A 576,716-nucleotide genomic window follows, 5' to 3' on the forward strand; every position below is an offset into this window, starting at 1 on the left:
ATACTTAAACCACAACTAAATAAAGAGGTAATTGCCCCAGGGGACAAGGGTAGAAGGAGCAAAGGGTAGGAGATGCAGGGTAGAGTCAGCACACAGTAGGAGATGCAGGCTTCTTCTGTTGGTATTTGAGCCCATATGGAAGTTGAGAGACAATGTATTTACACAGAGTAATAAACTATCAAAGAATTACATTTTCAGTAAAATGAAATAAGCTTTGAGGGAGGAAGGGTGATGATGGACTGCCACTTGTTTGATTCAGGACCCCTGGGCATTGTTTATGTATTGACCCTCATGGTGTAGTCTTCGTCTGTTTGCAAGAGCTTGCTTACAATATACAAATTCAAACGACCACATGGATGAGCAGCTGATTTAACCAAATCCTCTCAGAATGACTTTCCAAGGTATGTGAGCTCAGACCAGTGCTTGTGAAGACGGGGCAGGAGGATCTGGAATTCAAGCCCAGCCAACACTATATGATATCCTGTCTAAGAGAGTAATACTAGATAATAATTTAATAAAAACATAGAGGCTCATATTTGTTGCTGCATATTGTACACAAAGTGAAGAGCCCATGGAGGTTGTGTGCTCAGAGTTACTTCGAGTTGTCTTTCAATAGAATAACAGCAAGACTGTCAAGCCAAGGGGCACACTGTTGCCCTGAACTTCTGTTGGAAAACTTGGTGGTATTTCGATAATAACCCCCATTCTTAAGGGGGTCCTCCCTGCCTGGTCACGTGTACTGGTAGATTTCTAGTCTGAGAGGTAGATTTTTTTTGTTTTTCTGTTTTCCTTCTGGAGACACAAAGCTTTCAGGAAAGATGCCCAGTTTCATATAAATGTCTTTTTTTTTCCCCCTAGAGAACACTAGGTCTTGGAATTTTTGGCCCTGATGCTGTTTTCCTTATGAAATCGGGCAAGAACCCGGCATTAGAAGAGGAGAGGTCGGTCACAGCTGGGCTTCTAGATATCTCAGCGTTATTGTACATCCCAGTTTATTGACGGAAAGACAGTTAATTCACACTGCTTCTCCATCTCGGTCTCTCCCTCTTCTCACATTCCGTGCTTCCCTCTTTCACCTCTTCCCCAGCTTCTCATCCTGTTGTCTTCCTGGACTTTCAGTCCCCCTGACTTCCACTGGCTCCTATGAGGCACGATATTGTAGTGAGTAGGAGGGCTCTTTGTTATAAATAATGCATGCAGTGAGCAGATCATCGGAACTGATGCCGAGTGGATGGTGTCAAACCCTTTTTAGCAGTTTGGATTTGAACACCTGGTAGAACAAGTTTGGTCCAATGAAAAGAGCCCGATTCCTTCCCCTTTAGGAGCGCTGAAGACACTGGTTACTTTTACGCAGAGGGGTAGGGGATGGTGCCTTTTGCCCGGGTGATTCAGACGGAGGGATCACCTGGTTGAGGGAGAGCGTTGCTTTTTAGGTGTTTCCCGCATCGCCGTCCACGTGTCCCTGTGATGTGTGGAGAATGCCAGGGAGAGGGAAAGCGGGCGATTTTTGCGGGAAGCTAGACCAGCCTCCCTCGTTACATAGGCTCGTCCTCTGCATTGCATCCGAGCTTCGGTGATTTGCTGTTTGGAGACTGCAGATTTGCATAGAGCCCCTAGCTTCACCAGCGTGTGTGGTTTTCAGTTCTTTTATTTATTTTTTTTTCTTTTCAATTTCTTTCTTAAAAAAAAAAACATTTTTCTCGTCTTCCGCCCCTTCATCTGCTCCTGCTTTTCCTCCGCTGGCTTTCCCCAGTTCGATCCCCGCTGTCTTCACAAGGGTGCCCTCTTCCCTCTGAACCTTTCGCCGGGCGTAAGTGTCAGGAGGCGGCGGACTCGGAGATTGCCTCTGGAGCAGGCGATGCGCGCCGCTGCTCTGCGCGCTGCCCGGGGGAGGCTGGCGCGAGCCGGAGAGCCGGCCGGGGCTGAATGGAGGGAAGGGGTGCCTCGCGTCCATGGGGTCTGCTTCTCTCCTGAAAGGAGGCTGGACCGGCGAAGTGGCCTCCCCATTCCCCACGCACAATGCTAAATGGATTTACCTAGTGGATTCCCGGTGGATGGCTGTCATGTAGAAGTGAGGACCCTCCGGGAGGAGCTTTAAACAATTTCCCGGCTCCCCACCCCCCCGGCATACACTCTCGCCCGAAACTCTTGGGGAGTATCTCTGGAGAACCTGGAGCCGTGCAAACCTGGGAGCAGCCACCCTCTCTGCGCTTGCTGTTCTCCGGGGCTGCCTTTCCGGACAAGTCCCCAGCCAGCTGCATTCGCCTCGGCTATGTTTCGGATTGTTTTGGGTGCAGGGCACGGCAGACTCCAGGACCCCGAGAAGACTGTCCGAAGGAGGGAGAGGATGGGTGCCCTGGCGCGGTGAGGCGGCCGGCCCCACAGCCCGCCGCGAGCCGCCGGATCCCCGGCTTCCTCTCCTTTTCTTGCGCCCCAAACTTTGCCTCCCGCGGCGGCTGCCCCTTGGCGGGCGCCCCGCCATGTACCAGAGGATGCTCCGGTGCGGCGTCGAGCTGGGATCGCCCGGGGGCGGCAGTGGCGGCGGCGCAGGGGGGCGCCTCGCCCTGCTCTGGATAGTCCCGCTCACCCTCAGCGGCCTCCTAGGAGTGGCCTGGGGGGCGTCCAGTTTGGGAGCGCACCACATCCACCATTTCCATGGCAGCAGCAAGCATCATTCAGTGCCTATTGCAATCTACAGGTCACCAGCATCCTTGCGAGGCGGACACGGTGGGTCTGCGATGCCAAGTTCTTGCGGGTTATCCCCTGGTCGTTCCCCCCGCCCCCCCTTCAACCATGCACTTGCTCGAGTCTCGGCCCTTAAGGCTCTAAGAAATCGGAGCCGGAGAAAAGGGAGGTGTATTTAGGTGTGCTTGTTGGGAGCCACTTATCTCTTTGAAGACAATAGAAGGGGATGGGTGAAGGAATCGCGGGTGTTTGTGGTGAGGGGTGGGAGGGGCGTGCCTTGCCAAGGTGCTGGGAGATGTGGGCATCTAATAAAGAACCAGCCTGGGCAGGGCGCCTGGCCCCGCTGGAAGGGGGCGTCACTCGCCAGAAGGTCACTCAGTGGCCAGATGGGGCGCCGCGCTCCACAGAGGGACCTGAGCAGAGAGAGGAGGGCTCTGCAGAACCTTTTGTCTGTGCGGTGCTGCCCCACCTCCAGCCCATCTTCCCTGACCAGAGCAGGGAGCGTTCGAATCTGTGCATCCCTCCAAAGCACAGTGTCAGGAAAGAGGTCCCGGACTAGGGACCCACTCAACAGGAGGCCAATCTTCTTGCCCTACTTGAGTCTTACTTGGAGAAGGTAGCAGTATAAGGAAGTATTTTCTCTGATCCCGGCCCATCCCCACTGGACACAGAGTTCCTCCTGGGAACCGTCCTTTGCCTGCTTCACACACACACAGGGATTTCAGTTTCTTGGTGATTTGGCTGAATTATTCTCTAGATGAAACGGGAGCGATCTTAGACTGTACGACCCTGTCTCCCTGAGGATCTTGTCTGCAGGCTCCTGAACACAGGCGGTCTACTTTCTCCTCTGTTCAGTTCTTTCTGTTGAGGGTTTCCATGGAGTTCAGGCTGGCTGGGCTAAGCCAGGAGCTCTGCCTGGAGGAAGAGAAATTAGAACAGAAGGGACCTGTGTTCCAAAATCCAGTTTGCTAGGAAAGAGCTGAGTGTAGAGAAATGCCTTGGTTAGCAGGTTATTTCTCCAGAGGAACCAAGAGGATGAACCAGGCCCCTCTCATCTTTAGATGAAAGCTATATCAGATTCCCTGAATTGCCAAAAATAACAAAATCAGTCAGGTTTTTCTTTTTTTTTTTTCCCTTTTCAGTGCATGCGAGTCTTTCCTCATCACCAGTCTTTGTCTTTTCTGAGGGTAAAACCCACTCATTTACCCAGCAGGCTGGAAGTAGTGATCAGTGTCTTGGCTGCTCTTCTGCATCTCTCTTGTAGAGTCCACTCACCTTTAAGACTCTGCTCAGCCCGGGGTCCTTTGCCCCCTCCCACACATTTCCCCTCCCAGAGGCAGCTGTTAGTAGTGTGGGTTTGCCCCTTCCCCAGGGATAGACTGGGGACCACTGTGCTTAGCGTGAAAAGCTATAGCGTGATCTAATGAACAGAGGCCAGGTCACCCTGGCAACCCCTCCCTAGCAGTGGAATAGTGACACACTTCACTTTGGGTCCAAAGGATTGATTGTTTACCTCACTTCCCTGGTTCTCCCAGGAATTCCTTTAGAGACACCTAGTAAAACGTGAACCTGGGCTTCCTGTAAGAATCAGAGGGCAGATCCCGGGGAAACAGTAATGAGTTTCAGGTGTTCTTTCCACTGGCTTCCCTTACCTCAGTGCAGCCCTCAACCACTGCCCTGCCTTTATGCAGAACCATGCTAGTCCCGTGGGAGGAAGGCGAGCCAGGGCACAGGAGGGCCAGACAGAGCGTGGGTGGGTGGGAGCGGTGCACCAGATGGGGGTATGCGAGGGTGTGGGGTGCCTAATTGTAGCAGTGGGGCGCTATGAGCTAATAATCTCATATGCATCCTTAAGTTCCCAGTGAGTCTACCTCTGCAGAGTGACTGGGTGATGAGGCCTCTGAATGGGAACAGTGCCTGAGCAGGTACCAGAGGACAGCAAGGGGTCCCTGTGGCAGCAGGACACTCCTTTCTGTTACAGCCTCTACCCCAGGCAGACGCCTGTGCTGGTTGTCGCTAAAATTTATTTCCCTCCAGAATACAGTAATTGTCTGTATGTGAATGAAAAAAAAAATCGCTCATCTATCACTGAAAAGGAGAAGAAAGCATGATAGAGTGGTGAAGACAGTGTGTGGTATTGTTCTTTGGAGTCAGAGAACTTTCTCTCCTTCAGAGGTGCCATTTACGTGATCACATTTGTTTGTAAATCCCCACCCCACCCCACCCCACCCCACTCCACCCCACCCCACTCCCATCCCCTCATACTCACCAATCAAAATGTAAGTGCCTAAATAAAATCCAGGTGTGAAGTTTTCACACTCCACCCCTCCCTTCTCTAGAAAAGAGGGAATTAATTCTATAGAGAACAAATTAAGAACATTAGGATGAAAAATCAGCCTCTGAGGGTGGTAGACGCAGAAACTAGGGTGAGGAAGCGCAGAGGGGCCTGAAGCAGGGCAGGTAGGGTGGTAGCTTGAAAGAAACCTAATAAGAAAGAGGTGATGTTGAATTTGTTGGGTCAATAAGCCCACTGAATATTTAGCTAATTGTTAGGACAAAGGGCTCCTAAGGAAAGAATTGCTGAGCCTAATAGACTGGAGTGAGAACCAAGCACACAGGTAAATGACAGTGTGATAAATTCCCACCAGAAAATCAAGACAGGCAAAAAACGAGGCTGAGTTCCAAATCTGTGACTCTTGCAAGTGTGCATGTGTGGACAAACAAATGAATGGGCCTGTTTGAGTGTATTAGAATGTCTGAGAATCATAAGACCTTTTATTTCATAATATGGAGTGCATATATGTGCTTAAATGTATAAAAGGGGGGGAAAGCTTGTGTAGTATATTTTAAGGAAGAAGATTTAGTCTCTTATGTTTTGGAAACTGCTGGGCTGAGGATCCAGGTTCATTTTTCTTCATTTTCTCATCATGCTATGCTTCATTTGCACTATTATGAGGTGTCACTTACAAGGTTTGCAGGGTGCAGAGAGAGCTCATGGCTACCCCACATGTCTTTGTGCAAGCTGACCCAGTTGCAGAGACTGTGGTGAGGATTTTCTTAAGTGCATATATATGAGAAGCAGATTTGGAGACCATTTCAGCACCCCCCTCCTCATTTTGCATGAATTTAAAAACATAAACGGTGAAACAAGTTCTGTAGAAAATTATTTTTTTTCTAGTTAACTCAGCGGAGAGCTGTGTAACTGTAAATGATAAGAAGCAAGCCTGCTTATAATTAAAGCCAACTGGAGTCCAGAATAGACCCGTGAGCTCAGCCAGTACTGCTTTTGTGCTGTGCCATATGTGCGGAGCATAGAATGATGTCAGTGCTCTGCTCAGGTTCCCATCTCAGCTCCCAGCCTTCCTAAGCACCCATGCTCTGCATACTTCAGAAAATCAGCCTAGAGCCTCTCAATGTTTGCAGCAGATACAGAAAGGAGAAAGCCATCACAGATCGTAGCAACCAATGTCAGTTCTTCTCCTCCTGCAAATATGAGCTCTGGGAATTCTAATGCTGTGATGAGGTTATACTACTAAAGGGCAAGAGGGTTTCCCCAAGGGGAAATGTTAACGAATTTTAAAGCGTGGTTTGTATTTGAAGGAACTCGATGATATTATATAAGGGCATTATTTATAACAGGAATTTATAACATATTCTTTCAAAGCACTTTCAAGGTACATGCCAAAGTTCTAAGAGGAGTGGTGGGTTTTGAAGGGAGCTTGAATATCATTTTCCTTGTGCGGCTACTGGAGCATATCATAGATGGGCCAAACAATGGAGCCAGATCTTGATCAGAGTCAAAGAGAAATTAGAATCAAAGCTTTGTGGCCCCACAGCCCAGGGCAATTCCATGATCTCAGAGGTTTTCATACTAGTACAGAGAGGGTCCTCCATGTGGCTTAATGGCTGGTCTCTTGGAGTAGAATTTATTCTGAGTAATACAGCCACAAGTTTTGTGTGCAGCATGTATCAACAGTACATGTGCTGCACATAAGACACACTCAGCTGGTGTCCCATTGGTGTCCTCATCAACTCTGCTGAGGAACTTTCGGTTGCATGCTTGCTGATAGCAACTTTCTGACTTATTTTGGATCATAACCAAGAGGATTGATTAGCAAAATCCTTCACAGTATATTCTACCTGAATGAAAACATTGACTGTTCTGGTCATTAATTACTATAGGCGACTAGAGACTTTTTGACTCTGAATATTTAGAACAAGCCTTGCTGCTCCCCACTTCTACTGTTGACTTCTTAAACAAAATGGACATCATTGAAGTGTCCTGAACAAGATAGCCCGCAAATATTTGTGCAACAGTTTTTCAGTCATGTTCTAAATAATCCTGGCAGCCTAGAGAAATTTTGTGTTTGTCCCCAGATTGTAATATAGGTATGCTTTATATTGTTTATCCACTTGCTCAGTAAATATATCATAAATGCCTCCAGTGGAAAAATATCCACATTTGTTTGTGTACCAGGTACCATGGAGGTCTAGAGTGAAATGGGAATTATGGGAGGAGGAGCCAGCTAGGAGGAACCAATGCTCTTCTAGTCCAGTCACTGTGTTTATACCTTAGCTCTAAGAGTGCATGCTACTAGAAAATGTCAGTCTTTAGACAAATAACACAATTTCTCTTTGAAAACAGAAAAAAAAATCTCCAAACACAATGATGAAAAATAAAACCCTACACAGTGTATTCATATGTAGCCGTCATCTGGGCTGCATCGTAAAATGGTCTGATAATGATATAAAACAACTGAGTTTTATCACAAGTATCTTTTACTGCCTTACATATTAATGATCTAGAAAGATTTCCTTGCACAATCACCTTATTTCAAATTGATGCATGTATTTCTTGTAGCAGAAACACAATTTTGTTTTTCAAATAGACATTGGACTAGTTTCATAAATGCATTTAAGATGGAAGGTTCATTGATTTAAACTTATACTAATATGTAAATAATTGAGGCAGCTTGGTCTGGTGGTGATAATTCTCAGAAATATAACCGTGTGAAAATTTGGCCATTGCCACTTGTTGGAGTTGTGTAAATGTGTAAAGCTATTTCTCTTCTCTAAGAACGTTTTGTAAACCCATAAAATGAAAGTGCGATATATTACAACACTAGAAACAACAAATGAGATCATTGGAGGTACACAAACTATAGTAGTTTCCTAATATTGAGCAATTAAGATACTGTAAGCATAGCTATGTATATGGGCAATCAACTGAGTTCTAGTCCTGAGCCTGCCAGTTATTAACTGAGTAACTCATTGAATTGATTACATCTTTGAATGTCAATCTCTTTTGGTTCTAAAGTTTGATGAGAACATCCTTCTCATTTATCACTGTGACAACAGAGATCTAAGTAATTTGAGTCAACCATACGCACAGGATCACAGCAAATCAGAAGGAAAATGGGAAGTAGAATCCATGTCTTCCAGTGCATCTTCTTTCTTGTTTAAATATGCTTCCTTGAAGCCCTTGGGAGGTCATGGCAGAGACAGATCTCATTTATTTATACTTTCATCTGGTAACTTGATCATCAAAAATTTAAGTGTAGGTGTTAATTGAGATTAAGCTTATTCCTCAGGATAGAATAGAATCCAGTTCTTCTGTAGAAAACCATCTAGCCGTTCTTCTATTGCTACCTATCCTGATAGTGAACCATCAGAGCCTAAATATGCTATTCCTTGTATTTCTCCTTTATAAAATGCACATATTTTAATATGTTACCAATCTCAATAACACTCAGCATGTTTGAATATTGTTTAGTCAATGGAAAGACTAAGACCCCCTTGTCGAAGAGCTCAATAATGGTTCCATTCTCAGAGTCCACTGATATAAGAATCTCTTTAATTCATGCTCTGATTGTCTTTTCTAGAGCTTTACTGATTCTAGGCATGCTTGCCCTACTTTTTTCATTGCTATGATGAAATACCCTGAGAACTTAGGGGGCAAGGCTCACAGTTTGAGGATAAAGTTTTTCATAGCAGGGATTCCTGGCCACAGGAATCTTGACCTGCTGAACAGTTACATCCACACTTGGGAACTAGAGAACACTGAATACTAGTGCTCAGCCAGTTTCTTTCTTTTTAGGCAGATCAGGACCCAAGCCTTGAGAATGGTGTTGCTCACTATTAGAATGTGTCTTCCTATCTTGGTGAACCTATCACAGTATTCCCTCACAGTCATGTAATAGGCTAGCCTGATCTAAAGAACCCCTCCCAAGTATACCTTGAGACTTATTGCCTGTCAGAAGTTGACAATAAACATTATCACGGTGTGTTGTAAATGAATATTGAATTCAAGTTTCTTAAATAATCTGATTGCCCTTAATGTTGGCTCAGGTGGTGACTCACCTAGGTGCCTAGAAGTCCTGCCATGGGACTCAGGCTCAGGACCCACTTGGCTAGTGCTCTCCCCTCAACTAAGACCTCAAGGAAAGTCTTTTTAGAAATAGACGCTTTCCATCTCTGCTTGATCTTTATCTTGACCCATTCTTATCTACACAAGCTATAAAATATCTCTTCTCTTCATAGAGAAACTTTTAATAGCCTTTTAAAATATTCCAAAATGCTAGATTTTTTCATTGTTAATCATGAACACTTCATCCTTCAAGTTTTGACAGAATGAAGCGAAAACAGCTATCTTTGCAAGTACATATCCCTGTGGCACCTTCACAGAAAGTATCTTATTTCATCATCTGTGCAGCCTTGGCAGGGTGTATGATCATTATTTGCTGACAAAGAAACACATTCAGAGAGATGGTGATTTTGCCAGGGCCATTTAATTAATAAGCAGATATTTTTCTTTTTCTATTTCCATGACAGTATGAGGAGAAAGGGCTTTGAAAACTGCTCTGCATTTGACTGTTGAAGGCGTGAATTATGTCCAGTTGTTGACACTGTCCAATTCAATTATCAAAATGATATTTAACAGCCAAAGAAGTATTGCTAACTCATACCATTCCTAACAATTTCCATATATATATATATATATATATATATATATATATATATATATATATGTGTGTGTGTGTGTGTGTGTGTGTGTGTATAATTTCCACATATATGTATATATAATTTTCATATATATAAAAATTTTTTTTGGTACATTAAAAAGTATATATTTGTGGGGTGCTATATGATGTTTCAATACATTGCTGTATAATACAGAACAAGAGTTTTTTCTACTCATTTATCATTTTTTTTAAAGTTTTCACCTTCAAGAATTTCAAGTGAAAATAAATTTATATCTACATTTCAGGAATTCTAGCTAATCATACATTGTTAGCCAAAAAGTCAGTAGTAAAGTGGTAATGGGCTGATATAGAACAACATTTCAAATTTACCTTAAAGGAATGTCCGCGGAATAACTGAATAACAGTTTAAGTGAAAAGATTTATGATTAAATGACGATGAGTGATCAGTCTCAGAGTGTCTTTCAATCATCAAATGTAAGACAGATACAGAGACTCCATTGTATTGATTACTGGACATAATGGCAGTGAGATTTGTGAATGGGAACCAAGGCAGTGTAGAAAGGCATTTGTCTAATATATTTCCAAGGTATGTGTTTATGGACACATACATATTTTACAAAGCTCCTATAAATCTTACAGAAACTCCTTTTGTTTATGGGACCTCCAGTTTAAATGACTTGTATGATCTGATTTTTTATATTTCATTTTTTTAAAATAAGGTTATAGAATTTATATGTACTATAAATACTTGGTAATTGATTTTTTAAAATATGTAACTTTCATTAATAAGAAAAAGTATCTGACGTTTTCTGAGAATTAACAAAAGCCTCAAGCAAATAGTAAGACAATGCTTTGTAATGTGTGTAAAATACAAGGCAGCAGTATTTAGTAATTTAGACATTATTTGTGCAAGGCTGTTTTGATTATTTTCGTGTATTGGACTAACATTGCTGCATCTCATTATTTGTGTGGTTTAGCCTGTCTTGACTCTTAGTTACCATCTGGTCATCAGCCTCCATTTTTCTAAACAACTGCAGAATTCAGAGCAGCTAAACACAAGAGGTAGATTAGATTCTGCCTTAGACAGACAACTTGGAATTCTGAAATATCTAATTTTACATTAAGATTGGATTATCTACAGTGTGAATGATTGCAAAGTTTAGTCACATCACCGTGAGTGACTGTGATGTAATCTAAAAAATGCATTCAGGACAAGTGTGATAGCCATGATACTCTCACACTGGTCCATTAGCACTTTTATCTGAGCCTGCTGCTGCACAAGAACTGTGGTTTTCCTGATGGATTCTGCTTTGAAATTTTACAAGATATGTCTCTGCTGCTACGAAGGAGGCTTTTGTTCATGTCTGTGTATTTATACCACCTTTTGTGTAGTTATATTTTTCAGTGATCCAATGTGTTACAATTTGCTGTAGAGAAATATTTCTCAGCACTACCAATCTAGACAGGTCCAAGGAATTTTGTCTAGAAGATGTATATGGAAACTGAATTTTCTATTTGGTTTGCAGGGCATTGTTTTATAGTCTACTTCCTTAATGTTTCATATCAATTTCTGAAAATCTTGTCATATCTGAACATTCATGCCTGCATAGTCATTGAAACGTCATCATTTTTTTGGATTATGTTTCCAAAGTTGAAATGGAGAGTCATTTTCCTTAATACTCTAAGCTACATTTCCTTGAAGTCCACAGTTAACACTTTCAATATTGTAATATGCTGTATCAGTCATTTTTTATGTCTACTGACCAAGTAATAACATATGCTGGAGTAAGATGAATGATAAATTAACCTTTGTCAGCAAAGTGGCTAATTGGTCATACTGGTAAACATGAAAACAGCATATTTGGTTTTCCCACTTTGGTGGTCCCCTTTTCCTTGGGACTTGTCCTAAATGAAGTCTACAGCCTTGCTGTACCCTATGGACAGTTATAATGTAACCAAAAGCAGAACTCTCCTGATGGGCTTCTGATGGACAGTTTTAAAAAGACTTGGGTTTTAATATATACACATGGGATGCTATTCAGACATCTTTGTGGTGGCTGAAATGTAGAACAACAAGCCATTTATATTGACAGTAATAAAACTTTTGCCCAAGTAATCTTACCGTTAAATGTAAAAATTTTTTCTTTTTAATAAAGTACATTAAGTTTTAATTCTCTTTACAGAAGAAATTAATTTAACTCTTGCTTTTTAGTAAAGAAGTAACTTTAATACAATAGTGAATTTACCTTCTGAATTCTTCCCAGTATAAAGACTATAAACTAGCGCTATGCAAAATGGTAGAAAATAGTCAATTGTATTCATATATTTACTGAGTAATTTCTTGGTGCTAATTATATCCTGGGTACTGTTCTAACTTGTAACAAAACATCAAGGCATTTGTTCTCTCCACTCTCTGAGTTATATACTATTAATATCTCACTCCAAAATGAGGATATATTGGTTCAATGAAGTACTAAATAGCCCAGTTAACTGGGGTGATACGACCTGACTTTATAGACAAGCAAGCACACTAGAAAGCTCATGCCCCTTAACACCTATGATTTCTCTTAACTAACTGAACAGTTTCTGTTTTCCCTCATCTGTTCAGTGCCAGTGACCCATAATAGGCCAGATAAGGAGACTGTCTAGATTTCTAACTTCCTCTAATTTACCAGTCATTTCTCTGCAAGCATTTTCCTTACCTTCCAGATCTTCTTGGATCTTGCAGTTCTTAACTACACAGAGCATCCAAAAGCTTCCCTGTGCCTCCTTCTTCAACATTGTGTTGATTTTCACTAATTTATGAATCTCCATATCTGCCACCACATCAAGAGGAAAGGAGTGATTGATTTAAGATATTTATTAATGTTTATTAAACTACTTTCATTCTATTTGGCAAATATATCCCCTACCCAGCTGATAATCTGGTGTGATAATAGACTAATTTGCAAGTACAACTATGACTTAAAATTACAAGGCAGCAGTTGGAATGAGTCTGATTATGTGATTACATTCTTGAGAATAGAGGAGACCTTCTGTGTGTTTAAGTGAAATGTGTATTTCTCAAAGCAGGTTATAGAGAAATGACTGACAATTAATAAACTATCTTAATTTTAATTACTTTTTTAAGAAGACTTGAAGATTTTAAAAATACAATTTTGTTCCTTGTATTACCTGGCATTATACAGCCACATAAAGAAATCATGCACTTCTCACAGCTCAGTTCTGTGTAGTCTGGGTACTAGATTATGAGTTGGGGAAATATTCAGAAAGTATGGTTCAAACTTTGATGTATATGTTTCTTAATTTCATTTTTCTTAAAAATCCTTTTGCTTATTCAATTTAACTCTAGAATTTTTGTTTCATTCTATTCATTGATATTGCTACTTTCTCCAAGAGGTTGAGAATGCCCATACAGATCTCAGCTATCCACCAAGGAGCAGACCTTAGGTTAGCCTCAAATTTTCAGAACTTCTGTTTCTAGAACAAAATAAAGCTCATTATATCTACACCCCAAGAGCACTGTGAACGTGGGACACTTCATGTGAGCATCTGGCATAGGATCTGTTAAATTATCTGCTTTCTCAAAGTTGTAGACAGGCCTCCCTTTGGCAGGGCAGAACAGACTGCGGTTAGCTATGGAATTATCCATCTTCTGAAAGGTCTTAAAGGCAGGCTACAACCCCATCGTTCTCATTTGCTAGTTGCTTAAAGCTGAAGCTAAAACTGAAATCCGTTCCTGGCATCTGACTCATCCAGAGAGCATGACACAGAGGTTAACAGTTGTTTAAAACAAACAACTTGCATGTCCCTGTTCCCGTGGGAACTACAATGAGGAATCCTGTGGTATCCCTGAATTATCAAGGTTGGTGCTGTATAATGTTAATGGGCATTTTTCAAACTTTTGGAGCATTCTTTTAGAATTGAGATTAAGCATCTGTATTTGTTATAATAGGAGCAGAGAAGGCAGAACAGAGAGAGAGAGAGAGAGAGAGAGAGAGAGAGAGAGAGAGAGAGAGAGAGAGAGAGAGAGAGAAAGAGAACACAAGAGAAGTTTAGTCAAAAGATTCCATCTTTCTTTGCCCAAACAGTCTCTGAAAACATCATTAAGCACAAAGCTACCTTTACCTGGATGCACTCAGGATGAAAGAGATTTCAAGAAGGGAATAGTACTTCCTGGCCTGGAGCGGTGTGTCTGAGGTCATTTCTTTTGAATGGAGTAATTTTGATGTTTATGTCAAAGTCAGCTATGCAGTTTAGTATTCTTACCCAATTCAAGCATTTAGCATACTAAATTAAATGAGAATTTCCAGTAACTGTTGTCTATCCTCTCTCTCTCTCTCTCCCTACCTATCAGCTATCATCTCTCTTTGTTTCTCTCTCTAATGTGTCTATCTACGTATTTATTTTAATGTTGTATGTATTGGTGCTTTGTTTGCATGGTTGTGCATGCAGTACACCCAGAGACCAGAAGAGAGTACTGGATCCCTTGGCACTGGAGTTATAGACAGTTGTGCCTAACCGTGTGGGTGCCAGGGATTAAAGTTGGGTCCTCTGAAAGAGCAGCAAGTGTTCTTAACCCCAGAGTCATTTCACCATGCCCTCACATTTAATCATCTTTTTTTGAGATGCACCTTGTTGATTTCTTAAAATAAGTGAACAGCTTCTAATAGGCACTTAAGATCCATGCTTTAATTGTTTCTACTTATTGGAAAAGAGAGGCTGTTTGGTGAACCGTTGTAATAGGCAGAAGTTTATGCCCATTCAGATTGCATTTATTTCAGCCGAGTGACCAAGAGAATGTTGCACATATTGAGAAACAGTCACTCTCCGGTGCGACCCATCAGTTCCACTTCCTAAAGTGTGAAGAAGACTTTTGATGTTATCAGCAGCCCACAGTTTTAAGATCTGGGTAATTCTGTCAAATAACATCTGGGGTTGACACATGAGGCAAGAACTCATCTCACATGCACATATGCTCTATGGTCATGGTTCTCATCCTTCCTAATGCTGTGACCCTTTAATACAGTCCCTCATGTTGTGATGATCCCAACTGTAAAATTATTTCGTTGCTACTTCATAACTGTAATTTTGCTACTGTTATGAATCATAATGTAAATATCTGGTATGCAGGATATCTGATGTATGGCCCCCAAAGCAATCACGACCCACAGGTTGAGAACCACTGCAGTCTATTCCCTGTTCCGATTTTTTTCTTTTCGGTGTGTTATCTTATTTATATGTAGGATTCAAAATGTCTGGCTACTTGTTTTGTTTTGGTATATTAACGTTATTTTAGTTTTCTTAGATATCTTTTTAATATTCTACCCTACCTGTTCCTTGAAGAACATAGAATTTATTTGCCTACCTTGGTTGGGATCGCAACCCACAGGTTGAGAACCGCTGCTCAATGATGTTTGGCAAATCTGGTGCTCTTCAGATGGTGTGCATGTCATGTGGAGAACAGGGTACCCCAAAGAGTAACCCTGGGAATCTGATTCATGGCACTAGAACTATTTAGAAATCAGAGAAATAGTTTCCAGCCAGGGAGTGGGAAGAGTCTACCACAGGGAGGGATGCCCTCAGAGAGGCTTTGAATAACTTAGGTGTTAGGTGTGGAGGGAAGCGTCTTTATCCAAGCAAATAGCATCCCCTGTGCCTTATTGAAACTTATAATTTGTTTTTGAGGTCCCCACCCCTCCAGTGCTAGGAATAAAATCCAGTGTCTTACACAGGCAAGCATACGCCTGCCTTTAAGTAGCATCATCAGCCTTACTTCTGTGTTTCTTCAAAACAAAATTATATAGTGATTACAAACTCAGTTTTTCTTAGAAAGCCAGTTCAGGGTCTGTGATCACTGATGACCAATCATCATTGTGATAAAAGATGTGTGTGTGTGTGTGTGTGTGTGTGTGTGTGTGTGTGTGTGTGTTTCTGTCTGTGCATGTGAGTCTGTGTGTGTGTTTCTGTCTGTGCATGTGAGTGTGTGTATGTGTCTGTGTGTGTTTCTGTCTCTCTGTGTGTGCATGTGTGTATGTGTGTGTTTCTGTTTGTGCATGTGAGTGTGCGTGTGCATGTGTATGTGTCTGTGTGTGTTTCTGTCTCTGTGTGTGTACATGTGTGTGTGTGTGTGTGTTTCTGTTTGTGCATGTGAGTGTGTGTGTGCATGTGTATATGTCTGTGTGTGTTTCTGTTTGTGTGTGTGCGTGCATGTGCGTGTGTGTGTGTGTGTGTGTGTGTGTGTGTGTGTGTGTGTTATCATGCGTAGACTTGGGACTCATTCTGTCCTTGCAGATGCCTTTTGAAACCCTCCCTAGGGAAAGGCCTGCAAAGGCGAGAGAGACAAAGGGCGACAGCTTGTGTACAGACAGCTGACGGTTCTTATGTAATTTCATTCATTCAGCCTCCTCATTCACAATAAGTAGATATTTAGGTTATTACCAAAATGTGGGTGTTTACACACACTGTGCTGGCAAATCACTGTACCAGTGAGTGCCAAGAAAGAAGAAACCAATCAGTCAGCAAGTGCTTATCAAGTACCTGGTGCTTGGGCTAAGACATTGTCATACTGGCCTGAAGAACCTAGAAGAGGCTAGAAAAATCTATTCTGTGTCTCAGGATTTCAAGCTGAACCTGCATGCCTCTTGTTCTTTCAAGCACCCTAGGGAGGCCTTGCTGCTGCCCGGAGCAGGACCACAGCAGGAGCAAAAGCATACCTTTGTTGTTGTTTTTATCTCCTGACAACTCTCCTGCTATTCCAACGACCCTGGAAGGATGCCCCAAGCCAGTGGGCACACACCCTCCTTAGTGACACATTAGTAATTGGGAACATGTTCAGTTACATTTCCGTTTTCATGTTTGTAAATCACCTGAGGTTCATAAAGTGTTTTCTTATTTTAACTCATTCAATACACATAAGAATCCTGTAAATTAGACATGATGGCTTTCTACCTCATTTTTCGTAGGAGGGAAGATTGTGGCTTGGTCACTTACTTAATGTGCATTGTCTGCGTCAAGTTTACACACATCAGAGATGGGTCTTCCACTCATCATGCAGATTCCCTGTGTCCAAATGGGTATCTTCCACCCATACAGGTGAAACATGTGTGTGTGCAAGGATCAAGAGTTGAAGGGGTTGAATAATTCTGCAGGGGTGTGGGAAACCCTGAAGTCCCCTTAACCCAGAGCTGCTGGACCAGAATAAAAGTTAAAATGGAGTGGTGTTTTTGCCCCATTGAATTAAAAGTAGACACTGTTTGGAGGAGATGGTCAGGAACACTAATTGACGTTTGCATGAATTTTGTCTGTGTGATAGTTAAAATTTCTAGTTGTTTATTAGGATTTGAAAAAGAATGATTTCTTTTAAAAAATGATTCCAATTTGAAGCAGGAACTCACTGGCTTTTTATCATTGTTGAAATAACTTAAAAAACAATGAATACGACCTGGGAAAACATTCAGGCCTGATACATCTTTATTTAACTAACTTGTAATGTTTTTTAGATGAACAGTGACAAGGAGCTATATATAATTAAAATGCCCAATTACTTGTAGGGAATTATTAAAGAGCACTTGGAAAATTGAGATATTCTGTCAAAAACTTAATAATTAAAGCATTCTATTCTTCATGGGAATGACAGAGAAATTTATAAAGATACTCTCACTGAGAAAATGCCTTTTGCTTATTCCAGTACAAAGAATGTTGCCTAGTTTGCAAGATCATCACCATTTCCCTAGAGGCAGTCTCTCTAGCTAAATAAAAGGGTGGGTACCTCCAGAAGTCATCCATGAACTTGGAGATCAGACTGAAACATGTTCATAGTCATAAATGAATACTCTTTATGTTTTCAAAATAGCATTCTAATTTTCTAAAATTAAATTCCCTGAGGATAGTGACTGTGGTTTGTGTTATCTGTCAATGCCCCTCAACAAACACTCATTGTACTCACATGCTCGCAGAAAATTCCTGGAAGCCTTCCTCTATTTGTGTAGACACAATAACATGTTTGTTCTGTTAGTTGGAACATATTGAAAGATATGATTTCTAAACTATATAAATAGCCAGTAACACATATACTTCCCCTAGTATATGTGATTGTACATTTAGAGATTCACCTCTTAGTGTCTTGATATGCTTGATTTTGAAGGTATGGTGTGACAGTTAAGGGCTGGAAGACCTCTCTAAAACAATAGTGATATTGATCCTCAGTGTACCAAGTTATATAAGAAATAAGTGAGAAAGTATCTGTAAAATGCTATACAGTTGTATTTTGGGGAAATAAAAGCTTTATAATAATGCAGTAAGTTAATCACATAAATTACTTTCTGGCATAAGCTAATGACTGTTAGATTTTAAACTCCATCAAAATCACACAGGGGGCATATCAGAACTATAATATGACTGTTTTCTACCCCAAGAGACAGTCCTCAGAAAATTTGCTAAATAATTTCCATTTTAAATTAATCCTTTCACTTTTGGAAAGTCTAGTGTAGACAGTCCTTTACAACTCTCTGAAAAAGGGTTTCTACCATTGTGTTTAGTAACTACAATGGATAGCTCCATACAACTCCATCTAAGCCTCCAACAGGTTATCTCATGAATAAATGTTAGTTAGCACAGGCTGATTTATAACTCGAATAATGCTGGAAGAATCTTGCAAGAAAGTATCTCAAACTTGATACCTTCACATTAGTAATGAGTTATTATGAATAGGATATTAACTAGGGTTCTTTTTTGTTTTATTTTGTTTTAGTTTTTTTTTTTTGTTTTTTGAGGCGGGGTTTCACTGTGTAGCCCTAACTGTAGTGGAACTCACTCTGTAGACCAGGCTGGCCTTGAACTCACAGAGATCCGCCCTAAACTAGGGTTCTAACAAGTTGATAAATGTATTACTCTTTCCTAGGAAGGTCTGTGGTACATAAAATGTTAGCTGCCTGTATATTCCCTTTAGAGAGTCACAGTCATTACTGATTGTATACAGTGTCCTTAGCTAACACTTGTCTTTCCTGTAGAGGTAGACTTTGAGGGATATATGTATGAGCTGACAGAATTAGATATTCCAGTCTGTAGTTTCCTTTGGTCCTCCTGTTTAATCATCCTTTGGTCTATTTTCAATATCCTTAGAAAGGATTATTTTAGTCCATTATGCAATGTAAGGTGGTGGTGTTATTTTAAGTCAAAAAATTTTAATGTTTAACACTTTTTCCTTTGACCAAGAAAGCTTTGGGGCAGGTGTTATACCAGCATGCATTTCATCATATCCTATTTATAACATTTTAGATTTTGTCATGTCATTTCCCAAGATTTCTCCACTTTAATGTTTGTGATTTCCAAATGTTAAATATTATAGGAATATCCTCTACCTTGGTCTTATACTTAAGTTAGATATCCCTTTTTTAAAAAATGACAGTGTAATTGGGTTGTAATTCTGCATTCTTTTTGAACTTACTAGAATGACAGAAACCCTTCTGGGATGAGACCCTTGGAACACCAAGAGCAATTTTAGCATGCTACCAATGTACTCCTAACATTACAAATGAAGACTCTGAGACCAGATTAGGTACTGTGATCCTAAGTTTCTCCCACAGACCTGACCTGCCCTTCCCTCAACACTGTTCATGAGGTACCCAAAAGCAGGGCAGTCTAATCATAGCCAAGTCCTCCTATGTGAAGACTTTTAACTCAACTAACTCCCATAGCATTAAACAAGTCCCAGGAAACTAATAAGTTTCATGTTTACAGTAAGAGTTTCTCTTATTTTTGACCTATTTTATTCATTAAAATTTCCTTGGACTGAGAGCATTTGTAGCTCCCGTGCACCCCATTAAACTGACAGTTTAAATTCTTTCCTTGCTTAATTTATAACACTATGGAGTTTTTTTTTTTTTAAGTAAGGAGGTAATAGCATCAGAGCTCAGAAAGAAAAGGAAAAGGTGTTATGAAGAAGTATCTTTCATGTGAGAGTCTTTGGGGAGGTGAAGCAAACACAAAAGGATGCTGCCTTGTTCTAATAGTCCACTGCTGGTAATGAATGGAAATGAAACTGTTGATTTCTCTCCCGTCAAATTCCTGGAACATTTGGAGCTCTTAGGAATTTTCAGTGACATTTGTTATTACTCATCGTCACTATCACTGTGGAAGAGTTGGATAAGTTTGAGAAAAAGATGATTGCACCATCCATAATAGCCAAAGGAAACCACTGCAAACATTTTGGCATGTGCCTTTTTGTAGTTTGTCTTTACATAATTAAACATTTTGAAAAGAAGATAGTACTGAGTAAACTATTTTTGAAAACATTTATTTTTAAGTAAAAATATGTGGCTGCTGGCCCAGTTGGTATAGGCCTGGAAATCTCAGCTACTTGGGAACTTGATACAGGAGGATTGTAATGAGTTCAGGGCCTGGCTGGACTCCCAGAGTGGGTTTAAGGCCAGCACTGGCTATTAGTGATACCCTGTTTCAAAAAGAAAACCTAAATATAAAAGAAGGGCTAAGGATGTAGCTCAGAGGTATGGTGCTTGCCTAGTATGTATCAGGCCATACATTCAATCTTAGCACTATATATATATATATATATATTTGTGTGTGTGTGTAAAATAAATTATAAATAATATATAAAATGCTACATTACATTTATTAATATATAGTATTTGCAAATTATACATAAAGTATTATATTAACTATATATAAAATATATGGCAAACCCTTTTTTGTATTAATTACCTGTTCGGGACTACATTTCATACTATTCTACCTGGACCATACTTACCTTATCAGTTATTTTGATGTTGGACATTTCAACTGTTGTCATTTAAAAATTTATAAGCATTGTTAGTACACATGATGGTTCAGTATAAATGTATGTTATGCACATCTTGGATATTATGGGTTAGAAGGCTTAGATTATTTCTTCTGGTTCTCACTGATGAACCAAGACCTCCTTCCTGGTTCATTTCTTTCCATTGTCTGTTAGACCATTTAGTAGGCAGGTCCTCCCTGAGGACAGTTGATTGTCAGTCTGGATCATTTGTGAGTAAAGAGAGCCTCATTGTTTTATCTCTTGTTACACTCTTTGACCTTTCCTGTGCTTGAACATCTTCTCAACTCGCCAATTACACTTCAGCAGATTGCAGATACATTGCCATTTCCAATCGGTCTACTGAGGGCAGATGGTGGATCTTTTTGTTTACATTAATTTATAAGAATTTATTTGTTAATATGTTTACATTTATTATATTTAATATTAATGTGGCCAGCATTCTTTTTTTAGTTAAAATAACTACATATTTAATTTTATTTATGTTAATAATAGTAGTAAGAATTTAATATTTTCTAGTAGTTAAACCTACTGCTATTCCTTTTTGTTTTTAATTCCATTTTTATTCATATCACCAACCTGTAGCCCTTGGAAAAGGATCTTCAAGCTGTGGCATTTTATATATTTTCAGTCAGGAGAGACATTTTACTAGCATTTTCTAAGGTAAATTTTGATAGAAATGAGGAGACAGAGCAAGCAGTTCCAGGTCAGTACTAAAGTGCAGGAAGCTCTCAGGAGCATAGTAAGGTTCTAGAGAGTCAGAGTGGAGCAAAGCGAAGACAACTAGTCCAGAAAGTATGGTAGCTTGAGGAAGTCAGATGGGGGCTATCAAGCTCATCCTGGCCTCCGTCCCTGGCCATCATGCTGAACTGTTATGCTCTCCCATTCACGACCTCTTCAAAGATCTCAGATACATGCTACTTCACTTCAGGCAGAGATCCTAAGTAGAAAATTAGAACATTCATGCAAGTGACCTACAGAAGACTACTAACTAGTATGTATGATAAAGGATATTTTTCTTTGGTTATTGATTTATTTTTAATTAAACAAGGCTTGATTTAAATATGATCCAATGTACAAATGTTGACAATGTAAATCAGTGGCAGAATCAGCCTATTTATAACTGCATGTGATAACATCCAGGTCAAACAGGAGATTTCTGTCCTCAGGAGTGAGTCTTAGGTTATGTCTGAACAGATATTCTGACATCTATTATAATTGATTTTGTTTGTCTTGAACTTGAAATAAATGGAATAACAAGTATGTCCTCTTTTGGGTTTACTTCCTTTGAACAGACCTAGTACTTCTGAAATGTATCTATGTTGCAGTATGTATATATTATCCCTTTTTTGTTTTCGTTTTTTTAATTTTTCTGAGCAGTTGTTGAGGTTTGTTTATTCCTGTGTGGATGAACATTTGGATTGTCTCCAGCTGTGGGCTACAATGATAATGAACCTTCTTAAAAATACTTTGCAGATGTATTGCTTTCTATTGAGTGTATAAAAGAAGTGGAAAGTCTAGGGCAATCTCAGGTACCAGCTCTGCTAGACTCTGTCCAAAGCTGTCCTGGACTAATTGTATGGTTTTACACTCTCTTCAACAGTCCATGACAATCCCGGTTGTTTCTCACCCTTGTTAAATGTTACTATTATGATATAAACAAATTCTACCATGAGGTGCTCCAAATCATATTGTAGATATTCTGGCCAAGCTCCCTGAGGTTGGATCAGGATAAACATTTACTAACTAAAATTCCTATGCAAATCAAGTCTAAGAATAAGAGAATATGTGCCCCAAAGCACTGTTTATTGTATGGTTAGCTCTACATAATTAAGGAAAATAATCAACTAAAATGAATGAACTCAAAAACGACCAGCTTTGTGGCTAAAAAAAAATGATGTTCATCTTCAAATACTATGTGGTATTGGAAGGTAGAGTTACAAGTGAAAACCCACAGGATGGCCAAATCAGTGGCCTTTTCATGATCTGGCCCGTTTTATTGATCCCATCTTCTCTCCCATTGTGTGCTGAAGCTTATAGCAGCCCCCCTGCAATGTTACTTCCTGGTTCGGTAATATCTTAAAAAGTTAAAATAGTAGGAAAAAGTTCTGTTTAGTTTTATATGTGTCATCTTCAGATATTGCAATTACAATGTAATAATGTCAATGAACATCTGAGTAAGAAAATTACATTTTTAAATTGAGAAAATTTTTTATTTGAAATAATTGCTACCAAAAATGTGTTATAATTTTAGTTGAAATTGCCAACATGAATTCAATTTATCTTTCAACACACATAGATACATTAATCCACATGTTAAACATTAATATTGGATGTAACTAGAAATAAAAAATATTTTTAGGTATAAAGAGTGAACCTTCTGAACAGAAATATTAAAACAGAATAACATGGCTTCTTTTCTTTATTTTGATGACAAATGATAAACTCTATGAGCTCAAGAAGAGGCAGATGTCTACTCTGCACTTCTTTGGAAAAATATCCTCAAACAACGGATCAGACTTTGAAACTCTCTCAGCCAAATAAATTTCTCCCAGACTTTTGTTTATTTTCTTTTGAAATGCTAATCATTCTTATTTATTAATATCTACAGATTATACAGTTGTCAAGAAGAAAAATAACATGCTGACATCTTAGCTTTTAGTATGTTCACAAACATTATCAGATTGATTTCAAAAGGAAGCATGTCAGAAATATAAAATATCAAGGGGAGAGTGCATTTTCTAATATTAATTCCTATGTGGTGTCCTCACAGAATTGAAGTGCCTCCTCATAAAATGGTCCTGAAATTATGAACAATCAGGCCTTTTCTAATTCCGAATTCCAGGTCATCATTGAGTAAGAGTGTCAGTAATAGTTGCTAATGAGATGTGCTTTGTGGCCCTGACAATGAACTTCCACCTGGGTAAACCTGGAGTTGAATTTCAGCTTTGCCTGGTGCTATGGCATTAGACAGGCTCCCTCAGATGTAAAATAAAAGGGTGTACCAACTCACCTTTGGATGGTATTTGAACAGATATGCAAACTGCTTTTTATTTATGTAGTAGCACATTCTAATCTCACTGCCCCTCAGTGGGGCCCAGAAGACTCCAGACTGTATCTTCTCTGTGGGACTCAGTGGAGAATGCTACAAATGTCTTCACTACCCGTCTGCATCTTCCATCACTGCTTAGGACCTGCTGTCGAAATCCTGCAGATCAGGTGCTTTCTGTGTGCCCTGCCTCTCTGCTCCCAGCAGCAGATTGGAGCGGGCACTAGCCCTCCTTTCAAAGAGTCATCCTTCCTCGGCACCCACTGCACTCAGCTACTGTTGTTCGCTCCTAATTCTGCTGGCTCCATCTTCTCCCTCTTTCCTACTTTCTCCATCCTCTCCCTCTGCCACCAGAATGCACAAATTCTATTTTGGATCCTCTTCCCCTCTGTCTACCTTCTCTTTTTTAGCGGTTTCATCAGCCATTCGCATGTACATTTCTCTGGTCCCAACTGTTCCTGTGGATATTTAAACCGGTGCTGCGCTTTTTCCACCTGAAACTCTGGGCAGCACTTCACAGTCTAAGAATAAACTGCAAACACCTTCCACACAACCAAAAACTGCCTTACAGGGTCAGACCTAAAAGCTAATGTAATTCCAAAACCACCAGTTAAGGACCAGGATGCTGAATGGTACATAGAGATGACCAAGGCACCTCCGGAGCCTTCTGGTGTGAGGGGGAATGATAGACAGTTAAGCAGCTGGGACAGACAGGCCTTATAGAAGCACTTGGCTATACTGCTAGAGGATGTTCCACCCAGGGCTTTGGTAGGAGGCCTACAGGTGAGTGAAGCTGAAGATCTTTTAATTCCAAGTCAATTAACTCAATCTTTATGGCTAGCCTATCTCTTAACTTGAATTACCATTTCTTTAATGAAGGCTTAAAACCTTTAAAAACTTAATTTCTTTGACCCCACTTCCAATATTGCAATTTCTATTTCATCTTCTGGATATTCCCTTCGTGTTGTCATCACCTGGCTTACACTCCTGTGCCCTTCGTTTAGTCGTTTAGACATTTCCATTGGTGTTTTTTTTTTGGTTTTTTTTTTTTTTTTTTTTTTTAGACAGGGTATCTCTGTGTGGCTTTGGAGCCTTTCCTAGAACTCACTCTGTAGCCCAGGCTGGCCTCGAACTCACAGAGATCCACCTGTCTCTGCCTCCTGGCATCCTGGGATCAAAGGCATGTGCACCATCACCTCCTGGCCACTTTGATAGTTTTCTAGTCTTCCTGCCTCTAACATTCTACTCACACCTCTATGCTGCTTAAAGTTTCGTCTTGAGGATTGATTTCTTCCTCTTCCTCTTCTTGTCGAAGTTAGTTGAGAGTTCAAAATCTTAAATCTTACATCTAAAGCCTTTTTTTTTTTGCCCCTCAATCTTTTTTTTTTCCGTGTGTGTGTGTGTGTGTGTGTGTGTGTGTGTGTGTGTACATGCTATGACACACATGATAACACACAAGGTCAGTTGAGGACATTTTATGGGAGTGAATTCTCTCTGTTCACCATGTGGGTGTCAGGATTGAACTCATGTTCAGAAGCCTGGTGCGAAGTGCCTTCCCCCATTGAACAATCTCACAGGCTCTTGCCTCCAACCTTTTTCATAGTTTTTCAACTCTTTCCATTATGCCCCATTTACTGTTTACTTTAAAATCCTCAAAAAATTATGTTGAGTTTCTACAACATCTTTTCTGATTCTGGCAGAAGTTACTACCATGCATGTAATTGCATTATAACTGCGTGTGGAATTATTTTTTGTTAGAATGCTTTCTTCAACTTGGTATTTCATACGATTTTCATCTCACTTGTTTGCTTATATATTATATTTAATAAATGTATGCTTAATGAACAAATATACATAGACATATTTTTGAAATAGATTTAAAGAAAGTTAGACCGAATAAAGATTTTAAACACTTCATTTTTTTTCTTTCAACCATGATATTCTTCAAATAATCATTGAAAGTCAGAATATTGACTATTGACTTTGGAGTGGTTTAAATAAAATGTAAGGGTATGAAAAGGTTTCTGTGGGTGCTGTATTTTAGTTTCCTGGTGGTGATGTTGCTTTGTCTTCTCAGCATCTATTTGATCTTACTTTACACATTGAAAAGCCTTCTTCATATTCTTTCACTAAGAAATACTTCCTGAATACTCTGTATATGATAGACACTACAGTTCTTCCCTGGTAGCTTTAGCCTGTGAGATCCAGCTTTAGAAACTGAAGCTTTATAGAAAGGATGATTTTCCAAGTGGGATATCAAGGCCTGCAGTGTTATTTGGCAACCTGTTACAATTAGACTTCCTGTGTCCCATCCACCCAGACTAAATTATTAATCAGGAACTATTGGCATGAGTCTCTGCCGTTTGCAGTTTAGCAGGCCGCTCAGAGACTTCTGGATACTAAGGTTTGAGAACAATGATTACAACATGTTACTCTGGTAGCATTCTAGAAAACTGAATGGGGTACAGTGACCCCACAAGGATTTGTTAATTAAGTAGAAGAGGGGTGGTGATGTAAGTTTTATGAAGGATTTGACCTATGGACTGAATCTTTGAAGAACATTGTTTAATATTTTTTTTGTTTTTTTGTTTTTTAATGCTGGTATTCTTCTAAATTCTAATATAACCTGTCATGTAACTACATCTCTTTAGCTTTTCTAAATCAGACTTAACAATGAAAAAAATAGTAAAATTATTTTATAGCTGAGAGATATCATCATCTTGAGGGATTCCTTGATATACTAGTGAGAAGACTGTTATGGAGTGCCCTTTGGGTAAAATGCCACTACAGAGAAGCAGGCTGTCCTCAGAGCTAGTAGGACCTTTTAAAGTTTAGCTCCATGATTTCCATCTATGAAACTGTGGTTTGGATGCTTTAATTGTTAAGCATTACTATTTCTATGAAGTGGGATGAGTGACTAGAAATATAACTCATGAGAAAATAAAATAACTGTGATTTATGAGTAAATTTTTGGCAAAGGCAAGGAAGGGAGATGCTTGAAATGCATTTCCTGCCTTTACTCATTCTTGTTAGTTGTCAAGTCTGGTGATAGATTAAGGAGCTTTTCATAATTAGAGAGAAACATAATTCTATAAGAGTTATTACCTGAAAAATCTCTTGTCTCAGAAATCATTATTGGCAATCTTTCATTTGAAGTGTGCATACATAGTAAAGATGGAATCTTCTAGTTACTGATTATAATAATAGACCTTACAGATGTTTCTTAAGATCCTCGTTCTTCAGTCCAACCCCCTTGCTTCTCTTCCACTCCAGAACAACAGGTTTGCAGGGTGTTTGGGGTGTTTTTGTGTTCAGTCTCTTTTAGCGATTGCTTTGAGACTGTTGCCGTCTGTAACAGAACTTAGGTGTTTTGTAGCTAGAGTTTTCCTGCCTGGCCCACAGTCAGGACAAATCTCTCTCACCCGCCAGTCCCACAGCCACTCAGACCCAACCAAATAAACACAGAGACTTATATTGCTTACAAACTGTATGGCCATGGCAGGCTTCTTGCTAACTGTTCTTATATCTTAAATTAATCCATTTCTATAAATCTATACCTTGCCACGTGGCTCGTGGCTTACCGGGATCTTCACATGCGGCTTGTCATGGTGGCGGCTGGCAGTGTCTCTCTCACCCAGCTTCCTGTTCTCTCAATTCTCCTCTCTGTTAGTCCCGCCTATACTTCCTGCTTGGCCACTGGCCAATCAGTGATTTATTTATTAACCAATCAGCAACACATTTGACAAACAGACCATCCTACAGCAGTGTTTCAAAGTTAGTGGCTTAGTTGTCTTGGTAATAAGCTTCTGGCTGTCCCTTCTATCCAGGTAAGCCAGCATGATTACGGCAACCACGTGAACAGTGGTTCACAGTACCTGGATTAAACAAATCTGCTTGGAAACACATGTGACTTAGATCTGGTTGTTATTTATTCTCTCTCTCTCTCTCTCTCTCTCTCTCTCTCTCTCTCTCTCTCTCTCTCTCTCTCTCTCTCCATCCATCCATTGCAATGTGTTTTACTTAATGTACAATTTAATCTATTAGGACGTCCAATGGTTTCTAATATACTGCAGCTATCACCACAAGTTTTGGACATTTCTGTTGACTACCACCGCCCCCTCAAGCCTTCTACACTCATCAGTAGTCCTTCCAATCACTCTTCTGGTCCCATAGCTTAAGAATCCACTACTTTCCAGGGCTGGTGGTACACGCCTTTCATCCCAGTCCTCGAGAGGCAGAAGCAGGAGGATCTGTGAGTTTGAGGCCAACCTGGTTACACAGTGAGTTCCAGGACAGCCGGGACTACAAAGAACCCACTCCTCTACTTACTTGTTACTGTTGTGCAGCTGCCTTGCTGCACTTGTTCGACATCAGGCCTATGGCCATGAGCCAAGTTGTACAGACAAAAAACTGTTTTGTTTTCATATATATATATAATTATATTTTAGTTCCCTGATCACTGGCCAGTTATTGTGCAAAGTTTAGCTTCAGTCTTAACCAGACAATTCTCATTTATAGAACAAGGCTAACACATATTACAATATTTTTAAATTAAATGAGGTAATGTTTTCAAATCACTTAATGTAGGATCTGGCACATATGCTCACAGATATTAGTTAGCTACTTTTAGTTGTTTTATTGTTTATTTTCATTCTTAGAATGGAATGCAATGTTATATTAATTACCATTATTATTATAAATGAAATAAAGATGATATTGGAGTTAGTGAAAATTAGGTGAATTACTGATGACCTCTGTGATTTACTATAGTTTAAAGTAAAACCAAACACAAAATATTAAGCTCCTTCCATTACCAAATCCTTTTAAAAATGAGACAATATTCAGTCCTTCACCCAAACTGCTACTAGCTAAAAAAAAAAAAAAAAAAAAAAAAAAAAAAAAAAAAAAAAAAAAAATCTTCATTTTGTAACTTTAGAATACTATCTGAATTTTGTTTCAAAACTATGAAAGAGTATTCTTTATATCCTCTCCATTTTAAAGGCATGTATTGTATTAGTGGTCCATCCAGTGGGAAAAGTCACTCTTTTATGTACCCTAAGTATGGAAAAAATACTCATTTTACTCCTGTCCTAACAAAGCATATTTTATGTAAGAACAGAAGTTCCATTCCTTTGCTGATTTCTTAGATTTAAGGAAACAGAGGAAACCAAGTGTTAACTCAGTGGGAGAGTCACTCTGGGTAGTTTCTGTGGCTCCTTGGTATAGAGCCATCATTGCAACGACACACACTCTTTCCCATTCTGTTTTGCTGTGTACCATCTATCCCTGAATTGTTCATGGCTAGGGGCCAAGGGATGCCTTTGTTCCAATGCGATTGCCTAATGTGAGTGTTTACATGGTTGCTGGCTTTGGGACTTTGGCTTTACAGGGTGATGATTTTCTCTTTGCTTTCTCAGCTTTTCCAGTTGTTAATAACTAGTCCTGAATGCCTGAATCCTTTCAGGATGGCAAGGACTTAATTTGCCACCACAGATTTTTCTACACAACTTCAGGGCTTCAGTAATTTGGCATAACAGAAGGTGTGTGCTGCCAACAAATTATCAGAGGAGAGAGTGGCTGCTTAAATCACACAGCATTCGATGAACGTTCCATTAGTTTGGTGAATAAAACAGCCAGAAGTCTGGGTGTTTGTCTCCCTTCTTTTCACATCCTCATCAGAGCAGACACCAGAATGTGTCCCCTCTGTTCCTGTTGGTCAATACCCTTGCTTCACTTCACATGCTTGAGCTTAATCTGCTGCCCCAAATAACCACGTCCTTCCTCTCTGCCTGTTAAGGCTTCTGTCTGTTTCTCCAATGCTTAAATCCTGGTGTGGTTTCTACTTTCTCCCAGAGGCCTTTGTCAGACACTCCAGCCAGGTCTGTTTGTCTCTTCTGTGAGTTTCTATGTCACTTGATTCTGCTGCAAAATCATTTGGTACTTTATTAAATTGCTGTCCATATTTTATTAAATTACATCTGAATATAGATATTCTTTAGTTAAGTTTAATATACTACTACTAATATGCTGTGTTTCTTTTATTGTTTATTTTGTTCTGTTGTTTGTCTGGCAGTACCAAACCTGCATTTACACTAAACATGCTCGTCATGTGCCATACAAATGATTCAGGTACAAAACCAAATCAAATTTTTAAGGCTAACTTTCACCTGATTAAATGCAAGTTTTTATAAATCTAATCATTGAAGACCTTCTGATTAGAAGTGTTATTCACTTGAACTGATGACTCCAAAAGCCTGTGTGAGGTTCTCTTCCTAACTTCTTAAGACACCACAGGGGTGAGGGTGAGGAAGGGTGACTGGAAGTGTGTAGAACCTTCTGCTCCAGAAAATGATGGTTTATGACTGTGCTGTCTGTTATCTGCAGAACTCCTGTGGTGGGTGCACTCTTACTTCTAGGTACAAGAGAAGCTGTGTGTTGTCAAAGTGACTGTGTTGTATTTTCAACATGGAAGAATGAAACTTAAGTTAGAGCTGTGGAAGTGAGGATAGAGAAGATCGTTAAGCAGTGAACCTCCCTCTTGAGAGACAGAGTGAATATGATAGCAAGTTACTCCTTGAGTCAGAGGATTTCAGCACAATATGGCTGACGAACAGGCATCTGGGCTCCAGGCTTTTTTATGATTCCTAGACTTTCCTCCAGCCAGTCCTGACATAATTTTCTTGGTGCTGAAAAACACCTGGAAAGTAGGAGAATCACATAGTTCATTTTGTGAGTGCTATGAATTGGGTCATTTTCTTTCAGTAAGTTGGGTACAAACAGTTGGGATGGAGAAAAGGATGACAAAGAAAGCCTTCCGCTTGCATCAAAACAACTGATTTTGCTACAGACCAAGTTAGGCCAGATGTCTTTTCTTTCTGGAGAACAGAATTCAGACATGTTTGAGATAAAGAGTTTAAAATGAACGTATCACAACACAGAGGCTGACCAGCATTGGATGTTTGCTGGTGACAGGCTGTGAGCCTCTAAGCTTAGGTTACATCTTTATAAAGCATAGCTGTTAGAACTTTATGTGTTTTCATTTTGCGTAATCCAGTGGCAATGTATAATTAATGATAAGGAAACGGTATAAAACTAATTCACAAACTAAAATAATTGACCAAGGAAGCACTTTCAACTCTTGGTTTAGGTGACTAGAACCATTTCCACAGACACCGTGAGAATGCGTGACTCAAAGAATGTCCCCTTTTTAACCCACATTTTTGTCAAGTTTCTTTAAATATGATTTTTATAACAATCTCAAATGTTAACACATAATATATTTTAAAGTAAAGCTATTGTTCTCTATTTAAAATTATAAATTGTAGCTATTTAATTACAGTTAGCAGTAAATACATTTCTCTAGCCAAAACAGTTTACTTCAAAGAGCTATATAATGCACATTTGTGGAGGGACATGCATTACAGATGACCTTAGAAACAAAGCATTGTTAATGTCAGATGTCCTGTGTGTGCTGCTCTTCTGTCCCCTAAGGATAGTAGCTACAGACTCAGTTTGGTGTTGATCATTCTCTTACTTTTAAAAATAATCTTACCACATATGGTAAATGCATATGCATGAATCTCACACTGGTACATTGTCTAATTTGCCTGATTTTGAAAGTTGCATAAACATGGTAATAATGCTTCTAGCTCTTTATGAGTTTGTCAAATCTATAGAGACATCACTGTGACATTTAATTAATTCATCAGCAACACTCTACACCACTTGGAAGCTGTAGTCATTTTGTTCACTCGGTCACTCATGTAGGGGTGGTTTTGAGTGCTTGCTCTTAGAAACAGCCCTCCTTGATCCTTCTTTCATGTAACTCCAAGACATTCGTAAGACTCTCTGTATGGCAGAGACCCAAGAGTGGGATTGTTGGGTCACACAAATGCATACAAAAGTGAATGTTAACTTCCATATGGAATTTGCTTACTGTCCCTCCCACTTCATTGGGGAACGACTAAACAGGCTTCATTGCTATACGTATTTGTCAAAACTTACTGATTTTTGCCTATTCTGGAATGGAGAGGTATCCCATTGTGATTTAATTTAACTTCCTCTGGTTGATAATGAAGTTGTGCATGTTTTCACATGTTTCTTATCTATTTCTATTTCCTCTTCTGTGAAAAAGCTGTTCACATTTTTTGCCCTATTTTTTCCTGTTACAGTTTCTTTTTCCCCTATTGATTCTTAGGAATTCATCTCTTTTTTTTGATAGATTCTCCTACACTTGGGCTTTAATTTCCAATGTTTTATACCATCTTTTAGTAATGAATTTTCTATTTTAATGCAAATATTATTTCACTTTTAAATTTATTCTTTGAAGCCTTGTTTCTGAAATACTTTTCTTCTTACCTTGAAATCATTAAATATAAAATAAGCATACTTAAGGCTATAAAATGTTGAATCAACCAATCAGCAATACTTTTCCCAAATGATAAAGGAACATTAATTGCTTTAATTCCTTTCATGATCTCCTTACAAGAATTTATCTATGACTTTTAGTTTCATTAATACTATATTTTGGGTAATGTTGATATCTTCAGAATGTCATTTTTTTTATTTACCTAAGTGTTTATAACTTTACTTTCCTTCTCACTTTGGTATTCTTCTGTGATCATTTCACTCTTTTCAAGTATGCACTAAAAGTATTATTTGTGATATTCTGTCATTAGTAGACTCTTGACCTTTTTGTACTGCATGTGTCTTTTGTTTTAACCTCATTTTGAAAGTTTCACCAGGGTATAAGAATTTTGACAGAAGGCTGTTGTCACTCATGCTTTGAAGTCACTGAGACTATTATCCCCTTGTCCTTCACTTTCATTCCAAGCATCGAGAAGCCAGTTGGCTGTCTCTCCATTTTTTCTTCCTGTGTCTAAGATACTTTCCTCTCTTGGCTGTTCTTCTATTTCATTATCATGTGTCTGTCAAGGGAAACATTTTCCTGTACCATGAATGCTCTGGAGTTAATAAGCTTCTTTCATCTAAAGATTTGCAGAATTAATCAATTATGTAGAATTACCAATTTCCACTCATTTTTTCTCTCTTATTCCAGAACAGTAATTATGTACATAATATATTTCTTTATGATCATTTCCACCTTTATGCCACTTGTCCTATGTTTTATATTTTATCAGTCATTTTAAAATGCACAACAGGGAAGAACCCTCTTCCTCCAATATTCCCACTCATTGCATAAAACAGAGCCCAGGCTGGGCAATACAGTTGCTAGTTGGTAATGAAGATCCCCAAACTATGGCAGATAGAAGAATGTCCCAGAAGAAGCTTTCTCCACATTCTAATCATGGTCTCCTGCACTCTCTAAGTCCTAATACCAATTACTCATCCCATGCCATTCCCTGCCTTTCTGGTCCAATACCTATCCTTTTCTTAGGCCTCTGGCCCCTTACCTCCCGACTGAATTCCTGAGATGTTTTAAATTTGTCTTCCTACCCTATCATATGTTTCCCAAAATAAAAAATATTAACACAAAGTGCTAGAAGAGAAGAGTATTCCTAAATTTCAAAGACTAACCTATGAAGATAAAAAACAAACAAAAAAATAACCACAGAAAAATTGATGGATGAATGAATGGATGGATGGTTAGTTCCCATAACACCTACAATGCCCTTTGAGAACACATCTATTAATAAAGCAGACTATGTGGGCTAGCCTAGGAATTGGAGCATCATTTATAATATTAATTCCTTTGGAAACTTAATACAGAGTTTGGAAAGTCTAGCTTACAAATGGATGCTTGGAATGTAGCTCACTTGTAATATGGGCACTGGCTGTACAGGAGAGAATTTGGATGACTGTGTGGGCTGGGAGGGAAATGCCTTCTGTTACCCAGCAATGCCACAGATTTGAACATTGCACATTTGTTTTGTGTAGCCATCCGTCTAACTGTGAGCAAAGAGCAGGATTGAAGTGCTGCTGATTATGGCTAATGTTTATAGATTCCATTTTAGTAGAGCAGACTGCTATGTTTCATCACTAGATCTTAATTCTAAATATGATTTCTATTGTCTCCCCTCTTCAGTCAGCCACGAGCAGAGCAGCAAAGTGACTTTACCTTGGAGTTCAGTTACTTTTAATTGCCTGTTCAGTTTTACTTGATTGTGAGGAAAAAAATGGAGTTGTTCTCTGTGCAGTTTTAGTTCCCAGATCCACAATTGTTAAGAGCTTAAATACTACCCACTGCAAGAGTTCACATATCTTTAGAGTGAGAAAGCAGATGGGAGATCCTACTGAGTTTTACTGTAGTGGTTATGAGTTTTGTATATGTGCGTATGTGTCTTGTGTATGTGTTAGTGTCTGTGTGTGTTCTTACAAAGAATCAGAGCATTACCTAGAAAAATACACACCAACATAATGATGTGCAAATTGTGAAATTATCACCCATGTACATTTTCTCATGTACATTTTTCAAAACTTACTTAACTTTATAATCGTAATTAAATATTGCTCCCAAAACAGTGGAGAACAATGGCGTTTAAAATTATTCTCAGACAGTATAATCAGCCACTTCAGCATTATCACGTCAAATTGGAGGAAAAATGAGGCTGAGTGGGCTTTAATTATAGCTTACAGTTTGACTGGAACCAGGCTACAACCTGTGGGGACATTACCGCAGCATACTCTGACCCTTGCTGACGTCATGATCCCGATGAAGCACACTCTGGCAGAGCAGCCTTCTCCCTCACAGTTGCGCCTCAGCACTGCTGAGCACTCTGCCTTTGAACACAGTGAGTGCATCTTAAGATCTAGGTGCAGAACAGCATTGGTTTCAATGCACGCATAATTGCAGGGGTTGACTTTCTCCCAGCTGAAGGATTAGGACTTTTATGGCTTTATGACTGATGAAAGGTGACCAGCCTCCCTAACGGTAGTTGTGGTTAGGTGCTTCTGACTTAAGCTGCAAAGGAAAGGGAAAGATGGGGCGGGGGGTTCTAGAAATTTTGAAGATTTATTTTCATGTTTTAAACAGTAGGAAGCCCTTCTTTCCTCCCCATGCAAAAAGAGTCTGTGTGGGAAATCCATGAAATGTAGCTTATCTTGCTGAAGCAGGGGAGGTTTTTCAGAATCTATCATTTCCTAGCATTTCTCAGGATTCAGGTAAGAGGAAGGCTGGCTTGTGACATCAAAGATGAAGATCTCCAGATAAAGGCTCCCCTAGAAGCAGAATCCACTTGTTCTGAAGTTTTCCTCTTCAGCATGGAAAATACAATTCGTTTTCTCTTTGGGGTTCTGAGATATTCAGGAGTGAATGAACATTTGTATGTAAATTATATTCATTAGATTACATTGTGTATCATCAGATTGACAAATTCCCTATGACTAGTGCTAATCTGCTACTACACGAATGATTTCGAACACAGCCTCACACGATGTTGTCAGGTCAAGTGCTGGGCTGAGAGTCTATCTGCCAAGCATAAAGAAAACATACAGGTAAAATTAAGGAACCATGCAACCTTTGTCTACCATGTTCTCATTCTCATCCTTCCTCTTTCCTGGGAAAATTCTCAATCTTTCTTGAAGGTATCGAACATGCCTGCAATCCCAATGTCTTTCATAAAAATAGCCAGTACTAATCATTGGCCCTTCAAGTTCCTGGGGTGGCTATTTTTGGAGTGAGATATATACATGACCTCAGCTGAATTGTTGCCTTATGAGCTCTCTTGACTTACATAGCCAGCTGTTGCTTTTCCTAGATTTCTCTGGAAACTCACAGCAGATCACAGCTGCCCCATCACCACTTGTCAAAGGGGCTGAAACTTCCTGGTACCCACAAGCTTCAGAACCATAGTGTCTAGGACAGGAAGACGTCTTAAGAAGCATTTGGCTTGCCCGTCCTTCTGTGTTTTCTTATTTGTAATTCTCAAAAAAATAGAACATTGTTAATGTATAAACATTCCTTGTAGGTACTTACTTGAAGGGAGAATATCAGTGTCATTGAAAGGAGCAATCTTAGTGGTTTACCTGTAAAAGATTAAGGTGATAAGTGGGAAAACAGAAGTCAGCTGAATAGAAGGCCAAAATCACAGGATATAGTTAATTACCAACCTAGTGATCATTAATAAAGTCTAGAGCATTAATTCTTGTTATATTGGAATTTATCCTGCAATTTCCTAGCTCAATTCAAATTGCACTTCATCAAAAATTTCTACCCAAATCATTCTATAGAAATCTTGCTTTCCTAATTTATTTTTATCCCAGTCATTTACCCTTATATAATGTCACCTTATGGCACAAGTAAGATGGCTCAGCAGGTAAAGGCTCTTGCTGCCAAGCCTGCAGTCCTGAATTTGATCTCCTGGCCCCACATACTAGAGTGAAAGCACCATCTCCTCCAGGTTGCCCTCTAACCTCAATCTGTATGTCATGACATGAACAAATACACACACACACACACACACACACACACACACACACACACACACACGTCATGAAAGGAAAAGAGAATTGTTATGTTATACTTGCTCTATCTCATATAACATCAAATTCCCCAGCTGTCTGTGTGTTAGCCTTTGTGTTCCTAATGTGTGTCCCTCAGGGGGCCTGGAGCTCCAGTGATGCTGCCTGGCTCGCTCTAACAAGCTGCCTCTGTGCTTGTAATTCACAGAGAAGCACCAGCTCTAAAAATGTTTAAGCAAGAAATAAAGAATGGGTTTCCTGTTTGCTTACCTTGACTTCTTTTTTGCTTGTTGGTCAATGAGATAGCTGTGCTTGCAGGAGATTAGATTTGCTAGCCACGGGGATACATGGAAATCATTTACTAGTAACTGTGGAGGATCGATCAGAAATATTCCAAAGGGCAGTGTAAAACCGTACCCCCCCCAAAAAAAAATCATACTTCATTTTTATCATGTGTGTGGGGTGGGGGACCCAAAGATGTGAATTTGGGAAGTACTCGATAGAATAATCTGAACTTCTCCAGAGAACAATAAAGAGCATTAAAATTGCAAGCACTTTAAAAAATGTCCATATGGAGAATTGAAATCCTGTTGTTATGACCAGGTGCAAAATCTGTGAAATATCCCATAATTAAAAGACAGTGGCAAACAGCAGGCACCTGTCTCACAGACCCACGTCAAGTGTCGGCACTGGCTTCTGGCTTTGTCCCAACTTCACAGTGTGGCTGCCCCTAGACCCTGCATGTTTTTGTTCAGGTGCCGATAGCATAATGCTTTACTACAAGTAATAGAAGCCCATCAAGATTCTGAGTCTATGTCTATTCTGATGTTTCCTGTGTGGCAGGAATGTGTTTCAGGGGAAACCTCTGAATTCAGCTAGACAGGCAAAGGATAAGCTTGTTAATAGGCTTGCCCAGAGGAAAATTTCTTAAGAAAATTAAATTTCACAAATGGACATTTTGGGTCAAATTCACATAATTGTCTGTCTACTAATATGGTGATTAATAAAAGTAGTGAAGAATTGTCACAGCGTTGTCTCTCCTCCTCTCTTAGTAGACGTGCAGGTGGTGACCTGTGTTCAGTTGTGTCTGCCTTCATTCTCCTCACACCCTGTTCCTATCTTAGCCTTTCTCCGAAAAATGATTATGACTTGATTCTTCAATGCTGTCACAGTTCTCCAAGTGTCTAGATAAATATTATTTATATTTATGCTTGTGTAAGTTTACACATATTTATTTAGACACTTTGAGTGCCTTTGAATATTCTGCCTATCAGAAACTACAGATAACTAGAAAGGCAAGCCAAAAGCTTCAAGTAATTTTTCTACATTAGAGTTGAAATAATTGGGAAAGACATTCCAGCATTCTAAAAGAACAGCCCTGCCCCCACCTTTCATATATTACCACTATGCATTGATCACTGTGATTTAAGAGTATTGCTCATTGTATCATAGCAGTGAACGTGATTTCAGGGTCATCTGGAGTTGATAGTTTCAATGAGACAGATTGAGTTGTTAATTGTTAGTGTGACTATGAGTTAATGGATTACAGACCCGTGTTAATTATATTAGTGGTTATACAAAAAATAATTTTAGGTCCTGTAGTACTTTCTATTCCCGTCTCTTTTCTTGGCTTCCTCATTGTGTTAAATATACTTAAACTTTGCAGTAAATATGAATGTACAGCAGAAAGAATTATCACCTGCACTTAAACACCTGCGTACACCCGCACGTGTCAACACAGCATCCTGGAAACTGCCTGCTACTTCAGTAAAGCAATTCCTAGTCTCTCATCTCCAGGGTTAACCCACTCTTTACTTCTTTGCCTAGAGGTGAGTTGTTCACCTACTTGGACTTTCTGTAAAAGAGTAGTTTTATCCGTGTCTTTTGTGTCTTTCTTTTGTTTGCGGTTTTGCATTTGTGAAATTCAGACACAGTCCTGTGGGGAGCTGGAGTCTGTATTTTAAAATTGCTTCGTAGGAAGTTTTTGTGGTACTGGGATATAACGAAAATTTGGGGGATGCTAGGCCAGCGCTCTACCTCTCAACTGTATCACTTTGTATAATGTTTTCTAGATAGACCAACATTTCTTTCCCTAAGCTTTTCTCTGATGGAAATATGTGGAGCCCTTCTTATAGTTTCATATTATTATTTAAAGTCCTGTATGTTCTTATGGATTTGTCCTGGTTGATATTGACACACGTTTTTATTGGATATCAGACAGGACTAGAATGAGGAATTCAGTGATATGGGACATGTCTACCATGGCATTTTTAGTAGGTACTATTAAACCATTGCCCAGAATGGTTGCAGAAATGTACATTCCCATTGTATTTTAGCTACATTGTCATTATAAGTCTTTGTGTTAGTTTGATGGTCATTTATTGTTTTTCTGAAAATCCTTTTAAATTTTGTGGTGTGTCTGCTAGGTTCCAACATGATTTCTTTCCCTTAGAATCTTGGATGACAGAAAAAGACAAACTTGCTGATTCCTCTTGTGTATGAAAATAAAGAACATTGGAGATACATACTTTTATATTTCAATATATAGACACAAATATTCCTGTGGAAAGTACTCTTTACTTTTATGATTTGAAGAGAGAGGCAAGGGAAAGAGAAACAGATGAAGGAGTATGAGGGAAGGCTTTGGATATCTTTTTCTTTCACTTTTTTTTTTCAAGACAGGGTTTCTCTGTGTAGCTTTGGTGCCTGTCCTGGATCTCACTCTGTAGCCCAGGCTGGCCTCAAACTCACAGAGATCCACCTGAGTCTGCCTCCCGAGTGCTGGGATTAAAATCGTGTGCCACCACTGCCCGGTGGCTTTTGATATCTCTTACACTCCAAAACCATCATTATACTTTGTTTGGCCCTTTTTCACAATTAAAGTTTTTTTTTAAGTTAAAAAATGAATTTTGAGTACTGAAAATAGTTTTGCATTCAATGTTTTCACCATTACGTCTCCTCCCAACATTTCTAGTTATTTGTTAGCAATATCCTTAGTGGCATCATAACCTCTGCCTACTTTAGCAATGAGTGGAGGCCACAACTGGCTGGAATGATCACCCTCGGACTGCAGTTGTACAACATGCTGTCTTTACTCTTGATTTCATGGGGATTTAGAGCCTTTAGGGAATCAAAACTTATTATCCATAAATAGAATCCTGTCTGTCCCAGCCTGTATTTCTAAACATTGTCTCTAAACATTCAGTCTTCTATGACACATGAGTGGCATCTTTTGTTTGTTTATTTGAGATGTTCTGTTACATTGAGAATAACGGAACTCCTTGGGACTTGATTAGGCATTCTTTGAAATGAGTTTGGTTGCTGAGGATGAATAAGTCAAGTTGACACTCATGACACTTTACTAAGCATGTGTCATATAATGTCCTGCATAACAGAAGGGTCGATGGTACTGCTTGCTTTACTTTGTGTCTCCCATGTTAAAATAGTAAGGCCAGTTTTAATATATGCATGTTTATGTAGAGGTTTGAATGGTCATGCAACCTTCACCATTACCTAGGAAGATAAAAAACTTATATTCACCAATTGAAGAGTACTATATTTTTTCTAAGTTGTTAATTTAAGAATATTGAAGAACAATGGTAAAAAATTTCTCCCAATACCTTATCTTTCACATGATAATGGCAACCTTACATTCAGGTCCACTATGTTCTGTTAATATTGTCTTTACATTTCTTCTTCTTTTCAATCAGTTGATTCTGAAAATATAAATAACTCTAAGAGTGCTTATATACATATGTATATATTTTTTAATGGGGCTGTGGATATCCAATTTATAGTTTGTACATTGGTTTGTTATCCAGTAATTTTACTGGTGCTTACTGCAAATTTAATTTTTGAAGTAATAGTAAATGACATTTCAGTTTGTCAATTATTCTATAATGAGTACCTTGAGGGCAGATATGTTGCATTTTTATACATTTGACTGGGAAGAACTATTTTGCTGTCTCACTCCAAATAAAGAAAAAATTATCTCCAGAGAGCGAAGGATGCCATGCTCAAACTGAGCAGCCCTGGGCACGGGGATTGTTGCTTTTGTGAAGTCTCACTGGGGTTGAGTATATTAATTGGTTATCTTTTATTCCTGTACAATGTTGCAGTTTGAAGTATTCTTTTTGGAAGGTGAACTATTCTAAGTGGCCAAATCAAAGAGGGAACGATGGACAGTTTTAATTAAGTGATCCACTAGCAGCCTAGGCTGTGTTAAAGTACTGCTGTGGTACATCCCAACAGCAGGAGTGGAGAAAGATGCTCTTGCCTGCCTTTTCTGTGTCTTCTCTGCTCCAGAGACCAGGAGATGAACCCAGGGGCATCAAACTGTGTGGTAACTACACTTAGTGGACACACACTAATGAAATGACCTTGAAATATCAATATATCATTTCTACATATTAAATATTTATTAAGTATTTGTTTTGATTGAAGTGGAAAACATTTGGCATCTTCTATGTGTAAGGAGTTTTCATGGTATTTGGGGGGATGTGACAGTTTTGGAAAGAGCAGTGTGGATGGCAGCAGAAATACCATGACAGAGGTCTACTGATCCATGACTCACAGAAAGTGGATGATACTCATGGATTGTTCATCCCTGGAGTCAAAGTATCATAACTGGCTAAAGAAACTGAATGACTTAATCTGAGTTAGCTACACTGTGGGTGAACGGGATTGGGAAGGAAATCTGGCCGAGAGATTGGCACACCTGTATGTCTTCAGATTTCAGACTCTCTGGAGAACCTCTTCATTTGCTCTGAAGTGGGGTCCAGAATGCTGCATTTTCCTAGTCCCAGTTAACGCTGACCTCTACCAGGCAGACCACACTTGTGCATCAAGGAGACAGACCAGAAATAGGAAACTATAAATACAAAAGTAGCACCATCCTCAAAACATGAAATTCCAAACAACTAAAGCTCTTTGCTGCTAGGGATCTGCCACCGTATGATAGGAAACCGACTGCTGTTCACTGGCCGGACCTGATAGATACTTTCTTTAGAGTTCTCTTATTTGAAGGTTATTAAGGGAAACTCAGTTTTATGCTTTCCTTGAAGTGGGACACGGAATGAGATAGTTCATATTCATATTCAAAGTTATATCTAACACTGGATGTAAGGTACTATTCTTCCATAGTAATACTAATTTGAAATCAAACCGGAATTGAATCACCAGTGAGAAACAGGACGTTGCAATGGGAGCAGAAAGTTTACCATGCTATCAGGTAAGATGCCAGTCATAGGGGCCTGGAGAGATGGCTCAATGGTTAAGAGCACTTGTTCTTACAGAGGGCCTGGGTTCAACTCCCAGCAACAGTGTGGTAGCTCACAACCATCCATAACTCCAGTCCCAGGGGAACTAATTAAAAATATGAAAACAAAGAGCAGACATGGAATTTTCATCTGTGGCCTACATATATCTTACAAGGATGAGAAAAGTTTGTCATTATAAGCACAGTTAAATCATATGAAGTGTTTAGGAATGAAATTAAGGAAGAGTCTACCACCCATCTTCTCCCTCAGCTTTGACTTCCATCATTTCTTTGGGCTATAATATAATTGTGGGCCTGGAGACTGCAGTATATTAAAACAGTTTATATACTAAGTCTATTATCTATTTAAAATGAGACTAAATGGTAGATACTCCTACTAATCAACTATTTAAAAACATGCTTGGGGACATATCAATACAAACAATGGCCAGAGAGGTCACAGTGTATGGGAGTCAATATTTGATAGAACAACATTATTTCCATGAAGATGAATGTCTGAGCTCCAAACTGACTTTCAAGATACAAGGGCAAATTTTAATATAAAATCTTCATAATGCTAATACATTATAAAGATGTTTGGATTACCTCTCTATTAGCACATATCTATCATTTAGTGTTTTCATGGTCGTATATTATTTAGCTGCAACCCTAAGACCCAGGCCTGCCCATTCTAAGGAGTATAACATATTCCACAGTCCATTTTAACTGTGTGCATGTTTGGAAAAGTCTGTTCAGAAGACACGAACTTGTGAAATTTGAATTTACTCCCATAGTCTCTCAGGACAGTACAGGAGTGTGATCTTGAAGGGGATTTGGGGGGACGATAATTTAAATGAGCACAATTAGTAATTATTTCTAGGGAGGCAGCTGGCAAAGGTCTCACAGTGGCATCACAGGAAGCGAGAAAATTAGTCTAGACTATGTCGGCTGGGAGTGTGTCACCTCTCTGTCTTTCCCAGCTGACAGTCTGACCTGATTTTGTGCAAGATTTGACATGTGTCTAGCATGGTGGCTGCTGTAAGAAACCAAGCCAGAAAACAATACACAGGAGAACCTGCCACTGCTCTAGATTTATCATACGCAGGTGGAAAGAATTTTTTTTTTTTTTTTTTTTTTTAACAAACCACACTAGGGTTACATGTGAACTTGCTTTTAGACTCACTGAAGGTGTCTTTTTGTTGTGGTTATGGTTGTTGTTTTTGAGACAGTGTTTCTGTGTAGCCCTGGCTGTCCTGGAATTCGCTCTGTAGATTAGGCTGGGCTCAAACTCAGAGATCTGCCTGCCTCTGCCTCCCTGGTGCTGTCATTTTTGTCCACCATCTTGATTCCCAAGTGCAGGAGATTAAGACCCCCACAAGTAGAAACAGAAGCACCACTAGGAGCCAGAATCCCTTCTTCTTTCCTTTCTTCCGTTCTTCCTTTCTTCTGTTCTTCCTTCCTTTTTTCCTTCCTTCCTACCTTCCTTCCTTCCTTCCTTCCTTCCTTCCTTCCTTCTTTCTTTGTTTTTATTTTTGTTTTGGTTTTTCGAGACAGGGTTTCTCTGTGTAGTTTTGGAGCCTTTCCTGGAACTCACTCTGTAGACCAGGCTGGCCTCGAACTCACAGAGATCCTGCCTCCCAAGTGCTGGGATTAAAAGCATGCACCACTGCCACCCAGCTTTGGAATCCCTTATTTCTTAAGTGTCTCAGGAAAAATATTAAAACATAGATTAATGTTTTGGTATCTTTTAAGTTGGTTCCTTAAGAATCCCCTGCTCTATGTTCTGCTGTTGAAAGCTTGGATGATAACTGCAGTTAGAATAGCCAGTCTATTCTTAATTAGCTGTATAGAATGTAAAATCAATTTCATTTAGTAAAAACAATCCATGATTGGAAAAGAACCTTGCATCAAAAGTTAAAAATTTTGAATAAATGTTCTTATTTTCATTTAATGTTTTTATAGAAGATGTGTTCTTTTAATTAGGCCCTCAAATTACAGCTTATCTTTAGCGGGCAACTTCTCTCATCTGACACTTCATGCTGTTCCACAGTTATAGCTCACTAAAACCTTCAAGATGAGCATACAGTGCACATTTTATAGCTGTGGAATACAAGGCTGGGGGAAACCACACAACCTTCTAAAGATCATACTGCTGGAGGAGTCGAGAGGTCGGATCTGTCTCACGACCTTCCACTCTCTCTAGAGTTCTGCAAGGTGCCTCACCATGAGTATAACAGACACAGGCATGCAAGCTGAAACAAGCCAGACACAGAAAAGTTCTGCGAGACGTCATTGTCTGTGGAATATAACCGAGTACAATGCATAAAGTCAGAGGGAAAACTGGAGTTACCAAGGACAGAAAGCAGAGGGGAAATGAGGGGAAGGTCCAAAGTAGACATGGCATAGCTTTAATAAGTCCAGGAGTGGAGTATACAGCAGGATGACAGTGATGGTGTTTCCTGTGTGCCAGAAATTCCCTTAGTAGGTTTCAGGTGCTGTCACTGGACATATAGAAAAGGTAGCTATGTGAAGAGGCTCGTGTGCTTGGCTCAAGTAATAATTCACTCTATATCTGTATATAAAAATAGCATGTCAGGCACATTAAGTATATAAGATTTTTTAATGAATGCCGCCTTAAATATCAGAACTCCATAACTGAAATCATTACACATCAGTTTTAGAGGGAACATTCTCCAACCCATAACCTGGAATGTATTCTCTTCTGACTTGCTTGGCTTTTCCAGACATATGGGTCTAAATCCAGAGAAAGGGTAAGAGGAATCACTGAAAATCATCAGTGAATCTAATGAAACAGTTTTAATCAAGTCATTATGGAAATGAATGCTTGGTGTTTTTACACAGACATAGTTTTAGTTTATCCAGCCTAGCACAAATTACAATGAAAAATGAAATTGTTTAGGACTCAATCAGAGTATGAAGGTGTGACTTTTACAAAGACCCACAATTGGCAAGTCGATCTATTACCACTTCATTTGCCATGAGTGATTGGAGATGGCCGTGAGTCAGTCCAAGTCCAGTCTGCTGTTATCTGAACTCTCCCCACTTAGTATCTAATTATGTTTTCTTTTTTGTCTTTAGGAATAATCACATGTAGGAGACCGCACACTCAGGCAAGGTGTGAGACTGTTTCTGATTCTTGTAGAGCTGACAAATTATATGATCATGACAAATCAGGAACCAAGTAGCAGGGAAATTGCATATATTAGAGGAGAGAGTACCTCAATGTTTTCATATATACATTTTTAATATACAGCTTCAGTATAATTGTGTGTCCTTCAAGAAAGTGCAGGGAAATGACTCAGTAGGTAAGGGGCTTGTTAAATTGCCATACAAGTGTGAGGATGTTAGTTTGGATCCCAAGAACCTACATCTGTAATCCAGTTCCCTTGTGAGGACATGGAGTGGATCCAGACTACTCCTCAGAAGCTAATGGGTTACTTATAGCCTGGCAGGTAGCATGAGAAAACAAAACAAGCAGACAAAAAAGCCAAACAAACAACAGCAACAAGTGGAGGCCCTGTCCCAAACAAGGCAGAACATGAGGGGCTAACTCATGAGACTGTGTTCTGACTTCGACATGTGTGCCATGGCACAGAGTACCCACATTGAAGAACACATACACACAACACACATTGTATACACACACACACACACACACACACACACACACACACACACACATACACACACACACACACACATTCACTCAAGAACAATAAAAAATAAGAGGACTCATTTTTTTTTTAACTGACATCCATATAAAGTGACTCACATCCACCTGTGACTCCAGTTCCAAGGGACCTAATACCCTCTCTGTACTTCTCAGGTACCTGCACTCACAATGGACACACAGACATATACATAGATACATAATTCAACATAAAATAGGTCTTTAAAAAACAAGGAAACTGCACATGTATTTATTAGGAACACATCTGATAACATGTATAATGTTGAGAACAATCAAAAGACACTTTAGCCATTGATCTTTACTTCTGTTTGGTACCCCATCTCCTCCAACACTTCTGCATTCTCATTGTGCTAAAAAAATGTCAGCTTGAGGAGTTAGAAACCGAAGTCTTTTTCTGTTTTAGCTGCAGTGTGGAGGACCGCACAAGGAGTGCATCAGTCCTGAATTTCTGCTAATATAATCAGTGACTTGATTTGTATTAAAAAATGTAAATGTTTCTTTGAAATCGGACTTGGCCTTTGAGAGGGAAAAGGTACTAGTACTGAGAAATCTGCATTGACAGAACAAATCCTACTTGCAAAGCAGAAACTGATGTTGTTGGCTTGAGTAGATCTCTAGTCGGCTGTGAAATTCATAATCTTTTATCCATAAAATAGTTTCTCCTCTGAATGACAAAATTATCTCCGAGTTGGGCACTTGCCAGATCAAAAGACAAAAGACTCAGCGCACACACCTAAGCAATAGCATCAGGATGAATTTGAAAGGGATGGTCACGGATACTGGCTTTCTGAATTAATCAGTGGGAATGTTGCCTTAATAAGTCTGATGTCATTTTCATTTGTTTCTTTAGTAAAAATTCAATGCCATCATGACTTCAAGAACAGCTCTGGAAATACAAAGAGATTTCACTGATAGTTGACTCCCTGAGAGAGTTCACTGATAGTTGGCTCTCTTACAGAGTAAAAATTTTAGGATGCTCCATTTTTTGCCCTTCAATGCCCAATAGATAAAACTAGTAATTCAATGTTTAATTCTGTTCTGAGGTAGAAGTCTACAATCTTCTTCTCATTTAATATGATGTTGGTTTTTTTGTTGTTGTTTTTGTTTGTTTTTTTGTTTATTTCGTCCTTGTCAATTTTGAATAATCAAAGCTTGGATTATCTGTGAAATAGAATCATATGGCAGTGGGTGTGGCCAATTCTTCCAGGCAAAAATCAAAGTATAACCAATTTGACCCTAAACAAAGGAAAGCTAGTTTTCTAAGATTATCTTCTTGCATGGAAGAAAAGAAGGTGGATAGATAGTTTTCTGCCTACTTTCCTAGCTGGCAAGGGAAGAAACACAGAGGATTCCAGTTGAGAGGAATCTCTTTGTCTTCCATTTACTGAAACAAAGCAAGTTTGCTTTCTGCAAAACAGGGCTGTGGTAATGATATTGAGAAAAACTCGGCCACAGATGGGCTTTTTCATAAGATCATGATCTATACTTATTAAGCATAAACTTGTCATTTAACATGAACTAATTTTATGACAAAGGATATTTTGGTCATTGGTTATTTAAAATTAATGGTCTTGTTCTGATAAAAGGAATTTTGAATCTATTGGCCTAAAGTTATGATTTATATTCTAAATCTAATGAATAAGATTTTCTGATCCCTAGTGTATATTTATTATAGTGTTTAATTTAAAATCTAGCTATTGGGTTATCACTGGAATTACATAAAAAAATTGAATATTAGGTTACAACACACAATAGCTGTTTGCATTAAGGGCCCTGCATATTTAATATACAATTGTATATTGAGTTTTAAAGATCTGCCCATCATTGGCATTATAATTTACACTCTTGGTTAAAACTTGCAGAGAAGATCAGTAGTTCTCTTTCATGTCTTAAGAAGAAACACTTGTGTGGGCATTTAAGGCTGCATTTACTGATTGTTTTCTCAAGTTGTACTGTAGATATAACTTAATTTTAGTTAGTAAAACTCTTAAATACAATTGGATGGATAAATAGCTTTATGAAGATGGATATGCATTTATTCCGAATGAATATTTTATGGTAGGTACCTGCCATTTTGTGAGACCTGACTAGGAACCCATTTTAAAGTCAACACAAAATAAAGGAAAGAAAAATGAAAGAGGAACCAAAAAAATAGAGTTTAATTAATAAGTTCTGGCTCTATAGCTCTGTATGCTTTTAGAGTGCAAATTCAAGGGTGAACATTTTTATTTATAACTTACACAGCAACCAGGAGACAGAAGGTTTGAACATGGGTGCTGGGAAGGGCTTCTGTTGGCTCCTAGAGTGTCTAGACTCAAGGCACATGTAAGCAAAAAGGACTGCCTGTCCCTAGTTCATTGCTATGACTGCTGCTTATCCTTGAGTTTTCTTTCTTTTCCTTTAATATTCTCTGCTCCTACTTAATAAAAGGTAGTTCATATCTCCAGAGATTCTAGAAAAAAACTAGCCCTTTCTGCTTCTTTATTTCTAACAGACCAATTTGTCCTTGATCTCTGTTGAATTGTTTGAAAGCTTACGAATATGCACAGTTTCCAGAAATTCTGAGACCAACTCTGGTCAGGTTAGACTGACAATTTACTCCAGGGTTCCAGGTCAGAAAAGGAGTTTTCTCAAAAGGCTGGATTTTTTTTTTCTGTATATCAATAGATCTACAGTTGTAATCTTTCATGCCGAAATTTTCAGCTAATTGGAATAATTTGTAAATGTTTGCATTTCTGTTGTAATCTACAAAAATCATGTCTGATCTGAAGCTATACAGACAAAATATTCTCATGTTATAATCCATGCTAAACATATTACAGCAAAAAAAAAAAACCATTGTAGGGTATCACATTTTATTTATTTGTTTACTTATTTGTTTGTTTGTTTGAGACAAGATTTCTCTATGTAGTCCTGGTTGTCCTAGAACTCCCTCTGTAGACCAGGCTGGCCTAGAACTCTAGATCCATCTGCTTCTGCCTCCCCAGTGCAGGGGTTAAAGGTGTGTGCCAACACACCTGATCTGGGAAAACACATTTTAGCAAAAGAGAAAGGTGTTAAACATTCCATCCATGTAGTGAAACAGAATGCCATTGGTGGTAAACAATGACATGGAGTTGAATTTTTTTTTAACCTAAATTATATAAATAATAATCTGGAAATCAGTTGTTTTTAGGTTTGAGAGTTTTAGTAAGAAATACTCAGCATGTTTCAATAAACTGGCTTGATATAAATTTTTAGGGCATAATCTAATTACAAAGAGCCTTTACTACTTATATCCAACTAATCGTGATGGGCTTGCACAGAACTCCTATGAAACAAAGAATATATAAGACTTAATTTCAAATGCTATCGTTCAGGGAGGTAACCAACTATGAAAACGTGTTGGAATGACGGACACAGGATGACTGATGCTCAGTAATGCTACAAAGATGGCTACAAAGAACAACTCAATGAAGAGAAACAAATCCACTGAGAGCTGTGAAAGCTGAAATTTTTATGAGTTAGTTAAATTGCCAACTCAATACCAGCCAATCTGTCTCAGTGTTGAGAAAACCAGCAGCCATCCTTTTTGCCATAAACTAGTTAATTATTGTAGGGATCATTCTTTCTTCTCCAAATCGTGGACTCTAAGCTTGCATGCATGGCATGAGGAAAGTTACATGTACAGTGAACACATGGACTGGATCGGTGATGTAGGTGGCTGGAAACAAACTGGACATGCTCTAGGATAATAAATACATAAAGGAAAAATACAATTTTAATCCAGTAAGATCTGAGATTTGTCATTATTGTCTGTGTCTAATGTGGGAGGAGGACTCGGGCTCACCAGGGTGTCTGTGTCAATGTCAGAGGATAATTTTGTGGAGTTGCTTTTCTTTCTACCTGTTCTGGTTTTATTCCTGTTGCTGTGATTAAAACACCCTAACAGAACCAACCAAGGGGAGGAAGTACTTGTTTGACTTAAATTCCAGTTGCAGGGAAAAGTCCATCACAGAGGCAGAAGCTTGAGAGAGCTGGTCACATCAGGTTCAAAATCAAGAGCAGAGAGAAATGAATGAGCTTGCTGGTTCTCTTTATGTTTGTCGAGCTTTCTTTACAAATGACGTCACCCACATTCAGGGTGGGTCTTCCTATTTTTATTAACAATCTAGACAGTTCCCCACAGATATGTCTGGTAGGGCAGCCTGATCTACGAAATTTGTCAGTTGAAACTGTCCTCCCCAGTGACTCTAGGTTGTGTAAAATGGATGATTATAATTAATTAGCACAGACGGGTTCCAGGAATTGAACTCAGTTCCTCTAAACATATACAACAAACACTTTTACCTGGAGAGTAATCTTGCTGGCCCCAAAAGATACACTTGTAACAATTGAGAAATTTTTAATCATTTGTGGTGTTATAGACAAACTGAGGGCATTGAGTTCTCCTTTGGCCTCTAGGTTTAATAAAACTTCTTTTCTGACTCTTAAAAAAAAAATGAAATATGGCTGGGTGGTGGTGGTGCATGCCTTTAATTCCAGAGTTTGGGAGGCAGAGGCAGGCGGATCTCCGATTTGAGGCCAGCTTAATCTATAGCGAGAGTACCAGGATAGTATGTATGTTTGCGCAAATGATCGGATGGATAGATAGATGAGTGGTTGGTCTGGTAGAATGTAGCGTGTAAGTAAATTAAGATATGTTTTTCAAATCAGCAACAAACAATTTGAATTATTTATTTTCCCCTTCATACAGACACAATTTAGGAATTCTTGTTTTATTTTCTGTTTTCAAATATTGTACATAGTGTGTGTGTGTGTGTGTGTGTGTGTGTGTGTGTGTGTGTATGCAACTGTGCATGTGGATGTGTATCATGTGTGTGATTGTGCAAGAGGAGGCCTAAAGTTGATTTTAGGAATGATCTGCCTTTGCTCGTTCACCTTATTGGTGATCGGGTCTCTCTCTCTCAAACACAGAGCTTGTAGATATGACTAATCTCACTAGCCAGCTTGCTCTAGGGAGCCCCTGTCTCCTCCTTCTGAGGCTGGAATCACTCATGTTTGTAATGCTCAACTATTATCACACACCTATCATATCATGCTCACCCGACATTTATGTGTATTGGGGATCCAAACCCTATTCCTCAGTGCGTTAAGTCCTAAGCCACTTCCCCCACCCCAATTTAGGAATGTTTGTAAACGGGGATTAGTTCAGGCTTGGAAGGAAAAGGATGTTCTTGAAAGTGTCATATTGAAAAAAAAATTTCCCAGGTGTGTATCTAGTGCTCATGTGTCCAGAAAGCATTATTTTAATTTAGAATAATGTTTATTAAGGCATATGTGCTGTCATGCAAGAACATAAACTTAATATTAATGCAAGTTCTGAGTTTACAATTCCCTTTCATGTTAGAAAATGGAGGCTAGAAGTCATAGAACCAATCTAAATAATTAATTGTCAAAAAAGACATTCTGGGCTTTGTTATATATAACTGTCAATAAATATGACTGACAAAAAATATCTGTTGAATCCACAATTAATCATTTGCTTCTATTGTGTGTTAATGGGTTAAATTATTCATTATTTTAAGAGTACATAAAGTCCTACTGCTCTTGTTTCATTTCTGAAACTATAATTAAAATTATGTAAAAGCAAAGTGGCTATTCATTATTGAAAAATTGAAATCTTAGATATTTGCATAAAGAAGTATTATAGATTAATTCCTTAATACTTTGGAGTAGGAAAAGGTGTAAGAAATGGATGCTGTGCATCATCACAGCAGCGTCAAAACCATTTAGACTATGTTCTTCATCGGTGTTAATTGTTCCTCATTCCACTGCAAACATATCATTTCCGTATTTCCATATCAATTCCATATGATATCCGTCATATGCAAGAGGCCTGGGGTATCAGCAGAAACACACAAAGGTGATCTCTACAAAGATTTTACAGGTGAAGGAGCCTAGGCTTTGAACTTCTTGTGGATATGAAATCTCACTCATGTTTGTAATGCTCAACTATTATCACACACCTAATCCTTGGCTCTCAGTGAACACCAGATTAGCAGGACACTAAGCGATAGGCAAGGAGCATGCCTCACTTTCACTCTCCATGCTACTTAAACATCTGTCCCTTTCCTGTTCTCTGGTTCTCTTGTGTTGTCAGAGCAAATCATCCAGTGTCCCACAATACGTGACACGTCAGGGTGTTTCCAGGAGTGTGAGAGACTAGATCCATAAAAGGCCACAGGAGTCCTTTAAGGCTCTGCTTACTATATAAAATGATCACGTTTCCCTTGTAGAGGAAGAGAATCAGCAGCTTCACTAACATACTCGTCCATGCAAGTCCTCTATAATAAATCATTTTAAACACAAGGAATACTTGATAGTTCTTTACACAAATGCTTAGTTACCAGTTTAAATGTACGGCACAATGAAAGATGGGAATGGATACATACATGAGTTATTAGAGCCAGGCTGTTTGGATGTAGCACTAGGTAAACCACCTGAGTTTTGCATTTTTGTGTAGTACTGTATGCACGATAGTGATGTATGTACACCTTAAATTACTACACTAGTGCAGAAATGGAATAAACATGCTAAAAAGCACCTATGATGCTGGGCGATGCACAGTAAGAGCTTCAGTGTGTTTGCTGTGGTTGTAAAGTCTCTGTTAGAGGTGAAAGGGGCTGAAACTCAATGACATAAAGAAAGTTATTTCCTTCTTGGCTCTGTTGTAAGCATCTCCTCTTGTACATTGTTTCTAGTAATGCTGTGGGATTGTCTACAGCTCCTTGGTCCAATTTGGTTAGTCCCTAAGGAAAGGAATAAAGCTGGTTGCCCACTGTGGGCGTGGCTTGTGTGTCGACTTCATCCATTCTACTTACATTATTGGCCTCACTTGGTCACAAGTGCACAGGGAGATGACACTGGTTGGCTATGTGCATCTCCCACTGCTTGTACCATGGAAGCCGGGGAGACACTCATTAGAGTATCCCTCTGTGTTCCACTCACTGATCCGCATGGGATAAGAATGGAGACGGCTTTCTTTCCCAGAGCTGGCAGGCAGTAGCATGAATTCTTGTGCGTATGCTCACATGTGGGGACAAGCGCTCCTGTACTTTTCAGGCACCTGAAACAAGTGCCGTTTTCAACACTCAGCTATCAATTATGTGCCTGGAATATCGTGATCTTAACCAATTTACTTAATTCAGATTTAAAATTTTAGATGATGTCATTAAAATTGAAAACAAGAAGCAGTTCTTTTTGTTAATATTTTCAGTTGTTCTAATTCCTCTTTAATTTACTAATTTACTAATGCCAATTCTTCAGAGAAAATCTACTTTAAAATATATATATATATATATATATATATATATATATATATATACATATATATTATCTCATCTTCTGCATCATTTTTTTTGTTGTCTTTTACTCTAATATATTTTATTTCATGTTCAAGATTGGATGAGTTCTGAACTTCCCCAATAGCTATTTGGTGATCTGCTTCCTTTCTAGGAACCATAAAGATGGGGGTTCTCACTCAGTCACATTAATATTCCCTTGAAATCAGTCACATGACTCTGTCTCCTTTAAGTGCTAATTGAAGAAGTTTTGTATTTATTCATAATGGCTTAAGGAATCATAGACAGTTGAAGAAGGTTGGGTCTATCTAAGGTATAGCCATTTGAAAAGGACAGAAAACAAGATCAGCAGGCTTTATTAGACTCCCTTTTCACATTAATTGAGTGTACCATGCTAACCATATCGCTTCCTTCAACTTTTTAAAAATGAGGAATGATTTCAATAAGAAACTAAGTTCAAAATAAGGGTTTGGGGCCAGTGATGTGGTTCAGTGGGTAAAAGGGCCTTGCCACCAAATTTGATGACATGACCTGAGTTCAGTTCTCAGAACACATACTATGGAAGACAACACTCAAGTTGTCTTCTGACCTCCACCTGGGCACTGTGACATATGTACACCATAAGCATGCATGTGTGTATTTTCAAGTAAATGTGTGTGTGCATACATACACACACACACACACACACACACACACACACACACACACAGAATAAATAAATAAATAACTAATAAATAAAGTAATAAATAAAAATATTTTAAAAACATAAGGGCCTATCATTCACACTACATTTCCCATATGATTTATTTATTGGAATTGTGATAGAATAAGGAGTTACTAAATGGAAACTAAATAGTGCAAAAACAACAGACTTACTAAATTTATCTGAGAGGAAGAAGGACAAACACCATTGAATAATAGATTTAGAAGTTGAACTTCCTTTTTAACATAGGGCAATGGCTAAGGTATAAAGTCATCTTTAGATTTCCCTTATTCAGCAAGTAAATGAGAAACACAAAATCTCTCCTGCACAGAATAGGATGCCAATACAAAGTAAATCCCCACTGGATGGGAAGGGATGCTGATAGAAAGTGAATTTCCTATGAACCAATGGCTGAGGGGTCCCCAACTGGATCAGGCCCTCTGAGTGGGTGAGACAGTTGATTGGCCTGATCTGTTTGGGAGGCATCCAGGCAGTGGGACCGGGTCCTGTGCTCATTGCATGAGTCGGCTGTTTGAAACCTGGGGCCTATGCAGGGTCGCTTGGCTCGGCCTGGGAGGAGGGGACTGGACCTACCTGGACTGAGTCTACCAGGTTGATCTCAGTCTTCGGGGAAGGCTTTGCCCTGGAGAAGATGGGAATGGGGGGCGGGCTGGGAGGAAGGTGAGGGGGGCGGGAGGGGGGAGAACAAGGGAATCCGTGGCTGATATGTAGAATTGAATTGTATTGCAAAATAAAAATTAAAAAAAAAAAGAAAGAAAGTGAATTTCCTCAATGTGTTAGTGCACTAGAGACAGTGTAGAGCAGAGGACATATTTCTAGCTGACCCTAAAATGCAGCCCTGATGCCACATACAGCTTTCTGACCTTTGCAACATACTGAGAAGGAAGAGCAGCTGCAATCCTACAAAGCCAGAAGTGTGAAATCTGTATATAAAAAAATAAATCCATAAATCAGACATTTCCTGAAAGTGTCTACATGATTATGTAGCCCAATTCCCCAAAGTGCTAGCTCAGGGGTCAGATCAATTTTGAACATAATGAAAGGATGGCATTTTCTCCTGCATTATGCCAATATCTTTTGAAAATTTCATATCTACAGAAGACAGGATCATTACATTTGAAAAGTGGACAGGCTACCCGTAGAGAGCATGTATTATCTGAAAGAAATGTTCATTTCAAAAGGAAAGTTTGAGTGACTTGGAGTTAGCAGCAGAGATACCTCTTAATCATAAAAATCACTTTTAAAGATCTTCCAAGAGGCAAAGACTATATTCACAGACAATGAAGCTGCCCCTGTTTTAAAGACATTATATGTAGAATCAGACATTGTAAACATATTATGGATCAAAGGGTTAATGAAGTGTACTCAGCAGAAATTTCATGAATCCAGGTCTGGGGAAGCACTTGGGGGTGAAGGTGTGTGCTTTTCTAGGAAAGAAAAAGAGTGGTAAGTGGAATATCTTTTCCGGTTCTGTGGACAACTTGAAATTGCTGATTTAATTTCACCAGTAGAAAAGTTCACAAATGTAGGGAGTTGCTACACAAATCTAACAGGAGTCTTCATTATTTTCTGTTTCAAGGTTTTAAAAGTAATTGGGTGACTCCCCATGGGAGCCCCTTACCCTTTTGGAGGAGGGGCTGGAAGGTGGGTTGGGAGGGTAAGTTGTGGGGGTCAGGGGAGAGCAGGAGAAAGGATGGGAGGGGGATCTGTGGTTGATATGTAGAATGAGTAGAAAAATTTCTTAAAGACAAAAAGTAATGGGGGGGGGTTCCTAATCTTGGCAAATGATGCTAATTTTAATGTTACAATCAAGTGTGTCCAGAAAGGCAGAGCTGAGATGTGCACATCACAGAGGGGACCATTCCTGAGCCTTTTTGGGCAGTGATCCCTGAAACATGTCAAGAAGCCAGCATACATCTCACCTAAGCCTTTAATTAGCTCGCCCTGTTTGCCAAATGCCATTATACAAAGCTGAACTCCTATTTGTTCTTCAAGACCTGTTTCAAAAGGTTGCCTTTTAGCAAAGCTTTCTTCTACGCTACGGAAAAACATAACACTCCTCTTCTGTGAATTGTTGATGTCAACATTATAAAATTTCACAGGGTAAATTACTCTGTTGTAGCATATCAGCTATTCCGGGGGATTCGTTTTTCAAATTCCTCAAAAATATTATCATTACATGTGTAAAATGGGGGATATGCGTGCTAGGACACCTATGTGGGGACCAGACAACAGCTTTGTGGAGTCAGTTCCCACCTTCCACTTCTATGTAGGTTCGTGGGGTCAAACCCAGGTCATCAACCTTGCATCACAAGCTCTTTAACCACTGAACCATTTCACTGGCCCCAAGGGATTAGCTAGTATTTCTAGTATTGTTTGTTTGTTTGTTTGTTTGTTTTGTATATGGATGTTTGAGACATGATCCCAGTATGTTGCCCAGGCTTACTTTGAGTTTATAATTCTCTTGCCTTATCTTGTTGAGTGCTGAGGTTATAGGCACGCACCATCATGTCCTTCTTGATTCTTTAGAAAAATTAATCAATGAAATAATTACACTTTGAGAGTATATGTGATGTATCTGTCACTTAAAATAGTCTCCCTTAAGTTCACTTTCCCTTTTGATGCTGATGACTGAACCTAGCATCTCACATATGCTAAGCAATTGTTCTGCAACAGATTTGGACCCTGGTCTTTCTTGATTCTTAACACTTGAGGCTGTTTTGAATTGTAGTGTTAGAATGGAAAGAGAATATCAGCTTTGAAATATGGCAGGTCCTGGTTTGAACTTGGAATTACATATACTAATTTTATACAACTTGAATGTAATATTTTTGAGCTTTAGTTCTTGTGTCTTTAAACTATATTTTATATACCTATTATCTGTTAAACATATATATATGCTTAATATATATATATATTATGTATATAATATATATATATATATTAGGGGAATTATATGAAAAGGAAAATTTCAGGTACCAAATGATAACTTCTTATTTACAATCACAGAAACCTTGCTAACTCAGATTGTGTCCACGGGCCTTCACCATCAAAGATGTTAACCATAGCTTTTATGACAATTGCATGAAGTCAGTACTTGGGAAGCAACTACTTTCCTCCCTCCCAGGGTCTCCCTTGTATTGTAAGTCAAATGGATGAGTGACAAAAGCTAAGAGTAAGTACGTGAGTATTGTGGTTTTGTAATTTAATGTAATTGTTCTATAGTTTATCTGGGATGATTACACATTTAGTACTCTCTTAGTCACTATTCTACTGCTGTGAAGAGACACTGTGACCAAAGTAACTCTTATAAAGGAGAACATTTATTTGGGGCTGGCTTACAGTTTCAGAGGTTTAGTTCATTATCAACATGGCAGGGAGCATAACATCAGACGTGGTGCTGGAGCAGTAGCTGAGAGCTACATCCTGATCCATAGGCAGAGAGACTCTGGACTTGGAATGGTCATTTGAAACCTCAAAACTCACCCCCCCCCCCGTGACACATTTCCTCCATACCATTCCCTGGTGAATAAACATTCAAGTATCTGAGCCTATGGGGGCCATTCTTATTCAAACCACCACAGTAGACATGAAGTCTAAACATCCCACTTATATCCATGGAGTCACAGGAAGTAATGCCATTTATAAATGCATTTTCCTGGACCCTGCATCAGTTTTTACAAAGACATGATTCTATATGTTAGCATATACTGATATTTAAGGCAGATTTAAAGATGCTGTTGTATCTAAATGACATGAGGGTGAATTCCAGGAATGTTACTATGGTAGACTAGTGGTGCTTTTATGAGTTACTGGTGGAGTTTCTTAGAGTGCAATAAGAATTGAAGGATGTACCCTGTTTTTTGAAGTGATTCGAATTGCAGTTGTGTGAGAAATTCCCCCCAGCCTTCTGACTTACTCACTCTCAGAAAGGAACGCCTATCTCCATTGAAATCTTAAAAGTTATTTTTGTCAGACTGCTTTAGAAGTCAGTTTGCATACCTTGCAAAAGACTAATGTGGAATTTAGAATTTAGCTTAAACCATGACAGGATAAAAGAAAACTCAGAACCTTGATTTATGAAGGAGTTCTATAGTAGAAGATTGAATTCAGAATTATTGGAGTGCAACTTCAAATTTATTTTAGTACTCATCTTTGTAGACATACCACAGCAGAGTAATAAATATAATTTTTTCCAAAACTACTATTTCTTCTGTCATTACTTTGTAATATTGAGTATAGGAAAAACATAAATAATATTGAGTAATGATCCTTCATTGTTACCAAACTCGTCTTGAATCGTGTATTAGAACTAGAGGTAGATTTTTTTTTTAAAGTCTGTTGTAACATCCTGACTCCTTATAATCAGAGTATGAAGTTAGGAGACAGCCATTTGAGTGAAGGGTATGAATTACAATGTTCAACGTTCATTAAAACTAAAGAGATCCAAAACCTAACCATGATGAAGCAGAGAGAGGGCAGATCTGGAAAACAACAAATAGAAGGAGGAAAAGCAAGACAACAGGAGATGTGAGAAATACACATAACTCACCCCTTTGAAGCTTTAACACACAGGTAGGGTATGCCCAATAATTCATAGACTTTAATCAATCAAAAAGTTTACAACCCCATGACTAAGGACTGACCCCATGACTAAGGACTGACCAAACTGTGTTTCCGGAGAAGCCATTACTTTTCACCCTTTCTTTGGAATTTTACTGCCTCCCCATCTTTTAGCTGTTAGCAGTATGTTTCTACTTGCACAAACTGAGGTTGAACCCTTCCTAGAATGATTCGATATTTTAATAAAGGGACTGTTTGAAAATGAAGTGAATTTTTTATTAACCAATTTCTTCAGTGATCAGGAACGATGTCCCTTGGTGAGAGGGTTCTGTTATGGTCCAGTCATCAAACACAGATGGGGCTGTCCCAGCAAAGCAGGAAAGCATCTCCTTTACCCATATCCCAGATTCCATTTCTTATCCAGGAAGTTCGTGAATTTTACCTCCTTCTGACACCAAGATGTTCCTCCTGCTCTTTCCCTTCTGCATTGACTAGCTCTGTTGATAGCGTTTCCTTCCCAACGAAAGGCCTTTAAAGACTTATTTACCTTTTATTGATGTGTGTGTGTGTTTGCATGTATGTGGGCATATGTGAGCGTGTGACCGTGTATGCCAGAAGAGAGTGTGGGATTCCTTAAAAAGAGGGTTACAGGTGTTTATGAACTACTTGGTGTGGGTGCTAGGAGCTGAACTTGTTCCTCTCTAAAAGTAGTATGTGCTCTTAACTGCTGAGCCATCTCTCTAGCCCTCACAATGAATTTTTCAGAAGATAAGATCTTATCTAACTTATGTTCAGTTCTTAGCATATATGAAATACGTGTTTAATAGATATATTAGTAAATAAATTATTTGTCATCTATTGTTTTCTTTATATTTTATAACAATGTGAACCATTATAAATCTGTAAGATAATTGTTTTCCTGTTTTTAGATAGTATAAATTATTTACAGTTTATATTATTTAAGCATAGTGTGAGCATCGAGGCTTATACAGAAAACAAGAATTGGAGGTAACACATATTTGCTGTACAGGAACATGGCTGGTAACTTAGGCGATTTCATCTATCTCTGAGGTCTTGCAAATTAATCTGTTTGCACTCATCTTGTTTTATACTGTCAATATAGCTACTCAATGGAACTGGCTATATAAACTCAAGAAATTCATTTTGAAAGAGCTTATCAAAGCCTCTAAATCAGTTTCTGTTTTTTAGAAAGTCACCTGGGAACACACACACTGTCTGCACAGACACCAAGGCTACTCCAAACAACCTCTTAAAGACAGAGCCCAGTTATTAAATTAATGGGGAACCAGTTTCATTCCTGTGGACCTGGACTGACTGGGGTTCACTGAAAAGACATGTTTAGTTTACTGGAAGAAGTGGAAATGGAAGGAAATGTGGGAAGCCCTCCTTGTAGCCACACAGCCAGCCAGCGTAGAGAACTGGAGCATGCTCACACTACTTGAGATGTCATCCCCAATGTGGTGAATTGGTCATTTAACATTTCCTCTACATCAGGGAGAGCATCACTCTGATGTCACTCTTCCTGTCTTATTGATATATTTGTTTTGTCAAGACGGAGTCTCACTCTCTAGCCTTGCTAACCTGGAACTCATAATGCAGACCAGGATGGACTCAAATTAATAGAGCTCTGCCTGCCTCTGCCTCCTGAGTTACGGGATTACAGGTGTGCACCCCCATGCCCTGCACTTCCTGCCATACTGATTTCTGCAGCTGTGCCATTCCATCAAAGAACCCGATTTTTCCCTGCTGAGTTATTAACTCCTAGATCTTGTACCATGTCATGTATCCCATGAGAAATTTTATTTTGTTTTGGTACACAGAATGCCATCAGACAGAATGCCTTGTTCACATTGCTTCTTAGACCCTTGCTGTCTTGTGTCTTCACAATTGAATGCTACATCTGCCTGCTTTATATACGACCATGCCGACCCTGATAGAACATAGTGTGACATAAGTCTGTGTAGCCGGAAGTTTTCCTGTGTCCTGCAACCACTCGGTCCCAAATAAACACATAGAGGCTTAATATTAATTACATTTTTTTGGCTCTATGCTCAGGCTTATTGCTAGCTAGCTAGCTATTACATCTTAAATTAACCCATTTCTATTAATCTATGTATCGCCAAGTGTCTTGTGGCTTTACCTGTATTCCATTACATCTCCCTTGATTCCGCCTTCCTTCTGCCTGTATCTTTGCTTGGATTTCTCACCTGGCTATAACCTGTCTTGCCATAGGCCAGAGCGGCTTCTTTATCAAGCAATGGTAGCAACATATATTCACAGCATACATGAAATCCATGTATCTACTTACTTCGATCTGTCAATGTCCTGTTAATGTAGATGGAACTTTGGATTAAAGACTAGCCGTGTGTGTGTGTGTGTGTGGGGGGGGTTCTGTACATGTACATGTGTGCATGTGTATGTATATAAAGTTATTTAGACATGTCAATCAGAATTGTTTGGAGAGATGGAGAAAAGGTGTCGAGAAGTCTATAGTCAACAACCAGGTGGCAAGCAGGATCCAATTGAGTTAGATGTGGGAAAATGATAGATTCTTAGAGATGGAGAGAGCCGTGTGGACATTCACAAAGCCAGAAATGGGTGAGAACCAAGGGTATAAACAAAGTTCCTTAGTGTAGATACCCAAAGGGACACAGATGATGGATGGATGTGTCTTCAGCGGGTTTTGTTCCTTTAGGTTGCCTTAGCCTCACTTTACATTGACCCAGCTGAATTCATTTCACTAATATTTATCGAGGTCACCTTCTATCCCAGGCAGTTCACTTCTCTCTTTTCTCCACTAACTATACTTCTAAATGACTTAAGGTAAAAATATGAATCAAGTTCAGGTTTAATGGGTCAAGACTTGGCATCATGGAGAGTATTTAAAAGATTTCAAAAGGAAGATTCTAGAACTGCATTAAACATGCCCTCCAAGAGTGCCTGAGCACTGGCAGATGCTTTACCACAAGAAAGAAATTTGTCCTAGGACTACCACTTAGCCATGCATTGCCCAAGTTAGTTGCAGGGCTCTACTATACCTGCATCCAGTGCTGACACTAAACTTCGGCAAAGAAACTGATCACCTTTGACCAATGGCTAGGAAGGGTGACCCAAATCTGGATAAGCTGGTAGTAATACATTTTGCAACCTGTGTAAGGATGAGAATAACATTTTTAATCAGAAACTGGCAAAATCTATCTCCAAAGACTCAAATAATACACCTTTGATCCCCAGATCTCTGTCACAATTGCTTACTTCTACTGAATAGTGTAAACACTGCGATGGCCAGTGTATAAATAAATAGATGTGACCACTTTGCAATGTGACTTTATTTGTGGATATTGCAGTTTCAATTTGATAGTTTCTCTTTGCCGTAAGGTATTTTCCTTATTCTTGCTTCTCTCCATTCTCTCTTATTCTTCTATGTAAACATATAAAAATTAATCTTCACCCAGAGGAAACAAGAAAAAAGTGTTGGGTGGGATCTGATTCTTAACTTCAGTTTGCTAACTTTTTATTTAAATGAGAAATCAGTATCAAGGACTCTCAAATCAAATGGTATAATCTACTGTGTGGCTGACCAGGTAGGGCAGCTTCCAGGAGCTATACTGTGGGTGAGGGATCTGCCATCCTGGTTTGAAGCACTTATAGATTGCCAGTAGGACTTGAGCAGCTGGTCACAGCACAGTGAGGCTGTGTGTGAGAACCCCACACTGCTACTGGGGAATTGATTGCTCAAGGTTCTACAGGCCTTGTAAATTCCAACAGTCCTTTGCAGGCGTTGTTTGGGTGAAACACAGTACTAGAATTGACTATTGTGTGACTTAAGTTCCTTGACACATTACAGCACCTGCTCTTTTCAAATAAAAGTCAGTTTGGATTTTGTTAGACACTTTTCCATTATGGGAGAAATATTAGAACAATATGTTTTAGAAAGCAGAAGACTCATCTCTTAGACATCCAGTTGGCTTCCAGCCAGGTTAAATTACTCCTTGCTAGTACTGGGAGAAAACCCATGTGATGTATAGGAGGATGGATTTTCTAGGACACAGGAGCTCCAGTGATGAATACTTCTCTCAGAATGAGTCTGTGGTTGCAAAGGAACTGAGGAGGATCTGGCTTTCTCAGCCTCTTTCTGCAGCTGAGTGTGGCCTGCTTGATGAATACCTGTGAATCTTCCCATGGCCTTCTAGGGTCTACCATAGACAAAGGACATTCCCAAGCAAGAAGGTAAGGATACAGACTTATGCTAAAGTCTTTTTTAGTTAAAGTGACTTCACAGGCTTCAGTGGGACCTGAAAAAAGAGGAGCAACTTAATGGATGCATGTTTCTGGAAGGCAAGATAAAACACAGCTGGATTGTTTGTTAAAACTGTTTCATTTGTGTGCATGGAAAAACATATGCTCTGTTGCTTCCTAACATCAGGGGTTTTTTTTCCTCCTTTAATCCAGAGGCCTTAAAAATTGTTTGTTTAGTTCCTGGAGTAAAATGAAATACTCCTTTCCTTCCTACAGTAAGCATACACTGGCATAATTGCGCTGAAGATTTTTCTCTACTATCTTTCTAGAAATAGAAATATACTGGCATCACATGGCCACATTACATCCACATTCAACAGTAATAGTACCTCAGCTGCAGGCAAATAGGCCCTGGGACAGAATGCAGCACTGGAAGGGGTTTCTTTGATGGCCTCATTTACAGAAAGTCTCATCATTGAGTCAGTTTGTCAACTGCACACAGCCAAAGCACCTTGTGCATCAGCTACATTCATTTCTTGGCCCGGTCTTTGTCCAAGGAAGACATGATTTTGCCAATGTTGTTTGTCTCTTTCAGACTAAATTTCATTTCTATGTTGTGCTAATCCAGTGTTCTTGACACTAGGTCACCAGGTACCCACACCACAGCCTCCCTTCTTCTGTCCTGTTGTGTGTTTGCATGGGAATTCTGAGCCTTTGTCTGTTTTCTGGAGACACGCTTGTGTACTATACATTCAGATAAACAGACACAGAAAAAAGTAAGGATTTTTATTTGGGAATTATAATTGGTAAAGGAAATAAGTAATTGTCTTAAAGAGAAATTCTACCATGAAAGGGGATACACAACCGTCCACTTTCAGGCACCTTGTTTCCATTGTATAAAGGGTGAGAGCATCTAAGTGATATTAATACCTCTCTTAAAAACAATTATTTATTGACTAATTATTGGTTGTGGTTTTTTTTTTTGTCTTTTTCTCGTCAGGTTTTTGTTTTGTTTGGATTCTCATTTTTGTGGTGTTGAAGACTGAGATCAAACCCAGGGCTTTACTAATATTAAGTAATAACCACTATAGAACCAAGTCCCGGACTTGCTTAGGGAGTTCTTAAACATTAATCTCTGCCAGTTCTAAAATTCCAAAGCTGATCTAACTTTCTGTTCAGGTCAGTTTTTCTTTCTACATTCTCTCCATGTCCTTATCACATGATGACTAGTAACAAAGACTATTGGGGTCCAGCCCCTAAATAGCCTTTTCCCAGGGTCCATGGAAGAATCTATCAACCAGCTGAGAATCTACTAGGATATCAAAAAGACTCTATGCACACTGAGCTCTTCAGTCCATTCACTTTATTCCTCTAAGTCAATCCTATCTACACAGCTTCTTTTCTGTTCTCATACTTAGCTCCTCTCTGTACCTTCTTCTGCTGTTCTCTCATTGTTCTTAGTCCTTCATATATATATATCCATTCATTAACAACTTGTTAGTAAAAACTACAAAGTAAACTCTCAGGTACAAGTATTCTGATAAGAGTCACACTTGGCAAAGACTTGGTCAGCTTAATTGGTGACTGACAACAGCTGCAGATTGTAAAAAGTTCTGGCTATCTCTTAAAGGGATAGCTACAAGGGTTTCAAGAGAAGAAATTAAACCTATACAAGATTTAAGGAAAAGGCAAAGAATACATGTACTGTGTTATGTGATTATGTCGATTAATTAACCGACATGGTTAGTCGGTTAACAGCCTTTTTCTGTTAGTCACCTGAATCTCAGGACCTATACATAATTAGTCTACTGAGACTAAAATTTTGCATTAAAAACTGGTGTAGAAATAAATACAAAGTGCTAATTATTTTTTTAATCAGAGTGGGGAGATGCCGGTGGAGGAAGCTTAGGGCAACATAGGTGCTGTTTATCTCTTGAAGGACTAAGATATACCAAAGCCAGACTCCTCTGGTTTGGTATAATTCTTCTGAAGTGTTTTGATCCAACAAGGCCAGGCACCTGCCATTCCTCTCTGTGAAAGTTCTATGAGGACACTTTGTTTGGCCAATTTTGCCTTGTCAGTGGCTAAGGATGGAGAACAAGACGACGTCTAAATGTCTACAGTCCACATGGAACAATAGACCTAGTTTGAAGCATATTTTAATATGTTTCTATTCATAAAAAAATTGTACAGTTAAATAAGAAACCATCTTCTAGACTATCCACAATTATGTGTGCCCATAAAATTGAGATGTAATCATGAGATTACATGTACACATACATGAAGATGCACGGTAAATGGGGAGATATCATAGCTGTTATTGCACAAGAAGTTTACAACAAGAGAGCCAATTCATTCAAAAGGCAGTAATTCCATAACGCCTTGCAGGATGGTTTCCTCCAACAGAATGCTTGGTTCTGATGGGTTGACCATCTGAACTCTAGTTGTCACCTGCTGTATACTCCATGGACTTCTGCTACCAGCAGCTCTCAATAGACTGGGTCAACAGCAATCATCTTAAAGTTCTCATCTTTCTAAATTGCTTCCTTAGCATCTACCTCATTGCTGTATCTCGTCCACAGCTTTTCCTTTCCTGTCTCCAACTGACTCTTCAGTTCTATTCTAGTGGTACCTTATTTTATAAAACAAATCATTTCCTTAAAAGACGTTTCGTCTTCTGTGTCATTCATGCCCCCTTAAGTCCTCCTCATGGATTTTTCTAGAGATCCTTAGTCTTAGCATTGCTGACATCTGGGGATGGGTCTATTTATTGGGGAACATTCTGGTGCATCGTAGATGCTTAACAACATCGATGGCCTCTACACACTTGATGCTGATAGCACTTTTCTTTTATCTATGACAATCCAAATACCTCAAGTGTCTCCAGGGAGCCAGATGGTGCCAGTTGACAATCATAGCTTTGACCTCACTGTGAAATACAACTTCTAGCAAATACATTTTCAGTGAGTGACTGAGAAAGAACTGTTCATGTGGTACAATATAATTCTATACTGTCTAAACATGTCCGAGAGCAAGATTAGAGTTTTTGTTTTGACTGGCTAACAAAGCCTCACATATACTGAGGTTGTTTGTCAAGAACATATAATTTTATTTCAGATATCTTTGTTGTTGTGTCTACTCCTTCCCTCAGCAGTCTGATGATCTTTTCCTAGTAAAAGAGTACCTTTTATTCCAAAATTAAATAGGGATTCTGTATAAATTAATGCATTGGGAAATGACCACCTCGAAGTCTTCATAAGATATCAAATGAAGAATATAATACAAAGTAAATAATTTTTTGAACACCACTTCTTCAATGGATGATGCAAGCCCTGACATATGGGAAATGGAATCTTCTTATCAGCATCTAGCACTTATTTTCATTTGTTTAAGATGTACTTTTATCTAACATGTGGCAGACTATGAAAATGATAAAATATAGGAACAGAGACCAGAGCATCTCATTATAATTCATTTGTGCTCTGATGAAGATTGCATCCTAGAATCAGATGGTGGGATGCAAACTTGAGAGACAGGATATTTTTAGTGAGCTTCCTTCCGTTATAGTTTCGTCTTAGGGAGATAAGATTTGCTAATATCCAGACAATGTGAGCACTGGGTGGTGTCAAATAAAGAGAATTCCTTCTAATACTGTTTCATATCTACAATGAAATAACATGAATGCCATTTTGGAAGACTATGATAAAAAAGAACCCAATATTGCCAGGCGGTGGTGGTGCACGCCTTTAATCCCAGCACTGGGGAGGCAGAGGCAGGCATATGTCTGTGAGTTCGAGGCCAGCCTGAGCTACAGAGTGAGATCCAGGACAGGCACCAAAGCTACACAGATAAACTCTGTCTCAAAAAAACAAAATAAAACAAAACAAAATAACCCAGTCCTTTTCCCCATGCTGTTTTCTAGACTTTCCAATGCTAATAGCATACTAAAATTCATAGAGGCCTATGTATACTTACTGTATAATTTGGAGAAGAAAAATATAGAAAGAAAAGGCACTGTGTGATTAATTTCCAATTTACAAAATTATAGGATGCTATTAAATATGAGTAGAGCACACAATGGGTGCCCAGGGATTACTGCGTTTGAATTAGTGCAGTTTCTTGTTCCATTTTTACTTATTTTTATATTCTTGTTGAAAAACTCTTGGGCCTGAGATCATTGAGATGATGTAATGAAGAAATGTATTTGATGTTTAGAATATTATTAATTTGAAATCATTAAGGGAAGCATTTGTTCTTCCCACCAACCATTAGCACTGAAACAGACACAGGAATGAACATCTGCCTGTATTTAAAGGAAAGGAGAAGGCCACGCTACTTCTTTAAGACTAAAAATAATTTCTCCGTTATCAAGTGAACACTGAATTATAAACTCTAATTTTATCTTAGTATTTCTAAAGTACTGTGAGTGCGTGTGTGTGGATAATAGGAACTCTTTTACATATTTTCCAATTACACAGCAATCACTTTTCTTCACAGTTTTTGGGCGACAATGACGGAATGTCAGAGATTTTTCTGCTTCTGTTTGTTTAGACTCCGTTGAATGATATTTGTGGCATATTCATACTTTGTACTTTTCTGAATTATATTTACTTTCTTTATCTTTTTCTGTTACATTTTCTGTTACTCTCTATAATAGTCCCAATTTGAGAGTATTTCATTCTATGATTCTCTGCTATTTTTCAAGCTTTCTTTGTCCCTTCAAATAAGCTGTTGTAGAGAATGGCTAATGGAACTCCAGTTGCTGAGGGGTGAGCTGCATTGGTAGTTTGAGACGGTTTTTTGTTTTGTTTTGTTTTGTTTTTTCTTTCTAAATCTTACTGTCAGTGAAGGATGTAAATGTATACTTTGATGCATTGAATAATTTTCCAGGCAGACAGTATGCAAGCAAAATGACTCCAAATTTATAGAATTATTTCACATGTTGGAATTTCATAAAATTGTTTCTGAAAGATATTTTATATCCTGGGGTGCTTGTACTACTATGTGCTTCCTGTTTTAAAGTAAAAATTTAAAAAGTATTTATCTCTTGGTTTGAAAGACTCAAAAACAAACTACTTGCTTTCCTGTGCCAGAGTTTCTTGCATGAAGTGAATAGGAGGGTAGAATTGGTTGATAAATAAGGATAGAAAACAAGAATGTGTTACTAACTTCAGTGTTTTCTGGGTTACACATTTCCCTAGGTGCTGGAGATGATGCAGAACAAAATATAGTTTTGTTTCATATGAAATTCATAGGAAGTTTTGAGAAGCAGTAAATATCGGACAATTGCCAAAACTAATGTAGCTTCCAAAAGTTCACATATTATTATCAAGGAATAATTCAGATACCATAAACTCACACATGGGAGATCCTGACCAGGTGTGGAGGCTATCAATGGGCTCCACCAGAAAGTATTATGACTGTAACCTGCTGGCTTGGAGGGAAATCATTAGACAAAGAGAGATCTGGGACCAAGATTTCAAGCTGATGGTCCACAGCTATACAGGTCATGAGGCACTGAGAGAAATAACACTTCTAAGAAACTGAAAGGTTGTGGGCTCTTTCCTTGCCATTGACTGGGAATCCTGAGTTCATTAGACCACATCTGCATGAGTCACCATGGTTTCCAAGAGAAAGCTCTGTCCTAAAGTGCATCGAAAGCTCGGCATCTCTTAGACCCATACCATCTGTTGGGTTATTTCTGATGCTTTTGTTGAAATGGTGAGAAATGAAGAAAGTAAATACTTCTCTAAAGGAACTTTATTCTGGATAGGAGAAGAACATGGAGAGAGGAGGAGGGAGAGAAGAAAAAGAAGCAGGAAACAGAGGTATAGGGGGTGGAGATATTGAAACATTTGTCTGAAGTGCGCCAAATCCAGACATGAACAAAGCCTGGAATTCCTGATGAGAAAGGATAATATTATAGGGACCACTGGAATATCTCTTAGATACAAAATACATTTACGCAGGAAAAAATGCACATATCACAACCAGGACATATATAAAACCATTAACTTGGGTTCCAAATTCAAATACATAGGACTGTATGCAGGAGAAAGGAAAAAGCCTCAATGAGTTAAAAAAAAAATACATAGAATATGTAATGTCATTTTGATTGGCTCTAATGGATACTAATTATAGATGGCATCCATAAATTCTGGTCCTTTATAGTATATGTCCAGTGTACAAATATGAAACCTTGAAATTCTGCAGTTCCAGAAAAGGAAATTATTAATTAATTTTTGTCCCATGTGTTTTGTGTTTTAAACCAAAAAACATATGAAAGACTTTTTGAAAACCAATTTTTATTCCTCAAATGTCTACATAAAAATACTTAAACCTATCAGAAGGGTCTCCATTTTGTTAAAGAAAGACTATTTTCTTTTTAGTCAGTCCTAATAACTGGCTATTTAAGAGAAGCTGGAAACTATAGAATAAATGAGACAAAAACAGCAGCAGTTGTATTCTGTCTTAAAGTTTCACATTCATCACCTCATTTTAGAACTCTTTCCCATATTCGCTCATTTTCCTCTAACCATAGAGCAAGTAGCCTGGAAGGTTACCAGGGAAACGGTGAAGAAGCAACGTGTTGCCTATCTCTTCTTTTACAGAGCTTACAGATCTGAGAAATGGGAGATAGGTTCATTGTTGTTCTATTATTCTCATTGTGCAAACCAACCTACCCACACTGCAAGGAGTTTGAACATGCAATTGTGAAGAAAGATTCTCTTTCTCTGAGTAATATATGCCAAGGTTGATTTGATCAGTCTTTGGCTTCCAAGAGAAAAGTTTGCCAATGTCAATTGGTAAATTCCCTTGGCTCAAGTATCTCTGCCTCACAACCTCACAATTATTTTATTGTTCTAGTTAGTCATCAAGCCACAGATTACTTGGAGCTTGAAGAGGCAGGTTAAGAACACTTGCTGCTCATCCAGAGGACCTGAGTTTGGTCCCAGTATCCAAGTCAGGTAGCTCACAACCATCTGTAAGTCCTGCCCCAGGGAATATATATTCTGTCACATCTGTCTTCCTAGGCACCTGCATGCATGTACAGATATACAGATACACACACACACACACACACACACACACACACACACACACACACACCCCTACCTACATATAACTTTTTAAAATTTTTTAAAAAAATTTAAAAGATGAGTTTTATTTATAGTCAATTCATATCATGAATTTTTCCTGTGGTCACATTATGAAAGGAAAAAATACAAAAAAAGCAACCAATAAATAAATGCAAAATAATAATTACAAGAATATGTAAACTCAGTGGATGAAGATGCTTGCCTCCAAGCCTGACCCCCTGAGTTCAGTCTTTGATATCTACATGGTAGAGGGGAAAACCACTCCTGCAAGTTGACCTCTGACCTCCACACTTGCACCTTGGTGCCTAAAATTAAGTATAAACCATTCCACTCCTTGAGTTAAAACTGTTTGGTACATCCCTATCATCTATGCTATAAATTTCGAAGTCCTTAGCAAGGCATACCAAGCTTTAAATAACAACATGCCCACTACTTTTCTAGCCACATTTTTCAGCTCTAAATATGTGCTTCAAATATGTGAGTCCATTACATAGACAAGAAGGTTATGAAATTAAAGTAATAACTCTGAAATGTTTTGATTAAATATATCAATGCCTCCTGTCTTATGTAGCAAATAGATCCTTGTTTTTAATATGCAATTAATTTCTATTAATTTCATAAAGGAATTAATCCCTTTCTTCAGGTGAACAGAGTTTGAAACTCTGAGGTACTGATGTTTTTATTCTCAGGATGATGAATTTTTAAAAATTTGGGCAAAATATTTTTTTTCTGCTAACAGAAATTGCTTTTCTTTATGGCTTGAGCAGAGCTTTTGTAGACTATGGTGCAAATCAGGTTCTAAAATAGTGCACAGAAACTAATAAATTAAAGATAATTACAATGTTTTATTCTGATTCTAACTTATCAGAACTCCTGGGCTAATTAGAACTATATTATTGTCTTTGAACTCTGGGCTTTTGAAAAGGACCAGGAACACATTATTATTAATAATAGCAATACTTATTATTTATATGTGATTTAGCAAGACACTATATAATTCCCTGTGTACTTTCTTCCTGAATCCTCAAATCACTTCATTCCTAATATCAGGTGGAAAAGCTACATGGGATTTCAGTTAAAAATCACGGTTTCCACTCACCAGAGATCTTTGCTGCACTCATGTTCCAAACACCAGGGGTCAAACAAGATCTTGATGTACTGCTGTTACTCTTAGGGACATTTCATACAAAACACTGAAGACGCAGTTTCCCTTGGCCCCCATTTGACATGGCCTCCATATCCCCGTCATAAATCTGCTAGTTATACTTGCTTAAAATGGATTGCAAATCTTCAGTATTGAACAACAGCCACAAAAACAAGTTCATGTCAGAACCACATAAACCTTTCATGCCAAATCCTACTTTTCCCTGAATGACAGCTCTGTACAAGGCATTTCAACTGCTGCCTAGTGGACTCCAAAGATCAAGGTACCAGGTCTAAGAGCCCATGGCTCTGGGAGTGGTCTACTTCTTTCTGATCAATGGTAGCCTTGGAAAAATCTGTTCAGATTTTGGCAGGATCTTACTTGGTTAAAGCAAACTTTAAAAATAATTTTGTAGTATAATAATGCATTTTGTAAAGTGAATAATTGACTTTTAATATATGCTTTGTAAGCTTAGATTTTTCATAATGAAAGAGAAACCTGAACTGAAAAGTCCAGCATAAATTAATATTTAAAATTAAAATAAGTGGCTTAGCATTCTTGCCATGTAAAGTTAGTTTGCATTTCTGAAATAATGATGTTTTCAAGCCCATGTTCCCTTCAACTTTTCTGTTTTCTGTATTGATTTATGGAACGCTTAATATTTTATTATCTCTACTAATTTGAAAATGATTTTTGGCACTTTGTCAGCAATAAGAGCTACAAAGCAAATATTTTATCTTTCAATGTAGTTTATAAATAAGCACTATTTAAAGCTTTAGGGCTGTCTTTAATAAAACAGCATAACACGGTTTCAGTTTGATTTACTTATAAAGCTTTATCAGCAATATTTCATGTATTATTCATGTGAATGTTTTGACTAATGAGTCAGTATCCTATTAATAGTTTTCCAGACCAAGAGTGATCTTCATGGTCATTGTGATCCTGAGGCAAATAACAATAAAAAAATTAACTTTTGGTGGAGGAGACCAAGAATATGTGAGAAATTAATACTCCGTTTTAAAATATTTTTATGTCCAATTAATTAATCTAAGTATTTTGCAATGTATGGTAATCATTATCAAGATATACATTGTAATGGTGTATTTTGGAACTTTTAGCTATTTAAATTGGGTGTGTTTGTCTTAGTTAGGGTTTCTATTGCTGTGAAGAGACACCATAACCACGGGAACTCTTATAAAGGGTAACACTTAATTGGAACTGGCTTGCAGTTCAGAGGTTTAGTCCTTTATCATCATGGTATAGAAGCAAGGCAGCATGCAGGCAGACGTGGTGCTGAAAAAGAAGCTAAGAGTCCTTACATCTTGACTCACAGGCAACAGGAAGTGGTCTGTCTCACTGGGCATGGCTTGAGCATATATGAAATCTCAAAGCCCGCCCCCACAGTGACACACTTCCTCCAACAAAACCACACCTACTCCAACAAGGCTACACCTCCTAAAAGCACCACTCACCTTGGAGGCCATTTGATTTCAAACCACCACAGTGTTTGTCCAGTATCTTAGTGTAATTTTGTGGATGATTAAATCATTTTACAAGTGACTGATGGGACATTTGGGGCACAAGGTATGAAAAGCACCATTGTTGGCATTTTGAGCAGGCCAGTGATTTAAAAAGTGGTCCCTAGAGAACAGGAACATGGGAGCTGACAAACAGTCCAAATGGTGCTGCGGAAAGAAGACTATTCCCTTCAGCACATGCTATTTTGAGATGTAAAATCAGAAAATGGAAACTCCAGTTGGTAGGAATGTTGAATGTTTGTAGCATAATTGCATAAGCATGTTAAATTTAATTGTAGGGATTATTATTTCAAGAGAGCATATTGTTGGTAATTAAAACTACTTCTAAACTCCTTTAGTGTTTCTGCAGGCCAGTGATCCATTAATAACTTTTTAACACTTATTTTCACCACAGTTTTCCTGAGAAGGTCCAAAGAGCCTGCTGATGTCAAGCCTGCTCTTGGTGACTGCCACCCTCCCCTCCCCATTCCGATAGAGCTTTGCACTGGGAGGAGGTGTCATTTTCAGTTTTTGGTTCTGCTGCTTTTGTAACTGTTTCTGCTGAGGAAGAACACGTGCCACCAAGCTCCAGCAGGCTGCTTCACATCAAATATATATGAAGTCCTATAGAGAGTATCCATGCAAATGTGTGTGTGTGTGTGTGTGTGTGTGTGTGTGTGTCCTTTTTTGGTGAGGCTTTGGGCCCAGTGTAAGGTATTTTTTTTTCCCAGAAGACTTAGGATGAGTTAATTTTATAAGACACATGACCCATGGCCGATATGTCTGACCTACACCCTGGGGCATATAAAAGATGATTCCAGAGAAAAGCGATGTTTTGATAGTGCTAGGGATTTATTTGCTGGCCAGAAAATCATATTTCTTTTTGCCCCAAACAGGGTGGTGAATATGTTTCTGATCAAGGTAGATGTTATTGAATAATGTGAAACATGTTAACAAGTGCATGAAAACAGAATAGTAGAGATACCACCCCAGACCCACAACTGTCATCCCTGTGCCTTTGGGATTTGTGTCAGCAGACAGGTATTAATAAGCCAATGTCAGCCAGGTGGCAGTGGCACACACCTTTAATCCCAGCACTCAGAGACAGAACCAGGCGGATCTCTGTGAGTTCGAGTCTAGCCTGGTCTACAGAGTGAGATCCAGGACAGGCACCAAAACTACACAGAGAAACCCTGTCTCAGAAAACAAACAAAGCAAAAAAAAAAAGAAAGAAAAAAATAAGCCAATGTCATTTTACATGTGCTATGTCAGCCCAGTTCTAAATTTGAAGGAGAGTATCCTTTAATGTAGTTAAATTATGGTTGTTAACATCTTTTTTGAGCAGTGATATTCAAAACAAAGACTGTCTTCACACTGCTTCTTTATAACCTCCTAACATATATTTATATATGTATGTATGTATACACACATACATATATGTTTACATACACACATACACACACACACACACATATAAGATTAAACATTTTGGAGTTCCACTGTTGCAAGCAATATGGCTGATCATATTGCTCAGAAACCAGCAAACAACAGAGTAGGGTAAACCATTTTCTTTTAACAGAGAAAATGTCAAGAGTCCTTAGGTGCAGGGTTTTTAGCCCCTCAAGTAGCAGCACCTCAGCTATATGTTTCTGAATGTAAGTGTTAGTCTTTTTATTTTATTTTATTTTATTTTTTTTTTTTTTTGGTTTTTCGAGACAGGGTTTCTCTGTGTAGCTTTGCGCCTTTCCTGGAACTCACTCTGTAGCCCAGGCTGGCCTCGAACTCACAGAGATCGGCCTGGCTCTGCCTCCCAAGTGCTGGGATTAAAGGCATGCGCCACCACCGCCCGGCAGTCTTTTTATTTTTATTTTTATTACTTTTTAAAAACAGCTGTGTGTTTTTGACATGGTATAGAATCGCATGTAAAGATATATAAAAAAGTAAGCTATAATTACATTCCATCCCCTAGAACCCAAACAGTCTCTTTTCTTTCTATTCCTCTGACTCTCTCTCCTTTCTAGTACACAGAAAATGACATAGGTCATTCTTCTTTAAATATTTCCAGTTTTCAGTTTAGTCTTCCACTGAAATTGGCCAACAAAATTACAAAATGTGCAATGAGTGCTAATATGATCATTATTACTCTCATGGAAACCATAACTGAGTGATATAAACATGGCTTTTGACATGACGGCTAGACAACAGTCTTTTGTAACATTTAATACATTCCTTGATTGGTTGCCAAATATCTCAGAGGCTAGGATAAGGTGGTTTTCTTCTGTTTCCAAGGACTGCATTTGGAACAAACAAGGGTTCCATGTTTGCCCAGCCTTAGGGAAAACATTCCAACACGATGAAACAATGTGTAGAAATGTAAATGAATTAGAAGGAATTCTGTGTTTCTGGTGGTGGCACACGCCTTTAATCCCAGCACTCATGAGGCAGAGACAGGCAGATCTCTGTGAGTTCAAGGCCAGCCTGGTCTATAGAGTGAGTTCCAGGACAGCTAGGGCTATGCAGAGAAACCTGTCTTGAAAAAAAAGAAAAAAAAAGAAAAGAAAAAGAAAAGAAGGAATTCAATGCCACTTAGTTGGCATCATAAAATGTTAATATGTTAGGGAATGACAAACCATGTCTCCATTGCTACTGTTAGTAAAAATCGTTAGCCATGTACAAGTTTTGTTGTTATTATTGTTTTGGTTTTATTTGTCTGAAACTCTGTATATTAAAAAAGAAGAGTTCTAAATAGCTACTCCCTTTGGTTTGCAATGTGAATATTTCTTTCATATTTTTAGAGAGATCCAGTTTATATGCTGAATAAAGCAAATAAGACTAATGTTTGGCAAATCGAATCTTTGCTGAAGTTACAGTCTGCAAATCTTTATTGATTTTCACAGAACTTTTATAAGCTATAGCTTCTTGCTACAATAATCATGCCTCCGGCTAATAACACCAGACTTAGGCAACTAGACTCGGTTTACTCTGTGGCTGCTCCTTTAGTTTCCATTCAAGCAATTTTCTTCAACTATCACACTGACATCTAAATTTGGTAGTTCACTGTAAAAGATAACATTGCTGTCCAGTAGCTTCATTTCCAATTATTTAGGATCAGCAAAGCATCTGAACAAAAGGAGTGATGTTATTCGTAGTGTTTAAAGAATTGGTTTTCATGCTGCTCAGCCTCTTTTGCAGAAGCCATGGTCAATACCTTGTCATTCAGAATGTATGAAGTCTTCTGAGCAATTTGACATCAATTGTATAACGTATGCCACACTTCTACCTTGAATAAAGCATACAAAGAGAACAATCTAATTTTGAACTTTGACATGCTTTATTTTTGCAGAGTTAAGTGTAGGACTAGATGCTGTGTTAAGGAAACATCGAGTGCTAACTATATTTTATAAAGAATTCCAACATGTGGATCATTATTATTACTTGTTAATCTGCAGAGTAATAATATAACACCTCATGCTTATTAAATGGAAGCAGAAAATCTGAGATAAATTTGATGTTGTCAAGTTGTGTTTAATTTGAATATGCTACCCTCCTTTTTCTTTCCTCTTTCTTTTCATGTGTCTCCACAATTTCTTTTAAATGTTAACATCAAATGCTATTAATGAAGAGGTTGAGTTCTACATAAATACTAAAGACACCATCTTGTGAATATGTTCCTCCAACTTTTCAAGTACTTCCTAGCTCAGATTTTTGCCTAATTATAGTAAATAAGATGAGCTTATAAAAATCCAATTTGTAGCAAATTTAAATTTAATGAAGGGTTGGGCTAGGTAGGTTTTCTCAGTTGCTGCATTCCCACACTGAGAAGTCTGAGGCATTGTTGCTATGAGCTCCAAGCCAGCCTAAGCTACATATACATTTTCAGGCTGAGCTGGTCTACCAAGTGAAACCCTGTCTCAAACTCCATTTATAGAGGGCTTTTAGAATGAAATTTACACTTAAAAAAAAATACCTAATTTGTCAGCAGCACTATCTCCACAGAGATAACAGGGTCTTTCAGCTACCCATGTTTGGGGCAAATGTTTGTGTAGGATATTTTACATGATATTTGGGTTAGGAGGGAGGCTGAGAAATGAAGGCAAAGGACAGCTGGTTAGAGGAACTCACTTGGGATTTATTCTGAGGCAGGACTGACCTAATTAAACTGGCTTGTTATGCAAATATGTTTAAGTTTATTTGTTTGACAAAGTCCTAGAAATGTAATTACTGCAGGAAAGCACACTGGAGTTTCCATTTTGACACAATGCCAAAGTTCTCCTCCAGTGTATTTGTATCCAAGCTCTCTTTCCTTTGAAAAGATGAAACCAGTGTTTCCCTGTCAAGGGTTTGACATTTACCGATTGTACAGCAATATTATTTTCCTTGCTCTTTCTGTGCGATAGTAAGCTTCAACATGCTTTTGTGTTTGAAGATATTTCCTGTTTAGGCCTTTCTAGGTCTATGGAGATCTCTTCTTGATTTTTCATTGCAAAAGTACCTTTGTAAATATTTTGTCCAGTTTTACAACTAGATAGTAAACTTTTTTTTTAATGAATGTAAAAGCATTTAATGGTTACATACATTATAGCTGTGTTTATTGTAATCACTGGGGTTATTTAAGGTTTCCTTTGTATATACAAAGTGGAACCCACCAGAGATGACCATTCAGAAACAGTTTACAGCCAATTGAAAGTCTTTATTCCAGATGGCTGGGACTACACTCAGGTATTTGGGGACTCAAGTGTTTGCCCAAGTATCTAGAGCAAGAATCTTAAGGCAACAACAACAAAAACAAAACAAACAAAGAAAAACCACTTTCTGCTGTCCACTCTGCAGCTGCTGGGGTGGTGGTGGTGGTGGTGTTTGCACAAGCAAGCAGTTTAACAGAAGCTGAGACAAGTTAGCTGAGGCATCTTGACCCAACTTGAGGTTCCTAGACTAGAGCTGGGTAATTTTCCATGTGATTTTCCATCAAGTAGATCAAATTCCAGTTAAATCTGAAATGGCCTCAGCAGCAATACACAATGGAAGAACTTCTGCACTGTCTTTTGCTGTTACATTATACTGTGCCATTTGTAATTTCTTTACTTACATATGAAAATATATGTTTTCACTATTTGATTCTGGAAAATTTTTTTTTATTCTTTATTTGCATATCTCAATTCCGTTTTGGGGAGGAGTGTAACCTCAAGATGGAATGCATGTGATCCTTTAATCTTTTTAAATTTATATATTTTAATCCTTAGTTTTGGAGATGACCTTAGGCTATCGTGATTCCCCATTTTGAAAGAGGAAATGTCGACTTTCAAGTTGATCTTAACTCTGTTATACTTTCACCATCAGTCCCACTTCTCCTTCTACCTCTTTTGTTCTTATTTCCATTAGACCCTCTTCACACTCCTGTTGTAGTAAATCCAAGTTTTATTTGATTTAGTGGAGAAAAATGTCCAGATTATTTAACAAAATCATGGAAAAAGTTTTCTGGTTTGTCTTCATTTGCCACTCTTTGATCATACTGACTTACTTCTCTTTTTTCTCCTCGTGGAGATAATAAACAAAATAAAATAAATAAAACTTCACCTGAAAATGTTCTCCATCTTTACCAAGTGCCCGTCCTCCATGGCCAGCACTAAACAGGACAGTGGAGATCTGATCTCACCACCATTCAGCTGCCGTGTTCCTACTTACTTCTCTGCAGGTGACCAAACTGAACAGTTACAAAGGTTTTTTTCCCCCTTTTCTTTCTCACCATGTTGTTAAATCTATGCTCTGTTCCATGAGAAACAACCAATGTATATTAATGGCTAATGCAGAACCAACTCCCAAGCCAATGATTCTCTTACATTATGTCCAGACTTGCATTTCTCCAACTCCAATCCCATCCCATGAGTTTTTGGGGTTGTATGGCCTGCCTTGGAAGGACTAAGTCTGAGCTATGTTGTAGCCGGAAGTTTTACCTGGTCCTCTAGCCGCTTAGACCCAAGTAAACACACAGAGGCTTATATCAATTATGAACTGGATGGCCTATGGCTCAAGCTTCTTGCTAGCTAGTTCTTAAATTAATCCATTTCTGTTAATCTATACTTGGCTGTGGCTTACCAGTGTTTTCACATCTTGCTTCTCCTGGCGGCTGCTGGCATCTCTGTCTCTCTTTTCTTCCTATCTCTCTGCTTGGATTTCCTGCCTGCCTCTAAGCTACCTTGCCAAAGGCCAAAACAGCTTTATTTATAGCCAATGGGAGCAACACATATTCACAGCATACAGAAAGACATCCTATAGCACTGTGTTTTGCCTCTGGAGCTTCCTCCAGCCAAGTGTCTTTATTTTTTACCTGAATCTGAATTTCAGTGCAACTTGAAGCATCGTGTCATAGGATAGCTATTTCCTACTTTTACTTGGTGTAAATTACATAATTTTCTAATGATTTTTCAGGAATTGCCAGTGTAAATCAATTTTCCATATGTTTCGACAGAAATCCACAGTGTCTATGCCTCTCTTTACACTGAATCTTCAATTATTGGTAGGGAAAATTTGAGTTGTATAAATCAAGGTGTCATGATAACTCTCATATACCTCAATTTAGTGCCAGACTCTTCACCAGTCACTAAGTATCTTATGATGTCTAGGATTCTACAATATGACTCCTAAGTCATGAAGAGAGACATAGAACCGTTCCTTGAGGGTTGAGTGAGAATGGAAGGGATTATTTTCATCGCACTCATCTTTTCTAATACTTACTACTTCTATATCCCGACAGTGGAACTTGAAATCTGCCTGTATCTATTTTGTGAACAAAAGATGAATAAGATTTTAGGAAGAAAGTATTTCCACAAATTTTGTCTTTCTTATTTCTCATGACTCAGTGTTAAACTATGGCAGAAATATGTTCCTATTTATTAATAAATAGCTACATTTTACATTCATTAGTGTGCTTTTAAAATTAGCACAGTTTAGAAATGGATTTACTAATTCATGTATCATTAGAAAATTTATCTGGTTAACAAAACAGTGGATATTTGGCAAGTACACACTGTCTTGCTTTTTAAAAAAATGTATTTTTCCTGACTATAAAATTAATATATGCTTATGTACTAATGGTAATATAAGAAGTATAGTGAAGTTCTAAAGAATGCACTGACACTTAAAATTATGTATCATCCTGTTACCTAAATTTAATATTTTTTATTGTTTAAATATAGGCCTTCTTAGTTTTTTTTTTTTTAATGCACAGACATAATCATGTTCTTCAATACAAAGTCAGGAGTTTGAATATATACTATATTTCATTTAATGTGAATGGAAATTTCTTTTTAAATCAATAACTACTATTGAGAAAATTTCAATATGAAAATAAATCTCAAATGAGGAGAGGTACACACATGCAACAGTCCTGCCATGTTGGCATGAAGACCACTGACTTCAGAAAGAAGCATGGCAGCCCAATGCAGAGCCACCCTCCTGCCTGCTAAGACCACCTTCATTTGCTAAACCACAGTACACTGCAATGCTCAAGCATGCTGAAAGTAGCAACTGAATTAGAAGAATAGTGAGTAGAAAGTGGAATTTAGGCCATAACTTTAAAACATTTATAATATGGTAAATTTAATGTATTGATTCATTAACTATTATTAATAAATAAAATTATTGTCTTAAATTCAAAGGTCTCTAATTATTTAAGGCTAAGCACTCAACTGTATTCTCTTCCTTCGAGGGAGAGTCACTAAGTATGGTCTTTTGACTTTGCAGTCAATAAAATAAAATTAATTTTAAAGGAAAAAGTATATATGTGGGACTCCGTCATCCTTTTAAATTTGTGGTCCTTCTTTCATGAAAGCTAGTGATAATTAGCAGATTCTATATTTCTTTTTTCAAACCAAAGGTCAATGTTGTTCCTAAAAAGTAAGTGAAAATATTAGTGTGCCACTTCTCAGAGAGAAAAAGGAAAACTGACCTGAACATTTGGCCTGCTAGATGCCTGGAGCCCTAGCGCGAGCCCCGCCCTTTTTGGTCACATGGTGCGTTCTTTAGATGTCCCTGGGAGAATGGAGTGAATGGTCATTAGGGAGAACAATTGAAGCTGAAGATGGGAAGTGAGGAAGTGTGAGGTCCAGGGACTCCTTGAGGGATGGAAGCTGAGGTGGAAGTGTGAATCCTATGAACTGATGAGGAAGCAGACTGAGGTAAGAGGAAAAACAGCAGGGAACTGGGCAAGCATGAGAGGACTTCTTCTGTTAACAGGGACGTTTCAAAAGAGCCAAGCAGGATCCACAGGAAGGGGTGAAATAGATGTTCATCCTTTTCTGCACTTTGGAATTAATTACACCAACAAAAGGTTGATTGGGGGTATTCATGGCGAACAGCAGCCGCAAACACCTCGTTATTAAGTTCTTTAGAGGAAGCCAGCCATGCCACTGAACACATGGTTTTCATTTGTATAGAAAAATACAAATATTTTGCTTGATAGCAGGCAGAAAAGACAATAAAGGAGTTTGGAATGCTCCACACCTGTATTGGTTCTGGCAGGAAACCAGCCAGCGGCAGGCACTGTTTTCTCAGCTGGAGTGCTGGGAGGCCACAGGACCACAACTGGCATCTCTTCATTCATTGAAATAAAATTGCCTACAGTATGCTGAACTCACAACAGACATTGGTTCCTTCCCTTTTTATGCAGTATTCCTTGTGATCTTAAATCAACAGTGTCTCTTTCACAATGTGTAAAATTGCAAAAAGACATGGCTCCTCCTAGCCTTTTCCAAATCTACAGTGTTAAATGTACTAAATTAAACAAGACCATAAGAACCCGAATAGCCTGCTTGGGATTACTCACCTCTTGTGGTGTATCCTTTGAAAACGAGTTTCTGGATACAGATGTACAGCAACACTGGCAACTTGGAGAGAAGAGCAGACTTGATGCAGTGTTAAGTAATGCTGTTAAGAATCTTCCAGAAATCATGGTGCCTGGATAAAGAATCTCTTAGGTGTAGTTCTTAGGTTCAAGGAACTCTGGAGCTTAATTGGCAGGTGAGGCAAAGATAACATAGACCAATTGGATGACATGAAACTGAGAGACAGCATTTCATTTGAATGCTGCAGTTACGCCACAGACATTGTCTGGGTGCTGCATGCCACAGGGATTTAGAGTAGGAAGGAATCACCCCTTGGGATCCTGGGAACCCAGTCTAATGAAGTCTAAGTGAAGGGGTTGACTCTGAATCTGTGAACTCAATTACACTCCACAGCCACAGGCTATACCCTGAACTCCCTAGCTGTTTTCTACAGTGTCCTCTTAAAGATGGAGTTAGGAGGGTAGGGAAGGACAAGCCGTCCCACTGACTAATCAGTTCAGCAAATGTTCTGCCGAGAGCTCTTAGGTGGAACGCTAAACCGCAGGACCATAAGAATAAGGGAGGTTGTGTTTGTATCCTTCAGAACCAGAGATAGATGTTTCCAAAAGGATAGATCCATGCAATTTTCAGTCATAATGGGCCTCTTGGCTTTGATTCTAAACCAACTCAACTTTTAAAGGCCAGCTCAGCCCTGACAGAATCTATCCATTCTACATCTGGATTTCTGTCATTTAAATGTGGTATTTTTTAAATTAATTTTAAGCCTATGTTTTACACCATTTGTTTATTTATGTAGCATCACAGAGCACATATGTAGGTCAGAGGAGAACTTTGTGGAGTTGATCCTCTCCCATCACCATTAGGGTCTAGGGCTCTAATTCTGGGTAGCAGGCTTGGCAGTCTCTGTTCTCACCTACCCAATGGCCCTTTACGTAACAATTACTCCTAATTTGCCCTACCCTTAATGTGGCTTTCACATATCCAAAGTATTGCCTTTTCTTGCATTTCCTCTAATATCTTTCAGGCCCCCAAATCACAAGCATCTTTGTCTTCCCCAAAAAGGTAAAATTCTGATATTTCATTGCATTCTACTTTCAACTCTGGGGTCAATCAGAGTATCCCGTGGTCAGCTCTCCATTTGTACTGTTAATATTGTGAATGCTGCTTCCTAACTTTTTGGATGTAACACAGAGCTTGGAACACTCCTGGTCTTTTCAGTTTCTTTTGTAAGTGCATACCCAATGATTTACCATGTTATTTCCAATGAAAATAAGAACACCATGTACTTTGAAATGCAGAATCAGAGACAAGAAAGTCCTTCACCACTGGCCAAAGGCAGAAACCAAGACAAGATTTGTTTGTTTTTAATGCTTAAACTGCTTCTCCTGTCTGCTCTACTCAGTTTTTCCCCCTCTAGTCAAACAGAGAAACAACTGATTATTCCTTCTCTTTTTCTGACAGTTTCACACATGAGACTCTGCAACACACTAGCAGTGGGCCTATACCAAACATTGCTCTGGGAGTTCTTTTAGGAGACATGATCATAAGGTGTGCACAAAGCAAGTAATTAATTCCCTAGATAGCTGTGCTTTCTGCATACAGAGATTAAGCCAAGTGTCCCTGTGCTTCTCTACAATGAGCAACAGCAATTAGTTTTCAACACTCCTTTAACCAAGTAATTTTGATGCAGATAGACCATTGTAGTCGGTCGCCATGGTGCTTTCTTACATGCTGGGTGTATCCTGCAGTGCCAGTCAGCTAGAAACCAACCTTTCCAGTGTGCTCATGAATGCCAGGGAAGGATATGTAAAGGAAAGCTATAACATGGAAAGACAAAACGAGGGGGAGGAAGCAGAGGTCACCCTAACTTGCTAGTTCCTATTCTCTCACCCTCCTACTTGAACTACCACTGCCACACCGAGCTCTTCGTTGGTTTTTCTAGAATGTGTTGCTGTTGTAGGTGATGCCAATCTGGAGCCCTGACTTACTTAGTCTCCTTTATCTTCATGTGGTGCTAAGCGCAGGGTGTGTTTCTACCTTCTTCCTGTTACATTGGTCCAATGTGTCCTCTTAGAGTGGTTCTTATACAAACGGAAATGGGCTCAAAATTGACACCCAAACTACTGTTTACTTGAATTTTTTTTTTTTTTTTTTTTTTTTTTTTTTTTTTTTTTTTTTTTGGTTTTTCAAGACAGGGTTTCTCTGTGTAGCTTTGCGCCTTTCCTGGGACTCACTTGGTAGCCCAGGCTGGCCTTGAACTCACAGAGATCCGCCTGCCTCTGCCTCCCGAGTGCTGGGACTAAAGGCGTGCGGCACCACTGCCCGGCTTACTTAAATTTTTTTTGGAAGTTTAACTTGCCCTCTTTTGCATTTGATAACATAAGGATAGGCATCCTTTAAACAAGAGGAATTTTTTCTAAATATGGATGCTAGTTTCCATGGTCTATGAGTCAAATGTTTCATGTGTGTGAATGAGAGGAGTGAGGAGATTGGCTGGGAAGGTAGACTTAGCAGATCTGCATCCAATAATTATCTCTGCTTTTATAAGGGGGGAAAAGAACTTTTTTGGAAACAAATGATTGTTTCACATTTTATTAGGACCTTCCATCAACACCTTAAGGTTTAAATACAGATTTCTGTAAGAATGTGTTGTTCTGGCTTCTATTTTAATAATGGCAATGGTCTGTCTTTAAAATAAAGTAAATCAGAACCAGGAGAATAGTGCTATATCCTGTTTTTAATTCCTATTTTACTTTGATTAGTGCCATTGGGTCGGATTTTAATAAATTACATCAAAACCAGTCTTGGATATTCTCCCTTGAAACTAGTAGTTTATGGTTTAACGCAGCAAACCTTCTGTAGACCTTTGTAACAGGGCTTTGACTGAAGGGGTCAACCATGTGGAGTCAATCCACTCTCTAGGAAACTCCTAGATTAGGATCTCAAAATGCTGTTTTTCCAACATGTGGAAAGAGAGTTTTAACTTCACACAGGAAAAAGTTGCTCCTCGTCTCTGGACTGAATGTGTGTTAGCAAGGAGTGGCTTGTTTTGAAGCTTTGCAGTTCAGATCCAAGAACATTTTACTTTCTACTGTTTCCTTTCCTTACTCCATTCTTTTCATTTAAAAACCAAATGATTTTCAATATAAAAAAATCTAGAACTGGTACTTTGGCCTTTTCTGGGCAAATTCCACAGGAGTGGAGAAGTTCCTATATTATTGGATGATCATATTAAACTCATGCATATCAAATATGGGGAAAATTAGTATTGCAAATTTTGAAGGAGATATGAGTTAGTATGCAAAGAAGACTTCTCGAGATTTTCTACAACATTAATCTTGAAATTTGGTTTTCTCTAACACACGTACATATATCTTATATGTAATATAGATATTACTTTGTTTAGTATGATTATTATATTTTGTTTTCATTTTATTTTTGTTAATTAAAAAAAAAGGTTCCTGAGAATATCTAGCATCTTAACTAAATTTCAAAAACAATTGAATAAACTGCTGCTCTTGTAGTAGTATTGTTCCAAAGAAAAAGATGTGTAGTCTAGATATAAAAATGACCTGTAAGCTTCCTCTCATGTTCTGCCAGAGGCTCTTGAGTCTAGAATCTAGAAGGTAATATTTAAAAAAATGAATCCAGTGTTCTCTCGGCCTTAGGCACAGCATACTGAAAATCTGTTACAAAATCGGAATTATAACTAGCCTGCAAAGTTGATTCTCCACTTTACTGTATACTCACAGAATTTTTTTTTTGTGTGTATATGTGCTTGAACATACAAATTCTCTTCTTATTAACATTTTCATTAATTAACTCTTTTTGCTGGTGTTTTGGTGTGCTGTTAGCTGTATACTCTTGTTGGTAGTAGTACTATTTCTTCCTTGTATGCACCTGTTTATAATTTATCTTCTTTTTAAATTATTGCTTGGTAATTTATCTGTTCTTGGGTCTTGTTTTGAAAATTCTTTTTCTTTTTAAAATTTTTGAAGAACGGAGTGGCTAGTTTCCTTGGATGTGAAATGTTATTATGTCTGTAGAGACCTAATGTCTCTTCAAAAATGTTAACTGCTGTATTTCTCTTTCTCTCTCTCTCTCTCTCTCTCTCTCTCTCTCTCTCTCTCTCTCTCTCTCTCTGTCTCTCTCTGTCTCTCTGTGTGTGTGTGTGTGTGTGCATTCTAGTGTGGCTGATTTTCTTTGTTTCTTCCTCATGATTGCTAAGAGGTGTTTTCATCTCCTCTTTTTCAGAGAAAAATATAATCTTAATGTTATGGGAAAACTAATTTAAGCGCCTATATTATATTCTTAACTGACCAACTCCCAGTTCTCATTGTTGTTCACTACTTCAGACACTGACTATTTTCACACAAGCTATTTTGATGCATTGGAAGAAATATTGCAAGTTGACTATTTCATTTGACAGAGTGGGGTCTTATGATCTTGAACTTGCAAAAGATGAAAGCAATAACAATCCATTGATTACATATAATGCCACTTGCTAAATGGTCTCCAAACCAAAGAGCAACCTCTAGACCAGACCTAATCTATAGGATCCCCAACCAAATCACCAATCAATAGAGTAATACTAAACTGTGCTGACGTTGGAAATTAGCCAGTCCCCATTAGACAACAGACATTGCTGCATTGGGTGTGAAGGATTCAGCTCAGACAACTCGGAGGAGTCTAGAATGTGGTGATATTTTATTTGTACTTTAATAAATAAAGCTTGCCTGGAGATCAGAGGAAAAAGACCAGCCATTATAAGTAAACGGAGGAGTTACGCAGCGGTAGCACACGCCCATAATCCTAACACTAAGCAGGCAGGATCTCTATGTGTTCAAGGCCACACTGGAAACAGAGCCAAGTGTGGTGGCACACGCCTTAATTTCAACACTAGTTAACCATGGAAGTCTGGAGGTCTGTACAGACAGACAGGAAGTGACAGAGCTGTGTAGGAAGAGGAAGTGATGTAGCTGGACAAAGAGAGCAAATCTGATGGCAGAACAGCAAGGCATATAGATGTGGATAGACAGGAAGTAACTTGCATTTGGAAGCAGCAGAGTTGGTGAGATAAGGTTAGCTGGTAGCTTTCCTTATTTCCCTGATCTCTCTAATATCTGATATTTGGCTCCATGATTTTTATTTAATAAGACCATTTAGAAATTCGTCTCTACCAGAAGGCTCTAATTCTTCAGTCTAATACTACTGCTTTTATCCCTTTCTTTATTCCTCATTTTATATGTCTTTGCTTTCATTCTCAAACATCAAATTAATTGAAAGCTCCTTATCAGACTACAGTCCCTGTTTTATATATTTTTATATCTTTCACAATTTCTGAAACAAGTAATTATTTAGTTACAAACTATAATTAAGTCTGTTATACTTGACACATTAATGATTCCAGTCAGCATTGTCAGTATCTTTGAAAACCTAGAAATTACCAGTATACAATGCCTTCTTTTTCATGTGGACTCCTCAAAGAGTAGAATTATATTGGACCGCCCTAAGTGTATTTATTTGTTAATTGTGAATGTGGCATCATCTTCTAGTAAGTGCATTACTTTTCATTTTTGATTATGGGACAGTTGTGTGAAACTACAGATGGACAAGCCTGATAAATCAATGAAGAGATAAGTATTCTTCCTTATAAGGTGGACAGGGCATCTGCTGTATGTGTGCTTTCTCTGTACCAAAAACATTCTTTCCAAGATGGTGAGACCCCATTCAGTGCTTAAAAGGAAAGGCAATGTGATAAAATTCACTTAACATGTATGGTGTAACCCATAAAAGAATTGTTTTCTACTTTGCTTTGGAATGGTCCAATGGTATTCAAAAGAAACTATTAATGGAAAAATAAGTGCTATTAATGATCCAACTGGATATTTATAAGAATGTTGAAATGTTTTGTTCAACACCCCAAGCACAGGAACATTAACAAAGAAATAGCTGTGGCCTTGTTAAAGCTGTGCATGATTATCTATCTGTAAATAAGATTTACTAAGCTTTAGAGTACTCCATTGTTACCTAATCTTTTTTCTCTAGAAAAGTAGAGAATATGATACCTCCAGTTACATCTGCAGAGCATATTATTTCTTTGACTTTTCCTCCTATTTTCATGACTTAATTTGACTGCTAGAATAGGGTGATGAATCCTTTTCGGGATCTGAGTCATATTTGTAACAATAGAACCTACCAAGGTTCAAAATAATTCTAGCTTGGAATGAGTCTGTTCTTCTAAGTAGGAATTATCTTAACATGTATTCACAAAACAAATCAGCCAGGGTGGTTTTTGCTTAATAACATTTAACCCAACCTCTTCTAGTATAACTACAGTAATTACAGATTTTAGACTAGGAAGACCTCCATAATTACATGAGTAGGTCTGAATGAACCCGTGTCTCACTTTAAAGTATCATTTTTATGAGTTTTGTATTGTATTGGTTTTGGGTGGAGTTGCAAAAGCAGCCATGTAACTATATGATTCCAGGAATTAAAAAGCATTAACTTCTTTGATGTTCAGCCACTACATTATAATTTTCTCTGTATTTATGTCTTAGTTCATTATAAGTATAGAAAGAATTACTGCATTAGATAAAAACAACTCCTACCACATCATTTCAGAACCATAAAGTATAGAAATGTTTTTGTACCATTATTACATAAAGTCAAATAAGAAAGAAATATACATCCAGCCAAAGCAGTCACAGCATGTTTTCAGCTCCAGTGCCTCACGAGTAAATATAAGTCCCTACTTCATGCTCAGTGTAACTCTGGGCTCAAGTTCAAGCTTAGTGCCAGTTTTAGTGGAGTGATATTTTAACTCAGAGAATAGAGTTGCAAATGAGCAGAGAGATTTCCTGGAACAGCAACAACTGTATTTCAGGAGATGAAAATGAGGATTATTGGAGAGTTTTAACAACTTTGGCAAAGTCACAGAGCGATGAATTAGGACAAGATCCACATTTCCCTGATCAAGGTTTGGTGCTCTGTGTGGGATTATGGCTTTGTAATTGTGTTCAGTTGCAATCAAGTTTCTACTCCCAACAAAAACAAGTAGAATGTCTGAATGCGCTCAGAGCACAGACAGGACTCTACTAAGAGAGGTGCAGGGTTCAATTCAGGAAAAAACAGAATCTTGTACTTCTACATAATTTGTAATGCAAACATCTTTTCAAAAATTAAAGAAATTTTCCCGGAACAATTTACTGTATGATTTTTGTTTGCCTTCATATTTGACATATGAATCGTCTTAGGAAATAACCTGAGGTTTACTATTCCATCAGTGTTGGAATGTAACACACTATTCCATCAGCGTTGGAATGTAACGTACGTTTGGAGGGATTTCTGGACTTCAGCATGTTTCCCATATTTTGACTGGGCACTTTATTCTGTGCTGGCTTCCTGTTCCTTTGGCTAGAAAGTAATCTTGCTGCTTTCAAAGGAGTCAGAGGGGAGCTTTCATTTTGTAACCTTTCAATTTAACTGCTGGAAAAATGGACTTCTTTGGGCTTACCTCGGGGGCTTACCTCATTGCATAAATTTGGTAAGCAAAATCTGAGAAAAAAAATCATTCAACGTTTTGAGAGTTGGTGAATGTGATTTTATTTGCAGGGCTTCAGTTGGCTTAAGGAAATGGATATGTCACATCTCTTACTATCTGGGGAATGTTTACATTCTGTTTTCAGGGCCTTCAGAATGTGGGTGGTTTCTAGGATTTCAATGATTAAAGCTTGACAAATTAGAAAAAAAAGTTAATAGTTGAATTAGACTTGGCTGAAATCAACTGGATTTGGGGGCAGGGATGCCGCCAAGACTCCATGGATCCCATCATCTTTTTGAGAGTTCTTTCTCTTTTCAATGGAAAAGACAGGTGCAATATAAAATTTATTAAGCATATGATCCCACTTGAGTCTATTATTCCCACTGGTAGAGAATAAGACCCTTATCACAGTTTAAAGTCAAACTTAAAGCAAGCGTTAACTAAATACTGGCCAGGTAGATGGGCTCTGGCCAGGGCCTGGGTTCCCAGATCATGGCCCTGAATTAAATTTTGCAGGGACAAAACACATAATTCATCATGTTTCCTATCAGGTCCAATCAGGGGCAAGTGCACATCCTGACATATTTCCGGCCTTTGAACCTCCTGCCCACATGTGATCAAGCACATCCGGTGCAGATGGGTCGAACAAACTTGTTTAGGGGAGTGAAAACATGTGGCTTGTTATCTCCCATAAACAATAGCCTCCAGCATTTCAGGAACTATCCATCGTTGGGTAAGGGGCTTGCAGATCACAGGCATTTTTGTTTTATGGAGCTCTTAGGCACTATAATTAAGACTTAAAATATAATTTTGGCTCTCACAGGTCCCCAGTTTAATCTGCTGAAAACTGAATCTGTGCTTTGGAGGGACTACAGAGCGATAGGAAAGGAGAATGAGGATTTTGAATGTCTTGATTTCTGATTATTGTGTCTTGCTGAAATCTGTTCTTAAGATATGATTTCAACTGCCATCCTTTGGTTCCTCCTACATCCTGGATTAGTACTGATTGGGTATTGTCTTTGGGCAAACTTTATTTCACTAAATAGATATGACTGATCTTACTGAAAATGGGCTTCTTTCCAAATAGCGAAAACAAACAAATAAATAAAACAATACCCACAGCCCCCCACAGAACCTTGGCCTTCTTTTACTGTAGGTGTTTGTCATGCATGATAGAGAGCAATTGCTCATCGCTCCTTTCTGTGTCTCTTGATCCTCTACTCTAAGGTCATGTGTCCAACATGAATTGAAACTTTTCAAACCAATCTTGATGGTTTTCTATGTCTTGCAATGGGATGCCCTGTTGTTCGTTCAAATTGTGCACTGGTAGGTATTTCTGTTCCCAGGGTAATTTGGCAAACCCCATATTAGGTGTCATATATTACCAGTGCAACTGGGGGCCCCTTTTTGTATAGTAGCCTTACTAATAAACAATTTAAAAAAATGACTCAGAAGGAAACTCAAGGGTAATTTTATCAGAGTTTGAGAGAAAAAAATAAGATAGGCAAGCTATAAACCTTGGCAGCTCCAAAGATAAGGGTGATGGAGAAAAACAAAACAAAACAAAGAAAGTCATGCCTTTTCTAGTGGAGGGTGGCAAACAGCTGCATGGTAGCCAGTGTGTGTGTTGCGGGGAAAAGGGGTGTCCAGAGAATGAATGAGGAACCGTAGTGTCCAATAACACAGTAACACGGGAATGGTCTTCAGCCAGTTCTCAAATGAAGAAACATTGAAGATGAATCTTTTCTATCAAACACTGTGTTTATGACAGTGAATTCAATTCTATCTGCCCCACCTTGTCAGACTTCTATGCAAATGTTTTAACCCTCCTTACACACACCCCTTTCTTAAACTCTTGTTTACATAAAGGCTCTGCTTCATTCTTGGGTTACAATGGCTGGACCCTTACATTCTCATTTCTAGTACACCTATTCTTTTTAAATGAGTCAATCTCAAAAGGCTCTGAAGTCAGACTCCAGTCACTGTTGAAAAGACACAGTTGTCTTCTACACCACAACAAAAACCAAGTGCACTTCCTGTTACCATGGTTTATTTTTCTGCTTTGGTGAGAAATGTACCCCCTTGATTAAGAGTGAAGTTTTGCCTTGAGGTATTTAATTGGAGTGGTAGTCTCTTTCTTTGAAACCTGAACTTATTTCTAACACAAAGAAAAAGAGATAGCAAAGAAAGAAAAGGAAAAGTTATGATGTTCTGAGTTAGTACTCAGAAAGCAAAGTACTGCCTGGTAGACTCTCTGCCAACACCTGGAAAGGAATCATTCACTGTATAACTGAGGGGTTAGCTAGTTCATAGCCCTCACTTATTAGCATGACTTCAAGTGAATCAGATTTCTAGGCCAGATCACTCCTAGCCTAGAGATTGACAGGCCAAGCTGGATGTAGCACATAATATCAGATCTCCACTAAGCTATTGATAGAGTTCAGATTCCATTGTTTTGACCAAGAGGAAATAGCTCTGCCTTAATTGGTCTCAACAAACCCCAGACACTTCCACGTTGGGTTCAAAGTCTATGAGGGAGGGTTCCCTGATAAACATCCTTCGAAATCAGCTAATACCGGTCTAGCTGTGCAATGGTTCCATTGTCGCCACCATGGAGTTTCAGATTTCATGTTACAATATATGAAAAACTAGCAAATACCTTATAATCACAAAATTCGAGATGCTGGAATAATTTTTTCAGTGTGTAAAATTAAAGTGTTTAAATGTAGGCATGGTCCAACCTGTCTCCCATAAGCTTCCTATGTCCCAGGATATCTGCAAATGCCCAAAACATTTGTAGACAACATTACATCTCAATGTCAAAGTATTAGGCACAGCTGATAGAGCAGAATTTCCCTTCTGTTTTGTCTGTAGGTGTTATGAAACAGCATACAAGAGGCCTTGGCCTGTTGGGCCAAGGTGCCCCATGGGTGAGGGAGACATGCCATGCAGATGTGGTGGACAGTGGTGTGGAGTGGTAGAAAGTTACTCATATCATGCAGACATGGCATCCATGTAGAAAGTTTTATTGGGGGAAGGGAAAAGGGAAAAGGAGGGGGGGAGAGGAGGGCACATCTTATGCGAATAGAGAGAAAGAGAGCAGGGAGAGTAGTTATCCCTTAAGGGGGGCTTTACATAAGATGTCAGGACACTGGGCAGGTCCCCAAGGAGTGCACCAGAATGCCAACATTCCTCTGTTTTTTGATTATTATTAAAAGGTGAGTTATGGATAGCAAGTGGGGGTGGGGATGAGGGCACCATATTTTTGAGACTGCTTTCTGCTGATTTGGGAGCAAAGTGGGGAGGGCGAAGTTGGGAGACTGGGTCACACATAGTGGGAGGTGTGAGTGAAGAAGTGTTTAGTCAGCTGTCATCTTGGAGACCCATTGAGGGAGCTGGGAAGGCAGGTTGTTAGGAGAAAAAAAAAATAGAGTGTTATCATTGGCCTCATGAGTGGGGCTAGCTATAGGAAGAGTGATAACTGCCAGAAATGGAAAAGGGAAGTGCCCTGGTTGTACAGAAGAGGATGTATGAATGAGAGAATTTCTTGAGAGAAACAAGGGTGAATGAGTGAGACATGAGATGCTCTTTATTGGGACATTTTGGAGCACCAGTTGCTAGGTAAGTGCCCACTTGAGCCTGGAGAGATGGTACAGTGAATTGAGGGATGATGTGTTCTTTTTTTTTTTTTTTTTTTTGAGACAGGGTTTCTCTGTGTAGCTTTGCACCTTTCCTGGAACTCAGTCTGTAGCCCAGAATGAATGATGTGTTCTTTAGGAGTATATGAGCCATCACATCTGCTATTTCTCTGGAGGTGGGAAATGCCTTTATCCGCTCTGTAAAAGTGTCAACAAGTTAGGAGATAACAGAGTTTTTATGAGTGGGCATATGGATGAAGTTAACCTGCCAGTGTTCACCTGGTTGGTGTCCTTGGTTGGTGGTTGGCATGCTCAGAGCTGGTGCAGGGGCTGGCATATCTGGAGGACCCCCTGTGGACTGGCCGTGGCATGAGTCTGGCAGGAGGGTTGGACCTGTGCAAGAGCCTGTTGGTGTGTAACACAACTGGAACAGATGAGTTTAGTGGTAGACCTATTTCCATGAGTGAAGTAGAAGGTCCAACAGACTGAACTCCAGCATCCGAGAGGGTCAGTGAGTACCAATGACGACACAGGCTAGTTAGTGGATTGTCATCCAAAGATCCAGATGCTGTGGGGTGAGTGGAGGCAAGCTACTATGTACGTTTTTACGTGGGAACAGACGCCTAAGGGCAGAGCCTGAGACGTGTGGTCGCCGGTACTGAGACTTTCAAACTGGGCAAAAGATGAGAAACCTCGGTAGAGATATGAATCCTCATTCGTGGAAAATGGCCAGAAGGGACGGGCTTACCGCTAGGACGAAGGGTCCCAGCAATCCTCCAGTTGGAAAAGTGATGATGTTGGGAGGTACAGGGTCGCAACATTTCTCAGACCGCCAGCGGTTAGGAGAAAGTACCGGGAGGGCCTGCTGACTCACACAGCACCAATGTTATGAAATGGCATGTGAGCGTCCTTGGCGGGTGCCCCACAGGTGAGGGAGACATGCCATGCAGATGTATCGGAGGATGACATGTAGCAATGGAAAGTTACTCACACCATGTAAACATGGCATCCATGTGGAAAGTTTTATTGGGGGGAAAGGAGAAGGGAAGGGAGGGAGGAAGAGAGAGAGAGCAGGGGAGGAGAGGAGGTGTACACCTCATGGGAATAGAAAGAAAGGGGGCTTTACATAAGATGATGTCAGAAAGCTGGGTGGGTCCCCAAGGAGCGGGCCAGAATGCCAACAGTAGGCATCATACTTGCCACTAGTAACCATATCCACTATGTTCTAGAGTTAGACTAAGAGTTCTAACTACATCAGAAATTGGTTATTATGTAGACTCTTTGTTGAGAGACTTTTCCTGGGAAGAGTGCATGCGCGCGCGCGCGCGCGCGCGCGCGCATACATACACACACACACACACACACACACACACACACACACACACATACACACAATGTGGGGGAGGGGGCAGGGGAGAACAGAGACAGACTCAAGTAACAATTGTACCAAAGTTCAACTGGGGTGAACCAATGAGTTTCTGTTGCGTTTACTAAGGTGCATGGGTAACAAGTTTCTTATAAGTTCAGAGATGACTGAAAAGCAGCTGTCCTACTAAAAAGCTCAATCCAGCATGGAGACTCTGGAGCTCTCTGCACAAATTGCTGACAGGTCAACCGGTCCAAGAGGTCTCCTCTCTGTGGCCCAGTGGCCCAGTATCTCCTTCCCTAGTAGCAGCTGTTTTCTCTAATAAGCTGAAAAGGAGCATTCCAGATCTTCCAGGGCTTTGCTTTTCAGACATAGGACCTATGGTTTTCCTCTAGAGTCTCATGAATGGCCCCTTCCCTCATGGAGGGAATGTTTAATTCGGAAGAAACTGCTCTACAACTGACTTGTTCTGTAAGGAAAGGTTTTCAGATTAGAATGTTTTATGCTGTGGGCAGCTGAGTTGATCAAGCATCGACCATATTTTTCAGCCATAACAATTCCATACCCCCTTTTCTCCCCCATTACTGAATGCTGCAATACAGATAATTCCACCCATAAAAGAGGGGATCTGAGCTGAAGCTTGCAAGTCTCATTGCATTTGCTCTTATTCTTACATATGGAGCATAGTGAGCAAGCCAACGCACCCTCAGTTCGAAGTGTTCTGCATGCAGCACGGAGTTAGAACAAGCCTGGATGGCTAGAAAAAGGAAATCAACTAAGCTTTCATCCGTCAGCCTGACATCTAGACAGCAAGAGAACAAAAGACATGCAGGACCATCTAAAACAGTAAATCCTTTTCCATCAAACAATCTATTCAGTTCCCAGAAGAAAGAGAACAGTGCAAATCACATGTTCAGATGACTGATATGACCAGTTCACTCGAGCTTCATAGGAATGTTATATTAAATGCCCGGTATTACATTTGGGGACCGTTATAAAAAGATGTGATAGAAGGTAGATGTGGTTCTGACTTATGGTCTTGCCACAGCTATTTAAAGAAAAAACCTTGACAATATTTTCATTTGAACATAACTTCTAATTTGCATTCTTGCTTACTCAGGAGAATATAGCTGTGGCATCTTCCTGGCCCTGTGCAGCGTATGAAGTATTATAGACCTGCAGAGATTCAAGTGGCTAAATTCAAACACGGGCTTATCGTATACCTGAAGCATTTTCTTTTCAGACGTTTCCTATCTGACAGGCACAGCATCCACTCCTTTCAAAACCTAGGTGTAACTTCTAGTTTCTTTTTCTTTACATTATGATTCTGTATCTGCCAACTTCTATTAAAGGATATTAGTTTATGTCAGTATAATTTATTCTTTTACTAAATTTAACCTTTTGAAGGGTCTCCTTGCCTCAATACCTTCCCTTTCATCCAATTTCTATATAGAAGTCAGAATAATCTTGCCAAAATTCAGAGCTGATTATGTCATTTCTCCAATTAACTTAATCTACTTCAGTTCATTTGGATTTAATATGACTGTTATATGTCTTAATAGGAATTTTCTTTTGACATGCTGAATATTATTTGGGGTGAGCATGAGCTGAAGTTACTAAAGGGCTTATAACTTCTTTTAAACTTGGTAACTGTTTGGTACCAAATGAGGAGGGAATATTGCTATTGTGTTTATTTTTCTATCCACTTATTCTGGCCTGTTCTTAGCTCCTTATGGCCTCCAAAATCTCCAAACAGATTTTTGTGTGTATGAAGGCCCTGTAATGTTACAATGGAAGCCGTCATCTCCAGCTGAGTCTGTTCCACATGTGCTGTCCAGGAAGGGTTAGAGTGGGAGGCTTGTCATGTCATTGACTGGAGTAGAAGAGAAGCTGTCAGCTGACTTAGGAATTTATACTTTCCAAGTTGTAGCACAGTACAAGGAGGGAAATGGCGGTCCAAACAGATAAAGATATGGCAGATGCATGATGAAAATAAGTATTGCGGGCTGGAGAGATGGCTCAGAGGTTAAGAGCACTGACTGCTCTTCCAGAGGTCTTGAGTTCAATTCCCAGCAACCACATGGTGGCTCACAACCATCTGTAACGAGATCTGGTGCCTTCTTCTGGCCTGCAGTCATATAAGCTGTATACATAATAAAAAAATAAATCTTTTAAAAAAAGTATTGCTTACAAAGAATAAATGGCAGGAAAATAAAAATGCTTGACAATATCCACAAATTTGGTGTTTGGGAAAAATGATAGCATCTTTGTGGGAGGAGAGGTGTACCTTACTTTTTTCCTTTTTTAAATGTTCCCTTTTTATTGATATTTTTAAATACTTACTTGCTTAAACATAAGTGAGCTCCCAGCTCGGGTTAGATATCGCTTGTTTTGTTTTGTAATAGTTTACTGAATTCCAGTAGAATTCCTTTGGGACATTCTTCAAACAAAAGGGGAGTCCCTGACTTTCACCCCGTTTGTTTGGTTATCGACTCCCAGTGTGGTACTGACTTATGAAAATCTCCCCCGTCTCAGAGGAGAATGGGATATTTTATTTCTTGATATACATGATTTTATTATACATATATATGCATAGACAGCTTAGTTTCCATATCAGTTTTTAGTACATGCTTGCTAAGCTTCAAAGAAAAGTGTATAAATGTATATAGTTACTTAAATATGTGCAAAAATTTGCTCCAAAGTTACATATGAGAATGTAAACAGAATATTGAAAATTTTGCGGCTTCCAAATTTAATATTGGAAAAAAAGTCAGCTAAAGGAGTTTTGTTTTGTTTTGTAATACTTTCTTTTATTTTATAAAAATAAAAGTATATTTAATTTATAGTATTGTATTCATGTTCTCTAAACTATATTTCATTCAAGACATTAATAAACAGTTGGTAACGTGGATTTTTTTAATTTGAGGCACAATACTTAGTTAATTTCCCAATAATATGTTTTATTGTATGTATAGTACAAAGATACTCAATTCTAAAACATTTAATGAAAGTAAAGTCATCAAATTTTGTTGTTTGTTTGTTTTTGAGACAGGGTTTCTCCGTGTAGTTTTATTGCCCATCCTGGATCTCTTTCTGTAGCCCAGGCTGGCCTTGAACTCACAGAGATCCTCCTGGCTCTGCCTCCCAAGTGCTGGGATTAAAGGTGTGCACCACCACCACCTGGCCCATCAAAATATTTTATAGTATTACATATTTTGTTTACCACATCAATTGTGGCTATCTGTGAAGTGTGTGGTGATAGAAATCCAGCAAGGAACAACATAGTTTTGTCATTGTCAATACAGTTATTTGGAAAAACAAATAATATATTGGGTAAGGTAATGCATGCTGATAATCCAAACACTTGGAGGCTGAGGCAGGAGGATGGTTAGTTTGAGACCAGCCTGGGCCACACAGGAAGAACTTTTCTCTACATTAAATCCAGAAGAACAGAACATATGAAGAATGCACTCTACTTGTATCTGTTGTGTGGAGATGGAAATAGAATACCGTTGTTCTACATTACAAATCATTGCTGTCTAATTTTTTTGTCTGTGAATGGGGCCAGTTTTCCACTCCAATTGTGGAAACAGTGGCAGATCTGAGAACCATCTGATCAATGATGAAAAAGTTCTTGGCTAAGAGTAAGGGAAGCAAGACATCAATTAGCATTTCAATTTCTCACTCCAGGGTAAAGAGAGATATTAGGCTGAGTAACAGTCTAATATAGAGAAGCAGTGTATGTTTTACCTGAGAATGGATTTGGGGGTAATTTTATCTCTTTCTACTCCATTTATGTTTTTGTTTTTGTTTTCAGTCATGGCCATGGGAAAGGCACTGTTAAGACTCTGGAGATGTGTAATTTATCTTGTGAATGGGAATGCAGTGGAGTTAGAGATTTCCTGACAGTCTGCCTGGCTGCCATTTTACATCCACCAGCTGTCGTCAGCTCATGTGATCTAAAGTTCTGACCCACCACCAGCCTGTCCTCAAAGATACAAGAAGTCAAAGCAGGGCAGAACTGTACTAAATTGCTGAGGCAATACACAGGATTACATTTCTTGCCATTCTCTCTTGTAAAAGGTTCCACAGAATATTTCTATACAGTTTTATTTAACATTTTGATTATATCATGAGGTATCACTGGACAAAAGGTCACTAAACTTCCCTGTTTGGCACTCTACATCCTTTGGAGAAGGAAGATTTTCTTTTTTTTTTTTTTTTTTTTTCTCATAATGAAATTCAGATTAGGAAAGACCTTCCTGTACAAAGTGCTTCCTTACGGGTGCTTATTTTGAGGCAAGAATATGATTAATGGGTCATGAGTATCAAATGTAACTTCCATTCAATGAGTTAAACAGGCAAGAAAAAAATAAAAGAACTGTAAAGAGAAACTGAACTCAGCATCTCTGAAGGAAAATGCTGTAGAGTTTTTAAGAAGCCCTAGGATAAACCAGTGGGAAAATACTGGAGGATGTTGGTAGAGATAAAGTGGTCCATATCACATAACTACTAGTCCACCTGTTTGCTAAATGTTTGCCTGTTGTACACTTGCAGGGAGACTAGAAGATCTTTCTTGATGATTAGGTTTAAAAAAGCTGGCTCTTTGGAAAAGACTTCCCCAAGTTCTGAAACTGAAAAGATGCTGGGCGATTTGTGTCTCAAAGGCTTTACCTTTAGGAGGTTGCTGAATAGGTGCTCTGTAATCAGCTGTACCCCAGTCCGCCCTCTCAGGCTTCAGGTTCTTAAACCACACATTGTACTTTGTTTTGCAAATACATGAGTTGTGTTTGAAAGGGAAAAGGAATAGGCGAATGAGGAAAGAGCTTGGCAGCCCTTTTGATAGGAAATTTTCAGTTACTTTGTGATTATGGGTAAATAATTTCACCTGTGTGGATACCATTTCTTTTTCGAGCCTAAGAGATCATTGTAACCCTCCTGTCAAACTTGCTTGGCTGTATTGAGGATAAAGAAAACCATCAGGGGGATGCTTTGTTGTTTTGTTTTAAAAAGTATATAAGCACTTTTACTATAAAAATGAGACCCAGAAACACACAGGTCTATCGAAAGTATATAGTGGTTTTTCAAACAGCAATGGGTCCATTTTGATGGTCATGGTTTAGAAAGCTGCAATACCCAAAATGTTGCCTCATCCCCTGAGAAGAAAGGACTAAACAGTGTCAGGGCAGTGTGCAGTCACTTCAGGCGCGAACTGAGAGAATTATCTAGCATTTCTGTCCATGTATCATTGGCCACCACCACAGCACATGAAACTCGTTCAGCCTGCCCCATGGGAGAATGGGAAGTGGGGGTTCTACTGGGACCGTTGCCCTACTAACTCTGGAGTGCTCTCTTACTAAAGCAAGCGCAATGTGTAGCAACAAACACCAGCCATCTCTGCCCCAGACAGAAATGAAGAGAGCATTCACGATAGCAGAAATTTCTTGTAAGGGGAAAACAGCATAACCCCCAATAACTCAGCATGTGATGGATTATCAAAGTACCAGAACTTAGTCAAATGAGGAGTCCCTGAAGCCCTTCCATTTTCTTAAGCTCCTTCTCTTTATCAATACTTCCCAGAAAACATTTGTTTTGATGGTATACAAACTATCTTACATTAAAAGTCCATGGAACCACCCACTCATTATCTTATTGCCAGATACGTTTCATGAGTAACTGTGTTTGGTACAAGGTGTTTGGATATTGTTGAATTTTCAGAAGGCTTTCTATGTCGTGTTTTAATTCTTGCAAATTGCTTGCCAATTTAAAGTGAGCTGCATCTAAACAGTAAGTAATTGCTTATGATAATGAGTGCAAACTAATTTGCTCGAATATGTTAATATTCACACAGCACTTTTATACTGCCTGCTGTTCCAGAAACACTGCTCTCTCTTGTTTAAGTGTCGCTTTTAGTGTTATTGTTACACATGTGACTAAAATCACCACTTCAGGAGTATTTATGCAAAAGTCATATATGGTGATGGCCTCTGTATTCTAAAGAAGGGACAGAAAGTCATGTCATCTTTGATGAATGATGTGGAATATTTGAGTAAGAGAACTGAAGCCTTAATAATTAATTCTAATTAGTGATTGATGGCAGTAAGCTTCCTACACTGGGTTAGAAATGGCCCCTCTTTCCATAAGAGCCATAAAACTTAATTTAAATCACTTCACAGACAGATGGCATCCAAACTTAATTTAAATACAATAACCAATTTTAAATGAATTCAGCATTTTCAAATGCCCCTAAATCCAAGTACTTAAGTATGAAGCCTGCTTCACCCCCTGAGTGCCCTCTGCTCCTTGGTCTGCATATCTTCTCAACTGTGTTCATAGATATTTCTTAAAGACTAGATTTTAAAGACCCGTGTTGCAAACTGAGGGTCTTCTGAAATCAGAAACAATCTGAGGTAGGAGTAAAACCGTCTTGTAAGTTAGTCTAGAAAAATAGAACATTGAGGACCTAATACAAAAGAAGGCATGTTTGATTTTGACTTGCTTCAGGTCTGATTTAGCACTAGAACGTTCCAGTCATTCCAACTTCAAAACTCCTGCCACACATGCTCCTGCATTTCACATGGATAGTGAAACGCAAAGATCTCCATAGAGAAACCATTAAACAACAGCAACAGAAAACCTAGCACTTTCAAAATTCCTTTCCTTTGCTGACTATCGCGGGATAAAGAGGGTTTTTTTTTTCCAAACACTTCAGTATCTGAATTTTGAATTTTATAAAAAATGCCCATAGTAAGTGGCCCAACATCCCCGTTCTCTGCTTCTTATAGTTATCCTATGAAAGTAGATGGTACTTCACACAGAGGGTTGAGCTTCATGCCTCTTACAATCTTCATAAGCTGTTTCAGAGCATGAGCTGAGAATAAACCAACCGAATTACAGATGTTTTATTTTACTTTTATTAATGTACCTGCTACGGTTATTTTTTTCCCCTCCTAAGTGTAAATTAATGCTAAAAACTGAGAACTTGTTTACTTTCTCATAAAACTGCAAGGAAATCTTCTGTGATAAATACATAAAATATGATCAAGATTCTCTTACATGCAACCTCTTTCTTGGGACATTAATATCACATTTTTTTTCTGTCTTTGAAGTTATCTGACTCCCAGTTAACGGAAATTTGCATTTCATAGAATTTTTAATGGGATAACATGCTAGCATTTTTAGTGCTGTCCTTGAATAGTCCTGACTCCAACTCTGAGGCTTTATTCTGTGTTTATCTAGGGATTTAATTTAGGGGACAGTGATAAGACACTGTTCTTAGAGAGCGTGGATTTCTTCCTTTTCAAAACATGATTTCCCATGTATTTGAGTGAATCTACTCCCTATATCTTAGAATTTTTTGTGTGTCTTTTCTATTCTTTCTGAAAATCTGATCCCTAAATTAGCTCTTCTCTTTCCAGAGCCCTGTTAAGTAATGCCTTCTCCAAAAGAATTTGGGGCTCTTTTGAGAGACCAGTGAATTCTTTAAGGTGGTTTATATGTGGAATATTTGAAGGTGCCCTAAGAAAGAGCCTTTGCTTAACATAGTAGGCTATGGGTTAATCATCGAGGATCTTCGAAAGGACTAATAATTAGATAAAAAGTTGGCAAATCTGATATTGATTCATGTTAAATTTATATTAAGGTAAACGTGGAAGGGACCAAATCAATAAAGATGTGTACTTATTGCTTTAACATTTAACATTGAAAGGGATTCAATGTAAACTGTCTCTCCAAGAATGGAAATAGAAAAGAAATTCAATGTGTCACCATCTGATTGGCTGTTGACAGAGATTTCATAATGATGGCACATACTTTTCCATCACCATCAGAGCACAGCGTGGTGCTTTGTACACAGTAAATGTTTAAGTAATTTTGATGAGTGTACTTTTTTATGTTTATTTATTTTACTTTTGAAGTTTTCTGTCATGTTGCCTTGTGTTCTCTATCTCCATAAGCATCTTTGGGCTACTATCTCTGCATTATGTCAAAAAGTCTCTTTCAAGGCTGGAGAGATGGCTCAGTGGTGAAGAGTACTTGCTGCCCATGTAGAGTAGTACTTAGTCAGAATTCCCAGCACTTAGATGGCAGCTCCTAACCATCTGCTAAATAAATGAGTAAATGGATGAGTGAATATCTGGTTTACTGGTTGAAATGATCTCAGACTTGGCTGCTTTGCTTAGGCAATTTGTATTTTAACATAATTTTCTGAACATTCACAATTAAAGATTGAAATGAAGAAATGGAAGGGTATCACCAAAAAACTTCTGGTGATTCCTTATTTTTAAGAATTTGCTAGAAGCTTACACGGTTTAGTTAATGTTCTTAAAAATAATATTTTTCTTAAATACCTGATGGTCTGATTTCTTCTCTCCCGATTCATGTTGCTTATAGCTCTAACGCAAATTGATTACTGAAATACCTGCTGGAGACATTGTAATAAAGTTCACTAACTGCTTGAGGGAGCCTGATTTCAGAAAGGAAGAAATAAACATTTGATGTTCCCGGGGTTACTGGTTTTATGATTACTTTGCTTGATTTTATTTTTAGTTCTAGATCATTTTATGGGATTTCCCTGATCTGATTGACAAAAAGACTACCACTTTCTTGTTTTTATTCCCAGTCACATAGTTAAGACCAAGACACTTGAAAAGGTTCCTAGGCTCTGAATTTGATCTTGGAAAAAGTTTGTCTCACTTGGCAGTTTAAACTGTAGAACACAAGTATTGCTAGAGGGGGTATTGTCTAAATAACATGTTCAAGAAGAAAATAGCAAGTGCTTTGAAAAGAAAATCTGGTTGCTCTAGGCTTGGTAGCACAGGTCAGTAATTCTAGCTACTCAGGAGGCTAAGACAGCAAGGTTACAGGTTCAAGGCCAGGGTAGTCCACAGAGTGAGTTCAATACAGCCTGAGCAACTTAGGGCAACTCCATCTCAAAATATAATGTGACACCATCTCAAAATAAAAATGATGCGTGCTTACCCAGTAAGAAATTTCCATCAAATAAAACTGTCAAGAAAATGAAAGGGCAGAAAGCTATCATGATGTCTATGAAGTCAGGAGTCATTTATCTCAGATAGTAATTATGCATTTCAATAAAGTCATAAAGAAATTTAAAACATTTGTCTAATAAAAATGATTTTCTAATAAATACTCTAAATGTTTGTTTGAACTGGCTGTCATGGAAAGAAGCCTTTGAAAGAAGCATATGTCACAAATGTAGTATACATATATTTTACAATTTGACATTTATGAACATTTACTTCTGTGGTGTAAGTGTGTTCCTCTGTGATACCTAAAAGAATGCTTTAGGGTGTAAATAGATCCATGGGTTACTCTTGAGATGGTGTCTTGTTTAGAGTGGAGCTGAAGCTTGTATAGGCCAGCTTACTAGATTCCTTGCTTTGTTTTCGGGACCAAGTTTCTGACTGGCATTTGAGATGTGTGTCTATATTCACTCTGCAGGACCGTGTGAGGGAATTCCAGTGCGTGAGCGTTAAAAAAAGTCCAATTTAATGGAATTCAGCAACTTATTTTCTTAAAGTTCATTAATTTACCTTAATTTTATAACTTAGGGTTCTGATAGAACATACAACTGTCCATTTATGACAGCCTTATACTTCTGTCCAACCTAACTATGACACTGAGCTGCTCCAGTAAGAGCGTCATTAACAGGGAATTCTTTACTTTGGTAAGGCATCTAGGGCCAGTAGCTAACAGTTTCGCTTACCTAAGTCTTGTTCTTTTTCATTACTAAAGGTCCAATTACCCTCTTTTGCTCTCTAGTCTATTTATATACACAGAGTGAATTTGTCCATTGTCCTAAGTGTACCTTAGAATCTTTATTTTCTAATGTAATATAATCTTGCCTAAGTTTTTCATTCTTAAAAAAAAATTAGACATTGAAAACCCAGTAGTGCTTTGATTTCATGATGTGAGCATGAACACTTTTGCAATCATTTAGGAAGAAAATAATCTGTAATTATATGTTAATGTTAATTATTAATATTGTTGTATGTTTCACAATTTAGTAACTTTAGAGTTATTCTTAGACTCTTTTGTAATATATAGTGGTCTTTTTTATTAATTTTTATGTCTAGGTCCTTTACTCCAAAGAATAGATCCCATATGTTAAAAATGCTCAACAAATTTAAATTAAGCAATGGCATATTAACATGCCTATAGGAAGAATAAAAGCTGTCATTTATTATCGTTTTAATTTTCATCTGACATCCCTGGAACTTTTTCTAGATAAAGCTTTGTACTGCTGTTACATTTAATGGAAACATAATGGCCTGAATATTTCAAGTTGGTTACAGGATTATAGGCCTTCAACCAAGAACCTTTTATTCATGTACTTATGAATTAGAAGCTAATCTTTTCAGAAATTAATTATGTTATTGTGTATGTAGCAAGGATCTGGAGCAACCACTAGTTAAACAGTCCTGTGCATGCTGATTGAATTTCTTTTTCAAAGAGTTTCAATACATTTGGGGGAATATATTAGCCTTGCTGAAATAAAGTGAGTCTGAGATGGGAGTGCTTCAGGAGGGGACAGCTGTTAAGAGAGAGCAGGGGGAAGAGAGTGTCCTTCATGTAAGTAATGGCGTTCAATAAGAGCTGAAAACGTTTATTATAATACCACAGACAACACAAAAATAAATCAAAACCCATGTATAATATTTGCAAACATTTATTTTAGTGCAAAGTATGTTGACATTACTGAATATGGATCTGATGGTGCTAGCTTTGTTAATGAATTTAGGGTGAGTAATAGAAATTGCTGAAAGGCGTTAAGTGACGAGATTCCCCAGAACCACTTTAAAGTTGAGTCATCCATACATTTAGTGAGATGATGAATGCCAAGGTCAATTTGCAACAAATCCATCTGTTCTCACTCACTGATATATTAGTACTGGGTACCTAGATACATGTATAAGTAATTAAAGTGGTACATTCCTCCATACCCTTCTATATAAATATAAAGCTTGGTAGTGTGATTATGATATGCTCCTATCTCTTCAAAATAACACTGTTGTTATAAGAATAAACATTTTAAAATAAAGCTAGTTTTTAGTTCATTTATTGTATATGTAATTTATTTAATAATCAAGTGAATATTTGCCTTGTGCTATTAATATGGCCATGCTAAATACTTTATGGTGGTGAGCTAATAATTCTGTGGCTCACAAAAGCTCCCATATAATGCAATTTAATGTGACTTCCATTGTCCACTATTAGGGAAAATAAATAACAACAATAGGGTAGATGTATGTGAAGAACAGTGCTAATCCAAGGAACAGAATATGAAATGATAAAAATCACAATGCAGGGCTGGATAGATGGCTCAGCCGTTAAAGGCTAGGCTCACAACCAAAAATATAAAAAATCACGATGCAGGAAAGCCCTTTATTAAAAGATAATTGGTTTGAAAATAAATTTGAAGTAAATCCTAATTTTCTCAAGGTATTTACATTAAAATTATCCAGCATTGTCGTAATGTTATTTTTTATATTTTCTTATGGTTTGGGTGTAGGCATGCATGAACATACACACACACACACACACACACGTCCCCTGAACTCTCAGCATATGCTAGAATGTGGGTCACCAAGGTGGTCTTGTGTGCCCTCTCCTTGCATCCTTACAGAAGTTCCTGAAACAGTGTTACTGTTCTCATCTATCTTTTCAAACAAGAAGTCCTGAATATAGAGTAAGTTCTTAGCTCAGGGTCCTGTGCGTAGTAAAGGATACAAGTGGAATTTGCGCTCATTCCACCCTAGACCAGAGTTTACATTCATCATTTCTAAGTTTCTCTGGTGTAGCAAGCATGCTGTTTTTTAATTTGCAAAGACACATACTTAATGAAGTAGACTTTGAAATTTCAGCCTAATGGCTCTCTGCTTTTGATTATGAGGACTGTTTTCTAGCTGAGTGGAAGGAGGGATTGAAGAATATTAAAGATTTTTTTTCAATTTTCCTACAAAATAGAATTATAGAAAAGAAGCCAGCAGGTATATAGGGGTGAGCAGAAGAGTAGCCTTTATTCTAAACCTTCCCTTTATTATGAAATTGTGCTGTTGAGTTTCCTCTCAGTATAGTGCTTATGGTGTATGCACAGGACAGAAAAAAGAGTGGAGAACTAATCATCAGGTTCATTTCTTTTAGTGAAACTGAGAGCATCCAAAAGTCACCACATACAAGAAAGACCAGCTGGTAAAATGCTAGTGTCCATGTCTCACTGTGTATTGAGAAAGAGCAAATTGCATGATTAATTCAAATCGTCAATAATTATATCTATATTATGTTTATTTTACTGAAAGTATAAACATTTAGATGAACACCTTTGAGCCAATAATGAAGCACTTATAAACATTTATAGTTAGAAAGCTTTGGTAAGTAACCTCACTAATATTAGTTTATATGTTCAAACATTGTAAGACAGAAGGGAAGCATGGATGTGAGGTGAAAATGTCACTATGAACAGGAGACACTGGTTTTGGTATAGTAGATTGATACATTCAGTTAACTTTTCCCTGGATGTCTTGTAATAGAAACAGTAGCATACACAGGCAGGGGTGGCCCATGCCTTTAATCAGGAGGCAGAGGTAGGCAGATTTCTGTGAGTTCGAGTCCAACCTGTTCTACAGAACAAGTCCCAGGGCAGCCAAGGCTACTCGGAGAAACTGTGTCTTGAAAAACCATACCAAACAAGAATAAAACAAAACAAACAAACAAACAAACAAAACAAAAATAAAAGAGAAAAGAAAAAGAAGAAAAAAAAGGAAAAAAGAAGAAGAAAAGAAAAAATAAACAGTATTGTAATAAAAATCAAACATCCTGGGTCAGGAGTCTAGAAGCCGGGTTATAACTAGCTTTGCCATTTAACCAAATGTGTGACTTTAGCAAAGAAGTTAATTCTTATAACTGAACTTCCTCAAATATAACATAGGAGACTCTGTTCTATGTGGAAGGAATGAAGAAATTGTCACAAAAATGATTTTTAAAAGGTTGTATTCAGCCAGGTGTGAAAACTCAGGCCATGATCCCAACACCTGGGAGGCAAAAGTGGGAATTTGGAACCAACCTGAATAAAATCCTATCTCAACATATAATAATTACAATTAAATAAATACATAAATAAGTAGGTAAATAAATAAATATGAAACAATGTACCAGGAAATGTAAGCCAATGTTATTTGCAACATGGCTTCATTTGGTTAATTCTGAAAGAGAACATTAAAATTCCCAGATAGGCTTTCTTGTTTTTTCTTGTTAAAGGATATCTCTAGTCTGGAACATTCCTTATTTGGTATGAAATAATATTTCATATGCATTGAAGAACAAAGGAACTAAAAAGAGAAAATTAGTAATTGTCTATACTAGTAACAATGGTGTAGCTGCTGTAGCCCCTTGTTCATATGTTCCGTTGTTATTGACAGTCTTTACTGAAGTAGCTAAAACAAAAAACACCTTAATAATCTTCATAAATCCCAAAGCAAGCAGAAAACAAACAAATAAAAAATAAAACAAAACAAAAGACCTTACACACAGTGCTTGCTTAGTAATATTAGGGTGAATAAACTTCTGGGGATAGAGAACATAAGAGGTGTATTAGTTACTTTTCTCGTGTTATGACAAAACACCTGACTAAAGCAGCTTAAGGAAGGAAGAGTTTACTTTGGCTCAGAGTATAAGGTTACAACAACCCATTATGGTGGGGGACACGAAAGTCGGAAGCAGCTGTTGATGGTGCAGATGGCAGACAGGAAGTGGAAGGAGGCCATGGAATGTCAGAGCCCATAGCTAATGATTGACTTCTTCTAGCAAAACTCTACATTCAAAAGGTTCCACAACCTTCCAAAATGGTACTACCACCTGGGGACTGAATATTTAAACACGTGAGCTAGTGGGAAAGTTCACCTTCTAACTCCAACCAATGGGCATTCTCTTTCTCTCACCCTACCTCCCACTCCCTTCTCCTCCCCTCCCCTCCTCTCCCCTCCCCTCCCCTCCCCTCTTCTCCCCTCCTTTCCCCATTTCCCCTCCCTCTTCTTTCTCTCTCACTGGAGATTGAACATATTGCTTTGCATTTGCTGGGTGGAAATTCTGCCACTGAAACTCCTCAGTCCTTTTCTTCTAAGATTGGGTCTTACTTAGTTGTCCAGGCCAGGTATGAATTGAGTCTGTGTTTCAGGCAGGCCTTGAACTTGTGATTTTTGTCTGTTTAGTGTCCCTACTAGCTAGAAATACAGAGGAATACTTTCAGGTGCAACGATACAGCTCTATTCATGCCCCCTCTCTCTCTCTTGGATTATTCATTTCGTGTGTGTGTGTGTGTGTGTGTGTGTGCGCGCGCGCGCGCGCGCGCGCGCGCGCGCGCGCGCGCGGTTGTTTTGCCTGCATGTATGCATATGTATCACATACATGCCTGGTGCTTGCAGAAGTCAGAAGAGGGCATTGGATTCCTGGGAGCTGGAGTATAGATGGTTATGAGCCATCATGTGGGTTCTAGGACTAGAACCTGAGGCCTCTATAAGAGCAACAAATGCTCATAACCACTGAGACATCTCTCCAGCCCCTTTCTTCTCTCTTACAAATTTTTCTTCTGAAATATCTTCCAAATCTTCTTCCTCAAGGGATTCCTTGTGTGTATTGAAACACTCTCCTTATGTAAACTTGTCTGACATCTTCATCCTATAGTACAATCTCAACCCCCATGACTGAGAGGACAGCATTATTCTCCATGCTGTAGGATGAGTATTCACCTGGAGGGAATGAAGGGGGTGAGGGACCCTCATAGGTGCTGTGTTATTTCATAGCCCCTAGTTTCTACATGTTAAGATCTGACGTCCCTGGGTGGGATGGATGTGTTATGTGTATTTGTTGACATGACTTCTGGGGTTTATGGCTGCTAATTCGTAAGTTATCTTGTGTCACACGTGAGGAGACCCTTTCCCCATAAATGTTTGATGTAGTCTATTTGTGGCAGGCTGCTCTCCTGTGCTGTATGACCCTGTCACATCCACACGCAGCCCTTGTTTTGAAAACAAGTTGATATATGTTTCTGCTGCTTCTAAAGCCTCCAGTCAATGTTTCCTGCTAAACCATTTCTTAAAAACTGGCAGGAAGAAATGAAAGTCCATTACATCCCATGCTTGTCCAATTCAATGCAGAAAGCTCAAGTCTACATTTGTTCTGGAGCACCTGCTAGTGGATTTAATGGGTGTATTAAAAACTGAGTAGCTACTCCGTTGCTGTTAAAACAACTCTTCCCTTTTTCTTGAGCAAGTTTCATTGAAATCTATCATTTGCTTTGCCATAGTTTGTGTATAAAGTCAACATATTATTGCTATATCAACACAGGATATGGGGAAACTTAGATTTGGTATATGGGTACTAATGGGATTTGTATTTTGTTTTACAGCTGGGACAACGTATATCTTTAGCAAAGGTGGTGGACAGATCACGTATAAGTGGCCTCCTAATGACCGACCCAGTACACGAGCAGACAGGCTGGCCATAGGGTTTAGCACTGTTCAGAAGGAAGCAGTGTTGGTGCGAGTGGACAGTTCCTCAGGCCTGGGTGACTATCTTGAACTGCACATAGTAAGTACATTTCAAATAAGGTTTTGTATTTGCTTTTCATCATTAACTTTATGCATATGTGTATATATATACATATATATATATATATATATATATATATATATATATTTCCCCAAATACTTGTTATAGTAAATATGAATGTGGGGTGGAGCTAATAAACTTTAGTACTACTGTTGTTAACATGTACTTCACAATAGGAAGAAAGTTATTTTTATTTTTGAATCTGAAGTCATGTCAATTTTATGCTTGCAAAGACATTTAGGAATGAATTTCTTGCTCCAGGAAGATTTTCCAAGTTAATAAAGTAAGTTATTGCTCAGTAGCACTGTACCATCTGGCTGGAAGCAGGGGGTTGTAGTATTGGTGGTATCCAAAGATCTGGATTGGTATTCTTACCTCTTTTCTTGCCAGAGTAAAAATTGTCTAAAGTTACATGGTGTGGGAGGGAAGAAGAAGGAAACTTCAAGTTGTGGAATGTAAAAATGGCAAACATGATTGTTTCTGGGGCATTTTGTACTAGCTTTGATAGCTGTTGGGAAAGTTGTGGGGAACGTTCCTTTCCTGTCTCAGCGCTGCTGAACTTCACATGCAAATTCAGCAAGTGCACAGTAAAAGGTAAATAATAGCTTATAAAAGAGATGCATTCTCTTTAGTTTTCATAACAGACTTTCTCTTCTTTGCAATGCTACTTTTAAAGAATTACCAAATACAGTTGTAGTTCTTCATTTCCTCGGTTCTCTGTATTACTTCTGAAGAAGAATGCATGTGCTTTAACAGCTAAGAGTCATTAATATTTTTCTGTGTTGCAAAATCATGAACAGGAAAACATGACATCTTCAGAACTCTAGGTCTAGGCGTATACATCAGTGGTACAGAGCTTGTGTATCATGCTCAACGACAAAGGATCCATCCCCAGCAACATTAAAAACAAACCACCAAACAAAAATCTCAGGGATTCTTTTTTTACCTACATTCTTCCTCTTCTTGAAGTTTCAGACATTTCATTCTCTACAGCTCTATTTGAGTATCGTCGATTGCCTCATTCTATTGATCATGGAATTTGATCTGTTTTGTTTATGTTTACCTGGTCTATGTTCTGCTTTTACTGAATGCTAGGTCTTCAAAGGTTCATGGGTCAGGTAAACATTTTCCTTTTTGATAGAAGCTGACCTTAGGCATTAGTCCCATGATGACTAGGAAAACCACCGATCATCACACTATATTATCACAGATTGACAAGGTTTTAATTCTGAAAGACTTTATTAATTTTTTTCTTGATCTTATTTTTATGTTACATTTCCAGCATTTCCAATAAGCCAACTAAAGTTTCACACTGACCACAAGAGCTGAATTCATTGCTAATCTTAGTGGGGGGGGGGGGGATAAACAGCAAATAACACCTCAGCATAACCATTATTGAACCATTGTAAATTTCCATTCAGAATGCACTTGTCATAAAATGGCAACCCTTGGAAAGTAATTTCAGCTGCCTTTCAGCAAACACCTAACAATCAAAATTGAAAGCATTTGGATTTTTATAGCATCATAAATAAATGATCAGTTGAGATAAACTTTGCAGGGCAGTAAGGAATCTTGCTGTTTAGAGTAATGTCAGTTTTCAAAATGTATTTTCTCAGCTCCGACTTAAGAGCTTTGCTAGTTCAAAAAAATATATATAAATTAAAAAGAAAGAAAACAAGACCTTTGTCCTTCTAAGAGAAATTACTTATTGATCCGTAGCCAATTACACTTTTAGCCTGAGAAAGTTTCTACAGTGATCGCCCTGAAGTGGTAAGGGGCTGTTATTGAATTACTCAAACTACTGCTGTTTGTTTTATGGACAAAGGGATTGGTCTACAATGTTGACCGTTTGTTTCTTTCCAATTCTGAACAACAGTAAGTGCCTTTAAAAGTAAATAGTTGATATTTTCCATGTCTGCTCCATATGTGTTCTCCTGACCATGATTTTTTGCTTCCCTTTCTCCCAGCTCTCCCCTTGCCTGGCCATTCATTTTAGGGTCAATGCTTATGTCCACATAATATTTTTCTTGGATTAGAAATCCTCAAATTTGCTTTGCCCCCAGAGCTTGTCCTTAATTGGAGAATGGATATTAGTGTCCTACTCTTAATCCTGAAATTCGCCGGAGAAAAACCAGTTCATTTGGGCCAAATCAAAGCAAGCTTTTATTAAAATATTAATTACTGACCAAGATAGAATTTGGTCAGAACCACTACCTGGAAACTTTCCAGCTGAGTGGCCTTAGGTTTTATATGAGCAAAACCCACAGGCCACCAGACTTTCCCGTGAGGCTTTGCTGTTATTTTCCAAGAACTATATAACTCCAAGAATCTCAAGAAGTTAACTGGTCCTTGGGAGGTGTTATCTTTCAAGAACTACAACTCTCAGAATCCTAGGAACTTACCTGGTCTTTGGGCAGGTGGGGCTTGCGGGTTAACTTCGGGTCTAACATCACCGCTGTTGAAGTCAGCGCTGCCCACTACTCTCTAAAGCCAGCCCACGTCTTGGTTCAATCCAACCAAGAGAAACCCCTGTCCCTCCCTTTGTCCATTGTCTGCTCAGCATGCCCAGCCATTAGAGCTCAAAAGCCATTTATTTGGACACGCGTCATATGCAGTTAAAATGATCCCAGAGTTGGGTTTTGGTTTGGTGTGACTGTTTTGCTGGTTTTAATACTGAACTGTACCTCTAAGTTCTTTTTATAACTGGATTCGTGAAAGAATAGGAAAGGAAAGGGTAAGGGGGAGAAATAGAAATCAGGAAGGTAGAAAAGCTAGGAAAGAGGAAAATCAGAGACAGAAGAATAGATGCGGAGGATTCATCTGAGAGAGGCTTCACTTTTCTCTTGGTGTGTGAGCATGAGTGGTGGCATGGCTTTGGACCCAGATTGTCCTTCAATTGATCCTCCTCCCTCTGCCTCCTGATGATGGGGATCACAGCCAGCATGCTTGGCAACTATGCTTAAAATTAATGACTAAGTCTGAGAACATTCAAGAGCTGTTTTTATCTGATTATTAGGGCAATTGTCAAATTAATCCTGGTTTTCCAAAATAAATTCTGTTTTTCTCTTTTTTTCCTTTTTTGGGTGGGATCAGAAAGTTAAAAGTAAAGTGAAGTATAACATTTTAGAATATTACTATTGCTAAGCTGACATGTGTAACAAGTGACATGTCTTAACTACAGAAAAGTTAGACATTTTGGTTACCCATTATACTGCCAGGAAGTTTTATGTGAGCTATCCAAGTCAATAGCATATAAACTATGTATGGGTCTCATCTAAAAATCTTGCTCTGACTTTAATTGATAGAGAGAGGTAATAAACAGGAAGGTTGATTGCATCATTAAAGATACTCCATTCTTGCTAAAAATGCATAATGCTGTTTCAATTAGCTACCTGTAAAAGTCTGATTGGCATATAATTTCAATGTAAATTTGAATATTTGGTGTGGCTTATCTTCCCATTTTTCAGAGTGATCAAGTTTGACTTCATTGGAAAATGTAATCACATTTAAATTTTGATTAACTGTCAACTTAAAAAATACAACAACTTGGGAAAAGTTCACTTTGAGTCAGGTGTTCTAATTTTGATAGATTGATTTTTTTATATTAATATAAATTGCATCAATGTAGAGTTCAAAGCCAGGTAGATTATTGATTGTAAGAGTTTATGAGGAGACGGGAATGGTGAAGATTTGGAGTGAAGAACCACTAAAGTTTTCTGAAAGAATAAATATGTTAATTAAATGTTGAAAATACTGAGTCATAGATTAAGAATAAATCTTTAACTTTTCAGTAGTCAAAAAGCCCTTTATAGGCGCAATTTAGTTTCTATATAACTCTGAGGATGTTATCTAGTTTCTTATTGACAACATAGAAAAAGTATAATAATTTACAGTAATTATTTTATAGTAGGCTGTACTTTAATTGATGCTAATTTATAAATATTTGATGCAGAATCCTTGGTTGTTTTAAGAATGCAAGTGGTTAAAATTTTTGTTAGATGAATCATTTATCTTTTTTTCAGATTTACCCCATTTATTATATAACCTTATTTTGTCATGACTGGTTCTCTAGTTATTTCATATTTTTCTGACTTTCAGATAAACTTTATGATGTCATGGAATGTGATTTATAATAACAATGATGATTAATTAAAAAAAAAACCTTAAGGAAACATGGCTTGTTACCCTTTTTGAAGGCTGTCCCATAGTGTTTATTGAACATCCATTATGTCCCAGGTCTACATTAGGTTTTGTGGATGTGAATAAGTTGACATTACTTAGATATTACATATACAAGTGGACAAATCACATGGTTTTTAAGACAAAAAATATAAAGTGACTTGCAAAGTGTTATGCCATACACATTCAAATTGGTGATGTTGAAGGCTTTTAGTCCATTAAAAATATTTTCTTAGGAACAATGAGCAAAACCACTGAACTAAGATTGATTTTTGTCAGTTTTAGCATGTAATTTTTATCAGATATAGCATGTAATGTTTCCAATATTGCCACTTTCAGAAAGAACTCTTGTAGGTATCACTTTATGGGCCTTACTTGGCGATTAATTTTAACACTTCCCTGTTTATGGAGGAAAGCCAGCGTGAATGAGGGCTCATCCCTTCCGTGGGTATTAAAGGGGCCTTATTCTAAGCAGTGAAGGTGGAGGAGAGGATGTTAGCGCAGTGCTTTTTGAAACACTTTCATCTTGGAAGCATGAAAGAGCATTGCAAATTCGATTAGTGAATTATTGTACACTTTTGCCTTAAGTATTTTTTCTTTGTACTTTGCTGGGGTGGAAGCTGCATTTTGAAGCCAAGCTCTTAATTGATTTTGATTTACAAATATACCTTTGATTAGCATTTTTAGTATGCACTCAAAACATTGTATTTATAGTAAATATTAAATGTCTCAAAATAACTTGTCAACACTGATTCATGCCTGACCTTTTTTCACCATTTTCTGTCTATATCCATGTTACATGACTACAGAGTCAAACTGTTTTAACACTCAATCCAAAACATCTTTTTAAGGTCAGTAATTGTATAAGGGTAAATACGAACATAAACAAGATAAAACATAATTATTCCCTCACAAGCTTTTCCTGAATTGAAGTTATGCTCTATCTGAAATGTTCTTTTTAACCAACAGATGCACTTATTTATAAGAGTTTCATGTTGCCACATAATATTTAAATTCAACCCTTAAGTCAAAATCAGTAGATATTTCACATGGTTTTGTTTTCCTGGTTCTTGTAGGAATTAATTAGAGCACATGTAGCCAATTTGACTGGAATTTTAAAAGACTGAAATAATGGCTTTTCACCATGTGTTGAAAATTTCTTGTCATCCAAGCTGCTGAGGTATGAAGGACACAGTTATCTCTGGGGAAGATGTGTGAAGTGATGCCCGCATTTCTATTGGCTATGAGGCTAGCTAGTGCCAGGCTGTGTTGGGGAAGAGCCAAGATAATGGATGCAAAGCCTTCCCTTTCTTTTTTCTCCTTGGGAGTGTCAACCTAAATTTAAAAAGTCAACCATGGAAAAACTCTCCAAAGACTTTTATTTACTTATTTGTTTGTTTGTTTGTTAATGGCCCAGTTTTACCATTATAAGCACAATCACACTTATCCTTGTCAAATGTGAGCATACTGAATAATGTTAGGGCAAAGAAGCTTTTCCTCCCCTCCTTCTTTTTATTCTTTCTTGGTTTGTTGTTTTTGTGTTTGGGGTTTGTTTTTTATTGCTTAGTGTGTGTGTGTGTGTGTGTGTGTGTGTGTGTGTGTGTGTGTAGCAGATGTGTGGAGATCAGAGAGCAACTTGCCCCTCACATGTTGGTTCTTTCTTTCCTTTCATTCTTTGGGTCCAGGGGATGGAAATCAGGTCATTGGGCTTGGCAGTAAACACTTTTAGTTGCTACTTTAGTTGCCTTTTTATTGCTGTGAAGACACACCATGGTCTTCCCAACTTATAGAAAGAAAGAGTTTATTGGGAGCTTGCCTACAGTTTCAGAGGGTGGTTCCATGACCATCGTGGCATGTAGCATAGAAGCAGGCAGGTAGGCTTGGCACTGAAATAGTAGCAAAGAGCTTACATGTTGAGACAACCATCATGAGACAGAGAGAGGGATGGGGGGTGAGAGAGAGAGAGATAGATAGATAGATAGAGAGAGAGAGGAGAGAAAGAGAGAGAGAGAGAGAGAGAGAGAGAGAGAGAGAGAGAGAGAGAGAGAGAGAGAGCATGCAATCACTGGAAGTGGTGTAGGCTTTTGAAACACCAATGCCCACTCCTACTCCTAAGAACACAACTTCTCCAACAATGACACACCTCCCAATCCTTCCCAAATAGTTTCAAAACTGGGGATCAAACATGAAATATAGGAGGCTATGGAGGGCCACTCTTACCCAAACCGCCATGCCCCCTTAGCTACCTTGCAATCCTGTAACACTCTTTTATTTGTAAGTTCTTTGCTTTGTTGACTTTCTTTTCCCCTTTTTTTCCTTTCTGGCTAGGAGTTGACATAAGCTCGTGTCCTTTTGATTCTTACAACTTGCATGTTTCTTTTACAGAAGTTAATGCAGTTTCTCTTTTTCTAAGCAGCTAGTAGTTACAAAAGTAATTTTTGTGCTAGTCCTTTTAAATGAGCCTCCAGCATTTTCTCTCTTCTGGAACTCTGTTGTAAAGTTTAAAGACTGAGACCCAAGACAGCGACTTCTACCTGTACTTCCTCAGTTCATGTTTATGACTTAGATGTCTGTATTCTGCCTCTACTTCTCAGTTGTTCCCCTATGTCCATTCTGAATACTTTTCAGTCCGTTTGTATTGGTTAGTTGGTTAAATTAATTCTTTGACATCATTAAATTCTGAAATTGCCTCTTTGATCATGTCAGTCCTCTACCAAAAAGAAAGAACCATCAATACACTGATGACTCCCACTCACTTACAGGGAAGGCAAGTTCTCACTTTTAAAAGAAATCAGCTCTGCTTTCTGGTCATAGTTTCCCTTTTTAGATCTATCTTCCACACGCCCCTTCTTGTTTCTCTGGTCTAATGAAATGTACTAACTCATTTAAAAAAATGTTTTTCCTGTACTCTGTTTCTAAAGTTCTCCGAATTATTTCTTCCCTTTATTGTTTAATAGTTGAATCTCAGTCACCAAGGCCTCTGTTCCTATGCTCAGGGTTTCCACAGTTGCTCCTGCAATATTCTCATTTTCTGGTCTTGTAGGAAGACATTGTGAATATGGTTGGAAAGATGAGGTAAGATGCCCAGGATATTACTTATTGTAGAGAATCTGGTCCACAGACTGCCCTTTTTTGTGATTATGTTCTCTTCTCAATCCACGGCTTTGTAGTGAATCTTTAGCTGTTGAACAGTATGCCTTCAAACGCTCTGTGATTAGGCGGTGGTAAGTTACTGAACTGTTTTCTTGTGCCCAGCTTCCAACACACCATGGTTCCCTTGTTAGATTCTTTTTAGCTACTGAAAACCCCTTCCTTTCTTCTGTAATTAAATCATTCTCAGAACTATACCCCCCAAAACATTTCTTTAAGCTGATTTAAGACAGCGTAATGGGCCACCTAAAATGTAATTTGTGTTATAGATGATTGGTTATTTTGTGTAATAGTTTTCTCCTTTTAACAGCTTAAAACAGTTTGGTTACTATGCAGTTACCATGAGAAGTAAGAGTTAAGAATGTCTGTGCTATGAAGGTATTGGTATGTTCATTCTTAATACTATGTCTGTATTTTCCAGAAAGAAATGATGAGCCACTGTTAAAATATATGCAAATGGGTTATTAAGGATGCAAGCTTTGCAAAAGTCTAAGCACAATATAGATTGATGGAAAAGAAATGAAGTCACTGCTTGGGGCTTAATAACTGTTTTGAGGAATGCATGGTGAATAAGAGGTCATTTGCACACTGATAGGAAAATGCCTTTTGTTGCACAAAAGCACGGAAATTCATAAGCAAAATGCACGGTAGCCATATTTTTTTGAAATGCAAACAGCATAGCAAACAGGTTTGCCAAAGACTAGAAAACAAAAGGATGATGATACTATGCATTAGAATTTTATTGATGTTGACATTGAACCATGCCAAGTATAAACAGTTTATTTCGCCCTGTAGACCAGGCTGGCCTGAAACTCGCAGAGATCTACCTGCCTCTGCCTCCTGAGTGCTGGGATTAAAGACATGTCCCGCCACCACATGGCCTGAATGGTTTATTTCACTCAAAGGAAATAACCAAGGTGCATATACAAGGGAGTACTTCTGTTAATAACAGGCACCAATAATTCAAGTTATAAGCTGGCAACAGGGGACAAAATACAGTTTTCATAGCCTAAGAAAATTGTTTTGATGATGAAAACATAAGTTGTCACATGTTGTGACATCTTAGAAACTTTCTGTGAGAGGAAATCTGTCAGAATTGAAGATGTTTTTTCCCTCCCGAAAACCAGCTGAAGATGCTGTTCAATCTTTCTGCTGGTGTAGCCCATCCTGATGAGGGATGCTGTTACTTTCAGAGAACATATTACAACTACGTTTCTATGGAGACACCTTAAAGGTGGGCTCTTCCTATCAAGAAAAATAACTTCCTCCCTGGACCTATTCCATTAATCCTTCCTGCCCAAGGAAAAATAGAAATACAAAATTGGTAGATAAAAATATTCTTTGGTGAAGAAAATAAAATTTAGCCAACTAATGATTAGGCTTTGAAAACAGACCTAAGTATTCTTGAAAATTCTGAGTTTTAGTTATCACATAAAAACTGCTCACTCCCAAACATGTCCGAGGTCCTGACTTTTCCTCCGCCTCTACCCATCTCTTGTTGATGTTTCTACCTGCTGAGTCGTCTCCACATGGATGTCTCCAGGGCAGCTCAGACTTAGTCTCACTAGAGACCAGTCTCACCATCTTCCAACTGAATGCTCAGCATTTTATCACTGATAGAAACCTTGCTGTTTTCGCCATGTGCTTGCACTTATGACCTATCAGGTTCTTGCTGACTTCCCAAATATCTCTTAGCTAGTACTGTCCAATTGAAATATAGTGTATGCCGTGTGTGGAACTTTATACATTTTCTAGCGGTTACATTACAGAAGGAAAAGTAAAGATTAAATTGATTTTAATAATTAAATTACCTTTGGTATCTTTTAATTCATACATAAGTTATTATCATCTTAAATCTTGTCTAATATAAATTCTTACACCTCTCAGTTCAGAATCTAAGATTTTTATCACAAGTCCTTTGTTTTACAAAATTTACAGTCATAGGTCCACTGACTTCTTTATTCTAAGCATGCCTAGTATTTTCCATAGTTGAATACTATAGCAATTAAAATTTTACGTCTAAATAAATTTAAGTTAGCTATAGTTAGAAGTTAGGTCCTCAGTTCCATTAGCCATGTTTCGGATGCCTGCACCAGTACTGACTACTGGACTGAAAATCGTGGGTTTAGAATTTTTTTTGCTCTCTCTGTCCCTTATATTCCTGCAGTTTAATGGCCTCTTTTGAACAACTGCAATAGCCTTTTCCATAATCTCTCTTTCTGCAAAGCACACCTGTTAGTTATTATGTGGCACTGTATTATGTGGTGCTGTTTACTGTGTGGGAAAAGCCACGAGGCACAATAAAACCCATTATAAGAGTTTATTAGGGAAAGGGGAACAGAGGGGATTTGCTTAGGCCTGTGGAAGATCGTGCAGGGAGAGAGAAGAGGGAGGGGACTGTGACCCGCTTTTTATGGATTCCCCCTCATATGCACATATGGGTTTATGTAGCTACGCCACCCGCTCATGCACATAGATTACATGATTACGCTGGGCGCAAATTACGTGACCACACAGAGCATGGATTATATAGGACGTAAGGCCCTCCTGAAATGACTAAGCATCTGCCAGTGCATACTCAGTTATGAGGGAGTGGCTAGAAATTCCAACAACACCCAGTGTTCTTAAAGCTATTTTTTAAAGTTAGTATACAAAATAATGGCGTTAGTAATGGACTTGTCCCTTTCTCTTACACCAACAGGAGGACTGCTACAAATTAGAAACTTGGTGTTTCATTTGAGTTTTGATGTTCTTTATCATTGGCTACCATCTTTGTTATTAAGACATATCTGACTAATATTATGCCCTCATCTTTGGCAGTGCAAAGTCTGGTTTATGATAGAAATCAGTGAAACGTTGGTACTGTGTTGTATGGTATTTTGTTTGTGTTCTGACAAATAAAGTTTGCCTGAAGATAGAGGGTGGAGCTAGTCACTAATTAACCATAGAGACCAGGCAGTGGTGGCACACACCTTTAATCCCAGCACTTGGGAATAGGAAACAGGAAGATCCACAGTTCAAGGCCACCCTGAGCTGCCATTCTAAAAGAGAAACAGAGCTGGCAGTGATGGTGCACGCCTTTAATCCCAGCACTAGGGAGGTGGAGACAGGAATGGGTGGAGACAAGATCTCCGTCCATTCAGTCTGAGGATTCATAGAGACAGGATGGCCCATTGGGTCTGAGATTTTGTAGAGGTAAGAAGTCTCTAGTGGCTGCTGCTCTGCTTCTCTGATCTTTTAGCTTTCACCTGCAGTATCTGACTCTGGTTTTTTTATTGTTAAGATTGATTAGGGGGTTGGGGATTTAGCTCAGTGATAGAGTGCTTGCTTAGCAAGTGCAAGGCTCTGGGTTCGGTCCTCAGCTCAGGGGAAAAAAAAAAAAAGACAAAATAACAAGACTGATTAGGACTGCACATCATTACTGGTGTAGTCACTGTATCTGAAATTCTGCCCAGCTCCTCTCTAATCTACCTTCCCACTGTAGGGCTGCATTTCAACTGCACCTAGAAACAAGGCTGGTCAGAGAGGGCATGGTCCTGTATGACATTGTGTGGCAATGCTTATTTAATGGGAAAAATTGATTGTCTGTTTATCAAAATTATACAATATGACACTTGAAAATTTATTTTCTAAGATAAAGCAAAAATAATTCCTGGAAAGAAAACCAGCAAACACAACACTTTTTACTCTTTTTGTCGTCCTCAGAGTTTCTTAGGAAATTTTCAGGGCCAGGACAGTTTTGGAAATAACTTAAGATGTCTAAATCTTTTTCTCCCCTCTCCCATTGTCAATACTGGTGATTGAACCAAAGGCCTGGCATATGCTAGACATTTGCCCTGCCGCTGGGTCTCACTAAGTTAGCCAGACAAGCATTGAGCTTGCGATCCTCCTGCCTCTGCCTCGTCAGTAGCTGGGATTACAGGTCAGCACCACCAGGCCTGGCATGCATTTTTACATTCTGATGTTGGAGTCTTTTATTCATGATGAACAGAATGGTGTTGAGCAGTAAGAAGCATCATGATGAGATCTGTTTTGTGACAGAACTCAGTCTGAGCCTTGAATGTAGTAAGGGATCAACTGATATTAGTGGAAGCAGTTTAGGTTTCTAGAAGTTCTACCAACTTAGTTCTGTCAAGTTTAACTACATGTGTATTTGGTACTGCAGAGGTCACATGTATTGTCTCCTAAAGAAGTGTATATTTTCAGGCAAAAAATGATTTTATAAATATTTCTTAACCTGCTTATAAAGAGAACCATTGGCCTTTATTACAAATAATTCTAAATCCAAACTACTCAGCAGGTCCAAAGAAGGTACAGTCTGGACTTGTTTATCTGCCTCATCCCATCCTAACTCACATGCAGTCCTTCTTTAATGCCTACACATTACCTTTGTCCCACATTTTAAGTGCTTATGTGCCAAGCATCCTTCAGGACACTGAACATACAGAATCAAATGAAGCATGACTTCTGATATACAATATCTTAGAATTAATGGATGCAGTCCATTCTCTTGGCATATATATATATATATATATATATATATATATATATATATATATATTCAAAGCCTTCCTTGTCCCCTATAACAGAACTAACTGTATCTTTCTTGGTACTATTAAAGGTCTGTTTTTAATTTTTTCCTATATTCAAGTTAATTCTATATAGCTTATTGTACTATTTTGATATGCATTTCCAGCTCCTTAACATGTGAACATTTGATGTCAGTGAGAACATATATACTATATATTATACAGCTGTAAACTTTTGTATATGCGAGCATCATGCTTAGTATATAATAATGGTACTGATGAAGGAGAGAAGTCACCCTAAGTGGGCAGAGACATAGGTGAACTCCTTTGGTCCTCCATGTGGCTTGCTGGCCTCCCCTGATCTCCAACTAGTAGTTTTCCATTGTAGTACAAGTCTCACTCTTCACTGCTCTCCTTTGAGCACAGTATGAGGTAGACTCCCAAAGGATAATGGTACGAGCAAGTGATTCTCAGTTGGGACTCTCCACTTCCAACCTACTGTAGCATACACATACCCAGCAGAGCCCTGAGTTCTGAAATCTGTTATGAAATTATTCATTAGCCATGTGGCATCGTGCCCCTGCCCAATGTTAGAGAGCAAAGCCATGCTAGGCAAGTGTTCTCCCACTGAATTACACCCCAGTCCTTGTTTTATGTATTTATTTTTTGTTTGCTAGGGCTCACTGTGTATTTTTCTCTAGTTTTGTGAACCTCTGACACTTGATTAAATGATGAATGTGAAATTAATTCTCAGATTATTGTTTATTATAGTTTTAAATTTGTATGTATTAAGTGCTTGAAGGTATTTATTGTAAGTAAAACTAAAATTTTACCCCTTCAGACAACATGCTTACCCAATTCATTTTCTTGTTAGGAAGAATAACTAAGCAATACTATTTAGCATGCAGTGAGTGCTTATCAATTTAAGCATTTTGCTAAAAATTATAGTTCACTTAATATTATCAGTAATCCACCAAGGAAAGAATTATTATCTCAATTTTACAGACATGTGATTGTATTTTAAAATAAATTAGCCAATATCACAAAATTAATAAATAATTCCCTAGATTTGAATCAATTCTATATGGCTTTGGAACTCTTCTTTTCTTTAGTGCAAGGGAAAATTTGAGACTACCTCAACCTCTTTCCCCAATGATCCTATACCTGAATGCCAGTTAAGGGAATGGGTCCTTAGGGTGTGCTATGTCAAGAGATTCCTTTATCATGGTGGAGACAGGGGAATTCCGAGTCTCCTAGCATAACGGCACTAAAATACAAAGAGCCCTGACATAGAATGTGATATTTGGGAGCAAAATCCACTTACTGAGTAGAATTCCAGATGTCCATTAATTTTTAAACGGTGTCTACATATTGGGCCAAATTATATTCCTTTATGTGAAAATGAACTTAAAAGTCGCCACCGTGGCTCTGAACCTTCTGTCTGGAGTCACAACTTTCAGCCTTTCTCCAGGCTCTCCCACCACTTGGTACCTACACGGCTTGACCTTTAAAACAAACCATTTTAAACGCGAAGGCAGTAGAGAACCTGTGTGAATTTAAGCATGTAAATGAGGAGAGGAAAGGGGAGTGGGGATATGTTACATCATGGATCTTGCTGGTTGGATATTTTTTTGACAGATGTATACAAAGAAAAAAAATATGTCATCCTTCTCATTATTGTTAATTAGCAATGAAAGCAGGCATTGGGGGTTCCACATTCCACAGGTCATCAGCAGAGAAATGGGGTTGAAATTTCAGTAGAAAAGTGGAATGAGATCAGATACCTTCTACGTGGGCTTCAGAATTGAATTCATTTGCTGTTCAAACTACAGGCATTGCAAAGATAATTCAGATCGTGGAAAGGAAAAAAAGCATGCATTCTAGGCCTCTTTTCGGTGCCCAATTCAGACAACTGTAACTATCTATTGCAAATAATGTTGTGTGAGTGAAGTGGTTGGGGATGTGTTTGTTATATGAAATTGCTACATAGATGTTGTTCATTATCATGTGAGAAAATAATCAATGGTTGCATAATTTCCTAGTTTTGAGTGAATTTCCTTCATTTCCATAAACTGTATGTCCATTATTTAACTGCTTCTTTTATTAGCTGGCTTTTTCGTTGTTGCATTTCTCAAACTATCTAGACATAAGCTGGAGTCAATAGAGTAGTGATGCATAGATGCATAGATCTGAGTCTGGAAGGCCAATAATATTTTACAACAGGCTGTTCAGAAAGAATTGAATTTTGTTTGTTGCCTTATGGATGAGAGATTCTATTTATTTTCAGAACAACTCATATTTTAGTAAATATTATTTCTAGATCATAAAAATACTCATTGAAAATTTAGATAACACAACAGTGATGAGAATAAACGTGAAAGGATGCACATAATGTACTATCTTTACTGTGCTCTCTGAGTTCTAGTCTTACATTTCATGCACATATTTCGTTTCTACACATATAGGTATATGCACAAATAGTTGTGTATATGAACAAACAGTTTTATATATGCACACATTTGAACATTTATCAGAAAGATGAACTTTTATCTTCTGATACATACTATTCTACAGTATGATTATTTTTCTTTGCTATGCTTTAGACACTATTACATTTTAGATAACACATCTATTTTCCTCATAATTTCCTATTTTTTTTTGTATGGAAAACTATTTATTGAACCATTTTCTCATGGTGGATATATATATGTATATATATATATATATATACTGCTTTAGAATTTCGATATAACAAATAATTTAATTTTTAAAAATATCATTTGACATATTTTTAGGATGGATAAATTCCTACAAATAGGATGAACACATGCAACTTTTATTTATTTATTTTTACACATGCATCCAGGGAATCAAAATCAGGTCCTCATGCTTGTGATGCAGGTCCTTCACCTCCTGAACCAGCTCCCTAGCCACGTGTTGGTTTTTTTTTGTTTTTTTAATGCGATTTGGCGCCATTATTTTGAGCTATATAGAATGAGTTAGTTTGTGGATTCGATTTGAGATTGTCTTTGTTTTAAAGCCTTGTAGAAATGGTACCAACCCACTTTTAACTATGATCACAAACTTTTCTTCTTCCTGGCAGTATCCCTAGAGCAGCCATGGTCTTAGATTAGGGAACAGTCCCATCAGTCTTGTGGTCCTTCTCAGTACTGGAAAGAAGAGATAGGCAAGAGGTTAATGTCCCAGTGAGAGCCAGTGCTGTTTTGGTATATGCCTCTGTGTTCTTCGCCTTTCTCACATTCCATAATTCTTAATTTTTCCCAAAGTCACTTCCTGTTTCAATCATTGTGTCTTCGGGACAGAGAGCATCAGTGGAGTGCAACAAGCTTCTAAATGAATCAATATTGTCAGCATCCTTGTGGTTAATAATATAATGGACAGAACAATAACAGATGTATTCTACTGTGAAGTATCTAGAAAGCCATAGATGCCCATCTCTTGATGGCCCACTTGAGCAACAAAGCTCCTGATTTCAGAGGGTAGATTACATACAGGGGATCAATCACATATTTTGTAACAACTGATAATCTCTTATATTGAATTGGGAGGAAATAAGACAGGCTAAAAAGATGTACTATGCCTTGGCAGTTTTTCAATTTCCTTCAGTCCTATTGTAAGATTAATTATACCTGAGAGTAAGACTCACCTTTGACCCTTTGAGAGTATTTTGACTGGTTTCTAATTGTTTATTTAGTGATTCATGAATAAAATTTAAACACATGAAGCACAGTTAAAACTATAGCTTTGTTTTTACTTTAAAAATTATCTTCAAGGTAGTATAGCCCTAGGTTTCACGAGTGAAAAGTAAAGGTTAAAATATGTAAGTATAAAGGTGACATTTTGTGGAATATAACACATACATTGTAGACTTTAATGGGTGCTGAAAATTTGAAGCGCTGTTGCTGTCTCATGTATCATATTCTCTAACATATTTAATAGCAGAACAGATGTAGCTTTCTATGGCGACACATGGTACTGAGCAGCAGGGAGTCCCATTTGACAAGTCAGTTTTTATTTTATTTCTTTATCCCCAAACCTTCTCTAATAATCCCAAATCTGTGTGTTTTGATTTGTTAGGCAGCAAGCAGATAAGAGTTCTTTGCTGTTTATTTCTGACGGGTTGTTTGGCTTCAGGATACAAATCCCATGGGATTCTAAAGTAAAATAACTGGGTGCGATTGGGTAAACCATGAACCACAGATAACTGCACAGCTGTCAACTACAAGTGGGTGGAGTGCTACCTTCAAAGAAGTTCTAAAGGTGGCCGTGTGGTAATATAAGCTTCATAAGACATTCTGCCAGGTCCTCTGCAGGAACTATCTTTGTGGTAAGCAGGGTGATTAATTGTGATGCTTTGTGTACATAGCTTCTAGTTGGCTTGCTTAACCAGCAACTTGTCAGCACGGGTACCCAAGGGAGGCCAAGGGTGTTTGGTAGTGCAAGATTTGCTCCCAAAAGAGCAATTCTTTGGAGCTTTCCACAGCTATTTTCCAACCCTTTAATTGCTTATGTCTTGGAAAAAAACCACACCTGATATATGTTCTACAGCTAAAATAAGATAACTGTCTTGCAAACACATTTTGAGTGTCACAGAAATATGTAGAACTGGTAATAGGCTATTTTAAATAGGGGTTTTAGCAAAGATCCTGTACTGCTATATTGAAAATTGTAAAATTATAGAAATTGGGTATATCCTATTGAACTTGAAGGATTTCTAGTCTGCTTTGTGTGGTGAGGGAATTATGCCAGCCTGGAATCTAGAATTTGAAAAGGCTCATTTCAAATCTCTTGAAATCTTTTAGTGCAATTATCTGGATGTGGAGAAGATACTACAGTTTGATAGGTTCTGCATATTTCTGGCCATTTTCTTTCATGGGATTTAAGGAATTCTATTAGGATCTGTTTAAGCATTATGGTGTTAGTCTTTTCCTGGCACAAAGATCAATAGATACAATCTGTTCGTGTCTCAAGAATCTGCACCAAATTAGAATCTGAATGGAAACTTTCTTGGTTTGTACAAGTAAGAGTCTGACAAAGTGTTTCCCCACTTCCCAACCTCCTGGTGACTGCAAACCACTAGCATGTCCCTGGGGAACTGGTCAGGTTAACTTTCTTTTAATACGACCCATAATTCACCCTAATCCTGCCTGTAAGAAAATATTCTGAAACAAGTGGTCACTTTGGCATCTGTTTTCTGGTCAGTTAGAATGAAAAGCAGGAATATCATCATATGGATGCATTAATTAGCGTGAGAGGTATACAAACTCTTGGTGTAACTTTGTTTTCCATTTTATGCTTGGGCTAGAGGTACCACAACAATCATCATTTTACACTTGATTTTATTGTCTAAGTTCAGTTTGGGTATACCTACTCTTCCAGGGCTCCTTTATTCACAAAGCTTGGCAAGTAAGTTTTAGTAATATCATCAGAGTCTCTGGCTTTCTAAGAGTCATTTTCCAACCATGAAGGAAAATCATGTATTAATTAGAATATTATTCTCCCTCTTATAAGATGCAAAGAAAGGATCCAATTTCAAATAATATGGAAATGGGTATGAGTACATATAGACTGGTTTAGTTACAAAATAATTTACCATCTAAGAACTATAGGGTTATAGTATGTATCAGCAAATGAGATGTACTTATTTATTTGTGTGAGGCCTGATGAAGAGAGAGAGACCTACGACATTTGAATATAGACAAAGTAGGTTACCTTTCCTTAAAATTCAAACCAATCTTTTAAGTGTAATAACCATTCATGCAGAGAATCAAACCTCTCGCCACTGGTGTTTTGTGTGTTTGGAACCCCACAGAGGAACTCAAATATAAATTTATTTTCAGTGGAGAAAATAAAATACAAAGGCTGTTAATATGTTTTTCTTTAAGGCTATTTGGAAAGTCTAGAATATTTAATTTTGCATATGTACTTTATGAATCTATAGAAATTTAAAACAAGACCAATTCAATTTTCTGGGTATGAAGCAGGGTCATCAAAGCTCTGCTTTCAAGAGTGGGAGGGGAGACTGGCTTTGAAGGTTACTGGTGTTTTAGTCTCTCCACAGAAACTGATGATAAGCCTGGTCTTCAGGAAGTAAGCAGACCACAGTGCTCTACCAGCTTTCACCTCACTAGAAGTTTACAAACTATCTTGGACTCCATGAAGACCAATGGCTTTCTCTAGAAAAACAGAGTGTTGGAGAAGCTATATTTATTGTCAGTGAATATGCAGCTTTCTGCAGAGGTTGAGGCTGTGAATAAGGGAAGAGATACTAAACTTCCAAGAACACAGTCAAATCTCAAGTGTAACATTCCAAGAGATTTTTTGTCAACATTTGTCAGGGATGATGGAGTTGGTACCAGGAACAGGTAGCTCATCTCTGATGATGATTGAAGTCAGCTGACCCGAAATACCCACTGAAGATGGTTATCATTCATGATCTCCCTGCTGCCGCCTCCTCTTGCTCCTCCCCCTTCTCTCCCTCTCCCCACCCCCACCCCACTCTGACACAGGGTCTCCTGTAGCTCAGGCTAGCTTCAAACTAGGTAGAGGTTTAGGAGTTTGAACTAGGATTACAGGAATACACAACTATCCTGGTTTATGAATCCTTTCTAAGATCTTTCAAGTGTGAAGAACCTTGTTATTGTTACTATTTTTCTGTAATATAATAAGAGAGGAGATGTTGCTCATGCTCCAGAACACATGAAGAGAAGTAGATACAGACTTCTAAACAAATGTATCTATATGATACAATATCTATACATTCAATAATGGTATTATATATCATTGAAATTTAGAATAATAATATAAAAGAAAGAACATTAACTTTTATCTTGCAGTTTTAGAGGCATCTTTACTACAAATAGGTGAGGACTTTGCAAAACTGACAAAAATAAGCCCAAGTGGCTACTAGGAATAGCAAAAGCTATCGCTGGGTACAACATGTTCTATCTTACTAATTTTGTGTTCTTGAACATAGCTCAAGGAGGAGTTGATAAATGCTATTTAAATGAAAGGCCAAATGGAAACACTCTGTCTAGTTTTTTAGTAATAATAAATTAGAATGAGAGACAGGGAACACAAAGGGTTTTTAAAGTATCTACATGGTCTCATACTCACAGCAATCGTACAAGTTGACTCCATGTGTCTTTCAGAATAGTGATCTACCTCTGAACAAGCCTTTTCACTACAGACACATTGCATGGACTTGGACTGTACCTATCCCCCCAAGGCCAGTCTTGGGGTTCGCTTTTATAATTAGTTCGTTCTATCTCATAAGGCCTTTCTGAAAATGATATACATTGAGAGTTGAGCCCCTATTTATAGAACATGTTTTGAATAATTGCATGCTTAGATAAAGCATTTTAAAGGAAGTAATTACAGATCCAGTCAGATAATGAAGGTCCTGTGATTTTAGGGATTTTTCCCGTTTTTATTTTCCAATTGCCTGGCTTCTCAAAGAAGTGTGTGGACAAAGCATAACAGTAACAATGGTCCATACACTTAATGTCCTCACACAATTCTGTATGCACACAGAATGCTGGATCCAAGAGAGGTATTTAAGATGTAATTGAGATTAAATCTCTTGCTCGTTAATGTTTTGGCTATTTCTAATATTGTAAAATTTGATTATGTAAAATGCATGCATTGTGGTTCTCATAATCATAGATTGGAAGAATATGAACAGTATTAGGAGGCTTATAGGTGCCAGTTCTGTTTTTATAATAACATTTCTGATCCCTTTATGATTACCATAGTAATATTATTAATGTCATGCTAAGGCTCTCAGGAACATGGCCAAGTGATAGCTTTGACCTTTCAAAATATTATCAAGAAGCTGTTTTTGACATGTCTTTTATAGACTGACAACACATAAAAAATAGATTTTGTGACAGATACACATTTACTCTTGAAAAATAATATTGATGTTTTATAAGGTGTTATATGTAATTTAGAACTTGTGATTATTCTTGGCTTGAGTCCTTTACTTTGAGGCAAGGGGGTGCAAGTTTGGAATGATTCCAGCTCTGAAATCCACCTTTTGGAGTTCTGTTAACAGGGAGACACCTATGCTTAAATCTGAGCTTACTTTTCCACTCCAGTAACATATGCACAGGATTTCGTGTGGAAATTCTTTTGTTCCCCGAGGCTCTGGCTTTCTGAGTTCAGTGGAGCACCCTGACTCTTGTATAATGGCCACAAAACAGAAAGCTTAAAAAAAAAGGCAACAACAGGGTTTTCTTTAGGCATCTTTCAGTCTCTGTTCATTTTCATTTTGAGTATAAATTTTGTGGAGACTCTTCATTTGATCTCATGAGAATAAGAAGAGATTCAAACAGAGGAGCAATTGTTTTCTGTTTCTAGTTTGCAAATACCTTAAATGTATGGTTAATGAGTGGCCTACCACCTTCTCACTCCACTTCAAAATCCCAAATTTTATTACTTAAAAGAAACAAAAAACAAGAATTTGGGAGGGGGCATGCTGATGGGGTTCCAGGGAATTAGGTGGTATTTGCAGGCTAGAGATGAACATATTTTATTATAACTATGTATGAAACTCTGAAGGGAGAAAAAAATATAGAAAAAAATATGGGATTCATATTTTGTCTATACTTTGTTTTAAATGTCCTGACAAAGTATATACCTAAATTTATATTTGATTTGCTGGAAAGATCTCATTAAGAAGCAAGTGTAAAATTGATAAAGGGTTATGGTGTACAGTTTCTGGATCTCAATGATGAATCATTATTTTGCCCTAATTTTTATTGTACCTGAATTTAAAGTGGATTATTTTTAACTAAGGAGAAGGAGGTTATGCATTATTTGACTCAGTAACTTTATGGACTACTATTTTGCAGTGTGGTAAAAAGAGATTCAATTCTCAAGAAGGGAAATAAATTTTTGCCATAAGACATGTTGGTTTATTGTACTAATGTTATCATTGCATAGGAAAGCTATAATGCAATATATTTTTATAATTTCAAGTAATAGCCTAAATTTCTAAATAAACCATCTTCCCATAATGCTCCAAAATTTCAAAGTACAATATAAAATTTGAATAAAATGTAATTATTATATTTATTAACATAGAAGTGATGAGCTATTTAGCTTGTTTGGGCATTAAAATATTAATAACTTTCCTAAAACCACCTTTCTCCTACTCCACTCCCTCTACATTTTACTTAGAATTTCATCCAGTTTCTTTAATTATTGAATTACTTTAACCAGATGATTCTGAAGTGTGAAATCACTCTATTCCCGACAATGTACAGGCAACTATTTTACTTTCTAAAGAATTGCAAAAATTGAAATACCCATAAATATATTTGAGTAGAGTTGTAGTCTAGTGTCCCTCTACATCAGCTAGTCTATGTTTGTAAGTCTTTTTTTAAATCTATGACTATTTATTTCACTTGATGTAAATAAACATTTAAACCATTTGAATATCAACTGGGAACCAGATGTATTATTGGATTATATTCTTGCTAAAATTTACCTTTCATAAAGCATTTTAATTGGGCAAAAAGTAAGACACATGATGCTGAACTGAAAAATGGGGAAATATTTTTAAAAAATGCTTGCTAGGTAAGGTCTTACTGTATAACAACGATACTCTTTCATTTATATCGTGTTGATTCCCTAGTATGAAGGTCTTGGTTTCTTTATATATTGCTCTACAGTTTACATCATTTTACATAAAACTTTAAAAAATGGTATAGAAAGTGTCTTATTTTTTTTTTTTTTTTTGGTTTTTCGAGACAGGGTTTCTCTGTGTAGCTTTGCGCCTTTCCTAGAACTCACTTGGTAGCCCAGGCTGGCCTCGAACTCACAGAGATCCGCCTGGCTCTGCCTCCCGAGTGCTGGGATTAAAGGCGTACACCACCACCGCCTGGCTAAAGTGTCTTTTCTTATATACATTTAATGAATACGGAAACTAAGACCCAGAGAGAATAAAATTCATGATTGATAAGATGATGGACAATGATCAGAACTTGGGTCTTTGAACCTAATCCAATTACGTTTCTACTATCAGTTAGACATTAAACATTTTCTCCCAATACCATCTGACTGAAACAACTTCAGATGCCTGGAGATACAATATTTATCCTTGGTAGCAACCCATGTTGATATAAATCTAACTTACTTGTTGATCTTGGAGCTCATTGACCTATAACATGTGATCTCGGTGTCACTGTTCTCATTTAAAATGTGCCCCCGGGGCCTTAATAAGGGCATGCAATTTTTACTTTCCTGAAGTCTTAAATAACCTTTTCCTTTTAATGCAAGACTAGAAAGAGAACAGGGCATTTAATCAGATAAGAAAATGGGAATATAATTGAGATGAAATTAGATTGTTAAATGTTCAAAAATGCTGTTATAAAGTGCTCTCTGCATTTTGATCAGTTGTGAATTTCTGTGATGGTCTCTGTCTATTGCAAGAAAAAGTTTCTTTGGTGAGTAGTGAGGGCCACACTAATCTATGTGTATATAAGAATATGTTTCCGGAATGCAGTTCAGAAGTATACTGCTTTAGGAACGTGACAGTAGTAGGTTCTCCTTTAGAGTCTACTACCCAACCAGCCACAGGTAGCTGGCTAGGTTTACAGTACTAAGCATCATCTTCCTCATCTTGAGTGGGCCATAGGTCCAGTTAGAGGGTTAGCACCAAGATATGAATGGCACCAGGGAACCACAGGATATGTGTTGCTGTGCTTGTCATTGTAGCTTTTAGGCTTGACCTGCCTAGGATGATTGATTGCTGTTCCCCCTTGGCAGCTTGCATAGCACCTTCAGGTCCTCAAGGAGGAGGCTTTCAAGTTAGCATCTCAATTTCACCAACCCCCATGGCCAAAGCATTTGGTATTTTCAGCAAAAGTGTCTTCTTACTTCAAGATGTGGGACTAGCAAGGGCAACAACAATAAACTGTATAATTTTTTTAAGCAGTGTCTTGTACTGCACTGACCAACAACTGAAAAGGAGAGAGATTTACCTTACCTGTCATCGGGCTTGTGTTAGATAGTTTGTGGTCCTTGGGTGGATCATTATCACCCCAAATCCTAGAACATAACTTATTTGTATATGTATACATATACACATATATAAATTTACATATACATATTCTACATATATTTTAAAGTAATAATAAAATCTATTTCCCTATGACTTTTTCAATCATAATTCCTGAGGTGCCCATCTCCAGTTGAAATATCAGAAATACAATTCCTACACCTACAAATCAGGGAACATCACAGAAGAAGGGTAGAAAAATTGTAGAAGTCAAGGAGCCAGGATATCTACTACTAGATATTTGTGTATATGAAAGGGAAGATGCAGCCATGTAACTTCAACAGTATGGTCATGAATGGTGACACCAGTTGACATGCCAACATGGATGGGGAAATCTGGTCTAGGTGAAGAGCTACCATGCAATTAATAGTTGCTAAGAGAGGAAGAATCAGTCATCTCCAGGGACTAGCCCCTGCAGGTTAGCTAATGCCAAGTGGTCAGCCCTAAACATCTATACACAAGAGTAACACTAAGTAGACTTAGCAGGCTGATGTGTGTGTGTGTGTGTGTGTGTGTGTGTGTGTGTGTATAAAACAATAATAATGAAAGAAAAGGAGGTCGTGAATTTGAGAGGGGAGCACAGGAGGAGTTGGAAAGAGAAGAATATGTGGGAAAAATCACGTAAATATAATACTCTAGTGTAAAATTCTCAAAAATAATAAAATAAATGTAAGAAAACAGAAAAATCAAAAGAAAAATAAAAGAATACATAATTTAAAAGTAGTTACAACTTTTAGGGCTTATGAAAAGGGAATTGCATAAATAAAACGATCTATCTCATTTATGTGCTGTGGGCAATTCAGATAGTGGGATATGCAAATCAAGGGCCTGACTATCAAAAGGAGCTAAGGTGAGGCATGTTGTCCATTTTGTTTCAGCTTTATCAGTTTATATATATGAAGTGATATATCTATCTTTTATAATTATCTACCTCATAAAACTATTCGGTCACAGGCTATATGTTCAATCATGTAATTGTTTTGTGTGTACATGTATGTGTTTTATATGTGTTTGAAATATTATTATGCAACAAAAAGGTAGAGAATCCCTGAAAATCATGTCAGAGATCAGTTTCATTATCTCATAGTTGCTTTGTCAAAATACAGCATAAGACATATTTGGCTTACTATGACGCCTAGGAAAATATTTTAGGAGATTCCTACAAAAAAAATCAAGAGTTACTTAAGAGCTAAATGTGTCTGTAATAAAGATTATATCCAAATTGTCTTCATGTGCAAATTTAGGTAATAGATTTATGCTGTATCATTTGGAGTTAAAAATTAGCAATTGCTTGGTTAGTCGTGCTAATGTTAATATCAATCTCTTCATAGGTGAAAATGATTGAAATTATTCAATAACTTATCCATTGAAAACGAGGAATATAGGAGATAGAGTTGCTGATTAATCAAAAGCACTAAAGGATTTAATCTTACAGATTTCAAGTGTTACCATGAATGCAAGATATTTGAAAAAGATACCCCAAGATTGTCCCATTAGGGACAATAACTTATGAAGAACTGCTGTTCGTATAGTTTGTGCTATTACTTGTTCCTAAAGGACTATGTCCTTGCTCTGACTTAATGAAAATTATTCAGTATTTTGAACGAAAATACAGAAGAAATTGTTATTTAATTTGTACATACTTGAGGGCTGGAGTAATGGCTAATTGTGAATAATCCAAGCTGGAATGTATTTTTTAGCCAAAGAACATAAAACTGATGACTGTGAAACTGAGGACCACATTCAAATAAAATAGTAAACCAATAACTGTTTATTGATTTAGTAATCAGTATAAGCTTAATACAGTCGGTAGCACTATGAAGCTTCCAGAAATGATAATTCATTTTAGGATGCATTAATATTTAGCAAAAAGGATACATGGACACTTCTTCCCTGTCCTAACTACTTAGCAGAGTTTGTGTGATGTTGTGCTTGTTATACTTTCTTAATGGAGTATACTTTTACTTATTCTTTGAAATTTTCATGCTTTTTACAATGTATTTTGATCCCTGCAACTTCCTCTAGAATGCCTATCCTGTATCCTTCAACTTTATGTTTTCCTTCCTCATGTTATCAATCATCACTGAACTTGAAACAGCAAACAATAATTTAAATAGTCATAATTAATTGACTGGAAGATATGGCTTAGAGGTGGAACTGACTACTTCATGTAGGGCTGTGAATATCGTAAGTCCTGCTTGTGTGGTGGTGGGGACTTTTAAACCTTAGAAGTCTGTCTGGATTGAGGGGATTCCTAATCCTGGTATACTTTATATTACCTAATATTCAATATTTCTATATTATCTCATATTTCTATAACATTAGGTAGCGAAATTGATTATGATAGAAATTGATAATCTAGAATTGATATATGGACTTAAAGTTGAGAATGAGATTGCCATAATTTTTCTATAAACTATGTACAATAAATAGGATAAATTTCTTCCTTCACTTTCTTGCAATCATATAGGTTTCATTCATTCATTTTTCAAGATATATCGAGCAAGTACAACTTGTGAAGTAGTAATCGAATGTTAGCTTTAGAAGGGAAAGGTTTTGCCTGTCTTGTTCGTTCTGTGGAACCAACATCTGTAACCTTGCCTAGCTTGATTCAAACACTAGTTCTGTATGTCTTGATTGAATAAAGACATGATAATTCAACAAATGACTCCCTGTAGACTGAGGTATTGTTCTTTAAGATAAGGCCATTTTCTAAACCCCTGTATTAGACACTGCCTGATTACAGACCATGTCAAGAAGTAAGCTGCTCTGGCCACACACACCTTAGTCATGTGACTTTTTTTTTTTCCCTGAAAATGTGGTCCATGGTATTCTAATATCAAAGCAGCAACAATCAACTCTTTGCCAATGTACTGATGATACAAGGCAAAGTATCTCAGGTGAGTTAGGAACTGGGCAAACACTTCAAAGGCTATATATTCATTAGAACACTAGTCGGTGTATCTCAAAGAGAACAGGCAGGTACATCCTCACAGCCTGGAAACTCTCATGAGTTTCACTCTCCTGTTACCACAGCCCACTCCCTGACTTTTTCAGGTGCTGGTCTGCACTAGGCTCCCAGCTGATCTTTTGTTCTATACAGTACAAGGACTCAGTGAGAGGACAGAGGGTCTGAGTTTGATTGATAAAGGTGTATATTTCCATTTCCTTTGTCCCTTTTTCTGACAGTTTTGAGAGCGGTAGTTTGTGCTCTTCCAAATACAAGTCAGAAACAAAATGATACAAATTGGATGTGTGGGGATGGATCTTGAAAGGGCTGGGGAAAGAGTGGCAAAGATCTAATTAAAAATACAAATAAATCATCTGCCTCTTCCACTTAAATAAGTAAGTATCAACATCCCATACTACCTTCAACTTATTTTTACCAGTTTTGATGCTAGAAATAAACAAACACATAAATGACAACATTTACTATTTTCTTATTAAGCTATTTAAGCATCTGTTCAAGTTTTGGCACCTTCTTGGGCCCTGTGTTCAGAAGAGAGAAAAAAATAAACAAACAACAACAATAAAATCTGTGCCCTCACTAGACAGGCTGCAGAGCCACAAGTGAGCATTCCAGCTGCCCTGCTGGAAGTGGGAACAGAATGGCTACAGAAAACTCCAGGAGGCTAAAGCGGTGAGGTCATCTTTCTGAGGCAGGCCCATTGATTTCTTTACAAGTGTAAACTGTATTTTAACTACAACCCTGATACTGCTCTGCTTGCAGATTTCCCCTCCTGCAAGTCTCTATGATATTGATAAGAAGTCTAATATTAATATAAAAACAAAAACTGTGTATCTCTCATCTCATTTTTTTTTTAACTTTAAGCTGTGGTTATAGAAAAATGTACTATGAATTCCAAGCTTGTAAATTAGATCCTAGGGGGACAGTTTTAGGGAAAGGAACCCTTAATAATGAATATAGAGTGGTTTCTGTTTGCAGATAAGCAAAAATTTCTGCCTAGTATAGCTCCTGAGATGAAGCATGGCTTCATCATGACTGACTTCTGTGAATGAACATGGGGGAATTTAGGATGTATATGTGATGTGATTACAACATATCCCTAAATTTCTCAAAAAACACATTTATTAAGTGAAGAAAAATAATTGCCTTCCTGTTTCTTCTTTTTAATGAGGTAAAATTTTTTTAACAAAATAAGTCTAGTTGACTGAATACTACATATCTGGTATGTAGAACTAAGCATGATAAATGCTATATATAAAAATGATGCTTCATACATTTGCCTACAAATACACACACACACACACACACTGATGTTTGGGTTATTTCTACACCTTAATCTTCACTATGCTGACATTTCCTCCTGAATTTAGTGTATAATAGCAGGCTTAATGAGAGCTTGCTAATTATTATAAAAAGGCTCCACAGATTCCAATGCACATAAAGATAAATATTCATGTTTAGTCATCATATTTATTTTGTGGTTACACTATAAATCATAGACATTACCTTTTATTATCTTCTAATGTATAAATTATAATTTTATAATTCAAATAACTGGAATGTAGATATAGAGGTTAATTATTTTGCCAGTGCTATGAATTTTTTCATTTTAACTGTTCACAAGAGATTGCTAAGTGGTATTTTTCATTCTGATTGCCAATGCACTATTAAATTTAGGATGCCGATTCTGCAAACATAATATTTAAGTCATAAAAACAAAGTATGCATGTATGTGTGTATGTATACCTCTGTGTGTGTGTGTGTGTGTGTGTGTGTGTGTGTATGTGTGTGTGTAAAACAGTGTGCATGTGGAGCTCAAAAGACAAATTTCAGGATTTGTTTCCTTTTCCATAATAAATTCTAGGGATTAAATTGATGATGTCATGCTTGTGCTATAAGAACTTTTTTCTCACTGGACCTTATTGTATTTCTCAAAAACTAACTCTAACTTTTACTTAACAACCATTAAAAAATGCATAGTAATATATGAATGCCAGCAATATTCTAGATTTGACTATGCTTTTTTTTTTTTTTTTTGGTTTTTCGAGACAGGGTTTCTCTGTGTAGCTTTGCGCCTTTCCTGGAACTCACTTGGTAGCCCAGGCTGGCCTCGAACTCACAGAGATCCGCCTGGCTCTGCCTCCCGAGTGCTGGGATTAAAGGCGTGTACCACCACCGCCCGGCAATGCTTTTTATAATCTCAAAAGTAGTAGATAATCTATTTTTATAATTTCTTCAAAAATATTGTTCAGCCAAGGATAGCTTTAAATTTTATTTTGTACTTGCTTATTTATTGGTTTATTTTATTCATCTGGATGGGGGGTGGGTTTCCTTGCCATGGTGTTCACATGGAAGTTGGAGGACCAGTTTCCCTGAGCCATTCTCCCAACTCTCCCCAAAGAGAATTTTTAATCCATAGTCAGAATGCTATGAAAAATTGGTTTATAAGTTAATAGAAAGGAATAAATAATCTTTGATTAAAGTATTATAATAAACATGCAGCATATGTAAAATATTATGAAGATCAGAAATTATATTATTTGCACAGGAGCTATTCAGTGATTGCTATTAGTGGTTATTCAGATATACAGTATACACAGTCCATTCATGCTAATTATGAATTGGTTCCTTATTTTCAAATAATAGTTGTGATCATAGAAAAGCAATCCATGCTTATACCTGTGAATATGGATGAAATTAAGTATTAATCATATTTTACTTTTAGAATCAAGGGCCACCAATATTCTCATATAAAGAGTTCCATTAGATTAAAATTGTGTTATTCTAGTGAGAAAGTAGAAGTTCTTGATTTAAGAACATACATGCACCCAGCATAAACACAGTGTGTTTATATCTATGTACAAAATACAATATGATATCGAAATATTGTTTTAATAAGTTCTCAATACTTAGGATTTTATTCAAAAAAACTAAAAATTGAATATGGAGCTGAGGCTTAGCTCAGTGTAGGATGCCTGCCTATCTGCTTATTGTATAAGGTTTGGGTTTGCTTCCTCAAAACACACACACACACACACACACACACACACACACACACACACACTCACTAACACAACTGCACACACGGAAAACAACACGTTTATTCTTTATGTAAAAAATACCCTGTGATTGAATCTCCTCACCCAGAATCGATTGAATTTTATTCTCTTTAAATTATTTCTGTCTTCCTGAAGATTTTAATATTTGTCCAAGCAGTTGCTGTTTTTGTATTTTGATAAAACAGATATATTAGAAAAATGAAAAATAAATAGCATTAATGTCATTAATTCAGCATTAAACTTATTAGTACACAGAACTATACAAAATACAGCTGCATAATTATCTATTAGCAGACCATAAAAATATGTACAATGGTCAAAAGTGTTAATTGTGAAGAGACATGAAATGGAATAATTAATTAATTGGCAGTTCTCAATTACTAATTTTTATTGGCACAATTAATTTAAAAACACCAAATTGCAAGTACCATTTTTCTCAATGTCACTAAATCAGATATGTGCTAAAGGCTGAGCATGTTTGCACTGAAACATGCTTTGTTTACATACGTATCTCAGTGACTAAGTCTATATGAATTAAGCTATGATAGAAGTGAGTTCCCAAGGACTGTGTCTTAGTTTGTTTTGTTTAAGTACCTATACTTGAGTCATACTAAGTGGTTGGAAATTAAATGAATTAAATTAAATTTAAATGAATACATTTAAAGTATTGCTCTGAAAATTTGTGGTCTTGAATTTCTCAGTTTCTGAATAATAATATTATTTGTAAAACCAGGGCTCCGCAGATCAAGCCAGAGTGAGTGTGAAAGCACAGGAGGACCCAACTTTGTCAAGACTGAACAAATAATAGCTAGTGTCATTTGCCATAATGAATCTTGAGTTAATCCTCATCTACAATGCTCATGGCAGGCCAAAGCTAACTCCCTTTCTCAACCTGAGATGAGGAAAAATGATGCTAGGCTTCTTGTGAGAACAGTAGCCGCGTCAAAAGAAGGAATATTCAGTGATATCCACAATGTAAATGCAAGTTCCATCCTGTTAGTGCTGGAAGCCTAGCTCCAGACGGGTCCGATGACCTGGGATGGATGTGTGAAGCCAGTGCAAGGAAGAAACTGTGACCACCTGTTTCAAACAAGTGGCTCCGGACAGCCTGGGCCATTTTTATTTGTACAGTTTTAATGATTTGCCTGAACAGTTTTACAAACAAATTTGTTTCATTACGTCTCTGAAAATGGTTACAATAATTACCAGTTTGTTCCTTTACTGATTTCTCCTCCCGTCCCCCAACTTTCCCACCAGTAACCATTACCTATTTGATCCATCGCTCTAATGGTAGAAGTATAGGTGGTGTTGCAACCCACAAAGGAAGTTTTCTAACTAGGCACACCTACAGGTAGAACAGTGTGCCTGGCTGGCAGCATTTGCGGTTACAGCATCATGCAGATGAGGGACAGTTTTGTCTCCACTGGTTGATATGTACATCCGGTAGGGTCTGAGTTCTCACAATCAATTCATTCTACATTCTGTACTGCTCTATCGCCTATGGGAGTATACCAGGATTTTTCCTATTATCCTATAGACAACATAACTTGGAAACTTACTCTTAGTTGACACTGTTTATCCCTTGTTCTCATGTCCTCCTCCTCCTCTCAACTTCTTAGGGTATTGGCACAGCTAGGAGAGAACTGTGGGCTTCTGTGATTCTACTTCATTCCCTGTCTCTAGACTGTTCCCATTAACTCCTGTTATCATCTGTTTATTAGCATTTTCCCAAGACTCTTGTGGTTAAAATCATTCTCTCCAGAACAGTTATACAAATATGTAATTAAACTTCATGAACTATTGTGACTCTTTCAGGCCAATTACAGGGTGCGTTGGAAAGGCAACATCCTGTTCTTAAAAAGTCTGAATTTACCGTCACACTTGAAACATCAAAGGTTTCAGGGGCTACATCAGGTCCACTGTATATTTTTAACAACTTTCCCTCTGGATCACTCAGAGGAGAGTCTTCAGGGAAGTTTTCTTTTGTAGTAGCTGTTTTATCCCCGACTGAGAAAGTAACACTAGTACCTGTGCTCCTGGGGTCCTGCCAAGAATATGCAGTGACCTGTCCATAGGCTTTGCCGAATGGGTCGGGGTCTCTCCAGGGCCTTCCACAAAGACAGTGTGTTTGTGCTATTCTCAGGCCTTGTCCCCTGAAGAAGGCACACGCCATTTTAGTCTTTAGAGTACTTCAAAATCTTATCAACTTGTTCCCATTTGGAGTGTGGTGTGTGTTCTCCCACATTTTGACTTAAAATTTGAGTTAGAACACTTTGGTATAAAGAAATAAATGAAGTGATATAATCAGTCATATTTGGTGCACATTTTGAAATAGAAATTATGTGTATTTAGTCTTGATATTTAAAAGTGTTTGGTGCCTGAATCTATTCACCTTTTATAACTTCCTAAAATTGACAAAAACCATCAAATGTTTCCTCACCAAATGTGTTAATGCAAGAACGTTAGCCTATTTTGAGAGTTGTCTTAGCTGCACTTTTAAAGAATGTGGGTTAAAATCTGAAAAAGGCTCGTGGTGGTTCAGTGTAGCTGAATGTGGGTTGAGTGTTTTCTTGTCTTGGAATGTAGCTCAGGTTCCAAACCAAAAGGACAATATGCAGTTGAGACTCACATTTCTAAAGAGCTTATGAGAGAAGGCTGAGACACAATGTGATGCTTCCAAGAACCTCAACCACTATGTCTAACCTAAGATGACAAGGGACGGGGACACACAGCTCTTTAGTGACTATCACGTAGGTAGGGAGAAAAAAAAAAACCCTATTAATCTCTTCTCAAAAATAAAGTAGTGTACAATCTGAGAAGGATTTATAAAGATTGTAGAGGGCTAGAATTCCATTTCCTCCTTTTGGTGTCCACTTGGACAATCACTGTGATGACAGAAAAGGAGCAGCGGAGAAATCTGCATGCTCATTGTTTGATGACATATTAGGCTGTCTGTATTTCTTCGGGATTCACTGGCCACTTCAGGCAGTTGCTGAATGTGAACCCATTATATGGGACAAAGCCCACTGCATGTTTGCACTTCAGTAGCAAGAATAACTGGCTTAGAAAATATAAAAATGGTAGTGTGTGAATCCAATTTTTACTGAAAGAAAGTGGGCATGCGTCAAAAGACCACCAACACGTTGGTGTCAAATGATATTAGGTAATGCCATTCACCAAAGGTCATAAAATCACAGGTAATTGACAGGTCACTGCAGCTGATGATGTTTAGGGAGGAAATGCTTGTTTGTACCCATCCTGTTCCTTACCCAGTGCCTACAAAGCTAGCCTGAGGAAAACCCAGAAGAGCAGGTCTGTACACCAACTCCTACTCCTTTTGACTTTCCTTTCCTGATAGCTATCATTAGGTCCTGATCTGTGCTGGATTAAGTAGCCAGAGGAAATCTGGAGTGGCTGAAAAGCTGCAAGCATAGTTAAGGTATTGCTAGAGGAGATTTACTGAATATTGTGACGGATATAATGTGTTATAAATTGCAACCTTTATTAGAGAAGCTAAAGATGATCAATCTGTGCCTTGAGTTTCTTCAATAATCAGAATTCTTTGTGGAGACAACTGGTACATATTATCGAACATAGAAAGTCTTTACAATCTAATGTCTACTTCACTTAGATTCAAGTTCTATTTCGTACTAGCTAGAAGAACTGAAGCAACTTATTTATTCAACAGCTATAACCCCCTGCCCCTGTTGTTTATGGGTAAAAGTGGATTAATAGCATAGGCTTTAAAAAGATGATTAAAGTAAAGGAAATAATATATATTATGCTATTGTAACAGAATATAACACATCCATAAATATCAGATTTCCCCACTATTCCCACAAAGGATTATTGAAAAGTGAGTTGGAAAGTTATTGTTTTTATAAATTCATTTTCTGACAAAAAGTGTGAGTATGAGAAGTATTTCAACAACAATTTAATATACCTCTCTGCTTAGAGTCTTAATATATTCATATATCTGTTTCAACCAGAGAGTTTTTTGTTTTAAATGTCTCATGGCTCCCAACATACTGATTATTCTTGTTTACTTTCCATCAGTAAGTTCCTGGTGAATTTTTGCATGTAAAATACTGTTCCAAATTTATTCTATGCATTATTTTTGAGAAAAGAAGCTGGGAGTATAGCTATTTGTAAACTATGCATTTTTGGGGGGAAGGGATGCTGGGAATATAGCTATTTATAAACTAATATACATAAGTATATAGATTTCAATATTTACACAGCCTCAATTGAATAGTACTCAGGTTTACTGTATATACTATACAAAGTTCATTGGATTCAGGACAAAAAATATTTTATATTAAATATATATGTGTAATTCATCTGTTACATGCACTGTATATTTGTAGACATATATCAATATGCTGTAACATTTAAGCACATGACAATGTTAAACCTTGAAAAGCAGAACATCAATAAATAAAGAAATTTCTTCAGAAATTATTTCAGATTAGAAGCATAAGAACTTCCAGTGTCAACTTATTAGGACACCCAGGTCTGTGGTAGTGTGAGGTGTGCTAATCACAGAGGGTGTGACTGGCTTATACTTGGCTTGAAGGACAAGGAGAGCCACTAAGGACAGGATGGGATCAGGTTCTTTAGAGGGAGACAATAAGCAATAATGGATTTAAATTAAGTCAGGAAATTTCAACTGACTAGAAAAAGAAAATGTCCCCTGAGACCTTATTATCTGCTGGCTTAAGCCCATGTGAGAAATAGTGAAAATGCCAGGAATTGGGTAATTTTAGTAGGCCCAGCCAGTCAAGACTTTTAATGATAGATCCTGGTTTTCATGGATCTAGCTAGGAAAAAGAAGAGTGCTATGTGTGCATGCGGGTATCTGTCATTTACTATACTGCGATTGCTAACATAAATCCACACATATTTATTGCTAGAAAACACTTCTTATTTTTATATTTGTTCTCTTAAGTTATTGTTTTCATGTAAGATATTATGATCATGTTCTTTCCCACCCATGACCCCTAGGTTCTCCTTATCTCCCTAGCCAAACAATCTCGTGTCTCAAAACCCAAAAGCAAAACAAAACAAAAGCTTTTAAAAGCTTTTTTTACGTAAGAAAGTTCTTCTAGAAGTTCTTTAAGAAATCAAAATAATCTTTTAAGAGAATTTTATAGAGATAACTCACATATAATAGAGAACTCCTGCAAATAGTACAGTTCAGTAAAATAGTATGATTCTGCAATTAAAGATTATATTCACGGTCCATTGATAACCATATTCAAATTATAAGCATTTTTGTACCTTCTGAAGGAAGCCCCTCCTTTTTTCCCTAATCAACCATGTGTTCCTCTGTTTTTCTCTGAACATCTTACTTAAAAACAGCCATGCAGTCACCGGCTTCTGTAACAGACTTTTTACCTGTGTGGTATTCTCAGGGCCACCTGTGTTGTAGCATGTATCAAGATGCTGCATGCTATTTTATTGTGTGGATTTCATATGATGGCATTTAGGTTGTTACCATTTTGAGTTTGTGCAAAAGAAATGGATGTGAACATTCCTTGTGTATGTTTCCATGTGCACAGTGGTTCACTAGTTAAAGTTTGGTTTTCTTGTTTATACACGCACACACACACACACACACACACACACACACACACACACACATATATATATACATATACATATATATTATATGTTTACATAATTTAGAATTAGACATTATATTCCACATATTATGTATTAGTGATTCTTCTTCATTTTAAAAAGAATTTAAAACAACTAAAATTTACAAACTTTTCAAAATACCTTAAAATGATCTGAGCTATGTCTCTTTTTGTAGTTTTCCATTACAATTGATCTGTTGGGGTTACAGGAAAGAGAAATATTTAATGCCACTTCCATACACATTTTCTCTCTTTCCATATTCACAGCACTGTCACATACATTTTAGATCACATGATCAGTCCCATTATAGGCAAGTTGCTCATCTCTGCTCAAGGTCACATACTCTATTAGTGACAAATGTCTATTTCTTTCAACTGTCTGATCATGAGCTCAGTGTACCAGGGCTCTTACTGTCCCTCTACTATTTATATGTAAGTGACTCCCCTGAGATACTTTCTCCAAGCATCACTTTGCTGATGTTTCCAAGGCATTAGGAGCAGACCCTGACCCACATATGAGGTTCCTGTTTTGTAAATGTGAGCTGGCTCCCAGGAGGCTTTGTATGTTTTGTATCATCATACATTCTATAATGACTAGTTTTAGTGGTACTGCTTTTATGATCACTAATCCAGACTTTTTGATAGACAGACTACGTTTATGTAATTGGCTTACCATTTGAATATTTTGGCCCAAGTGTGTCTAATTTCACACTTACTTGTTGGCCAAAAGTAATCCAAATGCCAAGGTTTATTCACATATATGAAGTCACACACATTCGTAAGCACATGAGGGGGCCAAAGATAAGTACCCAAGCAAATGACAAGCCATATCCAGACAAGTTTATATACTCACATACACACACTAAAATATCAATTCTCTTAACACTTCTCATTTTTCAGACACCCTCTAAAGGTTGATGTTCCCACTGTACCAGGGAACAGCACATTAGTTGTCTGAGCGCATGGCAATGAACAAATGGAAAGCCTGAGCTTAACCCACAGCTACTGAAGCTAAGCCCTTTGTGTCTTTTTCTCATAACACACACACACACACACACACACACACACACACACACACTGTATTTTGAATCAATGAACATCTCTCAAATATTGCATGCCACTTTTTAAAATTAGCTTTATAGCATTGGCATTTTGTGTTCTGGTAGTCCTTATGAACATAAAGTTAAAGACTTACTGTTGCGAATCTGTGGGATTGGAATTATTCCAGTGATTTTTGCATGAAAAAGTTGCATACTCTCTAGCAAGAAACTTTTGTGTGTGAAAACACACTTTCTAGGGTATTCCATACAGGGCTAGCCTTAATTGTTTTTTACCAGGTTCTTAGGAATTCAGATTTTTGGCCGGGCGGTGGTGGCGCACGCTTTTAATCCCAGGACTCGGGAGGCAGAGCCAGGTGGATCTCTGTGAGTTCGAGGCCAGCCTGGGCTACCAAGTGAGTCCCAGGAAAGGCGCAAAGCTACACAGAGAAACCTTGTCTCGAAAAACCAAAAAAAAAAAAAAAAAAAAAAGGAATTCAGATTTTTTTCTGGAAAACTTTCCTAAATACTGCTGCTAGGGTTCAGAAAAACTAATGCTGATGCCACTGAATCACTGTCAGCTCTGATATAGAGATGGAAATGATCACATAAGATGATGATGATGGGAAGGATATTGATTTCTTTTGCTGTTTCTTTTCATGGAACACGTCATGCTGTAACACAAATAGGACATACAGAATTCTTCCCCATCTACAAACTAAAGCATTCTTAATTTTTTCACACTAAGGAATTGGGTTTGTACAACATAAAAACATCATTTGTGAATTGCATCTATGAGTCAAAGACACCTAGAAAGCCAGAGGAAGCCCTTGCAAATGCAGTATGAGGAATTTTGGTTAATGGTAAAATTTAATATTGAATTTGGGAGATCCTGACTGGTTTAAAATTACTCAACTTCTTCCAACATGGACCCTGATACAAAATCTGGAGTTCTGTCCTAACAGATGGCATGTTCCATAACAGGGGGAGACACCATGAAGTGTAGAGCTCGGTTGATTGTTAGTTTAAAGTCTTTATACTTTCTACACTGGGTTATTAAGAAAAAGTTCAACCAATTTAGCTTGCTGTTGTTCCCTTTGTAAAACGTGAGGAAAATGGCTGTTCACTTCTCTTTGAGTCCAGTCTAGAGATACCAAGTTTTCCATCTTTGACCCCAAGAACTCAATTATGACTTTAATTCAGTTGTCACAAGGCCTGACAATGGGTCTGTTGGCTCTTCCCTGCACTGTGACCTTGGTTCTGCAGGCCCTACAGGATTCTGCTGTCCATCACACCCTTGACGGCTTCAAGGGATCCTTCTTGCCATTTTCTGGGCTGCCCTCTCTGGGACCTTGGATGTCTTTTCCCATTGACATCCAGTTATTTTTAATCTTCTAACCAGTATCCTTTTCAGTGTTTACTTTTTCTAATGCATTCTCAGGCTGCTGAGTGATACAGGAAGTTTTAGAAAATCTAAGCCAAACAAAACAAAGTGTGATACCAGTTTTATTCAGACTTTATGCTTTGTGAATTTTCAATACATTCTCTTCTTCTCTTACAGGCTAAGATGTTGTTGTATTTGGTTTCATTAACAAGATTTTAAGGCTATTTGTCCTGTCATCTACCTATTATTATATAGAGTTTTTTTTTTTACTGTTTTAAAAACATTTAAAAAATATTTTCTTGTATTCATCTCTAAATTGTCCTTTTCATAAAATTGCCTACAAAGACAAATTATTTAATGTGATATGAAATAAAATAGCAGAAGCTCTGGTCGCCCCAGGAATGAATCTTGAGTCCAAATGCCTTTGGTTACTCTTAAGTTTAAAAACAACAGTTATCACATTGACCGAGTTCAATGCCCACTTAATTTTTTATTCTTATTACAGCATCTGTTTGTGATAATCACCCGTTCTTGGCTGTAGCCCTTGTGTGTTGTCTGTGACAGTACTGGGAGAATGGTAGTTTAGGAAGTGCATATGCATTTTTCCTTTCAATATATGATGTCTTCAAGCCTGAAAAACAGAAAGCATAAGGGCTTTCAGATTTTCAGAGACTATGTTTTAGATGAATAATTAATAAATGAAGAATCTTGCTGGTTTATAGCTATTGTAAGTTGAGGATTGTTGCTTAAAGGACAAAATAAGTGCACTAAGAACACTTTGAGGGAGCTACCTGGGAGCAAACCCTCCACCATACTTAAGGCTTCACCTGACTATAGACAGACACAGTCAAAATCCTTAATTCATTCCCATGGGACCTTGAGCCAGAGTTGCTCAGTTAAGCAACAACAAATCAGTGATCCATCAAATAATGAGGAAAATGCACACGTTATTTGAATGTTGAATGTGTGTGGGGTGTGTGTGTGGGGGTGTGTGCGTGCATGTGTGTGTATGAATTCACATGAGAGCTCATATGTGTGGGTGAATATGTTTGTTTGTGTGTGCAAGGGCCAAGGGTCAACCTTAAATGCCATTCCTGGGCTCCAATTCATCTTCCAGTTTCAGAGACAGGGTCTTTCACTGGCCTGGAACTTAGTAGTCCAGACTCGCTGGCTAACCAGCCCCAGGGATCCACCTGCCTCCACCTCTCCAGCCCTGACTTTGCAAGCATTGTACCATGGCGAGTTTACTCATGTGGGTTGTGGGGATTGGATTCACATCCTCATGCTCGATAAACAAGCACATCACTGACAGAGCTATCTCTTAGGCCCATAGGTATAACTGTTTTAAGCAGCTTTATTTTTTATTAATTTATTTATTTTTAGGTTTTTTTTTTTTTTTTTTTTTTTTTTTTTTTTTTTTTTTTTTTTTTGAGACAGGGTTTCCCTGTGTAGCTTTGCGCCTTTCCTGGGACTCACTCTGTAGCCCAGGCTGGCCTCAAACTCACAGAGACCTGCCTGCCTCTGCCTCCCAAGTGCTGGGATTAAAGGCATGTGCCACCACCACCTGGCTTTAAGCAGCTTTATTTTACACGAATTTGTTAGACAGCAATAGATAAGTAATAAACTCTCCTCTGAGGTGGACTTGAAATATAGTCTATGAACTTGGAGGTGTAACATGGAATTAAGTTTAGAGCAGTAGTGATGCATTACTGTGCAATTTGATATGATTTAAAGCATACTAAATCCTTGCCCTTTGGGATCTTAGATGTAATAGTTACATGTAAATAAAACTATCTCTGTTTCCTCAAAGTACTATTTTATCTTTCCCTCTAATTTTAGACATCATTGATAGTCATTATTCTCTAGTTTATTGGGTTGAGGCTGTGTCTCAGTATCAGTGTTCATTGGAGTTCTGCATGTGATTATGTCAGACAGCCAAGGTCAAGAACTGCTATAGTTCCACATGATCAGATATCTGGTGTGTCCACTTGATTCCTTCTTTGTGTCAGTGAGCACACTTTTTGTCTCTTTCTGTCATGTTTATCATAGTGCTTTGGACAGAGTTGGAAGCAAACCATTATTATTCATTGATTTTATCTAGTATACTGTATCTTAAAAATAATACTTGAGAAGTTATAAAACATTGACTGGGATAATTATTCTGTGAGTGATAGCAATAAGAGAGAAGCCAAAGATTAAGGACTTGTTATGTCATTACTTATTAGACAACTTATTCCTCTTTAATATGAACTTATATGACAAAAAAAACTAAAAGAAAGAAAGCAGTAAGAGAGAGAGAGAGAGAGAGAGAGAGAGAGAGAGAGAGAGAGAGAGAGAGAGAGAGAGAGAGGAGAAGAAAAGAAAAGTATCAGTAGTAGCAGGTCACAAATTTCATGGTCTTCCAGGAAGCACTTAGGGATGGTTGTAGATTTAGTATTCTACAGTTGTTATTATTTTTGAAAGCTATACTTCATCACACCAAAAATTCTATTTCCAACATTGTATCTGGGTTCTTGCAGGAATGGTCTGGAGGAAACCAAATGATAGTGTTCCAGAATGCTGCAAAACTTTCGGTACATTGAATGTTTTTATAATTAACATTAACTGATGGGAGAAAATGCCGTAAGATTTTTAGAAGGATTATGCTGACGAGAGTCTTTCCCTCTCCCCTCTACTTGCAGCAAATCCTGCAGGCTTCTAACAATTCCTGTCCAAACACGGCTCACTTAATACTGTCAGAAACATTCTGATGGCTACACATTGTCCTTTGTCTCTTTCCTGGTTTTCTGCTGAGGGCCAGTCTCTTTGAACGGAGGTTTACAATGGGAGTGGGAGAGGCTGGAAAGAGATGGAATTTTGTTTCAGTTAAAAACATATTTTAAAAGATTTTAATAATTTAGAAGACTATATTTCATAGTACAAAAAAATGAATCAGAACTATCAACAATAGCTAAAATGATTCTAGCATTGCTTAGCTTTTACTAGCAGATATTTTTACTAAAATTAGGAGTACAAATGGAGTACCCAGAAATAAGTCTTAACAGGTAGCAGATACTAGCCTATCCATTTATGTTTCCAAAAGGTATTATTTATGGATTTCCATTGGTAAATAAAGATACTTGTAACAATAGGTAATGACTAAATGGTCATTAGTAAATTATGGAGTAATAAAAATGAAAAATAAAATGATAGTTAGCTGAGTCTGGCAATGTAGTCACTGCCTCTTAATGGAGTGTACCCTTGTCTGCTTTCCATTGCAGACATCATGAATCCCATCTGCAGGCTGCAGGTGTGAGGGAAAGATTTGTTCAAAAACACTAATAAAAATTATGGAATTATGACATCTGGTTTTCTAAGGTGAATTTTTCTACCTTTGTTTTATGAGATTGTCTAGACAGACAGAACAAATTGCATTAAATATGCTCTCTAAGGAAGTAAGATGTCTCTTTATTAGGAAAAGAGGAGTGGGCCATCTTGTTTCATTTAGTCAGTTAATGTGCTGGCTCCTGTAGCTCAAAGTGCCATCATAAATGATAAAAATGTGATTGCATGCTCTCTCGCCACTCTTGGAAAGAATTCATGGAGAAATTCTTCATTAAAATTACATTAAGAGTTTGGCTTGGACCAGGAAATTTAAATAAAGACACTAATATACTCATTATTTACTTGGTAATGTCTCCCACACACTCTCTCTCTCTCTCTCTCTCTCTCTCTCTCTCTCTCTCTCTCTCTCTCTCTCTCTCTCTCTGTCTCTCTCTCTCTCTTTGTCTCTCTCTCTCTCTCTCTTTCACAGAGAGAGAGAGAGAGAGACACACACACACACAGAGGTGTGAGACATTACTTGTGCACACATTCACATAGCATTAGCATTATTTTCTATCTAAACTATAATCCGTTAGCACTTCAATCCAAGTTACATTTGGGAGATAGGTTCTATGAAGAAAGTATTTCTCTAAGAACTCACTAAATTGGAGGCAGTCTGGTTTCAAAATATGACTTCTAAAATACTAGTTTTACCAAAAACCTCTTTGCAGACATCCTCAGATTGAAGTCATTACAATAAAACCTGGAGCCAGTGATAGATATGTGAACCTTTGGATTCTAATCTTTCCAAACGTAGCTTAACTAGAAGGGATTTGATTTTTATTTCATCCAGATAATGGGAAATAAAATTCTCTCACTGTATTTCTGTGACAAATGGTGCATCCTGGTGACAAGTGCTAATGGAAGATCTGTGAACTGTTTCCAGAGTAGCACAGGAGGGAATGATTGTTCCATCCAGATGGGACGGCAGTTCTGGCCACTCTTGGCTTTGTTCTGATGGTGCAGCCGCCAGCCATGCTGTTCCTGGGCAACCATGAGGAAGTGTGCCATGCCGTATTCCTCAGTGACGCTGGGGACACAAGGCAACCCTTCTTCTGTGCTTATGTCCTGTCTTCTGAAATGCAACGTATATTCTGACAATGAATCACGTGCCTATGAACGTTCTTCAGAATAATTTCCAAAGCACACGGAGCCAATCAATATTTAGTGGCAGGATATCATATGAAGAAAACGTTTTAACATGAATCATACTAAATGATATGCTAGATTTACCTTTTAACAATATTTTGATCTCTTAAATGACACCCAGAATAATAAAATATTAATTCTCTGATATTTACAACTGCCAGAGTGGTAGTTTTATTTGAAACTATGTATCAAAATAAACGTGGGTTATGAATGTAGCTCGGTCAGTAGGTTGCTTGATCCCAAATCCTGAATAAACCTGGCATGGTGGTACTCATTGGTAATCTGGGTACTCACAATATGCAGCCAACAAGACCAGAGACTCCGGGTCATCCTCAGCTGCAGACTGGTGAAGAATTTAAGAATATAGAATTTAGAATTGAGTTGCCTTTAGAAACCATAGTGATATTGAAAGAATTGTATTTTTTCCATTACATCATGGACATCAAGAGGTGAGGGGAACAAGAGGTATAACTAGGCACAGACAAATAGAAAAGAGGCTTTTAGAAGACGTATGATGCCAAAGGGATGGTGCTGCAGGGGGTTGGGCAGAGAGACAGAACACTTTCTCCATCTTCTACGTGCTTCTGGATGGGTCAGCTATCTTGGTCAAAAACAGCCAGACTAGATTCCATTATTTCAGTGGTGTATTTTCCTACAGTCCAAGGAGTTTATATGAGTGAATATACCAGCTTCTAGACTCTTCATTCTTTTGAACTTTTAAAAATAAACCTTTATCCTGAAGCTATGGCATTTAGATTGCTGCTTGATGATAGTAGTTTCCCAAAGATGGTCTGAAGGCTTCCAGATTTCAGTGTCTATATACTGCAGATGGCTAGTGGCAAAGATAGGGTAGAATTGACATGAGCAGTGAATATCATAGAATAGACACTGCCTTGAAAGTTCTTATGTAGGTGGATAAAAACTATGAAATGTTAAGGTACACACACACACACACACACACACACACACACACACACACACAATGTAAGCAAGAGGTTTGGCTCTGTAATGTTATCCACTGAATATGTGTGTGTGTGTGTATGCATATGTACATATATATATGTGTGTGTGTATGTGTGTGTGTGTGTGTGTATTGTTTGTCTTTCATAGTACTTGCTACATAGTATATATTTCAAAATAGAAGCTACAAAACTGGTATTAGTAACAGAGAGGATATGAATCTGTGCTCATTCCTTTGAGGAAACTTGATTTTTTTTCTAAATGTAGTTGAATTTATTTATTGTTTTAACTTAGAATGCTAAAATGCAAAGTGTAGTTTCATGCCTTGCCTTTCAACACGGCATTTAAATGTCTTCATTTTCTTATGTTAGAGTCCACAAGCTAATGAGGGGTTTGGTTGGTGTCAAGCAGCTGTGATAGCAGCATGTCTCTTTATTTATTGATGAAAATCTCAGGAGAGAATTGTGCTTGGAATAGAGAACTAGCTCAGTTGGCGTCTGTCTTAGATGGGAGAAAATATGCAGGGGACAAGAAGCGTCTTCAAGAGAATGGGCTCCTACTTGTCAGTGAGGTCATCTTCAAAAGAAAGCCATGAAGGATAAAATATGAGCTCTAAATTAATGAAAAAGTGAAGCTTTTAAAAGCAAAACTTCAGAACGAATGGATAACAGTATGAGAGGGAGAAATTTGCATTACTATAATCTGTTTTACATAGACATCAAAAAGCATCCTCACATTTCAGACAAATTAAAGGATGACTCTGCCTCATCAACTTTTTGTTCTGGAAGCTTCTTTAGAGACTAGCCTGAATTTATTCATTTAAGATGGGAAACCAAGTCTTCAAACAGCAATTGAAGATGGAGAGAGGATGGTTAGCAGGTACTGGGGATGGTGGGATACAAAGGAAGAACTTGTAATATTCTATGCCACAGTAGAATAACTACTTTGATAGTAATTAATTTACTGTTTCAAATAGCTATGGAGAGAAATTTGACTATTCTGAGCATAGAGAAATGCTGACTGCTATACATTGTATGGACATACTGAAATGCTGCTCTGTACCCTGCATGTGCTGATTAAAAATTTATTTAATAAAGGTTCAGGATGCAGCTCAGTGGTAAATGCTTGTCTAGCATGTGCCATGCCCTGAGTTCTATATCAAGCTTTGAGACAACAGAAATAAAATACTAATAATAAATTTTATATTGTACCTCATTTAAGCATCTATAATTGATATCTTAATGGGCAGGAGAAAATGAGTCTTAAGCTCTCTCTAGTTGCCAGTACAATGTCAAATAGATTTCAGTCCTTTCCCAGGAGACAGAGTAGAGCACAATGGTACTTAAACTGTTGTGCTTTTCAGAAAACACAAACTGGGCATTTCACGTTCAAGAGTCTTTCTTTGAAATCATGCACATCACACAGTACACATTTCCTAAGAGATAATGTGCTGGTGAACTCTTTGCATGTTAGTGTAACAATTCCAAAACATGAAAAAATAGACCGAATTTTAAACATCTCTATCACCTAGGTGAACAGAGAACTACTGTGTATGTATGAAACACACATATACAACTCTGTCTGTACCCCACTCAGTGCTGTCTGCCTTACCTCACACTACATTGGTCATGCTGGCAAGAGTATTTGTGTTCTTTCATCATGAGGATGGTGGCTGAAAGGAACCATGGAAAATCACTTGACATATACACCTAAAATATGATGAGCACATTAGATGGTAATCAAAGGTTGAAATTTGACTAGATGTAATACAGGCTCTTGCTGTGTCACATTGCACAGCATTTAAGGAGTTTCTCTGGAATTCTAATAAGAGCAGTGTTTCAAGAAGATGAAATGAGAGCATCCTACTGCATATTTGAGCTGAAGAGCTTTGAAAGACTCGAGTGAACTCAGAGTATGACTATCCTAAGCACAGATACAGTCAGAAAAGACCTGTGTAATTAATGCCAAATCATAACAAATGTCTCTTTCTAGACAAAGGGATTGCATTTATTATTTGTTTACATGCATCTATATGTGTGGCTCCTACATGCCATCACTGGTGAGTGGAGGTCAGAATATAACTTGTGGTAATTGATTCTTTCCTTCCATCATGTAAGTCTTGGGAATTGAACTCAGGTTGTTATGCTTGGTGGCAAGCACTTGTAATGATACTACACTAATATTTTTTAAAGATTAATATTGTTAGTTCTTCTAACAGTTTCAAGTATTAGTAATACATTTCCTATAAAAATGTTTGCCTGGGCACAGTTAGCTGTTGTCAGTATTCCAGGCCATATTAAGACAAGAACTGTTATGGAGACTACAGGATGAGGCAGACAGAGAATTGAAATTAATGGCGATGGAGAAACCTACATTTGTGAGACCTCTTCTGGTGTAAAGAACTTTAGATACTGTAAATAGAGTTTTACCTCTGATTATCCAAGCAGACCACTGCTATTGATGAGGGTGATGATATTTTAAAAATACACAATAAATAGCCCAGTAGCCTATAAAGTAACAACAGACATTAAAATTTAAAAAAATTCATACTTGCTAGTCAAGCAGTTTTTTAGTTTTTTCTAAAGTTTTATCTGTGTGTATGTGTGTGTACATGTGTGAGTGGATGCCACATGTATGTACCTAGAAAAGGGATTTTGATCCCTTGAAGCTTGAGTTATAGACAGTCTTGAGCTGTCTAATGTGGGGGCTGAGAAGTGAACGTAGTTCCTTTGGAAGATTATCAAAGTCACTCTTCACCATGGAACTGCCTTCTTGTTTCTGCCATTTGTCATATTATAAGCCAAAAATTCTACATATTATAAGATGGAAGCAGAGGCCATCTTAAAATCCCTTAAGACCAAATCTGTGGGATAGGGATTGATCCCTGATCCCTGCTAGGTCCAAGGAACATATCAGGAGTGTACTTGGTATTTGTTTTGTTTCCTTCTTTGTGTATAATAAAAACAAAATATGAATCATTCCAACGAACTGCTAGGCAATATTCAATTCTGGATATATTTAAGGGTTTAGCTGGCCAGGTGCAAAAGCCTTCCACAGATCATCTGATACCACCAGATGGACACAGAACCCTCTCATCTGCAGATTAATTTGATGACACTTTTATTCCTCAAAGATGATCGCTGATTGATCCTAGAGTGCAGTGGTATAGCTTCTATATTGTCAGTTAAAGCAGTTTTTAGTAAGTGTAGACACATGTAAAGTTACCAGTTGTTTTTAACAAAATAGAACAAAACAACAGCTTATACAAATCTTTCTAAATTGGGCCAGTCCATGGATGGCCATCAACAAATGAAGTTCCGACTCATCTCGAATTCGAAAGATGTCTTATAAAAGTTCATTACATATAAGTCATAAGGTTAAGTTTCAGGTGAGTTAAATACAATCAAGATAATTAAGTAACTTATCCAATGTTATGGAGCAGCAATGAGACCCATACTTGGTTCCCCTGGTGGCTGAGAATCCTCTTCACAAAGAAGTGCCGCATTGTTAGAATGCTGTGCACAAATGAATTGTTACTACTGGTATTAGGTGGAAGTAAGAGAACGAGAAAAGGAAAAGTGAGACAAATCTTAAAATTTTAATATAATTCAAAACGATGTGTGGGTGCGGTATGGCATAAGAGAAGTAGACATTATGGTTGTGTGTTTGACAATAAGCCTCTAGGGGTACTCATAATATGATTAAGACTCCAAAGAGCTCCATACACAAGCACTGAAGGTTTCTATTGGCCTCTGGAAAAGCAGTAAAGTCCAGAAGCTCTCCAGATCAGATGTCCATCATCAGGGTAGGAACAGATGTTTGCAAGCCTGAGAAGCACTGGGCACAGTTGAGAGTGATTATTACTTCTCTAGACGTTCACATTCTGGCTTCCAGGCCCTTCTGTTAGCCCTCTGGTCCATTCCTATTTTTTGAGTGCCTCTCCTTCCATGATAAACTGTCCTTGTTTCTAAAATGAAAATGAAAAGTTCATATTGTGAGCGAGGAGGGGGCGGGGTGGGGGTGTGGAGCTAGAAGGAGTGGAGAGAGGGAAACTGTGATTGGGATGTATTGTATGAGAGAAGAATCTATTTTCAAAAATAAAAAAAAAACGTTTATACTGTGATAAATCTATAATAACCGTTCAACAAGACTACTCCAGTACAAGATTCAGTTTTCTTACCCACTGGTGTATGACCTACAGTAGACTAGGTTGATTGGCGAACATATTTTGTAACTCAGTGTAGTCAAGAAGCCAAAAGGAATTAAATCAATCTTAAGTAGATACAGTGCTACATGCCTACACTCCCAGCCCTCAGGTGATTGAAGCTGGAAGATCTCGGATTTAAAGCTAGGTTGTTTTATGTAGCAAGAACATGTCACAAAAACAAAAACAAAAAAAAAAGCACAAAAGAAAACAGGAGTTAAACAAGATAGCAAATGCTTACTAGATAATTATTAGCTATTATCAATTGTATTATTGGTTTTATAATTATCAATAATATAATGCCTATTTGCTTTATAGATGTGGTAGATGCAACCAATTTTCCATGACCCAGGTTGTTTTTGTTTTTTGTTTGTTTGTATTTTGTCAAATTTAGAAGAGAATATGTCCTTGAAATAGACCAGTGGTCACAGAATGATAATGTTTGTAAAATATTAAAAGAAAATAATTATACCAGTAATTGACCCTATTATTTTATGAGTAGCTAATTTTTAATTGAAGCATTCTTTAATGAATACCTTTGAACACAAATACTGATGCTTAATGTGTAAAAGTTAAATTTTAATTCAAAAGAAAATTGAGTATTATTGGCAACATAATTCACGAGCTCTACTTAGGGCAGTAACAGCAGGTGAATTGATTTAACGGTCTTTATATGTTGCCAGTAGGTATGGGGGGAATTACAAGCCTGCCCAGGATTCTACCCAATGGCAAGTATTATATTAGTAATCTGACAGTACAGTTTATAAATATTCCTAAAAGTTATAGTAAGACAGAAAGAGGGCAGAAAAATAATTAATGGATGAGCACAGTGTCTTTGTGGACCTTAAAGAAAGAAGAAATTATATAATGTGATGAAGGTAATATGTGTGTGTCCATAATTTGATATATTTGCAGGATCTGAGGCCTTGAAGCCTTTTGTGATTGTTGTTTTGGATTTGAAGCAATGTTTTTTGTTTGTTTGCTCTTTTTTAAATTAGTGGTAGATATTTCCTACTCCTGGCTTGTGAAAGAGTTTCAAAGTCAAGCTGCTTTTAAAAAATGAATGAAATAAATGTGGTAGGTAATTAAAACAAGTCCAATGAATAAGAAAAGGGGATAACAGTACTGTATAAGAACACTGACCAAGTATGAAAGAAAAATGCTATTCTTCTGTATAAAACAACAATTTTGTAAATCAGAGAAGGCTTAACTCCTTTGTAAATCACTTCAAGAAAATATGATAAATAGTAGACAAGAAATGTCCATTTTGAAATACTGCTCTTTGTTATACAATAAATGTGTAATTTTCCAGTTTTTATGAATATGTGATTATATATATCACTTTACAAAAGATTTTATTATGAAAACATTTTTGTGAATATCTTTGTCAACTACTGCTAAATAGCTTTGGAATCTATTTCTGTGTCATTTAGTTCTTCAATTTTATTATTCCTCTAAATTACTACATAATAGTCGTTTGAATGGATGCTCACTAATTTGTTTAAACAAATTTTTTTCTGAATGTGTCTGAAAGAATGTATAATCACAGCATTTTACACTTAAAATATTATATTAACTATGGAAAAGCTAAGTATTTTCTATAGCATTCCATATTATCTTGAATAACGTCACGTAATATGACATGTAGATAAATTAAATAATGAGGTAAAGAGTAAAATAATGATAAGACCTTCTGGCCTACATGATTCTAGCTACAAATTAAACTACTACATAGGATGTGTTACATTTCATAACTCAGAAATTATTCTTTTTTTTTTTTTTTGAGACAGGGTTTCTCTGTGTAGTTTTGGTGCCCATCCTGGATCTTGCTCTGTAGACCAGGCTGGCCTCAAACTCACAGAGATCTGCCTGGCTCTGCCTTCTGAGTGGTGGGATTAAGGGCGTGCACAACCACCACCCAGCAGTAATTATTCTTTTTTTAGACAAAATATTCAAATGTTATGAAAGGATCTCCATCTTTAAAAATGTCATTATAGCACACGAACAATTATTTGGTTCACTATAGTATCAGATGCCGCATTTTAGTAAATGCTTTCACATCGGAGTACTATATATTTGAAAGCAGAAGCTGAAATTTGTTTTAAAAGTTATGCCATAATCCAGTCAAGCTGTGCAATGGTATGTAACAATAACAGGAATACACTATTGATGTCCCTACTAACGGAGATGCAGCTCATGAGAAATAATTGACTGAAAAAGCTCATCTCATGAAGCCATGTAAATCTGACTCCATTTACATGACATTCTTGAAATGACAGGATCACAGAGAGTAAGGAGAACTGGCTTGGTAGCAGTTATGAGAGAAAACACAAGAGTTGATCTGTGGTTCAGTTCAGTGTCATGTGATTTGTCTGACACAATTACATAGATACACAAAACACACACACACACACATACACACACACACACACACATACACACACACACACACACACACACTGTGTGTAAAACCATTCAAATAGAACAAGGCTTCAATCAAAGTCTGTTTTAGCCTTTCTCATTTTGATGCTTTTAATGTTGCTATGCAGAATGTTTCCATTTTACCAAGCTGAGTGAAAGGCACTCAGAACCTTCTGGCACATTTTCCCATTTCATGTTTCAAAATAAAACTTGAGTAAAAAGAAAGGCATGAAGAAAACTTGAAAAATATTAGACTTAAATGGTAGGAACTAAGCTAACAGAAAATAATGTGTCATTTTTGTTTGAAGAGCAGTGTTTCGACCAACAAGACTTCAGTTAATGCTTGAGAATTCCCGCCAGTCCATGTTAAACTGTTTTTTAATAAGAATTACCTATGTGCTTGAAATCCTAAATGCCACATATATATTGCAGAAAATCATATTTGAAATCATAACATCAATTTAGAAAGTTTTGTAGGCACCGAAGAAAGACATGTAAGATGTTCCTTTGTGTTCTTAACTTGTTTATGAGTTAGAACACATTTCCCTTTTTTAAAAAAAGCAAAGACCCAAGACATTGAAGTTGTTTACATTCAGTTTGACTTTCTTGTAAAGAGAAATGGTATTTAATTGCAAAACTTCCTGTGAAAATTGGAAATAACAATAACTTCCAATGATCATTATTTTAATTTCCTCGGGTATTTCATGGTCCTGGAAAGAATAGAATTATTAGAATCAATTGTCTCCATTTTAGTATTGAGTAACCCAAAATAAAACCATTTTTAAATTTTCCAAGGATCATGTTTTTTTTGATAGGCAATTTTAAGTATGCAACAAGCTTCATTGCTGATAGCTTTTCAAAACATATATGAATTCTGTGTACTTGAAGCTCTGGGTTATATCTTTTCAGTCTTTGAGTAAGGAAGGCATGCATGATGTGTGCAAAAGAAAATGTTTTGAGCTATTTACTGTGAGGATACCAAGTAATGAGTCCAAATCCAGCAATATTTCTTTTGTGTTAAAACTGTTTGAGACATTTGGAGAAGTAAAGGTTATAGGATAATTTTCTCATCTGCCAGGGCTAGTGACACTGTGGGCCTGGACCAGCCTGGGCAGAGAACCCGGTTGATGAAGCTTCTAAAGGAACAGAGGCCATTTGTGTGATATCCTGAACACGTTTCTTTCAAGTATAATTTATCCATGCCTTGCATCATTGAGCTGTTTGAGGAATTTACCAGTATTAGCATTTCTTTTGTAATGTTGGTACAGAACTCAGACTTATTCACTAAGAGGAGAACAAAGTAAAAATACCTTGCAATTTGTGAGAAGCATAAAGGAATTGCTGTAAGAACTAATATTATATTTTCATGCTATGTTTTTAATGTTCTGGCCACTAAAACTTTCTTTTGTTTACTGATTCAGGTAGTTCACCACTCAAAAAATTAAAAAGTGATATTTTATTGCAAATGGTTTAAGTATATTTTACCTATTTTATGCATGGTGCCATAGTTATAGCTTTTAGATTATGAATTAATATTTAACTGTTGGGCCTGGACATGTATTTTAACATTTGAATCTACAAAGACCTGTTGAAATGAGTTGGCAGTAGAGCAGGGTAATCAAGAGAATAAGAAAACTCCTGGATAATAGACCTCACCAAGGCTTTTATGGAGAGGAATGTAACTGGGGTAAATTTCCTTTAAAATAAGGTAATTTAAAGTTTAATAGAGGGAGCATATTTTGGTAACGTAGTATATATATATATATATATATATATATATATATATATATATTCATAATAGTTAGTATAATAAAAGTGAGACATTATGTAACTCAGAGTTTCAGTGATAATATTAGAAAACATGCTTATGCCTAGCTCACTGCATCATCAAACATTGTTCAGTGTCAGACTTTATGCTGTAGTTGAAAGTTGTTGAAGCAGTTGACATTGTAGCCCATTGTTGAGTAAAGCCTTATCATCCTCCACGCCCTCAACTATGTCCATGTTTTGTATATTCAGACCAAAAACTAATTAGGAAAAACAAAACACACACACACACACACACACACACACACACACACACACACACACACAGGGTATAATTGCGTTTGTGCATGTTAAGTTGGAGGTTATCACAGCACCTGCACTCATATTGATGAAGAATAGTGTCATGGTCACAGTTAAGAAGTTATATGGAATTAGCATCTGACATGACTGGGAAGATGAAAACGTGATGAGGCAGTGAAGCCAATTTTCATGCTACAGTGTCATCTAAACACCATATGCTTCTATCCAACATTCAAGAAACACAGTAGACATTTAATCATAGCAATTCAAGTGTAGAAACAGAACCCAAGAGCAGCAGGTCTGGAGCTCTGGCTATAAATTCTAGTCTAAACTGTAACACCAGGCAAGAGAAGTTGTTACGTAACTGGTGTAGCATAAAGCAGTGAACAGAACAGATCAGATGTACTTAATTCACATGTATGATTGAACCTTGAATTCTAAGAATGTTTTGGACACATCAATTTGATGAGTGCACTGTCCAGTGAGACCACGCTGTCTCCTTGTCTCCCCACTACTCCTGCACGAGGAGTCCAGCGAAAGAAGTTTCAAAGGCTGCGATTTTGAAAAAGTTTCACGATTTTGACTGAAGTCATTATCACATGCCTTCCTTGAATTTCTTCTTAGTGATTTATTTCCAGAGGTCACTTTTATTGGAATCGATACATCTTAGCTAGACAACCTGATTGTTGGATTTTTCTTAATCTCTAATCCTCTGTCTTTTTTTTCCCAATGGGGTAAGTATTCTTGCTGTAAATATTTTACATGTTAAATGAATACTTGAAGTAAATTGATGTTGGATGAGAGCCCTGTTCAGTGATGGAGAGAGTGGCACTCAATGAAAAGTATGCACTTGCTTCTTATTCTCAACCTGAAAGTGACTGCTTCTCTTTACCTGAGAGAGTTAAAATTATGATTTCCGAAGTGACAAATCTCTACTTAATATTATTTGTTATACATTTGCTTGTAAATACCTTTAATTTAAGAAAGTGATGAGGTAATTGGTAGAAGTGAAATTACATTCAAGTTCTTAATATTTATTTGATATTGAATTAAGGAGTATGTGTAGAATATTAATGAATGTGCATTTGGAAAATAATTACTACTCAAAGAAACTACCTGTCCAATTTTAGTTAAAGATTCATTTTTCAAGCCCAATTAGAAAATGTTATACATAGAAACATATTCTCTGTAAGCACTGATACAAATGTAATTATACCAGTGCTGGCATACCTGCTATAATTTCGTGCAAAGAGGTCTTATTCTGTTGTTCAAACACCGTAGCCTGTGCCTGACTGCAGCTCCTACCTGAACAGTTCTGATGAAAACGGGCTGAAAAAGCCTATGAATACAAACCCTCCTACAGTATAAATCTCTCACCTCAGTCCTTACAGAACCTTGCTGCTCAGCCCTGGCTCAGCTGACATGGACAACAAATAATTCCTCACTGTGGAGAAAGTCCTGTGTACCATCAGGTGTGTTCCTGCATCCCTGGCCTCCACACACTGAATGCCAATGGCATCTAGTGCAGATACAGGTTTTTTGTTTTTTTTTTTTCTAATATGATGCCAGTTGATTCCTCTAAGATCAGAATACCGCCAGGTTGAAAACACAGCTTAAAAGCTCTGGAGGAATAAACACACTAGAATTATATGTTTTCTCAACATTACTTTATCAAAATACAGTTAGGTAATATAAATCTCTTCTTCTGAACTTTTTCCAAGAAATAAAAATAGAGTTTTCTCTCAAATAGAGTTTGCTTTACTAAAAAAAGCAGCTACATCCCCAAAAGCTGCTATGTTCAGAAACAGCTGTCTCTTTGGCAGAGAAGATTTCAGGTTTTGCTGATTTGTATTGCAGTTGACGGCAGCAAATTGACAGCTGCTAAATATGAACACTGTGGTATCAGAAACCTTCGAAATGAACTTCCAAACCGTACTTGCCAATTTCCATTCCACTGTACTCTTTAAAAGCACAGATGCTTCTGACAAATTTCAGTGCTGTCCTAACAGAAAAAGCATATATATAAATGAGAGCTTTGCCCCCTTCCCTCTCCTCCCTGCTCACATTGAAAGCCACACTGCAGGCAATCCCTAGCTCCGGGCACCTTCTGAAACTGTTGAGAAGATAAGTCACAGCATATTTCTAATGATGTGAGTCCTTAATGCCTATACTTAATTGTAGTTTGGACTTAGTAATTTTCTCCTTATGGTATATGTGTTGTTAGAACCACATTTCAATGTCTCTCGATTTAAAAAAAAAAAGCTTATAATAAGATCATTTAGATGTCTTATCACCTAAAACTCTCTTGTGTACTCTGGTTAATAGATTTGTCTTACTGAGTTTTACTCCACAGTGAATGTAGCGTTACTGTCTTCTCGAATCTACTCCCAAAGCTGCCTGGTAACTTTGAAAAGTCGAATCTTGCAGTTTTTACTAGGAAAAGCTTTCTTCTTATACCTTTTGGTCCTGTATACCATGAAATTGATTTTTAGAGTATCACTCTGTAATCATGTTCATGGTCGCGGATATCCAGTGTGAAGACATGCCCCTGATACTCAGTCAGAAGGAGAAATAGGCAGGATATAAGATGATGGGGCCTCTCAAAGACAAAAAGAGATGCAAAAGCAAAGTTTGCCTAATGAGGACAAATTCAAGTAAATCAATTTGGATTTAGACACCCCTTAATAGAGTAAACCTAAAGAAAAAATTCCAACCTCTATAGAACAATGGTTGAACTGGGGCACTGTTTGATATACAGAAGGAAAAAAGAGAGATGTGGTAGGCAAAAAGAGCATAATAGAAAAAGAATGATTTTTTTTCTGACAAAATAGGTAGTATGTATGGATGGATATATCCCAGTGAAACACATTATTTTGCAAAATTAATATTATTAGTAAGAAAATACAATAATTTGGGGATGAATTTTATTAATCCTTTCACTGGATCAACAAGAATCACCAATAAATATAAAACTTTACAAAGGGGTTGTCTTCATCTGTACATGCTACTGTACTAACTGGACCTGTTCATCGTGGAACTGAAGCTGAGGTCAGGACGTTGGCTTCTGATGTATGTAGGACAGGACCTGTCTTTAAGAGGACTCCCTGAATTCTGCACGTTCAGGATTGGAGCAGTGTGATTCCTCGCATGGCAGAAGGCAGAAGAGTGTCAGCCCACAGTCGCCATCTGGTTTCTATCAGCCTTAAGGGGAGTCCCCGTGACCTAGCACCTTCTAGTATGCTCACCTCTAAACACTGTTGCACTGGGGGTTAAGTTCCTAACATAAATTGTAAGGGACATATTCAGTCTAAGCAATGTTGGTTCCCATGTTCCTGGGGAAGCAACTCAGCTATTAGGAGTTCTGTTTTCAGTGCTGTCATAAGAATTGACAGTGTCATTAAAAGTGAAAGGTGATCATGGGAAATGAATGCTGGGGGAAAAAAGCAGCTGTTTACCCACATATCTTGGGATACAGTTCATGTTTATAGAATTGTAGGACGGAAATGCTTTCTGGTTATCAGTGGGTAGAATAGCCCAGGGGAAGGGACAGGGATATCACAGTTTGGACATGCCTGTGTGTCTGTCTCCAGGTTAGGGTCCCCAAGCAACAACTGCGTATTAAGTTTCTTTCTCCACATTTAATTTGTCCCTTAAGGGTTCTCAAGGAAGTTGTAAAAGTATTTTAATATCAACTGTGAAAAAGAGGCAACAACCACTTAGACGTAATAATCTATTTATAATTTAAGGATTGTTGTTATTGGGACCAATGCCTGGGAGTATGTAATAATATGATACTTCATAAGCTTTCTTGAATTCACAAAAGCTTCTATTCTCTTGATTGATACCTTTGTGCATATTATTATAGAATCAATATCACTTTAAGCAAGTAATCACTAACCTTAGAGGAAGGAAGTGAAAAAAAAAGATCCCGTAAGTTAAATGGGTCCAATTACTTCTTTGCATATGACAGTCATAAAAATCATACACATTTTTGATGAAAAACTCATCTCAAGGCATAATGACAAAATAAAAACAGGTAATTAAAGTTAATAGAACAAAAGTAGTAATTATTCACATGGTCTATCAACAAGTTACTTCCTATGGCCCCCAAATTTTTTATGTTGTTTCTTTGTGTCTGATAGACTGATGTGGCTAAACAAATTTTTGATGTTGGCCAATCACATCTTTGTCTTTGTCCTGGGAGACATGCTGAAGTATAGAGCTGGACCACCATTTTTTGTGAGGAAAGGTATTTGAGATATTGAACTGTTTCTTCCTTATCCTCAAAGCCACTTCCCTAGATTTCTTAGCCTCAGTTTTCTAGCTTGGCTAGCAATGAATGATGTTGATGCCTTTGAACATTGATGCCTTCATGTATAGTCTTTGGTATTTTGTTTAAGAATGTAAGGTATTTTTAAATCCTTTATTTCTGTATAGTCTCAATGAAATGGAAAATGGAAAGAAATTCATGCATGACTTTTTTCTTAGATTTGTAGTGGTCCAAAATTACTTTATGTTTCTAGCTACTGCTATAACTCCTGTTTCTGACTGAGTACACCATGCTTCAAAAAGCTCTTTTCACTGAAAACTCCCAGTGCAAAGTCATGAGTAAATGGTGAGGTCATCCTTCATGGTATACATTACCAGTGAGGTGTAGTGATAAGTAACAACATGTTTCACTTTTGTCAGAAGTTGCTGAGTGTTCTCTTGCATCTCCCTACTTTGGGCTTTTAACTTTTAACCAGAAAGTGTTAACTACCACAGTGGGCCATTCATAACACAACTATCATAAAACATTTGGAATCCATTTGGGAATCCTAATTAATGATAAACATCATGGGAAAAAATTTTAGAATATTCTTTCTAATTTTCTATAGTTTCTGTCTTGTGGACAACATGTCTGAAAGTTCATGAACACAGAGCAAAAGGAGTGGGAAAATTGTCACCAGCTGACTTTGGGTCCCGCCTGACCTGTCAAAAAGTCCTGAATGGGGGGGGGGCAGAGATGAGGATTGAGCAAAAACAGCTAGGAAAAACAGAAAAAGAAGAATAGACTGAAATGCAGGATAGGTTCAGAAGGGCTCTTGAGTTAATATTGCAGCAGCCCTGAGTTATTTCTTACAGCCCTTTTATACCCAAAGCAAGGGGGGCAAAATACCTCCCCCTCTTAAGGACACCATAGTTTAGGGAACAAACAAGCGTAAATACCTCCTTAAATCTCAAGACATCCGGTAAGCACGCCATTGGCCAAACATCCGGTTATCATGCATGAACTCAACAATCTCAAATTCTCAGGGCAGTCTCCCCCAATGAAGATTTACCTGGTTTAACATGTGGTTGATGAAGAATTTGAGAAAAAAAACTGGTCTAAGATATAAAACTGTCTGGGTCTTGTGGTGATGATGCTGTGGTTAATTGGTTAGTGCATATTTAATAACTGGTAGCTATAATTTTTCTGGAAATTTCATATTAGAAACCATGTCGTCCTGGATTTGTGTGACCCTGTGTCCTATTAAGGAAAGGAAAAATTTCAGGATGGCATGTTAGAGGCCTGGCTTTTGGTTTAATTATTAGACTATTGAGCGCAGCTTTGTCGACAGGACCTTGGAACAGGAAGACACATGGATGTCTTACTTCCTTACTGAACTCTAAGTTCCAAGTTCATGAAGTTTAGTATAAAAATAGTAATCTACATACTTCCCATGGTTGGGGCTTGTTGATAGGTGCATATTGGCTCATGTATGTGAAATTTTAGTCAGAGTGCCTACATGCCTAACCTAAACACAGCATCACTATTTTAATGGTTATTGAGAATTTAAAAACAGTTCTTTATTTCAATCACAACTACACTGGTTCTCTGGTTATTCTGTTTCTTTTTAAGTATTTGAGCTTTCTCTCTTGTGGAACAACTTATAAAATTAAAACAGCCAATATTTGTCATGTTCTTTAAAATACTAAGCATATTCATCTAAGAGAATAGCACATATTGATTGACTGTATCCTCCTAACAGCTCTGTAAAATAGTTTATGGAAGGCTTAGAAGATTACTGAATAGGACATAGATAATCAGCTGTAGAGCTTGTGTTAGAACCAAGCTCTTGTCCTTCAGTGTGGTACTGTGACGCCATTCCTATGACATGAATGTGCAGATGTGAATATGTTTGGCATTAGGCAGCAACTCCCAAAGTCAGAGTTCTTACTAGCAATTATTATAAATATTTTGAATAACATATGAATTGTTTGCATGTTTTTCTCTTTCAAAGAGTTTTGAGATTAATATTCTCACTGTTATTCTTCTATTGGTTATATGAAACTGAAGAAGAAAGAATTGTGTCGGAGTGTAATGTGACCAGCCTAATATCACAGACAATGGCTACGCTGGATCCAGTAGAAACTGTTGTAGATTCTTTACTACTACTTACATTAGTTTTACTCTCTCTCTTTTAAAACCATGTGTATATACGTATGTGTACAGGCTCATTTGTACCTGTGGTGTGCATGAATTTGTGGGCTCATGGAAGCCTGAGGACAACCTCAATGTCATCCTGAGGTATATTGTCCACTTCTTTTGAAACAGTATCATATTGATCTAGAAGTTCACCAGTTAGGTGAGACTGGATGGTAGTGATCCCCATCTCTGCCTCCCCAGCACTGGGGCTACAAGCTTGTGTCAATACACCTGGCATTTGGGGGTTCTGGTAGATCCAAATAAGGCATGAAAATCACTTTACCCCCTGAGTCTTCTCTTTTTAACATATTAGTGTATTTCTTCTACTTATATAATACTGCACAGATCATCTGAGGTAATGAAATTGTATTAGAATTAATAGGACCAATTTAGAGAAATGCTCTATCTAATGTACATCTCTTTAATGTAAGTAAGTTGTGGGCTTAATTGTTTGTGGAGGAAGGACTTGGAATATTGTTTTAGAGAGGTCCTGTGGCAGGATCCATCTTGTGAGGAAAGACACTAAGCACATATGCATGTTCATCTGACAGATGGTGAGAGTTTATAGCCCAGATCTGACTTTTGCGTTGCCTATAATAAATAACCATATTGGAAGGTTTGAGTGTACTGAGCGAACACAGAGAGTTGATTTAGGACCACTTGGTACATGACCTTTTTTAAGATTAATTTAATATATCAACTGAATTTTAAAAGTCATGCCCTTCATAAAATGGCCTAAGGATGTGTATATGAAAATTAAAACATTAATGCAAACACATAAAATACAAAACATCAGCAGTATAAAACACACAGCAGGGAAGTCCTTTGGGGGGTACACTAACAAAAAGACTAATTATGCATGTAGGTGTGCATTACCTCCAAATGACTTAAAACAATTTGTATGCCTAGTGATAATCACAGAAATACTCTTTGGTCATTGGTTTAAATGGTACCTTTGTGGTGAATGAAGGTCATTGCCTTGTTTCACAGCCAGGTTTGACTTCAGTATTCAATCTGAAAAAGTCAGGTAGACCCTTTTGTATGACTGGTTCCCTTACTTGGAGGATTAAATAAAAATATCTAACAAGTTCTGGTTTCTGTATTACTATGGAGAAAATCCTACAATATTTTAACTGTGATTAGCCAACTGAATCAAAGCTATACCTAGACTTGAAAGCTAAACTTAAGGCAACTTTTTCTTATTATTGTATGTGTGCATATGTGCTACAACAGATGTGTGGAAGCCAGAAGACACCTTATAGGCCTGCTTCTCTCCTTCCATGTGAATCCTGGGGATCAAATTCAGATTGTCAGGCTGGCTGGCAAATGCATTTATTCACTGAGCTGTCTTGTGGGTCCACCTTTCTTATTGTATATACTTATTTTGTTTCACTTGGTCTTGCCTGAAATGATTTCAGATATCCCCTGAACAGTGTTTATGTTTAGTGAACTATGTTTATGTTTAGTGAACTATTACTGTGCAGTAGGGCCTCTACTTGTTTCTGTATCCTCCCAAGAGTTTGCTCTGACATTTCTTACTAGTTGCCAGAGAAGAAGATGCCATTGTACTGATAGGAAGCTCATCACAGGGTAATAAGGAAATGTGAACTGCATGTGTGTCTGTTAATACATAGTGGGTTACATTACTGTGGAGAAAACTATGGAAGTAAGGAAATCCCTTTAGAACTGAAGATTAAATTAAATGACTTATAGAAAAAGTTAGTTTTCTTAAAAGGCAAACTGTCAGTAGGTAGCCCATTTTCTCTGGAAATGTCTATCTCCTGAGTATGTTTATGTTATTTTTATTTGTATTAGAGGTGGTGGAAAAGATGGAGGAAACAGGATAAGTATCTTTGCGCTAGAGTCAGAATCATTTCTACCTGATACTCATGACTTTAGGATGCCTTTCTTGCCTCTAATTTTAAGAGAAGAATGGGTTAGAGAATTCATCAAGAGCCTTGCTTGGTTGTTGTTGGGTTCAGCTCGTTGCTGTCATAGAACTTCACTGGATTTCCTTTTGTTTTCCCAACTTAAATTAGGCATAGACTAAGAGAACTGTGGCAGTCCTCAGCATTGAAGAGTGGGGCACTTAAGAACTGAACAGGTGCAAGGCAGTGGTGGTAACACACGCCTTTAATCCCAGCACTCGGGAGGCAGAGCCAGGCAGATCTCTGTGAGTTCGAGGCCAGCCTGGTCTACAGAGTGAGATCCAGGACAGGCACCAAAACTACACAGAGAAACTCTGTCTCAAAAAAAAAAACAAAAACAAAAAACAAACAAACAAACAAACAAAGAACTGAACAGGAATAAAAATATTGTTTCTTATAATCAATTTGTACCATTTTAGAAGACATCTTTGCATTGTTTTAATATTCATACCATCTTCTGCTCATGTACCAGTTTTTCGGGAGCCTTTAGGAGCATTTTCATAACTTTTCTTTGAGGAGGAGATTTTGGGCTGCTGCTGATAGTTGGGCAGACCTTGTAGAAGAGGGTTTGAGAGGGTCATGCTATTCACAGATTTCTAATAAATGTCCATAGGCTGTTCTTCAGAGTAGTCATATGGATATATTCAACTTTTTCTTTCTCTTCTCATACCATCAAAATTGGTTTTCAGCTGGTCAGTGGCAGGAAGATAAATGGAGAGATGAAAGGGGCACCTGTGGTCATCTTACTTTTATTCATATTAGTTGGATATGTGGATGTGGCAGTTATCCTGCCAATGTAGCTGATTTGTGCTTATAAATATATCCGGGCTCGCAGTACTGACATTTTCTTTACTGTTCCTCTAGGAGAGAATTACCCTATTAATGAAGCTGCTATTTATATTTTGTAGTATCTAGCTAGAGTGGATTTTACCCGCCCTGTGCTCTTTTACATCAGCTTGACAAATGATTTAGAATTGTCCTCGGATAGCTAGTGAGTGCTAGCAAAGTGACATAGTTGTCTTCTTTGATGTGTACCCGTGTATTCATGACATCTAGAACAGCATTCTTCAAACTGGATTACACCAACTTAATTAGGCATAAAAGTGTATTTTATTAGACACATCAATTTCCTAAGTAACCTATAATAAAGTAGTTGTTAAGACATAATGAAAGTATGCATATTGTAACAGTAAGCTTCTCTTCAAGCTTTTTATTCGTCTTAACATCATATAAATTAATGTATATGTAATAGCTGCCTTGTAAAATCTAATTTTCCACTGGCTCATGAATGAAAACATTTGTGTTTTTGACCAGTAGAATAAAGGAAATATTAAATATGATCCTAAAACAGCCACAAAATCCTCCAACTGACCTCCCCCGATTGACACTGCCCTTATCTTTTAACCTGGCCAAGCACACAATTCAAATGATGTTCTTTTGTTTCCTTTTTGCTTTATTCTGCATTGTTTTGAGAATGCTGAGCATGAGCTTATACCTCTCCCTCCCTGCATCTCATCCAGGTATTGATATTTGATGCTTCTACTAATCTGAGATATGAAGTCCCCCAGGAATCACGCTGAAGTGGCTTTTCTGGGACCCGTTTCTTATTCTCACGACCAGATCTCCATAATTTGAGCAACGTGAGGGGAAGTGGAAACTCTGGGAGAAAATTCTTAGGTTTAATAAGTCTTGATAGTCTTGCTGTCTATTGTAATGTCCAAGTGTTTAAAGGCCTGTGGCTCTTGAAATGTTATGCTATAAAATGAAAATATTGTCATCCCACTTAAATGAGTAAATATGTTACATGCAATGCAGAGTTTTAGCTCACTACAGTTTAGGATTAGTAGTATATTTTTCTTATAGCTCCAGTAAAAATTTTCCCACATGTCCAGCTACACTTACCTGAATGCCTGCATCCCTGAAGAGTGGACTAAGATATTGCCCCAGAAGGAAAGGGACAAGTCGTCCTTTGTATAAGGAGAATGGATATGTTGTTAAGAAAGAGGGACATTGCCGTGAGCCACCTTGAAATCCAAGCCAGAGTCTTGGGTATATCTAACTCTTGAGAAGGCACTTGCAGGTTTTCTTCTGGGGCTGAACTTGGATGGTTCCCATTGCCTGGCAGCCACTTGGTCCAGAAGCACCTGCTGGGAAGTGGGTTTGGGGGCTGGAGAGAAGAGCAGTGGTCAAGAGCATGTGTTGTACTTGCAGAGTACTTGGATCCAACTCCTAGCACCCACATGGTGTTTAACAACCACCCACGACTCCAATTCCAGGGGATTTGACATCCCTTTCTGACCTTTGACATTCTTTTCTGACCTCATCATGCATCAGGCATGTACATGTGCTTGTACATACGTGTATATAAACATGCATACATCCACACAGGCAAAATGACAATACATGTTAAACAAAATAAACCTAAAAGTAAAATTTGGAGTTTGGACCCCAGCCTTTCAGTTTCTATTATTTGTCACATTTGTAGCAAACAATTTAGTCTCCTAGACTGAAGGGGTTGATAACCTTTAAGTGTTCCAATTGATTTGTCATCAATATGTTTATGAGGGAGAAAACTAAAAAAAGAAATATGGAAAAAATCAAAACTCTAACAATCCCATGGTCTTTCCAATAAAATACTCTCTAATAGTTTCTCTCACACCTACCCCCTCCCCTTTCTTTCTCTTCCCATACCAAGGTTATCATAAAAAAAAAAAAAAACCTTATTTCAAAAAACAAAATTGTGTTGGTACATATGTACCTCCTCTCCACTTAACCATACATAGCCAACATAGCCTTCAGTTTGGAATGTTCTTGGTTTAGAGCATGGATTTCTCACAATTAAGATTGCAGTTGAATGTATTTCTGTGACAATTTAAGTTGGCTCAAAGTTGTGTTTATTAAGGTAGAGTTTTGACACCATCTGTATATGTGGACTGCAAAGATAGTTAACTCAAAATTTTTGGGGAAGTGGAACCCAGGAATCAGACTTTGTTAAAGGTTATTGTTTGATTCTAGTATACAATCAAATTTGAAAACCTACTCCTTTAAAAAAACTTAGTCAAAACATTATAGAGTGATATATCCATTAGTTCTTTAACAAAACAATTTTCCCTTTAAATATTAGATAGCTAGAAATAATGAGGCAATTTTAATGTTTTTTTTTCACCTAGGAAAAAGCATGTTTATTGTCACTAATGGTTAACATTGTCCTGGCTGCTAATCTCACCAGATAGCCTTATAGTAGCTGCATTTTAAAATCTTATAACATACAAATGTATTTTGTGATGGGTATGGATGCAAGCAAGACAAAATGGACTTGGTGCCATCCTACAAAAAGAGAGGATCTCTTGCAAGGAAGGATAATTAAGTTCCCGGGAAAGTGCTCTTTGAGCATACTCCCTAGAGGAAGACTAAAATAAGAGGGATGTTCTATTTGGGAAAGAACAGTAAGATATTTGAATGTGTGGGAGGAAGAGAGACAGGGAGCGGATTTGATCATCTCTTCACTTTCATCTCAGCTAATCATTAATGTTGTCTTCTTTTTTACGTGGTATTCAGTGTTAAGCCACTGTACAAGCCCCGCCTTTCCCATAGTTACATTCCGAACTACTGATAGGGACATCCTTTTAAGTTTTTCTGGATCCTACCCTTTAGCACAGTAATTATCAGTTTACCGTAAGTAATCTTTATTTCACCATCCTGTTATTAAGCCATGGAAGTAGATGACCAGGTTATATTAGTGCCAGGCTTCCGTCCTGCCTGTCTGCTGCTGACTGAAAACTACACAGTGCTTCCACCAACAATTATTTTCAGTTCCACCAGGGACTGTTTGTAGATGGTTGCCAGTTAATCCAACTATTCTTTCTAATGCTCACATGAGCTACGTCTTGACATGGTATATGAGTTTCTTCGTGAGCACTCAGTGGGTTTATTTCTATAAATGGTATTCAACCTATACAGGTCATAGCCTCTGTATCACATATTATGTAATATATTTCTATAAAGATATCAGTTGAAAATAGTCATGTTTAGCTCACATTTCAGTGGGTCAGAAAACTGACGGGATCAATTTGTTCCCCTACTATATATACTCTCACAAAGCTAGTTTTGAAATATCAGTGAGTCTGCTGTTCTGTTGTTGTTGTTTTGGTTTTTATTAATTGTTTGTTTTAATTAAGGTTCTGGAGATAGAATTGCTTCTAAGCCAGTGCAAATCATCACCTATCTAGCTCTGTGCAGATGAAAGACTAATATACTGATTGGCCAGGGAACTTTCTTAACAACTCTCCAATCCTGCCATATGGTGGTCTCCACCATAAAGCCAGTATCACCAGAACAGTTATCACTGTGCTTCAAATTTCCACAGCTTTACATGCTCCCAGTGCCATAGCAACACCAACACTTTTATCTACTCAATAGATAGGCAACCTATTTTCTGGTACCATAATACATACTGATTATACATTGCTTGATTATCACAAAGTTAGAGCCTTTAAACAGCTTCCTTATCCCTATCTTGTTTATCTTTTCATGGTTCTGTGTAAGAGGTGTCCAGGGAAGTTTAGACATGTTTTCTGCTTTGGGCACTTAAAGGCGGACTCTACAGGATTAACTAGGCTGGGGTCTTATCTGAAGAGTTGGATTCAACTACTTTTCTAAGTTTATTCAGGTTTTCAGCAGAACACAGTTCCTTCAGGATGTAGCTCTGAGGTCTCTGTTTACTTGCTGGCTGCCAGTAGGGAACCACTTTTCCCTTGCAGGGTCCATTACATTTCTGCTCACAAGGCCCCCTCCTTCTTCCAGACGGAAAAGGTATTTTGGCTTTTGTTAAGGTTTGCAATTTTCTTACTTTGATTTCTAGCAATATTTGAAGAAAAATTTCCACTTCTAAAGAGCTCGTTTCTCTAGGTTAGGCCCACCCAATTTACCTCCTTCGCTGTATGAATGCTTACGTGTATGCATGTATGCATGTAGCATTGGTGTGATATTATTGTTGTATCCACAGGTTTTTACCTGCAGTAAAAGGGGAAATAGTTATACAAGGATAAGGGTCATTTGGGGTCATTCACAGATTCTGCTGACTACAGAAGCTCTGGGAAATCCACAAACCACTCATCTGTGTGAGAGACTCTACCTGACCTCAGAATGTGTACAGCTTGTAAGATGCCAAGGACAGGCCTGCTGTAGGGGCGAATACTCATGGAATAGTAATACCACTGTCTGTGTGCTGTAGTCCCTTGACCTAGTCCTGAAAGTACTGTCTGATGTATTCTTTATGAAATCTGTGTGAGTTACAGCTTGTATTTCTCATCTTGTAGAGAAGAAAACTTAGTTTCCAAAACTTTAAATTAATTTACAAAATTCTCTGAAGTAGTATCAGCACTAAGGTTTGCATCTCGATATGTCCTATTTCAGAATAATGCCACACAGGCTTCCTGCTGGTATTTCCACAGCAGTTTCCATCCTTCAGTCTATCTTGGAGCTCTTTAGCTGAACAGCACCAGGTTTATAGAAAGGAGTTGGAACTGGTAACTACTGTAGGTCACAACATCCGATGGAGATTTGGCCACATTTTATTTAGAATATGAAGCATGTCTTGGTCATAATATTTATCCTTTAGGTGCCAAAGTGAAGACAGTTGGAAAATCCTCATTGATAATGTGATACTTGATATTTCTGGATTCATAGTATGTACTTCTTATAACCAATAAATTCCTTCCTAAGCTTCTTAGCTCTTATGCAATAGAGGGAGTAACTTGACCACTGATTGATCCCTATAGATATGTCAATCATTCCAAATATTTTAACATGAAGTGTAGAAAGTAACTTTTGCCATTTCTATACTTAAATAGCTTCTGCTTATTATTGTACCAGGTAGCACCCATTTAACTACATTCCTGTGTACAGTGTATTTGAATTACTTATTAGATGTAATTGAAATAGCAGCTTACATTTTTAAATTAATACTATCAAGAGTCAATTGAAGGCCGGCCTGGGATACCAAGTGAGTTCCAGGAAAGGCGCAAAGCTACACAGAGAAACCCGGTCTCGAAAACCAAAAGAAAAAAAAAAGAATCAATTGAAATACATATATTCTACATCAAGTGAAAGAGAAGCACTTTTAGACATTTTTACATATTCACATTGAATAATGATGGGTTTCTAGTTATGTGGAGCTTGAGCTAGGCCAGATAACTGTGAAAGAATCTTAACTGACAAGAGCAGAGGACAGGCCAGTGAGAATGCTCAGGCGAGTCAGTAAAGGTGTTTGCCTGACAAGCATCCGGGACACACATAGTAGAAGAGAACCAGCTCCCTTAAATTGTCCTCTGATCTCTAGACCAGTTCTGTGGCATGTATTCTGTCAATAAAAAAAATAACAAGAAAAGGGCAGATGTCAGTCCTCAAGTACGAAAGACAATACGGGAGATTTTACCATTAAGACCTCAAGTAGAATGTGACACCAAAGGCAGAAACACTTCGGCTGAAGTGACAAAAATAAAACCTGTTAGAGGAAGCAGAGTTTTGATAACCTTTGGACTGATATCAACTATATCTGTGTTCTCTTTAATCTCTCTTGAAGCTGCAGAGGATGTTGTTGTGATGTGGAAACCAACTTGTGGATGCTTTGAAAGAGGAGAGAGGATTTAATTCTAGTCTTGGGTGGGCTTTGTGGATCTCAGGGGACTCCTGGGAGTTATCCTCATCCCCAACTTCAGAGATCTGTTAGTAAAATGCTTTGTTTAATGGTTTGTACAGTCAAATCATTCTTCTTCCTCAGGATTTCTTTACAAATGGCTGACTTTTATTGAAAATGAAAATTGATAGGGCTCTTCAATTATTATTAAAATAATGCCGTAAGAACAACAGGAAGGGGCTGGAGAGACGGTTAAGAGCACTAGCTGCTCTCCTAGAGGTCCCAGGTTCAATTCCCAGCACCCACATAGCAGCTCACAACTGTCTCTAACTCCAGTTCCAGGGGATCTGACACCTTCATACCAACACACGTAAAATAAAGTTAAATAAATTATTTTTTTAAAAAAAGAAGTCTGTGGAATTAAGAAAAAAATCAAAGAAAAATAACTGGAACTCTAATAGTAAAGAAGGACAGTGTACAAATAGTAAAAACAGATTGTCTGTGAGTAGTCGTTAGCATGGAAAACCTGTCATAATTTTATGTGCTTAAAGCAACGATACCATTTCGGGGCTGGACAAGTGGCTTGGAGGTTAAGAGCACTTGTTACTTTTATAGAGAACTTGTTTTAGTTCCTAGCATTCACATGGTAACTCACAACCATCTGTAACTCCAGTTTCAGGTGATCCTATGGCCTCTTCTGACCTGTGTGGGCACCAGGCTTGTACACAGTACTCATACACACATGCAAGCAGAACACTCCAACACATTAAACTAAATAAATCTATGAGTTGCGGGGGGAGGAAGGGAGCGAGATTATCATTTCAAAAAATTTATTTGGAATGTGAAGATTTTTTTAATAATGCTATCAAATGTGTTTTGACAAAGTTTATCTAACTAATCCTTATAGATACTATGAAGTGAGGTAGAATGGTGGTAATTACTACTTCAAAATGGTTTTGTAAAATAGTAAAGTGGCTACATCCCCTTGCGTATACGTATGAAAATGCATACCAAAATCATCTTGAATCTTGCTACAGGTTTGAGTTTGATGCTGCGATATTATTTTATATTTTTATGGTTTTACCTTAATCTTCTGGTTCCGTTCCTGCCACAAGGTTATTTCGTAGTGCAGAGTTGCTATTGATTTTCTTTTCTATTTCTTTCTTCGTCCGCATCCACAGGAGTTCCTGTGTAAACATTGCAGGAAATAGAAGCAATCACTCTGTTTTAAGATGAAATTTTGCCCTGACAAGGTTTATAAGCAGGGTTTTACATTCAGGAGATTGTAGGCTTTATATAAGGTTTATGAAGAGTTTCAACAAATTCATTTTGCTAGTTTGAGTTAGCTTGCCAAAGAAAGCAATTTTATTTGATATGAGTGCCCGTAATAGTATTTTCTTCTTAACACCACATAAAACACCCCTAGTTCTTATGCCGTTTATTGACCTGAATGAAAGACTAGCTTTGAACTCATGTAGATCAGCTTGACTGGGTGAAGAACTACTTCCGCACTGTTTTAGCCAACCACCTTCTAGTCCAGACTTTGCCACCAATACATTGTCACTTCATTTTCCTCATAAGTGGAATTCAGTTCATAAGCTTTGCTCCACCTACTCTACAGGACCAGTGTGAAGATGAAAGCTTAGATGCAACTATTCTTCAGGAAGTTAAGTGCATTGCGCTGATGGGTGGTGGGCAGTGGTGACATCAGCTGTAAAGCACCACTGAAGTACAGCAGACAGTCCTGGCAGTTGTGACAGATTATGATAGATTTTGCTTCTAGAATAGAGTCTATAAATTGCAGTGAAACCTAGCAAATCTAAATGCTCCACCAAAGTGCTATTACAATGTAGATAATATTGGTAAGTAATAGCCGCATGCTCAAATTATAGCCATCGTCTCACATGCACACACCATATGGGGTCAACTTTTAAGTCAACTTATCATGATACTGTATTCAACAAGAAGGAAGATAATGGTGTTTGTTCTTTTAGTTTTTGAAAGCCTAGAAAATAATCTCATGCAATTATGTTTAGTGCCAAACAGCATAGTACGCTGTATAAAATTTGTATTTTCAAAACTGCTAACTTATTTTATTACAACAAATGGAAAAGGTCGCAAGCCTGCCCAAGCTACGGTTCTTTGAATTGCATGACAAGCCTCCCCAAAGACACATTGGGAAGTCCTTATCAGCAAATTTCTTTCTTGAGCAATTCTTTTGGCTATATTTCTCTGCTCACATTTTTTTATTGTAAATTTTTCTGAAACAAGTTTCTGATCTGTCTTTTTGTGAGTTGTCATCTCCTCTGTACTAGCATCAATACTTCAATACTATAAAAAAGTTAAAGTAACTTGATTATTTTCAGCTTTGTAATTTTGATCTCTCTGTTGCTATATTGTGTCAAATAGGCACAGAGGTTTGGATTGAATTGGAACCGTACTGACAGGTAATTTTTATTGCCCAGTTTGGTTTACAATCATCAAGTTCTGCGTGTTCACATGCATTTCTGACTGGGGAGTCATGAATGCAGTGCTTTTTGGTAAATTTTAGAATATGCAGCTGTAAGATATTAAGGGCAGTCTTCCACAGACATATTAAGACAGAGAGTGATAAAATTTGTTTGCACAGAATTATCTTATCTCTCCCAGTGTTTTTGAAACTTTCTTCAGCATCAATAACCAGTCATCATTTCCTATCTAAGGAGTGTTTTTTTTTTTTTCCTGATCCATGTCTCGTTTGCACCATGCTATCTACAGCCCCTGCCCTGAAGACACCAGCAACAGATGGGGCTGTATCCTTTGACACTTCTTCAACTATTTGAAAAGGCTTATTACAACTGTTATTTCTTATCTCACTAGAGGTTTTAATTTTAGAATTAGTGGCTTGCTTTTTCCTAAATCAATAGCATTTCTATTAGTGTAAGTTATTTGCACCCATTGACTACTGAGAGGTAAGACATACAGGCTGATATTGATATAGATTTACATATTGAGAGTTCAGATAAAAAAGATGCTTTGAAAATTTCAAATGATGAAATGGCAAATTGGTATTATTTATAAACTTCACAATAGTCAGTATCCAGAGACTGTTATCTTGGTAAGATATCATTTTGAATAACATGCCCTGAAACTTCACAATAATTAACACAAGACTGAGAGTAGAGTGTCTGTATCTGCAAGGTTTGAGACCACATCTGAGTGTCTGATGTGTACATAAAGTTCTGTAGACACACAGGCAACAACTCGGTTCTATGCTTATGTTATCCTCAAGTTTGGCCCTTGTGCTATTTCAGATAGAATGTTGTTTTAACTAATAAAAAAAGAAAGAAGGAGGGAAGGGAAGAAAAAAGGAAGGAAAGAGAGAGAAAGGAAAGAAGGAAAGAGAGAAAGAAAGAAGAAAGGATGGAGAGAGAGAGAGAGAGAGAGAGAGAGAGAGAGAGAGAGAGAGAGAGAGAGAGAGAGAGAGAGAGATTTCCTCCCTAGATGGAAAATTCTGTCTCTGATCACCATGGGCAGCTGCTCATTTCTGCTTGAACAAACAGGCCTATGGCATATGGTAGGTGATTCCTGAATGTCCCTATCATTGGTAGTTTTTGTCTTGTCTTAACAGTAAAAGGTACTCTATCTCTACGGACTATTAATAATTTTCTCTAGAACTGTTTTTTCCTTTCCTACCAAGCCAAGGCCCATGCTTTAACAGAGTCACCCGTAATCAGTAGTAAAGAAGGGGTCATCAACCTATTCCTTCTTAGGAGAGGAAGGTTTTCATCAGCTTTTCCATAATTAGAAGCAATGACCCACCTGAAATGCCATAGATACTGCTTGGTTAAAAAGTCCAGCTACATCAGAAACAAAACAGTGGCTTGATTCTAGGAATCTTCGTTCTGAAGAGAAATCTTTGTTCTCATTACCAAGAGCTTTAATTGTGTTCATCATCCAGACACTTCAAAGCGCAGCATTTGCTTTGTAAGGAAAAAAAAAATTATGATCAAGGGATTAACATGGGGTAATGATGTTGAGAAATCCCCCTTTATCTTCCCTTTGTGCTAGATATCACCATAATGTGAATTCTCCTGGTGCTTTAGGAAGTGAGTGCACGGAAGACATTACTGTGAATGTCAAGACACAGCAGTGAGTGGCTTGCCTAGGGAACATGTTACACTTAACTACAGAGAAGCCCTGGGGGCTTTGTCTATGCGCACTCCCGCCCGGCTCCTAAGAACAGTCACAGAGACCTAGGAAGACAAGCGTTTCAAAGGTGTGTGGTCTCCTCAAGGTCTCCGGAACCATAGGTAGTGGGTGAGAGGGAAGAGATGGGTTTCTGTGATGCCGTCACTTCTCCTTCCTAATTTGCTTTTTTTCTCTGCCTCCCTCTATCACTGTTAATGTTCCTGTGTGCTTGTTGTTTTTAATTAAAACAGCTTCATGTAGTTTCTTATAGTTCTTGTTTCCCTCATGCATCTCCCCAAGTCTTCAACTATCCGCTGAATTACCCTTTACTCCATTTCCTACCTAGTCTAGTCTCAGCCATGAAAATGTCCTCATGGTACGCCAAATTTAACAGTTCTGGATTTCCTTACCTAATGGAAACAACTGCACTTAAAAGAGGACAATCGAATTGTATCATTTTACCCATTTCCTCCCTCTAACCTTTCCCGTGTACTCCCTTGCTCTCTCTCAAATCCAAGTCCTCTTTTACTTTAATGGCTTTTACATATGTATTATATATTACTAAATATGTAAGTACAGTCTGCTTAATCTGTATGTTACTTGTATGTACACAATTTCGGGGCTGTCCACGTGATGTAGGATAACCAGCTGGGAAGCTCTCCCCTCAGCATTTTTTAGTTGTCTGTAGATTTCATCATCTCCTAGAAATGTCAGGGAAGTCACACCCATGAAGTCTTATCAACATGTCTGCTTGAATAAGACCCGAACAAGGATGATACCAAGAGACAGGAGAACAATTTCTTGGGGCTCTGAACCTAGATAGAAATAATTTTATTTTGCTGATTTTGTTTGGGAATGGAGTTTATTTTATTACAGAATTTCAGAAATCCAGCCTGAGCTTTTCCCCCTCACACACTGAACTGAAGTCTCTCTTCATTCCCTGTGTCTTTCCATTCTCCACACCCTCAACTCCACTGCGGGACTAACCCTCCATCTTTTTTTAAGTCTCAAACTTTATTACTTAAGAAATTTCTCTTTTTTTTTTCTTTCTGACTCTGCTTACACGTTTAATACTCTCACACCAAGCTTCTGTTCCTCTATGTGAAAAGCAGGCTTGCTTCTGAAATGGGCACATTTAACATATACAGAACTACCATAAGCCCTGCTGATGTGGACTTTTTGTTATAGACAATCTCATAAGGTCTTTAGATCTCACAGCACAAACTCATCAACTCTATCTACACACATACCACATATGAGTTTTTGTGTTTTCCCAACCTTCTTGGTGTTTAGGACAGATGGGTTTCGTTAGAGGCTGTTTGTAGGAATACGTAGGATGGCATATTGAATGTTGGACCATTTTGAGTACCTCCAAGTACCATCCATGAAAAGCTTCTTCTGCACCCTTCAGTGTAATTCTTATTTTATCCGACCCATACCCATATCTATCACATATATACCATGAAGCTAATATTCTAATAAACATGTCTCCAAACATTTATTCAATAGTACTTCTGAATGTGTACCATATAAAAAGTCTTATCGTGTTGATGTGGGGGCATAGTATATTGTTGCCTCAGTAATAAAATGTGTTATTAATATAATACTGTGTGAGACTTATATGTTACGTGCACAATTCCTTACTTAGGTGAACTACATGAAAACTTTATGCTTATCTTTTTTATGTTGTAGTTTTACATGTGTTACTTTCTGCCAGAAATACTGGTTAAAAGTCAAAGACATAATAGCCATGTCCTTTGTAGAGAAATTGGTAGGAAAATGATCTCATTGTGATTTATTTAGGGGTATATATGCGAAATATATATCCTTCTTTCACACTGAATGTTCTTAGGGACAGAAACCATGTTCTACCCTCTCCAAATACAAAGTCCATCCATGTAGCTTGACAGAAGGCTTGTCAACACAATACTTAAGCCATGGACTTTAACCTCTGGCCACCTCCTGATTGGAGATGACAGACATTGCTAGTTAATAATATCCGTTTCGTGGTGGCATTTCAATGCTTCACTATGGTGAGACACACAAAGCACTGACTTAGCAAAGGTCCCAGAGTATAACAGACTGGATAAAAGGGCCACTTGCCATTGTTCTCTGAATACTGTGTGGCACCAAAGGGGCGACCAGAATGATATTTCCCTTCAGGCTTTTAGTGGCTTGTGAATTGCATATGGTCTGTGTATCCTGGGGGCATTTGACTCCATTGTGTTTCCACAGCAGCATATCAGTGTTAACTGGACCCACCTCCAGCAGGTCCAACCAGGGTGTTTCTGGAAAGGGCTGGAGTTCAGTAGTTTTCTTATACATCCTTATCATTTCTTTCCAAAAATAGATCTTAGAGGATTGAAACGTTTAGCAAAACCCTCCATTTTATTGACTCATTTTGATTTGTCTTGTTTTGCTGAACGTCTGCTGGTCACTGGATTGCCTATCTTTCTACTGTGTTTTTTTTTTTAAAGAACTACTTTATTATGTAGTTCTTTTATTATCATTGCCTTGCAGTTATAAAATGTATCTACCATCACCCACATATTAGCACACTATCACAACCCTTGGGGAAGAGAAGGAAGTGTCTGCATCTTTCTCTACATGAGAAATCAATTAAGATCAATAAGTGCTCAGTCTTTCAACCATGAGACAACAAACCCAAGGCAAAACCAAGCCTTAACGTGCTGACTTTTCCCCTTCTGTCTTATACTGTTTTACCTGTCACTCTGTCTACTTCCTGGGGAACACAGGGCACTGACCCTGGGCTGACTACACAGAGATCCCTTTACTCTGTGTTCCAAAGAAAACGGCACACCTAATTTATATTATATGACTTCCTTTAATTTTTTTCACTCTTAAAGTATTTGTCTTTTATCCTTTTTGTTGTTTAAACTTTGTTACCTCATCATTTCAAGAAAAATAAGTGCTTAAAAATTCATAATTTCAGATACCTTTGCCTTCTTGTGTGTTCATTGGCACATATTATTCTTAAAAGCACTAGAAATGCGATGTTCATAATGTCATTTTCACTCACACTACTGTGGAAATCGATTGCTGTCATTTTTATTAGTTGGATACACAGCATCCACCTTACAGTCGTTTTACTGAAGAGTTTTTTATGATGATATCAAAGAAATGCACGTGCAGTAACAAGTGTGTCTCAAATTTTGATAAATTTCTGAGTTATGAGCATCTACTCTTTTGCTGTGGTGTCAGCAACAATGATCCACAGATCCCCATGAACCATATAATTATGAAAATAAACAATATACTCCACAGTGAATGGTGGTGTTGAACGAAACTGGTGGGACATTAAGCATTGGCCTTACATTTTCAAATAACAAGGGATTTATCCAAAAATATAACCTCATCATGAATTAAAAGTACTGTAATGCTATTATATGAATATGTCATAGTTATTTAATCATCTCATATTTAGAGACAAGGAGTTTAAATGTTTCGGTCTTATTTTTAAAAGATGGTGGGTTTTTTTGATAAAGTATTCAGCATATACAGTTTTTTTTTTCATTAAAAAAAATTCTGGGGAGAGAAGGAAGACAGGATGAAAGAGCATGTGAAATCTTAAGGCTTTCGACATGCATTATTCATTGCTCACAGAAGGGTCGTATGCAGTCACACCACAGCAAATTGTACTCTAACACATCATGCATGCACATAACCCTTTGAACTTCATGTACTAATTAATCAAGCCCACTGGAAGCTTGTGCGCATATATGAGGTTTCCTGATGAAATATGAAATGTATCACTCCTGGTACCTTCTCATTTGCATTCGTCTGTGAACACTGTTTAAGAAGACTACCAGTGGACTTAGACTCCTAGAAGAATGTGACGGAAACTTCCTGTATTTTTCCAAAGATCGTTTTTATATTATTGCAACTGGACTCCAAAATACTATTCTTTTTTCAAATGCAAGTATTTTCTTAATATCTTCCCAGGCTTGTTTGGGTTGTAAATTCTATATATTTTATCGTAAAATGTAAAGCAACTAGGTTTACTTATACAGCATTATTCTTTTACTACTGCTAACCTCAATTGGTAGTTATTGGCTAATCTTTAGATGTTGTAATCGTTAGATGCACCCATTACCATTATTTATATATTAGTTTGCTTATTTGCTTATTTCATTTTTTTATTGAGGTATAAGTTTCACACCATAAATTTGTTCATTCATTCATAAATTTTTTCACTCTATAATTCTCTATTGACTTAGCAAACTTCCAGGACAATTGTGATCTTTGCAGCAGTCTCATTTATAAAACATCTGCTAGCCTAGAACAAACTCCATGTCCATTTTTAGTCATTCCTACCCCCTGCCTAAAGCAGTCACTAATCTACTTTATGCTTCTATCCCATATTATTTATTGATCTCTCTTTTATTTGTTTGTTTTAAAGCTTTGAAGTTCTTCTTACTAGTTTGCACTCCTTCTCTATTTGTGTACACTAGACACTGGAAGCCTGCGGGCTAAACTTCTCTGCTTTCCTCATATTAAATACTCTTTGGAACTCTACCAGAGGGATTGGAATAGAAACACGAGGTGATAAGAATGCTGCGCCCGTGCAGTCTGGGTTCCTACTTCAACTGCCGTTCATTGATTTTTGTAGATGAAGAACATAAAATGTAACTTTCTTTTGGCTTGCAAATTTTAGCATAAAGTATTAATGCATACAAGTTAGAATTTAACTGTCAGAGAGGCCAGCTGGACCATTTAAGCAAAAGGGGAATTATTTACTGACTCTGAGAAGGAAATCCAAATAACAAGCTCAGGAGGTAAGAATACTGCATTCCTGCCCCAGGGGGTTCAGAGCGGTCAGGACTTTCCTCTTCACCCCTCTCAGGCTGTCAACTTCGTTCTGTTTCACAACAGAAGGCTGTTCCTTGTGCCTCATTTCTGGTCGCTCCAGAGTCTTGTAGCTTAAATCTCGTGCATCTTGTGGGAAATGCACTTACTTGGGTATTTTCAGGGTAGCATCTGGAGTTCAGATATCCCAGACTGGGTATCGGCATGGATATTTGACTATAGATGCAATGGGCTAGGTGCAGTGCCCACGCTGGGACCCATCGAAAGTGTTCAGGGAGGTACGAGACTACCCTTGGCCGAGTTTGGGCCTGCTTACCAATCTTTCAGTCTGGCAAGGACATGGGTGCCTTGTAAGATCCCAGCAGACCTCCTGCAGATGAAGTATTATTCCAAGTGGCTAGCTGGCCAGTGACTCTTTGTGCTATCCAGACAGAAATTCTGGACAGGCAAGGGGCATCTCCTTTAGGCCTGGTGTCTCTGAGTTCCCGAGGTGCACAGGTCACACATTCAGTCCCGGAGGTCTTGGTGGTGGGACGCTCAGCCACCTAACGTTTGGCAGCTGCGCTGATGAACTTACCTCGATTCGAAAGCTTATTGTCATGGTAGGCTGAGCCCTCGCTTTCCCGTGTTTCCAGTGTCCTTTGTATCTTCTCACAGTTTCTGCCCTCAGTCGCTCTCTGCCTCCTGGTGGAACAGCTACTAGCTCTCAGTATCAGGATCCTTAGCTCCTGCCATAGGTGACTCTGGAATGCTGGGCTACCTCTTACTGCAGCTTACAGCTCTGAGACTGGACCGCGGAGTCCTCAGCTCCTGGGACCTCGGGATCTGTTCAGCTGTTTCCACCTATGATTGCTATTCCTTGCTGAAAAGCTCCAAGATCTTATCTTTTGTTATTTGTGGCCGTGATGGAGTCCACTAGTAAATTTATTGAAAACACCAGGGAGAAGCCATTTTTAGTTCCTAAAATATCCAGCACCAGGGCATGGATAGTACACAGGAAGAGGCCTCCCAGACTAACTCGAAAAAGGGTGGGAAGCTAACTGTTTATAGTAATAGGTAAAAGTGTATAGCACACCTGCCATTGATTTACATGTCTCCGCAGTCACAGCACATCCAATTCCACCAATATAGGCTTTACAGAAGGACCAATCACAAGCCCCAAACAGAGATCAATCCCAAATTTTGTGTTGAATCACCTTACAAAATGCTCCTCCCTCTGCATTGGTGGAGACCAGCATCTGGGATCCATCAAGCTTAGTTTTCCCGCAGTGAAGCTTTCGGCCAAGACATGTCGTCTGGAGCAGTCAAGGCTAGAGCAAGGCCTCCTAAAGCAGAAGTTGTGGCCTCTGTAGCAGTTGATTGCCAGGGTCCTGACTAAAGTATAAACCTCAGCAGATCCGTGAAGTGACCAAAGTGTCTAGGCTACTGTAATGACCTTCCAGCTTGTTGTTAAAAAGAAAGAATTGGTAGTTCCCTACTCTAAGTGGGGCTGAGCTTAATGGAAATATCTAACACTTGTCAATAAAAGGGTCAGATTGGGAGTCCCCAATAGCACAGTGTCTTTGAAAGCAAAGTGGACATAAAGGAGTAGTTTCAATAAATACCTACCACTAATATTAACGTTCTTAGTAGTGTGTAACGCACATAACTCCTAGTTTCCTATTCCTAGGAGGCACGAGACTGTCTCAGCATGGGGAGAAATGGGTCCCTGTAAAAGAAGAGAGGCATTTTAAATCACAGAGTATGGGAGCAGTGCTAAGTAGAAACTAAAATTCTAAGAATATCTCTAACACATATTGAGTGCTTCTCCATTATCTTACATCTGAAAGTTTTCTGAGCTTCAGAAAAATATAAAGGTATACAAAATGTCGCTTAAAGCCTTCCAGAATTATTTTCTCCAAATAGGAGCATTTAGCAGTGATATCATTGACTTTTCAAGAAAACACTGAAACCGACAGATTTTGGGATTATTAACGAGTGAGTGCTTTGCACAAAGTAATGAGCTTTGTTTAATGTAGAAAATGAAAAGAATTAAATATTTAAGATGTAATGTTTTAGCATTTTTGTACATGACCTTCAGTAGTTCTGGTGACATCTAAATGTAGACAGAGGAGCATGACTGTGGTTATGTTTGTCTTTATAGATTCCAGTGTTCACTGCAAGTGCTGTTAAGGTTCCTTAACAGGAATTAATTAATATAGCTCATGCCTAAAGATTCTGTGTGAGAATCCATCCATTGTTGTACTTGTCTGTTTGATAAATGAACTAGTAAAAGATTATTAGCTCTAGGTCAACTCACTAAATTCTAGTTTGAGCAAGCTCAGATCTCCTCAAAGAGATCAACATGATTTCTTTAAGGTAATTAATTGAATCTATATAGAGGAGAACAACCCATATTCCCTAGGAGGAATGGAGAAAGTCACCAAGAGAATACAAAGAAATTTAAAGAAGTATTAATGGCACAGGGTTTATGCCCAAGTTAGAACCAGCAGAAGATTTGAATTATAAATCCTATTTTCATCAGGCATAAGTATTTCTACTGATGGGTAGATGGCCACATGGATGGGGGTAGTATGGTGTGGTTAACACACTGGAAATTCTTGAAGGTAATGATGAAAAAGCCATGGCCTGGAGGCCTAAATCTTTCCTTAAGATAAAGCTGCTGATTTAAAAATCACCAATTGTCTGTGCCCTAGGATAAATGCAGGGATTTGATCAACATTTGACATATTTGTTGCTGAGCTAAAAGCTAAATCTATAAAAATAAAAAAATACAGTCCCTGTGTCAACTAACTTAAAGTTTAACAGAGAAGCTAGGCAAGCTGATTAAGAAGAGTGTACTGTAGTTAAGTTCTGTCAAAATGGTATGAATAGGGCATTGTGAGTCTAGCAGCATTATGATATGTCATAATATACTATGTCAGGCTCCGGGGTGCCTGTAATGGCCTCACTCATGTGGTTGCTTTCAAATGGATTAAGGAGAGGCAGAAAAGCACCCTAGATGTGGAAGGGGTGTCAGGAACTATAATATACACAATGGTGGTATCCTCAAAGGCTTTGTATGCACGGTGACTCGGGAAACGGGATTTCAGTGTGAGCAGAAGAAAGCTGGCCCCTTCCAGTAAAACTTACAGTGAAATTATCTACATCTACACTGTCCAGCAGGCAGCCACTAACCATTTTTGCCATTGGACACTTGAAATGTGGATTTGTGTCACCAATAACTGATTGCTCAAATGTATTTAATTTTAGTCAGCTTAAACTTAGGTCATTATTCAACACTGGTACCCAACATTTGACACACACACACACCCAAAAAAGTGGTGCAGAATAAGCTTTTTATGTCTGGACCATTATGGGAGACAGTGAGAGGTTTGGGGTCAGGAAGAGATGTTTCTGACTGAATAATAGAGTCTGATTCATTTAATTGGACCACAGCTTTGGCCCCACAGTAGAGAAGGTAGATTTCATGAACAGAGATTTAGGCAATGACTTGGGATCAGGAGTTCAGAGATAAGGTGGCCTAACCACACAGTAGCAACCTAACAGATGGCATAGTTAGGTAGAATCAGTAAGAGTGCACGGCATCCAAATGTTAAGAATAAAGGGAACTGAATGCAGACACGTGTTCTTACCTTTAAAAACTGAAAGGTCTCCCACCTGATTAAAAAGAAATAAAGGAAGACTAGCTGTTATGGGGGGGATATAAAATTCAGTGTTTAAGTAGTTTGAAGTGATAAAATTAAGATGTCTGGAATTCACAAAGATTTAGAAAAAAGAGGTGAAAATTCAAAGAAGTTAGACTATTTGAAATAAGTTGAAAATGTCTTTGGATCAAATACTGAATTAACATCACCATGTCTTTGTTAAATGATTTCCCTTTTAAAGTTTTGATGAAACCATCATTTCATATCTAGGTTGGAGAAGCTTGTCTAGACTAGTGATTGAATGGAGGGCTGGGGAACGCAGAAGCCACAACACTGCCACTTTGTGTGTGTGTATGTGGGGTGGGGGTACTTCGATAAAGTTAGGAAAGTTGCCCGAGCTTCAACAATTTATATCAGTTATGGAACTGACTACCTGGATCATTCCCCTCTTGAAAAAAAAAAATAGTGATTTTTGAACTGCATGTTTCAGAATCACACTTCGAACCGAGAGAATGACCTCCAAGCATCCATGGTGAATTCTATGTCTTCTGATCGTTGGTTGTTTCTTCCTCAACAGTGGAAAGTATTAGTCAGAAATCTGAGACATTTCCTAACACAGATTGACAGATGGTCCTCCTTTGTGGTTCCCCAAATTCAGCTTGCCTCGCCTTTCCATCACGCTGGTTCTTTTTGTGTGGAGGATCTTACTTGTCAGGTCACCTTGGCTCCGTCTTCTCTAACCTTGAGGACAGTCAGGCTTGTAGTATGCTCTAGATAGAAACACTGATCTATTAGAATAAATCCATTTGGGCATCACTATAATAGGTAGTGAGATTCCAGCCACTGGCTTCTCTGTATTCACACATATCTGTTCCCATCTGGCACCTCTACAATATTAGTTCTTCGAGTTATTTCTCAGTGGTGGTTGAGTTAGAAAAATCTCCATTTCATTGCCAGAAATTTCTGTGTGGCAAAATGGCTTATCACAAAATGGCCACTCTCCATCCTTTTGGTTCAGCCATTGCTGGAATCCTGCTTTATTCACTTCATAAGCAGGTGACTCCAGCATGTGGCATGGGTCCTGCAAAGTGAATGGTGCCTATTTGTGTTCCTGACATCAGGGCCCACAGCAATTCAGCTTTGAAGTTAGACCTAGTCGGTTTCCTCTGTGGTACTGATACTCTGTTTGAGCTTTGCTGTTACAGGCAAAAGCTGTGCACTGCTGAAGGGCTTCTCTTTCACCACTCACTTGCTCCTCTTAGGGAGAACAAGATCTTCTTGTGAATATAGGAAGTGAGCTTTCAGCCAAGACGACTTGGACACATTATATCCTGCAAAAGGCGGTGTTGTCCATGTATGCTTTCACTGGGTCAATGCTCTCTGCAGACCTAGACTCATCACACGCCTCAGGCACAAGCGAATCCTCCGACAGTAATTACTGGCCAAGCTCTAAAAGGGCTAAAAGTTAATTATACACAATGACAACACCTTGCCATTGAGTATCTGGTTAAACTTATTTGTCTTTCTGTGCTTTTAACAAGGCGAACCTCATCATCAGGGACAATTTCTGATTGTAATTGTAAACCATGTGATAATCAAAGAGAAAGAGAAGCATCTGCCAACACTTGGAAATTTTCCATAAAGTTGACTGGTTCTCAGGAGAAGTAGACTCATGTGTAATTACTGAATAAAGGTTTAGGAAAAGAAAAAAATTAATCAAATAGTGATAAAAATGATGACATGAGTAATTTTTCTATTGGACAAATTAGATTCTAGTTTCTGGCATTTCATGTATATCTATATTAGTCTTTTTTTTTCAATACAATTCAGTTCTACATATCACCTATGGATTCCCTTGTTCTCCCCCTTCCCGCCCCCTCACCTTTTCCCCAGCCCACCCCCCATTCCCACCTCCTCCAGGGCAAAGCCTCCTCCGAGGACTGAGATCAACCTGGTAGACTCAGTCCAGGCAGGTCCAGTCCCCTCCTCCCAGGCCGAGCCAAGCGACCCCTATATTAGTCTTAATATGAGCTAAAATCTATTGAGCAATGTAACAAGTGATTTACTTAAATAAAAATATTATTCTTTATGTGAATGGCATGAAGTAGTAACCAATATTAGTCCTTTGTTTGTCAGTGAAGAAACAGACAACCAAAGGCTAAGCAACTTCTTAGGTCCCATTTCAGTGAATGGTACAATGGTCTGCCCTGAAGCATATACTGTTATTACTCTTGCAGTCTCTGTGAGTGCCTGGACTTCTAACGACTTACACTTCTCATAGATACAGATGTTTGGTTCTCAGGGTACCTGGTTGCCATTATACTATGTCTAAACTTTAGTCAGGCATTTTCTTTCGTAAATAAATTACTAAGCTATCAGAGCAGATACATCCAAAACTCAGCAAGCTGCACATTCTCAAGTCACAGAACTGGAGAACATACAGAGTTCTACACGTTTGGAAAGATTCTTAACTCACAGGTGCCTGTCTTCAAGCCAGGATCCATTCCATGGCCACATTCTTTTGGTGAGCTGGGACTTCTTTTACTGAAGGCAAGTAACATGCATACTTCACTCTACTAGGCTTCAACAATAAGCCTGGAGTTATCAGTGCTTCAGAAGACTCCACAAGCTCTCCAGCTAAATTGTTCTGTATTTGCTTTCTCTGAGTGAAGAAATCCTGGGTTTAAATTGTCTTTGTTTAAAACAATTTTTTTTAAACTATGGTAAGACCAAACCAAATTGATTATGTCTTTCCTATTTATGACTAGAAATTCGTTGATTAAATAGGAGACAGTTTGTTTTTTTCCATATGTCATTTAATATGACAATCATGCAGTCAAGTGGCAACAATTTTACTAACATCTAGAAGAATCTTCTCTTCCAAATAACTATTTATTGTTTATTTATACTTTGAATCCCTTTCATGCTAGAGAGGAACGTAATATACTGAAATGTGTTCCCTATTGTGTTTATATGTATTTTCAGTTATCTATAAATATTAAGTGAAGTTGTTTAGTGTTTTAAAGGTTTCTACTTTATTAGCTCTAATGCAGTTGGGGTAGAGGTGTATCTGCAGAGCTCAGCTATTCATGAAAATATTTGTTTCTTTTTTATATGATTGGTCATTTACTTATTGGTTTAGTATGCACTCATCTATAGTACACATAGAAAGCCACGTGAGTGGGTGCTATAAAGGATGCAAAAACGAAAATTTTATTTCATTTTTATTTTGCACATGTTTTGCCCTTTGCAAGTTTTCAGTCAACTACTCCTGGGAGCCTTGAGCAATGCACACTTCAGGAAAACATCACTGTACTAAGTTTTCTCCTAAGCTGCTTCCTACACTACAATTTCGACAAATAGCAATTTATGTAACTGCATCAATGCCACTGACACTCAACCTCCCGAAGATCCCAGATGTTAGTACTGCTATATCACTCATTTGAAATCCCAGGAATTTGTGAGTTCTTACCAAACAGAGGACATCTGCGCCGAATGTCACGGGGGAAATAAAGTGAGAAGGAAGAACAAAATCATCGCTGTAGTATCCAACATGGTTTTCAAAGTTCAAAATGTGAAGTAGTAGAGATGAATATAGGACAGCATGAACGCTAAATACATTCAAATTTTAGAAAATGGCTGCCAAGAAGACAGCCTAAGTGTGAGGACAAAGAATTCAGTGGATGATAAAACATAAAGAAAGGAATTTCCTATCGGGCAAGGTTGGGGGACACTCGCCAATGGTAGAGGATTATTAAGTGAGAGCTCTTGTTTAGATTGTCTTTTATTCTAAACATAAAATAAAATAATGTCTTTATGGGAGCTTCTTTCAAAGCCTGTAGCAAAGACACTAGAAGTCAAAAAATAAAATAAAATAAAATCAACGTACCAGCTTTTTAGTATCCTGTTGATGTTAGGAAAGCAAAATTAGATTTTCTTCTCATGTTCCTCCATTAGTGATGTATTGTTTCATTCAGGAAGGAGTCAAGGCCTGTTATGTGCTTGTGGTTCAGGACAGCCCTGAACAATAAAACCAGTCCCTGAAGGGAAGTGTCAGAGCCCTGCATGGGTTTTGACGGTAGAATATAGAAGTCTGTGTGATTCTAGTGAGGGGGTATGAACTGATTATAAAAGTGGGAGTTTTGAGACCCACATTCCCTCTTACCCAGAGCTGTCACAGATCTTCATAGAATGGTGACTTTTCAGTCTATCTCATGTATTTTTTTTCAGTAGCTATTTCTTCTCTGGCCATAAGCCAAGATATATCAAAGATGAATTTCCCTTTGACAATTAATTTGTTTCATTTAAGTTAAAAGATATATCACTCTACCAAATACCTCAGGCATAATCAAATGAAATTACTTTGTCTAAATCAGTTATGCTAAGTAATTCTAAAGTATAATTTTAGAAAGAAACCATTTTATGTTTAATCTTAAAATGTCTGAACTTCTTGACAATTCAGAGAAAATAAAATTGTATTTTTAGAGAAGATTGAATATTTAGAGAAGTGTCTCATGTAAGATATTGGCAGAAAAGTGAAAGTCTCATGATGGAGACTTGGTTGAAACCTCTGATGAGAAAGTGTCAAGGCAAGGAGGAGTGGAGTGTGAGGCCTAACACAGAGCTTCTAGATGGATTGAAACACAAAGAAATAGGATAAAGAAAAGTACATATGGGGAGAATCATTGTGATGGAAAAGACAGCTAAAAACCAACAGAGTGAAGAAGTAGGAAGCTTTGTTACAGTGCCACTCAGAAGGGAAGGATGCTCTACTCTCTCATAGGCGATATCCTGTTCAGTGTTTGCTTCCACTGCAAGTTATTTGGTGAACTGGTCCCCTCTCCCTTACATTCACAGCATCCTTGAGTAGAAGCTAAACAACCATTAAGAGAACTATTCTTGAATGGGAAACTCACACGTTCTGATAATTAGTACACTATCAGATGTAACAGAGGCAATTCCTTGGGTTAGTTTTTATTTTATAAGAAAGTTTTCACCACATTAACTTAATAGAAGAAACCCTTTCCCTTTTCCCATCCATCATATACTGTTGATGTACATTTTGACTCAACCCCAATATTCCCTCTTTTTTTTTAATTGGCATCAGAAATAATGCTGTTACTGAAATAATACATGCTGAACTTGAAAGCTGGACCACTGGCAATAGTAACTTCATTTTAAGCAGATTGACTTATAACATCAAATTAAAAGCTGTTCAAAAGGATGACTTTTTTTAAAGGTACTATTGTATTTCAAAGGGACCAGAGTCAGCCTTGTATTTCAAAGATCTTTTTATGAACAGTAGGAAATTTTGTTTTTCTCTTTATTTTATTTCCTGAATCTAATCTTATCCCCATATGGCTGAAAGACTTTCTATACTTTAATTCTTCTGAATCACAGTATGTATACTTTATACTCATTCCAACAGAGCCAGGGGTTTTGTGTGTGTGTGCGTGTGTGTGTGTGTGTGTGTGTGTGTGTGTGTGTGTGTGTGTGTTATTCTCCCTTGTTACTGGACTAAAAGTGTTTGAACTGAGCATTTGCTTTTCTTGAATGTTTATTTAAAAGAAGGTCAAATTCACTCTCATGATATTTGATAGAAGTAACTGTAAGCAGACTTTTCTTTCCTGCCCGCCAGTTCCCAAATAACTTACATGGAGACTTAATATTACTTATAAATATTCAGCCAATAGCTCAGGCTTGTTACTAGCTAACTCTCACATAATTCTTATCTACCCTCTGCCACATGGTGGTACCTTCCTTCAACATGGGATGTTCATCTTGCTTCTTTCTGCGTCTGTCCCAACTCCCCTAACTCTGCCTTCCTTCTTCTCAGTGTCCTTAGTTTGATTGTCCCACCTATACATCCTGCCTGACTACTGGCCTTTCAGTTTTTTATTAAACCAATTCGAGTGACAAATCTTTATGGTGTACAAAAGGAATATTTCACAGCAGGTGAGAAGGTCTTATTAAAATTATTAGTCAAGGTATTTTTATTTTTAGCTTTTAAAAAATGTAATTCAAAAACAGTTACATCATTTAGCCTTTCCCTCTTTTCCCTCCATGTCAGGCCTCCTCCTACCAAATTCATGGCCTTCTCTTCTTTAACCATTGCTTTCACATATACACTTACAAATGATTTAACATGTAAATATGGGCCAGCTCATTTGGTTTAAAAGTTGTCTAAATGTGTGTCTGTAGGGCTGGCCACTCCAAATTTGATAACTAACCAGGGGGATCTCATCTATAAAGAAGACTAATTCTCTGTCCCTTAACAGTTTTGAATTGCCTGTACCTTTGCCTCTAGTGCTATTGGAATGCCAGCTGTTGGAATTGTTCAGGTTGTTATGTTGTTGAGATTTTGTAAATGTAGCTTCCCTCTCATAGCATGAAGGCACAGTTTCACAGCCGACTTCCTGGTCCTCTGTTTCTTGCCATGTGTCCAGCCATGCTTCGTTGGTGTTCTCTGAGCCTTGGGTGCAGGAATGGTGTTGTAAATATATCAGTTGGGAATGTCAGCTATTCTAGGTATTTTGGTCAGTTGTAGCTTCTGTAAAGGTCTCCTCTTCCTGCAAAAAGAAGCTTCTCTGATGAAAGATGAAAGGCGACTTGTCTAGTAGAAACAACCTAAAGTCCTTCATCTGAGGACTGCATTGAAAATGTGGCAAATATATCTAATGGAATACTATTCAACTTTAAAGAAAAATGAAATTTATAAAGTAAATTGATAGAACTAGAGACTATTATATCTGGTGAGGTAACCCTGACCTAGAAAGACAAATGCCACATGTACTCTCTTATCTGTGGAGTTGGAGTTGAAGAGTCTGTGGCACTTTCCTTTTGGTGTTTGTACATTAAGCATAACATCGAAAAGTTGAAATAAAGAAAAAGTATTATGGACTGCAGTATTGTGTAGGGAACATTTTGTCATGTAGGATGCCACTGGAGTCATACTAACAGCAAAACTGCTGGCAGTAACAAACTGAATATGAATCAACATCTAATAGCACAAAGTAATATAAAACCTCAAATGTGTAAACAGTGATGTCATTATCACTCAAATCATTAATGTATTCGTGTTGTAGCTTCATAATTAATGGTCATAGTCACTAAGACAAATATAACATTTCCCCCCATGGCAAGAATTTATTCACCTTCTTCCATCTTTTAGCAATTGGTTTTTTGTCTGTTGAACATGAAATTTAAGATTAAGCAAGGTAATTACTTGTAGTTGCAGGCATCATTTTTGTCTGCACAATTAAGTGGGGCTTTGACATATGATTCCAACAGTGAGCACAGTGACAGCATGCAACTTGAGAAGAGTCAATGGACCCTGTCATGCAGCTCATTCTAACGTCTCTTGGGGTCAACTCATTTGAGTTTCTACCTGCTAATGAATTCTGTTAATGAGACCACGATAGCACTGGAAAATGACTGGGCCATAGCTGTTATTAGCAGAAATGATGATGTGAGGGGAAAGAACAATCTTCTCTTGCTCTCGATAAGATTTCTCTATCATAGAAACCTTAGCTTGGGAAAAGATGGTCTACACTTCAAGAAAACGTGTTTGGAGTATTCTATACTCATCATACTTAGAGAAGTTAAGTAGTGTGCTTACCTATGTCAAATAGTGCAAAGCCTGTTAAAAATCATATTGGCCATTTAACAAAAGCAGTCTAATTTATTTCCTGAGAGAAACGCCCAGGCCTTCCTTGCCCTCTCTCAACATACTGTATCTCCTACAAACATAATCCTGCATCAGTACCACCTCATGATCACACTCAAATTAACATTTACCACTGAGAAATAACACCCAAGGATTTGATGACGTGACTCTGCAGGTAAAAGTCCTTGCCTGAGTCTTATTCCCAGAAACTACATGGCTGAAGGAGAGAACCGACCTCCTAAGTCATAACAGGGTAGACAGAATGTGGACTTAGCATACGTATAGAGAACATTTTAAGATGTATTCCAATCAAAATTTAAATTATTTTTATTTTGTGTTAAATCAAATATAGATGAGACAAAATTAGATTTGTAAAAGATGAGCCAGGGGAAGTTTTGATCAACTGTGTTCTAGACAATAACATTTTCTTTATTGTTTTCTATAGATTCTCTGGCTGGTTCTCATGTTAAATACACTAGACAACTATTAAAAATAATACCTAGGACTCCCCAAATATTGGATGAATATAGGGGAGAAGTCTCACTTTGAACTTTTTCTCTTAAGGAAACTGGCATAGTGTAGTGACATACTTCACAGGACTAGGAGCAATATGGATCTCAAATTGTTTCACAATGTTCTTTTCTTGGTTATTTTAGGAATTTGGAAATGCAATGTTAATATCATGGTCCAGACCATTCAATGGGTCATGGTGATCAGGGATAGCAGGGCAGGGCTCACCTTCTGCCCACTGCCTCCAGGCACCCACTAAGTGCTAGATCTCCAGTTACCTACTGCGTGTGGTCATCCATTTCAGCAACTGTCTGTCCATGCCGGGGCTGCTATCATTCTTCCACTGCCACAAAAAGTGTTTAGTAATCTTGAGAAAGTGACAAATGGTGTTCCACAAAGTTATTTCCTGTTCCAGCTTTATTGGCAGAATGCGGCTATGAGTGAATGAAATAACAAAATCCCACCTATCCACAATGCAGAGTTAATTTACCAGGAAGTAAACAAAAATTGATCCAAACATCCAAGCACTTGTTAAGAACTTACAGTGTTCTAGCCATATAAAAGGTATTTACTACCTTCTTCAAATTGGATGCTTAATCTAATGAAAGCATGATCACAAAATAACCTGCTACATAGTCTCCTAGTGTGAGACAGACTGGAGATGAGTAGGAATTAGCGTGTTTGAGCCTTCAGGATGCATCAGTGACAGTTGACAACCCGAGCAGCTAAAAGCCACCAAATTCTTCCTTTCTCTCCCGAGCTTAAGTGAACTAATTGATAGTAACAAATTGTGGTCAATGTACGGGGCTGGAGAAACAGCTCAGGTATAAGGTGTTTGCTGTGCAAACGTGAAGACCGTGGGCTGGATCCACAAAACCTTCTAATAGTTGAGCGAGTATATGACCACCTGTAATCCTGACCAACGGGAAAGCACATAGAAGGAACCCGGGCAAGCTGGCTGGCTAGACTAACAAATTTCGTGAGCTCTGTGTTCAACTGGGAGACTCTGTCTCAATAAATAAGGTGGAGAGGGATAGAGTGAAATACTGAATGCCAACTTGGGCCTCCATATGCTCTCGTGAGCTTGCATGTGTGTGTGTGTTACACGCACACATATACACACCTGACACACATGAAACACACACTCATGCAAGCCACATGCACAAATACATGAAATAAAAATATTGTAGGTTTATATTTTAAAATGTTGTGATCTTGTTAGCCTGGATTGTGTCTTGGAGAGGAAATTTAGTATGAGAGATATATCTAGATTCATGATACACAGCAATATGGATGGTAGAGTCCATCAGAAAATTGCCATTGTGTTGATAACTGTGCTGTGACTATTCCTGTTGGGAGACATGCAGTGGTCAAAGGGTAAAGCACACTGGAAGCTACTGTCGAATGACATTGAAAAATGATTGTGTGTGTGTGTGTGTGTGTGTGTGTGTGTGTGTATGTGTGTGTGTGTGTAGACATGGAAAGGCATAGGGAGACAGTGAGCAGATAAACAAATTGGTTAAATTTTTAATAGTAAGTGAATTGACTAAATTTAATCTTGCGGGCCGCAAGAATATATTATAGAGCTTCAGCTGTGTATTAAAGCTGTATTTTGACCAGCCAAGGGTCTGTCAAAAGGCAAGCCATTTATTATGAATATTTGGTGTTATCCAGCTTTTAATATTTCAGCTGTCTTCTGGTATGCAATTTTTGCGTGCCCCAATTTTCCCAGACCATTTGACAAAAGCTCCTCAGACCTGCTGAACTTCTAGGTAGCTGACTCCCCTACAGAGCCCAGGAGACAAGCTGGCTGGAGATGCAGAGCTTTGTTTCTTGTGCAAATGAAGCTCAGACCATCCCCTTCCTTCAGGCCTAGGGGAATGGCAGAGATATTGACTGAGGACCATAGGGCCATTTTACACAACCAGGTGAAGTAAACCCTGGAGCGGACACAGAACCAGACATAGAACTGCATGGCCCGAGAGAGGAGAGGAAGAGTGAAGGGTGAGGCAGGAACAGAGGACACAGAACTGCATGGCCAAAGAGAAGAATGGAAGACAGAGGTTCAGTAGAGGGTAAAGCAGATCTCTTGTAGAGTTTATCAGGGCCAGGGGTAAGGAGCCAGGAAGGATACAGATGGAGGATGAAGGGACAGAGGAGGAAGAACAGGTCAAAAGCATAAGAGCTTACTAAAACTGTGAGGACTGGATAACTGGGCACAGAGAGGAGCTGAATGCGAGGACAGGGATGAAACTGTGTAGATAGAAGTAGCTTAGAAGAAGAAAGTGAATGGACTAAAGAACTCACAGTGTATCTAGATTCATGCCCACGCCGCTGGTAGTGTCCCTTCTGGGCCCCCTGGGATATTTAAATAGAATTCTTTCGTGTCTTTTGCTCCTTTATGTGAGGTGCAACCATTTTCTAATAAAGTCTTAAAGATTATACATTTGAAGGTTTATTGCAAAACACTCAGATTCAGCATTTTTCTTCTCTAACCTGAAATTATCTAAATTACCAAGTAAATATTCAACACACCATATTTAAGAAAGACAGGTCTATATAATTTTTGAGACTTTCCATAGCAAGTGACTGTCACATAATTTTAAGATTAGTATACAATGAAATAAAATCTTCTACTCCACCTACAAACCACAGCCATCTTGGATATATATCAGAAATTATCACTGAGATGACATAACATTTCTGTCTTTTAATCATCCTTACAGGCCTGTTCATTTTTACTGACCTAGTCTAATGTGCCTATACATATACATAGATATGTATGTAATTATACTACATTCTCAATCAAAGAGTATGATTTGATACAAATGTCTATCCTGTTTCACGGAGTTCAACTGTGCAGTATCCCACTCTCTAGACTTACAAATAGAGATGGGGATGACATTGAACCCAGTATGTTTTAGTCCCTGTAGGTGGCAGTATCTGCCAGCACTTTCGTGTCCAACGACACTACCTAGCTTCCTTGCTTTTCTCGGCCTGTTGATCTGGCCACTGGAGAAACTTACAGGGACCTGGAATGTCTGCGTGTACTACTAAAGAAGCAAAGATATGGACTGAACATGTAGAAGGCAAGTTTGGGCTGGCTTTGCAACTAAATAGATCCACCAGAGATCTTGAAGAGATGTTCCGGCTGGATCAATGTGCCTCATTGATCCTCTGTTCATTCTATGTTCATTTGTCTGTCTGTTTTAAAAAGCATAAAGAATGGAATATGTTTGTGTATCCCAAACCTGTCTACTTGGTGCAGCCTCCTGCCTACCCTTCTAAAGTCAGACAACTAAACTATGATTTTATTGAAGTGGGGATGATAGAGAATAATTTAGTCCTTGCTGAAGGGAAGAGATGTTAGCAGCTTTCAGAAAGTCGATATTTTATGCTAGAAAGTCATCCAGAGTGAAAATGGAAGAAGAGAAAAATGTGGGCAGAGCTATGGAAAGTGCTGTGATGTGTTCTGTAAATATTCTATTGGCCCGATATCAGAATATCAGTACCAACTCTACATAGCTTTAAAATGGTCTGTTAGTGAGTCCCTTTAAAAAGGCACTAAGTATATTCTCTGGTGGAACATTGTGTATCCTGACATGTAAGAACTGTTGGCATCAACAGAGACAGTAGAGTTCAGATTGTAAGTGAGACATGAAGTTTGAAATCCTGGGACAACAAATTAGAATAATGGTTACACAGAGGGAGCTGGCAATGATAGCTGTTGATGTCCTGAGCAAAAGAAATGAGCACCCTAGAATCCAGAGGGAGTTCCAGGAGGAACCCAGCCCTGAAGGATTAAAGTATTGAGTTTGGAGGGGAGGCAGTTAACAACATTTGGGCTTGGAAAGGCAGAAAAAGATTGCAAAGGCTGCCATGACCAGATACATTTTTGAGAAGAGGAAGTAGATGAGCCTAATGTGTATGGATAGCCTGTGAGGAACATGAGGGATGTGATGGCAGAGCAAGGTACCAGAATGCAGACTGTGAGCATCAGCTTATGAACTTAGGTAGATGATGTAGAGTCATTGAAACAGCATGTTGAAAAGTCAGTGGCATGATGGGTAGGAGCTTTTAAAGGATGATTAATCTGGCTATAAAGTATTTTCATATTTATTACTCTCACTGCCCTTAGATATAAACTGAATTCCTAGGTTATATAGCCTTTCCCTTGTTTGGTGTCTGGGTTGACTTTAATTATACTTAAATCAACCCATAATAAATCAGAGTCTTCCAGCCAGGAGTATCTCTAAATTCCCATGACAGGATGATCCATTGCCAGAATTCCTCTGCAGCTGTGAAGTTTTTTTCTCACTCTTTAACTTAATTCTCTTACGGCACTAAAGCACGTTATTTTCTAAGCTACACCTACTAATTAGATTAATGGGTCAGTGACAATTTTGTATATCCATTGCACTGCCTTGCTATTTCCTCTTTTCTTTTAGCTTTTTCTATATTGATATTTCTTGGCTTAGTCGCTGATCCATCACTGATTGACATAAAATACAACTAACCAGTCATACAAAAAGACACACCGTATGGAGGCTCGTGAGCTGGCTCAGTGGCTAAGGCTTTGCAGCACAAGCCTGGTGACCCACCCACGCTTAATCTCTCTAGAATGCAAGGAGATGTGAGATGAGTTGACTTCCCAGTTTTCCTATGGCCACATCCACATGTGTGATGTGGCATGTACCCATCCCAACACATATATCATGCACACAGTAATAATAATAAGCTCTAAAATATATGTCGTTACAATTGTTTTCCTTAATTTTCTCACAGAATTCTGGTCCAGTGGTAAGGTGGCAGTTGAGAGCAATGAACAGATGTGATAAGAGCAGTGAACAACTGGACAGTCCAGTTAAGAGGTCTAGGGATCTGCCGGTCCATTCATGATACGTGCTGTTACTTGGCTTCGCTTTATGTCTGTTCTCACGCCCTTGGTTTTGGTCCATAAGTCATGTACATCTCTCTTAATTCTGTGCCTTTTATGTCTAACATACTTAACGTGTCTCAATATTTTCTTCATTCAAATTTTCATACTTTAAAAAACCTGAAAGCCTATCTCACTAAAGTTCATAGTAACTTCTGGTAAGGATTTTAGCATCCATGTGTTTCTGAATAAAGCTCTTTTATAGCATTGGTTGTTAATCTTAACTGCCTTTCCTGATTCATTTCGAGTCTTCCCTTTTGTAGGAAGCCACATGTAGTCTTTCCATCCCATCTAATCCCTCTTGTTTTTGTAATTCCTGGATAATTTGGTCTCTGTCTCAGACTGGAAATTGTCTTACCAGCAGCCATTCAACCTATGCTGATTTCCTCTCTATTCAATTCTAATTTATCTGTAGCTAGATCCAATGATGTATGTGTAGCCTTCAAAAGTACTTACATCTGGCATGGGTCCTGCAGAGAAGGAACCTCACCATCTGTGATGCATATATGTAAGTGAGAGAATGAATTAGTATATCTGGAAAAATAGTATATTTTTTGTACAGTTTACCAAAATCAAATTGTAGCTAGAGTTTTCCTGCATGGCCCACAGTCAGGACAAATCTCTCTCACCTGCCAGTCCCACAGCCACTCAGACCCAACCAAGTAAACACAGAGACTTATATTGGTTACAAACTGTATGGCCGTGGCAGGCTTCTTGCTAACTGTTCCTACAGCTCAAATTAATCCATCTCTATAAATCTATACCTTGCCACATGGCTCGTGGCTTACTGGCATCTTCACATGCTGTTTGTCATTGTGGCGGCTGGCAGTGTCTCTGACTCAGCCTTCCACTTCCCAGCTTTATTCTCCTCCTTGTCCCGCCTATACTTCCTGCCTGGCCACTGGCCAATCAGTGATTTATTTATTGACCAATCAGCAACACACTTGACATACAGACCATCCCACAACATCAGATGTTACCAATGAATTGTCCTTCAGTCAGAACCTCTTCTTCTTGTGCTTGTGAATTAATCAAATACTTAAGCTACATTAAACTGACTGTCAACATTCAAAGACTCTGATATTTTTATATGAGCATCATTATCTCTGCTCTAGAAAGAAATAGGGAATCACTCAGATTATCTGACAAAGTATTCTAAAGCGGTCTGAAAGGGAAGTGATCAAATGGACTAGCGTTACTACTCCTGGCACCACCCAGGGAAGGCATTCTTCTACAAACAGCACCCAGTCTCTCCTCATTCCTATGTTTTTCCAGGACTTGTAGTGGCGAATATAGTTGTCCTAAATATGCTGTAAATGCTATGATAAATATGTCATCTCAGAGCCCCTTGAAGATGCCCAGAGATATCCAGTAATATACTGAAAACACAGTAATTCTTAAATTGTTGTCCTTATGATTTATTTTAAAATAAAAATGTATTAATATACATTTTTGATAAGAGATAAATATACACTGGAATGAGGAGAAAATAATGATCAGTGTAATATTTTTATTAAAATATTTTATTAAAAAATGCTTTTCTTTAACAAATATTTGGCCCTCTCAGCCCCTACTTTCTCTCCTTTAAATCTACATACAGTTGAGTTTAGAAAACAATGCATTTTTTTCATGAAGATTTTTTTATGTTGATTTGAAAAGGAGCCTCAGGAAATGACTTTTCAACATAGATAAAGGATCTGTATGATAGTCAAACAAGGCCTAATTATATCTATAATTGCACAACCTCAGCCACTTGAGGAAGAAAAAAATAAATCTATGTCAGATTTAATACTAATTGCAGTGGCGGTGTTATTAGCAGGTTTCTTTCTTGCTGTCCTTCAGATGCATGGCAGTACCTGCAAGCTATTAGTTTATCTGGTTGTATACTGAAAGAACAGATAGTTTCAACTAGCACTCCTTCGTTAGAACTTTATCTGTCAAGAATAGCTCTCGAATATGTCTGCTTAATGTGCTCATCATAAACTATTGAAGAGTAGAGTGCAAAGTATTAACAAGCAGCAGGCAGACTTGAAGAAAAAAAAAGGCTAATACATTTCCTCAGAAACAATTGGACTTATGACAGGACCGCAATCATCCTTTACGATGGGATAACGTTGGCTCAGGATCACATGATAGCCTAGGTAGTAACTTTATATCTCCTTTCGTGACTTTTGGAATTTTATATATTTATAAAATGGACTCTCTACCTTTTATCTTCACCTCGCAAATCAGAACGTTTCATCTGATTTTTCCGGCCTGAATTTTGAAGAAACATCCCAACTGAGAAATCAGAGTTTATAGCTCATAGTCAGTGTTATTAAACACATGGATCACTTGGGTTTTATGGCAAACTAATAGGACCATTGTTACTGACTTCAGATGTTGTTCTTTGGGGACCTTTTGCATGTGAAGAAGAATGGAACAAGAAAATACGATGACTTTAATGTTTGGGCAGCCATGGAGCTCAGTGTTAAATGCACCTTAAGAAACGATCTCAAGAGTGGAAAATCTTATTTTAATTCTGACCAGAGTAAATTCTGCAACTTAAAACTAATTATGAATGAGTAAGTACGAGGCAGAAGATGTAAAATGAGGGAAGAAGGCTTCCCACCGGAGTACTTTGTTTGTTTGTTTGTTTTCTGACACAAGGCTTCTCTGTGTAACCCTGGATGACCTGGAACTCACTTTGTAGACCAGGCTGGCCTTGAACTCACAAAGTTCTGCCTGCCTCTGCCTCCCAATTGCTGGGATTCAAGACGTGTGCCACCGCCACCTGGCACACACCTGAGTACTTGATAGGAGGCCGTGAGAAGGGGCAATTAACGTCCTATGGATGGAGGTTTTCTTGAATTTGATGGGATGTTTTATCACCTTGTAATCACATACCAGATTTAAGAATCAGTATGTAGATCCCCCAGATGCCCAACACATCCTTCAAAGGAGGTAAATAATACCTCCCACTATGTAAATGCTCAGGACTCTCTGTCTCAGTCTCTTTCTCCCTTTCTCTCTCTCTCTCTCTCTCCCTCCCTTCTTTCCTCCCTTGCTTTCTCTCCAACTATTTCTCCATCTATTTTTCTCCCTTCCCCCTTTCCTCTCTCTGTCTTATGTGCATTGTTTTGTGCTACAGAGGGGATTTTAAATGGTCAATTGTGTATCACTTGTTCCAACTCCTTAAAACTCAGAGGTTCCATAGGAGTGCCACAGTCTCCAAAGTGTGCACAAACACAAAGTCACTAAAAAAGACTGTCTGTGTTTATGAATTAAGCCCAGGGCACTAAGAGGATCACATAGTTTGTATATGTTGATAAACACAGAAAGGCAAGTGATGCTTAATGTAATTCGTCTTACCTTGCTTAATATTATGAATGAAGTTTGTCTATTTAATTTTTAAAATCAGCCTAAAAATCTAAATGGAAGGTGTTTGTTAGGAAAATAATGATTTGCTAGAACTGAAGAGTGGCACGTCCACCTGAAGGGATAGAGATTACCATTACAGGTAAATGTCTTCTCCCTCCGAGGAGACATTATCTATACACATCCCACCAGGGCAACCCAGCTTCCATTTTACAATCACATTTCTTGTAGAGAAAAGCTACAAGCAGGAAGAACAACAAAACAAAGGTCTTGGTTATCTTTTGAAGAATCTGCTTTTCCAGCATTCTTTTATGCACAGCCACCAGTCCATTCTCGACATCCACTGCTCTCCGGATAATGATGTCATGAATGGCAAGCCGACAATATTTTACCCAGGGAATAACAGGAAAGGATGAATTGGATAATTGTGAACTGTATCATTCCTAGACGAGGTTAATAATATTGTTCAAATCCATTTTAGCCTCACTGATATGAAAGTTGGAATTTCACCAACTTTGAGAAACACACATACTTCATTAATTAACAAAGAAAGAGTAATTAATAAATAATCTTTATATATTTTACATTTATGAAGAACAATTGATGATGTTCTATGCCTTTACAATGTAAAAGCATTAAGACAAGCTTAATGGACCCAAGAAGACAATTCAACAAGTTTGTTCCTTACCTTTCAAAGACTGAAACAAAATTCTCAATGGATAGTATTATAAACATGTTCCATAGTTATCAGTGTTTGACTTTGTTTAAGAAATGCTTTGGTATTTTACATTTCAAACAATAGAATTAAAGTATTGATCCTTTTCTAAATTCTTAAATATTGTTCTCCATTTTCTCTCAAAAGTTCAGATATACCCAGCTCTGCACAAATGGATAGTCCTGAATTTATCCCCTGAGTTTCTCATATCATTAGTTTGGACCATAATACATAAATAAGTTATTATTTTTATTTATTCAGTCTTCCAGATAATGCATTTTAGACAGTAAGAATAATATCAGTTTGATATTCAGTTGCACATAGGATTCCACGGTTGTCCTGCATGATTAGGTCAAAGATTTTTCTTGCCTTTTGCCTTAAAGCTACAGCCCCATGTTTCAAGCTGGCAATATACCCAGGATTCCTTTTACTCTCTATATGAAGAATAAATAGAAAAAAGCAGGCATCAAATGTTTCCTCAAATATGGTCCCTACCAATTTCTAACTAATAAAATTTTTTGAGGTATTTAACAATTTTAAACAAAGGGAGGAATTGAGATGTACCCTAAGAACCTGTCATCTCCTATTTTAAATCAAACCAAAGGAAATTTGAATTTAAATTGCTTGAAGAATTGCTCTAACTATGAATTGGAAATCACGTGTTCCTTGATTTAAAAAATTTACACAACTTGTATCAAACACTTTATTGTCTTCCTAAGGAAAATGTTTTGTTTTTTTTTTTTCTGAAAAAGCCATCCCTATTTAATTAGATTCATTTATGAGTAATAATAATAAAAAACTCAGTTTCCTTACATACTTTTGTTTGGATTTCCACAATTAAATAAATGATCTTGTGAAGGATGAGCCTAACCAACTGACAAGATTTCTGACCACATATGCCTCTGACTCTTCCTCAGAAGGAGATATAGGAGAAAATAAGAAGGGAAGAATGATCTTTTATATCAATGACGGGGCAGAGAGTTGGGGGAACGATACCCTGGTGGTGTTCCTGAGCCATTTGTCCTCTCTCATATGTACACACACACACACACACACACACACACACACACACACACACCCCAACTGGCCAACATTGAATGTAGCTTTTGCATTATCCTTATTATATTTCAATTTTCTTTCAAAATGATTTTTTTTTACCCTCACTCAAATAATTTGACAAAATATCAACTAGTAGATCCAAAAATGTTCTTTTCTCTAACTGAAAAGTATAAGACAATATAACCAATATAGCCATCACTGCTACTTTGATTAGACATTGAGGGGTGGCTTGTTTGTACTGCCAATGTTGTAGAATAAGAATTCATACTTGGTTTTCTATCGTAATGTTTGGATATGGGGCTCCTTCTATTGTATTTTATTCTTATTTTTCTTGTTATAGCTGTTTAAATATTTTATAATGTATTTTGAAAAAGAAAGTTCCTGGCAAGCCATTTCTGGTGTATTTCATCTCTCCACTCCCAATATGCAGTATAATACACTTCAATAAATATTTGTTCAATAAATGGATCTATGGATCTGCTTATTACCAAGAATTGGATCTAATGTTAAATAAAAAGCATTGTAAGCTGTTCTGTTTCTTTGAAGCAGTGAACAGGAGCTTTGGGATTGCAAACAAAAAGGTCACATTATGTCTGGCATTTACAACTTTGGCTTTCGTGTCTGGATTTCCCAGGTGACCTTGCAGTAGTTGTTGGGGGAAAGGAGTGGCAGAGAGGTGAAATGGTCTCTTTCTGCTCGGATTTTTAAAAATAGATTAGACATCCATCTCTGCCGGTATTTGCAGCAATTAGCTGCCAGTTATATATCAGTTGTGTGACTTTAGGGTTTTCTAATGCTATTAGAGTCTTCCCTCAGTGATGATATCACAGAGTGTGCAACCTGAGACTGAGCTGTGGGTGTAAAGGGTGGTAAAATAGATGTCCCAGAGCAGTGTTTGCAGCTAGGAGTTCTAAGAGGGAAAAGTTTCTGCATGGGGAATGAAGCAAGTGAGAGCAAAGGCTTCTGAGGCACAGTGTGTGTGTGCTTCATCTCTGGGATGAGGCCGAGAGTCTACCGAAACCTACTGTTTGGTTTTCGGTGATCTGCTCTGTTGGCTGTTGATCAACAGTTACCATCTGTTTCACTCTGTGCTGTCCTGTAACTTTCTTAATAAAGCTCTCCTGCCAGTTTGCATTCTGTTCTGTGAAAACCATCCCAAGACAAGACTGGCTATGTCAGGAAAGTCCCATGAGTTCTTTAACGCCTTGGTTCTTCCTCAGAGGGTTCTGCAGAGTTCCTAATGCTCATGCATTTCTATTAGGCACATGAGGGGAGACATCTTTTCTTCCCTTGGCACTCTTAAGTTTTTCAGGTGACTTATCCTTAGTGCTGGCAGCTATTGCTCAAATTCTTTTGGTTGTCCTTCCAAAAAAAATTAAAAATTTAAAAAACAGTCTTAATGTTAAATTGGCATCAGATGATACAATAATTTTCCACATTCAGATTCCTTCATTGTTTTCCTTAACATGAGATTAACTGGATGTTCCTTGTATCAGGAATGAGAGGTTTCCATAACCAAGGGCTCTCCCTCTGCTCAAGGCATGTCAGGATGGGCTTGTCTGCCCCAACTGTGTGTTCATTTATGTTCATCTGAGCAGGCAAATGAAAACTGCATCTGCTCCATGGATTTAGAAATGCTCTCTCTCACCAGTACCTGGTTCTAATTAACTCTTATGAGACATCTTGCTCCATTGGAAGTTCCCAAATGAAAGAGAAATTCCATGCACAGCAGAAAAATGTGTTCTAGTCTTCTGTTTTCTCATCAGATGTGTGATTTAGAGTGGTAACCCTTCAGGTTTCAGTGCCCTAAAGAGAACAGTAAATATCAGCTAAGACTCATTCTTCTCTAAACGTTTATGACTTCATGAGAATCTGTATACCTATATCTTCCCTAGAAACAGTCTTCTACATCTGGCCAGGAGCCAGGGTTTTCTTTCTTCACTGTCTGTCACTTTAATTTTGTTTTCCTTTCAGACTACCAAATGCTTTAATACCTTTTCGGTTGAATTACCACCCAAGGTCAGAATCCAGGAATTGTAAAGAATTCCAATGATCCCTTCACCCCATGGAGGAGCCCAGGCAATAACGTCCTGGTTAGTGGAGAGATGCCTATCCTCTTTACCCGACAGTGAATGTGACTAATATCCCCAGAGGCCATGCTTAGCAATCTAGGAAACATAAAAACAAAGGTATCCAGTGGAACCCGTGGTCCTGACTAACAGAATCCTGCTGAAGTTGCTCCCGACCTCTTCAGGCTTTCCCAGTCAATTGCCAGACATCTACATAAAGATTTCTAATTCCAAATTCTTTGAACAACATTCTCTACAGTATTCATCTGACATCTGACCACTGAGAACTGACCAGTGAGATTCTTCACTACCTCCCTTCTGCCATACCCTCCTTTGTAAAATATCTACTGCTAAACCAAGAACAGATTTATGTACACATTATGTGTTACTGACTTGATAGGAATATAACTCCTTTAACATCAACTGTTGCTTTAGAAGTAAAAGAAGGCCTTTGTTATGAGATAATTGCATAGACTTAGGCAGGGAGAGATGGATAGCTGGTAAGTTAAGAAGCCCACAAGCCAGGCTTTGGGCTAATGTGAATGATTACTCTCATAATGTCATGCACTAGACATTTTTATGTTTTGTTTTGTTTTGGTTTTTCGAGACAGGGTTTCTCTGTGTAACTTTGCGCCTTTCCTGGAACTCACTCTGTCAACCATGCTGGCCTCGAACTGACATGGATCTGCCTGCCTCTGCCTCCCGAGTGCTGGAATTAAAGGTGTGCGCCACCACCGCCTGGCCTCATGTTTTGTTTGAAAGACTTTTTTAAAATGTTGACTATGTGTATATGTGTGCATCTATGTATGGGTATATGCATGTTTGAGCTCAGATGCCCATGGAGTAGAAGAGAAGGCATCCAGATGATTGTGAGCTTCTAGACACGGGTCTTTGGAACTGAACTCTGATCCTCTAAGAGCAGTACATGCCTTAATCACTTGACCTTTTTCCAGCTTCTCATGTTTTCCTTTTCAGAAGTTACTCGGAGAAAGTTAAGGATTATGTGAAGTAAGGGAAATGCAGTTGACAGTCATGGCCACCAAGCCCCACTCCAAATTTAGCACTAAACAGAACAGTTTTAGAAAATAAGAGTTAGGTAACAGAAACTGGCTCTTAAAGAAACACATGAAGGTGTTTAACTGTACCCCTCTAAGAGTCCCTATGAGTACTTTAATTTGTAGTAGAGTTCTATAGATTTTTTATATTGCCTTAATATTTATTCTGAAATTCTGTTGTTGCTACTGCCTTTGCATCTATATAGTTAGCACTCTAGGCAAGAGCAAAATAAGCTTTAGATCAAATGTATCTTAATCTGTGTCAGAGATTGCTTACAACTCTGTATTACCTTATAGCCACACAAGTAGAGAGGTTATCCTGTGTTGGAAGGTGTATTGAAACTGTTGACAAACATCACATACACACACACACACACACACACACACACACACATCCTTGAAAGCACAAAAATAACTTCTGTCCACCCCTGTTCCATAGAACTGTTGAAACCATAGAATGTGTACATTTCTTTAATGACTATGGACTTGTACAGACAACAAAATGATCAGACCCTATACAGCTTTCATTAGGAGTTGTTTGCCCTACTTATTTAAAAAAAACAAAAACAAACCAAAGACTAGGGACATATGACCTATAGTCAGTAATTGCATTTTTCTATTCTTGTCAGGCAGGGTTTCCTCTATCTGGCCTTTAACAGCCCATTTAGCCTCTCTGGCCGTTTACTCATCAGCAAAATGTAAATAGCTGAATTAATGTGAATAAAGTGCTTTGAAGATGAAAACTGCTCTCTCTGTAAGTGGCAGCAGAACATTTCTTCCTGTATTGAAGAAACATTTATTGAACTTAGTGTCAATTCTGTGCAGAACACTTTAGAGATCATAGGGGTACACGAGGCATTCCTACAATGCCAGCAGAACCTCTGATGTGGGAGGCTGTAACTAGTTCAACATGAGCCTTAGCCCAAGAGTACAAGACTTGTGTTCTTAACTTGCTGGTTTAAACTTAGAGAAAACTCTAGTTCATTATTCACACTAACAGTAAAGTTTTATCAATGGTATTCAAATGGAGAGAAAGTCCTTCAAACTCCAGCCTCCCAGTATTATTGGTGAAATTATTAAGGCCACTCCACGTAGTTAAAAGGAGATTTATTTAATGGCGTAACTTACAAATTAAGGGATAGGTAGGTCGCGGGGTCTGGGGAAGGTGTATCGCAGTCCAGCGGTGTTCTCTGGAGCTCTGCTTGGCCCACCTCCACTGTCCAGGGTCCCAGACCGAGTAAGAGCCCTGGCCCATCCAGATCTCAGGTCTCCAGGCGCCTCCCTTGGCCCCGCCTTGTAGGCGTGACAGTTGCCGAAGTCTCAATGGGGGTTGGAACTTCCAGATCAAAGCTGGAATGGCTACCCACTACACAGTATATTCTGGAACTGTGCAACTTTTTCTCCCATTGAATATTGGCTCCTACATGAGAGGCCCATAAAAATAAAATGGCTTCCATCCTTCTTCTTTTTTCTTTGAAGCAGTTTTGCTGTGCAGCCCAGTCTGACACCAGACTGTCTATTGTCCGATCCCAGCCTCCAGCGCTGGAAGTGCAGGTATCTGTGTCCATGTTTTATTTCCAAATGGCTGCCCAAGCAAAGCCTGAACAATGGTTTCAGGAAGGAATATACTTTTAAAGCATGATAACAAAAAATATATTGAAAAAAATATATTTGTAAGCAAATATTTTTCAATTTATTATTAAATCTTACTCATGATCACCTCTGGAAAAGAGTGGCCAGAAACTCTAGTTCTTGAATTCACAACCAACTCTAAACAGGAATGCTGAAAACAGGGATGCAGCTGTTCATTGGCCATGCCTTTGTTCAGTGAAGCTTCTTGACACTAAAGAAAACTGAGCAAGACTGAGGCAGAACATAGTCTCTCCTTCAAGTGAAGATCCATGGCCTGCCTTATGTGAACATCTCCAGGACTCAGGCTTGTGTGAATGACTGAAGAGTTGACCTGAATTTCGAGTTTTCTCCATGTGCCTCTAAGGTTATCCCCCAGATGCTCAAACATCAGTCTTCACCTCTGAGAGGGCATGGAGATATCTTCATTCTGGAGTTCTTCATCTATAAAATGGATAACAACCTGTTTGTAGAGCTATTATAGCAAGAAAGGGAAGCCTGTGCTTACCATGCTACTTGGCATTTTCAACTATTAACTTTATGTCCACAATATAAAGGATACTTAGGTTCATTTCACTGCCAAGAATCAGGCATTTTAAATGTGTTTTGTAGTGGATTCAAGTAAAAATACTAAGACAGCTTAGAAAATTTCTCTGTATCATTAAAATGACTACTTTTAACTGTTATTTATTTGAGCCATTTATGGAGTAGTTAACATTACTAATACCTGGGCACATCCTAGTCTTAGCTCCAAATGGACCTCTTTAATTTTTGCATGGAGATTATAATGATTGCCATTTAAAACAATAATATTGTCTCACCAACTTGGTTTCCATATTCCTTCCCATAACTTTTATGAAACAACATATTTGCAGAAAAAAAGTTTTTTAAAGGTGATAATTATCTTCCCATTCTGGGTATCTAATAATTATTATATTGTAATACAACATTCCTATATAAACTTGAATTTTATTTTCTTTGCAAGGGAAATACTATCCTTTTAGTTACATACTGGTGGAAATCTGCCAAAGCAATGGGATTTACATTTTCCCTCACTAAATTGTATCCAGTTTTACTGAGAAGAGGTATGAAGGAGTCAGAACTGTAAACTTATGCAGAGGAAATAATAGAAGCTTTTAAGAGTAGTGGCGACTTTGCTTTCTTTCTAGTTTCCCATCAGTTGGGCTCCAAGAAAAAAATGCTTTATTATTCCAACAAATGTAAAAACAGGGTGTTTGACGAGGCCAGCTTCTCTTGTGTGTTTGGCTTTGGGGCCTCAGCTTAGAGATAAGCAAAATCAGGATGGTCTCCTTGGAGTTCACCACCATGAGGATTTAATTGTCTTCAGTTTGGTTTAGTGTTCGTGATTAGCTTTGTTTATTATCTTTTTAATGCTTTCCTTTTTCTGAGTCTTCAGTTTCAACCAATTTATGTTCCTCCTGTTCAAACATCAGATAGCTCCTAGCAATCAGAATGAGATTAATCGTATTCCCTGGTTTCCTTTTTCCTTTTTTCCAAACAGAGCAAGTCATCCATAACCTCTCTGAACTGCAGTGGTGTAGATATCTGTGTAAACATTTGCAGTGTAAACTCTAACACATAGTGAGGCTAACAGCATTCCGCTCACATGTTCTTGGTATCATTGCATGTTGTTGGAATACCTTCCAATGAGAAGGTATTCTGGCTGATGCTTCAGAACATGTGCATTAGGGACTCCAAGAAGCTTGGTCCAGGGTAAGCACAATACCATTGTGACTCCGTGTCTTTGTCATTTTGTTTCCCCTTGCTATGGTCTAGTACCGCTAATCTCACCACCTCCCAGGTATATCTCTTCAGTTAGAGTTCCTTTCCTGGGGTGGGCAAGGCTGAGCAGGGAAAACATCTGGCTGGTGGGAAAGCTTTAAGACATCAGGCAATGTAGTTAACTTTTACAATGTTTGATCCAGATTGCTGCCTTCATTTTTTCCTCTTATTGGGAAACAAGTCGTGCAGCTGTTTTACATATGACATATTGAAGTGAGGAGTTCACAAGAAAAGTATGAGAGGGGAAGTCACATACTCCAATGGCAGTAGCAGCCGTATAGTTAGGGGTCCCTAGGATTTATAAATCCTTTACTCTTAAGCTGAACATGGCTCTTCTCTTTCTTTAAAAAGAAATATATTTAAACCATATTGTGTACACTAGAAAATGTGAGAATATTTTCATTTAGGACTAATTCTAATGTGATAAACAAGAAAGAAAAGAAGGAAGGAAGGAAGGAAGGAAGGAAGGAAGGAAGGAAGGAAGGAAGGAAGGAAGGAATAAGCACAGAGACATTATATTGTACATTTGTTATCATCATGCCATGGCATAGTCATGACTTCCTGGTCTTTGCTATTTTCTGATTCCTGTGTCCTCCGGATAGAGAAGAAATCAGGGAACAGTGTACTAAGGTATCAGTATCTGTTGCCTGGTTCCTGTAGCACTATAATGATGAAATGTAACAGGGTAGGAAGACGATGACAGATTTTAGAAAGCCCAACTCTGAGGAACATGAGGTTCCTCAAATTAGATTTGAAGGAAATATTACCCACAGTTCCTTTAAGAATGAAAAATCAAAACAAAACAATACCAAAATGCCCTGTTATTTAAATTTTAAAATCAGTATGATCATCATATATGTGTGTGTATATATTATATATAATATATGCATATAATATCATATATTATCATATACTATGTGGTGATGCCTTGAGTTTACCTTATATGTTTTTAAATCAGAGCACTGTTCAGGTACAAAGGTGAAGTGATTATTAAGTAAAGAAAGATGTTTTACCTTGCCGTTTTAATGTTCTCTTTTGTTTTAATTTGGGTTCCATGACTGTCATATGTTGAGTTGATAGGCTCTGATTCACATGGTCTATCTCCCTGGTGGAGAGAGGACCCAAGAGTGGCTGGGGAACTGCAAAGTGGAGCTATTAAATTTGTATTTACTGCTAATCATTTCAACTCCTGGCAGGCGGCCTAACTTCAAGCACAGAGAGGATGCTCCGGAGAGTCATGGTCATATAACTTTCCCCTTGACTTTCAGTAAGACACAGGGGTTGTGCAAGCTCCTGCTTTATTGGGTAAATATTATTGCAGCTTAAGTTTTCCTGTGCTGTTTCCAACTCAGGATTTATTAAATATAATTTAATGAAATATATAATTTAAAGAAATGAGGCAAAAATGTGATTAGTATCTTACCGTCTTGTCATTTTAGGACAGCCAGCCAATGCATAAGCTCCTTAAAGGAAGGAAAACTAATCTAAGGCTTTTTCTATGCATAGCTTCTATTAATGTTAATGGATTTTTCTGGGCATAGTTTCTATTAATGTTAATGAGATGTCCCCTTGAAGAAAAGAAAAGGAAAGGGAAAGAAAACCAATCTCCATTTGCTTCAAGTATTTTCCAATGTAGGCTGAGAATGAGTGTCTAATAATAAAATATACTGACTCCAAAGACAGGAAATTAACTCTCTAATTTTGCTTTCAACGTATCTCAGTTCCCTCTCTAAAGTTAGAGATTCAGCAAATCTACAGGAAATACAACTATATCAGTTGTATAAGCAGCACCAATTTTTTTCCAAATGAGGATCTCCCTTAAATTTGAACTATCACAGAGATTTGTCTTTGATCTGCTGAGTTGCACCTGTAGCTACTATATCTACCACTTAAACAATGTGTGTTATGAATGGTGGAAGAATTATTAAATATGAGGGCAGGTGAAATTCTTATCATCGGAGAAAAAGGACAGGAATGGTGTATTTCTTGACATTTATTCAAGGTCAATCGAACACTTCTGTAGCAGAAAGAGCAATTCTGGTATGTGTTGCATACCCAATATGTCAATTTCTGTATTAAAATTGTATGCTGAAAAGGGCATGTATTTAAAATCCCACCTGGTGGGAGCCTTTTAATAGTTAGTCTTGGTGCCAAAATGGAAGGAATGTGTCTTTATTCTCAAGACTGTAATTTCCCTCTCCTTGCATTGTTCCTTCCTCTGTTCCATTCCTACGGCCTCTTGAATAAAACAGCACATTTCCTAGTGCAGTAAACAGGTCATTCATAAGTCACTCATAATTTTCCAAGACAAAAAGCAGCCTTTTGTTAAAATGTCCTAGTTAGATTATGCCACAGAATGTACAGGAATGTGACAAATAATATGAACTCCTTCAGAAAGGTCACTTTGAAAAATTCCCAGGTTTTATCATATTATCCTAGTGTGAATGTGGGCACATATTTATGTTCAACTCTATAGAAAACACTTATTTTCATTTCTTTAATTTTCTTTTTTTTGGCTAATTTCCATACCATCTGTATCTTGGTATTTATATCCCTTTATCAGCATACAAATGAGAATTTCATTAACTTTAAAGCTTACCTATAACAGGAAATACTAATGTCAAAGCTGGAATCTCAGTTAATGTGTTTTTATGAAAACAATGTAAGTTTTCTTTGTTCTTGTCATTGGATTGCTCTAGTTTCAGGTATTTTTTCAGTTTGTGGCTCAGTTTTGTAAAAAAAAAAAAAAAAAAAAAAAAAAAAAAACTTTTTTGAAAAAGAAATCAGTGGATTCCCTGTTAACTCCAGGATTCCATAACCTGTTAAGCCCCTGTTTTGGGCTCAGGAACAGATGTCTCCTTTTGTATGACTAAAAGTAGGTGAGAGAGAAATATGATTCTGTGTTACAAAGAAAAATTGCAGCAAACACAAAATAGATTTTATCCAAGTGTGCAGTTTATATGCAAACACTACTACTGATTTTCAAACTGCTGATAATTGACTTTGGGATTTTGTATGTAGGGTTGCTATCTCATTTCCAGTAAATCAACCAGTTTAGTTCCTGGTGCTGAGCAGAGGGATCAGAATCCAGAGGGGAAGAGAAAGTTTTAAAGCAGGATGTTTTATTAGCCTGTGTGTCCGCATGGGGTTCAACAGCAGAGTAGTTCCAAGGAGTGCTTGAAAGAAGAGATGCTTGATTACAAATGTGTGGTGAGCTGGGAATCTCTGGTTGAATAAGCTCAAAACAGCCAAACAAGTCACAGATGCTCAAGACCTAACAGGTTATTATGGGATATTTGAGGATCAGCTTACTTGAAAGATCATTTCAATGACTTTAAGTTAGAGTTCATAAATATTTACCCAAGAAACCACTTTTGAGTAATATAAGTATAGCTTAACTTGTAAGACATTCTGGAAAGGACAAAACTACACAGAGAAGAGAACATTGACTTAGCCTCTTGTCCAGGCCCCGGGGAGAGACGGAGACTGACTGCATCAAGACAGGATGGAATTTCTTTGGAGTGATGCGACCATGTTATACTTTGCCATCACTGTGGTTGTGTACCTGTATTCATTTATCATGGTAATGAAACTGTTTGATTTAAAGGTTAGTTTTATCCGATGCTGTGTATTAGTGATGGAGGGCAGTGGACCTTCTTGAGAAGCCACTGATTATCCATATTGAAATATCATAAATGAGGTAAAAAATGACATTCTGGGATCTGGCCAACACAAGTCTAAAATAATTTTAGGGTGTAAGTGTGGGTTTCGGTTGCCATCTAAGATGACCTCTGAGTACTGCGACCTCACCCTTTTGTTACGGAATGAACATACTCAGTGTTGTTACTAAGGTCAACAGGGCATCAGTTTCAGTCATCAGTTCTTATCCCAGGCTCAGAAGTGGCTCTTTCGCCTGATTGCGGCTCCTGGAACATGGGCTCACTTGGTTTCTGGCCCCCACACTTTCCTGGGTTTTTCTCTGCTCCTCTTGTTACAACTCTTTTTCTGGTCCTTCTTCACATCCTTGCCCTGTAGTTATTGGAGGCCCCAAGAGCCTGTGCTCCTGTACTATTTATACTCATGGCCCTGAGGATCCCATTCTCTCCTGGGGCTTTAAATATTGACCTTGGTACTTCCAAATTTACTCCCATATCATAAACTCATATACCGTATCTATCAGTCAGCTGTGTACTGATTTTAGTTGCCAAAACCAGCATGATATTCCTGTGATACTCTAGCTCTCCATGGTTTCACCTCAACTGATGGTGGTTCATGGGATCTGTGGTCTTTCTAAAAACCTCCATAGCAGCTTGTGTATTACAGTTTCCTCCACATTCCTTCTGTCGGTAACCCTGCTGGCTACATTTTAACATGACTTTGTTATAATTAAAATCTACTCAATATTAACCATGTCTTGCCATTTGAGTCGTCTACTAATGTCCTTGGTATCTGTGTCTTAGACTCCTCTCTGTATGCAAGGAATCTGAAGACAAACTTTACAATTTTTTTTCTTTTTAATTTTAGACAGGGTCTTCCTATGATGCGCTGACTGTCCTGGCACTTGCTGTATAAATCAATCTGACCTCTAACTCACACAGACGCTGTCTGCCTTTGCTTCCTGGGTGCTGGAGTTAAAGATGTGCTCCACCATGCCTGTTGAGAATAAATGTTCTAAAACTTAAACCAGATTGTATCAATAATTATTTCAGAATCCTTAAACAACTACCCACTTCACCCAGAGTAAGACCCAAACTTTTCTGTTATCTTATGAATTTCAGTGTATCATGAGCTGTTCCCTCCCCAACTTTACCTTCAGTAGCTTACTCTAGCCACAGTGGCTTACTCCATTTCTATCTGGTTTTTCCTTGCCTGGAATGTTCTTGTTCTAGATATTATGGCTCTTTGAGTTATATGAGGTCACCTTTTACTGAGGGCTTCTCTGGCCACTCTTCCAGGCCACCTGTTCACTCCTTCATGATCTTCCTCTTATAATTTCATTTATTTATCCATTTCTGTTTACCCAGTCTATGTGAAAACACCAGGAGTTCAGATGTTTTTGTATGTTGGCTTTTTCACTGCTGTCCCCATGGCATCTAGAAAAGTATCTGACTGACAGAGATGCTGAGTAAACACTGGTCCAGATAATGAGTGTGACTGTAATTGCATTAAAAGTTCTTCAGCAGACAGATTACTAAAGATATGTTCATGTAGATTCCTTCATGTAGATTACTCTCTAGCTCTTACGGGAATGAAAGGAATAATCATATTTCTGGGCTAAATTGCTCAGGAAAGCTGCAGCAAAACAAAGTTAGTTCCTCTTTCCAACATGAACCCACCAGAAGCCAGCCTGTTACCTGTATTTAGATGTTTCCCAAAGCAATACGGAGTATAGCATATCACATCCTTGTGCATTTGTCCAGGAAATGTAATGAGAAAGATTGACCAAACCAGATCTATAATTTGGTAACTATCTCTGTTATAGTGTTCAAAAATCTATAGACAGTCAATGTGGAAGAGAAGTAACTGCTGAGTGTCAAATAAACCTATAAAACAGCAAGAACAACAAATGAAAGGAAGAAAATGAAGAAACTATCAATATCTGGTATGAGGAAGGCTCTCAAAGGATGTGTTTTCCAAAGGCTGGGGGAGGGGACGACACTGAACATAGATCTAGTCCTGTTTGGAAATAAAATGCAGTGCTTTCCAGGACCATGGTGGCTGCTGTTTCTCAAAACTGGACACCTTTTTGAGTATTTGTGTGAACAGTATTCATGGGGCACACTAGGACGAGCAGCCTGCTGCTAGGCACACCTCTGCCCACCCCTTCTGTGGGAGCAGGTCTCACCAGAAGAGATTAAAATGTCATCTCAGTAGCCACATGCAAAGAACAGAGGCCCATGTTTGTGAAAATAGCCAGTGGGAGAGGGATTCCAGTTCACTTGTGCGCTGTCTTCAGAAGAGGCCACTGGAAAGGGAACCTCGTGCTGGGCCACTTAAGATAATGAGAGCAGTCGAGTGTCAAGCTTCGCTGTGGACCTCATTAATACAGCTCCTCAGAGAAGAATTTTTACTTGGAAAAATTAGCCTTGTGCTCTCAAGAGCACTGAGCAGACATCTGCCGGCCTCCGGTGAGCATCCAAGGGTCTCCATTATCACCTCTGCTATCAGAAGAGAAAGTACTTTGAGTCACTGTCACATTCAGATGAGCGAGGAAAGATGCTTCTCGACAGTTTGAATAGATTTTGGTAAACACAGATTTTTAAAAGGATATTTAAGCAGCAAGTGTATCTGCTCTAGTGGAGCTTGGCTGTCTGGACACAGGGCTGCTGGTAGTTGTGTTCAGCATCAGTTATCACCAAGATATGCTGATGAAATTCAGCAACGGGATCACGGTCTCTCAAAGCTTTGGTACAGGAAATTCTGAAGAAAATTGCCTTCACTGATTCACTTATGGAATGTGGCCTCCCCCGATTTTTGTTTGCATGCTGTTCCCTGTGGCACTGTAAATAACTCAGAACGCTATTGACCTCTGGCAGTCTTTAAGAAAATTCTATTTTGTGTGGTTTACTTTAGATGCATACATTAAGTGCACCAATGATTGATTCCCAGCGAGCTTTATAGCAAAAGGCTATGATGTTGTCTTCTATCCTAATCAAAAAGTCATATTCCACATCCTTGTTTCCTGCCTTAATTTATGTTCTCCTAGTTAAGAGGCATTTTGTAGACTATAAGAACTTGAAAAACAATACAAAGCACTTAATCCGGTTCTACTACTAACTAGCCGGGTGATTGTGCTAAGTCTCTTCAGCTTTGCTCTTATCCTCTCTAAACCTGGCCGATTTTGCTCCCTGGCTTGTAAAGCAATTGTAAAAATTAAGTGAAGTGAGATAAATACGCTGTTTCTGTCTATCACAGTCTAAGTGCAAATACCAGTAATTAATCTAAGTCATGTAAGGCCCTGGGTCCTTATAAATGATCAGCAATTACCCAAAAGCCCCTTAAAAATGCTTTAATGGAAATATAGCTTTCATAGCCTTAGTAAATACAATAGAGACTGAAGAAATGAGAGAATTTGTTTACTAACTGGTAGAAAAACTTATTTTTCATACTTTAGTTTGGCGTGTTGTAATAAAGTCCAAAAAGGGACCTAGAGAGTAGTATTATCAAATCAGTCAATTCAATGAGTATGTTATCTACTTTAATGAAATATTTATCTATATGTCAACAACCTGAGACTGGGAATGGATGTCTGTTCTGAAATCTCATATTATCCATGGTATGTACTGCCACACTGCCATTACATAACAGAATGTTGATTTTTAAGAAATTAGTGGCCTTAAAAAGATTTCATGATGAAGTTACCATGTGCATAATAATCTGTTGCTCTCCATTTTCTGGGCCTAGAGTCCACTTTTTGTCATATTATAAATAATGAGTATGTGTGTGTCCATGCTCATTTAATTGGATGATCTATATACATTAGTATTTAGGATCTTAGACATTTTTATAATATTTTAATCATTTGTCATAAAGATATAGTATATTGTAACCTGTTTTGAAAAAAAAAACCTTTGAGATTTTTATTAATATTGTTACCTTAACTAAATTTTCTTTGAGAGTATTTTACAAGTTGGAATGACCTGAGGGTGCATTTCCATGGGAAGCAAAGTGAGAAAAATTACAAATCTAGTATTAAGTTATTTGTTTATTCTCCTCTTTATTGTTGGCTTCTTGGTGGACAGTCCACCAGCAGTGTGTTGCTGCTGTCGCCAGCAAGCATGCTGGAGTTCTGAGAAGCCAATTGAGAGCTTTAGAGCATCCAGGTCTTGTTTTGCACGAAGCCAAAAATATGGTGAAAAACAACCCTGAGAAACAGCCTTTTTGTGATATTTATGAAAATGTTTTTCTTTGTATGATTCTGCTTGAATTCTAGCAGAAAAAAATATATTAGGATCAAAACTGAAATACAAAAATGACTGAAATAAATACAGAAAGCGGTATTGAAATGGACCGGGGAGGTGGCAGTTTCGGGCATTGATAGGTGATGTTACTCCCTTCTGCCTTGTTATCTGAATTGGGATTTTGAAACAAAATCTCTTGAGCTAGGATTACACCCTTTCGGTGCATTTTCCTTTCAAGCTGTGAAAGTCACTTTTACATTTTACATTCAAATGATAGATTTTTTTTTTTAAATGAACCGTCTCTTTGAACAATTCACTGTCTACAGTGAGGTTTCACATCATCCTAATCCCTGCCACGGGCTTTAGATGGGACAGAGACAGCTCTGATTATAGAGGAGGTGAAACTTGAGACAGCATTTCTTTTGAGGTTTGTCAAAAGGACTTGAACAGGACTTGAACAGACACTTAATGGTGGCTTCCACTTACCTTGCCTGGATAACACAAGGCCCCAGGACATTCATTTACATTTGTCATTATTAGTCCAGTGAAACGAGGCCAGAAGAAAGGGAATAAACTTAGATTGTTGGTATGTGCTTCTTAAATAAATGAAAATAAAATCTGGTCACTCTACCTTCCAAAAATGAAAGCTTAGTGTTTAGGTATCTTAATGTTGCTAATGAAGCATAAGAAGATGCCATGACTATTCAGGATTCAATTATTATATGCTGATTTTCAAGTTAATATCTGGAGCAGTTCTGACATGGATCAGGTCACAAAGCACTCTGTATGAGGAACCACTGGCTCTTACACAGATGAGAAAAAGAAGTTTGTAGCATATCAGAAGCTCTATCAGATCCCCTGAAATAACACGCAGTGTCTCTGAAACAAGAATGAACCTGGCTTGGAACTGCCTTAAGGGAAAAGGTACCCTTCCTTAGTGAACTGAAATATACCAAGACTTGTGCTTCAATCAGCACAAGATGCACTATTTTACACCACTGACCACTCCGCAGCCTGCAGAAAGGTAACGTGAAGGTCTCTTCCTCGGTACCTGCAGAGACCTCTGCAGCCTCAGGTTTCTCGAGATGCACAGTTCACCAGTTCATTGCTGTGCCCGCTAAACAGCTATAGAGAGAGCCTGCTTAAGTCTGAAGATAATAGATCCAGAGCCACTGATAAATGCACCTCCCTCCCCTTTCTCTTTATCCCTCTGCTTCTTCCTTCTGTCCATTCATCTGTCATTTGTTTGTTCTAAGAAACTTGTGAAAGATGTATTGAAGTATTTTAGTAGAAATGCTTTCTCTTTTTAGTTTTTAATTTTTGAGAATTTTGTACAACCCGCTTCCCACCCAGCTCCTCTCAGGTTCATCCCTGTTCCCTTCCCATCCAATTTTGTATCCCCCTTTCTCTCCCTTTTCCCCTATCAAGGCCAATTTTTGCTGCACAAATATTCTTGCATGTGTAGACTTCACCACAGAAAACAGACTCTCCCACTCCCCATAGCTAACAATGGCCGGTAGTTCCTCGGCTAGTGTTCTGGGTTCTTGGACAATCTACTTCTCCTGCTGGAATTGGTCTGGTTTGGGCTTGCACAGGGCTTGAGCATGCTGTCACAACCAAGGTGTGCTAATATCTGCAGGTGTCTTGCTGTGTCCTAAAGACACTGCTTCCTTGTAGAAGCCGACCACCACTGCCCTCTTTCTACTCCCTATTTTACAAAGGTCATGGAGCCTTGGGAGAAGGGATGATGTATAAATGTTCCATTTAGGGCTTTGCATTCTGTAGTATCTTATTCTCTGCACCTTAGGCCAGTTGTAGGTCTCTGTGTTAATCACTATCTCCTGCAAGTAGAAGCTTCCCAAATGAGAGTTGAGAGAGGCATTTGATTCAATTTACTACTATTGCCCATTAAGCAAAGTAATAGTAGTAAGTTCTCTCCTATAGCCTATGTCCTGTTTAGCTATACATTACTGACACAATAGTACCATCAAGTGTAGATTTCATCTTATGGAGTGAGACTTAAATCCAATCAGAAAGTGGTTGATTACCCCTATGATGTTTATGCCACTATTACACCATAGGAGATATCTTGATAGGCCAGTCATTATTGTCACTCACAAGGTTACCAGCTGTGTACAATTTTGATTGCCCTTTCCCTATAGTAGCATGTATAGCATCTTCCACTACTCTGAAAGCTAGCTGGTAGAGATTTAGCTTCCATGCCAGTACCAACTTGATTTCTCCATGGTCTATGACTCAAGTATGTGATATCTTTAGCAGTATAGTCTCACTGTCATGTTCTGGAGAGTAACCAGGAACATTGGCAATACCCCATAGTGTTTGGAAATTTTGGGGACCTCACTGACCCATGACTACAAAAGAAGTAACCCATCCCTTACACTGGAACTTTTGTGTGTTAGCCTGTAATGCCTGTGATGTCTAGCAGAGGCATCATTGCTCTGTCAAAGGAGTATCTCTCTCTCTCTCTCTCTCTCTCTCTCTCTCTCTCTCTCTCTCTCTCTCTCTCTTTCTCTCTCTCTCTCTCTCGTGTGTGTGTGTGTGTGTGTGTGTGTGTGTGTGTGTTAGGAAGCTTCTGCCATAGTAGGCTTCTACTAGACTTTCCCCAGAGATCTTTAATAATATTTATACTCTTCATATTGCATCCTCTATCCTACCCTATTTACTCTTACACTGACCTAACCCTTATTATCCGATTATTCCCTTGTAGACTTATATACCAGTAAATTCCATCTCCAATCCCTTGAAAGAATACATCCGAGTGGAATAATTGAGACCCCCCAAACATAAATGTTTCATGTGTTATCTCTTTTGTGTATGTTAGCTTCGAATCTTCAGATATATGTGTTTCATCTGAGATTCACACAGCGCTCAGGAAATCACTAAGAGCCCATGGAGAAGGAAGGGGTTTCAAGGAAGAAATGCTCTTTACCAAAAATCTCTCCAGTTGAAAAAACAATCAGAATGACTTTTTCAAGTCAGTATTCCAAATTGTGTATTTAAAAATCCTTTTACTGTGCCAAGCCTATGGAAGCCTGAGTAGGAGACTCCAGTGTAACTTACATTCAAGTTATTCACAGATTTCTGTCCTGTAAGCCTCTGTGAATATCATTAACTCACTATTGAAGGTATGATTTGCAGACTCACCTACCCGGATCATCTGTGACTTTACATAAAAGGAACAAACTCAGGGTTCACCCCAGACCAGCTCAGGCAGAATCTATTCTTTATCAAGATGCCAGAGTGACTCACAAACACAGTGAAGCTTGAGACTCCTAACCCTACAATAATACTTTGAAATTTTCACAGCGAGCAACATGCTCTGTGGAGAACACCAGGCCTTTCCTCTATATTCCCTCTGAACACTCTTACCTTCTGTTTTAGTGAGGGTTTGCTATTGCTGTGAAGAGACACCATGACCACCACAACTCTTATAAAGAAAACATTTAATTGAGGGTGACTCACTTACAATTTCAGAAGTTCAGTCCATTATGATCATGAAGGGAAGCAGGGCAATGTGCAGGTAGATGTGGTGCTAGAGCTGAGAGTGCTATATCTTGCAGGCAACAGGAAATTGACTGACTGTCACACTGAGGGAAGCTTGAGAAAAAGAGCTCTCAAAGCCCGCCCCCACAGTGACATACTTCCTCCAACAAGGCCATGCCTCCTAATAGTGCCACTCCCTTTGGGGGCCATTTTCTTTCAAACCACCACACCTTCATATTCATTTACTCAACCACACTCATATTTATTTTTGAAGAAGAAATAGTTCTTACAGTAGAAGAAAGAACGCTTGTATCTGTATTTAGTTTATTCAAAGTATAAACTTACAACAAGCATCCTACCAATGCTGTAGAGTTTAGACAATACCATAAGATAGTAATTACCTCAAATATCTTAGCAATGGAGGTCATGGGCCTATTCAAACATTTTTTCACAATGTGATTGCTGTCAAATGTATCTTATATTTTTGTCATGCTCTTGTCACACAGAGATTTTTTTTTCCCTGACATCCCAAGGCTCTATGGTCACAGAATTGGTGAGGAGTGTGCTCAGTGAAGCTCCTTTGGTAGCTGTGCAGTGACATACACAGACTACTGCTCCATATGCTAGCTAAGACAAGCTGTCCTGCTTTAAGCCCTGTATCAAGACACATTTGTTTTGGAAGAGGTGCAATTATTTATTACTTGCTCTAAGGATCCATCTTTCCTTGGGTTGTTTTAGGTATTGTCATCTTCACAAATGACTTTTTTTTTTCAAACTACGTTTCAGTCTCAAATGTTTGCTGCAAACAAACACTTGTAATTACGCATTCACAGTTTGTGTCTATATTGAAATTGAAGGTTGAGTAGGGTATGGATAATTCCTCCCATCTCACTTCATTACACCCTCCACATATATCCCAGTTAGAGTTAAAGATTTTTATAAGTAACCTTCTCAAACTCTTAAAACTCAAATGCTGGTGCTATTTTTGCACAGCAGTTTGGGGGTTCTTCTGACTGAATGGATTTCCATAAATCTAATGGCTGTTGCTTGTTTTGTGGCTCTCCGCTTACAGAGCGAAAATGACAGGGCAAGCCTGAGAACAGGCCACCATAAGTCTACTTCTGGTTATTTTCTTGTCTAAACAGATTCTTGTTTAAAAAGAAACAACCATGACCCAACATTGTGAAAAATCTCTGCTTCTTTCACCTACAAAATTTTCAGGCATACATATATTAAATACTAGCGTGTAGTTGATTTTACTTTTGAAATTCAGTCAAGGAAACAAGTGAAAAGGTTATATTTCATTAATGCCCCACTTTCTTTCCTCATTAGGAGTCCAAAAAAAAGTGCAAGTATTTAAAAGTTGTCTTTAGTTGGATCCCTCTCAGGCAAAGGACTGACCATCAACTCAGAAATGTTTCAGAAAAATGTAACAAAATTTCATACCTTGCCAGTAATGTTAGTTATATTCCTGTATTTAAAGAAATGGTGCCTCCTTTATTCTGTAGATTCAGAAACAGTGTTGGGTTAATTGACATGAAAATAGTGTGAAATTCTAGCTTCTGGAAAATTGGGTTGGAGGAGGAGGTTACCTTTTCCTGTTCCTTGGGAAAGGAGACAGTGGGAAGAAATAGATGTGTTCCTTCAGTTAAGGAAGACCCACAGTGTGTATAATCCCAGTGATGCTTTTGTAGCTATGCAAAGCAAGTTTAGAAACAGACTCAGAACACCTCTGCGTGCTCTTTTTAAGTGGTCTGACTCTACTGGCATCCTCCAGAAAGTGCAGGGAACGGCTTTGAGGTTGAATGTTAGCTTTTGTGTTTTGAGTGTAGGATTCCTTTTTGTTAGGAATCTCTGCTTTCCCTTTCTGTTTCTTCCTAAACATTGACAAAGGCTTCTAATAGATAATTTTCTTACTGCTGACTTCACACTTCAGCTTGCACATCTAATTACCCCTATTGGGTTGAGATAATATCTTCACCTTTTGTTTTTCCAGCTTCCCAAAGTTCTTGCTTAGAGCCCGTAATACTATGTCATCAACCGTGTTGATAAGTTTCCATTGCTGTAGACAAGCCAGGGGAAAATCAACAAAATTTCTTCACTCTCCACTGCACCAGTATGTGGGACAAGTCATTATTCTTCCAGCCTACATTTCCTTGTATTAAAAATTGTTAGTCACAATAAAAAAGAGAGGTTGTGTCCTCAGACATATTTGGCAAGAAATATCTGACAAGAAACCTAACCTCTAATATTTTAAGAGTAGTAAATATAATTGATTAGCATCAGGAGTGAACTTACAAAAACTGTTTCCTTAATAAGTCTTGTTAATCAGATGGATTGCTTACAAATTGAGCATAAATATGCATACATGTGTAATTCATATATAGCAGACTACTGATTGTTTACATTAAATATACATTAATAGTTTGAAGAAACAATAAATATAAAGAGCTAAGACATAAAACTGTCATATTCTAGGTATGAATATGACTTCTACCTTCTGGATTACTCTTCCTGTTGATTTTATCTACCTGAATTTTCCTTTTTCCTCAACATGGGCAGCAGTGGGCACTAACTAAGCCAAGGATATACAGTAAGACAGGCCATGGGTTCTGGATTTGTATGTCAAATATGCATGTATACCTAGTTCTGAACCTTGAGAAAGTTATTCACCATCTAAGACTCAGTCCTACATAATGTGGAGATAATAATGACACTCTTTTTGTTTTGTTATGATGACTAATAAGGAAAAAATATAATCACTTATACAATTTCATTATCAGATTTAGTGCCCTAATGATTACTGTTTTTTGCTGTTATTGTGTAAGCCTGAACGACTGTTGGACATCCTTATGTGTTCTTCTATAATCCTATATTGTTAATTTGAAGTTTGTGATATAATTGAGAAGGTATAGAAATTCCCATGAATTTTCACCCTCTGCACATTTGTGGCCTCCCTAAGTCCATAGTTCACCTTCTGGTTCCATGTTTGTGTTGTGTGTTCTGCTCAGACAACTATGTAATAACATAGTCACTGTTACGGTGTCTCACAGGAAGGTTTCACCACCTCAGCATTCTTCTGACTTTGCTTACTTCCTCTCTAGCTCCTGGGAAACACTGACTCTTCTGTTGTGTCCAGAATTGTTTTTCTTTCTGTCATGTCACTTTACTCATATTATGTGAGTTATTTTTTTCTTTGCTGTGGCAAAATCGCTGCTAAAAACTACTTCAGGAGGAAAGGGTTTATGTGGGGCTCATTTTTTGAGGGAGAAAGTCCACCGTACAAAAATAGGTTTGGCAACATGAGTAGGAGGCAACTGATCGTGCTTTATCTACAGTTACCTACAGTAAAAACATAGAGAGGGATGAATGCTTATGTTCCAACTGGTTTCCTCTTTTTCCCCTTTTCATTCAGTCTCTCTACTCACAGCAGAGTGGTGCCACCCATATTCAGGGTGGTTATTCTCTCCTCAGTTGACCCTTTACAGAAATTCCCTCACAGACAACGCAGAGGTGGAATCCTATCTAATGCAGCATCCAGTCAAGCTGACAGTGGGGATTAACCGTCACCAATGTGTGGTTACTTCATGACAGTGGAGATTAACCATCACCAATGTGTGGTTACTTCATGACAGTGGAGATTAACCGTCACCAATGTGTAGTTACTTCATGGCTGTTGCAGTCTTGTTGACCCCCATCTTTATTACTGCCTGACATTCCACTGTCTGAATATCCAACAGTTTGTTCAACTGTCGGTCACCTTGATTGCTTGCAAGTTTGGGCAACAATAAATAAATTTGTCATAAGCATTCATGCATAGGCTTTTGTGTGCACATGAGATTTTAGCTCATTTGGGAGAAATAACAAGGCACTTGATCTCTAGATTATATACTATAAGCATTTTCAGTTTTATAAACAGTTATCTAAATATTTTCAAAAGTGGCTATGCCATTTTACAACCCCACCAGCAATGCATATGATTTCTTGTTCCTTATTTGTACCAGCATCTGGTGTTGCCACTTTTACATCTTAGCCATTTTGATCAATGCAGTGGCATTTCATTGTTTTAATTGCCAGTCCCAATGGTCTGTGATGTTGAGAATCATTATATGTATATTTTCCATCTGTGTATCTTCTTCGGTAAAGTAACTGGTCAAATATCTGTTCCACTTTTAAATCTAGTTGTTTGTGTTCTTTTTTGTTTTGTTTTGTTTTGTTTTGTTTTTTTCGAGAGGGTTTCTCTGTGTAGCTTTGTGCCTTTCCTGGAACTCACTTTGTAGACCAAGCTGGCCTCAAACTCACAGAGATCCTCCTGCCTCTGTGTTGTTTGTGTTCTTATTACTGCATTTTATTAGTTATTTGTATAATTTAAGTCGCAGAATTTTTCTGTGGTATTTTTTTGTTATTAACTAGTGATTTTTTTTTTTTAGGGCCCATTTGGGTATAGCCTTGCACAGTTTTGTAAAGTCCTGGTGTACATGAATATTGGTGGAAGTATTAAGGCAACTCCACGTAGTTAAAAGCGGGGTTTATTTGGGGATTTTACTTAAAACAAGTAAAGAGATAGGTTACAGGGTCCAGGAGAGGTGAAGTGCAGTCCAGCGTGGTTTTCCGGAGAACTCTGCTCGGTCTACCATCCAACATCCAAGATTACCAGAACCAAGGGAGCTGGCACATCCAGATCTTGGGTCTTAAGGGCTCCCGTGTCAGCCCCGCTTCAGGGGCAGGCCATAGGTAGGCGTGACAGTTACCAGAAACCTCACTGGGGGTAGTACTTCCAGGTCAAAGCTGGAATGGCTACCCACTACACATGAATTTTACATTTAAAATGTGAAAACACCCCTAATTTTGTTTCAAATCCTCCATGACAACCAATAGTTTCCTGCATGCACAAAAATACTCAATAATGTATAATTAACCAACTAACTGATAAATGTTCAATGGAAGTGATTTCAACCAGTGAGATCCAAAATCGAAGAGTCCTATGGAAAATTTACACAAGAGTAGTAGTATCAAACAGAAATTCCAATTATAATCCACCTGCTTCACTTTCCAAGCGTTATTATGAATTATAGATCAATAGCAAGGGCATAGAGCATTACAAAAATAGAGCCAAGTGATCCTTTTAAAATTGGTCACAAACTTTCTACAAGCATTTGGAACTGTAGATTCACAGGTAGTTACCTGGATATGTAAGATTGTGGTCACTGGACCACAGAACAGATGTCTTCAGAGAACTCATGAAGAAATGTTTTATTTAGTATAGAGTTCAAAATTTCCTTGAATAGGGCCAGAGAAATGGCTCAGTGGAAAAGAGTACTTACTATGAAAGTATTTGGACCAGAGTTCAGACAGACCCCAGGAAACCAGGAAAATGACGGGTGTGGCCATCTGCATCTGTAATTCCAATGCTAAGGGTAGTGGAGACAGAGATTCCAGGAGAAATTTCTGGAGCTTTCCAGCCCCCAGTGTAGCTGGAAAACTGCAAACCCCGAGATCAGTGACAGATCTAGTCTCAAGGAATGAGGTGGTAAGCAATAGAGGAGCACACTAGATGTTCTCTCACATCTGCTCATGGATGGATGATTGAACCTGAACACAGGTGGAGATTACACTCAGACACACACACACACACACACACACACACACACACACACACACACACACCACACCACACACCACACACCAAACAAAAACATGTCCTGAACAAAACCAAATACTGATCTACTCAAAAACCTTCATGCTTTGATAGTACAAAAGAGACATGCAGTAGTGATAGAAAAAAAATAGAGGACAGAAGTAATTTTGCTTGAAGATAGGTAGGTCATTGATTTATTCCACAGATATCAAATACCTTCTGTAGTCCGAGTTTTATGCCAGATGACGGGGAATTTGGGGATTAGCTGTGAAAATTCTGTGCTTTAAGTTGGAACCAAGGCTAGGAAAAGCTTCAGGAAATAAGCTCATGAAGAGCTTCTAGGAGCCCTAGCATCTGAATTGGCAGCAGTGTGAATGTGGGATTTGAGAACTTGGAGACTGGATTGGCACGAGCAGAGGCACATTTCAGTGTAGGCATCAGAAGCCATATGCTCCCAAGAAAAAGGAATCCGCTATTTTTAGTTCTCCTATCTAGGAAATTATAATCAGTATACTAACAGGTTGTGCCATTGAGTTTTAATTTGCTGTAGATGTTATTTAAGCACTTCTCATTTTGTTTTGTTTTCTTTTTAGGTAGGGTCTCACTGTATAGTACAAGCTGGCCTTAAACTATGGCCTCCTGCCTCAACCTACTAATTGGGATTACACGATTAAGTCACTATGCCCAAGGAGTGCATGATTTAAAAAAATTAAATCTGGTGGATAACATTCCTCAAGGAACTGGAACACTTTCAGACAAGTTTGTCTCTTAGTCTCAAAGCCACGATAAAGTTCTTCAGCCTTACAATTCTAACTCTGTAAGAGAGTTGGCAACTCAAAATATTTTAAAAATGTGTATCAAGATTACTGCAAAATCAAAACAGTGAGGGGGGGAGAATAAGGTGGGAAGAATGGATAGTGAGCGACAGGGAATCAGTGTGGACTCACCAAGAGTAAGCCAGACAATACAGTCTTATGCCATACAAACTTGTTTCATGGAAAAGGCTCAACAGGGAAGAGAGCTGCTGAACAGGGTTGGAGTGGGAGTAAATCCACACGGTTTGCTCTGGTTCAGATGTTATCTTCTCTGCCAGACAGAATGATACTTCAATATCAGCAGGGATGAAATGAATCCAAGGAAGCTTGAGCCTGAGACAAACAAGAGCAGGTATCTCAAACAGTGGAGATGGATGGGTATTTTGGATGAAGACTGGGCTTGAAGCAAAGGCCACATAGACAGGGACCCGAGGAAGTGGTTAAAGCCCTGTCCTTATATTTCCAGCTCCACCATGAGGAGGATAAAGAGCATGTCCACAGGTGTGGGGACTGTAGTTCATCAAAACTTCAAATCAGCAACTAGTGAGGGGCTATTTAAAAATTCTGACTAGGTCTGGAAGATGGTTTTGTGGTTAAGAGCACTACTGACTGCTCTTCTCAAGGACCCGGCTTGGTTTGCCAGCACCCACAGGACTCACAACCATGTGACTCCAGTTCTAGGGCATCCCATGTCATCTCCTGACCTATAGGCAACAAGCATACTCATAATTTACTACATACATGGAGGAAAACACTGCTAAGCATAAAATTAAAATCTTCAAAGACTCAGACTATACAGATAAAAGAGTATCATGCTATGGAAATTTGTGCACTATGCAAAATGCATATTGCGTGTTATATTTGTTATTAGAGTACATTAAGACCTCTTAGAATCCAAGCTTATTGAAAGACCACCTCAATAGGTGGACATGCTTCACATACAGATAAGAGATAATTAGAGAATGGAGCATGATACTTCAGCGGAAATCAAGTTGTAGACACAAGAAGCTTCCTTTCCTCCCTCCCTCCCTTCTTTCTTTTTCTTTCTTTCTTTCTTTCTTTCTTTCTTTCTTTCTTTCTTTCTTTCTTTCTTTCTTTCTTTCTTTCTTTCTTTTTTTCTTAGTATCCTTTAAAGCAAGGGATAGCTAACATTAAAACAAACCAAAGGGAATCCTATAATCTCAGAAGTATTTGGATATGCCTTATCCTGCCATTGATGTCACTTGAAGTAAGAAAGAATTGAATTCAAGTCCCAAGTTCCCTATTAGTGGCCATGTATATTAGTAACACATGACTTCATCTGTAAAATGTTGTTAAAAAATAGTTAGTTCCTAATTACAAAGCTAAAATTGGTTACTGTGGATGCATCACATAGTGATCCATTGAGAGCAAGTGGCCCTGCATGCACAGCTCTGAGTGTGCACTTCTTGGCTGTGCTGTTGAGTACATGTAGAAACTTTGTTAAATGGGCTGTTTGTAACTTCGATTATAATGTAAATTTGCTTTAGGAATTTTGTGTGTGCTTCACATTTCATTAGCCTCCATAGAAGGAAGGGGTAATTTCATGATGCCAGAGGTTGTCTAGCATGATCTATATTCTGAGACAGGTCACCTGTTTCTTGAATGTTTTAATATTAATAGTAGCAGTTAAAACATACATTTTAGAGATAGATACACATCAAAATCCTGCTTCTTCAAATAACGAGCAATTAACTTACAGAGCGATAAAGGTGGTCATAGCATCTGCTACAGTTGATGTGAGGACACAATGGTTATTCAGTAAATGTTTATATTGTGATCTTTATGGGTCAATTACTGAGTTTAGAGCTATATTTAAAAAAGATTAATCTGGGAGCCTAAGTGGTAATTGGCAATTAGAATTTATTAATATTATTGCCAATATTATTAACAACCAGGCCAGAAACCTTTTGCATCAGTAATTTCTCATTTTATTTCTGTATTAGTTTATTAACTGTCTTGTTTATCATTTTCAGCTTTGAAACAATGGATATGTAGCCAGGCAGATTTTTTTAAGAGATGTAAATTTTACATAACATTCCTATCATAATACTTTGGTAACTAGTATGTTCTAGAAAATAGTATGTGATAGTATTTGTGATAAGAGACTAAGCCTAAGGATGGCAAGAAGTTTAATGCCATTCATAATTCTTTGAAGTTTTTAATAAATAGTTGAAGGATTAAGGAGAAAAATCATGAATGAATGGTGGATTATGTTATACATTTACAAGGTAGTTGTTTATTTTATAATGGCAAATAGTAGCCTGTTTTTCTAAAATAAAATTAGGTTATCCAGTTGTTACCCAGTGTCTTTTTTGCATGCTTATTTGGAGAACTTGGTATTGACAATTCTATATTAAACATATTAACCACATACAAACCTTCCCTAGTTGGTGTATTTCAATGACTTACCTATAGTAACATTAAATATTATGTTAATATAGTATACTACCCATCTGTCCCTGAAATGAGTTGGGATAGCTCAGTGCTTGTAGCTGCACATTGGATTGGACTTTAAGATGTTTCAAGCTTAACGGAGAGATAAGAAGTCATTTAAAAATATGAAGGAAGCATTAAATGTAATTAAAAACTAAATTTGTACCTCTCTCTGAACCCCTTTCAGATCATTTCTTCTTACAGTGTTTTTGTGTAAAATAAATTGCAAAAGCAAAATGTGGAGCAGAAAATGGAATTAATTACAGCATCAAATTAAATTATCATTACTTCAAAGGAGTATGTAATGATTTAATTTCAACTAGGAAAGTTCATAAAAAGCTAATGTTACCAAACCAGTTGTATCAAGTTCATATTTGATGTGTCTGGGCTCAAACTTAAATGCTCTGCACTTCTCCTACTCATCTGTCATTTAGTCAGTCATGGAATTCTGTGAGTCAATCATGGATTATTTTTTGTTGCTTGTTAGCTGGGGTACAAACAGTCCAGGTTAAATAACTTTGCTCTTTTGTTGACGTGAAAGCTTGTTCTCTGCTTCAAAGAACTTTGGGGTCTCTCATTGTTGTTCATTTCTTCAGTGCCACTTATATATTTTCTTGCTCTGAACTGTCATTTTTAAGCAGCATCTTGGATTAAATCAGGTCAAATTAAAAATTATATTAAATGCTCAAGCCATGCTCACAAGCTCTGGGAAATGGAGTTGATAGCAATTGAATGGCTGATTTCAAATGATGGTTTTAAAATTAAAGAATTTGAATGATTTTAATTTATAAATAGAAAAATCTGGAATATGCATTAAAGGAGAGAATTAAAAGAGTATGCAAAAATCGCCTCATTTTTAAGGGAGTGATTAAAGGGAAAATGAGGAAATGAAAACAAGACTACATTGGGATTTCTAGAACTGATTAAAAAAATAGTTTAGAAAGCATAGTAGAAAAATACTCCTAATGTGATCAATACATACTTCAAATATTAGAAACTCTACCTATTAAATTAACTATACTATCGTATCACAAGAAGTAACTACTTACAATGCTCATCTTTTATATTATGACATTTAAAGTGTACCTGTAAAGACTTATTTGATATAAAACTGTTGTCTATATTCACTTGATTACTAATTATGGGTCTAGAAGACCCGATCTGCTAGGGTGTTATCAGTATTCTTTTCAGATATCAGCTTTATTACTTTTAGGAGTAGAGGAGTAATCTTTTGTTTCCATGCCTATTATAGACATGTTTTAGTCAAAACTCCATGACTGATTTTATTATGATATACTTTATTGGATAGTTTGGAAAATTAAATTATCTTTTTAGGTGATAGCCATTGCTAAAAATTATTCTTAAAATAATTGTAACTGTAAAAAAGAAAAGACAGTAGAGAAAAAGCCAGGATTCAGATGGAGAATTATAGAAGAGGTGCTGGCTGTTTACCCCATGACACCTCCCTTCTGGAGGCGTGCAGCACCTGGTGATGCTCGAAACATGAAGGATATGGGGCTTTTGTGTCTGTTCCCAAGGCTCTTGAAGTATGAGAAAGTCTGCCTTGGTCCTAATGTAGTCCAAGACTTAGCCTCTGAGGGGTTCTGAACACCTGGACTAATTTGATACCCACTGGAAAGATCTAGTGAGCTTTGCGTCCGTCACCCTTGCAAATGTATCAGGAGTCAAGTTTCCTAAATAAAAAGATCGGGACTTGACATACTAGAACACTCTCACGACATATGCCCTGTTGCTAATGAATCTTGAAAAGCCTAGAGAGGGAGCAAGCATTCTGTGAGTGAAAGATAGTAGTTTGACAACTTTGCTTGCAATCCCAGCACTCAGGAGATAAGGAGATGGTGGCCGGGAATTCATGGGCTGTCTCAGCCGCGATGTGAGGCGCTGTCTCAAAACAGTTAAAAAAAAAAAAAAAGAGCAAGCAAACACATAAACAGTTAAGTAAACAATAAATAATAAAAGACACTAGTATGAATTCTGATGTGCCTAGATGGGATGTGACTCCATTGGTGGTTTAACTCTGTAACTTTCGTCTGTAATTCTTGACTTTGAATTTCAAATTTCCTTAATGTGGGGATTGTACAGTAGGTAAATACAGTAGTGAGTGGAGTGGATGTTTGAAAAATACTTGATATTTTGCTAGGTATATGCAATAATGAATAGTTTGATGTCTTTTGCATTTTAAAATCTCAACCTTGGTTGGATTTGTGATCATTTATTTTATTAAGCAGGTAAGTGTGTAAGTTGAACATGAGTTGACAGCTTATTTTCCTTGCAGTGGTGTTTAATACTTAAAGATTCATGAAATTTAACAAGTGTCCACTGAAGAATTCTGTTAACAGATGAGAGTTAGCCTTATATGGTACTGACTTCTCAATTGCCATCAGTGTAGACCTTTGCATGGGCATCAGCTGTACACTGGGGGGAAGATGTGTAGCATGGAAGGGCATTTTCACAGATGGTACAGATTCACCCTCACTGCAATACAGAGGAACAGTTATTTTGGATCCCATATAGATGATCATTTATTTTGAGATTGGTAAACACAGAAGGAAAAAAAAAAAACAGCCATGCATAAGGAGCCACAAGGATGCTGAAAGGGACAGAACCTAGACCATTTATGAAAACAAAAGACCAGGGTGTTAGAGCCACATGGAATAAAGGCAGAGAGAAAGAGTGCTTGTTCTGGGAAATGACTACTAAGTATGTATTTGTTCTAGCTAATTATTCTTCTGGGATGCTTTATTATCAATATCTATGAGAGGGGTGGCCACAGGGAGCTTCTGGAGGTGGAATCACATGCATTGATCATTTACCCCAAGTTTAGCACATCCATGGACCAGTTGCTTTGAGCCTTATGTATTTCTGGCTTCAAAATCAGTGGGCAAACTATTGTACAAGTTCACATTTGTCTCCATTGATTTGAAATTCTCCTGGATGTAAAATTAGATAAAAAAAATTTCTGTCTTGTTTGAAGTGATAGTCGTCACTACCCAGAAGACTATGTTTTGGGACACAGGAATGGAACCCTACTTATCTCTTCTCTTAAGTGAAGAAAGAATTTGAAAGACTGTATGTGAAAATGTTTTTTTCTTGAACTAGTTTGTGGAAGGAACTAGCTTATGGAAACTCATCCAGTGGTTTCAAACAGTATTTCTAAGGTGCATATTGTATGACGAACTCGTACTGCATCTTGAGATAAAAGGGATCTCTAGAGAAATAAGTTAACAAGACATTCTCCCTCACAAAGAAACTAAACATGATACATTAGCTTTGAAATATCAGCATAGAATGATGAATCATATTTTGACATTGTAGAAGTAAATGACTTTTGGAAAATGCAGTGAGTCCCTGTTGATTCGGAGAGTCTTTTATAGATTACATTTCATAAAGCACACTGATGAATGACGTTTAGGGACAAACAATCAGATGAATGTCAGAACACATACTGTTAAGCTCTATGTCTATATCAACAATTCCCTACTCTTAGATTGGAAGCTTTTAAAAATATGCCCAGCTACCATTTTCCAATTACTTTGTTTATTCAAATAATATATTTTAGCTTTTATGCATAATTCTATAACCTAGTTTTACTTCCTAGACAGACTTTTTTTGGCTCACACCTCCCTCTGTTCATATGTAATTTACATATCTTTATCTATATAAAAAGTCTAGATATTTGTATTTGTATCTGCATTTACGCATCAAAGCATCCATCTTTATACTCACATATTTGCCCTCCTTGGGGCCTCTACACATGCTGTTTCCTCTGCCTAGAAAACCTGTGTGTTCATTATTGATTCTTTCTCATCTTTTTAATGCCTCAAAGAGGCTGGCTTAGTTAGTGGATCCTTTTGAAGGCATCCTGCTCTTTTCCTTGGTGACATTTGGCAGGTGCTATATGCTAATATAAGTCTCGTTACATAAAGGAATTGTGTGAGATATAAGTTTATTATGGTAGCAACACCATCTGCTTTGCTAACTACATGTTATCTGGAGTTTACAGAATACCAGAGAATATCAAATAGTTCATTTGGAGTTTTTGAATAAGTGAATAAGTAAATAAACATTGATAAGTACTAAATTTCATGTGTTAATAGTGGCTCCATAATTTTGTTATTTATCGCAAAAATAACCTTGCTATATACATAAATGAATGTATATCAACTCAAGCCACAACACACATTATAAATTAATTTTAGTCATGGGAAGAGTGGTAGAGTGTTTTTCTGAAATGTGCTGTAGCTAAATAATATTTGATAAATATTTCTTGACATTCCTTTAAGGTAGTATATTATTTATGAAAATCAAGATAGAGAACACCTATTAGATGCTTTAGCCTTGAAAATCCCCATATTCTCGTCTGAAAACTCTGTTGTGCCTGAGTTACACACAGAAGCACAGATCTGTTTGTATGATGGCTGTGGGAATTACTACTTTCCACTCTGCGGATAATAGAGCCGTGCAGATGCTGTATGAAGCAGTGTGAAAATGACATTTGTAGGCCCATGTGAATTCATTGCTTTTTTCCTAAAAATGCCAGGCAAGTAGTCCTGCAGTAGAATAATAAAGGAAATAATAATAAATAATAATAATAAAGGAAAAGAAAGGTGACCATGTCAGTTGTTCTCTTGGAGCACATTTCATGTTAGGGCTCTGCTCCAGGCTTGTGATAACCAAGATAGCATCGTAGAGAATACACTCCAAGCCTGCATGAAAAAGTTACCTCGTAAAGAATTCAGTCCACCAAGTCTGCCTGAAAACATTACCTCATTAAGAATGCAGTCCATCCTGCCTCCTGCTGCGGCCCCTTACTTGACCTCGGCCTGGGGAGGGAGGCAGTGTGCCAGGGCCAGGCGCTCCAGTTCAGGAGATATGTCAGCCTTCTTGGGGGGCATCGAGCTTTGAGCTTGGCCAGTGCCCATCCGACCTGGGACCAGGTGTTGCACAGAGAATGCCTTCTCCTGAGCTTCCTGCCACATTCACTTTAACAGGGCCTCAGTGATGGCCAGGAACAGTTCTGTTTCTGTATTAACTTGATTCAGTTAATTCACTTGAGAAACTAACCAATTTTTACTCTCTGCCTAGAATGATGTACACCTAGAAGAGAAAGCGATCATGCTCCCAAAGTGCCTTGTTTTCTCTGATATAAATATATTTATAAGGACATATTCCAATAGGTTTTTGGGTGTGTTTCCCACATCAAGATTTTGTGAGCTAATAATATATAGTGGGGATACTGTCTGAAAATAGACCCCTTTCTCCTAAAAGTTGGGAGATCAGAGTAGTAAAAGAAGCCACCCCTCACAGTGGCCCTTTTTTTCTGCCCTTTTCATACCAGTAAAAGAACATCCACAGGCTGGGTGTGGTGGCACATGCCTTTAATCCCAGCACTTGGGAGGCAGAGGCAGGCGGGTCTGTGAGATAGATCTAGGACAGCCTGGTCTACAAAGCAAGTTCCAGGACAGCCAGGGCTGTTATACAAGGAAACTCTGTCTCTAAACGAACAAAGTCGGGCGGTAGTGGTGCACGCCTTTAATCCCAGCACTTGGGAGGCAGAGGCAGGCGGATCTGTGTGAGTTCGAGGCCAGCCTGGTCTACAGAGCGAGATCCAGGAAAGGCACAAAACTACACAGAGAAACCCTGTCTCGAAACCCCCCCCCCAAAAAAAAAAAAAAAAGAACAGCCACTTTTTTGGGACAGTGTTTCAGATAGACCAAGCTGCCTTGAACTTGCTACACAGCTGAAACTGGTCTTGAACACCTGATCCCCCTGCCTCAGCCTCCTAAGTTCAGGGATGATAGGCATTTAATGCCTGGCTAGAACAATTTTTTTCTTTTTTTTTTTTTTAAGTTTTCCAAGTCTGGTTTCTTTTGTTTCTTTGTCAGGCTCATTGTGTGTACCATATTTGTACTTCAGTGCCCTGAAGGTTCCATGTAACTTTTATGTATACACATGAATAGTTTAAATGCCAACATTTTCAATAATTTGATAAAAGTCTTCATAGCCAAAAAAAAAAAAAAAAAAAAAAGAATGCAGTCCATCAAGCCTGCATGTAAACATTAGCTCCCTATTACATCTTGCTTGTAACTCATGGTTTACAGCAGTGATGTTACCTACAAAGTAACATGTGTAACAATTTGGTCTATGTGATGTATCAGCTGAGGCATTAAGAATAATTCATTAGACTCTTGTCTGTGTTCATGGTTTTTTTTTAAGATTTAAAAAAATTCCAAAAGTTAATTTTGGTTTTACCTATAACTACTCACTTTGGTAACATTTCCAATGTAGAGAGTTACAGTTACCATCTAAAGATATTTTGTCTATTTGTCTGAGGAACATTGTGCTTTGAGCTATGGAAATGCAGAACATTAGAGTGAGACTGTAATTACAGTCGGTGCTCCGTGGAAATGATAGTCCTGGGACCCAAGTAAATGAAATCCACAAATAATCCCAAACCTCCTTTATAGGAGAGCTTTTTACCTAGAAATGCCAACATCTTGCAGAACTGATAGAATGGCCTCTCCCTGTCCAGTTCCTGGCAAAGGTTAATAACAAGCTGTGCAATGGCCCAAAGACACAGAAGCAGAAAAACAAAGCGTATGGCTTTAGTCAGCACCTGAAGCACAATGTTCGTTGTCTATGGTTCCCTGAATGACCATACAATGTGAGCAACACAAATTTACCATTCAACCAAAGGTTTGTTTTAAGAACAACAGTAATTAAAAACAAAACAAAGAAGAAGGAAAAGTAGCAGCAGCCTCAGCCATCCACATGCGATGAGCTACTGTTTGGATAATGCTCAAGCCAAGCTCATGTCTTCATCTCATCGAAACTAGTGGACAACCTCAAGTATTACTGATGAGAAATGAAGAATTCTGTGGACACCAAGCTAAGGTCCACTTCTTACCCTGTTCCATTTCTGCTTTGCAGTTATTTGGAGGAGAGAAGTTTAATAACCAATATTTTTCACATTTACAGATTCCTTTTATACCTTGTAGTGGCTAGTGTTTCAGTGGACAGAGGTGGCACATTAATGCTCCTGAGGAAATGATTGGTTTCCAAGAGGATATCAGCTTTTTTCTCCAGCTGTGGTGATATCACACAGAGGGGGTGTTTTTCACACCACTGGGAAACACCAGGAAACAATATTGACCTTTGAATTGATTGCCACACTGGAAACCTTCAAAACTGTACCACAGGCAGAAATAACCCAATACAGGCTTAGAGATACTGGGAAGATCTCAAAATACTAACACTACAGTTATTGCTCTATTCAAGGACACAGTAGTGGGGCATTGAGTCATCTGGCTCTGCACCTAATATTTTAACTGATTTAATTTCATCTAAAGAGAAATCATGTGTTGCAAGAGAAGTACCGAAGGATTGTATCATCAACAGAGCTCAGGGTCTATTTTTTAGTTTATGAGAAGATTCTTGGCAAGGAGTTAGGGTGGGTTCTTACCAATAAAGACAAGTTCTTTCATTTCCCACTGATGTGAAGGAAGGCATCACAGGCTATTGATATGTCAATCTAATGGAGTATCTTGAGTATCTTTTTCTTCTAACCATAGACGCTCTATATTTAAAGCACAATAAAATCCCAGAATCCATCTGTTTATAAACTTTGAAAGTTTCTAATAGTGACTGAGATCCAAATTGGATCTCAGTCACTATTAGAAAAAACAATGCTGAACAGGTAATATCTTTTTTATTTTTTTATTTTTTTTTTATTTTTTTTAGTATTTCTACTAGCTGCTTTCCTTTGTAGTTAAACTCTTCCTAGAACCAAATTGTCATTAGATCAGAAGGAACAAGAAGGCCACACGGTCAGGCATTCTGTGCCTCAGTGCAGCCAAAGGCAGAGCAGTTCATTGCCAAGTGAACACAGTCGGACTTTAGAATATTCTCTCTTGAGCTCTGTGTCCCGACTTCCTTCAGTCTCTGCTTTTCTGACGATTGGCTTCTGTGGTGGTTTGAATGAGAATGGTCCCCATAGCTCATATTTTTGAATGCTTAATCACCAGGGAATGGCATTGTTTGAGAAGGATTAGAAGGCAAGGTCTTGTTTGAGGAAGTGTTTTGCTAGCATAGGCTTCCGTGCTCCCTGCACTGATAATGGACTAAACCTCTGAAACTGTAAGCAAGTCCCCAGTTAAATGCTTTGTTTGTAAGAATTGCCTTGGTCATGATGTCTCTTCACAGCAATAGAATAGTAAATAAGACTTGTTCCTTGTGGGTGTGGTAGTTATCTTTACACCAGCCTTGTGAAAGCGAATGAGCTGTCCTCCAGTAAAACTGCAATGCTTATATCAAGTGTTTATTAGGAACTGCTGCTAACCTGCTCTAAAGCTAAACCCTGTTTTTCAAAAGAAGAACCAAAATAGTAGTAGTAATGAAAGCAATAGGTGTCTTGCAATTGGGTGTCTTGCAGTAATTAAGTGAGCTAAGAGTTCCATGCGCATTGTCTCATGAAGAGAAAATGTGGGTGTGATAAAAAATTCTGGTGCTGCCACTTTGTAAATAAGCTGAGAGCCCTTGGTCGGCATATTTTAGAGGGAAGGTTTTACAGTGGTCTCTGTGGTTACAGTTGTTTAAGTATTATGTATGAAAGAGTTGGGGACACTCCAGAGGTGAAGGGAGTCTGCTGAGTGCTTTGAAAGATGTAGTTACTAAGCTTTTGTTTTTACAGTCTGGAGCTTTTTCTTTTCTTTCCTTTCTTTTTCTTTCTTTTTTTTTTTAACATTTTAGGGGAAAAAGCAGGGACATAAAACATGGACATGTAAACTTGGGAAATTTCGTGGAATGTTGTGGGTTTGCAACAAAGTTTGATTAGATGCTTTTAGGATTAGGAGATAAGGATATGCCCCCCCAGGGTGGTAGCCTCTGTCTCGGGGTCAAGTTTTCATGGACTCAGTGGCGGTGTAGCATTCTGGAGAGTAGACATAACAGAGAAGATAAGCTATTCTCAGTGAAAGTCAAATGGGCAAAGAAGTCACATGCTGTGATTTAACATGTGTTGCTCTTACATGAGGTCTCTCTGTGCTGTGGAACCCTAGACCTTGTCCACTCTCAGCAGGAAACTTGCTTGTGGTTCAGTCTCTACGCAGACTATGGTTTTATGTTCTTCCTGGAACATACACGTGACTAATGCCATTCTTTTCTAAGATATCCCATCAACCTGATCAGAGTCCAGTACCCATCCCTATCAGCTATGAAACTTGGGGCAGCTTGTTTGAGCTCTTTGAGGAGATATAGTTCAGGCATTCTGTGAGACTCAGGTATGTTGATGTGAGATGCACTGTTATATATGCAGCTCAATATGTAGCGTCTAGTAAGCATTCTGAGATATAGGAGGTGGGAAAACGAAGGGAACCTACGTGTGCAGATGTGTTTGCACTGGCTGCCTTATAGCTGTCTCCTGTGTGGACTGTCCACCTGCGCAGTGGGAGGCTCCTGAGCTCCTTCATACCTGCCCCTCAGTGCGCCATCTTCTTCACACTATTTCAGCTCTGTGGTATGTTTTCAGTGTTTGCATCACACTTTATCTTCCCAAGTTTAGTGAACCTTTCCTCAGAGACAAAAACAAATCAAAAAGTAAGTCAATGAGCCACCGTTTGGCTGGTTTGTGTGGTCCTTACACATAGGGTGACTCTCGAACGTTCAGTTTTATGTATTCACAGAATGAAGAGAGAGATGGTATCCAGCAGTGGAAAAGGCAGGGCAGTGAGAACTTTTTGACATGGTAGTGGGTGTTAGGGGTACAGAGGGACTTGTTAAAATAGTAACTCAAACTGCTTATTGACATCATAAATCATCTGGATTGAGAAAAACAATCTTTACTAGCCAGTGGTAAGTTTCTGACTTGGGAAGATGTTAGGGTCCAATGAGCAAATTTCAGTTCACTTATTTTGAGGAGTAAGAACAGGTAGCTCTCTGACAGTCCCTGCAGAGTTGTTAAGTCAGCAGCAGTGACTACAGGCCCCACAAACCGCATTGTGTCATAGGACATTGGCTCCCTGTTGAGGATTCGTCTCTGGAGTTATAAAGCAGAGCATTCTGCCTGATGTGTGATATGTATCCATGTAGATATGTATCCTGGGAATCACTCTGCGTTCTGAAGTGAGCACAGTCATCGGGTGCACATGAAAACGTTGCCTCATGCTGCCCATAGTCCTGGAGCATGGACCTGTGTCACAGAGCATGGCAGGGGCTCACAGAACATAAACAGGGCTCTCTGTTAAGCTGCATGCTTCCTAGGGCTGGAGTCTTTCCTGTTTGTCATTGAGAGCAAAGAAGCATGCTAAACAAAAATATTGAAAACAGGCAAGTTTTAATTCTATTAGTTTCTTTCTGGGCATAACTGAGGCAAACACAAAACAAGGTAGAGGAAAGAAAGCTGTGGTCTTATGCAGAATATCTATGCACCATATATAAAACCAAATTTTTGTGTGTACATTGTGTCTCATCTATTTTGTATACACGTAGATTAGACTATACCTGAATGAGCAACATACACATATCTAATTTGAAGTATGCTCTAGATGCGGAAAATATCATTAAATCTCAATCTTGGTTCAAACATTATCAAGTGAATATAATTTCACAAGGAATTAGATAGTGTGATCCCACTTGCTAGAACCTTCAAGTACCTAACCGGTATCATATTTCATGAGATTTCCTTTTAGCATGGTTTAGTATTATAATCCTTATTCAGAAATGAGCTTTCATGAAAAAAAATCAATAATTACCTTTGTCACTATTTATTTAATGAATCCACAGGAAGACTTCATTAAATTATAAATGCCTCATTACTGATGTTCTTAGAATAGATTTTCAAAATTATGGTGTGAGGCAGTTATTCATTCCAAGCAAGATACAATACAGAAAGATCAGTACATGTCCACTGAAATGACTGCTGGTTTTGCTAATGCATTATTCATGAGAATTTGCCAAGACAATCACATTTAATCCCGGAGAATACGGATTTGAAATGAATTCTTTTAAATTGTAATTATCCATTGGCAAGAAAGTTCCTGCAAGTTTTATTTTTATATAATTGAAATAACTTTCTCTCCTGCCAATATGGGCTGGGATGGGAACATATTTACAGCTTTGGAGGGAAGTAAATATTGGATTTACAAAATATTCTTCATAGTAGTATTTTATATTTCACTATATTAAATGTTTTTTCACGGGGACAGATGACCCTTTGGCTATCATTTATATTTAAATTGCTTTTTAAGGCCTTTGCATACAGTGAGGAGTAGATGGTGAGTTGTGGCAAGATGTTTGGACCAACTCTGGTGATGTTCATTTCTACACTAGTTATTCCACAAAGTTTGAGACTATGATGTGTTAACACTACTCAGAGTTGAGGCAGCATATTGTCATATCCAAGAACAGATGGACGTTGTTTAAAAACCAAAACCTCTCCAAGCATCACTGACCCTGGATGCTTCATAATTATTTATTTAACATGGGCAATTAATCAAACATTGTGAAATCTGGGCATCTCTATACCCTAGAAAATAAGCATTTTTATGTTGCATGTTGCAGAAGAAAGTTAAGGGTAAATTGAAAGCACTTACTTACCTGTGGTTTGGGGACCTTGTGTTTTCAATTTATTTTGTTGCTTTTTATTACTTGTGTGTAAGTGTGTCACGTGCCCCCAGAGGGGACCAAAACACAGCATTGGATCTCCAGGAGCAGAGTTATAGATGATTATAAACAGCCTGACATAATACTAGGCACTGAACTTGGACCCTTAGGAAGAGCAGAAAGTGCTTTCATCCTGAGCGCAATCTCTCCAGTGACTGTGCAATTTTTTAAGCTTTAGCGTGAAAATACTTCGATTCACTAAACTTGGCCCTCCTTAATAATTGGAAGTTTGAGGAGAACAGATTATTGTGGTCATCTTCCTAGAGCAACTTGGAAAGTTGAGAAGTTTCTTCTTCTGCCCCTTCTGTTAGAAGAAAGACATTTATACCAGAAAAGAATCTCAAGCAACCATTTAACTCTGGGTTAACAAATATCATCATGCACTTTTTAAGCTGCAAGAGTTGCATTCTAGGATGGAACTAGCATTTAAACCTGTCCTGAGGGGGTTTAATCCCAATCCCCAGAGAAGGCCTTTCCAGTCCTTTAGTTACTCCTAGATATCACAAATGTCATCTGTTCACTCTTAGACAACAAAAGTAACTTCAGCTGACTCACCTACAGTGGTACTTATATGTTCCCTTAAAGCTGCCCAGTGATGTCTACGTGGGCCACACTGAAAGTCCACATGTGCTGGGAGAGTAAAATTGGCTCCTCTTGTTTCTGTGATTCATTTTTCTTCCTTCATGCATCCTCCAGGGATGAGGCAGAAGGAACAGGAAAGGATAAGGAGCAGAAGGGATCTTGCTGAGCTAGGTAGCAACCATGTAGCTGAGGTTATTCCCTTGAGTTCTTGAAGTGTACTTTTTTTTTTAAAGAGCTCTTATCCATATCATCCAAAATCCCTCACATAAGAGGTTGTGAAAATGGCTGAGTATGTGAAGGCAACTTGCCAGCAAGCCCAATGACTTGAGTTTGATCCTTGGACCCTGCACTGTAGAAGTTAAGTTGTCCTCTGACTTCCACATATGAGCATGCATGTGCACTTGAAGACACATTCACCTAATAAATAACTTTTCATTTCTTATTTTTTTGGAATTAAAATATGATTCCATCATTTCCTTCCTTCACTTTTCTCCCTCTAGCCCTTCCCATGCCCGCCCCACCCCACCCCACTCCACCACCACTCTCTCAAATTCATAACTTCCTTTTCTTTAATTCTTCTGCATTCCTAAATATAGTAAATATACCTATTTTGATCTGTTTAGTGTTACTTGTATGTATCTGACTGCAGTGGCTGACCGATTGGTGTTAGATAACTAATTAGGGGCTCATCACTTGGGAAGACTATTTCTGCCACTCTTAGCATTAGTTGCCTGTAGTTTTTGTTTATGATTGAGCATCCATGTTCGGTGATTTTTGTTTTTGTTTAGGTTTTGTTCAGGCAACTATATTGTTGAAATATCATGGATGAAGCTTCCCTGCCATTTCTAGAGGATACAACCTAACAGCAGATTTCCTGATCCTCTGGTTCTTACAATCTGTGTGCCCCCTCTTCTACAAGATGCCCTGAGCCTTAAGTGCAGGAGCTGTGTCATAGATGTATCCACTGGTGCTGGGTACCCCACGATCAGGTCTTCTTTGCATTTTGACCAGTTTTTTTTGTTTTTGTTTTTGTTTGGTTTGGTTTGGTTTGTAATGGTTTCCATCTGTTGAAAAGAGAAGTTTCTTTGATGAGAAGGGAGAGCCACAATTATCTGTGGATATAAGGATAAGACCTTAGAATGCAGTTGGCTCTTATGCTGGTTTAGCCAAGTAGTGGTATAGGGTTTTTCTTTAAGACCTATGACCTCACTAGCCCTGGACATTTGGATCACTTTCTAGTAACATGCACATCACCTGTATGCTGCTATTCCTCCTATCCAGACCCCCTGAGTCATGGTTCTCCCTCTCTTTTCTGATTTCTACTATCATTATTCAGGGTTATATATTCACATCTGAAGGTTTGGAGCTAGGGACTGCAGCTGAGAGAGAACATGTGGCAGTTGTTTTTCTGGACCTGGATTACCTCACTCAGTATGATGTTTCGGGTACCACCTATTTACCTATACATTTCAGGATTTTGTTTTTCTTTACAGCTGAGTAGTATTCCATTGTGTGTATGTGTCACGTTTTCGTTATCCAGGCCTGCTTGAAGGACATTAGGTTCATTTCCTAGCTTTTGTGACTAGAGCAGCTTAGATCGCTGCTGAGCAAGTCTCTGTTGAGTTCTTTGGGCAAATGCCCAGGAGTGGTACAGCTGTGGCATATAGTAGATTTTAAATAGCTAGCTTTTTAAAATAAATAAAAATAAAAGAACTCCTTACCTGAAATTCTGCAGAGGTGGGTAAATGCACCTCCTTCAGACACCCATTTAGTTTTCCTGCCTCAAGCATTGAGCATCCCTAGCTCTGGGTCCATGCACCTTGTCTTGTGTTTCCCTTACCATCAGGTCCTGCCCTTTCAGTGGTCTCAATGAACAGGTTATTACACACTTCTACCCAGGGTCTCTTGCCTCTGATCCACTCATGTGGCCTCTGCCCTAATCAGCTCTGGCACACAAATGCCGCCTGGTGCTCGGCTACTTCCTTGCTCAGGTGTAACCAAATCCTGGTTTTCTGATTGCCTCAAACAAACTGCAGGAGGTACAAATGAAGCCATCTGAGATACTCCAGGAAAGTCCCTTTCAGCTGCACTCAGAAGGAAAGCGTGAGCATCTGCAGGGGATGATGTGGAAATCAATTCTCATGCCAGCTCTGTCCTGGAAACCCTGTCCAATCACGAGGCTCATCTTGGCCTTTCCTCCTTTTCTTCTGAACTGAAGTAGGGATATGAAAATCAGTTCTCAGTGCTCTCTCTCTTTCTCCCTCTCTCTCTCTCTCTCTCTCTCTCTCTCTCTCTCTCTCTCTCTCTCTCTCTCTCTCTGTCTCTCTCTCTCATACATACACACACACACACTTGTCTTTGAGAATTTTTTTTTTTTTTGGGTTTTTCGAGACAGGGTTTCTCTGTGTAGCTTTGCGCCTTTCCTGGGACTCACTTGGTAGCCCAGGCTGGCCTCGAACTCACAGAGATCCTCCTGGCTCTGCCTCCCGAGTGCTGGGATGAAAGGCGTGCGCCACCACCACCCGGCGTCTTTGAGAATTTTACAGTTAATTTTGTTACATAAAAAAACACTTTTTTAAACTTATATTAATTACCTCAAATGCTCAGCTGAAAGTGAAACAAAAGGAATCAGTCTTCACACGTTAGTACATTCACACATCAGTTGCATATTATGAATTGTAAGATTATTTCAAGCACATAATGCTTAATACATGTCTACAAACTTCAAATAATAATTGAAGGCCCCATTGCATTTCTACAGGGAGATAAAACTCAGTAGTCAGCCACAGCTGGACTTACCAACTCGCTTTCTAGAGCTATAATGAGCCAATACTCCTAAATTCAGCAAGTGTAATGAAAAGTATGGATTCTGGAGACAACGAGTCTGGGGTTGAATCTCAGTGTTTCTTGCTTAAATGTATGATGTTAGCTGGCACGTAAGATCTTGCATATGTGTTTAGCCATTAAGAAGAGAAACTCATAGTCAAAGTAGCTAGAATCATTTGAACAGTTGCATGAACTTTTGACATAGAGTTTACACTCGGACTTATTTTTATTTTCCACTATATTTCTCACTAGCTTTTCAAATATATGTCATGGCAAGGCATTTCAATGTCTGTGGAATAATTCAAGTGTTGAACACGAGATATCTAATAAAAATGGGACTTTTATTGGAGGGCTCTGGAAAGATTTTGGTTTTAATCATTTTTATACTAGATATTTTAGTGAGCACTTATTGTTTCATTATTTTAGCAAAGTTCCCATCAGGCCATTTCAATAAATTTCTTAGTGAAGTATTTATGCATACTTAATATACTTAAATAAACAAATATATTTGAGTACAAACATATACATAACCTTAACACATATAACTCCAGAGGACATCATAAGAGTTGAATTTAAGTGATGTGATGTTTTCTGTGATTAACAAATACGTGGGCATTATCATAAAAGGAATGTGCTGGGAATGCTCCAGGTAGATTGCTCAGGCTCCAGCGGGTGATCCTACCGCCGTGTGCAGATAGGCAGAAGTAATTAGACCCAGTGGGTTTTTAAAATATATAAATAAGAAGACATAAATTTGGGTGGAGAGAAATTGTGGAGGGAGAAGTTTGGAGAGGAGTAGGGGAGGAAGGAAGAGTGGGTATGATCAAAGTTCACTGTATACATGTTTATGGAAGTCTCAAGAAATAAATACAGAATGAAAAATTTATATTAGGTCATGAGAATTTTCTACACATAAATGTTCAAAAAAAAAGAAAGAAAAGAAAAGAAATGTGACATTTTAACATCAAATTGTTTATTGTTTATCAAGCCAAAATAAAATAAAAAATTTAAAGATCAAAGTAAATAATAAGAGATCCTTTATGCACAATAAATACAGGAGGCATGGAAAACTTCAATGTATTTAGGAGGGTCACAAACAGCATCTTGGAAATTTTCCTTAAATTAATCTAGTTTTATTTGAGAGTTTGTATATTTTATATATATATAAAAGATTTCCTATTATAAGCTGATGGTATCATCTTGCTGCCTAGTTTAATAGTGAGAACCCAGCACAAGTCTAAAGTTATGTGGTCCAAACCTCAGGCTTCTCATTTGTGATTTAAATTTTCTTCAGGGATGCTTGACTGTGTGTCCTTTACAACCATCTTTCCCCCATGATGTTTCTCTCCACTGAGGCTTTGTGAAAGGCAAGCCACAGACATGATTTGATGGACCCTGACAAGGGCCTGCAGCGCAGGTATCCTGTGCTACTGATTAAACGAAAATCCACATGCTTTAAAAATCAGGTCAGCTCATGGTAGGGATGACAGCCCTGCTGTTAGAAATGCTTCTCAGAGGTCGAGGACAGAGGCACATGTTTCTCTTGGCACTTTAGGTGCTGACATTCTGAAGTTAACAGCCACAACTTTACCCTTAGAATGATTTTTAATATTGCCTTGCATAATTCAGAGAGAGAGAGAGAGAGTTAATTTTAGATAATTATGCTAGCTCGATTTTAGCTAAGATGTAACCTAAAAAACGAGAGAATCAGATCTTAGTCCTAGCTTGTCGTTACTAAGTTGTGTGTCCTTGAATAAGATATTGCAGCTTTATGTCATAGTTTCATTATCTGCAAGATAAAGACAACGAGTATGGTTTAAGCTGCTAACATCTGGATGGTCTGATAACTAATGACTAAGAAAATCATTTTAGTGAATGCCTTTTTCTCTGCCCATCCCTGTTACAGAGATGTCTTGTATTGTGAGCATCTGTCATTTGGCTCTAAACAGATCTCATTTCTCTGATTTCACTCATTATTAAAAGGGAGGGTTTCAAGTCTTGTTTTTCTTGTGAAATTGGAAGATTAGATAAAAGGAGAACATTAGAGTGCATGCTCTAATGCTGCCAGCTGTGCACCTTCTCAGTGGCGGCCCCCAGGAAAAAGGAGTTCAACTCCCTTGCAAGTGTGCCTTTCAGAATATCAATTACCCATGAAAGAGATGTCTCAGATTTACCCAAATGTCAAGATCTTGAATCTATTGCATGCAATTTTTCAGAAATAAAATCTGAGGGAAGCAGCTGTTGTCCAAAGCATATTCTTGAACAATGCCTGCTTTGTATTTTTTTTTTTTTATCAAATGTTGAATAATCAATTGTTTTAATAAGACCTTATCCCCATTCTTCCTAACAGCACCAAGGAAAAATTGGAGTTAAGTTTAATGTTGGGACAGATGACATTGCCATTGAAGAATCCAATGCAATCATTAATGATGGGAAATACCATGTCGTGCGTTTCACGAGGAGTGGTGGTAATGCCACATTACAGGTGGACAGCTGGCCCGTCATCGAGCGCTACCCTGCAGGTAAGCAAGTGTTTATGGACGTGGGAACAATTTTGTGAAAAACGACTGGAAAAGCAGAGCAATGTTTGCGTCCGATTCTTCAAATTGTGGTTTTTCTGAGAAACCATAAAGTATTTATTAGACTTTAGAGTCATGTCAATGTAATGCTGTCCTAAACTGTTCTTGCTACCATGTACAAATGGCATTTTATAGATGAACTTGAAGCCACACGTTACCGTTTGCAAAATCTAGAACATCAGTGCACCAGAAAAATGCACACATGAAAAGGACAATGTGTCAAAGCATTTTACTGAATCTTTGCATTTGAATAAAGGAAAGGCTTTGTCAAAAGTAACAGTTAAAATTTAAATCCAAGGGAAGGACTATTATAACACTCTTTCTGAGAGCAAATAAAGCTGTTCCTTTGACAGTGGCACACAACAGAGACTCTTGAAATGTGCAAGAAGAGCAGGAGGCAGGCAGAGATGCAGCCTGGAGTGAGATGACAAGAAATCCACAGTTATAAGAAACACTGTACCACAGATCTGCAGTGATGAGTAAAGGGAGTTCATTTCATTTTCATCTAACCATAGTGATTCATGAGGACTCAGGGACGATGGTGTTACTCAGTTGAAGTCTGCAAAATGTTCTTTTTTTGTACACCACACAGTTTATCACATAGTATAAATAAATAAGAAAACCAATTTACATTTTGCACAATAAAACTAGTAACAAAAATGAGTGTAGAAGGAACTCCTCTGTTGGAATTATTCTCTTCTTAAATAATTTGATTAATTAATTATTAATTAAATAATTTATTCATTAATCACCAGTTTTCTCTGGAACTAACCCATACTGAAGAGAGGAAGCATTCTTGACACTTTTCTGAGCATTTGCTGAATTATATCGTTCTTTATTTTCACAGTTCAGTCCTAATCTGTTCTGTTTTACAAATACTTGATTAATTGAATGTAAAAAATAACTTCCTTGTGACAGAATATAAAGACAAGAAAATAAATAGTGGGTCTGGAAGTTATTGTAATACTGACAAGTAGTAAACATTCAGTAAGGGTTTACCAAGTTGGTATTCTGGAAACAATCGAGAGTACCCTGTACTACATAAGTGAGTTTCAGGATAGCCAAGGCTACATAGTGAGACCATGTCTCAAATTAGAGTGTGGGGGGGCCCGGAGGGAGGGAGGACGGAAGGAAGAAAGGAAGGAAGGGAAAGGAAGAAAGACATTAGAAATATAGTCAAAGATCAGAAGCTGATAAAGCATAATAATTAAGGAACAAATATTTAGAAATAGTTGTCTATTATTGTCTAATAGTTGATATAATAGTTACTATCTATTATATCTAGGCATGTGCTCTAGGTGACCTTTCACTAAGGAGAACTTTAATTAATATTAATAAATGAAGAGTGAGCAAAGTTCCAGTTATTATTGTGAAAGACACATGTAATGGCTGACATATAAAAATATTACAGCACTCATGAAAAAATGCATATATATTATATGTATAAAAGCACCTGAGAAACTGCTGTACATGATAAAATTCTGAATGTATGATGCACATAAGAACTTAATGTTGTAAAGAGCCCAGAGGCAGCCGGGCGGTGGTGGCACACGCCTTTAATCCCAGCACTCGGGAGGCAGAGCCAGGTGGATCTCTGTGAGTTCGAGGCCAGCCTGGGCTACCAAGTGAGTTCCAGGAAAGGCGCAAAGCTACACAGAGAAACCCTGTCTCGAAAAACAAAAAACAAAACAAAAAAAAAGAGCCCAGAGGCTTCACCATTGTGTCATCTAATTGTCCACTAATCATCCCCTCTGTGTACACTTTAGCATGATGTGATGAGGGGAAAAGACACGAGAAGTTCAAACATCCTTTTCTCTTGCTCCTTTATAAGCAACAAAGCCATAGGGGCTGGATATAAATTTCAAAGTGTGAGTGATCAAGATTAAAGTTTTTAGAACAAAGTGATTTTAAATATGAGTTCAATATCATGGTCTAGTATATGTCTTTTATATCAGCTTGTGGTTTGGCTATTTTTTATTTTAAAAATTTAGGGAGGTTATTATTCATTAGAAAAGCCGCTAGACTAATGCTTTTACCACCAAATCCTATAATCAGAGAAGCAGGAATGGAACCAACAGACGATATTTGCTTCCTTCTAAAGTGCCTGCACTGCAAAATATAAGGGTTGAAATTAGTAATTAAAGATAGCACTTAACCTTCCATTATAGGGCTTTGTGGTAAGTGCTTTTATATGAAGCAATTTATCTGGTAGCGACACTATACCTTTAATGAAAAGCACCTAAAGCATTGAGCAGTGGTATTACCCTGTAATTGTCTGGAAGGCTTTCATAGAGGAACTAATTAGTAGACGTAGGTTTTATGCTCTTTTGGAAGAAATGGCAATATTCTTACAACCCAACAATTCACATTTAAGAATAAATATTGAAATTTCTGAACATTAAACCCCTTTTCCATTATTTTCTGTGCATGAAGGAAAGTACAGAAATAATATTTTTGCAAACCAGTTAAAGTTGAGAAAATTGTTTCTTATTGCATATCAGTTAAGGCTCTAGAATATAATGCATCATTAATCTCTGATTTGTTCCTAATTACAGTTATGCAGCAAAATATTCTCTCTCATTGAAAACAGACCTCCTCCTCTTAAGTTAATCCACACAATCTTGCATCATTTTGTTGCCCTCAACTCAAGATTATTCCAACAAACTAGTTACTTTTGAAAATAAAACTGACTTCATTTGCTACCATAGTATGTGGAAAATACCTTTTATATCGTTATAAAGCTAAAGATTAATTTTTATTTCCATAGATATATCTAGCCTATCTATAAAGGTGTAAAGAATGTATACTATATACAAGGAACATATTAGAATCATGCCTTGGCAACAAGACAATTTTTATTTGTTCAAGATAGTATATGCAACAATATGAAGGTTATGTAATATTTACCTAAGAATACACATTCAAAAGCAAAAAGCAACACAACAGATTCCAAGAAAGATAGATTATTTTTCAGGGAGTAATGTAAGAAAGAGTGAACAAACTTTGAGTCTTTCCAAGTATGCACTTATTGGGTGTAATTAGCAAGTAGAGATGGAGAGTGAAAGATATTCATGAAACTGTTAAATAGCTCATTTGCTAAAGAGAAAGGAATAAGAATGAGCGAAAAACAAGCTTGATGAGTATAGAAAGCATTGCAAGTACTAGTGAACAGTGAAAGAAGAGAGGGTTCCATTTTTCAGTCTCCTCCCCTTCCTTTCCCTCCCTTACGTTTCCTCTCCCTACCCCCTCTACTTCCCTCCCTTCCCTCTTTCTCTTTTCTCCTCTGATACTTTCTTTTTCTTTTCTTTCCTTTCTCAATTGCTGCCTCTTGCTCTCTCATTTAACTGTTCACATCATTTAGCACCCTAATGTTCCAGTGTTTCTTGAGGAGGCAATAGACAGCAATGAACTGGAAATCTGTGCTAAACAAGGTTCTTGACTGTTGGATTGGCTGGCCTTAGAGACAAGGATATTGGGTACCTACCGAAGTCAAACTGGGGTAGAGTTCAATTGCTATTGGAATTTAAAGAAAGGAGCATCTGAAGGTCTGGAAGGCTGTGACAAAGTCAATCCTTTAGGGACACAAGGACTTGAAAGAGAAATAGCTCCAAGGAAGACCTCATGGAGATGATTTGTGTACTTTTTCCTAGCTATCCACTTTGCTCCAGTCTTACAGGTTTTAGCGAGATATTTAATCCTTGGTTTATTGACTAAGTCTGATAAAAATCTTTCAGGTCACAGGAAAGCCATACATCATTGCCTTTAAATGCAACCCATTTATTTAGATGAATTGGGTACTCATTTTTTAACTCATATCATCATTAATATATTGATTATTTAAGACAGTTCATTATTTAGTGTTAAAAGTTTGATGATGGGTTTTTTGTTTTTGTTTTTTTTTTTAAGGTTATGTTCAACCTAGTTTGGGCTGTGTGTGATATAATTAAGAAAGTCTGCTTCATTTGCAGTCATAACAGTTAGAAGAGAAAACAAACTTCCAAGCACTTCTATTCCAGTTTCTTGATTTTTTTGAAACAACCAAATTTGACCTTGAACAGGCCAACTAATTTTCTGTAGGTCACCCCCTAGTTAATAGCTAAGTCCAAGCTTGACTCTTGTGTGTTGATAGACATTCAAATAACAAAGACCACTGGGTGAAGACGTTGATGTAGCAGTGGTATAGCCGTTAAAGCTGGGGGCCCAACTTTTGTGATTGACCCTAGTGCACATGCACTCCCCAGTCTGCCATTTCTGGTGACACAGATTCAGACAAAGACTGTGAGAACTACACACTAACACAAGGAACCAGAGCAGCTTTCTTCCAAAAGCCACAGGTACTTGGCTAACACTAACTTTTTGAATCAGTAGCATTCATTAGCAGGCACTGATTATTTTTAAGCTTTACTTGAAAAACTTAATTAGTGAATTAGGTAAATCATTACAGATAATTAGAATTAGCACATTATAATCTTTAAGGACTTGGAGGAGAAAAAGTCTATCTTAGCAAAAGACTTGTCCCATGTTCTGGTTAATTACATAAACTTGATTAAGCAGTTGTCAACAGATTCTAGAACCTACATTAAACTTCAGTGGGAAAACATTGCCCTTTGTTTGTTAATTTTCACTAAAATATAATTACGGATGTGTTGAGTATTTGTTGCAGTATATCAGTATTTGGTGTAGTTAAGCATCGATGGGTATAAGTTTTCCACACTTCCTCTTAGGTTCTCTGTGAAGTCTGAGAACAAGTAACTAAAACTCTACTTTTTAAAAAAATGTTAAATACCTCTCTTCATAGTGTTCAATTTTGCTAGGACTTTGGGGCTATTCTTGATGTTAAAGCATAATAAACATTTTATTAAACAATATATTAAATACAGTGCCCTAAAGTTTACCAGCTAAGTGTCAAAGATGTCTAAGACAATGAGAGAAAGGGTAAATTTTTGAGGCATTTTAATTGTTCCTACATTTGTTAGGCCTTGTAAAATTTTATATATCAGTTTCCGGCTGCTTTGGGAAATATTAGTTGGTTCTAATTTGCTGTTTACTTGTTTATAGAGAAGGTCCTCTGGGGGTTTGGTGAGTTTGGGACTCATTTGGACTGCATGCTCTGCAGAGCACAGATCATATAGAAGTTTTTGAAGCCATTAATCTCTGTAGAACACAGAAGTGATGGATATTATATCAACAATGCTGAACTCCATTTGAAAAATTGAGATCTTGTAGTGTGTCTGTGAATTGCCCTTTTTGTTTCATCCTTGCTGTATATTTGCAGGAACACTTGCTATGTGCTAATATAGGAAACTTAGATCTGTCCGTGACCTCTATAAAAGGGTCTTCTACTCAGTCCCCACTACCTGCCTCTTAGCAGTATTGTATTCTGTTGTACTTGGGCCAGATTTTCACAAGACTAACTTACTCTTTGTCTATAAGACAATTCAGAAGTGTGATGGCCCTAGCAGGACATTTCTTTCTATTTTCAAAACATAATTATTTTTTTTCCTAGAAAACAAATTGTATTGATAACTCATTATTTCAGACTGAGCTTAAATAGCCTAAATAGTTATATTTTTCAGATATGTATTATTATTTCTTACTGGATGTCTTTGTAAATAGTGCCTGGACATATAAATTAAAAGTCTTTTCTATTTATTCTACTAATTTTTTTTTTTTTTTGGTTTTTCAAGACAGGGTTTCTCTGTGTAGCTTTGGCCTTTCCTGGATCTTGCTCTGCAGCCCAGGCTGGCCTCGAACTCACAGAGATCCACCTGCCTCTGCCTCCCGAATGCTGGGATTAAAGGTGTGTGCCACCACTGCCCAGCTTTATTCTACAAATTTAATCCTCCCACTTTAATCAGTTTTACAATGGAGACATGAAGATAATATATCATAAGATCTTGAGAAAGCCCAATAAAATAAGATGCCATTCCTGATTCCATTTCAATTGATATTTGAAGCCAAATTTAAGTTGATCTCACTAAAAGAATTAAGTATATTTTGAAACATTTAGTGAGTATCATTTTGTTCCATTTTGCCAGTTTTCAATGATACCTTCTTTCTTTGAAATACTCATATTCTGTTTCTTAGGAACCAACTAATAAAAAACAATATTCATTATCACTACATCCATGAAATTTTACTAAGTAAAGTGTACTTATATTATAACCTAAAAATGACATTCTTCTGACAGGATTCCTATTAAACTTCTTTTATCTTTAAGTATTCCATGTGTACTTTATTTGACAATTTAAATTCTTAGCATGATAAAGGGGTTTTAGGATTGCATTCATGATCTACTTATGTAAAATCAGAGCATTGCCTTGTCATGATTTTGAATAAAGTAGCTGAAGATGTCGATAAATTACATTTAACAGTTTTTCACCAGAGACTTCAGTAGATTGGTGAATCTGCCTGTTGATTATAAACAATGAGTTGGTGGAGATGAGTTTGTCCCTACCAATATAAATGCCTAAAGACTTCGCTGGGTGTGGAGACTCATGCCTGGAATCTCAGCACTCAGGAGGCTGAAGCGTACTTCCTTACTCTGTGACTTAAAAAATATGTGGGCATTAAATATCACATTGTGACTAGTAAATCCTGGTCAAGAGATGGCAGAGCATAAAATGATTAAAATTTCTTCACTAATGATAAGGACCTATGTAAAGTATACAAGTTAAGTAACTATCTTTGCTTATAGACATTATATAGATCAATATTTCTGAACCTGCTAAGAGTTTCTGCCTATAAAGAAACTCTGATGAAGCAGATCACAATATCTTTAGAAAAATTACACATGTATTTGTATTACACTCTAAATTGTGCATATGACTCTTCGAACTTGCCTCTCAACATCAACCTTGGGTACATTTGCCTAGGAACTGGCACCTTTGTTTCAGATGATTGTTATAGATGCTGATAATTTAAAGAAAAATGTGAAGATGCCCTCAGTGGGATGAAGCCACCCTTTTTTAACCTTCTAATAATAACCTTTTAACTAATGACTTTACCTTATTGGTATATCCTTTACTCACATAGAATCATATTCCTTTCTTATAAAAAGACCAACTTCTGTTATTTAATTTTAGAAAAATTTCTCTTTAAAAAAAAAACCACAGTAATGACGCTATCCTTTCCCATGTATTTGGGTACTGATATGTGCAATATAAAATGAAACAATTGCCTCATATACTTGCTGATATAATTCACTTCTTTGTCTTCCTTGATATTATACACAAAAATTCATGGTCTCAGTCTAATCATCCCTTATTTGCTTTCTGTTGCTGTGATAAAACTCCACGGCCAAAGGCAACTTGTGTAGGGAAGGGTCTATTTTGTATTACAGCCCTACATCATAGTCTATCACTGAAGGAAGTCAGAGAAGCAAGCCAAGGCAGGAAACTGAAGGCAGTAATTGGAGCAGAAGCCAAGAAGGACTTCTGCTTACAGTCTTACTCCTCTGGGCTTGCTCAGCCTGCTTCCTTACAGCTCCCAGGACCACCAACCCAGGGGTGGCACTACCCCCAGTGAGCTGAGCCCTCTCACATCAATCATCAATCAAAAATACATACCACAGGTGTGTTCACAGTCCAATCTGGTGGAAGCATTTTTCTAAATTAATATTCCTTCTTCCCAAATGCATCTAACTTGTATCAAGTTGACATAAAACTAGGCAGCACAAATCATGACCAGTATTTTCAGAAGGGCCAAATATGTGAATGACAAAGAATGGCAGATCTGAAGGGCTGAGACGTGAGAGAGGAATGTGCTGTGGGTTGGAGATTAGATTCCAGAAAAAAACACGTTAGGTAGCAGCTTGTAAAACATGGCTTGTGAGAAGGTTCAGCAGGTAAAGGCACTTGCTACACTACCCTAATGACTGGTGGCTCTCCCATCCCAAAACTCAGACTAGATGCAGGACTCACACCTGTAACCCAGTCCCCCTGCACTCTTACCATGACATGGCAGGAAAACAAGGTGAACTGGCAGGGAGCTTGACCATGCTGTGCAACAGTTGACCTCAAAATAGGATGGAAAGATAGAACAGATTCCTCCTGACCCCTCCTGAAAAGTTGTCTTCTGACCACCACATGCATATTCTCTCTCTCTCTCTCTCTCTCTCTCTCTCTCTCTCTCTCTCTCTCTCTCTCTCTCTCTCTCTCTCTCTCTCACACACACACACACACACACACACACACACACTATACCCATAATAAATAAATAAGTAAAAATAAATCCTGATAAAACATAATTAACCCTATACTTTAATTAACAGACGATATTCATGTAAATTTGTTGGGTTTGAGATTTGCCAAAGATTTTCTTAAATTAGGGCAGTGAATGAACAGCACATCAAACTCTCACTACTTATCACTTACAACTTCCTATTAACTTACAAGTTTAGAGATGATTGCAACCTAAAAATATATTTTGCTCACTTATCTTTATATTACTTTTTCCAGAAAAAAATTTAAATGATAGAATTTCATGTCTTTACAGAAGTAATAAATCACATGTATCTGTTGCAAATAATCTATATATGCACATGTGCATTATGTTATTAGAAACGTATATTTATTATTATAGAATATAAACCCAATTTTGTAACAATCCAAAGATGTTGCATAATATAATATTATACAGTTTTCTTAATTAATACAGAATGACATAATATATGTGCAAAGCTTTTGAAGTATAAAGCCTCTAAATAGGCCATATATTAAAATTAAATTATTGTGATAAATATCTTACGTCAAATTTAGCCTCATGGATAGAATAGTTCTCAAAGGCAGACTTTCATCTTATGCACTTTCAAGTCTGTTTCGTTTTTGGCTTTGTAAATATGCCTGCATTCAGTAACAGCTGAATATCCCCAACCCCGGGAATCTGCGACTTAACTTTCCTCACGCTAACTTTTATTGAAGTAATTTGTCATCTTGAGCACATTATCTCCACTGGTGGCCAAGAGATTTAAAGTGGCCATTGAGAATCCAGGACAGAGTAGACCGAGCATGAGTCCATCCAGAATATCACCATATGCATTTGTAATGAACAATTTTAGCTAGAATTATGAGATATAAAACTAGGCAGAACAGAGGAACATTCTGCCTCATTTTTCTAGATAATGTCAACTAATTGATAACACACCATCGTAATTCTTCAGGGTCACCTCTGCTGGAGCATCTTAAAACTCCGAGTGGAGCCTTCAGTCCTCTCATTTATTATTTTTATTGCTTAGGGTGGCAGAAGATTTGGACAGAGTGCATTGTCTGGTTAGAGGAGAAATAAACAAATGAGGCTTTTAAGATGCACAGGTGGCTTGGCTGAAATGAGAGACAGAATGGTCGCAATTAGATGGTGCCTGTGCTTTATGGAAATGAAGTTTACAGAGAAGGTTAAGTCCACTAAGTTGATTCAGTATAAAAAAAAATAATGTTGTACTGGCATTGAGTGAAGAGGGAACAGAGCTCACCCCACATCCTCGACATCTGTGGAACCCGTTAAATCCTCACCTGATAGAGGACCTAGGTTCTACAACAGTGAGTTGGAAAGGTAGTTTGTGGGTGACTCTCTATATTAGGCATTTTTCTACATATTGTGCATTACAATATAGGTATAATGACTTAAATTAGTTCATTAACACTCACAATCATTACATAGCAAAAATTATTAGTATTCCATTTTGATTTAAAAAGAGGCTTACAATTCCACATTGGAGTCCATCATTAAAGGGTCAGAACAGATACTCAAACAGGGCAGGAACCTGGAGGCAGGAGCTGATGCAGAGGCCATGGAGGAGTGCTGCCTACTGGCTTGCTACTCATAGCTTGCTCACCCTGCTTTTTTACAGAGTGCAGGATCACCAGCTCAAGGATGGCACCACCCACAATGGGCTGGACTGTCTCCCATCAATCACTAATTAAGAAAAGACCCCACAGGCTTATCTGCAGCCCTATCTTATGGAGACATTTCCTTAATGGACATTTCCAACTTTCAGATGACATTAGATTGTGTCAAGTTGACATAAAACTATCCAGTACAATGCCAAACAGTGATATAGCTGGATCTTGAGGTGGCTTGATTCCCATCTTCCTGAGGAACCACCACATTGATTTCCATAGCGACTGTATAAATTTGCACTGCCACCACATCCTTCCCAGCACTAGCTGTCACGTTTTATTAATCTTAGCCATTCTTATGGGTGTACGATGAACTCTCAAAGTAGTTTAACTTGAGTTTCCTTGATGGCTAAGGATGCTGAACATTTCTTTAAGTGTTTCTCAGCCATATGAGTTTGAAATTCTCTGACTAGATCTGTAACCCATTATTTTAATTGGGTTATTTGATATCTTGATTACTAATCTTTTGAGTTTTTCATATATTTTGGATATTAGTCCTCTATCAGAGGTGTAGTTGGTAAAAATCTCTTCTCATTCTGTATGTTGATACTTTGAATGATAATGTCCTTTGCCATGCAGAAGCTTTTTAATTTCTTTACATCATATTTTTTTAATTGTTGATCTTATTGCCTGTGCTGATGCAATGGGGTTCAGTTCAGAAAGTCTTTTCCTGTGCCAATGAGTTCAGGGCTATTCCCCACTTTCTCTTCTATCAGGTTCAGTGCATCTGGTTTTATGTTGAGGTCTCTGATACATTTGCAGTTGAGTTTGTGCTGGGTGATACATATGGATCTATTTGGATTCTTTTTGGTTCAGTTTGATCAAGAGCATTTGTTGAAGATGCTGTGTTTTTTTCAAGTGTATATTTCTGGCTTCACTGTAAAAAAATTAGAGGTCCATAGGTGTGTGGATTTATGTCTGGGTCTTCAATTTGATTCCATTGATCAATATGTCTGTTTTTATACGAATACTATGCTGTTTTTATTGGGATACCTCTGTAATATAGCTTGAAATAGGGGATGGTGATACCAACTCAGGACTTTTATTATTCAGGATTGCTCTTGCTTTTCTTTGTGTGTGTGTGTGTGTGTGTGTGTGTGTGTGTGTGTGTGTGTGTGTGTGTGTGTGTTTCCATATGAAGCTCAAAATTGTCCTTTCTAATTGATGAAGAATTGTGTTGTAATTTCAATTGTGTTGAATCTGTAGATAGCTTTTGATAGGATAGGCACGTTTTTACTTTATTAATCCTACTAATCCATGAGCATGGGAGATTTTCCCATCTTCTCAATTCTTCAGTTTCTTTCTTCAGTCTTACAGTTTTTTATCATACAAGTCTTTCACTTGCCTGGTTGAAGTTACTCCAAGATAGTATCTCTAGTTTGAGGTGATTGTAAAAGGTATTGTTTTCCTGATTTCCCTCGTAGGAGTTCTACTGACTTTTGTGTGTTAATTTTGTATCCAGATGCTTTGCTAAAAGTATTTATCAGTTGTAGTTTTCTGATGGTTCTAGAGTCACTTATGTATTTTATCATATCATCTGAAATTAAAGATACTTTGACTTTTTCCTTTCTAATTTGTATCCTCTTGAATTCTCTCAGTTGCTTTATTGTTCTAGCTAAGACTTGAAGCATATTCAATAGATATGGAGAGTATATACTGCCTTCTCTTGTTTCTGATTTTAGTGGAATGCTTTGAGTTTCTCTCCATTTAAATTGATGTTGGCTATGCTCTTGCTCTCGTTATGTTGAGTTATGTCTCTTGTATCCCTAATCTCTTCAGTACTCTTTTTTTAAGGGTGTTGGATTTTGTCAAAGGCCTTTTATTCATTTAATGAGGTGATTTTGTAGGTTTTTTTTTCAATTTGTTTATATGGTAGACTACATTTATAAATTTGCATTCATTGAGCCATCCCTGAATAACTGAAAATAAGTCTACTTGGTAGTGGTGGATGATATTTTTGATGTGTTCTTGGATTTGTTTTGAAAATATTTAATTGAGAATTTTTGCACCTATGCTCATCAGGGAAATTGGTCTTTAATTCTCTTTCTTTGTTGGGTCTTTATTTAGTTTGGGTGTCAGAGTAATTTTGGCCTTATAAAATGAACTGGTCAATGTTCCTTTTCTTTCTCTTTTGTAAACCAACTTAATGACTTTGGAATTAACTCTTTGTTGTAGGATATTTAATCACACTGTGTGAAGATGTGTCACTGTTTTACCAACCCTGCCTAAGGCACCGTCTGATTGGTTTAATAAAGAGCTGAACAGCCAATGGCTAGCCAGGAGGGCATAGGTGGGACTACCAAGGAGAGAGAGGCACCCAGGGAAAGAATCTGGCACAGGGGATTTCACTAGCAAGAAGCAGAGGAAGTAGGTTCTACAGTACGGAGGGAAGGTAACAAGCCGTTGGGCAGATTAATATAAACTGGTTAATTTAAGTTATAGAAGTGAGTTCGGAACAAGCCACAGTTAAGGCCAAGCTTTCATACTTAATAAAAAGTCTCTGTGTCATTTGGGAGCTGGCATTCCACATAAAGTCTGACTCCATTTGGCATCCAACATGGAGGCACATATATCCATGTGTAGAGCCTATGAGCAGCTGCTGTGCTGCTCTGTGGAAGACTAGATAGAAACGCTGGCTGAAGCACAAGCTCAGCAACTTCCCAGAGCTGGGCCAGATAAACACAGCTCCCAGCCAGTGCCTGCAGACCTAAGACACCGCTCTCATGGACCCAAGGTGGGCAGAGCCAGCTGTCAGCGCATGTGCTAACAAGAGCTTCAAAAGGAGCCTATAGGTGCACAGAAAGAAGGGCCTTGCAACATTTTTCTGGAGCCACAGCCCACATAAAGCCAGGTCCAGAATGAGAAAAACCACTGAACAGGTAGAGTATACTTGAAAAAAAAAATGTACTTAGGTGCTGAAGAAAGAAAAGAAGATGGGTAAAGATAGTCATAGAAAAAATAGTTAAAAATAATAAAATAGTGTGTTTAAAGAGAGTAAAGTAACATAAAAAGAATAAACATGTAAAGATGGGAAATATTATAATATAGGACGTTTGGAACTTATACAGAGCTTTATTAACAAAGAACAAAAGCTACTGAGAGACATTAGATAGTAGTAGAAAAACTACTAAGTTAAACCAGTCTATATACACTTATGGATGTCCAGGCAGCCAGCTGTCTCTGTCATTTCCATAGTTTTGGAAGTTGCTTGCTCTGCATGTCCTGTTTACTCAGATGATATTTTATTCTCTCGAGTATCTGATGACAACTAACTATAGTTTTACCATTTTCTTTGTTACCAACTTCAAAAAAGAAACACAAAAGAGATGTCAAATTTATAATGGTTGAGGGACATAAAAGCTTAAGTTGTTTATTTAAGAAAATGTTTTAAGGTCTAAAAAGATATTTTTAGATGGTAATGCAAGTTATGATAAAAAGTGGTTTAGGTATAAAACTGTGGACCCACCAAGATAGGATAGATAATAAAGTACTTTCTACAATTAACCAAATGTAAATGGACTGGATATTGTGAATGTAATTCTTACTTGATAATTATCGTATATATTTCTACTGTATTAGCTGTTTAAACCTTTCCTTTTTGTTTAGACATAAAAAGGAGAAATATTGCAGAATATTTGATCTCACCGTGTGAAGATGTCTCACTGTTTTACCAAACTTGCCTAAGGCACTTTCTAATTCATTTAATAAAGAGCTGAATAGCTAATAGCTAAGCAGGAGAGGATAGGCAGGATTTCTGGGGAGAGAGAGGAACTCAAGGAAAGAATTTGGGCCAGAGGATTTCACTAACCAGGAGCAAAGGAAGTCAGATGTACAATATGGAGGAGAGGTAACAATCTATGTGGTAGAAAGTAGATTGATATAAACTGGTTATTTTAAGTTATAAGAGCTAGTTGGGAACAAGCCTAATCTAAGGCCAAGCTTTCATACTTAATAAAAAGTCTCTGTCATTATTTGGGATCTGGTAGTCCAAAGAAAGTCTGACTGGAACTCTTCTTTCAAATTATGATAAAATTCTGTGCGAAAATCATCTAGCCCTGGGCTTTTTTGGTTGAAAGACTTTTTATTACTGTTTCTATTTCAGTAGAGGTTATAGGTCTTTTAAAATTGCTTATCTGATCTTGATTTGACTTTGGTAAGTGGTATGTATTAAGAAAATTATCCATTTCTTTTAGATTTTCCATATGGTAAAGGTTTCTAAAGTATGTCCTTATGATTCTCTGGGTTTCCACAGAGTCTGCTGTTACATCATCTTTTCCTTTCTAGTTCAGTTCATTTGGATCTTCTCTCTTCATTTTTTAAAGTTAATTTGGATAAGAGTTTGTCAAGGTTATTGATTTTCTCAAAGAAACACCCCTTTCTTCTTTAATGCTTCCTAGTGTATTTTGTTGTTGTTGTTGTTGTTTCTATTGATTTCCTTCCTGATTTGTACGATTTCTTGCTATGTACTCCTTTTGGGTGTGCATTCTTCTTTTTGTTCTAGAGCTCTTGGGTGTGCTGTTAAGTTACTAGTATTAGATCTTTCAAGAAACAATTTTTTGTGGGCACTTATTTCATTGTACTCACCTTTTAGAATCTCCTCCATTGTGTCCCATAAGTTTGGATAAGTTATATATTTTTTTTCACTCAATTCTAGGAAGTCTTTAATTTCTTTCTTAATTTTTGTGTTGACTCATGTTTTTTCACTCAGTAGTAGGTGTTCAGTGTCCATGAGTTTGTAAGCTTTTTGTTGTTTCTGTGTTGATATCAAGTTTTAATCTGTGGTGGTCAGATAAGATGATTGTTATTTCAATTTTCTTGTGTCTGTTGAAACTTGCTTTGTTTCCTAATATGTGGTCAGTTTTGGAGAAAGTTCCATGAGGTGCTAAGAAGAGGGATATTCTTTTATATTTGTATGAAATGTTCTGTAAATATCTGTTTGTTTGTTTTAATTTTTTTATTTATTCCTGGTGGATTTCACATGATGCAGCCTGATCCCACTCACCTCTCATCTCCTTACTTCTGCCCTCTGCCCTTGCAATATGCCTCCACCAAAAAACAAAACAACAAATAATAATAATAATAATAAAAATCTCATCATGGAAGCTATAGTGTGGCCCAGTGAGTCACACAATGTACCCTTTAATCCATACATCTTTACTTGTACGTGTTCATTGCAGTGAGTCATTGGTCTGGTTCAAGGCCTCTGGTTTATGTTACACTATAGATAATGGGCTCTTACTGAGGCTCCTCTTGGATATACTATTGTTGTCTTGTGTCCTGGAGATCCTGTAGCTCTGGATCTACAGAACTGACCCCTTCATATGCTCCAGCACTTCATAGATGAGGTGGGTGTTGGAGGTGAGCTACCTCATGTTCCTGGTTCTGGGCCTGGGTGGTAGCTGGGTTGTTTTCAGTTAGCTCCAGAATTTGTCTAGTTTTTGTCTAGATGACCTGTCTCTTTGTGGGAGAGGGATATTGGAGTCTCCCATTATGAGTGTGATTTAAACTATAGTGGTGTTTCGTTTATGAACTTGGATACTCTTGTGTTTGGTGCGTAGATGTTAAGACTTGCAATGTCCTTTCAGTGGATTTTCCATTGATGAGTATGTAGTGTCTTTCGCTACCTCTTTGGATGAGTTTTGGTTTGAAGTCTGTTTTGTCAGATATTGAGATGGCTACACCAGCTTTTTTCTTAGGTCCATTTACTTGGAATCTCTCCTTCCATCCTTTTACTGTGAGGTGATGTCTATCCCTGATGTTAAGGTGTGTTATTTTGGATGCTGCAGCAGCAGGATGGATCCTTTATTCACATCCATTCTGTTATTCTGTGTCTTTTTAATGAAGAATTGAGATCATTGATGTTGAGAAATATCAATGAGTGGTATTTGTTATTTCCTGCTATTGTCTTGTTGGTTTAGTGGTGATTGTGGATGTGAGGGCCTATTATTTATTTATTTGTTTGTTTGTTTGTTTGTTTAGTGTGTGTGTGTGTGTGTGTGTGTGTGTGTGTGTGTGTGTGTGTGTGTTATCTTTTGATTTGATGGTTTGGGATTATTTATTCCTGGTGTGTTCTTGGGTGTGGTTAACCTCTTTAGGTTGGAGTTTTTCTTCTAGCCCCTTTTATAGGGCTGGATTTGTAGATAGATATTGTTTAAATTTGTTTTTTGTTTTGTTATTGTTTTTTTTCCCCATGGCATATCTTCTTTTCTCCATCTATTCTTATTTAAAGTTTTTCTAGGTATAGTAGTCTGGACTGGCATCTGTGGTCTCATAGAATCTGCAGACAATCTATCCAGGCCTTTCTGGCTTTTAATGTTTACACGGGGAGTCAGGTGCTATTCTAATAGGTCTGGCTTTATATGTTACTCGGTCTTTTTCTCTTATATCTTTTGGTATTCTTTCTGCATTCTGTACACTTAGTGTTTTGCTCCTTATGTGCTAAGGGGACTTTTTTTTCTTGTTCAGTAAGCTTATTTTTTTGTTCTGTATACTTTTTATGAATTGATTAGTATCTCCTTTATGTTAGGGTAATTTTCTTCTATGATTTTTTAAGTATTTTTAAGTTTATTTTACATATCAGCCACAGTTTCCCCTGCATCCTTTCCTCCCATTTCCTCCCTTCCCCTCCCCTCCTTGACACACTCCCATCCACTCCTCAGGAAGGGTAAGGCCTCACATTGGAGTTAACAAAGCATGGCATATCAAGTTGAGATAGGACCAGTCTCTTCCCTGTTTCATCAAGACTCATTGAGGCATCCCACCGTAGGGAATAGGTTCCAAAAGGCCGGCTCATACACCAGGGACAGATCCTGGTCCTACTCCTAAGATTTCATTGAAAATATTTTCTGTGTATTTGACTTGAGTTTCTTCTCCTTCCTCTATTCCTATTATTCTTCAATTTGTCTTTTCATAATGTCCAAGACTTCTGAAAGTTTTGTGCTAGAATCATTTTTAGATTGAACATTTTTTTTTGACCGAAGTATCCTTTGTCTTCAGGGCCTGAGAGTCTCCCTTCCATCTCTTGGACTTGTTGGTGAGGGTTGCCTCTGAGATTCCTGTTCAACTTCCTGAATTTTCATTTCCATATTTCTCTCAGTTTGGGTTTTATTTATTAATTATGTTTCCTCTTTCAGGTCTTGAATTGTTTTATTTCTTTCCTTCTAGTGTTTATGTTTTCATGTATTCATTTCCTCTTTAAGGATCTCTATCCTATATATATTTAAATAGAGACTATTTAAAGTCTTTGTCTTGTGGTCAGGACCTGCTGTAGTAGAGTTTCTGGGCTCTGGTGGGGAGAAACATTGTCCTGCCTGTTATTAATCATGTTTTTACGCTGGTGTCTAGGCATCTGGGTTTGTGAAAATTGCAATTCCAGGTGCTCATATCTGGTCGTTCCTTTGTTGTGTGAATGTCCCCGCCCCTGGATTTCTGGGCCCTCTATGGTTCTTAGGAGGGAGTGGGTGGCTGTGTGTTGTTGGTAGGCAATTTTTCTGGAATCTTGATAGGTATGGTCACTAGGGGTTCCAGGTAAAATGCGTTTTTAGGTATTGGGAGCTGACACATAGGAATGTGGATGGGTAGGAAGGATGGTGTTAAGGGGGTATCCACAGAAGGGAGGAAAGTAGTGTGCTCCATTAGGCTCTTCTTAGTCCTTGGGAATGGGGGCAGAGATTGAGGAGAGGCTGCAGGAGGTGGTCTTCCATAGGAAATGAGACCAGGGCATAGGACTTGTAGGAATGGAGGGAGAGGGAAAGATCTACAATTAGCCTACCTGCAAAGCCAGAATAGACTCTTGGTTCCCAGGAAATGCCTGGTGAAGTTGGGCCTGGGATAAAGCAATGAGTGGGAGGAAGGAAGTTTAGAGGGAAAATCTGTGTGCTCCACTGGAGGCAGGGCAGTAGGGGGAAGGACTGGCTGCAGGTGGTATGCTACAAAACTTGGAAGGAGATTGGGGAATTGGATTTAGAAGAGAGGAGGAAAAGGTGGAGATCTGTCGTTAGCCTACCTGCTTCCCTAGTTGGAATAGTCTATGCATTTTCAGGAAGTGCCTGGAGTTAGGGGTTGAGATAAAACAATTAGTGGGGGTTTTATTCTCAATTGTTTTAATATGGGAGTTGTAACACCAATTATTTTCATTTATTTTTTACATGTTGGGGAATTAAAACCAGAGACTTTATGTGCCAGAGAGGTTCTCTACCAGTGAGATACATATCGAATCTATAACTAATGTTTACTACTTCACCTCAAATCCTTGAAGGCTATCCTGAGGTCCTTTTGATTTACAACGTGCTTTATAATAATGCCATTTCCCAAAGCTTGTTATTGTTTGTGTAGATGCAAATAATTAGGTGCCAGGTCCAACTTGTATCCGCTTTTAAACACCAAAATTGCTATAAGAAGTAGGGACCACTGCCTACATGACCAAATGGTAGACCTATGTTACAGGCTTAAAGCAAGATTAAAGTTGAGATATTGTAACAGTTAAGACAGTATGGTCAAGACCCCACTGCTTGGGTTTTGATCCCAATTCAGGCATTAATAACTGTACTTTGCAATGCTGTCTATGGACATAATAACACATATCTCATGAGGTTGTTTGAAATTTAATAGCTATTAGTTTGAAACAATTTGTAATTAGTTAAAACCAAGTAAATTGCAAATACAAAACAAAAATACCTCCCCGTTGTTAAATAAAATAGTTTAGTGCTATAAACGCCAGTCTCTCTAAGCACGTGTATCCAGTATTCCCTCTTTATTGTGGTTATGTATTCTGTAGCTGGGTTACCAACAGTCAACTTTGGTCTGAAAATATTAGATAGAAATCCCCAGAAATAAACAGTTCATAAGTTTTATAACTTTCACCAGTCTGAGTAATGTGGAGAAATCTCCCCATGTGGATCTGTCCCAGCATCAGATCTGAGTCATGCCCTCTTCTTGCACATCAATGGCTACTCCTTCGTTAGTCACCTAAGAACATTAAGATAACCAAATTTAGCATGGTGGTATTGCAGAGCTAGTGTTCAGATGGCCCTGGTTCTCAACGAGGGCAACAAAGTGCAAAAGTAGTGATGCCAGCGCCTTGATTGGGGTATTTAGTTATAATCTTCCCAAATCATCATTAGTTGCTGTCTTAGTTAGAGTTTCTATTGCTGTGAAGAGACACCATGACCACAGCAACTCTTATAAAGGAAAACATTTAACTGGGGATGGCTTAAAGTTTCAGAGGTTTGGTCCATTATCACCATGGTGGGACATGGTGACATGTAGGCAGACATGGTACTGGAGTGGTAGCTGAGAGTTCTACATCTTATGCAGGCAATAGTAAGTGAACTGGGATACTGGTTGTGGCTTGAGCATATATGAGACCTCAAAGCCCACCTCCACAATGACACACTTCCTCCAAAAAGGCCATAGCTACTCCAACAAAGCCACACATCCTAATAATGCCACTCCCTATGAGCTTATGGGAGTCAATTACATTTAAACTAACACATTTATTATGGATTAATTTCTTACTGTGCCTAATATAAAGCAAACTTTGCCCTAAGTATGTGTGAACAGGAAAACCACATCATCTTGTACACTGTCAGGGACTCTCAATAGTTGGAACATACTGTCTTTGGATAAATGTGACTACTGTATTTTACTCTGGGAACAAATTTATCTTGTCTTAGCTGTCAGAAATGAGGTCACATACAAAGAGATAAATGCCTCCTAGCACTTCAGCGTATTGCTCCTGACCCCAGCAAACACGAAATTGCTGCAGATCTTCCATCTCACAACCTATTCTCAGACAGAGTACTGGAGAAGCGTCACTAGGAAGGGCATAGTTTTAGTTAAGTGAGTGACACAGGAGATATTTAAATAAAGGAGTTGCCAAATGCTAATTTGGGCTACCTTCATGGAACAGCAAAATGTGAGCTGGGCATTGGAGAATGATTGGGATTTTAATGAATGACCATTATAAAGACCATGCTAGCAGGTGGGCAGACCACACTACAGAGTTTCTATATTTAAATTTTTTTAATGCATGCTTTTCTTTTTGCTTACAGGTGTTTTTCTCAAATATTCATTTTATTTTCACTCCTTGGTATACCAAAAGACTCATGACTATGGCCTATTCATTGATTTTATGTGTTAAGATCCACATTATACAGTCAGATCCTAACATGGGTCCAAAAGCCTCAGATCCTGCTTTAAGGTTTCTGTGACCAAGTGTTAAAACCTGCTTCCTCATTGTCCTCCTGTCGGTTAGACCTGATAAAGATTGGGATAAACAAAAGAATGCTGGTTTTATCCTACTGGAGTTGAAGCACACTTGGAAGGAAGCATTCATTAGGAAGGTGGTTTTATAATTGAAAATGCCATATTCTCTATTACTAAGCAGAAATAGGCTGAAAAAGACATGAAGTAGACAGGCAAAGAGATGTCTAATGCTTAAAGAGGGACCATCATGTCTAGAAGGGAGAAATGGCTACTTATTATGCATGCATTTTGTGATACCGCTCTTTGTTAAGGAGGCATTTCTAGTAATTTCTTTTTATACCAACCTCAGTCATTAGAGTCATAGGACCATGGTGATATCTATACTGCACCAAGAAAGAATTTTGGAGCTATCAAGATAGATCTAGGGTTGTCTTATTGTTTTTCCTCTTCAAGTGTTTTGGATGCTCAGAAGAAAGTTTTTTGAATCTGTGGTGATGATGGGAAATTAACTGTCCACTTGAACAATACTCAGGTAATGATTGTGATGAGTGGCATATTATAAAATACCTCTGATATATATTAAGATGTTCAGAATCCACCTGAATGGATGAGCAGACTTGAGTTTTATTTCTAAAAGCATGCATCTTTCAGATTCCAACTAACTTTGTCTTTTATTTGTTTATTGCTTTTCACTAAATTCTAGTTCCTCAAATCATCTTACCCTCTTGCATTTGTGTTTTATGTTGTTCTTTTCTCAATCATCCCATGTGTCAAAATATTCCTTGTTATCACAACAAAGCAAGCAGTCACTGAGTCCAATAGTGGACTTTATTGCCCATCATTTCCTATGTGTGCTGCCTTTATGCTGGTGATTAAAAGTTTTTTGGTAAACTTTTACACTTGCAGAAGAAAACCTACCTGCTCGCTCATGGTTTGTATCGTATTTGTCATTTCAATCACCTGCTTTGTCTTACTGAACATACTAAAAAGTCATTAAATTGCTGAGATAAATGTAATGCCAAAATGGAAGCAGGTGTGTATTACACGTTTCTAATCCTAGGTGTGTACCTACTTGGAAGGCTAAATTTGGAGGATCACAAGTTCAAAGCCCACTTGGGCAAAATATCAACACCTCCTCAGAAGACCAAACAAAACAAAACAAAATGTGTGGGGAGTGAGTGGCTCATTGAAAGAGTACTTGCCTAACATACATAAGAACCTAGGTCCAGTCCCTAGAACCACAAGCAAATGGAATGGCAACACAGTTTCAGAATATTTCAATATTTAACCAAGCCGAAGGAAGAGGGCCTATTGCATTTGCCCATGAATTATGATGGTGTTCGTTTTATATTTTTATAGTTCATTAGGAAAAAGGAATACTGTCCATGTGCACAGTTTTATGAAGTTACATACTTCAACTCTATGAGCTTATGGTCCTTTCAGATTGCTCTAACTCTATAGACCTGAGAGACCAATCCATCTAGGTTATCACACATTTGATGGGGAGTAGACAGGTTCTATCTAAGGTCTCATTCTCAGAGTCTGTGATTCTATATAATCTATAAAGATAATAATTGCCATCATATATTTAACACTATGTGGAAGAAATTGTTAAGAAACTGACCCTCGATGCTTTACAAGAATTGTGTCTTATTCTAAAGAATAATGTGGTAAAATATCTCCCTATTACTGATATGATAAGCCTTGGACAGATTTAGTGGCATGCCCATGGTGTATTACTGTGATTTTTTCTTTAATAGTATCAGTTGTAATTAGCTATCTTTCCCCATATATTTTAAGTATTAAAAAAAGCACTTTTCTTAAAGGGTATTTTTCATTTTTGTGAGAAATAGATCATATAGTTGCACCTGTACTATACTGCTCATCTAAATTATTTTGACAATGAAAAATGCCTTAAAAGTCAACTATACTTGATACTTTATTAGGCAGTGATCCCTTAGTTTAGTTATCAAATAAAAATAGTTTCTTAAAACACGAGGCAACATAGAATTTTGCTTTAGTTTTGAAGACAAGCCAAATAAAATACTCATGGTCAGATATCCAGCAGAAACAGGAACTGACTGTGCCACTTTTTTCCAGTCAAGATTCCTGCCTCACTCCCAGGAGATCACATTTCCCTTTAACAAAGAAAAGTAGAATGAGAAGCGAAATATCTGCTATAATTTGGCGTGAGTTCCAATGAGTGTCCTTAGTATTACATACACTATTTTCTCTATCCTTGTCTATTTCATCACTGCTGTATTACTGTTAAGAGAGAATATGATCTGTTGCTATTCTAAATAAATTATCGGTATTATAAAAATCTGTTGATTCCAATATTTTTACCCAAGCTTGAGTTGAGTATCTTCACAAATAATTAGCAGAAAGTCACTGTCAAGTTTTATCATGGGATTTAATTCCACAGCTAAGTCTTACCATTGAATTACTCCTGCTTTTCCACAGGGTTGAGGAGGAAAGCAATAACGACTGCCGTTGCTATAGTGATCTATTTCCCCAACCAGAAGGATTTATAGTAGGATTTAGAATGAGTATAAGACAGTATCAGCAAGTCTGCAGCAAGAAGAGACTAAGAGCACGAAATAGGTTTGTTCGTGTTTAAAGAGCAGAGATTCATTGTATGTGAGAACAGAGGTTTATGGAAGAGATAAGTGTCTAAGGAGGTACAGTCTACTGATGTGTTTAGTAATTCATTTAAAATATTATATCTATGTATTTAGAAATATATGTGTGCATATGTGCACACATGTGTAACAATTAAAGAAAAGGCCACAAATTTGAAAGAGAGCATATGTGGGGGTGGGTACCTAGGAGGATTTGGAGAGAGGAAAAGGATGGGGTAAATGCTGTAATTATACTTAGTCAAATAATTATTCAAAGGTATTATATAAGAACTGTCATATACTTGAAAGTATGCAGGCTTACAGAAAGAATAAAAAGCAAACACCAAAGCCGAGCAGTGGTGGCACACGCCTTTAATCCCAGCACTCGGGAGGCAGATCTCTGTGAGTCTGAGACCAGCCTGCTCTACAGAGTGAGATCCAGGACAGGCACCAAAACAACATGAAGAAACCCTGTCTTGAAAAAAACAAAAACAAACAAACAAGCAAAAAACAAACAAACAAAAACACACCAAACACCCTAGTTTTATAGAACTTGCAGTTCTTTGTAGCAAACGCATTATTTCCAATATACCATGTGGAGAGTAGGTAGAAGATTTCAGAAAGCATGTGTTACACGAAGGTAGGAGATGGCGTAGTGGTGCTGGGGCGACTGGACTATGGCCCTGGAGATGGACTTAGAAGGACACCGGTGTTGAAAATGACAGTTGAGTACTTCCTGAGAATGAAGGCAGCAGGGACAAAGAAGCAAATCGGAACACAAAGGCAGGGCTTGTAGCTCCCTTCTCTCAGTCTTCTTTCTAAGTAGAAGAGAGCCCCAAATGTCATTGAAATCTGCTTGCATCGAAAGGTAGGAGTGGTGAAATTCCATATTAACTTTAGAAACCATAAGGGATCTTGGTAAGTTCAAGTCGCTCTTTTAGTCACCAGCTGACCATCTGGGCATCCATCCATTTGCCACACCTTCATTATCCCTGATAACTGTCACCCTATTGGAGCTTCACCAAGCTGTGTACCTCACAGGATGTGGTATGCCTTGAGTTCAGCTTTCGCTCAGCATCATGATTCAGAAATAAGCATCAAAGACAACTCAACAGGGTTGAAGTCAGTGCAATCTTGACTAGAAGATAATCTTTGTAATTCAGCAATAAAAGTTGCTTACTTATTGATTTGCACAAGTATTTTTTAAATCCTCTGTAGCTAGAGTTTTCCTGCCTGGCCCACAGTCAGGACAAATCTCTCTCACACGCCAGGCCCACAGCCGCTCAGACCCGACCAAGTAAACACAGAGACTTATATTGCTTACAAACTGTATGGCTGTGGCAGGCTTCTTGCTAGCTTTTCTTACAGCTTAAATTAATCCATTTCTATAAATCTATACCTTGCCACGTGGCTTGTGGCTTACCGGCATCTTCACATGCTGTTTGTCTTCATGGCGGCTGGCAGTGTCTCTCTGACTCAGCCTTCCACTTCCCAGCTTTATTCTCCTCCTTGTCCTGCCTATACTTCCTGCCTGGCCACTGGCCAATCAGTGATTTATTTACCAACCAATCAGAGCAACACATTTGACATACAGACCATCCCACAGCAATCCTCCAAAACTAATTGTATTTACTATCATTTTTCTGGTGTTTATTTATACAAACTTCTTTAGGTAGGATGTAAGAATAGAAATTAGTATTAACAAACAGGCCAGCCTTTGGGCCTTGGAATTTGTTTCTAGAATTTTGGAAATGGGCACAATAAGCATTTTCTGCTTTCACAGCATTTATCAAATTGAAGAAACCATAAACATGTTTCTGTAAAGAGAATCTCACCTCATTTAATCATCAGTGTGTGTAAGGATTTATTTTACACAGTGCTGTCCTGATTGTTTTGCACTGAGATGTGGTACATAAATTGGGAAACTTACTCTAAGGCACACATGTAAATGGCCCTACACTCCTCTCTGCAAGTGTAACCACAAGCTGCTGCAAAGGAAATTGAGGGAGACTCTGAGAAATGCCACAGAGTGATAAGGGGTAGTTCCTTTTGCAAAAATTCCTCTATGTGCACAATGGAATTATACATGCCTGCATCTACATATTTCATCCAGAAACACCTTTTATGATTATTTTATAAGTAATGCAAAACTCTGCACATTTTAGACTTCCTTTTGTAGCAATGCCAACTTTTACAACTTTAGTGGTGACTCCCATGGTTTGCCACAAACCAGAAGGGAACACAATGTGCTTTTTTTATAAAGTTGATAATTCAAATGAACATGACATTGAGATTAACATAGTTTTTTGCTTTTTCATGTGAACATACAAAATGCCAGTTTTCACTGTGACATCTTCACACAGATTTGTCATTGTTCTCTGAATTGAAGATCTTAAACAGAACTCATTTCTGAAGTATTTTAACAATTAATGACAAAATGCTTTCAGGACTTAATATCTAGTGTCTGTGAGTAAGCTTACAATATGATCTTGAAATGACTCAAAATAATTTCTGAATTATTTGTTAAATATGCCATAACATAGTATCACAGACCATGGCTTACACAGCAGCTTTTAGTTTTTCATTGTTTTGTAGGCAGAGGCCTCAAGACCAAGCTGTCTGAAGGCTGTCTTGTTCTGAGGTTTGTTTCTTCAGTTCAAAGCTTGTCTGTCTTCTGTGCATGAACATCACTCATGTGTCCTTGTGTGTCCAAATAGTCTCTTATATGGTGACTAGTCACTAGATTAGGGCCCATTCAAATGGACTGTTTAGCTTAATAACCTCTTACTTTTGTGTTTGACTTACAAGACTAGCACTTCAAGGACACTTTTTAAAGATTTGTTTATTTTTATTGTATGTGTATGAGTATTTTGCCTGCATGTACATATGTGTGCCTTGTGTATGCAGTACCTATAGAGTCAGAAGAGTGCATCAGATCCTTGTAACTAGAATGATAGATGTTGTGAGCCAACAGTGGTTGATGGGACCAAACCCAGGTCTTCTGTATGAGTAACAGGTGACTTAGCTGTCGAGATCCAAACATAATCACATTCTGATGTACTGGGATATAAAGACCCTACCAAATGAATTTCAGGGCTCCACAATTCACACGACAACAGTCTCTAAGCACTTGATGCATGCTTATGTAGAAGCATTGATTTGCATTTATTTTCACTCAAGTTCATGTTTAGAAGCAGTGTTCATTAGCTGAGTCACATGATTTCAAACTTCATGCCTTTGTGTGAACTCAATACAGCCTAACGATTCATGTGTTGACTTACAAGAGAGCAAAACTTGTGCGTGCGTGTGTGTGTGTGTGTGTGTGTGTGTGTGTGTGTGTGTGTACCAGCTTCAATTGTTCCCGTTCACGGGGCACTAGCACAGACTTGTTAGGACATACTTGTAATTTGATTTCCCCACTAAGTTTTCCCATCGAGCTCCACTAAAAATCACAAGTAGCTCCATTTTAAGGAATGATATTGAAGGCAACACAGAAATTCCTAGAACCACTTCCCTGTCTACTTACTGCATTTGGGGGTTGTCTGGATCCTTTAATTGGCGATCTTCCTGCAGTGTGGGAAACACAGCAGCCACCTTCAGGTCTTCACGTTTGCCTTTGACAGACTTCATTAGATGGACAAGCTCAGGAGAACAGTGTCTGCCAGGAATAGCTCCCCAGAAGCAGTTTCTACCATCACAGGTATTTGAGAAATCCAGGAAATGTTCTATTTTGCTACATTCTGGACAAGAAGTTACAAACAGTAGCCATTGACTTTGCATTCATCAGTTCCTTCTTGAACTCTGCTACTTGTCCGTGCTGCTTTCTGTGTTAAAATGTCTAAAAAGAGAGTCAAATCTTTTGTTGTCTCTAATATCACAGTGCCCCTCCCCCAGCCTCTTATCCACTTTTGTAAAACTAAGATTTTCTGCCTTCTAACCTGCGCTTTCTTTCTCCTCTTAAAATTACTGTCAGAGCCTTGACAGTTTCAGTGGGTGGGGAATAGAAAGAACCCACAAAAAATGTCTGGGTAGTGACTGGTTGTGTGTGTGTGTGTGTGTGTGTGTGTGTGTGTGTGTGTGTGTGTGTGTGTGTGTAGCAGGGGAAAAAAGACAAGCTTGAATTCTTCATAAAAATGTCAAAGTACTATATGATAGTTTTAAGAAGAGGAAAAGGAGAGCATTCCAAGTCAAAGATTCCATTGCCTTTTAGAGGTATTGCCATGTAAGAAATATTTTTGGCAATATTTTAATGATGCTAAGATTAATTCCCCACAAGAAGCCAAAATACCAGGATTTACTAAGATGGCCAAAGGCTTGTCTGTATGGCTTTACTATCTGGATAAAGACTTTGAGGCCACTTGTGAGAACATCCTGTTCACAGACCTCATTCTCACATAATGGACTGCCTTCCTTCAGGTCACACAGTATCTGGGTCCTTGAAATGTCTTTGTCTTTCACTGCCACAGCCTTATAGGATGGAGGCTGAGATTTCAATATGCTATTTGAGGAAGAGTTCTCTAAAGCATCAATAGACAGATTAAAATGCCCCTTTCACACTTCTCTGAAGCCCAAACTTATCTCAGGAGCAACTTTTGCCACCATGTTTCTCGGCTGAATGGACCATACTTCTCACCACTCAGTCTTCTCTTGGGGATCATGTATTCAAGGCTTGTTCTTTGTATGTTCCCTTTGCCGATTAATGATGTCTTTTCTATTGTTCATATTGGCTGTCTTCAGGGATTAGCTATCCACAAACCTCTGAGATGAAGGTAATACTGCTCAGAGGAAATGTTGTGATTTTGATACATCACTGAAAGGTTGTAGACATGACCAGTAATAATTCTAGCACCCATGTCTTTATTCATCCTAGGAAAGAAATATCAACTTGCTTTTTATGCTTAGTAACACCTAACTCAAATATCTTTCTTTGGATGGTAGTGAAAAATACTTTCCAGAAACTACACATTCCTTGACATTACACATAAGACAACCCATGCCAGATAATAACACCATCACAAAATAGCATCTACATGCTAGGCGTGAAGAGATGCACATACTTACATCTATAACTTTACAAATATCTTCTTTACACATAAGACTGAAGCTCAAAGGCATGCAGACAGGATTGGAAACCCAGTTTTCATCCCTCAGGGGTTGTCTCTCCACATTGATGCTGACCACATTTGGTACTTAAATTCCAAGAAATAACTTTTGGAAATGTAAATGCAATTTTTGTTTGGTGAAAATATATTCCTAAATATATAAATACCACCTGTTTGGTCCATATAATGTTACTTGTATGAACATGATTTTAGGGCTCACTACCTGGTGTTGGATAACCAATCAGGAAAGACTATTTCTCCTGCTCTCAATATTCTTTAGTTGCCTGTATTTTTGTCCAGGGTTGAGGCTACAGGAGATTGTCCCCTTCCATGTTTGCATTTTTATTCATGCCATGCTTGTTCAGGTCTTCTTTAGGCAGCCGTGTTGATGAGACTTCATGGGTAGAGCTTCTCTGACATTTCTAGGAAGCACACTCCCACACCAAACTTCCTGTACCTCAACCTCTGTCTTGGTTACTTTTTGATTGCTATGATGAAAACACCATGACCAAGGCAACGTATAAAGCAAGCATATAATGTGGAGCTCACAGTTGAGGTGAGTCCATGACCATCATGGTGAGAAGCATGGTAGCAGGCAGGTAATCCTGGCACAGGAGCAGTATCTGAGATCTTATATCTTCATCCACAAGCATGAGAGTGAGGGAGGAAGGGAAGGAGAGAAAGGGGGAGGGAGAGAGAGACAGAGACAGAGACAGAGAGACAGAGAGAGACAGAGAGACAGAGACAGAGACAGAGAGACAGAGAGAGAAACAGGGAGAGACAGAGAGAGACAGAGAGAAAGAAATTGAGAATGGCAAGGGCTTTTCACACCTCAAAGCCCATCCTCAGTGACATGATTACTCCAACAAGGCCATACCTCCTAATCCTTCTCAAACAGTTTCACCTGTGGGGTCATATGTTTCAGCTATCACGGGCTCTTACAATCTTCTGCAATGATTTTTGGGCATTAGGTCAGGAATTGTGTTTTAGATGTGTCATTTGGAACTGAACCCCATACGATTTCTTGCTCTATTTTACTCCATTAGAGTTTTCTGTAATGGTCTCTGTCTGTTGCAAGAAGTTCCTTTGATGAGGCTTAGAAATTACACTTATCTGTGGGTACAAAGATGAATGTTTAGAATGTAGTTAGAGTTTATACTGGTTTTGTAAAGTGGTGGTTGTATCATCTCCCTCATGATCCATGACTTGTGACTTCCCTTTTGGTGGGTGAGCCTTAAGTTCAATTAGAGAGTTGTTGGTTATAACCAAGTTATGTATAACACTATTGTACCCGTAGGGTAATGGTGTCATGCTTGTTGATGGTTGGTGAGGAATTATTTTGGCATTTTAACTCTTAAATTCACAGTGTTCGTATCCAAAATTTTAAAAATATATTACTTGGAAGATTTTTGCCCTATATAAAATTGAAAGTATCTGGCATCAACACAATTGTCTACCCTTTATTAGTCCAAGGCATTTTATGTTAAATTACATGAGCATAGTTGACAAAACTTATTTTTCTAACTTAGATAAAATACGCATTACAGTTACAAGGAGAAGAAATAGATCTGAGTCCATTGAAAATGAGATTAGAATTTCCCACTCATAAGACTCAGTTTTTCCCACTGGAAACCTGAGAAATTTCAGTGTGACAACTCAGCCATATCACACGATACATGAGGCATCCTCTGCTTCCTTCTTCCAAAGAACAATCTGAATCTTCACAAAGGCAGGAGAAAATTATTGTGAGAGATGTAGAAATTCCAGCTGCACTGCACCATTTTCTGGGTCTTTATAAATGAGATAAGGGAGAAGTTGCCTTAGAGAATACATTTCTACTAAGTTCTTATTGGGGTCCTAGAGGCTATGAGTGCTCAAACTCTTCGTATCTAGAAAATGGCAAAATGTCATTAATAAGAACATGGGCTGCTTTTATTTCTTTATTTTATTTCAGTCATCACTGTGTTTGTGATGTTGTAGCTACTTCACATGTAGAAACAACACTTTCTGTTGTTGTAGCTGTGAAATTCCTTTCTATCTTAAATGTGACACAGCTAGCTCTTTAGCATGTGTTACAACATAGTATAACCTTTAATTTATCAGGCTGGGCTATGTATTCGGTTATATGCTGTTCCCTGCTGCTCTCATTTACTGCTGCTGGTTTTTGATATGATATCCTGTCTCTTTGCATTTGGAAACAAATGTTGTCTGAAAGCTTAGGGAAGAAGTTATTCCACACAGACAGTGAGAAAATGCTCAAGGCTGTCTTTATTTCTAATTAATCTGATGGGACAATATCTTAAAAAAATTGCTTTGAATGTACCCAGCTAGTAGGAACAAGTTATTCTACAAATTTGTGTACAAAGAAAAACTGGAGGTCTCACTGGTGAGTTATAGGAAAGAGGGACACACAGTGGGGAAGTTCTAATGCAAGTTAGGCATACACTTATAGTTTCTTCTCTAAAGCACCATTGAACCTTGTAGTAGTCAGTCTTTGACCTTCGTGATCACATCTACAGGAAATTATCACTCCAGGGGCTGCAGAAGTGCCTGGGTTCGCTGTTTCACAGGGGGAGGGAGCTACAACGTCATCTGAAGCATTAGTCACGAACAGAGCTTTTCCCTTCTTGGTTTCTGCCCTGTGCATTAAGTGACAGGGACTTTGGGATGGAGCAATGCATTAAGAAACTATTTTAAACTCTTTGTATGTTTTCTCAGGCCAGCAGTATGAGCAAAATTTAAGTGTATATACATGTAGTATTTATAAATCATTGACATTTTGAACAATATGCTAGTAAATATTTATTATCTCTATATGTTGCCTTTAAAATCTTGCCAATTTGCATCATATTTCATTTAGTGATTACTATTGTGTATACTACCTATTTATGTCTAGTGACATAAATATTTGGTCATTCATATCCCTAATTACTTTAGAAATGACATATTATTGGAAAGTATATTTATGTAAGAAATTTTTGTAATTTGAAGTTGTTGTCAATATAAAGGAAGTTATCAATTATAAACCCTCTTCATTATCAGAACATTTTATCCAGTTATTATTTCACTGAAATTAGCTTGTGATCAATGTGAAAACACTTTGTATTCAATCACAGCTTCTTTGTTCTAATCCATCACTGTCTCTGAATTTCTGCATTTTGCATGGTGGCAAATTTTATGGTGGGGGCACACCATCTCTGGTCTGAAATGTTGACATATACCAGATGTCTGTCCATTGTGTCCCCAACGTGTATGTGCCCCCATAGTAGGATCCTTATGACACATACTTGACTCAGTACATTCAGACAGAGTTCAGCCAGTGCTTGTGAACTGACTTCTTAGAGTCAAATTGCAAAACTCACACTTAGCAAGCTATCAAAACAAAAAAAAACAAAAAACAAAAAAAAAAACAAGCAAAAAACAGGGTTCATTTATAGAATCTAGAGAAAAAAGAAAAAAAAAGTGCTGTCTTTTTGGAAAACGAGGCATATCTAGAAAAGATAGATGTGTTTCAGTACATACTTTGGGTTATTAAACAGTGTGAGAACAGAACTCTAGAAATGGATAGAGGAAAAACAATACCTAAGAGATGAGAATGAAGACAAAGGAAGAAATATAAAGTTCCAGTAAAATGTGTTTCAGAGTTCTGTCCCTCCACTCCACAGGCAATGAAGTGCACTGTCTTTTGATGCATACCTTAGACCCTCTTTCTTTTTCCAACTTGTCTCTAGAGTGGGTCAGTATAAAGAAGGCAGTAAATTTAGTAGATAGTTAGGATCGGGGCTTGTCTTCCAGGTTAGGTGTGAACACAAGGAACGCTGGTAACATCTGTTGCCTCAAGTGGTTATGCATGGCAGAGCTTCATTGTAAAAAGAAGAAATCTAAATTCTCCTCTTTGCTGGGTTCTCAGCTGTAATATGTCTTTGAATACTTTACTATTCCTCTGCTTCTGCATACTAGTCTATAAAATGGAAATGGTTTATAATAGTTTTCCTGTAAATCCACAAGGATTTTTGGAAGATTGCAGCTCTCATGCACACAAGAGGATAATCTCACTCCAAAGTTTAAAGGCAGACACTTTATAGACAAGACCATGACATCTTTTATTATACAAGAAAGTACTTTGAGACGATACTGAGCTTTTATGATTCAGGCTGGTGAAAGCCACTGCGGCCAACCATATCTGTACAATGGAATAGCTTTGGAGTCATATACAACTAACTATCCATGGCGCCATGTAAGTCACATCATCTGTTGGGACCTCAGTTTTTCCATTGGGGAATGAAAGGTTCTTATGGTCTAGGCTCATTGTCAACATTGACATAAAGAATCTATATGTGTAAGTAAGACAATTCACAAAGCACAAAATCTATTCAGTACATTATTCTCTGGTTTCTTAATGGTCCTCTATATTCTTTAATTCATATTTGAAAAGTTGATTTTTTTTCAGAATACATAAAATTTAGTTGTAAGTCTATTAGTTCATCATATCCTGTTGTTGGATGGGGGTAGGCCATATTTAGATTCTGGCGGTTATGTGTCCATTATTTAGTGAGGGCTTGTAAGTCCATAAATAACCCAAGTCCCTGACAACTGTCACTATGAGGTCCATAATTTTTTTCTGCCTAATTTTTTAGATACCAATTGTGTTTTCATATTTTTACTTAGCCAAAAGTAGGCAGTGCTGTTTATAGAACATTAATATATTTGTTGATAAACTTTGGAAGCTAGTATCTCTTGGGAGTCTACATGCCACTTCACTTAAAGGATATATTCATTAAAATTAATTTTGGAAAAAGTCTTAGCAACTGTATATATATGATGTATATATTAATATATATAATTTATATATCAGGATTCACTGAGTCCTAGACTTTGTCCCATGTACAGTGAATTGGGGAATTGAATTACTATCAGAAATTCTCTCTGACCAAACCAACCATTAGTTCTTTATGCCATTAAAAAAGAAAATCTCAAGTGGTGTTATTTCTTGGCCACCATGTATTTTTGCACAATACAAGGACCCAGTGGGAGGCTAGATAATGGATAAAGCATAAAATACTTTTTTTCAGAGTTTGACTTGCCTTATTCTTACTTCAGTGACAATTGAATCAAAGCAGACAGCTAAGTCCGAGAACATGTATAGAATTAGTTAGCACTAACATCTTTCTTATGAGGTGTGTGTGTGTGTGTGTGTGTGTGTGTGTGTGTGTGTATTGGCTGGAGTGTAGGACCTTGTACATGTTGATAGGCATTTAGCTACACCATCAACCCTGCTTTATGATTCTTGAACAGCAAATACCATTGCATTAACATACAATACATACTCCGAGTGGATTTAACTTACATTTAGAAATTCCTTACCAATCACAATATGAGCAGCATTGTGTTAAGAATAAAGCATATAACAGTGGACAAGGTAGACATGGCCCTTGCCCCAATGAACCTACACAGTCCAGAAGCCATTGTAGAAATTTATTCATTATGTTTCTAGATATTCCTGTGAAGCACTGCAAGATCACATATTGGATTTACAGTCATTTGGTAAAGGGATGAGGAGCACAGGAAATACTTCCTTGAGAAACCTGAGCTAACTTTTAAAAAAGAAACAAATTTGCCAGACCTTGTGTGTGTGTATGTGTGTGTGTGTGTGTGTGTGTGTGTGTGTGTGTGTGTGTGCGTGTGTGTGTGTGTGTGTGTGTGTGTTTTCAGAGCAGACTGGCTTAGGTAACAGAACTGGAAAAGAAACCAAATGTTTAGAGGTTAAACAGTTACCAGCCAGTGGACTTTAGAGAAGTAGTTTAGACGTCAATTGATACATGTATTTGATGTGTAACACACTTTCAAAGATGTCAGATACAAGTGAAGTATATGACAGTAGTTTCAATTGAATAGTTATTTTTTTCCAGATTTTGTTCCTTCATTAATGTCATTGATGTTCACAATCCATTTACTAGCAATATTACAAGTGAAATTATGTACTACTTCACTTTAGCAGTGAGAATAACAAACACATGTGTAGCATTTAGTGAGAAATTATGTAACAATGTTGCTTTTAAACTTACAGCAATTTGGAAACTATGTTAAACTTTGATTTGCCTTTGGACCCAGGCATATCCAAATATTGCCTTCCCCCTTAAAATGAAGAGATCTAAGCCATCTCCCAGATATCTCTTTAAATATATATAGTTTTCAGAACTCTTTAGGATTTTTGCACAGTGCTAAAACCTCATGAAATAAGAAGCACACAATAGAAACAAAAATATTCATCTCCTTTCCTTTTCTCTGTTGTCATATTTTTCTTTGACATTGTTTACTTTACAGTATTGCTTTTCTCTATTTTTTTCCTTAAGGGTAATACAAATTATGTGATTCTCAAGGGAAAATTTCAAAAGAATGGAGATTTAAGAAGGATATAGGAAAACGTGTGTTGGTTACATTCATACAGATTATTTCTGCTACCCAATAGGTCTAAAATTATGTTTAAATTTTTCCTTCCCTTTATTCTCTGAGTCTCATCATGAAGTTTAACACTAAGCCAAATATTTTTAGTATCCAAATCAATCTGAACTGCTGTGACAGCATCCACTAGCAGGGTGTCTTGTAAACAGAAACATTCTTTTTTACAGTTGAGGAGGCTCAGCAATCCAAGACAAGCACTGGCAGATTTGGGGTCTGAGAGAGTGTACTTTGGAGGTCACAGATGACCATCATCTTACTGAGTCTTTGCACAGAGAAAGGATATGGAGCTTAAGGGGTTGTCAATCATAAGGGCAATAATCTGACTCAGAGGGGTTCTGTTTTCATGATTCACTCATCTCCAAACACTAACACATCGGGCAATAAAGCTTCTTGATCAATAATTAAAAGATAATGGCCTGGCTGGGCATGGTAATGCACTCAGGTAATCCTACCCTGTGGAAGTGTGAGGGAGATAGATTGCTGTGGATTTGGAGCCAGTAGATTGCAACATACACACATTTTAGAAGGGATGTAAGCACACCGTCCAGCTATCCATGTGAAAATGATAGTGTATAGGATTAGTCAAAACAGGAGCTCCGTGCTACTTTTCAGTGAGAAGATGTTTCTGTTCTTCGTTCACTCCTGAATCCAGCAAGAACAAAGATAGCTTGACCAGTGAAGGGGATTGATGTAAAGCCTGCTGGTCTGTGTTTGACCCAACTCTGTGGAAGGAGAGAAGCAATGCTAATAGGTGCACTCTGAACTCCCCATTTGTTCTCATAGTGACATTGACAGAGACAGGTGTTACAGATACTCTCTTCCTGTCAAAAATATTTAATACATTTGTAATTGCAAAAAAAAACAGGAAATAAAAGAAGAAATCCAAAGCTTTCAAAGTGCAACTTCATTGCTTGAGAATTACTTCACCAGAGAGTATATGTTATGAGTGATAGTTTCAGTGAGGATACCAATAGATTGAGTCTACACATGACTATCTAGAGGAAAAAGAAATATAAGAACAAGTTTGCATCCTTTTAGTTTTGTATTTGAGACATGGTCTCATTCAGCCATCTAGGCTGCCTTGAACCTCATTCTGTGCCCAGGCTACCTCTAATCTGCAGCAATCCACGTCCCTCATATTCTCTAGCACAAGAATTACATATAGGCCTGCCATGCCCAGCTTAACTACTGTCCTTTAACCATTTAACAAGAAGATCTGTTTACATCAACCCGAGATATGTGTTTAGCCTATTGCCATAGTTATATTTTGTAATTTTGTTAAGTTGTAAAAATTTGGACCCTATTAATAACCCCAAAAGATAAATTATTATTCACAACTGAGTCATGTTTACAGCATCTTCCCTCTGGTGAGAAAACTTGGAGAATAAATTGTTTCTTCCAAGAGCTCTATCTTCAATTTCATTGCATTTTATGTATGTTCCATGTTCCTAATACCAGCTGTTATCCTGCATCCACTTTCTTTTGCTATCTTTAGAAGCTTTCTACAGTGTTCCTTCATCATTTGTATTATGGACCAAGTCTTTTCTCTAAAAATAAATACATAAATTTATTTTTAAAATAATATTTAAAAGTAAATATCACCATAAATTTTGAAACCAGTAACCCATCTTATTTTTTGTTTTCTAGTTTTATAACATCTTTGTAGCATATTATTTGAATATGTTTCACTACATAATAGACACACATATATGTTTAATATAATACCTAGTATATATTTTGTGCTTGTTCTTAATTCGTCAAAGTTGAACCATTAATAGAACACTTATTATTCCCTAGTTTTAAAGCAAGTACCTTTCTTAAAATAATATACTTCAACTACTTCTTTCCCTACACAGCTTGTTGTGACAATCATAAAGTTAGGATGAAAATAGCTAGCCCTCCCTCATAATCCTGAACATTTTGAACTCTTTTACGCACAGTATTAGAAGCAGGATTGCACCATTGATAAAAACGTGATCAGCGAAGTGCTATGCTGTGCTCTTCTCATAGTTCAGGTGCTAGGAAGCTGAAGCAGTAGGATCACTTGAGCCCAGAGCTCCCTGATTGTAAGACACAGCACTGTCTCTCTACTTAGCATTGGGTTCACCATATTACGAGTGTCCAGAAAAGCTACTGAATTTTTGCCTAGTATTAGTACAAAAAAGTAAAGTAAATACGCATTTAGATGTAGCAAATACCATCTGATTTTCTACCTATTATGTTTACAAAGAATGGCATGTCATTTGATTTCAAATTACCTTTTCATTAAAGAAGATGCTGCATGAACTTACTGGCATCTGATGTTCAGGATGTCGGAGTTTATGACCTCCTCTATTCAGCTGCCATTCTTACAGATTATCTTACATTTTCACTTCCATCTTTACTACCTTCTCTCTTTCGTAAATTGTTTTTACTGTTTCAGTCATTTAATTGACCTGAGGTATTCACTCATAAGCTGTGTTTATGTTCTTATTTTAGTTGAATCTCAAAGATCTTCTCAAACAGATATTGAGTTCATTCAGGCCCTATCAATTATATTACTACACATAGATTCAGTCAAAGCTGTAAGGACAAATTGCATGTATTCACATATTTCATATGTCCTTTTCAACTCATTATGAAAGAATATATCATTTATTTTCACTTATTTTATTTAGGACCTTTCCTCTAATCTTCCTACACAACTAAATGTATGCTTTCTTGTTATATGACATTGGGCACATTTTAAATAACAAATTGATTGATTGTATAGATCAGTAAAAAATTCATAAAATAGATAAAGATTTAAGAGAAATGTGGATTCCCCCCCCCCTTTGAAAAGGGAAGCTTACTATGTATGATTTATTTTCTGGACACAATGATCCACTGTACTTTCTTCTAAATGTCCCTGGGCTTGGCAGTGTCGACATGATTCCACAGGACTATGAGACCTGGAACCAAGATTCCTTGCTTTATTTCATTGTACAGATATATGATGGGATTTTGTGTGATGGGTATTGTGAAAACACTGGAGAAACAGTAAACACTACATAAATTTGACTTTGTGCCACTTCAGAGTTACAAGGAAAACTATTAATTGAATAGGTAATTTCTAAGGCTAATGCCAATTTCCAAGGTGTGTGTTTCAGGAGCTGTGAAGTATGCAGTCAGATATTCTAACTTGAAGATATCATGGAATGCCTTCTGAAAAGCAATGTTTTTGCCAAGATGATTCTATTAATGAGTGATATTTGGCTAGAAAAGATGGGGATGAGGTAGGCAAGAGAGAGTGTCTCAAAGGAGAATTGAAGGAAGACTTGTGTATCTCAAAAGAGTAGGGCAAGGAATGATGACCGTGAGATGGAGCTTAAACCAAGCAGTGGGGGTAGTACGGGACCTGAGAGTGTACAGAGACATCACTAAAGAGGGAAGAGTTTGTCCCAAAGACAATGGTAAAGGTTTTGTGGTATGCTGAAGTATTAGTTGGTGTGTGGAATATTAGTTGAATTTATTGCAGAGAGATACAGGAAGATGTTAAAGATGGTCAGAGCAATTAAGAGGGATGTGCAGAACTGGTTTTGGATGATGCCTGAGGAGATGTGGGTCACCACAGACAATGGGAAAACTCTAGCATAAAAATCAACTTAAGGAACCATGTAAATCATAAAGTTGTGAGGCAAGTTTTGCCACTGAGAACTGCCATGAATATAGGCTAATAAGGAAGTCCACAGAGAAAAGGATATGTGTTTTGAAAAATATTTTGTAGTTACCTTTCAATTTAGGCATGTAAAAACATAATCATTATACAAAATCACATAGTTCCTCAATAGTCACATTGCCCTAGGACAGGATATATTAAGCTTTTGCATATTTCTATAGTATACATATACACACACACTAAAAGAACACCAACTGTGAATACATTTTAAAAATAGAGTTGGGATTTTTTGCTATGTATATCATTTTTTAAAAGATAATCAGTTTATCAAAAATTTATTTCTACATTATGAAATACAACTTTACAACATTTAAATGATTACATGGTCTAGAGAAATACAGCTCAATGTTTTCATTAAATATATATTTGGCTTAACCGTGTTTGGATTTTAAATTGAATATTAAGGTGTGAAATATTTTCAGTCACATTGACATTTGAATAATAGGCTCACTGAGATGATCTAAATGATAGTTTTTCCCTCTTTTTCCAAAGGTGTATGAGCTATGTTAGGGTAGGTTTCCTATGGTAAGTATAATACATCACAACATTAGCATAGAAAGTGAAAGCCCCTTATAAATAATTATAAATCTGAGGGGAGGGTGTACCTGTTTTCTTCTCTAGCAAAACACCTCAGTCATTCTATACAGGGAACACTATAATTTAAAGTTTCTTTCAACTCTTAATCCTTACTCAAGCTATTGCTAAAATGTCTCGCCTCCAAATCCGATTCTACCTAATTTTAATGAAATAGAATGACTTTTCTTCCAATATACTCTACTGAGCACTGACAGCAGCGCAGATTCCTTTTAAGTGCTTTATAGATCAAGAAAAGACTCGTCTATTTGCAAGCTTGATTCAAGGTCAATGTGAACAGTGTTTCTAGCAGACAATGTTTTCTATTCGGAGATGCAAGGCTTTCATTTAGTTCAGATCTGTAGCTAAGAGCCAGTGTTTACAGCTTCATTTGTCCCTTAAGCTCTTACACCTTTTCAAAAGAGAAGAACTTAATAGTAAGCGGGTATTTGAGTATACAAAGATGGAAATATAATTTCTTCAAATGCTATCTGCTTCAGCATGTTAGGCTTTAAATGAAACCGAAGGACACTCAGCTCAAAGTCACTCTTGTCAAAGCCTTTCCTAACTCTCATTTGGATAATATGAGATGTAATCTCTTATGATGCACAAGTGATTGATAAACCAGTTTTGGTGGAATGCACAAGAACTGTTTGGACATTGTGGTTTTCTTAAATGAAATGATAAGGGAATATGTGGTCTTACTAGGGAATAAAGTATGCTAGGCCTATTTGAGATGCTTCGGTGTGCCGAAGACGGTGTTAAGTTTGGTGTTCATAAATTACCAATCTGGAATAAGAGGTTGAATGTATTTTGAAAACTTAAACCTGTTGTAGCTGAACATGTTTAACTAGTTAATAAGAAACATCAAAAAGACAAAACCCTGAGGTCAAGGGTCATTTTTTTGTAAAGCGATTATATGCTGTTTAAATTGGTTGTTCGGGTCTGTCTATAACATAAGTTTAATAACCTAGCTCAAATGCAGATTTCTAATTTTCAATTAACATAGGAATAATTTTGTTTGCTAAAATAAAATAAATGAATGAATGACAAGTCTGAGACATGAGATGTTCTAGGTAGAACTTTTTAAAATTCCAAATTTCAAAAAATCATGTGGCAACTGTATAGCTCAAGCTTTAAGTATTAACTTTTAACCTTTGACCTTACAGATTTTAACCAATGAAATGTCTCTTTAAACTTTAAAGGAAACAATGATAACGAGCGCCTGGCGATTGCTAGACAGCGAATTCCATATCGACTTGGTCGAGTAGTTGATGAATGGCTACTCGACAAAGGTAAAAGCATTGATTAAAACTTCAAATAAAACAATAATTTGAACATAACCAAGCAGTACTTCATTGTAACACTAATAAACATAAAAAATAAATTTTCCGTAAAACTAAATTAAAAACAAATTTAAAACAGTAAAATGTAGATAGTAATATTTGTATACCTTGTATAATAATTTCTATACATTTCTAGAAGTACCAACGGTTTAATAATCTTACCCAGTTAACTTAAGGTTAAAGGGACTGTTAAATATAATCCACTAACTCAATCTACGAAGGTACTCAGAGCAAGCATTAACCAAAAATGATAAATCGTTTATAGATTATATCCATGTTCCAGCCTCTAAATTATTAACTAAAACATATGTAGTTCGGATATCTTTATCATGGTCCTGAAAAAAAAAACTCTTTGTTTAAACTATAGGAATCTTAAATAGTGGGCAATATGAATTGCCAGTCAAAATGAAGTCCCTTTAACGTTTGGAAGCTTCTGAGACCATTTGGGAACAAACCTAATTAAAACTGAACTTCAAGTTGTGTGCATGCTTTATGAGCAGAGGGAACTCTGCTCACCCTGGAGTCTCCATTTGATGATAATGGTACTGTTGCTAGGACTGTTTGATGGAAATGTGCCATGATTTCTCCATTGGTTTGTGTATCATTCCTGAAGCCGCTTTTTACATCTGAAGCTACTTTTTTTTTTTTTCATTTTATTTTTGTTCTGTTTTGATAGACTTGCTGAAAGCCAATCAGAAAAATATTTTTGGAACTTTTTTTTTACTATGAGAAGCTCAATATAAATCATTTGTTTCCTTTCAGTGTGATTGCCGGAAAATAGAATAATTGAAATAACAATGGATTACTGCCTTCCAAAAAATAAACTTTTCTAAAGAATAGCATATAGAGTTATATGGGCATTATGTGAATTATGAAATTTTTTACAATAAAATTTAAAATTAGACTTTAGCTCCTACAGATTAGCTTACTTCAGAGGTGATTTTAGGATAACAAATATTTGAAATGTTAGATATATCATACTTTTTAAATTTAGCAATTTAAATTTGAGAGACCAACAATAAGCTCTTGAGGCAAAGGAAAAGGGGATCCATTAAAAACTGATTTGTCATATATATGTTTGATTGGTCTTTTAGCAAAAGCACTACATTTATAATATGTTGAAAATTTATAAGTATTTGCCAGTAATTACACATTTCATGGACACCTCATTTCTAAGCAATGAATTATGAGTCAAATGCCTCTCTTATAGTTTATTGCTCTCATTATCCACCCCATAAAAGATCTGTTTTATCATCCTTTGTAGAATGTAGAGTTCACAATCAACATTTTTGCATGTATGTAATATTATTTTTACAGGGCGTCAGCTCACAATCTTCAATAGCCAAGCAACCATAATAATTGGCGGGAAAGAACAGGGCCAGCCCTTCCAGGGCCAGCTCTCTGGGCTTTACTACAATGGCTTGAAAGTTCTGAATATGGCAGCAGAGAATGATGCCAACATCGCCATAGTGGGCAATGTGAGGCTGGTTGGTGAAGTGCCTTCCTCTATGACAACTGAGTCGACAGCCACTGCCATGCAGTCAGAGATGTCCACCTCAATCATGGAGACCACCACAACCCTGGCTACCAGCACAGCAAGAAGAGGAAAGCCCCCCACGAAAGAGCCTGTCAGCCAGGTGAGCATGCATGCCATCCTTTCATTCTGGATCTATACTCACAAAAGTGGCCTTTTCTGCGCGTGTGTCTTTTCCAAACAGGATTTTGTTTCTGATCTCGTGTGCATGCCTCTCTTGGAAACTGTGTATGTGATCCATCTTCTATGAATATGAGTTGTGTGGATGTTGTTGAGGAGAAGTCTGTATACACACACACACACACACCCAGGCTCTGTATTGGCTTGGTAGTTACTAGCTCAATTTGACAGCCTTGGTTTAGCACATACTGATGGGGGAGGATCTGCAATTTATGCAGAAACTTTAATTTCAAGGTTAACAAACAAGTAAATTAATGGCATAATTGAAAAGCTTTGTTTATTTAAGCTTAGCCTTTCATCAAAATAAAAGAAGTGAGGTGTGTGGATTTCATGATGAATGATGAGCCTATTTTCTGTTTATGAGGTTGTCTCATTGGGTTGTCTGAGGGCAAAGATGTGAAGTATATTACCAAAAAACTGTCTTGAATGAAGATATTTTGTATTATATGTAATGAATTAATGATATAATTAAACAGAATTCACGTTAATGAGTTTATTACTAAATTCTGCATCTGCAACTTTTGAAAATAGAATTATTAAATGTGACATTGGTAGAGTTGGTAAGTTTATAAATTCAATGGCAAAATTCATACTGATCGCCTAGATAATGTGTTGATTTCATCATTGGCTTTCCAGCAGAGAGCAGCAATAAAGACTTATTAAATGCCATTGATGCTGTGGAAATGCTATTAAATGATATGAGATCCTTATTGATATTTGTAGGTTTTGCACATATCCAGTTGTTAATTCTTTCAGAATTTTGTGGGTTTTTTTGTGGTTCAAGATTGGTGGCTTTATTTTGGTTTTAATAATGAATGCCTTCCATAGTTACCATATAATGATTTTTCAAATATATGATCCTTACTTACCTAGGAAACTGTATTTCAAAGGAGAAACTAATGACAATGATCATTTTAAAAACTACTTTGGGATCAGGCGTTTGAAAGAGATTATCAAATTTAGAAAGAAAACACTAGATAGCGAGCTCTGTGCATGTTAGTACTCTATCATTTTGTTAATATGTGCTTCAAAGGAAAAGAAAAAATGTGTGCTGATTTTTTACTTTGAATAATATGGAATGATAAGAAATGAATAAGAAAGAAAAAAACCTAAGTACTTAATCAGGTGAAGAAGAAAATTGACCAACTGAAGTATAAATTCATAATGTGGTACAGTGCTATATTGTATATTTTATAATAATATGAAGTCATTTTATCTCATTTGGATTTTCTTCCTTATTTGCATCTGGCTAGTAAGTAAAGTGGACTGTCTCTTATGACACACTCCATTATGTATTTATTGATAACTATCTACATGGACAGAATGTGCTCTGGGCATGTGGACATAAGCAAATGTCGCTACCTCATGACATTAATTTTGGTAGGAATATTTACTTTGAAGAGCATTATGTCGTTAGTTATCTGTACTGTGTTTAGATCGATGATGTTTTTGATGATACAGCACTCGGCTCCTTGGATAAAGACTTACGACTTTAGACAGACTAATGCCTGGTCATGCTGCTGGGTAGTCTTTATTTGCACTTCATTTAAAAGTTCTTGTTCAGTTGATGGTGACCAACTTGCCAAAGTGAATCTGAAATAGGAAAAATTAAATGTAAAAGAATTAGTAAAATATTTCCTTTACATAAAAGAGTTCCTGAGAAAGTATTCAAGTGTATTATTTGGGGTTGGAAATGTTTCTGTAAATACAATTTAAGGTAGTTCAGTATTTTTATTACTAAGCCTGTATCATTGTTAATTAATTAAGTAGCCAAAATTCCTACATAAACTTGCAGGTGTTTCAAAAGAAGGATCAATGACAACCATTATTTTAATGTAATTTATCAAATAACATCTGCTGTTTATAACAAAATTTAAATGTGCAGATAACTCTTTGATTTAAAAGACAAATATATAGTCAGCAGCATTTTATAAAATTAATTAATCCGAAGAGAAAAGGCTTAAGTACTTGTTAATTACCAGGGAGGACTCTTTCATGCTATTCCAAGTTCAAGGGCAGGAGTGGTTTCTAGAAGTAAAGAATCTAATTAGTGATTACCTGGTTCATTTGAGGAGATATTGAGTTAAATCAAAAACTACTGTCTTCATTTAAAAGTAGATATTTTAAATCTTTAAAATTTTCACAGAGCAATAACAATTAAATAAATTGTATTAATATATTACAGACCAGCTGTTACTGATATTCAGTGGGAGCAACAATGTCTCATATTTAGAAATATTTTTGAAATACTTTTATAGCCACATGTGTATGATTTATGGTAACAATTAAGCATAAACTATGAAGGAAAGAAAATCACTCTGAAAGAAAACAAATGGTTTTAATGATAGGATAATTTGTTTCAATTGAATTTTTAATTGCCCTATCAATACAAAGACATTACTGATAGATGGATAATATATAGAGAGATGATAGATAAATAGATGATATATAGATATCATATATATAGTGTTTGATAAAAATTATACAAGTATCTTAAAATTTTAATAATGAGTGATTTGTAATACAAATTCCAACTCTGGAAACTTTGCCTACTTTTGAAAGGTTAGGTGAAACATCTGTCCTTAAACTTTGTCCATAGTGACCACATCTGTTTGCTTTGATCCAGTCCCCCACTAAATTGTGTACCAAAGGGGTCATTCCATTTTTCTAAAGCCACACTGCACTGTTTTTTTCAATCAAAGCATATTTTCTTCAGTGATAACACTGAGCCACTTATGTGACAATGACAGCGTAGCTAGAGGTAGTGGCATGTTTTAGAACTGTGGAAACAAGATTTTTGGTCCACCAGAATTAAATTGGATTCATTTCAAATAGATGATATGACATTTGTTCAGGTATCCTGCAGGGCAAGGACTGGGTGAGAAATGCATTTCAGGTTACACAGAGTCAGTGAATAGAGGAGTGCTCAGAATATCGTCTGCAAAACCCCATCTATTCCTACTTATAAGTAAATATGCTTTAAGAGATAAAAAGAAAGAGTTTTTTCTTCTGAGTGATGGTAAGTTCTCATATTGGTTTCTTAACCTTATATGATTTAGACTAATAAAATAGTACAGATGACTACCCAAGATGAAATGGCTTTTTTAAAAAAAGTATTGAACAGGACAACGCTTATACCTTCTACAGGGGTTGTATAATATTTATGTATTTTGTTTTACTGGAATAATTAAGTCAAAATATCTCTCACCAACTTTCTGAAAGCCTATTCTCACAAAAGAAAAAAAATAGCACAATTCATTCTTAGAACATAGAGAGCCATTTGGTCCTGGAGACTGCCATGCAAAAATTTTACATGCTATTGCTGTGTCCTGTTCTGAATAACTTCTGCATGGATCTTTGTGTAAATGACCAAAAGGAAAACATCCAAGCATCTTAACCTTTTTCTGATTTTTTAATTAACTTATTTATTTATTGCTAATGTGTGATTTCCTTTAAGATCAATATTATGACTTTTTTCTCTGGAATATTACTTGGTATTACTGAAATGTTCTTGAATTATTCATTGGTAGTTTCTGTTCTTCCCTTCAAAATTATTTTACAAACTATATGAAGAACAGATAATTTGGAACCTTAGTGATTTTTTTCTTACAGAAAATGTGGTATAATAGAAATAGCATATCAAATCAGAGACTGCTTTATTTTGAACACAAGCACAGCCACACTGTCCTGTGATTTGAAAGACTGATTAACCCTCCCTCATGTTGGCGTTCTTGCCACTCTGTAATAAATGAGTCACTAGGAGTCTTTGGAGCTCTTCTCAGTGTTTAATTTTAATTGACTCTGGTCTTGATGTGCTTAATTAGTTCCTCTCATCATTATTTAACAAAGCATAGATTTACCCCTTTCTTTTTGAAAGGACAGCCACACATCCCAGTTGCCACTAAGAACCCCCGTGTTTACCTGTTACTTTATGTAATTAGTAAGAGTAGCTCTTTTTGGTTCTCAGAAACTTTTATTTCTGTATATAAACTGTATTGTACTGTGCTTTTCTCTTATATATATAAAACTTACCTTGGCAAGAGAATCATACTTCCTAATAGTAAATATTGAACCTCATTCTATATGTGCATAGCTCAAGCTGGTTGTCATATCTTGATTTGATTTTTAGAATCCATGACCTTTTCCTTTTATTTCAAAAATAAAATCTTGAGAAAGTAAAGAAAACAATGCTTTGAGAGATTTTGGTTTGGTTTCTTTTTTGCTGGAGGGGTGTATTTCAAATAATTCAGAAAATATTACGGATGGAGACAGATTCACTCCATATAGATAGACTGTCTTGGAGCTGTTCTTAGGCTCCAGGGTGAGTTTTTTCCAGGTGAAGTTAGTACATCTACTCAAGGCAAAGGACTGCTAAGAGCTGAAGTCTTAGGGATAGTTGTCAGAGAAGTGCGCACTTCACATCTGTCACTGACACTTACTACTCATTCAAGTTTTTATGAGAAGAAAGTCAATTAGTGTCCAAGTGGGGAGAAATGTTTAATGTCTTGCATACTGCTATTGCTTCTGTGAAGCTTTTAGCTATTCATGAAAAATGAATACTATTTGTTTGAAAACTATAAGCACATATTTCCATGAAAAATATCTAGAGTTAACAAAATACATTTTGTAACTCCCAAGAACAAAATTTTATTTTTATTAAAAATATTAATTAACCTTTGCTGTGGCTTCATTATTAAAAAATAACAGTGTTACTTATAATTATGCATGTTCCTGATAACCATTTTGCATTTTTAGACTACTGGTGGCATGAATAATTAATTTTAGCTTTCTAACCCAATCGTTCTGCTGAATTCCCTTAAATTAATGTACAATTTTACAGCAGGCTTTAGTGCATGTTTGAAAAAACACACTTAGGCAGAGATTTTAAAGGATATACAAAGCCATGTTCTCTGAAACTAATGGTGCCTGTTGAGAAAAGTATAATTCATTGTAATTCAGTTTTTTAATTGTGGGTAAGCAGTTGCTATTTGGAAGGTGTTTTTCTCTCTCCTTGCAGGCTAGCCAAAGTATCAAAGCACATTTTAAAACGTTTTATTTTAAGACCACTTTGTATAGTGCATAACCTTTGGGGTCTGGATGTTTGAATGGATAAAAAAGCTATTCTACTGGTATATGCAAGCCTAGTCTTGAGATATCTTCTGAATAGGCTGGACTTAGGCAATATATGAAGTCATTCATAAGCTTACTAAGTCAACATAACACATTTGCACAACAGTTACAGATGCTAGTCTAGTCATTGGAAATCCAGCATTGCACAAAATTAGACTTTCTTGCATCAAACTTGCATTGTAGTTGAGGAAGATGAACAGCAAACAAACAAGCAAATGAATACTACCCATGGGATGCCAGATATCATAGAGGAAAATAATTGGAGAGTCCTGAGTGAATGCCTATGGTTGTAGAAGCCAAAAAAGAAATGGAAATTCTTTTGAATAAATGAGTTTAAGTGATTGTTGATGAAGGCGTCAGTTATCAAAGAACACTTGCATGTTATTGTTAAGACATACCCTTGCCGGGCGGTGGTGGCGCACGCCTTTAATCCCAGCACTCGGGAGGCAGAGCCAGGCGGATCTCTGTGAGTTTGAGGCCAGCCTGGACTACCAAGTGAGTTCCAGGTAAGGCGCAAAGCTACACAGAGAAACCCTGTCTCGAAAAAACCAAAAAAAAAAAAAAAAAAAAAAAAAAGACATACCCTGAGATCCAGAGCTTTGCACCTTCTCTGGATTGTTCCAGTGGTGGCGAATTGCTCAGTTGAGGACCTAGACACCAGGGGAAGTAACAAAAGAGACATCAAGATACACTCTGTCTACTCGTAGCCTGTGTCCTCTGACTTCTAGGTATCTTAATTAAGTCAGAAGTGTAACCCAATCCTAGGGTATGTGTGCATCTGAGGATGAGACAGAAGTTAAAGAGGTGTGGTATTATATTATTCCATCCCACCTGTGGAAAATAGAGGTAAATGGAAGCTACATAGCTCAGTGCTGGCTACCTCCTCCTCCTCCTTCTTTTGATGGCATTTTAAAAAATATATTTATTTAATTTTTTTTATTTCACATACCAAGCACTGTTCCCCCTCCCCCCCCTCCTCCTGCTCCCCCCACCTCCCCCATCCCATCCTCATTCACTCCTCATATGGCAGTCTTCTTTTCTAAGTATTTTAAGGAGAATTTTTCCTTTGCCCTTACACATGATTTCATCTTAAAACTTAGTTTTATCTATCTATCTATCTATCTATCTATCTATCTATCTATCTATCTATATATCTATCTGCCTATCTATTTATCATCTATATCTAACTGTCATCTATCATCTCTATCTGCTTATCATTTATCTTCTATATCTATTTATCATCTATCATCTATCTGCTGCCTATCTAGTTATCTACTATATCTATCTATCTATCTGCCTATCTATCTGCCTATTTATCTTATCTATCTCTATCATCTATCCATCTATCATCTATCTGTCATCTATCCATCTGTCATCTATCATCTATTTATCTATCTATCATCTATCTAGCTATCTAGCTATTACCTATCTATCTGTCTGCCTGTCTGTCTGTCTATCATCTATCATCTATTTATTTATTTGGGAGGAAGGTGCTAGAGATAATACACCATGTACCAGGGAAACATTCCACCACTGAACATATTTCATTGCTTTTTAAAACATTTATCTGAGATAAACAAATACAATTCATAAATTATAATACCTGATAAAATTTTGACAGTATTTAAAGTGAATAACATTGACATTTAGTTCTTATTCTAATAAATAAACAGCCAGCCTTGCCTCCTTTAATTTTTAGCCATAATTATTGTAGATTTCACCCACGTATCAAATTATTGTTTTGAAAATGCAAACATAAGTACATCATTTCCCACACTAAGCCATCCAAGCATATAAAGGGCAGATTCCTGACAACATTATCCATAGCCTGCTTCTTGTTTGCATCCTGAATGGTTCATTTCTGCCTTCTGTGCACTATGACAATGACCTGCAGAAGTCATACCACCTGCCAATCTTTGAAGCTCTTCCCCACACCCTCCCCTAGGCTCATTGAAGTCTCATTCTCTGCATGCCCTATGGATAAGTTTTGTGAATTAACGTTCCATTTCACGACTCTACAAATCATGGTCTCTTTTACTTGCTAAGTGATCATAGTACTTGATGCATTGATTTGAATGACTAAATCAATGAATCAACTACCATCTCTATCATTCCACATTTGTATTTAAAATCGTTTTTCATATAACAAATATGAAATACCCCATATCAGTCACTTTGAACCGTATCAGATTTTCAACCTGTATCCCATCATATAACAAATATGAAATACCCCATATCAGTTACTTTGAACAGTATGAGATTTTCAACCTGTATCCCATCATATAACAAATATGAAATACCCCATATCAGTCACTTTGAACAGTATCAGATTTTCAACCTGTATCCTATTTCATTAATTGTATTTCCTTTCTGTCTAACATTAACATATTAAAAAACAGTGAAATCATCTACAAATATTTATATGGCCCTAAATGATTTATATGGCCCTTCTCTATTTACTGTGTTACGAAGGCAAAATAGGAGACCTAGTGTCCTTTAAGTCCTGAATTTCCCCTTGGGCTTTGAGCTTTACTAAAGTTTCCTTCAAAACATGGAACACTAGCTAAGTTATGCCTAAGAACCCATCTCTGAAAGTTTATAATTCTTCAATTCTGTGACTCAGTTTCAGAAGGGTGAATTTTGATATTTTGTGGCCATTTTCAACATCATGCTAATTTCATGTTTGCGCAGTTCTACAGTTTCTACAAACATATTTTGTGCAGATCAGCAGTCTCTGCAGAACACTAGGCAAATACTACATGCCTGGGTCATAGATTTGGAAATAGAATCCTTAGAAATGTGAGCAGTTTGTCCAAGATCACACCAAGAAAAACTCTCAGAGCCTTGACATGTTGTATTACTTCCCATGTAGGTCTTCAGGCGTTGCTCATAAATACGATTCATGCTGTAGTTGGAGGAAAGGCTCCCAAAGCCCCACCTGTAACTTTAAATCTATTGGAGGTTGATGGCATTTGGGGGAGGGAGAGTCATTAGGGCTCCGATGGGTTGTCCCTATTCCAGTGGGTGGCCTTATATCCATGCACTTACGCATAACACTAATAACAATGGATTTGAAAAATACAGCCATGGATTTTTGGAGGGAGATGTGTTGAGTAGGCTCTAAGAAAAGTTAGAGTGGGGAGGAGGGGACAGATAAGATCAAAACACATTGTGTGCGTGTAGGAAAATCTCAGCAAATAAAAATTCTAAATAGAAAAAAATATGGCTTATGCTGGGCACCAAAAAGGATAAGATGATGAACCCCATGATTCATGGCAGTTTTGCATGTTTTTTTTAAGGAGCAGGATAACATAGGGGTCAAGGATTCCAGTGTGCCATACCAAATACCAACTTCCCTTATACCAAACACACCATGCTCCTTAACCTCACAACATTCTAACTTCTTGCATATATAATTGACAGATTAATGACATAAGCTTATTGTCAGGATTACATGACTCAACATAGGATAAGAACCATATCAAACTGTGGTTATATAAGCAATTTTACTGCCAATAAATGAAATTTTCATATTACTCATCCTAAAATATAAATTAATTAAAATATTTTAGTTAAGTGCTTAGCATATATTATTGCTACTGCATGACAGTTATGTTTGAAAAGTCTTCCTCAGTAAAAACAAAAAATTAAATCATCTTTATAACCTTGACAGCTAGTTTCCTTATTTTTGAAATTAACTGAATTTTGTTTCTGAATCAAAGCCTTGAATGTGTGGAATGTGCAAAGCTAAATTCTCTTTGGATTAAAATGGCATTGTTCCTACAGGAATGTGAGGAGGAGAGGTGGGCATAGTAAAGAGTTGATAATGATGCCAACTGCCTTAGTTACTATTCTACTGCTGTGAAGAGACACTATGACCAAAGGAACTTATAAAATAAAGCATTTTAATTGGGGGCTTACTTACAGTTTCAGAGGGTGAGTCCATGACCATCATGGTGGGAAGAATAGCAGACAGGCAGGCAGGAATGGTCATAGAGCAATAAATGAGAGCTTACATCTTATCCACAACCAGTAGACAGAGAGAGAGAGACAGAGAGTGTGCCTTGGCCTGGTGTAGGCTTTTGAAATCTCAAGGTCCACACATCCTCCAACAAGGCCACCCCTTCATCAACAAGGTCACACCTCCTAATCCTTTCCACCAACTGCAGACCAAGCATTCAACTATACGCGCACCTATGGGGAGTCATTCTTATTCAGACTACCACACAGAGTGTTATCATTGACAGTTAGTGTTGGGGGGAGGTCTCCAACATGAGATATATAGCAATGTGGGGACACTTGTATGGTGAATCACTGACCACTGATGCCATACCCTTCTGAACCCTTCCTTTCTACCTGCCAGCCTCAAGTTACTAAGGACCAAGCATTCTGTAAGTGCCTAGTAACTGGTTCCTAGTTAATAACAGGCAAAGTGCTGCCCAGTGTAGTACCGGATCTTGAACATATTACTACAGTATCTGTCTCAATAGCGTATGCTGATTAGGGAGCTAAAAATTCATGACATGTTCAGGTACAAAACACTTAAAGTCATTCAACTTTGAGTGAATGAGATTGAGTTTATAGCTCTTGGTATAATTTCTTTTGCATGTTGCACTGGAGCAATAAAATAGAATTGACACATGGCAATAATTTCAGTAAAAGAGGATTGGGAAGTTGGTATCTTCTCTAAGACATTTATTCTGTTATAGGATAACATATCCTTTGGTTAAATAATATCTAAGGGGAAAGAATATACTTATATATTAATATTTTCATCTGACCACCACTATAAATAATTTGTACTAATATTTCATAAACTCCTTGTCTTTGAATACATTAATATTCCTACAATAAACATATTTATTTATTCCTTTCTTACACATAATCATCATGAAATGATAACTGTGTCTGAATATGAGCTAATAATGCTCTTATCATTTATGACATGCAAGGCAATTAAACCTTATTCAATTAATTAATGTCAGTTTTACTATATAAATTTGTGATCATTTCTGACATGTTTTATCTTCCAGAAGCTTATTACTTAAAATTTTTCCAAGTATTTATATGTAAACATCATAAGGCTGTAACCTCAAGAGAAGAGTTAGGTCATGCACCTGTATTTTATTAGGTATTAACCAAACAAGCTTCACTCTACTTCATCTCTTCTCCTTTTATATAAAGTCCTAAGCTGGTAAGTAGCCCTGGCATTAAGCAATAGGTTTTAACAGTCTGTAGTTAGAAGGATAATTTAAGAAACCAAACAGAAACTAGTCGTGGTGACACATCCGTGCTATCCAAGCATTAGAAAAGCAAAGATGGGTTGCAAGTTTGAGGCTGGCATGGGTTGCATAGTGTTTCTCTGTCTATGTGTCTCTGTCTTTCAATCTCTCTCTGTCTCTGTCCCTCTTTCTGTCTCTTTGTCTCTTTGTCTCTCTCTCTCCCTAGCTCTATCTCTCTCTGAAAGAAAGAGGAAAGGGGAAAGAAAAATACCAATGTCTGTGTGTGTATGTTTCTTCATCCTAAAATGAGCCTATAAATGTATGCTATTTTTACTTAACATTAATAATTACCGAATAACTTTTGAACAATTCAATCATACAATACCTTTACCAGGTATGAAAATGCTATTCTTGAGGATGACATAGGAATAGAATCTAATAAAAAGAACCATTCCCCCTATCTCTTGACTATTAGTGAGTCCATACACAAATTAGCAAATTCTCTGCACCAACAATGGCAAAGCTTTAAAGCATCACAGATTTGGTGTCTATTAACAGCATCACTGATACAATTGAAGCTCAGAGACAAATTTAACAGAGGAAGGTATTTTAATCCCTTTGTAACAACAAGCATATTGGGAAATGCACTTCTATTATTACACTTCACCAGAGTGTTGGCAATGTGCTAGACAGTATCTTGACTGTAATCACCCACCTTCTATCCTTGGTGTGTTTAAAATCTATGTTATATTTGTAAAAAAAAAATATATATATATATATATATATCTTCCATAAGAGATGTCATCATCCAGTCTGTACATGCTATAGTGGTGGTAGCCACAGCCCCCTTTCCATCCATCTTTAAAGTTTTCTGATGTAGTGGGACATATATATTCCGGGAGAGACCCGTGCACTGACCTGAATCGCCTTCTCTATACATAACACATACAGCACCTTTCAAACTTTCAGGTATGGGCTCATCATTGTTGAATACTTATGTATGATAGTGTAAGCCAAGAGTAATGAGGATTCAAATTCATCATGACAGGTTCTATGGGACTATAGGAGAGTATCAAATAAACTTGCCAAAATCAAAGCTCTTAGCATGGCATTGGCACATAGTAGGCATTCAGGTTTTCTTTCCTCCATGTCTTTATAGTATGCCATGTCCCTTTTCCTTGTCTTCCTCATCTTTTCACCTTTGTCCTTTCTATACTGTGATAAGTGCTACTTTAGATACCACACATCAATGATGACTCAAGCACTAAAAGAAGAGATTTGTTTTTTTCTGAATTTTGCCAGCACTACCCTAAGATTTGAAAACTACAATATCCTACTCTAGATGCCTCATGATATAGCCTGATGAACCTTATGAGGAGTCTGTACATGCTAAACATGTTGTTTCAAGATCTTCAACATCCAACATTCTGTATGGGAAATTTGACCCTGGAACACTAAAAAGAAATGAGACATTTTCTGTCCCTCTAACTTACGTTTATCCTCTGTCTCCTGAGTGGGTCTCAAAGGAGTTGTGTAAATACCTAGAAAATTATATTTTGTTTTTGTGTCCACAATTCAAATGGGAGTATAAAAAGAGAAAATATCCATATTCTACTTAAAGAGAATTTCTTAGGGTTTCTGATAATACCTGAGAGATGAAAAAGATTCATCAAAATTCTGACAAATTCTGGCAGAGGGCTTACCTAACACACACAGAACCCTGAGTTCCATCCCCAGCCCTGCCTAGAAGAGCAAGAATAGAAATGGTACACACCTACAATCTCAGCACTGAGGAGTTACAGACAGGGGTATCAGAAATCCAAGGTCAGTCTCAGCTACCTAGTGAGATGGACTAGCCTGAGCTACATGAGACCCTGTTTCAAAAACTAACAAGTGAAATCCATTCTCACAAATCCTGTGGTGACATTCTCATGTATGACTTTTCCAAGCATGGCATAAACTACTTGTTTATTGATAACTTTAGAGAGAGTCAGCATGGCATCTGGAACAGGACAGAAGACAAGGTAGTCTAGGGCAGATGTGACCCATTTTCTCATTGTGAACTGAGGATTTTCAGCTATCCAGACCAAAAAATGTTCACTGTAGTTTCTATCAGTAATCAGTTTCGTCACTGCAGCTGGTCATGGCGTGTTTAGGTGGCTAGGTTATATGAATTTGCCATGCACCTAAGTTATATGAGGACATATTTCTGACAAGAAACTAAGACAAAAAACCACGCATAGAGTGCCCTGTCTGAAATTTGTCTTTGGTATACTACCCATAATAAAGTACGTATCCAGCAACATAACAATAGTACAAATCCCAAGTGCCCACTTTGGGTGCCAGTGACTCTTCTTTTCCCCCTTTTCTTCGTGGTACAGCTGTCTGTGTCATTCTAAATCCTTCTTCAGGTTCACAGCATGAGTCACTTTTAAGCCTTGCAGAAGCTTAAGCTGAAACCACTTTCTCTATTCATAACACACAAGAAAGCTCTATGAACCAATATTCATGGAAGCATGTAAGAAATTATTTTTATCAGAACTTGTAACCTTTTGCTTCTTTTTTCGACAGGTATTTGAAGTCAGGACCTTTGCCTTACTAAGCTTTGTTGATTGCCTGAAGCACTGCTCAGTGCCAAATAGACGATGAGAAAGTGGCTTTTCTAAGAAGTAATTAATGAAAACATAGAGTTCACACCCTGTCACTGAGAAAAAAATATTATAAATTGCTTCATTCTAAATTTTCTCAATCTTATGAATATTCATATACCATAAAGATTATTATACATATATGCATATATAGTGATATATGTGTATATACATATATATATATATATATAAATGAGGGGGTAATAGATTGATTTACTTCAACTATAAAAGCAATTTTAAAATATAGCTCTTAGGTTTTGATATTATATCCACACTAGTTAAAGAAAACATATGAGGCAGTGATAGAGAGGTGTCAAAATCCCCATTTCAGTTATATATTATGGACATTCTCCACATGAAACCAGAAGGAAGCTCCAACAGATGTTTTCTCTAAAATGAGAAGAAGGACACAAAGAACTTTTTATCTGCCTATCGGTTAGAGAATACCAGCAAGGCTAAAACACAGTTCCCAAGGGTTCAATCATCATTTTGAGTCTTTGCTTCTTCACTGAGGCAGGGAAAGGGGGATGCTAATGGTCCCTCTGACTAACATTGTTTAGAAATAGAATTGTTGATATGATGTAAGAATAAATATCAAACTGTCTTTTGATCGTATGGTTTTCATTCTCTAGAGTGCTGTACCTTTGATGGTATGAGCCATAGTTAGCCTTTCCCTTTGATGGCTGTGTTGAGATACTTAGGTTGTGACATTTCGAAACATGGAGAGTAGTTGGCCCATGCAAACAACTTTGGAATTCACGTATTTAAATGGTTGTTGCAAATCTTTGAATACCTTTGCCCAACTTTAGATCATTGAATTAACAAGAAAAAAAATTCTATAACGGAAACAACAAGAGGCCTGTGATATGAGATACACTGGACTCCACTTTAGCAGGGAATCTTGACAGGGCTCCAGGAAAGTTGTATATGCGTGCATAAGGTTATTTTGGCTGTGGCTGAAAACCAGTGGAACTGTTGGAAAACTATAACATTCTGTCCACTGAGACCTTCAAGCATGTAAACGCTATTGGCAAGTTGAAATGGGAGCAGAGTACAAATAATTAGAGAGATAACGAAGAGAAGATCAGAGAAACATGCTAGCCGAACACTAATTGGGTACAAAGATATAATGAAGTCTGGGGAGTGGAATTAATTCTTCGTGAATGACAAATCTCGACAAAGCCTATGAAGTGCCAAAGGAATTTATTCTTCTTGTGTGGGTTACTTAAAAACACAATATATTTCAAAGGGTAATAGCTCAAATGGCTAAGAGCAGCATTAGTTAGACCATATTCTTTGATACTGCTCCTGAGACAACTTGTAAGAATCTGGCACCATTCACTTTTTCTTCTTTGTTACATGTAGACAAAACAAATGGGAATAGTTTGAAATAATTTCTATTAAGGTAATACAAGAATATGAAAAGAAATCAATATGTTTAGCAGATGGTATATGATAAGCAACAATCCCCAGCCGGGTGGTGGTAGCACATGCCTTTAATCCCAGCACTTGGGAGGCAGAGTCAGGCGGATCTCTGTGAATTTGAGGCCAGCCTGATCTTCAGAGTGAGATCCAGGAGAGACACCAAAACTGTACAGAGAAACCCTGTCTGATAAGCAACAACTCATCTATTTCTGCCACACCTCAGTCTTATTCCTTAGGGGTGGTGTCTTTTAGTAATTCCACTTGTTAATTAGGTTTATATCTTTAAACAGTACACCTTTGCTCCCGCTATTCAGGTATTCCTTTTGTACGACACTGATGAGATCCTGAGGATGCAAACTGAGGGCTGAGACAGGTTTTTGTCCCCTGCTTTCTCTGCTTTTCCTATATTCTAGAATATAAATATGTTCATGCTGATTTTGTATGTATTTCTATCTGTTGAACTTGAGTGAGGGTCATTAAGTAATATACACCTGTGTGTGTTTCTTGTCTCCACCCTCCATCTTCCCTCCATTGGGTCTCTACATTAGTAAGATGATGTTGCTGGCCCGCCCGTTGCTGTAGCTCCCCCCTCTTTGCACACATCACAGCATCTGGCTGTGGATCCAGCAGTGGTAGCCTTCATGCTCTGTGCGGCTACTGTAACCAAACTACCGCTATTTTATCACCGAGGATTCCTAAGTGGACATACATACAGTAATGAGCGTTCGCACACCATTACTGTGAAATGAGTTCTAAGACCATTCTCCATCAGCGTTGAGGTTGATTTCCATATACATTCAATATCGTGTTGCTTGGAAAATACAGAGTAGAATTTTCTAAGAACCAAGATCAAATGTATTTTCTTCAGGAGACTTTCTTAAAATCAGGCCATTTTGTTGTGTTTTGTGTGTAGGTCAGACTTGTCTTCCAGAGCATACTTCCTGAGTTCCTGGGCAGTATTGCTGCTCTCTCCGCTGTTGACTTCTCAGTCACACCTTCCACAGAATCCCATGTTCTCCATTTTGGTCTTTTGTTCTTAAACACAGTTATAGGTTTCTCCATAGTGCAAGAGGAGAGCCAAGCAGATCGGGCAAAGCGAGCCGTGAGGGACTTTGCTTTGAGGGGAGTTGGCAGGGCCGGCACCCACCTCCAAGCTCGGAGAACACACCTTTCTTTGGAAAATTTCATTCACTTTCAAAGAACTGCCGTGGTAATTTCAATTTTTGTTTGTTTGTTTTTCCATTGGAGCTGGGGGGTAGCCAACTGTCCTATAGTCTATGTAGTTATTAGTCTTGTTCTGTGTATAAATTATTCTCAATTTGAATGGCTTAAAATAGCAAACACTTACATTGCTGTTTTTGTGGCTTTAAAATACGGATCAGATTTTGTAAAGAGGCTTTGACTCAAGGTCTTTCGTGAGGTTAGAGATGGACTAGAAGGTTCAATTGACTGTATCCATGTATGTGCAGGTCTGTGTGTGTGCATGTGTGTGTGTGCATGTATGTGTTTCTGGGTGTACACATATGTGTACACATTTGTGTCTCTGTGTGTTCAAGCACATTCAGTGATTATTGTCAGGTCTTGCATCTCAGTTGTGAGCACAGAGACCTCTTCTCAGCTGGTAGCTTGCTTCTCTTGGGGCAAGTGACCAGATTTTGAGGAGGAGAAAAGCACAGAGAAATTTTTGAACCTAACTAAAGATGTAACGCTGCATCCTTCTGCTGTCCACTTGCCCCATTACTCAAGAAAAGGCCATTACAGCAAAGTATGAATGCCAAGAGCCAAGACCCTCTGGGGCCCATCTTAGAGACCCCTAAAATGTCATAGAGTAAAGAGATACAAAGACTAGTATGGTTTTCATGTGTATTCTCTTTTAAGTTCCCCTAGGCCTTTTCCAGATCTGCTCACACTGCCTCTCTTTCTCTGCCTGAGACTGTAAGCTCTGTTGCCTCCCATTCTTTTCATTCACCAACTCATTTTCAACTACTCTCAACCCCCCCCCCCACTAGGTATGAAAACTCCTTGATGGTCCAGATGTTGTATTTAGATGTTTATGAACCTATTTTTGTGAAGTCTTAGGAGAGAGACAGAAATATATCTGTCCCCCGCAACCCAAACTGGGCATAGGGAATATTTGTCCTGATGGAGGAGTGAAGACAGTTTGGTACTGGTGGTTGCTGCGCTACTAAAATCTGCAGAAAAGAATCCCATATGCATGCCAGATGACCCCTCTTCATATTCAAGCTACAGATCAGGAGGTTTCTGGATGCCCACAATTTATCTATCAGTCAACTTGTAGCATACTCTGAAACATGAAGAAAACATGATAGTTCAGAATTCCAAGTTGCCTGTTTTACCCACACTTGCTTAACCTCCCAAAACGTCTTCTGCTGTTTCTGGTATTGCTCTTACACAGCCCCAATGAATCATTTAATCCACCTAGATTGACAAAGTTTAGCAATAAATATTTGCACTCAAAGGCCAATCACCCTAACTCTAAATGACTCCACGGTTGATAAGGGCTGAGTTCTCTGCATCATTTTATTGTCATTCATTTCTGATAGCTGGAAGTAGATGATGTAGCAAGACCACACAATAGCCTCATGCTCCTTATCTTTAATGAAATCTTCGAAGAAAATGGCCTTATATTTCTGACTTCACAACCCTCTATTCATCAATGAAAAAAAACCCAAAATGAAAAGCCAGGTATAGTTTTATCTTGGTATCCTGTTTCAATTTGTTGCAGAGGTGAGGAACAGAAATATTATAGAGATATTGGAGTCTTGCTAAAAGTAGATGTTTCTGTTAGGCGTATTCCAGCGTTCTGATTTTTCCAATTTTGACTTCAACAGTATTTTTGTATAAATTATGATAATAATTTGAACAATATTACTGCTTGCTTTTCTTTAAAAAATGAGATTAGAAAACAAATGAACAAAAAAGCAGAGGATGCGGCTTAGTGGCAGTCCGAGGTCCTTAGTCCAATCCCTAACACCACAAAACAAAAAAAAAAAAAAATGAAAAAAAGAGATAAAATTGTTTCTATTTTATTATAACATGTTTTTATAACTTACCATAAAATAAAGAAAAATTAAAATGGTTTTAATAGCTACCATGTTCAGATAAAGACAAGTGTGTGCAAGAGTTTACCAATATTTGGAGACATTGGATTGTTAATGGGTGAACAATCTGTTCCATTTATCCCCATTCTCAATAGATTGTCCTCTAAATAAAAGCTGTTTCCATTCCTTTCTGGGGAGATAAAACATCAGAGTATCTCACTTGCTTAGCAGACAGTAGATCCCATGTAAGTCCTATGTTAGTGTCCTGTCTGTGCCTCCACAGGGTATTCAGAAGCAAACTTTGATAGTCAGTGATTGCACTTCCAAAAAGGTCATTTCCAACAAGGCAGAACACAACAACACACACACACACACACACACACACACACACACACACACACACCCCACTTTTCATACTCCTGTTTTGATTAAAAGGATTTATAATAGTCACTGTTTCTGCATAAGCCTCCATTCTCCTACCTATTGCACAATTGTATGTTAGGCTATTTTCCATAATACATGCCCTGTGGTCATCTTTCTTTCTTTAGTAAGTGTCTTTATTCAGATGATAAGCTAAAAAGATAAAGAATGTCTTGAAAGGGAATTGTTTGTCTTCCTGAAGAATATTGTCCAGATTGCAATTTAGCTCCAGCACTTTCTTTTCATTCATGTTGGTACTACTGTAAAATCAGTTTTATTAAACATCTGGCGACAACTATAAGCGTAGTAAGTTTATGGTTTTTTATTACACCTTTAATTAGAGTATTTTTAAAAATTTCATGCAGTGTATTATTATCATATTCACCCCCTTCCTAAAATCTCTCCAGATCTATCCCTACTGCCCATTCACCCATCATCCAATTTTCATTTGTTAAAAGTTTTAATTAAAATAGAGTTATATCCCTTTCTACCCTCCCATCCATCCCTCCAGTCCCTCCTGGCTGTCCCCCCGAACACTTCCCATGTCCCCCTACTCTCAAGTTGATAGTCTCTTTTTCTTTGATGGTTATTGATACATACATATGTATATGTATGTGCATGCTCAAATGTGTGTAAATACAACCTGCTGAGTCCATTTTTGTTGTTTTCGTATATATGATTTCAAAGCTGATGATTGTGCTTGTACAACCATCCATGGAGCCCATACACTTAAGTATGAGGCTTGCCCTGGAGTGTGGTCAACCTACCAGGGATCACACCATTCAAGAAATTATTTCTGCTTTAGTTCCTGAACTCTAAAGCTCTTTTAATGAACAAAGCCCAAACACCCCTAAGTGAATAGAGATGGTGAATTCTACTTTACTAGAAAGGAAAAACAACCAAAAAGAATGTCAAAAACAATGTTGTTTTTTATTCAAGTAGTGTGACCTCGTAGAATATGGGCAATGCTGTTATTAATTATCACATGTCACAGAAAATGTCATATAACCAAAGAGGAGACCAGGCCGTGTGTATACCCTAATATAGCTCTTGTCTAGCATAGAAGAGGCCTTTGGCCCAATTGCAATATTGGGGGTAAAATAGGGATATGTTTTGTAAACAGCACAAAACTTAGTCCACTTGCCATTATCTACACTTCCTTCAGATACTCAAGTTACAGTAGCTTTTATTTCTTCCTGTGATTATACATTTTTTAAATGTGCTTATTTTAGCCTTACCCTTCAGAATCAGTTGATGAAAAGGAAGAATGAAACATAGGACATTCACCTTATTTATGATGGAAAGAGTCAAGTTTTCATTTCAATTTAAAATAATAAAACTTATGAATGACATTTTAATGCAGATCAGTCGCCTTTTCTAGAAATCTACTCATGTCTTACTTATCTCTAAATTATCCAGTGGATGTAAGAACACCAGCCCTCGGATGAGTCCACATGGAGAGAACAGATTTAGAAGGCAAACAGATAGGTCCCAGTCTACATAGGTATCACCAATATACCCATGTTGCTCATGTATAATCAACATACCCAGGCAGACTCAAAACGAGTATTAGTAACAAATCCCCTTCCTGTGAGAAAACCTGTGATCTGGGTAATGCAGAAGCATTGGTAAAGCGCGCTTGCCCACCTTGTGAGTTAACTAGGTGGAATGGAGAGCAATGTAGCATGCACCAACACATTCCTGTACCAAAATACTCCAGGGTAGGTGACATCTGAACAGAATGTTATTACAGCTCTGGAGGCTGAGGCCTGGAACTAGAGACTGACCCGTGGGGTTTCTGGTGACTGTTCTCTTTGTAGCTTGCAGACATCTGGCTCTCCACTCTGCCCCACCTGGGCTCTCCTTGGCTCACAATCAGGGGGAGAGAGAGATGAGGACAGCAGCCCTGTGGGATTAAGAGCCTACTTGACAATTTTATCTAACATTAATTATTACATCTTTAAGTAACTAACTACATCCAACTCCCAAGTACAGCCACATGGGGGCGTAGGAGAGTTAAGGTTTCAGACAGAGAATTTTGGAATCACGTAATTGAATCTATGGTACACTTTGAACTGGAGCAGAATTTAGCCCTCAAATTGGAATCTTTTTATTAAAACCTCTTTGTATTTATTCCGTGTGTCTTTTACATCATGCCTCCCCATCCCACCCATCTCCCCCCTCCCTCCCCCCACACACAAAAAATGAAACAAAATAAAACTTAAGAGAAAATAGGAAAAATAAAAAAAGGAAGAACAAGAAAATCTCGTCATGGAAGCTGCACTGTGAACAGTGAGTCACACAGTAAACCCCTTTATCCACACATTTTTACATGCAAGCATTCATCGCAAAGAATCATTATTCTGGTTCTAGGCCCATGCAAGCATTCATCGCAAAGAATCATTATTCTGGTTCTAGGCCCCTGGTCTCTGTTGCACCATCGACACTGGGACTCCTTGTAGACATCCTGTTGCTGTTCTGTGTCTTGGGTCCCCAGGACCGATCCCCTACCTCCTCGTGTTCCAGCAGATCACGGATAGGATGGATGCCGGGGTGGGCCAACACATAACCCAGGTTCTGGGCATGTGTCATTGTAGGTTAGTCAGCTCGCCAGCTCTTCCCTGTCTTCACCACAAGGTGAGCTCTCCAGCACTGGCCTGGCTAATTCACCCCTTGCAGTGATGAGCAAGAGGCGGGGCAAGTTCTCTGGCTTTCACATCCTCAGGGTCGGTTCTCCTACACATACACCTTCAAAGCCAGCTCTACTGTGATGCCCAGACAAGTGGCCACTCTCCTGAGTACCGCCCCTGATGAGGGGCCGGGACAGTTCGCCCACTCTTAGGACCTCAGGACCAGCTCTTCCACCTGCCTCAGGTGTTGATGGCTGGCGGCACGTTGGGGGAGGGCGAGGGAGGGCATCTCTCCCCTGCCCATGCAGCACATGACAGATGTAATGGAGGACAGCTCTCCCATGCTCACAACATAGGGCCTGGCTGGCCCACACCTCCACCAACAGGGTCAGCACTATTGCGCTACCCAGGTGAGGTGCAGGGTCCACTTTCCTGAGTAAGGGGGAGGGTCAGCTCCCTCGCCCACCACAGCTGGCAGGGGGTCAAAGGGTCAAATTGGAATCTTAAGGGGGAAAACAAACTAAGCTCACACATTTGACCATGACTTTACTCTCTTTGCAAAAATTGTAAATTGAACTTCATTTTATTCTGGACTCTCACCCTATTTCTTTGCTTTGAGCGAGGACAAAACAATCTTCCAATTGTTTCCACTCAGTCATAAACAACCCAGTCATAAACGTAGAAATTCTGACCAGCATATCACAGTGAAGGAAGTCTCTCTCGAGGTTCATGCTATAATCAAAGAAAACTTGCGGTGGTTTTATTTACATGTGGGACAGATGAGAGGACATTGAGCAGTACAGATGAAGAGGGTCACTCTTCCTCTCCTGAGCCCATCACCAGTGTCAGCATGTTCAGACGTCAGAGTCTTCCAAATAATGGCTGTCTCTAGTCACAGCCAAAAGCTTATTTAATCCTTTCATTATTTTTCCAAAATAATTTTCAAATCAAATAGTGGGTCTTTTCTCTTTTTAAAAAAATGAAAAAGACCATATTGTACTCTTATAAAAAAAAATTCTGTCTGTTGCCTAGGGTAATATTCTCATTTATTTGTTCCCAGAATCAAGTAGGGGGTAATTTTGTCTTTATTTTATCAAAATTAATGGTGAGCTAAAAATTTCTGGTGTGGAATAGAGTACGGGGGTAATCCTTATCTCATCAGAATTAATACATGACTAATTAGCGGCCAGAAATATTCACCACTAACTAGTGAGACCAGAAGACATGCCCTGCACTAACAATGTCTTGATGGGGAGCAATAAATTGAGCCTGAGAACTAGATGCATCCTTCAGTACTTCTCGCAAAAAGACCAGCCCAAATATGACAGGCAGGAAGAGCCCTTGGAGATTCATCTCTGGCCCTTAGCAGCACTTTAAACATTTTCTATGCATTTGGTGAGACAGACAGACTGCTCCTCCATGTTCACTGGTGTTTCTAAGTACACAGGTATATGGAGACGCAAACAATTAGTCTTCAATGGTGGAAAACTGGGTGATGATATTTCTTCGCTCTTTTCAACTTTTTTGAGTTAAAAGGCTTCTCAATTCTTTATTTTGTGAACATCTAAATGACACTACTGGAAATGTAACTTAAACGTTAAGGGGCTTTACTCATCTGTACTGATAAGTTCCAAATCTTACAATCTCAATGAAGATAGATTTATGTCCAGAAAAATATTTTTTTAATTCTACAAGTAATTAACATGATAATTTAGACAATTGCCACTTGAAAGATCCTTAGGATTTCATTTGAAACACTGTGCTTGATTAGAAATATATTCACATTTTCACAAACACATTAAGATCAATATTGCAATAGAGAAACACGCACTTGAGCAGAAGATTCATGTAGGTGTGCTAGTTTATTCACATAGGTACCTAAAATTAACAATAAAGCCGCAGAAATAAGTGTTAATGTCCCACCTGCATACGAGTCAATATCAGATTTGTGTGACTGTGTTGCTTAAAAAAAATATATACTTCGTTTGTTAATACTAAATTCTAAATATAAAAGAATTCTTTAGAAGGACCCCAATGGCAGCTTATAGTATAGTATTGAAATAGTATAGATTTTAAAATTCTCAATCATTACCTTTAATAAAGCATTGAAATATGTTATGATTATTACTGCTATAACTTTTCAAGTGTGCTACATGTGTTGCCAAGCAGATACATAAACTACTGGGATGTATCTCAAGTGCTATATTACTTGTGAATGGGGTTTGTCAAACTTAAAAAAAATGCACTGGACAAAATTACACAGACATACATGACATTCAGACTACTCAGGCTGGAGTGTGGCTAGTAAAGCTCTTATGAGGGCATGAGTTCAATACCCAGAGTCCTCATATAATAAGTCATGTGTGGTACTTATAGTGCCAGAGAGGCAGGGACAGGAGGATCCCTTGGGCTCCCTCACAAGCCACCTGACTAGCTGATTTGGCAAGTTCCAGGCCAATTGAGAGCTCTTGTCTCACAACAAAAACAAAATCAAGAAAACAGAGAAAATGAACACCTCCCAAGGAATGACATCTGACTCGGGATTGCCCTCTGGCCTCCACACAAATGCACACACATACACATACACACACACACACACACACACACACACACACACACACACACACACACACACCGCGGAGACTTGTATGTGAAGACAGACTGAATTCACTTCTATTGAAATGAAGAGCTGGGGCAAAGATCTTAGGAGACTTGGGTTTAGCAACTGGCCTAACATAAGAAAGGAAACTTCTCACATCATTATAACAGGAGATAGTTCTGTAAATAACTAGGTCATGAGACAAACTCTCATCCTCCCCACAGAGGTTAGAAAAAAAAAAGTGGCATTTTCTTGATAATTATATTTCAAAGGGACAGCAAATAGGTCCTTGAGAAGGAACTTCTTGGGTCATAAAACTGTCAAGAGGCTTTTAAAGAGATTTATGTACATTTCAAAGGAGTCAGAGAAAGAATTTGTAATTACCCATTTTCTAAAGTAAATGCAGCAAGAAACTGGAGGTCAGGCCCTGTGATCAGGATGCATCCTGCCTACGGTGCAGCCAAGGGGAGGGATATGTTCAGGCGACTTGGTCCAGCCTGTTCACCTTCACAGTCTTGCAGCTCTTCTGGTCTCTACCACTGGAGACACAGATTCTCAGGTGTGTGCAGTGTGAACTTGCATGTGTATCCTTTCATCATCTGTTGAGCACATTTTATGTTTTCCTGGCATTTAAACTTCACAATAGCATCTTCAAGTACATAAAAGGTCCATTTGGAACAAGACATTATGGCTTACTAAGTCGAAACCTAAGAATTCGTGCTAGACCTTGTGTTTGAACCCAGCGTACTCAATTGTCACAATCTGGAGCTGCTATGAAAAAATACTATAGCCGAAGTGATTTAAGCAAGAAATAGTAAATATCTCAATTTGCAAGAATGAAAAATCTAAGATTAAAGTTAAGGTTTCACTCTGAGGCCCTTGTCCTGGTTTGTAGGGAGATGTAATCTTGGTGAATGCTCACAATGGACTTTGGTATCTATACTTAGGAGAAAGTGAGACAGGAGGGTGGGGAGAAGAGAATGCACTCTCTTCTTTTATTGGGTTAAAACCCAGTCCTTATGAATAAAATCAGACTATTATCATCTCATCCAATGATCTCTTAAACATACTCCCACATTCCCTCCAAATACAATAAGGTTAAAAAAAAAAAGGCTTCAAGTATATTAACACTGGGTGGGGAGGGCGAGGGGGTTGTGACAAACTTCAGTCAGTAGCTACGGCCTTCCTATCTCAGGCCACTGAGGTTGCTATCTCAAACTATTATAAAATGGGTGGATTATAGATTATTTCTTGGGATTTGAAGCTGGAAACTCTTATTATCAAGAAGCCAACAGGTGAGTATCTGATGCTTCCTGGGTCATAGGTAGACATCATTCCACGATGTCTTCACATGGCAAAGGGAAGAACTCTGGGTCTCACCAGGTACATGAAGGAGCACTAGTCTCATTGATGAGAGCTGCACCCTTCCAACCTAATCACTTCCCCAACCTAATCACCTTCTTCCCAATACCATCTACATTGGGATTGGGTTTCCATATCTGAATGTGGAGTGGGGACAAAATTTAAATCATATTTACTAACAGTCCTGCAAACGCTGTGAGGGTTGGTTTTAAATTTAATTTTCATTGTAATTGAACTCAACACACTGCTATGATTATAAAAGTTGTGGCTTCATGGTTCAGGTATAACAGTTGACAAGTGCAAGATTATTGCGTTGGTCTCACCTGTTTCACATAAGCGACATCAGAGGGAATTGTTCAGCAACTTGTAGACATACAGAGTAGGGAAAAGAAAAGCTCCAGGTACTTTGCAAGGCTCACAGCTGTGCATCATCTCCTCTCATTTTATGTTGCTTTGGGGCTGGTTCTTCACTTGCCAGGCCCTGTCCTGGCATGCACAAAGTACAGGACATAAGGGTCACTTGTACCCTATGGCCTTGCCTGCCAGGGAGACTAGAGCTTTGTACCAAGAGGGAGGGTACCTTACTCTGAAGGTGATATGCATCAACTCATTTCTCCAAAGAAGAGTATGACTATGTATTGTATTTACAAGGCTGTTGAAGATCAGTCATCCTGGATTTGGAATCTTGAATATAAAAGTTATTATTTTAGAATGTAGGTATGTCAAATCGCTGGAAAAACATATTTTTTAAAAATGCATAAAATTCTCTCTGTTTCTGGGATTGTAAATGCTCTAGCAGTAACTCATAGAACTAAAAAGGCAATATTTTAAAGATTTGCTGTGAATAAATTCCCCTGAACAACTGGTAAACATTCTATATTCTTTCTTTTTTGTTTGTCTTTTGTTTTTTGACTAAGAATTTCTTTATGTAACAGCTCTGAGTGTCCTGAAACTCCTTTTGTAGACTAGGCTGGCCTCAAACTCACAGAGATCCTCCTGCCTCTGCCTCCCGAGTGTTGGGATTAATGGTGTGCACCACCACTGCCTGGCAACATTCTATAGTCTTGTGGTCTAGGGCGGAACTGTGAGATGGGAGTGAAGGAATCTTCTGTTTGTCAATAGATGCTGTATTTTCCTTCAACACTACCCTCACCTTTGCATTTACCTTACATGTCAATAGTTGTTTTTCCCAAGACACTTATGAAAAGCACCGAGGGTACACACACAAAGATCTTGAAGGCAGAATTTCTGCCCATATTAAAAAAAAAGTTAGAAAAATGCAATTGGAAGGAAAGGGTTTTTTGATTGTTATTATTGGTTTACAATATTTGTTTAGTTAGTGAGTTAGGTAGGTGTGTGTGTGTGTGTGTGTGTGTGTGTGTGTGTGTGTGTGCAAGCACACACAGGCACATGTGTGGACATCAGAGGACAACTTGGGAGAGTTTGTTTTTTCTTTCCACCATATGGATGCTGAGGATTGCCCTCTGAGCCACCGGATCCAGGGAGAATAGTGGGCTTTAAACATAGGAGTGAGATCCTGACCCATGGTCGTGAGAAGAAATCTTAGCCAGTAAATAGAATTTGATCAAAGGTGTTAGGAAAGACATCTGTCTATCCTGGAAATCAAGGGTAGACCATGCAAGGCTCTGTAGAAGACGGGTATAGACTTCAGTGTCATCCACAAGGCAGAGAGTGGGGAGAGAAGCGCCAGAAGGTGACGTGTATCCTAAGCTAATTACTTTGGATGCTCTGTGTAAAATGAAGTTTAGTAAGGCAGGAATAAGAGAGGGATGCCAAGGCAAGTGGGTAGCACATAAGCATCATGAAGCCAGCTAATTTAGATCTATCACTTTCAAGCTGCCTGGTTTTTCATTCTCCATCATCTGGGTGATGTATTTCCAAGAACATAATCTAAAAACAGAAATCAAAGGATCCTCTTCCCTGAGTTAAATATTAGCACCTTTAATAAGTCATAGCATGAAGGAGTTGTCCTTTGCTAAACTTCCCAGACCTGGTTTTTTTGGGTTGTTTTTTTTTTTTTGTAAATTGGGATATATGATTTTCATGATTTTCAGGGAAGGCATGTTCCTTTCAATCCTGCCAGCAACTCAGGCCTTGTTTAAGGTGTCTCTAGAAACTCCGGGAGACAGAATGTGCTTTATGTTTTGTAACTGATGAAATTTCTCCCCTAAATAAATCTCACATTGCCAGATCTGCTGACATGAATAATAAAACATAACCACGGAAAGGAAATGGACATTCTGGGCCACATAGAGGGAAGAGATATTTATTTGGTATGAACCACAGCACAATTGCATGATGAACTAGGCTCTTTAGACTCTTCTAGCAAACTTCATGACTTTGAAACTGCAGGGCATTTCAGGGACAAATTTGCTAGAGGAAAAAAAAAATCTCGATTTTAAACATAAAAGTTCTGGTGTTTCTGATAGCATAAGCCTCCAAAAGTGAATAGAAGTTGAAGTTCGAATCTGGTGGATGTTTTTTATTGGAGTTCCTGAGACAGTGGGGAGGCAAGTTTGCTTCAGATGAGTGGAAATTAGTAAATTCTGTGTCTTGGCAGATAGACTTTCCAAGAGAGTATTTTCTACCCTAGACATGCTGAGTCTGCAGCTCTTCAGCCTGGATACAGAAAATAAAGAGATCGGTATCCACTGCTGAACACTGAGAACAATCTATTTTTCTGAAAAGACAGGCTAAACCATTCCCCGTTGTGGCTGGCCTAATGATAAGCCCCCAGACTGACCTCTCATCCTCTGACTGTTTGCACATTCAGTGAAGGAAGGAGTTTCGCAGTGTGGGCTGTGGAGCACACATGTTCACTCCTGGCTCTGCTCCCTAGTCTCCAGTGACCTTTATCGAGAGTAACTTGCTTTCTCATTCACAAGGTGGGGAGCCAATAACCTTAGTCTGCAAAGTCACCGGAGCAAGCCCAACACATGGTGAGTGCAGCTTCCTGACAGCTGCAGATGTCTGGGATGCTGATGTTATTATTTATGGTAGAATATTTAAAAATACAGAAACCCCAAAGCAAGTTAAAATTCCCCTCCCCCTTGGACTTAGCCCATTTTCCTTTCATACACTCTCTTCTCATCAGCTCTCCCCATCCGAACATCCTTTTCTTTCCCCACTTTCCAGCACAGATCACAGCTTCTGTTGCTAGAGCAGCCCCCTTCCCATTGAACATCTAATTTCTCTATCTACTGAAGTATAATCCTATTCCATTTCAGCTTCCTGGACTTCCCCAGCTCCACATTTTTGTAGTCTTTTTATTGTCAAAAAAAAAAAAATCTCATCTCTGAACCCATTCATGTTTGTTTTCGTTGCCCGAACCTTCGTTGAATATCAGCTCCTGAGACTGACTGTGAAAAGACGTATAGTGGGATCTGGCTTGTACATGTCTACTTAGAGCAAACATAAGCCGGTCGGGGGTTCAGCCTCTGTAGAAAGGAAGGTTCCCATTGCCCCTCTCCTCTGCCTCGCTCACTCCCACCCACTTGTCCATCAACTCAAAATCTAGTCATGGTTTTTGTGGCTTCTCAGCTCTTGTGGGTCTCTTCACAGTGCCTGGTGCTACACTAGAAAACATTTAAGTCAACTGGAGACCATTGAGAGTCCATATCTTAAATTATGAATTATTCAGCTATTTTCAAACACCTAGTTTTTATTTATATAACTCTTAGAAAATTAAAAATACAGATCTTAGAGACTAAACCTATTTACAAAGCAGGAGCTGAACCTACTTCTTCATACCGAGTTATCTAGCCACAGCTATTCTTGGCAAGTGTCTAAGCTCTCTCTTTTAGAAACTTCTGCACAGTTCTATAGGACAGCATAGACATCACAAATTTTCTCATAATGTATTCTTTAGACCAAGGGAAATCTTTTACCTTAATTTTAGTGTTAGGATACTTCAAGATCTAAGACATTTTAGAAACAGAATTCAACACAAAACTCAGCCAGTGGGTACAGGAAAAATGGCCGACAGCACTAACCACCAGGAAGTGAATGAATGTCAGGAGCACAGTCAAATACTACCTCACTCCAGTAAATTGACTATGATCAGAAGGACAGAACAGAAAATGCTGGTGAGGATGGGATGATAAAAGACACATTTGTACATTATTGAGGGAAACATAGTTTAGCACTGTACTATGAAAAACAATGTCGAGGTCCCATGGTAAATGAAAACAGAATAGCACTATGCCAAAGGGGAAATGAAGTCCATATGTTTAAGAGGCTTCTGTACTCCCATGTTCACCACAGACTGTTTACAACAGGCCTTGTGTTTTGTGTGGTGGAGTCTATAGTCCTAGTTTCTAATTTCACCTGCTGTAGAGTACAGCACACGTAATTTAAACCTCTTTGGCATGTATGTGTACAAATGTTGAGACAAACTCAGAACTATCCACAGCATGTCCTTACTTTTCCCATGGCCCAGTGGTGAGCATTGGAATCACACAGTTCACTAGGAGACAAGGAAATGATGAGTAAAGATTTGATTTTGGCAAGAAGATTCATGCATAAAACAAGAATAACAGCATCTAAACCTTGGTGTTCTGTGAAGATTATATGAAATAACCAATGTAAAGACTTGGTGTAATTGTTTAGTGTAAATCTTAATGGAATATTTAATGTTTCTGGATAGGACCAATGAACTGGTTAATTAAAGATTGTACAATAGGGTTAAAAAAATCACTCTTGAGTGATCTGTTACATGTAATCTGTTACAGTAATCTGTTATATGTAATAAAGTTGCTCACCTAATCCATCCATCATGATTTGGGTTCTTAAATATTGCAATCTCCTTGTTTAAGACTCATGGGAGACCACCCTTACAAACTTAGTTGGCCCTGAAGTAATTGGTGCTACAGCACTGTGCTACTGCATTACTTTAACAGTTAATGTATTAGGTTTGCCTTTCCTCCTCATTATCCTGTGAGAAGCTAGTCAAACACCTATGAAACCTGAGTTAACCTTTCATTCAAAGTAAGTGGAAACCAGGCCCACACTGTCATTGCAAAACAGTGATTGGTCAACTAGCTTGAACATATCTACAAGAGAATTTGTGAGGAGTTTTCCTAGAAAAAATAAAAATGACCCTAAGTGTTTTAATTGCCTTGGTTCATTTTTAGTTGGACTTTATGACAGACACCCTCATCTATGTTTCTTTACAATTTATAGCACTTATTTTGAAACAGTACTGAAAAAGATAACAGGTGAAGGTAAAAGATTTTACAGCATTCTTACATACAATCATTCTTAATCAAAAGCTCATGTAGGACAAAGTGACACTCAGATTTACAAAACCAGGCAAAGTGCTACAAGTTCCTTTCCAGAAAGGACAATCAAACTCCTTAGTGATTTATCTTAGAGGTCTATCTTATGGGTTAAAATATACTCCAGTCTGACATGCATATGACATTGTGTATATCAAGGGGATGTAGCGCCCACTGCAGATCACTTCTCAGTGCAGCCCTGTTTCTCCCGGGGTGTCAGCAGAGAAGGAGGGACATATAGTTCCTTGGAAGACAACAAAATGTAGTACAACACGATTCCAGAAAGAATTGGAAATATATTTAGACACTGAGTCTCAGGGTCAGTACAGAACCTGTTCTCCCTAGAGGCGTTGGGTTTCCCTGCAGTATAAGAGATTCCAAGAACCAGTCATTCACAGGTCACTAAACAAGCATCGAGGGTCTTTATTCTTTGATACTTTGGCAACTGTTTCTCACAGTTTTCAGAGAAATAGAAAAATAACAGTATAGAACATGACCAAATAAAAGGCTATTTTTCTTATCAGGAACAATGATTCGGATTCTGAATTTACCTTATATTGCTTTGGTTTTGTTCCAAGTTTCAAGGAAGGAACAATAATTCATTACTTCATTTGTAATTGTCCTGGAATGATTTTCCAGCCTTTGCCTTGTAACCTTAGCTCTGAATTTTTATACATTCTTTGTAATTTTTTTTCATGAAAAATTTGAATGGCTCCTAAGTATAACTCCTGGCTTTCTACAGGTTTATGTATTTTTTTTTTTTTGTCTCCGAGGGTGGAGATCTTGTGTTAAATATTTGTTAGAAGATCCAGTTTTATCTATGTATTAAATCATCAAGTGTAAGAAGTAATACACTTTTTATTATATTACATTAATATACACCTATTATATTAATATACTTAGAAAGCACTAAGATACATTTTTTGTAATTCAGCCTGTCAGTATCCAAAATTGGAATCATAAAAAAATGCACTTATTTTTAATATTTTTCCCTTTTATTAAAAATAGATTTTTCCCACATAATATATCCTGATTATGGTTTCTCCTCCCTCTACTCCTCTTAGTACCTCCCACCTCTCCTCTCAACTGGATCCACTCCCTTCTGTCTCTCATTAGAAATAAAGCAGGCTTCTAAGGGATAATAATGAAATGAAATAGAAGATAAAACCAAACCTATTGGAATTGGAATTGGACAAAACAAATAGAAGGAAAAAGAGCCCACAGGAAGGCATAAGAAACAGAGACCCACTCGTTTGCACACTCAGGAATCCCACAAAAAATACTAAACTGGAAGCCATAATGTGTGCACAAAGTTCCTCACTACAGACCCTGAAAAAAATGCACATTTTTAAAATTACCTTCTGACATTGGTTTTGCAGCCATTGTATCTGAATTACTTTTATGTATGCTCACAAACTAAAAGGCAGCTAGTGGATGAGTAACAAATGTGGGTTAAAAATGACTACGTCTATACTTTAAAAGGTCTGTCCAAATCTTTTGAATGTCGCTTTTGGAGTCTGGGAAGATAGCATGGAGGTGTTCTCTAGGCCTGTCTCTTCATTACAAAATGAAAGGTAATACCTGAGTCACTGACAATTGCTTCTTGAAGAGATACAGCTCCAGTATCTCCAAACTGCAAGCATTTAGTAACTGCATAATATCTCACAGAGCAGAAATTCTTGTCCCAGAGACTTGACAATATACTATTACCCATCTTTGCTTACACTTTACTTTCTGACTTGTGTCTATTCTTACTTTTCAACCTAAGTATGTTCTCATTTTGCTAAGGTAGTCATATCTAGCTTATCCATGTACTACATGTACAACACAGCAATGTCTACTAGGTGCCCTGGACATAAATAAATAAGAATAAACAGATATGAACAGCAAAAGTTTACACTGGAAACATGAACATCCTTCACAGGTTAGCACTGTTTATACATAGATGATGATCTCTGTGTACTCCTCCACTTCTTAAAATGCTGATTGAAGAGGTGTTGGTTGCTCAGTTTACAGAGTGCTTGCTTAGGATGCATGAAGGCCTGGGCTCAGTCTCTGGCACTTCATAAACCAGGTGCCCTGGACAAGTAGAGGCTGAAGGATTCAAGGTCATCCTTGATTCAACTACATACAGAGTTTGAAGGGCTAGGGCGATACTTGTTCCAAAACGAAAAAGAAATGCTTATTGGAATTTTATGCTTTGCAAAGACTTGGTAGAGCTACTAGCCAAGAGCTGACATTAGCATCTACGAATAGTTAAAAATGGCTCAAATCATATGCTGTGAGCTTTCATCTTGCATATTGAAAGATTATACATAATTTTTAATTAAATATCTATTAAACTTGATAGTGAATCTCACTTGAGATAATAAGAGTTCTTTCCTAATGTTAGTATACATGCTTTATTTTCTGGAAAAAAAATGACTTTTTCTTAGATAGGCTTTTAGGAAGAAAACTTTCATTTTTCTTTGAAAATGTACTGCCTAAGCAGCTTACATATCTTCTCATTCATGACTGCCCAGGGTGTTCAATCTGTCAAAAAATATTCCTGAAAAGTTAAATACAGCATTTTGCTTCTTAAAATTTGCATGGAATTATCAAATAATATATGTATGTGTGTGTGTGTGTGTGTGTGTGTGTGTGTATTTTCACCACTGCTTAAGCATATGAAGTATGTTTAACAAATATAAACAGGAAATGTCCAGGTAGCTGTTATGTTGAATAACTGTGTATGGAAACATGCACTTTCATACAATGAATATCAGATACACACTCCCAATACCAAGTGAAGAATTTTAAGGTGGATGGAACTTCCATAATTGCTGTGACATTATGTTGTTAAAACTTTTATTAGAATAATTATGACATTTAAATGTAAAAACAGTTAAGAACTGTATTAATATGTATTTAAAATGCTGTGTGTAAGAAATGATACATAAACTTTCATTAATTACATAATTGAATTCATAAATGAATTACATCTATTTCTCCTGTTCACAAATCAAATTTGTGAGTATGAGTTAGTGGTACAGCTCAAATACATGTTTATAGTGTTTGCAGTCTTCCACCAGAACCACACACACATCCACATGCACAATGCTATTATTATTACTGTTTGTATTATTGTTAATTTTTTTTTTTTTTTTTTTTGGTTTTTCGAGACAGGGTTTCTCTGTGTAGCTTTGCGCCTTTCCTGGAACTCACTTGGTAGCCCAGGCTGGCCTTGAACTCACAGAGATCCGCCTGGCTCTGCCTCCCGAGTGCTGGGATTAAAGGCATGCGCCACCACAGCCCGGCTTATTGTTATTTTTAATTTGGTATCATAGTTACTTGGGCTTTAAGTGTAAAATGGGGAATGTCTTCAGTCTATTCAATGAATATCCACAAGTATGCTTACAATGATAAACATTTGATAACATATACTGTGAAACTACCAAATAATAATCAACTGATACCCAGCTCTAAAGAACCAAGATTTCAAAGGAGAACACTACAGAGTCATTGCATAGGCATACCTTCGTCCTCAAACAGTCTCAACCTCGAGATTGAGACCATAGTAAACTAAAAATGAGAAAACATATACAGAGGGAATGTCAATAAGGACAACCAGGACTGAATAAAAGTTGTGCTAAGGGATAGGATGAGTAATTGAACGCTATCCACTGGGGAGGATGAGCACACAGATGAGGTCATGTTTTGGAAGGTTTTGCAAAGCAGAGGGAGTGATTAAGAAATATGAAATTCAGTTGGCTTGCTGCCTGCCCTGCAACCTATTCCCTCACCTTTATTTACCCATTAGATGTCTTCAATAATATGGCCTCGATATTCCCAGCTCTGCCAATTCCCTCTTTTCCCGATACGTCCTCTGCTCCTCCACTGAGATGGACGTGTGGTGCTGAGGTCAGGGTGGGTATATGTGCCCATTTCTCTAGTTACATCATTATTAGCACAGTTGGCGCAGTCTACATAAAAGGAAAACAAAGCATTGGTGAAACAATCAACTTCAGTTTGTCGCTAAGGAGGTGACAGACTGACAGGCTGGGATTGCTCAGGAGTTCATTGTTCCTCTAGAATGGTTGATGTATTATGTATTACATATTTAGTGTATATAATACATAACTGATATATATATATATATATATATATATATATACATATTATATACTTTTCATATTAAACCAACAGTCTTTGAATTTTAGGGCAAGGTTACCTGCAGCTACAAAAATTGCTGTTTCTACCTTTTCTTTCTTTCTTTCTTTTTTTTTTTTTTTTTTTTTTTTTTTGGTTTTTAACTTCACATCATGTAAAAACCAAAGGAAAAAATATGGTAATTATGCAAGTTTACAGAACAGCAAGTAAAGAACATAGGCAAGCCACAGCATTTGTCATGAAGTCAGGGTTTGAATGGGCCCAGTGACCGCTTTCACATCATCCTTCTGTTCCTTTTCTTTGAAGATTTTAGTAGTCCCTCATGCTGCCAAAGGTCCCTGATTGTTCTCTGGGTAGCAGACAAAGCAAGCTTTGGTCAATTAAAAAGTAACTTGATAGGCATTGGCATATTCTGTCTTCCTTAGTGCATAGTTCACCCATGTCAACACAGAGAGAGATTGACTAGCCCTAGGCATAATCATCTGGGAACATTCCAGCCCATCCATGCTGCAGCAGTTTCTGGCGTGGTCCTGTGACTAGTGTGCTGATGAGGAATCATCATTTTGCCCTTCCAGATGCTCACATATTCACAGTGTTCGGGAAGTATGTTAACTGTTCACCTCACCAGGAGCTTTTTGACATATTTCCAATGCAGGGAAAGTATCAGGTTTATAACAGGTTAAATGTTTATCCCACTGTACAAAGCCAAGTATACATCACATCTAAATCAACAGCTTTTCCTTTCTTAGAATAACATAGCATCCAGATTCAGAATCGCAGCCACAGTAATTAAACAATGCTCTCCAAGGGAGTTCCTGAGAATGAGAATTGATGTAACTGGCTCTGATGGAAACTGAGTGGCCCAAGGTATAAACCCATAGCTTTATAAAGTCTCTGATGTAGCATTATTATATTACCCCCAATGCACACAAAAGATGGAGCCCGTCACTTGTTATTCATCATGTAATTTATACTTAAATTTAATTGTAATTTCCAATTTGAAGGGTTTTTGTAAATTGATGAGTCATCAAAAGATACCTGGGTTGGGAGATGGGATGGGTTTTAAAAGGTCCTAAATGTTTTCCTCTCTAATCTTTACCCATAGAAAACACCTAAGTAGAAAACTTGGCTTCATTTAAGTAAGCCCAAAGTCACTGAGCTTTTCTTGAAGATGCCCTGGGTGATAGTTTGCTCTTTCGCTATTTTACTTTAATTGGAAAACAAAATGATCGTGTTTGGTATTTACAAAACTACACTTCTTCCAAACACAAGGCTCTTTCCAACTTCTTAGATTTTTTTTTTCTTTTTAATTTGGTTGTAGCTTTTACTGTTAACATCTGCCTCCCTTGACGGTGTTACAGTGCCGTTAACTTGGAGACAAAGGGGTAGTTTGTGGATAATTTTGCTTTTTCATTTCAAAAATATGTTTGACAATGTATCCTTTGGGAGCTGTTCCTGCATATGTGAAAAAAGTGTCTGCTGTGGCAGAGGACATAGAATTGACACATTAGAATCCATAAATAATAACAGTAATGCTTCCCCTTCAGTATCCCATTTATCATCCAGAGGGTCCCAAAAAACATACAACATGGCAGGGAACCCTAGTTGCTGTACTTCATAAAATGCTGATAAAAAGTCTACTTAGAGCGTCATGCCTTAGATAGACTCCATATGCTAAGACACACCTCCTAGCTCCAAACTGGGAATAACGAAGAAATGCGCACTGCCTAGGGAATGGAAGGTTGGCTGGCCTTTGTCACTCTCGGCTGCTACAGGTCCATTGACAGAAACATAGTTGCTCTCGCAAGCGCTGTCTTAGAAGAAGTGACAGCCTCCTCTTCCATCTAGATTGTCTGAGAGCAGGGGGGCTTTTGGCAACGGTGTCTGAGGGTATACTCCTTGATCGGTTCTCCCTCCATACACAGCTTTCTTCGGTCCACCCCACTGCACCGCTCCCACTGGCAGGGAAATCCAACCAATCTCTAGAATCAGTTCCTTCTATCATTTTAAGCTGAATTGATTGGAATTCCGAGAAAGGCCCTCATGGGGACGGGCACAGGCATCCTACCTCCCGTGTTCCTGAAGCCCTTGGGCCTGATGCAGGAATCTGGTTGTTTCTGTCATTTCCTTTTGGGTTCCTCCACTTCCATAGTTCTGATTTCCTAGCTGTATTAGCCTGTATTTGATAACAGTTACAGGTGTCTTCTTAAGATATTTTCACATATGAACTCAGAGACTATGACAGCACATGCAGGAACTGCATAGGTATAAAACAGATAAAGTCCCAGCATGAGGAGGGGAAATGGACACAAAGTCCCACTCCTTTCCAAGAAGATATTGCAATTGAAATCTGCTGGGCAAGGGCAAATCCATTGTTTTTCCCAATGCAGTGTCACCAGGTATATCAACCATACTCTACGGGATTGTCCAGGAGTAGTTGATCAACAGAAAAAAGGACTCCAATTCTTTTGTGTGTTTTTTGTTTTGATTTTATCTATTTATTTATTTTTGTCTTATTGGTTTTGGTTTTGTTTGTTTGTTTGTTTATCTGGTCAGGAAATAGAAAGAACATGAAGTTAGGTGGGCAGGGAGGTGAGGAGAAATCTAAGAAGAGTTGGGAGAGGAGAAAGAATATAATCAAAAATATATGAAAACTGTTTTTGAAATAATATTTTAAAATACCTTAGATTGCTGTTTCTCACTCAGTAAAATGTTGGGTAGAAGAATAACCAAGCTTCCTTGCACACTTACATATTTACTTGAAGACAATTCATTTATTTTAACTCAGTGAGTGTCGACATTATAATGCATATATTGTCAGAGTATCATTTGCTTGGGGATTTCAGCTTAAGACTCTCAAAATTCTAAAAGAAAACTACTTTTCTACCATTTTTCATAGGAGACATCCGAATCTTAGGCTGAATTTGAAGTTAATTATACAGGCAAACTTTCTGGGACCAAATGACATGCTTTATGGTGCCAAGTTACCTTCAATCCTGTTAACAGCTGCCTCTCTGCCTTCTCCGGAGTGATCAGTGGTTTAAGATGATAAATAAACCCTTGGCTGCTTTCTGTCCTTCATTCCATATGATCAGAGGCATGGAAGTGGCCACTCGAAGGACCTTCCATAGCCATTTACACATAAGCCAGGCTCCCTCCATGACTCGAGATTTCTTCATCAGCGATCTCAGTTCACCTTGTCAGCAAGGGGAGTCCGTGGACATTTAATACCATTTCTTTATTTTTTTAAGTGTGTACTTACTATTTTAAAGAGCATACACAATATTAGGTTTCACTGTGGAGTTTTCAAATAAAATTTGTTTTTGTGGAATTTCCTACTCCCTTTCTCCCCAATCCCAGTGTCTGACTTGGACCTTCAGCACACACCATCCCCATAACCTCCTTTCCATTTCCATTCAGGTGTGTTCCCTTACCCTTCCTGCCCTTTCTCATTTCCTTGATCCTCTCTTGATCCTCTCTGTAGTTTCACACCCACACTCATCCTTCGTGTGTACATATATGCAAATGTGCAACTTAGGATCCATGTATGAGAGAGCATGTGATATTTGTCTTTTTGGATCTGCATTAACTTTGTTTAATGTGATACTTTCCAGAAACATCTATTTCCTTACAATTTTCATTTTTTCCTTACTACTTAATAAAATTCCATTGTGCATATACACCACATTTTCGTTATCCATTCTTCTGTCACTGGACATCTAGGCTGGCTTCATTTCCTTGCTGTTGTGAACAGTGCAACTATAAGCATAGCTGTGCAAATATTTCTCTGATAGGCAATGGAGTCCTTTGGATGTACGCCAAGGAGGGGTGGAACTGGGTCATATCGTGGTTTCACTGTTAGGTTTTTGAGAAACCTTCACACTTATTTCCACAGGAGTTACACCAACAATGAATAAGTTTCTTATGTCACCCATGCTCTCCATCATTCGGTGTTGTGTTTTCTTGATGGTACCCATCCTAAATGATTCCCATACCCTCCTGTGACTCCAGCCTCTGCCTTCTGCAGCAAGATAGGCTCAGAAGCTCTCCTTCCATAATGGCAACACTTCCCGTTTTAAAAAAGGCATATCCTCTGCTCCCAGTATAATTTTTCCTTCTTTTCACCGATAATTAAAGGGAAAGGAAGCAGATCTAAACAGAAACTGTCCTGAATGTATCCTCTTGTGTAGGACAATTGGGATGCTGTACAGTACAGGATACTTGGTGTCAGACATGCCTCAGTCATTGTATGTTTTATAGTTTGGGGAAGGCAGGGTTTTTTATTCCCCCTATGAAACCAAACCCCAGGAGAAATGGAGAGATAGTAAAAATTCTAATAGCTGTTATTAAGTTGATCTAAGGTCACATACGCCAGAATCTCTTTAGCATTACATAGATCACATTGTTAAAATTTCACTCATCCAGAAACTTGGACTCCGGGAAAATTGTAAAAGATGAGACAGAAATCCTGGCTGAGCCACAATGAGAACACTACCCAAAATAATATGAGTGAAATAATATAACTAAAATAAAGCTTCACTGCATGTTGATACTTTTGTCAAAAGTGACTCTTGTTCTGTTATGAAGGTCTGTGCTAAGTTCCTCTATAGGAAGACTATAGGAAAGCATAGGCAGCAAGTAGTTAAGATTCCAAGCCATGAAAAGAAGTTGCTGGAGCCCGTAGGCAGGAGTTATTCCTTTTCTGTTAACTGTGAACTTTAGACAACTGACTCCGTATCCATGTGCCTCATCTATAAAAGCAGAGTTAATTTTTTAAAGGTTAATGAATTTGTCCCAAAGTTTATTGATAAGAATAAATCAGTGGTTCTGGCCTAGGGAGATATTGTCCTCAGGGGCCCTTTAGCAATGCCTACAGATATTTTTTGGTTGTCAAAACTTTGAATCATGTGTGGGTGTTCTGGAAGCTCATGAACAGGGTCAAGGGTGCTTTTAAAGACCCTGCAGTACATGGGACAGCCCCACAACAAAGAATTATCTAAACCTAAGTGTCAGTTATCCATGTTGAAAAATCTTAGATTCCATGAAATGACATTCAGAAAATCCTTAGAATAGTACAGAAAACACAGTAAGTACCCAGTACATGGGACAGGGACACGATTTAAGGGTTAGTTGCCTTGCTAACTAATCTTCTAGTGGCGTTTTGTTATTACTACATTTGATAAAGGAATTATACCTACATTTTTACTCTGAATATCACCCCAAATAACTTAACACTGTAAAATATTGTAATATCATAGCCCTGTCTTCATTTAGTTTTGTTCTTATCAAAAGACAATCTTTTAGATTACACACACATTGTTACTGTGTCCAGTGCTATCACTTGATACCTGGTTTCTGCCATGCCTAATTATCTTCCTTCCAGCTTATCCACACTGCTCTTTTTTTTTTTTGAAAACACTTTTTTAAATAACTATTCTACTTAGAACCCTTTCTGATTTACCATCATTTTAACCACTGTTCAACTCTACCATTCTTTGAATAAGTATGCAAAAAGTCTCAATATTTCCTTCATGTCTCCTTCGGGTAAGCATCAGGGAATGTTTTCCATCTATTCTGTGCCTGCGTTTAGAAAAGCTGCCCATTGCTTCTCAATTAGTCTTTTCCCTTTTCTCTTGTTTTTGCTACTGACCACTAGAACAAACCTTAAAAACCACCGAGCTTGCCGGGTGGTGGTGGCACACGCCTTTAATCCCAGCACGTGGGAGGCAGAGCCAGGTGGATCTCTGTGAGTTCAAGGCCAACCTGGGCTACAGAGTGAGTTCCAGGAAAGGCACAAATAAATATAGCTGCTTTTACACAAGAGGTCTTTAACAAATGTGTGTATTGGTTGAAATGTTCAATATAACTGTAAATAAGAAAAATACTTGTTCTGTGGATTTATATCAATGTAGTATGTGGTGCTAAGGCACAGTACAGCAAGATTCTTTTAGAAACCTTTTTGTTAAAACAGAATTCTATAACTAAGGGTACCAGACCAACTATTCAAAGACTAAAATTAAATTCATTCTATAGGGAGCATTTAACTTGAGAACTGCAAAAGCCAATAAAATCATTTATGTAGAATGTTGAACAAATACATTGTAATGAGAAATATAACCAGGCGATTCTTCATAATCGTATCAAAACCAAAAGCAAAACCCAAAATGTTGTCCCCTTTGGAGTATTTACAAGTTTCCTCCTTAAAGATTTGATGTTGAAATACATTTTAAAATGACACAATAGGAAAGAAATAAAACTAAAGTCATGCTTTGTACACCTGAAGTGATGAGATTACAATCTGAGAGACTTGTGGAGGTGGCTTTGCAGTGGAGGTCATGTTGATGGACAGATGTGGAGTTCAACGTGTGTTTCTTCACTATGAAAGGGCTCTGTGTCCTTTTCCATAGATGCATTATACCATATAGGAAAGGACAAAGTCATAAGCACTAAAGGTCCCCACAGGAGTACCACTGTCAGGAACTGAACCCACTCCAGCCCGTGGGTTAACTACAATAATCAAGCAGGCTACTTTAAAGACTCATGATGGAAAGTATATTCCTTTCTTTGTGTACTCAGTATATTTTCTATTTAATATATATAACTTTTATCTACATAAAATGAAAGGAAAGAAAAGAAAGAAACATTAGAATATACTCAATACCCATCCACTTACAAGTTTCTAAGATTCCTTACCTGATTTTTTTGTTTTATAATATTTCTCTAGAAAATACAATTCCTCGTCTTTAAAAGAAGGGAATTGTCACTGGGTGTAGTGGCACATGGTTTTAAAATCAGCCCTTTGGAGGCAGTGACAGCAAATCTCTGTCAGTTCAGGGACAGCCTGGTCTACATAGTGAGTTCCAGGACAGTCAGCAATATAGTGACACCCTGTCTTGAAATATCCACCAAAAAAGAGGGGAGTTGTAAGAATGCTACCTTTGGATTTACGTATCTTATAAATAAGATTGTGTCTAGAGCATCTATGGAGCCCCCCTATGGAGCTTCCCATGCTTTCTAGATGTGTGCAAGTTGACATGTTTGTAAGTAATGAAGAATCGTGTGTGTGTGTGTGTGTGTGTGTGTGTGTGTGTGTGTGTGCCATATATATAAACACAAGCAGCCTGCTAGGCTCTGTTGTTCACAGGTAAACAAATACAAGAACACTCATTTATATGAGGCTAATGTATCTTTCATGTATCTCAGTTTCCCTCCTCAACTCCATATATACTCCTTTGGGTATCCATGTGACCCTTGCTGTTGCTCACTGAGCATGTTTATTTCTGTGTATCTGTCAATCTGAATTAATTGGTCATTAAAACAGTTCCTGTACAATTTTTAGCAAGACTCCAGATCTTCCAAAATAGGAAAACTGTGAAAAGATTGAATTAGGCGTGGCATCTTTGAACGAGGATATGAGCTTGAAATCTTGTGTTTGAGCAATGCTTTAGAGTTTCTTCCTAGAGTGACTTCATCGTGTGCCTCTCAGGAAATACACAGTGGCTTTGCTGTTGAGAACTTACTTTGCTCTGGTCTGGTCCCTGGGGATATTATTGCCTTGAGGAGCTAGCTGGTAACCAAAAACAGCTTGCAGCAGGATCAGAGACAAACTAGATTTTGGAACGCTTGGGCTGTGCCTGGATCTGCCTTCCTGAGCCATGCCCACGCAGATGCTGTCAGGAGGGTCTTGCTTGGCATTCTCAGCAGTCTGGTCAGAGGAAGGGAAGTTTTCATAGAGAAGTTTGTTTTGTTCCATGGTTCGAAAAGGCTGGTGGCAGATTCCTTATTTTAGGTGTGCTTATTATTTTCCTCAGATCTGATTTGACTTATAAAAAAAATGAATATGACTGAAAGATCAGGTACCAAAGTAGACTGTTGAATTCAACTGAAGCAAAGGAGAACATTCTAAAGAAATCACTGGTTTGTGGTCCGGAAATGGGACAGAAATTTTCTCGGCCACACCAACTAACCTCAGTAAGTACAGGGTATTGAAACATAAAGGTGTTTGCCTCCCGTCTCCCATGAGTTTATGTCATATGAATCTCATTTATTATACTTTTGTGATTTTAGTGGTGGTTTTTCATGTGTTTGTGTGTGTGTGTGTGTGTGTGTGTGTGTGTGTGTGTGTGTTTTGTTTGATTGTTTTAGATGAAAAATGATCTTGTAAATTAAAGCCTAGTCTCTTTGAAGACCAAAATTACGCAATGTAGCTTTATTCTCTGCTGTTTCTAGGATGTTTTATTCATATAAAGAGGGGCTAAAATTATATTTATCCTATTACAAACTAAAATAACAGTCCACAAGCCCAAGTAGGCCTCAGAACTCCTGAAATCCTAAAAAGAATAGTGATTTAGAGAACAAAAATTTCAGCCATGATTCTACATTGATTATAGTAGTTATGCAAATGTAATTATAATTCTCTGTACAGAAAAACATATTTAAACAGAAAACACTGCCGTGATCTTATTCAGAAGCTGCTCTGGTGAATACTTCTACTGTAAGGAAGAATTTGATATATTTTAATAATTGTCAAGCGACCATTATGATTGTATTATTGTAGGGTGTAATCGTCTTGAATTGGTTATGTCTCTCTCTTTGTATGAATTTAATTACCAAAAGTAATGACAAACCTTAGTAAATATGGTAATTGTGCACAATGGCAATTTTCTCTGCAGAGACATAACGTTCTGGGCAGGGTTCTTTGCATTTCTAAAGGATAAAGAATGCACAGGGATTGCATGGGAAAGTGCAAAGGACAGCTTGCCTTGGCTGGGAGAGTCATTAAATTCAAGGTGGGGTGCCTCCCTCCAGCAAATACATTTCAAGCAAGTTATTTGTTGTAGTTTGTGGCTCAGCGCTACTGTGTCTCTAGCCCTCATCAACAAAGGAACTGGAGGTTTAGTAGTTAATGTTCAATGAGCAAGACTGTCAATCTTGAAACTTGCCAATCTTGTATCTGTCTTGAAACTGTTTATACTCAGTAGCCACAAGATGGTGGCAAAAGAGATCCTTAGGAATTGTGGTCACTCCCTGGTCATGGTACAAATCATACATTTCTGGCTGTTGGCTGTCATGCTGTTCACATAGAGAAAACTTATAAAAACTCTGAGAGACCTGCAGCTAAACTCTCAATTGTTCATTAAACATTTGGGGGAAAGTAATAGTTGATAGCTGTAGGATATTGATTGAGACCATCGTGGGTTTTCTGACTCACAGTGATTTGTGTACTTACAGAGATATTTTATGTCATTAATGTTTTATACAGAAAGACATCAGCTCTCTTGAGAACCTCATAATGAAAGCTGGCAACACTAACAGCAAACATACATGCTTACACCCTAACGCTATTCTGGCTCCTGTTATATGGAGTAATCTTGTTGCTTCAGGACCAGAAAGAAGAGTCCCCAGTCTGAAGCACAATGCTCTTTACCTTCTCTCTCATGCACATACAGAACTTTGAACATTTTAGTCTTTGCTTGTCTTGAATTATGACAGGCACTTCAGATTCCATAATGCAAGATCATGTCAGTTAATCAGATTTACTGTGTGCCTGGCTGCTGTGGTGTTCAGTGTCTCATTCTAGATTCTTGTAGGTGGAAAGAACTAAAAGAAGGGAGTCATTTCATTCCTCCCTAAAAGGGTTTGCAGCTCAGTGTGTTTCATTTACTCTTGACTCCCATGCTTTCTGCATGCCTTTGAACTTTTTAATCATGACCCTCTCTACATCTAAAGGAAGCTAATCACCCTGACGAAATGGAGAAGAAACAAACTCAGGTCATTTGATTCTCACATGCTCTCTCCATCACCAAAATTATGTTCTTTCCACCATATTTATGGAAGAGCCAAAAACTCTTGCTCAATGTCAGTGTTATCATAAATACAACTCACTTAGAAAACATGTGCTTAGTCTGATAAGGTGTCACATGCCTTTAATTCAAGCATTATTGAGGTAGAGGCAGTGGATTCTTGTGAGGTTGAAGCCAGCCTATGAGTTTGAGGACAGCTAAAGTAACATAATGAGACCCTGTCCCAAAAGAAGAAGAAAGAAAAAACTGGTCATTGTGCTTGATTGATGCTACTTAAAGCATTGAATCTCCTTTTAAAGAGTTTCTATAGACTTGGAGAAATATAATCAATGAGGTGAGTTTCTTAATTTGTGAAAATCTTGCCTAATCAGCTCTTTGCTAGAGTTCTTGAGGCTACCATCTAAACTTCACAACAAAGCTAGATTTGGACCAATAAAATGGCTAAATGGCTTAAATCACTTTCTTCCATGTCTGATGGCATGAGTTCAATCTCTGAGGCACACATAATAGGAGAGAACCAAATCCCCACAAGTTGTCCTCTGACTTCCACATGTATACTGTGACACACACACAGTAGGTAAAATAAAAAACTATATTTTTTAAAGCTAGAATTACTTGACAAGAAAAAAATGAATATATTACAACATTTTCTGTTAACTACAGCAAAATATTCAGAGTGGAATTCTTCCTGAAAAGTTTATTTAGCTTGTAGTTCTGGAAGTTTAAGGGCGCTGGCAATGATTCAACTCTAGTAAGGGACTTTTTGGTTGAGTCATATGACAGGGAGTGGTCACATGGCAAAGCAGGAAACCAGGGACCAGTATTGCTCTTTATGATAACTTGCTCTTCCAGGTGCACCCAAGAACTAAGTCAACTCCTTCCAAGAATAGCACCCCCTGCTGAGCAGCAGTGGCACACACCTTTAATCCCAGCACTTGGAAGGCAGAGCCAGGTAGATCTCTGTAAGTTCAAGGCCAGCCTGGTCTACATAGTGAGATCCAGGACAGTCCCCAAAGCTACACAGAGAAACCTTGTCTACCCCTTGCCCCACTGCCTTTCCGATTGCTGCACTACAGGCCAGGTTTTCATCACAAGAAGCCCAAGCAATTCAGAAAATTATAACTCTGTATACATTACATGTTTGCAATGCTTTAAAAGTAAGAATAATGACTAGTTTAAATTTCCTTTCAGTTCACAAAAGTGTACTCTTTTCATTAGAAAAGGAGATTATTTCACACTTTGTCTTAATATACTGAAGATATTTGAGGCTTATCTAAAGGTGTTTTTGTTTGCTTCATTAGGCTATCCTTTAAGAAAACTGGTGTCATTTGAGTTTCAGCCTTTCGGATGTACAAGAAAATATGTTTGCATTTTCTGTGTTCTTTCATATCCATCTATTACAAGTTTAGAGTAAATTTCTCCTCTTTCTTGTTTAATAACCCAGAAACTTACATGTGCAAGGGATTCTCAAGGTCCTGCTGCCCATCTAATACAGAGATTCCCATTGGGGCAGATGAGATGGTTTCATAAGCAAAGGCCTGATGCCTAGACTTACAACTCAGTTTGATCCTCAGGACCCACCCTACAGAGGGTGGGGTAAAGCAACAGAAGCAAATTGTCCTCTTACAAACACACACACACACACACACACACACACACACACACACACACATGCATGTAGTATTCATTTTTAAAATGCAAAAGGAAAAGAAAGAAAGAAAAAAGAAAGGAACAAAGATGAAGAGAAATGCTGCAGGCCTCAAGAATATGAAATAGAGATTTGGCTGTATATGATAAAGCTATACTAAGAAAGATCAAGGAATCCTTCTAGAGGAGAAGTAAAATATCAAGGAATATTTGATGTTATTCATTTTTTAATGTATCAGCTGTTTTATGCTATTAATTTCTTGTGCACTCATATTCCTAGGTCATATGGCAAACAGTATAAGCTTCTCAGACCTACTGCTGATCTGAACTAGGTAATACCCCTGCAGACATAACACCTGTCTCCTAGGCTAAGGAGATAGGCAAGTACGTAGATGCATTGCTTTGTTTCTTGTGCAAATGAAGCCGAGACCATCCCTAAGGCCTAGTGGCATTCCAGAGCTATTGACTCAGAACAAAAGGGTTTTTTGCATAACCAGGTGCTAGTGAAGACTGGGGCAGGATTCCTGACTCCTGGTTAGAGTATCTTGGCCAGAGGAGTAAAGAGCAAGAAAAAGGTTTTGCAGATTGTAGATGGATTTGAGTCAGGTCAAGAGAGTAGGAGAGGAAGGAAAGATGGGGGTGGTGGAGGAATGGAGGACGAAGATGAGATCGATAGCAGAAGAGCTTAGTTAGGGCTATGAGAGGACAGGAAGAGAAGGGACGGAGAGGAGCTATATATAAGAATAGAAATAAAGCTGTGTAGATAGAATTTAGTCTCAGAGGAATAAAGTAAATGGATGAAAGAACCTCATATACTTAGATTCTTTTCCCTCAGATGCCCCACACCGGCTGTAGCGTCTTCCCCAGGACTCTGGGAGAAATATTCTCAGGGCAGGCCCCTGGGAAAATTTCGATAGAGAAATTAATTCATATTGGCATTCTTCATTTGTATTTCCCTGCCCTCTCTACTCTAGTAGCTTTATGGAGCATCTTAATCTATATTTAAACTGTGCTGATTATAAAAAGGTTTTAGCCCTTCTTACGTGTTTAACAAACTTTCGTTGAGTATCTCTTACCTTTATTGGGTATGGTCTAATGTCAGAAACAAAGAATAAAGTCAGATTCATCCTCATAGACAGCTTTTAATGAAGAACATATTTTGCTATACAAATAATGGCTAAGTAGATTAGTAGTCTTTTAACAACACCACAAATACGTTGCATGAACAAGAAGTCTAAAATTACATACTCAAAGTATTAATTACAGGGAAAGATGTTTCCTTCATTTCTGAAAAGATGGACATATCAACAAGCAGACAAACATGTTGAACTTAAATCAGCTTAGGAAAGAGCAGAGGCTCCACAGGATGATTCAAGGAACAACTGGCATGTGGTGGGCACAAAGGAAGGATGTGTAACTAAAGTGTGTAAGGACTGTAGGCAGAGGATGGCATGCCTGTTGAGGTGGTTGGGCTTGTTCTGCAAGCATTAGCCGTTTATAAGTTGTGGAGTGAAATTATAGTTACACTTTGGCAGAATGACTTCATCATCTGGTTGCCGAATAGTCTAAGAAGGGAGACAGGAAGTGCAGCGACAGCTGAGAAGTAATCACAGCAGTTCAAGAAGGAGGTAATAGAAGTTAGAAGGAAGGTAAGGCGGCCAGTAAGAAGACAGTGGGAGCAAAGGAAGCATTGATAAAATCTGCATTTGGTTCTTGTTGGTAGAAGAGGAGGAGCAGAAGGTAGTAATGAGGCATCACGGAGAAGTGGGGTGAGCTGAGGATATCCTAACCAAAGACTGATCCATCTTGTGTAAAAAAATCTTAGTCACTGATGAGGCCAGAGACAATTAAGGTTTAATTCCCATATCTGTATATATGCATTTGTTCTGTAATTCTATTAATACATATACTAGGAATATTTTCAAGAAGTTCTCCACTATAGAGAGTGTATCCCAGTAAAGCTAAGAGATCAAAGAAATACTATCTCTGGCTGGACAGAAAAATTGTTACCAGGTAGAGAAGTATCAGACAATTATCTTGGGTGGAGGCTTCAGCTTGAACAAAATCCTGTGGTTCTAGACATGCCAAATGTGTATGTGAGTGCCTGGAGATACCAGAAATCAGTGTCAGATTTCTTGCTCATTCTTCATCTTATTTTTTTGAGAAAGTGTTTCTCACTAAGCCTGGAGCTCATCAATTCAGTTAGAAGGGCTAGCCAATGAACTCAACGGATTTCCTGCCATCATGTTTCCAGCCATCGGGTTACAAGAACATGCCACTGCACCCAGCTTTTTATATGGGTGCTGAAATCCAAACGCAGGTCCTCCTGTTTGTACAGCAGGCACTCCAACAACTGAGCTACCTCACCAGGACCCACAAATGGTTCTTTGAAAACCATAGAGTCTCACACAGTTGAAATGCAGGGAAATAAATAGTTTTAGGCAAGTATTCAGAGAATATTAAAGGGGGGAGGGTTCGAATTTTCTAAGTGATTGGAAATTCTGGAAATGTGTACTTCTGTGGTTGTTTTCTGTGTTTATTTCTTCACAGCAATATGAAGTGATTCTCTTTAGGGTTAAAGTAGCTGGGTATAGTCATGAATGGACACCTGTAATCCCAGCACTAAATAACATGTCATGGTAGGGTTATCCAGGCCTGCTTGGGCTGCATAGAGACACTCTACATAGAGAAAAGAAAAAAGGAAAAAAGAATAAAAGAAAAGGAAGAAAGGAAAAGGAAAAAAAGAGTGAAAGAGGTGGGGGGGAATATTGGTGTAGAATGAATGACACATTCAGAAGTCTGAGGGCTGTGGACCCCAGTAAGGAGACTTTTCACAGCTGTGCAGACAGGCAGTGATACTAATGGCTTATGGAAACGTGGTGATCTAGCAGAAAGAAAATGATTGAAAGCCATCCCAGAGGATGCACTTGCTACTCTCTCATGTACCAGGAAGCCTGTCATCACTTCCTGAAAGCACTCTCTTCTAAGACAATCTCTGGTTTCACAGTGTTCTGTGTCCTTGTTCTGCGTAGCATCCAGTTTTGTACAGTTCCAGTTCCTCTCACCAGTCTCCTACTCTATTTTAGCAGAGGACAGCCATATTTGGGAGATCCTTTGACCCGGCCCTTGGTAACTCTTTAATTTTTTTCCTGCATGCTTTGGGTTAGTGCCCATCTGCAGGACAGTAGATTGCCCAATGTGTTCTAAACTGTGCTGTCTTCATGATTTCACATTCAAACAATCACCTCACTAAGCCATAATCTATGGAATTTGGAAAAGATTTCGTGGTTTTAGTGATAAGATGAGCAATAACCTTTAGCCCCCCCTTCTCTCTTGAAGAGATGTAAGTTACTGTGATTTGTACTTAAACTAGATGTATGTAATAGAGAATGGATATGAACAATCAGCCACAGCGTTTGATAGACACGGATGACAGAAATTTAGTCATTAACATCCTCCGACTAGACTATAATTAATTGTGTCCAATTGGACACTCTGTTTTAACCACAAATAGTGTGTGGTACCCCTGCCTCTCTTCAGATTATTGGTTTAAGAGGCAAAGGAGGAAAGAAAAGGAGGGTAAAAAAGAGAAAGCTTTGAAGAAGTCTGTGGATATCCAGAGAGAGAAACCTCAATGAACATAGCGAAATTTAGTATTAGAGCCCCCACTTCATCAGCCATAAAGTCTAGAGTACCAGGAACCCCAGTAGTCTCAAGGAAACCACAGCAGCTTCCACCAGTGTGAACCAGCTGGGTGAACCACACGGAGATGGACACCACACTGTCTAGATAACTATCTCTTACATGCATGTGTTTCCATGTCCAGGGAGTTAAGTAAGTTCACTGCAGAATCTCAAAAGTTGAAAAAAACTTGAGAAGGATAGCTACTAGTTCATCATAAACAAAAGAGTCCTCACCTCCATGGAGATTTCCAAAGTATCTATCTGAGCTTGTCAGTATCCAGCTTGAAGGGTTGATGCTAGCCGTGTTCCTTGAAGTAAACTATGACATATGTGAATGACCCCTGCCTGTCTCCATCTCCAGTGTCTTTTCCCTGTGACTCACCACCAGTGTCAACTTCTTCCACTAGCAATACTCTGTGACTAAGCCACATACCTTTCCAGACCCCATGGCTTTGTCCTCAGACCTCAAAACAATGGTAAACATTGCATTTATGTTTTACATTTTTATTTCTCCAAGTGAAATTTATTGTCAAGAACTATTTCTAAATGAAAATAGTTGTCTTTTGAGTGAAGAAGAAGCAAATTATTGCACCTTCCAGATTCTGTCTACAATACCTTGAAAGTTCTTGGTCTGTTTTACATCTACAATATCATGTTATAAAACTGGTCTTCCTATCTTACTTGTGGCTCTCATGGAATACTGAAAAATATATGTTTGAGTGTGATACAGAAACATCACTGTGCTGTGGATTGGGAATTTTAAAACATAAATGTAAAAAGTAATAACTTTGAAATTCACAAAAGAGTTCAGAAAACTTGAGTTAAACAAGAAACAAAAAGGCCCATCAGTTTTCGAGAAGGGTTTTTGAGCCCATTTGTATTGAATATTCTGCAAAGTTCCTACTTTGCAGCTCCAAGAGACTTGCCAACAGATTTTATCAACTTTCAAATAAGAAGGGATAGATATAACAGGAATTGAGAATAAATATTACATTGACAAGATTAGACACACTCATTTCCTCACACTGGTGAAATGTAATAGACATCGCAAATTTAAGAACTAAAACAGCTTTTGAAGTAGCAAAAATTCATGTTTAGCATTATGAATAGAGATACTTAACAGGAATAAGCAAATGTACAAATTGCCTTTTGTAATTATGTTCCAAAGTTGAAAGCAACTAGCTGTATAATCTTAACAAGCTGTCTCTTTTCCTCAAGCCTCTGATCTCTCTTGCATAAATTAAAAGGAATTGGACCAGAATTAGAGTCCTGAAATGTGGGGCTGCATGATGATTTTTGCCAGTAGCCCATTTATGGCTACATAGATTGGGAACTAGAAGGCATGTGCTGAGACTTCCAGGTTCTTGTATCCCAGGACAAAGAATTGGAGCAGGCACATATGCATAGCTGTGGAAACAGAGATGGCTTGTTTAGGAAGGGGAAAAGTCACTTCTGAGAATAGAAGTGTACTGGAGAGCTGGGATAGGACTCTGTAGATCATAGACATGGCTCACGGGGCTTTTCTCCTGCATGCATTGTTGTTTGAGCTAGCTTTGGGTGTGTGTGTGGGGGGGAGGATATTCATTCAGTCTTTTGCAATGCCATTCTCTAATATGTTAAACTTTTTTATTGAAGACAATTTTTTTCATACAATATATTCTGATCATGGTTCCCCCTCCCCCTTCTCCTCCCAGATCCTGTGGTGATATAGTCTGTACCCTAGTAAAATTTACCTGAAGATCAGAGGACAGAACAAGCCACAGCCACCACCTCTGGGCATTAGATGTAACTCGAATTGCTAAATGGTCTTTTAATAAAAAGCCTGGTACCAGATATTGGTAAATGCTGAAAGATCAGAGAGACACAGCCACATCTTACCTCTAGGACTCCTCAGCCTGAAAAAGCATCAGCCAAAAGAGCTTCTAGCCAAATAAGGCTTTAGTTCCTGACTCCTCATGCCGTATAGACCTTTCTCTACCCAGTGATATCACTTCCTTCCTAGTGCTGGGATTAAAGGCGTGTGTGCTTCCCAAGTAAAGACGTGAGATCGCAAGTGCTGGGATTAAAGGTGTGTGCCATCACTGCCTGGCTCTGTTTCTCTTCTAGACTGAGTCAATCTCATGTAGTCCAGGGTAACTTTGAACTCATAGAAATCCAGATGGATCTCTGCCTCCCGAGTGCTAGGATTAAAGGTGTGTGCCACCGCTGCCTGACCTCTCTGTTTAATCTAGTAGCTTGTTCTGTCCTCTCATCTTTAGGCAAATTTTATTAGGGTACACAATATATCAATCACCACAAGTTCCTCCCCCTCTTTCTAACTCATCTTATTCTACCCCCTCAAACAAACAGGCAATAAAAATGTTAATGGCTCTTGTGCCTCCTCTCTATCCCATCCTGTAACAGTAGCAGATGCCAGTGTGGATATGAGAACCCTCCCTTCTACCTACTCAGATTTCTCTTCAGCACTCTCAGGGTTGTGATTATCACATGGGATTTAGATACAAGAGGAAAAGCTGATTTCTTTCTCGTCCTCCAAGTCTCTGGCTCTCTTGCTGTAACTCTAACCATAAGCAGGCACACACTTAAAATGAAACATGCTGTAGCTGCTGATGTGGTAAAGGACTTCAGGGCTTTTCAGGGTCTACCCAGGTGCCCATTTGATGATTTTGTAACATCACTATCTTTCATTTATTCTGCCCTTGCACTTTATTTTTACTTATTATTCATTCTTATTCAGCTCTAACCCTTTGAGGCCGGTAAGCACAGAGTTATATTAACTCATCTTTATCATCATTAGCCATACAACCAACCATGAGCCAAGCTGGAAGGCTGCAAAGACCTCTCCATTACTTGTTCTCTGGGAAAGCAGGCAAACAAGGAAAGGGTAATAGGAGCTGGTCACAAAGCCGGTATATACAGGGAGAGTTTTGTTAGCAATCTAAATGAAATGTTTGCATTAATAAACGAGTATTTCCATCACCCCTTTCAACTCTCAAAAAGACTTTTTTTTGCTTCTGCCTTGTCACAAAAATTCAGATCTGGAATCTAAAGCTTTAGATTCCCTGCCTTCCTAATTCTCTTGCCAATCAAGAAAGGTAGACTTCATTAAGCCCATCTGAGACATCTAGCCCAGAGTTACAGCGTTCACTCCTCAGGGTATTTCACAACAGACTGATAGAGTCGCTGGATGAACCAGGACTCTCCAGCCTAGAGTTACCTCTGTGCCCACATTGCTCAGTACAATTAGGTGTCAGGGAAGTGATTTCCAAGAACTGAAAAAAAATACACCTTTTTACATCTTCCCAAGGGCTCTCTAAATTTGACAAGGGAGATATAGATTGATTTTGTGTTTTGATGGAACACTCTACAATGAGTATTTGTTAAGGCTTGAGCAATACATGGTGGTCATCCCCTGCTGGCCTGAATCAGAAATCTAGCAAGACTTAGTCAAGGGCTTAGCTCCCCAAAGACTACAGTCCATGTGTCCTTTCTGGAGCCTAGGGTTCTCTTCAAGCATGTTAGCAAAATCTAGAGTTTCCATAGTTCAGCTGTGGCTCTTTCCATCAGCAGTTTGTATATACTTGCTTTGTCAAGGCCTGTAGAAGTTTCCTACTGTGTCTCCTAAGACTGTCTTTAGAGTGTGACCTAAAGAAGGAGGTAGCACTTGGGCTTGCAATACTGGCCATCAGTCAGTCAGAGATCCCACCCACAATTAAAGGGGGAGGTTCCTGAAAGATTTGGGTTAAGAGTTGTCAACTGGTAACCGCTCAAAGACTAAACAGCAATAGCACATGTAGCATTTAAAAAATGTGTGGAAGCACACACACGGTCTACACATATACATGCAAAGCAAACACACATACACATAAAGTAAAAATAAATGTCTTTAAAAAATGCTTAATGTTTAAGTAGTGGTTGGTACATATAAGCCAATCTCATTTATAACTATTAAATAATTAATTTGTATACCAGTCTCATCAATAACTTCTGCTATTATCATTCTTATGTTGTGAATGATTAAACTGAGGCAGAGTTTAAGCAGCTTGTTCAAAGGACAGTTAGTCATCAGTAGAAGAGGGATATATACAGATAACAGACATCAGAGTCTCTTTGTACATTAATTATCTCTATAATAATAGCTTGCTCTTTTACAATTTTCCTTAAGTGCTTCACATATTTAAATTCATTTAAGCCTCTAGTGATTATAGAACTTTAGCATGCATCCAGTTCATTACTTTAATTTTCAGACATACTGAAAGAGCTCATAAAATTTACACTTGAATATGATTGCCTTCCATGGAAATAGTCATAACTACTATTTATTGACTAGTCATTTTGTTAAGCAACTTATAAATGTTATTTTATTTACCCTACAACTGCTCTATGAAATAGAGCCTGCCCTTATGCTTTGTGACAAAAATAAAGAGCTTAGAAATCACTAATCACTGTGGCCACGGAACAAAAGTTCTTGGTATGGAACTCAAACCCAAGTCTTTTGGGCTCCAAGGTTGGGCTTGTGAGACTTGTGGTGATCATGTTCTGAGATCTGTAAGATAAGTACAGCTAACACTACTCACCCCCTCTCAAGAATAAGGTGCTAGTTGACTTAGTTTGTCCTGCTGTAGAAAGACAGTCGCAGTGCTATGACTTTTACCCATCTGCCGTCCAGGTGTCTGGCTTTTGCAACTGAGCAGCTGCAGGAGGGTGGAGGAGCAAAGACAGGAAGTTGATTCTGTTGTGGACTTCTCTGCACCCCAGCCATAGTGCAGCCTGGCTTAAGAGCACCCTGTTTACCTTCTCTGTGCTCAGATTTCTGAGTGATGCCAAGCCATTTCCTGGTGAACGGTCTTGCAGGCAGGAACTGTAAATGCACACACCACCTGCGTGGTTTTCATCATGTGGGCATCTGTGATGGAAAGAAATGACTCCGGTTCTGTGGAATACCATCTAGCATTGTTTGCTTCTTATATCTGCTAGAGAGATCTGACGTGGAGCAGCTTTGTGTGTGCCCACCTCACCTCATGTGGACTGCCAGTCTTACCTTCATTCTTTGTCTCTGAGCACCTGTGGTCTATTATATTAACAATTCCGTGTTGGTAAAGACTGACTTGGTTAAAGGTGTGGGGTAAGTAGCAGATGGGTGTGCTGACTGAATTAGCAAAATGGATATTGCTTCACATTAACCCAAATGCTCTCCTGGTGTCAGCCTTCATTGATAAAGTGACCTAAATATTTGAATCATCTCTGCCTTACACAAATGTTTAATGGAATTGGGGTTCTTGTTTTATTCTTTCCTAACTGCATAATAAATCCTATCTGCCATTGGCAAAGGAAAGCACAATGTAGATTTAAATGAGCTGCCACATTGATTTTTGTGTTGGTCCTGCCTTAGCCTTGGCTGGCTTACAGATAGCGCTTTACAGTGGGAATCTTCTGTGTGCATTAGTTGTTTAAATTCAACCAGAAGCAGTTTATCTTGAAGGAGAGACTCTTGGCCCTGGTACAGGAAAACTGTGAACTAGCAATTAGGTGAAAAGAATTCGCTGTTGACAGCATATGGGGGCATTCAGAATACTTCCACTTTTACTTTATCTTTTAAAGTCCAAAAGTCATCTCCGACACTCTCATTCATTATATTCATTGTAGAATTCAGTTTCTGTAAGACATTCAGATAAAAGGTGATTAGTGAATAGTCTTTAAACTACAGTCTGTCATTTATATTTTAGTATTAACCAACTCCAGACCCTTCTCTAAAAGAAGGTTTTAGAATATGAAGATGATGCATATTCAGATGTGTGTGTGTGTGTGTGTGTGTGTGTGTGTGTGTGTGTGTGTATGTGTGTTTGCTTTAGTAAGTGAGGGGGCAAAATGAAAGAGTGAGTTGGAAAAGGATGTATATTGAATTCAGAGAAAATGCTGAGGGTCACTGGACATTGACCCCTTCATGTTTTACAATGCTGCTTCAATTCCTGATTACTTATCTAATAAATTATCAAAGCAAAAAAATCTGAAAATAGATGGGAAGAACATTGTAGCTTTTAATTACTTTATCTCTATACTTACTCAAGAAAAGATTTTAGCAGGGCAGTGTCAAGGAGAACAGAACATGTAAATCTTGGTCCTTCTTGGACCAAGTCATGGTAGTTCACTTATACCTCAATAACACAAATGTTTAAAACCACAGCTCCCTAAGAGAGGCAGAAATTAAGTTCTGCATGGGTGCAGAGAGAAGAGATGTGCATGTGTAATAGGGGAGGATGATAGGCTTATTGATAAAGAATTTACTTTAAATATAGCAAGATTAAGTCTATGGTCTGTAATCTATACTGTAGGACAAGTTCTGGAAAGTGGTACTTAACCCTTCCTCAGAGCACTTTGCCTTTAGTTTAGATGTAGATCTTCCAAAAGCTTTTGTTCCAAGAATCAGCATGAAATCTTTCCCTTGGATGTGGTCAGAAACATTACACTTCAGTTCCCTTTCCAGAAGCACCCAGGGCCTGCAGAACCTGCATTTTAATGAGCTTAGCTGTAGCACATCGACCTTTAAGAAGTATTTGTCTAAAATTCCAGTGCCGGATTCATTCATAACCTGACCTTTGACACAGTGGGAATAGTTCACTTAGATTAGCAGTGAGTGGTAGAAGCAGAGGGCTGACTACTATGAGAAGAGAAAGAAAAGAGAGTCTACACACACATCATGCCAGGAAAAGGAAATGTATGAAGAGGTGATTCACAGGGAACCAAACTACAGTAAGGCCTCTTTATTAGTAGGCAGCATGGTAGTTAACCCAACTGTCAACTGATGAGATTTCGAATTGCTATGGAAACAGATATCTGGCATATCTGCATGGAATTTTAGATTTAGGTTAGTTAAGGTGAGATGACCCTCCCCTCTAAACATATGGGGCACAGTTTCTTGGGCTGGGGCTCTGAACTGAATATACAGGAGAAATGATAGGCACAAACTTCTCTCTTTGCTTCTGACTGTGATCACGATGTGACCAGCTAGTTGCCTCATGATCCTCCTATCATGTTTTCCCTGTGATGATGGACTATATGTACCCCCTTCAACTGTGAGCCATGATGTATTGAGTGTACTCTATTTAATTATGAGCTGTAGATGTAACCAACCATCTTATTAAATAAGAAACACAGAGCCGATTCAGAGAAGAAAGCCAAGAGGTCAGAACTAAGAGCCTTACCCTTCCTGCTTCAGCGATCCTGCTTCAGCCAAGAGAGCTCTTCGAAAAAGGGGCCTACTTCCTGTGTGTATGTCTTTATATAGTCTAGCTGTTCTGCCTTCTCATTGGTTGTAAACCTAAACACGTGACTGCCTTGTCACTGCCTGTATATACCGCCCTCCAGGTCCTTAAAGGCGTGCGCCACCACCGCCACGCACTTGCTATGGCTCTAAAACTCTGACCCCCAGGCAACTTTATTTATTAACATATAATTAAAATCACATTTCAGTACAAGTAAAATACCAGCACAATGAGCCTTGATGGACTGTATGTACCCCCACTTAACTGTGAGCCATGATGGGCTGTATGTCCCCCTTCAGCTGTGAGCCATGATGGGCTGTATGTCCCCCTTCAGCTGTGAGCCATGATGGGCTGTATGTCCCCCTTCAGCTGTGAGCCTTGATGGGCTGTATGTCCCCCTTCAGCTGTGAGCCATGATGGGCTGTATGTCCCCCTTCAGCCATGAAACAGCCCTTCCTTCCTTAAGTTGCTTAACACCTTATGTCAGGTGATTTGTCACAGCCATGAGAAAGGTGACTAACACAGGCAGGAATCTAAATGTGCAGCCACAGTCCCTAAGGGCTCCCTGTGCAGCAGGGGTGTGGAATAATCATCGCTCGTGATAATGAAGCCTTAGAAAAGGTTAAATTTCATTCTATGTCCTTTGATTAAGAAAGTAGAGAAGTGAATAATACATTTTTAGGATGGTTTTCAGCCAAAATAGTTTCATTTTACTTTTTAATTGCTGCTTGAAGAAATGGTCTTCAATTCATATTTGGGCATCAAGAGAACTAAGTGTTAAAAACAATAGATTTGATTTTTTCAATGCATTGTGCAAGTCTTGCCATTAAATATATGTATGTGTGTACATGTCAGCTAAAAGAATTACAAATGATGAAAGCCATGCTCATTCTTGCACAAACTATTCTGTTCAACACAGGAAGCTTCACTTACGGAATACCATGGGAACCTGGTTCCTTAGAATTGAGAAGCACAAAACTTAGACTGCTGTGGACCATCCATCCTCTTTCTGTTAGTGGTCGAGAGTGTTAATCCCACTTGCCTTTATTCTCATGGTTACCCTGGATGGTTTTCATGTAGGGACAGAAAGTAGGAACTGTAGTGCCCTGCTTCCTCTGAAATTCCTGCCTGAGGGCTAAGCATCATGCTTTCTGCCTGTGGAGGTCACCCCACTGCTGACCAGGCCGTCTTTTGCAAAAGTGGTGCAGCAGCATTTTAGAAAATGCCTGAAGTTGTGGTAATCCTGGCTGACCCAGGACTCCTGAAACCCATGTGGCTGTTCTCGTTGTCCTTGCTGTGAGCCTCTTCCCTCCCTGAAGTCTCTGCTGCACAGTCACCCACCCAGCCTCTCCATTTTGTCAGGCAGGAAGTACCCTCTAGCGACCCCAATCTGCAGAAATAGATGCTAAGGACAAGCTGTAAGACAGGCCATGCACACTTTGGGGAGACTTAAAAATCATATAACTTTTGGGGGAAAGTTGTGTCGCTGTTCTGTTCTCTCTAGTTGTCTAGTGCTTAGGGGAGGGTTAGGACCTCACAGAGAAAGGAGACAGGAAGCTTTCTCAATGGTTAATAGTTAGGGTTAGGGTAAATAAAATGAAGAAAAAACATTGCTTTTTACTTGTGGCAATCAGAAAGTATTTGTGAAGCTTAGCATCCTTTCAGAGGTATTTGACAGACCACATACTTTTCTTTAAAGATTCCTTTTCTCTTGGGCTAAAGAGATGGCTCAGCAGTTAAGAGTTCCCAGCGCTCACCTCAGGCACTCACAACCATCTGCCACTCCAGTTCCAGGGGATCCAACCATGTCTCCTCACTTGTGCAGACATCTACATGAATGTGGTATACATACATACACACAGGCACTCACACATACACAAAATAAAAACAAATACATCTTTTTAAAGTCTTTTTCTCCATTCCTCCACTCATCTGTAGTAGATGACTTTATGATTTGCCTAACAGTGATAACAAGCTAACAATTACTTTTTGACATTAAATTTTATAATGAAATCACTTCTAAAATGTATCTGTAAATGCATTTATTTATTTATCAATGTATATCACTTAATATTTCCAGTGGCAAAGAGTCCATTTAATGAGCTAAGATAATAAATTTTAGTAACTGCTTCCAAGAGTCATGTGACTTTATTTCTATGTAAGGGGCATAAATATTCATTTTCCAATGACCCATTGCTTAGTACATAGCTTTGAGTCACTTTGACTTCTGGATCCCTTGCTGCATCTCTCTGTCTCTCCTCTCTGTCTCTGTCTCTCTGTGTCTCTGCCTATGTCTCTGTCTCTGTCTCCCGCTCTCTTTCTGACGTTCCCCCTCTGTTACATACAAGGACCCTCATGTTTGTGATGGGCACACCATATAATCCATGATAGTCTCCCCCAAGATCTTTCCCAGACAAATTAATAAAGTCTTCAGTTCTGCAGATTAGTACAGGAACACCTGCAGATAGGAATAATTTAGCCTAGCATACTCCAACTCCTGAGTCTATCCCTGTGTTCCTAGGCGACTTCCAATTCAGGTGAAATAAATGATCTGTTGGCACACCCTGTTTTTCCTTCTGCTCATCTTTATGCTATGTCTTTCAAAGAAAAGTTCCTTCCACATTCTCTACATGTCCAGAGATTTTCTATCTTTCTAGATTTAAAAAAAAATCAGTGACATCTATTTCTATTATCTCTCTCTGATCCTTACTCCTAAGGTGTAATCCCTTCTGCCTCTAAAATTTCACCCCATCTTTAATTCTCATGACTCCTGTAGATAAATTCTTGTAAAGTGGGAAAGAGTATCTCTGTAGACGAATTTCTAAATGGTCTTATAAAATAAAGAACATGGAGCCAAATAAATATAGGGGTGAAAGCCTTAGAGATCAGAGAAATAGTGATAGCCACCAACCTTACCTCACCAGCTCTGCATCTCCCAAAAAGTGAGCCACTTCCTGTCTACCCGCACTTTTATTGCCTTCCTGTTCTGCCCTCTCATTGGCTCTTAGCCCAGCTACCTCACTTCCTTGTCACTGCCTGTCTGTACAGACCTCCAGGTCTCTATGGTTGGTACTGAGATTAAAGGCATGTGTCACCACACTTGGCTCTTCCCTAGTGTGTTCTTGAACACACAGAGACCCTTCCTGCCAAGTGATAGGATTAAGGGCGTGTGCTACCCCTGCCTGACTTGTGTTAATTGCTTGCTATTTCCTCTGATCTCCAGGCAAACTTTATTTATTAACATACAAATAAAATATCACCACATTTCAGCACAAATAAAATATCACCACATATCTCTTCTTCATTTCTAGACCTTGAAGTTCTCCAGGTAACTTTGTGCACCTTGTTTCTTGCTGTGTGTCGTGCTCACTGCAGCCCTGGCCTGACTGCCAGCTCCATGCACAGATCAAATATTGGCTGAAAGGGTTAATGCATTTCTAAAGTTCATCAAATCATTCTGGCAGCCATGAGAATCAAAGGGCACACACTCAAACTTCCTAGAGATTTTTGTATTTTCTCCTTTTTCTTTCTTTCTTTCTCTTCTTCCTTTCTATCCAGCATGGTACTGCACATTCTTAGAATATAGGTTATTTTTTTCTTTTCTGTTATCTAGACATAGTTTGGAAAATTACATGAAAAGCAGGAGGCTTGACGGCTTTTTAAAACATGCTTATATTTAAAAGATTTTGTTTCCTCTCAGAAGACATATCTAAAACTCCAAAGAGGAAATAAACTTTCAACACCCCTGTAATTACACATTACAATGTTATTAAAATGGAGAGATTCAACTTTTCAACAGTCAGGGATGATATTTTCCTTAAGCATTCATTCCATTTAGTTCTTCTAACAGAGCTAATTGGCAGAAATTATAAGTTCCCTTTCTCTCGTTTTTATTCTCTAGTGAGATGTTAGGATTGAGTTTCATGTCTTGACTCTGGAGACATGACAGCTGTTACCACCCTCTTCAATCACTGTGGAAAACGGGGCTCCTTTGCTCTAAGGAATCTAAAGGTGTGAAGAAGATTGGAAGGAGAGATCATTTTCTCTCCCTTCCTCGGGTGTTTTCAGGTTAGCCAGGAGTGTTTCCATCAGTCCTCTGAGCTGAATGAAATTAGGAGAACTATACCCAAGCCTGTCGATATTTCATTCTCTCTGCTACCTCCAGTGTCTGGCAGTGGTGTGACAGAATCCTGTTTCTTACACGTCAGTGATTTCTCCACGGTGCTATGAGCAAAGTGAAAGAAAACTGATAACGTGTTTATTAACTTCTTGAAATTCTCTCTCACCCTTTGCCTCACTCAGAGCAGAGAGCTTGGAACTTTGCCCTTATCATTGTAGAATTGTTTTGAATGACAGTAAGTAAACCTGAATTGCCAAGCTGGCTTCCTTAGTGGCTGAGCGGTCACCTCTGGCCTGATGGCCAGGCTCACACAATCTTTGTTTTTGTGAAGTCCTTCCCTCAACAGTGATGAGTTTATAAGACTCCAGGTCCTTGCAGTTAAGTTGTGAGTATGTGATCTGTGAGATGATTGTGTGCTTTTCAACAATCCTTAGGAGTGTAGTTTAAAAATACTGCACCCTATAAAATCTAAGTGTATTCATGCAATAAGTAGCTTTTGTTACAACGGCACTGTACCAGGTACCAAGTTCTCTCGAGGTTTCTTTGGATTAAAAGTACTTCTTTATTGGTTTCCAAGGACATGTGCAAACTAATTCTCCTAAAGAGACTACTTTTGTCTCTTTATTGTTGACATAACTTAAAGCATTCCAAGAAAGAATGAGAGGAAGAAATAAAGACAGGAAACAGAAGCAAGCAAATCAACAGACCAGCTCATCTTAATGTTCTTCAGCTAGTTCTGCCTACAATGAATAGTGCTTTGAACTGCTGGTTCCGCCACAGTAGAATGTGGCAAATAGGTGTGGAAGGGAAGAACCAAATTCTAGTTAAGCTGCTAATGAGGGGATGTCCTCAGAATGTGCTTCACTGGTGTTTCCTGAAGGAAGACCCCTGTCTATCTCAAAGTTCTTGTCTAGACAGAAGTTTTCAACCTGTTTCAGCCAATCCAAGATGTTCTAAGTCTTATGGGACAGGTGGTTTAAGTTTTATAGGACACTCCCAAACTCTTCTCAAAGGACCATTCCATTTTACACTTAGACCAGCAAGAAATAAGAACTTCTTTGTTCTACATGCGTGTCAACATTTGTTCTTGCAGTATTCCATTTAAGCTATTCTGGTGTGCATGTGATACTATCCCTGTGCTGTGTAGGTTTGAATTATTTCACTAGTGACATGATATACAGCACCTTCCCATTTGCGTTATTGCACTCTGGCTGTCTTTGATGTAGTGTGTTTTAATTTTGACCCATTCGTTAATTGAGTTTTTTTTCTTATTATTGAGTTTCAAGTATTGCCTGCATATTTTGAGTAACAGCCCTTTATCATATGTGTTGTTTACAAACATATTAGTCTGTGGCTCATCTTCTCATTCTGTTAACAGTGTAATTCATAAGCAGAGGTTGTATTCCATTTTGTGTTTTAGTAAGTCTGACTTACCTGTCGATTCAGTTGTGAATCCATGCCTTTGATGTTAAACCCAAAATGTCAAAGCCGTACTTATAATTGCCTATATTTTCTCTTGACTCATCTTCTAGAGGTTTTCATGGTTTTACTTTCGCATTTAGATATATGAGCCACTTGGGGTAAATTTTTGTGAGGTGCAAGATCTATGTCTAGATACATTTTTGCTACATGTGGATGTTTGGTTATACCAGCAAATGTTTAAAAGACAATCATTTCTCCGTTGTATTGTTTTTAGTCTTTATAAAGATCGGTCATCTTATTTACATGGGTCTACTGCTGATCTGTCTGTTTTTTCATCAACATCACATTGTCTTGGTTAATGTTGACCTGCTCACTGTTACACATAGTAGTGTGAGCTTGAGTAATGCCAGGCCTCCAACCTTGTTCTTTTCCTTCAATACTATGTTCACTATTCTAGGTCTTTTGCTCCTCCATATAACTTTTTAATTTGTTTATTATGTGTATCTGTATAGGCATCTGCATGTCATGATGCATGTGTGGAGGTCAGAAAACAACTTGTGGGAATTGGTGTGGGTCCTTCCACCATGTGGGTCCTTCTGCTGTGTGGGTCCCAGGCTTCAAATTCAAACTCAGTTCATCAGGCTTCAGCATTAAGTGCCCACTGAGCCATCTCATGGACCCCCTGTGAATTTTTATATTAACTTTGCATCCTGCAGTATTGCTATAATTGCTTATTTTTTCAGGATTTTTTCTCATTTATTTTTTATTTTCTACATTAACAACTACTTTATCTATAAACAAGGGCAATCTTATTTTTTTCTGTCCCAATATTCATTGTTTTATGTCCTCTTTTTGTCTTAGTGCATTAACCAGTAATGCTAGTATGATCTTTAAAAGGACTGAAGAAAAGAGATGTTCTTACCTTCTTCCTGGTCTTAGTTGGATAACTTCCAGTTTCTAAATGCGATGCATAAGGTTAAGTATGAGATATATTTTTATAGATATTTGACCAAGCTAACATATATTTATATTTATTTTTAATTTGTATCAAATCAATGTCTGCATGTTTATTAAATTATTTACTAAATATGTATGAAATATTTACTTAGTACTTACACAATACTATCTTTATTGAGTTGTTCTGCTTAGTCTTGCATAAGTCCAAATTTTGTTATAAATACAGATTCATCTACAAACCAGTAGAGATAATTGGAAATCAAATCCAAGCTTTAGGTTAACATAATGGACAGTTTTGAAGTTGAGTATTAGTGCCAACATTAGCTACAGTGTGACCCGTCCTGCGGGCCAGGTTATTGGGTGAGACCCAAGGAGGCACCTCCTGAAAGATCAATGGGGGCGAGAGAGAAAGGAGACCAGGCGCATAAAGGAAGACAAAGTCAGTCTGAGTTGCGTGGAGGTCTCATTTATTGACTGGGTGTTGAGGCTTATAAGCAGGGCTTCAGGCAGGGAGGGGGAGCAGGGGAAGCATGGAGAGAAGAATGGAAAATTCCTAAGGGAGGCTGAGGTCGCTTTGGTCCCAGGCCCCTGCAGCTGGCTGATTAGTACATACTCCAGGAAGTTGTACAGCCCGAGGTTAGGCCAGGAACTTCCTGTCAAGGCTTGACAAAGTTCAGGACACAGCTGTCTGGAGTCAGTCCCCAACAACAGTGTATATCCCATTTACAGTATTAATATGTATACTGTATTATATATACAGCATTTTACTGTGGGATGTCATTCTGTATGCTGTGAATGTGTGTTGCTCTGATGGGTTGGTAAATAAAACACTGATTGGCCAGTAGCCAGACAGGAAGTATAGGCGGGGTGAGCAGACAAGGAGAATTCTGGGAAGAGGAAGGACTGAGTCAGGAGTTGCCAGCCAGACACAGAGGAAGCAAGATGACAAGGCAGAACTGAGAAAAGATACCAAGCCACGTGGCTAAACATAGATAAGAATTATGGGTTAAATTAAGTGTAAGAGCTAGTCAGTAATAAGCCTGAGCTAATGGCCAAGCAGTTATAATTAATATAAACCTCTGTGTGCTTACTTGGGGGATGCGAGTGGGAAAGATTTGTCCCAACCGCTGTCCAGCCAGGACATAGAAAAACTTCTGACTACATTATTTCATCCCATACCCACTGCCCTCTCTGAATTGCATAGGTGTTCAGAGAATTGCATATCTCTGAAGTGCAGATGATCACTGAATTAAGATTTCTGTAGTTACTGAAATCCTCTTTCATTCTTCTATCCATCTTCTCTCCCCAAATAACCCATCCTTAACTCTGATTTTAAAAAGTGCTTTCTACTATCTCCACTGCCACTACCATCTTTGAGCTATTCTGGGAAACTTTCTAACTCACTTGTCTGCTGCTTATCTGCTTACAACTCACACTAAACCTTTCCATTGACTGTAGATGAAATAAACAAAAATGTGTAATACTTCGCCCTGGAGAACTAATCATTGCTCATTTTTCTTAAAGACACACTCCATTGCCTAACCAGTACAACTCCAGTCAGGCCCTATGGCTCTCTTTTACCTACTCTGCTTTGGCTCCTAGTGCTTCAGATGCTTTTCCATCTCAAGGTCTTTCAGTAATTACTGCTTGGTACAGAAGTGCATTTCTTCTAGATAGTCACATGCTGACTCTTGTCTAACGATGTCTAACAACTGTCTTCTGAACATCCAGTGTTAGGAACATTGTCTTTCATTCTGTTTCTTCACTCTTTAATGCTTTTAAGTCTACTAGTTGGTTTCCTGGGTTTTGGGAAGCAAAGAGATGTCTCTGATATCCGAGAATTCTTCTAATCCACAGAGTGTCATTAGAAACTGCACTTACAGGTAGACAGTGCCATCCATCTTCAGATGGAAACAGTCCCACAAAGTGTGAACACGAGACAGTGCCATTCTAAGACTGTGATGAGACAAAAGTGAGGCTGCATCACTATTTCATTTAATAACAGATAAAGCCAGGGTCATTCATCCATCTCCTGGTTAGACACATGAGTGAGTAGGACTTCATCAATCCTTTTAGTTTGCTCTTGCTACAGATATGATGTACTGAGAGGCCCAATCCTAGAATCACTGCAGCTTCCCAATGATATCTAGTTCAGAACAAAGTCTTGCTTTTAGCCCAAATTACTTAATAACACTTTCTGCTTACGAAGATGCTTTGTGAGCTTCCTTGTGGTTCCCCGTGATGGGTGAGCTTCCTTGTGGTTCCCCATGATGGGTGTGCTTCCTTGAGATGATGATTAGGAAGTTTGTCATATTTAACTCAAGATGTGGCATATGACTAGAGGGCACTGGCACTGGTGTATTGCTTGGCTTTTAGTTTAATTTTACCTGAGAATTAGACTCCATACGATCAGCATCCCTGTTGCCTTATTCTGTATTGTTTACATAGAGTCTTAAACGAATCCCTATTTACAAGAGCCAGTATGTAAGTGCTGAATGACTGATTTGGTCTTTTTATATTGAAATGTAATGCATCTTAGAGTGGCATATTTTAAACACAGATCTTTGTTTCACTTGATAAATCACAAGCAGAACCAGAAACTTGTTTTAGCCTTTGAAAATTTGTTGCTTTAGAGTTGTTAATTATGCTACAATGGTGTGTAATAGCCTCAACTAACATTTTCTTTTAAGAACTAAAGCACATAAACATGTTTTATACCTCACAAATATCCCCCCATTACATTTTCCAAAAATCAGTGTACAGAGACAGTTCAATACATTGAAAGTTCACACAGGTGAGCAGTCAGGTTTGGGGGCTTTTTTCTGCCTATCTAGGTCAAGTGCAAAGTTAGTTTAATATAAAGTATCTAAGGGACTTCGGTTTCTGAGCTACTAAGCCTTTAGGCCTTCTGCTTTGTGATTAAGTTATGTATGACTTAGGTAATGTGGACCCTTCTGAAAGCAAAAGACAGCTAACACGTCTACTCTCCTGCAACTCATGACAAAGGAAAAGTCAACTCAGATGTGTGACCCCTTTTTTTATTTTCCGGTCTAGAAATGATTTTGTTTTATCTTCCAAGATTTTAGCAGGAGAGAGCCTTTTATTCAGTATATACTACTGTTCTGACAGAACAGTCAAAACAGTTTTCTGATCACCAAGGAAGAGGTAGGCACTGTGTCTCACTTTGTGGGTTCACCAGATTGGAAGATAATGGAACCATTTTCTAACAGTCAAATAAATTATTTATTATGTAATAAAACCTTTAATTTAGGAAGACCATTTTACTCTTTAATATATATTTTCCCAACCATTCCTCTTTGCAACAATCCAACACAAATGAATACGTCCCCACTTCATTTCTGAATTACTATGTGGGTGTCTCTCAAAGGATCTGATTTTAAAGCTCAAATAAAAATAATAGCAATGATATTTTCTTTTTTCTTGCAATCATAAACATGTGCAACTGTGGCTTCTAATCGACTCAGACTGACATTTTCTGTATTGCTTGATTTCAATTGTTTTGCAATTGAGAAATTACTGTAAAAATCAAATGGATTATACTATGAAATACTACCTGACTGATAAATGTCCTGGAAAAATTTAGAGGGTAAAAAGAAACATATAATAGCTTATTTAGAATTTGGTCTTCTCTCTAATGAATCTCTTCTAAAATTCAGGGCTACTGCTTAGAAAATCCACTTTGTTTCAACAGGAATAAGTTCAGAGACAGTCAACTTTTCCTTTCATTTAGGTAGAATCTTTACTGCATGGTTTATAACATAGGGAACTTGCATGATATTTTATAGCACGTATTTTAAAGGATGTTAAAGAGACTGGAGACTTCATGGGTCTAGGGTTATGGAGGTACCTTAGACAGAAAAGTAATTGTTATCCGTTCAGGAGGACCTGAGTTTAATCCCCAGAGCCCACATTCAGTAAAAAAGCCAGGTATATTGGAGAGGTGGATCCCTTGTTCTCTGGTTAAGCCTAGCCTACTTGGTGAGTTGTAAGCAAATGAGAGACTTTGTTCCAAAAAAGAACATTGGTGGCACCTTAGGAACAATACTACAGATTGTCTTCTCACTTCCACATGTAGACGAACACATATGTACATCTGCATGAACACTGCCCTGGCAGGTGCGTGTGCATACACACACACACACACACACACACACACACACACACACACAGCATTATGGGTTTCAATATATCAATGAACCAAACAGTATTATATCCTAATATACACTGTGATTCTCATGCTGTAAATGATATCTGTGATTTGTGTGTCATGGTCTTCTCTATCAGGAAGGTGCCAAGGAGGCACAAAAAAAAAAAAAAAAAAAAAAAAAAAAAAAAAAAAAAAAAAAAAAAAATTCACATGCTACTTAGGTACCAAAAACAAATCATGAATATGTTGTCTAAGTCCTGCCCAGACTTAGAACAGTAGTTCTTAAAGGATGTCCCAGGATGCCTTTGGTAGTCAGTAGTCATGGTAGATTGTATTGTAGCACCTTCTTGATGAAGACAAATATCTCTACAATACTACTAAAATCATATTTGCCTTTTTCACTTCTTTCATGAGAGTAAGGGTTTCCCACAGACTGCACTGCATGTGATATTTCAACAGATTAATTGTAAAAGTAAGTATAAACACATTTTTATTAGGAAGATTTTAGAGTTATTTTTAAATTTGTTATGCCAATATTAGTAAGTTTGTTAGTTTTGTATAAATCTTTAACAATCTCTTTTTTTACTGTCTAATAGAAATTTACTTTTTAAGATGTATTTTATTATTTATTGGTGGGAGGAAGTTGCTCACAGAAACCAGAAGAAGACACTGAATCCTTAGGAGCTGGATTTGCAAATAGTTGTGAGCCACCAGGTGTGAGTACTGGGAACCCAACTTGAGTGTTCTGCAAGGGCAGTCAGTGCTCTTAAGCACTGCTCCATCTCTCTAGTCCCCAGTTTAATTTTCAATTGAATTAAAATAAAAAATTATGCCAGATGGTGGTGGCACACACCTTTAATCCCAGCCTAGGGAGACAGAGGCAGGCAGATCTCTGTGAGTTCAAGGCCTACCTAGTCTACAAAGTGAGTTCCAGAACAGCCAGCGCTCTTACACAAGGAAACCCTGTCTTAAAAAACAACAACAACAAATTAAGAATTACATTTCTAAATAGAATCTTCAATTACTAGAGTTTATTCACAAACATTCGTATACACAGTCTAAACAAGCAATATAGTCCATTGGTGTCTTCAGCAGTTTTTACGAGTAAAACTAAGCCTTAGACAAGTGTCTTTCAATAATGACTGCCTTAGAGAAATGGTGGGTTACTCTGCCTTTTAGGATGCTGTACAACTGTCCATTCTGTTAGTTTAGATCCAGTACTCTGCCTTTTAGGATGCTGTACAACTGTCCATTCTGTTAGTTTAGATCCAGTTGGAGAGTGCCATGACATATCATGACATATGTGTGGGTTCTCTCCTTTTACCTCATGGGTCCTGGGAATCAAACTCAGGTCAAACTCAAGTCATTAGGCTTAATAGCAGGTAGCTTTACCCCTGTGCTATCTCACCAGCCCTAAACATTCTTTTAAATTGTTCACACTGTGTCACTAGAACTTCTTTCATTATAGTAGGTTCTTTTACATAATTCATTTTCTTCACCGAATGCATGGATATTTGATTATTGTACAAATCAAGCATTTTTTTGGAGTGTTTCTTTGTTGAAACACTACATATTGATGTTTCCCAATCAGATATGAGGTGTGGTATATATGGTGTGTACTGATAACATGTGAAAGTGGTTTGACTTCTAAAGGAGGTGAGTAGGCTTTGCATTTGTTTTGATAACAAATAGTGTAGATTCATGTTCATCCTGGGATAACATTGCTCTCACTAGCATCCCAATAGGCTTTCTTTAGTGCAAGGGAGATAAGTTAGCCCGCCTGATGGGATTGTGCCTCATAGTGGGTCCATGTATTGTGCTTGTGAGCGCCATTTGCCTTGCCCATTAAGCTGCGTATGTAGCGTTTATAAAAGCAGGTAAGCTCAGTGCATACTAATAACTTCATTGATTTCTATTGATCTCACCCCAGTTCACATACAAATGGCAACTGGCACAAAGCCTACCACATTCTGGCAAAGTTCAGTACATCATAGACTGCATAAATCTACACATAAAATTGCTAATAAGAAAAACTCTAAACTATATTCACTATAAGAACAAAATGAAATATTAGATGATAAAATGCATAGTGATGCAGCATGTGAGGATGGCTTCTGATACGTCTTATGTAACTCATCAGTGGGAGCTGTCATACATTTTTCTTCCCCTGGGGTAGTGCCATGATGTACTGGCTGTATTCTCCATGGGTGCTGTCTAATTGTGGTCACCTGTCCTACCATTTAATGCATAGCACTGCCTTCCTTTTAGACTGAAAGGAGACTGTTCTGATCCCACTGTACCCAAAGACCTGATTCACAGCATGTCATAGAGTTTTGCTATCTAGGCTCAAAAATGGATCTGCAAAAATATGTAAAAATAGATCTTTGAAATGTATAAATATAAAAGTGTATGAATATTTTTAAAGACCTATAACAATGTGAATGTTTCTAGAATAAAGTAGACTTTCATGCTGTCAGACAAGACAATGATTTTAATGAAAACATGGAGTTATAAACTTAGACTTAAGAACCATGTTGACACATTGGTTCTTTTCATTTGCTTAATAAGTATACTCAGAACCCAGGTTCTGAGCTGAGTTTCCCATGATGAGATAGAACAAGTTTCGTTCCCCTAGTTGTTAATTATCTACAGAGAAGAAAAGAAAGACACAAACTATGAGAAATCCAGAGTTCTTGGATAAGTATTACAAAGTGCTGGGGGAACAGTGACTAACTGGCTAGAGACTTCAGGAACGCTGCAAGAGAGAGTAGCATTTGAGCTTGGTACATTATAATGTGTGGGAGTGTACCAGAATCTTCTTAAATGGGAAAGGGCATCCCCAGATAGAAAAGACAACATGTTCACACCAGAGAGGACGTAGGAGAACACAACATCCTGGAGACAATGTGAGAATTAGAACAAGTTTCTTTGAAAAGAAGTTTGGCAGATTGTCTCAAGATCTATACAAACATGTACATCTTTAGTATATAATCCCACTTATGGGAGTTTATGTCATGGAAAAGCACAGAGAAGAAGAGTTTCAGTAATAAGGGCAGAAATGCAAAAGAAAAATTGGTTCATTATCTAAAATGTGCAAAATAGTTATGTAGATTATAGCACACAGTCTTATTGATCAATTCTGTTGCTAGGATAATAATAATGACTGTTCTAAATCAGATAGAGATGTATCTATGCTATTGTATTAACTTATAAAACAATAAAGCTTTGCTATTGTGACTATTTGTAAGTGATCTGTGTATGTAGATAGGGTGAAGAACTCAAACTCCAAATCCAGACAGCAGCGACAATCACAAAATGTTCTGTTAAGGCAGTAGGACTGTGACTGATTTATTTTAGTTAATTTAACAAATTATGACCCTATTGGTTACTAATTCAGGTAGTGGTTGTTGAGTGGATGTGAATGTTTATGTGTAAGAAGTGTGATAGAACTCACTATTAGCAGAGATAAAGGAACCGGTCATGTACCAAATACATTTTTCAATTTTTAAAGAAATCTTCAGAATCCACCCATCCCATCATTAAAGGAGTTCTATTTCTGTAATGTGATGGATGGTCCAGCACATTACAGGCTGTGACAGTGGGCCAAAAATATGTGGGGGAGAGGAATACACATTGGAGAGTGTACTTTGTACGGTACAAAACAAGCTACCTGAGAACCATCTGGAATTTATGTCAATTATGCACTTTTTAATCTCACCCTTAACATTATAATTTCAAGAGAAAGTTATAAATTTATAAAGATAAATGTAAGGCTACAAACTGCATATTTAACAAGCACATTAATTCTAAGACATCTTCAATTTGGAAAACCATTGATTGATTTAAAATGTTGACCCACATGAAATTAATAATAGAAATTCTCATGAAACATGGTATTTATTTGGGTGCACATTTGAAAAGTCTTTCTGCTCCTTGATTTTCCTTGTATTAAGGAAAAATCCTTGTATTGTTTTTCTGGTATTGCTCCTGTTTAACCCAGTTTGTTAACATCATAAATGATGTTAACACCTCCAACTAGTCAAAATATGCATTCCCCATGCACATGTATTGATGTTCATGCACAGTGTTGGGAAGTCTTCTGTGGTTTTCTGTAGCTAGTCTTGTTGCTTTATTCTTAATGCTTACAGTATCGTTATGTTGTAAGGTTACAACAGACTGCACTCACTATGACTTTCTTCCTGTGGCTTATTAATGTGCCTGAACTTGATTTAAGGATTTGTGTTCTTTTCTGCTTTGTAACTTTCTCTTTTTATTCTTCATTTCCTTATCCCTCCCCACAACCCCCTGTATTTCTGATTAACTTAACCATGGACTATAGCTTTAGTGATTAGTGGTTTTTTTTTTCTCAATCTGCCCTTAAACACCCTCAGTCAGTGACTTCTGCTTGGGAAAAGGTAATTATCCTACTCACTATCTCACTGCATCCTTAACGCCTTTTCCTTGGGGTCTTGGGGTTGGATTAAAGTGAACACTTAGTCATCTGTGTGTTAAAGTAAGGAAACATAGAGAATCCAGGTAGATCATAAATCATCCAACATGAGGCGGAGAATGACAGTGTGAATGTTGAGGAGACTATGGCAGAAAACACACATTTACCCTCTCACCTTCAATCTGTGTCCTAGAAACTGCCTAGGAAACACATAGTGACGGGGGAATCTCTGTACAGGATAGTCTTGTTCCAGCCCATGAGTCACTGTTGTTCAAAATGGACTAGTGATTCCTCTCTAGGTGGACTTATTGTCAGACAGCTGAGGAAGTTCTGATCTGACAATATTGGGCACAGATTCTAGAAAGCTATCCTAAGAAAGCCTCTGAGTACAAATGAATTCCTAGGACAGAACAATGTCCCATCTTGGTATCTGCGCTGGTCTGGTTTCTAATTGCAGGAGTAATGTTAGAACCAATACAGGCAAGGTCATGTGCAGCTCAGTACCAACCCATTCGAAATGATACCATGTGCATGAATCCTCCTTTTCCAAAAATACTCTCAATTAAAGCAGACTTTACTTTCTAAAGCTACGTTCGGGAAACTATTGCTTACCAAATGGCTCTATATCACAGACATTTTTTTTTTTCCTATTCTACTGTGAAATCTCCTCAAACATCTCTGTTGTGGATAGTATCCCTAGTACTTTTTATTTTCTAATACTTTTTTTGAGACAGGGTTTCTCTGTGTAATTTTGGTGCCTGCCCTGGATCTCGCTCTGTAGACAAGGCTGGCCTCGAACTCACAGAGATCCGCCTGCCTCTGCCTACTGAGTGCTGGGATTAAAGGCATGCGCCACTACCGCCCGGCTTATTTTCTAATACTTTTTTGACTCATTAGAATTTCTCTGATAGAGGTGCTGAGATGGTTGAATAGGTGAAGGCACTTGCTACCAAGTCTGACAACCTGAGGTCCATCACTGCACTCTACATGGTGGAAGGTGAAAACTGACTCCTGGTTCCTGCAAGTTGTCCTCTGACCTCTACATGCATGCCTTGGGCCACATGCCACATACACACACCACATACCACTCCCACCCCCACCCACCCACTCCCACACACATCCCACATACATATACATACATACACAAATAAATGTTTGCAGACTCAATGAAAAAGAAATCCCATTGATAGAGTTTTTCCTGGACAGTCCTGAGATTGAAGCCCTGGCACGGTCCTGTGGTTCTTATCTAAAGATGCAGTTCTTACTGACAGTGCAGACTTGAGAGCAGTCTACATCAGAAAGACTCCACGGAATTGTCTAGAAATCCAGACATTTGGGTTTCTTCATAGTTCTTAAGAAACTGAAAATAACTATTCTAGAGCACTGGCGTTAGTTCACATTTGAAAAGAATTCATAGGTGACCTATTTTTCAAGAATGCAGATGTTTCTTAATCACTGTAAGCCTCAGTTCTTGTATAATTTAAAATATAATTATATATAGTCATACTATATAATGTATGTAATAAAAATATAATATAATAATTCTCAGGGTATAATGCTATTGGAGAGATTGTGAGATCACTTTTTCTTATTATTTCTTTTATTTTTGAGATTATAATATAATTCCATCATTTCCTCCTTCCCTTTCCTCCCTCCAAACCTCCCCATATATACTTCCAAGCTCTCTTTCAAATTCATGGCCTCTATTTTCATTTATTATTATTGCATACATATATGTATATGTAATATATATTCCTAAACACATAAATACAACCTGATCAGTATACATACTGTTACTTATATGCATGTTTACAGGGTTGGCCACATATTTTTGCTTCTGCAAAGTCTATATGCGGCTCAGTCAGTAAAACTGCCTACGGCTTACACATGAGGATCTGAGTCTGAGTCTCCTGTAATCATGCAAACAGCAGGCGTGACAGCTGCAATCCCAGCACTGAAGAGGAAAGGGCCTGGAGCTCATCAGCCAGCCAGTCTAGCCAAAAATGTGCTCGAGGTCCAGACAAAAAAACGGTTCAAAATATCAGACAGAGAATGACCAAGTGTCAGTTGCTAGTCTCATGCATGTATGTACACACCCACCCACACATGTACACAAACCACACACGTGCACAAATACACAAAAACATATCACCTAGAGAACTAATCAGTATTAAAGAAAGCTAGAAGCAAGAGTAGAGAGGAGGAAACACGAGTCGGTAGAATTTTACTCCCTTGGATGTTAATCCCCATTTTACCTCTAAAGCACACCTGTGGGTGTTTAGTTCGTAGGCAATAGGACTTTAGCGATCTTTTGTTCCTCAAACAAGTGTTGCCACTATAAGGGAGGAAAGAAAGCCAAAACTAATAATAAATGTGCGTGAGCTCAGTCGACTGTGATGTTCCCACCAGTTCTATTTTCCGCTCTCATAAAAAAATGAAAAAGTTCCAAAATAATCCCCTGTATGATATTGTCTCTCAACTGGAACTTACTTCCTGACATATGTCTTTTGAAAAGTCATCTATGCATCCCACTTCTCATTGATGACTATGGAGTGGCAATTTACATTTTCAAAAGCTCATCCGCAGCTCCTCAAATCCTTCAAGAGGAAGGTACTTGGGAACCAGGCATAGCGGCTCATGCTGGTAATCCCCTCACTCAGGGAACCAGTGCAGGAAGGCTTTCAGGTTGGAGACCATCATGAGCTACAGAGTGAGTTCCAGGGTCATCTGAGTGTGTCCTCCAGAAGTATTTTTATTAAATATTATAATATTATATTAATAATCTATAAAATTATATTAATATATTTTATTATTTTATTAAACAAATAAAAATACTGAAACATACCATGTTGTAGTCCCTAACCTACAGATATTCATTTGAATATCTGGGGGGCTCTTGCTCTGTTTTCTCAAAAACAGTGGCTTTGGAGGCTTCATTTCTCCTCAGTGTCATATGGACAGGGATCTGTAGATGGAGAGGGCAGATGGAGGGCCTGTCCTTCCTCTTACTCGACATCAGCTTCTCCCTGTCCTAAAATGCCACTCTAGTTAACAGTTGTTCATTTTTAAAATTTTCATAACTACATTTCTTGATTTATCAAGGTTAGGACATGTTATGTGGACATCAGACAACAACTTGGAAGAGTTTGTTTCCACCATGTGGGTCCTAGGGATTGAACTCAAGTGATCAGGCTTCGTGGCAAGAGCCTTTATCCACTGATCCACATTGTCTCTCTCTCTCTCTCTCTCTCTCTCTCTCTCTCTCTCTCTCTCTCTCTCTCTCTCTCTGTGTGTGTGTGTGTGTGTGTGTGTGTGTGTTTAAAGGATCTTGAAACGTATCAACATTGTGTTGATCCATACTCTGAAATGGCTAAAATGCCATTGGGGTATATTTTAAGCAAAATTATTCAAACTTTGCATCCAAGTCTGATGTATACAAGAAGAATCTGAACTATTTGAGCTATAAAAGCTGAAGAAGTGATGAAAAATCTATCAGCCTGTATTGCCCCCACACAACAGTATGCTATGATACCCATGGGTCTTGGGATTTTTTTTATAACTTGTTATCCTTTTAGAATTTTGCTCACAGAAAGGGGAGGGGGCAGGAAGAGGGAAAGAGAGACCTAGACTTCATTCCTGCAACTTCTTCCTATGAACAAGATCTTGAATGTGGCTTGAAGTTCTCATTGCCAGGTTGCTCAGGAGCTAAGCCCTGCTGCACTGACCATGACCATTTCAGGCTTGAAACAGCATGGGAATTGACATGACATGAATGAAGGCCAAAAAGAGAATGAATCTGAAGCTGGTCATGAGAACCCTACCTTCTGGAACCTTGCTCATAGATAAAAGGATTCACTGGGGGGTGTAAGGACAAGAGCCGAGGGCAGTTTCTGAGGGAAAATAAAGGTATTTTGCCCTTTCTGCAAGCTATGCTACAGAATGGTTCATGATAGGCTTTGCTCGCTTTCTCCTTTCCCATTCCTGCCTTCAAGGATTGTTGAAGTAGTCTAAGAATTTTTATTTTGAAGGTGAGAAAAGCCCTTACACCCTTCATATCATCTCTCATGTAGTCCTATGCTGTACCTGGCCACATGCTTAAACATGCAAAACCATGGGGACACATAGGACTCAAGTCATTGGTATTTGCATTATTAATCCAAATGAAATTAATTTCTCACTTTACATTTATTTTATATAATTTTATACAATTTATATAAATTTATATGATATATTTATATTGATTTCTTACTTTAATAAAAAGAAAATCTATGAAGAATAGATTCTTTGAGCCAAAGGCTGCATTTGAGCAAACTGGCCCTGACATCCTTTTAAACACATTTTCTGTTGACTTCCAGGTCATGTACTGTGAATTGTGCTCTACCTCTCATCCTCACTCATGGTTTTCTTCCTTCCACAACTAGCCTAGTCCGAACCCTCTTCGCTTATTCCATTGCATCTTGATAATATAAATCACAGTATACATTTTTTTTAAAATTTTTTGGTTGAAAATAGGATAAAAATGCTTAGTGTTTAGGACATGTCTTTTACATCATGGTACTATCGCAGTTTGGGGCCAGGTGTCTCTGCTGTGGAACATGTCCTATGCATCCCAAATCACTAGATAACAGTATACCCTCCAGTTGTACCAATCAGAAAATACCCCTTTACCCTTGAATATTCAATTTGGGGTAGAGAGACAGGTGGAGGGCAGAGCTACCAACATAAGTAACTGGTTTTTAGGATAATTTAGGATTAACAATAAATCCTTAAGAAATTATCAGCCCTTGGCTTACTTTAGCCAATTCATTCATTTTTAATTTCATATCTCTTAAAGTTATAGGAATCTAGGCAGAAACAAGGAATGACGGTCACTATCTATAAACTTGAGTTCTAGATTTTGGATGAAATGAACTCATGTCAGGTAAAGAACACAATAAAACTGATTTTTTTGTCTTTGTCCACGTATTATTGGTTTTTTTTTAATGGAATATTTCCTTGCCTTTCAAGCAGTAGTAATATCCTAAATTGCAATTCAAGCTTATCTCAGCTTCTTCTTGCTGGTTGCATCCAGCTAGAAACTAAGATTAAACTGGCTAACTTGGCAGTCTCGGTAAACAGACAAATTATTCACATCACATCTTTCCGCATTCCTACCTGTAAAAGTCAGAGATCTTTAGGTTAACTGCCATTATGCTTTGTAGCTGTTAGCCCATGTAAGGTAGCACTGTCATTTATATCTGGTGATGAAGGGCTAATATTGAGGGGGACTGTGGAGCTCTTCACACTGTCAGAACCTGTATGTAACAGATTCCCCCTGTGCATGCCTACCCCTTTCCTTTGCCTAAAAAGGGGGCTACTGTCCTCTCCCATCTATCTCCTTTCCCCTCAATATTGTCCCTCAAAGCATCTATCAGCCATGTTCTTCAAAACCTAAATGAACACTAGTGTCATTATTTTATTTAGTTAATTGCCATTAAATGACAAAGTAAATAATATATACATTTGATGAAAGTGTACAAAATGGAATCTGATTAAACTATATTTCACATCCCTTTTTGAATTTGGTCTCCTTTCTCAGATAAACCTCTATTACCTGATATTTTATGTCTTTGTGAAAATGTAAATATATACCACTTGTATGTGTATGGGTGTGTGTGTGTGTGTGTGTGTGTGTGTGTGTGTGTGTGTGTGTTGTGCAGCTTTTAAGTTTTGTGCCTTGTATTTCAAATAGCAGTATATGATGCTAGAGTTTGATGGTGATTATTTACTTTTACCTTTTGTTTTGAAGGAATAAAATCTCGTTGTCAGAGGTTATGTTGTTATTAAACAAATAGGTCAAATCCATGTATCAATCACAAGACAACATATTTAGAGAAACTGAAAAGTGCTCTGTTATTTTCTCATAGCTGATGCTTAATAAAAGAAAGAGGAGAAGACACTTGCAAAATCTACCACAGGGTTCTATATTTTAGGAATGTCTTATAAAAATGGTAGTCCATAAAGAGTGAGAGATTTTAGCAGTCTCAAGCTCAGTCACCATTTACTTCTGACAGTGTTGCTATTAGTGTTTATCCTCAGATTCACTTTTCTGAGTAGTGTTGGGTGACTAATTAACTTTAAAAGTGCCAGTGGCATTTTCCTATATAGTTTCATCCCTAAAGATATTTCAATATTTCTTTTGAGCTTTTGATTCTTAAATCTTCACGGTTCTGTTGTTTGAAAAAATACCATAGTCACTCCTCTTTGCACACCATCAGACTGCAAAGCACTGTGGATTGTATTCCTATTGCAGCTTGGTAGCAGATGGATTAGGGACAGGTTTCCGTATGGTGTTCCAGGTGTGCAGCCTTTATTTACCAAAGAATTGTTTTAAATTTCAGAGGAAAGGCAAATAATAACAATAATAGTAGTAGTAGCGGTGGTGGAGGTACATATTTTCATTCTATTGCTAGCTAACACGTTTGTTCTTCAGGATTTGGGAAGCAAGATGTGTGCCTCCAGCATGTTTTTATTTTTAACGATCAATCAAATGGCATATTTATTGGTTCTTCGGTTTTAAAAGGAAGTGTTCTAATTGGCAAAAAGCACAATGTATTTCTTGACGCATAATTGCTCTCACAAAAATCACCCCATAAAAGCATTCACAATAAACAAAACATTGTGAGGTTGGGGGCGGGGGGGGGGGGAGGGTGCCATTCATTGACTTAGAAATAAAATTATAAATCCAATTATAAAGCTTTGAGGAGAGTCTAATATAAAGAGCGCAAGATAATAATCGCAGCTTAAGGCTTCTAATTTAATACGAGGCAAAAACAATGGCAATTCTCTGAAGGAAAGCACGTGGGAGTTAAGGTCTGAGATGTTCAAAGGAATACTTTCTCTTCTGACTGGTGATCATGTGGGTTGGAAAGAATTATAGAGGAAAAGCCCCTGCGCGTGTGAGTACAGGGGTTAAAGGCAGCCCTGCACCCCTTGAGTCCCGAAGCAAATTCAACAGCAGTGACTGCCTGGACTTTTAAGCGGGGCGCGGGGCTGGGCTGTGTACCAACAGCCTCGTCAGCTGCGGACGGAACTGCAGCATCCCTTCCTGCAGTAGCACGCCAGCCATTGGCTCCTCCGTGACACGTGACTGATAGAGCCTTTTCTGTGTCTTTTCTCGCCCATCTGTGTGCAGGGCACTGATAGGCCAGGCTGATGCGCAGGCAATTTATCATCTTGATCTCCCACTGAGTCAGGGAGCTCTCCTGTCACCAGTATTGATTTCAGAGGATGGACTAAATTTCCTAGGATTTCCATTAAGAATTAAGAAAAAAGCTCTAAGCACGCAGGGTAGCCAGACAGACATGGATATGAGATGGCACTGTGAAAACTCGCAGGTAGCTTCTTCTCTCACAGCCGCTAAGCAGAGCTTAGTTCGGCAGCATGCAGGTTTTAAGATACCAGAAGCTTAAAATCAATAAGAATGGAAGTACGAACAGGCTCATTCGGATGAACTGATTTTAAGATTTATATGAGAATGTTGCTTCTTGGAGATTGCATGTCAAATTTATGCACGCTGTATACGAACTGTAGAGAGATTTTTAAATTTGGAAATGTCCTTAAACCCTGAGCATGGTTGCTTCTAGTTTTTGTCTGCTGCTTTTCTGTGAGCTTCAGAGGTTTTTTTTTTTTTTTCTTTTCCAGCATGCTTGTGGCAAAAACAACCAAAACTTGTGATTGTGTGTGTGTGTGTGTGTGTGTGTGTGTGATTGTGTGTGTGTGCGTGTGTATCTGTGTGTATGTATTAACTTGGGTCAAGTAAAAGCATGAATAAACGCTGCTTTTAATACTTACCAGACTGCTTTATTACTGGTAGTGATTTGGTGAAAATGTTGCTTAAATATGCTTATATTCTGGCCGTGCATGCATTGCCGCACAGTGAGATTTTTACGGAGAATTCACAAGGTGTTGTGTCTGAATTATATGCATGTTGGGTAACAGAAATTGTATTACTGATCAGTGATTAAACTTAACTACTATAAATATTTCCTGGTGATAGGATTTGAGTAACATTTATATCACGTCTGCTTACTTAAGAAATGTATGTGTTGGATAGTGAAAGTTGTTGATATTTTTGAAATACTAACTTTGATTATTTCAAAGACAGCAAGATTTCGATCTCTAGAAATGCTTCCTAGATGAGAGAACTAAGAATGTGTTCTAAAATAATTTATCCAAGGATAGGATTCTCAAAAATTGCTGTTTATGTATGCAAGAGGTTTTGTGTATCTTTAGATATGTGTGTGAATGTGTATGTTGGGGGGGTGGGGGATGTGGGGTGTGTGTGTGTATGTGTGTGTGTGTGTGTGTGTGTGTGTGAGAGAGAGAGAGAGAGAGAGAGAGAGAGAGAGAGAGAGAGAGAGAGAGAGAATATACCTTGGGGGATCGTTTGATATTGTTCTAGCTAGTCCTTGCTCTTGAGAGGAGTAAAAATGCCTTGGCTTTCAAGCATTCCCTGGACCCAGGGGAATCAACGCTAGCAGAAGCACTCCGATGTCCAGATGGGACTGGCATGCTTGGCAGGGAGTGGAGACAATAGGTGGGGGTGGAGCAGATGGAAGACAGAAGGGACTGCACATTAGCATCAGCGAAGGCTGGGGGTGGGGAGGGAGGAAGAGTGTTTGCTTCCTGGTGAAGTAAGCCTGTTGTCTCTTTTCATGGGAACTTCTGATTGCGGCTTCTTTTAATTATGAGACAGGATATCATTTCTGTGGTGGCAGCTATTTTAAATTCAGTAGCCTCTGCTGCTTAGATTGTGGAAGAAGATCCATGAATAAAAATTGCTTTACCAGGTTATAAATGGTGCCTTGCCTTTATGTTGTTTGTGAATTTTTTGTTGTTGTTTTTACCATGTTAAGGAAAAATAGGAGGAAAATTCAAATCAAGTTTATACTATTTGAGTTGGTGGCATCTAAATGGAAATATCTAAATTACTAGGAAACTGGTTTGCCAGACCTCGAGTGAAGCATCCATACTGTTACCAAAATTGTGTCTATTGAGTCAATACTGAAAATATTGACAGCCTATGATAAATCAGCCACTACTACTGACTACTAACTTTTACATAGACACGCTTGTCTGTGTAGAACAGTGTCTGAATAGTTGAGGGTTTTTTTCTTTTTACCACAAAAACTGAGGATGTCAATGACCAGTTGAAATTCTGGAATGAAATAAATCTCTTAGCATCCTCCATCTGGCTTTCTGTCACTCATGGCCACACAGCTTTGCCCCCAAAAGCCACAGGACCAGGGCAGGATGGAAATTCACTTATTTCCAAAATCTCTGATTTTAATGACTCATAATTTTTTTTCTTGAATCCAGGTAATATCTCTAATTCTAAATACAAATGAATTTGATCCAAATCATGTCCTGAAAACACAAATTAAAAATGTTTGAATACATATCTTTTTGTCCATGGGTCCTTTAGTGCCAACTGCTTTATCATTTAGATGGAGCACCTTGCAAATAGGATTTCTTTTCTCCAAGAAAGTTTTACCATATTGCGGTGTCTTTGGACATATCTTTGGAACCTTGTCTTTACAAGCAAAGAATCATCATCTAAGTGAGATAATGGAAATCTTGAGCTTTGGTATATCTTCAATGGTATTGAAGATAATCAGTCTCTTGAACTGTATATAGGCAATTTATAATATTTTTTCCAGAAAGTGAAGACAGCTGATTCCTTATCATGGCCCCATCTCTTTTCCTTTATGTCCTATCCTTAGAAATTAATGGTTCTTCATTTGGCAAATTCCCTCTAACATTCCTAGAAAGAAACAAGAGTCAGTACGCAGAAAATGGGACAGAGATTTCTCTTTTGGCATGTTAACTGCTGTTCATTATACAAAATGACCCAGTGATAAAGGGTGGAATTTCCACTGAGTGTACTATCAAAGTTTTTCAATAGGATAGGCTATAGGCAAAGAGGAGTGAACTTACAATATCCATAAAATACCAAATATGTTGGGACACGCCAGTTTTCAAGCACTTGGGAGGAAGTGGAAGGATTGGCAAGTGTGAGGCCAGCCTGGGTTTCACTGAGTTCAAGGCCAGTCAGGGAGACAAAGTAACATTTGCCTTAAAGTCCACCAATCACGTAACTAATCAATCAATCAATTAAAAACAGCACAAGCTCTAAAGTCATATTTGATTCCAATTATATTTGGTTTATCTGCCAAGCAAATTCCTCATTGAGATATTAGCTAGGGAAGTGGTTGCATTTTACAAAATCATTAGTGTGTGCAGCATTACATATTAAAGACATTTGAGATAGTGATGCTGAAATGTTACTGTCTGTGTTGGTTCCATATACCCCTTTAATTTATGAAATGGGTTCATCCCACAGTCTCTGGACACATTTACAAACTACAAGTGCAATCAATTAACTCTATGATGGATGTTGATTTGTGGGCAAAGCCCCTATAACTTACAACTTTTAGTTTTCAAGCAGGAAACAGAAACATAGAGCCCAGAACCATAAGCCTCTGTCTATGCGTATAGTTTAAAGATTCTGAGAACTAGGTGTATGTTCCACCATTAAGCAAATGACTCATTTGAAACAAGGTTTTCTGTTTTAGATTTGTTTATTTTATATCATATGTACAATGTTTTTGCCTGCATGTATGCATGCATGTACATCACTGGTCTGCCTGGTGCCCAGAGAGGGCATTAGATCCTTGGAACAGGAATTACAGGTGATTGTGAGCTAGCATGTGGGTGCTGGGGATTGAACCCAGGTCCTCTGCAAGAGCAACTTGTTCTCTAAACTGCTGAACCATTTCTCCAGCCCAGAAGCAATCTTCTGTGTTATCCAAAACAGTGCCCTACCACCCTGAAAACATGCAATCTCATCCAAATCAGTGTTCTTAATTTTGATGTTATGTACATTAGCATAATCCATAGGTGAGCTGTGTGTTGAATACCTAACTAGAACCAGACCAAGTGATATATATTTATTATCCTGTCTTTTCTTTTACCTTCCACCTTTCTTTGCTTCTTAGTGTTTTTACTCCTCTGTGGATTTACCTACAATTCATGGGCTCAAAAGTCCTTTGATCAAAAAAAAAAAATGATTTTCCTTACCCCAGAGTTCAAAGTTGCCAGTTACAGACAACACAGTAAGAGTTCATTTTGCAGTGTTCCATGAAACTATATTCTTGTATATAATTAACTTTTGAATTTCTTTGATTTCTACTAAGGTTGCCCTTGATCAGCCCAAACAATTGATTTCACTTTCTGCTGCCCTATTTACCGTTATGTAACAGCTGATATTTGATATCTTGAAGGCCTCCCTTCTGCCCTAGTCACTCTGACATGCAGAATGGAGCTAAGCACAATACTCTGGAGTAGGCAAAAAATCTCCATTATTTAAAATAATTGGGGAAAGTCGCAGGCAGTTATAGATCCATGGATATCTCTAGAGCCTTCTAGGAGATTCAGTGCCGAATGAGTCCAAACAAGTGGCCACTGAGCAGAATCAAGACTCTATGGAATATTTTCTCTTTGTGTTATAAATTATGTGATTACCACCACACATTTTTGCTCCTCAATTTTTCAGCTCCATTTGGAATCACTTGGCTAGACATCAGGAACTCTTTTCTGAACTGTATCTCCAAATTCAGTTTTTTTATTCCAACATCATTTTTTAATCTTCAGATAAAACAAATTATTTTCTTAATACCAGAAAGTCTCAAATATTTTCTTACTATTTCTCCAAAACCATGATGTGATGTTCTTTTTTCAATAAACACCCCATTACTTCAAATATCCTTGGTTTAAAGATAAAAAGTCTAACAGGGGTGAGAGCACTGAGTAAGATTTTAGCAGAGCTGGAGAGTTCAGCTTCCCAGAGAAGTTGCTCCTGAAATCTCATTCCGCCATCTCAGTTACTCTTACTTTTAAAAGTAAGTGTATTATTCCAAGTTTTTTTGACCTAAAATATATTGATAGACGTTTCTATCACAGATTGACCAGTAAATCTGTGGATTAAATTGGGTTTAAGAGTATGAGAAGTGCCTTTGACTGTCTGACTTCTTTGCAGTCTTTCACTCTGAAAATTCTCCTAGAGTGTATGCAAAGACAAAAGGCCAAGGCTGTAGATGTCAATTAGTGGCACAGCATTTGCCTAGCATGTGGGAAGGCTTCAATTTGATACCCAGCGCTCGGGTGGGGGAAGGGGAAGGCAAACACCCTGTAGTCAATCACTGTAGGGATTATAAAATCATACAGTACATAAAAGTATAGATTACATATATGTGAGCATATATATAATAAAGTGCATATTCTAGTAAAGCAGTGCTACTTTTATTATTTAATAAAACTGCTTATTTATTGTCAGGTCAATTTTTTGCTAGGAATTCATTTTTTTTCACTTTGTACTTGGAGTTGCAAGGCAATTGCTTCAAAAATCAATCCTCATCTTTTCATATGTAAGCTAGCTCTATTCCACAAGTACATATGCTTTTACTCTCACCCTCTATTATGTTAACAAGCATTGTTTTCACTTACACACAACTCCTTTCAGTAGCACAACATTTGAGGGGATCACCTTCCATTAGGTTTGTGGTGATAATGCAATACCTTTAGAGCCTAGTGAAGTGTTACGAAATGTGTGTCTATATAAAGCATCACTTAATATGTAGCTGCTAAGCAATAGGTCGAAAGGATGTCTGTAACAAGTCAGAAGTTTGGTCAGGGAATAACTATTGTTGGCTTTTCAAGGCATCATCTTATCTTTATGACGAGATTCTCACAATAATACATCACAATGGCTAAGTTCTCATCACAGTGGTTCTTGTACATCTGTTAGTTATGATCTGTAAAAACACTGGTTGATTGAGCTGTACAAAAACTGTGCTAGATATCATCAGTGACTGAACAGAAAGTAAGGCACTTGCTGTTTTGCAAGTTCACTTGACCAGTCGGGACAAGTAAAACACCAGAAGAGAACTGTAGGATACCCTGGAGTATCGGCTAATGGGCACATGTCTTCTGGTTGTCTGATCGTGGTTTTGATTACAGAAAGAGTTCACAGTATTTAGAGACTAGCTAATGTCATTCTGCTATGTATGTTTAAACGTCCCTACTTATATGATCACACCATGAAAAATAATGCAAGATCAGATAAAATCAGGTGGCTATATATCCCCTTAATATCCCAGAGTGTTTCTCAGTGGTAGAGTACTTGTCTACAATGTGCAAGGCACTGGGACCAATGCTCAGAAGCAGCAGCAGGAGAGGAAGGAGAAGAAGAAGAAAGAGGAGAAGGAGGAGGAGTGGGAGGAGAAGAAAGAGGAAGGGGAGGAGGAGGAAGAGCAGGAATTATCATTCAAACTAATTAATTTTTAAATAGCTAGATTAGTGGCAAGTATAAGTATCTTGGGCCTGAAGGTAAATTAAGTGTGCTTATAAATTAGTCCAAGACATTTTCAGTGTGGCTATTTGTGTTGTAGTCCCAGTTTCTTCATTTCCTGCAGAGGATGGAAGAGTGAATGTGAGTATGGTCAGAATGCCCTCTCTGGGCTTGAGTGAAACAATTTTGAAAAGTAAAAATAGCAGCACACACAGCCTACTCATGATCCTGGAATTGTTATGAGTGGTATTATTTCCTCAATGCTTGTTTCTGTTTAGAACACTAATTATGGGACATTACAAGCACAATTTAACTACATTTTGGTGTGAAATATTAAGCTGAATAGTTCTTGCTTCACAGAATCCCAAACTGGAGATAAGTAAGCTTGAGGTGCTGTTTAAGACATCCGTGGCAATAGTTTTCCTAGATTCTCAAATTTATCATTTACACACAGTCCCTATGATAACAATCACAGCATTTGTTTGTTACTTTCTGTTACTGATGAAAGACTGACAAATGCACCTTTGGGAGGTAAGGCTTTTTTGGCTTACACAATCACAGTCCATCACTGAGGGAAGCCAAGGCAGGAACTCAAGCAGGGAAGGAACCTGGAAGCAGGAACTGAAGCAGAGACGTGGAAGAATGATGTTACTGGCTTGTTCCCATGGTTTGCTCCGCCTGCTTCCTTATATTACCCAGGACCACCTGTCTGTAGGCAGAATATTTCTCTCCCTCCTGCCTGTTCCCAAATACCTGGCAGGCAGGTATAATTGATTTGGAGGCTTAATATTATTTATAAATGCTTGGCCAGTAGCTCAGACGTATTATTTACTAGCTCTTATGCTTAAATTAAACCATAACTCTTATCTATGTTTAGCCACATGAATTGGTACCTTTTCTCAGTCCAACATTCTCATCTTGCTTCCTCTGTGTCTGGCTGTTGATTCCTTGACTCCACTCTCCTTCCCCCTAGCATTCTCAGTTTTCTTTTCCCACCTAACTTCCTGCCCAGCTACCGGCCAGTGTTTTATTAAACCAATTCCAGTGACAAATCTTTACAGTGTACAAGAGGATTATTCCACAGCACCTGTCCATGGTGGCACTGGCTACAAGGGACTGCCTCCCTCTCATAGTCAAGAAAATGCTCCACAGCCTTGCTTGCCTACAGTCCCAATTTGATGACGAGATTTTTCTCAGTTGAAGATCCCTTTCACAGATGACCCTAGCTTAGGCCGAGTTTTCAAAATACCAATGAGCTTCACAATAGATGGTGGCCTTATTTTAAAGAGTCCCCTGGTGTATGAACAAAATAAATACTGATTTCAGCTTATTTCCTTCTACCTAACAAGTCCATAAACATTGTGTCAAGTCTTTGCACTTTGTGGGAAGAGATATGAATGAAGATACAAGATTTAGTGTGATGAGACTAAGAAAGCTAGGCACTTGATTGACACAGAACTCTAAAATGCAAGGATATTTTGAAAATATGCCATTCAAACAAGAATAATATGTTTGATGTCTATAAATATAAAAATGATGGATTTATATTTTATTGGTTGCAGCTGCTCCCTTTTCTTGCCCTTTTGAATGTATCTGAGCCTTAAAAAAAAATAACACATGCAAAATCTCATAACAGATGAGCATGGTGGTGCACGCCTTTAATCCTAGCACTCAGGAGGCAGAGGCAGAAGGATTTCTGAGTTCCAGGCTAGCCTGGGCTAAATAGAGAGTTCCATCTAGAAGTTAATGAGATCAATGCGTTTCCTCTCCCTCTTTAATCTAAAAATGCATATGGTAATAGGACTAACTTTAGATTATAAAAAGTATTATAAACTCATTAAACATCATTTTCCCTTTATCAGTCTTGCACAAATGTTAATATCTAATGTAATCACTTCATACTTGCCAGTACTACTTCATAGTAAAAAATGATTTTCTAGAAACAATTCCATTTTCTTACCTGTTACTAAGTATCATGAGACTGTGCTGGGAGGTTTCAGTGTGATAGTAGTTTGATTTCCAACATTAATTGAGTGAATCCTCCTCTCATGGCTACTCAGAATTTCCACTAGGAAACATGGGCTGAACAGTTTTAGGAGTAAACATAACTGGCAGAGAAGCAGACCTTTCCATTAGTCACTGATTTTTCCCCTTTCTTCTGTTTTAAACATTGATTTTATGTTTGTGCTCAGAATCTTTTCTCTCTTTTTGCTGTTCTTGGTTTATCTACATCACTCTCAGGTTTCTCTTCTGAACTTCATATCTACACTTACAGATATGAAATTCTACAGATCCCAACGCGAACAGGTTATTTGTGGGAGCTTACCCAGTTTGTAAACATTTTCTTTTCCATTGATTTATGCCATAAAGTGTACCAGAGAAGGTTCTACAGCAATTTAAAGATGACTTACAACTATTCTTGGTGCTTGATCCCCTCCTTTTTAAGGTGAGACATAGCAACTTTAAGACTTTGTGATTTTAGAGTATGGGTAAATGTAAACGTCTTTTAAGAGAGATTCTTCTTTAAACAGTGGTTTTGGAAGCAGGGATGGCTTTCATGTTATTAAATCACCTTGCCTAAATTTGCATCTGGCATTTTCTTACTAAATTTTTGTGGCGATTTTGTGTGGATAATTCCGTCATGGCCCTAATTAGAGGCAAAGTTGGTTTTCCCATTTCCACAGTGAAGATGGCATTGGCTCATTAGCATTCTACCTGTGAGTCTGCTGGATGTCAGGGAACTGGCTATGTGGAATCCTAGAAATTCACAACAGGAAATGCAGTAGAAGAAATGGCATCTTTTCTTCTTGGCAAACGAAGAAAAAAATTGCAGAATGTGTTCATAAAAAACAAGCAATTTTTTTATGAAGACAAAGGACCGTTTCTATTCTGCCTGTGTTCCTTGTCTTCCACTTGGCTAGGAGGCTGCACAATTATTTGTGATCTATTTTTCAGACAACAGAAGCCAAAACAGCTAAATTATTCATTATAAGTGAAAACATTTATTCCCATGTATCAAGAACTCTCATTTCTTTTCTGCTCTTCTTAATAAGAAGCCTGTGGTGTAAAATCAGAGGCCGAATGCACCAAATAGTCACCCCGGTGAATGTGTACCTGCTCTTTGTAGTTTCAGGCCTTGTATCAATAAATGTTTTATAAGGTGACATATGCTCCAGACTAAAAGTCTTGCATTCCCAAACCAGCTTCACTTTGTCCTCCCAACAATAAGGAGCATTGTGGCTTCTAATGGAAGAGGAAGGAAAGGAAAATGTTGACCCAAGAAATAGCATTGGTAGAGATTTATGGGAGACAGACTTTTAAAATGCCAGATGAGAACACTCAGAGAACAAGACTTTGCAAGCATTTTTCTATAAATGCTTACAAAAGAAAACGGGTCTGTACTGAGAACAAAAGGTATGTAGGACAAATTATTTTTATGGACATTCCCTATTTGTACATAAGACCCAGTACAGTTTACACACATCCATGGTTAGTAGGCTTCCTTAGCAGGGAAGTAGTCTTTTAGACACATGGATATAAATTTGAGAGTTTTACATTAAGAATTTAAAGACTTCTTAATATATAGAAGATGTAGTAATTATATCTTTCAGGATTTCTTTTTTAATTTGTTGTCAGAATCTAAACTGAAACTATTTACTCCCTACTGGGATTCAATGGATAATCCAAGGAAGTAGCAATTTGAAGTATAAATTGATATGTACAGTATCGTTTTAGCTTTTAAACTAATCTTATAATGATAGATTTGACTTCCAGAGAAGTTAGCTTGAAAGACTTCAATTGGAAACATTTCCCGGGCCTTCTGCAACATCGGAAGAAGCACTGTTGCTCCTCACTGAGAAGAGGAGCAGGAGGACGTGTGGGAACCAAATACTTCTTGGCCAGCTCTTTTTATTGTGGCCTCGTGAATACTGTCACTAGGTCCATAACTCTGAGCCACGTCACAAGTATTCCACCCCCGACCGGTCTCCTGTTACATGTTTTATGCCTGCATCAGGAATGATTCCCGTCACCATTTTCAATTGGTTGTAGCTGATGGAATTAACTCTGGAAAAAGGATGATGTGTGTGCAGCCATTTCATCATAGACGCCCCCGTTCTTGGACCACAGGAGTGTGAATGAGAAACGGCACCTGCCATTGCCTTTTGAAAAGCTGTGTGAGGAGGGAGAACTTCAACTCGCGGCAGTCTTCTCTTTTACAATGTGGTGTTTGACCCTAAAGTCTTCGTTGCTATTCAAACTAAATCTGAAAGACACACTTCAGTCCTAGAGCTAGCCTGGCCAGAATAGTTTTTCTTGCACATATTATTATTATTATTATTATTATTATTATTATTATTATTATTATATATTTTTTTGTTTTTGTTTTTGTTTTTGTTTTTCGAGACAGGGTTTCTCTGTGTAGCTTTGCGCCTCTCCTGGAACTCACTTGGTAGCCCAGGCTGGCCTCGAACTCACAGAGATCCGCCTGGCTCTGCCTCCCGAGTGATGGGATTAAAGGCGTGCGCCACCACTGCCCGGCCATCTTGCACATATTATAATGCTGAATTTCTGTGACATACTCTTTCTAGAATTTAAAGTCAAAATTGATTTCACATCTCACTGAATGAGATTAATTCTATTTCCCCAATTCTGAAATGGTTCTGTTATCATCTCACTTGTAAAATGGACTCAGACACCCTGCCACTATCCAAACACAGGTGAAGAAAGACTCCTGTTTTCCTGTCTTCTGCAATTAACGTTTATTGTTTCTGTTTGCTTGGCCTTGCTTTTCCCAGATGTCAGCAAATGGCATCTCCGCCTTCTGCTGTCCCTGCCTGTCATCAAAGAATCAAATCCTGAACACAGCGCTAGTTATAAAGTTGCTAAGTCACCAGCTCTTATTTTTAGACCTCGTGGAGGTCAAGAGAGTCTCCTGAACTCTGTGACATTGAAAGAAAGCATATTGATAGTATCATAACCATTAGCTGAGTAAGGATCCTAAGGAATCCTAAGATTGCAAAGTAAAATTACGTGATAGGAGAAAAGCAAATAGGTGGGGGCTGTACTGCCTAGAAATCAATACGAGAAACTTCATTTTTGAGGAATCCCTAACATTCCTTTTCATTTTTTTTTTTTGGTTTTATCTCATTTGCGTTTTATTCCAATTTTCTCTTTTAAAACAAGTGTGCAATTTTGTTGCTGATTTTTCTCATGGATTTTATGCCTTAGTCTTATGTATTCAGGGATAAATTAGAGAAACACAGCTTTAAAATGGTACCATTAGCAATAACATGTCCTGTGACAGTATCCCTACCTCAGATCAGGGTAAAATACTCAAAATGGTAAGTACATTAAAACCAATGATTACTTCAGGGAGCAAGTGGTTCAGAATCAATGAATTTCACTCTATTTAGCATTTGTCCCCATATATCATCTCATATCTGACTGTCAGCAAGTCATTTTATCATACAGAAGATTACTTCTTTGTGATATATATAAATATAGATTCACGGAAAGTTGTCAAGGAAAATGCAAGCAGGCGATTGTCTGGGAAACAGCATCCTTTATTGGATACTCTTTTATTTGGTAGAAAGGTGTCCAAAGATAAGGAAAGAAGAGCCAGCCCTGAACAGAAAAGTTGAGTTGTCTAGGCCAACTTAGGCTCTTTGTACAATTACGTTTTGCACACTCTAGTTCAGTATCAAAGCAGGATATTAATATTGGCATACATCAGAGAGCTTATTCAGTTTCTGCCAGTCAGACATGAACTAGTATTTGTACATGTGTACAGGCATCTATGCAGTTGTCACATGCACAGCTCCTTAGAACGGACATCACCGTCTGCAGGCTTGCTAGACTGCTGCCTCAAGGCTCCCTTGCCTTCCCCTCTCTTACTGTACTTTTAGAAAATCCTGAGGAGTCATCCGCTTTAGTCTATACAGCAATGGGTGGAGAGGGATTTGTCCCAGACCAAGGAGGATAACTCTGAGAGCTTTTCCTGGATCACTGTGTCTTTTTCTAGACCAGGTTCAGTCACAGTGTACTACATCCTCAGTTAGAGGATAGATTTCCAGCATGCTGAAACCTAAGGGATTTAAACCAGAAAACTGTATTTTCTTTCAACTGCGCTTGGATTGTATGTTAATGCTATTCTGGATTTAAAATAATTCTGATGTATTCCTGTTCCTGGATACAAATGGGCTAAAGGAACTTTAGCTATCTATGGCAGCGTAGCTTAGCAATTCAGATGAAACTGTATATACAGAACTGTCTATACTGTTTCATAGGAATGCCACAGAGAAGGTGAGCGGGAAAACCAGTTGCTTCATAACCCCAAACCAACCAACTTGGTTGCAAGTTTTTAATAAATGCTCTCTTTCTCCAAAGTGAACTATCTGTTCCTGCCCATGCACCCAGAAGCACACCAGATATTTTGAGAATGGTTTTCCTCTTCCATATTTCCTAAAGCTCAATTTAATTTAGTCAGTTTTCATAAAACTGTCTAAACCTTGCATGGGGAACTGGAACTGGATGCGATTCAACCTCTGACCTCTGTTTGTATCCGTTCTGAAAACATTTTGTCACTATTCACCTTTGACAACAGAAAGAGAGAAGAGTTTATTTGGAAATCGTATAGGACTGAAAACTTTTCTTTATTATCTCATAGTGAGAACCAAAATGTAAAGACACATCAGCCGAGTTGCCCTATTTCCATAGAAATCTCAGTGAGTTTTTTTAAGCAGTCTATTTATTTTTAAAATAAATGAAAACTCGATGCAAATTCCTCTTAGATCTTGAAAATGCTGATGGTTCTGTTTCCTGAGTTGGTTTCCGTTTTTAAAGCCACTTGACAGTTTGCATGGCTAATTACTGTATTCTCATGTGTTTAATTCCAGCATGGCTGTAGGCCGTTTTAGGATGAGGTGGGGGGTGTAACAAGAACACAACGACAGGTTTCCAATGCATCAACACGGTGTTACAGCAAGTAGTGAGGCAGAGACAAGTGTGTGTGTGTGTGTGTGTGTGTGTGTGTGTGTGTGTGTACACATACCTGTGCATGTATGTATGTGTACTGAGGGGTGGGTAAACTAAAGCACCAAAGTAAATTTTCAATGACTGTCAGGTTTTGGTAGCTGGCCATGCTGTGGAAGGGTGTGTCAGTAGAAGAGCAGGAGATGGCATGGTCATCTGGACTTATTTTATGCATGTCACTTTAGATGACACTGAACCATTCACAGTAAATGTTTTTGCTAAGGAAACTGAAGAACACACACCCATAGAAATCCAACTCTCTGGTGAATGCTTTTTTAAATATTGATTAAAAGTTTTATATTGCTAATTTTAGATGGAAAAGCTTTATAACTTGCAAAAAACTTTAATAGTTGCTATATGTACAAAATACATAACTTTAGAGCTATATTTTCAGTATTTTGTGAAGACCAGTTATGGGGTATGAGAGTACATTTGCCAAGAGTCCTTACCTATTGTCAGAGAATCATGAGGCTAGCATTTGGATTTTAGCATTAAACATTAGTGAGACATTTAAGGACAACTACGGTAAGGACGGTTCGCATGCAATCGCACAGTGACTTTGGCTGTCTTTTTTCTGTAGGTGCTGGTGACATTCTGGGACAGTTGTACAATGAAAAGAATCTTGTACTCCCACTTTCTGCCTGTAAGAGGCATCCTTTAAAAAAAGTCTTCTACAGTTCTTGAATTTATCACTCGTTTTCGTGTGTAGTTCATTTTTGGTGTTGATAATGTGAAATTCACTAGAAAATAATTACAATTATTTCATGTTGGGAATTTGCAACCATGATAAAAATGATTATAATAGTTTGTGTATGCATCCTCTTCTAGAGAATTCAATCTAGGGGAAAGGAGCCATTTAAACCAGGCAATTAAAAAACTAGTTTTCTACATTGTAAATGAATAGATGATAGATCAATAGATGAAAGATAGATGGATGGATGGATAGTATTCTCTGGTTGCTATAGGCAACAGGAAGTTGTTTCATTGTGTGTCTAGTGATTTGAACCTCTACATATGAACTCAGTTGAATGCTTGTAAGCTAAGACAGAACTCATACACATTCTTGCAAACCATTGCCATAGCAACATACTTAAAATTTCCAAGGTCTGTCTCCCCCGAGTTTGCACCTGCGGTTAGCTTATTATGAAACAAAAAACAAGGCTTTGCAACTCGAAATGCTTTGGAACGGTCGGGAGTATGTTTTGAAAGAAAATGGAGTTTAGCAGGTGAGAAGCAAAATAGGGCATTCAGGAAAAAATACATTTGCATTCTTCACGAAATATTTGCCTTCTTTCCTCCCCTTTACAATATTCTCTTCAAGGCAAATGTACACAGTCTGCATCTTGTGGTCCTCGGGTGGTGGGGTTTAATCCACTTTAATGAGAAAGGCATTGCCTTCTTGCCTACTGGAAGTAGGTCACAAACAATAATTAGGACGATAGCCAAGGTTTGTTTAACACTTACTGTTTTCCAGAAAGAGTGTTATTCATGGCATCTATCATGGTTTCTCAAGTCTGACAGCTACACTGCAGAGATTGGTACTGAACCCTCCTATTTTTCCAGTGAAAACTCATGCATAATTCACTCAAGTTTTAACCATAACCTTTATAGGGCCCAGATTTCAATGTAGGCATACCCAACTCAAGTGACCATGGACTAGACCTCTAGGGAGCCCAATACAAGATTACAGAATCAGTAGCCAGACTCGATTTGTTAGACTCTTGATTTGTTAGGCAAATAACTGTTTTAGGAAGGCAGGAATATGACCAGTGTGGAAAGTATTCCTTCCCGTGCTCAGGGTACGTGATTAGTCACCAAGTCCGCACGACCAAAACGAAACCACGTCAGGTTCCATCTGCATGTGTGTCAGTGAACCAGCCAGGCTTTCAGGGAACAAGTTATCAAAGAAGGTAAGACCACGGCTTTTGGCCTGTGTCATTCCATGTCAGCAAACTCAGGGGAACACAGAAACCATGGGTTTCTATTTCACTTAATCTTAGCAACTGAGATGGGGGGCTGGGCAGACTCAACAGTTAATAGTGTTGAATAAAGCTCAGTTCCCAGTACGTGACTTGGGTTGTCCAAACCTGTCTGTAACTCCAACTACAGAGGATCCGGTGCCCTCTCCTGGCCTCTACTGCCCCCACTCCATATACACATACACATAAAATAAATAATAATAAAAACAACATTTTTAAAGGATTGATAGAGAGAGAATAATAAGTTTTTCTGGATTTGGTGAGATCATCATAATTCAAATATTTCTGAAACAATTGCAAACTGTCTTCATGGGAAATGTTGCACTTAGAGAAAATGGACATGTCTTATGTGCTGGAACCCATGAGCCACAACTAAGTGTTTATAAATCACCTGGGATTTCTTATTTAAGAATCTTTCTTGACACTCTTTTCTTTAGATACAGTTTGTCATTTTTTGACATTATCTTGTGTTCCAGCTCAAAGTAAATCTGAAGAGCAAATTGGAAGGGGGAGGAGCCTACAAAGCTTTAGAAGAGAGAAGAGCCATTAGTAATTTGAATTGGCCTGTGAAAGACGTGTTTGAACACTTAGCACCCACATAAAAAGCTGGACATGACCGTCCTCAGACTTGTAACCCCTGTGTTATGAGGGCACACAGACAGGAGGATTGCTGGGGCTTGATGGCTGCCAGATAAGCTTCAGGCTCAGTAAGAGACCCTGTAGTAAAGGGATAATATGGAGAGTGATAGAAAGACACTCAATGTCCAGTTCTGGCCTCTGCACACACAGGGGCATACACACACATACACACACACACACACACACACACACACACACACAATACATGCACACACCACACATGCTCACAGTGTTTAGGGAAGCATTAAGGCATGGGTGATGATCTACTTTGGGCTCTGAGACATTGATATGTTGCTAGTTCTGAGGATGATACCAATCATAAGGAAAACTGACTTCTAAACATCCAGTTTTAAAGGTAGACTTGGATGCTTTCATAATTTCTCCTAGGAACATTTTTGTATTGACTAGGTTTGTTCCATGTCCTTGATCAGCAAGCATCCCAACATTTAGAATGAAGGGAAATGGGAGACAGATTTGGCGGAGGAGTGCAGGGAGGAAAGGCCACAGCCAGATCACATGAATAAATCAAACACCCCCATACTTGTAGGAAGAATTCTGTCACAGATGCTGTCCAGTGATGCATGTGCACAAAGGTGAGCTCTCCAGTGAAGCTCCTAGTTCTCAATAGAAGACAAACAGGAAAATCCCCCCCCCATCCCTTTTGTGCATCTCTAATTCATCATTAAAGGGCCTTGCACCAACTTCCAAGTGCCCTCAAGAATTAACAGTCACAAGTGATGTTGATGAGTGCCATCCTCCAGCATTTCTTAAAGGCTTTACAAAAACATTCACTGAAACAGGGGACTATTTAAAAAACATACTGTGTAAATGGAGGAGAAAATAGGAGGAAATTATCCTGCTTGCTATTTTCACCATCCACATGTCCAAAAATGAAGCTTAAAGTGACAGGAGTAAGTTACTAACCGGATGGAAAGGCAGCAGGTCGGGACCTGCACCCGGGCACAGCAGTTATTTGCACTGGTCACCTGACCCATGCCTGAGTGTGCAAGGGTTTCCCTTGCTTTAACTAGGAAGGAACTACTCGGACCACTCAGAGCCTCCAAAGATGATGAATTCTTGGGTCAGTTGACAGTTGAGAAGAATGGCAGAGATGCTCCTTGTGTTTTCAGCATGGCCATGTTTTGATGCTGCTTCATATGGTTTCATCACTGCTATCATATCATATCATATCATATCATATCATATCATATCATATCATATCATATATCATATCATATACAATATAATATAATATAATAATATACAATATATTGTTTATAACATATTTAAATGGAGAATTATGAATTTTTCCTTCATGAAGGGAATTTTTGTGCCTAAATATTTATGGAGTCTAGTGCTAAGGATTATTATTTCCTCCCACATTGCCATAAAAACAAAGGAGAACATGTGCCAGTTTGAGACCCAGCTGTATCTGCGTAATAAATGCTCAACAGCAGCTTCACATACCAGCTACCATGCTAGTTCGTAGTCCTGTCAGCCTTCGATCCTTCCAATCTCATGTTACTTGTGCAAAATCATTGATGATGACTTCACTTTTACACAGGAAGAAACTTGGATTACTTAGGAAAGTTGCCCAGAGCCACAGAGTTGATAGATGACTGAGCTGGGATTTAAGCCTAGTCAGTTCAGCTCAAATGCAAATATAGTCCTTCTCTGCCTACTGTGGAAAGAGCAAGGTTTCTCGAAGAGGACCAGTGCATGGCACCTTCCCTGTTGGGGCTTTGAGGAATGAATCACAAAGACTGATCTGGTCACTTAGCATTTTTCTCAGATTCACCAGGACAACGTGTCTATCTTAAAAATCATCTTTAAGAACAAATAAAACGACCTAATTTCACACACACACACACACACACACACACACACACACACACACACTCTACCTACATGTTTGGGGCAAATTATTCTGATACATTGTTCAGAATGGAGTAATTAAACTGGGGAACTACACATGTAAAACACCTTCCTTGTACCAAGAAGGGTTTTAGCAGAACAAGTAGATTGTCTCTTATATCACAAGTTTATTATCACACACACATTTCCAACTAGCAAAGGCTTATGGAATCTTATAGTAATGATAACTGGGAAACAATATCTACATCAACCTGCAGCTTTATAGGCGAGCCCTAGATGTTGTGATGTGTTGGTAAGAGTCAAACAGCATTGGCTGGCTGGCCTGATGTGAGGTGTTCTTTCCTCCTGAGATGGCCACACTGGCAGTTGGGACTACAAATTAAATAGTACGGCATAAAGGTGAAAGTGAAGGTGGGGGGAGTTAAATATCAGCAATACTTATTTAATTATGGAACGAGAGGACCCCAGTTGCTTAAAAATGGTGATGGGAGTAGCTGGAGAGATGGCCCAGCGTTAAAGAATGCTAACCGCTCCTCCCGAGTTCCTAGCACCACCTGGCAGCTGATAACTGTCAGCTACTCCAGTCCCCGGGGGATCTGGAGCCCTCTTCTGGCTTCCACTGGAATTGCACACACATGGTTCACAGACACATGCAGGTGAATCACCTGTTCATAAAGTAAAAACAAAGAGTGTTGTTTTTTTTTTTTTTTTTAATGATGATGGGAAAGCCATAATTTTCTAAATAAATTAACATGACCATACTTCTTCCTTTTCTAAGTGAGGACTTTTCATGGATCACAGAGCAACTTTGCTCCCATCAAGCACCACCTTTGAAATTATTTGTGTCAAATTTTTAAGTGCTTGAATTATATCTGGTATCATATAGTGGTTAGATAAAACACTTAATTTCTCTATGAAATCCCTTATGTTTTATATGGGCTGACATAATGTTTGGTTCACTGGTCAGCTATTTGTGTCCTGTTGCTAAGTATTATACCAGTCACTAGAAAAGCAGCCTTCAGTGTATGAATGATTAATTGCCTGATCCATAAATGGATAGATGTTGCCTCAAAACTGAAAAGAAGCAACTACATGTTCAATCACTGTATGATAAATATTTGGAGCCAGAAAAGTATCAATGGTGTTTTCCACTGTAGAACTCTTCGTTACTCAAAAGTATTCAGCAAATCACTATGGATGAATGGAGTAATAAATGTGTATGAGAATCGATGGAAATAAACTGCATGATTGCACTTGACTGTGCATTTATTTCTTGGTCCGAATTTGATAGCTGTGTCAGCCAGTCCTAATCTCCATATAATTTTCATTTCAGAAGGAAAATGAAACTTTAAATGTGTTGTTAGTTTTGAAGGAAAACAGAAAGGCATATTTTCCATGCAATCAAATAAAAGTTCATACAATATAAAACTATTGCAATGAAGTCTGTAGGAGACAGGAGTGGCTATAAGGGATATTGAATGTGAAAGAAAGAGAGAGAATGATTATTCATCCACCACCACCCCCAAGTCTTTCCTAAAGTAGGCTTTATCTTAGTGCATTCCTGACGGACAAAGATGCTTCATAAAAGTACACAGATGAACTTAGTGCAAGACATTTTGAGCTTTGCCTCTCACCTAACCTTCAAGCATTCTCTCTACTAAACATGATGCCAGGATTTTGTTGTTGTTGTTTGTTTTTGGTTTGTTTGTTTGTTTCTCTACCTTAAATTCTCACCATGGGGCATCATGTGAAAACCAGGTACAAAGTTTCATTGTCACGACCAGAAAGGTTATAAGGCAGGTAAAATTTTCCAAAGGTATGATTTTCACCTCAATTCTTCTCTCCAAGTCTTAGGGGATATACTTCTGGAAAAGATTCTATACTTTCTCATTCTTATTTTGAGACTTAATGAGCTGTCACATATGAGCAATGGTGACAAACACAGTTTGTCACAAAAAGATTTGTGGTGAAATTAGACTAGGTGATCATAAGGAAAAAAGATTCTTACTGTAATGATAGTAACAAATTCAAATGTCATATGTAATATTTCTTGCAATTTTGAAGTCAAGATAAAATACTATTTACATGATTATACTTTGAAAATTGTTTGCTCATAGCCATAGTTGTTTTCATAAAATATCTAATTTATGTAGATGCTTAAAGGAAATATGCCAGAATTTTAAGTAGTAATATGATTTTAAGCCAATTCTATTTAACTGAGACATATGCTTAAATAGAGATGTGAACTCTGACATGCAGTATTTGAAATAAAATAAAACTCATCTGAGTAGTTCTCAAAATTCTGCACTTCAAGATAATTTGGGAAGGTATATACTCTTCTTTTTTAATGTAATAAAAATTTTGCTCATTGTCTCATAGGAGTTCATTGGCACATTTTTAAATAAATACAGTAAATATACCACAGGTCGTATCTATTATAACTACAGATACAACCACTATACCATGGAGCGTTGGTGCGTAGGTCACCCTGAGAGAATCTCTGTCTCTCTGTCTCTCTTCTGCTCTCCCCCTTCCCCCTCTCTCCCTCCCCCCTCTCTCCTTTCTCCCTCTCTCCCTCCCTCCCTCTCCTCTCTTTTCCCTTAGTAGTGCTCCTAACTGACTCCCTCAATTTCTCTGTTTATTTAAACGCTGTAGATACCATATGTCATAAAGTAGCAGTGAAATCTGGGTCCTGGAATACAGTAGATTGTCACATAGAGTGAACAGGACTTAGGACTTTAATATTAGTGAATTTGTGTATTTAGTGCTATCCTGTCGCCAGGCATGAATTGGCACTTCTTAACTTATTCATTAATTATCAAGCTCCCATATATGCTCTAAATAAGCAATGCTACAATGATTTCCATCTTGGGAAAAGGGATGCTGCCCCCAGTGATAGCCTTATGTGAAGAGCCAGCTGGAGCAAGGGCTACAGGCCCTGTGCAGCTGGAAGGATGGGAGGATGTGTGAAAAGAGAATGTATTTAATGAAATGGATGCTTAGGATCATTGTCAGCACTCGGCACAACTGTCCTTATGGTCATGCAAGAAGCAAAGGCACTGTCTTACTGTAATCAAAATGTAGTCAACTCCAGGTGTAGTTAAGTTGACAACCAAGAATAGCCATCATATGCATATAAAGACTGCATTGTGAGTGCTTCCCTGCTTTCCAAAATATTTTTGCACATCAAATGTGATTCCTACAACATAACCATGGGATAGAAAAATTATTATTATTATTATTATTATTATTATTATTATTATTTGCTCTGTTATTTTTGTTTCTTTGAGACAGCCCAGGCTATTCTAGAATGTCTCAAGCCTCAGCCTCCCCATTGCTGGGGTTACAGGCATGAGCAATCATACATCATTATATAGGTGAATTATTATGATTCATATATACAAATACTTAGATATGTATCGATATCCATACATATATGTATATGATATATTTGTGTGTGTGAACATGTGCACATGCAAGTGCTATGAATACATGTGCTTAGAATACATGAAGCGATTCAAGACGGTGGATATTACTTATAAGACCAGAACTGAGACTTTGAATTCTAAACTAAGCAACATTGAGCACCATTGATCAACCTAGTAGATATTAACCTTAGGCACTCCAGCAGCACCACGTCCTAACTACACATTAATAAATCAGTGTGAACCATGAGGAGGGAAGTACTGAAGTATAGAAGCTGAGCACTCCAATACAGCTAGACCCAGTAAAGGATGAATTCTCCTAGTAGCAAACAAAATACCATTATGACGTCTGAGATAGATAATGTTCGTTCTCCGTCAGTGACCAACGATTTTTCCGTAGAGCTGTTGTTCGGATGCTGGCTTACCTGGGGCTCGTGGTTGATGACCTTATATGTATTCAACTGATAGATTCCAATAAAAGCAGAACGTGAACTTTCTGCTAAGCAGTCATTGTTTCTAGCCATGTCCTTATCACTTGCTGTTCCATTTCCCCAAGCATTATGTGCTACAGAGGTTCTCGAGTACCACACTGGGTTAAAGCTCTGTCTAGAGGACACAGGCTTTGACAATAAATAGTACCCCCCTCATCCCCTAAAACGTCTTGGCTAACTAGCTGTTTCTGGCTCCATCCTACTCTCTTTGTTTTTGGAATTCTAATCAAGGATCGTTATGGAAATAATGCTAACTTGATCAATAACTCATGTCTAGATTATTTTAAGGAAAAATGGCATTATGAATAAACTATCACTTAATAAAAGATAACTTGACTGATTGAGGAACAAAAGAAACATCTCATTAGAAGTTATGTTATGAAGAGAGACTTTGGAAGTTGAATGGATGGGAAGAAAACAGAGTAAGTGACCGTATTGTTATTCAAGTAGATTTAAAGACAGGAAAGATTCAACAATGCACTTTTTCCCTGTGTGCCAAGAATTTAGTCACATGTTTATATTCAGAGATTGCTTAGAAAAACAGTAAACTTCAAGATTGGGGCAAGTCAATGAATAACTTTCTGGATTTACTTAAAAACGACAATAGGGGTTACAGAGCCACCTCAGTGGTTAAGAGCACATGCTGCTCTTCAAGATGATGCAGGGTATTTCCCAGTACTCAGAGGGCACCTCACAACTGCCTGTATCTCCAGCTCCAGAGGATCAGAAGATCCTTCTGGCCTCCATGGGCACCAGGCACACACTTGTTAACATATACATGCATGCAAACAAACTGCTTATTTGCATAAAATGAAAAAAATCTTTAAAACATAAAAGCAAAAATAAAACAACACATGTGCTGAAATAGATTTTTATAATAGGACTTTCAAAATAAAAGTCTAGAGTTTATATTTTTCCCTTAGTGTGATTATTTTTCTGCTTGATCTCATATCAAACAATAAAATACCTGTGTATGGATCTCTTTGTGTATGTAACTCTTTCATTTAATGATTGTAGTGGTTTTTCACACTGTGGTAATTCTGCCTCTGCCACATTTTCACTTGTTTTAAACTAATTTTATCATGCGTCTTTGTAAGGTACATCAAAGCAATGGGTTGGGATGGGTGGATACATGTGTGCATGTATACATGATTGGAGGAACGGTTGAATGGATAGACATCTGGAGTAAAAGATAATCACAATTTACTGAAGGTGTATATAGTCTCATTAATTAGACATATAATTTTGATTATTTTTTTTTCTGGCTCCAGGTTCCTGATACATAAAATGAAGAGCTTACATGAATGATTACTAAAGTCAGTCTTAGTACAAGAAAATCTGTGAACACTCAGTGAATTGTGATTTTGTTCCTTGGCATATACATGCCAACGGTGAAATCAAGGATTTTGAAATCCTGCTGATTGAAACTATCCACCGCTGGCATGCTACAGTCATAAATTATGTTTTGGCCTCATTACCAGTAAGGATTTTCGGTTTAACCTGTGTGACTAATTAGTCCATTCAGTCTCAATAGCGGAGCTAGAGATTCATTTTAACACCATTAAAAAGCCTCAATTTACATTTGTAAACATCTGTCAGTATTTAATTTGGAAATAGCCTAAATCATTTCAAAAAGTGATTTGTCCAAAGCCAAAACAAATAAAATGGGGACATTGGACTACCCCATTCTCTAGTTTCTCTTTCATCCCTGTGTTTTACCGCCAGTAATAATTGGAGGTCTTACCCCCACCCCAAATTCTGATTATTGAGAATAGATTTTTGAGATGCCTTTCTAAAAGTTTAAACTCTTGAATGATCCTCCAAATATGCATTGGCTAAAATTGGAAATGCAATATGAAAATAAAAGCCAACAGTAGTTCAAAGAAGTAATAAAAGAGACATGCTGTTTTATTTAAAAGCAATAATTTAGTTTCATGTTTTCTTACACCTCATTTCTTCCTTGAAGTTTTTATTGTGTTACATAAATTAGCTGAAAGCTTTTAATTAGGCGGGAGTCCAAATGTTGTTCTCTCTCTTTTCCTTAAAATGCATTGACTTGCAACATTATGCACATGTTTCTACATTTCCTCAGTTTGGTCTATTAAGATAACTCGTGTCAACTGTACCCAAAAATGAGTGTTAGTGTGAGTAGATCTAGGTAAAACCTGCTAGAGTTTCTCTACTCATTCCTACTTTAACTCTTCTGAAGTCATTGCCTACATTTTAAGCAGCTGAAAAAATTTTGAAGAAAATTGAATAGCTTTCAAGTCTGTCTTTTCCCCAAGCAGAGAGATGATTTATGGCCACTTTTTTTATAATTGCCTTGGGCATCAATTGGGAAAAACATTAAAGAAATGTAAAAGCTAACTATTCTCAGGGAAGTGTAAGCTTTCCCTAAATATTCATGAATGGCAAGGTTCACATATTCAAACTGGGTAAATGAATATACAAATGGGTAGGTTGTTGTTGTTGTTTTAGCAAGTACTTAACTATGACACTGGTAACAGTAACTCTTCCATCTGCATTTTAGGTTATATACATATATATAACTTTTTGTCATATACAGGAGAATAGACTGTTGTAGTTTAGAAAGATTGTTTAAATTAAAGTTTTGAAATAAGTATCTGGATTGCACGCTTGGAATTTGCCCTTTTCCTTGCAATGCATGTTTGCTGTTCTGGTTGATGTTTCTTGTATGTGTCTTGACTGACAGGGATTAGTGTTCCGCACAACCACGTATCATGAAAATGACATCTAGAAATGTTGTTGTTCCTAGAAGGGACATAAAATTTGTTCTTTCACTCCCCATGTATCTTTTTAACCACAAAGGCACTTGAGCTGTGCTTTTTTATTATTATTATTGGAAAATAGCATATATATATACATATATATATATACATATATATACTGCAAATGATGGGGCAGGGGGAGACTACCTTTCCTGTTAAAAAGAGAGTGTCATTATAATTTATAAACCATCAAGTAGTCTTCCCTGGTATCCTTAACTATTAGATAAATTGGGCTAATGGCTCCTGACTACATTTTCCCCAAGGCCTGTATGTAGGTGTTCACATGCAGAACATGATAGATTGTTTTGACCCTTTATTTCTCACATTCTTTCCATGTTGCTTTGTCTACAGGTATGGAGACCTAGTTTTTTTTTGTGGACTTTTGAAATAAGAATAGATGCTTGCCATGCTCAGGCACAGACATATCTCTACTAGGGAACATCATCGTGGTTCCTTGACCTGTGAGTGGTTAAACGTAGTTAGAGACACTCACTTAAATGGAATGTTGCTGCTACCTGAGGCTAATGCTTTTGCTTGATAGCTATTCTGTCTCTTACAGTGGCTTGACTCTCTGAAAAAAGGTTATAAACATCAAGCAAAAGTCTACTAAAGAACAGAATTGATTAATGTGATGTATTTGAGATTTTTAATACCACACTCTCAGCAGTAAGTCACAGAGAGGCAGCTCAAAGCACAGTGAATTAAATTTCAATCACACAGCTTTGGCTAGAGAATTGTTTGGTGAAATCTACCTCCTGAGTGAAATTTGAGGGTATTTTTTTCCTCCTTCCATGAGCTGCTTCCTAATTTTTCATACCATGGAGTTTTTCAGTCAAGGCATCTATTAATTTAAAAATTCTACTCACAAAGGGATTGTTTGATTTTAGTTTTTAATGAAAAAATGTATACATAACAATCAAGAATATATATGTATTATATCAGGAAAGTACATTGAGACCTAAAAATCTATTTTTATAAGAGGTATATTTTTCTGGTGGTTCCTTTTACTTTAACAGAGCTATACAAGATACTATTATATGACTTTTGTATTGTACATACAGTGTTTTATAAAAAGTGATACTGAGACTATTACAACATTTTCTGCTTAAAAAGTGGAACAGTCAGGGCAGTCATGAAAGGCAAGGCTCATAACCAAAAAAATAAATAAATAAAATAAGTGGAGTTATCCCTAAAGAAAATAGCTTGAAGTAGATTGGCTTGCATTAGCTAAGCAACCAGTGTACATAGAACATTACCTAATGACTTGTACATATGTAGCCATGAATTCATTTTAATAAGCTGTCCTCCTCATTTATACTTGGTGTTTGCTCAAGTCACAATATGAACTGAGACTGTAAAAGATATAAGCTTAAATATTACCTATATTACAAATATTAATATAATTGCTAATGCGAGTCTTCCAGCTGAAAATAATTTGTATGTATAACTTTTACTTCAATATCTGAAACTATACTATTTATAAATATAGTTCAAAGTGATTTAATTAAAACAGTTCCACCTTCATGAAATATTAAAACTAGTGCTGATAATGTTGGAAATTTTTATTAACAATTACAATGAGATCATATTCCAAGTGCTTTCCATGTATTGACTTGTTCCTTTAAAACAATGTCTATTATATTCGTCATTTTTATTTCAGATAAGAAAAATAAAGCATAGTCAATTATAACATTTTAATGGCAGGGTTCCCTAATTTTAGCACCTTTGATCATTCTTGCTGAATGAGTCATAAGTGTATTTTAGGCCATTTCACAGCACCCCAAGTCTCTAATGAATAGATACTCACAATAATAGCCCTGCACCAATATCCCAGCAGTAACAACCTCATATATCTCCAGATACTACCAGATGTCCCTCCAGATGCAGGAGGGGATGAGAAAGCAATACTAGAGTGAGAACCCCTGGCTTAACAAATGTGTTCATATTTTCCTCCCCTTATCAAGAACATTGTAACAGTGACAGTTATGGATTGAATGGATACATTTAAAATTCCTTAAGAAAACATAAATTTCTCTTGTAACTGTGGTTATTAACTTAATTTGGATTATATTGAAAGAGTTCCCATTCTCAGTGAAGATAATAGCTTCCTGCTAAATATTGGCCCTAGGAACATAGCCCACTATCTGCTCTGGGATGTATTGGATTGATTGCCCTGAGGGACCCCTAATTCAATCTCATGATACCATAGCACTCATATGGGTGATATCCTGCAGGATGAATTTGTGCCAAAAGCCCAATGGGTCTTTGGTGAAATTCATATTAATTAGAGGTAAAGAACTGTTCATACCACCAGCTGATGCCTTTCTCTGTAAACAACTATGTTTCTAAGAAATCTAGTACTTTGAAATTCCTTCTTGAAATGCACACCGAGGGAATGCATTAATCCAGAAACTCTTTAAGAAGAAAGTAAGAGCAAAACACAATGAGCCCATGTCCACATGCTGCTTAAAAACTTGTGTTGATTTCGAGGTACATTGCAAAGAGTCAACAAGGTAATAGATTCTGCTTTGTGAACTAAAGACTCTGGGTTTGAAAGATCTTTAAGTATTTGTTATTAAAGTCCCTCCCTCCTTGTCTTCAGTTTTCTTAAAATTAGGTTTACATTGTTATCTCTGACAATATTGTGGCTCTCTAATGACTTTAGCTCATCCTGTGTTATTCCAATTCCTGTTAAATGGCGGCATTGGTTTGATCTCAAGCATCTTCCAAACTGCCCAAATCTCCTGAACGTTCTGCAAATTCGATTTGCACCATGGATTTGGTCTGTTTTACCTTAGCATCAGCCTGATCTGGAGTAACCCTTCACAAATTCCATGCAATAACTCCTCTGAGTTTATTACTGCACATAAGCGGCACTAAAGAACAACCTTTGATGCTTGCCAGTGTGTTGATTATGTGACTAACTGCTAAGATTTACACACTCTGATTTTTATTACAGCGACAGTTATCTTTTTGGCTGTAAGTGCAGCGAAGCAACTATAATGTCACAGAGGAAATGGTCACCTTTCTCCAGCCCACTCTGCACACACTTTTTATTTACTATGAAACCTTGGCCATGGAAAGGACAATGAGGAAACAGCCTTTACTATCTGAATATTGTAATAATGATATTTGAGTATAAAATTTTGAAAACTGAAAAATATCTTAAATGCTTCATTTTGCATCTAAAAAAAATATGTATCTAATTTTCTATGTAATCTGTGTTTCCCAATGAGGACAAGCTACATCTCGAAGATTTATTGAACTACCTGTTCACAAATGTAAAAAAGTTATGGCTGTTCTGCTTCAGGAAGCCAAGCACAAGTACTGCATAAAGCCTACTGGTGCATACATTGTAGCTCCCCAGGGCTGTAATCAATCTCAAATTGCCTGTTTCTGCCAGGTTGTCTTAAACATCTGCCTGCTCCTGTATGCAGCGTCTCATTGCAGCTGAATGGCTGGGCATCTACCAGTGATAGACCACCATTTCTATGTCCACATGTTAAATAAGTTGTAATCGAGGTGTGTCACACATGGGGATATTTCTACGAGAGGTCTAAAACATGTTCGTGAATATAAGCTCTGTGTTCTGTGTATCGGGCAAGGAAAATAATGAATTTGGTTTCTCAGCCTGTAATGTAAACACCAACTGTGTTTCACCTGTAACTGAGACAGAGAAGACCTCCTAGTACACTTTAAAGTAACCCACTGACTGTGATTCTTTTGCAGACCACAGATGACATCCTTGTGGCCTCAGCAGAGTGTCCCAGCGATGATGAGGATATTGACCCCTGTGAGCCGAGCTCAGGTGGGTTAGGTTAGTCAATTTTTTTTCTTACTTCCTTGCCCTTACTATATATCTTTGTTGCATGTTCTATTCCTTAGAAGAGATGCCCACGTAGATGTTAAGCACTACCTTTGGCTAACTCATTGTAAAATGGTACATTATCCGATGGGTTCTTAGTTCCACATGGAGGTGTATGCTGGTAGTTTGGGAGGTGGAGGCAGGGGAATGTGGGTTTTAAAGTCATCCTGGATTGCACAGTGAGGTGATGTCCAGACTGGACTATAGGACACTCTGTCTCAAAATATTAAAAACCGACCAAACAATGACAAAAAAAAAATATTATCCCATGGGCCTTCGCCTTTTTGTTGTATAAATTTTCTTACTTTAAAAAATGTTAAAAACCCAAACCACCAATAATAGATATTTTTGAGAAAACAGTAGAGAGGGGAGTAGCACACGTGAGCTATTTACCGTTCACATTCCAGCAGCTCCCGCAATCATTTTTGTATACAGTTTAGCGTGGACTTTCCCTATGGTCGTCTCTAGTACAACAGGAAAGCTAAACATATACAGTGAATTGTGAAAAATCATTTGATCTATGTACTGAAAAACATTCCCATGATTCAGTCTGCTGGAAAACTATCTTAAGTGATATATTTTTGAATTTTGGAAGTTGGAGCACTATAGCAATAGCAAAACAGCAGGTACTATAGTTGATGGGTTTAAAAGAGAAAGGTTTGAGTCTTGCCATGTTCCCCAATGTTCAAGCTGCATTTTACTTACAGACAATTGAAGCCTACTTTCACCTTCTTTGTGACGTGTTTGCATCTCATCTGATGAGAATGGTGTACTTTCGTTTCTAGACAGCCCTTGTACTGCTAAGTGGAGACAATGGACCCTAAAAATGAGTAAATGTTCATATTCCCACCAAATATTCACAGTACTAGACACATGCCCATTAGTGCTATTTTGAATTCCTAGTGTGTGTTAATGAAATGACTGCAGGAGATACAATCTGCCCACTGCCCATTAGCTTATAACATTCATAGTTCTTACCTAGAACCCCAGAAAAACGTCTCAATAAAATTGTTAACTTGTATTCTTGTAAAGAAATATATACTGTTTGAAAGTTAGTCTACTTTTTCTCACTTTTAAATATAAATATTTTGGGATGCATTGGCTGTATCTCCTTTTGGGCACCACTTAGACGGCTGTCACTATCATCTGCAAGGACAAAGGAGTAGCTGCCAGTGAAGGGGAGTGGCCTCAGTCCATTCTCATCTGGGGCTGATGCTGGAGATTGCCTGGGCTGCTTCAGCCCTCCTTCTCCACAGTTCACCTCCCATAGGACCCTCGGCCCCAGAATAGTCTGTCATATACAACTTCCATCTCCAGTGACCATTTACTAGATTCTACCTCCTTGATCTTTATCAGTTTCTCATGTTTGGACTATCAGGCCATTACTGTGGGCCCCAAGGTCAAGGTTCTGCCATTATATTAATCAATTTTCTCACAGCTCTCTCTATGATAATTAAAAAGTGTAAGACATCATCATCATCACTATTAACATTTGTCTTACTTCTGGATCTTCCATTATGGATTATTCCAGTAAGGAACTCTGAATTTTGTATGTTTGTAAGAGTTTGATTTTGTTTTCGTAATTTTGAAGGCAGGCGTCTTTTTCAGCATCTATTCGTTATTCCGGTGGCAATGAGAAGTGTGTAGGTGCTGACTAATTGCAGTGCTTGCTGATTTTCCTCTGGCCGAATCCTTTTTCTATAGTCTCAGCAATCATCTTCTTTAGACAGAGCCCTTACCTTAAGTGCCCACTAAATCCGGCATGAGGACTTTAATTGCACTTGAAATTGTCACTCTGTCTTTCTTCTTGAGGAAAATGCTCCGATTACTCCAGCACTGCTCACAGGTCCTATTAAACACTCCTTAACAACTACTCCATGGTCTCTGCATTTCTCTGGGTACAGTGGATCTAGGAACAGGATGATGGGGAAGAGAGAAAAAAAGACAGAGTACTTCCCTATGTTTAATTGAAAAAAAAAAAAAGTACATGTGTATGTTTCTGATTGTGAATGCCTGAACAGCCTGAACATAAGTGCAGGTTCCCAGGGCTCACCAGAGGCATCAGGTCCCCCTAGAGCTGCCTTTGTGGGTACTATGTCCTGAACTTGGGTCCTCTGCAAGAGCAGTACATGTTCTTAACCATGGTGCTTCCTCCTCCTCCTTTTAATTGACCTGGCTGTGTTATTAAATGTCCCGAACAGCAAGAAGTGCAGCATCTTGTCATAGCTGTGTCCCAGATGGTCTGGCCCTCCTCTCTTCTTTGTGAATCTATGACTATCTGAAGAACCTTGGGTATCCACTACTAATTTGCCAATGTATAGCTGTAACCTCAACCATAAGACAGCAGGGTGAAGCAGGAACCTTTAAGAATGCATCCCTCCAGGGAGCACTTACTCATATAAATATGTAAATGTCTATACTTTTCTAATACACTGTCTGCTGCCCAAAATACAAGATGCAGAACTACTGATTCTATTCAATAAAAACGATTTTAACGTGTGTGTGTGTGTGTGTGTGTGTGTGTGTGTGTGTGTGTGTGTGTGTTTGCATGCCCATAGAGGCCAGAACAAGATAGCAGTAGGTCCCTGCTCTGTGCTTTGTCATTCTCTGCCTTATTCCATGGAGATAAGGTCTCTCACTATAGCTGGAGTTTGCAGTGCATGTAATCTAGGCTGGCTGGTTAAGGAGTTCCCAGGATCTGCTTATGTCTGTCCCCTGCAACACTGGGGATACAGGTATGCAAGGCCATTTTATAATTTAATTCATTCATTCATTAATTTTCTGAAACAGGGTCTTAGTATGTAACCCTGGCTGATCTGGAACTCGTGTAGACAAGGTTGTCCAATAACTCATAGAAATGTGTCTGCCTCTACCTCTGGAGTCCTGTGAGTAAAGATGTGAATCACCACATGCAGGTCAAGGCCTTTTGTCTTTGTTTTTAATGTGGGTACTGGGGATTTGACCTGAGGTCCTCATGCTTGCACGGCTCTCTTACCCAAATGAGCCATCTCCCCTGCTCCCACTTACATGTTCCTGCACAAGCCTGGTTTGTTTAACTTCCTCCCTTATGCCTTAGTTTTCTGCTCGTCAATTCTTGTTTGAGTAGACAGGAACTATGAAGCAGGTACTGCCACACCTCTGGGATCACTGGCTACCAGCTGTTCTGGTGACCTTCCCTGTCCTGCTGATTGGAATGTTCAATCAAGGGCTTCCCTTTTTATATTGCATTTTATAAATGAAATCTTTTCCACATTGACTTTCCCATTCAACTCTCTGATTTCCTTCCCAATTCTTCTTTAATGTTTCATGTAATATTGTGCCCTTAGCAAAATGATATAATTTGTATAATAGCATCAATTAAAATTTGTGGTTTGTATAATTTTCTTCTTTCCAGCTATTATTTAAGAAAGACGGTCTATTTTCTTGACCTTGTTTGAATCTGAATAGTGTTACCCTTTGAGGTTGTGCTTCTACAAGCTTTTGTGGATAATTATACCATTTCCTTACATCTCTTTTCCAACTGTTTTTTTATATTAACATAAGATAATATTGGCAATAATTGTGTTTTGTACCATCAGACTTTGGTTACTGTTAGACATATCTAGGTAAAAATTGTTTCACATATAAGCAACTCAAACTTTGGGAAACCAGGCCTTTAGAATACCTACAGATGGAGGCAGATACTCAGAGATAGACTTGTGTCTGATGTGTATCAGTAATTCCCTAAGCTAGTGAAAACAGCTATGTGTCAAGAAGTCCACAATTAGCTGTCACACACTTTTTCTGGGTATTTCACTCTACCTGAACATTTACATATGAAAGTTTTATAATCACGCAGACCACCACCCACTTCTCACATACACACACCTTCAAAGAAAAGATTTTCACTGGAATCGTATCATCTTTGATCTTCAGCGACCTTTCTTCCTAAAGATGTTAAAAAAAAAACGAACACGGCACGAAATCCAGCCTCTTCTTGAACACTAGCAAATTACACCTTTTATTAAGTGTTAGATAAATTTGAATTGCACTGTGACTCCACTCAGCACTCTTAATGAAGAGGGAGTTGTGTATTTAGCTCTTAATTTCATCATTGTTCAAATATTATGGAGTCATAACATGACTGTGCCAGCCCTGGGAGAAAAAAAACAATGTATACCTTGATCCTCCACCTCCAAGACGGAGGCTCATTCAATCTTAGAAGCCACCCACCCTACATTTTATGCTTTTTAAATTTTAAATTTTGTTTTGTTTTCTTCTGATTCTCAAGTCCTTCCTCTTAGACATTAAAATATCACCTGTTTTTTAGAGGCATTGCTAGCATTGAAGTGAATGTATTTAAGGTAGTTATTGCAATGCCTCCAATAAACTCAAACACAAATGTCAGATTTTCTTTTCTTTTCCAATTCATTTCTATAAAAGTAATAGCCAAGCTATTTTTTCCCCCTTTACATAATGCTGTTACTTTTTTTGGCTGAAAATTGATGGGCAACTGATGAAACCACTCGGGCCTCCTGATGGGAACAGAGCATGTTGAAACTAGATCAGGGACAACCCCCTGGGTGGGAACACATGGAATTCAATTACAGTTGATTCCAGCCCCAATGTCCTGCGTGGTTAGAATTGGATGATAGCTCCACACCGGTACAGTGAGGGTTTGAGAATACAAAAAGAGGCCAGGCGAGGCAGGACAGCTAAGCAAATCCCATCTCTACAGGTAGGAACCTCACTGTCCCAAAATGCCCTTTTTATGCTTCATGAACACTGACAGATGGATGACCTTCAACGTGGATTTCCTTTGAAACAAACAAACAGAAAACCACTTGCACCTCCTGTGCGTTTTTTCCATGCCATGTGCTTTTTGGAATGGATGGGTTGTGGGTGGGAAGTATGTTAAAGAACAACGGCTTGTTCTAATATGTGTTTTCGAGTGTTTCCTGCCATCGCTACTTTTATTATACTATAGGTATGTAAGTATACGTATTTCCTGTGTCTCTTTTACAAAATAAGCTTTTGTAAACCAGATTTCTCTGACATCACTCATTTTTGGATTTGCTTAGTAAACTGACAGAATGTCAATGCTGCATTCACCTAAATTCTCAGATGGTGTCCATCCATCTCAGTTTTCTGCCCTCTCTTGAACAACACTTTTTCCACACCCTTGGCAAAATCTGGAAAGCGTGATTTCCATGCTGTTCTTTAAAACATTCAGTGAAAATGATGGCCCTTTTTCGGTGTGGAATCTTCTTGGTGAATAGCTCCAATTTATCTTGCCTCACAATAAAAACAAATTTAGCTTCCTCCTTCCTCCAATGTATCTAGAAAATCCTCTTATATTTACAATGGTGAGGATAGTGTGTCAAATCTCTTTGCATTTAAGGATGAATAGCTGATTAAGTGGGAGACTTTTCAACTAAGTAATCCATTGTTGCAATGGGGGGGGGAGTAAGGGGGGGGAAGAAAAGCCCCTTGAATAATAAGATTAGTCATCATCAATCTCTCCCTTTCTCCCTCCCTCTCTCCCTCCCTCTCTCCCTCCCTCCCTCCCTCCCTCCCTTCCTCTCTGTCTCTGTCTCTCTCTGTGTCTCTCTCTGTCTCTGTCTGTCCCCCCCCCCCCCGTGTGTGTGTGTGTGTGTGTGTGTGTGTGTGTGTGTGTGTGTGGTCTCTTCTGGTTTGTCTGAGGCAATGGAGGTAGACTGTCTGCCCAGCCACTGTAAACACACTTTGTGGATCAGGACTCACATGTATGAGTAATGACAGATAACAAGTATCCTTTGGATTTAGTGAAGACAGATCCTATGCTCATCATTGCATTTAGTCCTTACAAACTTTTATTATTTTTTATGTTTTTTTTAAATTATATTTTCATTTTAATGAAACTCTAAAGTATCTTCATAGCTGGGGGGAGACCTGGAGAAATTGTTACTGAGATAATACTGCACCTCTCACTATTTTACTTGAGAGAAAGTGGACTTTTGGTTTCTTGAAATGCGAGGTTGTTCCTCTAAAATTTAGGAACCTCACAAATACAGAATTAGCTTTTAAGATGTTCATTTAAATAATTTGCTGGAATAAATTTAAATTTGATGGCAAAAGGTCCTTCACATGTATTACTATTCATTAGGGAAAATTTGCTACAATTACTATGCAATTTTGAGTGGTTTTCCAGTGTGCTATTTTGAGAAAAGATCAAAGGATTTCTATTGAACTGATCCCATTAACCATTAGAAATAAAAATATGGATATTGCACAAGCTGCATCTTTTCATTAAATAAATAATCTCAATCATTTAAAGGAATATATCATTTAGTAGACCATATTTTTGAGACTGATTAGAAGATAATTTTGTTCTTCATTTAAATTTGGGTTATTTATATGTAATTATTCAAAAGTGAGTCTAATTAGCCAATAATAGCCAACACATTGCTGTTAAAATGAAGGATTTTGAGCTACAGCCAGAAAAATAGCATAATGAATCTTCCATTTTTGGGAACATAGAGCATCTCCTGAGTACCCGGGCTAGGTTGGCTGGAGGTTCAGTCATCATGTAGGATGGGTGGCTGAAGTTTGCCACTAATGAATGTGCTATCAGCATGCAATGTTCTGGCTTGGGGCTAATTTTCTGTTTGGTTGATTTGTTGTTGTTGTTGTTTTGCCTTATATAAATTTAATTCTCCAGAATACTTGGATAAAAGTTAATAGAATATGATCATAAAAGAAGAAAGGCACGTATATCATTCTTAATCTCCTTCCCCCTCCCTTCCTTCTTTCCCTCCCTCCCTCCCTCCTGCATTCCCTGCTCCCTCCCACCCTCCCTTCCTTCCCTGGGCCGGAGACCAGACTGCTACCCTCTTATGCTTGGCAATTGGTCTACCTCAGGGCTACAACCCTACCCCTTTTCCTTCTTACTTTTCTAAACTGGTACTTTGGAATGAAAATTTACATTGAAGGAAGTTAAACTGCAAGGAAAATTTATTCTAAATTACTGTAATAAGAAAGCGGGGTTAGAAATCAGCCTGAGTTTATGGGGGCAGGGGGTGGCTCAGAAGGAGGCAGAGTTTTTAAAAGAAAGGATGGGAAAAAAGGGTGATTGTTGTGGGCCAATGGCTTCGACCAGAGGAAGTGTCTCCTCAGCTAAGTTAAAGTGTGGGGCTGGCTCCTCCCTTCCCAGAAGAGAACTAGAGACTGAGGGCGTTACCTCCCTTGATGTTTACATTACAAAGGGATGGTTCCCAGTTCTTTCGTTTAAATAGACTGGGTTCTTAAAACTGGAGAGAGGCTTTAAAAATATTTACACATCAAACAACCAGAATAAGAATTTGAATTACAAGTGTTCAATGGAATGAAGTATTAGAAAGCCACAGGGTGGGAGAAAGCGGGTCTGTTGATGAGACAACGTAAAGTTAAATCGTTCGGGTTTGCCTTCACCGGAAATTATGTCAGTACCAATGTTATCTAAAATTTTAGAGTCCCAGCCTGGGCAGGCATGTTACCAGAGAAATTAGGGCCCCTCTCAGGTTTTTAGTCATGTTACTAGAAGAGCCACACAGAGGAGAAAGCTCAGGGATAATTTTATTAGAGTTAGAAGAAAAGCCCAGGGCAGGCAGGGTTCCTGGAAGGCAAGGTTCCTAGCAGAGGGACATAGAGACAAGGAAGAAGAAAGCGTATTTTAGTTAGACAAGGGTTTGGTAAGCAGGCAGCCATAAGGAAAGGGGAGCTTGGGGTGTTGGTGGGGAGCTTCAGAGAAAGAGAAAGCCCCAAATACCAAAAGTACCATGCAAAACGTAAGTAAGTTCTGCCAACTTCTGAAAGGGACAGGAAAGAGGAAAAGGCGGGTTGCAGGGCCGGCCAGGGTCACGCTTTCAGAAAACCGGGCAGGCTTAAACCAGCCACACAGCAGCAGCTCCAGATAGGGCTGAACAGAGCACAGGAATGGAATTCCGGGCAGGGAGCAGAAATCTGCGTTCCTGGGAGTGGGTGGGTCCTTGGCCAGGTATTGACCTGCCCAACTGGATGAATTCTTAAGAGGGGAGATAGCAACATGTTTTCCGCCCGGAAGCAGATTCCATTCTTTAGGCTAGGAAATGATGACTAACACTTGAAGACCAGGGGTGGGGGTGAAGGGACAAAACTCAGAAAGGGCTTTGGTTTGTTCCCCTGGTCCCAAACGTGAACCTTTATTGACCTTTCTGTAATGTTTGGGTTTTGTCTTTTAATATAATGACACAGATGGATTTGGGTTATACTTGATTAAGTACCTGAACAGCATTTTTAATATTTGTGATATGAAATGGGATGTTTTAGTTATGAGGACTAGTTATAATCCATCCGGACTTTGGAAGCAAGCCCAGCTCCTTTGAGATGCAGCCCTTTCCGATGTTGGTGAAGTTCGTCCGGTATTTTTAATGCTCAACTTCTCAGTCTGTATGAAGGGACGCGATGGACAGGGTTATTGTGAGGTTGGTAACGCAGAGGAAGGACACGCATTGCCCAGGTGAGTTTCAGGCACATAGGTGGGATTTAATGAGTAACGGTGATGAATACAACAGTGGGAGGAGGTGCAGCTCCTGGCGTAGGGTTGGAAACAGATGCCTTGTTCTGCTCCATAGTAAGATTTCTGACTCCGCTGCATAGATTGCTCTGAATGGAAAGGGCACACCGCAGCCCTTTTAGTATTAGAGAAAATGGGCTCCATTAAAGTGTTTCATCAGGGGCTGAAAATATAGCTCTGTTGGCAGGTACTTACTTAGCATATATGAGGCCCTGGGTTCAAGTCCTAACAGTGCATCAACGGGGTATGGAAGTGTACATCTATGACCCTAGCACTCAGGAGGTAGATACAGGAGAATCAGACAAAGGTCTACCTCATAGCAACAACTACATAGCAAATTCAAGCCAACCAGGGTTACATGAGACACTGTCCAATGAGAGAGAAAAGTCTCAACTAACAGATGATTGACTGCTTGTATAATTAGTGTATACATACTCTTGCCACATTTGGTTAAACTTGAAAATACTATATATATATCTGTATCTACTATATATACATACATATATACATATATGTATATATGCAGATACAGTGTCATACTGCACTAAACAGCAATACTCATTCACTAAGGGCCACAAAATACATTTTAAGCAGCTTATATATGTCCAGCATCAAAGTACCAACTTTGTGATATGTGTCTCATATCACAACTTTATTTGAAAATGCTAAGATGTCACAAAGTCTTTCTACAGTATAGCACATACCCTGTTGTGCTTTGGAAGGACACAATACCATGCATTCCCACACTCTAAAAACTCACCAACCATGAAAGGAGAAATGAAATGTATTCAGAAAAATATTGTCTAAATCTATCTCTCATGAAAATCTGAAGCCCTGGAAGAATGAAGCTGTGTTCTGTTGTAATTGGTGCCAAATCCCTGTTTTGATAACACAGTTGGTTTCCTGTGGCGTTTTCTTGGTACCTTATTAATTTTGTTTCCTCAGCTGTTAGGAGGGGTAAGCCGGCATTTTCTGAATTCCACTCCATGGGGCATGCTGCCTCCACAAAGAGCCAATATGCTTTCTTGTCATCAGCTCATATGTTCCAAGGAGCAGCAAATGTTACCTTTGGCGCCAGCTCTCAGGGCTCATCCCCACACACTGACATGTTAAAGAGGTCACTGTCATCATGATTACATCCTCACTCAGTCACACACTGTTATACAAGCCTGGGAGTGGTAACAAAACAAGAGACACTTTAATAAATTGTCCAGGTTAAAAAAAGAAGAAGCTATGTTAAAGATACCAGCGCAACAACCAAACACATTTAAAAATAGTAATAAACTTCTCTGTTTGTTTTTAAAAAGAAAGACAAGTATGAGCTGGCTACATCTGGACATGCAGAAACCCTTTGTTTCATTGAGTGAACTTGTGAAATCTGGGTATCTTAGTTCAAATCCAAGTTCATCCTTCTGATGGGCAATCAAAAGCAGATCACTGTACCTGTGCTTCTGACTTTTGGCACCTGCAAAATGACATGAATAATATTAAATTCGATGCCTTTATTGTGCTAATAACAATGAGACTGGGCCTATGAATTGCTCAGTGTAGTCTGCTGCACATAAACCTGGATAGAAAATAGCTCTTATTAGTACTAGCAAATAAGGAGTAAATCATATAATCAAGGGAATAAATCTACTTCCCAAACCTAAAGGACGCATTAGTAGCTGGCACTTTAGCCTCTAGCAAGGTGTTTTTATAACGTGCTTCTGAAATCCACCAGCGTACAGAGTCTGCTTGAGGACCACTACAACTGAGTAAGACAAGATCTGCATTTCAGCTTCATGTGCTTGCTCTGCTGCATGAGAAAAGGGTAGACGTCACAAGATATTTTGATTAGGGGGAAGAAAAAAGCCTAGGGCTTTGCCCCCACAGAGTTTTTGAGACAAAGAATGATATCTCTCTTCTTGTGGTTCTTCTTCCTAAGACATTCAAGGATACTCTGTTCAGCATGACTTACTGGTCATCCCACCCACACAAGATCCAACCCAGGCCACTGTGGTGGATGGCTTGTCTGCCATATTTTTCCAGTCTAGTCCTAACAGGGTCCCTTCTAATAGGCTCAGAGGGGGAGGTATCTAATCTTTCACCCTGGCTATTACACTTCAACTGAAAAAAAAAAATGATCATTTCCCAGTAAAAGAAAGTTGAGCCAACAGTAGCTCCATGCCTGGAATATGTAAAGATGCTCCCCAAGGTGAATACACCCAGTTCTAAATCAGGAGGCCTGCACTCTACCCCACTACCCAGAAAGCCTGGGGCTTCGAAGGGTGTCCTGCTGACACCCCAAGCAGGAAGTGGGACCCCTCAGACTCAGAATGCACTCACAGTAGCAACTCCTCCCTGGATTTCATCCAGACTACATTGTGGACTTTCAGAGAAGGAGAGGAAAGAAGAGAAAATTTTAAAAAGAAACTCTAAAACCTAATCGAAAGAGTTCTTACTTCTAAGAGAGTAAACCACATCAGCTCAGATAGTCTTAGATGATTGCTTTCATGATACCTAAAAATGTAAACTATCGTAACAAAAATATGAAAGACGGAGAAATGTAATTCACTCCAACAATAGCAGCCAGAGAGCACTGATCCATTAAAGATAGGAAGTTTCTTGGATAAACGGAAACATGCTCCCATGCAGTGCCACAATTGATGGTCTAAAACAACATGGCCATGATTCAGAGGGCCATTTTTGCCACCTGACTTCACAAGGCACTTCATGAAAGGGAAGTGTTCAAACACAACTATCCCTTCAGAGAGAATGTCCCTGGTCATCCCTGCTTCGGCCAACTGAACCATGGAGGGAGGTCTGTACCACAGATTGTCTAACTGTTAGGACAGCTGCTGAATCAGTTGCTTTTGTAAGAAAGACATGGAGACAATAAATAGGTCATCATGCTTTTATAAAGACCTTTGATCATTTCACAGCAGGTAATCAGTTGCTACCCTGTCTGCTCTGAACCTCAAAGTGACCCTTGGTGACATACAATTCAAGTGTCATCATCATGTTCTGAGCAAGAAGTGCTGGACAAGGGTACTGAGTTGCCCACCACTGCTTTAGCAAGTTAGGTACAGTTTCCGGATTAGAAATTAATGCTCAGTCCAGTATTATCCTGCTCACTCTGCATCGTATATGGACGATTTGGTGGGCATGCAGAATTCCATCAGCCAGGGACAGCTAGATCCAAGAGGTGAAGAGGACTGTGCCTGGGAGAGACAGAAACACACAGGTGCTGAGGGCAGGTGCCTGCTGTTCTGTGCTGTTACGTGCTCAAGGAGAAAATGACAACAGATTACTCTGCAATCATGAGTGTAGATGCATTAAACGGAAGGAAGTGTAATAGTCACAGACTTTAGGCTTAGGAAGCCTAAATTACCTAAGCTCGTTGAGACTGTTTCTTTCCCCTTAATACCCATAGCCACAGAGCTATGGCATGTGGGGAATAAATCCGATAATACGTACATAGAGCACAGCAGAGAGCCTCGTTAGCAATAACTAGGAAAGGCAATAGTTGTTTGCTTAGTAAAATAGGGAAATAAATTCAGGTTTTACAGTGAATCAAACATGATTGGAGCTGCACTGAGCACCAGTTAATGATTACGGAGTATTAGAAATAACTACGATGGATACTGTTAGGGAGGAAGTTAAGAGGCTTTTGCTAATACTGCATATTTACGTTAAGCACATCTGAGGTTTGGGGAAATAGTCCATGGAGTTTTCCAAAAGTCTGCCTTTACTTATAAAAATCACGTGAAACAAAAACTCGGCTATCAGCCTCCGTCAGGGAGCTGAGAGAAGTGTCACAATACCCACACATCCATGCATGTGTGCTTGCATGTACAGTGCCTCATGCTCTAGCCGGAATCATGGTACCCTATCTACCTATAACCAGGTTCTGCACGAATCCCTGACTCCAGGTCTTGGGATGATCCTTTGGTGTTGTGTGAGACTGACATGCTTTCTAGGTCCATGGATTTCTGAGTGTTACAGGAATAGAAACTACTTCCCTTATGAAGAAGCAAAGAATTCAGTAATAGAGAGTAACGTCTACATCTTAATATATGGGTCCTCTTACTTCATGCTTTTGAAATGTAATCCATTTTGATGGAAACCATATTTAAACGCTCAGCCTCCTTGGCTTGGAAACTGGTGTGCTCCGCTGCTGTTTGTGTGACTTTTCTTCTGCCCAACAGTTGAGGGCGTTTGGTCGGATGAGGGCCTGCTTTAGCACCCTTGTGCCAGCAGCAGCAGGACTGACAAGAACTTCCACAACTGCTCTGTGGAATTGATAAATAGCACTCGCGGTTAGCTATCAACTACTTCTTCATAGCCCTCTGGACTACTGTCCACTGCTGTGGCAGTACAAGAGGAACCCACATGATGAAGTGAACACTGCTAACTTGGCAAACTTTGAGTAACTGAGTAACTTCAGACAGTAAGACTAAGCAGTATGCTATTAGGGAGTGTAGAAAAAGCAGTGTGATATTTGCATTAATGCTTTCTTAATAATTAATCCCAATTCTTCCAATTTTCCTCTTTCTTGTTAGGTGGTATGGGAAGTGGAGATTATGGATGTATAGAGGTAAAAACGTACCTTTCTAAAAAGCTTCATTTACTATTACTGAGTGTGTGTGCATGTGTGCATATAATGTATGTGTGGTCATCTGCATACCACAGCATACATATGGAAGTCAAAGGACAGTCTTGTGGACTTGGTTCTTTCTTTCTCTTTACATGGGTTCATGGCTTCCAGGGATTAAACTCAGGTCATCAGGCTTACACATCCAGCACTTATGTGATGAGCCATCTTGAAAGCCCTAAACACAGGTCTTATTCAAAAGCATTCAATCCTTGTAATCCCAGTACTCAGGAGGTCAAGGCAAAAGGGTCATGACTTCAAGGGCAGTATGAGCTATGTAGTGAGTTCCAGGTCAGCCTATAGCTGGGTCTCATCCATGTATGCATGTATACTTACACACACACACACACACACACACACACACACACACACACTCACTCACTCACACACACACACATTCATAGTAAGATTCTCTCAGAAGAATACTGGAATTTGCAATATTAGTGCAAATGCTTTACTCGTTTGCTTGACAACTTCCCTCAAAACTTTGAAATGAATCACACTTGCATAATGGTAACATTCATGCTATTTCACTCCTAAACATTGACCAACTCACATCAATCTCTTCCCATAATCCATTAGGAAACACACGTCCTTCTCAGCAGGTGTACTCAATCTTCATTAGAAGTTAGAAGGTTGAGAAATTGCTAAGAAATAGAGTCGCCAGAAACTGTCATCAAAGAACGTATAATCTAGTCTGAAACGGAGTAAAATCTAACAGAAATATAGCATTTCAGGAAAATTCCATCACACTATAGAGTCTGCACTGTACTGAGTGATGCATGCCTGAGACTATTTATTTATTTTAAATTTCATCAATGTTCCTGGCTTACTTCCTATGACAGTTGGAAAAGTCAATGTCAGCACCATGGCGCTCTTCTCATCTCCGGTTGCCTGTGTGCATTCTTGCTATTCTTCTCATGGCGTGTTTGTTTCTCATCAATGGGTGCATGTTGCTTTGATTTTAGAAGTACTTACTCTTGCATTGCCATAGGGTCTACACATATTTTCTCTCGTCCCTTCCACTTGTACTTTTACCTTGTTAGTGGTGTCTGTCAGTTTACTTAAGGAGTCCGTGCTGGTCTTTTCATTTACGGCTCATGTCACTGTCTACCATGTATAGATATGATAAGCTTTATGTTCACTTTCAGATAGCGTCTCAGTTTCCCAAACTCACGGTTCTGCAGCCACTCTGGGTCAGTTCATTTTCTCAAGAGCAAACCCTTTCCTTCTTCCAGATCATTCCAGCTGTGCTGCTGCTACTTCAAAATCATATATTTAATTTTGTGTATTCGTACGTCTGGGGGTGGGTATGAGCACAAGAGTGCAGGTACCCACAGATGCCAGAGAGATGTAGAATCCCCTGGGGCTGGAGTTAGAAGCGGTTGTGAGCTCCAAGAGCACTATGTGCTTCTGAGCTCTTAACCACTGAACTGCCTCTGCAGTCCTGATGTAACTTCTTATTAGTGGACTCCTCTGGCTCTTTGGTTTTGTTTTCTGTTTGCTGGTTTATTATTTTTCTTCCTTTTTGAGACAGAATCTCATTGTGACTGGTCTGGAACTTGCTATACAGCTCAAGCTGGCCTCTAAACAACAGAGACCTGCCTGCAGGCTTTCCAGGTGCTGAGATGAAAGGAAAATGCTACCCTTTCTCATGACTCAGAAACGTATCCTGTGTTCCTGCACAGCACCTAGAGTTTTCTTCCACCGAGTTCTCTCAGATTTTATGTAATCTGTGACTTAAAATGTTTGTTGTGTATATAGTTGTCTTAGTAAATTTCAAGTCTGTGAGGGGGTACATCAAGTATGCTTGGTTACCTGCTATTCCAACCTGTCCCTGGAACCTGACTATAGCTTACTATGTAATTGTGCTTAGAGCAGGAGGGGAAATTCTTAGAGAAAACATCATCAAAGATAAATAAAAAACTAATTATACAGAAAGGAAGAAAATGAACCTATGAGCAGTAGGAAAGTAGAACTTTCTTTTACATGTGGAATCGTGGAAATTAAAAGTAGTGCTGTGGCTATACCTGTCTCAATCAATAAAGAAATGGTAAGTTTGAGTAGGTACCTGTGAGTGAACCACCAAGGCCCAGGAGAAACTAGATTCACTTGTACTTTACTAATCACCATGATGCTTTCAAGGTTTTTTTTATATATATATATATATATATATATATAAAACTAAATGGAGTAACTTACCATATGAAAATTCTAGAAGCATTGCAGATGATGAAGCTATGGACATGTAGTTTACAGTACAACAGTCTGTAAATGCCTTGATACTCTAGCTTCCCCTAGCTAAGAGGGGAAAGGTGCATTTCTGTGTATCTTCATGTTAAATGTAAGGAAAGTCATAAAGGATGTAGTCTCTCAGCAGCCTCTTTCTCATGAGAAGCCAGTTGAGGCAGCACCCCACCTTACAGGTGACTGTCATACAGGCACACTATGACCTCTGTGCCTAGCATCCTTCTTCGTATAAAACCTGGGTTTCAAGAGAAGATAATAATTCTCTTGATCTCAGAACGGTGGCCCCTGAAGCTTCCTTTAAACATAGGCTTTGGCAGTTAGGGAAAGAGCAGAGAAAAAAAAATATCAGCTATCTCATAGCCAATCAGATTGCAGTGTTGTACTGGTCCCTCCTTCCTACTGAATCTCCTACTCACTGAGGAAAAACTGACACCATCCAGCATCCCGCTTCTCAAGCCTCCTGTTTGCCCTCCAGGAGTGAACTGCAGAAGAGGTAAGACATAAAATAGGAGCTGGCAGAGAAGCAAGAGGGGTTTGAAATGCAGAAAAACTATTATTTCTCACAAAATCCCAGCAGAGGTTTAAATTCAAACACGCCACGCACATCCCTGCGCCTTTCGTCCTGTGAATGTGGTGTCTAAGCATGCCTTCTTCAGAGTGATCACACCACACTGGCTTATTTCGGCCTCTGTTACAGCAAAGGACAAAAATGAGAAAAATAATAGCCCCGTTTTTTTGTTGCTGTTAGGTATAGGAGAGAAAAAATTGTACTAATCTCAATTGGCAAACACCCCAGGAGCCTACAGTTCCAATTTTCTTTTCACAGTATTAATGAAACTGGGTGTGGGAAAAGTCAAATCTTCCCCATAAATCTGAAACCATTTTCAAGGCTTGCCTCAAATTATAATAACATCCATATATAAGACACGGCATGGAGATCTGTTCCAGTGAGATTATTTTAGGGAAGTGGTTTTCTAGATGGGGTAGAGATAGAAATCTGAATGTAATTACTTTAAGTTAGATCTATGATAAAACCAGGAGACTTTGCAAAAAAAAAAAAAAAATCTAATCTATACATCTTGCCAACAGTGTTTTAAAAGGATCATCATAAGATAAATACCTACCCAATGGTTCTACTTAGCAATGTGATACATATAGAACAGTCTGGGGTTTTATGATCCTATATATGCCCTTCCACTTCTGAAATATATAGCTCACATTCCAATTTTTATCATTGGTATGTTTTACTCTTTCTTATTATTTCTTAAGACTGGTAATTTCTTAGTCTTTCTTAAAGGTCAAATGCCGAATTTTCATTGTCATCAGTACATCGAGATGCCCATGTTTCATCCTTGATGTGACAGGGACATGCTTGATGTCGAAGCTATATGTTAGTGCTGTGCATTGAGGAAATAAAACCAGCCAGGAATACTGCCTGGAAACTACAGTCTTACCCTGAAAGAGAATTTTGGAAACAACATAAATATAATAAGATTACAGTGGAGGACCTGCTCATTCAAGTGCACAAAATGGTTTCATAAAAATGGCAGTTTGAGTGATAAAGAGAGCATGTGATGGCATGCCACTGCCTTGGCAACCTTATTACTGGAAATACAAAGTGTCCCTGTCTACGGCCAAACAAACCCTCAGTCTAGGTTCTATGGATTGAGACCTTAAATAGCGTTTCTCATCTAGATTTTTATTTATTCTGTTTTATTAATTCTGCTGCTGTTGTGGACAAATCCAAGGCTTTGTGAATGAACGACTTATACACTACCATTGAACCTTTTAGGCTGTCCAGTTTCATTTTGTTTTTATTTATTCTTTGAGGATGGCATACTTATATACAGTGATGAAGTATCCAACTACCTTCTGAATACTTATCCTTGTGCCTATAAATTACTACAAGTTTCACCCCTCATTGAAGAAGCTTCTTTTTCCATCTTTATTTTTTTTTATTTCTATTTTGTTTTTAATTGTATGTAGTACATGCAAGTGAATGAAAAACCCATGGAAACCAAAAGAGGATGTTGAGTCCCCAGGAGCTGTAGTTACAGGTCATTGTAACACCCCTGACATGTGTGACAGGAACTGAACACAGGTCTCCTAAAGTACAGTATATGCACTACTAACCAACCACTGCCATTTTATTTTTCAATAACAATATTTAGGGCTTAAAATGTGACTCAGTTGGTTGAGTGCTTGCTTGGCGTGTAGGAAGGCCCAGATTCAACCTCTAGCAACTCCTAGATCAAATACGATATGCATATGTGTTATCCCAGCCCGTAAGGTGTGGACACAGGAAGACTAGAACTTCAATGTTAGCTTCAGCTACAAGTATGTAGTTTGAGGCAAGCTTGGGAAGCTTTAGGGTGTCTCAAGAAGAGAGACAGAGAGAGAGAGAGAGAGAGAGAGAGAGAGAGAGAGAGAGAGAGAGAGATTGATTTTGATTGTTGTGTTTCCAATCTCAAAAAGAGTTACCAAGATGCCAAACATTTCCCATTATAACTTAACAATTTTGGAAAGTCATTTACTTTTAAAACTCTGTCTTTTAAAATTTTTCCTTTATAACAGTAAAATCTTGCAAAACAATCGTTTTGCTTTTATGCTTTCGGCTTTCATGTTCTAAAGGGTACCTATGTACAGACATGTGAGTGGAGTACTCGGCTCTGACACGAAGCTCCGTCCTTCATGAGCCTCTCATGGTACCTTCGGTTCCATCTACGGAAGAATGCTCTCAGGGTTTTTTGTTCCCATTTTTATTTGTTCGTTTTCACTCTATAGCTCTTGCTGGTCTGAAACTTGCAATGTAGACCAGGCTGGTAAAGGATCCACATTTAAACATTTTAGACAATAAAGAATATTTTACATCATGCTTTGAACTTGCCAGTTTGGCAATCACTTCTGCCCTTGCTTAACACCTCGCTTAATAATGCAAGAATCCAAGGAGGCAGAGCTGTGAGCAGTGCGGCTTTCCCCAGTGCGGAAGGACTCACCAGACACATTCTCACAAGGGCCATCTTCAAGAACCAGTCAGGAGCTGGGAAAGAGGGGGACAGAAGAGACACAGAGAAAGACACGGAAGCAGCAAACAGAAAGATAAATTCAAATTTTAAAAAAATTGACTTAAATTTTTTTATGCAGTGTGGCCAATACCAATTTTTTTTAACATAACAAAAACACTGGAACAAATCCTTTGGATGTTTTATTGCTACAAGGACTCATCCTCTGGGAAGAGTGGTTGACAATGTGATAGAGAAACATACTAGCCCTCCTAATATCGGAAGGCACATGCTCATCTGAGTTGCCACAATATTAATCAGACTCTGAAAGACATGCGAAGGTTCATGGATGTAGCATACAAGATTCTCCATCAATCTGCTGGACCAAAATAGACCACGTCAAAACTTTCTAGATATTTGATTAATGGGGGACACTAGAGAGAGAGAAGGGAGAAGAGGAGAGGGGAGAGAGGAAGAAGGAAGTTAAAGGGAAGAGAACGGAATTAAAATCCCCCTCTTCTTTGTCCTTCAAGGTAACTGTCAGTGCAGGCGTCTCTTTCATAGCTTTGACTAGGTAGGAGAAGTGAATATAAGAGAGAGAGCTGACTGTGAGGTCCTGACCCTGGGCAAAAGCTTTGCATGTCTTGTTAAGGCCATCAGTAGCCTCCAAATCCTTTAGAGTAAATTGCCAACTAAAGCCCAAGGCCTTTGTGTTACTATCAGAATGGACACACCCTCTCTCCTCTTATGTAGAGGTACCGTTTTTACAGTCAATACCAGCTGACTCTGTTAGCTAATGACATGATTCTGCATGTTTTTTCTATAAAGTAGAGGACGTGGCAAGTGCATGGGGGAAATTTGGGCAATATAAGAATGTATTGGTATTGTGTTTTCTTACATCCATATAGTTCATGATTTTTTTTTTAAGTTTATGAGCCAAGATAAGTGGCTTACATACTTAAGAGATTCACCTACTCATTTTTTCCCCTTTGCTGGTCACGTGGCCTTGAAGTGAAATATATATGACCACTGATGTTTAAAACATTTCCGTTTCTCATCATACCTCATCGCTTCTATTTCTTGGCTTTAGTGACCACCATGAGCCTGTGGAGTTTACCAACGACACAGGCCTTCTGTGTCCCGAGGCCCAGTGTGATGAACTGGCTCTAACACTCTGCATTTTTCTTACCGTCAGTGTCCGTTTGGGACCATTCTAGACTTAAAGCTCATTTGCATGATATTCTTCCTCCTTTATTCTTTTTCATTTGTTTTTTAAAAGACATTTCATCACATTCTGTGACAGAGAGAAGGAAAATGAATGGAAGGGAACTTCGGTTCATTCATAAACCTTTTACTGTGTTTTACAAAGAATGTGTTGCTATCATTATAATCATTAGAAATTTCATATTTTATATTTATTATGAAGCGTGAAAAATGCAAAATTCTCCAAGTCATGAAATATTTGGATTAATTATACAGTTCTCTGATTAAAGTCCTTTTCTTTTATTGTCTTTCATAACTAGTTAAAATATGACTGCCTTCTACTTTATGTATTTTTGAAATGCATTATATAAGAGGACATTTAGCCTGAGTATCATTTATACATTCTGTACATTCAAATTAATATGAAATTTCCTCAGAGATTTTTTTCCAGTGAGCATCAAAAAAGCATTAGTGACAATATTTTTAGTTCATATATGTATTTAAAGTTATGTAACCTGTTATCGTACATCTATCTGGGAGAGATGTCTCATTAACATATAAATACCTTTGACCTTATAACAAAAGTTAAGAGAAATATCGCTTAGCCTTCAGATTTGAAACCTAAATAGATGTAACTATTGTTTAATCAAGTAGATGTGGAAACAACTGTATAGTCTTAGCAGCTATATAACAGTACCTATGTAAGTGACTGTTAAAATGTTAATGTCAGGGGAATGATAAGATGTTTTTTCATTGAGTTTTGATTTTAGTTTTCTGGAGAGTGTTTTATATGTTATTTAAAAATACGATATTTAGAATCTCTTAAAGTGGGTTAGGCAGAGGTATTTTTGGCTCTCATGTGACTTAGGCATTTTGGCTGGTGTTGCAGAAGAGCAAAGTATACTTCTTAAATGGGAGATGCTTATCAAAAGCTTACAGAGCAAAATTCAGAGTTTGCTTTTGTCTTTATGGTCTCCTTCTAGAGCGAGCACATATCTGTTTTGAGATCTACATGCACAGTTGTTTTTAAAACTATATCAGATATAGTCAAGAAAAGTGAGATTAATTGTCTAGTATTAAAATATCTGACACCATTTCCAAATTGTGCATACACACCAACATGCATTGTTGCCATAGTGAATTTAAACCTTGAATTCCATTAGAGCCCCCAAGTTGTAGTATCATAAACTAAATGACTGGGATTCTAGCTCATTGTCCCTTTATTTCCTTCTGAAAAATGTGAAGTTATTATGAAAATGTATTTCAGCATTCCATCACCAGGTGTAGGAAAAAAAATGATTTAGGTAACATTTAAATACAATTGCCTTTTCAGCTCTCGAGACACCCTGCTAAAAGAGCGTGGTGCCAAAGGCACACACAGAAAGTTGTCATTTCGGGAAAGTTAGCAGCTGAGCTAATTGGCACACTTTGGCAAAGATGACTGTATTTAAACAGAAAGAGCTGCCTTTGGTGTGCCTGGTGCTGACAGGGTTACAGCAGCAGGCTTTTCAGGGGAAATTAATTCCCAGTAATCAAACACTGTGGATTATAGTCTTTGTTCCTCTCCACCTTGGCCACAGAAACAACGCCAAGCCTTTTTAGACAGCATTACAAGAACTTTTGTAAAACAAGCCGTGACATAATCCACACCGGAGGGTTTCGCCTGCTCTGTACTGTAGATGCAGAATGTAGCTCCTTGCTGCTGTGAGACTGAGAACCAAGGCTTTGTAAGCAACTGTGTGGATGGGGATTCGTTTGATGAAGGAAAAGAAACTAACAGCCAAAAACCTATATTTATGCAAAAGAAATCTTAGTGATGTTTGAAAATTGGATTTCTCTTTTTAAATTTTTTATTACATTTTGTGTGTGTGTGTGTGTGTGTGTGTGTGTGTGTGTGTGTAAGTTCATGTATGTGACAGTGAGTTTGTGGTGGTTAGAGGACAGCCTGTAAGAGTGAGTTGTCTCCTTCTACTAGATGTGGCCTGGGGATCGAACTCAGGCTGTCAGAAATATGTCTTTATCTGTTAAGAAACCTTGCCCACTTTTAAAGTGGGTTTTTTAAGCAGCATAGGGCTCTGTGCTTTGGGAAATGTTTCCCAGTAATTAGCGGATACCTTTGTAGAAACATGCACAGTGAAATACGTATGTATGTCAATACATTCGGTACATCTATGGAATCTTGAATTGGCTTTACAAACAGTGTGCATACTTCTGGAAGTCGTGACGTTCTTACCACTACAACAGGAAAGTGACCTAGTTTTTCCCTGTAGGATAAGGCAAACAATGGCGGAGAGTCAAAGAAGGAAAACAAAAAGTAAGAAGCCATAGAGAAAATGGTCCAGGTTCAAGGTGGTTTTTGGTTGTTGTTTTCTTTTGTTTTGCCCTAACTTCCAATCTTTGAAGGTAGAAAGCAGAAAGTTTTCATTATTCTCATAGCCTTACCTTCTATACATCCCAGGGGCTTTCTTTGTGTTCTGTGGACAACCTCAGTGTCTACCTAGACCTGGAGAAGATATTACACATCCTATATTCCATTCTTGTGCCCAAGGGAGGACTTTGCCTCTCCGTATGGAAGTTTGGGTGAGGGTTTTGTAGCTGTCACACCAGGCAAATGTTCTTTTCTTGTCTCTTTTATTACTATTTATTACATTATGAATTTTGTCTCAAAACCAATCTAGAATATCTTTTAAATAGAGAAAGAGTACATTCCTGCATTCCTCTCCAAAGTTCCTAAGTGGGAGTATTTATCACAGGCATGCACCACTATGCACAAGTAAGGTTTAGCTTGAAGGTCACTAGCCCACTGCCATTGTATATGTAAATGTATACTTATTAGACCAATGAATTTCCAACACAAAAGGAAAAGAGTTGTCTTTTCATTTACAATCATGTAACTAAAATTATACTTTATAATGCAAGTAATGAGGGCTTGAAAGATGGCTCCATGCTTAAAAGCATGTACCGTTTGTGTAAAGGATCTGAGTTCTGTTCCTAGCGATCTGGTCAGATGATTCCTACAGCTCCTTGAAAATCCAGCTCCATGAGATCCAATATTTCTGGCCTCTACGGTCACCAGAACTCACTTGTGCTTACCCACACACAGATAAATACTCACATAATTAAAAATAAATTTTAAGAAGCATGCAGTCGAACTGTTCAAAAGGTCTGGACTATTTTATTGTTTGGCACTGTGTATATCACAAGGTGGAATGAATTCTGAAGATATTCCTTGTCTTGTTGTCCTGATCAGTCAACAGTTAGCTCTAAGTATCTAAGTATTCATTCTCAGGATGATTTCCTTCAACATGACAGTGGGGAGCTATTCTGAATCTGGCTGACATGTTGGGTTTATGGTGTCTCACCTAATGTGAAGGTGGTCCTGTAAATCTCACAGGAGCTGTGGTATTAGTGAAATTCATCTGAATTCCAGAAGAATGGAAGGATAAATGGTAGTTACCGGCTCCCTTTGAACTAAGATTGAGTCCCTAGATTACAGTGGCCTTGAGCAGGAGAGCGCTTTATTTAGTGATACAACACTTTCCCCAGAGCAGCAGGTACTTAAGTTAACATGTTTGCTGACATCCAGTAAACTCAATAATCACTTTGTTCTCATCCTGTTTCCTACAGCCAACCCCACCCGAGTGGGAGGCCGCGAACCATACCCAGGCTCTGCAGAGGTGATCCGGGAATCCAGCAGTACCACTGGTATGGTGGTGGGGATCGTCGCCGCTGCCGCTCTGTGCATCCTCATCCTCCTCTACGCCATGTACAAGTACAGAAACCGGGATGAAGGGTCGTACCACGTGGATGAGAGTCGAAACTACATCAGTAACTCAGCACAGTCCAATGGGGCTGTGGTCAAGGAGAAACAGCCCAGCAGCGCCAAAAGCGCCAACAAAAACAAGAAAAACAAGGATAAAGAGTATTATGTCTGATCCCAAGATTCGAGAAAGACACTTGTATAGAAATAGTCTTCATTTTATCTGAGACATAATATAAACTTATTTACTTTCCTTTTTATGAAGCACACACAAAAGAAGACAGGGAATGCAATCAGGAGGGAAAACTCTTTTTAAAAAAACAACAACAAGCAAACAAGTATCTCATGCTCTTGTTTCTCAAAAAACAAAAACAAAAAAAAAATGAAAGAGAGAAGAAAGGAAGGAAAAAATTCTAAAACAAAAAACAAACAAACAAACAAAAAAACAGGGGCCAATAAATTCCCTAACATCCGCAGTGTTTTCATTTACTCTGCCTGTCTTTATGTTGCTGGAGCATTCTAAAAGACGGTGAGGACCGCACGCATTCATAAAGCAAAGGAGTATTACATCGAGGCACAACACAAAACCAACACAAAATACAACACACACAAAGAAGCTACCTATGATCCTGGATTCAGCCAAAGTGCTAGCGCTGTCCCGAAAAGCCAGTGGGTCGGAGTGCCAGAGGAGAACGTCCGTTTGCGGGACCATCTGCAGATCACGAGGAGTTGGCCAGCTGGTGCGATGGGAGTGGGGGCTGGAAGTTGCATTTGAGACAGAGTGCTGGCTTTTTTGAAGACCTGTGTAGGAACGCATTCCAAAAGCCCCTTTCTGTTTGTAAGAGAATAATCAAATAAAAGTATGGAGGCCTTATTTTCAAAAAAAAAAAAAAAAGGGAAATATAAGGCACATTTTCACACTAAAATTTCAAAACGAAAAGGAGAGGGCATAGATGCAATCATTGGGAAATTTTCATGCACGCTTACTATGTTATTACATATGTTTATATAAAACCCATCTCTGTGTGCTTTCTGGACTGTGATAAGTGACGTTTTATAGCCTGTTGTATAGAAAATGCAAACTATATCTCTGCTCTTCAGCCATTTTTGGTAAATTCAATGTTATAAGTGTTGCTAAGTATAGGGAGTTTTATGACATCAGAGCAACAATTATTTCAGACAGATTTTTTTGCCACCATTATAAATTGCCACAATTACTTACTTTTTTAAACAAAAATTACAGTGTAGTGTTTATTCTAAGAAAGATATGTATGAATGTATATAAAGAGACTCAGCTACTTCTTTTCTTACATGTATAGCCTTCATTCTGTTACATTAAGTTTTAGTATTTGTATGAACGGTGTGAATTAGAAGGTAAAATATATACCTAAGTATCATATAATCCTTTCTCTCCCCCAAATACTCATTTTGATATATGTTCAACATTCACAGTTACACACACACACACACACACACACACACACACACACACACACACACATTCAGGCAGCCATCAGATAGGATGGAACACCAAAACACACAAATACTGACAAATTGAAAAGTGCAAAGAAGACAGTTGTGCCAAGGTATTATGACAAATGAGTGATTTGCTTCATTGAGATCCTGATTCTAGGAAACCTCAAGTTCTTAGTCCATAGTAAAATGGAACTTTTTTTTTTATAAAATAGAATATCACCATATACGGCTGCATAAATATGCATCACTCTACAGGCGGGTTAGGAAAGCAACGTTGGTGAATTCTGGCTGCCGCAATGGAAAACTCTGTTTCCCGTACAATTATATATATGTTCTCTGAACATGATGTGCGTGGTCAAGCTTTATGGAAAGTAAGCATTTTCTCAACTAAAAAAGTATTCTCGGTGATTTTTGATTCTGTATTACCACCCATTAAAATCAATCTCTATTTGTTGACTATTGACTAAATTTTAACTTTTCTGGTTTTACATCATTATCATTAATCATAGTTTTAGTTTAACATACATTGTGTAGTAGTGAATATAGGTTATACACTTGTTTTGCACATTGTTTCAATGATGTTCATAGCAATAAATTATCAATGTGAGAAGATAATTCTGAGGCTGCAGGGTGATGCTTCTGCAAAAAATTGGTCACATGACATAAACATCTCCCAAAAGAATGATACTAGGTTTCATAAATGAGAAGGATGCCATTATAATCAGCTTTAATCAGCAAGGCAAAAAAAAATGCAAAACACTTTTTGTGGTAGTAAGTTGATGAAAAATATGCCAAGAAGTGGCCTGGATTTCAGACATAACAGTACCTTAGAAATATGTATATATCACAGCAAATCATGACGAACTAAAGCTGCCAAGTAATTGTGTCAGAAGCCGTGAAGGCTTTTCATCACATGGAAAATAGATGGCATAAAACAAAAATTTGATATCCATTACTTCTGTTCATGGCTTCATATATTTTTAATTTTCCAGGTTAAAAAAAACTCGCAAGTCTTTTCCCCCTACCCCTCTCATTCAGTCTTACTCAGGGAAAGCCAGAGAAATAAAAAGGAACATAAAATCACTAATTTAAAACTTAAAGTATATATGTATATATACTTTAAAGTATATACATATATATGTTTGCTTTTCCATTTTATCTGTTTAACTCAAACTAATTTCATCTGGAAGGATTCTAAAAGGTGATGGAAAAATAAATTGCAGTGTTTTAAAATGGTCTATCTGGGAGATTTGCTGTTTGTCATTGATTTCATTATGTCCTCCCAGTATAAATTTAAAACTTTCATACATTGATAGAAACTGTATTTAATTTTATTGACCTCCACAAAATCTAGCAGGTTTTCCCCCCCTGAATGGAGAAGGAAAGGATAGGATTATGAGTTTTTGAAGGAAATAGACTTGAATACAATCCAAGTATCTTTATACTAAACATATCAGGGTCCGTGTGTCATTTCCGGTTCAGAGAAGATTTCACACTACCTGGCATAAACTGATTATATCTCTCGATTGTAACTTTTCTGATTGAGTATGCTTCTTTTTTATCCATGTAATGTGTTGCCTTTTTGAAAAACGATGATTACAATAATGTGTGAGGTGGTACATCCCTAAGATGTCAAAGAAAGGCCACTTTAATCATGCCCTTCTAGTGCTTTGAGTGACTGGGTATCTGAGGGGTTTGTTCAGTTTTGTTCTTCTGTTGCAAGGCCAATTTATCCATTATTGGAAATGCTAAGCAAGTGGAATTTACTGTTTTGTTAATAAACTATTTCTTAATACAACTGTGGTTTATTGACTTTAAAAATTGCATTCGACACCATTTTGCCCCTAAATTGAGCCATGAGGAAAGCTGCATTTGAAAGTAAATCTTATCTCCAGCCAAGTAGGGAAGGGGTGATGACTCAGCCTTTTGTGCGTTTTATTGCTCACTCAGCCCCTCTTCACATACACTGAAGACTTGTGTGCTCCATGTCACTACCTGGAAACATACAGAGCTAGCTGAGAACAGTATGAATAAATACTGATGTCGCAAATACGCCCTCTCTGTAAGTTGCAATAGAATTAAAGTTAATTACACCTGTAATTAACTATAGAATCTGTCTCATTAGCTATGGTTTCCCTAATTTCCTCTCTTCTCGTCTGTACTAAGAATAATATCAGTGTTATAAAATGGTAACGATTAGATGAGCCACTGTATCTAGTACAAACAAGTGCACACAAAAGATGACTACTACATATTGTTTTATAGGAAGTAAGGCTTTGAGAAAACATAAAATCATGTGCTAAGATTGTTATTTAAGAAACAAGCAAAAAGATAAAGGGGAAAAACTTTAGTAAATCCTGACACACAGATAAAAGACATACAAGGATTATGATCATTTTTCATAAAACCAAGTATCTTGGTGCCAAGCATATGGTCCACCACTTTCACTCCTATAGCTGTTAACTGTTTAAAGACCTTGTTTGTTTTTTTTTTAACACAACTTCCCAGCAACAAAAACATTTTTCATTTTCATAGCAATGAGTTTCAACAGAAGTACTACCTACATTAGCAGCTATTAATATGTTGTTTCAGAGCTGTGTGTCATTCCTTTAATATCAATCCATGCATTTGACATGGATATGAGAAACAACCCATATTTCTGTAATGTTTAAATTAAAGGCTGCATGATTTAGCTTTCTTTTAAAAAATGTAGAGCATTTCGAAGGTTGTGGCTGTCTGAATGCTACAGTCACAGCTGGTCTACTTTCACTTGACCTGCTAGGATAAACTTGCTTGACAGAGTGCAGCGTAGAGGGGAAAGGGCTCATTCAGGTTTCCATTCCAAGCTGCAGCCCATCATTGAGAAGTTAAGGCAAAAATTCAAGTAGCTAGTCACATAAAATCCGCAATCAGGTGCAGTGAGAAGTAAACACATGTTGATACTTTTTATTTACTTGCTTGCTCTTAGCTATCTTTCTCTTCTTAAACAATGTTCAAGATTTCCTAACAAGGGAATAGTGTCACCCACCATGAGCTGCATTGTCCTACATCAGTGAACAGTCAAGACAATCCCTTACAGACTAGGCCACAGGCCAACCAAATCTAGATGATGACTTATTCAGACTCTCTTCTCAAATGATACTAGGTTGTATCAAGTTGCCAGTGAAAGCTACCTAGGACACAAACCAAACATTCTTAAGTTCTTGACATATGTGGAACCTAGCACTCAGTGATGGGCATCAAGGGTTATAAACACACATGTGCATATTAAAATATGATTCTAATTATGTGCATATATGATACAGGTGAATATTTTCCTGGGAAAAGTGTTTATCAAGTTTCCAAAGGACTCCGAAACTCCAAAAAAATAAAGAATCACTGAAACAGACATTGGATAGAAATAAAACTGTGATAAGTTTTATGCTGAAGATAAATTGTTCAGAGGGTTTTAGGAAAGCATCAAGATTTCATGAACTAACTTCAATAGAGTCATTCTGTTGTGCAGAGGGAGTATGCCCAATAACTAGACATTCAGTCACATATTTTCCGTAGAAATTAATCTTGCCTCATTATTTACAAGTTAGCTTTTCACATATTTACTGAACACTTGTGTATGCACTCGTCCCATATATATCCAACTTTAGGAACAAATCCATATTCATTTAGAGATCAACTTTGCCAAGGATTGGCACATTTATTTTAGAACCTTGAAGATGGGCTACACATATCCAAGACATAGCAAGTTCCTATCCAAGTAAGGCATCTGTCTTTTAACACCTGAAGGTCACTGATATTTGAAAATGGGAGATAGACTATGCAAAACACCTAAGAGATCACCAAATAGCTTGTTATGCTTAAGTATACAGGAGAAAACAACTGTTCTGAAGATTTACAAAAATGAGGCATCTTGGATTTCTTTCTGATATACTTTCCTCAAGGAGGCTTAGTTATTCTAGATCAGCTTCGATAGGTACTTCCTGTGTTTATGTTAAATACTCTTGCATTGAATGTTGTCTCTCCAAACAATACAGCAATTGAGAGGAGGGACATGAGCATTTGATGGCTTCTGATGTCTCTCATCTGAATTTCACTGCAGAAAGAAATGGTAAAGGCTTCTCCCCTGAGCAAAACTTGCTCAACGGTACACAAAGATGGGATATTGAAAAACAGTATCAGTATAACTGCAGAAGCAAGTCTGGTTGAGCGCTTCTGGTTTGTGAGAGTTTAGATGTTTACCATTTACAACAATGCTCTTTACAGGTAGATAAAACAACCTCAATAGCAATTTTTCAAATTTCAAACAAAAAATTTAAAATAAGTTTCATCAAGTCTAGGTTTGAAGTTCCTAGGTGCAGGAACTTATACAAACTTTAGTCAGTTGCAAAGGTGAGGAAATCCAACAACCTACAGGATTTTGAAGGTTAAAAAAAACCCAATGAACTTAATTGTTTTAGTTTTACACAGTATTTGATTAAAATAGAAAGAGAAACACTGTTTAACACTCCCCCTACCCCCACCCCCAGAAACAAGGTTTCTCTGTGCAACAGCTCTGGCTGTCCTGGAACTCCCATTGTAGACCCAGACTGGCCTCCAACTCACAGAGATCCATCCACCTGCCTCTGCCTTCTGAGTGCTGGGACTAAAGGTGTGTGCCACCACCTCTTAGCCTCATTGTTTACCTCTTTAACAGGTAGAGCACACTAGGCACTTAGTGGGACTATCATAAAACTGTTGATCTAAGATTAAAATTATTTTTAGGTGTATATTAATATTTCTCCCAATGAAGACAATTGTATGGCACCCCATACCAAGCATTCTTTGTCCGACCATAGCTACAGGAAGGATCGTTTCTTTGCAATGCTGTGTATTTCACTGAGAGATAATTATGCTTGCTTATATACAGCTTTACATGGCTGTGCATTGTTTCTAGTGCTCTTTCTACCAAGCAGAATAACCCTCTCTCCCACATGCTAGCCTTCCCAATTCTATCAGCTGTCACTCAGTCCTACTTGGGTCTTCTCTCGCCCAAAATTAATATTATAGCTTCCCTTTTACTAAAACTATAAACATTCTAGACTTATTCCATTCTTTTAAGTCATTGCAAATCATATTTTTACAGTTATTAAGATGTCTCAGAGGGTTAAACACTTGCTGCCAAGCCTGAAAACCTAAGTTCCATCTCTTGGACCTACATGATAGGAGAGAAACCAAACCCCCTCCTGCCTCATCTCCACCTCATGGAAGCTGTCCTCTTATTTCCACATCCAGGCCATGCCATGGCACCCCCCCCCCCAACAACACACACACACACACACACACACACACACACACACACACATACACACACACAAAATAAATAAATGTAATAAGATTTTCTTAATAAATACATTTCTATTTATTTTGTGTTTGCATGGGGTAGAGCACACGGGAGATACTTTTCTCGAGTCATTTCTGGAGACTGAATTAAGGTCAGCAGGCTTGGTAAGCAGGTGCCTGTACTGGCTGAACCACCCTGCCAGTCCTTCAGGCTTCATGTACTCTTAGCAACCTTCTTTTCAGCATCCTACTCTCCTCACTATGGGAACAGAATGATCACAATGTTCAATCGGCCAATTTACAATGCATTTCTAACCTTTCTTAATTAGAAGATTTTTCTTTCTAATAACCACATGTAAAGTTTCCTTACTGTTTTTTAATTATACCTTCTATCTTTGAGATTAGTATAATTACATAATCTCCACTTCTCTTTTCTCCAGCCAAAGTCTTCTTATACCTTTCCCTGCTCTTTCCTCAAATCCATGGCCTCTTTTCCATTAACTATTATTACATACATACAGATACATCTATAGTATTCATATGATTATGTATATGAATATGCATGTGATAGATAGACAAATGTGAAAAGGTTAGGGTGGGACAGAGAGCCCAGGAGGCCTAAACCTTATGCAAAGAACTACAGGCAACTAAGGAAACCTTATTGTTTTTAAAAAATCTATATTTTTGTTTGAAATACATACACCAACTAAATTCCGACCAAAAGAAACCTTTGTGGTTTTTTCCCCAAAAAACAAGATACTTTTAACTCATATCTATGGGATTTGTTATTTGAATGTAGGTATGAGATTTTTTTAAACCTCAAATTTTATATCAAATTTGAATACTAGCAGTTATAATAAATCCATATCTTTGTTTTTTTTTTCACTGAATGCTCAGATACCCATGATTATCAAATTTTATATAATCAATTGTGACTGGGCAAGACAATGCAGAGGCTCCTCCATCTTATATTCTTGCTGTGGCCATTTTAGGTTTGACTAGATTTTGACCCTCTTGATGGAAAATCCTATGGAAAATTACCCAACTCTAACCTGGGAACCTGAGGCCAAGATGCCCCACCTAATTTTTCTTGGCTTCTGTTAAACTGCCTGCTTGTGCAAACCTCCCCCCGCCCCCCCCCCCAGCTGCCTGCTTACTTTAGCTTCCCTTAAACTGCTTCCTTGTGCAAAGCCTCCTCCTGCAGCTGCCAAGCAAGATAGCGAGATGTGGTTTTTGCCTTCTAAGCCCCTTGCTCTAAATGCTCAGGGCTACATTTGGACCCCAAATACCTGAGTGTAGTCCCAACCAACTGGAATAAAGACTTTAAATTGGGTATAAACTGTGTCTGAACAATCTTCTCTGTTCGCCTTCCCATAACACAATGACAATGAAAAATGACAGAAAAACATCTCCACACACTACTTTTCAAGGCAGGTACTTCTGCTTCCCAGGAGCCCTGGAAAGATAATTATGGCTATGTATTTGGTAGAGATTAGGCATTGTCATAAACAGTTTTTAGTTTATAGAACAGACACTTCCAAACAAACAAACACTGTGCTATTTCATCCAAAATGTAGACATTGTGTGGTGCATCAGGTTGTTCATCATCCGTATGAAGTGGTTAGACTAATGCCTATAATCTTGCCAAGGATCTCTGTGGAATTGACCAGCTGTATCTTCAGTGTTTACCAGACAATCCTAAAAAACCCATTTGCAATCAGGATTCAATACATTCTTCTCAGTCTGTCTGTGACTTCAGTGAGAAAAAAAAATTAGCTTAATTGATAATGACGTTTGTTAATCAGTACCATTAAAAAAATAAAGTAGTCTTGAGGTATTTGTTGGTTGGTTGGTTGGTTGGTTGGTTGGTTGGTTGGTTTTTCAAGACAGGCTTTCTCTGTGTAGTCCTGGCTATCCTGGAACTCACTCTGTAGACCAAGCTGGCCTCGAACTCAGCATGCCTTTGCCTCCCTAGTGCTAGGATTAAAGGCATGCACCACCACTGCCAGGCTAAGGTATTTATTTTTAAAAACAATTTTGATTTTAATTTTAATTTTGTCACTGTAGTTATTTAAAATTTCCTATGAAGGTTACTTTTGAAATTGGAAGAGAAATGCCTTTTTGGTTCATTGGACATCCCTCCTTGCTTCCTAAGAACACTAAAAGCAACTGGAATAACTTCCCACCATCCCATTCAAGTTGTCTCGATTGTAACTGGTCTTTGCAAGGGCAGTACACTCTCAAAGAATGGGTGTGGAAGTCATTCCTCTTTGCCTACCTTGAATATCAATTCTCACTGGTGCTTGACTGCTCAAAGCCTGATTCCAAAGGCTGAGGATTAAGCTTGGTTCTTGGCCTGACTGGTCTATCTCAGATTCTCCAGTGTGCACTAGAGTGTTTTGTGTTGTTTCCAGAAGGCCACTGTGGTATAATTTGGATCGTGCATGTGTCCCCAGAGCACATGTTAAAGGTTTTGTCCCAGGCTCTGGTCACTTGTGCAGACAGTAGAACTTCTAAGAGGTGGGATCTCAGAGACGGGAGTTGGACTATTGACAGTGCTTTGGAAGAGATTAAGAGAGCTCAGTCCTTCACTTCCTCTACCCCCTGTTCTTGTCATGAAGTAATGGATCACCCCACAGAGCCAAAACAAGAGGAACCATGGACTGCAGCTACAAACCGAAATAAGCGCCCCCCTTTTTTTTACTACGTTGATCACTTTCAGTATTTTGTCACAGCAGCAGAAAGATGACTAGTCCACATCGTAATTACCTTTTTCTTCCATTATCCAAATAAGCTTTTTCCATATGAGAATGCTCTGTAAAAAGCTGGAATGCTCTCTTAAGGAATACACAAAGAAAACCTGTACAAATGACCTAAAGAAATTAATGATGCCAATTTAGGCTGATTTCTTTTTAAGTTACTACTATGGGCAAAACTGGCTGGTAGAAAAGTGCAACCTGGCCCCTCGAATTCTTCTCAAAGGCCAGAGGAATTACTGACCCACTAATTTACTTTTTAAAATATCTTTATTTTTGACAATTTCATATATGTATAAGAAGGAAGATCATATAGCTCTTTCAATTTTCCTTCCTACTTTCCCTATATTTCTTTCAATATCCTCCCCTCCGAGATTCATGATTTCTTCCTTCCTTTCTTTTCATTTTCAACTCACTAAGTCTAGTGAGTGCTGCCCATACATGCACGGGGTGCGAGGTATCCAGGAGTTCTTATTAGTCTTTGGTGAACAGCTACTAGATGGGAAAGAAGTAGGAGTGATAATTAACTCCAAAGTACTTCCTGTGGCTTTGCAACCTGACTCCGTGGGCTCTGAGGTCAAGAGAAAGCCCTCAAGCAAAGAGCTGCAAATGAGTGCAGCTGTGAACCATGCAGTCCCCGTGAGCATGAAAGGGGAGTATAGCATCTGCAGTGGGATGCCTGCAGCATCTGCTACAGGTTTTCATGCCTTTGTGACTTCGGAATTTCACTCAGCTCTCTAATAAAATCAATTTTGAACTGACTCCCACATTCTTCTAATTTATTTTCAGAAAGGTCTGCGTGTCCCCCTGTGGCCCTGTGATGACTGACTTGGAAAAATGACATTGCTAGTTTCTTAACATCTTTTAGTCATTTTCTACTGCAAATGAAGCAGTCTAGGCATCTATTCATTCCCCTTTTCACATTTGGTAGGGAAATACATACACCTGTTATGTGCAGAAATTTGACTTCAAAATGCATGTATTGGGCCAGGTATAATGGTGCACACCTTTGATCGCAGCTCTCAAGGGGCAGAGGCAGGCAGATCTTTGTGATTAATTCATAATTTTGTGGAACTGTGGCTTGCAAATATTCAGGGTCCCTGGTATGGGTTTTAAGACATGGCCACTCTGGGCTTATTCAGGGGATTTTTCAAACCCTGAATATTGAGACAATAACTGCAATCAAGTGGGCTTAGACTGGACATACAGTTTGATTTCGTTTGATTTTCTTCTTTTTCTTTGTGCCTGTGTGTCTTGTCATTTTCTGGGGAGACATGCACAAATGTGTGTTAGCCTTATTGATCCCAAATATGGGAGAAGAAAGACCACCAACCCAAATCATCATAGTCAAATTAATTAAAGTAAGCAATTAATTAAAGCAAGCTGATTTATTTGTGTATATAGGCTGCCACTCCCTAAAGCAGTGTTTGAGAGGTCAGCATTGGATGGGAGGAAAACAAGGATGCTGTAGTTTAGGGGTCAGGAGTTTCCAAATGGCAGATTAGGCAGGCAAAATAGGCAGCGGCGTTATAGGAGCAGAACATAAGCATAACAAGTTAGTCATAACAATCTCCTGAAACAAAGACATGGTTGTAAGATGGTCGGAACAATAGGTAGTCATAAAAAGGTAGCCATAACAACTGGTTTGAAGCAAAGGTAGGGTTGCAAAATGGTTGTTAATTTTTTGAAACAAAGACATGATTGCCATTCCTGAAACAGGCAGTACTGAACCATTTGTAGTTAAGGTTACAGGTGGACCATAGCCCAGTCCTTGAGAAACAGAGGTTTAGTCATAAACAGAAATGAACCTAGTTTGTCTTTACTTATAAGATGGCTTTTAAACCTAAGATGGAAGCAGGCTGGTCCTTCATTCTCCCTTGTCTTATGTGTCCCTCTTAAATTGATAGGGTCTTAGCATTCTTTAACTGGGAGGAAACAAAATTTGTAATGCATCAAAAGTTTCATCACTCATTCATAAATTATACCGGTTGGGTTGGCATAAATAGAATAAATACATTAAGGCCATATAATCTTGGTACGCCAATAGTAGCCATTATGTCACCTTTCCCGGGAAGTTTCCTTGAACCTAATATTCCAGCCCTTTGTTGAGGATGAGGCAGGGGGTGTACTCTCCTCTCTAACTACTATCTGCTGAAATTAGGATGCCGTTGTCTGGGCCCAGGAAGGCTGGAATATTTAGCCAATGTCCAGGAGGGGACTAGGGCAATGGGGTATTCATCAGAAGCATCTGGTTTGTTGACACAACTGAAGAGACAGGGAGCAATCATGTCAACTGGGCTGGTTTATAACAGCTTTCAGCAACTCCAGGGCTTTCTGGTTTTGTAGGACTACCATTGTGTAGATCACCTTTGGAGAAGTTTGCAGTCCACAGCTGATTTCTGGATGGTGTATACCAGATGAGTGGAACTCTGCCAAGTCAGATACAGACTAGGAACAGAAGTTAAAGAACTTTAAGGAAACTTATATTTGGAGCTTCCCTCTCAGGAACAGGCAATAGGCAGGGACATTTAGGCTGTTGATTGACATGAGTATTTATCTGGAGTCCATTTGATCCTATGAGAGGTGGATCAAAGTCTTATAATTTTTTTGACTCCCTGAAGCTTATATTACCATTGTATGTAATTTGTACTGAAATCCATATCTTAGAAAAAGCAGTTATCAACACCTGTAAAACAACTGGAGTAGACTCATGCCTTTGAGTCACAGCAGAAGCTATGGCTTTGAGTTAAAAAGTATAAACTTTTTTTTTTTCTGTCCAGAGAGCTGGATATATAGACAGGAGAGAAAAGTTTTTAGCATGGTGACAAGCATCTTTAAGTCTTTATTTAGAAGATAACGAGAGGAAATTTAAAATCTTGAGCTGGTGACTGATAATAGCAGTCAGAGTTTTACCAGTTTATCAAAACTCCATTGATTAATGTTAAGACTTTGAACTTGAAATCTTTGTATAACAATCACAGAGAGTAGTTTATATTTACATACCTTAAGGCATTTTCTTAGCTCCTTATAACTTAACATTTGTGCAGGGCCTTGGCAGAAGGTGAGGCATGAGGCAGTTTTTCTAGTGGTTAGCATTACCACAACCCAGGTGGATTTGTCATGCCCTATCTGTCTTCTTTGGAGACTTTAGGGTTGCCTCAAGGAGCTAGGATCTTTATCTCTCATAGAAAGTATTTTATATTAAACACTTCAAATGCTGTATTCAGCAGATTTCTGAAAAGTTTGGAGGGCCATCTATTAAGTATACCTGATTTTAAACAAACTATTTGCTTTTAGTTACTTGGCATAGGTTTAACCTTGGAAACATATACAGGAGGCCAAATAAAGCTTGTCTCTGTAAATGAATTACATTTGTAATGAATTTGATCATTTCTGAGGTAACTATTAATCTTCATGTCTTAATTATGTTTGACGGCAGTTTGTAATAAGTTAGTAGCTTTTTTTTTTTTTTTTTTTTTTTTTTTTTCTGAGACAGGGTTTCTCTGTGTAGCTTTGCACCTTTCCTGGAACTCACTTTGTAGACCAGGCTGGCCTTGAACTCACAGAGATCCACCTGCCTCTGCCTCCCAAGTGCTGGGATTAAAGGCCTGTGCCACTACCACCTGGCTAAGTTGGTAACTTTTTATAAGATTAGAATTCTACAGTTTTAACCCTGTTAAGTTCAGCCTTAAAAAATGACACTTTCTGAATTGAACCTGTTTTAGTATCAAAATAAAACTTTAAATCCTAAATAGGGTCCACAGGGAGACTGTCAACTGTACTTCCCTGTTCCTTACACAGTGCGCCATTACAGATTATCACAGTTTCTTGTATGACTCAGTTTATCAAGATAGCTAAAGCTTAACAAAGTTGGCAAAGACAAGGAAGTTAGACATACATTCATGAATCAGTCTATGTTAGTCTGAATAAACCTTAGATAAGGAGTGCCACCCTGTAGGCTCTTTGTCAGGCTGCTTAGGTCGTTGTCTTGCTGCATCATAAGAGAAATATCCCTGTTTCCGGTGTTTAATAGTTGTGGTCCTAGTTTTAGTTGGCTGGCAACTACTTTGGATTCTTGATTCCAGGGTAGCTTTGAGCCTTTCTTGGGGTGAGCATTTAAGCATAAAAACCATCTTTTGGGTTGACATGTTTCAGTTAACAAAAACAGTTAGTCAGAAGCAGAACTACAGGGGTTAAAAAGCAAGGTTAGCAGATTTGAATATTTGCCCAGAACTATAGACATTGATGGATTAGGTCTTTGTTTTAAGATTAGCTATGGAGCCTTCTAATTATTAACCTTGTGTTATAAGTTTCAAGTCTACTTTTGTTACAGGTTCTATAGATTTTTTACCATATCAAATAAACTTATAAATCCTGAGGTACAGAAAGCTCATATAATAGTCTTATAGAGATAAGGTTTATATCTTAGCGAAAGTTTTAGGCAAATAAACCAAAAGTTTAATTTTCTTAGCTGCTATGCCTGGCTTTTTTTTTTCCTGCCACAAAGTCAAGTTCCTCTCCTGACATAGGACCGAAACTTTTCAACTCCTGAGCCAGCTTTTCAATACAGCAGAACAACATAAAACAATATTTCAACATCACCCATACTCAAAAGACGTTTGAATCCCTGATAAACTGAATCTTATGACCAGAAAGCTAAGAGATGAGGAATTCTGAGCCTTGGCTATCAAAGCAGCCACCACAAGTCACATCAGTGAACTGGGGCCTGAGCAGGGGACATGCACAAAGGGTGTACACAGGGCAGCATGCTGGGTGAGTTGGGGCGCTTCCTGCATTGCCCCAGCCTGGCAGCGTGGGAGTGGTGGCAGCTAGAGCTTAGTCTGGCTCACAAGTCCACCTGTAACTGGAACAGAAACATATGCAAGGGATGGAGAGAGTGAAAATGAAACCAATACCTAGACCTTCTCTGGGTGGAATACACAAAGACAAACAAAATACGAGACAAGACACAGAGTTAAATAACAGCAGGGACCATGACAGCAACAATTGGGGTTGTTCAGAGGTTCATCAGTTTGACCAAATTTTCTTAACAAATAGGAGGCTTTTTTCAGTTGCCTCCCTGAACAACCCAGTTGCTGGAAACCCACCAGAGGCTCCTGAAGTGCCAGGTTTCCTTGATTCAGCTGGGCTGAGCCCTTCCAAGTCCCATCTTGGCTGACATCTCCAAACCCTGGGCTTGGCCCGCGGTGTTGTGGAATATCCTTGGGGCTACGTGTTTCTGTTGTGCAGCCTGGGCATTGCAACCCTGCTGTGGGCACTCAGGTGCTAGACCTCTGAGTTTTTCAGTCACCAGCATCACCAGGGCATCTTCAGTACCCCAAGGCAGGTCAGAAAAAGAACTGGTGGCTCTGGCCAAACTCTCACTTAACCAGAAATAACCAGATGGCTGTGGGACATCCCCCTTTGCCCTGGATGGGGACATGTTGGATCTCGTCAGGCACCTCCCCCATCACATCCCCAGATTGGAATCTCACAGAACAGAATCAAAAGAGATGTCACAGAAAGAGTTAAAAAGTTTCTATGATTTACCAGAGGAGACCTCCATAAAAAAGAAAATAGTGCTTGCTGCTTTCCTTCTTTCTTTCTTTCTTTCTTTCTTTCTTTCTTTCTTTCTTTCTTTCTTTCTTTCTTTTTTCCTTCCTTTCTTTCTTTCTTTTTCTTTTTTTTTTTTTCTTATGTGACCTCTAGCTCAGGCAGTCTGAGGAACTGAAGGTGGCCTTGGGACCTTGGAACATCTCCATGGCTCCATGGTGTACACCCATGAGGGAGAAACTCTGCAGTACTGGAGGGCCAGAGGGAAGGGTCCAGCTTCTGAATTTCTAAATTTGAGTTGGGGTTTTGATCTCTCTGGAGAACTCCAAATGTTAATCCCAAATATGGGAGGAGAAAGACCACTGACCCAAATCATCATGAGCAAATTAATTAGAGCAAGCAATTAATTAAAGCAAGCTGTTTTATTTGTGTACACGGGCTGCCTCCCCCTAAAGCAGGGTTCGAGAGGTCAGCCTTGGATGTAAGGAAGACAAGGCTTTTATAGATTGGGGTAGAGAGTTTCCAAATGGGGGATTTGACGGACAAAATAGATAAGGTTACAGGAACAGAACATAAGCATGATGAGTTAGCCATAACAACCTCCTGAAACAAAGACATGATTGCAAGGTGTTTGTGACAAGTGGTAGTCATAGCAAGTTTGCCATAACAACCCATTTGAAGCAAAGGTAGGGTTGCAAGATGGTTATTAATTTTTTTAAACAAAGACATGATCGCTACTCCTTGAACAAGCAGTACAGAACTATTTGTAGTTAAAGTTACAAGTGGGGCATAGACCATTCTCGAGAAAGTTTCTTGAGAAGTTTAGTCACAAACAGGAATGAGCCTAGTTTGTCTTTACTCTAAGACAGCTTTTAAGCCTAAAATGGAGGCAGCCTGGTTCTTCAGCCCCAGACAGGGAACTGACCGCAGACCAAAGAAATGATTCCACTTGAGTCTGGCTTAATAAATCTGTGACTTTACTGAGGTTACTTACAGGGATATAGAGGAGGGGTTACGTACAGGAGCCCAGCAGAGTCACAAGCAGCTGCATCAACAGAAAACCTATGCCAGCATGTAAAGACTCGCAAATGCTGCATCCTTGGAGCACTTGGCATAATGTACAAGCAGCTCAGGTAGTCCAGGACAGGCTTCTCCTCAACATAACCTTAGGGAGGGGCCTTGAAAACCATGTGATTTCAGAAATTTCCTGAGTCCTGAAATCTTCATATACTTCCCAAGTCTTATGTGTTTACTCCAGGGGAAAAAAAAATTGTTGAGGACAAGAAAATAGCTACATCATACTGAGGGACTAGGAGTTAGACAAGACTTCTGAGGATTTTCAGGGAGAGGGGCCATGGCTAGGTAATAAAGGTAGCTAATTTCCAAGATGGCCAGCTTCTTCTTTGCCCTGCAGACTTGAGACAAAAGCCTAATAGCTTAAAACGAAGGCTTTGACTTTTGTCTTCCACCAGCAGCCCCCCTACCCTTCCCTCCACTAATGAACTGGATCAACAAGTTCAAACCCACATGAAGACATGCTACATTTAACAGTTGTCTCCCAATTAACTATCCTTTCTTCAAGCTGACCAACCCTGAATTAAGGAAGGAAACCTCTTCAAGAGGCTTGAAAACACCAAGCTCTCAAAAGAGACTGGATTTTAAGTTGCTGGAGTCCCCTCCTTTGCTTTGCAGAGGGTCTCTTTCCCTGTCTTGTTGTTGCATGTATGTGCTTCATGACACTCAATAAATGCCTTTGTTCAACTGCTGATTCTGTTTGTAGTGTTTGAGACTTCTCACTGCTACCTGTTGCACTCAAGAGAATTCTCCTGCCTTTTAATTGTTTAACTAGCAGAGAAATAAACCCAGTCAAGACCCCTAGAGCAGTGGTTCTCAACATGTGGGTTGCAACTCTTTGTGGGTCACATATCAGATATCCTCTATATCAGATATCCTGCATATCATTAGATATTTGCATTATGATTCATAACAGTAGTATAAAATAGTTATGAAGTAGGAACTAAATAATTGCATGGTTAGGGGTAACCACAACATGAAGAACTGTATCAAAGGGTTACAGCATTAGTAGGATTAGGAACCATTGCCCTAGACTGCATTAATACCATGTATATAAAATAATTATACATTATGCTCCATGTGCTATTTTTCTGTCAACAAACCTCACAAGATAACTTGTTCACTTAGTTTTACATCAAATTACACAAGAATTTCCATCTTCTTACCAGTTTTGAATTATGTTATGCAGACAATTATATTGCTTTAGTTAAAGTCATTCTTTTCTCTCTTCCAGATTTACCCATCAATGATCAGTACATGCATAGGGAAAGCCAGGGCAATTGTGACTCAGAGAATATTTAGAAGATCTGGAGCCTGGAAAGATGGCTCAGTGGGTAAGAGTGATTACTTTGGAACACAAAGAACTGAATTGGATTCTCCAGCCTCCACATAAAAAGCAAATATGGGTGAATATGCTTGTAGAGGATAAAGGGCGATGTGCTCTCTTCTGTAACTACTTCCTGCTGAAATTAGGATGTCATTGTCAGGGCCCACGAAGGCTGGGATATTAGTCAAAGGCCAGGAGGGGATTCAGGCAATTGAGAATTCATCAGAAGCATCTGGTTCACTGACCTAGCTGAAGAGACAGGGAGCAATCACATTGGCTGGACAGGTTCACATCAGCTTTCAGCAAGTCTAAGGCTCACAGCTATTTGGAGCAGTTTGTAGTTGACAGCTGATTCCTGGTGGTGTCTGCTGCTGAGTGGAAATCTGCCAGAACAAATATAGACTAGGGAAAGAAGTTAAAGTTTAGAAACATAAGAGGAAATCATACAATTGGAATTTTCATACAATATGCCAATTACCATAGTCCTAGTAGTTGGCAGAGGGGAAGAGTACCAAGACCAGGGGAGAAAGATTACAGTCTCAGGAGTAGGCAGGTGGAGAAACTTAGGCTATACTTACTTGGAGTCTATTTGACCTTATGACTCCCTCAGCTCCCTGAAGTTTACAGGAATTTTTTGTTTATAAGAAGAGACAAAAGTTTTAGATATATTACCGTTACCACTGCTTGAAATCTGTACTGAAATCAACATCTTATCAAAAGCAGCTATCACTCACATCTTTGAGTCATAGCAAATGCTTTAGGTTAAAAAGCTTGAACATTTTTCCTCTGTCCAGAGAGATGGACATGTGTTTTTAGCATGATGAGAGCACCCTTAAGTCTATACTTAGAAAACAACCAAAAGAATTTTAAAATCTTGTACTTGTGACTGATAATGGCAGTCAGTATTTTAACAGCTTATCAGAATTACATGATCAATATTAAAACTCTGAACATTCAAAATAGAGGGGGAAAGAATTCTGAAACATTTTTATTACTTTAGATTACTTTCTTTTACCTTTACAACTTACATTTACATACCCTAAAACCCTAGCTTTCATATTCTCAGACACTTATTTATACCCTCAGAGCTTAATTAAGCTTTCACAGTTTTCATGTAATCATTTACCAGAGACATGAGTAGTTATTTATGAGAGCAGTCACTGAGAAGCAAGTTCCTTGAAATCATTTGTTCTCATTTTGCTCTCCTTTCTCTGTCACAGTCAGGTGGCTTTCCTGGCATGGGACAGAGATTTTTGGAGGATACCTTTAACAAAACATGCTTGGGTCTACAGAAGGTGCAGCCATAACTCAGTTCTAGAGTCAGCTTTCTAATAAAGTGGAACAGCATAAAACAACTTTAATATTATTCATATTCAAAAGACAATTGTCTCCTTACTAAACTGAATCCAGAGACCAGAAAGCCCAGAGATGAATTCTGAGCCCTGGCCACCAAAGCAGCCATGGCAAGCAGCAGCAGTGGTGGTGGCTGGCACTGACAAAAGAAAGCAAAAACAAAAGCAATAAACACAGATCGCAGAAAGCTCACACACTCAACAGAGACCAGTCAGAAACAAAACAAACAACAACAACAGCAAAACCTGTGGTGACCACTCTCACACATTCAACTGAGCCGGATCCATTTCTGTCTTGGCTCCCTGTGGTGATATTTTATTCATACTGAAATGTGATTTTATTTGTATGTTAATAAATAAAGTTGCCTGGGGGTCTGAGCTAATAACAAGCCATAGCAGAAGCCGGGCTGTGGTGGCACATACCTTTAATCCCGATCATATGACAGGCAGATCTCTGTGTGTTCAAGGATATACCCAGCATGGAGACACACGCCTTTAATCTCAATACCAGCCATAGAAAACCTGGAGGTCTGTATTGACAGGCAGTGATGAGGAGGTCATGTGGTAGGGTTTACAACCAATAAGAAGGCAGAACAAAAAGTCAATAAAAAGACAGACACACAGGAAAGTATGCCTCTTTCTGAAGGGAAGGACGGCAGTGGCAGTGGCAGGAAGGCTAAGAAGGCGGTTTTCAGTCTCAGCTCTTAGCTACTGCTCTGACCTCTTGGGCTTTTAACTCTACATTTGGCTCTGTGTTTCTTATTTAATAAGACTGTTACATCTACAGCTCCCATGTTTGTCACCAGACTTACGGACACACCAGAAGCATAGACCCATCTTCACACACAGAAAACAGACAGACAACATTTTCCAAATAACTTGAACCAAGCTGGTGGGTGGCATCTTGCTTTTTTGCCCTGGGCAGGAGTGAAAGGATTTTGTAGTTGGATGATGAGATTAGATGATGTTTGGCAATAGATGGCTTTGGGTGTTCCATACTAGCAGATGTGCCTAGGGGGTACGTCTTGCAATGGAAAAGATATGTCAGATTGCATGTCAAATGTGTTGCTGATTGGTCAATAAATAAATCACTGATTGGCCAGTGGCCAGGCAGGAAGTATAGGCGGGACTAACAGAGAGGAGAATTGAGAGAACAGGAAGCTGGGTGAGGGAGACACTGCCAGCCACCACCATGACCAACAGCATGTGAAGATGCTGGTAAGCCATGAGCCATGTGGCAAGGTATAGATTTATAGAAATGGATTAATTTAAGTTGTAAGAACAGTTAGCAAGAAGCCTGCCACGGCCATACAGTTTGTAGCCAATATAAGTCTCTGTGTTTACTTGGTCGGGTCTGAGCAGCTGTGGGACTGGCAGGTGAGAGAGATTTGTCCTGACTGTGGGCCAGGCAGGAAAACTCTAGCTACAAAGAGGGGAATGACCAGTGAGCCTGGGGTCAAGCAGAATGGGGGAGTGAAGGAAATAGAGGCTTCCAGTTTGGCTCTGAGGTTTGGATACCCCTAAGGATACAGCTAAATGGTAGGGTTTGGTGAGGTTGGTAAGGCTGTCCCCCTTCCCCCAAAATAGGAGAATGAAAATGGGAAGTGGGTCCCCAAAACTCTGTCAGGACCAAGTAGGTGAGCCTGGAATCCAGAAGGAAGGTCATGGGTTTCTCTGATACCGTGCTAAGAACCCAGGGCTCCCTATTGAAGATAGCAGTAGTTTGGTCAAAGAAACTCAAGTCTCTTCAGTTGTCCATGCCCAGGCCTAAGAGGTTGGATGGAGGGTGATAAGGGCCTGATATCCCCACTCTACAAGGGACATGAGGGCAGTCAACAGCCCAATGTCCCTTTTGATGGCACCTTGGACATGGTCGAGGTGGTTTACTAGGGCCCTGGCAGGCCCAGGCCCAGTGGTCCTTCTGATCGCATTTGAAATAGTCAAATTAGTTATATCTTGGTTGTAGCTTTATGAGTATACGTGTTATCCACTCTTTCCTAATGGTACCAACTGTTCCATCCCCTTGCTGGGCTGACTCTCAGGCTTTGGGAGGCAAGGGGGCCTGAGAAGTAGCTATGGTCAGCTAAAAGGCCTTGACCAACATCAGGTAATTCGTTTTTGGGCTTTTTTGTCTCTCCCATGATACATCTTCAAGGCCATTGCTAAGCCTTCTGCCCGTGGGGTCAGAGATCCCCTCTCTAGGTGTTTAAGTTTAACCCTGATGTCAGGGAAACTCAGAGAAGAAAAAGTAGGTCATGAGGAGTTGTTTCCCATCTGGGTCTGGGGATCAAGATTGGTATATTGTAAGAGGGCCTTTATAAGGTGGCCTAAGAATTGAGACAGGTGTTCATGTTGTCCTGAATGACCCCTTGGGTTGTTTTTTCCACATAACTTACCACTTTAAGGGCAGTCTTACAGAGACCAGCCAGGAGGCAAGTTGTATATTGATCCTCATTAGAATGCTCCTTAGGGTATTGTAGTTCCATTGGGGATCCTGTTGGGGACTGGGTGGGCAGCATTAGTCTGGTGGATTTTGTCTAAATGTGCCCTAGCTGTTCCTAGACTAAATTCACTTGCATTCCCTGGGGAGAAGGTTGTTGATGAGATTTGTGTAAATGCCATTGTCATGTGATGTTGTGAGATTGGGTGGTCTATGGGAACTCTTTAATGAAGGTGGAGAGATTACTGATATAAGATTCTAATTTCTTTCCTTTTTGAGAGAGATCACTTAATGAGAAAGTGACATGTACCCTGATCCAACTGTCAACCATGGCAACCTTCTGCAAAGGGAAAACGGGCCGGGTTAAACTGGGTAGGGGGAGGTACAGGGGGTCCCAGAGAGGAGAGGGAACAAGTGGCAGGAGGACTGAAGGCTGCTAGTGGGATAAACATGGGTGCAGGAGAGGGATGACTAGGACGACTGTCACTGGAGAGGGAGAAGAGGAGATCAGAGGGGCCAGAGGAACAGAAGGAACTGAGGGTTGAGGCCGATAAGAGGGAGGCTCATTAGCTAGATTGGAAGTGGTTTGGGCTTTATAGTTAGGAGGAGTAAGGTGGGGAGACTGGAAGAACAGAGAGAGGGCTTGGAGCAAAGATAAGAGAGATCTGGAATGTAGGGAATGAGTAATCTCTTTCTATTTCCCTGATTGCTCTCAGTAGTTCTAAAGGTCCTGAGTAATATTGGGATATAGGACGCTCTTAGGCAGCCATTTGGATTGGTTATCTAAGTCATATTGAGACCAAACTTGATTGCAAAAGTGAATCGGTTTGGGGCCTTTCAGGTCAGGTTTCAGGTGGACAGGCTAGAGTTTGTCAAAGAGGCATCCTAAGGAGGAATATGAGGGTATGGATGCCACCGTTCTCATGGATGAGAATTGGGGGAGGAAACATGATCACAGCAGCCTGTAGTCGAGGACATCCCCCAGTACTCAGGGAGGACTGAGTGAGGCCCAAACCATTTAGTGAGTCATCACACCACTCAAATGCCCAGGGAGACTTGGGGCCTGGTACCAGGGCTTTGGACAAGGCCTGAAGGCTTGCCAGGCAACAAAAAGCCCAGCTCAGCAAGAAGGTCTCATCCATGGGAAATGGGCTCACACAGTATCTAAGCCACAAGGGCATAGAGAAGGTGTGAGATTACAAGTAACTCTGAGGATGGGATGAGGGAAAGGGGAAAATGAGCGAGAAAGGTTTTGTTATTGGGGAGCTGGTGGTTCCACAAAAGACAGGCTGACAAGAAAGCTTACTGCAGTGGCTGGACACAAAAGAATAAAGAAAATTCAAAATGATACCAGAAATCATTAAGTAATTTTGGAAGTATTACAACAAACCCCTCCAAAATCCTTAGCCAGCTTAATTTACTATTCAGGTCCCAGTTGCTGTTTATTCTGTGATTATAAAGATATGGATAACATTGCACTAATGGACACTTATGATAAATCAAAAAGATCTTTCTAGATCTGTGTAGTTATAACCTATTTATTGGAACAACTAGAAAAATAATATCTTTTCATTTTCTTTAGAAGATTCCTTAAAAAGGGAGAGAGAAATGAATAGTGAATAATGTCCAGCATTTAGGTAACACAAAAGAGGAAAAGACGAGGAAGAAGACTAATTGTAGTTATGCATTTGACAATGAGGTGCTGATGGTACACTGTATAGCCAGCACTTTTCTGTGTATTAGCCTACTTTATCCTTACACTATTTCTCTGAGGTAAATATGATTGGGATTTATATCTCCGCTTTGTGAATGATGACAGTGAGGTGGGGACCAGGAAGGTTAAAGAAACCAAACTGTTAAATGATTTCTAGCAATACATCAGTAGGTCATATATTAGGTCAAGTCTTTCTTGAAACCAGGTGAACTAAATTTAGCAGCATGGATTAGAAGGGGCTTGCAAAACTGTCACAGATAAGGAAATTGGGGCTTAAAGATAAGCAAAGGCTCACGTGAAGTCACACTACCCATTACCAGCAGAGTTAGGGTAGCAGCCTGAGTCCCTGAGGCCAACACTTACAGTTTTCATTGCCAGGGAATGTAAACTCTGCAAACAGAAAGCCTGATGCATTCTAAACAAAATGCTATTGTCTCTTTCCCAAACTCAGTTTCTTTCCCATCCCCTGATGGAGATATTTTAGCTGTCTGTAACATGACTCTTAAAAGGTCTTATAAAATAAAAAGCACAGAGCCAGATATTGGGGTGAAAACCTGAGAGATCAGAAGAATAGGAAAGGCCACAAGCCAACCTCACCTCACCGACACTTCAGCTCCAAAGAGACCTACTTCCTGTATACCCACGACTATATGCTTTTCTGTTCTGCTATATCATTTGCTCTCTCTGTCCAGCTACATCACTTCCTCTTCCCGCCCAGTTCTGTCACTTCCTGTCTATCTGTACAGACCTCCAGACCTCCATGGTTAACTAGTGTTAGAATTTAAGGCATGTGCCACCACACCTGGCTCTGTTCCCAGTGTGGCCTTGAACTCACAGAGATACAGACAGATCCCTGCCTCCCAAGTGACAGGATTAAAGGTGTGTGCTACCATTGCCTGACTTCTATGTTTAATGTAGTGGCTGGCTTTTTCTTCTGATCCTCAGATAAATTTTATTGGGGGACACAGATAAAATATCACCATAGCTGGCTTTGCTTTTGTCAGATAAAGTGATTGCTTTAAGCATGGCAGTAACAGGGCAACATCTGGAAATGATGAGGTCAATAGATTTTTTTATTGTAAATGACTATAATTGGGTACAGTGACATTTTCTTAATATTCACATATTATTCCTGCAATAACTGAGAAACTTATAATTCAAGCATTATGGGGAAGATCGACACCTGAATTATCTGGTAGGGCAAGATTTCCTCTATTAGTTATCTCATCTGCAGAGAAATAACTCTCCCTCTGCCTTTATATTCTGGGCACAAAGACCTGAAAATTGACATCATCCTCCTAGGAAGCCACTTGAGCTACTAAAATGTAGTCTACCATTTCCTTAAGATCTGCTCAGATATTCCCAGATGTTTTACTGATTTCTCTAGAATTCAAAGTTTCTGAACATGATTCACTCAGATCTCAAACTTCATAAGCCTCATTCTCCTCAGTCCTAAAGCACTCCATCTCAGTCAATTCTCAGACACCAGGGAGTGATTTACATTGCAACATTTTTGGGAGAAAAAAAAGAAGAATTTTACATTTATCTATCTATCTATCTATCTATCTATCTATCTATCTATCTATCTATCATCTATCTATCTATCATCTATCTATCTATCTATCTATCTACTTATCTATCTATTTACTTATCTATTTATATGTGTATCCCTCCACCATGTGTGTCCCAGTGACCAATCTCAGGTCATCAGAAACTTGTGCTTCCTTTTAAAACTAAGAATTCTAAGAATCCCCTTTAATGGTTGTTTACCCCAATCCTCTCTCTTTTTCCACTCTTACTCCACTGAGCCTGTTTGCTTCAACTGAAACACTCTGTTTGCCTCTATCATGATGCCTCATTATGTCCACTCCCCTCATGTAGACCTGCCCAGAGCCTGTGCAGACCCCACACTGTACTCAGCTGCCTTCCCAAAGCATCTCTTTCTTGGTGGCTTTCCCAGGCTGTTACTATAGAAATCCCACCTGCTCCCCAAGCAGACCCACTTCCTCCCTCTCTTCTTAACATTTAACACTCACCGATCTCTTAAGTGACAGACAGTGAAAAATTGCCTGTGAACATTTGCTAAGTATCTCAATTGCAAGTCCCCCAAGCAACTTCGTATCTGTAGTTTAAACTCATATGTCAGTGGTATTACTTGCCCCCTCAGTGAGGTGGAATGAAATGATATAGATATATTTTAAATTTTTCTTGATACTGAATGAATAAAAAAAAATCTTTCTGTGTCCACTACCTTGAATAAATCTAATTTTATACCAGTGTGATATCTTCAGTTAGTTAAAAATGTCACATTACTTGCCTGGACATTTATAACCCTACATCACTTTTCTCTCTTCTACACCTACCATCAATCTTGTTTATCTTCCACACAACACATTCAGATAGACCACTGTCCTGTTACAGTGGCTCCATTCTACTCTGGAACATGCTATTCTTTCCCCTGACAAACAGAGCCAATTTGCATGCTTCTGTAACTTTACTTTTTGCTACCTAGTTCTAAAATTTACTTAATTGAATACTCTGTCAATAGAAGACATCCTTTTCTTCAGGGACCACGTCATTATTCTTATTAAAGATTTTCTGATTAACTAAGAATTAATGGCTCGCCCATTCACAGATCTATAGCCTATGCTTCTGTTAGTCATTTATTTAATTTTGCTTTGCTCTATAGCAATTTGTTTACATATTTTCCCAATTAGTATATTCAAATCTCAAGTTTCTTAACAAAATTTTATAAATGCAAAGATGTGAATAGGCCAGAAAACTAAATTCTCATTAAATAATGAAATAAAAATGACTTTTCTTAGAATCAACTGAGGAGATTGCCTTGTGTTCAAGTACCATTCTGTATGCAAATATATCTTCACACCTCACAGATATGTGAAATTTTGCCAGGTTTTCAGTGTTCATCTGATGCTCTTTCCAACCCTGTATTCACTGAGTGGAAAGGGGAACAGAATCAGCCACATTATTCACTTTTTAAAATAAATTTTTTAATAAAATTTCTGATCTGGTGAGATGGCAGATAGAGGTGCTTGCCACCAAGTCCGATGACCTGAGTTCAATCCTAGCAATCCATACCGTTTGAGAGAGACTGACTCCTGCAAATTGTCCTACACACACACACACACACACACACACACACACACACACACACTAAATACATACACACACACATGTGAATTTAAAAACTGGCCCCAGAAGAAATTCTGTCTAAAGAGAATATCCATATTCCCTATATAACATTATCATGCAGACAAGTGACTACCAGGACCATTGCAATAGTCCAATAGAACTTCAGTAAATATTTTTTAAGGTTTTTTTCTAGACAGGGTTTCTCCATGTAGCCCTGGCTGTCCTGGAACTCACTCTGTAGATCAGTCTGGCCTTAAACTCACAGAGATCCACCTGCCTTTACCACTCTAGTGTTAGAATTAAAGTATGTGCTGCCACTATTCCCAGTCTTTTTCCCCCCATTGGATTCTTAACCCAAGGCAAACACATATATAGAAACCATGTGAACCTTATACTTGGCCATTCTACATTTTAACAGCTGAGAGAGAGAGAGAGAGAGAGAGAGAGAGAGAGAGAGAGAGAGAGAGAGAGAGAGAGAGAATAGAAATATATTCTTGCCAGGCTTTCTGTGAGGGTCCACATAAAGGTGACACACGAGGGGAAGGCAGGGTTCAGTGACAAAAGGATGTCAGCAGTCTCAGGATGATTATTTACTGTGGGAAAACTCCACCAAGGAATAGACAGAGACAGCTTCAGCACAACAGCAACAAAAATGCAAAGAATCAATAAAATAGAGACTTGGTTCTTAGAGAAAATCAATAATAATGACAAACCCTTATGTAAATTAAGTAAAAGGCCGAGAGAACAGATCCAGATTAACAGGGATGAAAATGTCTTCAGCTGGGCATGGTAGTGCACACCTATAATTCCAGTATTTGGGAGACAGAGGCAGACAGATCTCTGTGAGTTCCAGGCCAGCCTGGTCTACAGAGTGAGTTCCAGGACAGCCAGAACTACACAGAGAAACTCTATCTTTTTTTTTTTGTTGTTTGTTTGTTTTTTGTTTTTTCGAGACAGGGTTTCTCTGTGTAGCTTTGCGCCTTTCCTGGATCTCGCTCTGTAGACCAGGCTGGCCTTGAACTCACAGAGATCTGCCTGTCTCTGCCTCCCGAGTAGTGGGATTAAAGGTGTGCGCCACCAGCACCCGGCTCTGAGAGACTCTATCTTGAAAAAACAAATAAAAAAAACTGCCTCCATAAGGGCTGTAGGTAAGCCTGTAGGGCATTTTCCTAATCAGTGATTGATGAGTTAGGGCCCAGCCCATTGTGGGTGGTGCCATCCCTGGGCTGCTGAAGCAAGTTGAGCAAGCCATAAGAAGCAAGCCAGTAAGCAGTACCCCTCTTTGGCCTCTGCATCACCTCCTGCTACCAGGTTCCTCCTTGTTTGAGTTCCTGTCCTGGCTCCTTTCAATGATAAAGTACACTGTGGAAGTGTAAGCCAAATAAAATCTTTGTTCTCCAACTTGCTTTTGATCGTGGTGTCCCATCATAACAATTGTAATCCTAACTAAGACAAGCATATATCCAAAGGTCCTACACAGAGACACGTGCTCAACCATGTTCATTGCTGCTGTATTTATAATAGCCAGAAATTGGAAACAACCTAAATGCCTCACAACAGAAGAAAGGATAAAGAAAATGTGATATGTTTACATTATGGAGTATTACTTAGCCATTAAAAAAAATGAAATCATGAAATTCACAGATAAACAGATGAAACAAAAAAAAAATCATCTTGAGTGAAGTATCCCAGACTCTGAAGGGTAAATATGGTATATATTTGCTTATATGGGGTTATTAGCGGTTAAATCAATGATAACCAAACTACAATCCTTAGAACCACAGAGACTGGGTATAGTGTAAGGGACTTGGGAGGACAGACAGATCTCCCTAGGAAAGGGAATTAGAATAGATAGTTATGAATGGATGGGGAGGGCCTAGAATGGGGGGGGAATCAAGCAGGGAGTGGGAGTGAAGAGGGGGATGACAGAGGGAATATGGGAAAGATAGCTAAAAATAAAGGCCATTTGAAGAGCAGTATGGAAACCTAATATAGTAGGAGCTTCTTAAAACGTACATATATGGGCACGATCTTACTGAAATTGCCAAATAATGGGGGGGAACAGGGTCCCAACTAAATATCTCTTGTCACCAAATCAAGCTTGCAGTGCTAGGATTGGGTTACATCTAATTGAGTTTTTGGCTGAAGGGGTCCCATGGGAATTCCCAGACAGCTCAGGCTGTTGGCCGTACATTGTTCTCCACAAACTGACAGCAAGGCCCCGCTGCTGCGGACAACATCAAAACTACTCACTGAACATGGAGTAATGGAGCAGATGCCTGTGATACAGTTTTCACCCCTAGATTTCAATGTCTTTGGTACAGGAACCTACTCTACAGGCTCTCAAAAGAGAAAGATAAACTCCAAGCCTGCCACAAACTCTTTGTCTATAATGGAGAACTGTCTGCAAGATCTGCTAGGGCAGTGGAGGCACGAAGCTTGTGGGAATAACTAACCAATCACTGATTTGACTTAAGGCCCTCTCCGTGAGATGGACCCCATATCTGACACTGTTCAGACAGCTGACTAGATAGCCCAGAGACCTAGGGTGAAACCAAATATTAGTCTGAAAAAAGAAAAAAATGTAGGGCTAAAATGACTCCTAATGATATTCTACTATATCATAGATCAGTGCCTTGTTTAGCCCTTATCAGAAAAGTTTCCTTCTGCATACACAAACCCACAGCCAGACATTATGGGGAGAAGGAGTGAGCTTGGAACACTCAACCCTAAATGGGTTGTATGCATCAAATCTCTCCCCTCAGGGTTTATGGAAGCCCAAGGAAGAGGAGGTGGTGGAAAGCCTGTAAGAGCCAGAGGGGATTCAGGACACCAAGAAAACAAAGCCCTATAAATGAACAGGATCAAAGTTCATATGCACACACCGAGACTGAGGCAGCATAAGAAAACAAAGCCCTAGAAATGAACAGGATCAAAGTTCGTACGCACACGCCGAGACTGAGGCAGGTTGCACAGGGCCTGCACAGTTCTGAACCAGATGAGGTCCTAGAGCTGAAAGGAGCAATTGACACAAGGCCCCATCTCTAACCCAGAGGCTATCTCCAATTGATAGCCACTTGCAAATGAAAATTTGGTTTCTTCAAAAGGAGTCTCACTGGGGCAACAAATTACTCTGAAGATTAAACTGAATGCCCAGCAGTAGAAGGCCACAGAAAATTACCTCAGGGGCATTTTTGGAAGTTCCTTGTCTCATGATGTCATGCCAGGGTCTTTTTTAAAATTATTTTTTTAAAAATTAAAACTTTTTTATTAATCCTTTGTGGATTTCACATTATGCCCCCTGATCACATTCATCTCCCTGTTCCTTTGTATCTGCCCTCTGCCCTTGCAACTCCCTCCAACCCAAAGTAAAATAAGATTGAAAAGAAAAAAAATCTGTGGAAGCTATAGTGTGTCAGTGAGTCACACAGCATACCCTTTAGTCCATATTTCTTTACTTGCAAGTGTTCATTGCAATAAGTCATTGGTGTGGTTCGAGGCCTCTGGCCTCTGCTACATTATCAATACTGGGCCATCACTGGGACTCCTCTTGGATATCCTGCTGTTGTCCTGTGTCATGGAGATCCTGCAGCTTTAGACCTGTAGGACCAGCCCCTTCACATGCTCCAGCAGTTCCTAGATGGGGTGGATGTTGGGGTGGGCCAACTCATAGCCCTGCTTCTGGGCGACGGTGGTAGCTGAGTTGGTCAGCCTACCAGCTCTCCCTCATCCTCACCACCACCAGGGTGAGCTCTCCAACACTGTCCTGGCTGGCTCACCCAGTGCTGCAGGCAGCAAGGGGCGGGCCCAGATCTCCGCTTTCACACCCTTAGGGGTGGCCATCTGCATCCCAGCCAACAGGGTCAGCTCTTTGGTGTGCTGCCCAGGTGAGGTGCAGGCCCTGTTCTCCTGAGTGCTGCCGCCAGTGAGGGGTGGAGTCAATACTGTGCAGTCCTTGAGATATTAACATGGTCCCAGGAGGCAATCCAGACCAGGAACATCCACATGGCCTTTGTTGGTGACATGGACCACGGACATCGACACAAATCTCTGCTGCTATATAGCCACAGCCCCAGACACGGGCCTCAGCAACAACATGACCAGGACTTCACTATGGTCTCTGGTGGCTTGGCAGGCTACTCATATCAGGCTGCCTCTCCACCTTCAGATCTGCCTCTGTTCATAGTGCTCAAACCACTCTGCTTCTCTTTATCTCCCATCTCTCTGCCCCATACTTGTACATTGTAATGGCTCATGCTGTGGACAGGCCACCAGTTGGGCGGGGTCTTTCGTTATCTTCTTCCTGCCCACTCTGCGTGGTGATGGGTGGGGCTTCTTGGTGTCTTCAAGTGTTTATCCAACCCAAACCTTCCAAAGGAAATAAATCTCTGGTTGAAGTTAGATGCAGCACGGTAAAACTGTCATTCAACACGGAGTTGTCCAGTCTCATGGTTGAACCGCCACCACAACCAACCTGAGAGATTAGCAGAGAGGCCAGTGACGAGAAGTAGACACAGCAGGACATGTCCGGCCAGTTGTGAGTCTCCGTTCTGCAGGCACTGCTCTTCCTCCTGGGCTAGGATGGGGCTCTGGGAGTCACAGCGACTCATACAGGGGTCGGTTTTCTCAAAGGAAGAAGGCATAGGTCCACTAGCAATTGCATTTGTTACTGGCTCTATTGATGGCAGTGTGATTCACCTTTCCCCAAGGAGCGGGAACATCAACCGCCTTCGTGGGTCCTGTTCCGCCTCACTTCACAGCGCACAAACCTCTCATCTTCCATTTCTCTACCACCTGTTTGCTTCATTCTTTCTCTCCCATCACTCCATCACCTACTCACTCACTTCCCACAGCACCCAGCCGGGACCGGGGTTGTGGTGTTGTCTTTGCGTTTCCTGGAGTGCCCAGGGAGCATGGCTGGCTTCCACCTTTTTTTTTAATTTTATTTTTTTTCTCTCTTTTTCCCATGCAGGTTCTTTGCATATTATGGCTTCCACTTTAGTGTTTTTAATGGGATTCCTGAGTGTGTGAATGAGTGGGTCTCTGAGTTTGTATCTTGTTTCTTATGCCTTTTCTTGGGCTCTTTTCCTTCTGTATGTGTGTTCTGTTGTATCTTAGTGTGTTAGTTTTTCTTTTATCTTACTATATTTTATTTTATTTGTAACTCTTAGAAGCCTGTTTGTTTTCTAATGTCAGACAGAAAGGGAGTGGTTCCTGCTGGGAGGTGGAGGAGAGCAGAGAGGAACCTCTCAGAGTAAATGGAGGGTAGACTGTAATTAGTATGGGTATATTATGTGAGAAAAACATCTATTTTTTTGATAAAGGAAAAAAATTCAATACTGATAACATATCAAAAAAATTCATAATAAATACTTGTATTGGTAGTGTTATGTTGAAGGCATTTCCTTTAAAAACTTGAAAAAAAACAAAGGTACTCTTTGTGATTATTTCTTTGTGTAACCACCATGATACAATTAAAAAAATAGAGAAACACATTGTAAAGAATGAAAATAAAATTTCATTACTTGCAGATAATTTATTAAAACTAACAGTAGCTTAGTAATACTGGTTGTTAAATCAACACAAAAATTCATTTACATTCCTATCACAATAAAGATAGAGAATATCATTAAAAGACTATTTAAATGTTTCAAAATGTAAACCAGAAAAAAAAAGTCTAGCATGAGCTATGTAAGACAAAGTGGAGGAATTACAAAAGATCTTGAAGAACATTATAATACAACTGAACAACATAAGAGCTATCTAACGTTAATGGGCTGGAACTCTGCATCAAATACATTCAATATCAAATAATTTAATATCATAAAACCAGCTTGTTCAAGTTGCTCTGCAAATTAAGTGTAACTCCAATCAATGCCCACAGTGTGGTCATTGCCATTGTTTTTCCTATTGATGTTGATCAACTGACTCTAAAATTAATATTGAAGAGCATAGGATCAATTCACTCAGCTATGGCCCAGATAGCTATGAATGTGGCCCAACAGAAAATCATAAAGTTCTTTAAAACGTGATAAGGATTTTGGAGGGTGTTACTTCTTTTTTGACATGTACAGTTCTAGAACACAGAATGTATAGATGATAATGTTGTGTTGTAACGTTAAATGTTGGACATCTGTGGTAGAAACTTCTGGTGAAAGAATATGGGGGTGGGTTGCTGTACCAGGCATTAACACTTATTATAGGTAACTGTATTTAAGAAAAATAAAATTGTAGGTACTGATAAATAAATAAGCAATGCAACAAAGAATCAAATCAACACATATTAAAAAAAAAAGTCTTAGAAAAGAATCAGCATTTGAGACCAAGCATTAAAAGCAACATCTTGATCTTGCACAATTGTAGGAATTCGTTCTGTTCAGCCGATGGCTTTGGGGTAGAAAGCCCTAGGGTGTGGTCTTGTCTGTGTATGTGACAACTTAAGAGGACAGGAATAGGAGTCCTGCGCTCTCTTGGGTGGTCAGAGGAGAAGCAAGGCCTGTGGTTGGTCCCCATCATCCCTGGGCAGATTGAGAAGACAGAGGCGGCGGGATCAACAGGATCAGCAGCGGCATCTCCCTTGTTCTGTGTTAGTGAGTCAGTATTTCCATTGCACCCCTTAATGCATTATTAAATAGACTTCTGTGGGTTCATACATCACACAATTGGCCAATTAACATGGTAAATTGATGGGAATAGATTTCTGTTCCTGTCATACCTAAAAATCAACTCCAAGAACACTATGGATTTAGATGTGAAAGCCATAGACTAAAACAATTCAGTGGCTAGATGGGAACATCTCCCACGGGGTCATATATTTGAATACTGTCACCAATTGGAGGAACTATTTGGGAAGGATTAAGAAGTATGGCTTTGTTGGAGTAGGTGTGTAACAGGGGCAGGCTCTGAGGTTCCAAAAGACTTCTGCCATTCCCACTGTGCTCTCTACCTGCTGCTTGTGGCTTGAGAGGTGAGTTCTAGGCTGTTTCTACTGCTATGCCATAAGTCTACCACCATGGACTCTAAGTATGTAGAGATTGTAAACTCAACTAAACCATTTATTTGTAAGTTGCCTTAGCCATGGTATTTTATCACAGTAATAGAAAAAGAACTAATACAAACTCTTAAGAGAGAATGGAGTAGAAGAATTGTTATAACTGGTTGATTATTATGGTATACCTTTAAAAAAGGTTCAGGCCCGGGAGATTTCTCAGTGGGAAAGGGAGCTTGGCTGCCAAACCTAATTCCTTCAGTGAGTTGATACCTCGGAACCACATGGTGGAAGAAATTGTTCTACCATGTCATCCTATGACCTCCAAACATGTGCTCTGGGGTACCCATATATACACACAGATACATACGTGATAAATGAATTTAAAAATTAGACATCATAAATAATGACTAGAAAGATAAGCATCAAATTATAATGCTTTTGTTTATAAAAAAAACTAAAAATAGTTAAAATGTGAAAGGAAATAACATAGATTAGTTGAAGAAAGTTGTAAATATGTTATTGATTAAAGAATTGATACATGTAACTTCAGTAAGAATGAAACAGCTTGTGTGTGAATAGACACTACACAAAAAAATGGAATATAAATGCCTGACAAATATATGAAAAAAAAAAAAACTTCACCTTACTAGCAATCAGGGAAATAAAGCCAAGATTATTTTCAGATACAATTTCATACCTAAGGGAGAGCAAAATGTGGAAAATTCAACAGTTATCAGGGATTGATGAAGATTGGTACAACTAAACATTTGCTCACTCCAGGTGGGAATGTAAATTGGAGCAATGATTTGAAAAACAATTTAGCATTTATCTAGCAAATGTGAACATGTGTATTCTCTAATGATGCAACAATAAGATTCCAAGGTATATACACTCAATACTGCTGCCAGTGTGTTTCTGAGGAGAAACAAACAGACACACAGATGTGTAAATATCACTTAGGAGAAGGAAGGATATGAAATAGCTGGATTTCTCTTTTCCTTTTTAGCTAGATGGTGCATTTAAGAAGGCTAATTTATCTGTTCAAAATCCAACACATATCCACTCTTGTCATCACCCCATACCACCTAAAAGTAGAGTGTGGTGCAGGGTGGGGGGAGGAAGGTCCACAATCTGGCATAGGACACTCAAGGCATTCGACCCACATCGTCTAAGGAAGAAGCCATTGAGCAGGTTGTGAGGTCAAAGTGAGATTTGCAAAGGGTGGTGTGCTGGGAATTCAGCGTGGAAAACCATGAGGGAAGATCTGAAAGGCAGAGACAGAGCTTCAGAGTCATGGTAAAGGCTCGGTGGCCTTTCTTCTGTCTCTGCATCTCCATCATCATCAGGTCATCAGCTTTGTGCCGCCACCTGCCTTTATGATGATATATGGTGCTAGCTTCCACAGGGCCAGGCAACCGTGGATCCAAACCTCAGGAATCACAAGTCCAAATCAACCTTTTCTCCTTGTAAGCTATTACATCAAGTATTTTGTCCTAACTGTTAAAAGCTAAGAGTGTCTGCAGGACTAAGTTCCGGGGACCTCTAGCATTTGTTTGTCATGGGTGAGGAACAGCAGTTGGGACAAAAAGGAAGGGAGTAGCAACTATGCAGGCTTGAGCAATGTCCATGTACACAGTGTCATCAAACAAAAGACAAGGGAGGGTGCTCAGTTTTATTATTCTGGAAGCTAAAAGTGAAAAATAAAGTCTCTCCTTGTTCATCCACAGGTACCCAAGATTGTTTTGTTTCAGCAAACCTAAAAGGGGAGAAACCAGTGCACAAACTCCAGGGAGAAGGGAATAGTTTGAATAATAAGGTAGGTTTTAATGACTTAGCAGAGGGATCTGCAATCCTAGCAGTTCATTAAAATCATCACCTGGTGAACTTTACGGAGGCTCAGACCTTATTCCTGGGTCTAGTGTGAATGCTCTATTCAGCTTATTTGTTAATTATACATTAATTTAAAAAAGCTCTCTAGGTGGGTTTAATTGGTACCAAAGGTTTTAGACTGATGATGAAAGATATGACTGTTAAAACCTCTGCTTCCGTGTTTGATTTTCCAAACCACAGAAATACACAGTTGTATACTATGTATACATTCCCAAATAGTTCAACATAATACTAGTAAAATTATAGAGTATAAAGCAGATACAAAGCAATGCTGTAGAATTCTTACCCTTTCTCTCTCATAGCCCTAGCTGTGGCTCTTTGGTTTTCATTTGTTTGCTCCTATTGCGAGCAGTTTTCTTGGTCCTATATGTGTCCTATATTGCATATGTGTGTCTCTCACCAAGAACAGCAGTGTGCTTCCCAGAGAGCAACTATTAACTTAAGCACTTCATTGTGAAGCTCTGCAAAACCCAGCTCAACTTTGAAGCTCAGAAGTTGAGTGATTTATGATATTGTGTAGCCTTTTCCCCCAAGGTTGAAACATTCCCTCTTACAAAGAAGGAAGCTCCTCAAGGCAGAAGGTAAACAACTCAAAATAGCTTCAGGAAGTCCCTGAAACTGACCAGATTCACTAGTCCCTCCCTCCCAGAGGAAGTGATAAAGACAGCTGACAGTCATTGTCAGACAAGCTAAGCTGCTGAGAAGACTGAGACCAGACCAGCTGCCTGGAAGAAGCAGAATCCACAGCAGCTGCCTGAAAGAGGTTTAAACCAACTGAGTCAGCTGAAAGGTCACTCTCTAACCTGTTGACCTGTCTTCAGGCTGTGCAGTATGTTCCACATTCCTAGTGTTTGTGAGCTGTCATCCATGGTCTGGCCTTTGGTGATGAGGCACTGTCTGAGTCACTTCTGCTACTGTAAGTAACCCCTCACTCACAGTCCTGTAAGGACCCCAATAAAACTGATTGGTTCACCAAAAAGGATTTGTGAAAGAGTTTTTCAGGCACAAAGGCATCTTGGCAGGAGGAGCCAAGGAATACCACAAAGTCACACCACACAACAAACCCCACATAAGACATTCGTTGGAGAGAAACTTGGAATGGTGACTGCCTCTGAGCGGGAACAGAGACAGCAGTTGGTTGGGTGCAGGGGTGGGCTTTTATAGGGTCTTTGGAGCATAGGCAGTGAGCTAGTTGAAAATGTGCAGTGAGCCAGTGGAAAAGTACAAAGCAGCAGAAGTATTACTTGGCCTTTAATGCTACATCACAGGGGTGAGATTTTCCAAGTCTCAGGTTCAGGGACAGGCCAAGGGCAGAGCGATTTTCCATTGGCCCATTTGACCCTACTTTGGTCATATTTATATTTTGGAATGTGGTGGGCTCCCTATCTGGGATGAGTAGATGTGTGTGCATTGTGTCTCCCCAGGAAAAGTCTTGTCAACAACAGCTATTAATTTCTGTTTCTTTTTAATGGGGCTGCTGAGTAATAAACAATATTTATAGCCAAGTTAAAAAAATAGTTTGCTGCTGCCAAAAGAGAATTATCATCTTAGAATTCAGAGACTTAATGTTGATTTTGCCTTCTCATTTGTCAAAATGTTACTGCATATCTATCTATCTATCTATCTATCTATCTATCTATCTATCTATCTATCTCTGTATCTATCTTATCTATGTACCTACCTATGTATCTATGTATCTATCATCTATCTATCTATCTATCTATCTATCTATCTATCTACCATGTGTGTGCTCTCAAAAGGATGCCTGAGCACAAATGCGCGGAAGTCAGAGGACAACTTGAGAGACTCTATTCTCTCATTCCACCATGAATGGGAATCAACCTTAGGTTGTCAGTCTTGGTGGCAGGTGCCTTCACCCCCTAAGCCGTCACACTAACCTCCATTTAAAAAATATAGGTCCACATCATCAGAGAAGCAAACTTGTAAGCTTCTCTCTCTTGTTCGGTTAAGACAGAACTGATGGTGAAGTGTCTTGAACCAGGCAGCACTGGAGAAGCAGTGAATGGCCCAGCACTGCTGTGGGGGCTTTATGCTGTAAAAGCAATATGCTGTCGATGCCGGATGCTTAACTCACACATGAGGAAAAAAAAGAATGTTTGAATGAATGTGTGGAGTCCCGAATCAGTGTGTGTGTGTGTGTGTATGTGTGTGTGTGTGTGTGTGTGTGTGTGTGTGTGTATTATGGGGTGTGTGTTCTAAATTGAAGACAATATAAGAAATGGCTCAAGGATATAGGTATGTGTTTAAAGGAATCAAAAAGCTATTATTATATCAACTTTCCCATGGGCAGAGCATTTTCATTCCTGAGTCGAGAGGAACGACTATGGTAAAATAAAAGCAAATAAAAAACCACAACTAGAGAGAGAAACACGAGAGCGAAAGAGAGGAAGAGAAGAGGAGACAGGCAGAAGGAGAAGAAGAGGTGGAAAGGGAGATGGAGATGGAGTAGGGGAGGGAAGGAGTGGAGTTCCTGGAATATATTGCCCATCCTAGTAAACCCACCATGAAGAGCTACTGTTGAGACATTCCGTCATGGAACATGAGTCCTTTGAGAGTGACAGCTACAGCCAGTCTGCCCATCACTACTTTATGCTTTTCCTTTATTCTCTTTTATGTCTCTCAAACTCCGGCCATAATTAGCACAAAATAAAAACCTTGTCTTGTAACCTGAAAACCTCCATGAATGAATCCGCTGACGACGCACTTTCACATTGAAGCTGAGCCAAGACTCTTTCTGAGTTCCACCTGAACTTTTCTGCCCTTTGCCGCCTAAATCATTTATTTATTTGATTTGACCCTTTTGATTTATTAAAAATATTGCTGCTGGCCTTAGGGCTTCTTGGCAGGGATATAAAATGTTGGTGCAACGATTTAATTAAGTTAGGCATAGGGATCAGGCAAGAATCAAATCTAAAGAAAAGCCTTTCTTAGGAAATGCATGTAAGGGAGAAAATATATTCACATTCGGGAGCAATAATAGGAGGTCATGTCCAAATGATTGCACTGAATCACCAGACCTTGCGGTGATTCAGGCCCCGTGTAAAGTGGAAATGTGTTTCATTAGACGCTGATGGAGCCAAAGTACCCTGAATAGCAACAAAAGAAGCAAGCTAGGCCAGCATGTGTGACCACCTGCGCAGGTGAGTCTAGGATCAACATGCAACCTCAGACTGTGTTCACGTGGGAAAACACTCCTGCCACTTCCCTCCTCCCCTTCTCCTTTCCTGCTTCGCTCCTTTTCTACTTCCGTACTTCCTCCTTCCCTCCTTCCCCTTTCTCTTTCCCTACCCCTCCTCTTCCTCTTTGCGCCTGTATCCTTCCTTCCTTGTCTTCCCTCCCGCTTGTCCCATTAGTCTGGCTGTTTCCTTCCGGTCTACAATGTGTGGGAATAAGGGGGACATGCTTCATCTATCTCTCCAGCTTGTTTCTGCACTCTGTTAATCTGCGTTTTTCTTCCCATTTCCCGCTCTTTCAATGTACCCATTCTCTCTTCTGTCCTTCTTAGCTCTCAGGTAAATGAAGGCTGGGACAGGGTTCGCTTCCTTTGCCTTCCTGCTGATGCTGAGCCAAATGGTTCAGACAGAACTGTGGTAAAATAGTGCCAATAACAAATACAGGAAACATGAAGAATGCATTCTCCATCAGATTATTTTCCCAGCCGCTGATTGAGAGAGGGAGGCAATCATGGCAGAATCCACCCCCTTTTCACCAGACTTTCATTCTAGAAAGCAGGGAGCTGTTTCTGTTACCATGATTCCTACTGGGTCCCCTTGACTCCCCAAAGGAAATGGTCACAGATTAAAATGAAGTTGAGGGGAAAAGCTGAGCTCTGATAGGAGAAGCCGGCCAGCTCTGGGCTATGCTTATCGGAGTCCCGCAGCTGATGCCCCTTTCCTCTCCTGAGGTCAGGCCACCTCTCAGAATCCCTTTCCTCTCAGTCAGCTTATCCTTCTCTTTCATGGAGGAAAATTCGGAGCATTATCTACTCTGAAGCCAAGGAAAAAGCCTGCTTTTCTCCATAGGGGTTCTCTGACTTGTCGAGTGCTGAGAATTCATCCCTTGTTCGGTTATTTCTAGTTTTAGTGATTGAGGAAATCCCTGATGACAATACTGTGCTCCTAGGGTAGCGCCTACAACGAACACAGAGCACTTCCTCCATCCTGGGCTGGTTGTGATCAGCTCAAGTGATTTTGAAGAGAAAGGCAGAGAGGGAAGCTGCGCAACAACATGCCCCCCCCTTTTTTTTTTGCAGGCTGAGTGATTCTTAAGTAATCAGGGTTCTGCCCTCACACCCAGATGATCATGCTGGCCCAGCGCTGCTGCTGCTGCTGGCTGTGAAGTCAGGCAGGGAGCCAAGCCATCAGCTGGGCGTTGAGATAGTCACACAGGCTGCCTGCAGCAATGTCCCCAGCTAGGCAGCGGCAGCAGCAAATACACACAATCTCTTTGGAAGGCTGATGGCTGTGGTCAGGGCTTGAATACTGCTCCACAGGGTATCAGTTACTGTAAGCATCCAGGGCTTGCCTTGCTTTGCCAGATGACAGCATTTTCTCTTGGGCAGACAATTTGTCCAGCAAAGTGAGTGGTGCTGTAATTGCAGACAAAGAGAGCATCCCACACAGGTGTGTGGACCCAGTGTTCTAGAGTCAGAGACTGTGTACATGAAAACTCAAGAGACTAGAGTGCTCACTGACTAGATGGCACATGGCAAGCAGGAAGAACTGATAGAATCCTGTCCTCCCCCTGGCAATAAGAGTGAAGGGTTCAGTATTTTATAACACACACACTTGTGCCTAGGTCCCGTTGTTTTTTTTTTTGTTTTTTTTTTTTTTTTTTTTTTCCGAGACAGGGTTTCTCTGTGTAGCTTTGCGCCTCTCCTGGAACTCACTTGGTAGCCCAGGCTGGCCTCGAACTCACAGAGATCCGCCTGCCTCTGCCTCCCGAGTGCTGGAATTAAAAGCGTGCGCCACCACCGCCCGGCTAGGTCCCGTTTTTATTCATGGTCCTGTTGAAATCATTAGCAGGCTTATGTTCTCAAGAACCTTTCTAAGTTATGGTTGATCAGATATGACAAACTTCATACTTTTTATACATGTACGATTCTCCAGATATTGTGACAATTCTAAATTGGAACCCAATCAATCATTTAGACATTTTGTTTCCTTTTCTCCTGAATTATTTGATTAAAGTGAGTGTCTAAGAATAGAGAGGCTTAGGATATGAAAATCATCTTGGTATAGTATGTCATTCCACTTTAAACATTATATAAATTTATGATTTGACAAATAGCAAGCGAACGGATTTTCTTATCTTTGAGTACTAATATATCAGACTTTCATCATATACTCGCTTGCATTCCTTGCTTTTGTTGAGATTCAAACTTCGATAAGAAGTTGAAAATAAGTGGGAATGAAATAACTCTCCTCTTGAGAAGCAGAAATTCTAAAACAACCGAGCAAAGGAAGCTGTCTGATTATGTTCAGAACCCTTAAAAAACATAAATTAGAACAACAGTGAGATATTACCTTACATTTAGATAAATGTGTACTTTCTTTTATAGTTAATTATTTTAGATAGCATCCAAAATAATAGGTTTTATCATGACAATTGAATGTATGTATGTATGTATGTATGTATGTATGTATGTATAGCCTATCACCTTCTCTTGCCCCCTGCCCCTGGTCCCCTTTCTACCCCAAATAGCTCATCTTATGCCTTCAGCACACATACACCCTGTGCATGAACACACCTATGTATTCTCCACACTCCATGGGCAACAGTATCAAAGAAACTCTTACCAACCCATAAAGAGACACATATTAGGTTTCACAATGTGTTTATGGTGGCTATGGTGTCAGGAGGTGGTAATTATTAGAACATTTACCAACTGCATGGTGTTTTTATGATTAGCATTCTCCTCTTTGTCCACTCTTCCAGTTTGAAAAGTTGAGCTCACCCCTCAGGATCTTCTCAACTGTCATTTGCTCTATTAGGGCGTCTGACTGCCAAACTGAATCTTTTTTTTCTGGGATGAGTTTATTGCTTAGTTGCAGGGAAGATTTGATTCTAAAGTTGGTGATGGGAATGAATATTTCTGCAATATCTTTTTAATAAAATCACTTCATTTCAGTGGTTGCCACTGTTCCTCAATGGAGTCTAACATTACTCATATTTGTAAGACGTTGATAGTATTCTTAAACATGATCACTTAGGACAGCAAATTACATTTAATATTGAGACAATTTAAAATCCAACTACTGTAAAATCAAAGTCATTCCCAGCAAACCAGGAGACGTAACATGCTTCTGTGTCTCCACCAGCTCCTAAAATGCATTTCAGAAATCTGTGCTGTAATGAGCAATGTGAAATGTAATTTCATAAGCAAGAATGCTATGTTCTTCCTTGTAATTCTGCATTAATTTTTTAGGCAGGTAGAATATGTGGTATGTCTTTGACGGTGTGTCCAGAAGAGATTATCCTTTGAGTCAAGAGATTGACCTCCCAGTGTGGCCAGACATCAGCCAACAATCTATTGAAGGACTGGACACAGCACAAGAAACATTTTACTCTCTCTTGCCCTGGCTAGGATAATTCATCTTCTCTGAGTTTCTTTCATATCACTGGCTCCCACGTCAATTAGGCTTTCTCTTTCAAGGCTTAGTTATCTATTTCTCTGTTGATGTCTGCAGAAAACAAAACCATTATTATACATAATCCCTTTAAATCTTCTCTTCCTTATTCACCAAGTGGAGGAGGGGTTCCTTCAAGCTGCTCAAAAGTTAGAATCACTCAAAAGATAGTATTATATATGATGAGAAAGGGACACTTATTTTTAAGATATACAATGTTGGTAAAAATGAATATATTAAATCTGTACCACCAAGAAACATCTACTGTGGGTCACCTATATACTAGTACACAAACAATTTTATTCAAGCTCCACTTTGATCTCTTTTCCTAATCATTCTGATTCCTAATACATGCCTACTACCCTAAAAGTGATGGGAGGAATCATGACTGAATTAGCTTCTGTTCATCAAGGTTCTCTTCAGCAGCCCAGGAGCTAACACCTAAATTCAGAACAATCACATGAATCCACTAGGATGGACAATTAAAATGTTGAGAATAGATATGGAGAACAACTGCTTAAAATGAATCCTAAGCGTTAAAACAGGATAAAAGGAGCCAACGAAATGCTCCTGTTTTATGTCTACCACTTAATCTACACAAAGCGAAATCCTGTTCCTCTGATGAGACTTGTCAAGTCTTTGTAGGATTGCAATGGAAAGCAAAGCGACATATTAGCCACTAAAATTTAGCAAGGCAAATAAAACTTTATTGTTCATTTTTTTCCTAATTAAACTTCATAGATTGCTTAGATGTTAATCAGCACACAAAATGTCTAGGATTTTTAGTTCCTGCAGCAACAGCAGGCAGATTGTTTAATTATCCAATAGAACAAAGTAGAGAAAAAATGGTGGGCTGAAAATTGTTTCTTAATTGTAAAGGTTTCATTGTGTGTGTGTGTGTGTGGTGGGGGGACCCACAGTTCTTGAATTAATATACAATGGTATAAAACTTAGAATGAACCTAGAAGTTTTCTTTTCTAATTTGTCTCTCACTTTATTTGTCTAGGAGAGAAGGGACCCTCCATGTCCATGGCAACAGTCACCTACCCTCTTTTGCTAGAGTGTGGCTTCCCAGAATTGTTACCTGTAGTCAATTGTAATTGAAAGTGTTGATATTTCTTCTTTTAGCTCTTTCAATAAAAAATCATATTATTCATAAATTCATATAATTTAATTATACTATAGTGTTCTAATGGGTTTTTTGTTAGTTATTCTTGTTACTTCTTTTCCTCTCTCCTCCTTTACTCTTTCTCATCCTCCCCTCTTTATTTTTATAGTAATGAGGGCTCTGTGTATGCAGCTCTACCCCTAAGCCACACTCTACCTTTGTTAATCACCTTTTGTGCCTAAGGTATGTAGTCAAGTTCAGTGTAAGCATAGAAGAAAGCATAAAATAGAATTCTAATGATGGTTTCCTGTAGCTTCTGGGAGTCTTGGATTGTATCCCATGTGGATAAGGAGGAATGGCTATACTTCATTATCATCATGAAAGTCTCAGCTGCTCCATTGTTACTGTTCACTGAGTTGGGGATTCCTTTATGGTTTCTTTACCCTTAAGTTCAACGAACACACAATAGAGAAAAAGTAAACCAAGTCCTTGGGGTAGGAGTTGTGTGTGTGTGTGTGTGTGTGTGTGTGTGTGTGTGTGTGTGCATGTTGATTGAACTGGGTGGGGGTGGGGCTTGTGCATGGTAAAGAAATCCTCTCCCATTTTCCAGTGCAAGGAACACAGTTTGGGTAGTAAGTACCTGATATTGGCAGTTTCTTTCCTGTTTAGGTAGGTCCTTTATCCTTCTGTATGCCCTGGAAGTAACTCAGCTTTCCTGAGCAAGCCTGTAGAACATACATGACACCATTAGCCTGCTTACCCACTTCTCCCCTCATCTCTCTGCCTTGCAAACTTGGCAAGAACCATGGTAGAACATGTGATTTTCTGTTCTAATAGAACCAATCCACAGTCAGGTGATGTTTATGCACAACACCAAGGGATGGGAAGTGTTTTCTTGGACCTAGCTAAAATGGCATCTGAATGAAACTCTAGTTCAGTGACAACTTTAATACATAAGCCAAGAGGATAGAAAATTATAGTCATTCAAAATTGCATATATTTTCATATACATCTCAAGGTTACAGCGATCTGTCCTTTGATGTAATGATCTCATTTCTTTTCTATATACATTCAGTGTTGTAATTGCTAATGATATGGTGGTTCTAATATTTTGATGAACCTCCATATAGTTTTTTATGTCTTTATGACTTTACATTCCTACCAGCAATTGGTGAGCAAGCCCCCTTCCCTTCTTCCATCCTTCCTGGTAATTGTGTGTGTTTGTGTGTGAGAGAGGGGGGAGATAGAGAGAGTTATTTTATCCATTCTAATTGGGATGAATTATCTCTGTAAGGTTTTGATTAATATATCTCTGGTAACTAAAGGTGTTGACCACATACTTAAGCATTTGCACGTCTTCTTTTGAGAAATGTCTATTCAGATCACTTGATGTTACATAAATTGGATAATATGTGGTTTCTGTTCCGGAGTTAATATTAGAAAATGTATTTATACTTTGGGTGCGTTAACATATTAAAAAAGAAAATTGGTTTTCTCAATTCACAGAGAAATACCATTTAAAAAACATTAAATCCATCCATGATTAAAAAGATTTTGTTATCTTTATGAGAGGTAATTACAGCAGATCCTCACTAAGCATCAGAACTATGACAAATACTTTAAAAACAAGGAACAGAAACTCAATATCTTAAAGTTTCAGTTAAAGTAAAAGTACTTTCACCGTGTCTAACATTATCTCAAATGTTATAGTCAGGAAAACGATATTGAAATTGCAGTTAAAATAAGTAAATAATATGTGACAATGATGTGATTAGTAATTATCCACCAAGAGGATCTTGGAAACTCCACAGGGGAGGTTAATAAAGATGTACTATACACAAAATTCAACTGAATTTCTGTTTACTATTAAATGCATTGCACATATAATTTTGTAATGATATTATATACAAAAACAATGTTTGTTTTGTGCCCGAAAAGTGTTATGTGAGAAAAAAGTCACAAAACATGATCAGAAGGACGAAGACGTTTTAAGTGAGTGGAGACGTAAGATGTCTAAAAATGAGTCTCGAAGGCATGGGCACAGACAGTGGGCACCAAACCCGAGGTGGTCTCCTCTGCAGCCCTTCTCCCTGTGGGTCTAGGGCTCGTGAACTCTGTGCCAGCCTTTCAGTGAGTCTGTCTGCTTTCAGCCCATCTTCTAGAATGTACCTCATATAACAGCTTCTGGGGATGGAGTGAGACTCTGTCTAAACAGTCTGCTCTAAGCCAAGAGAAGAGAAAATTATTGTCATTCAATAAGGAGGAACCGGAAAGGTAAAAATAAGGAAAACTGAACTTCAAATATCAGTTTAAAGCCTTTCAGGTCAAAATCAGATGAAACTAGAGAAAAAAAAATTCTAAAATACATAAAATACATTTTGTTAGTTTCAAGTATTAAACAACAATATAAAAAGATAGTAGGTAAACTAATAAAGTACACCAGATTTTTAAAATTTAATTAAAAATAGTCAACACACTATTCAGTTGAAAGAACAAGATGGATATAGAGCTACTGTTAAGACATGTTACAGTCCTGAGACTACAAACTCCAGGGACCTAAGGTAAAACCAAATACTACTGCTCTAAACAAACAAACAAACAAACAAACAAGCAGCAACCCCCAAAATCATAGCAATAAAATGACTCCTAGTAACATTTTGCTATACTTAAATTGGTGTCTTGCTCAGCCACCATCAGAGAAGCTTCCTCCTGAAGTAGATGGGAACAAATACAGAGATCCACAGCCAGACAATGTGCAGAGAGTAAGAGACCTTGGAACACTCAGCCCTAAATGGAATGTTTCCATCAAATCTCTCTCCCTCTCTGGGTTCACTGAGCCCTGTGGAAGATCAGGCAGAAAAGTGTCAGAGCCAGAGGGGGTAAAGAACACCAAGAAAAAAAGGCTCTAAATCAACGTGATGAAAGCTCATAGGAACTCACAGAGACCAAGAGAACATGCACAGGGCCTTCATGGGTCTGCACCAGGCACTCTGTGTATATATTATGGATTCTAGCTTAGTATTTTTATGGGATTCCTGTGTGTGCGAACAGTGGGCTTCTGATTCTTGTGCCTTCTCTTGGCCTCTTTTCCTTTTTTTTTTTTAATTTTAAATTTTTTTTAATTTTTAATTTTTTAAAATTCTTCTCTCATGTATTACATCATGACAGCAGTTTCCACTCTCTAGCCTTATGCCATTCTGTCCCCCTGAACTTTCCTCTCTCCAGATTCACACGCCCTCCACCTCTCCTTAGAAAAGAGCACGCCTCCCAGAGACATCAACCAAACATGGCATAATATGCTACAATAATACCAGTCACATACCATTGTATCATGGCTGGATGAGGTGATCCAGTAAGAGGAAAAGGGTCCCCACAGGCAGCAAGAGTCAGAAAGAGCTCCAGCTCCCTCTGTTAGGAATCACACAAGAACACCAAGCTATGCAGCCATAGCATATATGCAGAGGACCTAGGTCAGACCCTGATCTCTGCAAGCCCTCATGAGTCCGGGTCAGTTGATTCTGTCGGTCATGTTTTCATGATGTCCCTGATCCCTCTGGTTCTTCTGATGCTTCTCTCTCTTTTGCAGGACTCCCCAAGCTCCACTTAATGTTTGGCTGTGGGACTCTGCACCTGCTCACAACAGCTGCTTTCCAGTCCAAGAACACTCTGCAGGCAGGATAAACTGTTGGTCGAAGTTTTGTGGCTGGGTTGGTGTCTCAGTCTCTCCAATTGAGGCCCTGTTTGGTTACAAAAGATGGCCAGTTCAGGATCCATGTCCCCCATTACTAGGAGTCTTTGCGAAGGTTACTCCCGCTGATTCCATGGAGTTTCCAATGCACTAGGTTTTTACCTCGCCTCCCTAACACATTTTAATAATTCCAGACATTTCTCCCAGTATTTTCTTCCTCCTTACCCCAGTTGATTCCTCCTGTCCCCAACCCTACCCGCCCCCAGACCACTGTCTAAATCTATTTTTTTCTCCTTCCCAGGGAGATCCATATGTCCCCACTCTCCTTGAGCACTCCTTGTTACTTAGCCTCTCTAGGATTGTGGACCATAGCATGATTAATTTTATTATACAGCTAATATCCACTTATAAATGAGGACATATCATGTTTGTCTTTCTGGGTCTGGGTTACCTCACTTAGAATGATTTTATTTCTAGTTCCATCCATTTGCCTGCAAATTTCATGATGTTATTGGTTTTTAACAGCCAAATAATACTCTACTGTGTAAATGTACCACATTTTGTTTAATCCATTCTTCAGTTGAGGGACATCTAGGTTGTTTCTAGTTTCATGTGTTCTTAGATTCAGTTTGCATGTATTTTATTGAATATTTTTCCATCATTGTTTATGATGGAAATTGGTCTGTATTTCACATTCTTTGTTGAATCTTGATGTGGTTTGGGTATCAGGATGACTGTGGCCTCATAAGATGAATTTGTCAATGTTCCTTCTGTTTCTATTTTTTGTGGAATAATTTGAGGAGTATTGGTATTAAGTCTTTGAAAGTCTGACAGAATTCTGTGCTAAACTGTCTGGCTCTGTTTTTGTTGTTGTTGTTGTTTTTGCTTGGGAGACTTTTAATGACTGCCTCTATTTCATTGGGGGTTATGGGTCTATTTACATTGTTTATTTGATCTTGATTTAACTTTGGTAAGTGGTATCTATTGAGAATATTGCCTATTTCTTTAAAATTTTCTAATTTTTGGAGTACAGGTTTGGAAGTATGACCTAATGATTTTTTTGTATTTCTTCAGTGTCTGTTATTATGTCCCCTTTTTCATTTCTGATTTTGTTAATTTGGATAATCTTTCTCTGCCTTTTAGTTAGTTTAGATAAGGGTTTGTCTATCTTGCTGATTTTCTCAAAGAACCAACTCTTTGTTTCATTGATTCTTTGCATTGTTCTCTTTGTTTCTATTTTATTGATTTTTGCCCTCAGTTTGATTATTTCCTGCCATCTACTACTCTTGGGTACATTTCCTTTTTTTGGTTTATTTGTTTTAGAGTTTTCAGGTGTGCTGTTAAGTTGCTAGTATGAGATCCTTCCAATTTCTTTATGAAGGCACTTAGTGCTATGAACTTTCCACTTAGCACTGCTTTCATTGTGTCCCATAAGTTTGGGTTTATTGTGTATTCAATTTCATTGAATATTAGAAGTCTTTATTTCTTTATTTCTGCCTGAATTTCATTCAGTAGTTGTTCAGTTTCTGTAAATTTGTAGACTTTCTGTTGTTTATGTTGTTGAAATCCAGCTTTAATCCATGATGGTCTGATAGGATATGGGGGTATTTCAGTTTTCTTGTATCTGTTGAAACTTGCTTTGTGTCTGAGTATGTGGTCAATTTTGGAGAATGTTCTGTGAGATGCTGAGAAGATATATTCTTTTGTGTTAGGGTGAAATGTTTGTAGTTAGGTCCATTTGATTCATAAAGTCTATTAGCTCCATCATTTCTTTGTTTAGTTTTTGTCTGGATATGGTGAGAGTGGGATATTTAAATCTCCCACTACTAATGTGTAAGATTCAGTGTGTGATACAAGCTTTAGAAATGTTTCTTTTATAAATGTGGGTGCCCTTGCATTTTTGGTGGATTTTTTCTTTGATGAGTATGAAATGTCCTTTTTGATCTCTTGGTTAATTTTTGTTTGGATTCTATTTTGTTAGATATTAGAATAGCTACACCAGCTTGCTTCTTGGGTCCATTTGCTTGGAAAAAATTTTTTCTAACCCTTTACTTTGAGGTAATGTCTATCTTGGATGTTGAGGTGTGTTTCTTATATGCAGTAAAAGAATGGATTCTGTTTTCGCATCCATTCTGTTAACTTGTGTCTTTTTATAGGGAATTGAGTCCATTGATATTGAGAAATATTAGTGTCCAATGATTAATTCCCATTATTTTGTTGGTGGTGATAATATATCAGTGTGTATGTGTGTGTGTTTCCCTTCTTTGGATTTTGCTGGTGTGAGATTGTTGCCTGTGTTTCATTAGTGTAGTTAACCTCCTTGAGTCGGAATTTTTTTTCTAGTACCTTCTGTAGGGCTGGATTTGTGGATAGATATTCTTCGAATTTGAACTTGTCATGAAATATCTTGTTTTCTCCATTCATGGTGATTTAAAATTTTGCTGGGCATGACAGTCTGTGCTGGCATCTGTGGTCTCTTAGAGTATGTAAGACATCTGTCCAGGCCCTTCTAGTTTTTAGAATCTATGTTGAGAAGTTAGGTGTAATTCAAATAGGTCTGCCTTTATATGTAACTTGGCCTTTTTCTTTATGGCATTTATTATTCTTAGTTTGTTCTGTATGTTCAGTGTTTTGATTATTATGTGGCAGAGGGATTTTGTTTTCTGATCCAATCTCTTTGGTGTTCTTGTACCTTTATAGACATGTCCTTATTCAAGTTGGGAAATTTCTCTTCTATGATTTTGTTAAGTATATTCTCTGAGTTTTTTGAGCTGAGTTTCTTCTCCTTCACTTCCTATTATTCTTATGTTTGTTATTTTCATAGTGTCCTGGATTTCCTGGATACTTTGTGTTAGGAATATTTTAGATTTTACATTTTCTTTGACTGATGAATCTATTTCCTCTATCACATCTTCAATGCCTGGGATTCTCTCTTCAACCATTGTATTCTGTTGATGATGCTTGCATCTGTAGTTCCTGTTTGCTTACATGTATTTTCCATTTCCAGAATTCCCTCAGTTTGTGTTTTCTTTATTGCTTCTATTTCCATTTTCAGGTCTTGAATAGTTTCATTCAACTGTTTGTGGTTCTTTTTTTTTTTTTTTCACTTTCTTAGCATTCTTTAATTAATTTATTGATTTCCTCCAATTTTTTTATTTGTTTTTTCCTCCATTACTTGAAGGGATTTTTTTTTTCATTTCCCCTTTAAGGAACCTCTATCATATAAAGTTGGTTTTAAGGTCATTTTCTTGTGCTTCAGCTGTGTTGGAATATTCAGGTCTTGCTGTCACAGGATAGTTGTGCTTTGGTGGTGCTGTAGTGTCCTGGCTGCTGTTGATTATGTTCTTACACTGGTGTTTAGGCATCTGGGTTTGGATGATCATAGGTCTAGGTGCTGATTTCTGAGTTTATCTTTGTTGGATGGGTGTTTTGCTTCTTGATTTCTGTTTCCTTGTTTGGTCAACTGGCCTTTGTGGCCTGGAATTCTGGGGACCAGTGTGACCTCGGCTACAGTAGTGAGTCTTTGTCTAAGTTGGGGGCTGGACTTCTGGCGTCTAGCTTGACCTTTGGTGAAGCATGGGATCTCTGCCAGAATTAGGGGGATAGGATTTGATGATGAGGAAGGTAGTATGAATTGGGTGCACTGAGTGAGTGGAGGAGGTGGTCCGTTGGTAGCCTGCCTATTTGTGGTGCTGAGCCAGATAGATGTGGTCTCTGGTCTAGGAGGGAGTCTGCCTGAGTTCACTTGTTCATTTTTCTGGTTTGCTTGTCCTGCACTTGTTCTTGATACTGTTCTTCTGACTAGTGTGGTCTGCTCCTTGGGGCTGGTGGCACAGCAGCTGAAGTTATGGCAGTGGGGCAGGATAGGGGTGGGAGGCAGTGGAATGGGTCTTTGGGTACCAGTCTAGGTAGTGAGGCAGTTCTGTAAGCAGGCAGGTTACTCACCTGTTCTTCTGACATTGCTTTATTTGTTTTGTCTAATTCCAACATGTTATTTTTTTGTTTCATCTTATTATATTTTACTATCCCTTAGAATCCTGTTTGTTTTCTAATGAGAGAAAGGAAGGGAGTAGATACAGATGGGAGGGGAGGTAGGGAAGGAACTGGGAGAAGTGGAGGGAGGGGAACTGTGCTGCGGATGATTGATTGATAAATAAAGTGCTGATTGGCCAGTAGCCAGGCAGGACAAGGAGAGAGGAGAATTCTGGGAAGTGGAAGGCTGAGGCGGAGAGATGCTGCCAGCTGCCATGAGAAGCATGATGTAAGATACTGGTAAGTCACAAGCCACGTGGAAACTTATAGATTAATAGGAGTGGGTTAATTTCAGATGTAAGATCTAGATAGCAAGAAGCCTGAGCCATTAGGCCAAACAGTTTAAGTAATATAAGCTTCTGAGTGATTATTTTATAAGTGGGGCTGCAGGACTGCGGGACCTGGAGAGAAACTCTCCAGCTACAAATGACACCAGAATGTGGGGCAAGAATTTCCACCTAAAACCTGAGAAAGAAGATTCTAAAACAGAACTAAAAACAGCTTCCTAGCTGAAGTTAGCCACAGCCTGCAGGCTTGAGCTACTATATGGTGGGTTCCAGGTGTGAGCACTTAACCTACAGTATGGCGGGAATGAGGCGTCTGCAAGCAGCACATTACGCTGCGTGGTAGGTTTACCCTTTGCTAGTACAAAGGAGAAAAAAAGGGTTTCTGGGCTACACACTGCTTTGATAGAGGCATAGACCCACTGCCTCTGGCTGTAAGCATGGTTCCTCCAAAGCTGGGGGTAAATGTACCATCTCCATGTTGGGAAGCTGAGGTGGGTGGAGCCACCAGCCAAAGCTGCTATTTTAGCCCTAGTAATGCTACAGTTTAAATCAATAGTTACACAATAAGGCAGATTCAGATGGAACAAGACTTTAAATGGTTTACAATGTGTGTAAAAATGTATGTAGGCTTGGAAGAGAGAAAAAAAGGTAATATATACAGTTATATAAAGAAATAGATAGTTTTAAAAAATAAAGTCTTTAAACAGAAAGTAAAAGTAATATAAAAAATAAGCCACATAAAGATGGATATCACACAGAGAATCTGGATTTTGTTGTTTTTGGAATTTTTAACTGCAGAAAGACATTTGATTGTAAAGGCTGCTCAGTTAAACCAATATGAATATTTTAAAGGTATCTTGATTTCAAAATTTGGATCTAAGGATATGTTGCTTTGGAAAGGAGGCTCTACTTTTGTTTCCACAGAAAGCTAGAGGCTATGGATTTGTTCCAGATTAATATACATCAGGTTTGACCAGCCAAGACCCCCTGAAAGGTCTCTGATGACACCATGGCCCAGATGATCCAACATCCAGAATGCTTTCAAGGCAACTGGCTCAGACAATATAGCCTCCAGGCTCCATACCCCATACCAAAACTAAAGGCAATCAGGAATATCCCATTGAGGCGTCTCAGAAACCAGTGTGGTTGCCTGAACACAGGGAGAGGAAATGCATCTGATTTGCTCCAGAGCACAGGATCTCAGGCAGAGGAGTTGGCGAGCCAGGTTTCTAGGTTCTTGCTTTTGCTTTTTTTTTTTTTTTTTTTTTTGAGGGGGATCCATTTGTTCTGTAATAATTTAAAGCCACCAAGTCCAGTGATCTCCTAATTGAATGTTTTTAAACTCACCTTGCTTTTATTTTTGACAAATCTATAGTAAATACTATAGCTTGCTTGTATTCAGTATATATTATGTATAAAAAATATTTTAAAAAAGACATGTTCCAGTATGAAAACAAGCAGATGCATAATGAGATAGCAGTGAAATGGTACATGTGCTGTGGCATACCAATAACTCAGTGAGTATGTGTAGGAAACACAGGAAAAGACTATCAAAATTCAAAGATCACCTCAATTTAACAGTGTTTATTTAAGCAAGAAGCTTCTAGAACAAATCTACATTCTAGACCAAAGTTGATTCTGAATGTTCTTTATTACAGCATAATGAATAACTTTTGTAACCAGAAATATAGGAAATAACTCAAAGAGGTTACCTAATTGGTGCACTCTAAACTTAGGCTAATTAAAACATAATTAATCTTCAGAGTCAGCTGCTGTGATTGGCTAAAGCTCAGTTATGTAGCTATAAGACTCTGAAGTTAGATATAGCATGCTTCAACCCCAAGCTATGTTGTAGCTACACAGAAAAGCTCCTTTGGACCAATTCATCTTTCAAATACAGACACTGATTGGGCCAATTTATTCCACAAGGCAAACTCTTAAAATCTGATGCATGACAAAAGACAGAGACTTACCTTTTGGATGAGAGCAACAGTCAATAAATGATGCTGGAACCCTGGGTCAGCCATTGAATCCTAGAATAAAGCAAAGGGAGAGGAAAGAAAATTGGAATCCTTCATCCCACTTTATTATACACAAAAATTAATTCCAGATGAAATCTCAGTGTGAAAGGAAAAAGTTTTAAAATCAGGAAAGTGCCTTCATGGCTTCCCAGTAGAGATTTTTAATAGAACTCAGATGATCGATCATATGTCAAAAGGAAAAGCCTGATCAGGTTAAAACCATTCAGATGCAGAACTATCTAAAGATCTTATTTAAAGGAATGGCACAAGCCCCAGGGGGCAGTGTTTCCTCCTTATTCCCACCACCACCCTCAACAACACAGCTGTGAGCTCACCCGTTCCTGGGCAGGTCCAGGCCGTGTTTTAAGAACTTCACCAGCATCTTATTTAATCTCAAAGGCTAATTTAAGAGACGAATATTAGGACTATGAAAAACTTAAAGTGAAGAAACTAGATGCAAGAGAAATTAGCTAACTTGCCGAGTCTCACTAAACATGGGATTAAGACACAAATCCATGTTGCCCGCTATGAAAATACACTGCCTCCCCCAAGGAATCAAAATCAAACCAAAGTAAGCGTGTTGTGAACAAGTGGGTTGTTTATAAAGATATCTGATGGTAAATGCAGGAGCAAATAGAACCAGTCTTCATACACCTAAAGAAACTCACGAGACTCTTCCATTTAGAAATGAATCATAGAAACATTGCATATAAGAATCTATGGAAAGCTGAAGTATTGCTGAGTAATGTTTACTCTGAAATTTCTGTGCTGGATCTAATAGGACCAGATGAAAATAATGAATTCAACAAAAGTCCTAAAAAATCGTATCACAGAAATACAGAAAAAAACAAAGCAAAAAACATGTATGAGAATATCTCACAAAAATCTTCAGTGGATAATAAATATGAAATTGTTAGATGTTATTAATGGTAATGGAAATACAAATTAAAATCTTAACTTGCCTACCATCTAGAATACAAATTCAGCAGAAATTAAAATGTTGGTTTAAATGAACCAAGGATGTAAAATAGCATATTCTTATATACAGCTTCAGACAATATAAATTGCTACACTCATAAAACAAATTTATCATAATCCTGTAAAATCAGTGCTATGCATATGCCAGTGGTTGGTGATTCTATTCAACTTCAAGTCATAATTGGAAAAGAAAACCTCACATACTGAATCAGAAGAAAGTTAAGCATTGTGTGGGGGTAAAATTATTTAAAGTATAAAAAGAATCAGTGAAAATAAAGAATAATGGAAAATATCCTTTTGAAGTACACATACCAAAGGTAGCTTTATACAATAGTGGAAAAGTCATGGGCCTGAAACCCAGACCTCTACATTGAAGAGTCTCAGGGACAGACACACAGCACCTACAGCAGGCTTCCACACTGACGATGTTCAGAGTACACATTAAACCATTGTTTATGTATTCAGAAACGTCAGTGGCTACTTCAGTAAAGAAGGAAAAGTGAAATGGAGGTGTGCTGGATGACAGATGCACCAGCGTTCACTTCATACTTACACTAGGCAATATTCTTATGTAATATTTTAGTTGTAATCTGCAGAACATTTCATAAAACAATCTTTTGAAGAAGAAACCCTCTTCGTTTTCAATGCCATCTAAACTTCATAAGACACATGGATTTTTAAAACAATGTTTTTATGGCCGGACGGTGGTGGTGCATGCCTTTAATCCCAGCACTCGAGAGGCAGAGCCAGGTGGATCTCTATGAGTTCAAGGCCAGCCTGGTCTACAGAGTGAGATCCAGGACAGGCATCAAAACTACACAGAGAAACCCTGTCTCAAAACAAAAACAAAAACAAACAAAAAACCAACCAACCAACCAAACAAACAAAAAACCAAAAAAGCAAAACAAAACAAAAAAAAAACCAATGTTTTTATACTGGTATTTACACAGAAAAAAATTTAAAATTGTGTTCCTAAAACTCAAGATAACATTTTTTGCTCAACTAGCCTTAGGAAAAATGTTGACTTTCATTCCAAACACAAGGGGTCGAATATCATAATTGTCTAAATCTTTCAAAAATACTGAGGCTGTGTTCACTGATGATTAAGAAATCATATTGAAAACATGGTACATATTAACATGCTGAGTGTGTATATTGGTGTATAGGTTGCACACACATAGATGTATATTTAAAATGTGTGTGCACTTTAAGGTTTATGATAATATTTAATACCTTGTGTTTTCTTATTTAAAATAATGGAAAACAGATTCTTGATAAACTTTCTGTCCAGAGCATGTAATTTTTAAGAAATGGATGCCAACTTTGAATTGAGATGTATTGTAGTAGGTTGCCCCTTAGTTACCCTTTACAGCCTTGATGTTCTGCCTAGTCCCCACTTCCACAGCTTTATCTCTGTCCTCTGTCAACTACTGTCTATGATCCCATTCTTTTATTATATCTGACAATCTCTCTCTGTCTCTCTGCCTGTCTCTGTCTCTCTCATCCCTTTTTACCATTATCACTAATCTCTGATGACATTTCTGCAGAGAAGGTGCTCTGGCCATCTGCCATGATCACATGAAATCCCTTGAGCCAGCATACTACAATTCAATTTGTCTGTTTATGTTCCTATTCCTTCCACCACTCTGTGGGTTTCTTCGCTAACTGAATTACCTTTTATGAAGTGATCACATGTAATAGGTAGTACATAAATGTTCACATTAATTCATAAAGAGCATCGTTCCCTGTGGGTTAAGGTTAAGAAAAGACTTTAAGGAGAAAGTAGAGCTCAGTGACATAAATGTTGAGTAGAAAAGAGCACAAGACTCAGAAACAGGAGAAATGGGATACTGATGGGAGGAATTGCAAGTGGGATTCCACAGATAACCGTGGAGGACAAGATGGAAAGTAAAGTGTTGCACACACACACACACACACACACACACACACACTTGGGTGGTGATGGAGTGAGGAAGGGATACTTCTTGTTCCTCCATTTTTATTATCAGATACCTAAGAGTTCTTTAGAGTTGTGTCCTATGCTCTCCTCTCTCTCCTAGTAAGGGATTGCGGATTCTCAGTTCATGAGCTTAAAACCAACTCTTTCTTGTTCTATTATAGTAGTGGTATAAGTAGTGGTAAATTAAATAAGTAGTGGTAATTATAATTAATTTATAATTAATAAAATTAAATAAGTAGTGGTAAATATCTGATCTGTTGTTGTTTCTAATTCTTTTTCTCAAAAAAGACACATGTTGTCATCATCTGACTGCAGAGCCATATCAAACTTTTTTCAGGATGGTGGAAATGTTTTTGGCTTGTGCCTCCACTCCAGTAGCTATTCTCTACATGTGGCTTTGGAGCATTGGAAAGGAACTGTGTCTAAGCTATTGGGGAGCTAGGTTCATCCTTTGTTGTTGCTTTGCATTTTTTGTGTGTAACCCAGCCTGGTCCAAAACTCTGGATCCTTCTGCCTTGGGTTCATAAGTAAGGGATTATAGGTATGGCTACAGTGCCTGACCAAAGTATCTCATCTAAGTTTAATTTCAACCTAAATAGCTGTGCTTTTTTTTTTTAATTGCGTTTGTAAGCACTGATTGGAAATACCTGTGAGAAATCTAACATTGTGCCCTTCGACCCTCCGCCTCTAGGCAATCTCCTCATGTCCTGGGTGAGCAGATAAAACGGGAAACTGCAGGACTGAGCTCCTAATTTCCTGGTCTTTAATGGGAATTAAGGGAAATTGAGGCCGTGAAGATTCACTCATTCCTAACTGTTACACATGAATGGACAACAAAATTTATGTCTAATCAAGTCTATCAAGAAAAGTTATAATTAGAATCTTATTTATTTGCTTCTTGTGCAACGCTGAGTCCCTTTTTATCTAATTAACACAATCAGTAGGAAAAGGCAATGGGGAAATTGTTTTTGGCATGCACATTATTATTCCTTTGTGCCCCTGAGAATTTGGACATAAGTCAATGTAGCATTCTGGATTAGTGTTAAGAATGTTTCTAGTGACCCCGCTCCCAGATAGCACAAGAACTCACACTTCTTACACATTTCTTGTCAGTGACTAATGACAACACTTGTAATTCCTTCCAGCTCTCTGGAGATGCACTTAGCCAGGTTGTCAGGACAGCAGAGAAGAACCCTCTCCCCATTTAAAGAGGGAGTGTGTAACTGGAGTTTTCCTGCCAGTCCCACAGCTGCTCAGACCCAACCAAGTAAACACAGAAACTTATATTGCTCACAAACTGTATGGCCGTGACAGGCTTCTTGATAACTGTTCTTACAGCTTAAATTAATCCATTTCTATAAATCTATACCTTGCCACGTGGCTCATGGCTTACTGGCATCTTCACATGCTGTTTGTCATCGCGGCGGCTGGCAGTGTCTCTGACTCAGCCTTCCACTTCCCAGCTTTATTCTCCTCCTTGTCCCGCCTATACTTCCTGCCTAGCCACTGGCCAATCAGTGTTTTATTTATTGACCAATCAGAGCAACACATTTGCCATATAGAACATCCCACAGCAGGACTGTCTCATGTAGCTAGAGTTTTCCTGCCTGGCCCACAGTCAGGACAAATCTCTCTCACCTGCCAGTCCCACAACCGTTCAGACCCAACCAAGTAAACACAGAGACTTATATTGGTTACAAACTGTACGGCCGTGGCAGGCTTTTTGCTTACTGTTCCTATAGCTCAAATTAATCCATTTCCATAAATCTATACCTTGCCACGTGGCTCGTGGCTTACTGGCATCTTCACATGCTGTTTCTCATCATGGCGGCTGGCAGTGTCTCTCTGACTCCTTCCTCTTCCCAGCTTTATTCTCCTCCTTGTCCCGCCTACACTTCCTGCCTAGCCAATGGCCAATCAGTGTTTTATTTATTGACTAATTAGCAACACATTTGCCATACAGAACATCCCACAGCAGTCTCAAGCATTGATGTTTGAAAATAAGGTCATGATGCAAATAGTTGGATGGGATTTAAGAATGGGCATTTAATAAACACTCATGGTTTTCTGATGCAGGTGTCATTTGCTGCATTTCATAAATATGGATTGAGCAGCAGAATCCACTAAACAACCTAAACACAGATCATGTGCACATTAATAAGACAGGATTTAAGGCCCGACCACTTCAAATAATTTTCTTCACACAACATATATAAACCAAGATAGCCTGAGCCTACTTAAGAGTGTGGGTAGGCCAAACACAGCTGTAAAACCAGGTTCGAGAGGAGGAGAAGGTGGGAATATTGAGCTCTTGCCTACTGCAAGATCCTATTTAAAAAACAAAATATCAGGTTCGTGGGCATAATGGTTGTGACTCAGTGATAGAGTGGGAGCCCCTAAGTTATAGCTCTAGCACCATCAATAATAATTATAATGCTGTAGGTTCCAGAAGAAGAAGGCTTCAGAAATAGAAAATGTCCAAGAAAATGAGACAGCCCATGGATTCACAGCAATGTAGGGAAATGAGTAAGTGTTGTGGAGCTTCAGGTGGTTTTCTTCCTAGCAGAAGCCTAGTCACCTAGTGTACTAAGATGGTAACCACTATATAGCGTGCCACATTCCTTCCTAATGAGGTGGAGAGGAAGGCAGGAAGTAACTTGAATCAAAGTCCCTTGCCAGTTGTCAGTTTCAAGCTTTATGCCTTGTTTGAAAAGAACTGTACTCTGAGCTGAGGTGAGCAGCTCAGTACGTTGTGATTTCCAGTGGTCTGTACTCTTTTTCATTATGGTAAAGCCTCATAGGATAGGTTTCTTGGTGGCTCATTTTGGAGAACATTACTGTCAGGCTATCCAAGCAAAACCGTTTCAAAAGTAGCCTGCCCTTCACTATTGCAGACACTAATAACAATGGCCCTTACAAAGACCACCTAATACTTTTAAAGTTAAAAACAAAGAACCACTGCACCATGCTGAAATCTCTGAGAAGATCTTGGATGTCTATGTATGTGTGCTATGAAAAAATGGTGCACGGAAGCTTCCTAAATAGGAGAACAGTTGTATTTCCAAGACTTCTGACCAGATGTTCTCATTTGGCTTGGAAAGGCCAGACTGCTAAGCGTTGTGCTAACAATATCAGATATTGGAAGGGTTTGACATGTTTCAGTAATAGAATCCTACTTCTCCAGACAGCTTGCCAGTGTTGAATTCTTTTCCTCACTGTGTCCTTGTTTCTTGCTACTCTTTTTTTTCTTTTAAGATTTATTTATTTATTATGTATACAGTGTTCTGCCTACATGTCTGCCTGCAGGCCAGAAGAGGGCACCAGATCTCATTATGGATGGTTGTGAGCCACCATGGGGTTGCTGGGAATTCAACTCAGGACCTCTGGAAGAGCAGCCAGTGCTCTTAACCTCTGAACCATCTCTCCAGCCCTGTTTCTTGCTACTCTTGATGCCTCCTCCTCCTCCTCCTTCTTCTTTAAGTTTTAGTTTCTAAATTAGCATAAACAGTATTCCAATTCATTACAGCATTTAAAAATTTGTTTATGTTGATTCTCCTCATCCATCTTCTGTCCCATCCCCTGATGCGTCTTATACTATCTATTACCCCTAACAAGCACCTTTTGATTTTCATGTCGCATGTAAGCTATTGCCTTCCTGAAATCTTCTCAATTTCCTGTTGTTGTTTTTTTTTTTCCTTAGGAAAACACGCATCAGAAGAGAACATGTACTAGTCAGGTTCTCTAGAGTAACAGGGCTTATAGAATGAATTCTTCTATATAAAGAAAGGGGATTTATTAGAATGACTCATGGGCTAATCCAACTAACGGTTGACTATGAACAGACAGTTCAAGAACCCACTAGTTGCTCAGTCCGTGAGGCTGGATGTCTCAGCTGATGTTCAAAATATTCTAGAATCCTGAAGAATTAGGCTCTAATGCCAATGAAGGAATGGACTTGCATGTTGAGGTGAGAGCCAGGAGGCAAAGAGCAAAAGCTTCCTTCTTTCATGTCCTTATATAGGCTTCCAGTAGAAGGTATGGCCCAGATTTGATCTAGGTTAAATACATGGATTAAACACATCTTCCTACCCCAAAGATGTAGATCAGAAGTAGATATTCCTACTTCACATTAAACAGAAATCCCTCACAGATGTGCCCTCTATTTTGGGGTTTTAGTTATTTCCACATGTAGTGAAGTTAACAACTAAGAATAGCCATCACAGGAAGGCAAGGTGCTGATTTTCACATTTTATATCAAACAGAGTGTCTTACAAAATTCTTGTGAGACAGGTCATGATCCCCCACCTTGTGGAATGGTGTGAGAAGCTTTAGAACAGTTTGTTAATGTGCTCAAGATAAAGCAAATAGCAATTTAGACCCAGGTTTTTGAGGCTCCAAATTTTCTATGGACACATACCCAGATCTATATTTTCTTATCAGAAAACTGAATTTCTACTTGTTTTTTTTTTAAGTACTATAAATAAATAATGCACATTTCATTTATTCTTATGTCTCCCTGTGTTCTTCAGCAGATTTTTTCTGGACATCTTACTAAGAATGTCCTAGAGCCGTGATGCCAGTCCTCATTTCCACCAGAAATACCTGAGAATGCTTCTGCAGGACCTCATCCACATTCCGCAGGGATTTGCCAACATAAGGATCTGACAGACGCCAGATTTTACAGTCTGCCTCTCATCATGTTCACCTCGAACGAGAGTACGAGAGGAGTAGAAAAGCTGAGGGGGTGGTGTATGGGGCAGGGAGAAAAACAAGGAAAGCAAAATGGAAACCACACTTACAGCACATCCATCCCCTTCTTTCTAATTACGTGAGGCTACCACATGGAAAGCCACATTTCAATGGATATGTGATGTCATCCTCCTTCCACCGAGACAGCTATTGAATTAAACAAAGGGCAGTCACTCCTAACATAAATAAAAGCTGTACTGTGTAATGACGTTCCTGAAGCCGAATCTTCTCTTCTAAGTATAGATATTCCAACATAATAATCATCTTGGAAGATAGGCCCCCAAATGGTAGAAAGCCATTTGAAAGAGAACAAACGAATTCCACAGCAGATTCAAGCTGAGTGTGCCTCAAGGAAGGCTCACATGTGTAGAGCTACCAAGCCTTTTTTCTCTTGCTTTAATACACAAACTACTAATTTTCATTTTGAGAGAACAGCACAGCAGCCCAGCCAGCATATTGCCTTCCGCTGTCTTGACAAGGCGTATTCAGGTAGATATTGCCAGACACTCAATATGACTCTCATATTGCATTATTGCACACAATGTTGTGTGCAGCTGCGGAGAAATCTTCAGGCAGATTTTCATGTCATGTAATCCTTGAGAGAAAGATAAAAATGCCCCAAGTTGTGAGATGAAGCAGTTGTTAATGAGGACAGACTCCCAACCTCTCTCTGCCGCCATTCATGCTGGATAGAAAACTTTGTATCACTTCCTTTTCACTTGCTCACTCTGTTTGGAAATTCTCTTGTGCCTCATTCAAAATACTTTTTAAAAACTCCATTCAATGTGGTTTAAAAATATTTGGGGTAAGCAACAAAAGAAATTGCAGTGACATTGACATGCTCAGCCAATATATTTAAATTATTCAGCACATTCTGCTTCAGAATTTAGAAATCCAGAGGAGAGGCAAGGCTCAGGTCCATATACAGATGTTGATAGTGCGTGCCGAATATGTCCACCATAGCCTTTTCCCTCCAGAGAAAGGGCATGCAGACTGTTCCACTACAGAGACTGCTCCTCTTTGATCCAGCTGTGAATCATAAACCCTACCTCCCTGTTTACCTGCATGTAATAACCCTGCCTCCCTGTTCAGCTCTGTGCAATAAGCTTCCTCTGTTCTACTGTCTATAATGAACACACCGAGCTTCTAAGGTCATGGGGCTTCTCCATCAGAGAGCCCAGCCCAGTCCACTGTATCCTAGTTCTTTCCTGTGTCAGTGTGTCCTTCTATTCACCATGTCTTCATCCCTTACTGCCCCAGTCAGGGCGGCGCCTGAGGCTATGCAAGGACTAGGCAGACCTCGATTACTTGATTACTTGGAACTAGAGTTATAGATGGTTGGAAGCTTCCATGTGGTTGTGGGTAAATGAACCAGGGTCCTCTGCAGGACAACAGTACTGTACTCTTCACCACTGAGCCATCATCCAGCACCAGAACTTCTTAGTCCTATCCAACTGAAATTTAGTGTACATTGTTCACTTTCCTCCAGGACTGGGGTTTTAAAATTTGGCTCCAACCATAGAAAGTTCTGGCTCTATTTCTGAGAAAGTACTTGTGTTGGTACCAGTCTCACAAATTATCAGGGACCTATTTTGTCTGAGGTCAGGAGAAGCCATTGGAGTCCAATTCAGACAGTGGTGGAAAGCAAAGGAACCACCCAGTGGTGGGTGGGTGGGTGGGTGACTAGAAAGCTGGGCTGAAATAGATTCATGTTCCTTTAAGAAGTTCCATGCAGTTGTTTAAAAATGGCAGCAGGGACTGAGCAGGAGCTGGAATGTGCTGAGCGCCTATGGAAGAAAGTCAATTTCTTAAAAGAAAATGACTCATTTTGAAGTAGTAAAAGTGTTTTGTTGTTGTTATTATTTGTTCGTTCTCTTCCCCTATAAAGAAGGGAAAAGAATTGAACATTAATGGGGAAAATTAAACGCCTATATCTGCAGTGAGTGTTAAATTGCATGTTGGCTGCACAGCTCCAAACAATGTTAATGTGAGGCAAGCAAACCACAGCTTAATTCTGTTTGGAGCTGAAGAGACGTAAAGTACCTGGGCCTTAATGAGGAGAAAGAAACCAAGAGGGGGTGGGAACACAGGCCAAGGTGTTCCAGAGAAGAAGGCAAAGGCCTGGGGGATTGAAATATAGTTCTCATAAAGCAGAAAGTCTCTCCTCCAGACACTGAAGGCTTATGCACATAGAAATGATTTGCAGGATCCTGTTTATTTCCCTACGGATGTATGATGATCTTTCATTATTTCATCCAATAGTGGGTTATGAGATGAGCTGCTTTCCTCCTCCCTAGCTGTCTCTCCGTGCCTTTCTATGAACTCAACAATGCTTTGGGAGAAGTAATCATTTTGTCAGCATCTGAGACAATCAGTCTCTCTCTCTCTCTCTCTCTCTCTCTCTCTCTCTCTCTCTCTCTCTCTCTCTGGGTGTTTGGTCCATCTTTATGTTCAGAGTCCATTTAGATCTTTCTAATATATCCCATCTCTGACCTTTACATTGATATGTGAACTTAAATGTATCTAATATAAGTTAATAGGAACTACATCTTTATTTGGTATAGACAGAAGCAGACAATAAAAATAGAAGAGGAAGTCACCGGAGACAAAGTATCCAACTCAACACATTTCTGCACACAAATCCTAGAGAGGAATCACACATCAGACCTGGGGTCAGTCTATAGCAAGCAGCAAGATGGGAGGCAAGATGAGACCCCCTCCCTGAATGAAAATAACAAATGGCTTATCTAATATGTTTAGTATTTGAGAAGATGTTTTTGCTGCTTGACATATATGTTAGAACATTAAGAAAAATGTTGAGCATATAAAGAGTTATGTAATAAATTAGCATATTGAGCACTACTTTCATTTTATTTTAACATATATTTATATATGTATGTATGCGTATGTATATCTTATATTCTGAAAAACAATGTTTTAACTATATAATCATGCCTACATAAAAAACATATGTAGTCATGTAAACAACATAAGATCTACTAGGCCCATCATCTCCCTGCTAGGTAATCCTTCCCCAGCCCCAAACTCATGCAGCCACTGGTTAGTGTTGACCCCAGTCTTGTCTTTTCTCCAAAGTCATACAAACATCATTCAAAGCCAATGGACTTTGTAGATTTCCAAGTTTAACTTTTGACACATAGCTTAATGCATTTGTGGTTCATCTTTGTGGCTACATGCATAAGTAATTTGTTTCTTTTTATTGCCGAGTAATACTATATTTTATGGTTTTATCATGGAGTTATATTTTATGTTTCCCCAGTTTGGGGGCTCACAAATATGAAGTTTAATAAAATATTAACTTTAATTGAAAAGAGCAATCATGATAACAGAAACAAAATATCATTATATGTACAACAATGACAATTCTATCACATCAAGGACAGGTTATTTCTAAAAAAATTAATGCAGTACAGAGAACTTATTGAAGATAATTAATTAATAGAAGATACCAACAAGTAGTACCTAAATACATAAGCCAGATAATAGGAATACAGCATTATAAATTGTAAACATGAAGAAAAAAGAAATCATCTACATGATTTAAAAGTATTTTCCTCTAGAAATTTGAGAATATTAAATCAGAAAACTACAGAAGTTTTTGATTGATTTGGTTTTCAATTTTTTAGATTTTGTTGAAATCCAACTAGCTCCATTTCTTAATAGCATGCACTCATTAGGATGAGTTAATGAAAAGACAAGTGACATTTTTCTTCAGGATGCTTTGAGTAGTTGCCAATATGACCACGTTCTCTAACTTGCTTTCTCTTCCTGGAGTCCACCCATCATTTACTTCTGTTCCTTTTGTATAGAAGCCATTTTCCTTTTGGAAAAAGAGCATTTCTTTTCCTGTTTCTCAATAACACCATCTTCTCTTTGTCATTATTTCATATTATCTCTTCAAGAGTTTCCTTGTGTGCATGTGGCAAAATGAAAGATGTTTATATAAACTCAATGTTCACTTGGTCATATCAACTTAACAAGGGGCAGAAGAATTTTAACTCCTGACCAGGTTGCTCATACCCAAACTTATAGTCTCAAATAATAAGTTCAGATCTCATGATCCAACTACTACCAAAAATACAGTAATTCCCAGATCAAATTAAATGACTAAGGAAATTACTTATGGGATCAAGGTTTCCCTCCTCTGGAATAAAAGAATCCAATATGATATTTGCTCCAAATCAGCAAAAACATTCAATACTCCATTGAGAGGGAATTTAGACAATGGCAAGTCAATGGGGACCATGGGAAATGTGGAACACTGGAAAAAAACACACTCAAGTATGGTATGAAAAAAGCCAGGAATTAGGCTTCTTAGCAAGACCAGAAGCTGCAGAAAAAGAAAGTAATTTTGCATGGCCCTGCTTATTTCCCCTGGGGCTGCATTGTGGCTGTTCCTTTAAGGATGCTTCCACTAAATTTCAGTTCTTTGGGTTTAATAAGAGTATATCCATGGGACTTTTCCAGGAGAAAAGAAGTTGCTATTGAGTAGGTTAGTAACACTGTGAAGAGAGGGGGCTGTGTGTCAAACCTACCACTTATTTTCCAAGCTTATGGACTTAAAGCAGGCATGCAATATATTAACACCAGGGTCAAACCACTCTGGCCTCTCAGTGAAGGGTTATTGCATGATGGGAGTTCCCCAGATCACCCACCAAGTTCAATTCCAAGAATTCTTTTAAGATATATGCAATTATTCACTTGTAATACTGGACTTGGATGCTTAATTTTAATTGTCAACTTGACTGAATTTAGAATTACCTAGGAGACATGCTTTTGTGAGGAGCTGTTTCTAGAAAGGTTCAATTGAGGTGGGGGGACACACTCTGGAGTGTGTGTGGCTCCATCCTGTGGGCTGCTGTCTTGTATTGAATATCAGAGAGAAACAAGAAGTTGTTGAGCCTGGCACCAGCAATTATCCTTCTCTGCCTTCAGATGGCTACAGCGTGACCAGCCACCTCACAGTCCCACCTTCCTAACCATGGTGGATCCAATGTAACAGTGAGCCAAAATAAACACTTACATCCAAGTTGCTTTTTGGCAATATATAAGAGCCAGACTTCTAAAGTCCATCTTACTCCTGGCAAAGTTCCATTCCTGATGCTTCAGTTCAATGGAATCAAGGGGCCGTAGTGGAGTAAGGCACTCACAAGCCTCCTTTTCTTTTCAGATTCTCAATTTGAAGTTTGTAATAATACTTCTAAGGCTCCCAAAAATTAAGAAATTTAACAAGTCCTTGAAACAAGGACAAGGCAGTCTATGTTTTTAAATTATTTTTATATCTCGTTTCTGAATTACTTCATAAAGTTTCCAATTAACATATTTCCAAGGAGTCTGAGAAGCTAAAGCCCGCAGGGAGGTGAGCATTGCTGGCTACTGTGCAGTTTCATCCCATGTGCTGTCTTTCCCTTGGCATCCCTGTAGACCATCAGACTTGTTTCATTCGAATACCAACAAGAGTAAAGCCATCTTTAGAAAGCAAGATGGCGGCCAAAGAGTGGTGTGGTTGACGCAATCTTGTAGACAGCATGAAATCCAGAATGGCACATACATGGTGTTCACAGGCTCCTTCAGAGGGTAGGGTAAAGAGTCTGAGCTCACTTCTGGGTTTTGAAAACCAGCCAATCCTTGAGCTTGAAATTCCACCAATCCCAGACCACTCCTCCAAGAAACCCTATATAAAGCCTGCCTCCTGCTCAGGTCTTTGCTGCTTGTCACTGAGAAGAGGCAGCCACCCTCTTCTGTCTTTCCCAATAAATCTCTTGTATGAGGTTTGTTGTTGTTGTGAGGTGTGACTTTGTGGTATTCCTTGGCTCCCAACTGCTAGGATCTCTTTCCCATCAGAACTGCAACACTCCCATAAGGGGAGTCGGGGGATAACCATTGCCTCTCAGAGCTGTAACACTTACATGAAGAGAGCCCACAGCAGTGCTAACTATTTGCTGGTCTTTTTTTTACCCCCTGAGATAGTCTGCAGCAGGAGGTACATCATTCATGATGTGTCTGGCCTGATGGAGTGTACTCATTTAATGATGGTGATTCGGGTGACTGAGTTGACACTCAGTCCAAAAACAAACCCAAGGTGTCAAGCTGTGACCTCCATGAATACATTTTAAAATAATTCCCTTCTATCAGCTTGGGAGGAAAATTCTTTTAAATTTGGTTTTGTCCAATTTTTTACCTATATTTTTAGAATACTTCAGGAAATCAGGTGGTTAAATAATCTTAAATGAATTAGGATTGATGGTAGGCATGTTCACAGGGAAACAAAACATCCATGTGAAATATTTCTCACGGCAATTAAATGGCAAATGGGTGTTAGGTGTAAAGTAGCACTTGATATTTAAATAACAGCTCAAGGTAAACTGAGAAAACAAAACCAGAGGCCATGAAAATACCTTGAAGTGGTCCAGAAAGATAAGCCAGGAAACATCCCATTTTTGTACATATCTAAAAATAAAATCAATGGTTTTAATGTTCAGAATTAAATTGTGGACTAGTAGTAGCATTTTTTTAAGATTTATTATTATTATTAATTATTCTTATTATTAAATTTAAGTGTATGTGTCTTTGAAAATAAATACCAAATGTATGCAAACTGCCCACTGAGGCCAAAAGGGGGTGCTAGATACCCCAGAGCTGGAATACAGGCAGCTGTGAGATTGCCAAGAGGGTGCTGGGAACTGCACACATCCTTTGAAAGATCAAAAGCACTCAACCCAGAGCATTCGCTCCACCCACCAAGGATCTCTATTTAAATAGTTTCCTTTAATTATCCCCAGCTTAAGATACTATATGAACTTCACAGTGGTAAGTGCTAACCAACTAGAAGATGTTTGATGTGGTAAGATCTAAGAATGGCTCAGCCAACCGATTCTGGAAGCTTAGCTATTCCTTGAGCCAATTGTACAAGAATGTGCTTATGGATGAAGCCATTATTCTAAGCAATAAATGTGAATTTACATTTATAGCTAATTAGATTTTTAGAAAAAACAATTAAGATCTGAATGGTGCATTTAATTTTTAATAGAAATACACATTAAAGTACATTCTAGGTCAAAGCAATGATGACAAACTTTTTTGGGATAAATCATACACATATGTATTTATATATCTCTCAAACTACTCAAATACTCTGCCTTGGAGAGAACATTAGTCCACAAGGTAAGCAATTTGGTAGTCAATCTTTTTATCTGCATTCAGTGTAACTCACTGCTAACTTGTGTCTTGTTTTATGGAAATAGATGAGTTGTTCATTAGTGTAAAGAAGTCAGCACATTATCTCAAGGGAGCTTACAAGGGGCACATTTTAGGTGATTTGAAGCAAGGCTTTAGAGTCCGTGTGGCTAAGGACTCAAAGAGATGCAAGCTTTTATAGTCTCATTTTCATCCTTTCCTCTTGGTGATTACAGGGAGACAGCATGCTATTGCTCTTTGTTACATTCAAATTTAGGATCCATTTCTTAAAAGTGACATGGGAACCCTAATTCCCTTACATAATGTTTCTGAAGTAACACCAACATCATAACAAGTAGAAAGCACACACTGTATATCTCAGCTGCCACAAGCCACAAATGATAAATACTTACAAAAACCTGGTTAATTGAAAGCCTTGTAAAGTATTCTATTCACTTCCCTTTACTAGGAGTCTAGACCTCAGCCCGAGTGGAGAAAGGGGAGCAGTGAATTTGATGGCTTTAAGAATAATTCTAGAAACCTACGGGGAGGGAGAACAGGGTCTTCTTTATACCTGGTAGACTGTTTCATCAAGGAATCATGTACAAAGAGAGTGTGCCCCTGCTGACCAAACCATCAATCCTGAAACTCTCCCTGAAAGGGATAGTCATCCCTTGTTGATGGTTGTTACTGAGTATGTAGGCAGGCAGGAAGAGGTTCAACAGCACAACCCATGCAGGCAAGATTCACAAGGCAGAAAGTCCATTAAGCCTCATGAAGTCTCAGCTTACCAGACATGTAGGTGTCTGTATTACATCTGAGTTGTTCAGGGAATAAGATAAATGCAGTTGACAAATTTAGGATCCAGAGCTTCCTATGCTCGACTTGGCACTTTTGACTCACTTGTTAGTTGCACTCATCTGTCCTTTTTCCTCTCAAACAATATGGACATTTAGTGGTTCAGAAAACTCTTTGCTAATAGAACATTGCAGAATGCCTTTACAGTTGGTTTTAGAGAGCCATTTCTGTCAGCTGTGTGACCTGGAGCTAAAATTGTTCTAGCTCCTTCTGGTGGACCAACCACGGAAGAAAATGTTCTAACTCAGTCCGAGCATACTGCTGTTTCTTCACCCTCTTTTTTAGCCCAATTAGGTTGTCTTTATATCAAGGAGTAAGCAGGATGAGTTATTAACACAGATATCAGAAGACTATCAAGCAGACTGTCATTGTCACATTTTAGGGCTCAGCAGTGAAGGGACTTTTTTTTTATTTTTTCTCAAATAAAAAGCTGAAAAGAAAGTTAAATGGCAAAAGCCTACCAAGTCTGCAGCAACTTCAAAAGCGGCTTGTGAACACTAAGGTTGCCATAGCAACATTTTTCTTGTCCAGAGCTCCTTATTTCTTCCTAATTTATCTACCATAAGATATTACTATTTATTTTGACCTTTGGTGCCACACTGATATTTAGTACATACAAAATGAAATTACAATTGAAATTCTTTGATTAGTATTCTTTTTTGCTGCCTACCATGGAGTGGTATTATTTGCCAATGTCATATATCCACCAATTCAGTGTGGAACTTATTGTATAAAACCTGCATATTAAATAGTTTTTGGTAAACATATGCTTGATGGACAAGATGAGATAATAAAATAAACAGAGTTCTAAATATACTCTCACACTTATTGTGCAATTTTAAATGATTCAACTTCAGCTTGGAGTGTTTGGTTGAATACCAGTTTCTCCCTTGGAAATGTTTTGAGGTGCAAACCAAAAATTTCCACCTCATTAACAACTTATGAAAATGTTATTTTTGCCGGTTTTAATGTAACATATTTTAATGACAACTTTTGGCACTGTACGAGCCATAAAAGCCCTTATGCTGAGTAGTTGTCGCCACCGCCGCCGATGTAATATCCTAGGTACTCCTGGGCACGTGATAAATGTCAGAGAAAGACCTTGACATGTAAATAGGGGATCAGAGAGGAATGGAAGGCAGAGGAGTCCAGCTCATGTGAAGCCTTGAATTTGACACCCAGCACCCTAACACCGTAAGGAGTACATAAAGACAAAATAACATTGTGAGGAAATAAAATTAATAAAAGTTATATAAAATTTTAATCATAAATAACTATAGCTTATGTTTATTGGTAGCTTAGCTTTTGTCACATACTATTCTGAGCATTTTATCTGCATGACATTTGTATTGTTGTTCTCAGTTTAGGAAGAGAGAAGTAAGCCTTCTCAAGTTATATGAAATGCTAATGTATTTTAATCTGCATCACTGTGAGACTCCTCTTCCCAGCCCTGATTCTCTCCCATTGAGTACTGTGTAAACTCACAGGTAGGAGTTGTCCTCCTCAACCAAAAAGGAAGAAAAGAGGAAGAAGATGGAGAACTACAAGTGGTTTTGTTTGTTTTTCCTGCAAAGAAACAAAAGAAGAAATGAGAAGACAGAGGAATTTGTGAATGGAGGGCATGGAGCACAATGCAAATGCTCCTCAGAAATGGAAGTTCGAACACAAGTTGGAATCAGAGGAGGAAGGACCAAGGTTTCTATTCAAAGGGGTTGGAGATATATCCAATAGACCTCGCAAGGTGGGCAACCGTAGTTTGAAGGAGTATTGAAAACAGTTTTGAGAAATCAGAATGGAGGTCTATTTGAGAAACAAACAAGCAATTTTTTTTTGTTGTTTGTTTGTTTGTTTTTTGAGACAGGGTTTCTCTGTGTAGCTTTGCGCCTTTTCTAGAACTCGCTTTGGAGACCAGGCTGGCCTCGAACTCACAGAGATCCGCCTGTAGTGGTGGAGGGGAGAGAATGAAAAATCTCAGAAAAAAAATGAATGGGATAGTGTCTTTGTCAGTGTTCTATTTTTGTGAGGAGACACCATGACCACAGCAATTCATATAAAAGAAAATATTTAATTGGCGTTGGCTTGCAGTTTCAAAGATTTAGTCCATTTTCATCATGGTAGGAAGTATGGTGGTATGCAGGCAGACATGGTGCTATAGAAGAAACCAAGATCTGGATCTGCAAACAGCAGGAAGAGACAGACTCTGGCCTTAGAATGGGCCTTTTCAAACCTCAAAGCTTCTATACGTTACAAGGCCTGACCTCAGACTGACAAGCTCACACAAACCAGTCAAGTATTATTAGGTTAGGAGAAGGGTAGGTATAGGCAGCAGGTGATTCTTTTATTTGTTTGTTTGTTTATTTTGGTTTTTCGAGACAGGTTTCTCTGTGTAGCTTTGCACCTTTTCCTGTATCTCGCTCTGTAGACCAGGCTGGCCTCAAACTCACAAAGATCTGCCTGCCTCTGCCTCCCGAGTGCTGGGTTTAAAGGCCGCTGGCTAGGCAGCAGGTGATTCCTAAAAGCAATATAAAGAACAAAATGTCACAGAATCCCATAAGCATCAACTTCAGTGATGTCAATGAAGGAAATCCTTGCCCAACAAAGTCTCCAGGACAGCTGTTTTAATGAATAGGCTAGATAGCTTTCTTTCTTTCTGTCCTTCTTCTTTCTTTCCTTTCTTCTTTCCTTCTTTCCTCCCTCCCTTCTTTCTTTCTCTCCTTCTTTCCTTCTTTCTTTCAAGTTTTATTTATAACGTATACAGTGTTCTGTCTGCATGTATCCCTGCAGGCCAGAAGAGGGCACCAGATCTCACTATGGATGGTTGTGAGCCACCATGTGGTTGCTGGGATTTGAGCTCAGAACCTCTGGAAGAACAGCCAGTGCTTCTTACCTCTGAGCCATCTCTCCAGCCCTAGATAGCTTTCTTATTGTGTGTTAATTGTTCACAGCTCCTTCTGTAAGGCTCCTTCATTTTATTTAAACAACCCATTTTAGTGTGAAAAACTGCTGATAAACTAAGTTAAAGTGCATCTAAATTTCATATCCTATTATGGCATAATTGGAAAGCTTTTTATTTTTGCATAATGAGAATACGATATAAATTATCCTCATCCATAATGTCTGCTGAAACGCAGGGGCCAGCAAGACAGCTCATAGGCTAAGGGCTCTTGCTAAATGAATCTGAAGACCTGCGTTTGATCTCTGGAAACCACTGTGAAAAGGAAGACTGACAACTGAAAGTTGTCCTCCAGTCTCTGCAAGTGCACACATGCCTCCTCCCCAAAACACACACACACACACATACAGGCACACACACACACACACACACACACACACACACACACACAGGCACACACATACAATTGTCAGTAAGTTAAACAGCACCATGGATTCACTTAGTTTTATTCCTGGACCAAGAAGATCACAAAGACCCATTTCCTGTTAAACACAGCCTTTGAATGAATGAAACTCATTTTTAAAAAAATTACGTGTACGAGTGTTTTGTCTGCGTGTATGACTGTGCACCACTTGCATGCCTGGTGCCCATAGAGGCCAGAAGAGAGTATCAGATCCCCAGATCTAGAGTTACTGATGGTTATGAGCTGCTGTGTGGGGGCTGGGAATCCAACTCAGGTTCTCTGGGAGAGCAACGAGTGCATTTAACCACTGGACCACCTTTCTCTGAAACCAATTATTCTTAATATGATGGTGAGCAGTTCCATTTTTCAAAAAATTTAATGACTGCTTTTGCATCAACAGAAATATCAAAGTTTCATCAGATGGACAGCTTGACATTAATGGCTTGGGTCTTATGTAAGTTAACATGAGTTTACCTTGTGGGTCAGGTCAGTATACAGGTAGAAGGAAGTCTCTCTTGCAGTAAAGATAAAACAAGTTCCTATTATCCTGTGAGGGAGAGTCTTGCCAAGGGAAGGAAGGGTACCAGCTTCTAGAGAAGTGGCTACCATCATTTGCTTTTAATTAAAAGAAGGAGCAGTGACTGGCATTTGGTGCATCTGTTGTTTATCCTTAGGACCAACTAAGCCTCTTCCTGTGGAAAGTTTTGACATGTCTTCAAAAGTTCCTCCACTTCATCCAGAAGGCGACTCAGATAACTTTTTTTGGCAAAGGGTGTGGAAAACTGAACAGTGAGCCTGTCAGTCCTGCAAGTCAGGGTGAAGATGTGTTTGAAGTCTCTGCTATGCTGGCTAGTTAGACTAGGAGCCTTGAAGGTAAGCAAGACTGCTCTGATTGTTCAAAATGTTGCTTCAACTCAAGGACCCTGGTGCCCGAAAGAGAGATGGATGCCTTGTGTGAGGGGACCTGCTTGTGGCTGCTAAACTCCAGGGGACAAACAAAGACAAAATTCCTTCACTGTAAAGTAGTCAGGCAGGGGTCCACCTCACGGTCCTTGAAGTGCTCAACTTGCTGCCAGTTTTGGGAGGAATATGTCACCAAGTCTTCAAAAATTCTGCTTTTTAGTGTCATAAATACATAGGGCCTGGCTTTTCTCCTGATTAGCCACTTGGGGCTGAGATGGCTGCTCCTGATTCTGCACTTCTTAGCTTGTGGATTCCATTCTCGTGGTTATAGCATGGCCGATGAACCTCTAGACTTTGCCATTCTGCTCTGAGTAGGAAGCAGAAGGGCAAGGCCACAAAGGGTGGCCCAGCATGTGTGCCTCCCCCACCACTTTGAAAACATTCACAGACACTAGGTTCAGAAGATGGCTGTTTTTATATTTAATTAGCTGAGCTGGGTCACGTGGTCACCCCTAGCTAAGGGAGAATTCCGGGATGTGAGGGTTATCTTATTTAAAGGTTAATTTCTATCTGTACTTTCTTCTTTTTAGATGTATTGCCCATACAGATCAGAGTCTCCTGGGTGAGGAAGAGAAAGAGCCTGGATATGTGGTTATCCAGAAAGTGCTTCTTATTGTGAATGAAGAGTGAGAGTTGAACTAGTCAAAGTAATAATGACGAGGCGTGGGAGAGGAAGGAAGATCAATCATGGAGAATATTAAGAAGATAAAAGGATTGTGGCCAAACCCTCCAGCAACTCTCTCACACTCCATTAACCACAGGCTGTGCTTGACTTTTATGCAAGACGATTTTCTTTTCTTTTCTTTTTTTTTGTTTTTCGAGACAGGGTTTCTCTGTGTAGCTTTGCGCCTTTCCTGGAACTCACTTGGTAGTCCAGGCTGGCCTCGAACTCACAGAGATCCGCCTGGCTCTGCCTCCCGAGTGCTGGGATTAAAGGCGTGCGCCACCACCCTCTGGCGCAAGACGATTTTCTTAACATTAAAAATTACAAGTAAAGAAAACTGATTGAGGGAATGAGGAAAGGAGAGAAATAAGAGGAAAAAAGAGAATAAGAAGAAGTAGACAGTGTGTCCAGTCACCCTATGTCTACCAGACCACTCAGCAATTTCAAGGGCACATTTGCCTTTGAATGCACTGTATTGTCACCAAACATAAGCTAGTACTCAAGTGGCAGGCCCTCAGAGATCTGCTTATGATTGCATTGACTGGCGGCTTGGGCAAGATAGTTGATATTCAAAGCTCAAACAGTCAAATCTGCTTCCTTTTAGAAACACTGTCTTGAGACCCTTGACTGACACCCATCTGGAGCTGGGTGAGGGGGGCAATCAAGAAGTATTATCTGCTCATTTGAATTTAAGAAACAAGATAGGAAATGTCTTTTTCTTTTCTTCTCCTTTTTATTCTTTTTATCAAGTAGACAAGCACTTTCAACAGTAAAAGAAATGGAATCTGCAAAAGGCTCCAACACTACAATCTCTGCTAAATTACAGATGATTGGCCTCTCAGAAGCCAGTGGGATAGAAATTGTGCATGCAAGCCAACCCACAGGATAACATACCCTCGTCCTGTCCTGTAAAACTGTGTATCAATTTCCTCAAAAATTAGTGACATTCACTGAAGTGTAAAGGGACATATTTTGACATTAATAAGAAATTATGGAATTTTAATGGAAAATCAAAGTGATAAAATTAATTCCCAGCTCACTGGATATAAAGAATGGATACATTTTATGATTAGGTTTAAGATGCTGGGTATTGAGTTCACAGCAGGCAGGAGAGAACACATCGGAAACAATTTCTCCTCAGTCCGATTTTTTCTTTTCTTTAAGGCAGCCAGGAATTTCAGCAAGGCTACATTGACTAGATATTAACTAGAATGTTCTGTGACTAGAAATAGAATAATTTTCACTATCCTTTTTTTTTTAACCTCTTGTGCTCTGGCACCGTTCTTTGTGAAACAAATGATTGACTGGAGAATCAGTTCAAGTAACTAATAATTTAAAAATTATTATTTATCGTTTGTGTGTGTGAATGCTGGCACATGTATGCCACAGTGCAAGCGTGGGGGTCAGAGGGCAATTTTCTGGGATTAGCCTTTCTTTGTGGTTCCTGGGATCTCAACTCAACGTGTTTGCATGACAAGGGCTTTACCCACTTACCTCTCTCTTGCTTCCCCACTTATAAAAACTCTGCAAATTATTTCATTGTTATGCTTTATTATTTATGTCTTGGAGTTTAGGCTTAGGATAGCTGATGGAGCATGTGTTGGCCCTTCTCTGTCCTAAGAACCAAAGGAATAGTAAATGTGCAAGAAAAATATTAGCAAAAGGCAATGAGGACATTGACTGTGATGGCGGTATAATGACTCTCATAGAAGAGAGAGTAGAGCAATGTTCATGAATAGAAATTGAATGCAAGTTGGAAGAATGATGAAATAGAATGTGGACCCGAGAGTATGCATGTGCATAAGCAGGTAAAGGAGGGGTTCTCTCATGTAGTCGGCACATCTCATGGAGCCCCAGGTACAGATGGTACCTGTGAGAGAGTGATGAGATGACAACATCTACTGAAGACTTGTAAGAAGTTGTACCAAACTCCTCATCTGTGACAGCGTCCTCAGAGAGGAAGACAGCCTGGAGCTTTACCCCATCCTTCCCTACCTCCCAACAGTGTCCCTTAGAAAAGCTAACAATTGGGAACATATCCACTGGCAGGGCCGAAAAGAACCATGGTTTTCTGGAGAAATTAAGGGAAATGTCTGGGGACTTCTGTGTGCTGTTCTACCAGCCTTTGGTTCCTTCATTCTGCGTTTACAGTAGGTAACTGAGAATCCGAAATGCCAGGGAAAGCCTCAGAATGGAAAGAAAGATTCAAACAAACGTCCTAAAAACTTAGCATTGAAGTTAACTGATGTCCCCAAAACAACTAAAAGCCAAGCAAATTTCCCTCTAGCTACTACAATCAGAAATATCTGAGAATGTTTGGTGTCTATAGAACAGAATGGTTAGTACTTAAAGTAACAATCAAAAAATGATTTAGAGCTAAAATTATTCTTCTTGTTCTTCAGTTAGAAAAGAATCAACTTGAGAACAACTTTTAACATGAGAGAAAATGACACAAATATTTCTAAAAAGTATAGAAATGGGAATTAGAATAATAAATGTCATAAAAAACAATTCAGGCTGGGTGTGGTAGTGCATGCCTTTAATCCCAGCACTTAGGAGACAGAGACTGACCGGTCTTTGTGAGTTCAAGGCCAGCCTGGTCTCCATAGAGAGTTCCAGGACAGCCAGAGCTCTGTAGAGAGACATGTGGTGATGTATTGTGTCTCCCAATATACTGTGTCTCCCAATGAAATTTACCTGAGAATCAGAGGAAAAAGCCAGTCAATATATATAAGTCAGGTAATGGTAGCACATGCCTTTAATCCTATCACTTGGGAGGTAGGGATCTGTCTGGATCTCTGTGAGTTCAAGGCCACACTGGGAACAGAGCCAGTTGTGGTGGCACACACCTTAAATTCTAACACTAGTTAACATTGGAGCTCTGGAGGTCTGTACAGATAGACAGGAAGTGACAGAGCTGAGCAGGAAGAGGAAGTGATGTAGCTGGACAGAGAGAGCAAATCAGATGGCAGGAGAGAAAGGCATATAGGTGTGAGTAGACAGGAAGTAGCTCGCCTTTGGGAGCTGCGGAGTTGGTGAGATGAGGTTAGCAGTGGCTTTCCCTAACTCCCTGATCTCTCAGGTTTCTACCCCTCTATCTGGCTCTGTGTTTTCTATTTAAAAAGACCTTTTAGAAATTCATCTACAGAGACCCTGTCTCAAGAAACAGCAACAACAGCAACAACAAAAAAGAATAAAGTCCACAAAGAGAGATCATAGAAACTGCAAGGAAATTTTCAAGGAAACAAAACAAGAACACCTTACAAAATTAAATACAAACATTTGTATGAAAAGTCACTGAATTTTATTAAGAGCATTGAAACAAAATGTAAAAATGCTAATGTATAAGCAGTTATGGGTACATTTTACAAATACTCAAGAGAAAGAAATAAGATAAAAAGATCAAAATGATAAATAACAGTTGAGGAAAAAAGCCTGACTTTTAATCATTGAAATATGTTCTAGAAGAGGCAACGTGAGTAATATTAAGCACTCTGAGGAAAATTAATTTTGGTCAAGTGTGCTGTATCCAGTCAATCATCTGCAGATGTGAGGAGAAAAATAATTTCTTCTATGTAAGTCCTTTAATTTTTATTTTCAGTGAACCTTTCTGAGGCCATTTATTGATTAACCCTGGCAAAAATGAGGATTAAAATGAAGTAAGAAGGGCATGGTGGCACATGCCTACAACCATGTTCTGTTCTGGAAGCAAAGGTAGGAAGGTAGCAAGTTCAAGGCCAGCCTGTGCTGTTCTAGAGAGGGAGGGAGAAGAAAGGAAGAAAAGAAGGAGGAAGAAGAGGGAAGAAGAGAAGAGGACAGGAGACTCAGAAAGACAGGGGATACATAAAATGATAAATACTAACTAACCTAGGACCCACCTCACACCCAGAAATACCAAGTATATACAGAAAAAAAGAAATCAGTGGTTGCTAAGAGATATGACATGAAAAACAATTCTAGAAGATATATGCACCTCAAAGATACTGCAAATATAGTATAAATGCCCGACATGCTTTCTCAAGCAGAGACAAAGCAAGGGTTTGAGTTATTTTAGAAAATACTGAACATAATGGACAAGAACATAATAGGCCCAGTACAAAGCAAACTGAAGTATGGCGTACATTGCAAACATCGATGGAATGTAGGAAAGGATAGTCGTTTAACTTTATATTAAGAATTATTTTGCTTGAGTGGCTGTGGAGTTGCCAGATTGAATGAAGCCGTGGAGAAGAAGCAGTGATTGAGGCTCTCTACTCAGCTTCACAGTGAGAAATCCTCACATCCTGGTGCTAATATGAATGCTGTTGCCCGTCTTTAACTTTCACAATCAGTGTTTAGAAACACTCAGATGATTTCATCAAAACTGCAGAGCAGAGTGAAATATTTCTGTCTTAGCTTGAGTAATGATTAGTGTGCTAGTCTCAGAAGTGGAGCTTATGATGCGGATTTTTACGCAGACTCAGAACCACCAAATCCGATAACAAAAGAGCAAGTTCTACTTCATATTCTTTTGTGCACAAGCTACAGTGCAGAGAGACAAGGAGGACCACAAACAAAGAAGAACACATCCTGCACTTTCTTACCCCTCCTGGTATAGTGATGCTAAGGCTGCAGGTATGGATACTGCGGGTTTCCAGGTAGCTAGGAAAGTTATCAGACACTTGAGTACTTTATCAAGCTCCAGAAGAGAGTTATCGTTGTATCAATGAGGTACAGTAAAAACAGAACACACGAGCCCAAGCTGTCCTGAAAGAGATCATTCTTAATCCAGTAGAATAAGAAGCCTTAAATAATGTGTTATGCTGACACCGCCACTTGCCCTAAATGGAAGCTGCAAAGGATTATGGGGCCACAGCTATGTCTCCATGAGCTGATGACATTTCTGAAGTTTATGCGAGAACCATGTTTGTATTTCACATGCTGACACCTTCATTTAGACCAGTGGTTCTTAAACTGTGGGTTACATTCCCTTTTGGGGTTGAATGATCCCTTCACAGGGGTCACCTAAGAGCATCAGAAAACACAGATAATGCCGGGCGGTGGTGGCGCACGCCTTTAATCCCAGCACTCGGGAGGCAGAGCCAGGCGGATCTCTGTGAGTTCGAGGCCAGCCTGGGCTACCAAGTGAGTCCCAGGAAAGGCGCAAAGCTACACAGAGAAACCCTGTCTCGAAAAACCAAAAAAAAAAAAAAAAAAAAAAAAGAAAACACAGATATTTACATTACAATTCATAACAGTAGCAAAATTTATGAAGTAACAATGGAAATAATTTAATGGGTGGGGTCACCCCAACATGAAGAACTGTATTAAAGGTTTGTAGCATTAGGGAGGTTGAGAACCACTGCTTTAGAGACTGATATGTTGCTATATCAAAGAGTAAAACCAATTTTCTAAGGCTTCTTCTGGGCACTAAAAAGAAGTTTGGTGAACACAGAAAGAATTCAGCAAAATTTCTTTAATTTTTTTCCTCAATAGGATCCTGAATTCTGTAAATGAGAATTATTCCAAAGAATCCTATCAAGATATCTTGACAATGTAAAAGCAAAGGGTTAGAAATACAAATTGGAATAGGCATCGCATAGAATTGGTGGAGAAAAACTATGGCAGTCACAAAGTGGACAGTTAGGAAAAACTTCCAAACACCGAGAGGACCCCAAACAGAGGTTTGCATGTATCATTTTGAGTTACGTAGATCATTGCCGGCAAACCAAACTCTGTAACTATCAAGTCTGTGAAGGGAGTGTGCAGCTGTGGGTGGGTTAGTGCACGTGCACAGAAACATCTTGCCACAGCCTCATTCACAGACATTGCCACAGTGTTTGCAAGTGCAGCATGGCATGGACCTGTGTATTACGTGCCTTAAAATACATATTACAGTTCTGAAGATGTTTCCTAGAAAAAAACTGAAGCAGTGAATTTTTAAAGTGAGATTAGAGATGGGAGTGATGGACAGGCTCTTGCTGCATTCTATTTTAAGGTCTATTCATGTCTTTTAGTTTTAATATTGAGAATGCATTAATTTAGCTAAGCTGCATCTCTATCTCTCTATCTATCATCTATCTATCTATCTCTCTATCTCTCTATCTATCTATCTATCTATCTATCTATCTATCTATCTATCATCTATTTGTCTGTCTGTCTGTCTGTCTGTCTATCCATCTGTCTGTCTGGGAGTGGCTACCACGCGTGCATACCATGACATGTGTTTGGAGATGAGAGACAACTTCTGGGAGCCAGCTCTCTCCTTCTTTCACGTGGGTTCTGGAGATCGAATTCAGGTCGTCAGGCTTGGCAGCAAGTGCCCTTGGCCATCTCGCTGGCCCTCAGAATACATCATCTTAATAAGAAGTAGGGATGCATTACTAACGGGAAAATCTAGTTGAACTAAATCTTTGATTAAAATGATTTTTTTTAAGTAGCTCACTGGTTGCCGTCCCCACTTGGTCATGTGTTTATCTATTTCAGGCATCCTTCCTCCATCGCCCAAACTGTGCACGTGATTCTTTGTTCTTTACTAAGCATATGATAAGTACCGCGCTGCCTACCACCCTCACCCTGAATCTGATAAACAATTTCAATGTAGCCCTCACTTTTCAAGGTGATTGACAAACTAGCTTCACTGTCACTGCTATTTTTAGCTAAGAAAACTGATCTCTCTTGTCAAATTTATTTAAAATAGAATCTGAACATAAGTTATTGCTCCCAGTGGTAAGATCATAATGAAAGAAAATATTTGTTTCTGTTTTTTTTTTTTTAAAAAAAAACGGAAAGATGGACAGTTGTTCTCAGAAAATGGTGTTTCAATCAAAACAATTACTTTTTTTATGAGAGCTCATAACCTCCAAAGACGGGATTCTTTTCAGGAATGAAAGAATAACCTTGTAAATAAATTTTCAGTACACCACTAATGTTCACAGTTTGCCTCCAGAAAATCATCCTTGAAAACAGCTTGTACCTTCCATCATTTGCTTTGAACACACTGTATGTGCTGAAGGTTTTAATAACAGTCTAACTTTGGCTTTGGCAAGTTGCTAGAGTAGCTTGTTTAATATTGTTGCAGTGTGCTGCCAGTCCATGTCATGGGTGAGTTAGACTGTGTTCTGTGTGTCTCAGCTGTGGATGTGACCTCTCAGCTCTAGCATTTCCACATTATTCTGCCTCTAAGAAATGTTCTCTCAGGCATTGGCTGCCATCATTGAGTGAACAAGTGCCTTCACTGTCTTAGCTTATGGACTTTCTCAGAGTCACATAGCATCATCAGCCTTTTCTATATCCACTCTGATGATGGTTTCTCCAACTGAGTAGCTCCAATGTGTTCAGAGACCATCTGTATAAAGGCTGGCCACCACCTCCAGTTTTAACATAGCTTTGAATATGTCTGGTTCTCTTCTGGCTACAAACACCAGGACTTTCAGCAAGGCCTCTTCAGCACCCTCAGAAATAGTGAAAAACGAAAACCAAAAAAACCCCAAAAAAACAAAAAGAAAGAAAGAAACAAACCACCTGCTGTGGTCCAGTCAACCAAGGGTACTTTTTGTTGCTTATCAGTAGACACCATGTGCCAAGAAAAAAGTTCCCTAAATTCTGGCCAAGAACACATACCATAGGAGGTATTTAGCAGGTAATAGAAGGACTGGAAGAAGAAGTTTATGTCTTGTAAGGATGTTGCTAAGTTGGTATGACTAACACATTCCTTTATATTTCCTTTCCTTTCTTCACTGATATCCCCAGTGTCCTGTGATTATATATCTTCAACAAAGGGTTCATAAGCAAACTCCACATCCGATTCTGCTTTTTAAAAAAACGGAATGAATTATTAAGTGGTTAATACATTCAGTCAATGGGAAAACAATGACAAGTAACTGATTATAATTTAAATGGCTGATTTTGACTGCATGATTTGAAAGTTGGAGAGCTTAATGCACGCATTTTAAAAAAAAGGCTTATCTTTTTAATGAACTAGATAGCCTATACTTGTAGTATTTTTAATGAGACTTCGGATTTGGCCATTCTTGTAACAAAGTCTCAAAATGAGACTGAATACACGTTCAGAAGGAATAGAGCCTTGAAACATGAAGTAAGTTGATGAATTTGTGAACTCAAGAGTTTTAAGCATCAGATCTCATGGCCAGTAAGAAAGACCAGGCTTTTTCTTGTTAAATGACAAGCATCCTTGTACCTGAATGCTGTGGAATGCTTTTCTGGAGCTATGTGATACTTGTTTCCATGAATTCTTGTCTCTACTTGCCCAATTTGCTTCCAAGGTAGCAAGAAACATTGTTCTGGAAAGAAAGAATGTGCCCATCAAAAGAACCATGAAATTTAGTGCACAGGTGTTGTCAGAGACTGAAGCACAGGAGGGAATTTGGGGCTTGTTAATCTAGAGAGAGAGAAAACAAGGCTATGATATGTCATTGACATGGGGACTATTTACACTAATATTCAACATTCTGACAAGTGTTCCTAAAATTGGTTATATTTAAAGATTATCTATAAAAATGACCATTGGTAAATGGGGTGGATATTTCATAATGCTATATGATACTGAAAGGGGTGATTGCAGTCGCAGGAAGTTGGCAACCTGAAGATGAATTTGTACAGTAAAAATAATTGGAGACTATTATCTACCTTGGTTTCCAGGGAAGACCCAAAGGCACTGCCTTTTCTGTACTGACAAATATGGTAGTTTGAATGTAATTGGCCTTCATAAGCCCATAGAGAATGGCACTATTAGGAGGTGTGGTCTTATTGAACGAGGTGTGGCCTTGTTGGCGGAAATGTGTCACTGTAGGGGTATGCTTTGGGGTCTTTCATGCTCAAGATACTGCCCACTGTCTCAGTTAACTTCTTGTTGCCTTTGGATCAAGATGTTGCACTCTTAGCTCTAGCACCATGTTTGACTGAATGTCACCATGTCCTGCCATGATGATAATGGACTAAACCTCTGAACTGTAAGTGAGCCACCACATGAAATGTTTTCCTTGATAAGAGTTGCTGTAGTCATGGTGTCTCTTCACAGCACTAGAAACCCTAACTAAGACAATAAAGAGCACATGTTAGGAGGGCCTGTATCTGCATGAAGGTGTCACTAGAAACCTGGGATTCCAGGCATCAAAGGAGAGGACAACATTTTGAAAACGGCATGGTCAGGTGGCGGCATGCAGCTATGAAACACAACAGGCCATTCTCTCTGATACCCACAGTCAACTGTGATCTGGAAACATTAAACAGAAAATACCTGAAATAAACAATTCATAAGTTAATATTGTCTGTCATTCTAGAAAATGAGATGAAATATCACCTCATCCCTGTCCAGGATGCAAACAACTTTCAATCACTTATTTGTGCTCTGTCTCGACTCTGACTACGTTATTCCTGTTAGTCGCTCATTAACTATTTTAGGTAGCAGATTGACTGTGATAGTCTTAAGGTGTTTGTGCCTAGTGATTCCACATGGTAACCTAATGCTGATTTCATTCACCTCACTTTGTCAAATCATGTAACTGTTGTATTATTGCACATCATCAAATGAAGGGTGATCACGGGGCAGTAAGGTATTTGACAGAAAAAGATCACATTATTTATATATATATATAATATATATATACATTATATATAATATATATAAAACATATAATTTATTTCAGTGTTATTATTTTGGTTATGTTCAGTTATTATCACACTTAACATCTTACTGTGTCTAATTTATAAACTACACTGTATGCAGGTGTACAGAGAACAAGCGTCACAGTCTTTACAAGGTCTGGAACTACCTTCAGGCATTCTCTGAGCATGAGGGGATGCTGCTATAGATGAAGCCACTGAAATGGGCAGCATGGTCAGTGCAGCAATGAGGATGCTTCGGCCTGCAAAGACCCATCTCTATCTATTCCTATTAAAGCTAATGTAGCTGGTCAGCTATCTGCATTGGACTTAACTGGTATAATAATAATAGAAAAACCTGGCTACATTACAAACTGCTATCAAGTATTGGGATGGAAAATTAGCTTTCAACCCTGGTCCTAGAACTATCAGTTCACTGAGACAGCTCATTGATTGAGAACAAAGACAAGGGCTCTTGAGGAAATACCCAAAGCATTTTTAACTGTATAACATTATTACATTCACAAAACTGGTTTCACACAACTTCTAGGGCAACTGTGCTTTCTTTTCTAAAATGTGGGGCTAGCATGAAACTAACAGAGAACTAGACCCACTGTTATGATTTTCTGTGTAGAGTGGGAGTTTACAGAGGCCAAAGAATAAATGGAGCTTCAGCAAAGCATATTATGGTTGGTCCAGAGGAGTGATTGGGTCTTCACAAGACAATTTTACTGAGCCTCATATATTTAATCAGGAACTTAGCAGCTGGGAAATTCCTCATGCTGGTACTCTAACCCATGCTGGAGGAAAAGAGGGTAGAGGTTTCTGAAGTACTCCTCTACCTTAGTAGACACAGAAAATTAGTATTAATCCACCTAGAGAAAAACTACAGGAATTGTGATTTAAAAAAAAAAAAAAACAACAGTTGAATAAGAGAAGGAGAGACGTTCTAATTATAATAACATTTAGTTTACATACTGAAGTTTTGCTAAATCTTGTTTGTGGAGGATGTTGATTCATTATCAAAGATTATCAAAGCTATCTAAGTGGCACAGCCAATCACAGTTGATGTAAGACATGAGTCTTCACTAAGGCAACACAATTACAACTTTGGGTTTTTTGTTTGTTTGTTTGTTTGTTTTGCTTTTTTCTGTGAGCAATTTCTCTTGAAGCAGTGAGGGAATAGTATTCTTCCACTGTGTTAAAGATTAGTTTGAATATGTTTTTCCCCAGAATAGAGCATACATCCCTTCTTATTGTATTGATAACACTAGGCTATTTAGACGTAGGAGAAGAAAGTGCAAACCTTTTTAAAAACACTAGAACAATACCAATTCCGGAGAGAAGAAGCAGCTGCTTACAATGCTGTGGGAGTTGTGGGAATGTTCATGGTGATCCAGTGGTCCAGGAATCCTGGGGCTTCCTTTGCAAGGTGAAGGTCAATTTGTTACATCACATTTTATTCAGTCATTTTATTCAATCCACAATGAGGTTGTACAGACCTTTAGGGCACAGAAGCAAGACCTCTGTTAGTAGAGGATTATTCCTCATTGAAACAACAGCTTCCTGTATATTTTATTTGAGACAAGGTCTTACTTTGCTACCCAGGCTGCCCTGAAACTCACTATACAGAGCAAGCTGGAAATCCTCCTGCCTCAACTTCCAAAGTGGAGGAATTACAAGCATGAGCTTTTCTGACTTCTTCCTACATCTTAATAGAATACAGGCTGAGTGCCTGGTCATGGGATCCTGAGAAGCTATGTACTTGGACTACTCATCATAAACTGAGAGCCTTTATAAGGCCATTGACTCAATTTTAGCATGGACATGGTACATTTGGGACTGGCTCGTGCAAGTCTAGAAGGCGAAGTAAATTACATGAAAAAGTAAATTACATGAAGTCAACTGTATGAGCCCATTCATCTTACCATAATGAAATACACAAGGTTGGATGCTTTAATGAGAGGAATTTTATTTAGCTCCAAGTTCTGCAGCCTTGAGGGCATGGTGCCAACATTAACTCTGTTCTGGGGAGGATGTCATGGTGACTTATATAATAATGGGAACATCCACAAGACTAATGAACACAAAAGGAAAGGAAGGTCTAGGGGTACTATTGTTTTTAATACCAATTTTGTCTGAATAACTAACTCAGGATCCACTGAAAACAACCTTAATCCCTTCTGAATGTAAGGGACCTGTCATCAATCAACTACCACTAGGCATCATCTTTTAAAGGACCAACCAACTCCCGATACTGTCATGTGGAGATCAAGCATCCAATATAAGAACTTTGGTGAGACCAAGCACATCTAAACCTGAAGAACAATTAGATCCACTGATCTCTGGAATGTATCCTTCTTTTTTCACTCCATGCCTCTACCCTTATAGGAAGATTTCCTTTGGATTTCTTACATTCAACTAAGGAGGAAGGGCACTGCTCAGGCCTTTTTTGTTTCTAAAGTGACTGCCTGCCCCCTGACACCAGAAAGAGCCCTGAAGCCGACTGTGAACGGCAGAGTTTAGTCACTGCGTTTGAGTGAGAAGACAGGTAATAGATGGGCAAACATTGACTCGGGGACAGTGAAGAATGTACTAACAGGTTAATGAAGGGACTGGAATAAAGTGAGAAATGAGAACATTGGAGGAAGCATTAGGTGCTTGTACGTATGGATACAGGTTTAACATCCGTGGAGTCTCCTATTTATGCTCTAGTTCATTAGAGAGGATGTATTGCCTAATCGGGTCAGCACGGCCTTCGTGTGGTTTTCCCCTGCCCCCTCTTAACCACTCTAATGCTTGTGTTGTACACACACAGAGAATGATGACTGTAGGTACTACACAAGTTTAACAACCGGTGTTTACCCCACCAATGTAAATAAAACTATTGGCATTACTAAGTTTCCAAACGTCACTTGGTCACTTGGAGCTTTTCTAGTTCTGAGCCTGAGCCTTCAACATGTCACTTTACTAAGTGACAGAAGTCAGCCTCCAGGTGATGTTTGGTTTCAATGGACCTTGGGGAGGAGGTAGAAATTCTTCTGAAGAAAAAAAAAAATCAATGTATATGTTCATTTGGGTTTGTCTTTATTCCCGGAAGTCACCTTGGAATTTCAAAATGTCCAAGCTCTCACAGACAGTAATACTTTAGACAGAGAAACCTATTTTGTGACAAAGATTCTTGAAAAGAAGTTGCAAATGTGGAGTGGTCTGGTTCTATATTTCACCCAGAAGTAGATAGTGGTAGAATGGCATTTGGAAGTCTCAGCTAGTCTGTTAGCTCAAGGAGACCTGTTTTAGTTTAGGAACTGTCCTGCAGAAAGCAGAATGTTCACTGAAGCGACAGCTGATACACAATGCTGGGTTTCCAAGAGCCCGAGGTCCAGGAGGCAGCAGAAAGAGGAAGCATCCACCCTTCTTCCTATAACTCACAGTGACTAGCTTACAAGAATTGTTTTCTATCTCTGCAAAGTTAGTCTCTGCCAAACTAGATATTCTGGCTCCCAAAAAGGGATAGAACACTTCTGTTAGCAGAGACCGAAATTTTTTCCATTTAATTAGCATCTGTTATTGCCATCTGGCTACCACCAGTGGACCAGCAGGGAAATAAAGGAGTTACTGTTCTCACGGGCTTAATAAATAATGGCCACAATGAGCTGCAGTTGATATTAGAGTTAAGGCAAACAGGAGTATATCTGGAACCAAAGATGAATAAATTAGTGTCTCTTAGTATTCAGTAAAAATTGTGAATGTAGAAATGCAGAACTGTAGCATCCCCCTCTCTGCAATGATGTAACAATGGAGAGTTTAGATCACCTGGACAGGAAAGACCGGTAACCCAATTAGGCAAACAACTAAAATTAAAGTCTGATCAAGAAAAATCTTAACTTAGTAAAAGATGGATAAGATAAATACCATTTGAGGACTAGATGCAACACCAGGGGACACAGTTCATTTTTCCATCTTTAAGACTTTTGGAATATTAGCCATGCTTTGAAGAACATGACATGTGTTTCCTCTCTCAAAGAAGGCATTGTGTAAAAGAGAGTGGGAGCATGTCAGGGTGACTGAAGAAATCAGATCATTGTCTCTCTAAACATAATCAATATCATTTGCTTCACACTCCTGAGTGTTGGGATTAGAGGTGTGTGCCACCACACCCAGCCTTCTATCATCGTCAACATTATTATTACTGTTATTATTGAGAGAGTCTTACTCTGCAGCCCAGGTCGGCCTAGACTTCTCAGATTCACTTGTCTTGGCATTCTGAGTCCTGGAATTAAAGATGTGTGCATCATGACTAGCTCTGCATTTTTTTTTTCTTAAAAGACCATACACTTTAGAAGTGTAATGCAATTCTGAGTTAAAGAAATAACGGATATACCCATCACATTGTTTTTTCTAGGGAGAGTAAGCTTATTTCATTGCAATCAGGTTCAATTCTATAAATTTGGTTGTAATTAAAGTGTCAGAAATTTTCCACAATTAGGGATAAGTCTAATTATTACCTTCTACTTTTAATGATTCTAGCATAATTCTCATCAATGAACAGATAGAAATAGTATCAAAATCTTCAAGATGAGAAAAAGTAAACTAGTACATTTTAAAAAGCCAGGAGAATATATTCCACTTTTGGGTTTAATATCTCCATCAGCAAAACAGCATGGTAACACTATTTCTTTGCTGACCCCCACCTCCATTGCCAAAGCCTGAGACATAATTCTGAGGTGTGGATCTTCTATTTTGATTTTTCTAACCACTAGCTAGCTGTATGCCAGCATACTTACATTACCTTTCAGTTCTGAATTCTCTTCCTACACTATTTTCTTTTAATTTTAAAACATTTACTTATGTTTTTATTTATGTGTGGCCTTCGGGGTGTTTATGCAACATCCTTGTACAAGCTAGAGAGGGCATAAAATGTAAACTGCCCCATGTGGGTGCTGGGAACTGAAATCTGGTATTCTGGAGGAGCAGTGACTGCTCTTAACCACTGAACTGTCGTTCCAGCTCCTCCTCCCACACTCTTATTTCATTCATTATGACCTAAAACTTCCTTCAAGTGTGTTTCTGGGCTAGGTTTTCTCCTGAGAACTTGGATGCTTTGATGAAATCCTCAAATGGAAGATCTTTTTTTCTTGCATATTCAATACACAATTGGCTATAGAAAGAGGGCGGATGTCCTTCTTGATCTTCAAGGGCTTTTCTAGGCATTGTCATAAGTTTCATCCCTAAAATCTGAGTTCCACTGCAGCATAATTACTCTGGACAGTCTTTATTTTCATGTAGTTATCCTCTGCCTTCCCTATTGTTGACACTGCTATGATTTGAATATGAAATATCTCACCTAATGGCGCTAATTTGGGGGATTTCCTGAAAATTCTAGTACGTGGGGTCTGGATGGAGAAGGTGAATCCTCAGGCACGTGTTCTTGCCCCCAGGCCATTCACCTGTGACTCCGTGAACTTCCTGGTGATTACCAGGTGAGCAATGTCTGCTCTGCATTCCACCATCTTCCTTCTTCCTTCAAACTCCGCTGGCTCCCTTCTCGTCTTCAGCTAGTGAAGGCTCTTTCTATTTCATTTAGAAGACACAGCCCTTAAGAATGTTATCTTTGCAATTGTCCCTCCTCTTTATCAGCCAGGTTCTCCTCTGAATTAAATCATATTCATTAGCTTACTTATATCTGCTCTAACATCTCTTACCTTAAAGTAATATAACAGTCATAAAACCTATCCACTTGACTCCACATTGCTTTTCATTCACAATTGTATTTCTCCTTTTATACTGAAACTCATAAAATAAGTTTTTTTTTAAAAAATCTTTACATTTCCACTGAGATTATACCAACAATGTTTCCCCTCATAGGACACCAACGAACATTGTTACAAGATCATCACTGGCCTCAACCTTTTTAAGTGGATGGTGATATTCAGTCTTCATCTTGCTTAACAATATTGGCAGCTACTTTGCACAGCCTGATGGTGGAGCCCCACTGATGAAGACAGCTACACACTTTACTTGAGTCATCGAACATGGAGAAGGCCAGCTGGTGTCTAATGAGAAGTTTCACCCTTACTGGCTAGTGTTCACGGTGCTAGAAAGTACTCTGCATGCTACCAGAGGAGAAAGGTAACCATCAACATCACCCTGTAACCCACAACAGCACCCTGCCTGCAAGATACATTGGTGCAACCATAGCACACATGGTCTGGGAGTAGCCAACCACACTTTGGTTGGATTTTAGGCCCACTCCATGAGATGTAAGCCATACCTGATCAGCTGTGTCCTGCTGCAAAGCTCCTACCTGTTCACCCACATGGCACCCCCACTGGTTTGGAGTCCTATAGCTACTCCCTATGAATGAGCTAATGTTTTTCAGAGTTAATCTAAACCAGAATCCTGTGGATGAGGGATGATAGGAAGTACTCCATCATTTCCAGGGGAAGAGTCCTATTCAGGGGACACTTTAGAAGGTTGTAGCTGGTACTGAGGATCAGGATCCAGTACAACATGAACTATTCTGGAACCATGCTCTTTCTCTCACAAAATTTAAAACCCACTCACATTTCTTCCGTTAGTCACCTTCCTGTCTTCATTCTCCAGACTACTAAACATCTCTAAGATGTTTACTTTGGTACCTGTATTCATCGCTTAATGAATACATTCCCCAATCACATTTTAAATAACCTCATCTTAAAAATTCCACTTTATGCCTGGAAGTTTTTTTTTTTTTTTTTTTTTTTTTTTTTTTTTTTTTTTTTTTTTTGTCTGAAATCTTGACTTGTTGAGAAATTGTCAAGTCAATGTTTAAACTAACATATCTACAAAATGTCTTACTTTTTTATGAAACAAAACACTCATACCTTTTCCCTAAATTAGCTGTTCCTCTAAGTCTTTTTTTTAATATAAGATTTATTTATTTGATTTGTGCCACATGCATAAATGGTACCCATAGAGATCAGAAGTGAATGATGGATCTCTGGGAACTGGAGATATAAATGGCTATGAGCTGCCATATGGGTGCTGGGAATGGAACTTAGTCTTCAAGAACAAGTGCTCTTAAATGGCTGAACCATATCGCAAGCCCCTACTCCTCTAGTCCTAGAAGATGATAACTCCCCTTTCCTGGTACTTAAGCCAAAAGCTTGCTGTTACTGTCCTTGACTCTCAGAGTCATCACTTATGGCATCAATACATCCTGTGACCTCCACCTTCATTTTACATGTAAAGTCCAAAAGATTGAAACCTGGGAGATTTTAAATGAATGATACCTCAGAAAGTTTAAAATGATATGATGGCTTCAGGACTCTCTTAGAACAAAACTCCATGTTCCTAGGACTGGGTAAGCTGAATCAGGAGTAACAGAAAGTTCTTATGTCAAAACACCAAAAACAAACAAACAAACAAATGAAAAACAAAAATAAACCCACTCTTGCTTATAAACGACCATCTCTTTGATTTCATTTCCTGTCCTGAGAGCAGGCAGTAGTTTTGTCTCCCTTGGTGGCTGGGAATATATATCAGTGGTGGACTACTTGACTACTAGCATGACTGAGACCCTGGGTTTGATTGCTAACACCAAAAACATAGAAAAAAGAAAGAGAAAAGAGTAAGTTTTGTGTATGTAACAAGTCTGGCTCATGTTATGAGTATAAGAAACATTCCTGATGAAGTTATTATATATTAGATGGGGTTATTTAGTCTCTAATGCTTACAAAAGGAAGTTATTAAAAATGAATATGATATAAACACTTGTGTGTTGTGAATACTTCCCCTCCCTCTTGTTGGGAGGTTTCAAAATGCTACAATTTGGGGAACAGTAAATGGTTGACAGGGTTGGGTCATGACCCTGCTGAAAAACTATCTAAGGTGGAGAAAACAACATGGCTTAAAACTGACATGAAATAAAGTATTTAGGCTGATATTAATCATGATTAGTTTGACATGTTGGTTGAAATTTCTAATGTATCCCAGTTAGCAAGGGCTTCTTGTTAACCAAATGTCTCTCTAGTTTAATGCTGGAAAAGTGATGAAATTCTATGACTAAAGTGATAAGAATTTTTGGAAACATCTATTATTAGCTTCATTAACATCAATTGTGAAAAAAAACACCTCCATTTTTAAGCGATATAGATAAATTTAATGTCACCAAAACAAATGTGATAAAAAAGAAAGAAAAAAATGGAATGTCTGTAAAAATAGACTATCCTGACACTTGAATAAAAATAGTGAGAATTACCTAATGTCTGCGAAATAAATGTTCACTCTGTATTAGAAAAGCTGGTGCCAGGCAGTTATCCCACCATGTGTGGTACTGGAGATGGTTACATAAGTACCATGCTATATATAATAAGTACACATTACAGACTTTTAGGATAAGAAAAACATGCCTTCTTAAAATATTACATCCAGTACAAGCCCACAAGATTTTGCGCACCACTGAACCTGGGCTTCTGGACATATTGGTGTGGAATGATGAGTGACAAGCCAGAATGGGGGAGTCAGCACTTCCTTGCTGGGGTTCTGCAGCCTGGTGGGAGACAAGGCTATCTCATTTTTGTCACATAACGCTGGAAATGAGAAGTGTAGATTAGGATACCTGCAAGATTTCCCCAAGCTCTGTTATGCTTTATTGTTGACATGGAGTTCCTGAAGACCTCAGGTTTTACCCCGTACAGGTACCACAGTGCCAGGAAAGTAGGTGCTTCTCCCAACACAGACTTTCTTCCTAAAGCTACCTCTAGTTTTCAAACAAGCTCATTTTGTTGGAGGTGTCCAACGAGCCAGTGTTACAAGCTTTCTGACATTTCTTTAGGCTTTGAAAATTTAAGCATGGTATTGTATGAAATATCATACACAGTATATCTATCTGTCTGTCTGTCTGTCTGTCTATCATTGTCATCCTTTTGGCATTTTTCAAGGATACAATACATTGTTACTAACTACAGTCTTCATGCTGTACATGCAGTTTAGTGAGATTATTACTCTTACTGAGATTTTTCTATCCTCTCACTAACATCTTCCTGACCCATTCCCACTGTGACCCCAGTCTCTCTAGAAAGCATTCTATTCTGCTTCTGTGAGATCAACATTCTTTAGATTCAGCCTAAGAGTAAAATAACTGAGAATTTTCCTGTCTGTGCTTGATTTAATTCCACTTACTGTTCACCGGTTTCATCAATATAAAAAATTCCAGACTGCCCATCTTTTCGCGTCTGAGTCTTGTGTATACACACTGTGTATTTAAATGTTCGTTCCTTGTTTCCCTCTGGACACAGTTGGTCTCATATATTGGCTATTGTGCTGCTATAACTCTTGGTGGATAAATTATTCTTCGATGTCCTGATTTTATTTCCTATGACATGTAGACATTGGTGACACTCTAGGCTGTCAAGCTAGTTCTGAGTTTTTGGGGAACAATCACACTGCTTTTCATAATAGCTATGTTAATTTACATCTCTGCCAGTGTCTCCTCATCCTTGTCAGTACTTGTTAGCATTTATCCTCTTGATGGTAGCCTTTCTTACATATCTGAGGTGAGATTGCGGTTTTAATTTGCATTTATTGTAATTAAGGATGAACTTTTGCCATACCCATTAGCTATTTGTGTATCTTTCTTAGAGAAATGTCTCCTTAAGCCATTTGTGCTCTCTCTCTCTCTCTCTCTCTCTCTCTCTCTCTCTCTCTCTCTCTCTCTCTGCGTGCGTGTGTGTGTGTGTGTGTGTGTGTCTGTGTGTGTGTGCATCTGTGTGCATGTGTGTATATGTGTGTGTATGTATGTGTGTGCATCTGTGTGCGCGCGCGCGTGTGTGCGCGTGTGTGTGTGTGTGTGTGTGTGTGTGTGTGTGTGTGATGTGTGCTTTCTGTGTGAGTTCTTGTAGATGCCAGAGGTTGGGGCGTCTTCCTCAATTGCTTTGCACCTAATTTTTGAGGCAGGGTCTCTCACTGAATCTGGGGCCTAGACTGGCTGGTCAGTAAGCCCACAGATCCTCCTGTCTCTCCCTCCCCTGTACTCAGATCACAGTGCGCACTACCGTGACCGGGTTTTTCTGTGAACTCTGAGGATCTACACTCAGTTCCTCGGGTCTGTGGACTCACCGGGTTATCTGCCCTCTCAACTTTGCCTGATTTCAAATAATTACTTGCTTTCTTTGCAGTCAATTTTCCTTTCTTTTTCATTCTCTTCTTTCTTTTCTCCATCCTTCCTTCCTTTTTTTTCTGCCGCTTAAATTTACTCCAAAGGCTCTGTCCGCCCAGTGTCATCTCCAATGCTGGACAGAACACCGGCTTCAGCCTTCCTTCCCCATACCAACACCTCCCGTGGATGCCACAGTCCATCCTCTCCTAACACCACCCTTCCTACTTGGTCGTTCTATTACAGCCCCCAAGTCCATCAGGCACCCACTGCTAAGCCACAGGCCATGCCAGCCAGAACAGCAGGTAGGCTGCCTGCAAACCTTCTCTCCTCTCTCTGCTCCCCCAGACCCCATCCTCCAGTTTCATCCCCGGCTTAGCAGCAGAGCACCCTTGTCAGTCTTCCCTGTTCCCCTGCTCCCCTGCTCCCACCTCCTGTGGATCCCACACATCTGCCTCTTCTAACCTTTCTCCCCTCACCCATTGCTTTGTCCAAGACCCCAACCCCAGCAAGCATATCCTGATAACCCAAGGACCGCTTCGCCCAGGGCAACAAGGAGGCTGAAGGCCGACCCACACCTCTCCTACTGCTCCTGAGATCCAATCCCCCTTTCTCATGCCCACCTTTGTAGAGGGAAACCTGCTGTGATCTTCCTTTCCTCTCTGACCCCATCCCCAGTGGATAACAAGGACCTTCTCCTCTGACCTTCCTTCCTTCAAATCATCCCAATGTCCCAGCTGCCAACACCAGCAGGCATTCTCTGTGAACACACCCACCAAGAAGGCCAGGAAAACAGGCAACACCATACTCTCTGAAAATCCAAAGAGGAAACATAAAGGAAGGAACAAAACACCCGCCCAACTTAGACCTATAATTATCCCAAACCCAAAATGCCTAGACTCAAGTAAAAAAGCACAAAAACAGCCAGGGAAACATGTCTTCACTAGAGCCGAGCTGTCCCGCCACAGGATACTGCAACAAAGCCGAAACACAGGAAAAAGACCGTAAAACCAACTATAGGAAGAAGATAGAGGGCCTTAAAGAGGAAATAAAGAAATTCCTTGAAAAAATCCAGGAATACACAAACAATTGGAGGAAAATGAATAACCTCTTAAAGAAACCCAGAAAAACACAAATCTTGGAGGAAATGAATAAATCCCTTAAAGAAAGCCAAGAAAACACGAACAGTTGAAGGAAACGAAGAAAACTGTTCAAGACCTGAAAATGGAAATAGAAGCAATCAAGGAAACCCAAACTGAGGGAATTCAGGAAAAGAAAAATTTAGGAATTCAAATAGGAACTACAGAGGCAAGTTTCACCAACAGAATACAAGAGATGGAAGAGGATCTCAGGCATTGAAGATACAACACAAGGAATTGATCTATCGGTCAAAGAAAATGTTAAACCTAGAAAATTCCTGACAGAAAACATTCAAGAAATCTGAGACACTATGAAAAGTTCAAACCTATGAATAATAGGAATAGAGGAATGAGAAAAAATCCCGGCTCAAAGACTCATAAAATATTGTCAACAAGATCATAGAAGAAAATTTTCCTAACCTAAAGAAGACGATGCCTAGAAAAGTAAAAGCTTACAGAACACCAAATAGATTGGACCAGAAAAGAAAGTCCCAAAGCCACATAATACTCAAAATGTACAGAAGAAAGAATATCAAAAGCTTCAAGGGAAAAAAAAACACATATCTTATAAAGCCAGAGTTATTAGAATTAAAACTGACTACTCAGTGGAGACTCTAAAATTCAGAAGGGCCTGTAAGATGTGCTGCAGGTTCTAAGAGACCACAGATGCCAACCCAGATATATCCAGCAAAATTTTCAATCACCATAGATTGATAAAAATAAAATATTTCATGATAAAGCCAAATTTAAATAATACCAACCAACAAGTCCAGCCCTAGAGACCTAGAAAACTCCAACTGAAGGAAGTTGACTACACCCATGAAAACAAAGGAAATAAATGACCTCACACCAGAAAAACCAAAAGAAGGAAAATGCATGTGTTCCTGCGTGCGCACATGCGCACGCGTGTTCACACACACACACACACACACACACACACACACACACACACACACATGCACACCAACCACCACCACCACAAACAAAAACAAAAACACAATAATGAACCAATAATCATTAGTCATTCAATATCACTCAATGTCTATGGGCTCAAATACCCAATAAAATGACACAGATTAACAGAATGGATGCAAAAACAGAATCCATTCTTCTACTGCATTCAAGAAACATACCTTAACAGTAAGGATCAACATTATCTCAGAATAAAGTGCTGGAAAAAGACATTCCAAACAAATGAACCTAAAAAGCAAGCTTGTGCAGCTATTTTAATTTCTATCAAAATAGACTTCGAATCAAAACAAACCATAAGAGATAGGGAAGGATACTATATACTCATTAAAGGAAAAATCCACCAAGATGACATTTCAATTCTTGTCATCTATGCCCCAAATACAAAGGCACCCAAGTTTGTTAAAGAAACACTACCACAGCTTAAATCACATAATTGATCTTTACACACTAACGGTAGAAGACTTATACCCCACTCTCATCAATGGATTTCAATACCCCACTCTCACCAATACCCTACTACTGACAAAAATTAAGTAGAGAAACAGTGGAGCTAACAGATGTTATAAGCCAAATGACCCTAACAGATATTTACAGAACCTTTCACCCAGCAGAAGAGAATATACCTTCTTCTCAGCACCTCATGGAACTTTTCCTAAAATTGGCCTCATATTTGGACACAAAGCAAGTCTCAACAAATACAAGAAAATTGAAATAACTCCCTGCATCCTATCAGACTACCACAGATTAAAGCTGGATATCAACAACAACAGAAAGAACAGAAAGCATACAAAGTCATGAAACTCAACAACTCTCTACTGAATGAAAACTGGGTCAATATACAAAGAAAAAATTAAAGACTTTCTAGAATTTAATGAAAATGAGTATTCAACATTCCCAAACATATGGGCCATAATGAAAGTGGTGCTAGGAGGAAAGTTCATAGCACTAAGTGCCTACATAAAAAATTATTGATATCTCATACTAGCAGCTTAACAGCACATGAGAAAGCTCTAGAACAAAATAAGTAAGCACATCCAAGAGTAGTGGATGGCAAGAAATAATCAAACTGAAGGCTGAAATCAATAAAATAGAAACAAAGAGAACAATACAAAGAATCATTAAAAAAAAAGTTGTTTCCTTGAAAAAATCAACAAAATAGAAAGACTCATATCCAAACAAATTAAAAAGGGGGAGATAGAATATCCAAATTAACAAAATCAGAAAGGAAAAGGGGGCATAACAACAGACACTGAGGAAATCCAGAGACCATTAGGACATACTTTAAAAAACTGTACTCCATCAAATTGGAAAAACTAAAAGAAATGGATAGTTTTCTCAATAGGTTCCACTTACCAAAGTTAAATCAAGATCAGATAAACAATTTAAATAGACCTATAACCCCTAGTGAAATAGAAGCAGTTATTAAAAGTCTCCTGAACAAAAATCAAAACCTGGGACCAGATGGCTTTAGTGCAGAATTCTATCAGACTTTCTAAGAAGGTTTAATGCCAATACTTCTCAAGGTATTCTACAAAATAGAAACAGAAAGAACACTGCCCAATTCGTTTTATGAGGACACAGTTACCCTGATACCCAAACCACATAAATACTCAACAAAGAAAAACAATCACAGAACAATTTCCCTTCTGAACACAGAGATAAAAATACTCAATAAAATACTTGCAAACTGAGTCCAAGAACACATAAAAAAAATCATCCACCATGATCAAGTAGGCTTCATCCCAGAGATGCAGTTATGGTTCAATATATGAAAATCAATAAACATAATTCACTATGTGAACAAACTGAAAAAAAAACCAACACATGATCATCTTATTAAATGCAGAAAAGGCCATTGACAAAATCCAACATTCCCTCATAATAAAAGTCCTGGAGAGATTAGGGATACAAAGGATATAACTAAACATAATAAAGGCAATATACAGCAAGCCTATAGCCAATATCAAATTAAATGGAGGGAAACTTAAAGCAATTCCACTAAAATCAAGGACAAGACACGATTGTCAATTCTCTCCATAGTTCTTAAAAGTTTTAGCTGAAGAATTAAAGCAACTGAAGGAAGTCAAGGGGATATGAACTGAAAAGGAAGAAGTAAGAGGAAGTATTGTTATTTGCAGATGATATAATATTATACATAAGTGACCCTAAAAGCTCTACCAGCGAACTTCTCCAGCTAATAAGTACTTTCAGCAAAGTAGCTGGGTACAAATTTAATTCAAAAAAAGAAAAAAGAAAAATCAGTAGCCTTCCTGTATAAGAATGACAAATGGACTGAAGAAAAAAATCAGGGAACAGCATCCTTCACATCAGCCTCAAATAATATAAAATATCTTGGGATAATTCTAACCAAGCAAGTGGAAGACTTGGTAAAAATCTTCTGTTCCTTGAGGAATGAAATTGAAGAAGATGTGAGAAGATAGAAAGATCTCCCACGCTCATGGATCCATAAGATTAACATAATAAAAATAACCATCCAACCAAAAGCAATCTACAGATTCAATGCAATCCCCATCAAAATTCCAGCACAATGTAGATATTGAGAGGACAACTCTCTATTTTATATGGAAAAACAAAAGACCCAGGATAGTTAAAACGATCCTGAAAAATAAAAGATCTGCTGGAGGTCTCACCATTTCCAAATTCAAGTTGTACTATAGAGCTACAGTAATACAAACCACATAAAAACAGACATAATGATCAATAGAATCAAATTGAAGACCCAGACATAAATCTACATACATATGGACAGTTGAGTTTTGATAAAGAAACCAGGAATACACACTGGAAAAAAAAGAAAAGAGAGCACCTTCCAAATATGGTGCTTGTTAAGTTGGATGTCTGCATGTAGAAGAATGCCAATAAATACCTACTTATCACCTTGCACAAAACTGAAGTCCAGCTGCATCAAAGATCTCAACTTAAAACCAGATACACTGAACCTGATAGAAGATAAAGTGTATCAATAGCCTTGAATGCATTGGCACAGGAGGTGACTTTCTGAACAGATCTCTGACAGTGCAGGTACTAAGATCAACAATTAATAAATAAAACCTTATGAAACTAAAAAGCTTCCATACGGCAAAGAACACTGTCAGTTGGATAAATAGGCAGCCTACAGAATGGGAAAAAATCTTTTACCAACTCCGTATCCAATAGAGGACTAATATCCAAAATATATAAAGAACTCAAGAAACTAGGTATCAAAAACCCAAATAATCCAATTTTAAAATGGGGTGCAGATGTAAACAGAATTTGCAATAGAGGAAGCTCAAATGGCTGAGAAACATTTAAAGAAATGTTCAAAATCCTTAGTTATCAGAAAAATGCAAATAAAAACTACTTTGGGATTCCATCTTACATCTGTCAGAATGGCTAAGATCAATAGCAAAAGTGACAGCTCATGCTGGTGAAGATGTGGGACAAGAAGAACATTCCTCCATTGTTGGTGGGAGTTCAAACTTTTACAACTACTATGGCAATCAAGATGGAGGTTCCTCAGAATGTTGGGAATTGATCTATCTCAAGCTCCAGCTATATCACTCTTGGGCATATACCCAAAGGATGCTTTATCCTGCCACAAGGATACTTGCTGAATGATGTTCATTGCAGCTTTATTCATAATAGCCAGAAACTCAAAACAACCTAGATGACCCTCAAATGAAGAATGGGTAAAGAAAATGTGGTATATTTACCAAATGGAGTATTACTTAGCTATCAAAAACATGACATCATGAAATTTGCAGGCAAATGGATGGAACTAGAAAAAAAATCATCCTGAGTGAGGTAACTCTGATCCAGAGAGATAAATATGATATGTACTTGCTTATAAGTGGATATTAGTCATTGAGTAAATGATAACTAGGCTACGATCCCAGAGAGGTTATGTAGATGAATTTCTAAATGGTCTTTTTCTAAATGTCTCCTTTTCAAGCAAACACATATTGTCCAGGCCACTGTCTTTTCAGTCTGTTGTTTCACTCTGGTCTTTACCATTCTGGGCTTCCTCATCCCCACCAATAAAAGTTTTGACTATTCCCCTCCAGTACTTTCTTCATGTTGTTATTCTTAAGACAACTTATGCCCTACTATAAGTTACCCCTTGTGCAACACTTCAGTGTGCACTAAGTATAAAGGAGAAAATAACATCAACTATAACCACATTGGGTAAGCTCTTTCATTTCATGACTTGATGTACATGTGTGCACATAACCAACCACCCCCCCAAAAAACAAAACCAACAGTTTCATGTCCTAGCTATGAGTCAAAAATTGCACTTAGCAGTTTACAAAGATTATTTTATTTAGTGCTCAGCAAAGCTTCATGGACTTCTCTTATTTAATACTCTTTTTACAGATAGATAAACAAGGGTTGAGACTTGCCAAAAGTGATACATTAAACCTTGCCCTACTGTTTCTGGAATTTGGCATTAATCTACCGTGACTTACTGCTCACTTCTGTTGATGAAGCATTTTTATTGTTCAGATTGTTTAATGCCAAATTCACATACTTTTATACTGAAATTTAGGGCATGAAAAATATTCTTGCTTTCTATAAAGAACTGAGAAAGGCTCAGGCATATATTCAATCCATTTCTGTGATACTATGGGTAAGAAAGTGATGGTGAGTTTAAAGGCCTTGAAAGGTAAATTATCTCATACTCTTACTCACAATAATTTTCCTATACTGTAATTTAAGTTTAGGGAATAAAATTTTGCTACAAATTTATAATAGTGATTTTTAGAATTGGTTGAGAAAATAATTTGTCAACCTTAAGCAAAAGAAAAAATATCATAAAGTTAAATACTCTGGAAATATGTCTGCAATTTGTGAAGAGCTGAAGAATAGGTCTACAATGACAAATTAAGAGTAAACAGTAGGCTATCATGTGCTATCTAAATATGTATCTTAATTAGTCATAGACTCCAACAAACAGCAATAGCTGGTATGAAGCAGATTTCATTTTAAATTTGTTACAACTTATTGATATAAAATGTTAGATGTGCCTGGTGGTAGTAGGGTACATCTTTAACCCCAGCACTTGGGAGGCAGAGGCAGATGGATCTCTGTGAGTTTGAGGCTAGCCTAGTCTACAAAATGAGTTCCAGGGTAGTCAGGGCTACACAGAGAAACCCTGTCTCTAAAAACTAAACCAACCAAACAAAACAGCAACAAAACAAACAAAGAAATTTGTTAGGTGTATAGAAATTTCTTGCCTATGTATTGATATTTTACTGTCTGTCGTTGGATGAATTAGCGATGTTCTCTAGAGAAATTAGCTTGACAGGATGTTTCTTTTTTTTTTTTTTTTCTTTTTTGGTTTTTTGAGACAGGGTTTCTCTGTGTAGCTTTGCACCTTTCCTGGAACTCACTCTGTAGCCCAGGTTGGCCTGGAACTCACAGAGATCCTCCTGGCTCTGCCTCCCTAGTTCTGGGATTAAAGGCGTGCACCACCACCGCTTGGTGACAAGATGTTTCTATGAAGAGAGAAAATAATGCATTTAAGAAATTGGTTTTTTTGGTTGTGAGCCTAGCCTTTAACAGCTGAGCTAGCTCTTAAAAAAAAGAAATTGTTCATGTGATTGTGCCAAGACTGAATATTTCAGACAGGGTTGTTGTATGGATTTGAAGTGGCCCCTTCCCCAGCAGTGTCACAGGGATTTCAGGCTTGAGCACTGACTGTAAGTGCCATTTGGGGAGGCTCTGGAAAATGGAGGTGGGAACCAGCTAGAGGAAGTAGTTCACATGAGACAAGTTCTTGGAGCCAATACCTTGGTTCTGGCTGCTTCCTTGTCTCTGTACATATAATTCTTGACTACCATGCATAAAGTGACTACACGTTTCTGGCATCACTGTGCAGTGCCTGACCATAACACCACCTAGTGTTATGACTATTACACACATATCACACATGGATCACTAGTCCAGGAAAGTATCAAAATCTTAAAGTATAGCTAAATTGTTGAGACACTAACATAGTGAGAAGAAATATGAAACAGATAACCTTTTTTAATAACTTAAGATTACGCATTACATTATAGGCACAGCTTCCTAAACTGTGGGTCACAACCCTACAGGGGTCTTGTAACTGAATACAGAAGTCACAAAAATGACCAAGAGTAAAAAGGTTTCTGCACCGGGCATTGGTGGCGCACGCCTTTAATCCCAGCACTCGGGAGGCAGAGCCAGGCGGATGGATCTCTGTGAGTTCGAGGCCAGCCTGGGCTACCAAGTGAGTTCCAGGAAAAGGCGCAAAGCTACACAGAGAAACCCTGTCTCGAAAAACCAAAAAAAAAAAAAAAAAGGTTTCTGAACATGCAATGACCAGAAATCAATTCAAAATCAAATATGTAATGAGTCCAGGCTGCTTCTGGCAGAACATGCCTGTGTTGCTTAATGTGACTTCAGTGCAGCTTGGTTTAGCGCATGCAATATGTAGTTACATCACAGAGCACCAGCCAACACTCTCTGATTTGGGACTGTTGAATATTACAGAATGCAGTGTTAATAGAGGATAATCAATTTTACTGATTTAGATGCTAATTACAGGAACATCTGAACTAGTGTTTGACCATAAACTAAGTGTCCTAACCAAAGTGTTTACTAATTTACTAATATAATATTTGAAAGTTGAACTATGAATAGTTTTATCTGTAAATATTTATCATAAATTAACAAAGAAATCACACCTAAGCTGTGTTTGGGCATGGTATGGATTACATCAAAGTTCCCAAATTTAAACAGATAATCTTAAATGTTTTTTGACCAAGGGAAATTCTGAAGAGTCATGTAGGACCAAGGAGTTCAAGACGGAAAGGAACTCAGCATTCACAGAACTAAGAGGAAGAACTTTGGAGAACTAAGGCTTAGTAGTCCTAAATGTAATCAAAATTGTGTGGGTTGTGTGTGTGTGTGCATGTGTGTGTGAGAGTATATGTGTGTGCATGTGTGTATGTATGTCTATGTGTGAGTATATGTGCTTGTGTGAGTATATGTGTATTTTAACAATATGCAGGCCTTATTAACAGAAGATCCTGGTTACTCTTTAAGAAATAGGAAGAAAACTCCTATTTACAGAGCAAACTTCTTTCTGATGGCTTACTTGATTGATAGGTATCATGACTTCTTACTTGTGTGTACAGAGACAGGGTAGAAATACCAAATCACGACCCTATCTTTTTTCATGATAAACTTCTCTGTGAATGCTAGTTACCAGAGACCCTTGATACAATCCAGGTGATAAGACAACATCACAGAAATGTAGGCATGGGTTTGGAGTATAATCTCAGCCTCCCTATGATGTCATAGGATATACAAATTGTATTTTGAACAACACTAATACAATTCAATGTACATTATGCCATATTTCTACTCAAATTTCAACTCTAATAGTTCTTAAAATACTTTAGAATTTAAAAATATCATAATTTAATTTGAAGATATTTACCTCTAAAATTCTGAATTGTTAATGATCACTCTGCATCTTGCAATAGCTAGATGGACTTTACAATTATTGTTGCTATCTGGTATGGATACACAGATAGCCATGGCCTATGTATTTGTTCATAACTCTTTAGGTTTTAATATTAGTGTAGTATTTACTTCCTGGTTAGCGCCATGTTCATTGAATTTAGTTAATATTTAGGATGTGTTCCCAGTACTTATTATCTGACTTGACATTGAAGTAAAATGTACAATGTTTACAGAACTTCACAGAAAAATGGATTTCTTTTCATTGCTCCTCATTTTCTTGTAAACCATCAATCAAATGTTTTATAACAGCGAATTTGCAGCTTTAATGTGCATAAGAATCTCCACAAAATCTTCTCAAAACACAGATTATTATTCACTAAGTCAGAGGTGAAACCTAAAATATCACATTTCCCACGAGCTTCCAAGAAGTACCCATGTTGTCAGTCCATGTCCTACGACTTGAATGTTATAGCTGTCTGAAGAAGATACTGGAAGTGTGCTGTAGATACAGTTCTGTATAAATAAAACACTGATTGGCCAGTGGCCAGGCAGGAAGTAGGAGGGACAAGGAGAGAGGAAAATTCTGGGAAGTGGAAGGCTGAGGAGGGAGACACTGCCAGCTGCCGCCATGACAAGCAGCATGTGAAGATGCCGGTATGCCACGAGTCACGTGGCAAGGTATACATTTATAGAAATGGATTAATTTAAGATATAAGAACAGTTAGCAAGAAGTCTGCCACAGCCATACAGTTTGTAAGCAATGTAAGTCTCTGTGTTTACTTGGGTCTGAGCAGCTGTGGGACTGGTGGGTGTCAGAGATTTGTCCTGACTGTGGGCCAGGAAGGAAAACTCTAGCTACAGAAGTGGGGCTGTTTAAATGTTTCTTCTGCCAGCCTGGGATATTTTTACAATACTTTGGGTAAAGTGATATATAAAATTGATACAGAAATCAATCACATATTTTCAGATAATACATCTTAAAGAAATTTTTTGTGTAGCATGTACACTTACAACACTGCATCCTCACCTACAATAGTCTTGAGTCAGGCAGTGTTGACTCAAGCTCTGTGATGCGATAGCCAAGATGCATGTTCTGAAGTAAGCTGCACTGAAGTCACATGAAGCAGCCCAGGCAAGTTTTGCCCGAAGCACCTTGGACCCATTACATATTAAATTTTGAATTAATTTTTGGTCATGGCATGTTTAGGAACCTTTTACTGTTAACCATTTTGTGACCTGCAGGTTCAGTTACAGGACCCGATGTAGGACTGTGAACTACAGTGTAGGAAGCTGTGCCTAACAACAGAATGCACAATATTACGTACTTGAAAGGATTATATGTTACATGATACTCTGCATTCAGTTAATGCCTCAAGCACTTACCATAATAGACAAACATGATGTGTTTATATTAAATAGAACATATTTTAATGTTCTAGGCATGCACAAGGGAGCAATGTGAGAGAGTAGAAGTTATTAAACTAAATCTAAAACAATTCTTTGAAGTCTAGAGAGTTCTTTATTAAAATATTTAATTTATACAATTGCTTTTGTTATTGATATACAAAATGTTGGGTCTTTAAAAATAAACATTTTTTAACATATGAAAGGGGAAGCGTAATTCTGTAAAGAAGGTTAAGTTTGGATGTATCAGGTATCATTTTTGTCAGCTGATGGAGAGGGCCTTCCACGCTGGCTTTCTCAGCCTTTAGCTATCATTAATGAACTGACCTCTCAGGTGAGTAAATATTCATTTGACTCACTGTAGTAGGTTTCTGATTTATGTTGATTTGATCACTTATTGGTGCAAAACACATATGACAGGAACCAGACTTCTGGCAACGTATTTTAGTAATTCTTTGAGAACGTAATACAGTGTAATTGGAATATATTTATCTTCCTGAACCCCTCCAAGATTCATCCCCATCCCCTCCCAACATCATGTTCTCTTCTTTTCTTTTCATAATCCAGAGAGTCCAGTTTGTGACAGCTGTATATTTCTGGGTGTGGGCCCTTAACTGAAGAATGGTCCACCTACTATTCTTTACTTTAAAGAAAACGGACTCGCCTTCCCCTCCCTATCAGCCATCAACTTCCTATAGGCCCTTAGCTAGGAGTGGGGTGTAATGAGTCCACCCCCACTCTATTCTGGAGTGCTAACTGATTCGTGTGTGGATTCTTTTGTAGGCAGCCACAGCTCTTGTGAGTTCCCAAGTTCCTGAGTACAGCAGTCCTGTCTGACACAGGGGATCCCATTTCCTCCCCATCCTCCCTGACCTCAGATTAGAAACTAGACATTTAATGTTAGATTTTGATATTTTTTTCTCGGCTAGCAATCTTTGTATGACCCATGTGTGATACTCTGTCAGGACACTGGGCAGTGAGAGTGGGGTACACCTCCAGAATGCCACCCTACTGTGAGAATGAACAAATGACGTTTTACAATAAACTGTGTGGCTGAACTATGATTTCAGTTGGTTAGGTGTATTAAAATTTGTATGTGTGGCATTTCTCCTTCAGCGTGTGTGTTGGGCTGTAATGGTGATGCACGCTAAGGCTCATTTGTGTTATTATGCGACTGATGGAATAAAGGGGTTTCTTGTTTTGCGTGTGAGCTGGGTGAGTTTGGGAATGACTAAACTCTCCCCACTTTCCAGTCCTACTTCCCATTTCTTCTTTTTCCCTTTTCTGTTCTTAGCATCTTCTCCTTTGTTCCATCCCCCATTTACTTTAATATAGGAAGATACCATTTTATAGCTTACTAAAATGTTAGACAACTTAGATCAGGAGATACAAATTTTTAGGAACATCTTTTAAGAGAGAAAAAAAGACTCCTTTAATTTTTAGTCCCTTATTTTTCTAGGCTTCAGGGGTGGGTGTAAGGAAAATAATTCACATACTTCAGAGAACAGAAAAAAACTCACTTTAGCTCAATATCAGGGTCAACTAATCTAGTCTTGTCTAAAATTTTCTATTTTTTCTCTTCCCCTCTATTTTGAGGGATTCCTTCAGCATTTTAGATTTATTTACATGTAGCTCCCGCGCGACCACCGTTCACCATGTCCGAGTGAGGGGCTGAGGATACAAGACAGCGGGTCATTCTTCTCAGTAGAATGCTGAATGCTGTTTATTGAAGGAGGGAGGAAACCTTAAATACAGGCTTACAGCACAGTGGGAGAACCCCGGAGGGCAGAAGTTCCCTACAGAAGTTTTACATTCTTGCATCCTAGCTGCTTACACCAAATGCAGGATGCACAAACAAAGAACCTCCGGTGAGCGTTCAGGAGGAAGGAAACCGGCAGGGAATCAGCATAGGGAGGACATCTGGTCAAGGTCAGCAAGCAGGCAACAGCTACCAAAGGAGGCGGGGTGGGCAACATTTACAAAAAACTACACTAACTCACCCCACCCCAGCTCTACCCTGGGACAGAAGTGCTTAAATTCTCTAATTCTCTTTATTTAGTAGTCTATCTCCCTTTGTCTCTTCTATCTATGCAAACTCAGTTCCAAACAAAAGAAACTAACTCTTCAACTCTTAAATAAATCAAATATGCAAGAAGAGGTGTGTAATGAGAAGATTCTAAGGTTACAAAGAATCAAAATAAAATCTGATTGTGGAGGGTCGATTGATGAATTTCAAGAGCTCCAGAGTATAGTTTGTGAAATTCCGCCTGAAGTCTCAAAGCCAAGTACATGTGCTCACAGAAGAGTCCAAATTAAGTGTGGGGATTGTAAACAATAGGGCTGGGCTTGTCTTTGGATAGAGAGGTCTCAGGGGAAAGAAGGACCAGGGTTGGAAGTGCAGACAAAGAACAACTGTTGGGGAGTTATCAAGCACTTTATGGCCTCTAATATGCTTGTCCTAGCTTGCTATATCTATTTATAGACAAGGTTTGTCTAGTGGAAGAGTAGTGAGCAGAGTTTAGTTAATTAAGACCTGATTAATTCCTTAGAAAAGTTATCTGCTACTTTAGAGCACTAATTTCTTTACTCATTGGACATATACCCTGAAAGTAAGTCCCTCTCTCACTTCTATAAGCAGGGGTTGTAGGAATGGAGGCTTGGTGTGATTCTGTGTAAGGGAGAAGTACAAGAATAGAGACTTCCACTAACTCAAAGAACTTCATAGTCCTTGAGTATCTTGACTTAGACATGGCAGGAGTTAGCAGCAGGGGCTTCCCAGTTGCTCTACCCAGTACAGCATGCTATGATATTGGCACTTATACCTGTGAGCCATATGGACTTAGGCACAATGGTAAGCCACTAATGGGCTTCAGCTATCCAGGTCTCTCAAACTGAAAAAAAAAAAAAAAAAAAGGTATCTTCCTCACAGGAGAACTCAGTGAACATACAAAGTTTAAAATGGATGGCCACTCATGTTTTTGGTGTCCTCAGAAGAACATGGGAACTGATGTTGTTCCATCTCAAGTAGGGTGTGGGTTTATTCTTCCCACTGGGGTCAATGACAGACTTCCTTCTTTTATGTATGAATTAATATCCCAGCATTGAGGTGCTCTGCCAACCAGGCAGATGTCTTAAATACTCTTTTCAAACCATCCCCTTGGTAGATGTAAAAGAGGGAACCTCTGGCAGCTGGCTCATGAGAAAATCACAGAAGACTTCTCTTTTAATGTTCTTGGTATCTGCCATTCCCATGGGGTGCCTGTTAGCTGAGTGCTCTCTGTACCTTCAATTTCAAATGAAACTTGCTTGAGTCTTCGGATGTGGTCGCCCAAGACTACTTCCTGGGACTCAGGATCACTTATTGCCTTTTTGTTTTGTTTTACTTTCAGTCACAGATTTCACGTGCGTTTTGCATCTTGTAACTGGTGATTATCTTTATGATAATGATGTGACAGAAGAAGCCCATGACTTACATGACCTCAGCACACCAGACAGCATTGCCACCTAGGCCAGTCTGCTCCTTAAAATACAAAGAGAATAGCAAGTATTGAGAGCATATTTTAAAATGCATTAGAGAATTCTTTAATTGATTTCTCATTTGTGAAAGATTCTATTCCTGAGTGCATATTATCTGGAGTGTGTATCTAAGGTTTTTCTGGGAAATTGTGAGGTTAAGCTGCCATTTCTAGCCTATGTCATGTTTTCTTCTTTGCTAAATTGATACCAAATGTGTAGTTTTTTCCTGAGCCCCTTTAAGATCTGGAAAACCCCAGCATATACAGACTTCAGTACACAACTATTTTAGCTTTTTCTATGTGATGCTAGGAATTAAACACAGACACTTAAGAATGCTCAGCAAGTGTTTTATTGTGGAGTTATATTCCTGGATCTTGCTATTTCAAGAGAGAATATTATCATCTCTGTAGCTCAGACTAGCTTGAAACTTCTAATTTTCCCATCTGAGCCCCTAGAGTGCAGAGATTACAAACCTACTGCTATGCTATCTTTTAAATTCTTAATCGTCCTCCATCATTAGCTTTTTTGTAGGACAGTGGTCCGGTCTTAAAGAGTCTATACATTATTTCAGTTTAGCTAATGGTACTAATTGCTTAGCTAGCCTGAGTTAAGCCTGTGTGAGTGTATGTGCACGAGTGACTGCAAGTTCTTCAAGTGTGTGTGTGTGTGTGTGTGTGTGTGTGTAAGAGAGAGAGAGAGAGAGAGAGAGAGAGAGAGAGAGAGAGAGAGAGAGAGAGAGAGAGAGAGAGCAGACAGAGACAGAGAGACACACAGGGAGATCAGAGAGCCTCATTGTTGAAGGCTTTTATAAATATGAGGCCTATTGCTATGCTATTCCTTATGAAATTGTATAGTGGCTAGAAAAGTTATTGCATTCAGAGATTACAGAATTTCTCTTAGGAATATAATACTCATTTTTCAGAATATTGTTCTGAATGTATTAATTTCTATTGACAAGTATCTTTTTTCTCAAGAATAGAACAGCTTGCCCAGCCTTGCTTCTGTATCCTATGTTTTGTCTATCAAAAGCTAGTGAAGCAGTCTTCAATGCCGCAGAAGGCACAGCAACTCCAAAAGCATGCATGCCTCTGTCCTTACAGCATTGTGTCTTCAGGATCCAGCAGTCCTCTTTGCTTTGTGTTTCTCCCTTCTGTTCTGATTCCCCATAACTACCATTTAAAGATTTACTGAATGAATGTCTTTATTCCAAGTCTGCCAACAGTCTTTGTGGGCATGATGCTCAGTCTCTTAGAAAAAAAAGATTTAACTGATTGGTTGTTTTTTTTTTTTCTTATTAACAGGAAAAAAACTCTGCTAAGCAAAACTGTCCCTTTATGTTAAGTCCTTGCATGTTGCTCAGCATGCAAGTAGATAGCTATGCATGTGCTGGACACCACTGACAGTCCGACTCGATGTGAGAAAGGTGGTGGTATGTATCCCTTGCTTCAAAGCAGAATTATGGTTACATGAGAAGCATACACAAAGGGCTTTGAGTATGACAGGTCCACTGAAGCCTCCCACAGGGTCCATGGGAGAGATGGGTATCTGACCTGCCCCACTGGACACAGATTTCCATGTTCAAAGGCTTATGAGTTTTTTGTTTGCTGAGTTTTAAGTCCATTTCAGTGAAATAACACTAGAAATCGTCCTCACAACCAACTCAGATAGTTAAAAAAAATTCCTCTAAGACTTTCTTGAGCTATATGTATTTACAAAAATTTTCTTCTTCCTCAAAACCATTGTATTAAAATGTCTCCATTCTTCCCAACATTTTAAGATTCACCATTATTAATAATGTGTAAGGAACCGAAACTGGAATCCCATTTTATTGTTGACACCTTCTCTGCTGGTGTTTGACAGTGTGTTTGGGCTGATGATGCCCTGAAATAAAGCATTGTCAAAGAAATGACCAGGACTTCAGAATTCAACAAAATAAAAAAAGCTTCCAGTAAAGCAAAGGGTCAAATGGTGTTGACTTTCAACAGAATAGGAACAGTTTCAGCAGTCACTTGGAGCAGTGAAGAGAGCACCCAAAAGAAGACAGACAGAGAGTCTATGTGAAGAAATGCCCATGCCCTCCACCCAGTACAGGAAATCATCTTCTATACCAGAGTAATTCTGAAAGGCGATATCCTTTCAGGGTTCTGGCAGGCCCGCATAGCCATTGTTGGATTATGGTCAGGCCTCTCTCACTGTAAAAGAAAGTCTGCACAGCACATAAGGGGTCACGTGAGAGATGCATTTGGAAGAATCTCTACCTTTAGGTAAGAAAGTTTACAGGCACTGAAAGAAAAAAGCCACAGTTAATCGAGGGTACAAAAGTCTCTAACAGAAAAGTGCTCATAAATTAACAACAACAACAAAAAGACTTTTGATAGCAATTAAAAGTAGCAAGCATCTTCCTGAAGAGGTACATGGTCATTTTCAAAGTAGAAGAAAGCATCACCTTGCCTTCTATACACAGTTACTTATCCTTGTCAGTCCTCCGAGCCTTCCCAAACTTCATTTCACACCTCTTCTTTATAAGAAGAAATAATGGAATAGAGTTTTAGGAAGACTAATTCTTATAACTTTTGACTTATGTAACATCTCAAAACCTATGACACTTGAAAGATATCGGAAACTCACAGCCAGGTATGTTCAAGGACATTTTAAGATATTTATGTATTTTATTTTATGTGTGTATTTGTTTCTGCATCACATGTGTGCAGAAGAAGGTATTGGATCACTTGGAACTGGAGTTACAGGCAGTCGTGAGCCATCGCATGGGTGCTGAGAACTAAACCCAAGTCCTCTTCCAAAGCAGCAGGTGTTCTTTATGGCTGAACTGTCCCTCCAGCTCCCACAAGGGCCTTGGTTTTAAGGTGTACTAAAAGTCAGCTTGGCAATCTGACACATATCCATAGCACAACAAGCAAATCACTAAGCATATATTTTTTCAGGTTAAAACATTCAAATTCAGAATCATATAAAAACTTTATTCCAACCTGTATAATTTTTTTTCTAATGACCCCAGAGACTGCCCTAATACATGCTCATTTTTATACAAGTTGATAGTACACATTTCCTTGTAGATATAAAGTAAGAAAATGTCAAGCTCAGTCCTGGTGTTTTAGCCTTCTAATTCCCCTTCGGAATCAGGTGGATGAATTGTGATTCCCATTCTCTGAGGAGTTTATAGCTTTAATCTGATATGGCAGGCTGTTGTTGCAATAGCAGCAACCATTTATTTCAATCTGATTGTCTCCCATATAGAACCACTGCATATACTGATTTAATAACTGGTTGGACACCATCAGCTCTGCATAAAACTATTTATAATAATTCATCTCAGACTCATAATAGTCAACAGAAACATCTTCAGAACTGTCAGCATTGTGCTCATACATTTAGCCAACTCAATGACAAGAATAGTTGTGTTATTTATAGACAAATATCATGTGCATGCTTGAATAAATTGATCCCCAAATTGTCTGCATAATATACACCTTTTAGAAAAACACATCAAAAATGCAATTCTGATACTTTTGCAATGGAAGTAAAGGAAAGCTTAACAATATCTTTCCTGAAGATTTTTCCAGGGCCCTGGATGGAGCTTGTATGACAGAGTACATCAGCATAAGAGCATGTGATGTCCCGGATTCTCTAGTAAAATTACATTGCATGTGTCTAATTTTTAGCTTTTCTTAATTTGTAAAGTTGTATGAACAGTTATGGTGACCATTATCTTAATAGACATTTCCATGATAAGTGGATAGGTGTTGAATTTCACAAAGGAAGTGTTAAGGGAGATGGTCCAACATGCAAAGTTTCATGGGAAGCTGATGATCACCAATATATGAATAACTGTGTTCTTTTAGTGAGCACATACTGTTCTGCTGTTTTCATATACCTGTGAGTAAATATGTACATGGTACATAGACACATATACATATACTTATTCATATATATGGAGAGAAATTTGCATAATTATAATGAAGGTCATTTCCAGACAACTCCATTTTTTTTGTCATTTCTTGTAGCATATAAAGGTAATATTTACATTACCCTAAAGTCAATTAATATAGTTAGGTGTAGTAACTATATGTGATCGATCAATCTATCTGTCTCTCTGTCTATCTATCTATCTATCTATCTATCTATCTATCTATCTATCTATCTATAAAAATGTGTATTATTAAAATATTTTATTGCTAAAAGAACACTAGTGAATACATAAGCCTTCAGAGAAGTGCAATGTTTTTTCTGGTGAAGGTTTCATTTTTATGATGACTATTGACTTGGGTGGTGGCTGCAGAAGGTTTGGGTGACTGGGGCAATTTGTAAAATAAGGGCAACAAAGTTTGCTGCATTGGTGGACACTTTGCAAAAGATTCCTCTATCCCATGTAATCCTGTCTGGCAGTATTTCTCCCCTAGTAGAACTATCTTCTAAATTGGAGACAACCTTCTATTCTGCCCTATTTTAGCAACTAGGTCCATACAGTGTTCTAAGTCCTCTGTGGTCCTTTTATCAGTGTGGCTGGCATCTTCTCCAGTATTCCATCTCAAGAAACCACTCCTTGCCCATCCATAGGAAACAGCTCCTCACCTGCTAACATCATATTGTAAGATTAGAACACTCCAGACAGAGCTACAAGCTCTGCTTCTATCATTCTCTTTAATTGCCACACCCCTTCATTGAAGTCCTAACCCCCTCAGAATCATACATGAGCATTGGACTTTATTTGTTCAAAACTTCTGTTGCTGTTCATATTTTGAGGCTGTGCTATGCACTATAAACCCTTTAAATGGCATCTAGAATGCTGAATCGCTTTTGATTTGTTTTGATTTGCCCCATGCCATCAGAGGAATTACTGTCTGTAAACTTATGAAAGGTATTTCCTAAGCAGTAAGATGAGAGAGTTATTTCTTGGTATGTGGATATGTTGTGTAATCAGGTATAAAAGCCACATTAATCCTGATGCATGTTATCAGAGATTTTGGGATGAGCCATACTATTTCAAAAGGACTTGTGTTTTTCTGAAGAATATATTTGAATAGTTAGTTTAAAACGTTAAACAAATCTTGTTCTATGTACAGTCATGTACATATAGTCATCCAAGTTTTGTGATTCTATTTACAGAACACAGACTGAGTACACTGTATGCAATTCTCTAAAGCATTAGTATTTGCAGATGGTCAATGGGTATTGGCTTCAGCCTAAAGCCGTCAGCTGCTTGTCCTGTAAAGCCTTAGAACCAGGCTTTGGCTTCTCTCCAGCTGTGAAGGTCAAAGAGGACCTCTGCTTCCAGTATAAAAGTCTTTCCCTTATAGTGAAAATCTGTTGGTGAGCACGGTCATTGTCATCAGCTATTGTAGCTAGATGAAAACATCTTGATGTGGCTTCTACATGAGCACTTGCTGATTCTCTCTGTATGTTTATATTATGGAGACCGATTTTTCACTTAAGCCTCTTGATCTAACATCTGCCAACTTTGAAGTTCTCTGCAGCGTCTCTCTTCTATCAATCTTCACGGAATTTTAGGTTTTAGTTTAAGGGAATATTATGCCTAGTCACTAAAACTGTCTCTATTATATAAATAAGTTTATATTTTAGCAAAGTATTTTGTATGCTCACTGAATAACACGTTTAACTGTCTTTAAGACCCTTCTTGTTGTATTCACAATTTAACTGCTTGTCATACAAAAAGGTCTAGTTTTCAGCTCTTCTATACTTTTGATCTGTCTCCTTGCCAAGCTTGATTATATTTAGTTTATGATTGTCAGTGAGAGATGTGTAACCCTTCTTTCCATTTCAAGAGTTAAAGTCATTATATGGTATTATTTGACAAAATTCAATATTGTTGTGTCTCTGGGAACAAGGGAGCCCAAATATATATATGGTTGTAGAATATTATTTTAAGGTGTGTTACTTTTGTTTATGTTGCTTTCGTTGAACTCTGTGAAGCTGTGCTACTTTGCCTATCTAAAACACCTGATGGTGTAATAAAGAACTGTATGGCCAATAGCAAGGCAGGAGAAAGGATAGGTGGGGCTGGCAGGAAGAAATAATTAATAGAAAGAGAAATCTGAGAGGGAGAGAGATCTAAGAGTGAAAGAAAGAGTGAGAGAAGGAGGAGGACACAAGGGGCCAGCCATCTAGCCACCATAGAGTAAGAGTGACAGAAGTAAGAGGCAAAAGACTGAGGGTTAAATTAAAGTTAAAAGAAGGTGGCAAGAAACAAGCCAAGCTAAGGCCAAGCATTTATGATTAAGAATAAGCCTCCATGTGTGATTTATTTGGGAGCTGAGTGGTGGGCCCTCCAAAATAGCAAAAACAAATAACAAGAGAGAGATGGGAGAATGACTCTGTCACTGAAGCAATCAGAATAGGAAACAGGTGCACTTGTGGATTGAATTTGATTTTTTTATGGACACAATTTGTGATGCCCCAAACAATTATTATATAATAATATCAAAGATCATTCATCATCACATGTCATTTCTCCTTCTTAATTTTTCTTCCTTCCATTCTCTATTTTTAAATAGTAGTAGAAGGGAATGAATCCAAGAACTCACACATGCTGAGGTAAAGCACTCGATTCTCTAAGGTACAAGATCAGCCGTAGGCCAATAGCAATGGATTACTATATAGTATTAGAAAAAAGTTAGAAATATTTTAAAAATTACCAAAATGTGACACAGAGATTTGAAATACACATGTGCTGTTGGAAGGCAGAACTGATAGACTTGCTTGGTATACAAAGCATCCCCAGAAATTTCCCCTTTAGAAAAATATCTATAATTTCTCTCTTCATTTGGTTATGGGTATTTTTTTTTATTATTTGACAGCTTAATACATTTATATAACTGATTTTGGTAATTTTCATCTCCTGTTCCCCTCTCTCATCCCCTCCCTCTCCCACTGGCACTCCTCTCAATGAATCCCCTTCCTACCTTCTTTTCCTGTGTGGTCCATTGAGTTTAATTAGTTATTTGCATGAGAGCTAGTGGGAAGTTATTCAGTAAAGCAAGGGGGAGATGGGAAACAAAGACACAAAACAGAAACTGTTAATTTGTGAAAGTGATACCTCCTAAATTCAACAAAGGAAAGCAGAGTAAAACGACATGCATGTATATCATGTATCTTCTACTCTCCAATGCCAGGATGCATTTGACTTGGTAGATAGTATTACCTGACAAGGGTGTCTACAGAGATGGCATAGAGACACGTTCAGAGAAAAGAGAAGGAACAAAGGTGACTAGACACTGTTTAACAAGCTGCACTTACAAGCACTAATTCCTTCTTAAGAGATGGGATTAGTGTGTAGGTAAAGATGTAAATCACCCTTAAAGACCCCTCTCACTGCCTAACACTGCTACACTGATAATAAATTTTTAAAAATTAATAATTTCTTTATTAAAATTTTTTAGTGATTCTTCTTTCATATAATACATCCCAGCTTCCTCTCTCTCCACTCCTCCTTGTAACCCCCCAACCCCTCCCCTGGATCCACTTCTCCTACCTTTCTCCTCCCAGGAAAGAACAGGCCTCCCAGGAACATCAATTGAACATGACACAAGATAAAATAAGACCAGGTACAAACCTTCACATGAAGGCTGGGTGAGGTAACCCAGTAGGAGAAAAAGGGTCCCAAGAGCAGGCAAAGGAGTCCAAGACATCCCTCCTCCCACTGTCAGGAATCCCCCCCAAACACCAAGCCAACAACCATAACATACATGCCAAGGACCTAGTGCAGACCCATGCAGGCTCTACAATTGTATTTCAATCTGTGCACCCCCATGAGCCCTACTTAGTTGATTCTACCAGCCCTGTTCTCCCATTGTCTTTGACCCTTCTGGCTCCTACAATTTCTCCTTCCCTTTTTCCATGGGGTTCCCCAAAGCTCTGAGGGGCATAGTGGAGATCTCCAACCTGGGCTATCTGCCTAAAGTTTGGCCATGAGCCTACAAATCCGCTCCCATCAGCTGCTGGCGGATGCCTCTCTGATGACAACTTGGCTAGGCACTGATCTATGAATATAGCAGAACATCATTAGGAATTAATATATTTATTTATTTATTTGTATTTTATTAATCATGTTTGGTTCTATCCTAGGCCATTCAGTCTCCAGTTCCTGATCATTCAGGCGATGTTGGGCATGGGCTCCCTCTTGTGGTGTGGGCCTCATAGTATACCAGTCAGTGGGTGGGCACTCCCACAAGATCTGAGCCACCATTACCCAAGCACATCCTGCAGTTGGGACAGATTGTAGGTCTAACGTTTGTGGCTGAGTTGGTGTACCAATCCCTCCACTGGAAGCCTTGTCTGGTTACAGAAGATGGACAGTTCAAGTTCTGTATCCTCCATTAGTAGGTGCCCTTGATAGGGTCACCCTTGCAGATTCCAGGCAGTCTCCACTGCATTAGGTTTCCACATTGTCCCCCCCCCCCAAATGCCCTCCGATTCCAGTCATCTCTTCCTGAACTCTCTCCCCCTCTCCCTCCCTCAGCCTAATCCTTCCTATTTCCATTCCCAGCTGCCTCTAGTACACCTGCAAAACCTATTCTATTTCCCCTTCCCAGGGAGAACTATGTGTTCCCCCCTCACCCCCAGCATCATTGTTACTTAGTCTCTTTGGATTTGTGGATTGTAGTATGATTATCATTTACTTAACAACTAATATTCACGTATAAGTGAATACTTACTATGTTTGTTCTTGGTCTGGGTTACCTCACTCAGGAAGATGTTTTTTCTAGTTCCATCCATTTGCTTGCAAATTTCATGATGTCAATACTCTGTTGTGCAAACTTACCACATTTTCTTTACCCATTCTTCATTTGAAGGACATCTAGGTTGTTTCTAGTTTCTGGCTATTACGAATAAGCTGCTATGAACATAGTTGAGCAAGTGTCTGTGTGGTAGGTTGGAGTGTCTTTTGGGTACATGTATAAGAGTGGTATAGCTGGGTCTTGAGGTAGATCAATTCCCAATTTTCTGAGGAACCGCCATATATGTATGTGCATATATGTTCCTACATTCATAAAGATTACCTGTTTACTTTGCATAATGTTACTTGTATGTATGTTTTCAGGGTTGAATATTTGGTTTTCAGGGTTGAATAAGCAGTTGGTATGCTCTTCCCTGGGGAAGACCATTTCTCCAGCTCTTCGTGGTCCTTAGATGCCTATAGTTCTTTGTGTAGGGGTAAAGCCTCGTGGTCTTCCTCACCCCACCCCTATTCACTTTAACATGTTTATTGTTCTCCTTGTTCAGCTCACATTTTACAGTCATGTTGTCAATACTTTACGAGTGTAACTTCTGACATTAATCAGAGACACACTCACACCCCCCCCCCACCCCATACCTCCCCAATCCTGTGGCTTTTATGAGCCTTCTATTCCCTTTTCCACAGTATTCCCTGAGCTTTGAGTTCGGGAGTTGTCTTCTAGATGTATCCATTCTGACTGGGCTTCACAACTCTATATTTTGATTGGATGTAGTTTTCAGCATTTGTTTCTATCCATGGCAAAGAGAAGTTTCCTTGATGAAAGGGTGAAGACTATACTTATGTGTATATGGGCAAGTATTTATAATGCAGTTATATATTATTCTGATTTAGTAAAGTGGTACTTATGGGTTCTCCTCCAAGATCCATGACTTTGCTAGCCCTGGGTAGCTGGTTAGGTTTCTGTTACCAGACATGATTTCCCTCTTGATGAGCTGGTCTTAAGTCCAATTATAGAGATATTGGTTACTGATAAAGTGTATGTGCTGCTACTGCACCCTTGGGGGAGAACCAAATTTTAACATGAGTTTTGTGTAGCTGAAGTTGTCCGGTTCCTGCCCAGCCTCCATGGCCCTATGGCTGCTTGGATCCAAGTAAACACATAGAGGCTTATATTAATTAAAACTGTTCAGCCATTAGCTCAGGCTAACTATTGACTAGCTCTTACACTTAAATTAACACATAATTCTTATTTATGTTTAGCCATGTGGCTTGGTACCTTTTCTCAGTTCTGCCTTCACATCTTGCTTCCTCTGTGTCTGGCTGGTGACTCCTGACTCAGCCTTCCTGTTCCCAGAATTCTCCTCTCTGCTTACCCCACCTATACTATACTTCCTGCCTGGCTACTGTCCAATCAGTGTTTTATTTATTAACCAATCAGAGCAACACATTCATAGCATACAGAGCGATAGCCACAGCAGTTTTGTGAGGATAAACCACACCCAAATAATAGTAAAGCATAAAATTTTATATATTTTGGACACATTGAAGGTGTTGTGTGACTGTTCACAAAGAGATGTGAACAAATGGCTATTCACCCCAGATAGGGAATCGACAGCAGATCAAAGAAAAGGTTTCATCCAGGTCAGACTTGGAGAGCCAATGAGCTCATTTAGGTTACTTAGAGCACAAAGGTGAGGGGTTAATCACAAGAGCGTGAGTGCCCAAAGCATCTCATCCTAGCAATACTAGGGGTAATATCTCCCACCCCAATAAAGGGTATTCAGTCAACCAGCAGGCCCAAGCCATGGGGCAAAGGAGCTGTAGAGAGCTGATAAGTGTTAACAGAGCTGCAGAAGCCAAAAGATAGCCCCATACCAGCTGAGTAAAACAACACATGGTCTGCTAAAGTCACATAGCAAATGTTAGGTCTCAAACCAGGGGGCAAATAGGTAACTGAGGTGTCCATTAACATATCAAAGCAGGTACTGGCCACCAGGTTATCCCAGCATCCCTCAGTCTCTTCTGGTCACAGAGCCCTGCTGGGTGGCATGCCATGCCATGCCCCTTCCTCTGAACACTACAGCCCAGAAATTTGGCTGGGCTTCCCTCCTCCCAGCTTTTCTGGCCTGCTTACAGCACAGCCATTTTGGCTCTGCCAGTCTCTTGGTCCAGGCTGCCCCTCTTGGTCAGTGGCTCCTCTCCTCTCCCATCACTTCGCACATGGCCCAGCTCAGTCTGACCGTATTTACTCTGGACTCTCTCAGATGTCCCTACCTCTGGCTATGCTCTCCCTTTTATCTACAATAAACTTTCTACTCCACCGTGTCTAGGAGCAGTCATGGCCTTCCTTTTATATTTTTATATTTTTTCATCCATCTGGTGCCAAAACCTTGGAATTGGCATAAATGAGTTCCCGTCCAAAAAACTTGGCCTCTCCAAACCAACCTGCTAATTTGACTCTCCTCGGGTATGGTGAGATCATTTGTTTCTGCTGGCTTCTGCCACCCACAAAATTGGATTCCAAATGCTAGAGTCTCATTCTTCAGCTGCTGCTTCCCTTTGCCCGTTTGGTTTCTACCCACTTGTCTCTCTTCTACTCCTTTTAAGTCTCTCCCTGGGCTCTGGCCTGCTTTGCCCTCCACCTGGGTGCCTCTACACTCTGTACGTGTTTCTCTGGCTCCTGCAGCCCGCTCTGCCTCTGGCCTGCTACACCCGTGTGAATACCTCCCTTTTCTCTTGCTCTCTCCCCTCTCCACCTCTACTGGGTAAGTGTCCCCTGAGCTGCCTGCTTTGCTTACTGTTACTGCAGAAGCCACACCACTACGCCAGGAAGCTCCCCTCCCCCTCAGTGGGCTCCAATCATAAGGACAAGGGATGCCTTTCCTTTGTGATTTGGATCGTTTTTTTCTCCCTGACAAGTTTCCCATTCATCTTGGGGATGCCCCAGGGGAAATTCTTGACACAACATCACTTTATCCACCTCAGCTCAGCTATCCTGCCCTTAAGAACTGCAGGCCTGTTGACAGTCCCTCTCTGGTATCTCTCAGCTCCCACCTCTGGTCCCACAGCTTCTGTTCTCAGCTCCCTCCTAAAGATTCCTCTCTGGGCTCAGTGCTGCCTGCTCTCTCTCCCTTAGGCCTCTCCCCCTCGGGTGGAGTTCCTGCTGCAGCTTCTCTAAGTCTGAGCCTGTCTGGGCCACTGTGTGCTCTTTTTCAGCTCCCTTGTGGAGTTTATAGAATTCCTTCCAAAGGGTTTCACAACCCCCCCTCCCCCAAACTACAAACAGCTTGGCCTCAGTACAGATCAATGGCCATAACTAGCTCACTGGGTTTCCAAATTCTCACAAATTGTACCAACAGCCACTGCACCAACAGATGACCCCCAAATCCCTTATATCTAAACTTGCTGTGCTCCACACTTCCAAAAGTCTCTTATCTCTACTTTCAACCCTTAAAAATCTTTTATCTCTATGAATTCTTTGCTCTCTGCTCTCAAAAAAAAAAAAATCTCTTAAGACTATACTGTAAACATTATCTCAGGATTTCTAAATTCACTGGGTATGGTTAAAAAAAAATCTGTAACAAAATTTGGCTTAAAACTTATAACAAAAGGCTTATAATTTTAAAAAATCTATACATAAGTAATCTTAATTTGCTACAACATATTACATATGTGATTCAACTCTTGTTTAGATATACTGCACACGTAACTTGGAATCAACTTTTGTTTAAAAACGGATATTCTAAATAATAACCATGTGGTTGGGAGCCACCTTTCCTAAGGTTAAAGGGTACATGTAGATTCCCCATCTTAAGATGACTGCATGGTATAAAACAAATAACCAACACCTATATAACTTTTCAGTTCTACTGAGCACTCTTCGCCTTTCAGACTGGGGGAGTGACAACAGGCCTCCGAAATATTTTGGATCGATAGGGATTTTTGTATGATGATAATTCTTGTTCATTTGAGACAGGGTTTCTCTGTGTAGCTCTAGAGCCTGTCCTGGAACTCACTCTGTAGACCAGGCTGGCCTCAAACTCACAGAGATCTGCCTGCTTCTGCCTCCCGAGTACTGGGTTTAAAGGCATGTGCCATGTTCTACTGTGGAATAATGCTTTTGTACACTGGTTTAACAAAATACTGATCAGCCAGTAGCCAGGCAGGAAGTATAGGTGGGATAAGAAGATAAGGAGAATTCTGGGAAGAGGAAGGCTGAGTCAGGAGATGCCAGCCTGCTGTCCAGGGAACAGCATGTAATGGCACACAGGTAAAGCCATGGAACACATGGTGACATATAAATTAACAGAAATGGGTTGAGTTTAAGTGTAAAAGCTAATCAGTAATAAGCCTGAGCTAATAGTCGAGCAGTTTTACTTAATATAAGCCTCTGTGTGTTTACTTGGGTCTGAGCAGCTGCAGACCTGGTGGGACACAGGAAAACTTCAGCTACAGTGTTCACTCTGGACTCTCCTAGAAGTCCCTGCCTCCAGCTATGTGCTCCCTGTTATCTACAATAAACTTTCTCCTCTGCCATACTTAGGGGCAGTCATATCCTTTTTTTTTTTTTTTTTATTTTATTTCATCATTCAGCAACTTGGAACAAACAGAAACTTTCTCAGTTTCCTATGTCTACCTCTGCACAGACAGAGACTGTGAACTTCTGGCTCAGCATTCTCTTTCCTGACCAGGATTGGCACTTCTTTTTTTGATTGCTCATATTTTACAATGCATTTGCATACCTATATGCAGCCTATCAGGGTCAGGATGATGCCCTGACACCTCTTTATATTCGTACATTCTAGGGCTGCAGAATCAGAGCACCTGCAGAAGCGGAGTGGGGAGGAAGAGACAGAAAATTACCTTCTACACTCATGTAGACAGACTCATTGAAAGTTCTTATTGGAGGGTCTCTGTACGTGAGGCTTTCTGGAACAGACTTGAGAATTTGACCAGTGGCTGCAAGCATGGGCACGTCTTCCTGCCTTAGCCTCTAAAATGCAGCACTCAGCTGGGCTACAGCTAGGTCTGGCATCCAAAACCCACTGCCTCCAGAGACCTAAGATGCCAGCCTTTGAGATCTCCTGGAGACAGAGGCTTGTTGTTCCTACTGCACCCATCAGGTGCCTGCAGACTTGCTCTGAAAGACTGCTCATGCTTGCCACCCCAAAACCCTCTCAGAACATCTGGTCTATAACACCTGGAGCTGTACCTCTGACAGCTGTTAGGGCTCCTGGTTAGCACCCCGCTGCTATTGAAGTCCAAACCTGATTTGTACAAATTGTCAACACTTCACAGGGCAATCTGTCTATGGTAGCTTTATCCTTAAAGGGTTGTTAGTCCTAAAGTGACAATAAAGTAACTTCCTGTCTGTTCTCCACAGGGCTTACCCAAGAGTATGGAGGGAAAAGAACCACTGACTGCCTCATCATGGATGATGACTCACAAAAGCTGCATCCCTGCAGCTCCCTGCAGGACTTTCCTGCAGCTCAGCTGGTTCTGGGGAGTCCTCTTTCTCCAGCAGTTGCTCAACTCTGTGAACCTTGCAAGTTTCCGATGTTTCCTGAGGATTTCCTGTGTTGTTTACTTCCTCAGTCTCATGAGCCTTCTCCTAGGTACTCCCAAGAACCTACCTCCACCCAGGTACACAACAGAAACTTTCACTATAATATATAAAAGCCATGTTTTCGACATACAATCTTTCATTATTTATTGACCTGATCGATCATCACTGTAGAGGATAACAGGGTAAGAATGAAATGATTTTCACTGTAAGAGGTTGGGGAAAGGTTAATTTTTTTCTTTAGAGTTTTAAGATCCAAGGTCATAAACACAAGGCAACACCAGAAACGTTCTGATAAATACATGCTTGTAATCAGCTTGTCTAACATTTTCACATTGTATTGTTTGGGTTATGATCTCATTTGCTAGTGTATTCAGGTCTATAACTGACCTAAACTGGCTTCAAGCTTGCAGTGAACCTCTTGTTTCAGCTTCCTGAGTACAGAGCCCCACAGTCTTAAGCTGCCACACTCAGCATTTCAGTCAAATTTCTAACTTAATTATAATTATATACTGGAAATGTTTCTAAAATATCAACTACAATAATTGCTGAAATAAAACTCAATGCCTAAGCAATGACCAAGACCCCGAGAGCCTGTGTTGCATTGGTAGCTTTGTAAAATATAATAACTACGTCTGAAAGAAAATGTTATTGGGTCAAATCAGCTGACATTCAAATCCATGTTAGGCTCCTTTGTCTGAACTTGGAAATGGCACATAACTTTTCTGATATTCAGTCCTCTCTTTTGCAAAACATGGTTAACAATAAACTACCTTATACATCATCAGGTATAAGCAACATCATATAGAGCTATAGAGCACAAAACAGTGCATAAGTTTTTGTTGTTTTTTTTGAGACAGTTTCTCTGTGTAGTTTTGGTGCCTGTCCTGGATCTCACTCTTTACACCAGGCTGACTTCGAACTCTCTGCCTCCCGAGTGCTGGCATTAAAGGCGTGCGCGACCACTGTCTGGCTTCAGTAAGTTTGGTAAGGGAAGGGAATTGAGTCAGATTATGAAGGGTATCAGCTTATTGCCATAACTTTGGAAGGCTCTTTGGAAAAGAGCATTCTCTTAGGTTGGTGACTAAATTTTTCCTTTCTGTTAGTCCAGATGTGGTAGCTGAAGACGCACATTACGTTCTCGCTGGCAAAGTGCCTCTTCAAATTCAAGTCTGACTTGTTGCTTCATAGGTAGCTGCCATCTTTCAAAGGGAAAAGAATGTCGTGTCAAGTTCCAGGAAGCTGAAGAAGGAGACAGACAACGGAATGGCCCACAAGATTGGCTCTGCAGTTGATTTAGACACAGCACAAAGCTTAGAGCGGTCCCAAATGTGAAATTAATATTTTTAAACAAAGAGTTATAGGTTTTTACTTATATATTGTTGAGTTGTTTAGCAAAGTTATGAATGGCTGCCTTGTGTTTTGTGTCTTTATGACATTCAGAATACTTAGATATAGACATGAATATTGATATAAACACAGAAAGACACTTGCAATTTTGTTTTATAATCCCTTAAATAGGGATTATAAATATAACTGTAAGTATTATGCTATTATACATTGTAAAAAATTGATTTACTCTGGCTTATATTGAATTGGTTCATGTTTACCATTTAAACATCTGTATTCAGTTCATAATCTAAATAATTTTATGAGTAGAGTCTGGAAAATAATATCATTCCCTATTCAGTCTCCAACTACACAGAAAGCAATAGTTTGTTTATGGAAGTACTAATGTATCTTAGAGGTAAATATATTAAAATTAGGTATTTGGTGAGCATTACATGTGAAGTTTTTCTTTTAGCAAACCAGGATTGGTGTTATTACTCCCTCAATGCAGTCTAAACTATCCTCCATCTACAACTCAGTTATGATATATTGATGAGTTAAGAAAACTAAACATGTGGACAAATGTATTCATACAAAGCAGTGTAGAAGAACGGAGGAATGCATTTTAAGCCCCATGGTAGGCCACCCCTAAATAAAACCAGAAATTCGTATGAATACAGAATCTTAGCAGAGGGTTGTGGATCTGTGTATTAATAAATTGGCACAGAATATTAAAGCAAAGATTTAAATTCTAAAGAAAGAGACCTGAATATAAAAGAATAGTTCACAACACAAATGTGTTCAAAATACAGTTATTGAATATTTATAAATTGTTTTAAAATAGTCTAAATATCAAGTTGTATTAAAATAGTCTATGGGATATTACATAGCTATCTAAATGGGTTGTATGTGTTTGTGTGTTTGCGGTATTTGGAATAGACAGAGCTCAGGATTTTGTGCATGATCAGCAAGTACTCTACACACTCTATACTGAACTATCCTCAGCTTCAGTAGGATGGTTTTGATTTAAAGATAAAAAATTACCAACTATTTTATAATGGAAAAAAGTAAATTCCATGCTTCATTAACTATCTGCCATTATATTTTACATGTCCAGCTCATCATGCCCTTGGTATCAGCTAGGAAAACAAAAATATGCTAGATATTCCAAAGGTGAGGATTTGTCTAAGTTCTAGGGCTGGGTGATGGCGTTTGGAATAATTTCTTGTCCTCTGTGTAATATCAATGCTGAATTGATCATAAGAGGAACTGAATATCATCAGAAAGAAGATTCTTTCCCCACCCTCTACTTAACTAGTCTTTTCCAATTTACACTTTCCTGGCAAAACCTAGGACTCTTCTGGAAATTAAGAAACTGTGTAGTCCCAGCCAGAGAGTCCTGAAAAAGGATAAGGAAGGGTGGATTTGGAAATAGAAGATGACACCTTCACAGAAACTGCGGGCTTATTCTGATTAAGTATAACGACGCACATGAGAATGATGCACATGAGGAAGAGCTCAAAGCCACAGGTCTTAGAGGAACAGTATTGAGACACAGCAGCTTTTATTAATGATTTTTGTTAATTTAATTACCAAAGGTAAAATGCTTCTTAATGAGATGAATTGGATATAAATAAATGATGTTAAACTTTTAACATGTATCATTTGTTTTTATTAAAGCGATTCAGCCATCACCATTCTACTCCAACAGGTATTTTATTATAGAAACTAATTTAAATGCACATGATAAACGAATTGTGTTGAAAATTCCATTTTTCTTCAATTCTAACCTCTTGATCTTAATTAGCTTCTCCACTTCTGTTACCATAGAAACCAGCAAGACAATCAATAAGATGCAATGGTAGCAAGGTACAAGCAGAAGCATTCTCCAAGTTCAGCAACAACATTTATTTTAAATCATGGGACAAATTAGTATTTGCAATTAGATTAGAGGTAATATGGTTCAAGATTCAAAATGGAAAATGCAGTCAAATGGTAAACAAAGATGATAAACTTTCCCAGGGTGCTTCTGTTTTCTGCAGTCTACTGCAAAAAAGAGTAATGTCTAGAAAATTGAAGATCATAATTTCACATGACAATTCTTTTTTTAAATAAATGCATCATGTTCTATTCTTTCACCCCACAAGCATTTTCTCACAGCCAAGTAAAAGTACATTAACAAAGTCTATAAAGACGACGATGTAAACGCCCCATCCTTTGAATGAAAGACCTGCCTCATTCTGACTGCTTCTTTCCCTATAGACTGAAGCCTGGTGTCTATACCCAGTTCCTCATTCAAGACACAAGTCAAGGCAAACTTCTCCTGAGGGTTGCCCTTGACTGATGAACCTGACAAACACCAACTGTGTTTAATTCCATTAGTGACAGACTGGATCCGATGCAGTGCACATGAATTGACAGTACCATGCCTGCGTTCCAGTCTGAGTGCCCTGAAAATGTTCAATTTCCGATGCTCTGCATCTGAGTGTGGTGGCATTGCTATGCCACCCTCACTTCTGATACTTGCTATAAGAAGCATATAACAAACAGTGGTTGGCAAAAAAGAAAAGCAAGCACTGTTTATGTACGTTTTGCTTAGAAATAGAAGAGAGTGGGTTCAAGGTTATGCCTACAATTTCACTTCAGCATCTCATGCACTTCAGTGTGATTTTGTTAATGCAGAGCAGTTAAGAGCTTCTGGCTCGGTAACTGTTGACTATGAAAATTATATTCCTCCTGGATATTTTGGAGAAAAATAATTGTGAGAATAACTGGTACAATGCATTCTTATCCTTCCCCTTTGACCTTTCCTGTCTGCTGTTGTACCCAAGACGGAGATAAAGCTGAACAAAGTCTCTTCAGTTGTACCAAGAAAATCCTCAAGTATTGTGTCTCCAAATACATAACATGGATTTCTCATTTTCCTCTATGGTGAAGTTTAATTGACTTAATGTGTATGTGGTTATTTTAAGATATTTTCACACTATGAATATAAATTTTATGTTTAACATACAGGTAAAAGAGGAAAAAAGTTACAAAATAATTAGGTAAACCAACTAAGAAGTGTAGTGGGAAGTTTTTCTGTGTTCCACCTAGCCCACAATCAGGACAAATCTCTCACCCACAGTCCTGCAGCCTTTTATAAAATAATCACATAAACGCTTAATATTAATTATAACTACTTGGCCATTAGCTAAGGCTTATTACTGACTAGCTGTTACACTTAAATTAACCAATAATTCTTATTTATGTTCAGCCACGTGGCTTGGTACCTTTTTCTCAGTTCTGCCTTGTCATCTTGCTTCCTCTGTGTCTGTTGGTGACTCCTGACTCAACCTTCCTGTTCCTAGAATTCTCCTTGTCCACCCCACCTATACTTCCTGCCTGGCTACTGGCCAATCAGTGTTTTATTAAACCAGTGTACAAGAGCATTATCCCACAGCAGAGAAGTCTAATAAAGTATGGTGAATACTGGGAATAAAGTTTGTGTTCAGGTTACCTTTTACAATATGATCTCTTTCTTATCATATGTAGATACAAATCTTATCTAATGTAGATACAAATCCAGCATGCTAGGGAAGATTCTATACAAATTTGATGTACAGTATAAGATCATATATTGCATTGTTATTTTTCTCACCAATTTTATAGAAACAGAAAAACTAGTATTCACTTCATTCTGAGCACTAATGAATTTTGACATGTGAGGTAGATATAAAATTGCTCAATTTCCCAGCTCCAGCCGTGTTCAGTGTTATTTTTCATTAGCTCTCTTAGAACCCAACACTTTGAGCTTCATTACCTGAAGTGACACCATCAAGCATTGTAATATTTTCCATTTTTCCCTTTTAACATAAATCCTTGCTTTATACTGTATCACTACTCATCAATTCTTTGTTTCCCTGATGCATACATCCATGCTGTTCTGCTCTCTTAAACTTGAACATGAAACATGTAGTATGAACAAGCTGAGGAAGTCCAAGGGAAAATGATGTCTATCACTTCAGGGCAGCCAAATATTTTACAGATTATCTTTTTGCTACAGTTGCAGTGCCTTGGGTTGTTACTCCTTCCTTGACTTGGGTTCTAGATTGCCAATAGTGACAGTGTAGAAAAGATCACTCATCTATCCTATCATGAACATAAAATGTGAGCATGACATAAATCTTACCAATAAACTAAGATCCCACTTATTTTTAGGTAAAGTTTAATCTCTGCATGCCAGATTTCTTTGTTCTTATACGGGTTGTGGCTGTTTTTAGCTATATGTATAGTGTTGAGTAGTTGTAACAGATACTGTTAGGTCCACAGTAATATTTGCTATCTACTCCTATTCAGGAGTTGTTTTGGACTCAGCTTTTAGTCATTGAGGTAGATAATCAGCCATTCCTTATTGGAGCTCAGTGAGACCATTCTTTCATCGATAAGCTTTTGTCTTTGAATTTTGTTATAGACTTAACAATAAGCATGAATCCCAAGAAGATTTAGGTTTTTTTGTTTTTTTTTTTTTAATCTTCAGTACTGTATGAGAGCAAAGAAGACCTGACTGGAGACAAACGTGACTCTAGAAGAGCCTCCAACGAAGAGAGCAAGGCACAGAGCCAAGGGGCAGGTCCAGCTCACTCTTAACCGACAGAATCACAAGACCCTTGGTGAGAGTACAGTGCTTGGCCGTCTAGACGGCAGCTAAGATTAGAGGCAACGGGATGAGTAACTTTCATGTGTGAGATCAGTGTAGGAGGCCTCTAACCGTGGCATAATTCTGGTCTTCAGACTGAAGGTAGCCATAGACAGAGCAAATTAGAAAGCTCCTGCATAACACAGCAGCATTCTGAGTACACCTGGAAATTTTAGGGTGAATCTGTTTAGGAGTAAGACATGAGACCTAAATGAGGAAGCCAGTTGTAGAGACTGAGCTGACAGGGTGTGACAGTGACGAATAAGTACTTGCAGACAAATGGAGAGGGATTTGGGAAAGAAGGGAAAAGCAACAGTCCCAGCTAATTCTATGACCATTAGACACTCGCTGCCTGTGGAAAACAACACAACAGACAGGCTGTCTCCAGTGAGTCTCAAGAGCCATCTTAATTTTCAGTAACATTGCTTGTGGTAAGAGAAGAAATGATACAGAGGCAGCTGATCCGTGACTGTGTGAGCCAAGACTGGTGAGGTCAAGAACAAGAAGAGGGGTCAGTGCAGGACTCAGCTAAACCGTACGGGGAAAGGTATAGCAACTTATTTCCTCGCTCTCTCCTATCCAACTGTGTTCATGTCCTGATAATCATCTTAGTGTTTTTACACATTCTTATACTCTCCAGCCCTCCAGCCCTTGGTTGGTTTGATTTATTTCTTAAGTAACCTAAATTCTGGAGTCAGTCATTTCATGTATGTAAGGTCAAGCTCTCTTTAACCTGCGCCCTCCAATTGTTCAACTGAAAACTGATTTAGATCCTTAAATTATACTCTCCATACTTGGTTTTTATTTTTTGGTGGTTTTTTTTTTTTTTTTTTTTTTTTTTAGTCTTGCTTTAGAAACTCACTAAACGGTGATGATTAGATCCACTACAAATGCATTATCTCTAACTTGGCAGAATGCAAAAAGCAAGTCAGCAATTCTTTAGTCTTTTCTAATTGACTTCCAATTATAATTCCTCCATTATAGTTCTAACAGCTGTTCCAAACTCTCTTCAAGCCCCAATTACAACCTATTCATTCATTCAATAAATAATATTTTTAGCATTTACTATACATCAGGCTCTCTGTTAGCTATTAGAGAAACAACAGTGAGAAACATAGGGATAACCCCTTGACTTCATGAAGTTTATGATCCAATAGATAAACAAAAAAAAAAACTGGTAAGGCACATTATTATTAGGGTCACGACAAGGTGAGTACAGGTATTCAAATTATTATCAAAATTCATCTTATCTCATGAGTTTCACTTACCCAGGTTAAATACTAGGATAATGTTTTCCATGTTCTCCAGAAGCCTGGAGTTTATGCCTGTAATCAGTGCCCACCATCTATAGAGACAGACATGTCAATTAATGAAAGACTAGTTTAATGGAAAAGCTCAAGGTAATTGAGTTCCAAGGCTAATCCAGTGGAGAGAAACAATGCCTCAACCCTATAACAGCCAAGTCCCACTTGAAAATTGCAAATGATTCCACTGAAAGATTATGGGTGATTTAAAAAAACCCAACCAATGATCTAATCCAGATACTCATGAAACCTAACATTCTACAAAAATTTCATTCCTTAGTAATAGCCTCTAATGAGAGTGAGTTATATAAAATCCCAGGCAAATGTTTGCAGAAAATATCCTAAGAACATATAATAAAATCAAAGAATATATGAATAAATCTGAAGAGAACACAAGCAGCTAGGTGAAACAGAGAAGTCAGTTCAGGTTCTGGAAATGTAATTCAATGAAGAGATAGAAATAATGGAAAAATTAAATTGAAATGTTAATTTCATAGGTCACATAAAAACTCAATAGAAAGTCCACCAACAGACTGGATCAAGTAGAAGACAGAATATCAGGGAGCTAAGATAAGGTTAATATGTTAGAACACTTCAGCAGAGACAAAGATAAGTTAATAAGGTAAACAGAACAGGTGAGATCTATGGACAAGCGTTACAAGACCCAAATTATGCATCACAGCAATAGAAGAAGCACTTCAAGCGATCAGCCTAGGAGACATATTAAACAAAACCATAGTGCAAACTTTCCCATACCTAGGGAGGCATTTGGAAGAGAATTTGAAGGCATTTGAAGAGTCCTTCACTACATCATAGAGTAGTGAAATGAACAGAATGCAGGGAGAAACACCAACTCCCCTATTAAAGGAAACTTGCATATTAAAGGGCAGGAGACAATGCACTCAGTAACTGAAAAATGGTAAGTGCCAACCCAGATTAATAATAATCTTGCAATAATTATAATAATAATGTAATGTATAGTCTATAATATTATATATGAAATAATAATAATAATAATAATAATAATAATAATCCTGCAAAGTTATCCTCCAGAATCGAAATAAAAATAAAAACTTTGCAGGCTAAACACAGACTGAATGTATTTATAACCACTAAGCCAGCTCTGTAGGCAAGGAGTCCTGCATGCAAGAGAAAGACAAACATATCCACACCATGGCAGGAATGAAAACCTGTACTAGAAGAGTGAATATGTAAAAAGGAATGAAGAAAGCACCAAGCCTTGCAAAACAAAACCAAATAGCAAGAATGAAAATTATCCTTAATATTACCTCTGAGCGTTATTGGTCTAATGTATCCAAGGAAAAGACCTAGTAGCAAATTGGTTTAAAAATATGGGTGGGGATTCAACTTAGCAGGTCAAAATATTTGTCACAAAGTCTGAGTTTGATCCTGGGACCTATATGGTAGAAGAAGAGAATTTCTACAAGCTGTCTTCTGATTTCCACATGTGTGTAATGGCACACATGCCTTTGTCACACAATAAATAAATATAATAAAATATATAAATAAAATATAATATAATAAAATATAATAAAATATATAAATAAAATATAAAATAAAATATAATAAAAATAATAAACAGGACCCACCTATTTTACTATTTTATATATATATATATATATATATATATATATATATAATATATATATGAAACAAGCTTTATTGGTAATGATTAGCAGAGCCTTAAGGTGAAAGAATAGAAAAAAATATTCCAATCTAAAAGAACTAGCAAGCAAGTAGGGGTAGCAATCATAGTATTTGAGGAAAAAAACGGTTTCAAACTAAATTAACCAGAAGTGATAAATGACATTATTACACACCGATTAATAGAATACCCAACCAAGTGGGTATTACAATTATAAACATATGCAAACCAGACATTGGAGGACCTGATTTCATATAACAAACACTACTGGATTTAAAGGCAAAGATTGGCTCTAACTCCATAGTAATGAGTGACTTCAATATCCCTCTTTCACAGACAGTCAGATTGACATTTATTTGGAAGACAGATGAAAAAGCACCATAGTTCAAATGAACTTACCCAACATATTCAGAATTTCCTACCCAAAGACTGCAGACTACACATTCTTCTCAGGAACCCATGGAACTTGCTCTATCATACTTTAGAACAAAAAGGAAGAATTAACAAGTATAAGAAAACTGAAATGATTTCTTTTATCCTATCTGATCATAAGAGAGTAAAACTGAAAATCTAAAGCAAAAGAAGCTATAGAACATGGAACCCCATGGAGACTCCAACGACACATTATTGAATACTGAGTGGGTCATTAATGAATTCATATGGGAAATTTAAAAATTCTTGGAATCTAATGAGAATAAAAACACACACATCAGACTTATGGGACACAATGACAGTGGTTCTGAAAGGGAAGCTATAGTTATAAGTGTTTACATTTGATATATCAGAGAAGACCCAAAGAAGTAATCGTAGGGTATACTCTGTAGTCTTATAAAACAGTAATAAAGATCAGACCCCAAATCAGCAGACAGAAGCAATTACTAAGGATCAGAATAAAAATCAATGACGTGGAAATTAAAACAGCAGTGCAAAGAATCAACAAAACAAAGTTGATTCTTTGAGTAGATATGTAAGATTTATGAACATTTAGCCAAAATGAGCCAAAAGAAAATACAAGATGAATGTTAGTAAAATGAAAGATTGAAAGGGACACATTTTAACAGACATTAATGAAATGCAGAGGATTACTACTGCATGCTTTGAAAATCTAAATTATAATAAACAGGAAAAAAGTGGAAAATGGATAAATTTTTACCATATGACTACCAACTTATTTATGTCCTAAAGGACACAAAAAGTTAAAATAAACATAAAGAGAGACTGAAGCAGTAATGAAAAGGTTCCCAAATTAAAAAAAAAATAATTCAACCCAAAATGGTTTAAAGATTGAATTCTATCAGATCTTAAAGCACACCAATGCTTCTCAAACCATTCCACAAAATATAAAGGGAAGGAATATTGTCAAACTTTAATTTAAGAGGCCAGTATTTCATTCACATGAAAACTGGACAAAGATACAAATTATGATCCAGTCTCCCTGTAAAACATATATGGAAAGTTTATTTGTAAAATATTTTCAAATTAAACACAAAACCACTTCAAAGCAATCATTTACTATGACCCACTGGGCTTCATCTCAAGAATGCAAAGATGGTTAAACATAACCAAGCCAATAAATGGAATATGTCACATTAAGAGGATCAATAACAGAAATTACATAACCATCTTAAGACACACAAAAATGACATTCCAGAAAGCCCAATACTTCTTAATGATAAAAGCCAGAAAAAAAGTAGTAGAAATAGAAGAAACATAAATGACCATAATAGTGGACATACAAAAAACTATAGTCAATATTAAAATAGAGAAAAACTGGAAGGATTTCCACTAAAATTAGAAATGAAACAATGATATCTACCTTCTCTATTCTTACTCAATGTAGTCATTGAAAGGACAGGAAGAAGTCAATTATCCTTTATTTATAGACAAGATAATCTGGTACATAAAACCCTGAAGAGTCCACCAGAGACTTACTGGAACTCACAAACATTTTCAGTGAAGTCTTGGGGTACAAAAAAGTCAGGGGCTTTTCTACATGCCTATAGTGAACACACTGAGAACGAAATCAGGAAAATAATCCATTCACAATAATTCAAAGAAAATACCCAGGGGTTGCCTTTGTTACTTTTCCATTGATAGGATAAAACATCATGACCATGGCAACTTATTAAAGATGGCATTTAATTTGGCTAATTGTTGCAGAGAGCTAGAGTCTGTCAAGGTGGCATCAAGGGACAGCTGAGAACTCACATCTTGACCCACAATCATGCAGAAAAAGGACTCTGGAAACTCAGAAAGAATTCAGGTTTTGAAATCTCAAAGGTTGACCATAATGATAAACCTTCTTCAACAAGGCCACATCTCCTATTCCTTCCCAAACAGTACCACTAACTGGGGACCAATATATGAGCCTGTAGGGGCCATTATCATTCAAACTACCACATTGCACTCCCTGGTCCCCATAGACTACTGGCCACATCAGAATGCAAAATGTGTTGAGTTTAATTTCCCCATAGTCTTCTAACATCTTAATACAGTTTAAAATTCCAAAGTCTCTTCTGAGATGAGAGGTAATTTTTTAGTTGTAACACCTATAAAATCAAAAGGCAAATTACATACTTCTAAGATACAGTGGAACAGAATATACATTACCATCCCATAGTGAGGAAATACTGGACCAAGGCAATACCTAATCCAATAGAGTAAACTCTAAATCTTATAGCTCCATGTCTGATATCAAATAACTTAGCTTACTGCCTTTACAGCTTGTGATACACTTCTCTCCACTGACTCTGCTGCCTTTGACTCTATTCATTACTTTGTGCTGGAAGTTTCCCTTTGTAGTTGGAAGATTTCTCCAGGTCATTCCAGGCCCCTGTAGTCCCATGGCCCACTTATAAAACAATCACTCAGAAGCTTATATTAATTATAACTTCTTGGTCATTAGCTCAGGCTCATTACTGACTAGCTCTTACACTTAAATTAACCCATAATTCTTATTTATGTTTAGTCACATGGCTTGGTACCTTTTCTCAGTTCTGCCTTATCATCTTGCCTCCTCTGTGTCTGGCTGGTGACCCCTGACTTAGCCTTCCTCTTCTCAGCGTTCTTGTCTGCTCACCCTGCCTATACTTCTGCCTGGCTACTGGCCAATCAGTATTTTATTTATCAGCCAATCAGAGCAACACGTATTCACAGCATGCAGAACAACATCCCACAGCATCCCTTGGCCTCTAAGTCTGTGAATATGCTCATCCCCAACCCGCCTTGGCTTGTTACCAGCCTCTGCCATCATTTCCTTCATTTTTGAGCACCAGGACAAAGCCCTTTTAGAACTTTTGGTGCTTCGTCTGTTTCATAATTATTTTGTTAATATTTTTATTGAAAAACACCCAATCTAAGCCTTGAGATACCACCTTAGAGAAGGATTCAGCATTTCTTATCATTGGAATACGGCACTGGAATCTTGAGTTCAGGATCCTCTGAGTAAAACATATAATCCTGTTCCCTCCCCTAATCTTACTTCATCCCCACATCCCTTTGTGAGAATTTTCCTCTAACCTAAACTATTGCTGTGGCTTTACAGCTGAAACTTGTTTCTATGATTTTTTTCTTTATTCTACAGGCAAAAATTAAGGTTCTTATAAAGCAAATTCTATCCTTTTTTTCTTCTGAAAATCAATCTCCTGATATGTTGCTTAGAGACATCCATGAGGCTACAGCATTTTGCTCCTTTAGTTTTATCTCTACTGTTCTTTCTATAGCCTCTGCCCTCATCAATCTCAGGTTTTCATTCTCAAATAAAAGTTACGCTTGTCTATCACGAATAGCATTTAACACCGGAATACCTTTTTCTCTTTCTTTTATGTTTTTTTCTACTGAAAATCTCACTGATTTTTAAAGACTTGTTGCAAACATGTATGAACATAGTCCACAACAAATAATGCCTTAATCCTCTGCAATCCAAACCAGGAATTAATGTGCTAAACAAACAATTTAAAGTGATATTTTATTGTATAAATCTTGTGAGATGCAATGGTGAATCAAACCAAGTCCCTACTCTCAGGAGCTTAAAATTGGGGTGTATGTTTATTTGTATTTTGGATAAGAGGCAGTTGATAGTTGATTTATGTAGAAAGCTGTAGAACATAGTAATATGTGTGAGTGCTTGTGAACAAAGAAAATCGGAGTAAAGTTATGAAAAATGACAGAAGCTTCTCTATAGGTGAGGAGATGAGGTAAGCCTTTTCTGAAGAGTTGATGTTTAGGAGGGGAGAGTTGAGTAAAGTGAGCATGCAACTCATCATTTTATCCTCTGAAGGAGGAGTCTGCTTCCAAGAGCAGAGCAATTGCCAGAGCCCTAGGGTGGAGCAAGGTCTGGAGTACAGTGAAGGAGGTGGAGAGGAAAGGATGTGACCCAGTGAAAACAGGGGAGTGGCACACTATCGAGGGTCTTATCTACCAATAAGAGGGAAAATATGGGGAGAAACATTAGAAGGCTGTGACCCAAGATGCGGCATGTGTTAATATTCTGATCCCCCTCTTGGAATTCCACCCCTTGGCGCCACCCTGCGTTGTGATGTAAAGCCCTCATTCTAAGGAAAAACTCCTCCCCTTTCTCTCTCTCTCTCTCTCTCTCTCTCTCTCTCTCTCTCTCTCTCTCTCTCTCTCTCTCTCTCTCTCTATCATGTTTCTCCCCACGAGGTGCACACCCTCAACCTCTCTCTCTACCTCTCTTTCTGTCTCTCTCTCTTTCCTATCTTTCTCTTCATCTCTCTATTATAATAAACTCTCCATGTGCATGCAGTGTCTGGGTTGTGAATTACTGGCTGCCGCTGCTGCCTCCATGCCCACCTGACATGCATCTGCCCACCTGACATGCATCTGCCCAGCATGTTTCCTGGACAAGCAGGACACCCTCTGGGGTCCCCCCAGCACAATAATTCATAACATTGGTGCCCAACATCACCAGGCAATCCCACTGCTTTCTCTTGCCCTCCAGCAGTCTGAGGAGCTCTGGGATTCTGTACCACTGCCATTTTTCAGGCTGGAGCATCACAGGGGACTCTTCACCCTACCGAATTGATAAGATTCCTCCCTTCCCTTCTGGTCATGTTCCCACAAGTGAGGATTCATCTTGTTTTGTTGACTGGTACCGTGTGTCTTTTAGGCTCTAAGCCCCTCAGCCCCCATCCCTATGCGACCGCATATAGAGACAGCTTGTGCTCACTTCCTTGCTGACTTTCTGGGACTTTGGAGGTCAGATTCGTCTTGTTTTGCTTGCTGGTACTACATGTCTTTCAGGCTCATAGCCCTTCAGCCACGTGTCCCTATGTGACTGCATATGGAGACAGCCTGTGCCCTCTATAGTTGGCCCTCACTGAGGACGCCAAAGGTCAGCCTGCTCGGTCTTATACCTCATTGTGGAAAAATGCTACAATGGCCCCTGCCTCCACCACGGCCACTGACCCATGGCTTGGGTTCATCCCCCTGTGGCTGCTCACACCATGCCACAGCCTGGCTGCACTGCTACTTCCTTATCTTTCACAAAGTCTATTTCCTATGTGCGAATGGAAATGTATGATTGATATGGCCATCTATCTTTCTTTCTGACTGACTTTTAAACGCTTCAATTTACCTGTTCCTTATCTGCTCAGTATATTTTGGAACAAAAACCCCCACATGATCACATGGTTAAGGTGCCATCTTAAATAAGGGCAACCATGTGGTCTAACCACCATCTTGGCTAAGGTCAAAACAGGCAGGTCATATGACCTCACTGCCATCTTTACTGAAGGCAGCATGGGCAGGGCCCCCCCGCATTCAGACCATCAGTATGGAGGGAGGTTAGGGAATCACCTCCCACCACACTTTGTTTCACCATTGTTTTATGGGTCGAGGAAAAATCCTACAGCCAGGTCAGATGATAAACTCCTTATTGTCTAGGTCCTGACCAGCTGTACCCTGTTTGGGATTGAAGTAGCTATGGAGAATACATCATTCTATGCTCCCAGTTACCAGGACAGGCTGCAGGGCCAGGTTAGGGATGAAAACCCCTGGCCTAGAGTCCACCAAGAGAGTCTTTTCCTTTTTTTAAAGGGTCCTTTTTTCTCAGAGTTGGGCTGCACCCTGACTCACAAGCCCCTTTTTCCCTGTTCTCATTCGGCCCTGGGATCTTTCCCCTGTCACTCTTCTTTGCCTTCACAAGAGACAGCAAGTCCTAGCCTTATGGAAGCTGCTAAGATATTGGAGACTTAGGGAATATTAGCTGATAGTCAGTCATTCATATCTAACAGACAGGCAGTCCTCAAATGCTCAGAGATCTGCAGAATATGGCATTTAAAATGTTAATCAAAAAAGCTTATTATATAATACAGAGATTCCCAGATCCTAACATTGACCCAAGGTCTCCAAAGATGTCTCCATCAGGACGATGGCAACACTGACCTCTGGGCAGGTTGCCCAAATGCAACACCTGCCACCATGACCAGCCCAGACTGTGGAATTGATTGCACTCCTTTTTGCCTAGACAAAATAAGATCAGTCTTCCCTATGTCCCTCTTCCAAGGAAACACTCCCACCTCAGGTCCTGATGGGCTGAAGATTGATGCTGTTCTGATACTTCTGCCAACGATGTGGAGTCCTAGGTATGGCTAGGTAAGGAGAATTGGTATGGACTGGTCCCTGCCATTTTGTTTTGTTTTGTTTTTCAAGACAGGGTTTCTCTGTGTAGTTTTGGTGCCTCTCCTGGATCTCACTCTGTAGACCAGGTTGGCCTCAAACTCACAGAGATCTGCTTGGCTCTGCCTCCTGAGTCCTGGGATTAATGGTGTGCACCACCGCTCTCCAGCAATCCCTGTCATTTTTAACAGATTCGAAAGCTGCTTGGTCTGCACTCAGTCAGATATGATTTATCCTTCTCAGATGTCTGATGGCATTTGACAATGAGGTTTTGCTTCAGCTGCTTTCTCAGTTCTCTATATAAAATGCACAGGTCCCCCTCTCCTAGGGCTACTACTAGGTCTAGACATAATTTACCTATACAGACAGGTATGCTTCAATCACAAACTTCATGGTACAGGATAGACTGGTTTCAGATATAACTCCAGATGTTCAAAGTTTTAATACTGATAAATGCAGCTTTGATAAACTGAGAGAACATTGACTACAAAGAGTTCTTAAGGGACCTTACATTTCTATGGATTTTTAACCCTTTTGCTATGATGTAAATCTATTCCAGCTGTCTTACAGATACCTGCAGGTTTCTGGGAAAAGTTCTGCTGCTGTATTAAGAAATCTGGTCTGATTAAAACTGACAATCTCCAGAGCCCATTTCTGACCCCACCTATTTGTTGAGCACATTTTGCAGATTCATAGTTCCCACCTGACCTCCAGAGAAATAGCAGGTGCCATGGCTTCTATACTCCTGATTTGGTGTGGCATTGCCCCCCAAGCTCCTGGAACACCACTGCTGCAACCTGCCTCCTCAGCTTCCTCAAGGAACGTTCCTGAGATCTTCCACCATGCATGACTCCCGGTTTCCTCCTTCCTTCTTTGCCCCTTGTCAGCTTGAAGTAGTCTCAAGAATTCAGTGCCCTTGTTCCCCCACTTGCTCCCATAATTCACCTCTTTTTATAATAATCAAAATGGAGGGATGTTAATATTTTGATCTGCCCCTTGAATTCCCATCCTTTGGAACCACACTGCATCCTGATGTAAAAGCCTCATTCTAAGGAAAAACTCTTCCCCTTTCTTTCTCTCTTCTGCTTTTCCTCCCTTGAGGTGTGCACCCTCAATCTCTCTCTCTCTCTCTCTCTCTCTCATTTTCTCTGTCTCTCCTTTTCCTATCTTTCTCTTCATCTCTCTATTATAATAAACTTTCCACATGGATGCAGCATCTGGATTGTGAATTCCTGGCCATCACCGCTGCCACCATGTCCGCATGGCATGCGTCTTCCTAGCCCACCGCTGCGTCTGCCTAACATGTTTCCCTGCACATGTGGGGTACCCTTGGGCACCACCCCCCTGCACAATAATTCATAACAGCATGGAAACTTAAATATTACAGGGCTCTTTCATGTGGTTATATATTGGGGTGGGATAAGAGTAGAAATAACGTAATGTATTAAGAACTCATTTCAATGGCCAATGTGAGAGATAAGTGTAGACAACCATTGTGGTTCTCTTTTCCATCAGGTTTCCTTGTATATACTTCAAATATTGAACTGTATCTTTTGGATATTTGTCTAAGGAAGTGTCACCTCATTTTTGACAAAGGCCATAACTGGTCTATTTTGTGTCTCCAAAGTGCCTGGCACTAGGCTTCACACAGACTAGTGAGCTGAATTTATTTTCCTCTCTTTATATGTTCTTGCAGTCTTAGGGGCATTTCTTTAAATCCTACCTAGTTGCTTTTCTCTTACAGAGGACACATAATGACAGCTCCTTCAAACTGTCCTCATGGGTGTTCATTTGCTTTCTTTTTAGCCATTTTCCTGTCCCTGTCTGGGCTGTAGTACAGTTGGCTCCCTTTTAAATTATTAAGTAGAACCTTCAGTAGAGATGTAAACAGCCTTAGGTATACAGATGTGAAATTCTGTCCTCATTGAGCTATCATTTTGTTTTGCAGGAGGGTTTTACTAAGATGAGTATTATATTCAAAATATTTATAGACCCCAGGAACTGAAGCAGAAGTGCTTGAAATTCTAATAATAGTAATAAAAATGGGTAGAGAAAAGTACTTGAAATTGAACAAGGAAAAATTTCTTTACAAAATAAGTTCCAACTGAGATGAGAAGGATTTTTTTTAGATTTTCTCTAGTTTCATTATAATCTCATATCCATACCGGGTGACATATCTGCCAGCTTTCATGACAGAAGGCACTGGACCATGAAAGAAACAAGAGAGGTTGTGTCTGAGTTCTAGAAATGTTCTTATTCCCGGAATAGGTCACATCCTTCCCCTTCATTTATGTCTCCCTCCCACATGCCTTGTATCCCACCTCAGATGGTTGGGAAGTGGAGTTGGGAGTTGGCTTCCCTGCTTTTCGACTCTCTGGCCAGTGAATAAACCTTTGTTGCTTGATAGTCAACTTTGGTTTTACTTTCTGCCCTTCCCTTGTGACATTGAACAGGAGAATAAATTCCTCTGAGGAAATGTAACCCCTCCCTGGGGAGGGGACAATGCGTTGGGGCAGCCAACACAAGTTCACTTTTAGAGAGTCAGTTTTCGATATGAGTCGTAGCTCTGCCACTTTGGTGCACATTGCTTAGCCTCCCTCTGTGCCACTTGCTGGAGCTTTGATTTGGAATTAGAGTGCCCATTTTTGTAGGTTATTGTGAAGACTGATGGCAAGGAAGTGCTTTGCTGCATATTTCATTCTTCTAGAATTCACTGTGAAAACACTAACCTACCTGGTGACACTAATAGGAGAAGATCAGTTCCTGAGGAAAGAACCTTCATGAGGGAATTAGTGCTTCTGGTCTCTGTTTCATTTCCTGGCAGGCCCAAAATATTTGGGGGTGTGGAAATGACACATGTCTGTCCTCATGCCAATTAGATGTCTGATGGCTCTGGCCTCTTACACAGACTCTGCATGGGAGTAGGCTGTCAAAAAACCAGCCAGATGATTGGAGGGTTAGAGTTTACAGTTTTATTCCCTGTAATCCAGGGGGACAAAAGGAAATGAAGGCTGACTTGTGCAAAATTATCTATTGATTTAATGAACCAAGACCAATGATGAAGCCTCCCCATTAGTATTTAAAGACCTTCTGCACTGCTGAATCTGTGGCATTGTTGTAGCGCCCAGGGAGAGCTTGGAAGAGCTCAGAATCCGTAGTTTGGACTGTACATCCTTTGTGTTGGTTGTCTATATCCTTTGCAATATCCTTTATAATAAGCAACTAACTATAACTCAAGTGCCTCTCTGAGTCCTGTGAGCTCTCTAATAAATGACTGAACACGGAGAGAGTGTTCAGGGACCTTTGATCAACAGTTCACAGCAATCTGAGACCCAAATTAGCATCTGTAGTGGGATGAAGTATTCTCAAATGGAGCACTAATTCTAGTCAGTGTTAGGCTTGGACTATAGGACTCCCAACTGGTATTGAAGAATTGGTCAGTATTACGGAATTCTGCATTTTGATAGCCAGATGAATGTAGAATGTGAGTCTTAGAGAATAGAAGACATTTTGCTTTCCCATAATGTCCATGAAAAAGAGAACCCAGAAAATTCTCCTGCCCTCTCTACCATGGTAAGTTACACAGAAAGAAATGATGTTGCAGGTCCTTGCCCCATGACTGATCTACTGGTGTCTTGATTTTGGAATCTCCACACTCTAGAATTATGTAATACAAAAGTTTATAGTTTGTAACATACCAGATCTAGTATTTTGTGATACCAGTTAGAGCAGACATTGAGGTTCCTAGAGAAAGTTTCTCAAAAATGACAGCTGGTTAGTACTGTAAATGAATTACAAGCAATGCTAGACCACAGCAAGTGTTCTTAGAACACACCACATTTCAAAACATCGAGGGCAAGTCGGTAGAAAGCTGAGGCTAAACCAGATGGAATGAGTTTCCTGTAGAGCCTAGAGGGTTTCTAGTTGGGGTGTGAAGACCCTGGCTTGAACAATTGGTATGAAATATAAGACAAAAATTCCCATAAATTATCTTAGAATTGGCCAAGAGACACACCTGTGATCAATCTCTAAAGCTCTTTCAAGGAGAGAGCCAGAAAGAGTGCTTTGAGAAAATCCTATGTTTAGGATCATCAGAATAGGGCATTTCCTTATTCTTTGTTTGAGAACCTCTATGGTTGGTCATGAAAATTGCTTTGCAGTAGTGTTATTAGTTTCCTAAAATGTCTATATTCTCTTTCTTTAGATATAGCCTATACGATACTAAGATCATATTCTGGGTGCCATCATATTTCTGGACTCTTTTCCGTAGTGCCTTCTGGATATTTGACAAAGATTATCAGGAAAAACTTGTTCTATGAATGGTGCAGTAAAACGTGAATGAATGTAGGGAAGCATTAGTCTATTAAGAAAAACATCTGCTTTAATGTTACTTGTTATTACAGTTTGCTTATAAGTCTTTATAGTAATGAGCTTACTTGTTTTGAAGTCTGGTTGCTGATCTTCAAATGGTAAGGAGAAACGAAAACTTTGTCTCCATTTTATAATCACAAAATGCAAAAAAGAGTTCAAAGAAGCTGTTTTATTTATTTTTTCTGAATAATTTTTAGCAATAGTTTTTTAAGCATAGTTTATGTTAAGAACTACAAAGTAATAACATTATTACTGGCAACTGGAGATAACAGGAGGAATAAATATTGGTCTTTATAATGCTCCTTTCCCCTCCTTGGACTGATTTTAAAATTAATGGATTCTGTAACTATGCATTAGTGTTAATCAAGAGTGGCTCAGTGCATATTAAAAACAGTAAATGTATAAGTAAATAGAATTAAGGTGGTGCCTTGCACAGAAATTGTGCTTGCAGACCTATAGACTATTGACTCAGTAGTACTATGCTGCCTTACTCTGTAAGTCAGTTTCTTAGAGTAATGATGTGAAGTGTATACCTAGTACTCTAATTAAAACCCATGGTCATCCATCTATCTAATTGCAGAAATGCCCTCCAGAATACTTCCACTCCAAATGAACCATTCTTCTTTTGCCTGAGCAAGTGACTTTAAAACTGACTGGCCTCCTGCCAAGACCTGAAGTGAAAAATTTACAGACTGTGATATGGACTAGAAACAGCATTACAGGATGAAAAATTGAAGAGGACAGGCAAAGAAGTGAGATTTTTCTAGCAGGTTTCTAGAAGCATAGCTCATAAGGTTTCAGTATTAGCTGTCACAATGTCTAATCTTCACCACAAATTAATAGAACTCATCTGTTAATAAGCAAAGACTTTTGAAAATACACTGAAACACCTTAGCTACTAAGCCAAGGCTAAGATGGAGCTTTAAAAAGGCAAATGTAGCTGTTGCATGTTCTTAGTTACAGATTCCAAAACCTGAAGCCTGGGAAACTTCTTATAATAACAGTCAGGACTAGCAACCCAAGAAACTCAAACATGAATTTACCCCATTTCAGAAATAGCCAAGGCTACAGTGAAAGTCTGCATATGATACCCTGAAGATAACAAGTATATGGATGATATTTTCTATTGGCATACAGATTTATTCCTCCATATCCACAGGTACCTCATCTGTGGATTCCACCAACTGGTTATTGAAAATATTGTGTAATGCTCCCAGTTGTCTATGTAGTAAACATGTACAGATTTTCTTTCTTGTGATTATTATAGTATCTAAACCATATGGCACAACTGTTTGTATAGCATTTGAATTAGATATAAATACTATACACATTTTTTTTTCTTAGTCTCCCTGTTTATCCTACGCTGGCCTTGAACAATTGTCTCATCTCACCCACCCAAGCACTTGGATTACAGACATATACCACCAAGTCTAGCCCTCTAGAGATAGTCAATAATGGAGGAAGGCAGAAGACACAAGAATATGGTATCTTTTATATAAGGGACTTAAGCATACTAGGATTTTGGTAGCTATGTACATTCTAAAGCCAATCTCCCCCAAATACCCAAAGTACTGATGATAGTTATATATTGGCGACTTGATTTGGATCACACATAGGGATGTATTAAAATAACATAAGCAGACAGTACTCTTTACTTGATCACTACTACTGATTACCACCATTCTAAAAATCATATCTGTCATTTATTTATTAATTAAGTACCAGGCAACATTCTAAGATATTGGTGCATATTAACTCATTTTAACCTCAAAACTGCCATAAAGTAGAGATGCTGTTTGTTATTCTCTATTTTAAAACACACAGCGAGAGCATTGGAAAGTGAAAGCAGGATAGAATAGCATTATATTTAATATAATATATTAAATTATATATATGAATGGAGCTGAATGTGAGCAGCAGCTCATGTTTCATGGCCTAAAACTGCTTGAAACTACGCAGTGGTCAATTAAGACTTTAATGTCAGCACTAGGCAAGGAACTTTCTAGTGATGGTTCCATTTTTATTTCACTGGATAAACAAGCATAAGGTTTTGGGCAAGGTCAGTATGTATTAATGAGACAATGATATTCACGTGTCTTAAATTAAGTACTGGCTATTAAAGATTGATGCAATAACTATAAGTGCTGATCATTTTATAACATGGCAAATTTATGTATGCTTAAAACCTTGTCCGAGCCAGGCAATGGTAGCCTATGCCTTTGGTCTCAGCACTGGGAGGCAAAGACAGGTGGATTTCTTTGAGTTTGAGGCCATCCTGGTCTACAGAGCAAGTTCCAGGACAGCCAAGGCTACACAGAGAAACCCTGTCTCAAAACAACAACAACAAAACCTTGCCCACACCAATCAGTCTGAAAACTCCACCCCACTTCTCATAGGCCCCTCCTACTAACCTCAACAACAAATCACGCTTTTCCTTCTTCCCCTGAAACTCTATTTTAGAACTGTCTTTCTGGTATCTTTTCCTTGCAGAAGTCAATAAAGTTTATATTATTTGTATCATAATCGAGTATGTGTGGAAAGAGGCAGCTTTTCACAACTGGGAGGTTCAATAAGATTCAGCTGGGGCCCCTCACCTTGATCTGCATAAGCACTTTTCTTTCAAGGACATTTGTAGGCGACCAGCTCAAGGTTCCTGGAGCACAAGGCAGAGATTAGTGATGCTGCGCTCAGGTTGAGCGTTCCCTGTGTTGATGCTTCAGAGCATTGACTTTGTTCTATTCTGGAAGCACCAGATTCACTCACTGCAGCTTCTGCTGTTCTGAACAGACTTGTGTTTGCGATGGGCGAGCCCCAGACTGCTTCTAGTGGTCCTGCCTCCCATTGTTCATGCCCTTGTGGAATTCTATTCCACTGGAGAGAGACAAGACATCCTGATCCTAACTGATAAATAGGACCAAAAGGAGGAGCCATCTTTTCTAGGATTCAGTTTCAAAGACTGACAGACAATGGGATCTCCATCACATTCAACTCTGAATGAACCTAGCTGTCATGCTGTGAGGTTCTCCAGGGAGAGGAGGAAGTGGCAAAAGAGTGATAACTCTACTTAACACATCGGGAAGGTCAGAGGGTTGCAGACAGCCTACGGCCATGTGAATGAGCTTGGAAGTGGACCTTTCCTGATCTGAGCTATGAGCAGACTTGGGCCTCAGCAGACAACTTTCTACAGGAACTTGCTGTCAGACCCTTATCAGAAGCACCTGGATTTTGACTAAACTGTAAGATAATTCTTCTTCTTAGATACATCTACCACATTATAATAGATACACAATACATAATCATGTGGTACCTTTAAAAATAAATGCATTTTTAAAATACAATACTATGGAGAATGGGTTGGGGGGGAATAGAGGGTGATCTGTGGTTGGTACATAAAATGAATAAAAAATTTCTTAATAAAAAAATAAAATAAAATACTTTATTCTAATCCATTAAAAATAGGCCCCCAGCCATTGCAGCCCCAGCAGCCAGTCAGAAGGCAAGTCACCTGCAGCCAGGCTGATCCACCTGCAGCACCAGAGTCTCCCAGAGGCACAAACCCAACCTGCACCGAATGGAGGAAGAGGTGAGTGGCTGGTCTCCCGACTGGTTAACCCACTCTCTAGGCCCTAAGTCCCTAGGCACATCTTGCACCCCTCCTCCCATCCATTGCAGTCCTAGCAGTTAGTCAGCAGGCAAGACTCCTGCAGTTAGGCAGATCCACCACCATCCCCAGAGGGCCCTCTTGCCCCCCTCCCCATTCTCTCCTCCACCCTCACCACCACCCCCACCCCTGGCATGCAGAGGCTTCACCTGAAACAACTGGAGGAAGAATCAACACCTGTACCTATAATTACTCCAAACCTAGATGGGTAGACAACAGTGTAAGGATGCATTCAGCAACATAAAGAGCAATATGGCACCACCAGAACCTACAGCAAAACCTGAACATCCCAACACAGATGAAACAGAAGAAAATGAACTTAAAAATGACTTTATGAAGATGATAGAGACCCTTAAAGATGAAATGAAAAATTTCCTTAAAGAAAAGGAGGAAAAGACAAACAAAAAATGGAAGAAACCAATAAATCTCTTAAAGAAAGCCAAAAAAAAAAAAAAAACCCAAAACAAAAAACAAACAACAATCAAAGAGGTGAAGGAAACAGTTCAAGACTTGAAAATAAATAGAGGCAATAAGGAAAACACAAACCAAGGGAATTCTGGAAATGGAAAATCTGAGTAAATGAACAGGAACTACAGATGCAATCATAACCAACAGAATACTAGAGATGGAAGAGGGAATCTCAGGCATTGAAGATACGATAGAGGAAATAGATGATTAATCAGTCAAAGAAAATGTTAAACGCAACAAATTCTTAACACAAAGCATCCAGGAAATCTGGGACACCATGAAAAGACTAAACCTAAGAATAATAGGGATAGAAGAAGAATAATTCCAGCTCAAAGGCACAGAAAATATGTTCAACAAAATCATAGAAGAAAACTCACCATATAATAATCAAAACACTAAACATTCAGAATAAAGAAAGAATATTAAGAGCTGCAAAGGAAAAAGGCCAAGTAACATACAAAGGCAGATCTGTCAGAATTACATCCAACTTCCAATGGGGACTCTGAAAGCCAGAGAACGTCCTGGAGAGACATTTTGCAGATAGTAAGAGACCATGGATGTCAGCCCAGACTACTATACCCAGCAAAACATTCAATAACAGAAAAAACAAGATATTCCATGACAAAACCAGTTTTAAACAATACTTAACCACAAACCCAGCTCTACAGAAATTACTAGAAGGAAAACTCCAAGCCAAGGAAGTTAGCTACACCCATGAAAACACAAGTAATAGATAATCTCACACCACCATGTCCCAAAGAAGGGAAACACACACACACACACACACACACACACACACACACACACTATCACCACCACCACCAAAACAAAAAAAAATAACAGGAATTAACAATTACTGGTCATTAATATCCCTTAATATCAATGGACTCAATTAGCCTGTAAAAAGACACAGGCTAACAGAATGGATACAAAAACAGGATCTGCTGCATACAAGAAACACATTTCCACCTCAAAGACAGATATTACCTCAGTAAAGGATTGGGAAAAGATTTTCCAATCAAATGGACCTAAGAAACAAGCTGATGTTGCTATCCTAATATCTAACAAAAGAGACTTCAAACTAAAATTAATCCAAAGAGATGGAGAAGGACATTTCACATTCATCATAGGAAAAATCTATCAAGCTGAAAGTCTCAATTCTGAATATTTATGCCCCAAATACAATGGTACCCATATATGTAAAAGAAATATTAGTAAAGTTTAAATCACACATCAAACCTCACACATTAATAGTGGGAGACTTCAATACCCCATTCTCACCAATGGACGGGTCTGCCAGACAGAAACTTAACAGAGAAATAAGGGAACTAACAGATGTTATGACTCAGATGGACTTAACAGACATCTATAGAACATTCCACCCAAACACAAAAGAATGTACCTTCTCAGCACCTCATGCAACCTACTCCAAAATAGACCATATACTCTGTCTTAACAGACACACACACAAAAAAAATTGTAATAACCCCCTGTATCTTATCAGATCATCATGGCTTAAAGTTAGAATTCTACAATAACACAAATTACAGAAAGCCTACTATATCATGGAAACTGAAAAACACTCAACTGAATCACCACTGGGTCAAGGAAGAAATAAAGAAAGAAATTAAAGACTTCCTTGAATTCAATGAAAATAAAGGCCAACATACCCAAACTTATGGGACAATATGAAAGTAGTGCTGAGGAAAGTTTATAGCACTAAGCACCTACATAAATTTGGAGAAATCTCACTCTATCAACTTAACAGCACACCAGAAAGTTCTAGAACAAAAAGAAGCAAACTCATCCAGGAGGAGTAGACACAGGAAATAATCAAATAGAGGTCTGAAATCAATAAAACAGAAACAAAGAGAACAATACAAAGAATCAATGAAACAAAGAGTTGGTTCTTTGAGAAAGTCAACAAGATAGACAAACACTCATCCAAATTACCAAAAGGCAGAGAGAGAACATCTAAATTGACAAAATCAGAAATGAAAAGGGAGATATAACAACAGACAATGAGGAAATTGAGAAAATCATCAGGTCATCCTTCAAAAACCTGTACTCCACACAATTGGAAAATCTAAAAGAAATGGACAATTTTCTGCATAGGTACCACTTACCAAAATTAAACCAAGACCAGAAAAACAATTTAAATAGACCTATAACCACTAAGGAAATAGAAGCAGTCATTAAAAGTCTCCCAACCAAAAAAAAGCACAGGGCCAGATGGTTTCAGCACAGAATTCTACCAGAATTTCAAAGAAGAACTAATACCAATACTCCTCAAATTGTTCCACACAGTAGAAACAGAAGAAACATTTCCAAACTCTTTCAATGAGGCTAGTCATTGTGATACCCAAACTACACAATGATGCAACAAAGAAAGAGAATTATAGACCAATCTCCCTCATGAATATTGATGAAAAATTCTCAAAATACTGGCAAACCAAACCCAAGATCACATTGAAAAAAATCATCCAACATGATCAAGATATACCTAAGAAATAAGCTGGTGTTGCTATCCTAATATCTAACAAAATAGACTTCAAACTAAAATTAATCCAAAGAGATGGAGAAAGACATTTCATATTCATAATAGGAAAAATCCATCAAGCTGAAGTCTCAATTCTGAACATTTATGCCCCAAATACAATGGCACCCATATCTCCCACTATTAATGTGTGAGGTTTGATGTGTGATTTAAACTTTACTAATGTTTCTTTTATTGTCTTCCTCCCAGAGATGCGGGGATGGTTCAACATATGAAAATCTGTCAATGTAATCCACCATATAAACAAACTGAAAGAAAAAAACAACAACATGATTATCTCATTAGATGCTGGAAAAGCCTTTGAAAAAAATCCAATATTTCTTCATGATAAAGGTCTTGGAGAGATCAGAGATACAAGGAACATACCTAATCATAATAAAGGCAATATACAGTAAGCCAACAGCCAACATCAAATTAAATGGAGAGAAACTCAAAGCAATTCCACTAAAATCAAGGAACAAGACAAGGCTGTCCACTCTCTCTATATTTATTCAATATAGTACTTAAAGTTCTAGCTACAGCAGTAAGACAACAAAAGGAGATCAAGGGGATACAAATTGGAAAGGAAGAAGTCAAACTTTCATTATTTACAGATGACATGATAGTATATATAAATGACCCCCAACATTCTACCAGGGAATTCCTGCAGCTGATAAACACTCTCAGTAATGTGGCAGGATACAAGATTAAATCTAAAAGATCAGTAGCTTACCTATATACAAATGATAAATGAGCAGAGAAAAAAAATCAGAGAAACATCACCCCTTACAATACTCTAACCAAACAAGTAAAAGACCTATATGACAAGAACTTTAAGGCTTTGAAAAAATAAATTGAAGAAGATACCAGAAGATGGAAAGATCTCCTATGCTCCCTTGGTTAGGTAGAAACAACATAGTAAAAATGGCAATGTTACCAAAAGCAATCTACAAATTCAATGCAATCCCCATCAAAATTCCAGTATACTTCTTTACAGACCTCAGAAGAACAATACTCAACTTCATATGGAAAAACAAAAAACTCAGGATAGCCAAAACAGTCCTGTACAATAAAGGAACCTCTGGAAACACCGCCATCCCTGACTTCAAGCTTTACTACAGAAATATAATTATAAAAACAGCTTGGTATTGGCATAAAAACTGACATGTGAATCACTGGAATCAGACTGAAGATGAAGACATAAATCTACACACCTATGAACACCTGATTTTTGACAAAGAAATCAAAATTCTACAAAGGAAAAAAAATCACCTTCAATAAATGGTGCTGGCATAACTGGATGTTGACATGTAGAAGAATGCAAATAGATCTATCGCCATGCACAAAATTCAAGTCCAAGTGGATCAAAGGCCTCAATAAAACCAGTTACACTGAACCTGAGAAAAGAGAAAATGGGAAGTAGCTTTGAATGCATTGGCACAGGAGACTACTTCCTAAATATAACACCCAGTATCACAGACACTGAGAGCAACAATTAATAAGTGGGACCTCCTGAAACTCAGAAGCTTCTGTAAGACAAAGGGCACAATCAATAAGACAAAACAGCAGCCTGCAGAATGGGAAAAGATCTTTACCACATCTGACAGAGGGCTGCTCTCCAAAATATATAAAGAACTCAAGAAACTAGACATCAAAATATCAAGTAATCCAATTTAAAAATGGGTTACAGATCTAAACAGATAATTCTGAACAGAAGAATCTCAAATGGCTGAAAGACATTTAAGGAATTGCTCAATGTTCTTAGTTATCAGGGAAATGCAAATCAAAATAACTCTGAGATACAATCTTACACCTGTCAGAATGGCTAACATCAAAACCACTGGTAACAGCTTATGTTGCAGAGGAGGTGGAACAAGTGGAACACTCCTCTACTGCTGGTGGAAGTGCAAATTTTTATAGTCACTTTGGAAATCAGTATGGCAACTTCTCAGAAAATTGGGACTCAATCTACCTCAAGTCAAGACCCAATGATACCACTCTTGGGCATGTACCCAAGGCATGGTCAATCATACCACAAGGACACATGCTCAACTATGTTCACAGCAACATCATTCATAATAGCCAGAACTTGGAAAAAACCTAGATGCCCCTCAATGGAAGAATGGGTAAAGAAAATGTGATACATTTATGTAATGGAATATTACTCAGTGGTAAAAAACAGTGGCATCATGAAAAAAATTTGCAGGTGCATGGATGGAACTAGAAAAAAAATCCTGAGTGAGGTAACCCAGACCCAGAAAAACAAACACAGTATGTACTCAATCATAAATGTGTATTAGATATAAAGTAAAGGATAACCAGTCTACAAAACCAGAGAAGTTAGGTAACAAGAACAAGAATGACACTAAGAGGGACATCCATGGATCAACCTAGGAAGGGGAAGGATGTTGGATGGGGGATGAGAACATGAGGAAACAGGATGGTCAGCTTGGGTTAGGGACAGAGAGGGAGAGCAGGGAAAGAGATATCTTGATAGAGGGAACCATTATGGGGTTACGGAGAAACCTAGTGCTAGGGAAATTCCCAGGAATCCAAAAAGGTGACACCAGCTAAGACTTCTAACAATAATAGAGAGGGTACCTGAATTGGCCTTTCCTTGCAATCAGATTAAGGACAACTCTAATTGTCATCATAGAATCTTCATCCAATAACTGATGGAAGCAGATGCAGAGATCCACAGCTAGGCACTGGGCCAAGCTCCTGGAGTCCAGCAGAAGAGAGGGAGGAGGGATTATATGAGCAAGGGTGTCTAGATCGTGATGGGGAAACCCACAGAGACACCTGACCCAAGCTAGCGGGAGCTCAGGGACACTGGACTCACAGCTGGGGAACCTGCATGGGACCTAACTAGGCCCTCTGAATATGGGTGACAGTTGTGTGGCTTGGGCAGTTTGTGGGGCCCCTGGCAGTGGGGCCAGGATTTATTCCTGGTGCATGAACTGACTTTTTGGAGCCTGCTGCCTATGGAGGGATACTTTGCTCAGCCTTCATGCAGTAGGGAGGGACTTGGTCCTGTCTCAACTTGACATGCTTCCCATAGGCTTTACTCTCTCTGAGGAGTGAATGGGGCTGAAGTGGGAAGGGGGAAAGGAAGGGGAGCGGGAGGAGGGGTGGGGAGGGAGGGGGATCTGTGGTTGGTATGTAAAGTGAAAAAACAAACTTTTAAATAAAAAAGGAACACACTAAAGGAGAAAAACGCACTGAAGGAAACACAGCACTAGTAAAAAGCCACGTTAACGGTGCTCAGTGGTCTGGCAGCAGTCACAGCCATCTGGACTAAGAGGTGCCTGCCCCGTGGGACTCCTGCTCAGCTTGGATGGCCAGTTATAAGACAAGGTCCTCATCTGCGTGTGCTCACTTTCTTCCAGTATCTGATGACTAACAGTTTGGGTGTCTTTCTGCACACTCTTTTCATTGCAGTCTTGAATATCTCAACGTTCTTACTCAACGAAGTTGAGGTCAACATCCTTTTGTTCTCTGCTGAGCAATATGAGGAACTCTTGCACTTTCATTCCACCCCTCTGCCTCCAACATGCCAGTCTCCCTCAGCACTCCCCTTCTCCTTTGTTACACAGCCCTCAGCAGCTGCTGTGACTGTGGTGGAGACAGTCATGGTCTGGATTTTAACCACATGTCTACCGTGGTTACCCACCATTCTCTCTTGCATCTCAGACCTTCCAATTGAAAGGTTTCCCTTCCTTTGTGCAGTGCAAAATAAACGCTTTAAAAATCCAAACAAACAAACAACAGGGCCATATCCTCCGGAATACTGCCATAAGGAAACCTACAACACTGGCCTGGTTTTAGAATGGAGATGAGGGGTAAGGAAAGAATTAGTTAGAGCTTAAAATGCTTCGAATTCAATGGTAGCAGAAACATGGGCTCCGAAAACGCCAGCTGTGAGGACTCACAGGAAGTGAGGGAGGACTGCAGACCAGAGGGAAAGCCAGGTCTCTTATTACAAGGTCGTGGAAGTTTTGACATTATTGGCGCTTGCAGTGACACGGCAAGTAGGAAACGTGCCTTAGGAACTGTGTGATGTAGCTAAGGAGACTGCTAAGCAAAGTGCAGCTGCTAGTTCCTGTTTTCCGCCTTGCTTCCTCTGATCAGAGGAAGAGAAAGGAAGAGGGAGAAACTGTGGGAGGCAACAGGTTTTTTTTTTTTTTTAATTCTTAACTATTCCAGAGATCAGATGATATTAAGATTAGAAATTATATTCTGACAAACAGCGAAATCAGAGTTGCTACTAGAGGAACCCGACCAGAAATGAAGCTAAGAACACGACTTTTACTAAAACCTGGGAGGGAAATTGGCTCCATCGTTCGTTGTCATGGGAATGTTTTTTTAATAGGGACAAAGCATGATCGGTATGCAGCACAGCAATAATCTATGACAGAAACCAGGCCTAAGGACTGACATAAAGAAAGCACTATCAGCCTGTCTTAGGTCGCCACCCAAATGTTTTCTGTGATAATTTGCTCTTCCTGTACCTTCTTCTGAGAACTGTCATAATCTATGCATGCTTAGAAATTGCTCTGGAAATCTCTCTGTACCTGTTCTTATTGATTAATTGTAACTAAATGTAAAAGTGGGAGACGATCAGCTTGACGGCCCTACAGTGGAGCTTAGTTCAGACTTAGAATAGGTTGTGCTTTCTTGTCGGGGTCAAGAGGGAGAACTCATGGTCCTCCCTATGTCCTGACAAAGCTTCATGATCAAGAGAGTCACTACACACGCAGTTCTGAAAGAAGACTTTCTCAATGGAGATTTCCATCAAACGTGGGTGGAAATGATTAACTCTCTAATTGCAGATAGCACCCTAATCACTAATTATGAACAAACCAAGAAACTTCTAGACATTCCAATTTCATCAAACAAAAAATGTACCATAGTGTAGAGACTAAAAAACAGCTAACTAGATATGAAAGGAAATTCACTACCTCATTACACCAAGAAGATTTCCATCCAAAAAGAATCTATGACACCTCCTTCTTGAGGAACTGAAGAGGTAATTATATATTACCCACATTTTATATTAATATTAATGCAAATATCATAAATATTTAGATACTATATTTTTATTATATGTATTATGATATAAACTCTACTGGTAATATCAGAGGATTTTTGTGTGTTCAAGGTTGACCTTGAACTTGCAATTCTTCTGCCTCAGCAAGTTTAGTTCTGGACAAACACTTTTAAGTAGAAACGGGTAAAGATCCTATGTGAAATCATCATGATAAGGAGAAATTAGTCACCCTTCTACATTAGTACCGGTGGGAAACTGAGAAGGAAATGATGCAGGATATTTCAGTGTGTGGCTTGTCTGCTCATCAAATAACCCCGGAAAAGTATAAAGACAGAACATAAATAACATAGAAACATGGCGACTTTGGAGCAATTTAGTGAGACACAATTTCAAAATAAACCTTAGGGGCTGGAGAGAGGGTTCAGCACTTGTTCCTCTTGCAGAAGACTGGAGTTCAGTTCCTAGTACCTGTGTTAGGTTGTCCACAGCCCCCTACAATTCCAGCTGCAGATCTGATGTTCCCTTCTTTTCTTGTTGGGCACCCATGCCCATGTGGAACTTCATGTGCACCTACACACACACACATACCCATACACACACACTTACACACACACACACACACACACACACACACACTCACACACACATACCCACAAATATTAAAAACAAAGTTGTCAGAAGTAGGAGTAGGGGTAGAGCTAGGGATATAGCCCAGTGGGAGAGTGCTGTCCCACATAAGA

General features: G+C 38.5%; 1 protein-coding gene across 1 annotated transcript; it reads left to right on the forward strand.

Annotated features, from left to right (window-relative positions):
• The first annotated feature begins 34,196 nt into the window (after window positions 1–34,196).
• LOC131897734 (neurexin-1-beta) lies at window positions 34,197–425,378 on the forward strand. Its single transcript, XM_059248724.1, has 7 exons — window positions 34,197–34,284; window positions 108,388–108,569; window positions 249,994–250,165; window positions 289,985–290,074; window positions 291,443–291,762; window positions 398,645–398,723; window positions 422,050–425,378. Exons 1-7 carry the CDS (start codon window positions 34,197–34,199, stop codon window positions 422,355–422,357), a joined length of 1,239 nt encoding a protein of 412 aa, XP_059104707.1. The 3' UTR covers window positions 422,358–425,378.
• The last annotated feature ends 151,338 nt before the right edge of the window (window positions 425,379–576,716 follow it).

Source organism: Peromyscus eremicus, chromosome 22 (genome assembly GCF_949786415.1).
Source record: "Peromyscus eremicus chromosome 22, PerEre_H2_v1, whole genome shotgun sequence".
Lineage (NCBI taxonomy): Eukaryota > Metazoa > Chordata > Mammalia > Rodentia > Cricetidae > Peromyscus > Peromyscus eremicus.

What these genes read in the sequence shown, in the direction of transcription:
- LOC131897734 (XM_059248724.1), top strand. Translation starts at nt 34,197, where the DNA reads ATGATCCCGATGAAGCACACTCTGGCAGAGCAGCCTTCTCCCTCACAG. An exon ending in GCACTCTGCCTTTGAACACA is followed by an intron (nt 34,285 to 108,387) that starts GTGAGTGCATCT and finishes TTTGTTTTACAG; the next exon opens with CTGGGACAACGTATATCTTT. An exon ending in TGAATGGCTACTCGACAAAG is followed by an intron (nt 290,075 to 291,442) that starts GTAAAAGCATTG and finishes TTATTTTTACAG; the next exon opens with GGCGTCAGCTCACAATCTTC.